This window comes from Chlamydotis macqueenii, chromosome 17 (genome assembly GCF_036417535.1).
Source record: "Chlamydotis macqueenii isolate bChlMac1 chromosome 17, bChlMac1.mat, whole genome shotgun sequence".
Classification (NCBI taxonomy): Eukaryota; Metazoa; Chordata; class Aves; order Otidiformes; family Otididae; genus Chlamydotis; species Chlamydotis macqueenii.
This window is the reverse complement of record NC_141572.1, coordinates 8,544,213-9,120,928: the sequence shown is the minus strand read 5'-3', so window position 1 is coordinate 9,120,928 and position 576,716 is coordinate 8,544,213. Positions and strand designations below refer to the sequence as shown.

General features: G+C 41.1%; 7 protein-coding genes across 23 annotated transcripts; 4 read left to right on the top strand and 3 right to left on the bottom strand.

Annotated features, from left to right (window-relative positions):
- Positions 1-78,333: 78,333 nt before the first annotated feature.
- On the top strand, positions 78,334-90,646 carry TBX1 (T-box transcription factor 1). Of its 4 annotated transcripts, none has more exons than XM_086761519.1 (8): positions 78,334-78,775; positions 79,929-80,334; positions 83,608-83,709; positions 84,997-85,168; positions 85,359-85,514; positions 86,850-86,917; positions 87,129-87,229; positions 88,025-90,646. In XM_086761519.1, the coding sequence occupies exons 1-8, from the start codon at positions 78,583-78,585 to the stop codon at positions 88,456-88,458; spliced, it is 1,632 nt and encodes a 543-aa protein (XP_086617645.1). In that variant the 5' UTR covers positions 78,334-78,582; the 3' UTR covers positions 88,459-90,646. The 4 variants fall into 4 exon arrangements, with proteins under 4 accessions (XP_086617645.1, XP_086617644.1, XP_086617647.1 ...); XM_086761518.1 differs by having other exon boundaries at positions 79,878-80,334; XM_086761521.1 differs by lacking the exon at positions 88,025-90,646 and adding an exon at positions 87,560-87,779 and having other exon boundaries at positions 79,878-80,334.
- An 11,553-nt stretch (positions 90,647-102,199) lies between these two features.
- GNB1L (G protein subunit beta 1 like) lies at positions 102,200-145,827 on the bottom strand. 6 transcript variants are annotated; one of them, XM_086761522.1, is made up of 8 exons: positions 144,455-144,496; positions 124,134-124,270; positions 119,260-119,387; positions 118,891-119,016; positions 116,615-116,777; positions 112,732-112,830; positions 107,784-107,999; positions 102,200-102,917 (listed from the first exon to the last, which is right to left on the bottom strand). In XM_086761522.1, exons 3-8 carry the CDS (start codon positions 119,373-119,375, stop codon positions 102,651-102,653), a joined length of 987 nt encoding a protein of 328 aa, XP_086617648.1. In that variant the 5' UTR covers positions 119,376-119,387; positions 124,134-124,270; positions 144,455-144,496; the 3' UTR covers positions 102,200-102,650. The 6 variants fall into 6 exon arrangements, with proteins under 6 accessions (XP_086617648.1, XP_086617649.1, XP_086617651.1 ...); XM_086761523.1 differs by lacking the exon at positions 144,455-144,496 and adding an exon at positions 125,241-125,291; XM_086761525.1 differs by lacking the exons at positions 124,134-124,270; positions 144,455-144,496 and adding an exon at positions 145,705-145,827.
- Positions 145,828-167,756: 21,929 nt separating this feature from the next.
- Positions 167,757-204,428, bottom strand: TXNRD2 (thioredoxin reductase 2). The gene is made up of 17 exons (XM_086761408.1): positions 204,353-204,428; positions 203,156-203,221; positions 202,392-202,448; positions 201,753-201,897; positions 201,369-201,443; positions 200,424-200,502; positions 199,349-199,411; positions 198,750-198,820; positions 194,397-194,416; positions 193,903-193,994; positions 191,163-191,337; positions 182,636-182,772; positions 176,876-176,971; positions 176,545-176,637; positions 175,134-175,205; positions 173,162-173,259; positions 167,757-170,865 (listed from the first exon to the last, which is right to left on the bottom strand). Exons 1-17 carry the CDS (start codon positions 204,426-204,428, stop codon positions 170,736-170,738), a joined length of 1,545 nt encoding a protein of 514 aa, XP_086617534.1. The 3' UTR covers positions 167,757-170,735.
- Positions 204,398-230,709, top strand: COMT (catechol-O-methyltransferase). Of its 3 annotated transcripts, none has more exons than XM_086761409.1 (5): positions 204,398-204,512; positions 222,529-222,811; positions 224,617-224,810; positions 226,799-226,930; positions 229,616-230,709. In XM_086761409.1, the coding sequence occupies exons 2-5, from the start codon at positions 222,529-222,531 to the stop codon at positions 229,793-229,795; spliced, it is 789 nt and encodes a 262-aa protein (XP_086617535.1). In that variant the 5' UTR covers positions 204,398-204,512; the 3' UTR covers positions 229,796-230,709. The 3 variants fall into 3 exon arrangements, with proteins under 3 accessions (XP_086617535.1, XP_086617536.1, XP_010124141.1); XM_086761410.1 differs by lacking the exon at positions 204,398-204,512 and adding an exon at positions 210,783-210,832; XM_010125839.2 differs by lacking the exon at positions 204,398-204,512 and adding an exon at positions 212,018-212,208.
- Positions 230,710-234,846: 4,137 nt separating this feature from the next.
- On the bottom strand, positions 234,847-506,588 carry ARVCF (ARVCF delta catenin family member). 3 transcript variants are annotated; one of them, XM_086761839.1, is made up of 20 exons: positions 506,300-506,588; positions 417,085-417,149; positions 408,161-408,261; positions 403,403-403,647; positions 329,597-329,755; positions 320,007-320,614; positions 309,513-310,012; positions 302,481-302,664; positions 287,685-287,802; positions 286,247-286,418; positions 279,526-279,597; positions 254,587-254,714; positions 253,487-253,637; positions 251,952-252,144; positions 250,631-250,742; positions 249,957-250,047; positions 248,663-248,716; positions 243,484-243,575; positions 241,272-241,385; positions 234,847-240,171 (listed from the first exon to the last, which is right to left on the bottom strand). In XM_086761839.1, exons 4-19 carry the CDS (start codon positions 403,616-403,618, stop codon positions 241,284-241,286), a joined length of 2,952 nt encoding a protein of 983 aa, XP_086617965.1. In that variant the 5' UTR covers positions 403,619-403,647; positions 408,161-408,261; positions 417,085-417,149; positions 506,300-506,588; the 3' UTR covers positions 234,847-240,171; positions 241,272-241,283. The 3 variants fall into 3 exon arrangements, with proteins under 3 accessions (XP_086617965.1, XP_086617967.1, XP_086617966.1); XM_086761841.1 differs by lacking the exons at positions 403,403-403,647; positions 408,161-408,261; positions 506,300-506,588 and adding an exon at positions 498,677-498,712; XM_086761840.1 differs by lacking the exons at positions 403,403-403,647; positions 408,161-408,261; positions 417,085-417,149; positions 506,300-506,588 and adding an exon at positions 388,335-388,662.
- Positions 504,332-543,700, top strand: TANGO2 (transport and golgi organization 2 homolog). 4 transcript variants are annotated; one of them, XM_086761844.1, is made up of 10 exons: positions 504,332-504,491; positions 506,846-506,980; positions 515,272-515,393; positions 520,755-520,843; positions 522,742-522,861; positions 523,863-523,977; positions 533,492-533,562; positions 535,879-536,032; positions 538,915-539,019; positions 540,828-543,700. In XM_086761844.1, the coding sequence occupies exons 3-10, from the start codon at positions 515,338-515,340 to the stop codon at positions 540,946-540,948; spliced, it is 831 nt and encodes a 276-aa protein (XP_086617970.1). In that variant the 5' UTR covers positions 504,332-504,491; positions 506,846-506,980; positions 515,272-515,337; the 3' UTR covers positions 540,949-543,700. The 4 variants fall into 4 exon arrangements, with proteins under 4 accessions (XP_086617970.1, XP_086617971.1, XP_086617969.1 ...); XM_086761845.1 differs by lacking the exon at positions 504,332-504,491 and adding an exon at positions 504,647-504,662; XM_086761842.1 differs by lacking the exons at positions 504,332-504,491; positions 506,846-506,980 and adding exons at positions 507,458-507,504; positions 512,802-512,954.
- An 8,907-nt stretch (positions 543,701-552,607) lies between these two features.
- On the top strand, positions 552,608-575,476 carry DGCR8 (DGCR8 microprocessor complex subunit). 2 transcript variants are annotated; one of them, XR_015260448.1, is made up of 14 exons: positions 552,608-552,734; positions 558,335-559,340; positions 559,787-559,949; positions 561,406-561,548; positions 562,266-562,548; positions 564,201-564,398; positions 565,239-565,340; positions 567,360-567,458; positions 568,646-568,728; positions 569,669-569,769; positions 570,228-570,334; positions 570,547-570,636; positions 571,101-571,214; positions 571,553-571,587. XR_015260448.1 is itself a non-coding variant. In XM_086761706.1 (14 exons), the coding sequence occupies exons 2-14, from the start codon at positions 558,618-558,620 to the stop codon at positions 571,634-571,636; spliced, it is 2,328 nt and encodes a 775-aa protein (XP_086617832.1). In that variant the 5' UTR covers positions 552,608-552,734; positions 558,335-558,617; the 3' UTR covers positions 571,637-575,476. The 2 variants fall into 2 exon arrangements, 1 of the variants encoding a protein (XP_086617832.1); XM_086761706.1 differs by having other exon boundaries at positions 570,547-570,674; positions 571,553-575,476.
- The last annotated feature ends 1,240 nt before the right edge of the window (positions 575,477-576,716 follow it).

Here is a 576,716-nt window from a genome sequence, read left to right as displayed (position 1 = left end):
CTCTTCTTTGCAGGCTGCCTCTGGCTCATAAAGAGAGTGGTGGCTAGAGCCACAATGGGAGGGAATTTCACAGGTTTCAGCTCTCTGGGGAGAGGAGAAGGGGCTGTGTGAGTGAAAAGGCTGGCAGCATGATCCTGGGCAGTTGGGGAGAGGTGGCCAGTCTGCGCTAGAGGCTCTGCACTGGTTCCCACTGTGAGATCCCAGGAGGGCTGGAGGAGATGATGAGATGCAAAGTGCTGCTGGTCTGGACTGTGTATATATGCACCAAGGCAGAAGGCAACACAATACACAGGGTGTTGAATTCAGCCCAGATACATCTTGGCAACTGTTCCTGGAGAAAAGCTTAATGTTCAGACACTGAACTTGATCTAGAAAGGTGCTTAGAAACTGTGACATGCTTGTGTAGCAGCAGAGCTCATGCGTGTGAGGCCACCTTATACTCACCAGCTTTCTCAGTGCTGGTAACTGCTAGGAATCTGGTCTCTGCTGTAAACCTGTGAGCACCTCTCAGGAGTCTGTTGGGTTTAATGTGTCACTTTTGAAAGGCTCTTCCCTGTATATTGTCGTGCCTCAGGCAGAGTTTGTCCCCAGGCCCCTAGCCACCCTCCAGCAGTGTGCCAGGTTGGAGCAAGGGACCGCACACTCTGCAAGCACCTGCTTGTCATCCTGAGGTGTCTGGGCACTCACAACAACTGAGAAGAAACCCGCGCTTCTCTGCTCCCTCTTTGCATGGGATACATATGATGATAGGAAGTGGGAAACTTGCCAGGGTATGAAAACATCTCATCCTTGAGGAAATAAGTCCCTGCAGGGAGCCATTCCTGAGGAGTGGGCAAGACAGCTTGGGAAGTGAGTCCAGGAATGCAGGACGCCTGCTTGCCAAGGAAGCGCCGCGTCTGCCGGCTCAAAAGGGAGGAATTACTGGAATGTTTGGGGGATCCAAGCTATGTCATTGTGAGATAGGAACCAACAGGATTAGGAATAAACCCTTAATGGAGAAAGGTTACAAACCACCCCCCAATCGGTGATCATGGGAACTTGGCAGGCTCTGGAGGAGAAGAGCCAAGATTTAGAAGTTATCTGGGGCGGTTCAGTAAGTTGGGCACTCAGCAGCAAGTCTGTTTAAAGGCCTGAGTTGTGCCATGGCACTCAGGAAATCAGACATTTTTATAGCGTCTGATGTTAGCCCCTCTGCCCTGGCTCACCAGAGCTGCTCTCCCAGGTAGAGGGGCTGTCATGCCTAGGCTGAGGTGCAGCCTTTTGCTGATGATTTAACTGCATTTAAACTAAGTCTTTTGCCGGTATGTCTATGTGACCTGAATTCTTTTTCACATCCAAAACCAGTTCTTTGATGCTAGTGCGATGTCCCAGGGTAGGCAAGCTCTGGGGCACCACATCACAGCAGTTTTTGGGAAACATTTCCAGCTCCATAGCCAAAAGAAAGACCACAGTGTCTATGTTAACATCCCTACTGGCTGATGCTGTTTCAGCCCTGGCTGTTCAGCAGTTCTTGGCCTTGAGACAGTATTGATGTCAAAGGATTCAGAAAAGGATCAGAGATATGTGTGACTCCCCCAAATACCCAGAAACCTAGTATTAACTTAAAAAAAAAAAAAAGTTTTAAAGCCCTCCTGCTCCAGATCATAAATGTAGCTTTCAGAAAACAGGGAAAGAGACTTGTGTGCATTTTAGCTCCCAGCCCCACACTGCAGAGTGTGTGGGTAGGCTGTTGGGCTGTAACAGCTGAATTTCCATGTGCCATTTCTTTATTCCAGTTATCCAGAACTTCAAACTCTGTAATGTGTACTGTAGCTGGGCACTGAACAGAGCAACCTGGGACCCACTCGGGTTTGCAGCCTTGTCCTAACAGCCCCTAAGATCACCAGAAAAATATGATGCAGAAGCACATTTGCAGCAGCATCTGGGAGGATCTGACTCCTAAATATTCCCATGAGCTCTGTAAGGGGTCTTTGGCTGGCTAGGAGAGATACAGACATGGCTGTGCTGCTGGGGGCACGTGACTGTGCTCTCATGGAGCAGGTGTGTACCAAGGCTGGTATTTTGCTTTGACAGTACACCTTGAAACTTGGTTTGAAGAGTGTGAAAAGAAAGGAGAAAGATTAACAGGACGAGGGGGAAGAGCTGCTCAGTTAGTAGGAGTGGGAGTTTTCTGGGTCAGCGAGTTGCATGTCAGTTCTGAGACAGAATCAAAGAGCAGGTCCCACCTAGATGCTAGATCTGAGTGTGTTTGGCAAAGATGGGTTTGTGCCTTTTTTCCTGTAGAATTAGGTGGGCTTTCTAGGAGGTTGAGCTCTGATTTCCCACCACTGTAAGATCTGTTTCAGGCAGTGCTCTTGAGTATTTTTCAAGAGAGAGCCTATGCAGCGTGATGGTGGGAGTGGCTAAGGAAGAGGCTCTGTTGCTTGTATTAGGAGTTTGAGGATACCTTCATAAATGGTAGCTCAGCCATGGAAGAGTGGGGATTTCCTCTGTTAGGAATTAATGTATCTGTCCTGGCTTCTCCCACCCAGGCACCTTGAATGTAGTCATTGACTCACAGAACAAATTCCAAAAGTCTCTGGGGATTAGCATGATGCTAACAACCTAAATCCAATATTGAGGTGAAGGGTTGGCTTCAAAGAACCAAAAAGCCAAATGTTTTGTTTAATATATGACCAAATACTAGGACAGCTGGATGGTGAATTTTTGTATTTGGGGTTCAGTTCCTAGAATCTGTTTTTTGTGGAGTTATGGTGTCTGCCTAATGAGCAATCTGTTGCACAGGTGGAATTTGAGCCAGAAGGCTTCATAAGACTTTGGATTACAGGGCACTGGATGTTAGGGAACCACAGATACCAGCTTATAACACACTCATGTGTCCATAGAAATTCCTGCTCTTTGGCTTTTGAATTCAATTGTACTCAGTTCAAAGACTGCCTATGGAAACTGAGAGGGACAGTACCCTGGGAGCAGACAGGGAGAGAGGGGTTAAGAAGGACGGGCTCTGGAAACAGAGAAGAGAGGCAGGGACTCTCTTCTCCCCTGAGAGCTATGAGCAGGAAAGAATCTGGGACACATCTGTAGTGCAAGGAGGCTGTTGTGTTTCTGGAGTGCAGGATGATGCTGGATAGAGGCAAAGGGAAGGGTGGGCGTGGAAAAGTTAGAGGGGAAAATGAACAGTTTGCAGTGAGCTGTGAGTGCCAGGCTGCAAATATCTATGGGGGAAAACAATCATAGGAAATTAACTTCCAATGGCCACTTTATACTGTGAATTCTTTGCTGCTAGGTCTGTAGTTGCCTTTGTTTCCGTAACACACCTAACTTCTCCATTACTTGATGTCATCCTGGAGCATTTTACCAAGGAGATAGCAAAATTCCCAGACCTAAAGCAAACAGAGAAATAAAGTGACTCATTTATGTTTCATTAGTGATTATCCAGCAGGTAATGTGGACTGTGAATTCAGATTTGCAAATAGAGAAATTTTATTACATCTATTAATTCTTTTTACTAGCGTAATTGTACATAGTGATTCTACGCACTAATGACAATAAAGATATATCCAAAATTATTTATTTTCTTGAGGTTTTCAAAGAAGATTGTCTAACAAAGCTAAAGTCTAGGCAGAAGGATGTGACCTCTACTTAGGAAAGGTTCACCCAAAGACTAAAATTCTTCAAGTCATAGCCATCTTGAAGCTTGTAGAGAAGGGATAAGAGAATGGAGTTTGAAAGAAAAAAAAAAAAACCTGTTTGTTAGTTTTATTAGGAAGGCATTTTAATGATAATTTTCCCCTCTGTTCTTTCACAGAGTGATAAGAATCTCTTTTCTTCTTGTTTCTTGGAGGGCACTGGAAGGCATCATGGGTCAGCTAGGCTGCCCTTTATCCTCTCCCATCCATCACGGTTCTGGCTGGTGATGGGTTCAAGGTGTTGCAGGTTTGAGATCCTAAGCAGTTCCTAATGCCTCCTCCACACTCTGAAGCCTGCCTTGTTTTTTCAGTAATCCAACCTTTCCCCTTCACCCACGAGAGAGTTTAAAGCATCTGCTACCACAGCTTTCTGAAGAGGATGGGGAAACGTATAAAGTTTTTGTTGTGCTTTGATTTAAAGGGGAAAATTTCATCCTAGTAGTAGTGGCACACTTGATACATTTTTCTTAAAGGGTAAAAAGGAAGCATGAAAAATCCCAAGAAAATAACTTCAAGCTGGCTTCAGTGCTATTATACTCTTACAAAGAACAAATAGGGCACAATCATAAATGTGTCCAAAAATTCTATTTTTCAGGGTCATAGACGAGACATGGAAGCTGAATTCTAACTTGTGCAGCCCAACAACTTTAATGACCTCTGAACTGTCATATCTTGATACAAACCAGGACTGCCTATGTATTTAGCTCAAGGTGTTTAGCTCAATCCAAAGGGTCTGAGAAGCAACAGAGAATGAAATCGTCAGCACATTAGCACTGACACTGTGAAGCAAACCGCGAGGCTTCCAGATGCTACCTCAAGACAATTTTTTACTTCCCAACCATGCCCTGCTGTAACAGCACACACAGTTTTATGTAGTAATAGTACAAGGTGAGGGAGAGCTACCACGGGGGCACCTGGGAATGTTAGGGAGAGAATATCATTCGTAATTTGTTCAATGTTTAGCATCACACCCTTGCCATTATTTAACTTTACCTGATCTTTAGCAGGATAATTGGTGTTTAACATCTGTATTATACATCCTTCTTGAGAATGGTGTTGACAGTGCAGCTTCTGACACAGCCTGAATGGTAAATATGCTGTGGGGTGCCCTGCCCAAGATAGAAATCTCTGATCTTTCCTCCAGCCAGACTTGCCTGTTTCCGGCTGAGGTGTAACTTCTGAGTGAGCTGTGAAACCATGGGGTTGCTGCTGTGAATGTGAACAGACAGAAACATGTGTAGATGTTAAGCAGGGAGAGCTTGCCAAATAGATCCTTATGCCGCTGCCTTGAACTTAATGACAGTGAGATTACAAACCTAAGTACCCCAGACTGCAGGGTCATTCTTTTGGGACCAAACATGCTACATCTGGATCAACCTGGTCCCAGGTCTCAGTGGATTTTGTGAAAGCATGGTTGAAGGTTTTAAACGCAAATCATCGTAGGTACAATGATGTCAAAACTCCTCCCTGTTCCTTGAAACAGTCCCTAGACATGGGGCTGCCGACGGCCGGATCTGTCAGGGTCTGAGCCATGTGCTTGGAAAGGCTCCATAAATCCCGCTCGCACCTTTGGAGCTCTCCTCCTGGTCTCAGGCTGCAAAGGGAGCTTTCTGCAGGATCCCTTTGTGCAGAGTGCGCAGACAATGACATTTTTGTCTTGGTTTTCATTTCATATTATTGCACCAGTTGTCCTGGATAAGATCATAAACTTGTCCTCACTGGTAATGTGCTTTCACAATGTCTGGAGGAGGCGGGAGGAGTTTAAAATTAATGCACCTCCTAGCATGAATTTATTCATGGCTCAACACTTGTAATTACCAGGGCCAGTTTTAGGAAGCCCATAGTTATGAGGAATTTGATATTTTAAGACTTAAAACAAATGTTTTACAAGCTTTATCCTTTGCCCACTGCAGAATACATTATGGTCTGGTAAAATTGCACTGTATGTGTACCATCCCCAGCCATTCCCATCAGCTGATCACACCTGTCAGTCATTCATCACCAAACCATTGCCCGTTAGATAATAAAATTCAGTTGGGGTGGGGGGGAAGGTCAGCCCAGCCATTGTGCTAATTCCCCACCAAAGCAGCGGCTCCTGCAGGCCCAAGGCACCCTGTGCAAAGTTCAAAGCTTTTGCAAAAAGTAATCAGATCAGACCAATTAGGGCCTGTCTGCCTACACTGACAACTGTGTCAGGAGACCCATTCACCCCATTCCCTCCTGGGCATGCCCTGACCGCATTGCTGCCCTGGCTTCAGGCTCCTCTCGCCATCCCAGGCTTGTTCTGACATAAGTCTGTTGTGATTTCTCTGCATTCCCATTAATGCAGGAGCAGAATTTGGCCCCCAGTGCCATTTTATAGCAAAGAAGGGACTGGCTGTAGGCTGAACGGAGAGTAGGGCTTAATTCAATATTTAATCCACATTCTTAAATTGTATATCATATTACTCTCTTTTAATTCCCTTTGTTACTCCATGATTTGTTATGTGTTCTGGTGGGACTCCCACACAACTCCTAAGTGCTTCTGCAGCTGAGTCAAAGCAGTTCTGCTTTTACTGGAGACTGAAATACCACGGACTGGCAGGGTTTGTGTGGGTGTGTTTTCACACGAGGACTTGCAGCTTCTTTCCCCCGTACAGCAGGCAGCTGGCCTGGCTGGTGCCCAGGCAACCATTACTGCTAGGTTCTTCTTCCACCAAGTAGTGCCGCTCTGCTTCCCTCTCCCACCATTTTGTTCCATGAAACGGGATTTGGAGTTCAGTTTGTGTTAAGAAGTTGTGGTGTTGCATCTCTGTCAGGTAAATAAATACTTTTGACTTTAATTATCAGCTAAAGGACCTGCATTTCGCTTCAGATGTCCCCTTCCCGTTCTTCTTACACTTTCAAACCAGGAAATGTGTGAATGTCTCAGACCTGTCTGTAAGTCAATTTTGAACTATGTGTTCCAGGTTACCTGGACTTCTGGCATTGGCTGAACAAGGCCCCCAAACTACTTGGTGTGTCAGAGTTCATTTGCTTCATGGTTGTGATTTGGGCTGTGAAAGGGACACAGTCAGAGCTGCTGTTCCTACTTGTGTGTCTTGGGGTCTTTGAGGCAATCCAGCAAGTTAGAACAGAAGATTCCTCAGACTGCAGTATTACCAGCAAAAAGAAAATCTGGTTGTATTTTGTATTTTCAACTTATACATACAATGTAAGTATTACTGAATGACAAATAGGGCAGTTGATCGTTAGTGATTGCTACAGCATCTGAGAGGCCCTCCAAGACATTCTGTGACATCCTTCTCTCATCTTATTGTAACCACTCATAATATGCCCTGTTTATATGTATAAATGCGTGGTTTTAAGCATTTACACTCTCTTTAGAAGTCATTTACAAATGGGACCTTCATATGAAACACGGCCAAAATGACCCAGTGTTACAGCATCACAAACCAAACCAGTATTTATGGAGAAACCACATCCAATGACAAAGTCAAGCTTTTGACAGCTCTGTGGTTTTTCTGGAATGAAGAAGGAAGCAGGTGGAATTGCAGAGCATAGTGCCTGGGCACTGCCAGCCTTTCCAACAGAAGGGCCCAGCTCTGCTCCTAGGGAAAGCTTGTCCCTTTCCTGTTTTATAGATGAGAAACTCAGTTGATCAGGAAAAAATATCTTGTTCTGTGTTTTTCAGTTAACTGCTCTGTTTGCCACAAGTACAAGACTCACACGTGCTATATGATGTATCTGGGTATCACAGAAAAAAAAAATCATTAAAGCATATACTGATGAAAATTCAGGAAAATACAAGAATATACCAAGCTATTGGGTCCCTAATGCGTCTCGCCAGGCTCTAAGTCCAGAGGCCAGTCTGCCAGAGAAGTGTACACAAGGCATTAATATACACCGCAGAAGGGAAGGAATTAAAAATTATTTAAGACAACATGTCCTACTTGGGCTGAGGTACTCTAAGGGCAGCCAAACAGCATCACTCAGAGATTTATGTTATTCTAGGAAGGACAACTCCTGGAAACAGTGCATATGAGAACCACACGGGCAGACAAACACAGTCCCATCCAGACATTTTGAATTAATGCCATGGCCAAGTGTTTGTTTTTAAAATGCCTGTCCCAGTTTCAGGCTACCAGATGCCAACTCCCATCTTTCCAGGAGCAGGACTTGACCCTTCGTAGGAGGACCTGTCAAGATCTCTGCTTTAATCATCCCAAATGGCCAAAAGAAAAATCAATCTATCATACTGAGAAAAAAAACTTTTGAGATCACCCCTCAAGGAGGATTGCAAGTAATCCCTGTGCAAAAGCCCTGTAAAGTGATCTCTTTCAAAATCATATGTATGAAATTAGTTATAATCTGCATGGTAAAAACCCAAATTTTCAGCTTGACTTGCATGGCACGATAAGGAGAATACAGATAGTTCTAAAGTGGGGGGGTGTTGTACATACCATTTAATTTGGCCATATTGAGACCGTCACTGCGTCTCAAAGGCTCTCCCATGAAAATGTGTGCAATAAATCGAGGGTGACTGTGTTTTTCTGGTAGAGCCTGACCCTATGCCCTTTGAAACTAGTGACTAATCTCTCACTAATTTTAGTGGTACAGGATCAGCACTTCATAATTTAGGGCCTAATTTTTGTTTGCGTGAAGGTGCTTTTACATTCTCAGTCATGAACCCTAATGCCAAAAAAAAGGAGCCTAAAGCAGGAGCTGTTCAAGGAGCCTGCCTTTGCAATCAGGTCACCGGAGAGCTCTTTGATGCTTGCTGATTCTTTTAATTTTATGTAAGGTAACAAAAGCAAACTTTTAATTAACATTCAGAGTAGGGCAGAGGGATGAAGTGCAGTGTGATGGGGGGTCTGGCTTAAATAAGGCACCTTGCATGGAGGTATCATGTTCCAGTGCCAGACAGCAAGCAGCACAGCTCTGAGCTGAGGCTGGGGGCATTCACAGAAGAAAATATGAGGGCATTCAAGAACAGGGATACTGATGAGAAAAAAAAGGAATTTGGGGGACTATTCACATGCAGAAGGCATGTGGATCTGTGGACACAGGGGATGGTGCCAGGCTGCCTAGCGGCTGGGTTTGTGCAGTCCTGGACTCCAGGCCCAATTCTCTACCAGGTTGTGTCTCATTGGCACTGAAACGGTAAGGAAAGGAGAGCTCTCTCTAACCAGGTACGTACAGAGCAGGGGCACACCCACCTCTCCTGGGGGAATCGGCAGGTGGAAACACACAGAAGCTAAAAGGTGAAGTTGCTGTTTCCCAAGTACACAAAAGGACTGTATGATCCATGTTAAATAAAAGTTTATTAGATAAAAAAATGAAGTTTTGGATGAAGTGCAAATTATCCCATTTGCTGTCACTGTCAAAAACCTATGTCCTAGACCAGCATCTCTGTTGAAAGAGAGACAACAGAAGGCAAAGGATTGTAAAAAAAAACAATACAATCAAAACAACCTGAAACTAGGATGAAGTGTATCTAAAAGAGAGAAAAACGGAGCAGCCAAACTCAGGACTACTCCAAAGGGAAAATTCACTTACCGGAAACGGAAAAAAAGACAACCTGTTAAGAAAAGGGCAAGTGAAAACAACCTGTCCAGGAAGAATAAAATGCTGTCAGTTATGTATATAATATTATCAGAAAATTACAGTAACATTGAGGGAGCCTTCATAAAAGAGCTGATAAGTCGTCTATCTCCTCCGCTATCTGACTGGAGCACCAGTGTTATGTTTTTGCTAATAACCTTGGCTCTTGTGGTTTAACGTCTCTGATAAGAGGCAAAGCAAACACTGTGTTTTCTCCTGTCATGTCTGCAGTAGGCAAGCAGCTTGCTAAGCTTTTTCCCTGTTCTTCTATAGACCTCAAAAGTGGGCATCTCTCCAGGAGGCGTGAGGAGAGGTAGGTGGCCAGCTAAGGATGCTTAGGTCACCTGAGTAGGTCTTGTGGCACCTGAGGGCCTGTCCCTGGTTCTGTCCCAGCCCTGCTGGGCGATGTCAGGGAAGTCTGTCTGTCTTCTTGCACCTGTATTTCCCTTTAGTCCATAGCAAAGAGAGCTTCTGTAGTACCTGACAGAGCAGAACTGGAGTCTTGCAAATAATACATCAGAGGAACACTTGGTTGTCAGAGGAGATTTTGTCCCACCACCTTGAGGGCTATGGTGTAGTCAGACAAGACTACTATGGTCCTGTCTACCATGACCTGTGCAGCAACTGGAAAGAGAACCCAGGAGTGCTGCTTCCGAGTTCCTCACTCTTACAACACTGGAAATATTTTGCATACAACCCTGTTAATTAAAACTTTGCTAGTAGACACCTGAAGTAATGAAAACCAATACACAGCTGCTGGGTTTAAAGACATTTTCTTCAGAGAAACTATTAGATCAACATACACTAAAACCTGGCCTGCAAATGTTTTGGCCCCAGGGCTTTTCTCATAGTACACTAAAAAAAATGTCAACCCAAGTTAATCCTCCTCCTAACAGTTGGTAGATATGGGTTATCTGATGGAAACGACAGGACAAAGGGATTTTACTCTGACTTTATTTTCATTATCATTAAAGTAAATGTTTTCGCATCTCTGAAAAAAGACGTTATTGGAAAGTTATCTTGTGCTGTAGAATAGAAATCATCCCATGCAAATCTTGATTCAATATTATTATACACTACTGTAAATAGCATGGTGATGATTCAGAGAGATCAGGGGAAGGTATATTTCAGTTAGTCTGTTCGTTTGTTTCCAGTTCCTGCTGGGGCAGTTGAATTCCAGGTGCTGGCTCTGCTGGTTACGCTCCTCTTTCCCTAAACCTCCAGGCTTTAAGGTCAGGCAGCACCACTAAGGACATTCCATGTTCCATTGCTGTTTTCTCCTGCCCCATGGTTTGTAATCTCACCTCCACTCACAGGAAAATACAGATAATCAGACAGTGAAAGTCATCTGCCTTATCTGTAGTGGCATGATCGTTGAGTTGGTCCTAAGCATAAATTTAAATAGGTACATTCAGCCCTGTGCAGGAGAGAGAATATTGCAGGTCGATGAAGTAAACCACTCAGATAAACCTGTTCTCAAGAGCTCTATTAGGTAAGGCAAGGCCTCCACAGCACTGACCTTGCTGAATGGTTAACCCTCCATACTTTGCCCTCATTAGAATAAAAGTATGTTATTAATGAATGGGAGGCAAAATCCGATTAATTCCCCACATTAGATAAGGCAACGGGCAGCTCTTCCAAGAGGAGCCTGTTCAAACTAGCCTTGTATTTGATTCCACCTTCAGGTAGTTGCCCACTGCCTTGTCTTTGCTAGGATGTCACTGCTGGCACAGCTACACCCAGGGATTAAGATGTTAATCCTCTCTTCCCATTAGCACTGGCCAGTGTTGTACAGAGCTTTTCCAAGGCCTGACACATGGCTGTGTGATACATCCCAGGGCAAGAGCATAGCCTGCTTTCCTAGTGAACACAGCGCAGCTAGGTAAGACATGAAAAATGCTTGCATAAATCTCTGCAAAGCACAGGCATGGAGGGGAGAAATGGCCCCAGACCGCCTTTTCATAGCACTGCTGCTTGGCCCCATAAAAAGGGATCATTAACTAAAAGCTTTTGGCCTCCCAGGCTTTTCTCTCTCTATAGGGTTGTATTTAGGAATAGAAATGGGATCTGGCAGTTTTTAAAGATTCAGATTCCTTAATCATTCATGGTGGGAGAATGTCACTGAACGGGGATCCACACATAAGCCCCCAAGATGGGAAAATACAGGGAGCTTTGAGTTGCTAAGGAATAAATTAGGTTAAACAGTGCACTTATCCTTTCCTCATGCAGTGCCTGTCTGGTGAGAATAAGAAGACCTGAGTTTGGTGTCTCTGGAAACATCTGGATGGCAAGACAGGATTGTGACTTTGAATATTGTTCTGCACATTTCTTGCTGCAAAGCCCTGTTTCCTCACATCCTCTCATTCCTCTCCCCCTGAAAACACCCCTCCCCATGACATGATGGGAGAATCCACCTTCCAGTGGGTTAAGAGATTTATTTCACAGCAGCTGTGTCAGGGGTGTAGGTAGAACGTACACGTGCCATTACGGGGCAACACAGCCCAAAGAGCAGCTGCTCTGTACACACCTGCCGTGGGGATATGAGACAGGGCAGTGATTTATCTGCCAGTGGAAAAAAAACATGTACCAACCAGGCACAGTCTGCCTCTCTTATTTTCCAGCTCTTCTGTGAAGGCTATTGCCTTCTCCCAGCCTCCCTCTTGCTTTTAGCCCACTGCAGTTGGGTTGCGCAGGATGTGAAGCCACGGTCAGGTCTCCATGATAAAGGCCAAGATGTTTAAATCTGCTAGAGGTATTCAGATCCCCTGCTGTGGAAGGCAGCTTCCTTCCCATGCAGCTCTGGATACCGAACACATGCAGTGCTATAGCAAGAACTTGGCCCGTTTTGAACCTAAATGTGCAGATCAGATTTCTGCTTAGAAATACTTAGATGCAGGGGCCCAAGCCAAAAAATGGTGGTGTGGAAACAGGAGAAGCAGTGCTACAACACAGCCATCCTTGGGGCCTTCTCTTCAGTTTTCTCTAGTATGTTTGTCTCTCTTGTTGTTCTCTGTGTAATCTACAGCTGTCTGAGTCTAATGAGCTAAATGAGTGTATGAGCCTCAGTTGAGTGCCCGTTGGCTTAGCAGCTACAGCTGCACACAGGGGAGCAGCAACGCATCCTGGGATGTTCAGGCTGTGTATAAAAGGTGGCACCAGCTGCAGCCCTCTAACTGTGGGAAAGATGTGTGGAGAGGGTGAGGCTGTGGCTGTGCAGGCTTGTGGCAGTGTGGAGAGGGGCTCTTAGGACTGGCGGCTATGTATTGTTCATCTTCTTGAGAGCCTTCACATCCCCCTATGCACAGTTAAATGAGGTTTAGACTTTCTTTGATATAGCATTAGTTGATATCAAGCTGTTGAGTGAATTTTAGCCATTTGCCAGGCTGAGGAAGAGGCTGGGCGAAGTGAATGTGGAATCCAAATGCAGGGTGAAATGAAAGGCAGTTTCTGGGAAATGGCTTGAGGCTATGGCAAATACTTATCCAAGCTTTCACAAATTGGGATTTACTCTTCAACAGGGAAATGTGTTTTGCAGCATTGCATACATCTCTTTCAATATAGAATATTCCATACACAGACTGATGATGAAGTAGCTTTAGTCAGCACAACCTTGTACACACAGGGGATGTACACAGTAGAAAGAGTCAGATGGGAAAATGCGAACTAAATTTCATTACAGATCAAACAAAGTGAGCTTAGGACTAAGCTTTCCAGGGAGAGCACAATCTGGTCTCCTCTCTTACAAGGCATGGGTGCACCCAAGAACAAGATGAACAAGCTGATTGGCACTTGCTTGTAGATTGGTAGTAACTTAGACATAAAATACATCAGCAATGCTCTAAATATATGAAACAAAGAAAAAAAAATCAAATAGTGATAGACTTGGTGATTGTAGAAGGGCTACATCAGGAACCCTGTCATTTAACATGCTTCAAAAAGTAATTAGAGGGGGGCAAAAAGGTTCATTAAAAAACTGATTCTGTTTCCACATGCTTTACAGGTCTGTTCTTATTTGCAAAACTGGACTAATAGCATTTGCAAATGTTTATGAGAATGGGATTTATACCAAGAGCAAAGGGATTTTTCCATGTGCCAACCATTTACAGGATCTTGAAAATGACCAGAACTGAAGAGATCCTAATATTCCAGATAAGTTTTCATATCAATGATCATTTTGTTGTAGTAAGACCACATTTATAAGAAAGTGTAGGATTATCTTGTAACCTAAGAATATAGTGTATGTTGAAATGTTATGGTTGGAGGTTTTTATTCCTGTCTCCCCTCTGGTGCAGTTCATCTGACAAACCCTAAGGCAGCTAATAGAGGAGAACAGTGCTGGCTGTTCACAGTGTGTTCAAGAACATGAATTGCCACAAAAGAGAAAAGACTGGGTGTTGAAGTATTTACTTTAGTGACTTCTAGGCTTCAGACATTATGTATAACCATTCATAGACACGAATGCATATGGATTAAGTTCCTCTGATGAAGTTTTCTCCCTGATTATGATTTTCAGCCTGGAGTCCTCCCTAGGATGCGGGAAAGCTAGCTAGGAAAATCTGATGACAAGCTCACTGGCCTCAGTTCACTCTGCTATTGGGTGTACAGTCCCACAGAGAGAGCTTGGGGGGCTGCCAAACAAAAATGGATGAAAAGCACTGGATGGGATTGATACGTATAAATGCACTGCATCACTTGCATCATCAGAACTCAACCCTCTTGGGGTAGCGCGTGTTCAGCAGCATCAATAATGTCAATTCAAGAACAGATAGAGGGAATAACTCTCCCTCCAGTGGGAGGCAGAGTTACACCAGGTTTGAACAGATGGCTGAAGCTGGTGTTCACCAGGGAAAAGGGAGCCATGATAAGTGACCCAAATGGCAGTGGTAGTTTAAGGTTAGAACACGCAGGTGGATGTCTGCCCTAAGGAAAGTTATAAGGAGCACAAAAGTCAGCTAATCATCACAAAATCTTTACTATTTAACTGTAACTCAGTTTAAAATTAGCTACCTGCCAAATGAGAACCAGAAATTCCTCAATATGCTTAGTAAAAAAACCTTAAGATGGGAGGGTGGCAGAAACTCTCCCCGTCTGTCCTTGAAAACAGGCTAAAGCCAGTTCAGAAGACTGAGATGGCTCTTGCACCAGCCCCATTACCCAAGCTCCAGAGAGGCTGACTCTGAAGTGATTTCATGGGAAGTGTTTTGGATGCTGAGTCAGCACTGCCACTTCTAGTAGCCCTGGGTTTTCCGTGGATGGTTCCTGTGGGCTGAACAAGACTTGTTTATCTGCTACAGCCCAGCCCAGCCCAGCAGGATTGCAGGCAACATGAAAAATAAACAGGGGATTCTAGCAGCATTATGTCACTCAGGCCGGCCCAAACGCTGTAGAGTCGCTGCCAAGTTAGGTCACTTAAGCAAATACTTTGAATAGGTTTAAGAGACAGCTAGACATTTTTATGAGGAGCAAGGAGATTTGCAGATGCAAAGACAAAGCAAGGAGGTGCATTTGAGATAAACTTAAAGGGCCAGGCTCATTGGGCCAAGTGGCCATTTCCTGCCTTGCAATTCTTTGCTTCCTCACATCTATTTACAGAAAAGAGCGTACTGTGGTCCAGTGCATAGCCACTGCTCTGAGATACATGTGTTGCAGAGCACAGAGGGATCATTATCAAGAAAAACACTTTTCACGGAGGAGATGGCTGAAAAGGTCAGTAGGACAGTCCAGACTCAGTCAAGGTTGCTCCTCAGATTAGATTTGATTATCTCAGGAGTCACTTAAAAATTCCTCACTTTCTGCACTAGAGCAAATAAGGACAAGATGGTCAGTAGGAACAAGTCACTGAAGTAATGAGTCCCTGGAGGAATTGCTCTGCCTGAGACCTACCCACCTGGCACTAGAGAGGCAGCATTTCCTGGCATGGTGGAGGAAGAAATGATGGTGCTTAGCTGCCTGGGACTGTGTAGCTCCATCAGGGCCACCACAGAGGGTCTAGTAATGGTATTTTCTTTACTTTCTGAAATATTCTTAACTTTATGAAATGAAATGGGTAATCAACCATCAAGTGCGGAAGCTTCCAAAGACGTTCTTTATGAAAGCTGGTAGAAAACTAGGTCACAGCAGGAAGGAAGTGACATTCTTACTATATATATGTGAAGAAAGGAAGGAAATTACTTGCAGAACTCAATTTCTTGGGACAGATTCTGGATCTCCACTGCATCTAGCCTTGCTTATCTCACTAGAAGTGTGAAACATAAGATTGTCAGACCTCTGAGACCTGTCTCCTTCTCGTTCCTCTTCACTTTCTGGATCCTCTCAGAAGCACCTACTGGTGTGGGCAATGAACTCTCACAGATTGTACCTTTTTTATAAGACTCACAGCACCCTTTCTAGGCAAATGTGCTTCTCCTCCAAACCTAGTTTCTTAAACACTCCTTTTCCCAGCCATAATAATAATCAGAGCACTTTGCATCAAAGAAATTCAACTCATTTACAACATCAATTGAGCCTTACACCCCCCTGCCATGACTGCTCACGTAATTACATCAGTATCCTTTTTAAAGCTGGCAGTGAAACGAAGGCATACCAGAGGGATGTCTCAATTTGTTTTTCATTGCTGCTGCCCTTTACGTCTGGTAGAGCCATCCAGGCCCAGCCCAGAGTGAAGCCTCCCAGGCCTTCAGCTTCTTCCTCTTTTTGTCGGGTAGGAGGGGTTTTGTTGTTCCTGACCAACAGATCTTCCACAGTGAAAAGTGAGGAAAAAGAAACTATGCAGAAAATAAAGGATACACTAATTTTTTATTTCTGTCCCATGTTCATGTCATTGTCTACTAACTTTATAACACGTTTCCATGGCTTTGGGACAAGGAGCTATCAAATTGTGTTTTGATAGAGAACCATCTGTACATTAATGACACTCTTAAATAATAATTCTCTTTTAGTAAAGCCAGAGCTTTTCCTCTTCACTTGAGCTACAGGGACATAACAATATTATGTTTCTGATACTCTCCTTTGGCAAAGAGACATCCAATAACTTCTGCAGGAAAAACCATGATGGGCCAGGTGTTTGTGTCAGGCTCCCTACTGGCCCAAACCACAGGAGAAGGAACCAAGCCTGCCTTAGAGTTTGCAGAGAAAAAAAAAAATTACTTCCCATCTTCTTCCAGCTCTTGTTCACTGTGATAGGACTTGAAGCAGAAGTCTGAAGTGGTTCTTTCATGGTCCCTCTGTCCTGAACAGAGAAGCAGCATGAAAATACTGGAGACTCCTGGCACAATCTGTTTCCAAGGGGATTTCTGGCTTAATGTTGCAGGCACAGGCAGCTCAGGTTTTCAGAGTTTCATGTCTACTCTTCTCCAAATCTCCTGTGGATTGTCCCATCAGTAGTTTGCTGTGTGGGAAAAAGTTGAAGCCATTTTCCCCAGTGAGCTGACCCAGCTAGGTGATCAGTCTGTACTGACGCTGTTACAGGTTCTGTTGTCCATTTTTAAGAAAAATTGTTTCTTTTGCCCTTTGAAAATAATGAAAAATTTGTCTCATGTCAGAGTGGAGGTCACATCTTGGAACAGTTTCTCCAGCTCCAGCAGAAAAGGACACATGTACACACACAGGCAAAAGACTCAGATGAAAACAATTCATTATACAGCTTCCATGAACTTTCTAACTTTAAGCTCCTTTATCTTTTGAGCATGTGTCTCCAAGGCAACCACTTAACTACCACAGGTTTTCCAACATGCTATATTTCACATAATCTATCTCTTTTTCCAAAGTTTGAGTTTAGATCCTTGTTTAAATACCTCAGAACTATTTAAAGAGAGTGATGTAAAAGAAAGTAACTGCTATATTTTTAGCAAACAAGCAGAACTGACTGACATGACAGTGCTAAGATATGCTAAGATTCTCTAACTGTAATCACTTGGATAGAGGTAAATTATTATTGATACAGGAAGTAATTGAAATAAATGCTGAACTTATCTGACCCATCCCCTTTCTCTGTGTCTCCTGGGTCTTAAGGAAGTTAGAAGTCCCAGGAGGACTGTAGATTTCTGTTACCCCTCACTTCTGATTGAGCTACAATACCTCAAGATGAAGTGTATTGCTCTGTTCATTTTTGTTCATGTTCTGCTGAAAAACAGAAATGTGCTTAGAAATAAAAAGGGGAAGGAGAGAGCTGCCTGGCCTTTTCTGAATGAACAGCAGAGTTTAGTTCATGTTCATTGGAGCTCAGAGCATGGGTGGGTTTGACTGCAATCATTAATACGTTAGAAACTTTTACAGAACTAATATTGCAAAAGTTAGAAAGTGTGGCAGCCCTGCTACGCTTTTCTGTTGGCAGGTATCAGGTTTATTACCCTTATCTCAACCCAGAGCTGATCTTTATCCCCTCTTCCTAATTGAGGCCGTAGATAAAGCACTATATATATACTCTTGTGCTCAGTCAGTTCCTTTAAGGCAAAGGTTCAGAGGTCTGCTAGCTTAAAGGGGGAGTTCAATGCTGAAGGGTACTCCGGAGATCTATGTGCTTCCTCGGCTAATGAGGCCCATGATAGCATATTTAGTCCTCTGTTGAGAACAGTAGAAGAAGTAGAGTTTTCTAGGATGAAAGTTTTTTGTGCTACTTCTGTTCTATTGTCCAGGTTTGTACCAATCTGTGAGATGAACCTAATGCACCTTGCATTCTGCAGCACTGCGCCTTGCAGAAAAAAAATCACGGGATACCTGACCTTAGATTTTGAGAGTGGCGTGTTAATTATTCCAAATGTACAAAGACAAGATAGTTTTGAAACATAGTTCACTTTATAAGGAACATTCACTCCTTTTCAAGTTACAGTTCTCCAGGTTTGTTCCATAAAGGATAAAATATTAAAAAAAAAACCATAAAATCATGGAATCATTACGGTTGGAAAAGACCTCCAAAATCAAGTCCAACTGTCAATGCAACACCACCATGCCAAAATAAAATCATGTTCTAATGCCAGCTAATAATCATGTTAATCAAATGTTCCAAGTCCATAATGTAATGAATATTATCAGTTAGAAAAGCTGTGTTTAAGAAAACCCTGGTTTGGAATCAGTATATAAGGAAAGCAGCTAGGGAACTGGCAGTGAGTCACGCCAAGTTGTCAAGAACAGGCGCTGAGACTCCCTTGCATGCTGAGCAGCATCTCTCACTGCTACGGAAGTGAAGTGCAGGTGTTTGTAAAGGAGGAAGGATTTTGTATGTTATTACCATTAAACTAGAATTGTATTGTAAAGCTGGGATGTGACTGCAGTCATCTTTCTCTTCTTCATAAAGAGAAAAAAAAAGGCACTTAAAACGGGAGGAAAGCTTCCTCTAGGCACAGAGGCTATAAACTTTATGTACTGTAACTAGCTATTTAACCTTTGCAACCTTATCTATCTGGAGACCAGTTCACATTAAACGAAGACCTCAGGCGAATGGTTTGTTGAGTATCTGTGCAGGCTCTCAGATGTACACAAAACATCATGAGATACACAAAGGCACAGAAAGCAGAAATGGATTTGTAGGGAATGGGACAGATCTGACAAACCCCTATCCTGGGACAACAGGACCTCTTGTAAGCAGAATTTCCTTTTGTAAGAATAGAGGCTCTTTTTATTACACTTACCCACCAATGTCCCGTAATGACTGAGTCCAGAGGAGTTTGATAGGAGGTGAAGGCAGGCATTTGAATTCTCATCACTTTTCATTCTCCCATATATTCTTACTTGGGCTTTTCCAACCGTCACAAATCCTCCTTTGCAGATCTGGTGAAGCCAGGACACTCATTACCTGAAATCCAAAGAGGATTTTTAGTCACAGAGACTGGGTTTTGTTCCTTGCAGAAGAAAAGTGATGGCTGATTATCTGCATCTTTTATTCACATTTCAGTAATGTGAACAGCTGAAACAAAATCCCCTCTTTCACCTGACTTTGCAAGCCACCATGTTCTGGTGATGATGGTCTCACAAGGTAACAGCCCCCAGGGAAAGACGTCAAAAGGGGAATCTACTGAAACTGGAATCTGGTTTAGTGGTGGTGTACGGCTGCTTCTGCTGCCAGGCTGGGTGCAGAGGCTCTCTTACAGAAAGGGGCTGCAGTAAAGAGCCGTTTGCTGCTGTGTGAAGCCACAGGGTCTCCACAGTTGGTTGTGCCTGTAAAGGAGGAGCTGTAGCCAGATGTAGCTGGGGGAAGTCCATCCCTCAGTAGTCACTGTTGCTTGTGCTCTCAGGGAGACTGTTTGGGGCTCAGCCTTTGGGATTTTATCAGCCAGCCTGGCTGCCCTCTGGGTTGCAGAAAGGCATTTGCTCGGAGATATCTCTTCACCTCTCCCAGACTGCACTGCCAGGGACACTGCAGTGGGTGGCAGGAGACACGTCAACAGTCTGGTGGGATTTTTAGCACATGCTGGCAGTGTGCTCGTTTCTGCTCTTTGCTTTCATTCAGACTGATTTTTGCTACATGTGGAGCAGGTGTTTTGTGATCTGAAAATATCTGTATTCAGCCCAGATTTGTCCTGCAGACACTGAGTTAGATGGAGTGCAGGAGTCAGATTCCTGCCAGTAGCCAGCAAGCCTCTCTCAGGCAATGACATTTAATGGGCTGCCATTATTGGTGGCCACTTCCCTGATCAGTGACTGGGAGCCACCAGCAGCAGCTTTTGCAGCAGTGAGAACATCAGCGCTGTGTGCAGAGAAGCATGGCAGAAACCCCAGTCAGCTGAGCCTGACAAGCATTTAAACCAGATCTCTTTACAAATGGGAAGAAGTCATAAAATCTGCTGTGAAACCTTAGTCCTAGCTTCAGCTGTTAGTGACTTTAACGGCAAAAGTGCCCTGGCTGCATTATAGGAGCCTTTTACTCCATTGTCTAACTCCCCAGGGGACTGGGAGCAGATTGGTCCCACAGTAGCACTTCAACTAGTAGCAGAGTAATAAAAAAGGGGGAAGAAATAAGAAAAAAATCCCATGTGCTAAACAGCAGCCATTCTGCTTCTGGCTTTCAGCACAGGCAGGTGCTTATGGGGTTTACAAATCCCCTTTATGGGAGCACTGCAGTAATGCTTCTTTTGGGATGTGCAGAGCCCTCAGCCAAAGGAGAACCTGCCTCTACCTGTAGAGAGGAAAATAATTCCTACTTCTCAGTGACAAGCCAAAATTCTTCACAAATATGTGCTAGGAATTAAAGGCCCAGCCCTATTAAGAGCAATAAATTTGTACCAGGGATGTTCTTGGCCCAATAGCGAGAGTAAATTGACACTTTCTGGCGCTGTAGTCTCCTGCCAAAGGGTGGGAAGAAGTAACCCAGGTAATAGTAAAGTGATCTCAAAGGGTTTTTTTTTTCTGCAGCCTGGCGTTTGGAATGAAAGCCAAATTCTAGCCTTGCGTGAGTCTCTCCAAAGTTTCTTGGAGCTAAAATACTGTGCTTCATTTATTACAAGGTGATCAGAAGTGTTTCTTGATCCAACATCAACACTCTCAGAAAGGAAAAGACAGAAGGAGGGAGCAAAGAGCTGGAAGGCAGGCAGAGCGGCCACAGACAGGCGTGTGCACAGCACATAGCACTCTGCATGGGCTGCGGCACGGATTACACAGAGCAGCTGGGTGGAAGAGCCCTTCCATCACCGACTGGGGACTGATCCTGTCTGAACCTATAAAGAGTGTCAAGCTCACAGGCTGGGGGACAGGTCCCGTCCAGCTGATGTATTTATGCAACATTAAGATCTCCCGCGTGGCAGCTGGAGATATGGCCTGGCCATTGCTGCTTGGAAAAATAAAGAGGCACCTACTAGTAGTGTGGGACTCGCTGCACCTTCCTCATCTCTTTGTGCTAGGAGAGATGTCTCCACAGTGCTGCACATGCCTCTTATTAATCTCCTGGTGTTTTGAGAAGGGGCTGTTCAAATATTTTTCTGAGAGCAGTTTTGCGGGTGTGAAAACACACAGCTTGAGGAAGGTGGCAGGGCGCTGAAGGCTGAGTGATGGACCAACCTGCTGACAAGGGGCTGCAGAAGGACTGACAGATCCTGCAGCCTGCAGCCTCCACGGGGCTGGCAGGCAGCACAGGGGAGCGAGCATTGGCATTCTCCTTTTGAGTAGGGGTTAGGGAAGAGGCACTCCTCCAGCCTGTGCCTTTTCCAAATGAGCAGTATTTAGACTCCTTTTTCTAGAGGGCTGAAGACTCCTGGAGCCCCAGCAGCTGAAAAGCAGTCCTTGGCTCTACCCCGAGAGCTTTGCAGCTGCAGGGTGCTGCAAAGGGGCCTTTGACTCTGCAAAGAAGATGGCTGGAGGGGATGGAGAGAAGCTTTGAGTCTGGGGCAGCTCCCTCTGCCTCAGGTTGTGTTCAACACTGCTAGCCCCCAGCCCAAGGGGACATGCAGGGGTGCTATGTGCACCCCAAGGAAGAGACAGGCTCTCACTCTGCTGAGCAGTGTGGCTGGTTGTGTTTCCTCCTCAAGGAGCTAACCCAAAAATGCTGGTGAAGGGCAAGGCAAGTGAGGGGCTCCCATTGTGTGAAACAAATTGCTGCTGCTCCTGGGACTCAAAGTAAACCAGAGCTGGGAGCCAGAAGTGATACCTGCCTGGTGACCCCGAATCCTGCCATTGAGACTGGTGTTTCTAGCATCTCCCTTGAGGGTACCACAGTGTTCTTTGTTCTTGCTCCCTTTTTTTTTCTGTCTGGGGCCAGGGGTAGTGTCAGCTTCTCCCAGCCCTCCTCAGTGTGTTCCTTTGCTCAGAGCTGAGAGCACTACAAACTCTTTCCATGCACAGAAAATAATTTCATGGCTCACGAAAAAATAGAATTTTAATGAGATAAAAGTGCTCTGTGAAAATCCCATGGACACGAGCCAGCAGTTCCTGAGGGACAGAGATGCCTCTTCTACTTCTCTGCCTGCCCATGTGCTTGTTTTTAAAATTGTTTATAAACAAGTTCCTGAATTGATGGAACCACTTTTTGTGTGTAGCACATAGCATTTTGGATAGTTACCAAGACCCTAATAGAATCAATCTCCTGTGCAGACGGAGATGGAAGGCAAGGTTCATTTCAAAGGGAGCTGTTTACATAGGCCTGAGCAGTTCAGACCTCAGGTACAGAGCCGGAACAAATGGAGCATGGGAATTTGGTGCTCTGGGCAAAGGAGGATGGTTAAAGCACAGCAGCCTTGCTGTGCTTGAGGAGGGCCTACTCTGTGCCTGTAAGCGGTGCCATGTGTCTTGTGATGACATTGCCTGACCCAAAGGCATCAGATTTGAGACCCATATTTAGTTTTTCCCCACTCCCAGTGACATGGGCATTGCTGCACAAGCTTCAAAGTGGTGTAAATGAGAAAAGTCCCCTGCATAGCTTCCATATACACCTGTGTCATCTTCATGCAGAATTCAGTTAAGTGGCTTTCCTTTTGCCCCGGGAGAAGGAGAATAGGCTCTTTAGGATCTACCCAGTAGCCTGCTGCACACTGGACTCTGCGAAACAAGTCCGTTTGGTAGCCAAGGGTCTGGCTCTTCACCTATGGATCTCAGAGCAAACCTACCTGAGAAACATGGTGATATTCCAAGTTACAGGGCTGATTCTCTCAGTCTCCCGCACCTTGACCCTCATCCCTTTGTGTAGGAGGCAAAGCCGCAGTATCAGTTACACCCTGGGATACTTTAGTCAGGAAACAGCTGCTGTGAGGGTATCTCCCTGGGTTCAATGGGTGTGTGACGCTCTCCCACACCCACAGAGATGCCGTGTGCTACAGGAAGGGAAATAAACAAGAGTATATGGAGTGTGGCATCACCTCACTGCCCTCCACCTCCACCTGCGGCCATCCCTGCGCCCTCCCGAGGCTCCCACAGAGCTGGGAGTCAGCTGGGGTCAGTTACACACTGCATATCTGCCACATGCCAAATCACAGCGCTTTGCCACTCACACCTGTTTTCTGACCAACATGCACCCCAACGTGTAACCCACACTTACGTCACCTCTGAATTTTCTCTATGGTGTCATATCTATTCAATTTATCATCTACCGTCTGCGGAGCAGACAGGAGCGAAGGGGGAAATCACAACTCACTTCCCAGTGGCAGAAGAGTCTCCATCACAGAAGCAGTGGGAATGAAAAGCATTCCTGATCCTGCTGTAGTCCTCTGCAGAGCCTGGCCAGTCTTTGGTCAGCTCCCCCTTGCAGGTGCAGGAGCTGCCACTTTTCCCAGGGGATCAGCACCATTCATCTCTCTCCGAAGGCTCTGCAGGGCATTGGAGGGACTCCCAGCTCTGGTCTGCTGTGTATAGATTTGCACTCCTCTTCCAGGGTGGACAAGATACATCCTGTCAGCCTAGCTCCACAAGAGGAACCTGTATGACCATGAGATCATGTCTCACGCTGTGGACTGAGACCAGGCTTCCCCAGAAGGCTCTCTTCGTTATAATGGTCGCTTTCCTTGGCCACAAGTTAACATCCTCTGTTCTCCTGTGCTGATTTGGACCTTAATCTTCACTGTGTTGCGTGCCTTCCTTCTCCTTTCTTGTTTGCTTTGCTGGTGTGACTTTACCTTCTGTCTGAGCAAATATCACTGAGAAATCTCTTGTAAACAGGGAGACATGACATTTTTACAAGCAGAGTTCAAGATGCATGCTTAGTTATCTGCTTTGGAGTGCCCAGACAAACTAGACAAGCTGGACAAATGGTGTATTGCCCCCGCCTTTGCCCCTGGAGGGAGCTGTACAGCCTGGCCCGACGTGTACGGATTCGGCTCTGGTGTTACATTGGCTTAGACCCTTCAGCTTTGCTCTCCATGCTTTGTTCCTAGAAGCTACACAGCTCTGTGTCTGTGTGCTGGCAAACCAGCCTGTTTGCCTTCACTCCCTGCTGCAGTTTTTCCGCCCAGATGGATTCCTCATTCTGGTTGCAGACTCCTTGTGCAGATGAGTCTCTGATGCCATGTAGCACTTGCATGGGCATCTTGTTACTCAGCTGGGGCAGGAGGGTAATTTATCAAGCAGAAAATATGCCTGGCCACCTGGACTTCTAGTTCCTTTCCCTGGCCGGTCAACAAGTGACAAGTTACTGCTGTCACAATGCTTCCCTCCTGGAAGTACTGTAGGGCTGTAGTTAGAAATTATGCTTATTACATGTCGTTGCTCAAAGTGTACTCGGAGATCAGATAATGTTGCCCACCAAGTACCAGCCTTGCGGCTCCTCTGGGAACACATTTGCAAGAGGGACTGATTCTACAAGCCATAGCTTTTCAAGATGCTGGTCCTGGCTTCCCTCTGTCTCGCTTTTTCTGTCTCTGGTCTGTCATGGGATTTAATGGTCAAATAAGAGACTTCAAAACCAGATACTTTCATAGTGTGAGTAATGACAGAGGGGTTAGTGAGGAGCAGTGAGTAACACACTGAACCAGGACTGCTGAACCAACAAGCTGCTGTGTGACCTTGAACATCTTTCCACTGCTCTCTGCCCTGGCTGCCTCCCTTGTTCTTCATCCCTCTTCCCTGTTTAGGGGTGAACCAGTTCCTATGAGGAGGCTGTATACTCCTAGTGTAGTGACATACAGATTGTCAATGGCGCCTCAGAGTGTTATGAAAGTAATGAATTTTTCAGTGTTGCTGATGCTGTTTATTAAATGGGCATGTGTGTAAACCATCCACAGCAGCACTGGTTGTTTCTAGAGTGCATGTAGGACAAATAAACACCCTTTGCTCCCCTGTGGGGCCAGCCAGCCCAGCCCCTACAGTGCCTTCAAAGACCAAGTACCTTCAGCAGGGCTTGCTGGAGGAGAAACCATTCCTTTGTAACCAATGTCATAACTCAGCACAGTTGATTTATTGCTTCCTGAGTCCCTCTCTCCAGTTCCACAGTGTTATCATAGGCTGGTTGTAGTGTGCGCTCTCCGGCAGAGTGACTTAAACCAGGACCAATTCCTGTCGTCTGCGTCAGAAGGAACAAGATCAGGCTTTATTAGAAACAGCATGTGGACAGTCTGAGCAAAACCAGCATTATAAGCATACCTCTGCCACTGCTGGCAGGGAGGACAAGGCGTGCAGCGATGGCTGGCACACGCTTAGACTCTGGCTGAGCTTCAGAGCCAGGCCAGTTCAGGATTACATGATGCTCAGCATAGTGAGTGAGTGGAAAGGGAGAGAGAACCAAGCACGGAACGGATCACACATTTTACTTTCATGTTCCTTTAGTGGAAAATAGACTTTTTTTTCCCTCTACTTGGAAGTCCCCAGGGGCAGCATCTTTTTTTTTTTTCCCCTATTAAGAATTCTCTTTAAAAGTATCTACCCCTCTCCCATTATCATTTTTTTTTAAATCGTAGAAAGGTTTTAATGAAAATATAAAAGTATTCCTAACAACTTTGAAAACAGATACTTTATAAAGCCATGTTTTACCTCACAGTACAGAATACGTAATAATACCTGTGCAGCAGCACCAGTGTCTTTTTATGGGTGACATTCAGTGCAAATGCAAGTAGAAAGCTCATTTCCAGCAGAAGAGCTGACAGCTTACTGATACATATTGATCTCACTCTCCCTAGGGTTTGTCTTTGTATTTCTTTTCTTGGAGTAGACAAGTTTTCCTGATTGGGTGTGGAATGTGTATTTATTGGTCCCACTGCCCTAGGGACTTTCGTTTTGGCAAGAAAAGCAAAGAAGACGCCAGCAGACAAAAGAGGGTCTAAAAACACCCCTGGTAGGTTCGAAGGGATGAGCAGCATAGTTAGCAAAGTTAAATGGTTTTATATGACATGGTTGTCTGCGATTGCAGAGGACTAGACTCGACATGCAGACGATCTTTCCAGGCCTGGTTGCCAACTTGGGCAGGTCGTTCGAGTTTGGCTGTAAATGCAGCCTGGAGAGCCCCTCTCCATGCTGGTGTCTGCCACCAGCCAGCTTGGGCAAGTCACTTCCCTGCTCAGAGATGCTTGAAGAGGAAGTTCTATTGGCTTCAGTTGAACTTTCTTTTTATAAAGTAGTGAGAGCTGCCATGTTGACAGCTCTGTTTCAGTGTGACCTGTCTCCCAGGGACATCCACACAAGGGGCTGAGCCACTTTGACCTCAAGAGTAAAGTGGTACCTTAGGTTAAAGTGGTAATGGTGGACAGACTCCTCAAAGCCAAATCTTCCCCACCTAGACACCATCCACTGAGCTGAGCTGTTTTGTATGGGGCAACTCCCAGTGAGGCTTTGCCAGACTTAGGCTTTCTCTTAACAGCTATTTTTAGGGTTGATACTATAAATCCCAGTCTCTCCCTCTTGCTGCTGCTTCTTATCTCCTTAAATCATGCATAGTAGCAGCTGTTTGGCTCTACCTCTGACTTCTCCCTCCAAAAGGAAGGGAAACTATTTTGAAATGTAATCCTTTTCCTCTTTTTTTGGCTGGGAAAGACCTGACCTGCAAAATGTGGGCCACTGAGTAATAGCACCTTTCTGGTACCTCGAAACTCCAGCCCTGCTGTGAGGTCAGGGGGAGGATAGTGAGTTGTGCCACTCCTGGTAGGTCTCTGCAGAGTGCAGTTGAAGGAGCAGTCGTCTGGGTGCTCAGCCACGTGGGCTGCTGCCCTGCATGGCCCTGAGCCACACGGTGCCAGGAGCAATGGCAGGAGGCAGCTATTCACCAGCTCTTCATATTTGCTGAATGCAAGCAGGCTTCTTAGCTGGGACATACTGTCCCAACACCTTGCAGGGTAAATAGCTGGCTGCACCACAAGCGTGCGTGGAAGATGCTCACTATGCTGCCCAGCCTTGATTTCCTCACCTCTGCCCCCATCCCTGCCAGAGGCCCAGGGGCAGTGCAAGCTCTCAGCACAGGAACTTTCAGGCCATGCTGGGAAGGTCTGGTTTTGATTGCTGAGGTCTGGAGGAGTTTTGGAGGATTCACAACACACGTCAGAGCTTGGCCTGCTGCGTCAAGCCCACTGCATCACTCTGGATATCGAGGCGGGTGCTCAGGTGTTTGGCCACCATGGCTTGTTCATTTTGGTGTCAAATTATTTATGAATCATGTGTTGCCATGACATCACTTCCCATTAAAAACCTGGGCTAGTGACCCAGCTCATCTTCCACCAAAGCACCTGGCAAAACTCCCAGCCACCTGTCTCCCTTTCACCAGTGACCTGCGTGCTGACAGTGCAGCTTGCCATCACCCCCTTCCTCACAGTCCAGGTCCTTACTCAGGGGCTAGTAGCTTGCAAGGGTGGCTCACTTGGCTTACAGTGCCTGGTAGGCTGGGAGAAGGGACCACGGCTGGGTGGCTCTCGCAGCGTGCTTGGGAAGGGGTTTGTGTGCCTCTTGCGAACGCATGGACAGGGTTGGCGTACGGGCTCGCCAGGGTATGGCTGCGGGTGGGAGTATAGGTGCCTTTTTACAGCTCCCTCTGCTACTGTTTGTTCAGCTAACACAGTTGCTTTCATTCAAGAGCAAAATCACAAGGGGATAATTTGCAAATAGCAACTGTATGTTAAATACTAATTTGTATGTACATGTTTGGGTTGCTTTCCAAAGTCCATTTATCATCTCAGTCCCCCTGCATCTGCTGCTACAAGGCTTTCTGCCAACTCAGCAGAATGGGAACTCCAGCTAACCCTGCTCGCACTTGCCTTGCTCCCAGCACCTCCGGATGAGAACTGAACGTGGCTGGGTCTGCCATGCAATGAGCCATACCAGTGCTGGGAGCATGTTAGGGTTTCTATCCAACAGAAAATGCTAAACATATAAAGTTTATCTGGGCTTGCTGGAGTCTGTATGCGTCTCCTGTTGTCACTATTCTAAACTTGGAAAACCAGCCCAGAAAGTGTAGCTGCTAGAAACTACTAGTTTCTCCAGACCCCTAAACTTGGTACAAATTCTGGACATACAGAGAACGCTGATGTGAGACCCTCAGCCTATGTCAGTCAGCTTGTGGATTTGCAGTTCTGTTTCTTTCCACTGGAGCTCCCACCAAAACCCACGATTCCACGTCATGCGCAGCACAAGCCGTTTGCCTGGAGAGCATAGGTGCTAAGTTGTATCTGGACCAATATCTAATCTGCGCAGGTCTAAAACTAACCATGAGAAACAACAGCCCTGCTGTAAAACAGATGGAGGCGAATTTACTAGTATTTCCTACAAACCATTTAGGATTATATCAAAACAGTCCCTGCTGCCTGTGGGCATGCAGGTGGTGAAATCACTGCCACCACCAGTTGTACAAAGCAGATCAATACAGCTGAGCCCAGAGCCCATTTTCTGGGGAGACTGGCATTGTATGTGAACTGGAATTTCCTGTAAACCAAGTGCCCCTGCAATAGAAAGAAATGTCCAGGAAACAGCTGTGCACATGCAAAGCACTTTTACTACTTGCCTGATGTTTTCCTCAGCATCACGTTTTCATAAATTTTTTTTAAATGCTTAAATCCTGTGCAAACAACCTTTTTCTCACCAGCTTCCTGTATGACAGTAGCCAAAAGAAACAACTTCATTTGGGGTGATCCATTTAAGCCACACATCATATTGTCTGGGAATACAGGGACCAGGGATTATTCAGTGGAGGCTGAAAAATGCTAATATTTTATCAGCCACAGAGTAAACAGATAAAGCGGAAACCACTTTATATTTTTCTGAAATGTTAATAATGGGCTGATAATCTCCAAAGCCTACATACTTCCTGTGATTCAAAAGGGACTGCATGTACTCAACATTCACAGCGCAGACCTGGCACAAGTTATACACCCTCTCCAAGAAATGATATCGTTGGTCTGGATGGGAACAAGGCACAGAAACCAAAAAGCTGCTTTCTGCTGTTTCTTAATGGAAATTGGGGAACTACAGGGAACAGCAGACAAGGTGACTGGCAACCCTAGATACTTGCCTGGAGCCTGATCCACACATCTCCATAGACCTGGGGCCCAGCAGCACTAGTTTGAATCCTAGAAAGACCTGTAAGTGGCTTAGCATCTGTGTAAAGATTATCTTTTATTATCTTTAATTGTTGAGTTGTGGAAGGACTTGAAGATTTGGGTCAATCCTGAGTTATTAGAATGAGATTCACAATGAGACCTATGTAAAGGGCACACATCTGCTGGGGGTCAGTTTTGTGTCTTCCTCGTTGGTGCTAGGCTACTCCAGGACCTTGCATCAAAGGCCCCATGCACTGCTGGGTTGGAGCCAACAGGCCGGTTTTGACGATGGCTGGGGTTTGCATCCCAAACAGGGAGGCTAGTCCCTGCCCACATGAGAAGGCTGAAGATGCGCAAATACCATCATATGAACCTGGAGAGCACTTGCATGGGGAGGACAAAACTTCAGGTCACCTTTGCCTTGTGCTTAATGATGCTTGGTCCCCAGTTCCAGCATTCTAGCTCCTGAGAGGTCAAATTAGACTTTTCCCAAACATCAGTGATTATACGTCAGTGTAGCTTTTAGATATCTTTCCTGAAAGGCTTATGTGCTGCTTATATGCTACAGGTTGATCCCAGTGCAGAAATGTAAGATGTGACTCTCCATACCAAGAGTTGTTTCCATTTTAGATTATATCAAGTATCTGCAAATTTATTCAGCTCTTATATCCAAAGTGACTGTATTGAAATCAAAATCAAATTCTTGTATTTGGTCTAGATATATCATTTCTCTGGCTTTGTATCTGGGAACCCTGATGCTTTTCTGGCAGAAGTTGAAAGTTTCTGCCATATACAGACCTGTGCAAAAACTGACAGGTATAAAATTCCTTTCTTATGCCAACTTAATGCCATTTTTCTTTTGCAATCAAGGATCTAAACACACACATACACACATATTTTCTATAACTGTTGCCAAAGCCTGAGGGGGTGTTGCAGTCTACCCTTTCTCCAGGGTTTCACTGAGACTCGGCATTTTTTGACAAAGGGTAATGTCATACTGAAAGACTAGAGCCTGAGCAGAACAAACCCTGCAGCCCTAACTGGCAGCACAAGCTGACCTTTCTTTCAGGTTAGACTTTTCCTCAGGTCTCTGCATGCACATCCCTGTATCTTTATTCAGGATGTACCCATTGCCAAGCGCAACAGATAATAACTACTCTTCATTGTATTGATGGCTCTTCCTCCGAATTGCAGCTAGTTATCCCTCTTCCGCTTTCAACAATAGAAACAAAGGAGATTTCCTCTAATTTGTTGGTAAATATGAAGCAAATAACATTCCTTGGAGACCAGAGTCACCACATTCTCTTTTTTTTTTTTTTTTTAATTGAATATAACTCAAATACAAAACTTACGGAATTTTCCCATGTCCTGTCTTGTAATTAAAATCCATTATTTTCCCAATGTCATTTAGGTTTTATTATGCAGCAGGTACATATTTTCACAGCAATTTAAATGGTTAAAAAACGCTGGGCTTTGAAGCAGGGCTGGGCAGACACATAAGCTGATGTTAATGGTCACAGCTCCTCTGCACTGGCCTCCAGCACCTAATCTAGAAAGCCTTTGCATTACAGCAGTTCACCCCTGCAGATATCACCCACCCAAAAGCAGAGGAGCTGTGTAGAGGAGCTGTATCCATGAGTGAGAGGTACTGTATTCTTCCATGTCCAACCCAGTGAGCCTCTGATTCCTGCATGTATCTCAGGTTCTTGCTGCCCACCCTCAGCTCTGATCCAGCCTGCCCAAGGCCCTAGCACCAGGAAGGGGACTCCTCCAGGCGAGGTCAGGCTACCCCATAAGCCCTGGAGAGAAGGGGAGGTGGTTGGAAACACAACAGGTCTGTTGCAGCATTGTACCCAGGCAGCTCTTCCAAGGAGCTGTGCACGCACAGAGGATGCCTGATGGGATTCCCAGATGTTCTGGCTCCCACTCTTGCCCGCAGTTTCAAGTAAGCAGTTTGATATCACTTCCTTTTTCAATTCCTGTTTCTCTTTGCAGGCACATGGGCAAAACGAGCTCACATTACTGAGTCAAATGGGCAAACACGGCCAAATTGGTTGTGCCTTTAAATACTGTTTTCTGTTCTTTCCCTTCTCTTTTTCTTTTCCTTTCCCTTTGCATCTGTGTTGCTGTTTCCACAGCAGTAACAAAATATTGACATGCAACATTCACTGAACAAGAAAAACGAGCACATGAGTAAATATGAACTGAAACAGAGGGCTTGCCAGTGGCAGGGCCCACTAGCGTGCTCCAAACCAGATGGTAGCAAGAAAGCACCTACCACCCACCACCCTACTTGGGGCAGTAGGACTGCCCAGGCTGTCAATCCACAAAATTAAAATTTGGCTGCTGGCAGCACTGTATGTGCTAGCACTGTGATTTTGATGCTGGGGATGCTACTGGGATAAATTGATCATCAGGGAAAAGCCTCTCCACTTTTATCCTGAAGAATCCATGTGAATAGTGTGAATGTACAGTATTTGCAACAGTCTCCATCCATCCACTTGCCTGCATTCCCCAGCAGGTGTTTTCACTGAGTTACTTTTTAGAAATGTAAAGCTCAGCCAAGATGCCACATCTGTTTTTCAGCAGGATCTTGATTTTTGCACAGTTCTACAGCTGGACTGGAGGCTGAGGAGTTAAATAACTTGCTTTGGTTCAAAATGTTGAGCAGGGGCTTAGGTGGGATTAGAGCCCAGGATGCTCACAGCTTCGTGCTCGTCTTCTCTAACCACTTCTCAGCCACATGGCCTCTTTGGGTGCAAGGAGAAGTTGTTCATGACATGAGGGTGTGTAATTCTGTAGCTGCATGCACCAGCAAATGATTTGCCTAGGAAGAAATGTAATCAATCTCCAGTTAAAATTCAGCTTCATGTTACCCTTGGTATAGGATTCATTGGAGCTTAGGATCACTGTGATGAGAACAGCTCAGAGGCCAGGAGATCCATTTCATGAAAGATGTTGAGTTTTAAAATTTGGTTTCACTCCAAGCGAAAATGCACACAGAAAATGTTGTAGCTTTCCTCAAAGTGTGTTTTTAGCTTTTCCTCAATGAACTACATAATGTTCCATAATCCTTTTATTATCTGGCATAGTTTCCAAACCTTGTCTCATTTAGATACACATTTTTGAGTACATCCCAATTTTTTCCACATCCTTTTGAAGAGTAGGTCCAAGAGCAGGACAGAATATTCTTGCAGTGGTCTCACTAATTCCTCAGGCAAAGATAATATCATTTTCAGCTCCCCACTATAGTCTCTTCTTTTTTAGTTCAAATGCTCTTAGCCATAGTTTTGTGCTGATGTTTTTGTGCTCCCCAGGTCCCTTCTAATGTTTTTAGGGCTTCACATCTTAGAAATGGGGCCTCCAGTTTTCACACTGGCTGTTTGTTTTTTTCATTTGGTCAAATTCAAGTGCATATTGATCAAACGAGCCAGAGCTCTACAGTAGTCTATGGAACTGCTCTTCGTCCTTGGTACCAACTGCCACGTTCACTTGTTGAGCCAGTTCTAGGTGTTATCCCTACTTAAATTTGCATTTGGTTCAATATCCTTAAGAAAGAAACTGGCTAGTGTTTGGTCAAGAGCAGCGCCTGCTAGGACACCACCAGAAACAGCTCCATTTCATCTCAGTTCCTCATTTCCATCTATTTTGTATTCTATCAGTTCCCTAATTGTAATCAACTGAAGAAATGCTACGCTGCTTTGTAGAGCGCTTACTTTTTTTCTTATCGGAATGTCTTGCAGACAAACCTTACGCCTTACAGGAAACTCTCTATATTATATCAACACAAGCATTTTTATTAATGAAGCTTGTAATTCCATCAAAAAAACAATATAATGTTAGTTTGGCAAAACCTATTTTCCACAAAACTGTGCTGACTGGCATGAAATGTGCTACCTTTAAATTCTTCAGTGCTTGTATCCAGTATCAGTCTTTCCACAACTGAACCCAGAATCAATATCAGATTAACTGACTTAATACCACCTGGGGTTTCCCGCCGACCCCTGTTCACATGTTGGCACAATTTGCAATTCTTTTCAGTCTCATGGAATTTCCCTCACGTTCCAAAATTTCCTTAAAACTAACAGTAGCAGGTCATAAAGCTCCCACTTCTGCTGATCTTCAAGCACTTGACTGCTTCCTGTTGGAAGTTCTCCCTGGTTTCTGATGGACCAGAGAGGATGTCATTATCACTGAAAGATATAAATATGCCACTTTTCTTTCTTTTCCAGTTCAGAACAGAAATAGGTATTTATGAGTTCTTCCTGACTAAGGGACTGGTCATACTTGGCTATAATGGGGTTCATTATAGCCTTCTGGGTATGTTTCTTAGTTTTCTGTTGCTATTCTGACTTTGAAAGGCAGTTTTTAGCTTCCCTCTCACCCAGGGTCAGAGTGGTTATGTTAATAACCCCATTAGGGTTAGGCACCATTAAACTGGAGGGGCTTAGTTTCCATTGCAGTTTCTCCTTGAATAGCTTGGATTAAGTGTATGTTTAAGTACTTAATTAAGATCTGAACGATCTCTTAACTCCAAAGTGGGACACCAGCAAATGTTGAACTCTCATGCAGAACGAGTTGGTTCTTTCTGCAGAACTTAATACCCAGTGTCTGTGCACAGCGTGACGTTGTGTTACCTGATCTCCACTGTGCAAACTCCATCCCTGGGCTTCTGGAGAGCCAGGACTCCATGCTTCAGTTGTCTTTATTGAAATAGATCTTACTTTATGTTCTAAATACTTAATTTATATATGCCACTTTGAACTCTTCATTTCAGGTACAGATGCTTGTGAGTAAACATTTTGTCTTGCTGCCAGATCTATGGGTTTAGACAAGTATGGAGGGCTGTAAGTAGGATCTAGCTGACTCACAGAAACATTTATTTTCATCCGATAATGAACGTGGAAGCCCAGTATTCAAAATTGGATTCTGTTGAGTGCAGAGGGTAGTTTTCTGTAACAGGAACTTTTAGGTGTGCCAAGCCAAGGAAGCTATCTCAAGCTTATCTCATCTGTCTGATCATATTTTTCACTGAAACACACATGATTCTCCTTTGTGAGGTCATACCATGGCATAGACATCCACAGAGACTCTGAGCGATGCTTGTCAAAGTGAATGGAGAGTTAAGACTCAATGCGTCGTTGCGTTTGTGTTGAACACTGCTGTAGGTGGTGCCTGTTGAAAACATACCTCGGCTTTGCAGAAGTGTAAGCCCTTTTCTTAATCTGTTCCTAAGCAGAACCTTTGCCTCTTGCTGAGGTTACCTAGACAAATCTCTGACTATGGATTATTTGCAGATGATAGCATGTGATTTGCCACCTTAGGCCCACATAGGTGTTTTGCTCTGCTTGGCCAGTGGCATTGTTTCAAAAGGGAGGTTATTCAGAATTGTTTGCTAATAAAAGTCATCAATAATCATGTGTATAAAGTTCATGAATTTCCTGACACTTGCCAGTGTTTTCACATTAAGCCAGGGGCTGTCCAGATTCTTGTAAGTAATAAATCATATGCCTCACCCTCCACACAACAGCAGAGCCAAGTTTATTGAATAAAATATTCACACGGTGCCTATTCATCTCCCTGTGGTTAGAACCCATTCAGGTGAGCACTGGCATCCAGTTAGTAGCTGGCGTGCTGTTTGCTGGCTCAGGTGAAGGCAGCCTGCGGTTCCCGCTCGTCATACTCTCTGATGCCCAAGCGGCAATGGTTTCCTTGGTGCCTTTGAGAGTGGGTTATGCACAGGGCAGAAAGAAGACAACAGCCAACCTAAAACTGCTTTCTGTACCTGCCAGAGGTGGATTTAGGCCATTCCTCTGCTTGCAAAGATGAACCAGGCCGTTCATCTTGGCCTGTAAATCCTCCAGTCTTTTGTGCGACTCTGTATTCAAACAAAGCCAACTGCCTGCTGCATCCCTTAAAGTAGACTGTCACAATAAAAGTTTAACAAGAATATTAATGTCGTTGGCTAGAAAGAAAGATGCTGTCTAAATGATTATTTTCCTTGAGTATTTTAACAGAAGTTTTAGTTCAGCGTGAAGAGCAGCTTTGCCTCCTTTTATAAGAATTGGCAGGAAGAGGTAATATTTTAGCTGACGCATAATCTATCTTGACTCTATTGCTTTTTTATTGTTTGTCAGAAAGGCCCTGGGGGTAAACATTATTTCTTTGTCTGTTTGGGCCCTGGCTTTGTGCCAAGGACACATTTCTCACACCAAGCATGTTTCTGCATACCAGTGGGGGATAGACTGGGTGAGGACAAATTACCAGCTCTGCACACAAGGCCTCTCAGGTGCCATTTCCACATCTGTGGAGGGGTCATGGGAGTCAGAGAGTGTGAGAGGGATCAGGCTGCACGGAGCTTCCCAAGCTCTCCTGGAAGTTGTCAGCTGGCAATTTCAGTACAACATCTCACACCTTGCTCCCAACACTTGTGGCCGAAGAGCTACAAGCCACTCAGCCAGCACTTAGGGAGGCCAGCGAGACAGACAGACACTCTTGCTGTATGTATAGATGAGCCCAGACACTGACTTAGCAATGATTTGCTGATTAAGGTTAAACAAATTATCTCAATTGATCTCCTGCAGCATTCGATGAAGAAAGAGCTGACTAACATTCTCAGCAAAGCTCTTGAGCTTTATAGTTTGGTGAGCTCATTTCCCTAGGTGCCAGCTCTGGGATGCCAAACACACAATTGCCTAGCGCATTTGCTATCATCTGCACCTAATAAAGGTTACAATTTGGTGCCGTCCTCTGTCCCACCATCTCTCTACCACCTCCTCTGTGAGTTGTTGAGGTGTTAAGTCTGTGCTTTTCTGGCCTCTTCAGTCCTTGGGGCTTGTATGGGAAGTCCTCTCTGTTAAACTGAATGCAAACATCTCCAAGACACAAAGTTTCCCATTCAGAAGATTACCATAGTTCTACTGCTGAAATCCAGCCCAGTTCTCATCTTATGCTGCTTCTACCACTGAAGCAGAGACTGGTATGATTTGACCAGTGTAAATACTTCTCCTCTATGTGGCAAAACCAATTGTTCTCACTCTTGCCTCTTGACTTTAAGATGATGTCTAGACTGGGTTTGCTTTATACCTGTTGCCAAAACCGTGTTAGTTCCTGATGTCATCCACTGGACTCATTGGTATTAAAGCTCTTATGCTCGGTCTCAGCATCTGCTGTGCACGTCGCAGTATCACGCAGATACAGGGAGAAATCCCAGAGGACAAGTCACCAAGAAGGTGTCAACTGCCCAACCTTCTCTGTAGACACTGTATCTCTGTACAGCAGAAGACCTAGAGCAGAGGTCTGATCTTATTGAAATGTGGGATATTAACTGTTGATAGTTGTAGCCCTGGACTCTGCTTTTCAAAAGAACTGAGCGTAAAGGAAGCAATGAACAGCCTGGGGTTGTCAGTGAAATCCTGGGCTTTCAGCAGGGTCAAGGCCCCAGATATCCATAGCCTCTCTAGGTTTCCTTGCCAAGCAGTGAGAGCCTTGTTGTTCAATGAGCTCAACAGAATTTGAAGCAGAGCCAGCCAAGCTGTAGGAAAACCTGACTAGCAGCACACTCTTGAAAAGAAAAGGAAAAAGAAAAAGAAAAAGAAAAAGAAAAAGAAAAAGAAAAAGAAAAAGAAAAAGAAAAAGAAAAAGAAAAAGAAAAAGAAAAAGAAAAAGAAAAAGAAAAGGAGGATTAAGAAGGAGAAAGAAGGAGAAGGAAAGGAACACAGGAGGAAATGGAAACATTTCCAGGTGCTGAGGTGCTCAGCCAGCAGGGAGTTGTCAGGGTCTGAACCACCTATCTCCATGGGATGGTCTTTTTGATGGTTTTATCTTCCATCACTTAGAGCACAGCAGCCCAGCCAGCTGCTCCTCCCTCTCTGCTGCTTTAAAAAGGTTTTCTCTTGCCTGGCACCATTCTGTCTTTACTCTCACCCAAAAGACTGGAGGTCTCATCTGGGTGTATCCAGTTTTCCAATTTGGCTCTCAAAGTTTTCCTAGCTTGACAATATGGAGAGGTCTTAGAATGCTCCTGCTGCTCAGCAAAGGGATCCAACAGCCCCAGCTGGGTCCTGCTGGGTAGGTAGGCAAGAGAAGGATGCTCTCTACCCCTGATGACCTTCCTCTGAGATGAGCAAGATGTGTGTGTTCAAACAGCTGAAACAGTATTCCCTAGGAAAACTAGGGGAGGGAAGAGCCCATCTATCTGTGTATGATTGGTGCTTCTTCACCAAACAAACCCCTGTTTCAAAACTGGCTGCTAACTGTGGATTGCTAGAAGAACGGGACACCTGACCTGGGGTACTCTGCCAGCAGCTACTGTGAAACTTGTTGGTCCTAAGGGTGGGATAGTGTTAGTTGGCTTGCTTGGATGTAGAATTAAATTGCTTTTTCATATCAAATATCTTCTCAAATCCCCCTACTTAAAATTTATGAGGGGCAAACTGTGGAAAATAACACCAAGCTCCTTTGGAAATGACTCAGTCTTTTTTTCAGCATAAGAGTTGATGGCTCCTGTGGATGGCATATAAGCTGAACCTTCTCTCCAAACATAAGGACAAAAGGGTCTGGGATGTATTCCATAAAACGTCATCACCTGCAAACCCTATATAAAATCACAAGAGTCTCAGTCAAATAAGACATTTCTAGCATCCTTCTGAGTGTCTATTTAGTACCAAGAAGTGTTAAGGATAAAAAAATTCTTCAGTTATTATGAAGCTTGCACCCCAGCCATGAATATTCTTCATGATTTCTCTTCACTCCGATTTTTTTTTTTCAAAGTCATTTAGAGAAGTCCCTCTATTTTCACAACAGAGAGAGCAACAGGTATTTTATTAGAATTAAGGTGAAAAAACACTGTGCAGAACATAGCCAGCCATCCTTCAAACCTGGGTTCAGTTCCTGGCTATGCCACGGACCTCCTGGGTAAGTCACAAACGAACCCTGCCCTGTGTGTATCCATGGTGGCTGTTGAGTCCAGCAGGTCATTGAGGAAGGGAGTTTACATAGCCAGCATGTATGTGATATCTGCTTACATCTATCTATAATCTGGTAGAGGTCTTGATCTCCAGGGCTTTCCTGGACTTTACTACAGCTTGTAGTGGTAAACTAGCCTCAGGGCAGTCCCACTTCGCAAGCTAGCAGTGCTCTGTCAAACAGGAGCCTATGCGTTCCTCGTTGAGAGCAGGCAGTGGTGGGAGTTAGCAGGAAATGGGCCTTTAGATCAGGGGGCGTCCTTGCGTTTCTTTTACTACATCCATTAAGCTTGCTTCCCCCACATCTGGCATGTTGGGGCCTTCTAATCCTTAAATCAGCTATAATAGAAAGAATGGAAAAGGAATTGAAATTACAAAGGAGGATATGCTCAGAGCTTCTCCTTTTGTAAGGAGGGTAAAGGGGTAAAAGCAAGGAGAGCAAAGCGGGGAGAGACTAATATATTTGCTCTTTCAGGGATGGATGCAAGTGCTGGGCTGTTGTTTTTGTTGAAAGCTCTGGGGGCAAAGGGGTTTTTAGCGATGTTTTACAGGTCTCTGGATGACGGTTTGAAACTGCAGCAAGAAATGTGATTCCTGGCTTAGCAGACAGGTTCTGCAAGTCAAGCTTTTTGTTTATTTTAATATTTCAGGGATCCTTCAGTGTGTGTCACATGGACAAAAGGAAAGGGGGAAACTCCTCCTCCTGCATGAGCACGGCCACAGAATTGTCTTAAAGGTGCCGAGTTCCTGCGAGCCACATGCCAGCACACACTGTTCACTCCCCAGTCAAACCATCTCAGCAGGGAATTCCTGCTGGGCCAGCTCAGATCCATGTATACACCTGGCTGCGGACTTGTACTAACACCATGAGTATGCTCAAGCTAAATAGTGAGCTAAAACTAAAGGACATCCAGCTGATGGGTTCTAATCATCTTCCAAGAGAAGTGAGAGAAACCCCTTGTCCAACACATTTAAAACTCTGCCAGCACCAATTGCACATAGAAATGTAAAGAAAGGTTCTGGACTTAGGGGACTTAGGGGACACACAGGGAGTCTCCTCCATCTCTTATGTGGGTGATCTCCTAAATCAATTACATGAAGACTCCAGAGATAGCTGTAAGAATGTAAAAATATATAACTTCTAGCTCTTAAGTGCTTCAATATGTTTCTAATGGCTATAATTAATTAATTCTAGTTGCTGTGAGGACCACAGAGGGTTCACTCTGGTGACTGAGGCTGCAGTACAGAAGAGTATGTTATCCTAGGGACATGGTACATAAACATGGTCAGCCCATCTTTGTAGTTAATGTTCTCACATGCATGTTTTCTAGAGATGTTTGTGAAGGCTGTGATCGGACAGCTGCTACATGTGGGTCACATAAACTACATTGGCCAAGCTTTTGCTGTCCAGATCCTTGAACTGTTTTAGCAACTGGGAAGGCTTTTGCTAGGGATTCCATCATTTTGGTTGTTATTTCTCCATATTTAAGTGATTAAATTAATTGACTGATGAGCTGCTTCTGAAAATTTCTGACTTTAAAATGGCTTTCAGAAGTACAAGTGACAACTGGGCAGTCAGCTGTTGAGTCTGTATTGCTGTCAGAAGTGGGAGAGTATCTTTCCTGAGGAACTAGTTGATTTTAATTAAGAAAGTTTTTCCCAGCTCTAAACTAAAGTGGCTTCTTGAGTTTATGCAGTTTCTTGCAGAGCTCCGTGTCTTTTTTACATCCCTTCTTTCCTTCCACATCGTGATATCCAGTACAGTTATGCTTCATCACTGAATTCTGAGCATATTCCTGCCAAAGGGGAGCTATTTGCTGGGATAGGCTATGGATTCTTTTCAAACAAAAGAAAAGGATGTGATGGCAGCCCATGTGCTATAGCTGATGCCACCTGAAATACAAAGATAAAGGAAGGATAGGAAAGTCATGCATCATTCTCAGAGAAGAAGGGCAAAAATGAGGCACAGACCTCTTAGACAGGAAAGATGAGCCAGTGAAACTATAATCTAGATTCCTTCACCTTGGCAAGTACGTTTGCCAGCCCTGACCATCTTGTTGCATCCCTGTGGAGGAGGTTTTACTTTTGAACTCTGAGCAATGAATGGAAGGTGCTACGGTGACTTTAAAGGGAAGGAAGGTAGATCTGAGTCAAAGGAAGCACACGATTGTCCCCATGCCCCAGCCAAGCCCATTCCTCTGTGGCAGTGAGTGACTGAACAGCACTATGACAAGGACAAAGGGGAGCTGCAATGTTTTAAATAGCGAGTGGAAATGCCTTTAGCCTTGATTAATCTGATTGAGTTCCCAGTTTCGAAGGGAACTGCAGGGCAGACCTGGGAATTTTAATCAAACGAGGGGAAAAGGAATCCTTGTTACCAACAGGCAATTAATTTAATTTTACAGGAATGTTGATACTTTGTACCTATAGTGCTCCTTCATAGCCCATAAAAACTTCCCCAGTGCACAGATGGTTTGCTCTTAGAAAAACAAGTAAAAATGTGGTCCATTTGGGTAAAATAAGCCTCCCTGCTGAGGGGAATTATAGGACAATAGAGTAGAAATCTGTTAAACATGTAATCCGTAACCACTGAAAAGCAAGAAGCTAACAGAGCTCTTTGTCCAGTAATCTCTTTTTCATTGTGTGTCATGCTTTCGTGTATGAACATCATTCCTAGAGGGACCCCAATGCTTTTGCTGGATTTCCAGATTTGGGGACAGTTTTAGCATGGAGTCACTAGACATGTCTGTGTTTCTTGTCTGGGATTCACAGGGAATTTGGGCGGATTGACACAATACTGAACAGGTGGGATTCAGCCCTTATTTTTTAACATAGATGTGTCTGGGTGTGTCCTGGGTTCCCCGCAACTGAGGAGTGTGCAGCTCATCTAAAGCCACTGAAAGACTGTTCTTTGCTGACTATGCCTCCTGGCTGATTTATGGAAGGATAAAGAGAACTTAACAGAAATTACTGACGCAAGCTCCTCTCCCGAGATAAAATGGTACAGTGGCAGCCAGGAAGATCTCTAGGAGAGCTGGCACAAAGCAGTCACCCATGCCTAGACCATTAAGACCATGATAGACACATACAAAGTCCTGAGAAAGGCTTGCAGTGTTTTCTAGCTTAAACCACAGTCTTGCTTAGTCATAAATGGACTGAAAACTTGAGAAAAGCCCCTTTAGACACAGCACTTTGTGGAAATGAAAATATGAGCCTTGCACATGGGAGGGATTGTTTGGGATGTGGCCAGGGTGCTCAGAGCATTAGTCTGTGAGCCAGACAGAGATAGGCCTGATAGAACAAACACCTGACAGATCCTGGAAAACAATTGGGTGGAAAAAGGACAAAGGAGATGATCCTCTCTCACACCAACATGGCAACAATTCGAGTTCCCCAGCATGATCCCAGCCCAAGCACTCACCAGAGCAGAGTCAGGCACGAGCCTCCAGCAATAGGCAGTCTGCAGCATCCCCTCTCCTCTCCAGGTGAAAACAAGCCTGACCAGCAGCCCATGCTCATGGGCTCTCTGGCTCTGGAAACTGAAAGGTCTTTTCAAGGTAAGGAGCAAATCCTCAAATAGTCAATGATGTCACTTCAGGACGTGGACACTCAGCCAACAAAAACCCAGGCACCTGCAGATGGGTCACAAATCAGGGAATGTTTTTATGAGAAAAATATGGTCTAGGCTGGAAACAAGAGTATGTTTTAAGCACTGGAGCAAATGCCAAGTAACCATTCAAATGGCTCTTCAGACCTTTCTACCTGCAATAAGTAGCACCCCCTCCCCCTCCTCTTTTCTACCCCAGAAAAATATCCAGCAGAGCTAAGTGACTAGCTAGGAAATTGCAACAATAATTCTCAAACCAATGGGAGTTGCCAAAGGGCCTACGTGAGACCTTTTAAGGATGTGAGAGGTTAGTTTTTTCCATTCACAAAAGGAAGGAGGATGTGATAAGAAGAAATATTTTTATTTTGTGGCAATTAGATCATGGAAATAGATCCTGGAAGATCCACTGGAGACCAGAGTGTCGTAGGATAGTAAAGGGTCATTTTATTTCAAGAACATGGACATTTTCATGTATGAGAAGGATACATTGAGTTAGGGGAGAGATAAACAGACAGGATAGATGGATGGGTGCTAGAAACACTTATGCCTCAAAGCATAAAAGTTAATTGCTAATTGCCAGTGTTAGGAAAAACATCTTTCTTTCTATATGCACTCTTCGGTTCTTTATTTTTCAATCCCAGATAAGGATTCTTACTTCTCCCTTGATGTACAGGGACTAGTCTGTATCAGAAATAAAATACTCAATTAGACAATAAATGGTCTAATTCATACTGTCTAGGTGAGTGCTGACTTTGTTGAAATATCCAAGTTTGGGGTTTTTTTCTTGCTAATGCTTTGGGCATTAGTAACCTAAATGTAAATTATTTCTGTGTTTGCAAGCTTTCACATAAAAGGGAAAAGCAGAGGAAAATCCAAATGTACCAAGAAATGTAGAGCTTAAGACCATATTCTCTTCCCTCAAAGCTCTATATCCCTTCTCTCATTTTGCTTGCCTAAGCAAGTATAATCAGAAGACAAATACAAAACAAAATGAGGAAATAATAGAAAAATCATGGTGAAAACTCCTCAAAAGAGCAAGACAATGAAATCACTAGAGTCTTATCTGCAGCTGTTTTGGGAACATCGAGGCAACTGGGGCAAACCAGAAAATTGCATTCACCTGGAACAAGGGAGGAGAAAGATCTGACAGGTCCCTAAAAGAAGAGGCAGGTTAGTCTGGTGTTCCCCATCTCTCTCACACTGAGTCCCCACGAGTTCATATGGAAGGTGCTGAGAACCAGCAAATTGTTTGCAGACTTCAAAGAAAAGAGTTTTGTACATCAGCTCGTGGAAGAGGCTGCCAAGAACAACACTCTAGCTCTGGAATTTACATACATATCAAACCATTTATAACACACCCCTGCACAGATTAATAGTCTGTGTATGAGTGAGTGGGTGCCGGGAGAGCAGGTACCACATCTGGTTCTCATGCTGAGGTTCTTCTGATGGCACTATGAAGAATGGGAGGTGCTTTGAGCAAAACTTGGATATCCAAATAAGATCAAGAGAGGATATTTAAGATCAGAACAGAGCATGGGCCCACTTACGATACTAGATGAAGCTAAAGGGCTTGGCAGCCGGCATAGGTTAGATCAGCCCAAAGGTGCCTCCAGTCTGTGTCAGAACCGGAGCAGTCTCTGCATCCTTCAAGGGTCAGGATTATGCAAAAACAATCCAGCCACTTTGTGCTCCAGCTGCCCTGGCTTTGCCGAGCCAGGGGCTCTGAGCGGCAGGACAGAGACACAGGCTGTCTAGACTGCACGTGCAGGATCACAGGCTCTGATCTGGGAGTTGGATGACAACATTTCATAGAGGCAATATTATATTTTCTCTGTTGCCCAATAGCAATGGCTTCATGTTGCGAGGACCCTTGTAGCGGCAGCTGAATTCCTGTGGGGAAAGCTGCTGAGCCGCTTTGGGGGATTTCCCGTGGCGTGTGGGAGCTCAGCAGGCTGCCCAGAGCCCGGAATCCTGCAACCACAGCCCGTCCGTCAGCACATTGCTCCATGTGTGATTACAGCGGTTTTCACCACCCTCACCCCACTCTGTCATGTGTTTGTAATCACCACCATTATTCTATAGTTACAGAGCAGAAGCATCCTATGCAAATCAGGGATGCCCGCATCAACTAATGAATTGGTTACACCCTTTCCTTCCAAAAAAAACCCAAGCCCTTGGAGGGATGCTCACCATGTGCCGTAGGAAACGCAAATGCAGTAGAACCCGTAAAGAGCTGAGTCACCAGTTTTTTCATAGCACAGCTTTGTCCTAAACAGCTGAGTTTCAGATGGAAGAGCATACTAGGTTGCAGTGAAATAATTTCAGGAAGTTTTCCTTGGCCTCATAGTTATGTCCCTCAAGTCTCACTCAAGAGATACAAGCTGGGCTCCTGGTTCTGCACACACTGACAGCACACTCACTGTATCATCTCACTTTGCCTTAGTTTCCCCCATCTATAATCTCTAGTAATAGTAAAAAACCCTTTTCTCAGGGATAGGCAGGCCACCTTAAATGCAAATATAGCATATAGTGCCAGTACAGTCCCAGCAATGCTGTTGCAATTAAAATGGAAGAAATTTTTGTTTCTTGAGGTTTTAGGAAAGTCAGTGCTTAAGAAACACAAGCAGGACACCATTTCCGTCTGCCTCCCCTCTTACTTGTGTAGAAGGATAACTAAACAAGACGCATGGCCCCTGGGATGGCATTAAGACATTTTTCCCATGCCAACCTCATCACATGTGTCACCACACAATCCTCAAGCGAGAAGAAGAGGGTGCTGAGCCTCAGGAGTTTCCTAGATTACCCATAGGGATGGAGTTTATAAGATAGCCCTCATTAGCAGAACTTGCTGCTAAGGTTGTACATGTTATTTCTATTGAGTTTTGCCATCGCTCTCCTGTTCCTGCAGCCCTGGGTAAGTGAGCTCATCCACACAGAGGCTGGTGAGAGCTAGGAGGAAGGGGAGCCCTACAGCAAACAGCACCTGGCTACCAATAGTGACATGCAAGCCGCTTGCTGAAGTGGCACGCAAATACCACTTGGGCATGTGAAGCCTTTCTGTGGCATCTATCCCTTGCCATGAACCTCATAGAATCATAGAATAGTTTAGGTTGGAAGGGACCTTTAAAGATCATCTAGTCCAAGCCCCCAGCAAGGACATTGCTCTGGAGTCCCAGCAGTGCATGTCCCAGCATAGACAATCACTCAGCAGTGCCCTTCCCTGTGCCCTGGTCCTGTCCCACAGCACCTGGACATTTCCACGTTCAGAGTGCCTGTTGTACTGCCCAGCCAAACCCCAGTGTGACAGTGTAGGCAAAAGTCACCCCAAGGATAGCACGAGAGAATCTGTGGTCCTGCTGCTGACGAAGGTAAAGCAAGCTCCTGTACAACATGTTGTCTTACCGGAAAAGGTAGGAGACACTGCTGAGGACTCTAAATTAAACACATGTTCCAGCTAATTTATGTGACCTGGCACTCTGAAAACTAATAAAACCAGTTTATACTTTCACTTGCACATGATTAATGGCAAAGCTCTCCATCATATATCACAGACCATGCCCTAGCTGGACAAAAATACACAGATTATGGGAGAAATTAAGAATTAACAAAACAGCTGTTAACTGAGCTAGAAATACTCTACCACAGTCCCACTGTAAATCAGAAAATTGCCTGTGACAGTTCTCCCTGACTCTTTATGCACTGGGTTGTTCAAAGCAGGACCAGCAGACACGAGCAAGAGGGTTCCTCTCTCCTAGGTCTCGCGCTGGGGCCTGCTCAGTGCAGGATGCTGCCTGGACCCTTGGTATCCATATTGCTGTCCTCAAAGAGCTTGTGACCACAACAGGGAAAGACAACAGCACCAAGCTGCTGAATTCTTTCCTGTATTCACTGGGCAGGCTGATTCTCCCCTGGATAGCAGTTTGGTGTATAACTCTCAGAGGGCAATTAACTTGCAGTAATATTTAATAGATTTACAAAGATGCCAAGAAAGGGAGCTTCCCCTCTCAGGATAGGCAGGATGCAAGATGCAAAAGTTAAGTTAAAAATGTTGCGGTAAAGGTCACTTCAGGCAGATGCAGGTTTCCAAGAGGAAAGGGGTCAGCTGCTAAGTGTCAGCGACCTGGAGTCACTCTGCATCACAACAACCAGACTCGTGTGAATTCATATTCTCACAGCGTTTGTCCCGACTGATGCACAGTGCCCATCTTGCTGTGGACATTCAACCCAGGCAGCTTAATAAAAGCCTGCCTTCCTGCCACTTTCCAAATAGGTTTATTTCCTGACCCAGGCAACATCACTGGGACAGCAAGAAAAAACACTGGCAAACAGGCACATCCTTTGCCTGATTCTCAGAGGGACAGAGGCAGACCTTGCCCAGCAGGATGTGGGGAGCCAGGGCACTGCAATTGGTCACCTGCCTCCAGCAGAAACAAAACAAAAAAGATGCTTCACAATGGTGAAAAATAAAATAGAGAGTAATGAGGGTATTTATGTCATTTCCTGATGGGCCATCATAGAGCATGATAACAGGATGGGGTCTCACTGTCAGTTCCTGGATAGCTCAAGCTATTTCCCATAACCCCAGTGACTAAATAATGCCATGAGGGGAGGCTGAAGCCATGATACATCCTGCTTCCCCATGCAGATTTCCCCAGGCACCGCAGCCGACACCTGGTTCATGCAGGAAGTGAGGAACCATCCCAGAGGGGTCAGATGCGCCCTAGGAACTGCAGGCCTTTCATGGGCTTTGAAAGAGGGTCAAGAGCAAGTAAAAACATCCAGCTTTGGGAGTATTTGCTCTGCAAAGTGGCCCGGAGACCCTGGTGCCCACCCACCGCTCTTGCTAGTCAGGGCCTTGGCAAAGCACAGGGAGACAACACTGGGTCTGACCACAGCTCTAACAAGGCCCATCTGCCTCCAGCAGTGGCCAATGCCTGGGGAAGAGCAGGGTAAGCTTGCACTAGAAACACCCCTTTTGCTTAGCGATCTGTGGCTCAGATCACTCTAAATTCCCGACCCAGACGTTATCTTTGCGTAAACGGCAGGTTTTCCACTTGAGTTATCTGAAGGGCTGCTTAGACTTTTGGGTATTGCTGTGCCCTGGGTAAGGCTTGCAGAAGGGAGCTCCACTCACTGATCTTGGGCAAAGGCAACAATGTTTGTCTGTGGACAATGAAGATGGCCACAGAGAAAGCTGGTCCTTCACATCCACATCATTTTAGGAGCAAATGACAAGATTGTTGCCACTGTCCTGGCCAGAGGTTGTCCAAGCAGCATCATTCAGGTGACAGGCAAGGCTTCAAATACCTGCCTGTATCCAGCAGGGAATTTACAAGTTCTTATTTTCCCGTCCTATAATGCTACTTGTTTTTCTCCAGTAGTCTGACAGCAGGGAATTGCAGCCCCACTCAGCTGTATCACAGCAGCAGGAGCCCCGGGCAGGGCAAGAACACATGGAGCAGTTGAAGGGCTGCACTGGGGGCAGCAGCCTGTGGGAGCTGTCACAGCAGGGTTGCTTGATGGATCATCTGGAAAGACAAACCCCCTTAAAGCTTTCTCATAAACCTCTTATGGCCTATCAGGGCATCTCCACTTGACGTATTCCTCTGGATCATGTGTTTAAGTCATCGTTTTCTATCCCCACTTCCCTATTCTGTGACTTGCTGTTGGTGCACCATCCATCCTTAGATAAACCTGCCTGTTTGCCCCACTGAGACCACACAGTTTCCTTTCCCAAGTGCCCGTGATGAGCCCTTCCCCTGCTCCTGGAGAGCCTTAGCCTGCTTAGAGAGCTGTTACTAAAGTTGTCTTGCGACCTGGTCACTGCCCAAGACATGCTTGTTGCCAGTTCCCATCAGAGTTATTAAAAAAAAATCTAATTTCAGGTGAAAGTAGCGGACATTGACAGCATTTTTGCAGGGACTTTATGGTGACCAAAATAGGAAGTTCCTTTTGTTAAGACATGTCAGCCAAGGTTTTAAAAGGTCTGAAGTTGTAATCTGGCCCTTTAATCAATTGATGAAGTTTTTCTTCAGTTTTGACATAGATGTTGTTTTGGCGTATTAACTGAAGGAGAATTAGGTGCTATTTCAGTCACACAGAAACAATCTGCTTCCAAAATGAGTATGTATGCCTTTTGCTCCCAAATCACATAGTTCGGTATACTCATAAAAATTCACAACCTACCTTGTCCCCTACTTTTGCCACTATAGGCAAAAACACCTGGACCAAAGCAGCCTGGTTCTTGGTCAAAAATAGCAAAGAAATTTGAAAACTGCTTTTATGAAGAGGAGAAGAGAAGAGAAGAGAAGAGAAGAGGAGAGGAGAGGAGAGGAGAAGAGAAGAGAAGAGAAGAGAAGAGAAGAGAAGAGAAGAGAAGAGAAGAGAAGAGAAGAGAAGAGAAGAGAAGAGAAGAGAAGAGAAGAGAAGAGAAGAGAAGAGAAGAGAAGAGAAGAGAAGAGAAGAGAATAGTTTATTTCTCCCTCAAAGTAAAGCCAGACTATCAGATACAGATTTTTTTCTATGCCATACGCTGCAGACCAGCCATTGTGCAGAGATGCTCTATTAGCCTGACCCCTGCCAGCAGCCCTGAGCTTGGTTCCATTGGCAGCTCTGGCCCTGCAAAAGGATTTCCATCCCTTTGAGAGACAGACATTTTTTGCCTCATATAGGATGTAAAATCAGTTTCATAATACAAGCAAAATCTATCATAATCTCTTCATGCTTGGTGCTTATTTCAGAGCCAGCTGCAGCTGTCACAGCCTAATACTCTCTGCTTAGGGTCCGTGTGTGCACAGCTGGCTCCGGCCCGAGCACCTGCCCTCGGCCCTCAGAAGCGAGCCGGGATCCCCCCGTTGAGTCTGGGATCTGGTACTTGACTGCTGGTTTTATTTTGAAACTCCCCATTAAAAACGTGCCGAGGGGAGGGTGCCCTGTTCAGAGCCAGCCTGGTTGGATTATTTGGGCTTAGAGAGCAAAGTGTCAGGTTTGTGTTTAATGAATATCTCTATCAATCATCCCAGCTGCCTGTGGAATAATTACCTTGCAGAGCCCACAGGGGCAGGTAAAGCACTCAGGACACAGAGCAGGCTTTATTAGAAGCCCCACTGTAATACTCACCATTATTATCATTTGCCTTCAGTTACGTTCATGGCTGGTACTTTGCAATACATGGCTATTTATTCCTTCTCACGGGCTGCTTCAGCAGGTACCTTACATTCCTGTGGTGTCGCAGTCCAGGGGTGCTCACCCCAACCTTTGAAGCATATAAACAAAAGTGACCACAGATGTAAGTTGTCTCCCCAGATGCCACTATATCCATTGAAGTGCAAACCAAAAGCACTTCATTGAGGCCCTTTCAGTGTCTCAGCTGTGCTGACTGAGACTCTTTCGTGCTCACGTATCTACATGAGGATAGAACTAGCTCTGGAAGAATCTTAAGAACTGCAAGGGAGACAAGCTAGGCTAATTTTGTGAAGCTAATGGTTAAACAAAAGCAAACTAATTCCCTGTGAAAGCTCCGGTGCCTGCAGTCATCTCACCAATGAATTTGGCCTCTTTCACCTCTGCCCTTGCTGGCCTTTATCCCTAAGCATCAGTAGGATGAAATGCCCAAGCTATGGGCTTTAAAGGACTTTACAAGTTCAGTTTACAAGCTCCATAAAATTACAAATTCTCCCTCCCCACTGCAGAAGTACCTTGTAAAACATGTCCTGTATTGTTTCAGTCTGATGGGTCAGGCAGGGAAAGCAAGGCAGCATCTGAGTGGCAGCAAGCAGTGGAAGGAGTGCATCTGGTACAGAGCAGAGTCTCTGGCTGGGAGAGGAGAAAGCAGGAGGTGGACATGGTCGGCAGCAAGTAAAAAGAATTCTCTGCCTCTGCCGCATGCTATAGGAAAGCCTAAGGGTTAGTTCTACATTCTATTTCTCCTCTCTTATTGAGCAATTACTTGCAATGTACATTTTGGTCAGTTTGCTTCAGGGTGCAACATCCATAAGCATCTCTGCACATGCTTACATCCTAACCTGGCCTCAGCATCTAGCTGTACCTGGGATCATGTGGAGTACTGTGTCCAGTTCTGGAGCCCCCAGCACAAGAAGGACATGGACCAGTTGGAGAAGGTCCAGAGGAGGGCCACAAAGATGATAAAAGGGCTGGAGCACCTCTCTTATGAGGATAGGCTGAGAGAGTTGGGGCTGTTCAGCCTGCAGAAGAGGAGGGTCCAGGAAGACCTGATAGTGGTCTTCCAGTACCTCAAGGGGGCCTACAAGAAAGATGGGGATAGGCTGTTTAGTAGGGCCTGTTGTGATAGGACGAGAGGTAATGGTTTTAAAATAGAGGGGGGTAGATTTAGATTAGAAATTAGGAAAAAAATTTTTACGATGCGGGTTATAGAACACTGGAACAGGTTGCCCAGAAAGGTGGTGGAGGCCCCATCCCTGGAAACGTTCAAGGCCAGGCTGGATGAGGCTCTGAGCAACCTGACCTAGTCAGGGATGTCCCTGCTCCTTGCAGGGGGGTTGGACTAGGTGACCTCTGAAGATCCCTTCCAACCCTAACCATTCTATGATTCTATCCTTAGCTAAGCATCTGGTGCCCTGGAGAAAACTGCAGTGACCCTCCACTGCAAATGCCTGGCCCTAACCTGGCACCAGGGCAGTAATCCAAAAAGCCGCTTGCCCATCTCAGGTAGTTCCTGCTGATGATTTTTATGCCAGAGGTCTGCAGAGGTCGTGTACTTCATCTTGCTGTGTTTCAGTTTGGGCTGCTTTGAATAGCATCAGAAAACAAGCAGCAGCCTCAGCAGATGCACGCAGAACACTTTCACATCTTACACAGATTTACATCCAGAGTTATTTGGTGTCAGGCTGAGTACAGTGAGTCATAACTCATCTTTACACTGGAGCTAGAAAAAAAAACTCTGGACTTCTTGCCAGTGTCAGCACCATTGCTGGTATTTTTAACGCCAAGGGAAAGTGTTAGTTGAAGAAGAAAGCAAATAAGGTCCTCCCAACATCAGCTGCAAGACTGCCAGCAAAAAGTGGAAAGAAAAATTCTGGGTTCTGCTGATGGTCTGTGCCAATCCATCACATCCAGAAAGCCACTCGAGGACCTGTCAGGATGACAGGGCTGTGCCAGCACACAGTGCTGGTCAGTCAGGGCCAGCAGGGAGGCTCATGGAGGCATTGTGCCACCTGTGACAGCAGGAGAAGTCAGGCAGCCGAGGCATCTCCAGAGGGAAAAGCCTGAGGGAGCAAACACTCCTCCTGGAAAAAGCTGGGATTCAATTTACTCAAATGCACTCTGGGTGATGTACAAATAGGAGCCTGTCATTGGACATAGTTTTAAAGATGTCTCTTAAAATACACTTGTTCCCAGAAATGATGACAGGTAACACAATCTCAGGGGCACCCTGAGAAGAAAAAGAGATAGAAAAATCTTTGCCAGCACAGATGGCCTGCAGGTGCCCCCCAGCCCTGTTGTGCCCGGTGCTGTGGCCCCTGTCGCTCTTCCTGAGGGTGACAAGCTCTGGCTGTTCCAGATTGGAGGTGTCAGGGCCACAGTGTTTTGCAGACCCCCCCTTTTACACCAGCTCAAGTGTCTCCAGGGTTCACCATTGCAACAGCTTCATGCAATGGGACTGAGCTCTCACAGGGGCCGGACCATTTCAGGCTGTATAGGAAATCAAAAACCTTTCTGAAATCCAGAAATCCTTTATGCAGTACTGACAGGGTTTTCTCCTTCCCCCCTATTACGGTGCAGACTGTTCATGGGCATTTTTTAGAAAGCTTTTTCTTGTCAATACAAAACTCTGCTGGTTCTGAGGAGGGACAAGTGGTAGAAAGGAGAACAGGAAGAGAGCCAGGGTCTGTATCACATTTTCAAGGCTGGATACTGTGAGGGGCTCAGGAGCGTGGGGAGGGAGATCAAGACCTGGGTTCAAGCCCAGCTTTATGACACAGCAGCCACCCAAGCCTTTCCCAGAGGAACACCAGGTTTTCCAAAGTGCTCGTCACACTCAGCTTTCTCAGCAGTTACCCACCCTTGCTCACCACTCCCATCAGCCTCTGCCTCCTTCCTTCCCCAGAAAACCTCCTTCTGCTGGTCTCTACCTTGCTGCAGGCTCTGAGATGAATTTCAGCCGGAGCAGGGGCATCACGGTGCGTGCCTCCAGCAGACAGGCACCTTGCAGGGCGGCATCCCGCAGTCCCACTGCAGCCTAGTAGTGTGTCCGCAGGCAGAGGCAGACATGGGTGGCAGTCTGATGGCTACTGGACTTTTTGGCTGGCTTCTTAAATCTGCAATCACAGTGCCAATGTAGCTGCAACATTTTTCAGATGTTCAAGAGGACAAAATTGATATGTGATTCCACTGCTCACCCCTCTGCTAACTTTGGATGCAAACTGTTTACAAACAGCTGCCGTAACATCCCTGATGTCCAAAGGAAATACTCCACTAGAGAAAAAAAGATCTTAGCATGGACTATGTCCAGGAATTTCATAAAGAGAGCCAGGAGCTTGTTCAGATGTTTCCCTTCTAGGCTCTGGGTTAACAGAGTCTGTAGAGATGAGACAGTTTATCATTTGTAACAGCTGTGACTGGAGCGGGGCTGTGGTATGGCCTGGTGTGGAGGACAGTCTTGAGAGGGAGGGTGGCCATGAGGGAGGACAGCCATCAGAGGTCCAACCCAGCTGCAGGAACTCCCATGGCAGCGGCAGCCACCACTGTCCAGGTGGTTGCTACTTGGCCAACACTTCACAGGCTGCAGTGGCATCTCTGCTCCCACCATCAAACCCTGGGGCAGGGGCAAGTGTGTCCCACGGTCCCCAGGGTACCACTAGGAGTTCTGTGACCAGTTCTGCTGGCAGCAAAATCTGGCTGGCTATGCTGTGCTGCACTAAGGTGCAGTCCCTGGGCCATCAGCTGTGCTGAGCAGACATTAAATCTACCTGTGCCAAGCTTTTCAAGGGAAAGGGTGCTGCCCCCATGCTCCTAAGATCAAGACCCCTGGGGAAGGGAAAAGACAGGTCTATCTGTCTATAAGACAATGTAATCTGTGACCATCAACACTTCCTCTGCCCAGCCTAGCCCTCGCTGCCTCCACTGCTGGGGCTGGAGGGGCCAGCACTGGTCCCACTCACGGCTGGTGGCTGGGGTGCTGGGCACAGGGTTGGTGTGGGTGTTGGGACCCAGCCCGCTGCTTCCCTCCTCTCAGCACGTGGCACACTTGCACCTCAGGCTGCCAAACCATAAGGGTGTCATTCCCACCATATTTAAAAGAGAACCTCTCTTGTCTTCTCGTCCTGTATTCCATGAATCTCCCCTCTCCTTGCCCCACTGCGTTCTCTTTCCATCAGCAGGATTGGCACAAGAAGCTGCTTTCTTGCCCTGGAGAAAACCGTTGCTCAGCCACACAACAGGGGGAAAAAATACCTTGTGAAAAAGAGGCAATCAGATCCCTCGAGCTAAAGTTAAATTTTCTTTTAAAGAGTCTCCCTTTCTGGAAGCAGTTTCCTGCTTTTCTAATTGGTGTTTCTGAAGGGACAGAAAGAGGTCCCTGTTCCAGGGGCATTAAGCCTTTTAAAGATGCTTTAACTAACAAAGCAAAGATTAGAGAACACAGATCAGATGTTTTTCCTATCAAAGCCTTTCTTTCCTTTCTTTCCTTTTTTTTTTCCCTTCTCACTGTGGATGTTTTGAGTCTCCTCTGGGCCCGGCTTCATTAAGGCTGTTAACTTCCTAGCGCTGATGTCTCTTTGCCCAGCTCACAGTTTGGGTGGCCTGAACTAAAATCTCCCAAAGGGCTCATTACAGGTGGTAGGCAGACAGGGCTGGAGCCTGGGCCACACCACATATCCCTGAGAGAAATGTGTTTCCCTGACCAAAAAAGCACAATATTATATTCTTAAAACATTCCAGCCCCGTCTGGGTGTTCTCTGCATGCATTCCTGTACGTGGGATTATTATTGTAGAGAATTTATAAAGTCATTCATTTCTCTGGAAGTGTATGACATGGGTTTTGGTTGAATGGGCCCAGTGCAAACTTAGAGCCATGTGGTGCTATAAAAACACAACAGTAAATAAATCAGCAGGGAGAATTTACACTTCAGTCTTCTGATTGTTTTTACATTCGGAGGCTCAGACTCGGAGCCAGAGTGTAAAATAAATACCTGTAGCACTGAAAATGCAGCGTCACACTCTGGCCTCCTAGCAATCAAACCTGCAAAGCCGAGATACGTGCAAAGCAAGGGTGTTTACAGCAAGCTTGCGGTGACCTTTTTTTCTTTGGCAGCTTCCTATTTTTCTTGGTGATACCTCAGATCTTTATTATGGTATTGTCGGTCCTAGTGCTCCTGTGATTGAAGGTTGCGTCAGGCCTTCAGGGGTTTGAGTGCTTGATATTTTTTTTTCCCGGGGGTTATTTTTATCACAGCTCTTTAGAGGGAAAAAAAAAAAAAAATCACTCCAGGCTGAAACTTGCCAGCTCCTGGGTGTTACCAGGAGGAAATCATGCTTTTCATCTGTGAAAAACAGGAATGAAAGGAGCCGGGAGATGGACATCTGGGCTCTGCACTTTCATGATCCTGCCATCGTGCTGGGAGCTCAGGGTAGGAGAGCTGAGTCCCAGGAAGGAGCCGCATGGGTCAAGGCCCCTCTCAAACCTGCCTTTGGTGGGAGCCCAACAGGGATCTCCTCGCCATGCTGACAAGGTGACCCTGCAACTCAGTGCTTCTCAATCGGAGGGATTTCTCTTGCACTTGTCCCTGCATAACGTGAGAATGTCACTCAGCTGCAATTTCACCCGCCAAGAGGCAAAGGGTGAAATCATCTTTGATGACATCAAATTGTTTTCGGAAAACCGAAGCTATTCTGAGACGGGTGGAACTTTCCTATACTGAAGTAAACCTTTTCCGGGCACAAAAATACATCACAAATCCTGCAAGGCAGTAAAACAACCCCTGCATTAACCTTCTCCCCGGGAGCCCCCCTGCATACCCCAGGTTGCCCCGGTTGAGTTCTCCTCTGCTGACCATTGCACAAGACCAGATTTTTGCTTTACTGCCAAAAAAGCACTAGGGTTATTTACCACCTCAGAGCTGGGGCCATTGCCAGTTCCGATGGACCATTTCTCATTAGCAATTAGCATCTATCTCACCACCGATGTCTCCTCCAGGACCGATCTGTAAGAATGCTTGATTTTACCTGTCAGGCTGAAATCGCCTCTTCCCACACAAAACAGATGCAGGGGACCTGTGTCAGCGCTGAAGTGACTCTAGGTGAGCTGTGGCAGTGTACTGCTTTTGTATCCCTCTGGCTGCTTCTGTCCCACTGGAGAGACTGTGGGGCAGCCCCTTCGGGGATGGCAGCAGTGGCTCTGCTGAGCTTTCTTGCTCTAAGAGCTTGCTGTGCTTTTGTACACTAAACAAAATAATGCTGCTGGTGAAGGTATCTGAGAGCGTAAGAGAATGTGGAATTTGGCTCAGTTAAAGGAACATATTACTGGGATTTGCATTTTCCATATTTTCTCAGTAAAACAGATCTCTGGTCTAATAGAAGGATGAGAATTAAGATAGTGTGGCTCCATGCCTTTGGTAAAAAGAGGTGGTTGCACACATGCACCCCTTGACTCCCCAGTGTGTGCAAGGCTGAATGGGCAGGTTAAGACCTTAACAACTCTATTTTGGTGGCTAAGATCAGATTTAAGCCTGCAATTCAAATGCACATGCAAAAACATGAACCCAAACTGTGTCTGCAAGAAACCTTGTCCCAATCATCATGCCAATATTGTTGCTTTTAGTCTCTCTGAAGGTATAAAAACTCTGAAAACTGGAAGCACATCAATCTCTGTGAATGCATTATACAAGCCAGATTCCTGTTATCTTTAATAAGGGATTATTTTTGTTAGCCACGCAGTAGAGTTATCGGATAGAAAAATGGAAGTATTTTCCTCTGTTGGGTCCCAGAACGCCGCCCTCCAGGAACAGCTACCCCCTCCTCCAAGCCCCATCCCCAAGATCGTCCTCCGCTGTGCATATACTTTTCATGGGTGAGGAAGATTTTGTTGAGTTTTTGGGTAATGGATCCTCTATGCTCACTTGCTCTCTGTTTGGATTGTGAAAGAGCCTTTCTAGCAAAGCAGTATTCAGTGGTGGTCTCCAGGAAAAGGCATTTCTTGCATTAAAAACAATAAAAGGCCCAATGTTTTACAGACAGATGTCCATCAACAGCTGGCGCTGGAGTGGGAAGAGAACACCGGATCTTCTCCATCGTCACAGTGCTGGGGCTCTGCATAGCCACTTGTTTATTTAACAAGCTGCGTTATTAAACTGGACCTTGGGTTGTGAGTGGAAGCTCAACCCGCTGAAAAGCCACACAGACACTTTGATCATTTATAAAGACCTACTTGAGAGACCATGCACTTCACCAGGGCTGCAGGGAAGGAAAAGGGCAAAGTCTGTATTTCACCAGCTTTCACTAAGTTGGGCCATTGACTCAGCTTGTCTTTGACTCAGGTGTCTTTGGACTTGGCCTCGTTTGCAAACTTAGCCATATGAAAATTATGTAGTTGGGGCAGTGTGCTCTGCAAAGAATATGGGCACGCAGATGGGTAGATGGGTACTCTGTCCCACCTCTCTCTTCCCAGCTAGGCACTGGTTCAAGCTATACCGAACCCCAGAAAGGCTCTTCGGGCTCCCAGCATGTGGGCAAACTTCGGCAGCACTGCCTCCTGCCACTGGGTACCTGGGCTCAAGCAGCCGTGTGCCACGAATGTCAGTCCTCTCCATGCAGCAGCTGCCCCCTAACTTTGTCACGGCAGCTGTTTCCCAGGACATGGCAACGGTTCCAGCTAGGAACATTTTATCCAGCTGAGACTCGCTGGCAGTTTAAATGGGGAAATGTAGTTACCCACACTTAAATTTGGCCTTGAGATGGCTGTCTCTGTTCGCGGTGAGCACCCATCGTGCTCCGTGTCAGCCCTCCCTCACACTTTGCCTGCCTGTTGGAGGCAGCTCAGGCACTTGAGATGAGGAGTCCCGTGTCCAAAGATGCCCTGATAATTCAAGGCAGAAGTTAAAACAAGACTTTCAGAAATACGCTGAAAATCTGTCTTTGCCCTGGGTTGTACCTATTCTCCCATCTGCATGGAGGGACTTGTGGAGGAAGCACTGCGGGGGCTGCAGTGGGACCTGTCCTGGGACAGTGCTACCACCCGCAAATCTGGCACAAGGGCCCTCAGTTTGTGCCCCAAATTACTGCCACAAAGCCTTGTTCTCTTCAGTCAGAGCCACCATTGCTTTTGCTTGGAAATTTGTCCCCGGGATGTCCTTTGATTAACAAGGCTCTAGGTAAAGCTGGGATCAGCTGAGCAGCTCTTTGTCGTGCCCTCCCTGCCAGACCCCTGCTTGCAGGAGCATAGCACATTGCTGTGGGGGCAAGGCAGCGTCTGCCCCCTCAAACTACTGAGCTTTTCCTACTGGATGTGGCAGTAAAAGCAGGGCCCTTTCCTGATGCTCTGTGTATGCTGGAGGTCAGATTTGTCTGGATCAGCCCCCCACAGGCACTGTGAATACCTGCTGGATGCCTGCTGATCTCGCTAAGCCAAAAACCCGCTCTCAGCGACAGCAGCACCCGGCCCAGCCTGCCTCCCTTGCCAGGGCAGGCTGTTCCCCGAGGAATTTGGCACTTCGACTTGATGGCACCAGTTTGGTCACCTGCTAAAGTCCCACTCACTCCGCAAATTGGGCAAAGCAGGCTGATGCCTAAGCTGTCGCGGGAAGCTTTGGGGCGACAGTGTGCCCTGGACAAAAGATTTGGCAAGGAGGCAGATTTTCAGGAAAGGAGTCCAAAGCCGACTCAGTTGCCAGGCCAAAGGGGAGGTTTGTACAAGCCTTTGGGCTTAGAGTGATCGTACGGAAAAGCTGTCCTGCGCCAAGATCTCCCACGGCCCTAAAAGCTGAGCATGTTTTCTTGCCTCCACTCGCCTTCGGAGCTGCTTGCCTCTTCTGGCACAGCACAGCACTTCGCCTTGGACCAGACAAAGCTCTTGTAGGTTTGTCAGAGCATGAGATAAGGTGGAAATCACTAAAACTTGGCATTGAAATGGAAGTGGTCTCAGCGCAGCAATACCAAGAAAAGCACAGTTTCTGTGGGTTATTTTGCCACAGCTGCATACTTTGATTGCTTCAAAGAGATTTTACGTTTAATTTTTTTCTACTTAGGCAATTTATTCTTTGTCCATGTTTTCGAGAAGTCTAAAATCACTACAGCACAACCCAGCCACTGGGCTGAAAATGCGATATTCCCAAAGCTGTTATGTAGTCCTAGGTATTTTGGACTCTACTCCTGACACGAGTAACAAAAACAAACACTTGGAACAGATAAGTAATTTTAACTAGAAGCCAGTCTAAGTTTTAGGATCATAAACAGCATAATCATTATTTATACTTGAGTAACTTGTGTTTCAGTGAAACCTAAAAGTTTCTGTTGTGTGTTCACTAAGGTTGTCATTTCAGGTTGGCCACAATATAGTTCTGCTAAAGAAAGCAACTGGAAAATAAGAAATTCAGGCTCCAATAGTGCACAGAGGCAGAGTAATTCAGCATTGGATACAAAGGTTGCGTTTACTTGCTCTGAGCCTGAAGATAATCCTATTCTGTATATCAGCTGCTGTACTGGAAAGGTTGCATTGGACAATTCACTTTATTGGATTAACTTTGTGCGTGAAGAGCCAGCAGCGAGCCCCATTCTTGGGAATTTCCATTATTCAGCAGTAGACCTGTGCTGTGCTTTCTTACAGTCCCATATTTCTCTCTATATATTTCTATTCTTGATGAACACCCCTCAGAATATATTTGGTCTGTTAAGCAGCAGGCACTCAGCACTGTTTCACCCCCCATAGGTTCTTTCTGCCAGCAGCAGCGACTTGGAGAGCTGCTCAGAAGTGATGGGACCGTTAACAAGCTGTGCTGCAGCACCAAGCAGGATGGCCTCATGGGGAAAGGAGCTTCCCAGGACCAAAAAGCTAAGAATAGACATGGGATGTGTCACCATCCACACACAAGTTACCTCCCATCAGCTGAGCTGCTGGAGCTGCTTTTCACACTTCTTACCTGCACCTGGAGGTAATGGACTTCGGCTAGACCCCAAAGAAATGCACAGTTCTTGGCTGGTGTTTCCAGGTCTAGCTTAACAGCGTAAACCCCACTGAGAGTCAGCGAGACTCAGGATGGTGTTTGCAAGAGAGTGCAAGGATTTTGGCAGCGTGCATCGCATCTGCAGAAGTGTACAAGGGTTCCTATTTAATGCAGATAGTGCCTAGTGAAACAAATAAATCATTCAAGAGGTCAGGACCAGTATTGCTTTGATTTATTAATCTTTACTGATCTTTGTTCTCTCTCTCCATCACTGACCGATGTCTGGATATCTTCAAAAGGCAAACCTGTGGGTACTCAGCAAACGTGCACTTAGGTACTTTCTCACCTTTGAAAATGGGGCTCCACCTCCTAAATCACCACGTTCTGTTGGGAAGTAACCCATCATGTGTAACAAGCAGAGCCCCTGCATTTGCCTGGAAATCAGTGCAGCCTTACTGACTCTTGACAGCTTCAGCAAACTCAGTCAGCTGTCCCACATCATAAACAATTTAATTGTCATCATTTCTAATCTAAAGCATTTAAGGTCACGGCCAGACACATGGATCTATGTGAGTTTATCACTGCATGCTCTCTACACACTGTTTTCTGTCCCGTTTCAAGAAACCTTGCTGTATCTCTAAGAAACTCCACCTCGCAGAGCCCTGCGGTGTCCATTCCTGCCGTGAGGTGGGTTTGCGGCTTTCCCTGGAGGCTGAGCTGTTAATGGGGAAATCGCTTGGGCTCGGCCTCGCAGCAGACTCACATTTCCATCAGCAGACACAGGCTGCTGCGGACTCCCTGAAGCTTCAGGCAGATTTTCTGTGTGCTGCTCAGCTCTCACATAGCAGAGTGATGCCACACAGGGGTGCTAAAACTTCTTCTATAAAAGATCTTCTTGCAAACCCCATTGTTCAGCTATGGGAAGCTGCCCCTCCGTCTGGAGGGCAGATCCAGCAAAGCACTCGAGGGACACTGCCCCTGACCACCCAGGGGCTTGCCTTAGGCCCCGTTCTGCAAAATGATCTGATACCTCTTAGACCACAAAAGTAGAAATAAGATGACTAGTGGGGAGGAGTGGGGTAAAGTGAGCTTAAAGGGGATGAAAGGGAATTTTCAGTTTGTAGAGAGATACAATATTTTTTTTTAAGAAACGCACAGTCTCTGACTTGCTTTTCTCATGAAGCCTTGGTTACCCGATGGGTTAGAGATCTCTTTGGATAAAAGAAAACGTAAGTCAGCTGAGTAAATGCAGGTCTTTCTGCAGTTATTTCAGAGGACAAACTCAAGCCAGACAAGAGGATTTTCCGATCTTAGAGCATTAATAATCCAACAGCAAGTGTTGTCTGGTTGTGAATAAGCCAGTATACAATATTGCATATACAATATGTAGAATTAATTTCACTGTAATATGGCTCAGGGATATTTTATCTGGATGCCTTGCTGTTTAGGGCTGTATACTTCATTATCTTAAAGGGTGAATTCATCTCCTCATGGCTGTCACCAGCTTGGGGACCACATCACCCACATGATGCTCCTGCTTGCTAACAGGTAAGGACCTATGCATTTTCCCAGCAGCAAGGAGCGACATCAGAGCCACCCCAGCCCAAGGGTCCCAGCCTCCGGCCTTGCTGGGAGACGGGCTGGCCCCAGAGGCCACTCGGCAGCTGACCACTGCCTTAGCAGTAACGCGAGCCCTGGTGACGGCTACAATCGTAGACAAATAGTAATAAATAAGCAGCAAAGCACTGTGACTTGACAAGCCTTGGGCATCCCCAGGGATTTGTAATGGGATATGGAGGTTTTCACCTCCTGGTCTCTAGTTCACATTTCAAATCCAGCCCTGCTCCGAAGTGACCAAAGGTCATTGCCAGGCTCAGTCGTCCATGTGAAGACATAAATGGTCTCATTTCTCTAATTCCTCAAGCAAGGCTGGGGGGAGGACTGGATTTGTTTGGTTTTTATGATCCTGGTGGAACAGCCTGACAGCAAGGCTATACATGCGCCTCTCTGTCCAGTCCCCGTCCTGGCTGTGTCTGGTACCCAGACACCTACCTGGCAGCTCCCAGACACTATGCCTCGTCCCAGCCCATAAAGCGCAGAGGGGCTGGCTTTGCTCTAACTGAATCCTGCACCTCATTTTACCTTTCATATCTATAAAGCTAAGCAAAAGTGTGCATTTTTGGTGCATCTGCTGCACAGGGCCTGGGAGATTCACAGATCTTGCTGCAAGTGTGGAACTCCGCTATGTAGATGCAGATCCTCAGCCTGTCCCCAGAGCTTAGTCCTGGTCCCTGTGGCCCAGATGTCACAGGAGGGCAGCAAGTGGGTCCTTCTAACCAAACCCTGCATGAAAGGCGATGGCACTGGTGCAGCCTCCCTCACCAGCTGCACCCTGATACTGTAGGCAGTCCTGGAGAGCCTGGGCATGGTTGGGCTGCCACGAACCATGCCAGCTTTGATTTCTTTAGTGCCATGTCTCTTTCCCCCAAGCACCAGGCTTCAGTTGCGACCAGAGGAAGAGCATTTATGACCTGTACACTTTCCTTGTTTCATTCTGCTGGCAGGGAGGTGGCTGGGGCTGCAGTGTCCCTGCCCCTGCACCCTTGCAGGACTACAGTGCTGGTGCTCACGTCTTGCACTGTACCCTCTAGCCCGCGCATTTCTCATACCGTTCAATGGGATATAGGGTTCATTTTCCCTTTGTGGCGATCACCAGAGTGGCTTGGGGCTGACAGATGGACCTGCATAGGTTTGCAGATTGCTCTGGATTCCCAGGCACGGAGGTGTTTTATAAATATCCCCTATTATTACGATGCTCTATTAATAACTGCCTTGGGGAACAATGGGAGCACGAACAGCTTTGGTCATCCGATGCCAACCAGCTGAGCCTCCACAGGGCCATGGGACATTCCCAGAAAAGCATCTATTTGGGGAAGCATAGCATTTACACGCAAGCCCAGGGGATACGCAAGGCCCTGGAGGAGATAGTGCCTGCTCCTGGCAATGTGCTGCCTGGGAGCATGGATGCTCTTCAGCATCCTGGGCCCTCCCTGCGCCCAGCATGGGAATGTGTCAGGGTCTGGCCTGTCCACAGACCTCCCCTCACCCCACTGTGGGGGACGCACCAAGGCTGCTACCCTGGGAATCAGGTCCTGCCTTTCCTCTTCCCGCGGCTGTGCCAGACGGGTGGGGCAGGCAAGGAAGGAACGTGGCTTGTGGTAAATTTGGTTCTGCCCAGACACTCTTGTGGTTACAGCTCTTGCAAAATTTGATGAACGCTCCCTGGGACATGTCCTGCACGTTGTCACAGCCACAATATCTGCATCAATGTGAGTGGCTCAGGATGAGACAGCTTTTGAGCAGCCTTGATGCTCAATCAGAAGGCATTTTGGGAGTGAGATGGGAGGTTAAAGAGACTGATGGAGCAACCTAGCGTGTGTCCTTCTGCGTGTCACTGCTTCCCACCTAGGCCAGAGACAGGGAGCTCACTGGCGACTCCCTGCCAGCCCTTGCTGCTGCATGTGCCCCCAGCGTGCCCAGGCAGGGTGAGACATGCCTTCTCGTTATGCTGGGGACATGGCAGCAGGGCTTAGCAAAGGAAGAGAAGGAAAATGAAAGGAGGGAGCCCAGCCCTCGTTTCCCCACGAGGGGCATGAGGCAGCCCAGCTCCTGCCTGGTGTTGCGGTCCCTGCTTGGAATCCCACCAGGTTCACCAGGGAAATTGGTACTGGCTTTTTTTTCCACATTGTTCCTGATGGCTGGGCACTTCCTGAGCCTTTCCAGCATCGTGGGGAAGTGGAACAAGAGGAAAACGGAACCTTTTTTTATTTTCCTTCCTTTCGCAATTTCTTTGTGATCACAAAAAGCCATATTGCAGCTAATTTTCCTGCCTCTGTTCACACAGGCATTTTGCAAGAGCACAGGAATTCCTCTATGAGGGACGTGGGTTCTTCTGATGCCCCGCGGCCAGCGCTGTGCCTCCTCGTGCTCCCTGAGCTGCTGACTTATCAGCTTCCTGCATTCAGGAGCTTGGGGTACAGCGTCGGGCCCCGCATCCCACCCGCTGCCCTGGCCTGTGGTGGCAGAGGCAGGGAGCAAAAGCAGAAGCAAGCACAGAGCCCGTGTCCCGGGGACGTTTGCAGAGGCAGAGGTGGGAATGCAGAGAGGCTGCACCATAGGGCCATGACTCCCCAGCCCCACAGCATCAGGAAGGGCTGCTGTCCCTGCGAGGTCGGGGAACAGGGTAGTGCTGAGAACTAACATAACTCACCACATGCCACTGGCAGTTGCCATAACTGCGGATCTGCTGATCTCACTGATTCTGCAGTGGTTTACCCAGCGTCTAAAAATGTGAAGGGAAATAAAAGTTGCAGAATTTTGTGCTCTCTATTAATGGCTGGGTCATTCAGCAGCCATATAAAGAAGCTGCAGAGCTCAGTAGGTACACAAGGGGACTTTCTGTGTGATGTGAAGATGAAAAATCTTTCAGTTCATCACTCAGTAAGGAAAAACAGAGGTTTTGCCTAATCTGAATGTTTCCAGGGCCTCAATGGGAGTGCAGCCCTACCCTCAGTGCAGGCAGGATGCAGCACGGATGCTCTTGCTCACAGGAGAGTGTGGGTGACCACATGGGTTCCCTCTCGCCATGTTGCAGTTTGCCAGTGAGGGAAAGCCGGTGATCCCTAGGGTGTTCCAGCAGGGTCTGGGCTGGGAGCAGGCCTTCTTCTTCCCCAAGTGTGCTCAGAGCCCTGAGCCAAGCAAGGGGACCCAGCTCCGAGCATCCACTACCCCCTAATTCCTCCACGGTTCAGCTTTCACTTGCTTTCCCTTAGTAAGGACATTCTTTTTCTCTTTACCAACTGCAAAGCTGGGGAAACTTAATGCCAGTATTAAGAAAAATACTTTTCAAATTATCCTTTAGTTCCAACAGCTTAATGTCCTTACACATGCTTAGTATGGAGTTTCAGCCTCATCTGTCTGCAGCGGGACAGCCCGCCCCAGTTGGGAGCAGCAGGACCCCTTTCATGTTGATGTGCTGGTCCCCCAGCCAACTGCGGGGAGGAGAGGCCACGTGGAGCATCGGGCCCTCCTGGAAGGAGACTCCTGAGAAGGGCCGAGTACGAATAGCTGGTTAGCTTTTTAAGATTGTATCCACTTGTGCTGGAAAAGATGCAATGGGTGGAGTGGTCCTTCTTTCATCGTGGGTGGTGCTGAGGATTTCTGCAGCCCCTGTGCTCTCATGTTGGCTCTGAGAGCAGGACATGGTGCCCATGACTTCAGCATGGGCACTGCCATGATTCGTGCTCTGTGTATGTACAGCACCAAGCACAGGGAAGGACTCACCCATGGCACGAGCCTGGGGATTTCTTATTTGCCTGGCTGGAGGCTCTGCCATCATCCCCTCGAGATGGGAATGTGAGCTGTGTGCCAGATGAGCCCGTGGAGAGTGGAGCAATTGAGATGGTGGCATCCACAGAGTCCATGCAGACACAAATGTTCCTTTTGGAGAGTAACAGGACAAGCAGGAGCAAGGCTGTGAGGTGGTGTGCTGCTGAGCCCTTCCTACCTCCCCATGCCACTGGAGCCCAGATGAAAGCAGCCATAAGCCAGTGGGGATGGCTGGCAGCTTGTCAGGTGCTTTTCCAGCTGCAGTGGTTACAGCCTGCACCCTCGAGCCTGTACCACCCCGTCTGCGCAGCTCCTCTGCATGGCACAGCCATCCTGGCTGCCTTCCCCAGGGCTTTCTGGGTGAGGGAGAACGTCACCCCAAAGTGGGGCTGCCCTCCGCCCCCTTTCTGCTCTCCCTCCTGCTCCACAAATAAACAGGGAAGTGCTGACAGCTGCCAACTTTGGCCAGAAGACTTTTGACAGAAAATTGAAGCCCCCACTGCGAGGAGGGCAAGCTGGGGGGGCTGCGTGCTTGCAGGGGAGCCAGGAGTGCAGCCGGGCTGAAGAGGCTGCATTTGTAAAGCAAATTCAAATACCAGCCTGATGCTCACCTGAGCAGGGAGAGCTGTGAAAACCCAGCCCAACATTTAATTTCCTTTTCTCCCTTTTTTTTTTTTCCCTGAAGTAACTCATATGTAACATCTGGCATTCATCTTTTCTTCCCTTCACATGCATGGCAGAAACCCTGGTGTGAGTCATGTCCATTTAAATATGGAAGCACATCATAAAACCTAATGGAGAGTCCAAGAGGTGAGCTTTTATGTGGTTAAAACTCATAGAGAGGTCAAGACTGTTTGGTTTAAACATGGGGGGTCATTCTGTGCGTGAAGGTGGTCCTCTAAACCGTTAAAAAGGCTTGTTTGCTCAGTGCGAGAGCTCAGCGCAGCATCCTGCAGTTTTACTGTCCGGCACCCAACCGCGCCGCAACTGCCACAGGGAAAGGTTGTGTCACCGCAGCGCTGCCCGCAGAAACATGGGGCACGGGCCACATCCTGCAACCATGCAGAGACTGTGACCTCGCAGAGAGGTAACCAGTCAGCAGCAGAAGTGGGAATTGGGGCTGTGCCGACGACAGCGTTTTGGGGTTGTCACCTCGCTCGCAGGAAGAGGCAGCGATGGTCACACTGCCTGTTCTGCAAGACCCAGGGAGCTTTGCATTCACCTGTCGCTTGTAAAACCCAACATGTTTTGTAGGACAGGGAAGGGGAGGAGTGTTAACAATTCATTTCTCCTTGTTAAACTCCCTGTTTGTTTTACTGTCTCTGAAATTATTTTTGGTGACTATTATTACTACTTTATTGGCTAGTTTATTGTGACTAAATGCACTATAAAGCAAACCTTCTGGTCAGGGCTGACATAAAGATGCTGTTTCGTCTCCAAATTCTTTTGCCTGATGTACATTAGCTTAAGCCAAAGCCGAACATCTGCAGCCTGTCTGGGGTCAGATGGTCCCTGCCTGTCCCTGGGACAGAGTCTTCTCCCGATGACTGTCCCAGCCATGAGCATGAGTGAGTCCCAGTCTGAGGAAGCAAGGGCAGGATCTGCCCCTCTGCTGCTGGAACAGACCAGCTCAAAGCTTCAGGCTCCTCCTTGCTGATCCCCTGGACAGAGGTGATTTTTTACTCTAAGCAGACAAATTGGTCGGGGTTATTAACCCTGGATTATATCAATGTGGATGATCAGCATAGCCAAGATCACATCTGACTCTCAGTGCAGTCTTGGCTGTGGCAGCCATCAGAGTTGATCTATCCAGTATCCTCAGACATCTACTCTGACCAGAGGCTGCAGATTTAGGATGCAATTAAAATAATGACAGCCAGGGGCAAAGTCCCTGACAACTTAGAGGCATTAAGCACTTAGGGTCTGCTCCGTGGTCCTCCCTCCCTCCAGCCCTGTTTCCATTACCATAACAACATCTCTATTTACTGCTGGTGTGTCTGGTCATCTAATGCTAGCATGCAGTGTCTTGACTAATATAAGCCTCTTCCTCAGCTGTCTTTTGAATTTTCCACTATTTAATCCCTAGTTGTTAAGTTGGCCCTGGATTGGGTGGTGGTTGCACAGTCACCTCTGAGAGTGGAGGAGGAGGTGACAGTCCCTGTTCTAGACTCTTCTTCTGCCCCTGGGATCTGCCCCAGTATTGTATGGCTGCAGGGGTCAGTGCAATCGGGTTTTGGTGTGGCACCAGCCTCAAGGAGCGGCAACTGCTCCCTGTGGTGGTGGGGAACCTCCCAGGTAACTGATCATCATTTCCCACGCCTGACCCCGAAGTCTGGAGTCTGATCAGCAGAGGCTGGACACCTCTTCATGCCTCCTGCTCCCTTCCTGCAAACCCAAGGGACAAATGATACCCTTATCTCGTGCCGACCTGCTCTGTATCCGCTGCGCTTGTGTTTATTCATCACCCGCCAAGCTGCTCTCGAGGAGAGCAAAGCAAAGTTGGGTTTCTGTACTCTGGCTAATCTGTGGTTTCTCCTCTGCTGAAGACATTTAAGTGCTTGGGAGAAGGTGCGATTTCATTTAACGTCGCTCTGTCCTGTCTCTTGCTGCTTCCTGCCAAGAAACTGTCAGTTCCAGCCGAGCTTCCCGTTTGCTTGTTCTTTGCCATACCATGAAGTCTGGGCTCAGTTTGTAGCTCCTATAACTGCAGGAAAACAAATCCGTCCTGCCCTTGCAGCCCAGGGCTGTGCCTGAACTTCCCTGGGCCCTGAGTTTACTCCTCCACTATTCTTTCATTGCCAGCCTTTCCCCTGCTTGCTGCCAAAAGGCAGAGAAAATGAGATCTCATGCTAATAAGCAGTCCAGGTCGAGGTCTTGTTTGAACACAGTCAAAAATGGCCCCTGTCCAGCCAGACTTGCAGCCTTTTGCCTTGCCAAAGCTGAGAGAAGCGGGGAAGAGTCTGACAAACCGGGTTGCTTTTAGATCTAGACTTGTGTGGAAGGGAGACAGCGACAGGACACTGACACCGAACCCTCGTTGCTCTAGCTTCTCAGCAGGACACAATGACAGGATTTATCTTGTTCCCTCAGCCCTATTTCCCTGTCACAGTCTCCGCTGCACTTTTTTCATTTTCAGGTACAAGGTCTGCTAGTCCTTGCAAGGGGTTTCCATGCAGGTCTGGCAGAGACGCTGCCATATGTTTTTCATTTTGATAACTCCCCTATGGTGTCTGTTATCACCCAAGTCTCTATTAAGATTTATTCCTGTTATTGTAGCAGTCGTTTTCCCCAGTACATGTGCATTGTATTTGGAGAGAGTCATAACCACTCTCCACATCCAACAGATGCTGTAGTCAGAGCGACTCCTGCTTCCATTTACCAGACCTTTCTACTAATATGGGATTTCACCAATAACCACAAGTGCTGTTCGCTCCCCAAGATTTCCGCGCTGTCATTTCTTGACTGTGTTAGTGGCAAAACACCGATCAGAGCTTCAGTCCCTCATAAAGCAAAGGTTTTGCTTGGCTTTGCTTTTCAGCCACTCTCCCATTCAAAGCAGTGAGAGACTCCCGCTCCTGACGGCTGGAGGGCTGTGCAAGGACAGGGCATGCAGACTCTGGGTGGGCAATGGCCAGTGTGAGAGGAGCAAAAGGCTGGTTCCCCTCACTCATAGAATGTGATGAGGGTGGGTTGGGGAAAGGGATGGAATCTGCTGGACCTGGTATGTGGATTTAAGAAGGGGCTGAGGTGTCTTGCGCAGGGCTGGATGTAGCCAGGAGTGGTCAGGCTTCGCTGGCATTGCTTTGGTGGTGCGCTCTCCAGCCTCCCCTTCTCTGCCTCCCCGGCAACACTGAGACCAGAAGCTGACAGCAAGCCTACCAGAGCTGCCTTGGTGGACAAGCAAACACAGGGGCAAACATCCTGAGGACAAAACAGTACAGCCTTTTCCCCCTGAGACACCAGCTTCACCTGGGAAATCCCTTGCTGTGCCCACAGCCTTTGCTAATGTATCTCAAAGTTGCTGAGTAAAACAAGTTGTAGGGCAGAATAGTGCTGTAACAGGGCAGGAGTGAAAGCCAGGGGGGTGAAATGGTTTGACTTGGTCCCAGTATCAAAGCACCCGAGCAGCAGCCAGAGAGAAATCATGGCTCATTTTTCACTCCCAGCCTTTGCACCAGGAAATGGGCACAGCCAGGAGCCTGCAAGCTTGCCAGGGATCCAGTGAGCCCCAGCATCACCACCAGGATGAGCGGAGGGAGAGTCTTGGCAGTGGCCAACCCCACCACAGCTCTGCCTCTTGGCAGCAGGGTATGAAAGAGATGTCCCCTCTCCCCAGGGGCTGGCAGCGACTCCAGCCCCACGGCTTCTTTGCTCTGGTCCCTATCACAGGCAGCAGCATAACTTGGGCTCCCTAAGCAAGGCAGTCTGCCCGCAGCATCCACAGACCCTTCCAATTTACCCATCTTTCATCCCATAGCAGTTTGGTCGGCTTGTACGGAAGAAAGGAGCTCCAAATGCTTTCCGGGCCTAATAATATCCATCAAAGCATTTCCAGGGCTGAGGCGAGGATATACAGTGCAGCACGCAGAGCAGGAAATGGGCTCGGGTTTTCCAAAGCTGATTCTTCCAGCCAGAGCAAACCACAAGATCACGGGAGGACAAGAGTGCTGCGTTCATGGCTTTGTTTGCCCCAGAAGGAATTGATTTGATGAGAAAGGAAATTGGCTTTCTTTAATCTGTCCTTGTGCTAATTCCGCAGAGGAAGGCGTGAGTCGGGTTGTGCTGGCAAGGAAAAGATCAGCCACTACATCAGTGGTTCCCAAAACTGAACCACTCCTCAGTGCCAGTTGGTTCGTGCTATTTGCAGAGATGGTGGTGTTTCCCAGGCCATGGCCCATGGGAAGTGCTCGTGAACCGCAGCGAGCTGTGCATGGCGGAGGAGGAGAGCCCTCGCTTCCAGGGCCAGTGGCAGGCAGGGCCCTCGCAGAACCAGCGGCTAGTACAGCTCGGGCCCCGGGTGTGTTATGGGTCCCCTGACACATGTGCCTTCCTCAAATGATGGAGGTCCTGCTACTGGCTTCACCAGGGCCAAGTTTTCTCCAGCAAAAGCCAAGAGGAAGGAAACAGCTGTGCTGCTTCTCATCTCTGGGGAGTTTGACTATGCACCTTCACATCTCTTTTCCAAACCCTGTCTCTGAGCCCAGTAGGAGAAGAAGGATATTCCTCATGCATCAGCCACATGTGTGAGAACAGTTTAAATTTGATCACCCTTTTCCATTAAAAATATTCTTTGAGAGTATCACAAGAAATGTAAAAATTCCATGAGAATGTGGATTCCTGACTGGTTCCAGGCTGGCATTTCAACTAAAAAGGAGGAAATTTAATTAATGAGCAGGAAAAGCAAGAACTAAGATGTTGTCAGAGAAAAGCTAGAAATGGTGTAGTATTATTTTATACAACAAAACCTAAAAATACGATAAATAAATTATACAAAAACCTAAGCCAAAATTATCCTGGATCTCTTTCAATGACAAACAGATTTCCCAAGGTGAATAAACATCATCACTGTTGCTTGCACAGAAGGACATTGAGATGCAACTAGCAAAGGGATCTAAATGTGTCAAGCCACCCTGGGCACCCGGGCGTTGAACTTGTTTAAGGCATTGCAGAGGCAGGGAGTGGGAGCGCAGAGCCTTGCTCTACTCTGCTCAGCTTCGTTATGCTCAGTTAGTTTAGTAACAGACCATTGCCCTTAGCAGGGCTTGTGCAGGGATTACAAAGCCTATTGTAAGGGCTTCCCGGTGTTTGATGAAGTCCCTGCCCCTTCCTTTCCATGAGATGCCTGTTAAGGGATGCCAGGTCTCCGGCCAGGACTCTGCAGGCAGGAGCATGCAGGGTGCAGGGCACATCATGCCCGCGGGCAGGGCTGGCTACCCAACAGGCTGGTCTGTGCCTGGGAGAGCCTGACCACAGTGGCTGCCTGCACCAGCAGTCTTCAGCTCTGGCAGAGACGGTCTGCCTGTCCGTGGCACCCACAGCAAGATATCTTCACGGGCTGATGGGGCGGTGGAAGCAGGAGCCAGAGCAGTGGCCTGAAATCCTCAAATTCCTTGTGTCCACGGACAGGGTTGTGCTGCCAGTAATATTGGTGCGAGTCTGCAGGCGGGCAGAAAGGACCACTGCTCCTGCCTCACCTGTCCCACCACATTGCTCTGAAAAGGGGCGAGGTGTCCCCCAGGGCACAAGGAAATAGCAAATGGAACTGAGAATAACTCACAGGTCACAAAATCCCCATAAAACAGGCACATCCACAAGTGGGTAAAGTGAGGAGAAGGAGAAGGAGAAGGAGAAAGAGGATAAGGGAGGGCAGAGAAGAGAAAGGAGTGGAGCAGGCTGGCAGAAGCAATACTGCTTTTTTGCAGACAAACATGAGATTGAGGTCCTGGGCTTATCTTCAGGTCTGGTCTGTGCTCTCAGGGACTGCGCTCTCCCATGTGACTTTAACATGCTCTCGCTGACAGTGCAGAGCCCAGTGCCTCTCAGCTGGATACGTTCCAGAGGGTACAGCTCCAGCATTGACGCAAGAAGAAAAATCTCTGGGATGGAGTTAGTCAGTTTTTATGCTGGATTGGATTTGAAGAAGCAGCTGACGTCGGCTGAAGCATCCGTTCCTTATGGTGCTTGGGTTAAGTTTGCAACGTGTCCGATGAAATATCCGGTAATGCGGGGAGAGGATTTGTCCCAGGGGGAGCCCTGTAGATTGTGCAGCCTCCCATTAGCATGCTGAGCCCTGCGGTTTATTGTTTGTGTTCATTTGTTTGTGCTAACCTACTGTGTTGTGTTAGTGATTAATATATAACATCATCTGGCACACCAAATCCCCATGAAAACATATGAGCTCCAGAACAAGAGATGTCGATCTGTTCTTTGCTGTGACAGGGGACAAGGTGGAACAACAAGGAATGTCAGGGGTATTTCCATGGCCTAACGGAAATGGGAAGAAGTCCTCTCAAGGAAAAAAATCCTTACAGAACGGTCTACAGCAACTGCAGGCAGGGAGCTTTGGGGGACATCTCATCTCCTGACAGTGGCTGAGCTCCGTAATGCCCCTCCACACAAGGACTGTGCCCATCTAACTGCAGGCCCATGCAGAGTGGCACCATTTGGGCCCCTCTGCATGGAAGTGAACCCCTACACAGGTAACTTGCGTGGCCGCAGCAGCTCCACTGGCACACAACGCCTGTGTGGGTCGGGCTTCAGTGACTGCATCCAAACGAGAACCAGGCTACCTTTAGCCAAAATAAATGTCTGCACAGGATGCTGCTGCGGGACTGAGTGAATATAAACCTTCGGTGCAATAACCACACCGAGTCATGGAGAAACGCCTCCCCTTGCCTCTCGTGACTTGGTTGTAAGCAGATGGCTTGAAAATGACTCTCACTCCGCAGAAAGGATCTAGCAAGAAGCAGTGAGGTGGCTGCTTTCCCTTCGGATGCAGTGCAGCAGCAGTGTCCTCCTGCACTCTGCGGGGCTCCTCTCCGCTCTTTCCCAAACGTGTGCTGCAATAAGGAAACATGCTTCAACTGAGCCATTGTTGGCACCTCAATACTGGGCGGCGGGGGGGGGGGTGTTCTTCTTTCAAACTAAAAGTGCCTTATTCCCCTGTAGCTGTAGTCCAGTTTCCCTGTGCGCTCAGGGAGCACAGGCAGCCAGGCAAGAGCTTTTCCTCTTCTCACCAGAGCCAGGGTGTGAGTGAGGAAAGAGCCAGGATGAGGGGATGGGCACAAATTCACTCGCTCACATTAAGTAGCAGACCTGTGTCAGCCCCAGGCAGCAGAGCAGCACCCCTGTACAGAGCTTTTTGACAGTGTTAATGAACATCAATGAGGACAGGAGTGACAGAGAGTGACTGGTTTTAGAGGCAGCTCCTGGTGCACTCAAAACCAGATGAGCTGCAGTGGGCTCCTGGGAGAGCCCCAGGCAATGACCCCAGCTGCCAGGTCCCCTTGCCCAGGCCACCCCAGAGGTCCCAAGAGAGCTCTGTGCTCCAGGGCTGGATGGGAGTCCCAAAAACTTTCCAGCTCCAAACTGCAGGCCACACAGGGCAGCTGCACTGCAGGAGAGCACGATGTCTCACTGGAGAAGCACAAGCAGTTGTTGGGGGGGTGGGGGGGGGGGAGAAAAGGGAAAAAAAAAAAAAAGGAAAAGGAAAAAAAGCAGGGAAAAGGGAGAAACCGTGCCGGCTGTGTACTGGGGGAGAGTGGCTGACAGTTTTATTTCTGAGAATTTCCCTATGCGTGATTTCTACATTGGGATCTGCAGGCGAGTGACCCCATAAAACCAGCCCAAAATCCCCATGGCAAATAACATGGAGCCAAGGCTGGCAAGCAGGAGCCGGTGGGGGGTGCGAGGTTTCAAGAGCCCAGCCTCACTCCTCTGGGCTCTACGGAGCCACACACACAGCCGTGGGTCCCCACCGTGCCCATCTGTGGGGTCAGGCAGCCCACGGAGCCCTGCAAGCCCCAGCTTTTCACTGCCTATTAGCAAGAAAACAACTGTTGTTCATGAGGATCGTGCTGGTTATAACAATAATTATTTATTATTGGATGTATTCTTCCTCAGGGTGTTTATCTCCCTTTTCTTTCATTTGTTCATACGCTCTTTCTTTTGTTGTCTGCCTCTCGCTTTCACTTTTTTTTTTGTTTCTTTCTTTCCTTCTGTCTCCCTTCCCTTCCCTTCCCTTCCCTTCCCTTCCCTTCCCTTCCCTTCCCTTCCCTTCCCTTCCCTTCCCTTCCCTTCCCTTCCCTTCCCTTCCCTTCCCTTCCCTTCCCTTCCCTTCCCTTCCCTTCCCTTCCCTTCCCTTCCCTTCCCTTCCCTTCCCTTCCCTTCCCTTCCCTTCCCTTCCCTTCCCTTCCCTTCCCTTCCCTTCCCTTCCCTTCCCTTCCCTTCCCTTCCCTTCCCTTTCCCTTCCTTCCCTTACCTCTCCTTTTCCTCTCCTTGTCCTCTCTTTTTTCCTTTACTTCCCTCTCCTTTCTTTTCCTTTTTTTCTTCTCTTCTCTTCTCTCTCCTCCCTTCTCTTCCCGCTCCTGTCACCTTCTCCTTCCACAGCCCCAACTCCCAAACGCGCTCACGGCGGAGCACAGCACGGCAGCAGCGGCGGCCCGAGCAGGAGCCGCTCCCGGTGCGGCCTCAGGTGCCCGGTCCCGGCCGCTGTCGCCGTCGCCGCCGGGGAACGAGCCGCACTCCGCGGGGCCGCGCACCTGCCGCGCTGCCGCCGGCCAGCCCGGGCCGGAGCCGTTCAAGTCCCCGCTCAGCGCCAGCGGCGGGGCTCCCCGGAGCGCACCGGGCCGGCGGGGAGCGGGGTCGCGGCGGCCGCGGGGCTCTGGAGGCCGCGCAACGGGGGCGTGCGGGGCCGGGGCGCCGCGGGGAAATGGGCGACCTGCAGCGGGGGAGTGAGCCCCAAAGAGCGCCGGGGGACCCGGCGCCCCAGCCCACACCGCTCCAGGTGCGGGACGCGAGCGGGCAAAGCCCGTGCGGGCTCGCCCTGCCTTGCCTGGCGCTCGTCTGTCCTCATCGGTCTGGCTGCCTTCTCGATGTCTTTTTCTGTCTCTCTTTTTCTTTTTACTTTCTCTTTTCGTCTGTCTTTTTTCTTTCTCTTTCTCTCTCTCTTTCTTTCTTTCTCTGTTTCTCTCTTTCTCTCTTTCTTTCTCTTTCTCTCTTTCTTTCTTTCTCTCTTTCTTTCTCTTTCTCTCTTTCTTTCTCTCTTTCTTTCTCTTTCTCTCTTTCTTTCTCTCTTTCTTTCTCTCTTTCTTTCTCTCTTTCTTTCTCTTTCTCTCTTTCTTTCTCTCTTTCTTTCTCTTTCTCTCTTTCTTTCTCTCTTTCTTTCTCTTTCTCTCTTTCTTTCTCTTTCTCTCTTTCTTTCTCTCTTTCCTTCTCTCTTTCTTTCTCTTCCTCTCTTTCTTTCTTTCTCTCTTTCTTTCTCTCTTTCTTTCTCTCTTTCTTTCTCTCTCTCTCTTTCTTTCTTTCTCTCTTTCTTTCTTTCTCTTTCTCTCTTTCTTTCTTTCTTTCTTTCTTTCTCTTTCCATCATTTCTTTCTAATTTTTCTAATCTTTCTTCCCTTTTTCTTCTTTCTTCCTTTCTTTCTTTTTCTTTCTCTCTTTTTTCTTTCCTTCATTCTTCTTTCTTTCTGTCTGTCATGCCCTACTTTCTGTCCTTCTGTCTGTCCTCCGTGAGACATGGTTAAGGCATTTGATTTTTTTATTTGTTAGACAGATTCGTTAATTTCCGTTCCTATCGTTCAGGAACAAAATAATATGTCGGTCAGTCGCAAAATAATACTAATAGCCGCCGTAGTAATAATGAGGGTAACTGTAATTATAATAACATCGATAGCGGTCTCAAATTAAACGCAAGAAAATCCCCGTTTTTCCTGGGACCCGCGGAAACCGCAGGCTTTTTTCACCCGCCGAGATCTCCAAGGTCTCCTCTTTCTCTCCTCCCTTACAACGAATCCGTAAATGTCCGCGGCTCCCGTTAGCTGAATTCCTACGAACCGTCGCGGTTCCTCCAGCAGCATTGCTCCCGCAGCGTTACCCCTGTTCCCGCTGCTCTTTTCCAGCGCTCCCCGCGCACGGGCGGAGCTGCCGCGGCGGGCGGAGAAGCGCGGGGCGGCGGGTTCACCCTCCGGGCCGGGCCGCAGGAGCCAGCACCGCCGCGGGGCTGCTCGTCTGGGAGGTGTGCGAAGAAATAAGCATCCCCCCCTTCCCCGGCCCTGCGCGGCCCCGGCTCGCCGCGGCTGCCCCCGCGCCGGTTATTTGCTGTCCCATGGCTCAGCAAGGAGCCGGGGCTGCAGTGCCGCCCCCAGTTCCCCTGCAGAGTCTGAGCCCCCCCCACACACACACACCCCGCGCTCGCCGGGGCCCCGTCGGGGTGCAAGGGTTGGGGGCGGGCAAGGTCCGGGGGAGCGGGCAGAAAGGAGGGACCGCGGGAGGGACGAAAGGAGAGATGCGGGCGGAGGGGTGAGTGCGAAAGGCGGACGGAGGGAAGGCGGCGGGGCTGTGTCCCAGACGGGCCCCGGGGGCGCGGGGAGAGCCCGTCGGGGCCGCGGGCGCGCCTGCAGCACGGTCTGGGCTCGGGGTGCGCGGAAGGGGCCGGTCTCAGGAGCCCCGGCACCGCCGCGGCACAAGGGCCGTAGCTCTGTCTGAGCGCGGCCCCGGCGCTGGCGCGGAGCGGGGGTGTCCGCGCCCGGGGGCACCTGGCCCGGCCCGTGGGGAGCGGTGCCGGCAGGGAGACGCCTGCAAGAGAGGGCGAAGGCGGCAGCACGCCGTGTCCGCACCCGCCTCGCCTGAAAGGTCTGGGGGAGTGCGGGGTGCGGGGCCCAAACGGCAGCCAAATACCTGCTGCGAGGGGAAGCCTCGCCGGGGCAGGTGGTGGAGCAACGAGAAGGCGGCAATGCGCGGGCTCCGAGGGCCGCGCCGGGACTGGGGGCTGCCGTCGGGGGGACGGAGGACCCGTTGCAACGCGCTGCTTTCCTCGGTGCCGCCGAGGGCTTTTGCACCGCCGGGGCCCGAGCATTTCGGGGCGACGCGAATGCGTGTCCGCGGAGCAGGGGTCTGCCCTTCTTCCCCGTCGACCTCTCGGCATTTCTGCAGCGCAGAGCCGTTCCCGGCGGAGAGGCGGTGGGACAGCCCCGACATGCCCCGCCACCTGCTTGGGCGAGGTGTGAGGTGAGGGGAGCAGAGAAGCCCCCCTCGCCCTCTCCCTGGTGCCCTTCCGACACCCTCCGGGCTTGATTCGTTCCCCCCTCACCCAGGGAGGGCCGCAGAGCCGTGGGTAGAGCAGTACCGCTACCGGCGGGGCGAGCAGCCCTTCGTCGAGGCTGGGTGTGCTTTGCAGCGCTGCGGGAAACGGGACAAGGGCCCGCGGGGCTGGGCGAGGCGCCTGGCGAACGCGGCCTCTGGGTTTAGGCCCTTCTGGGTTTGCGGAGGAACCGGGGCCGGTTTCGCTCTCCCGCCGTCTCAGCTCCGCCCGGCGCCGCTCACGCGTGTGTGAATCCTGCGAGGCCGGACACGGGGTGTGGGAGGGGAGCGGCGGGGTCTCCTCACAGGGATTTGGGGGTTCGGGGCTGCAGCCCCGCGGCTCAGCGAGAGCCGTATGCCTGGCAGAGAGAGCTCAGCCCCGACCCCGCCGGGCGGGGAGCAAGCCGAGGGTCCGTCGGTGCTGTCCCCGACGTAGCGCCGCTCCCACCTGGGGCTTTACCTAAGGAGCAGGGAAAGAGAACGGAATAAACCTGGGAAACGGTGCGGGCAAGCAAGGCAAGGGCAGCAACCCCGAGCTCCCCGACTCTGCTGGGGCACTGGATTTGGGGCTTTTCTCAATTTCGAGAGGGGAATATTTTCTTTCCTCCTAGGGCAGAGGCTGCCCAGAGCCGGGCACACCTCGGGGAACGGGCTGGTGGCCCGCGTCCCGCCCGCATCAGCCCCTGAGCTCCAGGAGCCGGTTTGCAGCTCGCACCCGCGGCTCCTCGCTTTCCTCTGGTATTGCCCCAACGAAATCCCTTCCCCTCCTCTTTGTATTGCCACCAGGTAAGCAGCGCGGGTCGGCACCGGGACACGCTTCCCCGTGTCGTGTCCCCGGGCTCGGAGTAGAAACTGCCCTGGCCGGGAACCGCGCTGCCAGCAGCAGCGAAAAAACAAAACACCGATCGTGTCACGCTCTGCCCTTATGCCGTTAGCTGCAGGAACATATGCTCAAATATGTAAGACTAGTCTAGATTTTTCTCTGCAAATATTTTTACCACATCCAAAGATAATATTTCAACAGAAGAATCAAGCCCCGCAGGCTACAGACAGGGCAGCTATATATAACCCGCTTGCTCACTCCGGCTCTCCGCGCATCGCTCGGGTTATGCAACCCCCATCGCGGCGGTAGCCACCGGCGCGCCCCACGGCTCCGCCCGCCCCGTCGGGGCATTTCCCCGGGACCTCGGTTCAGCCACCCGCCCGGAGGGACCGACAGTGGGGCTGAGACCGGGACCGGTACCGAGGCCGGGCCGGGCCCGGCGAGGCGGGCGCGTCGACTGGCCCCGCGCCGATGCGGAGGAAGGGCCCGGGGGACGCCGCGGCGCTCCGAGGGGCTGGTGCCGGGCGGTGAGTAGCGCCGCAGTCTCGCCGGGGCAGGGAGGGGAACCGGGGCGGCCCCTGGCCCAGCGGGCCGGGCAGGTGCTGCCGACGGAGCGGGCTTTCGGGCCGGATAAGGGCTTGGGCTCGCCTGCCGCCCCGCCGGTTGCTTTACATTTTCTGCGCTTTTTTTTTTTTTTTTTTTTTTTTTTTTGGCGAAAGGAATGCTCGAACGCCGGCGGGTGCTCTGGGGGTTCGGTGGCCCGGGGCTGGAGGGGTCCCATTCCGCTCTGGCAAGGCGGCCGGCGGTACCTGCGTCCGCAGCGCACCCCGACGTGCCCGGTCCCCGCCTGCTGCCACGGCTCGGGCTGCGAGCCCCTGCGACGGGTGCGGGCTGGAGGAAGGGAGCAATCCCCCTTCTCGGTGCTGGACATCCGTAGCGTGATGCCGGGCTCGGCTCGGCTGGGCTCGGCTCTTCCCTTCCCGTCGGCCGGCTCCCGGCGCCGTGATTGACACCGCCGGCCCCTCCGCCCGCCCCGCAGCACATCCCATCCCTCCCCGCCGGCCGCTCGCCGTGCCGGGGAGGCGGGGAAGGGCCTCCCCAGCCCTTTGACACCGTCTCGGCAGGAGTTTCACTTCGCTTTCGCCGCCGCCGCTTCTGCAGGCAAACACCCCCGGCTTCCATGTGACGCCTCCCAGCCACTGAATGGGGGAAAGCGCCTATAAGGGAGCCACTTTCCCTACGTGCAGGAGAAAAGGAGGGGACGGGGGGGGAGAAGTAGGAGGTGGTGGTTGGGGGAAGGGAAGAGAGAAAAATAAATTAATAAATCGCAGGGAACGAAGTTAGGGGGAGAGAAACTGAGTCCCCGAGGAAGAAATTCGTGGGGTTATTTATTTATTCCCCCTCCCCGCTCCCCTCTCTCCGATAGGGCTCGATCCGGCCGTTGCGGTGCTCGGCGCTGGCTGCAAAGGGCCCCGGGGAAGTTTCTTGCTCCCCAACGCCCTTCCCGGGGGGGAGTACAGACAGTTTGGGTTGTTTTCTGTTGTAGGTTGTTTTGTTGTTGTTTTTTTAAAGCCTTCCTCCCCCCCCCCGCCCCCCCCGTCTGGAAGGAGGGGGGTCTCTCGCACCTCCCTGGATGGCGCGGTAGAAAGGAGGGGAGTGAGGAGGTGGGAGGGGGGGCTCGTGGTGGGAGGCTGCCGCGGCTGCTGCTCCTGCATTGGTGTCTCCCCTATGGACGAAAACAGCCCTCTGTCTCCCAAGGCAAATGCTTTCAGTATCGCCTCTCTGATTTCAGTCGCCGCCGCCGCCGAGCAAGCAGGGCAGGGAGCGCTGGAGGAGCGACGCGGCGGCCGCAGCGCGCCCGCCCGCCCCGGCAGCCGCCCGCAGAAGATGCACTTCAGCACCGTCACCAGGGACATGGAAGGTGAGCGCCGCGCTCGGCCCCGCACGGCTGCGGGGACGGGACCCCCGGCCACCGCGTCTCGGAGTGTTTTTACGCGTCCCGAAGCCGCGAGGAGCGCAGGGAGCGCGGCCTGCCCGCGGGGCCGGTCGGAGGGGGTTTTGCCGTGCCTCTTCCCTGGCGCCCCCGGGTCCCCGCAGCCCTCCTTTGGAGAATGAGGCTCTGCCCGCTTCCGACGGCTCCGCCGCTTGGACCCGCGTCTCTTCGGGGGTTCTGGAGCATCCGACGACAGCGCCGGCCGTGCCCCGGGCAGCGGCAGGCCGGGGCTCGGCTCCCGTCGGCTCTGCAGCCCCTCTCCGGCCTGGGGGCCGCGGCGGAAATAACTCGAGAGATCCCCAGGACCTGGAGGAGCCTCTCAGCCTCGGACGGGATGCGAAGGAGCCGTGCGTTCCCCGGGGTGGCCTGTCATGCACCGCAGGGCCCGCTCGGGCCAGCGGCTGAGGGCTGCGCGGCCGGGGCCGCCCCGGCGCAACTCGGCGCGGACCCGCAGCTTTGCTCTGGTCCCCGTCTGTTCCCCCACTGTCGCCTGGGGATGGAAAGAAGGGGGGATTGCCAAACCATGTCCGTCTTCCCCTGTCAGCCACGACCCCAGAGCGGGGGACGTAACCTGCTGCAACTTAGCTACACGGAAATAAGAACCGGTTTCTTTCATTTAGTTCCCCCCCCTTTTTTTTTTTTTTCGGGGGGTGGGTGTTCGCTTTGTCCCAAATCGTGTGCGGTGAGAGAGGCCTTCTGCAGAGATAGCCCGGGCTCTGCACCGCTGCGGCTCTTGGCAGATCTCTTGGGTTTGCAAAGGGAAAAAAAAAAAAGAAAGGAAATTTAAAAAAAAAAAAGGGAAAAAAAAAAAAAGAAAAGAGCCGAGGCAGGCAGGCATCGGGAGCAGCGAGCTCCCCGCCTGCCCCGGGGGGAGCGGGGCTGGGGCCAAGCAGAGCGGAAAGGGGGAGGCGCCCCGCTGGGCTGGGCGCGGGCAGGAGGAGGCGGAGGGCACCCCGCGGAGCGGCGCGGAGCGGGGGGAAAGCGGGAGCCGGAGCGGAGCCCTGACCGCCTGTTTTTGGAATGATTTCAGCTATCTCCAGCCCCTGGCTCACCCAGCTGTCCCATTTTTGCGATGTTGCAGCTTTCACGGCCAACAGCCTGAGCAGCCTGAACGCCTCCGGGGGGTACCACCTCTCCCCCTCCCCGGGGGACCCGTACGCACAGCATGAGCCGCCGCACTACGAGCCCTGCACGGCTCAGCAGCACCCGCACCCGCCGCCCCAGCCCCAGCACGGCTACCCCTTCGGCGGGGCGGCGGCGGGGGCCAACCCGCCGCCCCCCGGCCCCGAGCCGCCCGAGGGGGCCGGGGGAACCGCCGCGGGGCCGGCCGCCGTCTCGGGCTGCTCCGCGGGGGCGGCCGCCGCGGCCAAGGCGCCGGTGAAGAAGAACCCGAAGGTGGCCAACGTGAGCGTCCAGTTGGAGATGAAGGCGCTGTGGGACGAGTTCAACCAGCTGGGCACCGAGATGATCGTCACCAAGGCCGGCAGGTCAGTGCGGAGCCCCCGGGCACCCAGGCCAGCCGAGGCGGGAGAGCCCGGCCGCGGGCCCGGCCGCAGGCGGTTGCATTCGCGGTTTGGGCGCGGGGGGGAATCGAGGCTGGTCAAGGGCGAGATGAGGGCGGCCCGGCTCGGCAGTTGCCATCCTTCGATCCCAGCGCTTCTCCTGCGGCGAGCTCGTGCGGCCCGCAGGCCTCGGGTGCTGCGGGGAAGAACGCGCGGCCGCTGCGGGCTGGAGGCGAAGGCGTGCGGGGGGCGGCGGGCAGGCCGAGCCGGGCCGGGGGAGCCGAGCCGAGCCGTGCGCCCCGCGCCGGGCTTCGCTCCCCGCGGAAAGAGCGTTGTGCTCCGCCGGGAGCCTCCGGCTTTCGGCCGCTTACAGCCGTGTCTGCGGGGCAAACGGTGCTCCCAGGGCGGACAGCAACGGAACGCCGGGGACAGAAAAAAAAAATAACAAACCAACCCGTGCGATACCTGTAACTAAATACATTTTTAGCGCGGGCAGATCTGTTTCTTCCGGCGGGGGCGCAAATAGACCCTGATTCTGCACCTTGAAACGTCCTCCGGGACTGTCGCGTTTCCCGACTATCGAGTAACGAGCCCGGCGGCACCCGGCTCTGCTCGGCCCTGCTCCGGCCGCCCGGCTCGGCTCGGCGGAGCCGGGACCCCGCTCCCGGCCAGGGAACAAAGGAAGCGGCTGATGCTCGTTAGAAACGAGCAAAGCATGCAGAGGGAAGGGGAGCCCCAAGTACGTTTATTAATTACTACATTTAATTGCAATCGCCGGGAAGCGCGGCGGCTCGGGCATAGGTGCGGGGCTTTCCCCGCGCAGGCTGCGGCCAAACGCTGCCTTGGGGCGGGGGTGGGGGGCGAGCGGATTGCTTGGGATCTGGTCTCTTCCCTTGATTTAAAGCGATCTGGCGGAGGGGTGAAGAAAATAAAACCAAACAAATTAACAAATCCCCCGGTGTTTGCTCTCAGTTATCCCCGGGGATGGCGGCGGCGGCTGGAGCCCCGGGCACCGGGGAGATAGGCGCAGCGCGGCCGCGCGGGCTCCTCTCCGAAAGGGTCCAGCACAAGCGCTGAGAGTCCCGAAGGTGCAAAAAATGAAATATATTTTTATATACACAATTGCATTAAAAAAAAATTATCAACTTACTAAAATGAAAAAAAAATCACCGCAGCGCCCGGTTGAAGAGCAGCCGGTGGAGGGGCTGGCGCTGCGCTGCGGGACCCCGGCCGTGATTTCCCGCAGCCGATGCCTGCCCCGGCGCCGGGTCTCGCAGCCCCGCTGTCTCCAGCCGCGGCCCCCGAGCCCGGCGCTGGGCTCGCCACTGCTTTCCTTAGCGGAAAAGGTCGTTCAGGCTGCAAGCGGAGGCTCTCTGCAAACAGGAGGTCTTCGATCTGGCTTTCTTCGCTCTGCCAGGCCAGCGAAAGGATTGCAAATACCCCGCTCCAAGAGGGCTCAGAAATGAAACAACGGGATTTGAATCAAGGGCTTTCTCCCCCCTCCTCTTCGTTTACTTTATGTCACCGACAGATCTCCAGGCAGGCGGGTAAAAACAGGAGAAAACGGGGTAAAATTGTCAGGAAAAGACTCAGGGAAGGCGCTGCAAAGCCTACGCTCCCCCAGCGCCTCTGGGCTGGCCCTGCTGTTTGTCTAGGTGGGCCTTATCTTCCCGGGTTGTTTGTTTTAAAACTGAGTTTTAAAATAAGAAACACCGGAACTGGAGTTAATGGGGGCTTTTACACCTTTAAAAATAATAATAACAGAGGAAGCGATTAGAAACGTCCTCCAGTTTGCTAAAGCGTTACAGAGAGGCAGCCGCAGCCGCCCGATCCCGATGCTGCCCGGCGGTGCCGGGCCCGGACTGGAAGGAGCTGCGGGACCAGACGCTGCTGCCCCATCGCCCTGGCCGCGGTGAAGGCAGGCAGCTTGTCCTCGGCGGAGGGCAGCGGCACACAACCAAAAAATCCCCGGGAAGACGTACAGCAGGTCCGGCCGTGCTCCCCGAGAACGAGCCGGGGGGGGCTCTCGACGTCTGGGTCTGATCGCGTTGTTTTTCAAGGGGGTGTTGGGAGTTTGGTTTTTCAACGGCTGCAAACCCCCTTCCCGAAATGCCGCCTGCTGTCGCTCGCTTGGTTTCCTATTCGGGGCGGGGGGAGTGTGTGTGTGTGTGTGTATATATATATATATATATGTATATAAAAAAAAAAAACCAAACCCGAAGCCGTAAGGAGCCCGGACGTGAGGGCGCATCTTCGGCGCGTCCCGCCGGGGAGCCGCGGGCCAGGCCCTGTCTCCAGGGTGTGCAGAGGAAGGGATCAGGGGGCCGCCCCGGCCCCTTCCCTTAGCCCACCCGCGATCGCATTTGCTCAGCGGCCCCTCGAAGGAATCGTGCCCTCCCTGAGCGCGGGACCCGTGCCTCCAGCTTAGCGTGGGGTCTCCGGCGATCTGCGCGGAGCAGAGCAGTGGCGACAGCCCCCGGGGCCGACCTGCCCTGCTCGGGAGCCCCGGACTCTTTCTGGCTCTCCTTTCTCCCCGCAAAGATGCGGGAGCCGGGCTCTGACGGCGAAGCGGGGCCGGGAAGGGGCTCGCTGGGCGATGGCCGGTGCCCTCTAGCCCCGGCCCGCCGCGAGTGTCTCCGCCTCGATGGGCTGCGGAGTGTCCCCCGCTGGCCCCGGGGACCACGCTGCCGCTGTAACCGCTGCTTGAAAACGGGCGCAGATTTGGGGAGGGAAGAAGCTGCAGAAAAGGGACCTCGGTTCCATTGGGTCGCCCTCAGGAGGGCCCGGACGTACCCCCGGAGCTCTACCCCTGGCTCAGGTGTGGGTCCGGAGACGGGGTAATGCCTCGCCTCTGCCTCAAATCAGATCAGCTGGAAGGATGGGGAAACCGCGGGGAGCAAACTGTTTTCACTTGTGTCTCCCCATGGCAAAGGCGGTGGTGATGCTCGTTTCCCTGCCGGCGTCTGCGTCTCGCCGCGGCGGGGCATTTCGGCTGTCCGGCACAAACGGTCCCGGAGCCGGCGGGAGAGGCAGGGCCTCCCATCCTTCGGGGGGCTGCAAGGGGCCGCGGCAGTCCCTCTCCCTACGCTGCCCGGCTGCATCTGCCTTTTTCTCCCGTGCCGGCCGGCGGTTCCTGCGAGGGGAGCTGGCATCGCAACCGGGCGGGCGTCGGGGAAGCTGGAGGGGAAGGGCTGGGTAGGCTGCGGGGCTCCCCGCTGCCCCTCAACTCAGCTCTCCTCTCTCTCCTCTCTGTGCCAGGCGCATGTTCCCCACCTTCCAGGTGAAGATATTCGGGATGGACCCCATGGCTGACTACATGCTCCTAATGGACTTCGTCCCCGTGGACGACAAGCGATACCGGCAAGTAACGCCCTGCCCACCCCGCGGTGCTCGGCGCTGCAGCGGCTGTCGGGTCGCTGCCCGCCCCCAGTGCCCTCCCGGGGGTCGGGGGTGCCCCCTGGGCCCGACACGCGTCGGTGAGGGACGAGGAGGAGGCGCGGGATGAGGCTGCCCCGGGGTCTGTTTCACACCGTTGCAACGAGTCATCTCTCGCCCCCTCGCCTTTCGCACAACGGCCGCAGCGGCCGGGGCCAGACTGGCGCGGGGCAGGCAGAAGTGCGGGTTTCCGCGGGGCTGCGGGGCAGGAGCAGCCTGCAGAAAAGTCCTCCCCGTCTCCTTGCTCTCCCTCTCCACCCGGCAAACGCCCGTTCCCCCTGACAAACACACCCCACGTGCTCCTCGAGTGCCCTAGCCTCCCGCCGGGTGCCTGGCTGAAAAGAGTGGGGTTTGTGCTCTGGAAAGGCACCGGCCGAGCCGCAAACCCCTGCCCTTGCTTCCAGCAGCAGCCTAGGAAAGGCCTTGGAAACCGGCGACTCGCAAGGCAGTGATGTGGTCTGGTTTGCAACTCCTTTAATTTAAAGACGGTGAAAGGCGCATTATGTATTTAGCTTTAGATTGGGACGCCGAGCAGGCAGCCTGCATAGGAATCGCAGGGTCCAATATATAAATATTTAGACAGATATCCAAATTCTCAGGGCGTCCTAAAAATGTTTGCTTGTCAAGGGAAGTGGGATATATAACATCCAATTGAGTATATCTTTAAAAAGTAATGTTTCTGCTCGAGTCCAATGGTGTCTAATTCCCCCTGTGCAAACACTGGCTTTTAAAGTAAACACGTGTATAGAAGATTGGTTTCTTTGTTTTAAATGTTACTGTTGAATATGTACTTTGAAAGAATGAAACAAGGCTGCTAAACTCTGGACCTATTAATCTACACATACATTTCCACTCTTCACTTAAAGCCTGAACGTTACTGTATAGAGGGCTCCCTTTCACCTTTTTTTTTTTTTTTTTTTTTTTGAGGAAGGGGGAGCTTTTGTGGCTTCTCTCACAAATCTGCACAGGTAGCTGTAGATTCCTCTATCCTGCAGATTTCTCTCCCACTGGTTCCATCAGCGACCCGATAAAATATTATTTTACCCCCGCTGTGGAGAAGAGCTCGTTCCTGTCATTGCTGTGGGACGCGGGAGCAATGGGGGAGGTGGCTGGGGACCCTCTTGGGCCGGATCCTGCGGGGACACGGGGCGCTGCAGCCCGATGGGGGTGGTGGCGGAGCCCCCCGGGCTGAGGGTGCCCTCCCCCTGGCAGGTACGCCTTCCACAGCTCCTCCTGGCTGGTGGCCGGCAAAGCCGACCCCGCCACCCCCGGGAGGGTGCACTACCACCCGGACTCCCCGGCGAAAGGGGCCCAGTGGATGAAGCAGATCGTTTCCTTCGATAAGCTCAAACTGACCAACAATCTGCTGGATGACAACGGGCATGTAAGTATTCCCAGGCGGAAGGTGTCAAACGCGGGGCCACACTGGGAGGGAAGACCCCGTGCCGTGATTCCCGTGGGGTGCCCCTGCTTGCACCCCCGTCCTGCCCCAGCCCAGGGCCGGGGGCTGCGCTCTCCTCTCTCCATGCTCCGCCTGGATCAGTTATTGTCTCCTTGCTCGTTTTATCATTCAGATCATTTTGAACTCCATGCACAGATACCAACCCCGTTTTCACGTGGTCTACGTGGACCCCCGGAAAGACAGCGAGAAATATGCGGAGGAGAACTTCAAAACCTTCGTCTTCGAGGAGACGCGCTTCACGGCCGTGACCGCCTACCAGAACCACCGGGTGAGGCGGCAGCGGGGCGCGGGGCAACGAAAAAGGGGGGTTGGGGTTGCCCCGGAGGTACCAGGGGTGCGGGCTCAGCCCCTTCGCCCGGCTCCTGGGCTGCGGGTGTCCGACGGGGGTGCCGAGGGGTGTTCCCGCCTCCTCCCCATATGCTAAACCCATTCCGGGACAGCGCAAGGAACCGGATAACCGGGGCGCTGCACAGAGTCGCATCGCCGCATGCCGGGGGCGGGACGTGAGCTCCAGCCCCACCGCCAGCTCCCCACGGTCGGGGGGACCTCGTTACCTGTGTAAACCCGAGACTGGGGCTAGCTGGGAAACTACAGGCTTCCCGCTGCGAAATGTCACTCACAATTTGTTTGGATAAATCTGTGATTTTACTTCTCTGAGCTCGTTCTGTTCCTCCCCAGAATACAATTTCGTTTAAAAAACGAAACAAAACGAAAGAAAACAACCCACCCCCGACAATCTGATGCGGATTTCTGGACAGCAGTTAATCCAATTGCTTCTTTAAATCGCATCACTGTAATGTAAAGAGAAGGAATCCCAGCCGCGAGTGCAAATACGATTTCATAGCAGGGGCTTCTCAGCGCTGCTCCGAAGAGCCTCGCTCTGCGCTGATGCCGCAGCCCCTGCGGGGCTGGGTCGCGGGGCTGTCCCCGAGCAGCTGGCCGCGGTGCCACCCTCTGCAGTGGCCCCGAGCAAACTGACCCGGGGTCCCCCCAGGATGCTGCGGTCGGGCCGGTGGGGCCAGAGCAAGGCTGTGCCTTTAAGGGGCTCCCGAGTCCCTCCCCGGCTGGCATTTGCCTGATGGCTCCGGACAGCTGCTCTTTCTCTCCTGCTTTCTATCAGTTTGACCTCTAAGGCTGGAACTGTCACTGAGGGGCTTAAAGTTTGTTTTTCAACCCATTCCGGAAACTCACAATCACATACTTTATCCGTGGATTTGCTTAAATATAGAAAATGTCCTGCCTTCTCCCCGGCGAATTAAATAAATACATAAGTATGATTTATCCAGTGATTTGTCTTAGCTGCTCTGGTGGTGACCCATATAATGTGGCATTTTCTTACAAGTGCATTTACACAGCCTTTGCAGCCGACTCGGGCTGCCTCTCCCTTCGCCTTGAACTCGTATTAGATAGCGTACTAGCCCGCATTTCCTAACAGAGGGAAAACATGTGTTTGTGCTCTGTGGCAGAGCGTGCCCCGGCTCCACTGGCCACCCGGGCCCTCTCCATTACACCAGGCACCGCCGCCTCCAAAAGCCTGCTCAGGGACATGCTTGCTGTCTGACCAGGGAGCTGCTGTGAGACATTTCCCCACTTCTCCTTACAGATCACGCAGCTGAAGATCGCCAGCAACCCTTTCGCCAAGGGATTCAGAGACTGCGACCCTGAGGACTGGTAAGTCTTTATTGACTACAACTACACCCCACTCTCACCCCCAGTCTCGTATACACCTGCCCAGCTTACATTTGCACAAGGCTTGCATGGAGTTTGGGCTACACTGGGTCAGGCCCTGTTTACTGGCTGTAGCTCACAGCAGCATCGTTCCAAGTGCCCGTTCTGTTGGACCATCAGCCCCATATCACTTTTCCCCTTCTTCTTCTTCCAGGCCTAGGAATCACAGGCCAGGGGCCCTTCCTCTCATGAGCGCTTTTGCCAGATCCCGGAATCCAGTCTCTTCCCCAGCCCACCAGAACGGGACAGAGAAAGGTGAGAGCCCCCACTGGCCGGCCCAGCCTGTCACCCCGGACCTGCTGGCCTGCACAGCCGGCCTCAGCGCATGCATGCTCAGAGCCAGCCACGCACACCACACTGGTGCACAGCTGCCTGCAGCGGGCACGGCCCCATTGCTAACAAGCTTTGCGCTACCACCTATTTTTTAAACAAAAATAGCCACCTTCACAGCCTAATTCATTCTTCGTAGATCTAAAACACTCACTGTTGTTGCGCTTAAACAACTTTTTTTTTGCTTTAAAAACCACCACCCTTTTCCTTTAGTGTCCCATTTTTGACTTTTCGGCAGCAATTTTGACTTTTCAGGCAGGGACGCAGCAATGGCCGCTGGCTCTTCCTCGCATTGCCCTTTTCACGCACCTCGGCGGCGCATTCAGGGCTGACCCGCTCCCATTCAGGAGCTGCAGTCAGGTTGAACAGCACCTCTGCCCATTGACTCCTTTTCCATTACGCAAACAACTGCAAAGACAACCGAGGGCCTTTCTTCCAACACACTCCGGGCCTGCGAAATAAAGGGAAGTCTGTATTTGTTTAGTGTTACACAATTGCAAAAATTTCAGGCGTGTACCAGCTTGTCAGTCAGTTCAGCTCCATTTATCACAGTCAGAAGGTCCTGTCCCACAAGCCCCGGTTCCTGCTGCACGCTGCTGCACACTTCGCTTGCAAGCCTCACTTTTTACCTTTTACGCCCCGCTTTCTTATTTATTGAAATTCACTGTTTAAAGCCTGGCCCGCCGGGGGCGGCGGTGCTGACGCTGTGTGCCCCCGCAGATGCTGCCGAGAGCCGGCGGGAGTACGAGCGGGAGGCGGCCGGCGGGACGGTGCTGCACGCCGAGGCCGCGCACCAGCAGCTCATGTCCCGCGTCCTCAGCCCCGCGCTGCCGGGCGGCGGCGGCCTGGTGCCGTTGGGCGGGGCGGGCGGCGGCCGGCCCAGCCCGCCGCACCACGAACTGCGCCTGGAGCCCGCCGCCTCGGAGCCGCTCCACCATCACCCCTACAAGTATCCGCCGGCGGCGGCCGCCGCCTACGACCACTACCTGGGGGCGAAGAGCCGGCCCGCCCCGTACCCCCTCCCCAGCATCCGCGGGCACAGCTACCACCACCACCACCACCACATGAATGCGGCGGCCGCAGCGGCGGCAGCGGCCGCCAACATGTACTCGTCGGCCGGCGCGCCCGCCAACTACGACTACGGGCCCAGATAACGGCGCCGCGCGTGCCCCGCCGACTCGCCCCGGCGCGAGAGACTGGCGGCTGCCGCGCGTGCTGCGACCGTTACCGCACTCCCCACTTCCCCTCTCTTCCCGCCTTACGAGTGAGCTGATAGGCCAGCTGGACCTGATGGACAATCGGAGAGCCCAATCGCAGGAAGGCGGGAGCACCCGCACCGCGCTCCCGGCCCGTCGGCGGGCAGTGAGGGCGGGCGACGGCGGCGGGCGGTGCGGGGCCCGGCGGTGCCGGAGGCTGGCCGGGGCGCGCCGAGTGCTCCCCGTCGCCGTGTGACCCGCAGCTGCACTTTGATAAATGAAGCCATATGTCGTTATCTCCCTTTTCCCTACCCCCGCGCCTCCGTTCTTGCCGGGCACTGAGAACCGTCGGTCTGCTGGAAAGTCGTAGGAGGGCGGTGAGGTGACTTCCCCCCTTCTCATTCCCCTGCCGGGTCTTCTGGTGGAGATTTGGTATTGCCACCAATTTTGGTGGTGCCACAGGTGTTTCCAGACTCAGCGGGACGTGTAACGTTAGCACGGAGCTGGCCGTGAGCGCCGCCGGACACCAGCTTCCCGGCAGCGGCGAGCCCCGGGGATGGAGTGCGATTCTTACATGTCGATATGAGTCTCTCTCTTACCTCGGGGATGCTTGGCCTCCTTCACAGTTTGCTCAGGTGGTTCTTCAAGGAGACTGTCAGAGGAAGCAGAGTTTAGCTTAAAGGAACACTTTGAATCTTCACTGTCAGAACTAATTGTCCATTTCTCCCTCTGCCCTGACCTGGTTGTGAGTTTTGGGGTTCATTGGGGCAACTTAACCACAACAGTGTTTTCTGGAGCTGTTGAGAAGGGCCCATGGCCAAGAACGCAGCCACATACAGCCTCTTGTTTTCACAGCAATGGGTGCTAAGGTTTAAAGAATAGCTGGGGGCTGGGGAGAATACTCGTAGAGTTTAGGCTGTGTATTTTCAGCAGCAGTTTGTAGACTGGCTGCTTCCCAGGCAGCCTCACAGTGCTGCCTTCCTACGTTCTTTCCCGAGCTCTTGATGCTCTCCTGTTGAGAGGTGCCTTTTAGAGAAACTTCAAGGTTTTTCCCCCCAGAATGCCTCACCCCCTATATTTGGCTGATCCAAACCGCAGTAGTCCCAAAGCACCTATTCTCCACCTACCTGCTTGCTACATCTTCCCTCTTAGAGCTGGTAAGTACTTCGTTTTTCCTTCAATATCTTCCTTCAGTAGTCTTTCCTTATTGTTGAAAAGATGGGCCTGTTCATCACAGTTTCTCCAGTGATGTGTTTTGAATAGTTGGCTTGTGGTTTTTGTCAGATACTAACTGAACGGCAGCCCCTTTGTGTTCAGAGAAGGTATTGAACAGCTCTTCAGCTGTGTTGGTATACAGTATTATAAACACTTTTCTGATTCTTCCACATGACTTTATGAAAAGAAGTGTTTTGGTGGTTTTTTTTGTTGTTGGTTTTTTTTTTTTTTTAAGTCCTCTCTTCATCCATGTTTGTGTATTTTCACTACAAACCTTTTAAAACATAATCCTTCCCTTGTGCAGGTGGCAGTGTTAATAGCGATGTTTATTCCATCTCTGGCAGTGGGCTTTGGGCTTCCAAAACTTTTAAGAAGGTTTTAAGAAGGTATACAGGCTAACATGAATATTTTATGTATTTTTTTTCTGTTATAAAAAATATATATCTGGATCCATGAAAAAGATTTGTGCAAGAAATATGTATTTTGACATTTGCAGTGAATTGTGAGATTCTTAGTGTCTGACTAAATCATAATTAATGTTCTCAGAAAGGTTGATGTAAAATAGCCTCGTGCTTATTATTAGTCAGTGGGAAATGGCTCTGGGATGTGCTCTCTTGCTTTGCCACAGTTATTTCAGAGTTTTCAGTTTGATTTGTTATCTGTAAACTGATTAATGCCAAAGCTTTGGTCAAACATTTAATGAAGTTGTTATATTTATTATTTCTTTCAAAGATTATACAAACACTTTTTTTTTTTCTTGGTAGTTGCAGTGTAGGAAAAAAAGTGAAGACAACCAAAGAATCATATCTGCAAACAGTGTAGATACATGTAGATATTTGTAGATATATGTAGATAATCTTATTTCATTTAAATTGAAAAGACATTGGACAGTGACATTTATAAATGTTTTTCCTCTTCTTTCTTTCTTTCATTCTTGTTTGATTACTTGTGTGTATTTGTCAGTTTGTCTGCTCTGAAGTCTAAACCTCCCCTACAAAACAAGGTCATTTCAAGAAGGAGGGATATTAAACTGGAGTGGTTGATTCTGAGCAAATCTCCATAGGCAATTGCTCTCTCCCTTTCTCTCTCCATGTTTGCTGGAGCTGCCCATGGTTGTAGTGATCTCTCACGACACAAAAGCTTGTAGGGCTGGTGTCCCAGGTTGAAATTCATACTGTACACTTCTGTTTGTATTTGTAAGCACTTAGGTTTGTTAAATATACATAGAGTGCTGCAAGAAGTATCACTGGCTCTCAGTGCAGTCTGGCCACATACCTTTTCAAACATACTTTACTGCATATGAGCTGAGAGGTCTGCATGACCCGAGACAGTAGGACGAACCTGTGCTCTTACAGAAAGTGGCTCAAGGTCCTTGCCTCGATTGTAGGACTTTTAGTTTATCTCTGCGTCATAGTTTAGCCTCACTCAGCAGCTAAAATACCACACAGTTGCTCACTCACTCAATCCCCCACCCACTGCCCCCAGTGGGATGAGGAGGAGAATTGGGAAAGAAAGAAAGACAAAACTCGTGGGTTGGGATAAAAACTCTTTTAACAGAACAGCAGGGGAAGAGAAAACAAAAGTAGCAGCAGAATATACTTAAGCACATAACTTACAGTACAGTAACTCAGAGTGGATCCTAACACCCAGCTCCCTCCTGAGTAGCAAAACCCTACCCCTCCCTGCTATCCCCACTTTACACATTGAGCATGCCCTCACATGGGATGGAACAGCCCTTTGGCTAATTTGGGTAACTATCCCAGCTGTTGGCTAATTAGTAACCTATCCCAGCTGTGTACCCCAGTGACAGGTGCCACCAGCTCCAGTGCCTCTCTCAGTTCAGGTGAAAATTAACTCTATCATAGCCAGAACCATGACACTCTGTTAGAAGAAGAGAAGAATCACAGAACTTCAACCTATGGCTGTGGGCACTAGTCTATCCCCTGTGCTAGAAGAACCACTACAGAAGTCCTGTATCTGAATGGGAAGGAGGGACCATGCAGCTGTATCAAGACTACAGTTTTAACTATGAACGTGGTATTTCTAACCTTGCTTTTAGGCCATCAGCATACAAGGTGCTTATACATGTTAGTATTAAGCGTGTTAGCAGTCAATTTCATGTCATGTTTTAGTCCTTAAATTAAGCTTCCTTGGGGCTTTGACTGCTGTTTTCACCTTGTACAGCTATGTCTGTCTCACTGGATGAGAGTGTTCCAGATCTGGAAAGTAAGCAGTGTTCTTCTATGACAACAAAAAAACCCCAGTTCAAACAAACAAAACCCCCATAACATTGCACATTGAGTAGCAGAAGCCTTTTGAAAATCGCAGAAAAGCTGTAACGCTTTAATTTGATGTTAGCTGTCAGCCAGTTAGTCAAGGTATATCATATACAGGCCATGCCTTGTCTATATGTATTGCAGTTTCATTTGAAAAATGACTTTATATGATTTGATTACATATATGTTCAAACTTCACGCAGTACATGCCATCGCCAATGTCCATGGCACATACTTGGAAAGAAGGCCGCAGCATTTCCAGACAATGCCTCTACTTATGGTTGCCTCAAGTCACACATAACATTGTGTACTTAAAAGCTGCTGGTAAAAGAGGCCCAAGCTCAGAGGGTACAAGCACCCTTTGTCTCTTCCAAACAGGGCTAGAGAATAAATTAGCCGTGTGGCTCCATTTTCCAGAGGTACAGGCTGAATTTACTGATTGCTCCAAAGGTCTGAAAACCGCATTACTTACCTCAGTGGATAAATACAGGATTAGGCACTCACAGGTGAAACAAGGGAGGTCTTTGCTTGATCACTTACCTCAAACACTGAGTATAGCTCAGGTTTTCAGAAATGGTTTTTTGTTGGTGATGGTTTTATTTTTTCCTTGCTATTGGATCTGACCAGATTCAATGTAGGATAGGAGCATGGAGATGAGACTTCTGTGTGCTTGCCGTGTTCATGCACATCATTTACACACTTCATGGATATTCTTTTTAATCTTTCCTCCTGCTCAGGGTGACCCTAGAACTGCTTTGGGTGGAACTGTGAAGGTGGTCCCCAGTAGATGCCTCTCAGCGTCCTGGGGTGTTGGCATCCCTTCAGTCAATCTCAAGCACGCATACGCACAGCCATTGCCAGGGGAGCAAGTACTCTTCCTTGGTGCTGCAGTCTGTGTAACAGTGGGTTGCAGCGTGGAGAATGATCCAAGGGCTGCAGTAAGCATAAAGAGGCATTTTGCAGCCACCATGCCACTGGGGGACAGTGTGGGTCTCCCGTGAGCTAGGGGCTTCCTAGTGCATCCCTACAAGGAGCCATGGCTAGCAGGGCTGCACGGCTCAGGGTCACCTCAGCTGGTGTGCTGTGCTCCCTGCCAAACACACCTCACTCTACAGCGAGTGGATCTCAGCTTGTGATGCCTGGATCCCTGGCCAAGGGGCGTCGCGCCTTGGTCTGGTCTGAAAGAATAAGCGCAGGTTCGCTCGTGCCGTGCAACAGTCAGCGCACGGAAAGGGATCTGCGTAGCCGTTGGAAGCGAGTTAGGCACCCCCGGGTCAGGTCCGGGGGGCGGGAGCTGAGCGCTGCTGCGCGGAGGAGTGCTGCAAGAGCTAAGGCAGCAGTACTTGCAAAGCAAGTTTTAGCACCTTCGTCCAAGGAGCTCAAAAAGTTGCTGTGAACCTGCTGAACACGGCTGGGGCAGAGGGTGAGGGAAGAGTGTGTCTCTCCGCCTACATCCGTGTGCTGGTTGCTTTTCCTTCTGTTGTTCAGTTTCACGATGGGTTGAAAACAAAGGCGGTTTTGCTGGCAGAGCGCTGAGGCAGCGGGTGCAATGGCCTGACGCGCCATTTATGTTAAATTGCCCTGCAGCCAGCAGACACTGTGTTGCCGGGGAGGGGGGGGCGGCTCTGGGGGGTCTGTGCGGGTGTCGCTGCCCCGCTACACCCCGCCGCCCGGCCGTGCCCGCAGAGCGGCTCCCTCCAGAGGGGAGAGCCGGCAGCGCACGGGCCGGAGCGGGCACACGGAAAATGAGCCCTGGAGAGCTGCTGCCCAAGCGTGGACATGGGCAACCTGAGAGAGAAGTAGGGATTTATTTCATAAACCAGAGATTTGACCTTTGAAGCACACAGGCATCAATAAGGAAGGGCAGTAATCTGTGAGATAGAATTTGGGGATAATCAGCCAGCAATAATTCAGCCGTTCCTATAAGCTGGTATTGTGAAGAGTCCAGTCTACTAGTGTAGACTGTAGTGTATGTGTGTAACTTTTTTCTAAACCTATGCAGGTTTTTTTCCTCAATTTAATTATTCTAATTCAATTGGCCAGTAAGGTATTTAATTGATGTGAGTGTTTGACACAACTAGATGGAAGTAATTGTACCCAAAGATACCTATTACTGGCCATTATCATGAGCATATTGTGGGCTTGTAAAATGTACTCTCTGTTAAAAGAAGAGACAGTCACTGTCTGTGGGAATCCAGCTAGTGTATCAGAGGTCTGCTAATCTCCCAGAATAGTATTATTTCATACTTTTTTTTTTCTTTTCTGCCCAGTACATTGTACACACAATCAATACAAAAAACAAAAGCTGGTTTTGAAGGTATACGTTAATTTTGAGAAATATGGACACGTCCCATATACACTATATATGTACATGTACAAGTCTGTTTTTCAAAGATCCACCTCCCTTCAGGAAATCTATGTAAAATACTGTATGTATGTGTTGCATATGCCAGAAAAATCCACTCATTCCCCCCCATTAATAGAAATGACCTATTATAAATTTACCAAAGATACCATAGTTTTATAAATTGGCCACATATGTCTGTGTAATACATTTATTATATCACATTTCATAGCATTTCTGTTTTATGAAATTCAGTCTTGAATATGTCACATATGTTTTGCATATATGTGCAAGTTGGCCAAGTATATCCAAGTAAAGTATGATAAATGTGTTCTTTCCATATGGGAAATTAAATGTTTTTCCAGATTTTTAAAAAAGTTTATGAAGAGCAGCCTATACAAAATAATTACAATAAATCACTCACTTCTATTTAGGTTAAAATTATAAATTTGAACTAGGAACAAAGCAATTAAGAACAAAAGCCAGAAAAGTCACAGTTAGGACTTAATTCTCTAAGGAGATGGAACAGCATAGAGGGAAAGAGAGCATACACATTTTCAAAGCTAGGTGCTATGTGGTGTAATATCATGCAAACTTGTATAGCAACTTCCATCTTACACTCCTGGAGTCATTCTGTAGCTGATAAAGGACAGCCTCTCATCACCTCTGAGAGAGGACCAACAGTGTACCGCACTGAGAAAGCAAGTGCCCTTTTCTGGCTGTTCTAGCCTGAGTTCTAGTTACAGAATTTTGTAGTTCCTGTATGAACAGCTCTTAGTGGTCATTGGTAGATGGAGAAGGAAGGGGTATGTTTTCCTGCAATCAAATATGCTTTCCCTGAAGCTGGTTCTGGTTAGTAACCCACTAGTTGTTTCAGTGGGTAGGATGATCCTGGTGCTATTGCTGTGTTCTGCCCTTGCCTGTAATAGGAGTAATTGCACAAGTGCCCAGGTACTTGGACTGAAGTCCTTCGGCTGTACCTGTAAATTGCAAAAGGAAGTTAAAATGGAATAAACAACATGTGAAACTTACTGGAGCACCTTGATGTGAGGTGTTTGCACTACTAGTTTTTCAATGGTCTTAGCTTGGCTGATGGACAAGGGCTCTGTGTTTGTGTTTGCTTTTTCATTCTGCTTGCTTAGTGCTCCCATTGTCCCTTGTTCTGGGGGGCAGACGGGTCCCCTTCTCCCTCGGTGCTCCAGCCTGTCCGTTTCAGCTGCCTTTTGGCTGGGGTGTGAGCTCCACCAGTGGGGAGCCCGAGCTAGCACTGAGAGTGGAGAGGTTACAGGCCAAGCCGCCCATTCCAATCATCTTGAAAGGGCAGAGGAGGGGTGGTGAGAGGGGAGTGCAGTGGCCCTCCTCCCAGGCTGATTTTATTTGAGCACTGCCTTACACATTTCTTTTATTTCAGCAAACATGAAGTGAGTCTTTCATTCTATTCCCTTTCCTGCTTGTTGTCAACTACTTCAAACCAGATGAGCTCAAGAGATAAAACAGTAAAGACTCAATGTTTCTATTTAGCGTGATGCCAAGTCTGCATGCCATCAAAATATCTGACGCAAAAAAAAATCTGAAAAGACCATACTTACTGTAAGCATTATGTTAAAAGCAGCCTAGATGCTTTTCTGTGAACAATGTATCCATGAAGCAGTGAGATTTCATATTAGCAATTTTTAAAATTATCATGGAGCCAAATACCACGTCCACATTCTCTGCCATGTTTAAAGTTATTATGTAGGCCAGTGCACTAACCTTCCTCCTACCTATGTCAGAACATGTTTATAGCAAGCAGTGCCATAGGTGCCCGGAAAATATACCTTTGCATGCATGAGATGCTAGTGCTATGGAGCAGAATAACGGCTCAGCATTTTAACATCCTCCCTAGTTCCCTGAGCTGGACATAATCAGAATCAATCTATCCTGCGGCTGGTAGGAAAGACAGATCATTGCTGACCAGAGAGTGCCAAAGGATTTCTATAGTTTTTTTCTGCCCTAATTTACATATACTGTGAATAAAAACTATGAGGAAATGGCATCCATCTGTAATCTCAATCTAATCTCACAGCTGCTTTTTTTTTTTTTTTAAATTAGAACTTCAAATTGTAATAGACAATTGTATTGTAATAGGCAATTCATTAGAACTTCAAATTGTAACAGACACTGCCATGTCACTCTCCTGTAAGGAGATCGACATTGCTGCTCCGGGATGGTTTTCCTGCAGTGCATACGGTTGCTGCAGGGCCCCGGTCCCTTCCTGCTGCTGTCTCCAGTGGCACCGTAAGACTTGGCATTATGACTGTTCATAGTAAAGAAATAAATATATGCTTCTCTATGTGAGCACAGGCTTTTTGAGAGGTGTAGGCTGCGGTTTACAGGATTTCCTAGTGTTCCAACACTTTCTAAAAAGGATGGTGAGGAGGTGAGAGCAAATACTTCTGAAATTAAATAATCTAGTGCACAAGTTTGAAAAGACAGACGTATCACCATGTGCTTGCTCTAGGTACTTTTCCTCCCTGCCATCCTTATCCTTTTCCCATAAGGAATGTGGCACCTTGCTGGAGGGGTTTTGCTTCAAGGCCCTTTGTGCTTTCCAGAATCTTTATATCACTGAATTTACATGGGCAAGTTGTTGCTTCATTTTGATTTGCCCCCTTACTCCCTCCTTCCCCTCCTCCTATAATACTGGACTGCAAATCAGATTCCTCTGAGATAAGTCACAATAAAGCAGCACACAGAACATGAGAAAATATTTCATACTACTATTCAGATGAGCAAAACATTCGCAACTGAGAGATTATGCTGCTACGGTCCCAACTATGTGGTTTAATAATACATTGTAGTGTCAAAGTTTTTGTGATGGATTATATTGAAGAGGAATAAACCACTAATAGCTAAACCAAAATTTACCTCCTCAGACGTGAGCATTAAGTGTATTTGGGGGTGTGTATTACTACTAAATGTATTGGGGGGTGTCACTACTCTGAAACAAAATTTTTAATAGGCTGAGTAAATGCAGCTGATAGCTTTAAAAATGCATAGTGGAGCAGATGGATTAACCCAGACAGGCTTGTTATTTCGTGGTGTTTGATAAGGGGTGGTGGTAAATAAAAGCATGCACAAGAATAACTGAGCGACTAACCAGCCCAAGCTCTGGATGCTGGTCTTGTCTTGACCAAAAGGGATGAGCACATGTGGTAAGGTCGGGGACAAAGAATTTGGTGTCCAGAATATGGCTACGTGCTCCTGCATACTTTGATGTTGTTGGCCAGTTTCACAACTTGTATGCTTCAATTTAAGTCTCTTTAAAAAGTTACATTTCTATCTGCCTCTATCTGACAGTGCAGGCATAGGGGTTTTTTTTTTGCATTTAATTTCATACTGTGAGATCCTTAAATTAATTGCCAAAAAAAAAAACCCCAGTATGATCTTAATTCTTGATAGTTTTCTTCACATTATAAAAGAAAGAAACCTCCAGCATGCCCCAGAGGAGTAGGGCACAGACTAAACGCAGCCAGGTTTGCGGAAAAATTACTCTAGTTGGGGAACCCAGGCTGGAATTTTAGAATACTATGAATGGCAGAAAAACCATGCCTTAGTCATCGCCATCACTTTCTTGGTAACACACTGGTCATGCTTAAACATCAAACCTTGCGTCTCAGCGTTGCTGTAACATTGTCTAGTATTAATCCAGGCAGTCATGTGCCATGTTTTATGTAATGATCCATACTTTCACACCACAGACACACAGCCAGAGGAGGAAACACATTGATTTAGAGCTCAGTAATCCTTATTTAATCCCCAGTCCTTTGGTTTACATCACTAACATGGCTGCTGCAGTAGTCAGTGTTCTATCTTTGTTCTTGGCAGACTGAATTAAAGGAAAGATTTATTAATTTGTAAGTTGGCTTTGTAGATGCATCTTAAATGTGCTAAAAACAAGACCAGTCCAGAAGCCAGTATTGACTTAACTATAAAAATCTGCTCTTTAAAACTCAAACCTTTGCAACAATCCAAGTCAAGCTGCAGAGAGTATTTTATTGGCATACTAATGCAATCGCATTGTACAGGGCTAATTTTAACAAGTGTCTCATTGCAGGCCCCCAGCCTACTTCCTTTTTCACTCATTACTACAAATACAATTAATCTCCTCTTTCCTTGCTCATCTACACCTACGACTGCAATGCTTTATGGCTCAAGTACTGATAAGAGAAAGGGGTTGGAACGAATGGGTTTATTTGCAAAAAATGTTAGAGGGTCAGAGATCACCATTCATCCCAGTGGTGATAAATATTCCATGTAATTGCTGCACAAATGCTAGTGTTTGGGATTTATTTCTGTTAGTTTATGAATGCTGGTAGCTTTCTTCCCTCTGACAGTGCCAAAGACGTTGATTCTTGGGAGGAAGCCTTTTGTAATAATTTAGCTGTCATCACCTTCACTCCTGAATCCTTTAGGCCAGGTACAGGCTAGTCCTCTTCCTTTCTGACAGGTGAGATTCCAGAGCTAACTCCAACAGCTTAAGGTGGCTCTTCACTCACAGCCTTCCTGCTAGCAAGTCAGCTGAAATCTGGAGTGATATCCATGCTCATGTTGTAATTGTAAAGAGCTTTAGATTTTTTTTCCAGAAAAAAAACCCCCCAACCTATTAATTTCCTAGATGCAATCAGACAACTGTATTTTACTGTCTGTCCTTCCTGTTGGAAATCGTTCTACTTTGAGGAAGTCCAGGTCAGTTCCTTAAGCAAATAAATTTTTTGAAAACTGTAATTCACATTCAAACTGTGGCATTTAGGCTCTACTCTATATCAAACTAATGTAGTCTGGTAGCTCATTTCAAGGAAACTATAATGTGGAAAAAAAATGTCTTTACTGAGTGTTTAAATAAAATCAGTAGTGATGTGAAGTATTAATGAATTAATTGTTGTAATGTGCGAAAGTATCACATGGATAGTGCTTTGGTAATGGGAAGCAAATAAGTAGAGGATGGGTCAGTTCTTGCATGCAGACTGCAACGTGTCCTTCCTCTTGAAGCTGATGAAACTCTTTTTACCTCTGTGATGACCTGCTAGTAACAATACAGATGCAGTTCATGCCCTCATTTCAATTTATGCTTGCATGACTGAGTTTATTTTTAAATTTACCTGATCAGACAAACATATTTAACCCCCAGAAAAGAGTGATAAGTTAGATGAGAAGGCACATAGTAATCTTCAGAGTATCTTCATCCCTTGTGAACCTCCTTAACTAGTTTAGACACTGACGTTGGCAGTAAATGGCATTTTTTTTCAGAGAAAATAATATACTCAGGAGTTCATAACTCTCAGGCTCTGATCTAATAGCACTCTTCTTAAGTCATGGGGTTTAATCCATTCTTCCTAGGGGACTGCTACTGTGCCAATATCGTAGTATTTGTATCAAAAGTTATTTCCTACAGTGAATGTAAGATGCACAGGCCTTCATTAAAGATGCATTTTGTGTTCTACCTTGGGACCTGAGGTCTAGAACTGCATGGGGGGTGGATGTGAGCCAGCTGTGCCAGGAGCAGAAGCCAGGCTGTATCGATGCCTTGGAGCCTCACAATGGCCCTGGGACATTAGGTGCTTGTAACTGGCATTCAGAACAAGGGGTGTGCTGAGCATGGAGCTGCCCTGAAATGCTGCAGAGATTTGCAGCTTAGTCCTCCCTCCAGTCTTGAAACTGGCTTCTCACTGCTTACAATATTCTCTGGTGGCACAGCTGCCTTTTCCTGTCAAAAGGATGAGAGGAGGGAGCAGTTACTTCTTTTTTACCAGGACCAGGCTTGGTCCTTCTCATTTCCTGCCATAATCATTTGCCCAGGATCGGTGAGCCCTGGATTTCCTTTCCTTTTCTGCTGCATGAGCACTAAACCTACAGCTCAGTTCTGTGGAGATTGCCCAACAGTGTAGGCTGCTGTTTGCTGCCATGGAGAAGAGGAAAATTTGCACTCTCTAGGCCACTCCCCCACCCCCAGTGCCACTGCAGAGCAGCTCTCAAGTCCATGGGGAAGACAGGAGAAAAAGCAACTTTTACTAGGTGGGATGCACAGTTGAGAGAGGAAACTGAGGGTGGGTTCACAATGCAGGGACTGACTGTGTCTCTTGATGGCTGGAGTTGTTTTGGTTTTCTTCTGGGTTTTTTCAGCGATACGCTGTGGGAGCTCAGAAGCCAAGTTTTTCATATAGTCTAAAAGCATTTTGTGCTCCAGCACTGAGCAGTCCCATGCCTGTTGTATCAGGAGTCCCAAGGTTATGCCCTTTTAAAACTGAAGTGATCATGAAATTGTTCTTGTACAGCAGAATTTCACTAAGTTCTGTTTGCAGAGCACCACTCAAATGGGAGACACTAATCTCAAGGCTGCCTGACAGGCTTCATTTGTAGCACAGTACGAGACAGGACAGCCAAAAGGAAATCTCTTTGCAAACTCCCTGCGACAGATCCCTGAACTCCACACAACAATGTTTTCTGTATTTATTTATTTTTGTGTATGTTTGTTTATCTTTATTGATTCTTACCTATTTTTAGAAAGGGGAAAAGGAAACAAATACAAGGTTTCTTCCAGCAGCAGGTTTGTGGAGAAAGACCCTGTCTCATCCCATAAGGCTGCAGGCCTGGAGCCTCTTGTACGGTGTTGGTAGCTCCTCCTCTGTGTGGGAGGTAGATGATAGGTGGAGATGGAGCACTTAACATCTATGCAACTCCAGTAGATGTAATGAACACTGGCATCTCCCCTTGACTCAGGATCACTCAAAATTAGGCTTTAACTTTCAACTGCAGTGTGATCCTCCATGCAGCTACTGAATGGTAAAGAAATAATAAAAGAAATGCATTATTGAAAGTGTCATCACACTTCAAAAAGGTGTAAGGCCAATTTTATTTTGAAAAGCCTGGCAACAATATCCTCCTCCTGTGTTTTAATGGCAAGAACACTGGGCTTGGTGCTTAAGCCTTTTAATCCAACAGTGTTATCTGCCTGTAAAGCACAGCTGGACAGCAGACCCAGACCTTAAATTGCTTCTGTGTTTTTTCCTGAAATAACTTTTAAAGTCTTTGATGTTTCTGTTCATTGCAATTCTGGTGACTTTTTCTTTGATGGCCAGCTCTGTACAGAGGCAGAAACAAGTATTTCCAATAGAGTATCAACAGTGCACAGCCTGGACACAAAACACTTCAGTTTGTAAAGCTGAATTCTAGTTCCCAGGCCACCTCCTTTTTAACAAGATGGCCCTTGCCAGTTGCTTCAGTGGGACAGTTGTGACTGAATACCACAGTGAGATGTCTGTGAACAGACTGTTGTATGTTTGATATGCTTTAAAAGCATGCAAATGTTGCTTCAGGAGTGAAACAACAAAAAAAAACAACCTTCATGAATGAATTTCAGCTTCCATGACCGCAGAGATGACAAGTTAGTGAAGCCATTCGCACTGTGTGGATAAGGATTTATCCATGTAGTTCCCTAAATGTTAATGGAAGTTGCGTAGCTGAATCCCAGGCTTGCCATGCTGAAACTTACCCCTAACTCTCCAAGGAGAAGGGCGCTAATTGGATTGCTGAGTTTAAATCCTTCAGCTAGTCAGTCTATGGAAGGGATTTAGCACTGGCTCTGTAAAGGGCTTTACATAGCTTTGCAGTGCAGTGCAGGGGAAGATTTTTTTTCGCCTTTCTTGTGATTAATTGTGAGGCTTGAGGTGACAGGAGACATAATGAAATTCATAAATGCCAAAGGCCGTCCCTAGTCACATTCCTGGCTGTTGGTTTAAGTTAGAAACTGACAGAAGTGTGAACAAATCACGGTTGTTCTGATAGCCTTTCATTTATGAGGAAGAAAAAGTAACTGACACTGAGAAACCACTGGAGGTGGTTTAATGGGTATAAATTTTCAAGAAAGAGCGATGTTTTACACTGATTCAGATTCTTGGATACATAAATGAGTTACATACTCTGCCCCCACCACAGTCTAAAGGATTCCAGTCCTTTTTCACAAAAGAAGATACTGGCACAAGTTATTTAAGCAACCTGCCAAATAAAAGCTGTTGCAAAACCTGTAGTAGAAAGTGACTTATTCTGTGTCTTCATTCGCGACTGGTCTTACTCTGCTTGTTAGGAATTTTAAAAATCCACTTCCCTCTCTGGAAAACAAAACTTGCAGCTTGAACAAGCAGCATAAAAATTAACCTAGGATTCTCACTTCAGCCTGGAAATATATTTTGCTACTTCCCCACATCCAGGTTTGAATTACAGTGTAAAGAATTGCTTCACCAGTCCTGCTTTCCTTGTCCATGACAGTGCAGAACATGTCACGTCTGAGTATATATTGACCAGATACTGATGCGGTGATCTTTTGAGCCAGCTGCCAGCAGTCTCTCACTGGGGTTTTTGTGATCTGAGAAGGACACACAATGGATAGTTGCTGTGTGGTAGTCCAGCACTGCTAAGGGCTTCAGTTTTTTCCAGCCAAAGATCCTGATGCGATGATCCCACCCTGCTGTTGCTAAAATCTTCTTGTCTGGACGGATGGTGATATCAGATATGCCGGTGTTGACAAGTTTGTGTGTTTTGTAAACCTGTGTGAGAAAGTTACAGATGAGCTCTAATCGTTTAAAACAAACAGAAGAAAAAGGCGTATTTGGAGATTTTAGAAGGTATAGTGCCCACTCATATACACTGGTATCACACAGGTAGTATGGAGCTTTTCACCACGCGATGGATGATGCCTTAGTGAGAACAATTACAGACAGCTGGAGAAGACCTTAACTTGAGCCTATCTCCCTCCAGCACCATTCTCTAAAAATAAAAGCATCCCTTGTACGTTTTCAGTTTATACTGCATTTAAAGCTATTTGTATTCAGTCACAAGTGAAGTTCTGAGTCAAGGCTTTTGAGAGCCAGACTACACAGCCTCGCTCTTTTCTTCCAGCTTTTCTTTCATGATGCAGAATGGCCATATATTTTTCCCTGCTTCTGCAATATTCTCATGCTGAGATTCTGAACTGATGTTTAAACTACCTGCTACTTATTTCTACTACTGTGGCCCCCTCACAAAAACCCCAATAAGCTGGGGTAGCATTTACCAGAGTCTTGAGAAAGGAATGCTTCCAGGAATTAGGTTACAGTGTCAGGAAATCTGTATTTCTAGTACTCCTTCCCAAGAGATTTTTATTTACACTAAATTCCAAGAAGGGGATTATGACCAAGTTATTGATTTCAATCTTGGAAGCCTTTTGTTACTGTTTGGAGACTACTGGGGCACAAGTTTCTGAGGGATACAATTAAATTGGAAGGCATTTAGATTCCTTCAGGAGGCACTGGGGCTGCAGGACTTAGCCCCTGGAAAGAAAAGTTCTTATTTCACTGATGAGCTTTCCCTGAAGCACGGAGGAGAAGCTCAGTATAATACAGCTTTGCTGTTCTCACCTCACATAACTTGTATTAGTCAGCAGTCTACCTCTGAAACACATGCAGTATAGACACCAGTGTGTGTGTGTGCGCACACGTATGTATGTTGAAATAGCCTAGCTTTTGTCACGGTGTGGAAAACATCTTTTGAGTGTATGCTGATCTTGCAGCACAATTGGAAATGACACATTAATGCCACCAGCTACTTAAGACTGAACCTGTAGCTATATCTTGTACCGAAGCTTAATGTAATTCAGTGCCTGTTTTAATAAGCTGTGTGTTGTTTGCTGGTTTTCTGAGGTGGGAAGGGATTTACCAGCATATGACATCTGAGTAGCTTTCCTCCTTGAAGGACATTCCATGATGCATAGTTAATACAGGATTATAAAGAATATATTAACTGCAGATAATTTTAGCTATAATACTGAATGTAGAAAATTAAAACTCCAGAAATGCTGGTCAAAGCTGGTTTCAGATGCAGTTGAACACCTCTTGGAATCTTATAGTCACAAAGCTATGAGCAATTATTTTTCAAAATGCCCAGCTATGTTCTTACTCAAAGAGCAAGAGATGTGCACTTCAATGAGAAAAAAGGCTACATGAAACTTGACATCCTTGTTGCATATACATTCCTCTTTTAAACAGAACCTGACAAATGTGTCTACAACCAATTTGGAACAGAGGACAGTAAGTTTTGCTCAAGCCTGATGAACTGCAGGAGGGTGTATGTGTACCTTTTTGTGGGACTGCTACTGTGAAACCTGTGCTTTTTGCTAGTACGTATGCTCTTCCAAACTCCCCAGTTACATTAATATAGCATGGCTTCAGCAGGATTTTTGTTGGCGTATGTGTACTGGCAAGGGAAGGATTTATTACTTACATCACCAGCCTGGCAATGTAAGATGGGCCTTACTCTGTAACCGAGATTATTAGCTAATGGCTATAACCAATCCTGGGCGTGGTGCGTCCCATCATTACTGTCAACTACGTGGGCAAGATCCATATGGCAAAATCAGGGCAACTGGCAGAAATTGCATGTCATCAGCAAGCTACAACTTGAAAATGAAATAATGGTGATGCCTTTTGGCTATGGAACATGAGGGAACAGTGGGCATTTGTGCATGATCTGCAAATACAAGAGGTGAGAGAGAAAAACAAAACAAAGTAGAAAAACTTGCTCAAGGTATATGCAGCCAGGTGAAATCCTAGCGCCAGGATTTGTGCCATCCAGTCACTTACAGGCAACTACTGTAGTCAAATGCATACCAACATAATTTGCTAACCAGAAAACCAGCTTGTAATTTAGAAGACAAAGAGGTGAAAACAGGTGAGCTGCTTTCAGCCAGTTATGACCAAGGACACTTGCATCTACTAGCAGATGCATTAAGAAAGTTTGACACGCAAACAGTTATTCACCTCTCTTTCCCTCCTTAACACATGCTATCTATTGTTTTTCTTTTTTTTTTAATCTCCCTCTCCTACATCCAAATCATGTCTTTAAGCCCTATTCTTAGCAGAAAAATAGCCAAGATAGCAGCAGCCTTAGCTTCAGCATTTGAAGGAAAAGCCTCAGCCACCCCACCAACAAAATTTGTATGCTTACTTACATTACAGCTTACAGAATTTGTTCTCTTGTCATACATAAAGGAGCTTCTGTGATTATCAGATTTCTTAGTTCTGCTTTGTTTATTCACCTGCAGAAGCTGTTTACCTCCTACATTCTACCATAAACATCATCACATAATTACACTATCTTGTCCAAATCAGAAGGCTCATAACCAATCCAGTCATTTGCTGACAGTGATGATTTCAGCAACTTTCTCATAGAAGACAATTCACCAAACTTTCCCCATAGCAATAAACTATAAAGTTACCTTCATCATCCATTCATTGACACACTGGAACATTGCCACTTAAAACAGAGCTGAAGTACCATCATTGCGTCACTATTTCTCCAACGGCAGATAGCTGTGTACCACATTTACTTATTAAAACTTTTTAGAATAAAAATAATGTGCCACTGAGTGGCTCTCCAACGTCTACCATTACCTCAGGTACCTGGAATGTCAGGGAAAAAAAAATCCCCATCTGGTTTATATTATTAATGCAATAGTGGAAAAAAACTTAATCTATGTCCTTGACAATCTTTAGTGCTTATATGAAAGATGCATTTTATTAGGGCGCTCACACTATGCATGAAGCACAGAAACTGTACTTATCATTTATAATACCTGGCAGTTAATTTTCTTCTGAGAAAAGCTACTATCTCTCAGTGTGATGTGCTGAAGATGGAACTAATCCTGCATCTCCTGGGAATGTGAATACCCTTTGGAAAACAATACCTGGAATACTTCAGGTGAACAACTGTTTATTTTTCCCATGAATCATACCTGTACCCCTGCATTACAGTTAACTCATAACTGAAATGTGCTTTGGAGAACAATATTTTCTTTGAATTTAGGAAAAAGTTACGCTATAATTAATATGAAGGAACAGCTGCCTCTCCAACACCAGAGTATTTGAGACTTTAAGAAGCCTGTCATGATGTCAGTTTGCTGACACCTTGGCCTTAAAAAAATAGTGTCAATACTAAGTGTCTTACTGAGACTTATCTAGTCACCTTCCTTCTGCTTCCCTGAGCTAACACACCAGGTGTACATGTGTGCAATAGTGACAGAAAGGCCAGGGGAGGGCAAACACGACAAAAACCACCCAAACCATGATAATTGTGTTAAAACTCTGACACATTTCCTTAGAATGCCTTTGCTAATTATTCAGTGTAGAGTGCCTCTTTTACTTTGGGTCTAATTGCTTATTAAAGTTCAGCTGTTCTCCTCAGTGAGCACTGTGTCCTCCACACTTCAGCTCAGTTGGATGCATTTACACTACATACGCTGGGGTCTCAGTGCCCTGCCGCTCCATCAATGCTAGTTCTGTGGTGATGCCTAACAGATTATCTACTGTCACAGTGTCCCCCAGGTGATGAGTGACCACCAGAGGTCCAAGCACTTGCTTTTCTTCCTGTAACATCATTCAGAAAACAGCATTAGCTTGCACACTACCTAAAAAAACATCTCCACAAATGCTATAGGCTGGAAGAGTGATTATTGTTTGTCCATGAATTTGTATATCCAGCAGCTCTCTTCTCAAGGATGATACGGGGGCATACAGGGACTGGTTCACGTTCTCTTCATTGTCTGCTGAGGGGACAATGCCACTTTAAAACAGGTCAAGCACTCAGCAGTGGAGAGGCTATATACAGGCCATTTTAATTTTCATGAGCCTTACTTATGCACTTCATTTCCACACCTAGTTAAAACCTACTTAACCCTATGGCACTGTTGGAACACTTGCTAAAGTTGTCTAGATTAAGCAATATTTATTGCCATTCCCTAGCATAGCCTGAACTGGTGATTATGAGACCTCCTTCTAAACCAGCCATTCCAGGTATGCGTAGCTCAGACCCAAACTGATATATCGAATTAACTTATTTTCCCTGTCTCCGGCTAGGGTTCTAAAGGTGCCAAAGGCAGTTGATTGCCTAAACCTCATGTCCTCTTGGTGCTAGCTGGACCACTCCTACTCTTTTTGTTTGTGAAGTATTTAATGGAATATTTCTGTCTTTCCCACAGTGGAAAGAAACCTCTATCCGTTCAAGCAGAACCTTTGGAAAGGCAATCCTTTGTTTCTCATTTTTATAACTCATTTATAATGTTTAGGACATTCTGAGAGCTGGATACTACTAATGTGATAAATGAAGATACAGAGGCAATGGCTTGAGTAATGCTAGGCTTGTGTGCCTGTTGCAACTTTGGTAAAACCAGAAACATGTGAGAGGGTTTTTTTTTTCTCTTTTTTTTAAATCCTCACCATCTTTTGCTAAGTCTAGTCACATAGCACAGACATTCTAACCAGTCTGTGATTAATTAGCTAGAGATCTGCAACAACTCCTCTTCATGACTAAATATTTTTTTAGTCTATCAAACTGTTAGTGCAAAGTGGGATAAATGACACTAGAGGGCCAGTGATCCTGACCTGGAGGTTCTGTTGCTCATTGAGGCTCCAGATGCTAAGCACCTTTTCAGATGAGCCTGAGATCCCCTTGGCCTTCTCCGAATCGAAGTCAAGGCTCATCACTGGCTCCTGATGGCAAACAAGTTGGCTCAACACTTTTCCCGTTGACAAATTCCAAAGAACCACTGATCCGTCTTCATAGCCAGCCAGAAGCAAAGGTTGTGAACCACAGCTGAGCTGATCAAGAGAAAAGTAAAATTGTTGAAAAAGTAAAATTGTTTGAAAAGTAAATAGCCTGTTAGGAAAATTATCATCCCCAAGTAGGTTTCAGTCCAAGCACCAAGAAAATAAATGAAAATGCTGCCTGGTGTAGAAGTGCAAAGTTAGAAGGCTGAATGTGAAATCTTGATAGTGCATCCACTTACAAAAAGTGTTACTATGTAACTGCTGACATGCACTTACAGTTTTTATATCTACTTATAAAAGTCTGTATTTTATATATATAATATGTATCTAAAATATAGATATATACACACAGATCTAGAAAATTTCACTCTGAAAATGCAAACTATTGCCCTCTACAACACTGAAAAAAAGCTGGCCTGAACTTCGCTTGCACTCCTTTAAAAAAGTTACTTAGAGCAGCTGAGTTACTATCAAGCTATACAAACCCATGCGGACACTGAAAGAAGTGCCATGCTTAAAGATTCCAGTTTCACATTGCCAAGGGTAGGGTTACACACAGAGATCGTTTACCCAAGTGCACCACAGTGCTTAAAGGTAAATACTGAGATTCTCGTCAGGCATCTCTGAGTGAGTCACCGAGGGGTTAACGGGCGCCTGAGTCCCACTGTAACCAATTGAAAGCTATTTTGATTAATGATGTCACAGGCCAAAGGGCATGGCACCCTGGGCAGACACCTAATTTATTTAAGCCTCTGAAATAACTCGAAGAAGGGAACATTACTGGATTACATGTCACACTTAAGGAAAATATTCATCATTGCTCCAGCCAGAAGACTAATGACCCCATAAGCAGTAACTGGTTATGTGAGTGAAGATGAAGACACAAATCCCTAATGAAAAGCAACTAAAAAACAGGCATCTGCTAATGTCAGTTATTTCTTTAATAGGAGAAGAAACACCAAAATAGACAATGGGATTATGACCACCTCATGCAGGGACATCTCACCCTAAGAAATGTATCCAATAGCTCTTTCCAAATACCAGTCCTACAAGACTCATTTGCTTGGTATTCCATTCAAAAGAAAGGTAAAAGACATGTATAAAGAATTAATTTCTACTGGCATCACATTGTCGAATGAGGTTCTTCAAACTCACTGGCTGTCAATGTCATGATACAAACCTGCAGTGGCCAAAGGCTGGTCCAGACTATTCTCCCAGTGGTTATTATTTGTTCTAGGAGTTAAACTAACAAGAGATGGGTGGTCTAGTTAATAAGACTGCTGAATAAAAGCCTCATGTTCTTTCTCAGCTTCATTCAGCCTAAAGAAGTGTTTAAATGAGGAATGGATCTCACTGAGCGGAGAAGAAAATTGCCCCTTAAAATAAGGAAACCAAGGGGAAACCACCTACATCATCTTTCTGAACAGGTCTGCCCACACCTGGGATGCTGCAGGAGCCTCATTCCCTGCTCTACAGTCCCTTTTCTTTTGAAAAGGCAGGGAGCATGCTCTGGCTAAAAAGGGCCCACAAAGAAGGTCTCTCATAATGCCCAGAACTGCGCACGCTTTTTCTGTCAAATTTTTTAATTTGCTAAAATAATATCACATCAGAGCAATGATTATATGTCAAATATACGTGAATTAATGTTAACTAGTCAGGTATTTTGAATGAAGAGTACCTGATTTGTAATACTGGGGAAAATTAAAAAAAAAATTAAAAAAATTGAATGAAATGAACATTCCAGATTTTATTTATATTTGAAAAAGGGTCAAACCTTCAAAGCAAAACAAAGAATTCCTAGGTACCTCAATTAAGTTTAAAAAAAGCCCCCAGTGTGGGTTTGAAAAAAACCCCTACAATTATTTGTACTGCTCTTGTGTGAGCACACACCTCCTCCAGAGCCCTGGGGCTCTACAGAAGATATGGGTTTCATTAGCCAATGAAACAAGATTTGGATGGGCAGGGTCAGCTCCTCTGTCTTGCTCAAAACCAGGATGGCCTGATTTTCATATGTGCTCACAGCCCCTCTTGAGAGAGACAAGTGAGTGTTCAGCATTATGGGAAATGCCAAGCAAAACTTTTTTTTTTTTTTTTTTTGTGCTGTGGGCATCTCATAGCTTAGATTTGAAAACCAGTAATTTGCAGGTGAGATCTAAGACTGGTCTATTTTAAAAACAGTATTGTTTTCTATGAAATTAAGGTCTTCCACGCTTCTTCCTGACTTTCCCTAACTATATAAAGAATAATATTTCAATGACTACATATACTTGAACTTAAGCAATAAAAGCTATTGAAAGATCAGGGGAGCTCTCAGTCAGTTTCCTGGATTCACCAAGTAGTGGTTATTTCAGTTCCTAACAACAGACACTTACAGCAAAAAGTCTTCACCATTCATGGTCTATTTCAGTGGAAAAATTAAATTCTAAATCATTGTTCTTCCTAAGCAGAACATTTTGTTGTTGCATTTGGATAACTGTCAAGGAAGGAAGAAGAGGTGATCTGCTGTCAACTCAACAGGAATAATTGCTATAGTTTATATAAAGTAATAACTCTGCGTTTCCAGTTTCTACATGTATTATTCCTGCTGAATTATTTTGTTTGCACCATTACGCAACTTGCGCCTTCCCCAGGGAGTGCAAAAAATGTAAAGGAAGACTATCCTTACTCCTGCAAATCCTACTCCACCCAATTAGTAATAGCAGGAAGGTGTGAAGCTGAAGGGACAATGTATTTAAGAATATGAACTTTCACAAGGAGAAAAACCCACAGAATAAACTAATACATCTAAGAACAGACCTAGTAAAACAAGGAAAAAAAGTTTCAAACCAACAAAATAAGTATCTGCCAGCTTTTTAACTGCTTAGGAGAAGCCAGCGAGGCTTAATCTACAAGCCTAATCTAAGCCTCAATTTCTTTCTGCTCTATACTAAAGTTTCTGATTCATGCTGCTGCTGGTAAGATGTGCTGTTTCCCTGATAATATGGGTCTTTTTTTTTTTTGAATGCAGAAAAATATGACGATACATGGCTGCAGCCCCCAAACTGTTGTTGGACAACAACCCTGAGCACGCTTCCTTCAGACCATTATGTGGCTCTCTCCATGTCAGCTTCTGTTTCAACTTGTTAATCTGCTGTGCCATAAGCAACATCAAATAGTCTCTTAGGCAACCCGTTGCCCATAAGCGATGGGTTGGGGAGTGCTCATCTCCTGGGTATGTCTATATTGCCCAATGCAGTCATGTACAAAGAAATCCTGGATGGCCTCTATTCGGAAGGGGTGCAGCTGGGTTAGCTCGTGTTCTGCTTTTATGGTTACAGGATTACTCAGCAAGCCACTTCCAGGGAAACCACAAAATAGAACGCAGAGCGTCACTTTGGTATACCACATATATTATTTGCCCTTAAGAGTATCCTCCCCACCATGCTTTTAAACCAAGTTGCACACATTTGTAAAAGAGCAAATACAGCTGTGAGACTGTAAGGGATTATCTATCCTTGCCTGTTGCAGTCTAGGAAGTTGTGGTGACTTCCCAAAGCCAGAATTTGCATGGAATAATTTACCTCTCCCAGTTCCCAGTCCTCTGCTTTATCCCCACTGGCAACAAAATTAAAAACTACATAAAATTAAGACTCTGCACCTGCTCTGCTTCCTAGAGGAATAGCAATATTAATGCATGTAGAAAATATGGCAAGACAGAGGACTTTTTATAAAGGCAAGAAAAGTTTCAACACTGAACCTTTCCTCAGTTATCTTCATCTTATTAAAATATGTCCAGGAGACAGAAAGCCCCATTCATTTCATTGAGTACTGAACACTGACTGCATTTCTAGGAGAAACTTTCTGCTTAATAAAAGCTTAATCAGCCTATTTAATTTTCCTTCTTTTTTTTTTTTTTCCTAGTTTTTAATTACACCATGGGACTTGAACTGTGGCCTCTCCTCCTTTTGTCTGAAGTCAGCACCTGAATTCCACCTTTCAGGAGACCTGAGTGAAGACACTAAGGCCTCAAATTCACAACTGATTGATAATTTTTTCAACTGAAACCAATACAAACGTTCAGATGAACCTGCAGGAATAACATACTTGGAATCAGCTTGGATGGTACTGCAGACCTATGTGGTCTAGGGGGTGAAACTGGGAATCAGCTTTGCCACCAATTATTTGGAGATTTAGAGCCAATCACCTCAAGTCCTTCCTCCTTCTCCTCCTTTCTGTTTTACTTGTCTTTCACTGGTGGCACCCCATAAACATTATTTGCTGAATACTCTGCAAATATGTTTTTTTTTCTTTTCATTAACTGCTTTTATTTATCTTTTTGTCCAAAGTCAAATCAACTATAAATATTTTATTTCTATTGTATGTCTGGAATAGAGATATTCATAGAGTGCTTCCTTGTCCTGAGGGCACTGAAGTGAATGTATCACGCCATTAAAATCACTGTTTTTAAGTAACCCAGTCATTTCTCATCATTCTTAATGCAGCGAGACACCGTATCAAACAACTGGCTTTGGTAAGTCACTCATTTTCCTCTTGATTGATGCAAAAACCATATCTATCCTAAGGACACAAAGCTTTCCCTGAGCATTTGCAAATCTTCCATTAAAGCTTGGAAAGCTCTGAAAGTTACATTAAGGATGTTCACAAATCTTTCCCCCCTTTAATAGTATAATTACTTGATTGGTTCGATAATAAATCAAAATCCAAGTGAAGAAAGATTCATGTGCTTCATATAAAATGAATCACAGGGAAAACATTTCACAATTAGCAGGCACTCTTGCCTTACCTGCCATAACTTCAGACACATGGGCATGCCCAGCTTGGCACCCACCTCTGGCTTCAAGGTACAGACTGATGTCTTGGATGGCAGCTCCAAAACCTGAACCTGACATCAGGAAAACAAGAGTATTTGGTCAGGCTCCAGGTCAAAATTCTGCTGCTAAAAACACAAGTCTTTTAAGGTGATTAAGGCTAGTATAAGCTCTTCCAGTAAAAACTGTCTGGAGGAAACTGAGGAATGCATGTGAAGTTGGAGCTGTAGGGAAATCTACAGCTATCTAAATAAATGCATTGTTTTAGGAAAGACTAGACAAAACTGCTAGAAAGAACAGATCCTCTTCTTTCACTCTTCTGTTTAATCTGTATTATAATCTTCTGTCCATACAGTAGATGATACTGTGCTTATATTAGATGACATAGCAGACTGCTTAATCTGAAAACACTTCCTTGCTTCCTCTCCTTTTCCCCCCTTTCCATCTCTATTGCTATTTTTTTTTTTTGTGGACACTTGCATTGTCTCCCTTGTTCTGTCATGGTAACACACAGCTTGTGTGGAAATACAGATGCTATTTATATATATCTCTCTAAGGTGGATTTTTTTTACTTAGTAGCTGACTGCACTAACAAAATGTAAACCCAGAATTATCTGCTAATGCAGGCTGAAGCAGTGATGGTGTACAGATACTTCTAACACAATATTGCCTGACCCTGTTCAAAGCAGGGTCAGACAATATTGTGTTAAACACCTGCTCTCTGTCTACACAGCAGCTTCCACTGTTGCTTGCAGTGATGGTAATGAATTATGAATCTGATAATTTATCTATCTATTTATTTATTTATTTATAGCACAACGAAAATTTTTCCTCTGCCAAGGAAGCAGCTCATTTCCACCTCAGGATGATGGCAGGCAAGATCAGGGAGTGTGCCTTTGCAATTTGGCACTGGAAGGTTTTGAGTTTCTTGACGGACATGGAAGTGCCTCACTCCGGGCTGATTCTCAAGCCTGGAACTATGGAGAAATAGAAATTCTTGGGTATCAAAAATTTGCTGCCAGGAATATCGCTGTTTTTCAAATGCATTCTTAATCACTAAGGCGATCTTTTATTTTAATTAAATAAACAATGGTCTGCATTATCACATAAAACTGAAGGACTTCAAACATTTGATAAATTCAGCATCACCAGCCATTCTAGGCTATTTCCAAGTGTGCAAAAGCCCAGCAGTGCTGTAGGACAGCCCCAGTCAGGTGAATTTCCTTAAGCATCTGAGATGAGGTATTAGACAAATAAGGCTCCTCTGGGAGCCATCTATCAAGTCCACGGCAGCTGTGATGGCTTTCCAATCCCATACCTTTAGTTCAAAGCTTGCCAGAACATCTTCCTATTTCTAGAGGTTGTCAGCCTCCCTGCCAAAAGCCAGCTGCACTCTAGGACTGCAAGTAGACAATGTACTAAACACAATATACAGAACACTTTCCAAAGCCACTTAGCAATGGAGCAGGAAACTATTCTCCAGATTTGAGGAATGGAGACTACAGCAAAGAGCCATCCAATAGGTAGAAAAAGCCTACAAACAGATTGAAGTTTGATCATCTGGGAATTCTGGCTCTTTGGAGCTACACTCCTATCAAAAGATGCTTTTCTCTTGGCAACTTTCTTGCTGTCAACATAATGACCAAGTTAGCTGTTGCAGGAAGTGGGCTGTGAATATGAGGATGACCTCTCTCATCTTGTGTCTTTCATCACTGGCTCTCCAAAGGGCATTGTCTCCTAGACAAGACTGAAACTGCAACTTTTACATAATAAGGAGGGATACGCGTGCTGTGATAAATGCACTTCTTGAAGTTAAAAGAAAAAAAGCCCACAACCTCTCCTTCACTTTACCTTGATTAAAAACGAATGAACTGGTAGAAGTGCAACATTGGGGTTGCAAAGGACAAAGAAAAACACAAAGAAGAGAAAAGCTTTTTGCAGAAGGCAGGCAGGCGTGAGCTGCCTGTGCTAGATTGACAGTTCCAGAGACTGCCTGCATTAGAGGCAACTGGGCCTTAGAAATACTTACTATTTCATATATTTTGACAACTGTAACCTAAAACTCGAAGTTCTGTGTTTATATTGGTTTTGCTTAATAGGAGAAAGATTTGCCTTTGCCTGAGGTTAATAGTGTTCCTGGGTGGCTAAAACTGGCCACAAGGAAACACACCCTTTTTCTTTTTCACATTAATAAAGCTTTTAACATGTTTCTGGCAAATTGGCAAGAAAAGTGCATGTAACTCATAATCGGTGATTTAAATGCAATCATGAACAAATAAATGCCTGTTCAGATCTCATTATTTATGGACTGAACCTGCTTTAAGACAAAATTACTCTTTTTTTGGGCACCAGCCAAGCATAAACACTTATTAAGTCTTAATTTTAATCATAAGCTGCAAATGTACTGTGTCTCACACAATGCTGCCTATTTGGAAGCACTATATATTATGGGAGCTTATGTGAATTTATTGAAACTTGACACAGTTCTAATGTAAAAGTTCATACACAGAGTGGAACTCTTACCTCAGGACACAGCAAATCATTATCAGTATGCAGGGCCCAAGCAAACAAATGAAAGCAAAACATAGATGAGTTGTAAAAGACATTGGGGTAAACATCTTCACTTTGGATCAGATGATTCTTTAATTCTTCATTACCAGAACATGTTGTGTGTACTCTTTGCCTGACACAAAAACTCTTTTCTGGTTGACACAAGAATGCACTTGTCAATACTGTTTAACTTAAATATTGTTGAGCACTGCTTTAAGATGGACAGAGTCCTTTGTTTGATCAGAACGACATACAGGACTTGGAATGCTTGTATTTACTGGTACCGTGGTTGTGTCTACAGGCTTACTCAGTTCGGTAAAAGGCTGAACATTCTGGCTGTAAGCCAACAAAGTACTTAAATATCTGCTTAACTTCTGAATAATAAAAATTTCACATTGTCTTGCAACACAGGCACCATTCCCACTTACTCCTTCATATATAAAATATGCAACATTTAGTTTCAAGATACACATTCTATAGTCCAGAAAAGCATGGGACTTTTTATGCTCATGAACAATTTGCAATTAGCTATAACATTTCTTTTCATAATTATGCTATTTTTTTTCTTTTTTCACATTTTTGGTATTTTGATGTCAAATATTTGAAATAATTTATTTTTGTGTGAAGTGCTTGAATAATCCTTCAAAGAAAACAAAAAACCAATTTCTACAAAGCAGAAGTGGAAATTGCCAACACAGCTGTCAGTCAATGATTGCTGTGATAATGGGTATTAGATGTGGACTTATCCAGTAGGAACTGAAACGGACTCTATTGTTATCTCACACTCAGCAAACCTGTGGCTGCTAATGCTAATTCAACTATTTCCAGCCAAAGTACCAGTTAAAGAATTAGCCTGGGGTGAAAGACCACATATCACATTACAAATCACCTGCACCTCTCCTTCTCTCACCAAGCACTACTTTCAGCTTCACATGGAAGATAAGTACCTCTGTCTGATGACAGACTTTCTGACCATTAGTTCCCCAGAAGGACTCTTGTTCCCCTTTAACAGTATTCAGCAGCACCAGAGGAGTTTTCAAAACTCCTGCACATGAAAGACCAGCAGCAGCTGCAAATACTTAAATGTCAGACAAATCTTGGGATGGTATCCTTGTTATTAGAGCATGAGTTATATAATTCAGTCATCTTTCTGGCAGGTAAAATTAGTGATTAGAACCCCCAAAGGTTCCTTGTGCTGCCCTCTCTTGAGCAGAGGATCTGAGAGCAATGATGGTTCCCCTTGTGAACTATCTAATTTCAAAACTGGAAGCCATCTCCCAAGCACCAGAAAAAAAAGATACTTCCTACCTCCTCCAGGGCTTTGGCTGCCATGGCCATTAGCCAGCGTTCCTGTGTCACCTTTAACAGAGAGCATCTGCAGAATCCCACATTCTCCATGAAGACAGAATCCGTCACTGAAGTCCGCCCCTCTGCTAAATCCCACAAGCAGATCCTCTGGTCACGACCCTGACTGTTACAGTAAAACAAGATAACCATGAGCAGCAGGTCTGAGGATGCCTGGCTTCCTGCAGGTTCCTATCCCACAGCTGGGTTAACATGCAGTAAAGGAGTGTACAGCTTCTGTGGAGGTATTCATTGGGTCCTTCAGGAAATGTGTGGGAACTCAGTATGACCGAGACCACCACCCTTCTACTGATTGCAAAACTGGCCAATAGGTTCCAAAGTTACTGGGAGGAGGGAGGACCTGAGAGTCAGCCAGATACACTGCAATCAGTTAGCCATGTTTCTCTGTGAAGTCAAACACAGTTAAGCTATTCATATGTGTGCACATATTTATGAAATCTCATGAGTATCTGAACATGAGCAACCTGACCTGGTTGAAGATGTCCCTGCTCCTTGCAGGGGGGTTGGACTAGGTGACCTTTAAAGGTCCCTTCCAACCCTAACTATTCTAGGATTCTAACATTTTCAAAATAAAAATACTTACATTTTACCATTGTTTAGATATAATTTAAAAGGAAACAACAGTATCCAGAGAGTAACACATTTAATACTCTTTCACCCTAGCAATGAAATAGAAATGTCAGGCGTGTTGACAGCTGAAAGACAAATAGCAAGACAACAAAGACCGCATGAAAGATAATACAAAGCTACAGTTATTCTGTGGTCAACTTCCCACAGCCACAGGGAGAGCAAAGACTACTGTTACGACTGTGTATGTGTGGAGACACAACAGGAGAAGGACTGACAGTGCAGTGAATAGCAGGAATTAAACAATGAAACACTGGTTAAAACATCCAAAACCAGAGAACCAGCGGCTGCATTGCTGATGTACTACTGCAACTCACACAGAGACTCCTCTGCACACCTCTCTGTCCCACAGAAAATTCTATGTCTTGGTTGCAGACAGTAAGACCAAGGGGGCCAAACAAAGGGCACAGCATCAACTGTTACAAATTTACGTTATCCCACTGGCTCCAGAACATGGTACCACTATGGAGAAGCTTTCAATCTACAAACTACACTAGCACAGGATATGTGTCCCTGTGCTATCACCCAGGACAAGGAGTCATCAAAAAATCCCTTATCCATTTCTTATTTTAATTAGCAGTATCACCTGATGGAAGTATGAAACCTGAAAAGAGGTAGATGCAAATCTACAGACTGTTGGGACTTCTTCAACATCAATAGAGAAACTCCCATCTGCTGTTCAGCTGAGTGACAGACTGTCAAAACATTTACAGCACTGGGCATACAAACAATGTGGTACTGCAAGAAATTGTGATTTAGCTTTAGAACAGAGAAACAAAAAAATACAGGTTAACTGCTGTCCTAAAATTGGACTGCTATGTGAACTGTTATACAGCAAAAATAGAGGCATGGAAAAACTCTATAATTATACAAACAATGCTCATTCAATATGATTTTATGAGGGAGAGTGTTGATAATTGTACTTAAGCAGATAACAAATATAAATGCTAATGAGTTCCACTGTATATTATTAGAGATGTCTTCTCTAGATAAACATGTCAGAACACCTCCTAGTCATACAGACACTTTGGCATCTACTCTAGATCACCTGTCTAATCCAAAGTACACAAATCTTCCCAACCTTCCCTTGCTAAACGAGAACAGAAGATATTTTGCAACAAAGCAAAGGCGTGCAACTCAGCCTTCTTGCTCATTTTCAGCCTTCCATTCTCCATCTCTGATTCTTCTTTCCCTTACTTACCTTTTCTCCCTCTCCCCTCTATTTATAAGCTCTTCATATCAATTTTCATCTTCCCTGAGAATCAGTTGTGAAGCATTTATCAACTTCAAATCCAAGTGTATTTACCCAAACACCTCACCTGATCTCAATGCGGTAATAAAGACACTATGGACCCCAAGTTGTTGTGATGTCATCACATATATACCATAAATAAATTAATTGTATCATTTTTTAGACTTTTTGTTCCACAGTTTTTCTGTATTTTTGTACTTCTGTACCTTTCCATATGTGCTGGAGAGACTTTCAGTGACTCCAGAAATAAATGATTCCATTGGTTTTTTTTCCTTCTTTTTCAGTCTTGTACATCACAGAAACAAGAACAATTTCACTGGTTTTTGCCTGCTTTGCTAACCTGAGGAGCTTGTCTTTACTACCCATCGTCTCCACACAGTAGACAGATTTTCTTCCATGGCCATCCAGTGTTGTGTCCACTCGGTGTGTTCTCAGGTTCCAGACATGGATAAACCCATTCTCAGACCTGGCAGTTAAGAACAGATGCTTTTAGTGTGACCACTGCAGATAATCTGATAAGACAGCCTGATACTTTTCCTTTTTTTTTTTCCAAAACTGAAGCTGTATGTATAAAGACAACACACCCATCAGTCACTAATCATGCGTTTTGTTGTTTTCTCCAGATAAAATTTATCTCCATAATACACTTTGTTTTAAAAGGAAATGTCCATATGATGCTCAAGTCAGCCAGAAATCCTGGTTTACTTACCCAGAGAAAAGAAGGGGGACATCAGGTTCTTGGCCTCCACAGGAAAAACGCAGAGTGTGGACTGCAGCACCGGTACCTCTGAGAACAAACTGTGGATCCGGAGGTGGCAGAGCCATCTGAGCAACAAACTGGGGGGAGTGAGAAGAAGTCACAGATATCATAGAGGTAAGGCAGCCTAAAGTCAAGTTACAACTTTAAATATATTCTGATCAGGACATTTGCTTTTATTTAGATGTTATATAGATGTTATTTCTATTTGCCATACAGTTCAGTGTAAAGTATTTCCTCTTAACATTGACTGATCAAGCAGCTGTCAAATCTGCTTTTTGCTGCATTCCTTTTTGAGGAAGGTAGGTGCTGAGCTGGTCCCGTGTATGCACCTCTTGTGCACTTGTAAATACAAAATTGTTCAGCTGTTTTCCCTGCTGCAAAAAGGAAGAGCTACAAAATGCAAGAAACTGGATACCCATAATTTCAGAGGGCAAGCAATTTATCATTCCACTTAGCCCCTTAGCAAGTCTTTCCCCTTCCTCCCCATAAAAATGCTATTTCTGTGCTTTCCATTCACAACCATTTACAGAAAAGCACTGCAGTGAACATAGCAACTGAAAAGAATTTCAGATAAGATTTAGAGTTACGATCATTTTTACACAAAAATCCCATTACTCTCAAGTGTTTGAATTTTTGGCTCCAAGCACAGTTACTTAAAAAAAGAAATGCAGTATTTCACACTAACTTGGTGACTACTGTGTTAAACATTTTATTCCAGGGGTTTGTATTCCCCAAAGGATCAATAGAGATGGATGCTTTCAGCTTTATGTCATTGGTTCAAATGTGGTCCGAGTCAGCAGAGAACAGGACAAGTATGTGGGGAAGCATGTTGCCCTGTCTAACATGGGAAACGTGAGGGGCAATTTATTAGAAGCTCACAGGGACAGTTTGTATGATCTGATTAGGCACACTCTTACTGATCTGGCACCTTCATCAAGTATTTCCATTCACATTAATGCCTCTGTGGGCAGTTGTGCACAAGCACCAAAGACGGACAAAGACGACTTTTCTGTGTTCTGACTCGCTGCAAATGACCCTCCAGACCTGTGCTGGGGCAAGGTAACCAGCAACTTTCTTTGTAAGTACAATTTGCAATTCATTGCAAAATGCATTATATCATGCATTACAAGAAACATTTTCACCATTAAAAGTTTTTACTGCTTTTATCTGTGACATTACTAGCCATGCTTGTATTTCTGCTTCTTTTTGACCTGACCTCATACAGAAAAGGACAGCTTTTGCCACGACAGATGTCAACTCTCATCATTCTTCCTCGTTCAAGCATATATTAGATCGGATTAAACAAGAACTTCTCTAAGTTCAGTAAAGGAAGATCAGCAGGTGTTTTTCTGCCTGCTGGTTCACAGCAGAGGAATTGCAGAGAATCAGAACAGAGCACTACAGCTACAGGTTACACAGTAAATTAAAACTGCTCTACTTTTAATTGTCATCTCGCCTCAGTATTGGCTTTTGAATTGTGTTTAATGGATGCACTTGCTATCGCACCTCATTTGCAGGTCTGCCTGGAGTGTTTATAGATCAGTAATCACCACGGTATCTATAGGACCTAATTAAACACAATTATCTTTTAGGACTAGTGATGAAACAGGATTCTTCAGTATAATGTGCAGTTCTCCCTCAATAGCACTGTGTAATTAGGTATGAAAATAACGAGCTCAGTGGATAACCTCCATGGTTTAGTGCCCTGACTCATCTGTTTTACAATGTTGTCTGATGATCTAGACTCATGACAGGCTAGAGTAAATTTTCAGATGATTACATGATGGGGTTTGCCCCCCATCCCATCTTTAACAGGCTTCACCTGTTATAAACCTGTTAGACTAAGGGTTTTGTCACCAAAGGCCACCTCCTTGGGACACTACAGCTGTATGCTGTTGCCCTCAAAATGAGACATTGTAGAACCACGTAAATAAAATAGTAGCTAGGGGACTTGTCAGAAGAGAGGGGTCCCTCTTCATGGTGGAATGATCCTGGGTTACTGCACTGAGCCAGGAAGACAAAATAGAATTGAGTCAACCCAGAGGCTATCTGGGATTACAAGGCAGGTTTTTAATAGCATTTTTCTAATTACTGACACAGAAGTTTTTGCTGACAGACAGCAAGTGTGTGCGTGGCTGTGGGAAGGGTTTTACCTGGCATGAAACAGACGGTACTAATGCATGTCTTTACAAGGACAGTATTTCAGAAAAATCCTCAGACTGGCTACAGGGAAAAAAACCCCAACAAATGAAAACATATTTTCAAGCTGAAAGCAAATGAAGTGAAGTGACTTTTTAGCTCCTTGGAGCCTGGTTCTTCGCCTGCTTTTTTGTTAATCAGATATGTGAATCTGGAAATTTGGCTTAATATTAAACCTATGACATTTTTTATTGGGCATATGAGATGACTCCTTATTACTTCCTATTATGACTCAGCAGATGAATGGCAGTGTGACAATGTTAAGCATCTCATTTTTCGTCCAGCAAGTGCTGAACTATAAAACTGCATCTGTGCTGTCTTCTTCATCCATGAGCTCAGAACAAGCCACTTAAGACCAAGATTTAATTAAATGTTCTTAGGTACCTAAATCAACAGAAAGTCCCATGAGGTTGCAAATAGATTAAAATTTGGTGCACCAGTGCCTTAAAAACTCCAAGAAAGCATCTATCTGTTCCTGTTGACACATAAGCATCCTCAAAAAAAAAAGACATTTAGCCTACCTTCAACCCACCAGGTAGCTCAGTATCTCTATTTTACTTACAGGGTAATGAAATACATTGTGGTACACTGATACTAATAGATAGTGGTTACACAGTACTTTGCTAAGCAGACAGCTACAAACATGCTAAATGTGATGGCTGTGCAATGGTTAAAGTCCCTGTGTAAAATTTTCAAAAGTTCCTAAGTGATTTAGAAGCCTAAGACTTATTTTCAAATGAATTTTCAATCTGAAATCTCTAGGACTTTTTAAAGTTTCACCCCAGGTGTCTGAAAATTAGTTCTCTAATTAGCACAACATTTATTTTCTTGTTAACTCCATCTAGCCTCAGGGAGACCAATCTGTTCTCGTTAACTGGGGATATCTGCAGCAAATTTAATTAAATGAATTTGCTTAGTATTTAGGCTGGTCTGAGAGCAAAATCTAGCTCAAGGGCTTGAACAAGCAAAGTGCAATCTACAGAAGATAGTTCATTTAAAAGCATCTGAGGGCTAGACTATATGTTTGTCCCTGAGATATCCCCATGCTATGTCCCCTGCCTCCTCTGAAAGGATGTTAAAAGATAGGAATAATTTTGCTTACGGCATTATTTGTTTGTAAGACAGTATCACCACTAAAAGATGCAACATCTCACCATCACACCCTTGTTTTTTAAAAGATGTTCCACTTTTTGTTTCTTCCAGCCTCCCCGTTCTGGTAACAGCATCCTCCTTCAAGGGCTGAGCAACACTCCAATATGATACAGACAACCAAAAGTATTTTCACAAGGTGCACTACAAACCCTTGCGTTCCTGCATAGATTATATTTTCTGTGTGAGTGAGGGGTGGAAAACCCAGCTGTTTAAATTAGTGTTTCAATTAGCAAACGGCTATGCGCACCACACATTAGATAAAAAATGGTTTTGTCTAAAAAAAATGCTTCTACTAAATGCCAGAACAATTTAATTTCCTTCAAAATTATCTTATTTTAAAGAACAATTCACTACTAATATTCCTCACAAAATTTACTTTGTTTAGACTGCAATTAGAATAATCTTCAAACCATTTGAATATCTATGCAGAGGTATTCCAGTATCATCACTTCAGCATTCAATATAAAAAAGTTAAGCTTTTATTTAATGAGAGTCATTTAAAATATGTAAATGTCAAAAGGATTACCTTAGAAAAATCTCTCAGAGAATTAAAAACATTAACAGATTCCCATAGGAAAAATTCCAGCAGAATTCAGCAACTCTCCTGTTCCCACTCCTGTCACTTGTATTTCTATCACACATTGAAGCAAAAACAAATTGCTATTAAAATATCATCCAAACACCCCCCTCCTCCTACAAACTCCACAGTTCAGTTTGAGATACCAATGGCTCAAGCAAAGACAAGAAAAAAATCCTCTTCTTTTTTTCTTTAGGCTTATTTAGAGCAGTAAAAACTCACTGGTAAAAGAGCTTTTGCAGGTATAGAAGAAATAAATCTCTCTAGGCATGTCTGGCAAACTGATTTGGGACTGAAACCAGCAGGTGTGCAGACATAATTACTACTGCAAAATATTCAACACATCCAGGTGTGCTCACAAACAGATATATGAAATCCCTGCTATTTTTTGAAAACTCCTAGTCTACCAGGTGCCACCCTCCCAAAGGAAAAATCAGAGCAAAGAACGAGTTGAGAAAGATGTCAATGAATTGTTCTTCCCCCTTTCCATGCTGTTTCTTTTTCATTCATACAAAAGCCCTTTTTTAGCCTGCACTTCTGTGCCTACCTGCACCCCCTCAGAAGTTTTGTGACACTCTGCCATGCTGTACAGCATAGCTCTAGTGCACGGCTATGTTTTCGAAGTGGGTCACTTGCTGTAACTGCAGAGGAAGTTGGTGGAAGTAAAACACTCCCTCAAATTACTAGAGCAATGCAAACAATTTTGTTTATTCCATTACATGCACAATCTCCAGCGTTAAAATACAGCATCCAGCGTTAAAATACAGCAGGCAGCCCTTGCAGTGGTGAAATTACGAACTACCCTCTGCCCAGATACACCCTTATAACATGGCTGCCTGTGAATGCCGTGGCCCGCCCTTGTGCAGCCAGCTGTCTCCTTGCTGGTGTGCGTTACCTGAGTAGCAACGATAGATCAGGAGCGTCCCAACAGCACCCGAGTCACCTCACGAATTATGCCAGAACACAGCGGGACTTGGAAACATCTTAGACATCGCTGGTTGATGCAAAATGCTGCCTGGTTTTATGGCACATCTAGAAAGCGGAGAAGAGTTTAGCACTACAAGAACCCATTTAATGAGTAGCATTTCCATACATAATTAAAAGAGATGCCAGACAAATCTGCACAAGTTGAATGAGTTAAAGTTCACCTCATCTGACTGCAAAAGTGAATTTTTATAGGTTATTGACTACAAAAGCTCTGAGAGCAGGTATATGGTTTGGTAAATAATTCTTCAGACGTGTTGTGACAAATTTTTATGCCCAGCTTTTCATTTTGCATTTCAAATCAAAAAAATTACAGAACACACCAAAACAGGGAAGTCATGAAAGGGATGTTGCGAGACAGTCATCTGAAGAAATCTCTTTGCACCTAAGGTGAAAAATAACTGACTGTACAAAGAAATACCTGTTTGAGTCCTGTGACGAGCTAACACATATAAAACACGTAGGGAAGAATGAAACAGCCACTTAGGTTAAAATCCAAAATTAAAAGCCAGGCAGCCTGCTTTTTGCATTCTTACCCTAGTCCCCCAAAACACATGATCTGTCTGTTGTGTGCAAAGATAGAAGCATGCACTAGTAAAAGTAAAATCAGTAGAAGCTTGTATAGCAACTGCCTGCACAGATGAAGAGATGTGTGTGTTACACAAATAGTTGCAAAGGTCAGAGCCCCAGATATATGAAAATTCACTCATCAGTCAACTAACACTGCTGCTTTCAGTTTAAAGCTCCCTTTGCTATCTTAGGTGCTAAATTCAGATATAAACTGTATTATAGTCCTAGGATTTCTTTAAAGCTAATGTAAAAAATAATTTATTTCAAGTGGAAATTAGAAATCAGTAGACATCTTTAAATCAAGAAATTGATTTCAAGCAGAAATTAGAATTAGCAGAAATTTCTGATTTAACCAGTAAAATGTACTAATAAAGCACTCTTAATTTTCAGAAGTAAGGATAACCAAATGCTTTCTCTTAAATTGGTTACTTTTCATATTACTACCTACCTATGACTACCAAAGTAGAGACTAAATATAGTGATGTGTATTTGCATTTCATATGTGACTTCAAAATCTAAAAAAAAATAATTTGAAAAGAAAGAAGAAATCACAATGGTGGAATGGAAGCATTCATTAGTGTGCTTGTGCTTGCCCTGGGAAATACAGTATCTGCATACTGTAGATAGATTTCTAGATAGAATTATCTTGCTTGCAAAACTTGCTAGTTAGAGACACATCAATGTCAAAGAGAATGCAATGATTTATATGACCTAGCTACACAATCCTTTATTAACCGATATCATAAACCTGTTGCCACACAGCCAACATTACAACTGACAAGAGTCCTTCCTTTTATAGGCTGGGAACACTGAATGCTGTCAGAGCTTTCATCCTAAATAGTCACCAAATCATTTCTAATGACTAACAATGACTGCCTGCTCAGAAAAACACTTCAAAAGTCTCGTTTTGAGAAGTGCTGAGAACCTCCATTTCCTATTGACTTCAAGGGAAGTTAGGAGTTCATCCTCTCTCAGGAGCTCCCCAAAATTACCTTCTCTCCATGACATTTAAACAATGAATGATGGAAGTTTCCACATTTTAATTGTAGTAGTCAATGGACAGATAGAAAACAAAATTGCTTATCTGCAATTGGTGATATGCCAAGAAATCTTATGGGAGCAGAATAGAAAATGACTAATAACCATCATGCAATGCAAGACATTTTTAACTATTTCCACTCGATAATGGCTCCTCACTGTGTTAGCATCTTTTTTGTCTCTAAGCATCCTCTAACTGAATGAGGCTAAACTACAATACGTTACGATTTTAAGTAATGAAGTTTGCAAGAAAAATGTATATAAATGTCAAGTGTGTAACCTTCAGGAGTATTGAAACCCAGTCTTGTGTCTTGAGGTTCACTTTCAAATAGTTCCATCTGCAATTTTTAAAAAAGTCACTGTACAATAATTATTTTCTATATGAAAACATAGATTCAGCATGGGAACAAAGCTAAGAATGATGGAAATTATTTGAAAGACACTGAGTTAGCATATGGATCTCATTGCCACTTACACATTTTAGTCACTGAAACAAAAAGCTATTAATCAATATGTAAAAGCCATAAATTAACATAAACATTAATCATTCTAATACTCCCACTGTGTCGGACTGATAATTTTTTTTCAGTCTTTCATTCTGACATATTCGCCTTCAGCTATCAGCTGGTTGACCTTTTTTAACACAGTTAAACATTTGGGGCATTGCAAATCTTACTGAAGTAAACATTTTGGAGACAACCAAATATCATGGATATGTTTATGCCAAAAATATGGGGTCTGAAAACATGAGAGCCCCTGCCTTACTAGCTTTTAATAAGGGAGTCTAAAATACAGCATGAAGTACAGCTGAAACAGATGAAATTCCAGTGTTTCATAAACAGGTTCGTTTTGCAGATGAGGTAAAAGACACCCATCTGTTTTCCTTTCTGAAACCATTAATTGCTTGGTATGCGATGATATAACTACAGACAGCCTTGTTTGGAGAAAGAAAGCAGGCTTAAAAGCCCACAGTAGTTCAGCTCTGCAACACACTCTCCATAAAATTAATGAAAAAAAAACCAAAACAAATGCCTAATCACTTTGAAAAAAATGAAAAATATGAAAATGCACAATGTAAGTGAAAATAAGTATTTATACAACTGCCTACACCATACCATCAGACCTAAAATGAATTTGTTTGTGCACTTGATAAATCATGGTAATCTAGCAGAAAATGGATAAGCCAAGGACCATCAAAACATTGTTTTGAGTAGCCTCTAGTTCAGCCATGCATAGCAATCTGTCAGCCACAGGGCTCTGTCTGCCCATCCTCCTTAATTAGGAGTGCTGCATAGCGCAGCATCAGCTACAAATCTTTTGGTTCCAAGAGCTAATAATGTCCTCAGATAGCATGGGCTTAATTAAACATCTTCCAGACATTTTAGCAGACATTTCCTGCAATAATCTTGTTTAGTAACAAACTATTAAAAAATTGACAGAGAAGAAATATATCAAGTTGTTACAGCAACTCAAGTTATTTGGGCCAGAATTATATGTCTGCAATTAAGGATTCTGTAACTCTGAGCAATTAAAATATCACTTTATTTGAAAACTAATTAATTCTAAACACATATTTTTCCCATGACAAACTTTTATGATTATTTAATTTATTCCATTCTAATTACACTTTAATTAATCTACTCTTGTATAATATTATACTGTTACTCTGGCATTTGACCAATGAAGACAATAAATTGATTGCAGTTCTGTTGCGCAAGAGCAGAAACTGTCATGCCAGTTTCAACACCACGTTTATTTATTTGTCTGTTCTATTACTTTTCTTTTCCTCCCACAGGGCATAGGAACATGAAACACAGCACAAATCGGATGACATTTTGTGTTCCCTACTTTTTTTTCTTCAAAGTGTGAAATAGAAGAGTTTTAAGTATTAAGGAAACGTATATGTAACATAATCTTACATAATAAAAATATAACCTATAGGAAACTAACTTACCTTTCTAAGATACATCACACAATCACTTATCAATTGATTCCTGATGTACAGGACCACATCCAGAGCTGCTAGAAATGGATTTGTTTCCATTGACATTGAGCTCTGCTCAGGATCTGGCCCGATACAGTCAATAACAAGGAGAAAGAGGCCAAAACTCATTTTCATACTTATCTTAAAATTACATTCATTTTCGTATCTCAGTAAGTTTTACAAGACACTGCATTTTAATTTTGCATCAAGTTACCTTAGGTTCAACTAAATCAAGAGCATATAAATTATTTTCTTACTGTAGAAATATATTTGTATTAAACTCTGATAAAATAAGTATATATAAATATTTTACTACACACGGAATTAGTAGTGTTGTATTTTATTTTGCTTTGGCCATACTTGAAGTAAAAATGACTGTCATTTACAGTCAGAAGTCCTCAAATTTCTTTGAATATGAACATCCCTGAAATTCACAGCAGTGGGAGGAGATACCGAGTAAGTGGCTCTTATGAAGACACAATGAAGCAATCTGCTTTTCATGTACTTTTAAAACTTCTGCTTGCATTCCTGGCTGTATGCTTTCTTCTGCTTATGAAATAACCCCCTTTGTATACTCCTTAGTAAGAGTGAGATACCTTGCAGAGGCAGGCAATTAAATTAAAACGCACCGCAAGTTGAGCTCTGACAGTGCTTTCCAAAATATTTCCTTTTACTTTAATCACGGAGTTCACATTTCATAGAACTAAAAAGAAAAGTACAAAATACGTTCACAAAATAAATATACATTTAAAGAGGAAAAAAATATTCTGCACTTAACTGAACAGGCTAGATACTTTACCAGCATTGCCACAGTGGGAGATACATTTATATCAGAATATTGTACCTGTTTCCTACCCTCCATGCTTATATTCTGAACATTTGTTTCATAACAGTTAGAAAATATATTTTGAAATTGCAAATAGCAAATGGGATAAATTGACATAAACCTAGAAGGAATGTTAAATAACCAAAGGTAATTCCTATTTGTGTCCTGCTCATGTTTCAAATTCCAAATTTTGAATCTGATCTACACCCATCCAAACTGCTAGATGATATTGGTGAGACTGCTCAGATGAGGAAGAGTTTGCAGGGTTCATTCATTACAGTTGTATTTCATAAAGCATTTTCTCTTTAGAAGGTTCTGCTTCTGTGTAAACTACAACACGTCTCTGAGACCAGCATTATTATGAGTCATTCTTTGTAGTTGGAGAAACTGAGGCAGGGACAGTAAGTGACCTCCCAAGATGGCACAGTCACTAGAACTGGGGTTAGGACTCCACTTACTGACTCCAGACACAGACAGTCCCTTCCCATGACCAGTGAGATTCACATGCCACATAGTATTTTACGAAACAAAGCAACATGAATGGTACTTTAATCTGCATCAATTCATTAGGCTAAAACTTCAAGTCCTTATTCAGGTGAACTCTCAAGTTCAGAAGCATTTCAGTAAAGACCATGCCATTTGGTACATGCATTTTACTTTCTCGGAGAACCCCTTCAGTATTTTTTTTTTAAATGGAAGAATTATTGTTACGTATATCACTTAAAGACAGGAATCAAAGTTACAGACTATAAAGTATTTTTATGCTATGAAACATCCCCCAAAATTCAAGCTTAATTACTAATAGTATGTGCCATTTGTCTGTTAGGATTCCCATCCAATACGGTATAAGTATTGGATAAGACAAGCTATTGGAGAGCAAATTAGTCCAAGAAATCTAATAAGGATCACTATAATGCCAGTGCAAATAGGAAAGACATTTACAAGGCAAATATTACCTGAATATCATTTTTTTTTAACGTTTATTTTAACAGTTTAGGCTAAGCTTACACTTTAGATACAAATCCCCAATTGTTCTTTCATGCCAGTTTGATCACTTAAGTCTACATCCATTTTGCATAAGCCTGTAGTATGCATTAGTTAAATATGCTCATCTCCAAGGCTTCAAGATAAGAGTAATCATATGTGAAACAGTTAAATTGTTAAAATGTGAGGGATATTAATAAAAAGCTGGTGCCGCATTTAACAGCAATTGAACATTGATGGTGCTTAATTCCAGTTTCTAGTACAGACTGTTTCCTAGGTCTGCACGTTCTGATCAGTTAGTTTTCAAGGATCAACCCTAAGGACTGGAGGGAAATAAAAACAAAGTTACAGAACAGAGTTACATAGTTTACACATGTAACTTCAAGCTTCACTCCTCTCATCCACGATAAACTACTCCTGACCAAAAATGTAATGAAAAACGCAAAACAGTTTCACCGCCTCAATTTGAAACTTTGAACAACTCTGCAGTACCTGAACTTGAACTCCCAGCCTTTGAATGTGTGCTGAACAGCCCCCTATTGTACCGCACTTTTATGCTGGCAGGAACTGAAGTGTCAATCTTTCATCAGATAATCAGATTATGTCATGTTCTGACCAAATTCATTAGGAAAACTTTTACCAACCCTATTATCTCAAACCAGAAAATCTAGATCAAAGTATAACCGATTTTACAGCACAATAAAACTGTTATAAATATTTAAACACTAATTAAAAGGCCTCTTTTGTTAAAAGTAAATAAATAATTGAAAGCTACCTCTTCTTATAAATGCTATTCAATGCAACCATATTTATCTCATGCTTCTCAGAAAAACAGGCCCTATATATGGTGGACGGTGGGAAGAAATGCACTTAAAAACAGTTATTTGAGAAGTTGCAGGGTTGCTATACTTTTGAATCATTTGCCTAAAGTAAGTCACACTGAATACTCATTCTAGTGACAAAGCATTAACCCCTGAATGTCTTTGCTAATGCCATTCCTATTGGACAATCGTATCCACTTACTTCATCCACGTGTACTAGATGGACACTATATCCAAAGGGCAAGAAGAAATACTTTTTAAAGGAATCCTACATCAAAGAGTAATTCCTCAGTAAATGCAATTATATTGTAACTTGTTTTCTTCCTAAACTATGCATGATCTTGTCTGCTAAAAAGGTAAATAACTGTAATTAAGTTTGGCAGATGTATTTGGCAGCTGCTTTTTAAACAGATATGACATCTGCATTAAACAAACACTGAACATGAGAGAGTACTAATATTTTCCATTGTGTCCTTTTCAGATGGATAGCAAGCACGGCACAAGAGGGAATCAAAGAATTCACATTAATATAATTAACAGCAAGGAACTGAGTTTAGACTACTCCATGAGCAGAAGCAGCAACAACAAATAACAACAGGACAGTCATCAATATTGATTTCATTTATTTTTCAGTACTATAATTGGATTCTCCATCTGTAACTCAAACTTTAAAAGTATGATAATTTACGGAAAGGAGATTAATTTAGCCATTTTGAGTCAAAGACTTATTTCATAGCTTCATCCCAAATCCTGTATATTGTTAAGATCCCTTTCCCCTTTGAAGAGTTAGTGAATGATTGAAGCTTCTACTTTCTGAGAAACAGATAACACAAGACTAGTAATCTGACTCTAAGCCACTGGATAAAGGCAGTTTGTTTCCTCTTAGCCCATCTGTCAACACCTCCTCAGTAATTAGTCCTAATTATTACAAAGGGCTAGCCTCCCATTCGCATTATTAAATCAGAAATAGTATCATAGCCAGGTATCTTTCAACGCCTACCAGACTGGCGACCTTCGATTTCATTGAATCTTCTATCAGTATCCGCCTTTGGAAGAGCCTCGGCAGTAATTTTAGCATCAGCTTCAAAGATGCAGATCCCACAGTGGAATTCCAGGGATGCATTCATATACACACCCACATCATGTGACAGGAGAGCAAGCAACACAATTGACCTTTGCATTGTTCTCTAAACTCCCGTGATATAAAACACACAACTCTATTTTATACAATAGAACTGTTTTTTTGCCTGCGTGCTTAGAAGCGCTCCTTTGAACTAAATGCTGATAGGAAAAATAGTGAAACTGTGTCTATAAAGATGAGGGTCAAATCTTTGTCAAGAAAACAATACATCTGAAACTTTTTTCAGATCAAGATAAACTTGCAAGAAGTAAACAGTAACTAAAAATATGCATAAATGTATTTAAGTGTGAAGAAGATTTAAAAGGTTTCTTTTGTTTATTTTTCCCCTGTACCTGAAATACTTCCCCAGAAAACTGGAAAACAAAAGGGACGATGACATCGAAACTCCTGCGGAACCAAAGCTCAATTAGCTGAGGCTTTAGTGGGACAGTTTTAAGCTCTTCATCTGCGTTAACATTTATTTAACTGAAATAAGATTAAAAAGATACTCTTAAGAACCAAACACTCAGTTTCTTTTGGTTAAAAGCCAAACATGTTTCCCAATAGTACATCTGAGACCACTAGTAAGGATTTGTTGACACTGGATTTCTCATCAACAGCAGAGCACTACCAGTTTCCTCAGACATAATGAACCAACCTGAGCTGCACTGGTGCAGTTCATGCCCTGTGTATCTCTGCTAGAAGCTTGTGCCCAGAGCAGAGGAGCTATACAAATATTCAAAAGTCTCCATGTGAACAAAGCCCACATCCTCCAATTAAAACAGAACTTTTTTTTTGTTGACATGCTTAATATTTCAAAAAATACAGCATACAAAAGCCAAACTTTTTTTTTTTAAAAAAACCCATTTAAAATAACTTTTCTGTGTCCTACATTAAAACAAATCAGTGGGATTTTCCCCCCCCTCTTTGCAGGTCTCCTCTAAATGCTACAGATGTTGATAACAAACAATATCTTAATAAATAATTTTTAAAAATTATATAAATAATAAAAGAGCTAAGTACTATATAAGAAGCCTAAATATTTAGAGTTTGACAGAGCGATCAGGAGTTGGGCAGGCACTGAACAGGGGGCATGCGGGAGGATACCTCAACCTGCAAGGATGTCACTGCAGCTCTGTGGTGTCACTAAAGCCCAGTGCCCGGAACAGGGACCATGTCCCAAGTGCTGGGCCCCTGATCTGTGGCTGTGGTTGGCCCAAAGTGCCTCCTCTGTCTACTTCTCTCAACTTGGCCTACTTGGAACTAGCACAAAGACATCTCAGTAGCACACAGTATTGGAGCATGAAGAAACTACTCTGATTCAGCTTCCTGCATACTTGTCCTGCATACCTTCCTGCTAGAGTACTCATGGCACCATACAGCTTCACTGCACCTGGATAGCTTTTCACTTGAGAGACAACTAAAACTCAGTGCCAAGAAAAATAAACACACAAACTTAAAATTCATTTTCCAAGTTGTACTTTTTCCAAATAAATGCCATGTTAGTAACATGCACAGTAACAGGCAGGCATTTGACTATCAATGGATCAGACTTTAAAATACATTAATATTTCAGGTATCAACAACAATGCAGCATTAACACACTTGCTACCAATTTTTTCTTCATTATCCTTATGAGAATTCAGTGCACTAACAGAAAGAAGGTTTCAAAGGAAAACTTCGTTTGTTTCTAGTACTGTAGAAAAAAATACCCTGAAGGTCAGACGAGTGGTCCATCTAGCCTAGTATCCTGTTTCCTACAGTGGCATACTATTTAGAGATGCTATTTAAGGAAAAGACAGAAGCCTGACGGCTTTGGCCATCCATTCCTCCCCATACTCCTCCATGCACAATTGCTGTATTAATTAATTAATTAATTAATTAATTACAGGGCTCGTAATTTCACTGTCCATTTGCAGTCCCACTGTCTATGAAATTGCCTAATCCCTTTTGAACCTGCTGATACCATTGCCTTCTCTACCTCCAGTGGCAAAAAAAAAAAAAAAATATCACTATCTGAAGTTTCAGAAAATGAAGGAGTATTTTCTTTTATTTATTTTAAACTTGACCTCCTACTAGCTTCACTGAGTGCACTCTAGTTCTTGCATTGCAGGATTTGAAGGACAAGTTTCAAATTCAGCTTTTTAATCACTTTCATGATTTTGTAAATCTCAGTGATAAATATCTGTCTTTCTCGCAATTAAAGAGTACCAGTGTGTTCAATCTCTCCTTATACAGCAGTTGTTCCAGTTCCCTCAGTCATTTCAATTGCCATTTTCTGCACCATCTCTAACTCCACTAAATCCATCTGGAAAAGCAGAGAATTGAACATAGTACTTCAGATATGAACCCAATTAGGTTTTCCTTAGTAGCAAAATGACATCCTTGATGAGATAAATTTTTACTAACCTCAAAAATCACATCACTTTAAAGAGAGAATTTACTTCCTTCTGCAACAGATATCATTCCAGTTAATACACCTGGCAAAGGAAGTTATCTTTGCCCTCAATAGTTTAGGAATTCTGCTGCAGGGCAAGCCAAAAGAGAAAAGGCTAAGTGTAAGTGTACTGTCCAAGGATCTACATCCGGACGAAATACCATAATATTTTAATAGCACTTCCTGAAACACCTAGACTTCCTAGAATTACTGGTTAAAATCCCAGAGGAACTGATAATGTTCTCTGTCCATCCAAGCCTAGCAGACAGCTTCCCTACCCCACTGGGTATCTTTCAGGGAAGAATTTCAAAGCTCCTATCTGTTCTACATCAATACTTGAGAGCCTTGGTCCATTTTTACAGCAATAAGCCCTGTAGCTTCTCTTGCTGATTGGGGCCAAAATCCCTCTAATACATCGTACTAGCAGCTGTTTCTCTCCATTCCCAGCTACATGCACTTAAGTGACATATTCTACAGTAAACCAGATCCTTTCCTATTTTAAGGTTACTTTGTACTATGTGGAAATGTTGAAGTGGGAACGGGTTGCCTTTTCCCCTTGATTTTCATTTCATGTCATTAACTTTCATGGAAGTAAAAGTGTTTGGGTCAAAAAAAGGCAACAATTATAAAAGCATATGTGCACAATGCAATCTCAAAAGAAAAAAGAAATCAGATCCCAGCAGGAAGAACAAGAGGAAATATATCTTTGTTCCAGCTGCATGAGCCACCCAAGCACTGAGCAGACAGCGCTGAAACCTCCCCAAGGCTGCGCACAACATCACTGCAATGTAACCACAGCCCTGCCTTGGCCTCGCTTCTGCCACCACATGCCCAAGTCTACTAGCAAGAATCTACCGTGACACAGGAGCCACGTCTCCCTGGGGTCACCTGTCTAAAAATGGCAATGAGATGGATGGATCCCATGGCCTTTATCTGGCAGTTTTGCCCAAGTGCAGAGAGGAAGATGAGGCTCCATGTTCCCAGTGCAGTCCTTGCATAAGGAAATGAGATCTGGATCTCATGGCATTGATTGCAAACTACCTCTGCAAAGCAGAATATCAATTTTTACATACTACTTATTAGAATGTGTTATATAAATGTACTTGTGCAGTTCCCTTCGTTCCCACTAAGGTCCAAAATATTTACATACATCCAAAATTACACAAAGGGTAGCACCACTAAACTAACACTGAATTTAAAGAGACTACTCACATAGTGAAAATGTTCACACACATCTGCAACAGCCATAGAACATTTAACTTAGCAACTGGCTTTAGCTCTCTCCAACACAAAAGTTTTCATAATAATGTGTTCTGTATAAAACTAGATTATAGTTTAACCTGCAAGGTCTTTTTCAAGTCTGCAAGTACTAGTTTCAGAGCAGAAGTCTGTGCCAAAGTATATTATACCTACTATGGCAATAAATTCTTCATGGATGAGGTTTTATACATAAATTACCTTCATTTGCAGTCTCTGAATGCTCTTCTAAATTTTATGGGATAATATGAATTATGAGCACCCATGTATTTCTTGTCAGTATAATGTGAGACAGATTTTTTTTCTACTATATGCAAAGGATATTAGGCAAGTGAGTTGTACTCCACACCTCTCTCCCCCGACCCATGTTGAAGAAATGCGATAACACAGACTAGTCAATTGCTTGTGAGAACCGTACACTCTGCTATAAAGATATGTATGTATGAATTAGGTCTAACTAGGATTAAATATTAATCACATGGTTAAACAAAAGCATTAAAGATATCTGAAAGGTTTTTTCTAAACCCTATAAACTTAGATTTCTTAATCTGTTATTTCTTGGTTTAGTTACTGGTACATTTATGGTTTGGCAAAATAACTCTTTTTAAATAAATTGTATATTTAAAGTGCACAATTTATATTTAGTTGAAGCTACCATTGTAATCTTTACAAAACTTGGCTGGATTTCAGTGGCTAAGCTTTAGGTATTTTGCTGGTTCTGCTGGATTTTTAAAACCCTAGAGATGTGGGAATAAAATGAGTCTGTTCACTGTTATTGTTAGACTGTAGTAAATACTGTTGGTGACCCACTGGAACCTAAATCCCAGCCATTCTTCATATGTCTGTTGAACACTGGGTGCTTTGGACTCAGTTCATACACAACACTTGCCTCAGAAGCAAAGTTCCAGGTTTCCACAGGAGCTCTAATCACTAGGAATGTGAACTAGCAAATAGTACCCGGACCCCAGTTCTGCAAACTGCTCTGCCTCTGCTAGCTGAAACAGCTCAGTAGTTTCAAAGGCTTCACAAGAACAGGTCCACGATCAGCCATTTTTCTGCAAGGAGACACTCTTGGTCCACTGTATTAAACAGTAACAACGCTTCAAAATGCACCTACTCACAGCCGCTGAAACCAAGAGGTGAAACACCGCAGGAATGGTAGATATGGTATGGGAACGCTTTCCCTGCTCCCACAACAGTGGGGGAAGGATCAGGCATGAAGGCTCATCAACAAGATCAGACAAAAGAGAAAACATTGAATCATATTAAAGTAATTACCAGAAAATACGACTTCTGTAAGATATTTGCAATCAGGTAGTTCAAGCCTTCAGGCTCAGTCTTGTATTGGGCTGCATGTAGTGGCACCACCCCAGGAGGCGCTCCAGGAAGAATGGTGACTCAGAGTCACAGTTCCTCCCTGGCTCGCTTCCTCTCACACAGGAGAACAAATAATTTCACCCCGTCCTGAATGCAATGTACTCCTATGCTACTCCTAACTAGTTAGATAGTACAAAAAGCCGTGGCCCTGCTCCCCCTCTGCTTGCCCTACTTATACGACAGTGAGGGAAGGATCAGACACGAAGACCCCATTGTCTCTCCCTTCCCGTCTCCCCACACCCAAAACTGCTGTCTAAAACGGCCATATGGGACACATTTACTTCCCACTCCTGCCCTGAGGTGCTACTAAGGACAGGAATAATCTAGTATGGAGATAGTATCAGCACGAAAGAGAAGAGAATCCTAGTTAGGAAGAACATATGTCGTCACTAGATAATGATAACCACATTTAATGGGCACAAGCACGAAGGCATGCGTTTTCCCCTTATTTTAAAAAATAAAGGGTTATTATAAAAATGTCCAATTACATAATCAGGCTCTATACAATATTTATGGTATAAAATCATTATAATTAAATGCTATGTGCTGATTTCAATTATTTAGCAGTGGAGCAATAAAATAAGCAAATGCCTTTAAAATGTTATTTTCATAGAGTAATCACAGAATACAAAAGGAGCTAAAAAATGACCCGTCAGGACCTTAGACATCCCATGGTGAGACATGAGACTTAAGGTGCAAGGTTTCTCAGGCTCAGTGTTGCAATTAAGCTCTGCATCCCTCAGATCCACTTTTTTTTTTTTTTGCTGCAAGGTTACAGTGGAGCTAGTTTATAGGAAAAAAGAAGGGTGAATTCCTGCCCTGGCTGGGTTAGTTACCGTATCACCTTAAAACTAGTCACTTGGGAAAAAAAATGCTTACATAGAGACTAAAATATTAAAGACTTGAAGCAGTGAGGTAGTGCAGTCCCCAGTGGCCATGTCTGCAAATGGCTCTGCACTGAAGGACCAGGGCTGTACTCATTAGTGTTGTAAAATCTTGCAAGATTCTATTAAAAAAAAAAAATTCTAATTGGAAAATTAGTTCTAAAACTTAACCTTTATTGAGAAATATCATCCAAAATATAGGAAATAAAGCATATTCTCTATAGATATTCTCAAGAAGGTATCTGTCATAAAGGGAGAAGAAGAGACTCCAATATTAAATATTACTAATTCTATTTTGGGGCTAAATAACAGTCCTGGACAAATGGTGATAAAAACATCCAGCAAGCAGGAGTGAAGCTGTGGTAAACCACATGCTGTACTGTCCTTAAGAAGGATGCAGTGCATGCTGTCCTGAACAGGGATACCTCTGTCAGCCAACGAAGGGTGTAAGGTTCCTTCTTGGTATAACTGATGTTGCTTAAGGGAAAGACCTCCAGTACAGCTCCAAAATTACAAAGCTCAAGTGCTGCCAATGTGCCAGACTCATCTGTACAGGGCAAAATAATGGGTGGATGTGGAGCTCCTAGACTGCCTCCACCTCAGCTGTGATCCTTGCAGAAATTGTAATGGATGACACTGAAAAACTCTTCATATTTGACATTAAATTAAGATTTTTTTTTGTCAAAAAATAGAATGCAGCCCACTTCCATTAATGTTTCTTTACTTTTGTTTTTCTAGGTAAATTTTCAGCAAAATAAAAATTGAGCTGGAAATGTCCAGCTCAAACTATATGTCCTGTAAACTAAATATGGCTGAATATTCTTTCCTTCCTTACGTGTTTTCCTTTTCCAGGAACAAAACACAACTTATTGAAGAACACATTTCGAAGCAGGAATAATGACCATGCCCAATCCCACAGCTCCATTTTTATTACAAATAAAAAAAACCTCGAAGGTCTTCCATTAGCTTCGATGGTTGGGAGGGAGTGGGAAGAATGATGTGTTAAGCTGCAATGGAGGAAGTACACACGCCAACTGGAAAAATGGACTATAAAAAGCTTTTCTTACAAAAACACAGGAGGAAGTAACCAACACCCTCAATTGTTCAAGTGAAAGGTGGGAGGCCTAAACACACAAGTAGGAAAAAAAAAAAAAAAAAAGTAAAAATTTAAGAAGTCCTGAATGCTTCACGCGTTCCCAATTATTCTCAAATTGAGAGCCTTGTTCGATAAGGTCAATCCGTTACCAATAGCAGGCCTGGCAAATCTCATGCAAAGAGCATAGATGCTGTATAACAGTACCAGGCTAGAGACCTTTTTGCAGTTAAGACTGTGTATCACCTGTTTATGCAGCACAGCACTATGGACTTTTTCTCCCTCTCTGCAACCTACTGCAAGTTGGGTGGAGATCCCTCTGCATGTGGGACAAGGGATAAGAGAGCAAAAGAAAGGCCACGTGCTGCTCTGCAGGAAAAGCGTGTGCCACAACAGCAGGGCACTTCTGCTCTAAGGGCCTCTACTAACCAGCAGCGTCCCCAGCTGCATGTTAGGAATACATCCCCTCCAGTCACACAGTAACATGTTTGCCCAGCTGAGAACACACGTGGCATCGTCACACATGTCAGCGGACAAAAGACTCAAAGGGCCTAAAACAGGTGGAAGAATTCAAAGTACAGCTTCAGAAGGTCAAACAGGCCCATCACAGAAGAGAAAATTTGTTACAGCAAACAGCTAAATCCTGGCAGGCCAGAGATGCAAATTCTAAGGCAGATTGAGGAAAAAGGAGGCAGATGGTGAAATTGGCCGCACTGATGATAATGCCTCTGGCGAGCCTGCTACATGGGCCTTTGCACTAGGCAACACCCAGTGGGAACCAGCCATCACTGCTACAGGCTAATAGACTTCCATGATTCAAGCAACAGTCTCATACACCAAGTATTCTGATCCCTAGCAGACATAAAGTCTCTAAGACAGATACAACCAAAAGAGAGCTCCCATGATGATCTACTGCCACTTCAGTAGTCTCATATTTTTCCGTCAAGGTCATTTTCCTTATCTGTGAAAATACACTGGCTCATGGCATTCAGCAAAGTCATAACCTTCTAGTTACAGAGGTTGAACTTGTCAACAATTATTCAGTGACTGCAATGGAGCTAGGTCAGAGTGCAGATACATAGTCCACAGATTCTACTAATCTTCACAAAATCATTCCTTCCTCATCCAGCCACTGTATAAAAGCACATAAAATTGATCTCTAATTAGATATAGGTTTGGCTTTGTAATGAACCTGTAGCTTCAAGGTAATTTCACTCAAAAATTTTTTACATGGTTTTGAACATCTACCATTTATAAATGACTGCAAATTAAATCCAGAGAAGATTTCACACAATATTCAAATGGAAGTAGACAGCCCACATACTCTCCTGCCCCCAGAACACATCAAGTTGTTTTGGAATTTTTGAAAATAACAATTAGAAACACACTAAATGCTTGGACAACACAGACATATCAATCTGGGATAGACGTGCATTCTTCTTCCTCTGCTGCTTACTTAGTGAAGGTGTTAGCATTGCTTTGCCCGGGACAACAAAGCAAGCAAGCTTTGGCATAGCTTTGCACTTTAAACATCAGGAGAGTCAATGCAGAAGAAACCGGCTTGCTTTGTCCCTGGTATTAATGGTCAACGCCAAACAGACCATGATACTGGGTTCCTGAATATGTTTTCTTTATTTTGCGAAAGGCACAGAGAAGTTTTGTGATTGGTCATTCTCCCTCCTGATTCCAAATTGAGAATCCTTGGCTTTACAGAATTCTGTAGAGACATAGCTCTGAGCAAACTCAGTCCTAGAGGCTCCTGTGCTCACATATTTATGGCTGTACTCACTTTATCATCTTGTCTCATTGTTTCAGGTGGGTTTGTGGATTGGTTTTTTTTTCCATATTAAGTGTGTTCATGGGTTTTTTCCATAGCTCATCCTGTGCACACTTAAAATCCTTAATACATCTTTGTTTGCAGTTCTACCTCTCCCACCTCCTGACGCTAACTAGGACTTTTTTTCCCTCAAATAGTCTTACCACTTTCTCGTGGCAAAATTGGCACTGTAAACTGCCAACTGATTCCTGACAATTTATTTATATGCGTAGAGCATCATGCAATTCTACAAAGTGAATTAAAAAATACTCCTCAAATGCTTACACCATTCTTCTGCCATTACTTCTCAAGAAGTTACTTTCTTGATAGTCAAATTCAAATTCTGATGATAGAAACTTGCATTTTAAGGAAAGGTAAGTAGAAATTTCTCATCAACTGAACAAGTTGAGCTATGCTTCTGGGTATGTATAACAATATCTTTTTCGCATCACACCTACTCTACTAAATATACAAAACACTGAGCAAGTGATAGTTTTGTCAGCCACCAGCTAATCAAATGAAAAATTATTAGGCTTAGAAAAATAATAAAAGCAGAAGCCAGCTGTGCATTTGTTGGATGAAAATCCCAGTGTCTCCCATGTTAGCTCATGTGCATTTCAATTTCTGGGAAGAAAATAATGGGAGTTTCTCCACCCTTTCTCATGTGAGCCATAAACCAGATTTATTACCTAGGATATATTCTGTGTTTTCTCCTGAGGAAAAAAGAAAGTGGTGGAACAAGTTCATTTTTTTCCCTTCTGCAACTAGGATTTTCTTTATAATAAACACAGAGCTTAATTTTGGTATCATATGGCCCTTCTATTTAATGCTCTGGTCACACTTTTTACCTTTCTAAATCTTGAATTGTAGCATTTTCATTTCAGTGGGGAATCTACAGCTGCTCCAGCTGTCTGAGTGCAAAAAGCCTGTCCTAAGATTCCTATCTGGTATGTTTTAAAGCAGAATCCTTCCCTCCTCTAAATCAAAGAAATTTAGCTTCTACTGAAAAATAATGGAATAACTGAAAAAAAAACCCAAAAAACTGCAGTCTATGTTTCTTTCCAAATAGTTCTTGCTCAGCTTTACCTTACACCCAACAGTCACCCAGCAGCTCTGGGAAACTTAGGCTGCAAACTCAGAGGTTTATGACAGGGTTGCATCTCATCTGGGAAGGTTTTCCTGTACAAATTACTATTTTTTGACTGCAACGGTCACCTTCTGACCTTTAAAAATAAATCATGAAAGAGAAGATTTGCTGACTAAAAGATTTTTTGCTCCTAAGACTCCTAATTTGCTTACAAGATGATGTTACAATTCTAAAGACCTGTGCTGGTAAGTCCATTTATAGAAATGGTGGTTTCCCCTATAACTTTCACTTTTAAGATGCAGAAGAGACGGATTTTAAATGCTTCTGAATCATGACACAGCCTGGATTCTCCAGTTTAGTGGTCTGGAAACTTTCAATGGTAATATATCCCTTTTTAAACTACATCCATTAATACTTCTTTTTTTAAAAGTAAATCTGTTGACTCTAATATTTGTAGCCTAGATGTGCTCTACAATCTACTCTTGATAACTAGCACCTATTGTTTAATGAGTCACATGCCAAACCTGACATCTCTCAAAGTTCCAGTTCTTTCCAATAATCCTATGACATATGAGTGTTTACACCAAGACATAAATGCCATTGAAACAATTTTTGAAATTATGAGCTGTGCCATCATTAGCTGCATATAATTAAAATGTGCCACAGGAAGTGTAGTCATTACAGTTGTGAAATTATTTTTATTGCTTATGAACAGCAAAAAAATCCACTTTTTATTGTACAACTGTGCCAGAACGGAGCTGAGAAGGAAGCTGGTTTGCCTGGGTAAAAATTGTGCAGGTTTCTTTGTAGATTTATTTCTTTCTTATTGCTTTTTGATCACTTTTACTGCTCCACAGAGACTAATAATTTGAAAAAAAAAACCAAACAACCAACCAGTAGCTAAAATAGTTTTCAAGCTCTTACTAATTTGAAACCCTTCATTTGTACTACCAAGTATATTCTAGTGCAGTCAAACTGCATTCTTACAAAGAAAGCATAAATCTATCCACACAGATTTTTGAGGGATCAAAACACTGCTACTAAACTTACCTTTTTCTTTATAAAGAGATACACACAAACATGTAATATTGTGCTGAGGTTTCAAGTTTGTACAGAAGTAATGTATCAGTATTACAACTCAGAAGAAGTGTCCAAAAACAAAAGTTCAACCTTTTTTTTTAATCATTACTAGGTTTGACTTCACAATCCCAGAAATCTGACATATATAAATCTATAATCCAATGTAGCTATGACAAAACAATTTATTACAGAAGAACAGTCATACTAACTGTTTTCCCCAATGAAGACAGTGCTTCATAGAATATAATTTTGGAAAACCAGAACTTCATCATTAAATCTCCCATATAACCTAAATAACAACAACTGACTGGTTTACAGTTCTTACAGTACGTTGTTATGGCTGAGCTTGCAGAGAAATAGTACACAAATTAAAAATAAAAAGTATGCAAACACAAAACATAATATAGCCCGATGTACTACATGACAGAGAGACAAAAAATTCTCTCTTTAGAATGTAAGAACATCTACGGGTCAGTAGTTAAGTGTTTCTTTGCAAAAAGAAACTCACAGTATTCCAAAATGGTCAAGAGGGTCAGAAAAGGCGTAATGCACTTTAGTCAACACATCTGTTCCCTAATGCATTACAATTCTAATATTGTCATTCTAATGATTAAAAATAAGTCTTTACACCAATTAACCAAAAATCAGATTATTTATCTGATATTAGAAACTGGCGTCTATTCCAGTGCATGCACCAACATAATCTCCATCTGCAGAATCTTTATAATTGATAATGACACATTCGAGCCAGAACAGAGTTAGATTTCCTGATCACAGGATACTTTTACAACAAGAAAAAAAATTTTCTTGTTTTACCAAAAAAAATTGGTTTACCTGTAAACCAATAAAAATATTAATAAGGATCATTAAAAAACAAGAAGTTACTCCACTAGCTTCTTTAAAATGTAGAAATTTAGTTAAAAATAAATAAAACGTCCCCTGTACTCTACATAATTTATGCAGACAGGACAAATTATTACAGAAATGCTTCCCAGTCACAAAGCCCTCTCCAAAAGCCTCAGAGAAATGCTACTAAAATTGGGGGTTGCTGGAAGGAGCTTTGGAAGAATAACAGGTCACAAAGAGATTGTGCTAAAAAGCATGGAGAAGTGTTCTTCAAAACGATTCCCAGCAAAAGAGTAAAAGTTACATACAGATTTCCATCTCTCGCTTCCTCTATTTTTTCCAGAGCACACACCATGCCTGTTTTTTGCCTTGTTTACTTCAAAATTAAGCTACTGAATCTGGACATTAGATTATTTTCTATTGTAAAGTGGCATATAAAGGAGTTTCATAAGGCATTTTCTTAATTTCAAACAACCAGTACTATTGAGAAGAAAAATATACCATAAAGGAACCCAAATGTCAGGTATCAGTACGCAGACGCCATCCAAACACTACAAGATTGCATGCAGAATGCCAGCTAGGACCATAAAATGCAAAATAGCAAACAAAACGCTCATGCTGAAAGTATCTGTAACATAGACCACGACTCATATACTCGCTAACCGTGCAATACTTCGCTGCAGAGTCAGAGTGCCAGTAGAGGGAGCAAAGGCAAGAAAACCTGGCGACCTGAAAACTGAAACACCGCTGCTGCCGCTCCATGCATGAGGAGCAGCACACTCAGGTTCTGTACTATGTGAAGACAAACGTGTGGTGTTGATCTTTTTCTTTCTCCTTCAACGAATCAATCCGTGAAAAATCCATTAAGGCAAGATTTTCTCAATTTTCTGTTAGTAATCAAAGTAAAAACCTAGGGAATCGAGTCAATCTGTTGAAATGAGGCTAATTTTGTAGATTTCTGTAGGCTATATCTTACGAAATTACGGTGTATTAATTACAGTCAGAGAATCACCTTGGACAGAAGGGACCTCAGGACATCTGCTGTCTGATCTCCAGCTCAAAGCAGGGTGAGCTATAAGACCAGGCCAGGTTGATCAGAGCTCTATCCAGTTGATAAATATGATATTATTTTTTTTCGTATTATTATATTACACGTATTATTAACAACATCATGTTTTACTTTTGTAAATGCTTTCAACTGAAGGGTATTAAAACACTTTTAAGCCTTCCTGAGGACTGCTACCACAATTTTGCAAATGGCGGGAGGAAGGCACAGAGCAAACACCGACCCACCGGAGGCTCTGCTTTACACAGACAAAACTGGGTTCGGAATTCAGCAGATGCAGTTCCCTGCCTCACCCTGATCTGCTCAAGCAGCATTTACATAAGCTTGTTCACTATAGGTTACTTTTAAATACTTTAAAAACTCTTATTTGTGTTGGTCCTAAAAGAAAAGCACTGGGATTATTATGGAAGAGTTGTGAAATTCAATACGCTAGAATTGCAAGCTCCGTTACAACCAAGTTTGGTGTTTATGGCTCACTGATATTAAATATTTGATCAGGTACACTGTGAACTCAAAGCACAAGGCATTAGTGTTACCGCTGCCACAAGGGACCTTGCACAGAGCCTCTCCAGGCAAACTGCTCAGGGCAGCTCAACTGCAATTGAGCAGACGCAGACTCTAACCAAAGTAACACTTTGCTCCAGCAGAGGCCTTACGTCACCCACAGACGCCAGTCTCCCCCAAGCATTAGTCCCGTCTCGGGCGTCTTCCCACCGCCACTCGCTCTCCTGGCCGGGACACGCCCCGCGTCCCCTGCCAAGCGCCGGTAGCGGCACGGGTACCCGGGACAGGCCCAGGGCGACCGCCCGCACAGGGCGGCCCCGGCCGTTGCCGCCCGTGAGAGGAGGCGCGAGGAAGCGCGAGGTGGGCGCGAGGCGGGCGGAGGGTAACGGTCCTCCCCGCCTCCCCCCCCCCCCGCCCCCCGGCGCGCGCCCCGCACGCGACAACCCGAGGCGCACGGCCGCTCCGCCGTTGCCGTGGCGACGCCCCCGCGCACGTGCGCACTCCTGTCTCCGCCCCCGCAACCCCGCAGCGCCGCGCGGGCTCTCAGAGGCGGCGCAGGGCCGGTGAGGGGGCGGCCTGCCCGCTCCGCCGCTGCCTCCGAGCATTGCTTGCGCCTCCCCAGCGGCCGCGCCGGGAGTTCCGCGTGGCCGCGAGGGTGCAGGGCCGCCCCCTAGCCCCCCGCCGTCGCTCACCGAGCGCCGCTCCGCCTGGAGGGGGACGACGCGTGACAGCGATGATTCGGCGATCCTCCGCTGTACCTAAGACTGCCTCCCAAGAGCCAGGCAGACACAGAGGAGCGCCGAGCGCCAGCGTGATGTCCGCAGACTGCGCATGACGTCACGGGGAAGCAGGGCGGGGCGCATGCGCTTTCCGTGCCCGACGGGGCCTCGGTTCGTCCCGGTGCGCCGCAGCCGGCGCGGCCAGGCCGCTTGTGCCCCTCGCCGGCCCCGAGTAGCCAGGGGGGTATTGGCCGGTACGGGAAGTCTGTGTTGCCGCCAGCGGCACCAGCCAGCGCAGGCGCCGGGAAGCAGTCCTGCTCTGCGGGTCCCTCGGCGGAGAGGGCTTTGCCCGCGTCCCGTCTCACCCCCACCCGGGAGGACCCTGCCTTCATGGCGACTTGTGCCCCTTCATGGCGAGGTGGGGCCAGGCTGCAGTTGAAACGTGTCACGGCTTTGTAGAGCCAGACACGAACACCAGGACGTGCGAAGAACAGGACCAGATGGAGCCGGGAGCTGCAGCACTGATGAGTGCTTGAACGAGCTGGGAAGGCCTTGGCTGGGGCGCTGGTGTCGTGCTGTTGCCACTGAGTGTGCATCGAGTCAGTTTGTGACTTACGTGATTCACCGTAGTTCTCATTAGGAAGTTTGGTCAGTGGGGTGCGTGCTAGGCAGTGCTGTAGGCTCTCTTCCACTCGGCTTGCAACAGCATTCATTTGCCAGGAGCTCTGCTGAGCACAGGGTTATCGTGTTCCTGAATTCGTTTGGCTCTTCTGGCAACTGCTGTCGATCTGGATTTGTTCTGGGATAAACAGACCCAATTCTTTCAGTGCAACATAGCCACACTTAGTTTTCCAGATGCTGTCCTGCAGGAGAGCCTCTTCAGAGAAGAACTGTTGCCTCCTGAAATGTTCCAAATGGAAGTTAATTGTTAGGTGTCATAATTGGACTAAATTAGGCAACAGTGAAATAATCCATATGTATTGTTGGTACTAGAACAAAAACGCTGCTGTGTGAGATTGGAACGTACCCTGCTGAGATACCCATCCACCCTCCTCAGGCAGGTGATGGCAAGCTCAGTGCAGGCATGTACACATGACAGCACTGCAGAAAGGCAGAGTCTTCCCCGTTAAGTCTGTCCCCTGTTGCTCTCCAGCTACACCAAGAATTGCTCAACGAAAGCAAATAAACCATCATTTGCTTGTGCCACCTAGCTAGGAGAAAAAAAGCTTTGTCATTTATTTAGCTTCTAAGAAGGCTATACAGCTAGAAAGACTGGTACCTCATAAAACTAACACTTTTCAGTTTTCCTGCTATTTTAGCCTATGGAGCCAAAGAGTCTTTCAAAGCTAAATTACGCCTAGAGTACCACAGCACTGTTAAATAAGTGCTATTTTCTTCCACTTCTATTGATACAAACCATGGAGACTTTTTGGTGAGTTTGTGAAGGTAAGTCTCAGGCTGCTTTTCTACTCAAATTATATCAAACCTCTCAGCAGTAGGAACACCGATTCCTAAATCCTTGCTCTAAAAGGTTCTTAAAAGTGCAGCCAGTGGTTATGAAAATGCAGCACACTGAGGAGGCTATGCCTCTCATTTTTAGGAATGTCCTGAGCACAGATAAATACCTTCAGTATTGTATAGTACACAAATATAGCCCCGTATTTCCCTACATGTTTTGCTGAAATGATTTGAATTAAGAGATTTAGAGCAGCAGATCATTGCTATAAAATGCTATGCATAATGAAACCACATGTGCAATATACTTTCAGGTCTTTAATTTGCTAGGAGCTAAATGTTTATTAGAATATGGTACAGTTAATATTCCCTACAGTCACCGTGAAAATGAAATACCCCTTTCACAACACAAATATAATGAGTTCTATGGCAAGATAAGGCAGTTACCAGAATTCAGGAATGACAGAATCCAATTAATTTAACATGAATAAATGCAAGATAAATTTATTACAGTTGGATGCAATTTGTAATTGAAAGTTCCATTACAGTGCATGTTTTTACATGTTATCTCCCATCAATAAGATCTCAAAAGAGCAGATTCTGCATTTGAACAGCAGCTATGTATTTATTATTTCATCAATAACTCTTTCCTTACGTGTTTGCTGCAAGGAGCTTCAGGGACCAGCAGCCCAGTTGTGCACCAGGGGCTGTGCTCTTGCTCTTTCTCAGAGGGCCATGACTGAGGCTTAAACAGAAACTTGGGCTTCATTTTCTTTGGCTGCTTTGCTGGGATGCCCCGGCCTTGTTACTTGTTCATCCCTTTTCCCATTTTTCACTCTTCTAGGGGATCAACCCTCTTCTTTTTTTTGGGAGGGAGGGGTGAAATCAGCCCTCTAGTCAAATAAACCTTTCAACCTCCTGTCTTCAAAATAAACACTTTTATTGTGGACAGTCCAAGCTCCTTAGGTAAAGCTTTAGGTCTCAAATCCAAAAGACACACTGTGTCCTTCTAATAATTTCATAGTGGAAACCCTTTATTTGCCCATTCCTGTGGTGGTATGGAGGTTTTCAATGATTCTGGTTTAGGTTTCGGGATTAGGTGAAACCAGAGTGCTTTAAACCTCTTTAGAGGTTTGGGATTAGGTCTGCATCAGGCCTAATATAGCCTTTCTTTGCAGGCCTAAATTAAAAGGCAGGAATATTTGTTGTGCACTGATTCACAGGTGTTTGGCAAAATACCAGAAAACATAAAGGAACCACTGGAAGAATCATGAAGGCAAAGCCATCGAAACACGAGTATTAGCTAAGTACTGCAGTATCACTTGCAACTGTGAGGTCTTTCAGACTGCTTCTAAGTGATTTTAAGCATGGATATCATTTTTATGTGTCTCTTTCACATGAATGTGAGTAAATTGAAGATCTGTCATGCAAATGGATCACGGATTTTTATTTGGGTATCACATTCTAGTAATTGCTGCCTGTTTTATAGCAAATGTATATTAAAGTTCGTCAAACAGCTGATATCACTGAAGCTCTATTTTTTTATTGAACACATAAATTCTACTCCTTCTCTATGGTATGCATTGCCCTGACAGAATATGCTAGGTCACGAGGAGAAAAGCACAATAGATTTATGCCTATTATTAAAACACCACCCTGTCTGGCTCAGAAGGCAGAGAGATTTGCCTCACTGATGACCATGGACTAATTGGAGGAGATAGTTTAGTTGTGTAGGTTGTCTACTATGAGGTTTTTCAGCACTTTTCACTAGCTTTGTCTCTAGTAGGGATATTTTCCCTCTATGTGCTCAGCTCCATTGTCTGTAATACTGGCAAGGCCTGAGTAACTGGCCATACCCCTAAGGTACTGCCTGAGCTGAGCAGATTTCATCAAGCAGAACGAAGAGCAGCTCAGCGCTATAGTCGCAGGATCTCTGCAAACTGCGGCAGCTGGTTTGGCTGCACTTGTAGGGAAAAGCTGAGCTTCAGGTGCCTGGCTCTGTGATGCCTGGCCGTGGTATCAAAAGGAGCCAGAGATGTAGCTATGGGGAGGCGGTGCACAGAGCCCAATGGGTTAGTTCCTACTGCTGTCCAAAATCAGTAACTACCTGAGCATAACTGTCTCCTCACTAACTCCTCTCCCTTCACTAATTATGTGCCCATCAACCCTCTCCAGAAAAGTGTATTTTGAAACCATTTCTCTCCCCAGATAGACAGATTTTAATTTCAGTTGTGGACTTGCCTGCATTTAGAAAGTTGACTACTTCTCTGAATTACAGGACTTCTCTGGAGTTTTCTTCCAGGCCAACGATCGGTTCTCTTGGAGGCAAACTTTTATGCATTCCTATGGCAAGTCTTTGGATCAACAAGGCATGCAGCCAGATCCTGTCTTCTCAGGTCTGCTTGCAAAAGCGAAACAGAAATAATTAAGTTTCAAAAGAATATGTCACCTCTAATCAGATGAGCTCTAAAAGTAAAAGGGAGGCTAACTAGAATGATTTAATAATCTTAGAATCTGTAGAAAACATTATTTATGGCTACACAAAGCTTGAGCTTTAAGTGTAAGTTATTTCCCTCCTTAGTGGTGCATGTAAGGAAGAACAAGAGGGAAATGTACCAGTCAAGGACAAAATCATAAAATAATGAGCAGAAGAAGAGTAAAATGAAAGTATTAGGGGCCAAGGGAGGCTGAGTGGGCGTTTGTCTTCATACATGATTGATCTAAACTTGAAAAGAAAAAAAAGAAAACCTCCTCATCCTTAAATAAGATGGTTATTTGAGCATAAATAACAGTCTCATGTCAAATATGCTGCTATTTCCAATGGAGTCTTTTCACTACAAAACCACAACATTCTCAGACCTAATCTCCTCAGATCAAACAATACGGCTGGTGGCTCTGAATCAGCACTTTGAAACCAACCTTTGAAAATAGCAACACGTTCAGGGCGAAGAGAAATAAAGGAGACAAAGAGCTGCTGTTTATAGAGCTTTGCAAAGTGAGGCCCCACCTCGCTTGCTTGGAAACCTGCTGTAACAGCCGAGAATTGTTTTTTTCTCTGGGTGGGAAGTCCCACTCCACGTGGCTACCTCAAGGGACTGCAGCTATTGATGTACCTGTGTGTTTAGTCCCGCATCAGGACTAGCTGTCACTGAAATCAGAAGCAGGGAAACACCAAAATCCTCCTGGATGCTCCAGCCTTGGATTATTTTACCTTCCAAAACAACAAAGGGTTCTGACCAGAAATCTGAAGGGTTCTTGCATTTTCAGAGCTCATGGAAAGTAGTGAGTGATCCCAAGCAGAGAGGGGGAAAATGACAAATGGAGACTTGCTTAGCTCCAGCCTGGGGAGGAAGGGTGCGATGAGAACAAACAGTTGGGCTCTCCATATCAGAATGAGCTCTCCTGCTTTCCCAACCTATTTGCAGAGCCACATGGCCATGTTGCCTCCCTTGTGCTGACCTTAGCACTCATCTGAAGAGCTTCAGGACTGATGCAAGGCAGGAGGATGGGGCCAGGAAAAGAGAGGGCCTGGGAGGGAGAGCGATCACACTGCAAGAGACCTGCCCCGAGCGGTGGCACTGAAAGGAGCAGGCCAGCCAGGACACAAAGGTTTCCATCCAGCAAATGACACCTCACCTTAAGCAGGAAGCTCATTTCCCTTCATAGCCAGTGAGGAAAAACAAGCTCTTAACTACATGGGAACATCCTCTCCACCTTTTCTTCTGATTCCACTGTAGCCGAGCGTAACACACTTAAGCAACGAGCTTTGAAATCCAGAGATGCCATCCCATGGGAAGTGGAAGGGGACTTTGGCCTTAGTGCAGACTGCAGTACTGCTGTGCTCTGATTGCAAAGACCTTGCACTGGTGATGGGGGGTGTCCTACAGCAGTGAGACCTGGAGCAGGACCAAATGGGGAAATACTGTGGCATTTGCATTTCCATGTGGGTTTTAGAGGCATTGTCTATAACTCAGGGAAATTCCTGGTGATCTTTTTGAGTCGTTCTCAAAAAAAAATGAATGAACTGGGCATTGTTTTCCTCAAAGGGATCACTGGAAAATGGCCTTTGGACATGGTCTGGAGGAATCAGCTGCACAACCGCTACTCTTGCACCAAAGCTCCTGAGGTAGAGCCCAGATGAGAGAGAGATGCTGAGGATGCCAAATACAAACCCTCTGGAACTAGGAGACCAAGGGGCAAAACTGTATCTGGGTCCAGCTGCAAAAACCCATGCTTTTGTTAAGTCTGAACGAAAACCTTTGATCCAAACACCTCTACTTCTCAGAAATTCCAAACTCGAGTGAAAACACAGTGTTTTCACTCTAGGTTGAAACACAGCCTCACACCTTTGATTTCTGAGGACAGATCATTTTTCTTGGGGTGAGGCACGTGGACAGCAACAGATACCTCATGTCTGGTTCAGACAGACCAGCCAAAAGGCTTAGGAGGACACACACACTACCAGCAGCATGTGATAGGATTTAGCACAAGGAAATCAAACTCCCTGCCCCACCTCCTGAGCTTATCCTTTAAAGACCAGTCCTGTGCTCACAGCTGGAGTTTATGTGAGTCCTGCCTTATTAATTAAGTGTAGCCAGTGCCTTTTTCCCCTGAATTCCAACAGAAGCAATTAGAAAGCAGATACTTCACACGTAACAGCTGGTTCATTTAATGCCCTCCCCATGTTATTTGCTCCCCTCCTCCAGCCAACTAACGACCCCCTTTTCTATCCTTTCATGTAATGGAGAAGAGTAAAATCAAGGTGACAAAACCAGGGGCAGCAGATAACCATATTCTTGTTAAAAATCATGCAGTCTAATGCTGAAAGCGGAGGAGTGTTTTTGAGAGCACGCTTCTGACGAGGGAATCGTAACATTCACCAAACAGATGGGAAAAAGAGCCTTGGCTGTCTACTGTGCCCTCCTTAAAAGGGGATCTGTATCAAAGTAGCAGCATACTTTCTTCACTGCAGGCTGTCAATGTCATTAGAGCAAGTCTTGTTTTTATTTAACGCCAGAGTTAAGAGTCACATAAAATTGGCACAGGTGAAGGCACCAGGCCCATTAATTTGTGCAATGTGACTCTCTGGGAATTTTTTGAATGTTCGTGCACCTCCAATTTATTTATGCTTGGGCAAGCCAGGCCCAGAGCCTCTCCTCCCTGTTTCCCAGTATACATACAGCCTCAGTCCTGCCATTAGACCTGTAAAAAACCCACTCAATCCACTAAATTTCCCCCACTCCCAGGGAAGATACAGTTACAGGAAGGGCAGTCCTACCCCATTCTGTGTTACTTGCATCACTGGGAGATGCTATGGATGTGAAATTAAACTCATAGACAAATACACCCACCGTAACACTGAAAGTCAAATCTTCCCTTGCCAAACGATGTTAAGTGCATGTTCTGCTCCCAAACAGGTACTCTAGAGGCCAGCGCTTGATTTGCGGCAGGTACAGCTTTTGAGAGGGAAACTAAGTTAAGAGAAATTGAGATTCATTTGCCTCTGCAAAACAATTCTGAAGCAGGGAAGTAATTCCAGTGTATTTCAGGCAAAGGGGTGCTCAAGAGTCACAACATTTATTTTCCTAGCTTGGCTGGCATTTTTTAAATGTGGAATTTACAGGTAAAATAGAGATCTGGTCTCACACAGGACATCTGCTCATGACATCAGTAGGAATAATAACAAAAGAGTAGACAGCCAAAGTACCCCAGTGCTGTGAGATTTTCCTCCTAGATGATTCCTCTCTGATCCTGAAATCAGGCAGCATCATGAGGATATTTTCAGTTATAATATGGGGAAGATTTAAGTCCAGCCATAAACTTCCCGTTTCCTTCCTCAAAGAGCTAGCTGTCAGACAGGCTGCTATTGCAGCTATCTGTCCAGATGTTTGCCATCTTTATTACAAATTTTCAGGAATCTTACAACACTTATATACTCTACAGCTGCCTGATGAGGCAGCTATCTAATACCTCCATTACAGACAGGGAGAACAAGTTAGGAGGGATTAAATGATCTGCCCAGCTTCCCACAAGACAACACAGGTGTGGCTAGAAATCAAAACTCCCAACCTCAAATCTTTGCTGTGTTATACTAATCTGCTTATATGCTTTGCTGTAAAAAAAAAAAAAAATTAAAAAATCATCATTTCAGTAACACGTTTGTTGATAACCAGTATGGGTACTCCTAATCAAACAAAAATATCAGCATATTCTAGAAACTGTTACAGTTGATTACTCAGCTGAAACCCCTTTTTTTTTCCCCTAGATCTTTCTAGAAGGAGAAAAATAAAAGGAAAGGGCATCCCTTTATAACTGCAAAGGCTTCAGCTAATGAGAGCAGAAATCATATTTTATATTTTGGCAGTTAGTAGTAAATACAATTATTAAAGCTATAATAAGATCAGCTAATGTTGTATGAAATATTAGTGATGTCTGAGCACAAAGTAGAGCCCTCGTCTCTTTAGTTAAAATTACAACATGATTAACAGCCCAATTAAAAACATTCTTGTTTTTGACATGATAAATTATACTTTATCTACCTATCTGTGGATATAATTGATTATTTTATCCGTTTGCTGTTGGCTGTCATTAAAAAAGACAGATACCATGGCTTTCTGGCCTCTCTCCCGCTGAGAGAAAGAACAAATCCTGCTATTAACGACAGACAGCATCATTATGAAAAAATTCCATTTGCCACTAGGCAACATAGCCGAGTTCCAGTAATTATTGTATTAGTCAAGCCGTTGAGAAGTTCCATAAAATTGAGAGTTTTTAAGGAGCATTCAACGTTATTTGGCAACTTTTGTGATGTAACAATTAAAACCATGCTCCAGGCCTCAAAATGTGCAGATTGCCAAAATCAGATAAAACCCTAGAGGGCCCCTGACTCACAAAAAAAAAAAAAAAAAAAAATCAAACTGTTTACTTTTAGGATCAGACATTCATCAACATTTGGCTTTTGTTTCAGCCAGTGTCAGATAATAACAGCACCACGTTTTCAGTCAGCTTCTAACAAAAGTCTATGCAGTTTGATGTCAGGCCTCTGAGAGCTGGGGCTCACACCAGCCTCTCCTCAGGAGATGGAAATCTTATGGGAACTGATGCTACCAACCTTGCTTGGCAGATCAGACACCTGAGAGCACTCAGCAGTACCTTCTGGAATGAATCATGTCTGTTCTCCACTGGTGAGCATCAGAAGATAACTGGTGAGAAGTGCAAGTTATTCCTTCCAACACCTCAAATTGTCAGGGCTCCAGGGGGTAAAGCAGAAGTCTCCTGTCCGTGTACCCCATAAATCTGTCAAGGAACTGTTAAAAAAAAAAAAAAAAAAAAAAAAAAAAAATCACACCTTAAAACTGCTAAGGGAAATTGCTGCTGAACCAACTTATTGCCAGATTTATCATCTACCTACTTCTCTGAGTGGTGTTAAGGAATAATGATTTACAGTACCAGAAAGGTACAGTATCAGGCTTCTGCAGTGGAAGGTGAAGTAGGTTACAAAATGCAGACCTGGTTTAGCCTGATACAGACTATAGGAACCACTTCAAGAGCACATCTGTTTGTAAAAGGGATTGATCTCCCTTGCTGGAATAACGTGCCCAAGTCAGGAAGTCTCCACGTGTCAAAGAACTGTGATGGGAGCAGTAGTTTCCAGGGCAGTCAAAGGGAGCTGGGATCTGAACACCAGACGAGGAGCCAGGATACTGCTGTTGTCACTAGGGAACGGCAGTAGGGCAGAGTTTAGCACAAGCATCCTGCCAGTCTCCACCTGGAACATGCCGTACCAAGTAGGGCAGATAAAAAGATACACCGGAGCCTGCCATAATACGGCCTTTCATCACACAGCTCCCAGACTGGAGATGGCTGCCAACTGTTAGGGCCTGCTGACCTATTTAATAAAAAAAAACAAACCCACAACCCTTAGCAATCATGGCTTCTATCTGATTTAAATGGGAACAGTGGCACAGCACTACAGGCCAAGGGCCAGCCACCTGTGGTGCATGTGTAGCTCTTGAACCGTACGTTGCATTGCCAAAGCAAAGGGAGGAGCTCAGACTTGTGAGAGAGAGGGTGGGTAGAAGAAAAACTGCTCCATTCTCCCAGTTCTGAGACTTAACGCGCTGCTATGCAAGGCAGGCATGCCCGAGTCCCACTAAACTCAGGAATCAGCAAATGCTGGAAGCTACTGCCACATTTTCCAGCACATTTAACCTCTAGTTTGGGTCTGGCAATTGCTAGGGTGTGGTGAGATGTGTTGCTATGGAAGTATAAAACCCTTAATAACTAACTAGCTGCTTTTTGGGAAACAGCATCGCCTTGTTGTTTTCTTAGCAAAGCTAAAGCATATACTGTGGGAGTATTAAATTTTCTGGTGTTTGGAGCTGTCATCTACAGTGAAGCATCCTAGGTCAGCTCAAGAACTTGGGTCAGCATCTGTCAGTGTGGAGAATGAATAATTTCAGTTCTTACTCTTGAATTATATGAGTAAATTGTGCCAAATCTTCAACATATTAGACTAGTGCCAGATGAAGGCTTAGGAAGTTTTTCTAATATATGTTCTTTATTAGCATTAAAACTTTTATTATTAAAAGAATAATGTTACAACATAGATGCATAAGATCCATCTAAACGTTAAAAAAATAAACTGGAAAACCTAGATTCCTAATATTTTTTTGTTAGTCCCTTTGGCTTACAGCTCATCTGAGCCATGCGTGAGGAAAATGAAACCCCAGCACACAGTAAAGGGAACTCAGTGACAAAAAAGGGAGTGTGGAGTGAATTGACAGTGGGTTTGTGGGTATTGCTGAGAACAAGACAATCTCATTGGGAAAAATGATAACTTTGTAGTGAAATTGTGGGAACTTTGGATCAAGGGCTACAAGGAAGGCTAAATTCCCTGATTCAGCCAGCTCCCCTCAGACCACTCTTCTAATTCCCCTGTGGACTGCAGGAACAAGCCTGCACAATTCAACCAGTTTCCATCCTAGCCTGACTGTTCAGCCTCTAATTTGTAGGTGCCTGTATCTCCCCTCAGTTGTGTCAGCTGGCTGGTGTTGCTGTTCAGAAGGATGCCAGATGGCTAGTACTTTAGCCAGCCCAATTTCCAGATGAAATTTCCTGATTTTATTTTTTTTTCGTAGCTACCACTTTAGTTAAAATAAAAATATATGTAAAAGACATGAGTTTATCACCTGCTAACACATGCCATGGTCTTCTCTCGGTCAATCGGCATGCAGCAGACAGAGCTACAGACTTCTCTTCCACACCACCAGTATCCAGAGGAAAAAAAAGATTAGTTCATCTGCTAAAGCTATCAGGCCCTTTGTGCTTCACTGTATCAATTCCTATTTATAGGATCCAGTGCCCTCTACTGAGCAGAACCAAAAAAAGCATTCACGTGTCCCGGGCACTGCAAAGTTATGGTTAAAGTGCAGCAGTATTAGAGCTGAACAGTTGTAAGTCTACTTCTCCCCTGCATGCCCACACATGCACCCATTGCCCCATCTGCTACCAGTGTTTCCAGGTTACTGTAAAGCAACATATGGAAAGTATCGAGGAATTTGCAATGGCCACAGAGCTGTCAGAAGAGTAACATGTCACTTTCTGGAAGGGGAAATCCATGTGGACATATGGTAGTCGTGAAAGGAGCTGGACTAGCAACCTTGGCAGGCTTGAGCCGAACAGAAATGTTGCTGCTTTGCCTTGATCTTTATTTACAATAAACGCCTCGGCTCCAGCTCAGCGTTTTATCTGGGAACAGCCGCTGGCGTTTCTGCGACCATGTTCCGTCTCATTGGTAAACTGACATATTTACATGCGGGCCGGGGCCCGGGCAGCTGTGAATAAGGGGCCATATATCAAGAGAGGAAAAAGGGATGCAAAGATGAATTTTATGAAATATTTTCCATTTTTCTTTGACTTGGTTGTGCATTTTGCTACGGCCCATTGGGCACTCACTCAGCACTTGGACACTTTGCTCCATGCAGTCTCGTCTGTAGTTCTAATTGTGTCTACATGCCAAGCCTAGCCCAGCACCTAAGGCAGCCCACAGGAAAATGGAGATTCAAAAAAAGAAAAAGGTGGGTAGGAGGGAAATTTCCTTCCCTTCAATGGCATATACCACAGGAAAGAGAATGATGTCTTGTAAGTCACCAGGCTGTTCTAATTCCTGCAGGACACAGCTGTTGCATTTTACATCTGAGTGCCAAAATGAGAGGAATTATTTCCACTACTTTGTAAGAGAAAACAATCAAGTCCCTTTTGCAATTTAATGAGGTCATATCATCTTTGATTTCTTCTTTGAGCAATGGAAAGGGTTAATTCCTTACACTGTTGACTTAATCCTTTCCTTTTTCCCTGTGGCCGACTAATAGGTTAGATGTGTTGACTCTGTTTAAAAAGACCAGCTTTGGACATAATATTAATGATACTGTATGTGCAATAACATTAGAAAACAAACACAGAGGCACCTGGGGAGTCTGAAGGCATCTTCTGGCCTTTCTGGGTTGACAGCACAGAATGGCCCTCCAACATTTCCATGTAGAAAAATATTATCTAGTACGAGAGAGTTTACATTGAGTGACCCTCTTGCCTTTCAAACAATGAGAAGTCAGGACCAATGTGAAGCTGAAAACTTGTTTCATAAGAACAGGCCATTGTTCAACCAGCTGAAGAAGGGGAAAAAAAATAAAAAAGGAACCCAGAGAAACAATCAGAAAGGAAAACTGAACATCTGAATGGTGTCTTTCCTCTGGCATTGACGTCCTAATAAAGCGTGTGAGAGCTTTTTCCCTTTTTTTTTTTTTTTTTTTTTGCAAGGGGAACATGGGAAGAGAGCACTGTTTATTTATTCATTTGTCTTAAAGCCTCAGTAGCACAAAAAAGTCACTGCAAATACATATCAGTATGAGCTCAGGTTCATCCCACTGGGATGATAGCCCATGTGAGATCCAAACCAGCACATAGAACTGCTTATTGCCCTCTGTTGCCTATTTAGGAGGTCTAGAGGAAAGAAGCACATTTCCAGTTATGTCACCTTGGTATGGTCTGAAAGGTAGGTAGGCCTAACTGATCACTTGTAGATACTACTTACCACACATGTGTACAAGGCCTTGGTGTAACAAGTCTCACTTCAAAGACTTGTCAGGCTTTGTGCAGGTGTCCCATCCTAAGTGTCATAGTACAGGCAAAATAAACTAGAAGCCCTACTGCCTTGAAACCCTAGATATTTCTGGTAGAGATGTGCTTAAATGGAGCTGAATCAAGGCAATCTCACCTTGGATAAAGGGCCAGCAGTTCCCAGGAAGAGATCTCCTCCACTGAGTAAGTCTGTCAGCACTGTTGAAGAACCTTCTCAGATGGTAACTCTCTTCTCTGGATGGTTTCATTATCTGCACTGGAGCAGCTGAAGTTGGACTGGAAAGGAGCACTGGAGGTCTTCAAACATGCCCAGAGCTCAGCAGGAGACTGTCAGGGGAAAAAAGATAAGTCACCACTTTAAGCTAAGACACGGGGATCATTTATGACTCAACCAAGATCACACAGATGGTGCTTACACCAAGAATTGGACCCACCAAACCGTCCAACACCTCTGGATTGTTCATTGAAGATTAGAATGCATGTAGGAGTCTATTTTAATATATAAATGGAGGATTTGGAACTATGGTGGAATGGTAAATTAAATATTGAGGAGTTTGTCACATCTCTGTTCAAAGCAGGCGAACGTTTCATGTAAGGAATTACATGCTTCAGACAGTTGCAATCATCTTCTGCACAAATAATTTAAGCTTACTTCGTCTGTTGTATTCTGATCTAAATTTTTATTGGAAATATAAATACCTATGTCGGTCACCAAACCAAATAAAACAAACATATTGAGTAGGGTCTATTATAGACTAATATGGAAACAAATAATCTGCAAGTCTGGTTTTATTTATAAGCTTATTTGAGTTTTTACTCTAGGCTCATATTAATCGGGTTTGTGGTTTCCACATCTGTACTGCTGATGCCCAGTGCAGACAGCATGCCAAGTCGGACCTGGGCATCCTCCAAGCTCTAAATGAAAAACATATGCTTCAACTCTAGCTACCTCAAGACAAGCGGGGCAAGTAACCTACCAAGTAACCACAGCGGGTGCAGCAGGCAGAGCAAAACTCTGGGGAGCTTTCTGAGGTGCCTGCTTGCAGGCTTCTTGCTTCTGACTTGCTCCAGGGGCAGCCAGACTGCCGCCTGTACTATATTTGCTCTCTCTGATGATCAAGAGATACCAATTCCCTTCACAGCCTCCCTTTTCCTCTAGCTGTAGCTAGAAATTCCCAGACTGGACCAGTTAGTTCACAGTGTCAGCTAGTAATACATATTCTAGGAAGATGGAAGAACTCCTGCAGATGATGGCAATGCAGTATGAATTCCTTCCAGAACCCTTGATTATTTTTAATATTTATAAAAAGCATTCTGAATGTTCACAAGAGTAATAAATATATATATAAAAAAGCCCATGCCCCTTGTTAAGCAAAAATGGATCCAGCTGTTCTGCGGTGCTGGTCTCCGATTGTGGAGAATCTTTGTATTAATGAGAGATGTATAAAGGGAATCCCAAACTAGAAATATGATCTCTGCTAAAGACTGTCCAAATCAACTATTAGAGGATATTTCAGGGAAGTAGATGAATACAAAGCTGATTCTCGATACAGCTGAGATCCAGTCCTGAGAACCCATCTCCATGAGGACATCTGTACTGCTTGCAGACGCTTTTCAGAGCAAGCTGCTTCTAGACAAATTTTGCATTGTGCTGGTACAACATCTCCAGAGTTCTGTGCCAGAATAACTGCATCACTGCAAACCCATCCCCTAGGGCCCAACTAGAACCAACAGTATGAGTGCAAGACCTCTTCCTCCTTGAGCGGAGCAGGGAGGCCAGTATCCAAGCTGTAGCAAAATGACATATATGACAGCAGTGAGAGAAAAGGAAGCAGCATTGCTGGCGTAAACACTAGAAATTTGGCAGAGGCAGTCAGATTCATTCCCTATCTACCCTCTCATGGTCATCTGGTCACCCTCTGCCACCTGTGACAATTATCTCTTTCCTGACAATTTTGACATAAGTGATGTATAGCAGTGCCATGAAATATGTTTTTCCAAGTTACTATAACATCGTATGTGTGTGTTGTTCATACAGCAATGCCATTATTTGTTTTAGGAATTCAGAGCAGGGAAACAGGGAATATGGGGGGGATAAAAAATTATCACAACCTCAGTGCCCCAGCCGTGTCAAAGGGAAGCACTCCATCGTCCATTATTCTCCTCCTCAGAGAACTACGTTGCCCAACATGGCTGCTCCACTGGCTCCCAGGCAGAAGCAATTGTTACACAATGGAGATGGTAAAAGAGCAGTCTCTGGTAACAGAGGGGCAGATCTGTCATCAGCGCAGAAGGCAGTCATTCCTTGTGGCAGTAGCTAGAGAAAAGAAGATGCAATTAACAATTAGCTTTGGTAAGAAGAGACAAAACTCTTAAAACATAGTTTCTACTGCAGCACATCAAGCCACAGACTTGGGAATTAATGGTTCAAAGTCTTGGTTCTTGCCTTCCTATATACACTATAAGATGAAAGAGGGAGTGAATTTCTGCCACGTCATTCTGGCTAGCTAAGAACTGGGGCTTAGCCATGGAAAAATGCCAACCTCGCAATGGTTACAGGAAATGAGAATAGCTTTGCAGCATTTCCAAGCAAATCCAGCACACCTCCAGATTTGTATTTTAGGCACAAAATTCAGGCTTCTCACCCCAGAAAACAAAATGGAAGCTTCTCAGTGGGTGTTGCACTATCTTCCCTTTCCATCCTCCCCTCACAGTTCCCCAGTTTCTTAAGTTAGAACCAAATTCACACAGAGCTCTTGGTGTGTCAAACAGGCTTTGCTTTCATAAGTTTGACTTCTGAGTTGCATGCTCCTTCTCCCAAACTTCGTTAATGGCAAACATGTTCTGGAAAAACATGGTTATGCAGTTACACTGCTTATATACATAAAGTGAAGGTTTATCTACATTGCTTGCTTCTTATCCACTCTCTTAAATACTGCTGTGAGTGCAGCCCTGGTAACAACTGACCCAAGAAGCTGTGTCCCCAAGCACTGGGTCTAAGTTATGCTGTAGGAAAAGGCATAAGGACATAATTCCTAGACATAGGTCATATATGTATTGTAAAGTCAGAACAATGGACTGGATTTTTAGCTTAGAAATTCCAGCTAAAATTTAGATCTGTTGGACTCAATTTCCACCAGAGACTAGATCCATGTAATTCAGATTAGTCATTCAGATAATGACTTCTTCCACAAGCCAGCACTTGAAAAGAAGAAAAAAAAAATGCTCCCAGTTTTTTATTAAAATGTACAAAAAAGTGTTTGTATGATTATATTTTTATGATTTTTATAGATAAAAGTGTTTCTAACTACACTATCAGTGTTGCCCACTTGACAGATGCACCTTAGGCACAGCTTGGTCTGCATCAATGGCCATAGCTGCAGATTTTCCTAGAGCACCTAAGTATTACAAGCCCCGTGAGCATCCTTCTGGTGAGGCCACAACTAGAGATGTGCAAGGAATATCATCAACTAACATATGCATAAAAGAACTATTTCTGGTGCAAAGTCAGGTATCTTCCTCTCCCTAAGACACCTTGGATGTGGATTAATTAGGACGCTCAAATGACATTAAAGAACTACCTTGTTCTATGATTTCACAGTTCACAGGTGCAGGAGCCCAAATCCAGCACAGCCTAGAGACTCACCTCAACATCCTGTACAGCACTGCCAGCCATTCTCTCCTCCCTTCTTCATGATCACTTTGGTTCTTTGTGCCCTACAATAATTTCCCCTTCTATTCTCCAGCTTCTTTTTTTTACTTTGTCCTATGCACTGTACAAATTATTTGTGGTGGCAATGATTAATTTCACAACTCACACCTAATTTGACCCTAATAACTTTGGCTGCAAAGTGGCAAAAGGGACAATTCCTTGTTGATCCAGACAACTTATCGCCCCATGAACACAATAAAAAGGCAGAGCTGGTTATCAACAAGGAGATGCCCATTAGTATTTTTACAGGCAGAAAGTTGGGAGGTCCCTTATCAAGCAGGGAGAGAGCTGGCATGTAGTCCAGGCATGCAGGGGGGAGGCAGACTGCTTTCAGCCTGCAAGGCCACACAATATGGAAAGTGGTCGCTTGAAATAGGAGTGGGAAGAATGACAGATGGTTTGTGCCTGTGCGTTTTTTTAGAGGACACCAGGTTCCTGCCATGGGAACAGGGTGGACAGTAAAGGCAGCAACTAGATGTGAAGAGTGACAAAGCAAGTCAGCCACGGACGGCCCATGGGAGGCCAGAGGAAATGCACCATTAGTCAAAGTTGGAGGAAAAATAAAATGCGATGACAACTGGGCCATTCACGTGCTTCCCCTTCAAGGACTGACCAGACCCTTCGCAACTCAAAAGACTCAAGTATCAGCTTCTTTTTCTCTTCAGTCAGGCTAATGTGCACTGGCAGTGTCTGAGAAACTCCCCTGTCACTTATATTAATTCTTATCTTGTTGTTCTTGGCTACACTTCACTGAAGTACAGTGAGGGAGAGTGCTTCAATCAATAATGTAGATGCAAGTAAGCACCTCCCTCTGCTGTTCTTAGGCATCAACTCAATAGCTTAAAGCAAACGTTCGCTCAACTTGTGAACTTGGGAAATACCAGGACTTCCAGAACTAGAGCATTAAGACAATGAGGTGGCCTCACAAGGATGTTTAAGCCCCACAAAACGGACAATCTCATCATTCCAGGGTATCTTTCTGTGCTTTGAGAATTTGCTAGTTGATACAAAAAAAAAGCAAAACCTTAGAGCTCTCAGTAACCACAGTGACAGAGAAGGCAGCCTTACATTTCATATGCAGATTTCGTTAGATACTCCACTTTGCCACTATAATGGAAACTCTGAGGTGCTGTCGTCACACCTTGTGAATCTGATGCATTTTGTCATTAAGGAAAGATTATGCCCTTCAGATGGTCTAGCCGTAAATATTTCTTCAGTGAGGACTATACCAAGACTAAGGACAGAACTTATTTAGAACTGCCTCCTCTGAAGCTGTGACATTTCCAGATTTGGAAAGCATAAGAGAGTTAAAGGAAGATGCAAGCAGAAAATCCTGAAATAGTCTCTTAAGAATACATTGGACTCTTACCCCATCCAAAGGGAATTCACTTATTAACACTTAAATAGGGCTAAGAGTAACCAAGTAAAATAGAATGAGCATCTCACAAAAAAAAAAAGCAGAACAAGAAAAATTCCAGGAGCAAAGAAGAACACAATTAAACCCCTAATTAAAGACAAGAACCAAAAGTCCTGACCTAAAACTTCAAGATATCCTGGATATATGTGAAATGAAAAAGGCCAGGAATCGATGCCAATAAAGTCTGAAGCGTCAAGAGAATTCTCCTTATTTTTCCTGTGTTTGAAATATGTCTAAGAAATAAACTCAATGAGAACTAAAGAGGCAAAAATCAAAAGCACTCACACGATTTAATTAGATCCAAGTCTGGTGTAAATTAAATGAGTCAAAAAAAAATTCTTGATAACATGAGAGCCATTTCTTAAATCTCCAAAGCAGCCTGTATTCTTTAAATTGCTTCCTGTTATATGGTTAATAATCTCTGCTTTCTACATTATAGGAATCATTCATCTGAGCTAGCCAAACTGATCAGTGCTATCACAGTCAGAACACCCTGCTGCCCAAACTCCTGTGCCTAACATCTTCCCAATTATTCAGGAGTCTGTTGCCAGCAGAACATTAGTTGACTCAATTTCTCTAAGGAAAATGCCTGGGTTTCCTGATGTTTTCAGCTGTGTTTGTATAACTTGCCTTCATGTGAAGTTGAAAATTAATGCACTTCCTCTTGATCCTTTGAGAGAGAGACAAAAAGGAAGATTATCAAGATTAAATAAAAATGCCAAAGTTCAATCCTTTGTTCCTGTTGAACAAAGGTGTTTAAATAAAAATTGCTGTGCACCACTAATTGCATTACGAACTAAGGCGTCGTCTACAACAGCTCAGCCTCCTGCATAAAGCTAAAAGCTGCTACATAACCTGTTGCTCTGACACAGTGTGAACAGAATATAGGCTGGCTGTATTACAGTTCATTCACACATTAGTAAGAGATAAAAATAAAACAAGCTTTCAATTCTGACTTTTGTTAGGAGTATGAAATGGAATAATATATTTGGGCCTTGTCTCACAGGGAGCCTGCAAAGAAGGGAACATTTATTTATTGTTTTTATTTTTGTTTAAATCCTAAAAGCTGTCTTTTTTAACTGTTTTCTTTCCCTTGGTATTTTATTTTACTGGAGTTATGTAATATTCTAATAGACAAAGACTGAACAGGTATCTATAGCCCTTTTGTTTTAGATTTGTTCGAGTTATGTTACCACCTAGCTAATTCTAACTCCTCACACAGCCTTGGGAAAATGAAGTCTCTTTGTGAAAGATTTAAGAAGAGAGATCTTGCTGTTTGGTTTTATGCAAAAACAAGGAAGAACAAGCCTGATTCCCATGTTGCTTTAAGGTAAAGAAAAGAAGAATTTAAAAAAGCCAACAGTCTTTCTGGTCTTCATATGATCTGAAGGAAAACAGAGGAGAAGGCACAAAAAGGGTGAGTATTCTTTACAGTTCATCTTTCATGGAGTATAAAGGGTTTCCTTAAATTATTGTATTAATATACTGGATATATTCTACCATAAATTGCTGAGACTTTTACCTCAAAAAATTTTCCCCCACCCCCTCCTTGGAGATGCTGGTTCTGACAGGCTGCAACTCCCAATACCTCTACCTAGCTAACAATGCAAGCACCTTGTTCAAACAAGACTGGTCTCCATTTCACACTACCCCCCAGGGAATATCCACTTTTCTCCTCATACGATATCTTTCTGACTGATGCAATCAGATTCTGGAAACCTGCCTTATTAGTTTATATTCCAGCTTCTGAGGGATGATGTTAATTTTCCATTATAGGACCAGAAGATTTTAGATGTGCTAGATCTTGTCTATAAGAAACAACAAAAAAAAATGGCACGCACAGTACTTAAATGCCATGCCTAGAAATGGACTTCAGTGAACAGTTGTCCTTGCAGAGAAAGTCTAGGGGTTACAAATAAAAGACACTCTCCTATCTCCAACAGTGCTTGAAACAAGATATTTTACAATTACATGATGAATAAATAAATATATTTTTAACTTGTTCACAAGATATTCTGCTTAATTTCTGCACCAGTTCACCATCCTAATAGTTTTCTTCCTAGATTAGTGGTTTAGTACTAAACCTGTACACTGCAATGGCCAAAGAGTTTCATTATATCCATTAAAGATTAGATAATTTTGTTTCCCACAGCAAACAGGATCCCATTCATGTCCCAAACAGAATGTCAGTAGTTGGAATGATGTTTTCTTAAGGCGCATATAAGATTAAAGACTGAAATCAGACGCAGTGTTGCCAAGCCTTTGTAATACGCATGTTTTTCATGGCAAGATGATTGACAAGAATTGCAGTAAGGTGCTGAAGGGGTATTTCACCTGGCCCATCAAAACTCAGTGTAGAGGATTAGAACTAAGAAGAGCTGACAATATTGACTTTGAGCACCACAACGGAAACCTAATTAGCTCTTTGACATGTAGTGGACAGAAATACTCCATTAAAAAAAAAATAGAATAATTACACCGTATCTGTTGCATGCATCCCTTAAAAAAAAGGGTCTGCTCTGCTGTTTCCTCTTTTCCCAGTAAAATTCAAGTTTGGCATTAGAATAAATGCATGGAAACCCAGCCTTTCTGCTGGAAGAACATCAGGAAAACTTTGTGCGTAAAACTAAAAAACCTCTCTTAAAAGAGAGCACTCAGATCTGAAAGAATGAAAAAGTCAATGAATTTTATACAGGTTTACTTATTGCAAAACAAACTGTCTGCACTATGCTTATTAAAGGCATATTTCATTGCCTAATCATAGATGTCTATTGTACCTTTTATGTTTTGAATCATAATTGCAGTCTGTTCCCCAACTGTAATAATGAAAGACATTTTGGCATCTCCTGATATAGATTCCCCTTTAACAAAGCACTTAAGACACATACTTGCTTCCCATTGAAATTAATGGGTAACATTAACTTTGAATACATTGATTTCACTGGGATTTAGACAAATGACAATTTATATGGGCACAAAATTGCCTACTTTGTTGGATAGGCATGAGCCTCTGAAGAGAAGCCTTCAAACGCAGAAGTCTGTTCAACATGCAACTGTTTTGGTTACAGATTGCAGTAGGGTATCTGTGTTTTTACCAGAATAACCGTGCTAGCAAAAAGAAGTATATCTGCTGTACTGAAATATCATTTCCAGCTCCTGGTCTGGAATAATCTAAACTGTAGAAACATTTTCCAGTAGGTATAATGACATATGTTGCATGCATAAAAAGGAAAAGGCAAAACTTAATTGTACACATTTCTTAGCATTGAGAACAAGTTATCATTAAGTATAACATAAATAATGCAGTATATTAAATTCCTAATTTATAAAGATTATTGTCTATATACTTGTCTGCTATTCTTGCTTGCTTCAGGATTAAGTCTTATTTGAAGAGAAGGATGGAAAAACATCAAGAATTATGCTTACCTTATTCCCTTTTTTAGCCACTGCTCTTAGCTCTCCTAATTAATTGGAATCTGCAATGAAATATTCCAGGAAATTAAAACAGATTAAAAATGCAGAGGTAAAAACGCCTTTAAATACAATAAAGTTAATATTCCTTCTCAGCATCAAATCCAGGGCAAATACTGAGATAATATTAAACTAGCCTGATTCAGCAGCTCAGTATCACCTGACTTAATGGGAACTTCTCATCATAATAAGTAGATTTAAAGAAATAAAAGAAAACTGAAATAAATTCAAACAATGTAGCCCCTTTCTTTTCTGACAGAGAAGTTTCTCAGAGTTTTTAAATGCATTTTGCTAGCAATTTCCTAATTCATTACCTAGCAGCGCTATTGGCTACTAACTGGCTTTGCTGCAATGCATTTTTTCCACTACATATTCTAGTTTAAAACTGAAAGTGAATAGCTAATGTAGAATAGTTTAGCCCTGTATAATACTCCAACTGCACTGTATTTCAAGGGAGTTTCCTCTTGAGGAATCTTCAAGAAGCATGTCAACATACATGTGAAAATACGTGTTAGACCTCATTAGTTGGAATAAACAGGAGAGTATTTGAAACCATACTTGCCAAGTCTAGAGGTTCTCTTAAATTCAATTTAAGCATAAGGTCATCCAGCCTAGAATAATCTCCGTGGCTATTCAGTTTACACATCAGAGACAGACAGTTATCAACATTTCTGTGTTAAAAGGTCTGTCTACTTCCTCATTTCCTTAACACATACCTCAACCAACAGAAACAGCATTAAGATAAAAAAAAAAAAAAAAAAAAAAAAAAAAAAAATCAATCTTCTGTAAGCAGAAGCCATATGTACAAAATTAAACAAATACAATCAAACATTTATTAGAAATAAATTCTTTATTAATTCATTAATTCACAACACAATAAATATTGTGAGGGACCCAGCAATGCTCAGACTTGTTAGCACCACGGTGTGGTTTGACAAACAAGCCCTCATCAGCTGGCATCCTAAAAAGAAGCCTGACTAAATTATTCTTTTGTTTTTGTTTTTTACATTTTCACGTATAATCCGTCATTTGCCGTATATGTCAGTAATTTCAATTTACATTTGTCAGGCTTTTAAAAACAATTCTTAACGACCATCCCTGGCAAGTACTTCAGGAAAAAAAGCACAGTCACAGTAGTTGTCATTATTTTGTCTTCCTGTTGATTCTGACATTAGGATTATGTAGGTGTGAATATATTTTTAGTTTTACTTCAGGGGGGCAACAACATTTTCCACTACATGAGAACCAGAACTAGGTTGCTGTTCAAGATCCAGGATCAATTTTCATGCAGTCCACTCAGCAATTCTAAAACGAAAACAGTTATATTACTTCTGAGAATGCTAACATAACCCATATACATCAAACCCCATATACACTGATGACATGTTTCCTTGAGATCTCTTTACTTGTTGTCCCAAATAATTATTTTGAACTTTATGATGAATGAAATTAATTCCTCTTTCCATTTCCAGTCTACTGGATGCATTCGTAGGACAGAAAAGAGAAGCAACTTTTACAAGGCTAAACACCAATGTTTTCATTTATGGGTACACTAATAGGTAATCACTAGGAAAAAAAAAACCAGCTTGCATGCACACATGTTACAATTTAGTTAGAGGTGGGATGTTTCTCTCAGCAAAATCTCTGTAGACTGAGATGCTCAGTATTTAAATATTTTGGAATATTAAGTAAAACGTTTTAAAACCCCCTAATTTACTATGAATTTTTTTTTTTTTAACACCTGGGAAAAAGTAGTAGGGTTTTGCCTGTATCATACTCATAAAATCTTTATTAAAGGAAACAGGAACTTCTGAGTATGCAGGTATGCACACATTTATATATAAATACAAAGTTTTCATCATTTCTTCTAAAGGCGGTTGCAATAGTCAGGCAGTGTTTCAACTACACTTCCACTCAAAGTATTTCTTTTCATGACAAGCTTATGCATGACTTCGTAGATGAAACATGGCATCAGCAGAACTGACAGGGAATGCTGCTTGCAGTCAAACTGTATCATTCCTTCCTCTTTTATGGAGCAGCAATATCAGGAACCTTTGTAAAAAAAAAACATTTAAGATTCTGTTGTTCATTTAAGTCAGAATAAATCTTTGAAAATGGAGTATTCTAGTGTCAATGAGAGTGTGCTAAATGCTATTATATAATATTTTAGAAGGAAGGTCTAATCACTTTTTCTCCAATAGTTTCGCTGACAAGTACAATTCTCACACTTGAAATAAACCAACCATATGTCTGTGTCGCATGCTGCAGCAATGAAACAGCAGTCAAAGAAAAAAGAGCAGATAGACATGATCATCAGACTATTCTTCCAGCCTGTGCAACAAGCAGAAGGACAGCTATGAAAATATCATATTCCACATACAAAACCACTGATACAGATTAAATGCAAAAAAAGATCACTTCAAGCCAATCTTTTCTTTTCCTATATGCACTATTCTGCTCTAAAGGGTGCAAGAAACTAAGTGACTATGCATATCAAAATGTTGGCAACTGCAACTTGGATTGAAATTCAGTGCAGTTTTTGTGCTTGCCTTTGTCAGGCTATCCATTTAACAGGGTTCTGCAACAGAAGCTCCACTATCAGATTTCTGTTTCTTCATGGCCACAAATTAACCAGCATCTCCCCCTTCTGGACAGAAGGAAAATAAGCAGAAATTTGCAAAAGGTAATGCTTACTCTGGCCAATTCTCAAAAAACCAAAGATTTGCAGATAATTATTTTCTATCTTTGTTCTGAGCAGGACCATTTCTTTTCTAGAACACTGTTTAATACAGTTCCCTTCAGTAACATGTTTTATTAAAACCACACCTAAATCCTTTCAGATGTAGTATCATGCTCATCAGTGAAAAAATTTTAAAAACAAACCAACAAAATATATCACTGTGTCAGCCAGATTTCCACATTCTATAAAACAGAAAATGCTACATGAGTTGGATTATTAGTGGTTTTGATTCTACTTGTCAGCATTGCTTAATGTATGGTGTTTAAGCAGTAATTTGTGAGATGTGTCAATTTAATTTGAACTGAATTAGGAATTTCAAGAGCAGGCAGAGAAGTCACCATAAAATTCAACTATTTCTTTAGCTTCTCTGAGCTCATTCTCAGCCATCACCATAACGTTATGACCAAGCTGCCACTGACAAATCCATTGGAATTCATCCAGTAGCAGCACAGCTTCAGTGATAAGTCATTTTCTATTAAATTCCTGTACATATTACATTTTAAAGAAAAAAACCAAAGATGACTGCTTACCCACTGTTACACACTCTAGGAACTTGTTTCTAATAGTAAGTACAGAGTCTCAGTGTTCCAGATTAGGATCACTAACGAGCTATCCAAGTACTTAGGAGAAAGTATAATCACCAGAATTCTAATGGAGGCCCTATCCAGTTCCTAGCATCCGTATGAACGCTATGTGAGGCAGTTCTATTAGCAGTCAGTCATGCCAACAGAGAAACTCAAATGACAACTGTTTAATTTGTAGATGGCCTCAGATGTCCCTGGCTTCAGATATATTTACATATATAAACCTGTGATTATTCCCTAGCTCCCAGCAAGAGAAGAGTTACAAGGACTTCAAAAGGGATAGATTTGTTACAGTAGGACTGCCTTCATTTTAGAACTGTCACAGCGCGAGGACAATTTCTTTGTCTGGCTGTGAGAAAAAGCTGTCTACAGCGAGAATGAGAAAGATTCCTAGAACTGGAACCGTTAAAGCTGTTTCAACTCCAAGTGCCCTTTTTCTTTACAAACATATTTTGTGCTTTTTTTCCTTCTTTCCAGGGATGGTATTTAACCTCAGCAGCCTGTGACTGTTGCATCCAAGCCAGAACGCTTTGTAATGTGCAACTTGGTAATTTCTTCAGCACAGGTAGGGTGAATGCCAATTGTCTTCATTAGCTGGGGATATGTAGCACCACATCTACAAAAAAAAAAAAAAAAAGAAAAAAAGAAAAGAGACTCACGAAGTCAAACACTATGCAACTGAAGCAGCTAGAATGTGCTAAAACATTGAAGTAATTCTGCTCTTGTCCATTTTATCAGGTAGAGTTGCATTTATTCTTCAAAAAATGCTGTCTATTATTTCTCAGGCACTTACACAACAACATTTAAACGCCCAGCTTCACAACACTGTTAGGTAGGGAAGAATTGTCATAAGAGTTGAGACAGAGAGAATTAAGCAAGTGAAAAACTTGCCGCAAGTCAAAACCGAGCCTATGGCAAAAACATATGACAAAACTGCAGCCTTCAGCTTTTCTTGTACATACATGTGTGTTTCACTAACTCTGACTCCAGATGGAAAAACACACACACATACACAGAGAGGAAGAAAATCTTAATTAGGACTGCTGGCAAGAATCTGCTGAAGGAAGTAATACTAGAATATTCCTCCATGATCTTAGAGAAAGTCTAGTGCTTACACTGAAATTATCGATGTCATAAGCAGGAGGAAAAAGTCTCTCATTTGAAAAAACAAAACACCACCAAAAAACCCTTGAGATAAAATCCCACTTGGTTGATTCGTTTACTTGTCCAATAACATTCTTAGACTTGATGACTTTCCTTTGAGCTGCTACTCCTGGCAGGTCATGCCATAAGAATGGCTGAAATGGCTCTAAATTTAGGAACTGTTTCAAGCTCCCTACAGAATAATGTTCTCTCACTCTACAAAATACAGGGAAGAGAGCCACAGATGTCTTCTCCTGTCCCCATCTACATCCAAAAAAGCACTAACAAGCAAAAAATCATTGCTGAGCACAGATGTTACTGGACTGCTAAGTGGGCAGGAAAGGTGAAAAATCATCTATTGGAGAGGCTGAAGTAAAAGGTAAAATCTGACAAAGGAGAACAGCAGCTCTTACAGTGGGTGTTCCACGTTGAAAGCTCTGAATTTGTGAAATACAATATAAACCAATACAAGAATCTGACCCTGCTGAAAACCTCTTACTGTGGCTAAAGTTTTAATTTCCCTCAGGCAAGGCAGAAAAGCACTCCAGTTTCATGTGCTTCCTTTTCACTGGTTATTTTGGATAAAACTTCAAAACGATGACATCCTAAAAAATTTAGTTCTAGAATCTATACCACTGGCAATTAATGGACTACAAACACATGTTGAAAATGTGTACTGAGGGTACACTGCAATCAGTGATTTTCAAGATATTCCTCACATGATACTTGTGGTCCTGCCTTCTTAATCCTTTCTGCTTCTAATTTATGCTAGTCACTCACAACTGTAAGACTAAAACTGCAATAAAACGGTGATGATATTTAGGAAAATAAACTAACACCACAATTGGGGGTGATTTCTTGTATCCCAGCCTACTTTCTTCAAAGAGGAATTAAAAACTATAATTTACTAATGTAAAGAGATGAATCTACATTTCTGAAGATGTGAATCAGCAATAAGAAGGGAAATGAAAAAGCAAATAAGAAATAATTGTAACACACAAGAGGCATGCTCTGAATTATCCATTTAATCAGAGAGGACCCAGAATCATTCCTTACTCCTTCAAAGGGAGGACTTCTATATGAACATTTGAGCAAAATATTAAACAAGGTCAGATCACAAAGGCTCACCTATTTAGGTAAGTTTGTTATTGCAATTATCAGACAGCTCCAGACAAAAGTGCTCCAGACAAAAGTACTCCCCCTCTCCCATCATTCTGCAGCAGTTTCTTTCTTACCTTATCATATTATGGTTAGCTTATACCCCAGAAATATAAAAATTCATGCAAGTCCTTGCTGAGCTTCTGAGGAGCAATGGCAGTGCACATTTAAAGATGAGATTAGGAAAGGAAATGCTTGGCAGGTGTAAAGAAATGTTTTTATGAAAAACACAAATATCCTTTTACAGAAGTGACTTGCAAAACTGTATGATGATTTCCTATCCTGTGCACAGAATGCAAAAGAAGCTACACCCTGAGAAAAGTAACATTAGTAAGGTAATGCACAATTTTATTTTTTGCTTTAACTATACCAAGCCAACAATACATCTCCTCAGTTGTTCCTTCACTATATCCAGTATTACAGTAACTAAATCCAGTACATCTTAATGAAGAACTGCGGTATTTTTAGTGAAAATATGTGCAATGCTACATAAAAGTAACAAAAAGCAAGGATTCTTTATAGCGTTGCCAAAACTAGGCAGCTATCTTTTATAATCTTACAATAACTTAAAAAGCAGGCTTTAGAAGCTAGAGACATTCTTTTGTACTTACTTGATTCCAAGAGCAAATCCTTGAATAACTTCGCCTGCATTTGGTCCAATGAAATGAAGGCCAAGTATTCTTTGCTCTCTCTCTCGTAAGCACACCATCTGAAAACAATACATTACATAGAGATCTTTTCTTAGAACATTTGAAGATAAGGCATGAAGCTGAATTAAATGAAACCGAAGTGCCCTGAGATCCTAGTTCAGCTGTTTATCCCAATGTGCCAAGAACTTACGCACTTGCTTAAGTCTTACTGATTTCAATAGGTCTTATGCTTGTCCTTAAGCACTTTCCTGAATGGAAGCTTTATTAGTGTATTTCTTTCAAACTTCAGGGGGCCAGTGACAACAATGATTTGTGGTAAATTGAATACTTTGTTGTTATTTGCATGAAATCCTCAAAATACCTTTTAGAGTCTAGTAACCAGACTAGTGTTATTTTGACACTGAATGGCCACCTTAGCAATTCTCCAAGCCTGTGCAATTATCCTTGGTGGTTAAACAGCTGTATTTCCAAATATGACTACCAATTATTGAGTATATTCTGCCTTTGTGATTCAGTCGGTAAACACTTACAGCAGCATGCTTGGTGAGATAAATTTACCACATTAGCCACATAACCTAAAAAGGAGTCAAGCCTTGGAAGCAGCCAAAGATGAAAGTGAGTTAGCAAGGGAGGACCTGAGTCACTGCACACTTAACTTTTATTAGTGAACTTAATGAAAACTTATTAGTTCTTTCAAGGACATCATCTTTATAATTATGAAAAGAAAGCCAGTCTCTCGCTGTGTCTTCCCATCAAGCATTAAATCATCACTTATCTAATAGGTTCTGCTATTCAGTAAAGGCTTGGATTCTTTCACCAGGAATCCCAGGAACAGCACCAATCCTAATCTGGTACTTTAAATACCGAGGTGTTTTAAAGAAAAAAACCTTCTTGCAATGAAGTTTGAAATTGTCAAGTTTAATGTTTGTTCATGTTTTGGGAGTTTAGTAAAGACTATATTCAGTATCATCCAACAACTATTACACTATGACTACCTCACCCTCAAATACTTAGTTTCTTTGACATAATTTTAAAGGGAATAGCTAGAAAGAAGTGGCATCACCTTAGTTGCACTGATACTTGGGACAGTTAAGGAAAGCTACTAAGGCACTTACACAAATCAGAAATGACAAAATGTAGTTAGAAAAACTGGTTGCAACTATTGACAATGGATATTCCTTACATAACACAACAATATAATAATTTGTGATGGACCTACAGAAGTTACTACACTTATTCCAAAAAGATTGTTCCTTGATATTGAGGAGAAAAGAAAGAAAAAGAAAACTATGATATATTCTAGCAGCATTACACTTTATCTTATCGAAGATTCTTTACTATGCGCAATTGCACCAAAAACCTTTTCTGAGTTGCAACTGAGTTGCTCCAGAAGACAGATTTTAAGTGCAACATTTTGGTCTAAACCAGGAGGTTTTTGTTTTCATGTGTAAGACTGAACAGTTACTCTAGTTTTGTATGCCTTATGCTTATTCTTTTTTGGAAAAAAAAAAAGGCAACAGCATATTTACCCAAAAGACAGTAACTCAAATATTACATATAACTAACTTGTTAAGAACTTTGCTGGGGGAAGCAGAGATTAATCTCTGTAGAATCTGGAATATTTCTTAGGACCTTAAGAGCAGTTCAAAGATGGTAACAATCGGCAGAATGTCAGCTCTGGAAAATGCTAATATCTGTAAAGCAATTTCAAGATGCAATGGGATATTGTCCTAGTTTCAGCTGGGATGGAGTTAGCTTTCTCCCCAGTAGCTGCTGGGACATTTGAAGTTACACTAGAGAAACAGGCTGTCACCAAGAAAATATCTTATCTATCTCGAGAGGTTTTTTTTTGCCAAATAGTCCTCCTTAAAGCAGGCTGTATCATTATCTCTTGGTTTAAGTTAAAAGCAAGTTAAAAGCTCACAACACTCACTTTCATATAGCACTGAGTTGCTTCTCTTTCAGCCACTGTAAACTCTAAAGGTTTATAAAAGGCATGGTATACCTAGTAGGGAAAACAATAACATTTTGTGTTAGAGACTACTATTATTCTATTATTATTCCATTATTATGTCAAGACCTGCTATTTAGTACTATAATGGCAACTATTACTACATATTTATAATGTTGTAGAAAAAACTGATTTATTTATAACTTGTTCATATTTTTAAAGAAAAATATGGAAAGGACAGTAGGAGTTTAACAGAAACCTTTCTTAGAGAGCCACTAGATTAAAAACAAAACTGAAAAAAATCACAAATAATGATGTTACTCAAACCAGCGTCCCAAATTAAAAATGTTGGGTTTGTTCCTTCAAGCTTCTCCCAAAAAATTAATACCTTGTTACTGAAAATAATGACATTTAAGAAGTATTCCATATCTATAATAATGTAAACCACAAGACAAACCAAACTGTAATTTTTGCATTCTGAAGAGTAATGCTTGTTTTTTCACTCATGATTTTGCTTGAAGCTCCAAGCTAAATCCATCAGCTGAACTTGCTCTACAACACACACGTCATATCAGCATCTTATGACACATACACATCAATTATCTGCCTTAATCAGATGAGAACAATTGTTTCACAGTAATGTATATCATTCTAGATGGCACTAGCATCCAGAAACCCAGATAAGAGTTCTGGAAAAGATTTTTGAAGTATAAACTATATTTCAGAATCATAAAAGACAAAACTAATAGCTGACTGGACATGAAGTAAAGTACGGTGTTTTGTATTTCCACAGCTGACTGAGTCATATGCTGACAGTCTTTCTGACAAGTGAATAAAGGTAACATAACATATCTTTTCAAGAGTGACTTGTTTGAATTTTGTCTTATTATATAGTGATCGTTAATTTCTTCATCACGAGTACCTCAATCTCACTCCTCATATCAGAGGGTTGGGTGTGAATATATGCCATAACAGATTTCTTCCTCAATATGCAATGCCCAGACATATTATATCAAGACATTTTAGCCACAAAGACACTTGGCAGCTTGTGTGAATATTTCTGGGGACACCACAAAACTTTAGATAAAAAAACCTGACCATCAACTCTGACAATTAAAAGGAACATAACTGTTACTTAATAATGCTGTACAATATAACTTACTAAAATGGCAGCTAGTTTAAAGCTGTGACACCCTATCAATAATTTTAAGCCCACTAGGTAACAGCTTACGTTATGGCCTGGGCAATACATTTAAAGCCCTGAGCTTTTCTGAAGACACCAACTCCCTAACTGCAAACATAGTATTTTGAGGACCAAAAATTTTTGCCTGCACAACTGTCTTTTCATAGCGCAGCTCTGACACCAACTATAAAATTAAAAATGTTTTCATACCTCAATATTATCTGATCCATAACATTGCACAGCCGCTTCCTCCGACAGTCCAACACAACCATATTCCAAGGGAGTGAAAACTGTAGTAGGTACCTGCTTGTGAGAAGACAGAAATTGTTACTACTGAACCACACGAAGCAGTTGCACGGCAGATACAGGGGAGACTTCTGCGTGACTGAGAAGTGTAGCTCTGTCACACACATCTACTTTGGCTACTGTCAAAGCTGTATTCCAGATGACAAAATGCAATTCCTTTAAAAATTCTTAAGGGGAAAAAAAAAAAAGTACAAGATTTTATTTTTATTATTGAAAAAAAGAAATAGCAACTCACATTGTCATAGTCCATCAATTCTGAAGACTGGCCAAAAAGACGCCGAGCCAGCAGTTTTCCTGCAGCTATTGCTGTGGGTGTTAATTCAGGACGGCCCTAAGAAGAGACCACAAAGCTTTGTTTTAACTAAAAGAGAAGTGGCATCCAAGGATTTCTCCTGGGACAATGGTTAGAGGAAGGCCAAATCTTTGGAATTCCAGCCTAGTAGCCAGGGCTTCAAATAGAGAAGGCAGCAATAATTTCTGTCCAAACATGCTTTTAAGTCTCCGAGTTTAATATCTGTCTTGATGGGGGCGAACAAGTGCCATTAATGTGTCAAAACCTTGTATCTTATATTGTCTCTTGAAAAGTACAGGATATTCACATGCTAACCATTTACTTCCCCCTTTCTTTCCGTAATAAGTTTTCAAAAAGTTGTTCAGATGGTCTTTTTAAAGCAGGGAAAGCCTAGTATTAAGCAACAGTGTTTTTATAACATCCTATCTTTTCAAAAGAGTCATCTGTCACATTTTTACAGAACACAGGGACAAAACTTAGCTATTCATAGGCACTGTTACTGACTTCCTATGTTGGTCCTGGACTGGAGAAGTGGAACACTATTTTGCTAGCACTGCAACCTATAGGTTGAGTTGGTCCTTGCCTCAGGCTCTGGTAGCTTGAAAAGGACTGTTACTGGCAAATGCTAACTTCCTGCAAGTGAGAAATGGAATGATAGCAGGATATGCCCAGCATATGCTCCCGTTCAAGCCATGAGTCCTGGCTACTTTTTATATCCAAACAGGACTACGCAGTGTGCCAGAACCCTAATTTTGAGTGCTGCCACAATACCACTGGAGCATCAGAACTTTTTTTTTAAGGAAGCTGTAAGTTTTTGCAAATTGAAGTACGGCATTTTCAAATGAATTTTATTAAGTCTGAGGAAGAACAGTCCATGTAAGTTAATAAGATCTAACAGGCTTCATACATCTAGTAAAAAACATTATTTAAGAGTTCATCCAAGACATCATAGAATCATAGAGTGGTCTGGGTTGGAAGGGACCTTAGAGATCATCTAGTTCCAACTGCTTTGCCATGGACAGGGACACCTTCCACTAGACCGGGTCGCTCAAAGCCCCATCCAACCTGGCCTTGAACACTTCCAGGGATGGGGCATCCACAGCTTCTCTGGGCAACCTGTGCCAGTGCCTCACCATCCTCATAGTGAAGAATTTCTTCCTTATATCTAATCTAAATCTACCTTCTGTCAGTATAAAGCCATTACTCTTTCTCCTATCACTACACGCCCTTGTAAAAAGTCACTCTCCAGCTTCCTTGTAGGCCCCCTTTAGGTACTACAGGGCTTCTATAAGGTCTCCCTGGAACCAGATGCTTGTCTGAGATGAGGAAAGAGATCACAAATCTAGACAGAATGATGTAGAGACATAAGAAAGCCATAACTGAAAAACACCTTTGTGGGACAACATACAATGCTTTATAAAACACGTGAAGTTTTGATTCATACAGGTCCTATCTAGATATAACACTTGTCAGACTCCTGCAAAGCCCCCCTTGGAGGCAGTCATCCAAGAAGCCCTCAAAACCAGTCTTCAGCAGAAAATAAAATAAGGATTCCCTACTACATATACATTCAAGTTTTAAAAACTTTTTTGTTTTCCCATTATCCTGAAATTTGTTAGCATTCACTGGAATCCATTCCTCTTTCCCAGCTTATCTTTTCTGTATGTTGCTAGATAGATTCTGTACATGGTATTAGCTACCATTTACTTCAGTTCACATACCCTGTCAATTATCTGCATATTAACACGCATTTATGCTTTTATCTGTACTAATAAGCACTTAAGTTAAAACTTCCATTGCAAAAAACAAACTGAAACAACATTAAGTCTAACCTGACAAAAGAAACTTCACTTCTAATTGTTGATGACAACTAACCTATTTTTCCCCTCAGCTCATGACAAATCACAAACCTGCAAGCCTATGTCTTTTTTCCCCCCTAAGATCCATCCAGTCATGGTTTTTCAAATGTAGCATTTTGACTTGCAAGTCTGTAAATGTCATTTACCAGATGAAATTTGCCATTTGTTTTTTCTTATACACATTTGCCTGAAACATGGCTGCCAATCATTTCTGTAGCAGGAAATACAGATGTTGTTTTGGCATTCCAGAAATGAATAGAAGATTGGAACGAGAGATAAAATTGTGAAAGCACTGCCATGCATTCCATAAAACCCAACTAATTACTAAAACATCCACGCAGATAAAGCCCAATTTCTCATAAACAATGACTTAAAGACCTTCCTTGGTAAATATTTGAAGTGAACATTCACTTTGCAGTCATGTGTAGAACTACTCTGCTGATTATTATGGATACAAATTGTTCATAAGAATCCTCCAATGTATTATACATTTAAACGAGATGGCTCCTAAGAGAGTTTTAAAAGCTTTGAAGTAATGTGTATTTGTTCTGACACAACTCTTTTTGGTCTTATTTCTATTCAAAGCAACATACTGCACATTCCACCTTCTCTACACATCTTTGTTAAAACACTCTTTGAAATATGACAGATGTATAGCTGCATGACCATATGATAAACCTCCTTCTGAGAGAACTTCTTTATAGAATGTGCCAGGCTTTTCAACAAGAATACTACTGCAGGAAAAATTTTAACACAAAGAGTTTATATCAGCACTGAAAAAAAAAAAAAATCAAACTAAAATTCCAGCTTGATATTCTTCATCCTAATTACAGAAGATGAAAATGCCTAAATGCAATTTCACCTGTCAGTTAAAAATAATATTTTGCCAAAGCTTGAAAAGCTTTTTTTTGAGGGTAGACAAACTGACTGAATTCTGGAAGGGTTTTTTTCCCCTTTTCTCCAAATGAACAGCTTGGATAACATTAGGATAACATTTGCCAAACAAGGGTGCAACAGGACACCCATGCACACATAGTTTCCCATTTGTGCCAGCTGGGTATGACTCCCAAATGAAAACAGTCATTCTGAGTACATCAGGAAATTCGCCTTTCCCCTCTCTCACTCCCCTTTCAGCCAGGGCACTGAATTAAAACAAACAAAAAATGTAGTTCTTGCTATTTGGCAGCAATTTAGTGCCTGTTCAGTGTGGTGTGGTAAAGGAGGGAGGAGGAGGGCTTGAGAACTACTTGCAAAGGTATGAGCAGTAGCACTTTCTGGTAGCAAAGAGACTGACAGGGAGAGAGCAGAGCAAAGAGAAATTCTGAGCAGGAACACTGGAGAAAAAAAAAAAAATCTTATTCTACAAGCAATACTGGGGATCACTGATGCTCATTCACTGGAAACAAGATGCCCATTCCTGTGCTTTTTGAAAAGAAAATACCACACACCAAGCTCTACAGCTTTATGATTCTTAGCAGGATGCACTCGAGTCTTCTGTGTGTATTCTTTCAGATGTACATCAAAACAGAACTTTCTTTCACTGCTGGTTCCCATGCCAATGAAAATGAAATTTATTATCTAAATTAATTCAGTTTTAAAAAAAGACAAAATTAATTTAAGTATTCAAATAAAATAAACTGTATTGCTTACAAGTGGAATTACATGGCTCACATTGTACTGGAGTCAGATAAGATAATCGCAATAATTCCTTCTATCTTTAAACTCTATAAATGCACAAGTACTATACTGTGATTTTATTCCCTATATTGAGCCCATATAAAAGCTGAAAAGAGTATTTCTACAGAGCACTGATTTAACTTTTCAGTTTTTCCACAACTGTACACTCAACACAGTACAAAACTGTTTTGCTGTTTTTAACACTTACATTTAGAAGTGTGTATTGAACAACTCCAGTTCAAAAATCTGCACTAATAAGGACCAAAGCAGGAAAAGGAAGTCCAAGTTTTAACAACAAAATGAAAATGAAAAATAAATGAAGACCTGATTTTTTAGATCCAGAGTAGGAAAGAGGGGAGCATCCTGCCTCCAACTTTCTATTTCTTAACTAAATTCTCAAAGGGTAGAAGACAGAAAGCATCCAAAAAGAAATTACTTGCTCAAAATAACACTACAGATTGGCAGCAAAACGAGCAACAGAATCTAAGGCACTGCCAGCATTGCCTCTAACAACCACTTCTTGGATGAAACTAAAAATAAACGTTTGGAAAGCAGGAGGCCCAAGCAAAGCATACATGGGGAACAAGCAGGTGTAGGAGGTCATTGTGAGCAGAGAGGACTTCAGGAAATATCCCAGAGCAAGAAGTGACAAGTACAGAGGGAACCTGTATGTGAAGTGAGAAGATAGGAGAGGAACTGAGTGACGGGACGGAACAGAGGAGCTATGGAGAGTACGAGAAAAAAAAAAAACGGGAGGAATATCTGAGCAGGAAAGAGTTTTAACGTAGTTTAAAAGGAAATGGCAAGTCATTCACATGAAAATGGAGACAGATAGGAAGAAGCACATGTCTACACAGAGGGGAAGAGGTCAGGAATTATCAGATTTACGAGATTTAAGTGTCTTTGGCAGTTCCACAGTCCAGTCAGAAATTTGCAGGGCTATTCCAAAGACATTAAGTAACCTGTTACATCTCTTCAAAAACTGAGAGCACCTGTAGGGTTTATAAATCTGAGAGACCTTTAAAAGATTTTAAACATGGCAGAATGAGAAATCTTTTAGAGGTCCCTCAAATTATACTATATATGGTGTTTGGATATTGCTACAGTATTTAGATTTACCAGACGTTTAAAACAAAGGCCATCACTATATCAAAAACAATCTAGATAGGAAGGGATGTACTTAACTCCATTGAGTTCCATAACAGGTGTATCTTGCAATGCCCAGCCTCTACTTTCTCAATATTGCCCAATTTTTTCAGAAGCAGCAGGCAGCTCATGAAAACATCCTCCAATACAGTTTAGAATCCACATAAACATTATTTTTTATGAATACAACATATTTGAAGATGCTCAACTTACAGTAGATACTCTGAATTCTTCTACAAACTGAAAATTGCAGGATTGAGTGCACTTTGATCAGGACAAGACATTCTCGTCATAGATAACTTTAGATTATCAATAGCAGTAGATCAAGGCTACAGAATTCTGATTTTGCATCTATAATAAATAGTTTTGCTTAAGTTATAATGTCCCCTCCTTTAAAACAAACAACCAAAAAAACCCAAAACAAACCCACATCTCATGTTTAATTGACATAATCGTTAACAAATGATGAAGAGAAGTCAAATGCATTTAGTACTTGCAGCAATTACTTTTTCTTATTCTGGAGGAAGATACTTTTGTCAGAAGCATTTTGTGTTAGGGAGCAGAAATGCCGTTTTATGACTAGCCTCAATTAAACCCCAAAATACTAAAAATGGAATTACAAAACTTGTCCCAGTCATTCCCAGTAAGTGTATTCCACTCCAGAAGTTAAAAACTGCTTTCACTCAGCATTCACAGGTAGTATGAAGTCATATGTCTGAAGTGATAAAAACATTATTAGAAAGATAACTGAAGTAATAAAGACATTATTAGTAGCCTCTGACCAATTATGCATTCCTTGATAAACATCAGTAATAACCTCTAATGTTGAAATAGTTCACAAGATACATGTGAAGGAAATTACTGACCCAGGTGGCTGGCATAAACACTACAGCTCTGCAAAATGAAAAAGAGCAAAACATTGAGATACATGCTAGAGCATGACGACATCTGGGAACCAGTTATTAGTCAGGAACAAAGTTGCCTTCCTGTTATTGTAAAATACTTTATGTAGACTCCATACCTCTGTTATGTCTCCAACTGCATAAATGTGAGGAACAGAAGTAGCTTCACTGGCATCAACAATGATCTTTCCAGTTTCAGAATTAGTTTTCACTCCAGCTGTTTCCAAATTGAGAGTTTCAGTGTCAGGGGCTCGGCCTTAAGGAAAAAAAGACAAATTAAAGTAAAAGCTAGTGGAAAGCTTCAGCAGTGTTAATCTAAAAAGCTGGCATCCTCCACTGTAGATTTCAAAGAACTTTGTGTTACTTGATAGTCCAATTAGAAACATGACAAAACTTATCTATAACTGCAAAAGCTGTAAGGTATGGATATGAATTTCTTTGTGAAAAAAGCTCTATCACTATTGCCTTTGCTCAGACTACTTCAGAGAAATTTATCCTTTAAAAACGTGCAGGACAACATCCACTGCAAAAAGTGAAAAAACCACATGGTTTAATATTGATTGCACATTCTAAACTCAGCTTCCTAATGTAGCATGAATATACACATAATAACTAAGCAACTTCTACACTGAAGATTTCCAATAAACATTAACCAGATGGCACTCAAGACTAACAAACAGCCTGCTGTGCACACTTGTGGATAAAAATTATTAATAATGCTGTTCAGTGTTAAACATTCCTGAAGTCCTCTTTTCTTGTTATCTGATACACTTATCGTAAAGCTTTGATGAAAAAGTTTACCTACTTTGCTCTCAAATCCTTAATGCTGAGTTATTTAGTTCAAACCCTGTGTTTGAGCTATTTCTGGAGAGTTTAGAAACACTACTTTAAGTGGATTTAAAAATAAATGAGGCAAATTCTATGAAGCCTACATTTTATTACAGCTTCATCTTCCAATGATATTAAATTATCTCATGTTAAAAAAAAATATTTCTGTAGTGTTTTCTGCATAGAGTTACCACTTCAACCACCGAAGTCTTGATAAAATTACACTGAGCTTTCTATAGAGTATCTAACAAAACAATTCCTGACCCAGAAATTGGAATCTTAAATTCTATCCAAGTTTTCAAATGTATTTGAAGGTTAATAAGTATAGTGAAAATATCAGGTATTCCCAAAATTTGTAGGGATATATAGGGTCGAATAAAAAGATTACCTGAATATATCCAAATGAAGGAAATTTTATAGCATTGCATTTTTAGAGGCTATAAATGAATACGGATATATCTACATTTATAGGTCTCCTTTGCATGAGCCATGATTTTATGTTTGATGTTAATACAGAGCTATAGGAGAGCAAAACAAAAAGGGAAATGTGTTTTCATTACAAAAACAAGCTCTTTGATGTTAATGTAGGAAATTATTAAACAAAAGGAAAACCTGGCTTGTCAATACAGGCCTAATTATACGTAAACATATGATTCACTGCTTTATACATCTGCCATATAGCCGGGTCCCCCAAACAATGTCACATCTGAATGCCTCTGTAAAGACTTCTGTGTATTAATTTCATCTGGTGAAACCAACACTTCCTCTGGGAATACTGACTGAAGCTGTCGGCACTTGGCTATCTGTCTGTCTTCCCTTCTGTTGTCCCCATGGGATGTTGATCTGCTGTTCCTTCTCTGCCCCCTGCTCCCCAGTCCTGATGCTATCAGGCAACAAAAATAATAAACCTCCAGGACCTTATCTTGGCTCGGATGTGAAACAACTTCCTACCGTTGTATTTCTTTGTGTATTGAGAGTAAAGGCTGGATATTCTGCAAATGGACAACTAATGGGGTTTTCTAGTTTCCCCTTTTTCCTGCCAGGCAGAGCCAAGAGAAAGCTTAGCACGCAATGGCAGGCACTGAAAGGAAAAAAAAGAAAAACTGTCAATAGAGTCATTTACAGACCTGTGACAACAACAGCTGAGTTTATCAAATCTGCAGGATAACACTTAACCTTTCAATTCCAGTCTATTTTAACATGTGTACAGCTTGGTATAAATAGTAAAGAGTTACAAAAAATGTGTTGCTACTCACAGTGAAATTTCTCTCTCAGCTTTACTCCCTAATTATTATTTCTGAAAGCAAAAATAAAACTTAAAAAATCTGAACTGAAGCTTTATTGGCTTTTAGCCCCATGCCGGCTTACCTCCGTAAGCCAGAATTACACTTAGGGATCTTGCTTCACCTCAAATCAGTAGGTTAGGTTCATGATTATCCAATGTGTCTTGGTAAGTTTTAATGTCAAATTCAGGAAATTTTGATATTTCCCAACATTCACTTACTTGTGTTATAGAATCAGTTCTCACCATTTCTCAGCAGTATTGGATCAGAGGGACATTTGTTTCATACCCTGTACAAAACTCTGCCAAATCCTACCAGACACGCAACACAGAGATGCATGCCCTCCCCTTAAAGCCAGCACATGTGCTTTTAGTTTGAAGATGTTCTGTAACGGTTTCAGGCCAGTGGACAAGGAGTGTATGATTGTATAGATCTAGCTTTTATTCAAAACAGTGCAAGATATTATGCCAGACATCTAGAAGAAAAGTGCCAATTCAAGGCTGACCCTTAAATAGGTTACCTGCCCCCTGTACTTTTAATACCACATCATCATCTCATCTTTAATAAACCCATACAGTAACCACACAGCTGTGAACAGCACACATATCCCTAATTTCAGAGTGTACCCCCATTCGCTTTTAACATTAAATGAAAAAACAGCTTTTTGGTCTGTTTTTGTAAAATCTAATAACACGGCTTCCTAAGCGGGCTGCCAGTCAGCTTAGCTACAGAAAGTGACAAGAGACTGGTTAAAGCACCCATCCCAGATACGTGCTAGGCTGGTGATATTGTGATGTGGCATTTCTGTCCCATCATCTGCCGTGGGGCTCTGGTAATCACACTTGCGCGCACGATAAGCTGAAGGCACTATTAGGCTGCTGCGACCTTCAGCTGCAAGACCTTCAACTGTGGAGACTGAAGCAGCTACACTGAGAAGAAACCGCAGGAATAGGCAGTCAAGTAAGTAACAGCAGTAAATGCGTGACAGCGTACTCTTGCATACAATAAGATTTCCCAGGGTGATAAAGGTGCAGCTGACAAGAGAATTTTATAATGGGTCTTCTGCAGTTTCTTAATCACAGAAGCTGGAATGTCTGTTTGCCCCCCAGCATTTGAAAAATCCGAACTAGAGCCAAATGAGCATTTTATTATCAGGCACGATACTGCAGATGGCCACTGTGAGGATACTGCAGTGTGACAGGATGGCTCTGGCATAAAACTTAAGCCCAATAGTCTTCTAAACTTCTTCCCTATACAATGGTATTTTGACACATAAATTCATAACTTTACCCAATCCGACCTCAGTGTGACCTTAATCGAAACCTCATCTGTGTTCTCAGTCTTGGTACTCTCTCTCTGATCTTGTTCTGTGTGCCTGGCACTCCCTTTCCTCCTTCATATCCCTCCTCAAAACCCACAAGGTGTTCACTAAAACACAGCCAGCTGATAATGAGTAATAAAGACCAACTCAGTGTGACTAATTTTCAGATTACAAGAAAATATTAACTACAGTAAGAGTAACTAAGGTAAAAAAGTTCAGAACACTTACCACATTGATAGCACCATGCAGCAATTTTACAAGGATGTTTTTTGAACATTTCATTCATTACTGATAAACTTTCAGCATGCCTGCCACTATTTCAAAAAAATCTGACCCTCAGTCAGCACTAGGGCAGTAACCAGTTCTTCGCCAAGAACTGTATTATCCCTTGTAGCATTGACTAGCAATACTTATTACACAGACGAGTCATCTCAGCAGAAAGCTTGTGGCAGCCATGGTGCAATCAGTAAACACTTGGCCATCACCATCCACTGCACATCTGAAGTTACTTGCATCTGGAGACATGTTGCTTTGGTCCTACCCAAACAACAACAACAAAGAAAAGCAACTCCAAGTGAGATGCTCTCAAGATCCTGTACAAGGTAAAGTGGGCTGGAAATATTTTCTGAGAAGAAAGCTACAGTTCACCTTGACATTAATTCCCACACTAAGCTTGCTTTAACCAAAGGCTTTGTATACCCTTAAAGGATGGCTCTGCAGTCTCAAAAACCAGTACCCAATCACTGTTCCCAAGTGAGGTCATTGGCTTCAATCTCCTAGACACTCGTGGGTGAAGAGAACCTGTATTCTGTGGAAAACGTCACAGTAATTATACTGGTTTTGTGAAATTACTTTGGAGCATTTTCCACCATTTTTTAATTTATTTATACCACCATTCACGTAAAGGCTAGCCATCACCTGTAGACCCAAATAGCACCTTATAGTTCTGAATCCAAAACGTTCATTCACATGCAGATTAGCATTATAGCCTAGCATCTAGCTTTTCCTCAACATGAAGCAGTGATTTTTGGTAAAAGAAGTAGCATAAAATAAGAGTTACACTCAAAGTTTATGAGTGAGTTAAAAGGAGGAAAAAGTACCACCCAGGCCTCTTTCAATGCAAACAAATTACTAGCACATTAAAAATAGCTCTGTTGAATAAAGCCTGACTGAATGTCATTAAAACTAGATATTGGGAAAAAACCTAAAAGCACTGGCTGATGTAATGGGAATGACAGTTTTCATCAGGACTGCAGAAACCACATCTTACCAAGACAGTAACGAATTAAAATTAATGAGAAAGAGATATGGGAAGTTAAGAACAAAGAACCACAGCCTCAAACTATATCACATTAGCACTAACAGTTGTCTGAGATCAACCAAGATGCATTATTTTTCACGGAACAGTTCAAAGGTTAAAAACTGGATGGCAAGATATTGTTCGCAAAGATGAATCTAAAGCCCATCCCCTTTTCTATTTGGGCTGGCAGCGATATGCTCACAGAAGATCAGAGCAATACTTTACCACATGGGACTTTTGAAAGAAAATCTCCAAACAAAATTTCTGTTTTCTTACAATCAAATCCAAACTGATTTGGTTGTAAAACTTGAATGAAACTACTATTAAAAAAAAAGTTATGTACTTAACCCTTCCTTGATATTGAACAGTGAGGATCTTATTTTACTGCACTACAAAATAAATCTAATAAGCATCCAGTCTGACACAAAGGACAATATGCTTGGTAGCACATGATGTGCAACACCTGATACCCATCCAGCTTTACATTGAGATAAAGTTGTAAGTCCTTTTTATAGCAAAGATTATATTATTTCAAAGACACGGAGGCTTTTCTCTATGCTTATGAATGCAAAGGAACTTGTGAATGGTTGTTCCACTGCTCTCATCAGGAAGAAAACTCTTTTTGTAAAGCTAAACTTAAAATCTGCCGCTGGTCATTGCTCTTTCTGTTAATAATTTACTAGCACACTACCTCACTTTCTCTGTTAAACTAATTCTAGGATATTTTGTTAACACCTGCTTAGTTTAATCATCAATTCAGCATTGCTCCTCTACACAGTAAGACCCCATTAGATATGTAGTAACTCAGTATCTTTTCTAAGGACTTTGTGAATAATCAAATGCCAGTTACAGCAGTGATCTTTCGCCGTCTATTGCAAATTCAAATGGAAATACTACTCACCAGTTCCTTTAATATATTAGCTGTGTTGCAACTGCAGCATTCAGTCCACAGGTTTCAGTCCTCCAATAGCTTTAACAAACCAGTCTACAAAGCCTGGTCTCCTGCAACTTTGCCCTGCAGCTCAGCAGTTGCATCTGTTTATAAAGGTGTCGGTCTCTACTCTTTTCTTTGGATGAAGACCCCACGTTCAATCTGTACATGCACACACTTACCATTGCTTTGTAGTTCAGGTATATTAGGGACCTAACATATAAAATTTTTTGTGTCCTTACTATATAATATTAACAGTTTATTGGTTTCATATTGAAAGAAAAAAGAAAATCTCAAAAGCTTATAATTTCAGAAGAATTCTCACAAAAGCAGAAGACAGAGCACTGCTAAAAGACGGAAGGACATTACAGGACTAGACGGGCAAAATAAAATAAAGGTCAAGAAAGAGCTGCTTCACTGATCTGCAGTGTAACAGTATAGTCACTCAGCAAGATAACACAGGCTCATGTTAATTACCTACAAAATCTTTGGATTGAAACCTTTAAATTACATTAAAAGATACCAAAATGAGAACATTTTTTTGCCTCAAATATTTTGACTGGTTCAAAAAAAAACTGCTAAAAAAGCAAAGAGAGCACTGTTTCTGCTTCTATTGGCTTATCCATACAAGCAGAAAATTACACATTCCAAAAGATAAACAAAACTCTTCAGAGAAACACTATATATTTTTTTTTCGAAGGGCCTACGTTAAGAGATAATACTGTAGCTTATCAAAACTGGCCCACTGTCAGTAATTGCTTTTAACATTATTCACAAAATCGTACTAAAATTCCACAATGCACTTACAAAAATTAAGGAAATATTTATTATAAATCAGGCTACAATTAGTTAACAATAGTGGCTCCTTTTTAACTAACTCTACAAGCTGACTTTCTTCAATCAGTATTGTAACTGGCACATCTGCAGACAGGAAATCCTCAACACTACCAAGTTTCCCAGCATATTATCTGAGACACCTGGTGTGGGTGTGTTGATACAAAGCAAAACAATGAATCATACTGACTGCACATCAATTAACCAGCTTTAACTGTTAATATGTTTAATCCTTAAGGGTGGGGTGTCAATTTGAACACTAAAAAGTCAACAGAAATAACCCAAACCCTCAAACTGTCCATTTTGTAGTTTTTAAATACAGATTGTAACTCAAATCTATGACAAAAGTTATAATACATGTAGTTCCTCTGTATCAAAATAGTGAGTGGAGTCACATTACAATTGAGTTGCAGTAGTATATCATGCAACCTTACCCCATTATAATTAACACTAACCCAAGATGTTTTTTGTATTATTTCAATTTAATAGCTCTTTTTTATAATCTTTGACAAAAGTAAACAAATTCACTTGACATTTCACAGGCATGACTCCACCTCAGTGTACTTTTACCAGAAAGCTTGAGAAAAATCAAATACAGCATTTAGAAAGACACATTTTGGAAACATTTTCATCTCACCTCATGAATATAATTCTACAGTTTTCAGGATTGTCACATCTCCAGATAACATGACCTTTTTTTTGCTCTTGGCAAGAACTAGTGTCCTTGGTTGGTTCTGGTGGGCATAATCCATTACATTATAGGCTGTTTCCACAATTTATAGAAGCCCATTACACTTCTAAGATAATAGTAATCACAGTAAGCAAAATAAAATGTTTGTCACCACACATAACCTGCTCTCTTTTTGGCGTTTTAGGAAGATATAAAGCTGGCTTAACCAGGAGAAAGAAATAACAGGACAACAGATTTAGTCCACTGGGCAAAATAGAAAAAGCTGTAAATGATCTGTTCCTGTTTCCTGTAATGGATCTATTATAAGACCACAAGAATTTAACTTTATCTGTAACGCTTCCCCACTACTCTGAAACAGTAGTGTCAGATAAAAAGAATAGCATAAAAATGAAGTCGTTAAAGGAATTGCTAAAGCTGCTGGTAAAACTGATCATTCTTCTGCATCCAACCAGATTTCTTGGGCAGTAAGTTTAAACCTATTTACTTTGTTCACCAGATAGCATCTGCTTGCCACATATAACTACTACCTTTAGCCATCCATTATTTATCTAGAATTCTAGATATTCAGAAAGTTTTATAAGCATAGAAGAGGCCTCCTATTCAGGTGGGCTTGCAGTCCACATGAACCAAGATAGGAACCGAGGGCCGGCTTTTAACAGTAACAAACGAGCAGCTTGTGGAGGCAACACAGAAAGAGTATTTTCATTCCTGTGGGCTGTAGCTTTGTATCATACATCATTTAGCATGTTAATCCTTACAAGAAGTAGCATTTGCCTCAAAGGATGCAAAAAAACATATTTAATTCACATTTCTCGTGATTATGCTCATAGCCATTTGTGACAAAATTCTTTTATACCGTTTCACTCTGACTTAGGTATCATGTGTCAGTTCCAAGGGGTCTGAAACACATGAAAGTTCCTAAACAGATATCAAAAAGCTCTAAAGTTCCAAGGTGCTCTGGAATGAGGTTGGAATTTTTAGAGGCAATTACTTCTCTCTCTCTGAATTTGATGATGGCTGCAATAACAAACTTAAGCAGCACAGTTTAGAAAAATTCCTAGAAGAAATGGCCGCCTCTTGAACAGGATAAACAGGAACTTGTAGTGAATAGTTTCATAAATAAGGCCAGTATGGACTTAGAGAACACTACCTGCACCACAGAGGTTGCTGGAATTCATTCTCTCACCCTCTTGTAAACGTGAGGAAGACTAAATGGTCTCCCATTTATTGCAGCTTATGCAAAAGGAATTCTTCCATTCACTGTAACTTTCATGTGTTTTTAGACTGTAAATGAATGAGTCCGGCATGCAAAAAAAAAGAATTTAAAAACTATCAGTGTTTAGGTCACTAAATATTTAATATTAACAAAAAAAAAAAAGGAGGCCCCATACAACATGAGAAGACCACAACTTCAGAATGGAAATAATTGCAAATAAATGTTAGGATAATCAGGTTTACCTACTGCCCACATCACTGTATCAAAGGAATCAGTTTCTTCTCTGTCCAGCTCAGTATTTTTCCAGGTGACTTGCAATCTGTTGCTCTTCAACTTTTCAACTTTGCTTGGGAAACATTTCTTTAAAAATTTTGTGCCATAAGATTCCATGTGCTCAGTTACTAAAGATGCCATTTGCTGTTGAGTAGGGGGAAAAAAAAAATGTTTATTCTTAGATATATGACCTTTTTATTGTAAAACTCTCCTTCAACAGATTAATGAAAATCCAGTAAACACATTGCCCATTTCAAACATTCTTTGTCACTTGGTTACTACGCATTGTCTATATGTTAGAATTAATTGAGCCACTATGACCTACAACTCCATTCCAGGAGGCAGCTACATCTGAATATTCAAATTATTTTCAAAAAAGTAAAATAGTATATGAATAAAATAGTTGCTTTTAAATCATTTGATACTTTTAAAAAAATAGCATCTAGAGCATATTTGCTTTAACATTACCACAATTACAATTTTCTGTCAGCTTGATGATAATTAAATACTTTCATAAAACTAAGGAAGAAAAATATTTCCCTTTGCCATGACACCTGTCACTTGTCTGCAATGACTATAAATCACTAAGATTTCCTGGAAAGTTCTACTACAAAAAGGAAAAAAATTATTTTGTCCTGAGAACCTGTTTGAAATAAGGCCACACCACAGCCAAACAGTAAAGTGTGCCATCGACAGGTTTATCCAAAGACGTCATTGCTCTTGACTGCAGTAATTCTGGTTGCACTTTGTCAAACAATATGCTTATTACTTAAAGGACATTATCACAAAACCACTCACATAGAACAACGACATGCAAGCTCTCAGCTTACAATACTTTATTTCTGAAGTTGATACTAACTAATACGAAGGCAACAGCAGGGTTGTATCTCTGCAGAACCATGATAGCTCACTAACCAGTTTCTGTAAGATTCCATGTGGCTACAGACTGAACATAATTATTTTATGTCTATTGATACTTTCTTAACTTTGAAATGCCCATTGTGCTTTTCCTGCTTGCAAAGGATTCGGTTCTCAGAGAAAGCCCTACTGTAAGTGTTTTATGAAGTCTCACACACACACTCTTAACACTACTCCCCTGCTTCCTCAGACCTCATGCTGTTACAGGTGTAGATTTCTTCAATGATGAGTGCAAATCCCAAGACATGCTCTTATACAATGTTTTGCAAACTCTGGTACACACACCACTAGTTTTAAAGAACCCACTTCAAAGTGGGAGTGGCTGGCATGCAACCAGGAGCTGTCACTACCTGCAGTGGTACTTGTCACTGCTGCTTCTAACAGCAATATTTCCTCCTCAAAACCTGTGCTGTTACACATTAAAATATTTCCCCTACACCTTGTGTATGCAAAGAAGTTCTTAAAAACAAGCCCATAGCTCTGTCACTCTTTTGTCACTTTTGGCCTGTCAATGTTTTGCACTATTGCAACTAAGCATTAAAAAATCCAAATTCATTACACCAGCAATAGTTAAGTGAATATGTATTCATTCCCATTCTGAAAATACTATTTTCAAGTGATTAACACAACATAGTCTTCATTCTTGAGGTTGACATTTTCCACAGTTATTTGCCTGAGAAAAAAAATGTTTTGCAAACTTCAAAGAAAAAGTTCAATACCCATGAGAGTGAAAACCCAGAACTCTCTCACTATGTTAAGAACACTACAGAAGTTTTTCTTTCGTAGTAGTTTAGCATCAAATCTTGCAGGGACAGAATATTCACAATCACCTTTAACATACACTCCCTACAGATCTAGGGACCAAAAGGACTATCGGGCCATCAAAGAGATCATCTCACCTGTAGAAGAGAGGCTACAAACTCACATCCAAGTAATGGCTTTACTGGATCCAGCAACTTGTCTTTAACCTAAACGTGCAATACTGTCTTCTATAGCTTCTTTAGGCAGTTATACCTTTTACACAAATCCTATATAAAACCTTTTGTTGTTGTTGTTGCCTTTTCTCACTGTTATTTCTAATTGCTTTTATTCTCTTTATACAGAAATGGGTTCCTGGCCACAACTGTCTTCTGTTTTGTCAGCACAATCATGATCACTGTTACTTTTAAATAAAACTCAAAAATCTTTCCCAGTTTTGAAAGAGTTTTTTTTCCTCTTTAAATTTCCCTGCCTGAAAGTTTTTGCTTTTAATTTTCTGCAGCTTAGGGTTGATAGTTCCACTGAAATCACTATATATTTTTTTTACCTAGTTATAACCACCACTGTTTTGAAAGTGGTAAGGTTAAGATTCCCAATTCCTAGTCTTTACAAACTTTCAGCATAGTGATTTATTTATGTTCAGCATAATGAACTCCATATTGAACTACTTCATATTAAGTCCAATAATTTATTTTAAAAATAACTATCTGTAACTCCTAGAAATTCAGGATTGTTTTAAAGAGATTGTCTAATGTTTTTAGCAGTGGCACAAATCCCTCCTCTGCTTCCCAACCTTTGCAATTACCTTTTCCATTAAGCAGGAGGAAAAAAAATATTTACTTTTCTGAGTACAGTATCAAGAAATATGATAGGAAAACAAGAGCTAATTTTTATTTAGTTTCTCTTCAGAAAGCATGTACTACAAAATGTTTGGAAAAGCCAATGACAGTTTTTCTTTAGGAGACAAAAATAATCGAAGACACTTTTTAATATATTTGATATGTAAGGAGATGTAAGATATTCCGTACTCACCTGATCAAACCCACGAAGTGGGATGCTTCTCATCATGACTGTAGTGTCCAATCCAATGCCCGTCAGAAAACCAGCACACTCAAGTGAAACATCTGGTGAAGCATCAGTTAAGGAAATATAAACAATAATTTGATATAAATGCAATATTAAAGGGTAGTATACAAGTGGGGGTTTTTACCTAGAGATATCAAGTTCTTCTCATATAGATCACAGAATCATAGAATCATAGATGACAACTTTAGCTTACTTTTGTTGCATAAAATAAAACTCTAAAGTCTTAGAATAGTTTACTCATAGATAACATGGCTTTTAAGATCCTGAGAATTTATCCTCAGCTGACCTTAATTCCCAGGATGCTACTGCATAGAAAACTATTACTATTCTATTTCCAACTCAGACGGCATCAGCAAAGGAATTCTGAAAACTGAGCTTTCATAAGAAAGACAGCTATGCTGCTTGTAATCATAAATCATCACAGCTTTTTCAAAGGATACAACTAGCTCCAACAACCAACCTGTTACATAAAAAGGAAAAAAGAATAAGGCAGTGGAATGAGCTTGTGCATATTTCTGCACAATGAAAAAAACCGATTTTCTGAAGTATGTATAGTTATAAAATTACAGGTTTGAGCAGTGGATCTGATGTTAGATGGGCAGAGTGTGGCTTGTAAACTCCAACAAAGACAACACTATAACATGTGGGCTTGTTTTATTAACAGAATTTTTAAAAGAATGGGCTTATAAGACACAAGGAATTGTTTTTATATTGTGAAGAAATATGTAAACACATACTCTGAAAGACAAAGCGAAGAAAGCCATTAAAAACTCAGAGAAACTAGGAAGGTTAAGAGGCATCACAAATATTTCAATTATGTTCTATGATATACCTCTGTTGGAAAAATCTGGAGTGGACACTGACAGGTTTTGCCCCCAGTGCCTATTGCTACAGATGCCTCGTCTTTACAGGGCATCTTGGCACCATTGCCTCTGAGACAGTAGGCAACATATAAACATGCAGACATGCAGCACTCTTGTTGGAAATCAAGCATATCTCAAATTTTCTAGAGGTATCTTAATTACTAAATACATATACATTTGAAATTCATCTTGCTATCAAGTAGATTACAGTTCCCAATATTTTAGTCATTGCTAAATTTCATTTTTCTTTATAACCATCATCTTATTTATCAAAATGTCGAATATTTGCCCTTCCTGTCTTTAAAAATTTTGTGCATGCAGTTATAGAAAATGTTTCATAGATTTGCCTGGACTAGTATTTACCAAATACATCCATTTTAGATCTTCAATAAAACTCCAGCTCCCATCTCTCCCCCTATTTCATACCCTTTCAACCAAGAATATCACTGAAGTTGTACGTCAACATTTTTAATTTATGAGGTGTATCAGCTCTCCAGCATGGCAGTTTCCATGCCTGTCCTCATATGCCCCATACACTGCAGCAGTCCTCTCCCTTCCACCACATCCCTCAGTTCCCTGCAGCTGCTGGGTACACAAAGGGCAGAACTCTCAGTCACCGTTCCAGAGGTAAAAGTGGGTCCAACCGCCCAGTTACTGACACTCAGCTGCTGGCCAGGCTGCACTCACATTCCTTTGCTGTTCATGTGTTATACAGACTTGTTAAAACCTCACAGTTTGGAGATGCATTCCACAGAGTATTTTCACTTACAACAAAGTCTTTTGTTAAGTTTTTGAAATAGGAAAAAACGCATCATTAGGGATCAAAGTTTCTAGTTACTATGAGGACAGTGTAGAATGTTAGGCTCTTTCTGACTATGATTTTCATCTCTGGAAACACATGTTTTATGAAGAACTTTCATCCCCATGCTTTATAAAGAACTTTTCATCAAAAAACAGCGACACAAAAACACAACACTCAGAATCACCTGAATACTTGGCACATTTTTCCATTTATTGTGGGCATTTTTTTAAAGCAGATGTCTCATACTGCCATATACAAAAGGTAAGGAAAAAAAAAAAAAACAAACACCTTTGGATTTTTGGGTATGGGAGAAGTAGTTTACTAATTGCATTTTGGAAAGCTAGAAATTTTAGAAATTTACTTGAATTTAGAAATTTGCTTTAAAACCTCAACATACAAACTCACATAATCACAGAGTTTAAATAGGTTATTTAAAGTTAGGAGGATAAGCAAAGAAGCATAAGCGTTATAAGCATAAGTCACAGAACCATATCATATTCTTTTACCCATATCCAAGTAGCATAGGCTAGTATGGTGCTTCCCAAAATAAATACAAACCCTTAAACCCATGGAAAAACACACATAAACTGAAGGCTAACACAAAGCGGTGCATGCATTGCAGTCTCTTTATAAGGAGGTATCATTCATCAATTTTAACTACAATTTACAAAGCAATGGTCCTCCCTCTACCCTGTTACCAGGAAAACTACTGGTACACACACTTACAAAGACAGAAATGTGTTTCATAGAAGGACATAAAAAACCTTAGAAAATTTAAATATTTCATATGTGAATACGTATGGCAACTAAAACCAAATGTTAGAGGCACAATGGAGCTCTGCACTGACTAGCCACATATCCCTAAGAAAGTTATTTTTCCACAATACTGAAAGAGAGAAACAAGTCTAATACTTGAAAAGCTCAGTCTATCCTATGCTAAGAGAGCAGAGCAAAAATAATAGATAAAACACTAGCTTGTGGCCTATACCTTACCCTACACCAATCCGCACCATCTCCTAGTTCTAGCAGAGATGCTTTTAAACTTCTGGAAAGAGCAGACATGGGGGCTGCTGCTCCGTAAGCCCCAGGGACTGCAGAGTCAGTACAACACATGTTCTCTCACAAAAGACTCTAGATAACATCTATCTATCCTATAATAAAACATACAGCTTCGGAAGGTGTACAGAGAACAGGTTGAGCTGAAGAGATTAAAATCTGCTAGTCTGCGTTTTATGTTTGGCAAACAATTTAACATAGTGGGAAACACATTTTTCCAACATTAAGGTATCTGATTCATCTGTGAATGGATGATCATCCCCTCTTTTAGCACGCAGCTCCTGGGAAGTGCTGCAGAAAGCCACATGCTGCCCATAAAGAAACACCTACTGGAGATTCACAGGGACTAGAATGGGAATATCTGTAATTTGTGCATACGTTTGTTCTTCTTTTTCATTAGATGAAAAATAGATGCCAGCTGGCATTCATTCATAGTATCAGCAGCACATTATTCACAATTTCTTCTACAAAGTAAAAGGTTCCTAGGCATTTTCAGTGTCTAACAGAAAAGTTAAGAAAGCAGAACCTAATTTCCTTCACACCTGCTCAATCTCTCATTCATTCTGAACATATTTCAAGACATCTTTTCTAATTCACTCTGCCAAAACTCTTCATCTCAGTAGCAAGAATTTCTTCACACTGTTTGTATATCTAAGGAACTTCTAAGTTGGTTAACGGTTTGCTCCTCTTTTTTTTTTTTTTTTTTTAACATGAATAACTGCAGGACTGACAGTTCTATCATCTCCAGGCATGTAATTTGTAGCTGAGACACGTACATTTGGAGAGGGAGAAAAGAAAGAATAAATACAACACAACTCAGACTAAAAACAAAAGGTGTTAAACAGAACCTTGGGAATATTTGTAATAGAAACAAATCTGACAGAAACAAACCTTTAACAGCTCCCCCCTTCATTTGCTAAGACACAGCCTGATAAAGCACAGAAATGCTACTGTAGCCCCTGCAGGCTTATTTTGACTAAATCTCAGGAATGCAACATATAAACACTAGACTCCCACATTACACTGTTACAACTTGCTTTAGCAGCAACTGGACAAAAGCCACATTTTCACAGAAACATCTTACAGGGATAAATTTTATGTTTAGTTTTTGTAGGTGGTTTTGCTGTTTTGGGGTTTTTTTAAAAACAATTTCCTCACATAAATCATGCTCTCAAAATTCAAGAGGTGACAAACACTACAAATAACAGCAAATGTACTTTCCCTTTTAAACTGTACCAAGGAGTCTTGTTTATCTATTTAATGTTTAGCTTAACACTGTGCATTTTTTATATTCGAAAGTTACAGCCATGAACAGCATCTCTGTTTTCTTTCAAAGCACCACTATTGTAGTTTCAAGTCTCTTTTTCTTATATATACTTTGCTTTTTCTAGAATTGCTCAACACAGAAAACAGTATTATCTGACTTTCATACTAGCAAATGTGCATTTCCTTATCAAAATTATTTGCATCGGGAAATCTCTGTGTAGTGCAACGTTGACTCAGAATTTTACTGTGCTATGAGCTGTAAAAAACAGACTATGGCATTTTAGTATTTCCATTAAATTTTTTAGTATTTCAGTTAAACAATAGCTCCCAAAGGCAAAAAGAACCCGATTGTCTCATCATATTTTCTTTTGTTATCTGAACGGACACACTTAAGTGAACATAAAATTACGTTGGATTTTCTTTCCTAACTGAAGAGCAATTTCACATATACCAGTAGCAACGACAAGGGACAGTACAGCCTTCGTTTAAGTTTATGCTGCCCTCTTGTGATTTCCATGCATAACTGCGACCACAAACAAGTCACCTTAACCTAAATGAGGCTCACCTAAGTGATTTTCACCTATGGTGAAAATGCATATTTAATTTTATTTTAGAAGGAAATTTCATAACGTGGGGGGGAATCTATTGGTTACTAAGGAAGGTTGGTAGTATGATGTTGGTGCATAGCAAAACAAATTATCAGAAAGAAAACAGGACAGAAAAAAAAAAAAAGAAGGTAATTTAGAACATTTTTCACTTTGCTATGAAGAAAAAGCATGAATACCAGCCATGGTAAGGCAACTTACGTTTTTCCAGGAGAGTCTTTTAACCAGAACAGATCATCACTTGTGATTCCATATTCCAGTGCACCTGCAATCTATGATCACACAGGTAAGATCTGGAGTCTACAATGCAAGTCCTGGCAGCAAAGAGAAGCTAAATAGGCACTTGGGCTGTATTAGCTGAAGTACAGCCAGTAGACCACGGGGAATATATCTGGGGTTGCCCAGATACGTTATCCAGTCTTCGTCTTTGGAGATTTTAAAAATCTGACTGCTAAAAGCCCTGAGCAACATGATCTGACCTTACAACTGACTCAACAGCTGTCCCCAACCTCCTCGAGCAGGAGATTGAACTAGACGACCTCTAGAGAGCCCTTCCAATGTGAATTATCCTGCAGCTCTAGGCAACATCAACATACTAAATTGATGTAAATAGTTTTCCATGGAAATGTTTTTCTGAAAAGCCTGTGCTTTAGATAAAGTGTAATTTTTCACATGACACAATTACAAATATCTATCATGTGTTACTTTATCTTTACATTCTTTATCCTCCAAACATTCATTATTTTCTGCAACAAAACCAGTAAAGCCATTGGAGTTGTTAGACGGCAAGCGTAACTCACGTGTGTAGGATATTTTGGTCTTCCTCCAGTAGCAATGACAATATTTTCTGCAGTAACAATAGTCTACAAACAACAATATAAAATCAAAATCAAGCATTTGAAATTTTTTTCTGTGTTTAGATTTTATCTTTGTACAAATGAGTGAAAAATGAGAAAGACGGTGCGACCATCTGCTATTTATATGACATAATAATCAGCAATGCATTAAAAAAAGGATGGAGATAAAATAAACTAAACATGCAGGAGTTTCTTCTACACATTTTCTATCAGTTTTTGTTTTAATATTAAGGTTATAATTATTCCTATAGTGGACATGATTCTGATGATTACTTCAAAGCAACAGTTGGCAGCTTTTTAAAAATAAATTTTTGCTTAGGACAAAACACACAGAGATCACAGCAAGTGAATTCTGTCTCTAAGGCCTGGAGTTAAGCTACCTCAAAAGTGGTATGTTTTTAAAAAATGTTAGGCATCTAATCCCAAAACACTTTTGCTCTCTCAAGTTGATATCAACCAGTAACATTATATAATTGCCTTCAAAAAGGTGTTAAAAATGCAGTTCAGTCTCTTGTTAAATACGCAGAAATGGCCACAGTTCCGTTACGTGACCAGTTGCTTGAAGCTGTGCATTCAGTGCAATTGCCTCCCACGCACAATTTTGTATTAGAAAGCTAATCACCCTTACAATTCATCTGAAGGAGGAAACCACCTCCTATTGCTCAGAGCAATAAGGAGATGTTGGTTCTCTTTACATTTCTGGAAACATCTATCAAAGCAGTATGACTCTGACCAAAAAAAATCCCCAAAATTATTTTTGTCTCAGCATTTCCATCTGCAGAGAAAAAGTAATGGCATCTAACAGACAGGTTGGAGGCTAGGGACTCAGTAGGCAACAGTCAAGTTCATAAACATCTTCTCTAGGTGGAAAATGCAAATCTCCCTCACTGAAAAAATATTGAATCCCAAAGCAATTTGCAGAAGTACAATCTAGCTCCCAACTGACCTGAAAATGAAAACGTGAAGACCTGAAATGTTTGAAGTGAATGATACTGCAGAAATCAACAGAGCAGCTCACCTCTTTACCCGCTTTTGTTAAACCACGGACTGTATGAGGATCAGAAAAACTCCCTTTCATGTTGAAATATTTCACCTTCCTGTTTAGAATAAAACAGCAACATAAATGCACATGTAATGAAGAATAGGAATGAAATAAAAATCAGCTACTTTTTTCATATCTGAAGTGCTAAAAAGGATAACAAACAGGTATAGAAAAGTAAAGGAAGAAAATATTTCATAGGATTGTTTGCAGCTCTGTCACATAATTTAAGTCACTTAATTCTTGTGTTACAGTTAACTCCTCTATACAACAGAGTACCTGACCTTGTAACAAGCTTTGGAATCAGGTTATTGACCTCTTCAAATGAGACATTTTCCACTAGCCATAGCAGCATTATTACTATCTGTAACACTACTAATACGATGTTCATTTGAGAGCACACAAAAGTGACTCAGCAGGAGTCACAAGGCTAAATTAAATTATCTATTAATATAATTTCTCTATAAAAGGAACTGCATGCTGAAAAACTTGGAACTATTTCTGCAGTGAAAGTAAAAAAAAAAAAAAAAAAATCAGCTGCTCTAGTATAGTGTTACCTGTGGACTTGTATAGCATATAAATTTTGGTGGACAAGCTTGAAATTATCTTGAGAAATCCTAACTACTTGATATTAATGCAAAAACTCTCCAGCTTAAAGAGAGTATTCCCTGATCACTACACTGTTCGGCACTTTCACATACGGGCACTTTCAACCACTATTCCCTAGAAAAGGAAAGGGGGGGGCGGGGGGGGCTGGAAAATAACTTAAATTGGCAAGGGAACTTACAGTCCTGAGCAGAAAGGACTTATAAACTCAAAATACCAGCTCTAATGAGAAACTCCAAAGACAATTCAGCAATGCTACAAGGAGAAGAGCAGCTCCTTGACTGCGGGAAGAAAGATGAACTTCAAAGGCTTATTTACTTGTCTTGTAGTTGCACTCTGTGTCCCCAGTTCAAGGACTTCACGTAATTCTGAACAGCTTGTGCCATCACAGACCTATCACAAAACAAGAAACTGAACATGAAATCATCACATTACAAGTTCAGATTATGCAACTCAAAGATACAGGCAATTGCTAGAAATTAGGAACGTTCTACAGTACTTTCTGTTATAAAAGTGAAGTCCAAATCAACATACTATTTGCCCTGATAAACCAGTAAATACAGTTTTGTGTTTTAAGCAAGGAGTAGTCTAAAAAGCTTCATGCAATATTCACTTCTCTAACTGTTCCTAAGTAAACACCAGCTGGGTAAAGTTGTTACACATTTGCAGCACAAAAGAGTGGACATGGGTAATAATCTTTACCAGGTAAGATGAACAGGTTGGGCTATATTCCAGCCATAGCGTTGGGCATCTTTAAGGGCATTCCCTAAAAGGGCTGCTTGATGCATAAGCTTTTTAGGAATGCAGCCAACATTCACACAAGTTCCACCAAGTCCCCATTTGGTTCCTTGGGAAAAAAAAAAAAAAAAAAAAAAATGAAAAGAAAGGAAAAATTAAATGTACCAGGTTAGTGTAACTTAATGCAGTTGGGTTACTGAGAGAATTAGGTTGTTCATGCAATTAATTAAGAAGTTTTGAAACAACACACAGTTTACCATCTCCTACAGATCAGTTTCTAACTCTGCCTATGTTTATTTGTTTTGATAGATAAACGTAAACAACATTTTCACAGAGACAATATTCTCACATATTCAAGTGCAGAGACTTACTACAAATGGTAGCATCAAACATTGCTAACAACCTTAAAGCAGAGGAGAAGCAGCCAGAGCTGAGACATTGTTGGAGGGAATGAGCAGTACAGCAAGCTGGGCTTAAGAACTTTTACTACAAGCAAAGCAGGCAGCGTGGCTTTGGCCACTTTGCTGCCCGGAACAATGTCCTCACCTAGGCAATCGTTTTACACACATGTCCAAATATTATCCCAGTATTTATCTTCCATACCTTGTGGAGAAGGTTCCACATAATCCAAAACCGCCACTTTCTTTCCAAACAGTGCAGCTTTAAACAAAAAGCAAGATTAGCAATTTAGAGGCGGGAGAAACACAAAAACCTACACATTTTTAGTAGCATAAGTACAGACAAGAGTACTGGAGATGACGGCTAGTAGGTTTTACTGTCTAAGTCAAGATGCCAGATTAGGGACTCAGGCTGCCTAGATAGTCAGCAGATTCTCCAGAAGGCACTTAATAACCCAGACTAGAGCCTCCAGCTTCTACCAACACTAAGAATGCAATTTGACCCCAAATGAGATGTTTAAGAACTTTGTGGGTTGTTGAGCATGTTACACTGGGTTACAAAGGGGCAAGGTTCTCTATAGCAGTTAAACAGTTCTTGGAAACAGTCTGAAGGGACTGTTTTTTAAACACATATATAAAAACCAGTATAATCTTAAAAATACATTATTTTACAAAAACAGTGAAATAAAAGCTTATTAGATTTTTCCATGACAAAATAATAAATATTTTTAAAAGGTTAAAAGGAAAGGCAATCAGGATCACTCCACCTGAGGGTGTGAATTTGCAGATCAACTGTATGAAGCTGAATTAATGATTAACGTGCAGGGACTGAAGTATACTATGTTTCTTAATACATTAGACTGTCTTTAGAGAGACACTCTTTAGCATTATCAGTAACACTTTCCTTAGTTTCCATAAACACCACTTCAGCAAAACCAAAACTTCCGTTAGCTATTTATACATACAAACCTTCTTTTGCACAAGCAAGGCCTCCAGACCCTCCACCAATTACCAGAAGATCATACTCATTCTTTCCTGTGAAGAGGATTTGAAAAAAGAAGAAAAAGAAACAGGGAAGGAAGATGGGAGACGTATGTAAGCAGGTAAAAATAAAAAGTATGCTATTTTTAAAAATTAATTATTGCTGATTTGGGTTTTCTTTACTTTACTAGAGCACTGTATTTTTCAGTGTCCCAAAGCATTTTCTAAAAATCATTAAATCTAGTCTGGTTTTGTGAACTAAATACAGAAAACAAAGCAATCCAAGAAAGTGAGGAAACAAATTATGTTTTTACACAATGTCCCAAGAAGGGACATTGTGCATGACTAGGCAGTTGCAACTGGGATTCAGCGTAGATCTTCTATCTCTGCATTACAGCAGCAAGTTCCACACAGGGATTTTTCAGCGGGGTCACCTTATGGGACTGGCAAATCTTCAGCTGCAACGTAGGCTTGCAGAGGTGTGCTGGGGTGGTCGGAAGGAAGCTGGCCCCTTCTGCCACCTCAGCTGCCCCACAGATCAGCCCAGTCTCCCACAGCAAAGCCCACAGGGGAGCAATAACTCGTTTCTTAGCGAGGCCACCAGGACAACCCCCGTTTTCAGAGAGCTGTCAGCAGTGCAGGGAGGACAGCTGAGGCTCGCAGCATCCGATACCAGCTGGGGGACTCTTTTCGGCAGTTCAGAGCGGGCAGTTGGACTGGGGAGGCTGATATCTGCCGGCCGTTGGAGTTAAACCCAGAGGGAAGGTTTGGCTGCCTCTCGGGCTGCCCCGCTACCTCTCCAGAAAGCCCCACCACAGGGCCGCAGGAGGCCTTGCCCACTCCACAGCCCCCTGCGGCTCGGGGACTCCCTCAGACACCCAGGAGCCAGGGCCAGGCTCCGAGAGAGGCACCGGGGCGTGGGTGGCTCCGAAAGGCCTCACGGACGGAGGCAGCCCGCCACCCTTCCCGCCTCGGCAGCTGAGGAGGGGACTGGCGCCACTCCGGCCCGCACAGCGGTCGCTCAAGTGAGGCGTGCGCGGGACCCTCCAAAAGCGGGTGGCGGAAAGGGCTCGGGGGACCCTCCCCAGGCGCTTTCCGCGTCAGGAGGAGAGGGCAGCCCGCTTCTCGCGAGGTAAGGCGGAGGCGCGGCGTGCGCCAGGCCCGAGGCCAGCAGGCACCCCGTACCTGAGAGGGCTCGTACCGTACGGCACAGCCCCGGCGCTCCCAGAAGACGCTGCCGCCTCCGCCACAGGGCCGCCATGCTGTACGGCAAAGGGCCCCCGCGCCAAGCCAGGACCCCTGCGAGGTGGCCGAGCAGCGCCTGATTGGAGGGTAGCGACAGCGGGTCGGTGAGGGCGGCGGAGCGCGGAGGGGGGTGCGCGGATCGCGGCGCGGGTGCGAGCACGGCGCCCTTCCTGCGCGCAGCCCCGAGGGGAGGCGGCCGCTTCCATCCCGGAGAGAGCGTTCGCCCTGCGTCCGGAGCTCCCGCTTCTGCCGCCCGCTTTTTGGAAGGCGAGCACTGGCTCCAGCGTTAGAGGAGCGCGTTTGCGTTAAAATCGGACGCGTTGGAAGGGAAAGAGCTGCCACGCTTTGCTTGACTGGCTTCCCTCTGAGATGCTGCTGCAAAGGGGGTTCAGGGAAGGCCTCTGGAGAAAAGAGAGGAACACAATGACTGCCTAGAACCGTCACCATTCAGAGCCCTGTTTTTTTCCCTTCTGAAACCGCACGTCCCTTTGTAAGCGACAGGGTCAGAGCTGGGCTGCCGCAGCCCCTTCCTCAGGCGCAGCGTGCAGGCTGAGACTCAAAAACCTCTGAGGAGGCGGTTTGAATGAAGCCGCTCCCTTCCACCACGGGCAGCACGTGATGCTCCGGGGTCCTGCGGCTGAGCTGTGCTCAGCGCTGAGAGCAGGCGCCGGGGATTCGCGTCTGAGAGAAGAGCGCTTCCTCAGCCAAAATGCCGGGGGCGGGGGGGGGTCCGTGCCACGCAGGTCGGTGAACTGGACCAGCCCAAGCAGCCTTAACACATGGTTTGACTGTGGGGGTACAGATACCTGCACAGGACAACCTGTCGGAGCACCTCCCGCGCCCCACAGCCTTCAGCAGCCGTTCCTGCCCCTGTGCCATGTGCCAGCTATAGCCTGAACACGGGCGATGCTGCTGACCTCCTCCAGATGGGAGCTGCCAGAGTCATTAATGCTTGTAATGTATTCTGGCAGCCTAAGGTAAAAGGCCTCCAAGTTGGCATTGATCAAAACAAACCCGCAGGGAACAAGGTCTTTCTCATGCCGAAGCGCTGGCTGTTGGCCGTTACTGAAGCCCAGCAGTGACCCTACCTGCTGCTGTACGTAGTGAGTAGTATGTGATAAATACCACCTTAGCCAAATCAAGAGTTTGGGACAAAGAATCAGCTGCTTTTTTTTTTTTTTTCTGGGGGAGAGGGAGCTGGCGATAGGAAACACTTTTAGGCAGTCACGGTTCAGCTGGCTCACAAGGGGGCAGCATCCAACCGTTCTGTTTCAGAAGCCATCAATCAGCTGGTCCGCAGTCGAGAAATGGCTGGAAATTAAAATACTCAAAGTTGTGTAGAACTAACATCACTTCCAGTGTAGGTCTGATCAATTTTTTTCACTCCGTTAATGTTTGAAAATACATGAAACAGGAATTACTTTAGTAAATGCATTGTTGATTTGTCCAGTATCTCTGCTGTTAAAAAAAAAAAAAAGGCAACTACTCTGTTGCCTCCTGCAGCACTAATCAATAAATCACTAGAAGCACTCTTACCCATTGCAGCAGCAGTAGAAAGACATGACTAGAGTGTACTGAGAAGCCTTTGAATTAAAGAAACCTCAAGCACATTCAGATACTAATCTTTTATGCTTTTCAGGTACGTGCATGCAAAGTTGTTTTAGCTGTGAATTTTAGCCACTATGCTGAATTGAATCAGGCAGTGTTAAGCATATGCTCCTCACGCAGCATTTAGTTCAGATGCATAGGATCAAGGGTAGAATTACATCTCCCCAAACACAAAACAAGTTTCTGTGAAGACATATCGCTGCAGCATTATGGTATTTTGCTAATAAATAAAGGCCTTGAATGTAGCAAAGCTGTTGATAGAAAACATTATCTTTAAACAGCAGCTACAGTGGCAATTTAGGAAAGAATTAATGATAAATGTGGAGCAATGCTTCTAAACTCTTTTAAGGATAGGATCTTGGCCAAGTGGCCATTCTAACAGCCCCATCATATACTAGCATTACTGATTACTGAATTAGCTTTCATTAATTTAGAGCTCAGAGTCTAAGTGAACCACAGCCTACGCAGCAGTGGTGAGGCTGGAGCTTCCTTTAGATGTTTGTGTGTTCCTAGACACATCAGCACACACTCTCTCTTTTCTACCTTGAAAATGAGTCCGTTGCTTTCCCCTGGCATCCTTCTTAAGTCATCTGGGAACCAGAACTACCCACAGCTGCCACTGCGTCAAGGGCAGATGTGTGAATCTGGGGTCTCACCAGCCCTGGCTGTATCTCACAGCTAACGATAAAGCACTCTGCAGTTCCACAGGCTAAGGCTTTCCCATCAGGACCGCCATCTCCAGAAGAAAGCACAAAGTCTGTAACGCCATTCTGCTCATTCTTGCACATTCTCACAAGCTTGATCATTGAGATCTGACAGAGGCAAATATCAGCAGTGAGGAGTAGGTTTTGCCCGCGGTCACAATATCAATAAGAGGAAGAGCCACCGATACTTGCTGCACTCAGCACTGGGCAGGTGTGTCTGCACTACACTGCAAAAATCTTTCTCTGGGAACAGAGACAGATTCTGGTTATCAGGTGTGGTTTCTAATATGTCTTTGGCTCATCTCCTATAACTTTCTACTCTCTCATTTTAATTATTTTGTGGTTAGCATAAAGCTAATTAGTGATACACCTTTTTTGACATATATATCTTAATTTCTTTTAAGATAGCAAGCATTAAATCCTTTAGTGGCAAATACGTTCTAGTATCAGGAAGCATTTACATGAAGCATTGTGTTTCTGCAGTGAAAGCATATTTTTTCAAAACTTGGGATTAAAAAAAGGCTTCTTGTGAGATAGCTATCAGACTTAACATCATATTTCCAAGTAATTTTGTCAGTTGCAGGTGGTCATATTTAAAGTAATAAATTAACTTAATACATTAGATGTGGTTTGGTTTATTTCCAGGGGGAGATGTTTATTCAATGTACTATAAAGAGTGTGGTATTCAAAGGGCAAAGGAAATACCATTATAATATGTTTCAGAAATGTATATAAATCCATTCAACAAAAATAGAGGTTTTGTAAGGCATGAATTGGTTAACGGGCAGACTTTCTCCTTTTGAATTTATTGTAAGGACAGCTTGGAATTCTGTGCTTTTTTTTTTTCCTTCATATGAAATATCTTTTGTTACATTTATCAATGGCTTACTTAAATTCTTCCTCATGAAGACAACTAGGACCAAAAACCTTTTCTACCTAACATTTTAGAAATTTTGACTTTTCAAACACATCTTATTGTCTTTCCTGCTTTTCTGGCGTGGTTTGGTTTGTATCTTATGTTCCCAGCTTAGCGGCCTGGCAGGGTGGGGAAAGAAGAGAGGTGTTGGGTAGATACCATCTTTGGAAGTCATCACATTGTTTCTTTTTTAGTGGGTGGGGTGGGGAAATAGATTATATCAGAGGCTGCATTTTGTGGGATGGCCTAATTAATAATTTACGGCAGTGTCAGTGAATTGTACTGGATCACTGGTTGAACTAACAGGCCTTTGCAGGGAGGCAGGATGTTTTAGTTTCTTTCAATCTGATTGGAGTATTTTTTGTTGTTGTTGTTGTTCCTCAGCTAGTGTGTAGCATGCTGTCCTTAGCATTAAGGAGGAAGGAGGAGGGAAAGAAAAGCCATGTGGAAGAAAGGCATGTCAAATGGTAAATACAAAAGTGGAAATAATGACATAGTCCCTGGCAACTGAGAGAACCATATCCCAGAGCTACAAAAAGGACCGAATAAATGGTAGCATAGTGGTTACCAGTCCTTAGATTTTTTTCAAAGCAAGGTAAAACCTGCTCAGGGTTCAAATTGTTAAATATGTGGATAGTCGTCTAACATGGGCGTTATGCTGACAAGTGAGGACCCTTGGTCAAAGACGGAGATCCTACGTAAACCAAAGAAGTATTTTCACTACTTTTATTCGAGGCTTCTTAACTGACCTGTGTAGGAAGAATTTTTCAATATTACTTTTTGTTGGGCATTGCTTTACATTGGCATGAAGGAATCTGTGTCTGTTTACTTAGAATTAAACTGCTATGTTTTTCTGCATTTTTGGTATTTTCTTTTAAGAGCTTTGACAAATCAATATTTAGGAGAGTTGAAAGTCAAACTGATAAGGGAAGAAAATGACTAATTTTGGTTTGTGAGATTGAGGTGGTGATCAGATTTTCATGGGAAGTCTACAAAGTTTACAACATTTTGTTAAGATGGGACAAATATCATATCCCATTAGCTAATAATTTTTAATGTAAAGTCTGTAAATGTATCTAAAACAACTACATTGAGAATGCTAAGAAAAGTACACACATCACAGAATTACTCTAAATCAGGTCATAATTTAAATTATGTTTAAAAATGTAATTCTAGAAGAAAACCAACTGTTCTAATATATGCTAAGTGCCCCAAAGGACATCTTGTTACAAAGAATACATCCTTCAGCTAACAGTGTTTCCTCTGCTAGAAACATTTGTGTTCATAAACCAACAAAAATGGTTTAACATTTCAGCTTTGTTGCTATTTCCCACTTTGTTTCCTTTTTTTTTATTTTCAGAAATTTGTCTGAGAGTGGGATTCATTGTTGGTCAGGATTTAATCTATGCCATTTTATTCCTTCCTTCCTTAACACAGAATCTTCTGTTCATAGTTTGTCCTAAATAACTAATTGATTGCAAGTGAGGGAAAAAACCCAGCAGAAACAGATGAAGCTTCAAGTAACACAAGTTCTTAACTTCATTCAAATGCTTCAACATATATTACAAAAAAAAAAAAAAAGTGAGGGGAGAAAAGACAGAAACGTGATAGACTTAACAGAGCTTCAAAATTTTCATGAGGAGTTATAAAATCTTTGAAAGCAGGAAGTTTTTTACAGTCTACGTGGTAACCTTTTAAGATGCACAGTAAACACAAAATAGTCTAACTGCTTGTATAATCTGTATATTTTAGAGTACAACTTTGCTGGGCATCTTTCTTTTCTTTTAGCTGTTCCCTATTTTAGATATCTTCAGGCAGTTTCCTGATTCATACATGAGTGGTGCTTCCTTTCTCAAAATTCCTCTTTTGGATATTTCTCAGCAAGAGAAACTAATTTAACTGTTGAAAACTGCAAATTCACATAAAAGAAAATCCTTCCTGCTATTCTGAAAATGCAGGCTTAAAAGAATTTTCTTCCACTCAGTGGTTCACAGGATCTGTGGGGTTTATGTTAATGTGCTAGGCTCTCCTGGTCCCTTTGTTTAGGCTTTTAAAAACCAGTCTTTGGGCAGGATTATTAGAAGAAGGGAATGTCATTTTTGTTATGCCAGGCATGGATTTACTGGGAAAGCTTTAGCTGGGTGCTGTGCACAGCAAGTGGGGATAGCACTGCCGCGTTGCATCATGTGATTGCAGCTGTACAGCCTCCATTTCAGACTGGGAGCTCTGTACGTGAGCAAGTCTGCTCAAGTTTGTGCGGACAGATCTGAGCTGAACTTTCTCAACTGTCAGAGCAAGTCAGTCTGAACGAGCCAGTTATTCTTACCTGTTGCCGTTCATGTGATGTTGCTCCAAGCTAAGGCATCCCGAGTCTACGTCTTCCTACAGATGTGCCCTGTGAATGCAGTATCCTGATGTTCTGCAATACCAAATCTGTCTTTTGAGATCTTGTCTCTACATAAAAACTGTATTACACAGATACATTTGTAGGTCTCCATGGTTCTCCAACCTGGATGTATTAATATCAGGGTAAACTTTTACTATCTAGACAAGGATAAGTCACGTGAACAGTGTATACATGTAGGCACTCTGGAGTTTGTAGCATTGTTATTTATGTTAGTGAAAACTCACAAAAATGTCTATACCTATGTAGGCCCTGTCTTGGGCATAAAGGTGAATCAAAAAAAGCGATAAGACAATGCCTAACAGCCTACCAAAGAAACTTCTCTTAGAGAAAAAAATATCCCATAATAACGTATTACAAGATACCAACTTTCTATTAACTTGGAAGCAACTTATGGACGCTATCACACAGTTTGGGTCGTTAAACTAACTGAACCTCTGGCTTTATCAAATTTGCAGTTATTGCCATTCGCCATTTTTACTTATGCAATATCTAGACAACAGAAAGGGTTACTTTGCAGGCATAGCCTTTATCATACGGGTAAACAGTTGTGGGCAGGCAGAAGCAAGTTTGCTCCTCCCATGCTTCTAGCCTGAAGAATATGATTCAGCTCAAAGTTAGAAGTCCTTTAGAAGTGTTGTCATGGGATACTGCTCAATCTGGCAAGTCTAGGCACTAATTTATGCTGCTAAGCAGGAGCTGTGCTGATATCTTCCAGCAGTTCACAGCCTAGCTATAGTTAACTGCAAGGACATCTCCAAAGAATAGCTGTATGCTTACAGAACCAGGTCAGTGCACAGAGTAAGTTTTACTATTTTAAGCTCTTTTCTCCACAGCCCAACAGTAAAAGAAATTCTCAGTTAATTTTAACTGTGGGTTGCATCAGGAACTGTGCAGACACAACCTGTCATGGTTTCACAACCAGCTTTCAACCAGACAGGAAAATCACTGTCAGTGAGGCTGGAGTGCAGTATTGCTTATTTCATTCTTTGTTCTGCTTGACGTCTGAATTATAAGAAAATATTTTTTGAGCTAAAGCTCTGTTATATGGAAGGGATACTTCAAAGTTATTCTGTATCAATGTAGAGTACTGTGCTATATTGCAGGGTCTTAGTAACGTTCACTTTGATCCTCACCTACCTCTTTTTTCCCACAATTCTTTATTCAATTAATCCACTTAATTTTTTTTATTCTTCTCTTTTCATGCTCTCAGGTAGTCCCTAATTCTTTCAAGGACCTCCCTGCTCGTGTGACAAAGCCTGTTTTCAGTTCTTCAGCTCCTGTTTCTGCAACAGTTGATACAAACTCTTTGAATCTTTAAAAAGTTGCTAGGCTAGACCTTCAAACACTCACTGACTAGGTCCGAGTTTCATAGTGAGAATACAGCAGAGAACTACTAACCCATTGTGTTTGGGTTTTGTTTTTTCTTACTATTTTCTTTTATGGTGCAATTTAATTGCAGCTTCATTCTATTGTTTCAAAGGAAACAATATAGCCAGTCAAGCCAAGAACAAGGACTATTAGAATAAGTGTCTTCTTTTATCTTAGAGCTGTTTGTAGCAGAATATTTTTCCAACTAGAAGCTACAGAAATTCAAGTGTATTTTTTATAATGTATTGATTGCGCTTCCTTCTGCAGTTGCCGTTAAGCAGTTTGCTATACGTATCTCCCCTCCCTCCAGCAGCACTCTATATTTAACCCACATGCCTAGGTCTTGTTTCTGCGACTTGTGCGCTGGCTGAGCATGCCACGTCTGAGCTGAAAAAAGAACTAAATCCCTTGGGCCAAATTCATTCCTGGAGTTGCTTGACTGAACACAGTGCATTTACACTGAGCACAGATTTGGCTCATACCTGGCTTTGTCAGCATTCACCGTGCTGTAACTAAGTAACAAGAATACTGCCATTAGGAGACTGATGAATAGCTTTTTCTAAGGTTATTAGAGCACTGAGCACCTTTAAGGAGTGCAGAAATCTGTGAAAGGAGGAATTGGGGAAAAGGACACCGCTCCTTTTAGAGTCTGTAACAGAACTGATAAGCTATTCCTGTGATGTGATCGAATGTGACTGAGTACTGCAGGCTCTCGGACTCTTATTCTATAAAATCCACATCAGAGCAGCACAGGAAAAGATCGGAGGGAACAGCTTCTGCTGTACTCAGAAAGGTACATATTTATATTTTCTTATTTCTCAGACTTGACATGATTCATTATCTTAGATAATGTCACTATTTTAAACAGTGGTGAATACGAAAGAAGTGGTGTTTTCCACATTCTGACGGGTACTCATTGTCAGGAAGCCAGTCCGTGGGCAGCAACAGCTTTCAGAGAAAGAGTAGGACATATTTGTGTGTAATGCGTTTGTACTGTATTGTAAACCTTGACAGTTGAAAGAAGTGAGATGAGATAACCTCGACTAAATTGAAAATGTAATTTATGGCTATAAGTGTGCTGGAATTTGGTGCTCATTTGTATTCAAGAAAAAGCTGAATGCAAGTCGAGCTTCACTTCAGTCAGATTTGACTGAATAGCTGCTTTTATAAATGTGTTGCTGCAGCTGTATTTTACGGGCGTTTTCATTCTCAAGAGGGAATTCTGTTACAAAAAAATGTCTGTGAAGAACAGACAAAAAGCTAGTACTTCTGCTTGCTAGCCCTGTGGCTTCTTATAGAGTATCTTTCTAATGCCCTTTATGGACGTTCTTTACCTTCTGTCCTTTAAAAACAAACTCATATTTATCAATATTGTCAACCACATGTCATACCAGGTATCTCCATAAACAATCTTTACTTCATCTCTGCACTTAAGCTTACTTTCTTGTGCTTACTCAGCCATGGACTCCTCTAACAAAGCCCTCAGGTTCAGAATCTCATGCATTTGCACAGCACTGCTGTATTTAAATGCAAAAGAAAAAATTTCCTAATGTACAGTTTTAGATTGCATTAGTGGAAAAATAATTTAACCACATTAACACTGCAAACAATTTACTTGTCGCTCAAGTTTAGCAATATTTCTTAGCAGCCTGCAGCTGGTATCAGGTTTATTTCTACCAGTCCCACACTGTTGTCTTTCAGCATTCCTTCTGGAGTACTGGAATTAGAACTGACTGGGAATTTTCTGAAAAAAAACATAATTTTGGCAGCAGTGGTTGAAACTAGATCTTAATGTGTGAGGCCATCCATACCAGTTCTGCTAAAACTCTCTCAGGAGAGACTTCTCAGAAAGCCATTTCTAGCTAAAGTAAGAGACACGCTGTGCCCACTCCAGCTACTTTCCTGAGGAAGGCATTCACTCAGGATTTGAGACCAAGGTCTCATACCCTCCTCTGTGTCAGGCTGCTCTTCCCACACTGTGCTTTGGTTACCTGCTGTGCTGTGGTGGATCTCAACTTGCCTGTTAGAGCTGTTCATTTTCATAGAAATAAACTGTCATTTCAGCAGCAATTTCCTTCCTACTCTTTCAGATCCCTCAGTGGGTGTCCTCACTGCCAAGTTTCAGTCGTGCACTCCTGTGGCCTGAAGAGCAGCTTCTGGAGAGCAGAAGGCTGTGCTGGGAGAGAGACAGATTTACACTAGATTAGCTGGTAGCCTTGGAAGCAGAGCAGGAGGACGCAGTGGGGATTTGGGACACTGAGGATTTGGCCCTTGATCTTTGTGATACAGAGAGAGAATATTAAATAGGTCTGTGACAGGTGATGATGCTGAGTACAACTAGCCATTCTGGCCTTTCGTCTTCCAGCCCTTTCTCCCTACCTCCATTTGGGGCAAAATAATTCAGTAGGAGCTTGTTTTACCCCCTGACAAACACAAAAATCTCATCTAAGAAAACTTTTTACAGACCAGCTCCTGGTGTGCTAACAGGGCAGAGCACTTTCTACTTTTAGCAGTCCACTGGGGGACACAGTGGGATTTGTACAATTCAGCTGAGCTACACTGACCACTGGCCTCAAAGTTCTGGAGTGGGAATAAAGACTATCAGACACAAATGCTTCCTAGAGGTACCTGAAAGGATCTTGTTCCTGAAAATCTGTTTTTGCTCAAGGCCCAGTAAAGGGCATTTCTTATCCCTGACGAATTCTCCTACCCAAGCCCTGGCTTTAATCATGCAGTGTGCTCACTAGGCCAGTCTGGATCAGAATGCTACAGATCCACACTGACCTGCTTGTGGGATGGAGATGAGGCCTCCCTGTGTGGCCGGTTTATTCTAAACCCCTGCTCTTCCTCACGGGGCACATAACCATTATATAAACCTTTTCCTTTGGGTGATAGTACCAAATACTACTTAGGCAATGGCTACTGTGAAGGGAGTTTGAAGTGGGTAGCAATTATCCTAATTGAAATCTATCTGGGGAGAATGGATTTAAACACCCTTCTGAAGCTTAATTGATGGGGCTCCCTAGTAGGCAATAGGCCTTTTCTGTTCTTTCCCTTTAATTTAGTAAGAAGAAGTCTGTATTTGTTTCCTTTCAAGCTGAGAAGAGGGAAAACGAAAAGACAAAAGGCCTGAGGAGAAAGAAAAAAAATAATCCTCAGAACTTTGCATTTATAGAAGTCTGAATTTTTGTAGTTATGGCAGTGAAGCTAAATTGTGTAGTAATTTGAAAAAACCTAGGAAGAGGGAAATTTAGATTTCATGCAAGAAATACTTAGTGAAAAATTATATAAAGTCTGTTCAGCTTGTTTTCATGATGCCAGTGGAAAATCTGAATGTCTCCCAAACTAAGTTTCCACTGAAATACAAGCTATTCACATTTGGCAATATACCGATTATTCTTCACAGTGTTGCATTCATTTGAAAATACATAAACAACAACAAAAAGAATAGGAGGTTAAAAGATTTTTTTTTTTTTTTTGACCTTTAAAAGTACTAAAATATGAAGCTGTTGAATTGTGTTGCCTCCAGCAACCGGATACAATATGTTTGGCTGAAGTTAGACTTTCTGACCAAAATATTCTGCCTTTCTCTCTCTGGGAAACGATGAAGAAAAGCAAAATGCCACAAAACGGAGATTGCCTCATTCAAGACAGCATAGGACAAAGAGTCAGGAACTGCAGTCCCAGTCATGGTGCAGCACAGATCTCCTCTGGCCTAGTGTGGAGCAACAGACATTGTTAAAATATGTGTAGAGATGTGCTGACTCTTGCATTGTTTTAACAATGCTTCTTAAACAGCTAATATATCCTTACTAATATGCAAATCGTCTGCATACTTTAGTGCATGAGATATTTAAAGGCATAATTTCAGCTTTTAAAGAGTTTGAACTTAAACCTTTCTAACCCTTTTCTAAAAATAGGGGGTACACCTACCTCCTTCACACAGGTACATGTATGGGAGGGTTTAATCTGCTAATTTGTCTGGCCTTTGTAAAAAACCTCTAGAAAATGGTTTGCATTATTACATTCTTCTCTGCACACTCAGCAGCAGTACCTCTGCAATGAATTAGGCTCCGGTGTCCCCAGGCCCTCTACTATTGCAGACCATTTCTGTCTTCCTCAATGCCATCAGGCAGATGGAGAGATTCTTTTGTGAAAAAAGGTTGAATGATATAAATTTACCAAGCACTCCCTGTTCACCAGGTTATATGAGCTAATAAAGTCTAAATTAGATTCTAAACCCTTTAGCATCAGAATGCTGAAGTACTGTCTGGATGCTTGGAGACTCGTAATAAACTCCTAAACAACCAACCAGTACTTGGCAGTTAGATTAAATGCATGAAAAATTATAGCAAGATTGGATGTAACATCATCTTTCCTCAGAGGCTTGATTTGTCAGCAGGCTCAAATCACTTAAGGAAAGCGTTTGAAGTACTGTTTGTCTCCACATTTTCCCTGTTGTTCATAAACTCAAGAATAATAACGTAACATAAGCATTTGCTGTCTTGGTATCCCAAAATTGATCTAGTTAGTTAATGCAGATAAAAATCACTTAGCCTTTCCTCATATTATCCATATATTCATAGCAGGGACTTTTCTGACAAAGATAAATTCAGCTTTACAATACCTTGAAAATTAAAGAAGCAGCAGTAACTTAACTTACTCCTTTGGCTACAAAGATGTAGGTAAGACAGCTCACCCAAGATCAGATCAGAAAAGCTCTGCCAAAATGAGACTCAAACTTAAGTCTCCTGACTCAGAATCACAAAGTTTACTCTCATTCCAGTCCCGGAGAACAGCAATTTATTATACATGCTGTCTTTGTAGAAGAGGGAGGTTTTGGATTTTTTTTTGCAATTATGTTCAGGACTTCATCTTCAGTACAAAGCAAAAATATCAATTTATCCAAGCTAAAATTGTAATGAGAGTTTCTGTAATTAGGCTTATAAGGATTCACCTTGATTAGAAAAATGTTCTATCCAACAGTTTTCAACCTCCCAAGTATTTTAATACTTGTCAGCTCTTGTTTTTGCATCTGTAGGAAATAAGGTCTTGTTAATTACTCACTTAGAAATGAACTAAGCTTCAGAATAGTTAAATAATCAAATTCAATACTTTTTTAATCCATTAAGTGTGAAACTCACTAAGGCATATGTCCTTATTAAAACTCGGAGCACTTAAAGGTGCTTACTTTTAACATGTTTATTTTTCTTCTCAGTAAATATCAGTTTTTAGCAGAGGGAGGCTGTTTTGGAAACTGAGAGAGAAGCAGCAGCAATCAGTAGTTTAGATCAAACCTCCATACACCTTCCCCTGACAGTGCTATGAAAACTTCATACAGTTTTTATGAAACACTGTGAAAAATCTCAATTTGAATTCATCCAGTTACTCAGAGTTACCTTAAAAGTGGATGTTACCAATTGTTGTAATCCTTATTTTTTCACCTCATGGAATTCTAAGACCAATCATTTTTTAACAGTACTTGGAAAAATTTACCAGAAGTGATAAGTAGCATCACTGAAAGATTCTTATTGTAACCTTTAGTGAAATGGCTGGGGTCACCTGTGCTCTATCACATCGGCGTTTTTATGTTTTAAGAAAAACTGGAGATCATATAATAGTAAGGGAGTAGTGAATCCCTAACTTAACAACTATTGCCGTAATAATAGATCCCTAAGTCCGAGCCAGTCCCTTGAGGCTTAATAGCCATCGGAATGACTTTGGAATTTTATCTTCGAGGGCAGGTAAGCTGGAGCAGCAGGTTCCCACAATTTGTGTTTGCTTCTCTCTTTGAAAGTGTCTTTTTAAATCTCTGTAAGCTGAAACAGAGGTACTGCCATTTAAATGCTGATTGTTTGATTATGGTTTGCATGAGGAGAAAACTGCTGAACTGCATTATCAAGTTATCATTTGGTCTTACGAAACGTGCCAAAATGAGTACGATTAGATGCATAGGAAAATAACTCAGTGCTTTAGAAAGACTCGTCAGTAGTTTGACAGGTTTGGGCATGAAATTTTAATGTGTTTTCTTTTAAATTGTCTTCTTAAAAACAGATTCAGTGATATGTGTTATTCATTCCCAACGTTATCCCTCCAGTTTTCTGTTTATTCCTTTGCTCAATTTTTCATTTTGCCTACTATTTTCCACTTCAAATTTTAGCTTTCAAAGAGAAGACTCACTTTATCATGGGGCTTCTGATGCACAGAATATGTTGCAGTGCTAACCTGTGTATTTGGAGCCTCAGTACAAGCATTAAATAATAAGAATGACTGCTTGTAATAAGTGCTTATGGAAAGCGTGACTACAAGCAAGTGCAGTTTTATTGCATATTTAATGAATCTCATGAATCCACATTAAAGTTAAAATTACAGCTGCATTTTCTAAAGCTGTCATAACATGACTGTCTCTTAGGCAGTGGTAGTTTTAAATTGATTGAATTCTGCACTTAATTTTAATATCAAATATTTTCCAGCTAAGAATGTGAAAGCAATTACCTATTTTGGTACAGGCTTTTTTTTCCCTCTGGGTGCATGACCATCACCGATGCATCTTGCTCTTGGCAGGCTGCTTTTACCACCTACTGCTATCACTAAATTTGTTTTCACATCTAAGAAGACAGAAATTAAAGGAGGTACAAACTTTGAAAAAGAAACTGTGTTTAAAAAAAATGAAAAGAAAATAGATACGTCCGTTTTGCTCCTTTTAAAAGTTACCTTCTCTGGAAAGTATTTTTCAGGAGAATTGCCTCCTAAAGGAGCTCTGCTAAGAACAACTCAGACTGCCAGTTTATGAAGGAATAATAATAAACCCCCAATATTTGAAAAACATTCCTTGATACACCAAAACCAAGTGAACTTGCCTAAGAATGGAAAAAAGCAGCAGGTTCTATATAGGTTGTTGCTACCTGTCAGCAACCTCGAAGGATCTGTGGAGGGAGGTGAGCTCTGCTGTCACGTGTGGTAGCATTCCCGTGGGACTCAAAAGTGCAAAGATCTGAGGCACTGTAAGAAATGGATCCCTCTGAGCACTTGATCATAGGAACGGCCAAGCTGAATTGCTCCTTGCGTAAGTTTTAGATCTAAGACCATCCCCAAAATCACACACATTTGAGCTCAGATGTATAGCTTTTTTTTGTCTTCTTGGCAAATATGTTACACAAAATGCGTAAGCAAACCAGTGCTAACAGCCACTCACCAGTCTAGACCCAAAGAGACAGGAAGAAAAATGCAGGTCAGTATTTTGTCTTCAGAGAGGATTCTTGGGTGAACTTGAAGCGGTGAGAGTTCATAGCTCCAAATCAAAAAATTTGTTTCCCAGGTGGCCCAGCAGAACTATCAGTTGTTTCCTTCCAGACAAGCTAAAGGGCTGTCAGTCTGCTCATGCTTTTGCGTAAGGAATGGCTAGAAGAGACAGAAGTCTATGGCTATCTGTGTGGCTCAGAAGCATATCCCACCTGACACCTTTTTTGTTGGGATGTCACACTGCAGTACCTGCCATGGGTGTCAGCAGCATAAATACAATCTACACCTTTGAAAAGGTAGGGCATGTACATCTCAAACAAGGTGTCTTTCTCTGCACTAAGTGCATTCTTTTAAAAGAACAAAATCTTTAAAAGGATACTGCCATCCAAATAAGGATGAGGGTGAAGTATTTGTTTGAGATCAGCTGAAGTTACTACGAATCAGCACGTTTAATCCAAGTTGAGTGCTTTGCTCTGCACTGCTAACAGAGACATGTTAAGAAACAGCATTTCACAGGCTGCGAAGAACAAAGAAGCTGTTCTTTAATACATGGGCTTTTGATTATGTAGTGTCTTGTAATTTTGCTGTATAAAGCCTGGAGCAGCATAGAAAAATAAGACAATGGAAATTTGGTTTGCTGACATACCCTTCCATGCCTGGGAAACAATACGTAAAGGGAGGGGCAGGATTTTACTGTTGAGCAGGTCCTTTTGGTTAAGGTATAAAAAGAAGTCTTCAGAGACTGTTCCCTGTCTGAAAAAGAAGTCTCAGCATTCCTGCAGGACAGGGAGGGGGGCTCAGTTAGCCTACAGATGCTCAGTTAGCCTACAGATGCTCACTCTGTTTTGAGAAATCTCACCAAATGGTCTCATATCTATACTGAGCAATAAAGAAGGAAAACTGTTCCTCAAAAAATACACCACCTAGTTCATCCTGCAGCTATCATCCATTCTTGCTGTCCGACAGATCTTTGAAGGGCAGCCCCAAACACGCTGGCAGAATCTCATAGTGCCAAAGCAACAGCCTGTGGCATGTTGTACTCAGAGGATGCCAAGGTACCCATTGTAAGCAGAGGATTATGTCTGGCAGTAGTCTGAAGTAATTCTGAATGCCTACAGTCTTCAGTTCTAGAGGGACCTGAATATGGTTGGACTGCCACCAAGCGAGTCACTGGTATGCAGGGCTCACACAGTTTCCCTTGTCCAGAGGCAGGAAGGTTAGATACCTGCTGGTGACAGTAAATAGTTTCCGGGCTCCATCCATTCATTGCAGTTCAGAATAATTATCTCTCAACTATGTCAGTAATCCAAAGCCATCAGCAATGACCGTACTATCAACTAAGCCATGCAAGCCCAGTGAGGACAAGCCAAGTGAAGCTAGACAGACATTTTTCTGTTAAATTAACGATATTTTCATAGCCCAATCCAAGTTCTCAGTGGACAGATAATGTGGAACATCCTCATGTAGTAGAAACAGAAAGAGCAGAAGCCCCATCTGGAAGATGCAGGACAATTGGGCCTGATCAGAACTACTAGTACATAGAAGGAAGGAAGAAAAATTGATGTCCAGGCCTTCATGGTCCTGTTGAGGTAAATAAACAGGTTCTTCTTAGCTAGGAAACAAAATTCAGAAAGTCCAAGAAGCAAGATTTTCATGTGCTAATGATGCTGGTAAGTCCTGAAAGGAAATGTCTCAGGTCAGACTTTGCAAGAAAAGCATTGAAGTTAAGTATTAACACTGGTAACTACTTAAAAGCAAAAGAAATAGACTTTTAACTGCTCCAAACAAATCACACTTGCTGTGCAACTAAGAAGTGGACAGGTGAACAAACATTGGCTGTACTGTAGGTTGAGCATATCTCCATGGAAACTCAGTCATCTTCTGAACTTCAAATGTGTTGTGCCTGATGATTCAAAATTAAGAGCAGTGGGATAGATTTTTCCCATGTGTGAGGTGTATGTGCCAAGTCCTACTACAGAACAGAGGTCTGACCACCCATCACATTTAGGATTTTCCTGGGATAATTTGGGGGGAAACAAACAAACCAAAAAAAAAAAAAAAAGGGAAGGAAGAACACGTAGGAAGAGATCTGGGGGAATATTTGGCTAATCTTATAGCCCCTTCACCTCTGGTCTTGGCCAACTTAGGCAACATTTTTGAGGATATTTTAATTCCTGTTCAAAAAAATGGTTTTGCTGAACTCCAGGTAGGTGGAACATTAATACAACTGCAAGTGGAAGCTGTTCACCATTTTTAGCAAGCCGGAAAAGAAAGAAACTTACTAGAAAAAAAATCAGAGACTAAAAAGAGTTGAGCATCATTTTTTTAAAAAAAATAAGAGTTTAAAAACAAGTGTAACCCAAGCCAGTCTGCTGAGGTTAAGAAATTGCTTCTGAAGCCTTTAGACCTGTGTTCAAATGCCTACTTAGACTTAAAAGACCAAATGAACTTGGCATTCATTCATCTGAATACTAAGTGAAGCACATTCCAACCTGTGTTCTGCTCTCGGTATGCAACTGTAAGCCCCCGCTGGTGGGAAGCAGAGGTGGAAAAGTGGAGGTGTTAGAAGCTACATCATCAGAAATGAGATGTATTCTCAGTTGTATGAGAGGACTTTCACTTGCAGAGAATCCTCAGGCAAATCACAACCCTCTCAAAGACTAAATCAATTCCTTAATTTTAAGAACCTTTCTTTATCAGATCTTTTGTGCTGTGACTCCTGCGTGGAAGTAAATGCACGTTCCTGTATACTGGCTTGTCTGAAATCCATCAGAGTAAATGGCTTTGATGGGATTTATTGCTTGATCTGAACAGGGTGACATGCATCCCATCTGCTGAGCTTTATGTTCAGATGCCCTAAACTCTCAAACAGAAACACACACCACCTGTGCTGCACACACACAAGGCACCGGCTGCTATGACACTGAATTTCAGGGGGAGAATAGGCACAATCCCATCAGTTAATTTGAGCTGATCCATCAGAGAAGTACAATGTTCACTTTTGTTATATCTCTTCAACTTAATGAGCCTGGGTTCTTCTCTGACTCAGGGATTCAGTTTTATGTTTTTATAACCAGTGAGAAAACTTCTCTACTTTATAAAAGGAAATGTATCTTTTGTTCTCAAAAGTATCAGACTGATGGCTCACATCAAAGGTTTTATAAGCAGGAAAAAGGCTACTATCTTCTGTAAACCGTTCCACCTGGGTACCTCAGCTGCAGGCTCTGAAAGCAAGGAGGCAGGTTGAGTCCTACTGAAATATCAACAAGCTCAGCATCCCTGCAGAGCTCCTCTTCTCTGCAAAAAGAGCAGATGCTAGCAAAGAGGTCTACGTGCAAGGCAGTAACTTAGGACCTGCAGATTGATTTGAAACAGAATGTTACAGTGCCCAGTTTCTCCTGATACTGTGCTCAAAATTAAATTGTGAGACGTTCCATGTTTTCTTACCAAGGGCCAGTTTAGAAGTTTCCTAGTGCTCAAAAACTAGGAGAGTGGGGGATCACATGCAGGCTCAAAGGACTTTAAATCCTTTGAAAAATGGTTAGAAAAGCTTTGATGCTGCAAGTCTTCTTGTGCAGTGGCACGCTTGGAGGCAGGACTGAGCAGCTGTGTGGGGGAAGGGACCAGAGTGTTAAATAGAGCTACTTGTTGACTGCCAGTAAAATTGGCTTCTAAAGGGAGTGCCACAGAGCACCATCGCTTACCAAGTGACAGAGAGTAATTTTCAGCTACTCTGGACAATATCATAATTAAAATCTGTGTGTTCCTGTTCAGTATGCTTGGTTGTGAGTTATTCAGCTTAATATTTACAAAAAGGATAGCTCCCTCCCGTGCCACCTTAATCCTGGGCTGTTTTTCTCTTTCCTTCCAGATGCTGGAGAGCTCTTCGGTCCTTTTGTTCATTGTCTTTGTCCTGCTTCTCATTTTGCTGCTCTTTGTGGTGCTCATCCGGAAAAACGGCACTGCTGCCCTTATCTGGAATGAAATAATCCGGGAGAAAATAACCAATTTCATCATGAATCAGAGCAAAGAACAGAGGATTTTAAATTTCGTGCTGCAGAATGCAGTCCGAGGAGACCCCTGTAGCGTGCTGGACGCTATAGATAAGTATTGCTCCCAGAAAGAGTGGGCCATGAATGTGGGCGATGAGAAAGGTAATTGCAGCAGGGATCAGTGCTCGAAAGATCCCTCAAGACTAGCACAGTACAGGACATCTTACTGTATTCACATGGTGACTTCCATCTGCTGCAAAAAACCCAACCCACAACAGCCTTGCCATCAGCAGAGCAGCTCTGCAAAGGGCAACGCGTGCTTGTGGGGATGGCTTTGAGGAGGGGTATCCAGCGAGTAACCAGGCAGTCACAGGACCGAACCTGGGCTTGCATGTTGTGTACGTTGCAGGTGTGTAAGCAGAGGGTGACAATTTATGGGAAAAATCTAGGGTTACATTATACCTTAGTTCCTATGCAGAGCAGCGTTAAGGCATAATTCATTTTGTTAGGTACTTTCAGATGCTTAACTGAAAGATAGTAAATTGAAAAAAAAAAAAAGTATTTTGTATTTTAAACTATATGAATTTCGTACATGCAAACCTAAGTTACAAGTTACTGTTCAGGGGAGAAATTCTACCCATGTAGTACACAAAAGCAGCTATCAGACATTTTGCTAATTAGCAAGTAAATAATCTTGTTCTTGCCTCCTAAAGGAAAATAGGGGTACAAAACGTTTTTTTCTTAGCTGCAGAAAAGTGACAATCTTTTCAAAAAACTGTGATGGCAAAACGTTAACATGTTCCCTTATGACTTTGACACAAAAATACCTCTTGCTGGGAAACTGCAGGAGAAATTTGCTTAGTCTGGGATTAATATAGCTAATGAAATACAACTGTAAGCATTGTGGTAAAAATGCTTCTCTGTCCTGGGTAGTTTGTGAAACTAGCTCCTCTTCATACCAGGCTGGGGTGCTTAGGGCAACCGAACAGTAGGTGGCTGGCTAGGAATTCTTAAAGCTCTAAACTTTGATAATTTGGGATTATATTCTTAAAAAATTCACTCCGGTTTTGCTCTGACAAGATGACTTTGCCTCAGATAAGAGCCGTTAAAGTTAATGCATCTTTCGTTCCCAAGATTTCGAGAGTGACCACATCATCTCAAGATGCAAGCATCATCATCACACTATTCATAAACAAATGACACCCAGGAAAATGCCACGTCATTAACTGCATATGTACATTGAAAAACTCCATAGCTCAGAGTAAAATCCCTTCAAATACTTTTTTCAGAATAGTTATCTAGTTTCTAGCCATACAAGGAAGAGGAGACAGTTTTCTCACAAATAAATCCTTTTCTTCAGAAGAACTAAATATAATACACTGTCACTTCTTTCTGGGAACATTTTTTTGTTGTTAACAATTGACTAATGTTTTCCATCCCACAAATTCATCTAGTGAATTCAAGTATTTTGCAATTTTATAACTGTTATTTTTCCCTTTAAAAACAAGTATTTAGTATGAGAAATTTTGTATCAGACTACTGCATGTAACATTTGCAACAAATATGCAACTTGAAATTCAGGAGTTATATATTTCACAAATATATATTTCAGAGTTTCTGCAGTAAGTTATTGGAAAAAAAACACTGCATTTTTTTTCTTCTAACACTATAAATATTTTAGTTAATTCAGACACTTCCTTATTCAGAAATGTTTATATTGTTAAACTAGGTGAGATTTTTTTACCTGAAAGTTTGCATTTTGAAACTTAGAATGTCCACAATCAACTTGATCACAAATAAGTCAATTTGAAAAGGAAATCACATATAATTTGACATCAGCCACTGGTTTTTGAATGTCCTGATCAACTGAGTACATGGATGTTGTAAGTTTCTTGTCACTAACGTGCTCTTCTGTGTGTAAAGCAGTTTGATTTTGTCAAAAGTTAACCTATTTCCATTTTATTCAGGTTTAATTCTAGACAAGACAGTGGAAGAGGTCAGTCCATCAGTTGCACTGGAGCTGGGAACATACTGTGGCTACTCAGCAGTGCGGATTGCTCGGCTGCTGAAGGCAGGAGCTCATCTTCTCACTGTGGAGTTCAACCCAGAATTTGCAGCTATAGCTAAACAGATTATTGAGTTTGCTGGAGTACAAGATAAGGTAAATACCACTTGTCTTTGGTTGGTATGAGGAAGCAATACACAGAGAGTGGGACTTTACATGGAAACAATAATAAGCTTAAATATGTTTTTTATTTGTCAAGCAAGTACGACAATGTAAGTGTTTGGGAACTGTCAGAGTTTAACCATCAGACTTCACAGCAGTGTCCATGCAGAGGACAGAGGTCGTCTACTCTTTTGTATATACAGTGCAAGTGAGCTGAACTTCTTAACATCAGTCAGGGGTCCAAGTACGATGCAGACGCAGCTGAGAGTCAGGGCAGAGTTTGAGGCTTGTCAAGGTTGCGTGTGTGACCAAAACAATTAGGGCTGTTCCCAAAGTTCTTTGCTATGTAAGACAGGCTGAAGATTTGGAGGGGCAAGATCAGAAACAATCATATACATCCGTATCTCCTTAACATTTTAAAAGTGCTTAGACTTCATCTTCCAGTTTGGCCTCTTCACTATTCACTGGTTAGTACAGTAGAAAGGCCATTTGCTGAGAGCTATTTTCAAAGCCCATAGTGACTGTAAGAATAATACATGCCTGGAGGGAGGCTCCAGAGTCAGCTATTTCACTTACAGTCACAGGACATCAGCACACACAGTCCTTTTCATAAAATTAGTAACTACTATTGCAAAACCGGTTAGATTTACTGCCATTATGGAACGGCAAGATCGCCCCACAGATTCCTCCTCTTGATCATCAGAAGCCTATGATTTCTGTCTGACATTTATTCATAAACATTTTGTATTTTCTTGCACCTACAGTCTTTATTAATTTAATTAGCTCCATGCCTAGTTACAGTCCCTGACCTCTCACAGCACTACAGCTGACGACTACACTATGTTACCTCCCAAAAGCTAGACTAGAATATTGGTTTTTCTCTATATAAACTAAAAGGTTCAAACTGGTGTAAGACTGAGTACAACAGACAACTGAACCATAGTCTAATTTGTTACAGAGCTCACAAGAAGCAGCTGCATTACTGCAATGGACTTCAAACAAGATGTACTTACCCAAATCTAGTTGGCCACAATATACATACCTAAATTTTGTGCAATTTGCAGGCTCTCGACTCTCTGTACAGTTGGTTGAGATGCAGGTATTTTCAGTCTTAATCCACCTCAGCCCAAGGCATACATCTACAGCAGGTCAGGGGATTCATGCCTCAGAAGTGCCTCTGTTTGACTAGACAACTCACTTCAACGTAAATGGTAAAACTAGAGGAAATACATCCCACCATGAGATCTTCTAATGTGCTTCTTAACTTCTTGACGAGAACCTGAAGTACTAGAGACATCTAAAATTGCATTTTCCCCATCTGATTTAATATCCTGATCAGCTATGAGTCATAAACCAGACAGATTTCCTTACCACTTTTTCCCTCCACTCACAGCATAAGGCACTTGCTTAACAAATCAATGTGCAGCAGCTTCTTTCAGTTTAACAGTACTTAAGCCAATAAACCTGTGAGGAAGATGTAATAGCCTCTGTCCTGCCTCCTTCCTTTACTGGCCATATCAACTTTACACACTGTAGCCTCCATCTTTATTCTAAACTAACCTGTTCTCTGTATTTTTTCTTCCCTTGGACTACAAGATTCAACTGGTTCAAAGGTTTAGATTTACTGCCTAAAAAGTAATTAACTAACTAAAAAAGGTAATTAAAAGTACTGTTTTCAACAGGAGATTCCCACGTTTCCAGTAAAGAATCACACTATCCAGCAGAAACAACAGGCCACTTTTTCTGCTATTGTTAAATGAACAGAAAAACAACCACCCACCCAAACCTGTATTTTGGAACACAACTGAGCTGACTTGTTAAAAAGAAAAAAGTACACTTGATCTAACTCTGTGAAATAATTCAACTGAGGCAAGATTAAGCTATAAACAGGATTGCTGATGTCTGGCCATAATTTAGAATGAGCTAGAGGCATGTGCTTTTTCTTAATGGCTCACAACTCATCAGATGGATTTGCATTTCAGGTAAAACTCCTACAAGGCCCTTCAGATGAAATTATCCCCCAGCTGAAGAAAAAACATGAAGTGGATACTGTGGATTTTGTCTTCCTGGACCACTGGAAGGACAGATACACACCAGACACCATCCTGCTTCAGGTCAGTTTGCACAATTCCAGTCTTAAAAGTAAGGTAGCAAATGCCTTGGTGTCTATGAGGCCTATATTCTTTTCTAAGGACTTCATCCTCTGCAAAATGAAGAATGGCAGACAAAATAGCAACCTTACAAGAAAAAAGGATTTGGGGGACAGGGTCCCAAACTTTTGTCAAGGACAACTGCTAACACTGCATAGCTCAGGACTTCGCAAATACTGTTGAACCATTTTGTTTCCTGAACAAATGAGTCTGCAGTAGAAATCCCAGCTGGAGGTGTGCAGGGCCTGGGTCTCACGCTCCCTAGAAGGTCTGCATGGTCACTAACTGGAACACTCGACTCAAAAACATCCTGATCCTGGGAGCAGGTGAGACTTAAGAACAGCATATCCCAGCTCCACCTCTCTAATTTCCTCAGTGCCCCCTTTTTTGCCTGCGTCTGTGGTGCCAGCAGAGCCTTTTGATGAAACACTATTTTGGTAGCGTAGCTGGGTATCATCTTTCTGGGAGTCTTTATGCCACCTAATTAATTGGCTGCAAAGTAACCTTTGCAGGGGTGCAGACTGGCCCAGTCAAGCACTTGCTAGGGAAGCGCTGTCCAACTTTATCTCCAGCCCCAAATGAGGAAAAATTATGCTTCTTTCTTCCCAACCTGCCTTAACCCTGACTGTTAGCATTACAAAACAAGTTGGCTGTAACAGCAGTAGGCAAAGATAGGTGAGATAACTACTGGAGGACTTCTAGATAGGAAGGTATTTTCACTGAGATTCACATCTGTATCAACAGAACACAGATACTCTCCTAGCTTTCAGGCTGCAGGCTGGTAAAATCTTCTACAACTGCCTATTTGTATAGAAGTGTCATTTTTCACTTATTTTCTTCACAAATCCACTTTTTTTTTGAAGCTGCCTCTTACACTGAGAAGCTGCCAACTACTTCCTGACCCCTGCTTGAGGACTACAACATTATTTTCTCATCCATGCTCCCCTGTTTTTTAATTTCAGCCCTGTCCTCCAGATAGCTGTTTGAAAAGGAAATTTGTTTGGGGTTATGAACAGCCAGTATTGAATTTACACAGCACTAGCAGAAGAAAGTGTTCCTTCCCTACAGTTATTTTGTACCCTGAGAATGTTTTCTTTTAAACTGGCTGTGTGAGGATGACTGAGCTCTTTCCACTGGAAGAGCTAGCGCATCCACATCAGAGCTTAACCTTCACAAAACAGCCAAAACAAGCAGTAGCTTAGTTCCATTGTAATGGTCAGTCTGGTGCAACTGGGACACAAAGTTGCTTTGCTTAAAAAAAACCAAAACCAAATCAACTTATGAAATTAGAATTGTAGATTCATGGAATGGTTAGGGTTGGAAGGGACCTTTAAAGGCCATCCAGTCCAACCCCCCTGCAAGAAGCAGGGACATCCCCGACTAGATCAGGTTGCTCAGAACCCTGTCCAGCCTGGCCTTGAATGAAATTAAGAGAATGATGAAGAAAAGATTCCCACATTTTCCCACATGTTACAAGCTCTCTAACGTGCAATTTTGGCATGTATTGCAATAAGAATAGTGGATATGAAATATTAATATAAAATACTCAGATTAAATATCCATTCAAAGTGGTCCAGACAGCATTCCTTTTCATGCACTTCCAGAAAAGCCCGACACAAAAAGGATCTGAAATCCTGACGACCAGTGGAAAATACAGCATGTTGTCACTTGTAGGCTTCTACAAGCTGCGCAACAGACCAGAGGATATTTGCTATGTCTCTAAAATTGCTTCTGCTGTGCTGACTGGTGTTCAGTCACCAGAGGCAAAAGCGGTAAGCTAAACCAGCCTCCACTCACACTCATCAATGGGACTTCTCTAATATACTAGGAGCAACAAAAACCACCCCACGTTTTGGCCACAACTACTGGCTGTAAACACAGGATGACAGCCAGCCTGGCTAACTACAGACTGTTTTACAGCAGCTGGTAACCTCAGATAAGCAACTTCTACTAGATAAAAATACCAGTAGAAATCAGGTTTGTAGGCTTACTAAGCATAAATATTGCACTTGAAGTGAATACTGCAACTTAATTATGCTTTGTGGAAATTTGTCAGAGTAATCTTCATTGTGCACAGACCTTGCTTCATGGCCAGCTTGTCAACCAAGTGGCAGAAAATTGTGGAAGATTAAAGCAAAACAAGTGCAGGTAATCTTTTATTCATTTAGTTATTTTGGAGTTTGACTGAGACTGGCCAAAGCAGACTGGCAGATGCCAGTCTCTCAGGTGACCTTAAGAGCTACTACAACATTTTAATGTGATATTAAGAAGTTTTCAACATTAGGCATGAGAGCCAAAACAAAACATCTTACTGATCATGCAGACATAGTTGGAAACAATCTGAGCAGCAAACTGCACACCTCCACTGCACCTGATTTGCTATTTCAGAACCTGAATGACCCAACAAGTTATCAGCATCCCTAATGTTCTACTGATAGTGTTAACTGAAAAAGTCAGCATAGTAAACATGACCACAAAGGTTGTGAGAGGTACTCAGCTTCTCCCATCTCTTTTCTTCCCTCCAAACCCAGAGTACAATGGGTTTTTGGATACAGGCACTTGAGTACAACATGGTTAACGTGAAAGTACATTACATTCAAGCCGATGTCTGCTTCACAGCCACCATGAAGCAATTTCTCTTCTTTCTAGGAATGCAACTTGCTGAGGAAGGGCTCAGTTCTTCTGGCTGACAATATCATCGTCCCAGGAGCTCCAGAATTCCTTAAATATATCCGCAGCAACTCCCGTTTCCAATGCACTAACTACCCATCTCATCTGGAATATATGAAAGTGGAGGATGCTATGGAAAAGGCTGTGTTTCTGGGATAAAGAGAGCCATTAATACTCAACCTTTGTTTCAAATAACGTAAACGCAACTGCACAGGTTAACTTGCCCATGCTTTACATTTTGGTTTTTGTTTTTTTTTTTTTTTTTTTGTATTTTGGAGCCTGTAATTAAAGCAAGAGCTAGTGGAGATCATTTTAAACCAGGTGGGAACCAAGACTGGGAGTCAGCAGGGTAACTGCTCAAAGGTCTATTCCATTATTTCACATAATTCAGCAAACACAAGGTGATGCACGTTGCCTTGCCTTGACCAACACACCATCAAACAACAGTGTTATTTTGAGGTCAAACCCAAACAACCACGGTTTGGGCTCAGGGTGGGGTAGAGAAAGTCACTGCACCTTCTGAAGACTTGTGTCCCCAAGATAAACTAATTAATCATTATCAAGTGTGGAAAAAAGCATGCACATTGCAAGAAAAGACCATTTTGGGAGCTCTGTTTTTGCTAAATTACTAGCATGCCACTTAATGCAGTGAAGGGTGCTATTGTGATATCAGATACATTTCTGCATAGTTACTGCAGAAGTTAATAATCTCTACGCTAGAGAAAAGGGCGTGCACTGAAAGAAAAGCGATCCATGCAGTGATGAGAAACAAAACAGAATTTTGCAGAAGGGAAACAAATAAAGTTATTAATCTGCCCATGCAGAGGTAGGGAAAACCGAAGTAGTAAATAGATTAAACACAGACAGATAACAAAAGGAGAAGGCTCTTTGCAAAAGAACACCAAAACTACATAATATCAGAGACCTTGAGAAAATGCTCTTTATCCCCTCTTATTTACTTACCCCTCATTATATTGTATATACGGGGGGGGGGGGGGCAAGCTGCTTACTCTGAAGTGCTGTGTATGTTTAAGATGCTATATAAAAATAAAGACCAGAGACAATGGGTTTTACTCGGTGAGTCCTGCACACCCTGGTTAACCTCAGTGTTGTTAACACTATGTGAATAGTGAGGGTTGTCATTGAGAAGATACAAAGCCAAATCTGAAGTCTCTAACTCACCTGACCAATGCAAAAATCCACTGGCATTTCCTGGCATGTCCTGCTGTGATTATATAATGAGGCAATGGTTGAATTTATAAATAAAAATTAAAAAACAATAAGAACAGGCACGTGACTTCCTTTGTTTCCCATGAATTCTGCACTGCACTTGGGATTTCCAGCCTTGGAACAGCCACAGAAAGATCCAACAGCTGAAAATCAAGAGTGAAAAACAGGGATAACCATTCTCATCTTTACCATTATGGATTCTTTCAGACCTTTTAGCAGTTTCTTCCTTTTATAGCCCACCTTCCTGAAGTGGTATCGACCCCAGCCTGTATGCTACAGCAAACCCATCTGCAGGACACCAGTAATGAGCACAGTAAAGAACTTCCCCACAGTACAAAAGAAATCTGGAACAGGCTAAGGTGACAGTCAGTTAAGAAACGGACCAAGCAAACCATGGTGACCCAGCCAGCTTGTAATGTGTGCATTTCACAGGGATGGGAGAATACTACATAATCAGAGTTTTTTTAACAATTTAAACTCTGTCACATTGAGAAAGACACATTTACTATCCTGGTTTAGATTACATAGAAGCAGCCCCTTGTGACTCTGTTGTGCTGTCCCGCACAGGAGCAGACTCTGAGTTGTAACACTTCCCTCTCATACCATGAATGTCAATGATTTATTCTGCAAGCTTGCTTAGCAGCATGTCCTCTTGGTATTCAGGCTCAACTCAGAGTCACTGGGCCAAAGTCTTTCAGGTGATTCCAAGCACTTCTTGCAAATTTGCAAAATAAAATTATCTTCAAGTCCATTTACTGGCATACACAAGTTTCTAGAGCACACTGGAAAATCTGGATACAAACAGTTGACCAGAATTTTTTTCTGTACACCTAAGGTCATGGGTCTAAAGAATGCTCTTATTTCTAGGTTTAAACACCTTTGCACATCAAACGACACTTCTGCCATAGCAGGGCACGTAACACTGATAAACAAACCAAAGTCTCAGATACGTGCTGAAGGATGCACGAGTAAACAGGCAGACTGTTCTGCACTTTACAAGAGAGGATCAGAAAAACACATTCCTACTGATAGTTAACGGCCAAAATTACTAAGAGACTGTCAAGAAAAATAGGAAAGGAGGGAACCTGTACAGTTAGCACTGATATTTCAAAAGATGCATTAGTGAATAATGCATGCGTAATACATGTGCAAATAAAACAGCCACCTTTTAGTATAAAAAAGGTATTTTAATTCTTTAGACAGGAACTCCCACATAGCAAATTGTAAAAATAAACACAGTGCACATATCACCAGATTCTTTACAGAATTCCATATGCAAGAAAAATTTTTCCACTTGACTACACTTCTGAAATGCTCTTAATTATTGGTGGCAAGGGATGAAAAGGAAAAAGCCTGACTCTGTTTGCATGACTGACAATTACAAAAAAGGCTTTTGGTCAGTTGAGCAAATATGATCTGGAGTCACTGACACATAAATGTGAAATCTCCCAGGGAGAAGAGTACTTTTCAAAATAAAGTCATGCTTTCAGTTCTGGGAGAAGCAAAAGGTAGACAACAGATCTTTAATTCAAATATATTCTAAAAGCCTACTGAGGGTTACTGCAACATCAGCCTAATGCAATTAGAAGACACAACCTATTCTTGCACAAAACAGGTATGGAACTGTGCATCTGGGAGCTTGTGTTTAAAGACTGCCCACTGAGAGTGCACCCCTGATGGAACGCTCCCAATGGAAAGAACTCCCCTAAACCAACACACAGCTTTCAGCCAAGTCTCACAACTCACGTCACAAAGGGCTGATCCCACCAAATACTGCTAATTGAGACCTGTTCTCCACATGACAAATACTCTCTAGGTTGACTTAGCAATTCAGGCAACACCTGAAAGTGGGGTCTAGTTTCTGCCAAAGCCTCTCTCTTACCTCAAAGGGACATGACATCATCTTTCAAAATACTGAACTGATTCTTTAAAGCATTGTAAAAGAAAGGAGGAGGATTTAGGAGGAAGTCAAACCCAGCACTAGTCCCTTTTGCTTTCTAATTTAATACCAAATTGAGCATAACACCACCATGTAGCAATCCTTACATCAGAAATTGCTCATCAGAGCAAAGAGCAGTCATCATATGTTTGTACCTGAGCTAGTGCATCCTCCCATTGGTATGAGGAAGTGAAAAGCACCCCTGTGACGAATTTTGAGCAACAAGTCAAACATCAGATGCACTGAAGAGAACACACAGAAACCCCTAGAAGAGCAGCAAGAGAGAGACCAACTGAGATCCCAACTCTCCTACCAAAGGGGACACCACCAAGGTAGCGATGTGTGCTTATTTGGTTAAGTAGTCAATCAATTAGGAATCAGTTACAAGGTATCTTATGAGTAACAGCTAGCTATGTTGGCTGTGCACACACACTAAACGTAGTAAAAGAGTTTTAGTCTTTGCCTCTGTCTCTACAGCTCAGTTAATGGTCCCAGTATAAAACAACTTCCCGTTGTAAAAAATCCCCTCTGTCAGCTCCTATGAGACTCAGATTCTGCCACTGCTGTGCTTCAGCTGCACAGAGACCTCCACAGTAATACACTGAGGAAGGGACCCATGAGTACAGAATATTCCCCCAAGACACTGCTGGAACCTGAAACAGACGAGGGCCATGATATTTCTTGCCCATTGTTACCTGGTTAACCTTTCACCTGCAGGACTCGCTGCCCGCATTTGCCCAATCTGTGGTAAGCTGGAAATGAAATCACTTTGACAGCTATAAAAGGTCAGTTGTAGAAACTTTTTTTTAGCTCAGTAGCTTAACATACAGCATCTGCTATTCATTGCCATATTAGTGCATCCACAAAGGAAAAATCAGATTCCTCTTTGCAGCAGAACACAGATGATACCTAGAAGCAAGATGCTAAGCCGAGGAGCCCACATCTTACCACAGCACTTGTGAAACTGGATTCTCCAGCTGCAAGAACAGAATCCGGAGATTATTTTACAAAACTCCTGGGGATGCATTCAGGACATCTGAAATAAGAAGGGAAGGTAAGCTGAAGATGACCTTTCAATTGCTCCTTGCAAGCATTTGCAAGCAAATGGAACCTTACAGTGCTGTGAATGGTACAATCAGACATTAACATAAAGCGAACTCTGTTAGTGGCAAGGATTCATCAACCTTTCACTCACAGACAGACGGACTGGAGGTCGAGTTTTAAGACCTCACAGAACACTCACGTCAAGATTTACTGCGTTTTGTCATGCTTTATAAAGGCATGGTGGCAAGTATGATGTGTCTAGGCGCAGCAGCCTCCCTACTGACCTCATGAACAGATGAATGTGCCAGGGAGAGGCAGTCCTCAAGAGAATTAAGATGTGTCAGTAACTGGCTGTTACCTGAAATACATGGTTGACACATTGGTATCAGGATTTTTCTTCCTCACGCAGCAACAGATGTACATTATTTGGCACATCCCCAAAGCAACAATTTCTCATTCAACCAAACCTCATACATCACTATGATAAACTTAAAGATTTTCTGTTGTTCTTACACACTTATATTTATGAGAACACTTGCACATGTTTCAGAAAAGATAAATTTTTATAAAGTTACATGGATCTTATGGCTAAATTGTGAAAGGTTTCTCACATGGAAAAGCCATCAGCAAGTTAGGCTTTTGGTCCCAAACAGGCAGCCTTTGAACAGTGACACAAATGTCTTTCCCACAGAAATATGCTTGTATATTAAAAAGGAATAAAACTCAGGATCTACAGTCCAGGGTCCTTACAACTGGTCCTTTGTCCTACAACTCCAGCATATGGCAACGAATCAAAAATTTCCAGCTCTACTAGTTTAAAGGATATTCCAATTGCCCTCATTACCACTGACTTTTTGCTAACACAGAGAGCACTGACCTGAGCTAGGGCTGAATAATCCCCTGCCACAGAAACTTCTGCCACAGAAAACTGCTGTTGCAAAGCCAAAGAGTACTTGAGATACCTCACGTAACAAAAAGATAACCAATGGCACATGTATTCTTTCCAGGCATGGTTTATTGAAAACACACCAAATTGTTATCCTACATACCTGGTTTCTAACAAGCATTCTACTTGTCTGCATTATGGAAAGATCCTATAATAATAATACATTCTGTCACGGTAACATTTGTTCTATGAAAAGCATAATCCACCTTTTTTTTCCTCTCCATACTTGTAAAATCAAACCATTCTAAGTGTTTCATTTTATAGTACAGTGTAAATACAATGCAAAATCCCACCAATCTAAACTACAGAGAGAATGTTGAGCAGTATTACAGAAAACACATTGTTGATTTTTTTTTTTATTCTCCTACCATGAAAATTTTAAGGCACATGATAGTTACAAACACATTAGCTACTAATTACCAGTAAGCTTCTTAGTCTAGTTATTTTGTTTCTCTGAACAGTACGAACCAGATTGGCAGGCCTTGTAGTATCTGCGCTATCTTCCTTCTCACCTTGGACTTCAGAAAACGTCCTACCCTGATGTAAAACTTAAGACAGAAAAAAAAAGGTTCATTAATACCTTCCCCTTAGATGTACTAGATTAGTTACTGTACCAGTAAATCAGAGAATTTCTCTGTCAAAGACAAGGAAACACCAGATTTTAGGGGCATCAAAACAAATAAATTTTTGGAGAAACTATGCCTATATAAACACCTCCAGAAACTGTGAGAGCACAACTCCACCCCAACAGCCTCGAAATGCTGGCTGAAGTTACTTGACATGCCATACTTTTCACTGAGCGGGCAGTCAGACAGCACAAGGGGCTACAACCACTCTAATGTGCCCTTCTGCCTTCTGAAGCTTTGCTTACTCAAAGAGTTTAACATGTGCGCCTCTCTCACAGGGAGCTGAGCCTACACGCTCAACTTTAAGGCAAGGAACAGAAGGTAACTCACCACCTTCAATCTTATAGGAACTACTCTAGGAGTGAAAACTGCTTAGCTTTAGCCTTGCATGCTAGAAAGCATCACTGAAAACTACTCCTTAGAGCTGGCAAGCACTTACTAATCTGCTGTAACAAACGTGCCACCTCCTGCTTCCTTGGTGTGTCACTTACAGCAAGTCAGTCCCTAGTCCCCAAGGCAGTCCCTTTTGTGATGTCTTGGCAAGAGAAAAAAGAGTTGCTTTCCTGATACAGACACCTTCACAATCTGCATGTCTGAGTGCGCAAGAGTAGAACTAGGATAGGCAGGTGTTTTGCCCAGAAGACACTGAAGATCAGGACCTGTGGCTGCCCAAGCTGTTCCCTAGGGAGCATTTCAAGCTGGCAACACATCTTGAGTTGTCAAGTTACACTTATGGCTAAATTGCTACTTAACTCCAAGACAGAAACAAAACACGCTAAAGCCTTGCCTTTCCACTCTCTTCCTTGGATTCTGCAGACACCCCAACCAACCTGGGAAGCTGTAAGGACAAGTACAACTGCTCACACGCTCAACAGCCAAACTTGATGTTTCTCCAGGGGACTCTTGACACACGATTTTTTTTTAAAACCTCCACAGCTTAGTGAAGATGCTTGGGAGATGCACAAGTCTCCTCCCTGGGAAGAAAGTTCTGCAGTAATTAGATGCCATCAGAAGTCTCCCTCTCCCCTATGTTATCTCAGCTCTCACTGGGCCATCAAATTTCCTCCTCCTCTTTAGCAGGAGTCTTGCAACACTATAGCTTCCTTCCACAACCATCCCTCCCACTAGAATTTCTGCAGGTAGAAATAGCTTCTACTCCAGCACTTTGCAGGCAGATTCCCTCCAGTTTTCACAGTGGAGCCAACAGGAAAAGAGGAGGTCACATACCCAAGCCCTAAAAAGCACTGCCTGCCTTTTAGCAGGAGACTCTAGACCCTACTGCAGCTTTAGTCACACACACTGCCGCTTTCCCTTCTTTACATACAGTCCCTGCTGCCAAAATACAACAACTACGGGTTCATCCACCCACATCCCAAAACAGCTCAAACAGCCAGTCACATTTGTGTCAACAAGGGGAGAGCGAAGGGCAAGTGAGGGCACACATCCCACCAGTGAGCTTGTGGCCGTAGATAAAAAGCACACTACATCACCAGACCTGGTTCAAAGTATCTTGCTTTGGACTTCAGCTGGTGGCTGATAATACAAGGCAACAGTCTCACATGCAAGTCACTCCCAATCCATTTTCCTTCCTCAATATCCAAACAATGCTTCGTGAGAAGAAAAAAACCACAGTAATGTAAGTGATGTTATTGCTACATACTTGGGAATTCATTGTTACTGTAAGGCATGGAAAGGGCAGGGTTAAGACATGGGACCCCCAGGGGAAGCCTTGGCCCATGCACTTGGTACGTGACTTCTTGATATAGCATCTTTGCTTTTCTGCAGCAATAAAACATGTTGTCAGCTCACAACTATGCTGGCTGCCACAAACACTTACCCCCACAAAAACAAAGAACAGTTTGCTACAACAACCCTGGGCAGCCAATGCCACCTAACCGCACAGGGAGGTTTGCTTACCGCAGGATGCAGTGTAAACACAACAAGGATTTTTAGGGAAAAGTGGGACAGAGTCTGAATTTGCTTCTCAAATACTCCTCTGTGGTTTTAGCCCACTAACGACAGAGACCAAAGCGGATTCCAATCCTGATTTTGAGTGTCCCTGTAGTGCCTCGCTGAGAGCCACGGGATACCTGGAACAGGAGGTCATGGACAGAATTGGCCCCTAATCACTTCACCTCCTCCTTCCTGCAGTTTTCTCTGTTAACCTTTTGCTGGCTTTGGAATATCTGTACAGTAACTAAATCACAAAGTCTTAGACTTAGTCAGAGACTCCTTTCAATGGTCAGGTCTTTATTTTAAGTGAACTTTTGCTCAGACTCCTTTGGTAAATATATGTTTTGAAGTAGATCAGGGACAGACTGACGGCACGGCCCTTCTCTTACACTGTTCTAATCAGCTACAAAGCATGTTCCATTGCTAATTACTGAACGTTTTTTAAAAAATCCTTTCATATACAAAAAGAATACACCAAGTACATAACCAAAAGTGATATAAAACTCTTCTGTGTAGCTTGGTTAAAAGGGTCTCCGCGTATTGGCAGAACAAGTATGAAAAGAGCACCATTGATAGAATATACAGTCAGACTATGTATCTGGTTTCATTGCCACACTTTATGACTACACACAGAGAGACACTGCCCTGACACAAACGCAGATAATCACAGATCTATCTCTTTGCTTCCCTTGATCTGCTGAGCATCTTTGGCCCAACAGAACTCTAATGCAGGTGAAAAAACAAATCTTTGCTATATTAATTTGCTCCAAGCAACTTCACCTTCCCCAGGATCCAGAAGTGACCACTGCAACGCACGTGGAAGATGAAGGTCAAAAAGGGAGGCTGCGAAGGAGCACATGTATCATCCGAATCACTGACAGCTTCTGGTATCAGTCTATTTCCCTGAATCAACAAATGCTTCCCTCTCCTGCAAACTACTTTACACGGTTTTGTTAACCTATCCTCTGCACAACAATATATATATATAGATATATAGATTTATTTATTTATTTATATATATGTATTCATGTCAAATTTTTAATATACTCAAGAAGATACAAAGCTCTTGGTATTTGTTTTTTTTTTTTAAGTTTTCGGTTTTTTTTAACAAAAATTTTAGATGTTTACTATTACAGTAATATTTTGGGGGAGGTGAGGTTGTTGGGTATTTCTCCTTTTTAATTACAAAGGAAATGGCAGGCACTGAAAACTGCAAATGATGTTTACTAGATTCAAAAATGTGCTTTCCAGTCACACCGTTTTTAGGAGCTTGTTTAAAATTAAAAGTGGCAATCAAAGAACAGTGGCAACCAAATAAAATCAGCAAAAGTCCTCCGATGCTACGAGTGAAACATTTGCTTCCTACTTTCATCTGCTGCTCTCCCTTGACCAATGTCTGGAGAAAATCAGTGATCTGAAGTCATTTAGTTCATGGCATTACCAGATACTATATATGCAGATTACCTTCCCATGAGGTAAAAATTCCCCCTTACACAAAGCAGGCCTTGGCATCTTAGAGGAGAACCGTTGCACTTGGCTGATTTTCACACCAAATGAAATATGTAATCTCAAAACAAAACCAAAGGAACACAGAAATCATGATGATGATTTTTAAAAATGCCAAACCAGTTCCCTTTGTGGCATTTTTCATCAGGATCTACAGCCCAAAGCAAACATGGATCCAACAGTGATAAATTCACCATCAAATGTAAGTGATACACCCATCTAAAATTTATAGCATGTTCAAAATAAGACATCCTATGAAAAAGCTCCTATTTTCTTCCAATGTTTTAACAGCTATGGCAAAAGAAATAGTTAATCATCATCAATGCAACACTGGTACATGTAAAAAGTAAAAGATCCTTATTGCAATCTTTGAGAACAAGAAAATAAAAAGCCAGCCAACTCCATTTCTCAGCATAGATTTCTGAACCAGAGACAGTGAAACCTTCAATAAACCACTTCTCAATATGTGAAAATAAAAATAGAGCCATTACAGAATTCAAAAGGCAGAAGTATTGTACACCAGATTATAATGATAATATAGCACTGTGATTGATGTAGCTTACTCTAAAAGCAGATTGTACAGCTTGCATCAATTTTGCCATCCACTCTCCAGTTCATTTCATCAGCGCTTAATAGTTTTTGTTCTGCATTTTCTCCCTTCATTGAAATCAAATAAACTTGCTCAACATTCCTGCACTTTCTGTCGAAATAATAAAGAAAACCTAAACATCTTTCAAAAAGCCTTTAAAAATGTTAGATTCACAGTTCAAAACAAATCCCCCCAAACAAAAAAAAACCAACACAAAACAATGAGTCCCAAACCAGAAAAGTGCTATTATCTTCATGGCTACACCTATGATATTATTTCAAATATTCTGCAGTTTCTCTTTCACTTGTGAAGCTGTTGTCTTTGCTGCCACACGACCTTCATGTCTCATACTTGGCACCATCCACACCTAAGAACGCAGCCAGCTAGATGGAAGCTTGGGTTCTCTCTTCTTGCCTTCTTTCTTCTTGCAGGAGAGTGGGAGGGAGCGGGAGGTGGTGGCTATTTCTGGTGGGAATGTAACTAAGTTAAAAAGCAAATTGTCTCGCTGTAAGGCATGGTGCTCTGCGGTTGGCAACGGCAGTCAGTTGTGGTTTCTCCCCACATCCTCCTCGAATCTGCAGCCTGGTCAGTGATGCAGCGCCCTCCAGATCTGAATGGCAGTGGTGACTGATGAGATCCTCTGTGTCGATTCAATGTTTGTTTCTCCCCCGCAATTAAAAAAAATGTGGTTGGACACTAGCCCTGCAAAATAAAGTCAAAACTGATTAATACCAGCAAGTACCTGATCTTGGTGATCTTCATAACTCAGTGGTAGAACAGTGACTGGAAATGACAACCTATTCCCAATATATGGGTTCCTTGAAGGGTATGACTGGGAGAAGATGAGCAAAGACTTCATTTTTCAAAGTCTGTAGCCTGCCATCACCACCCAAAAACATACAGGAGTTTTCTCTGCACTAATGCAAGTGATTTCCATGTAGAATTTTGGGGGTGGATGATGCTCCACGTTTTGGAATTTGGGCCTTTAAAGGTATATTGTCCACTATGATGGGAAAGTTGCCCAGTGCCTTCACAACAGACACTAAGATCTTCCTTTAGCCATAGCCAGGGGCACAAAACCTGCTGTTCCAAACATAGCATCACACCTGATGGAGTGCCAGAAGGCAGAACTGGGGTAGAGGCCTGTCTAGCAAGACAGCAGGAGACAGATTAGCAGTGGCAGGAGTGAAAAAAGGTCAGTGACATTACTGAGGAATTTGGCACGTGGCAAAGGCAGGGAACCAGAAAGCAACAAAAAGGCACCTTTTTTTTTAGTGACAGAGGAAAGAAAAAGGGAATTGAGAAGGGGAAGTTGTGGGTCAACGTTTATTGTGTAATCAAAATCATCTCTCCTTGCTAAGTAACTCGTGCACATCCAGCAGCTTTCCTGCAGACGGGCAGGGCTGTGTAACTCATGAGACCCTCAGGGTAAATCCATAAATAGTCAAGGATATGCTTTTCCTTAAGTCTCAGGCTAATCCTTACAATGAGCACAGAGGGGAAAAAAAAGTGTTTGGAAGCAGGAACACACTATTCAAATTCATTCCCATGTCCTAACAGCAATTATTCATTATATTAATTTTCTGCCTGGTTATCTGACAGGTTATTTTTTTAATCAAATAGTGGCGTTTGATTGCATTTCATTACAGATACACTGAATAACATAAACACCACTTTTGTGTCAAATGCATTTTCATTTGTCTGAAAGGACCCAGTTAGCAGTTAGCCTTGAAGAGATTCCACAGCGATACAGATCATGCACAAGTTAATCACTAGCACCAATTACCATTGAAAGCACCTACCATGCATGCAAATTAGACCCAGGAGTCAACAGGCTGGGGTTTAATGTCACGGGCATCCACCAGATTCACCGAAGCCCTGTTACTCCTGTTAATGTTTTTCCTATTTGTGTCATTCTGCAGCACAGGGTGAGGCGTTAAAGGCAAAACAGAGCGGATTAATCAAACAAAACCACCAAACAAGTCAGCTTAAAGGAACACAAGGGAAAATTAGTGGTAGAGAAAGAAACAAGATCAGCAAAGGCACAATACTGACAAAAGCATCCGCAACAGCCAAAAGGCTGCACTTCCCTGCCATCACCATTCACAATTCTTGGGCACTCTTGAGCCTCAGAGCCACGGTTATCAAACCGTTCACAAGCCAGAAGACCTCACAGATATATTTCTGTTTGACGGGATGGGGAGAAGGATGAGTAGCAGCCACTCAGCTCTGCCCAGCGGAGGGCACGGCAGCACACGCCTTTGACTGTACAACTGGCTGAATTCAGGTTACCCCTCTGTCCTTACAACCAGGAGGCACCACAGACCACGGGAGGCGTATTGTTGAGGTGCAATGTTTTTTCCTCTTTTTCTCATGAAAGCAAAGCAGCTACTCACTGAACTCAGGGTTGTGCTCAGTGTGACATACATCGGACTTTGGGCTGCTTGATGCAATTCCGAAGGTTGCAATCAGACCACTTTAATGAATTTTGAGTGGCAAAAATAACACATATTTGTTAATTTTCCTGCCTTAGCCTATTTTCCTTAGAAAGACATTTTCTGTCAAGCTCCTATTGATCAACATTCTTATGTCACTTAATGCATCCATTCCCGTTGCATCCTTGCAAAACATACTAGAACCATGAAGAGAGAACTAGAAAGTTTATTTTGTTGACACTATTTCAAGCAGGGCCATCTCTTGCCACACTGGAACGGTTGGATACACTGCATCACTTGAGTAATCAGCTCAGTTCTATCAGTCTCAAGAACAAATTAAGGAGGACAACCAAAAAGTCTAAGTGGGCGGCCTCCAACAGGGTGCAGCTATACCCTGAGCTGGCAAATTGAAGAAAGCGATCTGTGCTTAAAAAAATGTTCAGCTGGAATGAAGCCATTCTCCAGGGTATACCTTCATGGAAAGGCAGGACACAGCAGGAAATGCATGACCAGGCAAGTTAATATAGTCAGACCGATGCAGCAGGACATCTTCCTAATTTGTAATCTATAGAAATACTTTTCTCCAAATCACATTTTTATTTCCCTTGTTCAATAATAGTGGGTTTTCCTTTCAATTGACTGGAGTTTGTTTCCACTCAAAATGAGTCACCTGGATTTTCTGATATTATCAGCAATGTGCTGAAAGTTATTAAGGACCCCATTCTGCAGACTAACAATAGCGTTTCCTACCACTGACTTGGTTCAATGAATCCTCTTCTTCCTCCTCGAAATTACTTCCCCAGGTGAAAACATAAGCTTGTTTTGAGGCCAGGGAGAATTGATGGCCACAGCATTAAGTGACTTTCAGAAAGGTATACTTCAAAGGCATAGCAATGCAACAGAAATTACACACAGCCTACTAAGCCACGTTTGCACACAACCCACAATACAAAGAGCTTTGTGAAGCAAGATTTTTTTCTTTCTTAATTATAAAGTTGTCTACATTTGGTTTCAGAAGGCACATACGTAACCACACACGTCTCTCCCTCCTTCTCCATCTCCTTGGTCCATTTGTGCATAGTCCACCACCAGGACTGTGAATGACCGTTGGGGTAACAAATACCATTCACCTACTGCGGTGCACAGACACACAAGCTCACACTTAGTTCTCATGGTGAACACAAAGCAGTGTGACAGTTGGAAGTTACTGTTATCAGAACAAAGCGTGAGCACACTTACACACTTTAGGGCTAAGGAATGCTGCCTGGACGAGGGTGACAGAACAAACACTATTTTTACAGTCTCATCCATTTACGACAATATAGTGAATCCCTGCATTTGCTCCTGCACTGGAAAGCAGCATTTTCTTTTTATTTCTAGTTAGCCAACTGCTAAGTTACAAAACTGTGCATTTATCTTAAAAAAAAAAAAAACAAAAACAAAAACCAAAAAACCCCCCCAAAAAAGCAGCCCTTTACAGCCCCCTGGTGAGTAACTACCCAACATTTCTTGCTGAGGATACCACGCTTCCTTTCTTTTAAAGGCGCTAACTAGCACCCAGCAATAAGAGGAAGCTCACTTTTAAAGGTTCTTTCTCCGAGGCATCTCCTGTGTTATCACTGGTCTTGTATTTGCGCTCCTTGTCCCGGTGATCTATGGTAGAGTATCCATCTGAGGAGAAAAAACATGACAGTCAGGCACGAAGCACAAATAAAAGCAAAAGCAGAGCTGATGCTAGCAGAATTCTTCAGCAAAGAAACAGGAAAATAAACCATCACAACCTGAAGATGCTGGCAGCCTGCTTTTCACATGCACTCCAGCTCTGAAATGTCATTTTTACCAGCTTGAAACAAAACAGAAAAGCCCTCTTTTTGTATCACTGCCAGATGCTGGCATTCATTAGCAAGCACCACTGTTTTCATCCCAGCCTGCTGCAATTTTTACTGTGCCCAAGGAAAGCAGCAAGTTGTCATCTCATGCCCTGTGGCTAATGAGCTCCAAATTCAGCCCAAATCCCTTGCTTAGCAGCCTGATTTAATTGGCTGTGTTCATTCTCTGAATGCTCTGCAGCATGTTCCCGCTCTTCCCGAGGCTGACTACTAGCAGCACATGACAATAATTTGGAAGAGTCCCCTTCAGAGCACCGAGAAAAAGGGCCCATGGTGTTGGAAGACATCTCGATGCAAACCCTGCTGTGCTTGGACTGCCTTTCATCACAAAGTAGCACCTGTTGGGGCTTTTTCTCCTGACAACTAAGAAACAATATGAAAGTGTGATGAACACAGGGAAGAAAAGTGTGGCAGGTATTTATAAAGAAATGGTTCTAATTATTTCAGAGCTTTTGCTTTGAATCATTGTCAGCCAATGCAAATCTTAATTTATTTTCCTGATGCATCAAATTTCCCTCATTATCAGCGACAAACAGATCCTCTCCTGCTCTGCTTTGACAGTATTGTAATCTGGAGTAAATGACACTCAAATTTATAGCTCCCTGCAGGCTTTCACTTTCCTATATGTATTTGAGGGATCGTTAATGTTTTCATGTCCTGACAAACTAGGTTCTTAGAATACCACAAAAAGGTTTTACACGAACTATCAAAATGCTCCTGTCTTGGTTTACTTCTTAATGACCTGTTGCAGGCAAGACAGCCATGTTTCTCGTGGCGCTCCCGCGGCATAAGAGGCACTGTTTGCCCACATGACAAAAGCACACACAGCTACAGTGACTTGTAGCAAACCATCACAGAGCAGGGCCCTAAATAACGTTCATGCTGGCCACAGTCAGATCAACTTGTAAAAGAGCTGAAGTCTTCCCGGGGATTTCATGAATCAAAGTGCACACAGACCTGCAGCAAGCACCTGAAGTATCATGTATTTATGACCTCATGGATAGTAATAGATTATTTAACTACGCTGCCTAAAAATAACTGAAGAATTCTGGAGTTATACATGCAGTACACAGACCTTGAAGCACAAAAATAATTGCCACGCAGAGCTTTACTTCTAATTATTTGTTGACAATGAAGATGCCTAACATTGTTGGCTATTCCTTTCAAACAAAAAAGAAAAAACCTAAAGCCCACTAGCTGCATCCAGCTACCCAGCCAGCGTTTGTGGAAGAATGCATGACTGATAATTATCTTTCAAATGACAGGCATGAATACTGCTAGGAAGCCATATCCTAATCTAAAGATGCATCATTTCTTTAGGAGTAAATAGTTCAGAGAGGTATGTAGTTAAATGATGGAAACATGCTGACTCCCCCAAAAAAATCAAACTCACAGCAACTGAGCGGTAGCTTTTCACAATCTAAAATTAATTAGACTCACAATGATGTAACAGATCACTTTGCAAGGACAGCAGCAACAGGAGGATAAAGCTTTTGCACAGTGGCAGTAATCTAACAGCAAAGAACAGTCAATAACTCTGTTTTTCATATAAAAGTTCCAGCACATTTTGCAATTCATATTGTCAGCCCACTGCTGTGTGGTCTGCATCCCAATGGTGCCGCACACGCTCATCGATTATCTGTTTCTAAAAGCCACACACTGTGCTATGGCTCTATCAAGATAAGCAGCAGCAGAGACAGGAAGTTAATGATTAGACCTAATAAAATGAGAAATATATTGAAGGAGGCTGCATCAGAGGAGTAATACCTCAGTGCCCCAAAGACCACAGCTCTCCAATGAAATCAGTGACTACTGCCTCTCCCACATTTCAGACTCATTCTAAGCAGCGATGAGAATTAACTCTGATTCTGTGGCACAGAGGAGACCCACGCAGATCCTATTGCTCCAAGGTATAAATGCATTATTCTGAGTTAATACAATCCAATGTACAGACAAAAGTTATACTGGTCAACAGAGGCACATCCCATTCTTGGCTTGTTTATTCCTCTCAACTTTCTGCTTGTTGTCTTCTGTATTGCTTGACTATTTCCCATTCACCTTGCAGCAACATTTTAATGTCATCGCAGATTACAGGACCAAATGCCTGCTGACTGTCAGTCCATCCATGCCCTCACACAGCTCTCAACTTATAAAGATCCAACCTCCAGACTCAACAAAAAGGAGGAGGAGGAGGAGAAAGGAAAGTTATGCCTGAAGATGGGCATGTAGGACAGGGGCATCTGAACTATGCATCTCTGGTCTGAACAATTCACAGCTCCCAGATGCTATTGTCTGACTGACTGCGGGTTACCTGAGGCACAGATAAAGTTTTAGAGAACTCACAAATTTGGCATACAGCTTTGAGATCACAGTTTTGCTGCTTCTGCAGACAGCTCAGGGTCACAGCCACCCTCAGGCAGCACCGTGACAGTAAGCATTGATGATCTTCACGTTACTCGGTGCAGAGCCACTTGTCTGGAGCTGATGAAGTCTGACAGACCTGAGCACTGGGCTGCCTACTGCATCCCACGGTAACTCATAATACATGTTTTCTCCCATCTCTCAGGACATCCATGCTCTATCCAGGCCCTCCCATTGCCCCAGACAACAGGAATCTGACTGGTCTAGTACTGGCAGTTGATGGGAATTGTATCTTTCTGCCTCCCTAGTTCACTGATAGTGAGCTCATCTCCTTTACAGAGAAAGGTGACCCCCACAGTATTAGCTAACAGGCTGAGATACCAATAGCAATTTTCTTTTTACAATCTTGAAAAAGAGTCAACGTGGCGTAAAAGCCCAGGGACCAAGACAGCTGAACCCTGATAAAAAGAGGCAATAGGTGAGTGCCAGACAAGCCGTGATGTTCTGGAACAAGCAGTCTTGTACACTGCAGGGGAGCAGGATGAACACTCTGGGCTGGAAGGACCTGGCTGAACAGATGGGTACCTCTAACGCATGTGGCACAGAGTTCCACTGAATTTTGCCCTGGCACACTCTAATATGTTACAGGCAATTACAGTTCAGTACCAAAGTGGTAACCTGAAAGCATCTGAATTAAATGAAATGGACAACGCAAAGCTGGAGACAGATAAGAATTCTCTAAAAGACAGAGAACAAAGTAGAAAGATCTTAGGGCAAGCAAAGTCAAAAAGAGAGGAAGGCAAAGGAAAAAACACACAACTGAAACCAGTGCAGAGGACCTTCTGCAATAAAAAGAAATAAAAAGATAAGTTGGGATGCTGAACAACTTTCTCTGGTACTCTGTCATGCATTTTCTTTGCAAATATAAGGAGGTCAGTCTCTTCTGGAGGCTCAACAGACTGGTGTGGTGTATGTGGGAATACAACCAAACTGCTTCGTGGGGGTTCAAACACAGAAGACTGCACGTTGATGTTATGTTCCTTGTATCTGCCAGTTCACTCTAGAGTGGGAAAAATAACAAAAACTCCACAATACAATAGTCCACAATGAAGTTAAAAATCAGAAAATACAGTCTAGAGCAGCTTCGCATGTAAGTATGCCCATAAGAAAAAAGACATACGGCATGTGGAAGAGCCTGAAGGAGAAAAGATGAAGTACCAAGTTGTTGTTCCAGTTCCTTGGAATTTAAGGATAGTAAACTGGATAAATTAGTGTAGTCTCTTCTCAGATGACCTCTGAAACAGCACAGTTATAGTCATATTGGAGTTAAAAAGTACTCACGAGCTGGGGTCAGGAAAACTTGACAAATTTCATCTTCTAATAGTGCTAAAAAGATGGGAGAACAGAACAGCCCAGAGAATCTGCCCAGTGTTGTACATACGCTGTTAATTTCCATTTCATTTTGTACTCGGAGCTGTACCAGTAACTCCTGAATGCATAAGGCCACACAACTAATATGGAGACTGTAAACAACCAGCACTGCCCATACTGCAGCACCTGCTAGCACACAGCTATCCTGCCAGGCAATCTTCTCTGAAGTTATTTTCCTCCATTGTGAGAACAAATGTTTCAGTGTTCCTTTAGGTAAAATACATACGGACAGTTGATTCATGGCAAGTGGCATCTCATTTTTCTAAGAATATGAAAGGCAATATATACCTGTTATTTTAACTTCCGAACATGCTTGGCTTTCAGCTTGGTTTTACCTTCCTATTTTTTTCCAGCTACAATCTCAAATAGCAGTACATCAAACTATTTGATTTGGAGGCATTAATAGAGATATGTAAATAAAAATAACATCAACTGGGAGAAGTAAAGCAAATTCCCAAGAGACCACACAGCACCTTTATCTACCTCAATAAAGAAAACAAAGCCAAAAAACCTCTACAAGTCTTAAACTACAGAACTTATCAATCTCAAAGCACTTCACTGACAGCAAGTGGCTGTTCTCAGTCTATAGGAAAAGCCAGGCTCGGCCAGATACAGGTAAATGAAAGCGGAACCAAGAATATCATACATGCTATCTTTTGGTGTTACCTACAGAAAACAAAGGCAGAATGGATTTAAACACAAGCGTTACATTGAAGTACATTTTCAACTCTTTTTTTCCTTCTGAATTCCCAGACTTCCAGATCTGTAACAGGGAATGCAGCTGCCTCAAGGGTTGGAGATCAGAACAAAAGCTGGGTCAGTACGTCTCCATTATACACTTAAAGTAGTGGAGAAAGTGATGTATATGGTCTATAGGTATTTAAAAGAAGAAAAAGACAGAGGGAAAAAAAAAAAAAAAAAAAGACCATGACCAATCTTTTGTAAGGTAATGTTCTGTTTTTAAATGTCAGTTTTATCCATCTGAAAGAATATCACCTAGAGAAATAGTTGAACTTTCCTGTGAATGACAGCGTGCTCTATTGAAACAGACAGAGTTCGAGCTATGACTGAATTTACCTGGGCCAAGTTCATCCATAGGTATCATATCACGACTCCCAGCCTTCTCATTATCTACAAAACAGAAATATTGAAACAACTTGAGTTACATTTGCTTTTCTCAACACCTTGTAGTTTTAAATTAGTCACAGGACCAGAAAGGGCGATAAAGTACTGAACGCAGAGACTATTGTAAAAAACAAAAAAAAAACCACAAAAAAAAACCCCAAAATCCCAAACTATTCAACTGTTACCCATTCAGAAAGGGAAGTTTGATTTCAGCTCTCCAAGAGCACATGCAATCCTTAGACTTGCTGCTTTGGCACTGTAGTATAGAACTCCCTCTTCTTCAAGCGATAACAAAACCTGCAATTCTGCTTTGGACTACCTACCACTATTAACAAGCTTCTCTCTGATCTCTCCAGAACAGAAGAAAAAGAAAATAAGTAAGGATGCAGCTTCACATGGCACACAATCCAACCTAGGAGCCTGCTAAGCCAACAGAAAGCTAACTCACAAAGAAAACAAGTAGTTTATTGTCAGATCAGCAAACTGACCCAGGTCATCCTCTGTCTGCATAACCTGCCAGATTTGGTCAAAAACAGGAAGGTGGAAACAGGCAGGACAGTGCAGGGCTGTGTTTTTTGCAGTAATCTGCAGTTAAACCGGGTAAAGTACAACATGGCAAACTTTGCCTTAGGAGGCTAAGGATTTCTGAAAAAAAATCTGGACATCTGAGTATTAGAAACTAGAACCAGATTCAGAGACAAAGCAATCATAATTTAATTAAAGCTGGAGATACACCAGTGCTGCTATGGCTGTGTCAGGTCTCATGAAAAAGCACAGACAGGTTAATCTCCAGTGAAAAAATACCTGCACAGTAGACGAAGGAGCACTGCCAAAATACCCATGCTTAATTTAGAAAGGAAAAGACTCCAGTTCTGAGCAGGGGTAAGGCCAGCCCACTGCCTGGCCGAAGGCTAGATTTGTTAATCTATAACACTGTCAAAGAAGGCTGTTCTCTTTCAAAGTTCCAACTCATGTCTATCCCAAATTCTCTCAGAAAGATTTAACTGATTATGTTGAATATAAGTTGAGAAAACAACATCCATAGTGCACATTTCACAAGGGAAGGAACACTATCCATACGCAGCTAACAGGAATGATCATTTTGGGACAGTGGGGTAAAAAACCCCCACATAATAAATTTTCACCCCCTCACTCCTTGCCTATCACTCCCATAATGCAGATGTGGCAAATTGAGAAAACAAGCAAGCAAAGCACAATAGCAAAAGTGGTAAAGAGCAGAACTGACCTTGACTTTTATCCACCAAAGGCAAAGTGCTGTCATCATAGCCAGACCTGCCAGCAGTACCTTTGGAACCCTTCGGAGTTGCAGAAACAGACTACAAGACAAAAATCACATAAATACAAAATTCCTACTCTGGGAAATTGAACAAGAAAAATAAACAAACCAACAGTATAGACTGAGATTACTGAAAGCTGCTAAGCTCCCCTTCTGCTGATAACATGGCACTGGAGTATTTTTTATTTTCATACAGATTTGTTGGTGGAATTTTTTCCTGTTATCTAAATGGCAGCACTGTTGGTCTATAGAAGGAGCAAAACCTTCACAAGGAAAGATGAGGAGGCTGCATGTCAAGAACAAGTGCCTGCCCTATGCTGCTAGATGGAATGTTTCAAATCAGACACAATGAAGAGAAGACATGCCCAGTAAAGCATGAGCATTTGGCCTACGCAAGGTGGCATACTTCCGAAACTTAAAAAGCTGTATTTCACAGACCACTGAAAAACATACCCAGCAAGTATATGCATGATGCTGTGACAGAACAGATTACAGTACATTGTTCTATCACCTAGAAGAACAGAACCAAAGCCTGCAATCTAGCAGACTGTCATATTAGACTAACTTAGGACATCTTCCACTCAGGGACTCCCATAACTAAATCTAAGATCCAGCATTTTTACCTGGAAGTGTGATTTGTTCCACCCATCCTTCTGTAGGGCATTTCTTAGTTCTTTATAGCTCCAGATCATCTGAAGAACATGAGATGCTGCTTTTGTTTCTCTGGGAGACTGGCTGATTTGCAAGATAAAATTAGAACTTAAGTATCAAGCAATATAAGCCCATTCATATGCTGACTTCTTTGCACCAAAACAATATCCAGAAGACACCTAGTTCTCCATACAGCTGCTCTTTGAATCTATAAGCTATAAGATATATGCTATATCATTCAGTGACTTCTTCATATCTATAGATATTTGCTAACAAAAAAAAGCCTGATCCAAACAAGAAGTTGTAAATTGTGTGGATTTCTGTGTTTTCACGCGTATTGCTGGGCAAGTACTGAGGGCAGGGTGACTCTTCTGTCTTGTAGCTGTCATTAACAAAAGAAAGATGGATTCCATCCTGCCTGGATTTATTTACGGAAACACTCCCCCCTGCCCCTCAAACAACCGCTTATCAAACTTTCACCCCTACTTACATATATTCCTCGCAATTCAATGAAGTTGCTTCATGGTTTAGAATATCTTACAAAGCAATTTGGGTCAGCAAAAAGTAAGCTATTTTTAAACAGAAAATGACTTTTTATCCATTCCTTACTAAGTCAGTACACAAGCACTCTCTATAAAATAATACAGGGCTACATTCTTGGTTGGCTCTCATACTTCATAACAATGCAACCCAACAAAGTCTTCTGCTACTCTTACAAAAGTTTGCTGAAAACACACCTATGAAGAAGCTCACGTCTAACTGGCTGAACTATATGAAGCAAACTTGTCTCTTAAACAGTCAGAACACAGCTTTCAACAGAATTGCAGAGTGAAAATTTGTCACTTCAAATTACCACCACCAGCCCTTCAACCAGAACGATTACTGCACATCATTAGTCATTTTACTTAAAATAAACAGATTTCATCACTGGTATTCCAGGAATGGAATGCTGTCACAGGAAAAAGGCCTCCCAGACTAAAAATAAAGATCACTGTTTTACTGCAGATGATGTCTGCTAAAGTCATACATCGTGCTAAGATGCACCTGCTGAGGAAAGAGCATATCTTAACATGACTGAAGTAACTACTCAGTTAACTCTTTTTTTTTTTAAATCATGTAGACCTATTAAAGGTGTTGACTGTTTTTACTGCATATATATTAATCACTCTGAAATTAAAGGCTCTGAAAGGTTAGGATGCTTCAATACTTTCACAAAGCAAAAGCTGCTGTTCATAGTGACATTTTCGTGTTTGCAGTGAATTCTTATGTATTTTGCTTTCAACTGTCACTTACCTTGACTTGCTGATAGCTACCAGCTTCTGAATGCCCTGTGTCTGGATCAGAGACCTTGCGTTTTCTGAGCTGTCAGTAATGATTTCATGGATGGTATTCAACACCGCAACCACTGTATCCTCTTCCAGGTTCTTTGCAGATCTCTGCTGCCTGCTGGGCAAATTTCTTACCAGCTCACCCATGGCATAACTACCTAGATAAGGGGAAGAGATACCATTAGTCAAACCTAGTAACTCAAGGGTGTTTGCCATGTCAAAAAAACTTATAATGCAAGTGTTTTGAACCTCAAGACTGTAACTTAACAGTGTATTTATCATTCGTTACTGCAAGATGATTGATAGCTGATACCCAAGACAAACTCCTACATCATGAACACTAAAAGGTATTGGGGGTGGGGGGAGAAAAAAAGCAATCCTTATTGATAATTTTACAGCCAGTATCTATCCTACTTTGCAATGCCTGAAGCAAAAAGCATCCAGTAGCTGCTGCTAATGCCACATATTCATGCTAATACACGCACACGGCTTACTCGACTTAGCCTTGTAATAGGCCTTCTGGGGCAAGGTGTGCAGCCATGCATTTATTAACCTTCCCCCAGCAAAGGTAAGAGTATTTCCTCCTGGGTGCAGTTAGCCTTCACAGTGCACTGGAGAAAAAACAAGGAGTCCTGAGTTTATCGCTTCCAGGTGCCCATCTGTACCATTTGCCCAGCTACACCTCTGAACTATTATAAAAAGAACACCTCTGAACTATTAAAAAAAGAAAGGTGGACGTATTAAGGCAGAATCCCACCTTACCATTCACTAGTATCAACCTGCATGATGGCCCTAAACGTGACCAGTACTTCCTGGCCTGACAAGGTTTAAACAAATACTTCACTTAAATACAGAGGCATTCAGAGCAAAACTCAACTCACAGCTGAATTGATTCCCACTCATGGACAGGTGAACGCTTATCCACCCCCTTGGTGGTGCTCGTGAGCACTGCTGAAGAACTAACATGAAAAAGAGTAAAGTTGTTTGGTGTCCAACTTCTACAAGTAACTACCACACAAAAGGATGAGAAGGGAAGGAGGAAGCAAAAGGGACAACTTTAGAGTCCACTGTGCTTCCCCAGGTTAGTTCAGCATGCTAAGGGTAAGACTCCCTCCCACTCTAATCTAAACAGCAAGCCTAAGGAGCAACATCTCTTTAACCACCACGTGCAACATATGCCATGTCAGCCAGAGCTAAGGAAGAGCCAAAAAATCTCTAAACTCACCCACTCCTCTGACGTACTACACACGCTCCCCTCTTCTGCAAAAATCTACATCTGTTTTACTCCTGAGTTAGAGATTTCCCTCAAACCACTGCTTGTTTGAATAGGCTGGAAATACATTCTGAGATGACAGCCCTCACTTAGTGGCTACAGAATAATCTTAGACAGCGCGGATGGAAACTGCATACAAAATGAATCCTCAGCACAAGGAACAGAAAACGTGAGGTCTCTCAAGGGTATCCAAGATCCTAGCCTGGTTAGAAAAGTTCAGAAGATACCTATAAGATCTTTATTGCGACGATCCATGGAAAGGTTTCTCAGGGCAATTGACACAGCCCTCACAACCTTGTCAGAGTCGGACTGGAGCAGCTCCACAAGCACTGGTAAGCCCCTCTCCTTCCGCACTGTTGCACGGATGTAGGTGGACCACTGATCAGAACACACAAGGGAAAAGAAACAACACAAAGTATTGTGAGTTCATATATCTGCCCCTCCCTTGCCCCTGGCATTTCTTTCAGTGCCGTAATTCATTTTTTTTCCCTGCAAAGACTAGTCAGGTTGTGTGTGCTGATGCATCTGTAACTTAACCCATCATTCAAGTTCACCAAGCATAAAGGTAGAAAGGATGTAGAAGTCCATCCCACAGCTTAGCAAGCTGCTGGGGAAAGAGGACAGAAACAGAAAGAAGGAGCATCATCCGCCAGCATCTGCTCTGTACACACCTCAGTGTGAAAACACATCCCTCTGGATTAGGAAAAAAAGAGGTCATTTGGAGGGAACAATAAGGCATCCAAAGTATCTGTTACCTTCCCCCACCTCCAATTTCATGCTTTTATTGTTTCATGACTGATTTTAAAATAAACTGTATTCAAGACAGCTGTGAAACACCACCCTGCTGATCCTCAGGCTGCTGATCAGTCCTACTTTGTCATGTGGTTCTAGAAGTGATCAGGCATACCTTTGAGAGAACTACCTGATTAGAGCTGGGGATGCTTCAGGGAGGATATCAGAGGACACTTTGGAGTGCAGTTTCCTGAGCAATCTGACAATCCAACGAATTAAGTATTCAGGACATTTAATAATCTAACAACGGGCTTTTCTGAATGGATGAAGCAATGGTTAAGTGGTTTAAATAGTAAAACCTGCTCATGGTTAATTCGTCACGAGCTCAGTGACACTTCCACTACACAAACTCTGTCTAGAAGCTGCATAACATCTTAGATCAGCAAATAAGACAGAAATAATGTCTTCGGAGTTCTCACCTCCTTCCTTTTTAAACGAGATGTAAGTGCACAAAGTAACAGTGCACTTGTAACGCGACACAGCTTTGTTCTTACACAAAGGAAACAAGAGAGACTAAAGAGAAGACTGCACTTACTGTCCAGTTGCCAGCACTAAGATTTTGCAAAGCCCCTGCTGCAGCTTCCAAAGTGTTGAAGTTCTGACTTTCGGTGAGGATGGAGAGGTACAGTCGGACCACATCTGGCTGGTATAGTAATTCAAAGCCTGCAGGTGTGGGAAGAGGAGAACAGAAGCAAGAGAAGCAGAGAAGGCAATGTATGAATAAACACACAACATACATTTATTTAGTCACATACGACAACAGCCAAGAGAAAGCTACACCACAGAAAGAAAGGCTTCTGCCACATCCAGGACACTTTATCAACAGTTGTTGGAAATTGTGCACACAGGAAACTCATGCATAGGACACTCACCTGGGCTGAAGGTTTCTTTGCTTGTCTTCAGGTTGACAATTCTTTTTGAAATCTGTGCTACACTATGTAGTAGTGCCTAGCAGGCTGAGTAGATGTGTGTAGTAACAAGGTGATAAGAGACAATTTTTGCCTGCAACAATTCTTACTTTGCATCTCTAGATTGCATTGCAAATTCACCTTGCACTCCTGTTTTCATTTAAATCTGTCTCAGTACCTTTACAGACACAAACAACAGGGCCAAAGACAGCAAGCTACACAATTGTGTCAGTCACTCCCTTCTCACACCCAGGTGACAAAAGAAAGATGCAAAATGTCAAAGTGACTACAATCCCCAATTGGTAAGGGCAGGGAGAAACACTGACTCCAGTTCCGATATTAGGTAAAGAAATACACCAGTATCGTTCAACCTTGGTAGACTACAACAGACACGTATGCTAACTAAATATCCCCAGAGTGACTGGATCAGCTTGGCAGTTTAAGCACGACAGGAATGACAACTATTCCCAGCTCTGCCACGGATTTCCTTTTGGGATGCTGAGTAACTCTCATCAACAGGATTAGGATTTATCCACCCACCCACACTAAAATCGGGGTCTTAGACAAAAACTGTTCCAAGCTGTTGCATATTTCGGAACAATTTTTATCTATCTTTCTTCACTAAGTGTGGCATGACACACTGCATTGATGAGGGAAGAGTATGCAAGCATCCAGTTAAAAGACTTCCTAGGCAAACACAATCTCAAATATCACAGCTGTTCACATTATGTGAACAGAAAACTAAACCCATTAAAATGTTTTGGTGCAGGAAGGCACAAGCAACCTATGATGAACAGAGACTCATCTCTGTCACTGTTGCTGGAAGATATTTCTAGATTGCTAGCTTTTGGGATGTTTTCAATACGTAAAGTTCAGCAGGCATTACCTACAAAAGGATTTCTGGAAAAACATGTCATGAAAGAATGCATAAAGGTGTGAATGAGCTTGGGCAAAGAGGAAATCTGAAGCTTGTTTTGAGCAGAATATATTTTTTTTATTTGCACAGATGAAAATAATGTTTTTCACATAACAAGATGCTGTCCTAGAAGTGTAGCATAGTAATTCAAAGCAAGTTTTCCACTAGCAAGACAGGAAACCTACAAATACAAATCACTCACTCTCTTCAGTACTTTCTCTTCAGAATCACCCATCTCTCATATACATATTTTCCAGCACGTATCACAGATTATAATATTCAGACATCTCAAATCAAACATAGAAGCAAGAAAACTCAGCAATGCTCTCCTATCAAGTTGATAACCCATCATTTTTTTTCTTTTTAAAATTCTCTGTTGCTAAAAGGCTTTCTGAAATTAAAGCCTTACATTTCAAATCTAACTGTTTATCTGTATTTTTCACACTAGTTATTGCCGTGGGACTATGCGAGTCAAGCTCTCAGAACTCAAAACTCTAAACCTTCTATAACACTACGCATAAACACAAGCCATGTTAACCTCCTGGATATACAGGGCTTATTCATCCCACTGAAAGCAAGAAAACACACTTCATCAGCCAAGAGTTTCTTTGCTCCATACCAAAAAACTGATCTACGCATGAGGATCCATGAAGAACCACGTGCTGGCTCATACGTTCCCTGCTCAGGTTCTCACATGCATCCCAGCATGCTTGCATTCTTCTCAAACGACCAGATAGTTAACCAGCTCCATGTCTGTGACTGGTCTTAATGCCACCGCTTGCTTGCTACATGACACCCTACAGATACGTGCAAGCTGCAACAGATGGCAATCCCCAAAGGCATCCTGCCAACCCATACCGCTCGCTTTCCTCTTCTCCAATGTCCTCTTCTCACGTTGGGATCGCTATATTGAATGCTGAGAAAACTGTAGTTACTTAATACATGAAGCATGAACAGTTGTACTGCTTTTCTCCATTCCTCAAATAAGTTTGCTATTATCTGACTCCAGTATGACCTTCGGATCACCTTTTTCCTCGGCCACTTCACAAGGTGAATTGGCAATCTAAGAACTCCTCAAGAAAAAACACCATTGTCTGAGAAGTGTGTAGTATTCCTTTCCTGAACGCTAACACTTAAAAAAAAATCTCTTAGGATAGCTTAACTGGAATTTTGACACTGTTATCTTTTAAGGAAGCTTTGCTGAAATGTAAATCAGAGCAGCAAAAGAGACAAAGGCAGGTTCATTAACAGGTAATCTTCATCTAGAACATTTACTGCTCCTGTACGAGAGCTCAGACTTGGCTGTGGTTCAATAGTATGCAATTGTTCAGCCAGTCCTCTCTGATGGCTTTGTTTTAAAATGCCTAGTTATAATTTTGGCATACCTGGGGATAGCTCCACATATTCACCTTCTCCTGTTATTTAAGTGCAGTCTACAATGTGCCCTTTCTGTCAGTCTGTACGTTCCTTTTTGGCTGGACACTCTTCCTTTGCAGCACCTCACTGTGCACGAATACCAAGACGCAGCAACCCTCTCACCTCCGCTTACCTCCTGTGGACAGAGCTGCATGCCAGTCACGCACCCCCCACCCGCTTTCTGTCATTACTTTTCTTCATGCATGAAAGCCTCTCCTTTTTCCTACTTACTAATGTAAGAGCATCTCAAAAATGTCTTCACCTTCTCTCTTCAATAATTCATAGCACTTCCTCTACCAATTACCAGTACATTTCTGCTTTGAGGCATAACCCCTTCGCCAGTTTGGCGGATGACTCCCACCTCACTCCACATATCCCCAGTTTCCAACTACATTTATGCCTCTGCCCCATTAGCATCTGTTTTCAACAGACTTAACAAGTGCTATATGCACCATACATGAAACTCTGTCGTCCTCCAGGTCTCCCCGCCTCCCCTCAACTGCAGCATGCTTCCAGCACTGCAGCACTTCTGTGTCAGCCTGGCTGCGGCACAAAAAGGCAGGCAGGAGTTGCTAAAATAAAGTATTATGAACACCCCTCATGGATGGCTGCTCATTAGCAGAGATGAGAACTTAACAGTGAGAAAGTTACTGCTGCACCGGAGGGTTTTTCCCTCATTGACAGCAAGCTGACACTTTTCATAAGCGTTATAGTCCCTTAAAAAGAAACAAACAAGTTTTATATTTTCTCCATCTGCCTGCTGTCCTAATGAATCCAGCTCTGCTATTTATAGGATGCAAATAAGTTTCCTTCCAGTGTTGAGTGGAGGCCTCACACATTTTTCCATGAAGCGCTTGAAGCACGTTTCTGGGAAGCACAGCTGGTCTCACCTCCATTAAGCACCTGCTTCTCTTCAAAAATGATTTCCTTAATTTCAAGATCATCTTAATTATTTTTTCAGGTAATGCTACTTTTGTGCCATATATGGCTAATTGCTTACATCCATTTTTTAAATGGAAATGAGGAAAGAGGGTCATTAGTGATAGGTAATACATCAAACAAGAAAAACATCCACTGTTTTTCTTTTTCTATAAAAAGCTGTTATAATTATTGCCCAGATTCAGCACTGCCCTTAAAAAGACAATTTCTCCTGGAATAAATTAGACTTTTTCCATTGGTTACGGATTTGTGCTGAGTTGCAATCCACACTATTTTCTTCTGGAAAAGTATGATGATAAGTCATTTATTGCTTTTTTTCATCGCAGAAAGCAAACAACTTCACTATATTAGCTTTTGCCTTTTAGAGAAATGGAAAATGCCTTGGACACTGATGTCATTGCGAGTGTCAGACATTTTTCAGCATCTAAGCATTCCTCCCAGCTAATGGCATGAATGTGTAGACAAAGGAAGCTATTCCACATTGGACTCATCTTCACCAACATGCTGCAGTCTCATCTTTCTGAAAAAAAGGACCACAAGCTTCTTTGCAGAAGATTTGCTCAAAATTGGCAAATAGATTAATTCTGTGTGAAGTCCATGCTACCAGGAGATGCCAAGTGGATTATTCTTTATTTGCCCACAGAACAGTGACAGCAGACAGCAATTTCAATCCTGAATGGAAAACACCTGTGGAATTAGCTGGAGGTGATTAGCATCTCAATCCATTCAACCCTCAGTCCCTGTGCTGAGAATGCTGCAGCAGTTCCTGGATTATCTCCTCCACAAACCTATTTGCTTTCATTTTGGCAATGCTGATCCTGTGCCTATACTTAGCTACATTCTGGCAATAACATAAAATATTGCACCAGGTGCCTATCTCTGATACGCCAGCTTAATCCCAAATTCAGACAACTCTCTCTGGAGTAAGGTTGCCAAATCTATTTCCCTTCACCACTCATCCCATTTAGGATTTGTTATCCCCCTACAGGCACAGGAAGTGGATACTGGTCAGAGGAGAGTTCTATTGCTGCAGCAGCAGTGTGCTGCTTCAATTTCTAGCCCTACAAAAACTCTGGGTTGTTGTTTAAAAAGAGTGACTATTTCATATGAAGCTGGAAGGACACGGTCAACACCGCAGGAAAAGTGAAAAAACCCTCTCATTTTAATAATCATTAAAATGAACTCTGATGGCTACTCATTCTTGCAGTGTTCATTGGCATATTTACATTAGTGTTTTGATTCGGACCAGTTTTGAAGTGAATTTCCCACTCACTGTGCTTTGGTTCTCAACACAGAGAAGTGGCATCACCACCTGAACTCTCCTTTTGGGATGAAACTAAACTGAGCGATCGCTCCAGGGCCACACCACGAGCACGCGAGCACGAATGGAAGCCCAAGGGCCGCTCTGCTCGCCAACACGGCCAAAGGCTGTGCCAGCGCTTCCCATTCCCAGCGCAGGCCGTGAAGTTACCGGCAGATGGAGCAAGAGGAGCCTCAACTGCAACTTCTCCGCAAGGTCATACACCAACAGACTTTGTGAAATAAGCAAGCAGCTCCCTAAGCAACTAGGAAGCTATGAGCCAGAAGAAGAAGAAGGAAAAAAAAAAAAAGAGTAAAGAATCACGTCAGTAAAAGAAAGTAACAACTTCATTCTGCATGAAAGAAAAGGCCCACAGATCTTGGACTCCTGCCCTCTGCCGACACCAGGCCGGTAACTTCATTACAGCCTATGTAGTTCATTGTTTGCAAGTTAAAACAGTTGTAAGCCAGAGTTCAGAATTATTTGCTACAGAAACGTTTTCAGAACATGTAAGCAGCAAATCAACCCAGCAGTTCAACCCTCCCCTTCAGACCGCCTCACCCCGCAGCACGGTTTTATAACAGACTGCATGAAAAACCCCACTGAAGGTGGTGGGAGGGTGTGGACAGCTGGTTACTTTTATAAAAACAGTAATCAGATCCTTATAAAACCCGCCCCATCAGCTCCATTCCATCTGTATGCTGTGTTTCAGAACCTGGTACACAAAGCAGCTTGAATGCCAACATAAACTTGCAAGATTCTTCTAATTGAAAGGCTTAACAGTAGTGAACTGCAGCCAGCTCCAACAGAACCAAATGCTCGGCATAATCGATGGAGAATGCAGCTCGATGCAGATACATGTAGAATACTGAGTGTCATACAACAGAGGCATAGCAAACTTCTGCGACAAATGGAGAAGAAATAATAGGTGGAAAGTTCTGAACAGTCCCTATAGCTTTCACTTCAAGGTACAGTAGAAGTCAGGACAGGTATTACGCTTACTGCAAAGATTCAATCAAGAATGCAGCATCCACCACTAAGCAGCAGCTCTGAAAACAGCCAGAACAGCCTTTGAATAGTGTTGAAAACAACAACCAGAACAATACGGGATTTGAGACTCAAATCAGGCTTGAGGGAATGTTTAAGAGGAGTTTTTCTATTTAGGAAATGAACACCATAGTGTGTGACCTTTCCAACTAATCTACTAAGTCACACACAAGTCCTAAAATCACATAAACTCTTCCCAGCTTACCGTGTACTCCCACAATGAAAGAAGCAACGGCATGCCAGTTAAAAAGGAAAGCAAGCGATTTCTCACCCCAAAGGATGTAACAGGAATGTTACCAGCACTGCGAAGTGTCAGGGTATGCAAAAAACCAACACAAGGAGCTAGGCTGACTGCAGGCAGACAGAAAGGCAGCAAGGAAAGAGAATGGGAGGGCAAGGCAGTGCAGGAGAAATAAGGACACCTGGGAAAGCAAACTGTCTTTTGCTATTTCTATTATTCTTTACATTTCCCAAGCTCCAGAACCTGTCATTGAAGTAACTTCTCTTACCGAGGGTGCTTTGTAAGAGGTTGGTTGTATTCCACTTCATATCCAAAGAATATGCAATTTTAACAAAGAGACGGCTCAATTAAACACAACCCATTTTGACCTTGTGTGAGTTCCAGCACTTCTGTTTTCTGTGAGCACACATTTTAAAGCTAATAAGGTTTTCTTTTTCCAAAGGACCTGCAAAAGCAGCATCTCTCCCAACAGCCTTTGATACACTGCCCAATGACAAAGGCTTTTTTCAAGCACATGCAGCTAAGCCTCTTGGAAACTGAAGGTGTTCCGTTAACAACCTCTCCTCTGCTCACTAATCAGCAGCAAAGGCTCTGGAGGACCAATACTTAATAAGGATCTGAATGCTGCTGCAGATAACTAGAGCACTACCCACGCCGGTTCAAAAGCGGGACACGCTGTCCCCGCAGGCCTGCACTGAAGGGCAGGAAATGCCTGCCAGCCAGGCCGATGCCGAGAAGGGAGAGTTGCCAAAGGTCTCCACCAAAAGGGAGAGGAGGCATGCGGCTCAACTGCAGCACATTCAAGCACTTTTAGGTCACCTTTGGCAGTGATTCTCAAAAACAGCATTGTCACAAGCAACAATGCTTTGGACCTGAAGTTAACATTAAGCCTCTTGGCTGAATGATTAAAATGGATCAGTCATGTAAATAGCTTCCTTTACCCCAGGCCCAGAAGACCTGCCTCTGACCTTGGAGACTTTAGCTGTACAGTACAGAAAATGTTAGCTTGCTCTCATCAGTTTCTCTGATCCAAAGTTATTTTTATTTACTTCACAGTGATAACTGAATGCATTCTCTTTTAAAGGCAACAGGACAATCATGTTATTTCAAAAGCCTGTTTTGAAATTAAATTTGTATCCAAAAATCAAACATTAAATAACATTCTCTCACACACAGAACACACATGTGATTCTGCTTTGTGTGCTACGTATCAAACACACTGTTTGGAAACACAGGTTCCCCTTTTCCCATAACCAGCTTCACATGGTGTTTGCAAGCCCCTAGAATGCACTCCAGGCTCTGCATCACCACTGCAAAATCTCAAAATGGGACCTGATTCAAAATCCTAGCTGACATACGCAAGTGAATAGGAAGCTAATTCTCACCGAAGGTCTGCCAGCTCCGCAGGCTCTCGCAGCGTGACATTGCTAGCCGTGCAAGGGTACTGCACTCCTGCCAGCTCAGGCACACCTGAGACTCCAGCTAGGAGCAAACGCTCTCTTGCCTGGAGAAATTCTGTGTGTCTGCGGTAGTCTTTCAGATTGCCGATTACTCTTGTATCAATCGCTACAGCATTTTAAGATTGCAGACAGATTAGGCTTATCATGCTGGTGATCGCATTGACGGTGGATCAATATGCCAGCAGAGCAGCAGTGCAAAAGCTCCTAGATGCGGGCAATCTTGCCCACTGCCTCCAGGGAAGCTTCTTCCTGAAGCTTTCAGGTTGGACACATGGCTTTTAACAGCCTGATACCAAAAGGACACTGGGCACAGCGATGATGCGCATTGCACTAGGGACTTCTTAAACAGACAGCAATTTGACCCATGCATACAAGATCAATACCAAGCGTGTCATCGATGATGTTATGTTTCCCTGGGAGGGAAAACCAGAATGTTCAGATGCTGTCTGCTACATAACAGGAATATTAGAACAACAGTGGACAAGGTCAAATGTCCATGCTTATTCTTTTAGATCTCAGTGCTGCTGCTGCTACCAGTGACCATGGGTGCTTTGGACACACCTGCTCCTGTCTCTGCAAGGGTCCAGAATTACACGACTGACTTGTTTTCCTTCTCCTCTCTGAAAGGACCCAGACAGTAGTGCCTGGTGACTCCTCACGTACCCTGAGGGGCATCTCCTTGTGTGTGGCACCAAACAGCTCTACTTTGTTACCCTTCCTTTTCAGCCACAGATAACAACTGCAAGGAGTGCAGAATCCACAGTACAAATAAGAACACTGCCCAGCCTGGCTTCTAGCATTTGGGCCAGTTACACCAGTAGAAAATGTGGAAGCTCAGGGAGGTGTCAACTTAACAGTCCTCAGAGCTGCAAGCACAAGCCAAGAATATGTGGGGACACAATAATCCAAATCCACAGTGCAGCCAAAGATCCTTCCCCATTTGCAACTCTGCAAGGACACAGTAATGAGGTGACAGCACAGAAAGCCTCATTTCATACAAGCAGGTGTGAAAATGGACCTCTCTTCTTAATGGGGAAAGCTTTTAAATGGAGGAATCTCTAGGCTGGAACTTGCTTACTCTCTGCCTTGATAGCTCTTGAATTCACTCCTTTTTGGAGCATATTGCAAGCCTTTCCCATTTAGCTAAGCTTTCCCAAAGGAACAAAAGGAATAGAGAGACGGCTGGCAAAGCTAATGAGGATTGGGAACTTCTACTTTTCATATTATACAAACAAATGTGGTTTTACAATTGTACATTCACATATATGTGCCAGAAGCTGTGTTTTCAGGGACTTTTCATTAAACTGAAAAAAACAAAGCCAGGTAAAATCATTTTCCTTACAAAACCCACACACAGCTCAGAAAAGTATGCTACTGCTTTTCTGATCATAGCTGCAATGTGAGGCATCTGAACAGACCTGAGATTTAAGACAGACTCTTTTCACTGCCGTTACTAGTGCAGACCCCTAACTGTCCAGCCCAATGGTCAGGAGGTTTGAGCTTACTGTATAAAATGTGTTTATTAAAGAGAGATACCGAGTGACTCTCCAAAGGAAAGGTCATTAAAAAAAATTAAAAAAAAAAAAAATCACACCACAGCTATGTGATGCTGCTAGTATCTTATCAACAAGTCCCAGAGCCTCATAATACAAAATTGTCTCAGAACTAGAGTCATCACTGAAAACCAACAGCGCTGTTAAGGGACTCCTTCCTTTGACTTGTGGCTGTCTGGACCTACCGTTTTCTTTCCTCTGGTCTTCTGTGTGTGTTTAAATAAGGATCATGTGTTCCAGCCCCTGTAAAACTCAGCTTTGTAGTTCCAGATGCCAATCAGCTGCTTTGACTCTAGGAAGCTAATGAGCTTTTAGCTTCCTCCCAGCTCAGTAGTGGAAACCTGTCTGCAGAGAAAAAACTTACTGCAAAAGGAATCATGCATTAGTCCTTGGCTCCATATGCCACTTAAATATATTTACTTTATTAAAAACATTCTGACATTATTCAGAACTGTTTAGATGTTGAACAGCTTTATACACTTACTGTCAGAAAAGCACAGCAAGCAGGGAAGCAGAGAAAAGGGGGAGAAACACTAAATAAGACAGCTGCAAGGCAAAATGAAAAAAACTCTACAAGGATTTATTTAGTTGAAATATCCACACACCCTCAAACATTTAAGTACCGAGTTATGCAAGACAAGTGGAAAAAGCACAGAAAACACTTTCTTACCTCTGCAGACCTCTTAAGTACCTTCTCTCTTGTCTCTAAGAGAGACTCTGAAAAGCACTGGATGATGAGGCTGGGTATGGTCCCACTAAGTGCCCTCCCCTGCTATATGACATATCAGACAGCAGGCTAGTAAATCAAAGCTCCTAAGGGGCTATGGGGCGGAAAAGAAGCCACAGTGCTATACAGCGCAAAGCTGTAAGATCCAGCATCAGGTGGGAACCAGCGGTCAGACTGGAGAGCTCCGCGCAGACCCACCCGTGAGGTGGTACTGCATAGCTGGCACTAGAAAAGGCAGAAGCCAGCTGTTCTGGCAGCCTGGCTGGTGTCAGGGACACAACTGCAGCAGGAGGCCGCTGCTTTGCCTGGATGCAGCGGCTGCACTACTCCATGCCTCCATGGATGCTATTTCTCTCCACCAAGCCTGTGGTGAGTCAGGGTTGGGGGGGACACACAGCACCTTGTGGGATCAGCCCTTCTCTGCCTTTACGCACTGGGGTGCTGGCACTGAATCTTAACGAGTAAGGCAAAACCAAACCCTCCATCACTTGGAATTTACAGAAACGCGATTGCTTTGTCAGATACGAGACTATAGAGGTTTCCATCGACTGCACTTCAAACACTGTCCTGCTGCTGAGGGACTTTCTGCTCTGGTTTGAAAGCCCACACACTCCTGACAAGCCTATGGATGTATCAGCAATGGGCACTGCTTAGAGCTGTGACAGACAAGGATCAACAGACAGTATTTCCACTTGGGCTGGCACCTGTCAGGTTCTCCCATTTGCAGCCTGTCTGAGCTTTGTCTTCAGTGCCAAGGGAAAAACAACTTCAGGAAAAAGCCCAAATCTTTCAGAGCTCACACACACTGAACTACGCTTGGAAACCAATTTGAAAGCTTCTTTCTGAGCTACTCATGCTTCACCGAGTCTACTTACACTTCCACTTCTCATCATGATTTTTATATAAAGTCTCATAAATGGTTATAAGCCATTACACAGGTATTTGGTTACTCATATCAATTCAGTTGCTTGTTAGAGGCCCATCTGCTTAAGGCAGTGAACAGCAGCAGAACTCCACAGCTTGAATTCCTCGAATAAGAAGGAAGAATAAATCTGTCTGTTCTCCAGAGGATCCACCCTCACGGAAACAACAAACACTTCAAAATACTTCCCAGTAGTAAGGAAGTATTTGAATACAAACAAATAACCTTTTTTTGGGGAAAGGTTATCAGAATCCAAGCTGAAAAGAAGTTAGCAGGTCCAGCCTCAGCCTAGAGAAATAAAGGTCAGTGATTCCCAGTCAGCAGGACTGATAACGAATGCCTGTTTGCTTCATTACAAGCAGAGTCCTGCAATCTTGCCTTCATAAGCATTTCATAAGCAACTGCCATATGGAAAGACTCCCTCATGTTATTAAATATTTTATTATATGCCAACCCAAACACTTCCTCCAATCCTGTTTGTGCCCAGAAATTGCTAATTAGTTCCTGCTACAGTTTCTAAAGCAAAAAAAATGTGTTTCTCTTCCTCTCTCCATTTCGTGAGAGCTGCCACACACACCTAAAGGCAGCCCAGTGCCTCTAATCTGTCTCAATTACAGTCACTATGCTGTCAGCCAATTCAAGTATCTCCCAAGCATCCAAGAAAAATAATTTGATATTTTCAATGTCAAATAAATGTCAGGTCAGAGTGGAAGCAGCATGAGCAGAAGGTTTTCTTCAACTTCTCTAACAAAAAACGGACCTTGCAGCCCAGGTTTTCAAGGTACGGTATTTGAGTACTTAATTCCCATGGATTTCAGCATAAACTAGAACTCACTCATTTGAATTGGGATGCACTGGGACGTACCACACAGAAGGTGTGGAGTGAAGGGGTACTCTCCTTTCTGTCAACCATTTTCTGCAGCTTTTTAGAAAAACAGGGAAGTCTCTATTAAATGTAAACATGTCTGCTGTTTGCACTGAGTATCTGATAATCACAGGCAGAACTGACACAAAAGCAGCTTTGCCCACAGAACTGTAGGTTACCTGGAAACACAGATTTTGCTGTAAAACTTAAATTTGGACCAAAATGTGAGGTAAGACAACACGATCTAGAGAGAAGTAGCTCTCTGAAGCTTCAGCTGTCCAAACATACACATATTTTACAGCCACAAATAAATCTACTTGCAAGTTGAAAAAAAATTAAAAGAAAAAAGATTGGGGCCCCAGCTCGTAGCAATGAATGAGATGCTTAGCTCAAATAGAGGAAGCAGAGACATTTTCCAGGAGACAACAGGAGAACATTACATAGCATCCGACTGCAGACTGGCCCCATCTTTACCATACTATAGGAACAGCCTGCATTCACAAACCACCAGAAAGTCATATGAGAAATTTTACAACAAAGCCACAGCAAAGCTCAAAGCAACTCTGACAGCTTCTTTGAAACCACTTCATTGCCATTAAACGATGAAAAGATTCCTAACCCAATAGCCACTTTGTTTAGGACAGTTTTCAACTTCAATGCAGCTTTCTTATGGTAATATTATGCAATTAAAAATTGAGCTTGAAACTACCCATGTAAAACATTTTAAGCAGAAGCTGACATTTACTGTGGAGATTGTTCATGCCTATAGAAAACTCTGAAAAGATCACTGTAAGTGTAAATAAGGTGAGATACTTCCTCAAGTGTATAGAAATTTCAATTGTGTTACAGCCTATACGCATTTCTAATCATTTATATATGCAAGGCAGTGTCATGAATGCCCTGATGGCTTCTCATGGACCATATGAGTCCGTAGCTGGATCTAGAAACAGGCCTCCAGATTGCAGTGAGGGGAGCGGCAGCAAATTTTAAGTGTTTCAGGGAAGCTGAGATCCAGCCAGACAGAAAACTACCGATACAGTTTAATTTCAATGGGTTAACCTCAGCCTTGCTTTCAGTAGGCAGACACGTAGGATTTGGAACGAACCCGCTTGTTAGGATTTAACTATTATTTAACTTGCAGAACTGCTGAAATCTTTAAGTCACACATGCCTTTGCCAAGTCTTAAGTTTGAGACACTAGCACTGACCTGAAGGGCAGTACTCTCCTGGAAGCAGCGGTAACGTAATTGAATAAATGGGATTAGGTCTCACGCTCCTAACACACACGCTTTCACATTCCTTGAGAAATCCCAAACACATTGCAACGCAACTAACACCTCAGTCATCCCTGACACTTCTCATCTCTCTTCTCACACATCTGCAAGTTGCCTTTTGTGCTCTGCAGAGATCACTAGCACGTTTTATGACTCAATGCACAAAGTATCCCCAAAACGGAGAGGGAAATTTGCATTTGCTAGGAACGCAGACTTCCAATTTCCTAAGTGCTTAAAGGTCATTTGGGACGCTCTCGTTAAAACTGATACTTTCTCTAGATCTGTTCTTATTCTTGTCCCCTCACATTTTTAATGAGTCTTTGGAGAAGCTTTTCTTGCTCATCATTTTTAAGCTCTCAGTAGGACAAGAGGCAATTATATGCTTAATCATGATTACAGATTTGCTGGTCGCAATTTTAGAGGTCTCAAAACAAAAGTCATTAGATTAAATATTCTTTCTGGCTTTGTATGAGAGGGACAAGAAGAACTGTCATTTCGAAACAGAATGGGCTTTCTACTTGGCTTGTTAGCATGAGCCAGCAAGGAAGACAGGGCTCAGAGAACCTTGTCTCTGTTCCCAGCTCTGCCACTGAAACGCCGTGTAAGTGCACGACTCATTTCAGCGGTCTGCGTCGCCCTCATCCCTCCCACTCCATTTCTGCCTTGCCTATCTAGACTCAGCCTGTTCAAGTGTACTGTCACAGTGTGTCAGGTACTTAAAGTTCACCAAGGCTGCTGGTAAAAGAGAATATGAAGTTGCTCTAAACGTCTCCCGCAAAAGCAACAATATATTCAGTAAAGTAAGGAGACTGCCAGGCATGCAAAACAGAACTGAACTGGACATGAGGTGGAAGCATTGCTCTTTGCATATCCTCCTTCCAGATAAGCCTCAACCATGCTCTGTTCCTAAACAGACAAACAATGTTTCACACCATTACAGACTTCCAGTTTTCCCTATGACCCAGACACAAAAAATTCGGGGCTGAAACTAATGGTCAGAGAGGCTGAAATAAAAATGCTCTTTTCTACCACATACTGATCAACATTCACACTGATCACCTGAAAATGCCTGGGTCAGCAATCAAGCTCTCAGCGGGCTCAGAGCAACGAATGGTTGGATTGACATTGCTTTCTAAACCGTGTGGAGGTAAGATCCCCTTCCCTCCAGCTGACAGGTAAATTTAAGTGTCTGCTTTACAATGGAAAATGCCTGCCTCTCAGTTCAAGGTCATTTTTCTTCCATCCACAGTTAGAGGTATATGGCACATTAAGTCATATCATTCCCCTGTCATGTTGGAGAAGGGGGGAGCTTTTAAGCCTGTGCAGAGCACTCAGGGTTATAGAAATAAATATGGCTTTATATAGCAGCTTTCACATTCAAGATATCTCAAAGTGGTTTACAAAGTAATGAGTCAGATAATAGGACTGCAGCAGCTGTGTAGGTAAATGCACCAGAAATTAAGGCTGAGAAAACAGATATCTTTTTTTTTTATTATTCTCTTTATTTGCGTTTCTGCAAAACATGACTGCAGCTTCAGTCTGACTAACGATCATCAGTGACTTCTCAATTTAGAATGCACAGGTTATTTGATATTCCAGTTTATTTTAATTTTCAGATTAACTCCATGATTAAAGCTCTCAATTAACTCTAATAAATACTGTTCCAGCAAAACCAGAAAAACTGCTAGACACCTTACTGCACATACTTCCCCTGTCTTGCCTGCAGTGTAAGGAAGGCCTCCTTGTCTGATCGCTAGTACCTCAACTTGCAGTTAGTTCAGAATCACACAGCTATTTCATTTTTATTCCCCTTTCTCTCCCTCACCATTAGCTATGCAAAGCACACCCTCAAAGACTGATTAACACAGTGTTGTGAGGACTCCACGGTTTACTGTGTTGAAACCAGAGAAAGTACATACTATATGTAAAAATGTATGTCTTCTAAAAAAGCCATACCTTGAGGGAAAAAAAATAATTAAAAAAAAAAATAAATCAACCCAAGATCCAACAACTAAGATGCATTTTGCATAGATTCTCCTTTCCCGGGTTCCATGGACAAATGGGCGCTCTCATTCTTCTTCCCATCTGAGTCACCTAGCTAGATGTCATGGATGAAGTTGTTTTGGAAAAATCTTGTCCCTAAAAAAAGTGGTGTTTTTTTTTTTGCAGACAGACTTGTTTTTGGGCTGACTTTGTGCAAGAGTCACACGGAACAACTGTTAAAGAATAGTGTGGGAGGTCACCTGGGGCAGCTTCCTGCTCAAAGCAGACTCAACGCTGAATTCATACCAAGTGATTTACGGTTTTGTCCAGTCAGGTCTTGAAACTCTTCAGCGATAGAGAACCCTCCAGAACCTCTCTGAGGAACCTGTTCCAATGCTTAATTACAGGGCATTAGCCTCCATTTTTGTGGGCAAAAGAATACCAGATGGGACAGTCAGAATATCCCAGACAGATGCTTTAAGTACGATTTTGGAGATATCTGTCTAGCATTGAGTTTTGAAAGCATCTGGTCACGCATGCCTCCGAGAAAGACATCCACACTCCTATTACTCCGAGAGGCACAGCCTTCACAACGCTCACCCAGAGCTATAACTACTTCCTTCACTTATCCACACACTATTTCTGGAAATCTGGCAAGGGATTTAAATCAACACTGCACCACTTTTCTGCCTCATCTGTTCTGAAATTTTCTGCTGTTCTCTTAACTTGCCAAGTAGCTTCGTCAGCAGAACTTTGCTGCAGTACTTTTGATGGACACTAGAGATAATCATAACTTTGTGCAACAAGGCTTTTGTAATTGATTCTGACATGAAATTTCATCTCTAAATTCCAACAAAAGCTGAGTTCCTCTTCCTTACGTTTCACAATAATACTGGGGAAGCAATCAGGACAACTTTCTCATTCACACCCCTCTTACCATATCCTTTTTTATGCTTATGCTAAAAGGAGGGGAAGTCTCTGCTCTTTCATAGTTGTTAACTGAAACTGAGTTAAGTGGCATGGTAGAAACCTGACATAACGCAACAGTGACGGATGGATGGAATTCAGTTACAGTTATGTGGGATAAGCACCTCTCCACCACCTCCTGCTTTTATTCTTGGCAGACCTTCTTGGCACATTCTCATTTTACAAACAGTCCTTGAGCAGCATCTGTATAATGAGCTATGCTCTGTAATAACAGGCATTCTTTTTCAGAGTAACAATTAGAATTGCTTGTAGAACAAAAATGCTAAATGAGACACGCAAAAACATACACACAAGCTGAAGGGTGGGGAAAGAAGAGTGTTAACCATTCCTAGCTGGGGCAAATGGTACAAGGAAGGCTGTGAAAAGAAAAAAATATGACTGACAACTATCACTTCCAAACACCAACTACTTTATCATCAGGAATGTTAGCCAAGTAGAAAGGACATGAAAATCCAATCAGTGGTTTAAGGGTTAAGACCCTCCATTGCTATAACTAAAGTAAAGGTAGCTGGGCTGTAAAACTTGCCAAGGTCTTGAGTTATGTATTTGTTTCTGTATGTATCTATTTATACAGAGCATCTTAAATAATACAGTTGAACCTCTCCAGAAAAACACACAGTAAGTGTAATATGCATAGCAAGAACACTAATTCATAGTATTACATGTTTTCAAAATACTCTCTACAACATGAACTTTTCAGTCCATTCACACAATATCCCGCTGGGGCAAGGCACTGCCATCCACCTTCAACAGAAATTGTATTTTTATTTAATTTTTCTATCACTGTGCTAGCAACAGTTGTGATACACAACACTTTTGTGTCTATCTTTTGCTGTTTTTACAAACATATCATGTACACTCCAGCTGCACTGGTTATTACAGTAGCAGTGAAAATACCAGTAGTTACGCTAGTGAAGGCAGTGCAAGCAGCAGACACTTCATGAACGAGTTCACTACAGCCCCAGCATCTGAATGCAATTAACTTGCCTAAGGCCATGCAGTAAGTCAGTAGCAATGCTGGAATGTGAAAATGAGACTTTCTTACTTCCAGTTCTATCTTTTGCTGAAGCTCCAGATCACTCCATCTCCTTAGTAGCTGCTGTAATTACCATGTGCTTGAGTGGAGTTCCTGCTGTTTAGTTTTTCATAGGCTACGTTATTACGCAAGCATATACAGCCTGTTCTAGTTTAAGACGGTATAACCACACGCATAAGTCTCATTTTCTGTGCATTTGTAACTTGGCCACAAATTCAAATCAAGCTGGAAAGGGAATTTACTACCTGGGATTCTTGTCTTTTGAAGATACTGCTAGTTATTATAATAGATCTATATTCACAGGCATCAGCCTTAGGTAAGAAGAAGCTGGAAGCTGACTATGGAGTTATTTTATAGTCCCACGAGAGTCATAAGTGAAAGAACCTAAAGATGGAGAGGGAGAATCTTGTCTCTAACTGCCATCTTTTCGCCTCCATGCACTGAAGAAGACTGAATATTCAAGAACTCAAGAGAAGGACAAAAAGGAGGAATAGTTGTGGATGTTCATTCAACTATTTCCAGGATAACCAAAGTACCTTCGAGGTGAGTCAGATCTTTCTCATCCAGAAGGAAGTGTTTGAAACAACTCAGAAAGCAAGCTGTCTTCCTAACTCATCTTGCATGTCATCTCTAACTGTTAAGACAGAGGTAGAAAACAAAGGGAAAAGGAGGAGCTCTACAGGCAAACAAATTATAGCAGAGCTAAGAAGTTATGGACAAGAACTTATGACTTCATGAAGGGCTTAACACTCTCAACCCTATACAAATATAGAGCTGAATAAAATTCTCACATCACTACAATTGCTCCTCCTGCCTCCCCATCCCAGCAGTTGTTTCCTGCTACTCCCTCAGCTTAAACTTCAAAGCTACATAACCTAAAACTGAAAAAGACGTTCACACTATGAATCCATACTGGGGGTGGGGAGACGTTAGTGGCATTTAACTATCACGGCTGAAATTTCTTGTCCAGTTTACAGAACTCCTCCAGTTCTCTCTTAACTGGGCAATTTATAGGATTGTCTAAGCACACACATTGTGTTTCCCCTTACTACAGCTACAAGAGCTTTTCTGTTCCACAGATGCCATTTCACCTTTACCAGGAATCTAGCCTGTCTCATCTGTAAACATAATTCTTGCCTGGATGTCCGTGTGGACAAAGCAAGGGACAGGAAAACATGGCTCAGAGCTGCAATGTCAAGGCATTCTCAGAAGTGAGAGAGCAATTATTTGACAAATATGGTAGCAATTACCAGAACGCAAAGCCAAAACTATTCTTCACATTCCTGAGCAGACAGATAACACCAGAGTACGAGCTAGTCCTGTAACGGTCTCAAATTCCTCTCACATGATTTGGTGGAATAACTAAACCTTGTAGAGCAGAGCTGTGTGAGCCTCAGCAGCATTACTGTACGCAGTTACCATGTAGAGTTTCAGTCATATCATTAGTATTTCTCACAGAAAAATATTTGTTTCCTCACAGTCTCCAAATTGTTAGGATAGAATCGTATAAAAAGTAAAAAAAAGAATTAGCAGCAGAATTCAGAAAGGTCATACACTTGAGAAAAGCAAGGTTGAACTGTGTGTCCTTACTGACTACTCCTGCAAAAATAACAACTACAAATATACAATATTAAATGCCTACATGAATGCAAGCGATCACAGTAAAACTACAGGTAAGGCAGACATGCATCTTCCACCTCAAGACAATTCTGTTTGTAAAACAGTGCATGCCTGTGTCAGTGAATAACTAACGTAACTAGTGATTGACAAACATTGCCATACCTAGGTAACTACTGAACTACAAACATCACTTAAGTCACCTGTGCATCAAGAGAGAGGTAAAAGGATATAGCACTTGAAGAGAGCCACATTTGGCCTCCAAATGAACAGTAACATAAAAAAAAAAAAAAAAAAGAGAACCTTGGACACTCAGTGATGTTCAGTGATATAACTTACCTCTGCAAAGGTTTGCTGACTACCACACAGTAGAATATCTTGTTTTATTAAATTCAGATTCTATCAATATAATGCAATACAAAAGCATAACTGTGCCCTTAACATATTTGCCAAAGCCCTGTTGCAGCAGCATGCACCAAGATAAAAGCCCAAAGATTTTGTCTAACTGCTGCTGTTTAATGCCTTGCATGACTGTCTCTCATTGTGGGTATGCGTGGGTAAAACACGCTGTCTGGGGAAAATCTGCTGCTTTAACTGCTCAGCTAGTTTAATATCTGTTAAAAATAGGCAGAAGTTGTTTTGTTTCTTTAAATTTTATGCTATTAAGTCATGTAGAAGGAAACAGAGGTCATTCTGTGGACAACATCCTTCAAAGGCCAAGCTGTTCAAGGCTTACAACCTGCACAAAATCAACAAGGAAGGAACAACCCCTAAGAAATGTGCTAATGATTTATTTTATGCAACATCTGTGCAGCAAGGTGAGCTTATGACAAGACAAGATTGTGAATCACTAACTACTCAGACTGTTTTAGCAATGAAGTCCAGCAGCTGTGCATGGGTGTCACAAGTAAGAGCTTCCACCTGCAGAGCACAGCTCAGCAAGCCAGGAAGGAACCCACTGCCATGTTTCAACCAGCTCTGAACAACCAAGTGGTTCAGCATAGGAACTGCAGAAGGCTGTGACAATAAGAGCAGAGTATTCCAGAACAATTAGCAGTCAGCGATGGAAAGAGTGTGTACGCAAGAAAGGAAATAACCACAGGTGCCTGCTCTGAATTCCTCACAGACATCAGGAAAAAGAAAGAATTTACAGGTACCGGGCTGGAGAAAGTTTGGCAAGGGCAGGCTCCATATGGGAATTTTGCTATTCAAAGTAACAAATTTTCTCTGACTGAAAGCACTGGAATACGTATGAGAAATCTTTCACTGCTTTGTAAATTATGAAAAACACATGGGACAAAAATGAACACTCTACTTAGTAAAGCAACAGAAATAAGAGATACTTAATAATTCTGATAGGAATTCTCAACAGCGTGTATGAAATACTTAAGAGATGTTAATATAAGAACATGTTACTTGCTCTCACAGAGGAGATCTTTCCAGTCCCTCAATTTCCACTAGCAGGCACAGGAGGGGTGTGGATGGTACTATTAATCAATCAATTCTACTCACTCACTCACAATACGACAATCAAAATTAATGATTGAAGGAAGCTGGAAAGGGTAGGTGAGTGCTGGAGTCAACTTATAAAGATTTTAAGAAAGCAAATTAAAATGGCAGTGAAATGAGAACAGCAGCTTATCTGAATTACAAACCTAAAGTCAGAGTATAGCTTCAGTGAAGTTTCACTCTCCCCACTACATTTCCTTTAGCTGAAGATAAATTGCCAACATTTTTGTAATCTACTAAGTTAAAGTCATTACTCTGACAGTGCCAGGAAGTCTAATTTCCTGGAGCAGTAACACAAAGATTTATAAGTGAATTTAAACACTCACCTTCTGGAATAGAAAATCTATCATCAGCATCAGGATGCATGGAAAGCAACTGAGATAATGATAACGGAGAAAGAAGAAATTCACCTGCTGACAAGTTCACCCAAAATCTCATTCCCTACCTAGACAGGCTGCTGACCAAGGTAAGTGTATACACAAAGCTGAGCTTTCAAATAAATTCAGCTTTTCTGTGAGGTCTCTGCTGCAACAAAATAGACTTGTTCAACTATAAGCAGCTTTAGCACTAGTTCAGTATTTCTGTTTGACTCTCTCCTAAACTTACGTTCCTATTAAAGTGGAAGTAAGCTTAAATTGTCAAAATGGAAATGATAAATTAAAAACCACTTTAATAAGTGATTTAAAGGAGAGAATGAGTCAGCTCACCCAGCAGGCTGAAAATGTAGCTACACATATCTCATGGCTAAAAACTTTCAACTCCCTAATGAGATAAACAAAAATAATAGCTGAACTTCAACACCTGAAGCATTTTTAGAGCATCCACTTCTATGCCATTAGATGTATGTGTGCATAAACAAGAGGCCACGAGATTTGCTTAAGCCAAATAGCGCAGAGATCTGGATTTAATTAGGAATAACCTGCTGATTCCATATAAAAAGCTGTTTTGCTCTTCTGGACTTTCTCCTCCCATGCTCCAGCACTGATGAGCAGAGGCAGACAATCCAACACCTTCACATCAGGAGGATTAAATGTTACCACCTTTATAACATCTTCTGAGGGGTGACACATATCAATGCTGATTCTTTTCAGAAAACCTTATCGCACAGTCTGCCATCTGAGACACTGCTTTCCCCTGCACAGATATGATTAATCCTGATCTTCCCCTGAATGCACGAGCCTCCTGCCACTATCCCCGTGTAGAAATAAGGACTCTGCGAACAAAGCAAAGGAATTATACTATGCTATGTATTTAATGTGCACACAGGAGAAATCAGCATTTCCACCACGGTAGTACCGAAGAGAACACGCTGCAGAGGAGACAGCCAACACCACTGTCAGTGACCTACTTTATACTGGGGAAGGGATTTCAGAAAAACTCTTCTCCCCCTCCCCCAGAAGCAGCAATTTTTGAAAGGGCTAAATTTAGCAAGGTCCTGAGGACAGCACTCAATTTCTTGTCAGTGCTGTCCCCTTCTCACACGGCTCTACGCGAGCTCTTATCACTTCCCCCTAAAATTTATCTTCTCTCTCTCTTCGATTGTCAGAAAAAAAATATGCTTCTTTCAACAAAGAGGAAACAAAAAGCTTCTCTTCCACAATCCTGCCTCATGAGGACAGCAGTACTCTGGACACTGGCAGAGCATATATATTTATTTTCTAGTATCAGATGAGACAGCTTCTGAAAGCACTGCAAGTTCTCCTGTCTGACATTATCCAGTTTACCACAGCTAACAACCCTGAACTGGAAGCTTTCCCTTGCCAGAATGCCTAGCACATAAAATTATTAAAGGCTTAGAAATGGTTTCAGGGCTGCTCAAATGCTGTGCTGCAGCAAAATCTGATTTCCATTAAAAAACCAAGAGCAATCAGAAGAAAAGGAGGCCCTAGTTCATAACTTCGAAAAAAAGAATTGCCTTCATTCATTCATTCATTCCTCTCCAGTACAAACAAATTCCAGGAAAAAAAAAATTAAAAAAAAAAAAAAAACTAGCATTTAAACTAGGTAATAACTCAAAAGACCCTTTGGAGTGTTCAGGATATGAATGTGTTCCCAAGCTGCCTTGAACAAAGACTGAGAAAACCTCTGCCTGCCACACAGACACTAACTCGTCCCCACCCCCCTCAACTAGAACCTGAAGTTTCTGGTTTTATGATATTCACTACAGGATAGGCAGAGATTCCTGCAATTAAAGTAATTTGCAGATGAAACGAAGTTTCCAGAAATGATAGGAAATAGGTCTGAACTAGTTCACTGCTTCTAGTTTGCATGTTTTCAAGTGATCATAAACACGCTATCAATTAAGCTCAGTGACCATACCTAAGAATATTTTATAGGGAAATCGTAATGTCAAGTTCTTGAAACCTCATCTTTAGATCCACCAGACAAGCATCACGGATGTTGACTATAAGATTACAGGAAACTTAACAACACCGCATCCCAATATTTGTTAACTACCACAATGTCCATTTGCTGTATTGCACGAACAAATCTTACTACTGCAGTTTCATTTGTCCACTAAGATTCCAGCTGAAAACTCGCTTTAAGATGGCCTTAATAATACATGAAAGAGCTTAATCTACAATTGCTGATTTTTGAAATAGCACTTCATTGTGTCACTCAAACTGAGTGCTTTTGATCATTAAAACTTGCATGATTTTTTTCAATCTTAGTAACGAGGTTGTGCTTCAGCTGAGAGCTGATCTCATCAGAGTCAATTATACTCTACAGCATAGATCTGACCAGAGCTTTTAAGGGTTTTAAAACTGCCATTTTATTTTTCTTATCTTACTGAACAATCCAAAGTCCTTGCAATCTTGTTAGAACCTTTAATATCCACGAACTCTCATGTAAGCTAGATGCTTAGCAGAAAACTACTAGTAAAAAAATGAACAAAAATGCATCACTGAATTTATTTTTTACTCTTGGCACTCAAGCGAATAAGTTTCTCATGCCTCTTTCCATGTCAAAGGGCTTCTTTCAAAATGCTGTAGAAGTAATTTCCTGACCTTATCTAGCATGAGATATGTAGTCAGACTAAAATCTATTCTGCTTAGTTTAAATGAGCATATCTCAAAAATTATCAAACAAACCCTCTTCAAGAGTGTATGATTTCTAACAATGGAATACGATAATGAGCTGTGTAAGCTCAGAGAGACAGATATGTCTCCCAAATATGCCACAACATTTCTGCCATTTAACAGAGCCACATGAAAGATTTTTATCTTAAAGAAAGTTAGGCAAGATCCATTTCTCTGCAGAAATCCTTTCCATCTCTTCCCTTTAGTGGCACCTACATTCCAGTCACATTTAGAAAGGAATGAAAGTGCTGAAGCCCTTGCTACACTTTGCCTGCCATCCTTCCTTTCTCTGCATCCTTAAGACGTCTCCTTGCTCGGCAATGTAATGAACGCCCAGCCCTGAACCAATGACATTAAAGTGAAGCTTGATTAAGAAATTTCCTGCAGCTCTCCGAATAGGATGGCATTGCACCTTCTAAGGGGTACATTAGTATCTTGTGCCATAATGCATCAAATGAAAATCAGCGTTTAGACATTAGCCTAGAAACTGTACACATTGTAAAATGCGTCTGTAAATAGGTTAAAGCCATCTATGTATTAGGATTAGTTTGCATATCATCAATCAGAGCTTCACTGCCCATGAATTTAAGTGAGAGTGCAGCACTTGACATGTCTAACTATTATACCACTACTGACTACCAGTACATCTCTAAGGACTCTGTTGTTCCCCTCAGTTAACAGTAAGGAAATTAAAGCACAAATTAGTTGATTTGATCAAGGTCACTAAAGTAGCATTAATTCAGGTATCTCAAGTCCAAGGATCTCTCCATTGAGATGACACAGTGCCTCTTTATAATCTCCAAAAACGTACAAGTGATGCAGGAAGAGCTTAAGATTTTCCTTCTGAAGAACATAGTTCTGGGTATTCACAGATCATTAAGATGAGGTGCTATGGGAGAGCTTTTCCTGCAAGGCCAGGCTGACAGGGTGGCACCGCAGCAGTTGCCATGACAATGGCTGAATCTTTGCAATGACATTGCACACACTGTGCAAATCTGAAAACATCGTCCAATGCTTTCAGAAGCCTGACAACATCCCAAATCATGTCCTTATCTCCAATTTAAAAAAGTACCATGCATGCAGGAAAGGAATGCAGGTTGTTTGTGAAAGATTTCACCTCTGCCAGAGCTGAAATACAAAAGCACAATGCAGAAGGAATTTTTCTGTGACCACCCCGATTTTGGAAAACTACAAGTATTAATTACTACAGATAGAGAGGAATACTGTGTTCAGGTGAACTGACTATGAGTAAAGACAAAAAAAAAAAAATTAACTAATTCCCTCTTACTCTCCAACTCATTGGAACACTAAAGAACTACAGAGTTGCCAGGGAGGGGAGAAGGTTAGTGGTACATACACTCACCTAATGCATTTCACAACTCCTTCATGTCTAGTGCAGACAATTGCAAATGGAGTTGTAAAGGAAGAGAGCACGCACTCACCCCCCTATGGAGTTACCTAACACCAAACCAGGTGGGCTTCTACAAGATTCCACCAATTCAGTGCCTTTCTATAAAAGCTGGTTACATCCACTATTGAATACCAGATAACAACAAGCACTGATATGTGTATTATTTCAATTAACTGAATACAAAAGAAAGAGAGCAGCCTGATACGTTCACGTTTCAAGTCCCTTTAAGAGCCTCCAACTCCCAGGCTACTTGTTATTTCCAAAAGCACAAACATTAGCATTACCTTTTGCTGCTTCAGACCGCTTAGGCAAATCAAGTGTATCAAAATTCCTGTCCAAATCTCCATTCTTCTTTCCTGTGCAAAAAAAAAAATAAGACAACAGATGGAAAAGACTGTCAGCATACTGACAGGTAAGCTACCATCATGTGCATCTACAACATGAGAGAAGATAGAGACTCAGAATATAAATCACAGACTATTACCCAGACTTGTACATATCTGACTTGCAATCCAGCTGCATAACTGTGGTTTTAGCATAAGCAACTTTGGGACAAAAAAATCTGTGTTACTTTCAGGTTGATCCACAAACATGCTTAGCACTAGCATTTCTGTGGGTCTTAACAGTGCTTAAAATCTTGGAAAATCGAGCCATTTCCTTTCTTGGCAAAGCTACGCCCCTTCCTCAGAAGCCCTGTACTTACTTGGTATTTTCACAGAGGAATTCTGACCTGAAGCTTAGCTCAAGCAGAAACTGAGCAGCAGAGCAAAAACCAACAGTCTTGCTTTGCAATCTCTATTCTCATTGCAACTATCAGGCAAGAAGGTCTGCATTTAATATACTGTACAGACATCAGCCAACAACTTTACTGACTGAAGGGCAATTCAACATTAAGTGTCATTTTGACTTATTTATTAGAAACTAATGGAAATAATTCCATGCTTTCATTAAGGGACAGTTTCAAACCATTACATCAGCTTTAATTTAAACAAATTACTCATAGAAAGTAGAACAAAACCTAGACTTTAGATGACTTCAATTTGGGAATTCTGGGTTACGTAAACCGTTGGAGAGGGAAGTGTTAATTTTCATCCCCTCCTCTCACCCCACGGAGACAGTCTGCCTTGGGCAAGCCTGCCTGGATGCTGTGGGACAAGCAGGCACCTCACCATCAGAGAGGTACTGACAGCAGAAAGATTTTGGAGTGCAGGAATGTGCGTGGCTTCTGAGGACAGCAGTGTACAATTTAGCTTTCTCAAATTACGTTAACGGTGAAAAATCAAGTTATTTAGTCTCTCTCCCTTAAGAGCAGGGAGGCAGGATGAATGCAGAAAAACAATTTAAGCTGCCAGTGATGGCTTCTGAACAGGGACTCTACCAGGCTGTCAATGGAAGTTTACAGGAAGGGCTGAAAGCTCCACCAGTCAGGATGCTTAAAAGCAAACAGGAAAATTGTCCTTGAAAATGGAACCTGGATATTAGTCTGACTCTTGACTGGGAATAGGTCACGAAATGGGAAAGGCCAATCCCTGCCCTGTTATAGCAAGGAGACGGGACAGCTTCTGCACAGTGAATTCAATAGGCCACTCTACCTTTCTTCTTGACAAAAGGATAAAAACATGCAGTATTGTACAGAGAAGAAATAGAGCTTTCAAATACCAATATGAATATTTAAAAAATAACATCAAGAGGAAAAAAAAAACCCTTAAGACAGTGTTCCATCCCCTCCCTTTCTTTGGAAATACCACACACTGGTTTTGAAATGCCAACACAGAATACCAGCGAACTTTAACTATTGTGCAAAACAAAACATGCATCTAGAAATTCTGTTCACCTGAAGTAATTTGCTTAATTATATAGAGTACGAAAAAGTCCGTCTAAGCTGCCAAAAGGTAACAGAGCCAGGTACCATGCCACTCCTTTGAAAGGTATCTTTTTTAAAGGAAGGGACAGGAATTAGCTACACTTTGCAGCCCTCCATCAAGTTTCCACTCTATGAAAGAACCAGAAACATGTTGCTTGGGGAACCAAACACCAGAAAGAAAAAATGCTGTGCATCACCAAAGGACACTGCATTTCATAATGGCAGCTGAACCCAGTTACTGGCTGCAAACCCTTGTTGACCCTTAGAGCACTGACAGGAAAAAACAGGGCAGAGGGAGAAGGGAAAAAAAAAGGCACTGAGGGAAGGAAGTCAGTGTTTAGGAAAGATTACAGACTTAAGGCAGACCAATAAATGTGAGTCCCTCTTATCTACAAGTAGGACAAACAGTTTTTCAACATTACCCTGAATTTCATGTCTCTGGTATTAACTAGTTTAAACTTCAGAACAAGAACATCTACTCAGAGAGCCAGACCTTATTCAACACAACTACTCATTTCAGAAGTTCTCTCTATAATTTAAAGGTTGGGGTTTGGTACTGCTGTTAGCCCTGCAGAACTGCGGTGGCACAGCAAGAGTTCTCTTCTTTCTAGTGCACTGTTTAGGAAGCAGTATGTATGCGCGCACAACTTTTTAAGCAAGAGATTGTCCAGGAGAGCCATGTTGGCTGCTACACCTTTTGAGCTGGCAATACAGAAGCAGCTGCCTATTTACTGAACCATCTTTCATTAAGACAGCACACTCCACCTGTGCTCTGTGATCCTCAGTCACTCTCTCTCAATTTCCGGGCCAGACTGCACATACTGGCCATCTTCTATGAAGCCTTTGCTAGTTTGTCTCTCAGCCCTCTGAGAAACTAACCCACCTCGCAGGCAAAATCACATCTGTTCAACCCAGAAGCTGCCAGCTGTTTACTCATGGAAGGAATTCAGAACACAGATCTCCGACCAAGGGCATTTCAGCTGTGCAAATTACTTGCTTAATCAAATTGAGCAAGGGCCAGGTTCAGAAATACCCAAAGCACCTATGTTTTCCAGGGCTTTCCTACAGAGAGAAGGTGACCAAGCTGGTATTTTCCCCATTTGATTCTCACAGGACCCACAAATATTGGTTTGGAGTTTCTAGAAAGGAGATCAAATTTAGCAATTTCAAGAGCCTACCAACTACAAACCTCTCAGCCACCCCCTGGCCTGACCACTATTATGAGAAAACCAGCTTCGCTGCCAGCTTCTGTAGCTCTGAACACTGCTGTATCGCTCAAGCCTATCAATAATGCTAGGGCACAGCGATGCTGAAACGGCCATGCTAGCAGTAGAAAATAAGTTTAACACTCTGGTTGTGTACACTTCAATTTCTGCTTCTCTGTGCATCTCCATGCTCCCCAAGTTTTCCAGTTCGAGGTATACCAGAGAAAAGACGATACACTGTTGGCTCAGTCAGGATGGCTCCAGACTTTGCCAAGAGACCGACAGCTTTGCACATGCCTTCTGACAGGCCTGTTTTATGAGACCTGGCTGTAGCAACTGGCACAGCACCCTGGTTTGGGAAAACTGCCTGACATGAGACTTGCTTGTGCAAGATGCAATTTACAGTCTCTGAAACAGTGGGATTAAAATTCTCCCCCCCTCAACTTTTCACTATGTAAGAAACAACCAAAACATGACCTTTGGTATTTTCAATCTGCCAGAAACTCAGTACAGACTTTCAGGTGTGACGCAGCGTTATTAACCACTAATACTATTGATGTTGTGTTGCTTTACTGGATACTCAAAACAGCTATTCAGCTAGAATATTTTTACTGAAGAATTAATTCCCAAAAACTTTCTTTCTGGTTAAAAACAAAAGTTGAAGGGAAAGAGATTATTCATAAGAACCCCTCCTCGCTTGCCCCTGCCCCGCAACAGTCAATACTGTGCTTCTTAATGCACCCACTGAACTGGACTGCAGGGGAGCGACAGAAAGCAAGGGCTGAGCTTTCTCTTGCCAACATGCTCATCCTCCATGGCCACACTAGTCATAGTCTGAAACCAGTGTCTCGCAGAACTCTACTAAGCACTATTTGTCAGGTGGAGCAACTAGACTCCCCCAACATTTTTCCTTTGGCTCATCCCTCCAGAACCCACTGATCTGAAGCAAGTGTCACAAACTGAAAACAACCCTGCCTTTACACCTGAATCAGTCTCAGTAACACAGTGGAAGTCTCCAGGGCACTCATAGCCTAACAACTTCCCAGTCGAGAAGCAAGGGAGGCAAACTTGACCCTCAGCCTTGTGTATTCCAATTGCAATTTTACTTACCGTGTTAGGATGAAAAACTGAAGACTGTACCCCCCAAGGCATTCACTAAGAGTACCTTCATCTAGCTAGTCTGGGTGCCAATAACAAAGATACAGCAGCCCAGGCAAGCATGCCCAAGCAGAAAAAATACCAAGGAACCGACATCCAAGCTGCTAAGTCTTCATGGCTGCTGCTACACAGACCAGCTCGCAAAGCTGTACTTTGATATGACAGGGTTGGGTGAGGCAACTTGCACATTTAGGTGTTTCCTCTCTCAGGGGGTTATCAGGCTCGTTGCAAATCAATTCCCTTACTGCACTTACACCAGGAATGAATAAAAACTTGTCTTTTCTGTTCTCAGTGTGAGAAGACCAAACGGAAAATGCTCACTTGGGTAGAGGATTTCCATGCCCGCTGAAATGAACAGGAGGATGCACTGGGGAAGCAGAGGTGGTGAATGAACAAGACCTTGATCTCAGCTCTTAGCCTTGCATGTAAAAGCTGAACAAAGCGTATTATGGTGATGATGAAAAGAAAGTATTGCAAAGACTCACCTTGATTGAACCACTCCTCTAATTACCAGAAAAGCAGCAAAAGAAAAACAAAAATTTACAGGAAGGAAGAAAATACAAAGGAACAGTCACAAAGAGGCAGAATTTCACAGAACTGGTTCAAAATCTGAGTATTACAAGAATACTACAGAACTTTCATCAATTAAAAAACCAAACAAGATATTCCACTTTTTCCCTTTTGTTCCTGCAGAAAAACCCCAATCTTTCTCTGCACAGTTTTTTTTCTTCCTCTTTTCATTAAATGAAGAGGTGCTTACAGAATTGAGGGGACACAAGGATGACTAGCCCTTTGCAGAGTTGTCTGAAATGCTATGATCAATGACCATGAAATAAAGTAAAATAAACATGGAAACACTGCAAGATTAAGTGATCAACAGAGGGATAGAAATGATCCATTTTGAAGTCCTAGACTGAGAAAATTAAGGCAGGTTCAGACCAAGTATTCACATAAATTTAACAGTGAGGAAAGCAAGCTTCTCTTTATGATTTTAAATGAACATTTACTAATGGATTGTAATTTTGGGGTTTTTAAACACAATAGTTGCCTGTCCCCCTCTAGCCTGACCTACATACTACCAGCTGTGAGCTCAGCATTATTACCAGTTCTCTAGAGAAAAGCACACTTTTAACAGAGCACTGCAAAGCGTATGTGTGGGGGGGAAATGTTAAAATACATTTTGGAAATTGTCATTTCCTGCTGAACACACAGAGCCAAACCCAAGCTGCCACCGAGCACTGCATTGCTCACTGAAATATGTGGGTTCATCCTCAGTGCCAGATGATTTTGAGGCCAATTTGTCCAAAACGACACGATCAGATGCTTTGGATGATAAACAGAAACTATCAGGGCATACGGACACAGAAGGTAAATATAGGTCGGCCCCAGAGGAAACGGGCAGACACTTGACAAAGGACAGCCACCTGAGAGCGCTCTCTTTTCACTGTCATCAAGAGGAGGATGACAGCTCTCAATCAGCACGCTTCCTTCCTCCCACAGCGCACACTCACAGCTTTTATGTCTAAAAATGTTTTCACTGTCTGTGCTGCTCTCAAGCAGCAAAACAACAGCGACCACAAAGTGGCAGGGAACAGGCTCGAGTCAGCACACATCCGAGGTTTCCAAAGGGTATCACACTGAAGTTTCAGTCATTCAGCGTGAGAACAGGCTGGCCAGGCAGGTAAAATCCCTTCTTCAGTCTTCCCCCCAGTCATTAAAAGATTCCTGTCAATTTATTTATTTTTATTATTTTTTTAAACACAGTTTAAATCTAGTTGATGACAGACGAGTCTGCAAAAGCAAGTTCACAGTGTGGTGACTTCCCTAGCACGTATAGAAACAGGTAACATTTTAATAACATGTACAGGTGAGATCACAGGAAGAGTAACGCACAGCACATAGTCCAAGTTCAAACAATTCCATATCGACTCTTCAGGGCCAAAACCTTCCTTAGACCTGGCTAAAACAGTAAGCCAGGATCCGAGTACACATGAATGAGGACAATGAAGTCTAGACAGAAAATGGAGTTAATTATCTCTGAATTCAGTCTAGAATAGTAATTTCTCTGAAACAACAAAGAAAATAGATATAATTTGAGTGTCTCTTTCTAAAGGAAAGATCGAAGCAGGGTTACTGAGACTATTAATCCTCTCTTCTAACGAAACTCATTTGCAGCACTCATACCCCAGAGGAGAGAACAGGTCTAAAAGTGACTGACAATTAAAAGCTACAAATTCATGTTTGCAATTTAAATTACTGAAAGAGTGACAGAATTGGGAGGTTGCATGTTTTGGTTGTGAGTGGGAGGGTAGGCTTTTAGTTTGTTTTAAAACGTGAGAGACTGGAGGCATGGAAGGCGTACAGACAGGACTGCCATGCGTGGGGGCAAACACATGCTGGCCTGGCTTCCAGAGCCCGTGACGCATGCTATGCAGTCAGGCAAATGGACTAAGCATAAATTTGACAGGTGCAAGAACACAGCAATGCAGAAGAGAGGAAGAGCACATCCACCTTTGTCCAAAAGCCAAGCATCATCTGTCAGCATGCACCACTCCTATGTAAAGTCAAACAGAACTGTAGCAATCATGGAAAAGATTCCCAGGTATTTAGCAGTAATGCAATAAGGGAGATGAACACATGCCACAGCACTACAAACACATACCTCCACAAACTGCACCATTCTAAACCAGCACGATGAACATCCTTGCAAGAGTAGGTCTACACAGCAAAATTCACCCCAAAATCCATTTCCAGTTCTGAGCTCTCTGCAACACATACCTTTAGCTTTTTTTCCACCAAAACAACCAGCGTCATCTTTCTTCTTCTTCTGAGAGCCTCCTGTGCTTGTAGTCTGACTGGCATCTAGTTCTTGATACTTTTCAGCTCCAGGCACCTCTTTGTGGACGTGATAGGAAAGGTTCCGCATGATGCACACGCAGTTTTCCACAGACTGTTACAGAGAAATTTATGTCACAAGAAGTACTGCACCCTCTTATCCCTCTTATTTGCAAATGATTATACTATATGTAGGGTTTGTGGGAATTTAATGAAAGCCCACCTGTCACAGGAAAATAATGTAGCTTTCAAGGAATATTTAGTCGAGACCCCTTAAATTAAGGTTCGTTCTTGTTCTAAAACTAATTTTATTCTTCCAGAAGTGAAGTGCTTTACACATAATACCCATTCAAAACGAAAACTCTCTAATAAAAAAATACCACCTGATCTTACATAGAAAATACAGTCCATCAAAAGATGAAACATACAGAGGAAAATTATCATACAAGAATCTTATTTTAATACAAGCTTCTCCCACTCTTTCAAACCTTAAAATCCCTAAGGGGCCAATTTTAAATTTTTTTTCCAGGGTCAACACCTAGGCCTTGTGAGGATTTCAATGAGAACATACGTTATCCTGTAGCAATAGCTAAGCCATAGCACATCAGGTTCTGACAGGAGCAATGCTCTGTAGGTTGCAATGGGAACCACCAGGTGGTTACAAAATCCACTTCCAAAATTATCTAATTAAGTGACAGGGCTTTATAATTCCCTTCTACAGTCCATCTCACAGTGGAACTCAAAAAGAATAAAATAACAATGCTTTACAAGCCTTACTGGTGTGATAAAGCAACAGTATGCTCTTTATTTTTTAAACAGGTTAAACATATGATATTGCTTATGCACATAAATACGCCTTTAAGTGCCAGACTAATCAAAATCTGCACTTAAAAAAAAGTAAGCCACAACGAAAGTGTTGCAAGTCTGAAGACACATCTTAATCTTTAAGACCACAGTCTTCAGAGATAGTGCTGAATAAACTCTTTAAAATGGGAGCTAACTTCTTTACTGGTATTGTGTAAAGCACAATATAATGGGACTCAATTCTGACTTGAGGACTGCACTTATAAATGTCAATTAAGTAATGCAGAGCAATAGCAATAATGTCACTGTAAATAACAAAGGACTATGCTCCCCACCTATCACAACCACTTGCCTTTGCTCACCTCATCAGCCCCACAAGGTAACACAGCAGCATCATGCTGATACTCCATCAGCAGCACCATGGATATCATGACAGAGGTGAGAGGAAGATAATTACGATATTTTCTGAGGCAAGCATAATCCTCTTCTGATACTAGCAAAGAGAAGTCAGATCCCAGTGCAACACTTCAGTCTAAATTAACAAAAACATCCACTAACTTTTAATACTCAAGTTCACCTTATTGTCTGTATCCTTCTTGCCAACTGCAGACTGTAGAGCATGGAGGAGGGCATCCACCAAGCCATCGCACTCTCTTAGTCTTCTGCGTGCTTCTGCTCCATCTGAACTTACATTCCTAACAGGAGAGATTTAGAAGAAAATTTAGCCCTCTAATCTTCACCATGAAACTGAAGGTGTGTCGATTTATACTACAAATATGAAGAACTCATTACATTGGATTAACAATTTGGAGGCAAAGTAGTCTGAAAAACCTATTAATTCTCAGTAAAAATATGGGCAATGCAAATCTGCAACTCCCTGAATGTGAACAAAAAGGGGAAAACAGTCACAGAGGTGCCTACAAACACATTTTTCTGAGTTGCTGGCGAGTTGTCATATACCTTAAACCGAACAGGAGTTTTCACAGCAAACAATACACAGACCAGAAATTTAATTCCAAAGCCAGAACTCCTAATCTGAAAAACATTTCCACCACTTGAAGAAAAAGATGCAAAATTACAAGACTGCTAAGCAGTATTCACAGAAATTGAAAAATAAAAAATATTAAGAACAGGTGTACAACAAGCTATACTTTATTTAATCTATATATAAAATGGTTCTTCACTTATAGAGGGAAGTAGATTTAGTTTGGACATAAGGAAAACATTTTTTACGATGAGGGTGGTGAAACACTGGAATAGGTTGCCCAGAGAGGTGGTGGATGCCCCATCCCTGGAAACATTCAAGGTCAGGTTGGATGGGACCCTGAGCAACCTGATCTGGTTGGAGATGTTCCTGCTCCTTGCAGGGGGGTTGGACTGGATGGCATTTAAAGGTCCCTTCCAACACAAACTATTCAATGATTCTTTGGCTCCAAAGTAGTCAGGATGGAAGTCACCATGTGCAACTGCTGTGTCCTTGACTTCTCGAAGTTTATCCAAATCTGTTCGGTATTCCCAGCTTTCCAAATGGAAGTTACTGCCACCTAGTTTAAATCCCATATGTTGGCATTTAAAGCTCACCTTTCACACTGTGCACAGCAGATTAAGCACAAAGCCTGGCTTAGTGACTCTTGTAGTTTAGCCTCAGTTGGGGCCAGCCTACGCAGTCCCTCTCTCAATTCCCCTATCCTCCCAGAGAATAGGGAGAGATAATGCAAGAAAAAAGGCTTGAGGTTTGAGATAAGGACAGGGAGAAATCTTTAAAGTTACCACTACAGGCAAAACAGACTTGACTTGGGGAAGAACTATTCATTTATTACTAAAAACAAAGGAGGATAATGAGACAGAGAACAAGATAACCTCCCCCCACCTCTCCCCTCTTCCCAGGCTTAACATTATCTCTATTACCTTCCCTGGCCCCGAGCGGCACAGAGGGGAAGAGGGAATGGGGGTTACGGTCAGTTCATCACACGTTGTTTTACGCCACTGCTTCATCGTCGAGGGAAGAACTCCTCACATTCCTCCCCTACTCCATTGTGGGGTCCCTCCCACGGGCCACAGTCCTTCGTGGAACTGCTCCGGCATGCGTCATCTCTTCCACGGGGTGCAGTCCCTCCAGAGGCTGCCCTGGTGGGCCCTCCACGGGCCACAGCCTCCTTCAGGCCTCCACCTGCCCCAGTGTGGGGTCCTTCATGGGCTGCAGGTGGATCTCTGCCCCTCTGTGGGCCTCCATGGGCTGCAGGGGGACAACCTGCTCCTCTGTGGATCTCCATGGACTGCAGGGGAACAACCTGCTCCTCCGTGGGCCTCCATGGACTGCAGGGGGACAACCGGCCTCACCATGGGCTGCACCACGGGCTGCAGGGGAATCTTGGCCAGGAGCAGCATTACTGCTCCCCCTCCTTCTTCACTCACCTTGGCATCTGCAGCCATTCCTCTCAAGAAATTATTTACAACAGGCAGGCAGACACCTCTCAGGTACTCTTCACATCTCATCTTCTCTCCACTTCTTGCAGCCAGGCCAGGCCGGGCCAGGCCCAGTCGACCGCCCGGCAGGAGGCCAGAGAGGGTAAGGCCTGCGAGGCCCACAAGGCTCACGCCCCCCTCGCCCCCACAGCTTCTTCACATAATCTCTCTCCTTTTTTTTTTTTTTTTTCTTCCTGTTTTCCCCTTCTTAAATACGTTATCGCAGAGGCGTTATCACAGAACATTCTGCTACCAATGGGCTCCGCCCTGGCCAGCAGCGGGTCCGCCCTAGGCCCGACTGATTCCACTGAACAAAGGGGAGCGACTTCTAGCAGCTTCTTACAGAAGCTGCCACCGTAGCCCCCCCTCACTAAATAAAACCAGAACAGTCACATTTAGAAAGTAAAAGATGACACTTAGTATGTTTATATGGCTTTAAATTTCTGAAAACATTGCACAAGGGAACGGCATAGGTAGAAGACGAGAGACAGAGCAGCGAAAGGCTATTCTGAGCTGTTGAAGTTGCATATATCATAACTGTATAAACTGCCAGAGCAGAGCTACAGACTCAGCCTCACTTGTCCAGCAAGCATGGACACTAAATACTGAAGCCCCAGCCTTGCATAAGCATCAACCTGCCATTACCCAATACATAAACAAAATTCAAGTCAATTTTCCAAATGTTGCCTTTTTTTCCTTCTTTTTCTTTTTTCTTTTGAATTTTTACTTTTCTTTCTGGGGGGGAACCAAGTGACAAAATGATTCTTAATAGTGCTTGATGGCAAAACCTACACAGAAAGTTTTCTCAAAGCAGAAATGCACTAATTTCAACAAGAACACAGCCAACATTTCAGCTTTCAGGGTCCTTGAAGTCCACAGACTCATGTAAGGTTAGCTCTCAGAAGCTCAGGACACAATCATCACCTTCTGCTATCAGGATCATGCAGTCAGTTTTTATTTTTAACTAGAGGGACTGTCAATCTCCAAGTAATTAACAAATCAATCATGGTCCCCTCCCACGACCCCCACCGTGCAGGTAAGCTGGTAAGTTAATTGGATGACTAAGGAAAAAAAAAACACATTTTCTCAGAGACCTCTCAAAATTTGAAGATACTTAATTGTGAGCTGGTTGCTGTAACAGCACATTAACTTTCAATTAAGAACACAAATAAAATGCACAGATAAATGAATCCTTTCCCCAAATCCTAACACATAGCCTCAACTCTAGCAAGGGCTGATACAAGGCAGATAATGTGGATATTAAAATATGATTCCACAGGATATATGGAAGAGAGAATTCTACATGTTGCTTTTCCATCTCCAGCTGTACTAATCCTTTCGTATCAAAAGCCCAAATGTGAATTTTAATGCAAAGTCTTTACAAAACTGAAATTAGAATTCAAACTCTCTGTGAAATCTTTTAGGAGCTATAATAATAAACAATAGCAGCTCCACCTCCAAGCACAACTATTGAAGTGGAACATTACTTACTAAGCTTGAGGGTGACATAAATGCACTAAAAATGGTCTTATCTGGAGCTGTATCACATTTCTTATTCCCTCATTAAGTCTTAGAGAGTGCTACAGTAAATAAAGAACACTTGCAGACTTCAAAAAGCAAATAAATCAAATTTTGCAAAAAAAAATTAAAAAAAAAAATCCCTCGCACCTTTCTTGCCCCATGGCCCACTCAGAGATTTTTTTTTTTTTTTTCCCCTATGGTCCATTTGTGCTAACACATCTGTAGCACATTTGTTTTACAGGTTTGGTTATCATCAGCATCACAGTATTTTGTATCCTGCTTTCTTATTTCTTGATCTGTATTAGGATTAACATTAAGGTAGACATTGATAAGGTTATAACTGAAAAAGACACTACAAAAGTGCATCAGTAAGAGTGTGGTTTGCTGCTATCACTTGCTGTATCTTCAACTATGGAAGAATCTACTGAAAATGAACGTTTCAAGAAAAAAAATCCCCCATATATTACAGATAAATAAGCATGAAAACTCTGCAGGATCAAATTAATAGCTAATTAATGCTATGCATAAGTTATCCAGACATCAAAATTTGCAGTTTTAATGTTTTAACTAACGCATCAGAAAATGTAGCCTTGTGAGTATCTCATAGAGAAACATCTGCTCTACAAATACCCAACACTCTTGGGATTCTACTAGTCTGCTCTCCTTGGGTGATGAGATTCCTGCAGCCAGGAATGTTGTTGGGTAACAACACAACCCAGTTCCTTTTCTGTAACTATAAACCAGACATACTGGAGAGCTCAGCTCACATTCTTCTCCACAGAAGTCTGGGTAACACCAGTCTCAGAAAGGCTAAGTCCATGGAGATCAGCACCTGTTTCACAGAGTCTCCTCTTTCTGCTGCTCCAACACTGCAAAAGGCAGCAAAGATCTCTCAATTTCCCATGGGAATATTTGCATTTCAGATACACGCACAAGTATGCCAAACATCCCTAAGCACCAAGCAAAGGCAAGCATGGTGAAAATCAAGACAGTATGCTCTGAATGAGCTGTCATCTGGCAATCTCAGGAAAAGAGCTCCAAGGGTTGGTTTCCATGGTCCAGAGCAACCTTCAAAAGCTCATGCAACCCAGGAAAATGCCAGGTCGCATCTCTGCCTTGGGGTGTTAAGTCTTTATACTATCTACCTCCTTGAAAAACATCACCTGGTAGTCATTAGGAAATTCACATCTTGGGTCTTCAGGAGGGACAGTAGCAGGGAGATGAAAGTGATTACGTGGATGAGAGAGCTAGTGCTAGTATCGGTTATTAAAAAGGATGGAAACTGCAACCTGATATCACACTCTGTTGACCACAGTCAAGAAAAATTTCTTCTGATCTTATATCTGCACTGGAAATGTTCTTTATGCATCTTACAGATTTATTACACGTTATGGCATGAAAGACAGGACTAAATCACAGCTCAAAGGAAACTTCCAAAGCAAAGTTTCTAAACACCCTTCTTTCAAGAGTGATGAAAATCAACAAATAGGTGACAGATTCCAGTAGACATTACAGAGGATCTGTAGTCGTCTTACACAGGCAACACTCCACAGAAGGAATGTCCTCAACCAGAACAGAAATCTCTGAAAACTCATGCAACAGATAGATAAGCAACATACAGCAACCAGACTTGGATAAAGTAGAGAGTTTTGCTTTTCACTGATCTTTTCTATGTATTAGACAAGCATTGCTTTACATCAGAAGAAAATTAATTCTTCCATGGATGGAGGGTTACAAGACACCGAATAGAAAAGGAAGCCAAAACCCTAGCTGAAGTGCTTATTCACTCCGTTACTTAGGAGCTAGGCTGCCATGCAACAACTGAAACGGCCCAAAGATTTTGGAATTAAATACACTATCTCAGTGACTGGCTTGATGGGGCAGTTTAACATCATCTTTAGAGGTTTCTGAAGTCAAAGATACTTTTTAAGTTTGAACAATAGGGAATCTGAGGGCTTCTGAGGCACTGATGATGGGCAAAATCCTGTAATAAAAGAAAATAAAGTTGACTGCCTGTTCAAAGGGGTGGGAATGGGGAAGAGGAAGTACCCAAACTACTTTTCTACAAAACAGTGATGAATGACACCTGCCATTCATCTCTGGTGTTCTGTACAGCCTGCTTCCCTTGCCTTTTGTCTTCACCCCCAGAGAGGCTTTTACTGCTTTCCTCGACTTTCCCTGCTTTTCAATACTTTTCCAGAGTCCACTAAATGAAAAAGGTATTTTTAAAACAACAGTATCTTTCTCACATCACACTGCAAAGGGTAACAGAAAGCTTCACAGTGTGCCGTACACATATACACAACACTCTCACAAGAGCAATTCTAGGAGTCAGACACAGAATTACTGTCCATATTACTCTAAGTACATAGGAAGGAAACCAACCGTATGACTGATTTTATGTAAAACAGTAAAGCACAAATCTCATTTCAGGGATCTTAAATCCCCAGCCTTTAGCTGGAAAAAGCAACCTGGATGCTTCCTCAAATTCTTGGAGTCTAGACTGTTGACAGGACTAGTGAAAGAGGATTTGTTAGGATGTTCAAATATATGCTTTCCTTGGGAAAACAAAACAGATGAGCACTAAGTAAATGTTAAATAAAAGCAAATACCTACCAGCATAGAAACACATCAGGCTAGGAATCCAGTCTGTTGGTATTAAAGACTTCAGAAAATGGCAGGGAGTGTGTTGAGAAATCTGTTCATGCTTTAGATAAGGTTATCATTATCACCAAATAGTCGTCTTAATGATATGCAAGTCTGAATGTAACACTTGCATCTGCAGAACAGAGTTGGTATTCATCACCTCTAGGACAGGTGAGCTGTTACTATCTGTGCCACACACCAAAATTATCCTCAAGAGAAAAGATTTTAAAGTTATTAAATGTGTGGCACTTAATTTGCACTATTTCAATGCAAATCATGTGGCAATGGCTCCACCGTGCTCTCCCTAATAATCTGAAGGATAGAGTGGAGACGTGGAGAGCTTTTGTTTGTTTGGGGTTCTTTTTAATGATAAAGAGAAACTTGAAAACAGAAGTGTCAGAGAGATATTCTTCTCTGTGAACATTAAAACTAGTATTTCCAAAACTATTGCTGTGTCTGCCACCTGGCTGGAAAGGGCCATCATTTGGTGTCCCACAGGGCTGCAGACGAAGCTGAAAGCCAGAGGTTTGAGTACTGCTGAACACTTACTGGCTCGCTTCAGTTCAGCATGGGTAAAAAGCACTTTGTTTAGAGACCCAGCTGGGGACGAAGACAACAGGTTGGGGACCGAGTTTTTTACTTAAATAGAAAGCTGAACTGGACATTTTTAAGATATACTCCTAGTAACATTTCCACCCTTCTCTGGAAGAAGTGTGGATGAGAGCTGAAGTTGAGACAGTGATGAACTCTTTTTAACGGCCTCTTTGCAGGGTCTATTTCTGTATTGCCAGACTAAAAGTAACATTGGCTTCTATACAGTCTGTCGCAGCGGTGTTGAGGAAGATAAGGACACCTGCAACCACTACAAGCCAGAGAGCTACAAATGACCAGGGTTTCCTGGCAGGCTGAGTGAGCGACACTTCGCAAGTGGGCTGAGTTATGGCAGCGCTGTGGCACAGCTGATAGGCAGTACATACACCTCGCCAGACCTTGACTAACACCATCACTGAGGCTTCGCTGTACAGACAGTCAGTTTTATATACTTCAGCTGATAAGAAACTACAAGGATCTCGGAAGTCTAATTTAAATGTATTAGTTGTTCTATCCACCTACTCTTGACAGTCAGAACCCGTGCTATAAAACCACCCTTCCACACCCACGCTTTTCTTCACTATTAAGAAATTTTTATTTGGATGTCAGCCAAAGGAGATTGATAAATAACAGTTGCAGTAAATGTACTCTATTTCTGAGAGTACTTCTAGGTACTGAACATCCCAAAGGAAGAATATACAGCATTTTAAAATCATTCCATCATTTCATGCAAAAATAGGAAGAATTCCATACTTCAGTTCACATGAAATACCAGAAAGTTTAATTGGTATTAAGTTCATTGTTCTGAAAATAAGAGAGGAAAAGAAAGAAGCTGCCTGTGACACAAAGATAGTCTGATCCAGGCAGCACTGGTCAAAGAGCTCTGTACAACACAATGAAGTTTAGCGAAAGACAGCTGAATCAGAAATCAAGGAGAGAATACGGTAAAGAAAATAGGAAGTATCCAAAGTCCAAAACAGAAAAGAACAGGGTAGCTCTACTGGTGGTAACATTAGGTAGGGAGCAGCTGTTCAGCTGAGAAAAGGTGTATCGGATCTAGGCAGGAGATCCCACTGGACATTTCTGCTTCACTTAAGCCTCCACTTACCAGCTAGACCCAAGAGAGAAGCAGTGCAGCAGCCCCAGTTGCCTTGCATGTAAAACCCTTCCATCTACTTGAATAAAAGGACTGGTTTGGTTTAGCCGGTCAAAGGCTCAAAAGAGGACATACTAAAAGCTATCCCTGAAAAAGGACTTCCTGAGCTTACTCTGTGCTCCAGCAACACTGGCACAGAGCAAGAAATCTACAGAGCACACTGTTACATGTCTCTCATTCCTGTCAGTGCTGCCTAGAACAGCTCCCTGCAATAAGTAGGGGCTCAACAGCCAGCAATTTAACAAGGTACAGATGTCAAGTCGATCCTTTGTTATTTGTGGCTTTCTATATCCAAAACATCATGTATTATTTTTTCATCAGAACGCTGACTGGCTACCTCCTGCATGACCTACCTGGAGGGCCTTAGGCTGCTCTCCTGTAATGCAAAACGATGCAGAAACGCACTACGCAAGAATTCCATGACGCCCAGCAGCTACTTGGCTTCCAAATTATTCCAGTCTCTGCTTGCAGGAAAGGCTAAGGGGCTCTGCTTGCTTTATCACAAATGCTTGCTGCAATGTGAAAAGAATCTCAAAAATACAAAAATGAGGCGATACTTATCTAATAAACAATCACAGTTCACATGCCTTCCAAAGCAAACTATGTCCTTACAGGGACTGCTGTGAGCTTTGTTTCTGTCTTGCTCCTCATTGCACCACAGTGACAAATGTTTTTGTAGATTCCCTTCACTGACAGCCAAGGGAGAAGGGACCTAGATTCATTCCTAAGGAATGAGAGAAGGCAATAAGCAAGTGCACAACTTTAAATTTATACTTCAGATTCGATTGTAAAGCATTAAGGTTGCATGTAACTAGGTTATGTCTCTGCTGCTAAAATCTATGCATAATTTATTTATATTACAAGCTAAACATCAGGAACTGTCAGGAGGAACCCTAACAGCTCCTTACTAGCACGAATTAAACGCTCTGCTCATCATATAAGCCCCAGGACAGCCATATGCTGTGATCCTACACAGCTTCAGTAAGCTAATTAAGAAACTGCCTTCGCTTACTCCTCTCTATTGTGTGGGTTTTTAATTTCAGTTGGTTTTCTTCCAGTCTGGGTTGGGCAGATGAGCTGCTCCCATGCTGCTTGTGGCCTCCAAAGTGAAGATTCACAGGCAAATTTCTGTTCTGTTTTTATCTCTAAAACTATTCCTTTGCTGAAAGTCCAGTTCAAAAGTACCTGTTGCACAATAAAACACTGACAGTATCATTAACTCCAGTTTCTGGAGTAGCAACCTCCCAAAGGCTGAACCCAGTATGAAAATGATATGAGTGCACCAGCCTCCAAGCACGGTGGATGTGCAGACAGAGACATGGCAGCATCAGCCCTCATCTCCTCTGGGTGGGACAAGGAGGCATTAAGCTTTGTAAGAAGTCCTGTCCAGGCCTCCTTGGTTAAACAGCTGCCCTACAAAAGCATGCAAAAGGACTACTTGAACTATGATAGCAGAGCACACTGATTAAGAGCAAAAGTCAACCAAATGACTGTCACAAGAATCTTTTTTGGAGTGGGGGAGAAATGTAGCTGCTACAAGGAGGGCTCTGTACTAATGCTAGACTTACGAAGCTCAATTACTAATTTGCTGCTGACGAAAAAGAGAAAATAAAAGCCAACATCCGAAAACTAACATTTACATATCTTCTCTGTCCTGCCATGCTTCAATGGGCAAAGTCCCTTGACACCAAGGGCAGCTTGGCTGGCAGCACTGCAGCAGCATCACCTGAACTTCACCTCCTGCACCCTGCTCTTCACTAGACAGCACTTCCAGGTCAAAGACTTGCACTTACGTGCCTTCTTACTTCAGTCAGTTGGAGACGAAGGCTGCCTCAAGTATACCAGAGTGCAGGTAGTACAAATATTATGTGACTGTCACCACATACTATCATCGTGCCTGTAGGATTTAAAGATGGATAGAGCTTGAAGGTAATTCACTTCAAAAGCTCTAATTCCCAAGCACTTTTCTTAAGAGAAAAGCCATACATTAATCATTAATAAAAAAGGAGAGCATAAGCACCTGGCTTTGGCAGCCCTTCTTCCTTTTTCTCCTCAAATTCAGCATGCAGAGAAGGGAAGAAGTATCACCGAGACACTCATACAGTTGTTTCCAGGGTGCAAAGAAAGAGAACTTTTCTGCCAAAACAAGACCACAGATCCTATTTGACAAACCTTCTTTACCTCCATGTGCCTCAGAGACGCACACATTCTTGCTACAAAGTATGTGCTGTAGATGTTTGCATGCATACATACATTCACAAGTATACAAAGACATTAGGACTCAAGTAACGAGTCTGTTACCATTAAGCAGTGTTCTGAATGACTGGAGCATTGTAAGTTACACCTGCAGGACAAGATGGACATGCACGTACCTTAATGCTCTCTGTTCTCCTCAGAAAAAGGCTTAAAACCCTCTCATACAAAAAACCTCAATTTAGCACATCCTAAGAATTAATGATTACCATCAAGCTCATGCACTCTTCTTTCCTCTGAAGTACATAAAAATACCAGGACCCTGCAGATACTTACACAAAATTTCTCATCCTGGTAGAGTATGTCTTCAGCTCCAAATCGACCCAGTCATTACCTCATGTCTTCAAACACAGTATCTCACACTTACCGTAACTCTTAGGTTTTGATTCCATGGGACTGAACTCTTAATTCATACCTACAGGAGGTGCTTATTCCCTGTTATTGTCTCTGGGATCAACCACTTCAAAATCCTTGAACTACTGGTATTTAACAACTTCAGGACAAAGGTAAGGACAAAGGTGCCAATCCCGTGCTAAAGACCAGAAAGTGAAGATCAGTGACTGAAGTCCAGATCTGCTGGGGAACCAGGAGCCTGAATCTCACCAAAACCAGAAGGAGGTAGGGCTACTAAAAATTAGACAACCAAAAGATTTATACCATTAATCTTGCCTGTAATTATGCCAGAATAGGAGCAGAACAGCAATTAAATCCATACTTCTCAAGTCTCTTTACAGCTCTAGCCACCAGGTTGCCCTTTCTCTTCTCATGAGGTGATGCTGGACAAGCTGTTAAGTGCAATTTCTATCTGAAGAACGCACGTTTTTAGTGGAAGTAAAGTGGGTGCAGTTTGTTTGTGTTCGTACACCCACGGCCAGGTCTCTGAACCCTGAGGCCATCTGTGAATGCGAATTTCTGTGTACTTGGAGAATTGACAAGAAACACTGCAACTGCAGATGGTACTCTGGAAAAAGGAGCACTTTGCATCTGTTTGCTATGCAAATTAATTCATTTAACATTTGTTGACAGCAGGTCAGTTTAGCACAGGAATCAAGCTGGAAAGTTGGCAATTTAGGAACTAAGTTCTACTCTGTCCTCTTAGAAGTGAAAAAATCCAAGGGAGAATTAAAAGTAATTAGGTAGAAAACAGCAATTAAGCCCAGAATGAATTTAATTTTAAGCCATTAAAATCTTTGCTGCTTCCAAAGAACTAGGAATCATAGTGGATATGTAGACAGAAAACAAAACAGATAATGCGACTGCAGCACCACGCTCTGACCTACAGATGTGGCACTTCCCCTCTAAAGTAGAGAAGCATCTTAGGAGAAACCTAGAGACTCAGTGAAGGTCTCTGGCACTGTCTGGGTGCACGTGAGCTAGCCTTTTTGCTTCACCACTCCTGTAAGCAATTCAACTTGTACTCTTCTGCTAAAGCACCTTAATGTCTGGGTCAAAGTTGTAAGAAAGATCACAAAATGGCCTTGTTAAGACGCATCAAATCATTACATTTTTTAAACTGGAAGAGAGTACAATTTAAAAATGAATGCTTCTGGATTGCAAATCCCAGTAGTGATGTAAGGGTTTAAAGAAAAAAAACAAAACAAAACAAAACCACACACACACACAAAAACAAACCACCAAACAGATAGTAACTAGAAGAGACATTCTCCACATACCTAAAAGAATAAAGTACAATGTGAAGACATGAAACTTGTGCTCCAAATGAAACACAGGACATCTGTGCATATTTAATGATTCTCCTAGCAAATGTCTTCCTCACTTCTTTCCCAATCCTACTTTTCCATAACCAAAAATCCACTTAATTTCAATAAATCAATCTTGCTTTGTTTTTTACTGTTCCTTTCCAGATTTCACCATATCTATTTCTCTCAACATGTTCAACAGAATATAAGAATACCTTTATTTTATAAAATTACACCCAAGGTAGCATATATCACAAGGCTTATTATATTTTTAAGTAGTAACATTATTACAGATATTGCAGATCCATTCATCATATCAGGTGTGCCCCTAGAAACAAAACACAGCAATGTAAGAGGAAACATCTTTTTCCTGATCTCAGGACAAGAATGGAGACAAAACTATCATTACCTGCACTAGCTTCGGTGCAATTATTGACTCCTCTGTTAAAGCATCCTTCCACCTCACGGATACCTGCAGCACTACACTATTTGTCCTGCTAATGCAGGATATTAATCCATCCTTCGGCATATGCAGGCCACGTTTACTATGTAGGATACAATTCAGCCTGCCCTATTCAGACCTGAACATATACCAGCACCTGAACTCCCACAGTGAGGACGGAGAGACACTCATGAATTACACAGGGGAAAAAAGGCATTCCTGACAGGATAGGACTAGAAAGGAAAACGAGATGGATTAGCATTTGAAGAAGAGGTGAAGGCAAGTAAGCATTGCGTTTTTGATGTGTTTTTTTTTTTTTTAATTACTTGTTTTCAATTATTTTGAAATAGGTGTTTCCAAGGCTTCACGTTATTAAAGGAGAGATCTAGATTAAGAACAAAGTAAACATGAGAAAGTAGTGTTTAAAAAAAAAGGTAAATAATTAACTGGCACTTCACGCTGTGAATCACTGAGTTTGAAACAAACTCTCCCACATCTATTGATAAACTTCAATAACTGAAAAAATGATACTGAAATGAATGCTGTCCTGTACGCATAACACCTGTCTTCTGCTTAGATATCTAAACTGCAAGGACATCTGAAAGCTCAGAAGTTCAAAGATTCTCTCAGTTGTTTTGGAAGACAACACAGCTCACACCTGAGGCTCACTTCCAAAGGGTACAAAGGAGGCTGGCACACCATCAAGAGGACTAACCTCTCAATTAAATATCAAATTGGTAAACACTTTGTACTGTGCAATAAGTTCCATTCATGGAAAATTTGATTTCTAGAACCAGCTACTATGTCAACAAGAGAAGAGCAGGCAAAGGGGTTTTTAAACACCGATGTCTGTCAGACAGATGGCTGCAACAATTTATTCTCTGCTGGTGTTAACTATCTTACCTTGCTGGTGCTTTTAAGGATGAGTTGCAGAGGATTTCAACAAACACTGCAAAATTATTTCCAACAGTAGTAATGATAATTACTTTTGATTACGTCTATTTTTTTATCCCTAAATCTGGAAGTATTCTACAAAAGGTATGTAATATCACTGACTTTGTAACAAGAAGTACATTTAACTGAAAGACAGCACGTATCTCACCTACTCCTGCACCTTTGTCTGTTGTCCTGGACTCACTATCTCACTGCAAGAAGCAAGGAGACACCAAGACAGCTCTCCGTCCTTCCTGTGCAAGAGGTTGCTCTCTCCACGGCACAACAGAGACACATAGACAAATTACATTTTTCAGGTTATCTTTCCCTGCTAACCTACTACCACATCTCTACTTATCTTAAGCAACTACTTTGAAGCATGAAATCACCTTGCCCACATCTGACTGAAGCTTCAGATTTTCCACAAGGAAGCACATAGTCCCACACGACTATGGCAGCAGAGACTATAGATGAAAGGACTGAAATACATTTCCATCCTTCAAAACCAGAAGCAGTCCCCATTCAATGGCTGCTATCCTGATGCATTTGGAGTGCATCAGGTCCAGTATGAACTACCAAAAGTTCAAACTCTCTAACTCATGTTTCTCAGTACTACTAAGCTCCACACCTGTCTTCATTAGCCTTAATAATACAATATCCAAAGCAGCACAAGCTGTTGCATGTCCTGTAAAACCAGTACCTCACTTTAAAATAAAAAAAAACCCCAACCAACCAACAAACAAAAAAACCCCCAAAGCTATCCTGGAATGTAGAACTTCAAGTGGATCCACACACTAATAAAAATGTATGATGTGGATTAGGTTAGTCTACTAATGATCAATTTATTATCTACACTTACTGGAGAATCTCATATTCATTCAGATAATCCTTTTATCCCCCACCATGACTAATTTTCTCTTGCATAACACCATTAGAAAATGAGACACTAGTAACTAAAAACCTATGATGTCTGGAGCCTACTTAAAGGACCTTAGTTGCCAGTGGGACTGCAAATAATTTCAGTAACGGTCCCTTTCAGAACACTTTTCATTACTTTCTTCATTTGTGAAGTTACTCAGGGGAACAGTTACTGCAATTTAGAGACCACAAGCCCAAGAAACAGAAATGAACCAACTTCTGAAGATGCATTAATCATTAGAAATCTGACAGAAGTATACTTCAGAGCAACAGATGGTACAATGCCAAATCTTTATTAATTTTGTTCAAACTAATTGACTTCCTCTTAAAGCTGAAGAATCTAGCAGGGCATCTCCAATATTTTATCTCAAAAGAATAGCAAAATGAAAGACGCTGTGTTTAGGGAACATTGGTTCTTCAGGTTTTTCAGACTGCGTTAGGACTCCTCCTGACCCCAGCTTCTAGCATCTACTGTTCCACTCTCAAGGTAGGGTAGGTATCCCTCTAACCTGGATAAATGACCTACTCTTCACACTGACCCCACTGTGCAGACGTACATTGACAAGGTCCTACAACAAGAGAGTCTACGGCAGGCAAATACCTCCAAGCATTGTTATTCTGGCCACTAAAATGGGGATATCTCTGCAAAAATGAAAAATACATGGTATTTTACTTCAAAACAAAGTAATTTTAAGAAAATCCTAAACAGTGTGGTGAACAGATTAACACTCCACAGTTCTCCCTTACCGTAAGCAACCAGAAGTGTTCTTGAAGACAGTTGTCCACTCAGCATCGCGAGGCTTAGAGTCCTCATTCGGCTCACTTTCCCAACCTGAATGAGGTATAATCACCTCATTGGTAAGTGTCTGCAGACCGTGGTTGATGATGACCATCTTCAGGGGCTCATAGGAGGACAAGTTCCACAGGGTGCCTGCAGTGATTATTAAATAACAAGAGAATAATAACTATTTAAAATCTCTAGATTAAATAGAATCACTAGATTCACAGAGAATCACTAGAAGGTTAAATGATAAAACTACAAGAAAAGTCAAGGCTACTCAATCTTGAGAGACACTAGAGTAGCACACAGCTTAGGGAAAATTCAACAGTTGCTGCAACAGAAGCATTTCTAAAAGTATGGAAGCACTTTCATCAAGACATGGATATTGTTGAAGTCATCAAGTCCTACAAGAGAGTACATAAATGTAATGTGCTATTGGAGATCAATAGGATTTTTCTGCTATATACAAATTTTGTCACACTTTTAAGGCTAGCTATGCCTCAAAAAGTAAAAATTCATCCAGTGCAGCAGACAAGTATATTGAGCAAGTCTCAAAAACAGGGATGAATTTATGGAGGGTCATTGATCTTACGCTTACCCTCTGCACAAAACAGTATTTCATTCAAGACTCCTCTCTATTACTTACTTTCACATTTTCCTGTCAAGGTAATATCTGTATTCAAATCACCTGGTGCCAGAAGCATATGACTCCTTGAAGGAGCTGAGAACCAAAGCTCCTCTGAGTTTTCCATTTTTACATCAATTACGAGCCAAAGTAGACAAAATTCAGACATCAAAACAACATAACAGAAGAATAGCCTTGCAACTGCAAAAATACTCAGTCTTAGATAAGCAATACAACTTCCCAGCAGACCTGTATCAGTCTCCTGATAGCTATTGCTCCTTAGCCTGGTAACATTTGAGAACTATCAGTAACAACACTTGGAGGGAACCAGATGCACACTTTTGATCTCCAAGGAAAAGTCTGAAGACAAGCAAAATTTCAGAGACTGAATGGAAAAGTGAGATTCCCCAGAACACACAGGAAATTTTTCATAAGTGAATACAGTATTAACTTGAGGCTCCCTGTTTTACTACACCTGTGAATTTGTACATACTGCAGTGCAAATTGTAGATATGCACCTCTTGGTACATATGTCTTAAGCAAAACACAAAAGAACAAGAAAGGTGCAACTTGTTTCAGTTCCTTTCAATCACTCCAAGTTTTAAAACCTACAATTTTCAAACTTTAAAAGTGACTGGAAAAAGACTTTGGATCTATTATTTTTGTCACACAGCCTAACAAACACATGAACTTGCAGGATCCTGTCAGTCAATGGAAAGTAGTGAGGGAGTCTGCAGCTCCTACAGGACGGAGAACTGCCAGGGCCACCACACCTACCTTCAAATGACTGAAGGCAGCTATCTCGTGGGAACTCTCCTTCACACTCAGACTTTCACTGCTACAAGCTAGAAGTGTCAAATGCCAAACATCCTGTTTTAATACCAGAGTATTATCCATATAGGGTCATGACAGGTACCAGCTCAGGACAGGAATTTTATCTCCCTTTGAGTAGTGAGTGGCACTTCTACGATAACCTCGAAGGCTGACGATTAGCAGACGCTCAGAAGTCAAATGCTATGGTGTCTCCTATTCAAAGTGATCTTTACAAAATCCATGCATCTGTTCAAACTCAGGAGACCATACTAATTAATAAAGAAACTCTGAGGCAGACAACAGAATGAACACCATAATGTTTTTCAGTTTTTTTCTAAATCTATTAAAAAATATTGCTTTTTTGGCCTATTTCCCTTGCCATTCATATACAACTCACTGTACGAGATTTTCATAACTTACTATTTTAGCTTTCAAACAAGACTGTATAGGTGAAATATGAATTAATTTTATCTTTCTATCCACTACAATAAATTACTCTGCCTACACTAGTTATTGTAAGCCAATTCCTTAAGCATATCAGACTCACTGATATAAAAATAATAATTACAATCAAATCTCTATAATGCATTGCTGGCTCAGCATTTCAAAACTCAAACGCAAAATCTAAACATCTAGCACTGAACGAGACCGAGTCTAAACGCAAGTCGGATTCAATAGTGTTCTAACCGGATTGCAACACTGAACTCAGCACTAACCTGCCAATCTACCACACCCAAGTCAGCCTCGGTGAGCCTGGTAACCTCATCCGGACCAAGAGAACTACCTGCCCCTACAAAAGGATCTCTTGTACATACTCATCCAGAATTCTAATCAATAGGCTGAATGCAATTTATGCAATAAACCATTTAGGGCAAACAAATTTTGATTGTCAATCTCACTGAGTGGCTACCAGGCAACGGAGACTGACAGAACGCTTTTTATCCATCCTTGCTGAACTATATCCAGAAGATCAACTATTGCTTTTTAGAAGATGATCACCATCATGATCAATCTTTATCTTACTCATAAACACTCTGTGTAATATATTTATATATTTGTAACTACAGCCATTGCCTCTACTCTTTCAACATATTAAGCAGAGACACTAGCTGTAAGTTTTTATTTCAAAAGTACTGATTATTGTAAAAATACATTTTAAATTACTAAAATCTATAAACATAGCTTTGTGATTCATGCAATATTAAAAGTGATTAGGGTCACAGTCACAATTTTCTAAATCTCCATCTCCTTGGAGTCATGAAAACATTTCTAAAGAAATTCTGGCAGAATATATACATGCTATTATCTTCTGAAATCCAAGGGAAATATTTTCCTGCTATGCTTGCTTACTTGCAAAAATCCAATGTCACCAAGAAATTAGATGAAGCAGCTGTTTAATTCTTTATCTATGATCTATACTAAATAACTCCGCATTTGGGAAAATGAAGTGCTCTGCATCACATTCATCGAAGAGTCATTGGTCCTGTACACGTTTGACAGACTTGGTTGTATCATTCTAAGTTCTGAAGACTGGAGTTGTGCTTCTTCAAGTTAAGTAGCGGTCAAGAACCTCAACATGAACTACTGTATCACAGAATACACCATGAAAAGAGACCTTCTTCTAACAAGCCTTCTAACAGAAAATGGAAGGAGGAAGCTCATCTGCAATCAGAAAGTTGAAGATCGCATGGTACTTCAAAGGGAAGTGTCTGATCAGCTGACAGGATGTTAGCACAGAAGGTGTGAACTCTGAGCAAGCTGATCAATCTGCAAGTTTCTATTACAGAATTAGATCAAAATATTTCCTCTGCAAAACATTTTGAAGGTCAATCATTTTTCAGTTAAAACCAGTTTGGCAACATACAGCATCAGGAAAAATCACGTTCCGCACCACTTAAAATCAGTGCAATGTCGTTAAACAACAAAATTACTTTCAACGTTCTCACAAAGAACAAAATTATTCATTAAAGCTACCAACTTCTGATTGCTTTTCAAAGAACGTAACAGAATTTTGGTCTTGCATATCTGATGGGAACACTTCCTGCACAAAGAAACCTTATCACTCAAGATAAAACTTTTGCAGCTCTCCCAATCAGAACAGACTTAATTCCTTATCAGCTTAATCCTAATTTCTCTCAATTTCTCAAGAAAATGATTCTCTGAAAGTTCAGTAGTACAGTTCCAAGACTACAGAGGCATGCAAGGGAGAATTTTGTGGAATATTCTTCATCACAACTCTACTCATTATTTACTTATGGACACTCTAACAGTTAAATCGAGCTTTTCTCAGTGCGGTAGATGGGATACATTTTGAACTCCACACTTCAAAAAGAAAGAAAAGTGAGACCTGTGGTATTTAATGATTGTATCTTGAGTTGTGAAGGTATTCTTACATGCCTCACAGATCTGTCTAACCTTGAGGGACATCATTTTTTAGTGTCATTTGCAGATATCTCAAGAACGTCTAGTAAACCAGACATGGTATTAATCCAGAAAAGGCTTTCAAATTCTGCTAAAACCAGTGCTATTTGAAAGAAAAAAAAAGCTACAGACTTGCTTAACGTGGCAGTAGTGTTGCATCAGTATACTCAGTTTGCTTCCAAATTTGCATGTCCATATGTTTGTCTAACTTGCGTTCTCCAAAACACATATTCTGGGAAGCAGTGAACACACTGCTGACACCATCAAGTCTCATTCATTCAGCACCGAGCACCACACATCCGATTCTTCCCTCACGCTCGCCTGCCACTGCATCTACTTTTTATGGATTTTTAACGTAGCGGTGTGGCTTTTTTTCCCCACTCCATTAACCCACTGACCACACCAGCTGGCTGCCTGATTCATACTGTTCTGGACAGCTGTGGCTGCTGCATCAGATCACCAAGTTAATGAGAGGCCATGGAGCTGTACTAAAGCCAAAGACTGACTCTCATACTAGATGAGAAAGATGCTCTCTTTTGTGAGAAAGCGCCCTCTCCAGCTGCAAATAGTGTGTCTTATTGTATGCTCCCATGTACCTCCTGTCCTGCAGGCGGGCAGTGTCCCACAGCCAAAGCAGCAAAACTTCAAGACTGGAAGTGCTCTTGAATTTGGACATTTGAATGATTTCAATTACTTTAAATTACTTAAATCTCTTTGAAAAGTAGGATTATTTTATCATCCGCCCCCATCTGGGATGACCAGCTGATGATTACTATTCAGCTTTCAAAAAACAGCCAGTACTGAGCTGAAGAAATATTAAATCACAGAAAAGCCAATGTGTCATACCAAACTTGAATTTGCAGCCTGTTAAAAGAAATAAACAAGCAAACCCTTGTTCATCACCAGGGAAATTTAGTGATAAACTTTGGTTTATCACTAGGGAAAAGTACCCATATAGGAAAGTCAAGATTTCTACCATAAGAACATCAGAACTGTGATCGGAATTTTTGAGGCTTCAAAACACAGTCCTTTTGTCACAGCCCTGGCTGAATGCTGCCTTTGCATGTCAAGTTGGCTCTTGTCTCTCTCTGCTGACTTTTGGAGCTCATTTCTCGAGCGGACAATTCCACATTATCAGCCAAGGCTTTGAACACTGACTGAAGTACAGCAGCACCAGTCACAGAGGCATTGCTGGAATACTCTTCTCTTCTATACTGATGCTTGAATGTCTCACACTGGATCTGGTGGCATCATTTTAGAAATGGAATGAAATTATTCCTGGTTAGGTGGAGATTAAATGCACATCATCTGTTGCTGGACATCTGTTTAGGTTAATGCCCTCAGTATTCCTGGTGTTTCTCAGTAACGGGAAATAAAGAGTTTTAAATAGCAAAAACCAACGTGGAATAAAAATACTACATTTAATTAGCAGGAGCTCTGTCAGATAAAATGCATTTGAACTGTAAAACTAATTAATCAACTGGATATCAAAGCAATCGCCATTTAGAGTGAAAAGGAAAAACATTCAGTTTGTTTTCACCATCTCAAAAGTGACTGATTACCACTTAGCTTTATAATGATATTCCTTCAGAGTAAATTATAGACCAGCTTCTCCTTTCTTGAAGCTAAAGAAATAAATTTATTCCTTCTCAGCTCTCCAGAAATTAGTTTTGAGTAAACTGGAACAGTAGATAAACAGATATTTTTTTATTTAAAAAAAAAAAAGTCAGACAAACTAAATGAGTGCAACAAATGGAATATAAATACTATCTACAGTTTCCATGTTAAGAGACAAAGCACAGACAACGATCAAATGACAACCAACACATGCTACCTTAGAGGTTCTCTGACAAAACAGACAGCTCTCCTTTACCAGCTGAGTGGAAAAGGACTGGAAAAATATCCCTGCTAGTTTCTACACTGTATATTTAGACCTAGTTTACTAAATATCCTATAATGGCTGAGGAAGAACAGTTGCAACATCCAAGGCCACTGTTCATCTCAGAGAATTACGATTACCAGTAAAAACTTGGAGAGCTGCTATAATTTTTTTGAGGTGATTATAGAATTATGATGTTTACTTCTAACAGCTTAATCCATGTTTGCAATAAGGTCTGTCTGGAGAATCCAACACTGATAAAGCAGCTACACAGTTTCAGTCCTGGACCCATTTTAGCCTCACAAAACTTTCTGAGAAATCTGTTCTGGCAGGGAAATTCCTTGCAACTGTCCTGGTCTCCATCCAAACATCCCCTGCTGCTTCTGACAAGAGAAAGGGAAATCCATTTCACTCCTCATGAGTTATGGGAGACTGAAGAACAATATATTTCTCCTTAGTTTAAGAGCTGACATACTTTTCCACCCTCTTAATGGCTGAACTTCGAAACTTGGCATATTCTTTATTACTCTTTTTGGATGATGTCCAAGACTAAGTTCAAATAAAAACCAGGTTGAATAATGGAGTTATAAGTGATTGAAAACTCCCTGAAAAGTGTGCATGAACTCAGTAACTTCAAAATGTAATTCTCCCTTTTCCAGTTACTGCAACAAGCAAACCCTGTGTCCGGAGCATCTCAACAGCAGGCTCTACACTACTTAAAATCTGAGTTTTCCAGTCCAGAAATGCTGCAACTTTATATACTGCCTCGGTCCCCAGCACCGGAGGCTGGAAGCGTTCCTGAGGAGACCGACTACTCTATCAACGAAGTAGTGGGGACATGACAGCAGGATTGTTTTATAAGAGATTAACAAGGAAAGTTTTAGATTAGCATATCTTACCTCATGATGATAACTTGCTGAGGGCAAGAGCTCTACAAATTACCTGCCAAGGAAGTTGCTATAACTCATTTAAGCCTCAGTAACTCAAACACATGCAGCTGCATGCTACGTCCAAGCATCATCCATTTCTCAGTAGCCAGGGAAACACGAGTGTGCTATATAAACAGATGATCTCGATTTCCTCCTGAAGGGCACATTTGCCTTAGGCTTTCTCACACCACAAACATGGTGCTGCTAAAGAAACAGCTGCAGCCAGTGATCTAAATTCTCTTTCAATACTCTAATCTCCAGAAATTCTTGTTTCTGAAGCTGAAAATACTCTACTAAAGAATAATTCATTAAAGAAACTACATACACTGACCTGTAATTAGCTCTCTGACTTCCATGTCATTTGTTTTTCGCAATAGTCTGATCAATGCAGGAATCCCATCACAGTTCTTTATAGCCACCTTGTTTTCATTATCCTTCCCATAGGAGATGTTTCTGAGAGCCCCACAGGCTTTACGATGGACCTCCGACTTTGGATGATCAAGCAGGCCCACCAAGATAGGTATCCCTTTAAGGTGCCTCACGTCCTTTTTGATTTTATCATTCTCGTAGCACAAGTGCTGCAAGTAGGCTGCGGCGTTGGACTTGACTGGATCAATAGGGTGGCTGAGCATGGCAATTACTTCAGGGAGGTCGGGGTCCCTCCACCTGGGGTCTTTACGAATGCTGTCAATAGAGGGGGAGCGCTTCCCCAGACGGTCAATACTAGCCATGCTTCCTCTCTCTGGCTGTGCCAGTGGTGCTGCGTAGCCACCATGAAGGTAAGGTATCCGCTCTTCAACCATCTCTGTCTCGATGGGGTCATCGTAGCCCCTGTAAGAAGCAACAGTCCCAAAAGAAAGAAAGGGGGGGGGGGGAAAGCACATTTAAACAGTCTGTACCTCTGAGTCAGTATGGAGATTTCAGCTACAAGCAAACCTTTTAATATCACAAACATCATTAGTAGCAGCATATTTGCCCTTTCAAATAATTTATTTCTCGTAACTTGAAAATTAACCATAGCTGAGTACTCAGCAGTGATGGGACTACACCACAGTATTTGTTTGGCTAGCGATGAAATCATGACAGGAACTGAAAGTCATCAAACAGATTGCTTTCATTTTTGTCACTTAGCAAAACAATTATGATAGAGCTGGATTACATTTAGAAACACTGAGCTTCATTAATGCTGCTACTTCTGCAACAAACCAAAACTCTAATTAAAGGCATTCAAGGCCTGGGCAGAGACCACAGTCATGTTCAGCAAGTCTGAGAAGTTCCACTACATTTCCATGTTGATGCTCACACAAGTATTGTGAACTCATCAATATACATAACAACGTAAAAGATGATGGAAAACCTAAGTCACGAGTCCAAGTCTGTAATAAAAGTCTGTCTTGTACGGAATCATTCAGAATACAGGTAAGAGGCTGATGGTCAAGAAACCTGGGTCCACCTTTTAACACCACAGTAATTTGCTGGACATCCAAAACAAGTCCAGTACTCTGAGCTTTCCTCCCTAGATCAGCAACTAACCTGCATGTTAGACACTCTTAAGATCACCTTACAGCATTACAATGGCATCCATCTTGTGCCACAAGCGTGTTACACTGTGTGTAACTGAAATAAGGTCAGTCACAACCAGTTAACACACCTATTTAGATATTACTAGTTCACACAAAGAGCAGAATTACAATCAATACAGTTGAAAATATTCTAACACAGTACATTCTCACACTACAAATGTCCATATTCTTTTTTTAAAAAATCAATATTTGACAAATATTTCTTTAACAACCACTGCTGCAACTATAATCTCTAACCTTCAGAAAAAAATGCCGCCCCCTCCAATCATTTCCTACAAAGAGCTGCTAAAGACAGAATAGATCTGCAAGAGATTTGTAAGGAAAGGTATTTAAAACTTCAGAACTTGTTTTTGAGAGTCACTGATATACTTCATCCCTTATTCAAAGTGACACCTTTCATCCTCTGAAGCATGCACAGTTCATGCAGGGGAGCTTCAGTGCATGTGTGGTGCATCCATCTGTGACAAAAAATTTAGGTTGTTAGGAGAAGTACAAAAGGAAATCTGAAGCTTATGCACAGTGAGCTACTGGCCACAGATTCTTCAATTTTACATGTGAATAACCTCTCAGGGAAATAAGGCAATTTGCACCTTATAGTTATGAACTTCGACAAACACTTTCAACTTTGTAATCTACCCTCTCTCAGGCTTTGCCCCAAAGGCTCACACCAGCTCGCTAATATGGTGTGTTGGTTTTGTTGAGTGGCGGGGTGTGGGTGGGGGGGGTACGGTGGCAGCTTCTGTAAGAAGCTTCTGGAAGTGTACCCTTTGTCCAGCGGACTCGGCTGGGCCTAGGGTGGGCCTGCCACTGGCCAGGGCCGAGCCAATTAGTGGCAGAATGCTCCCTGGTAACGCCTCTGCGATAACATATTTAAGAAGGGGAAAAATAAAATTAAAAAAAAAAAAAAAGTGAAGAAGCTGGAGTCAGGGCAAAGAGGGGGAGGCCTTGTGGGCCTTGCAGGCCTCACCCTCTGGCCTCCTGTTGGGCGGCCGACTGGGCCTGACTTGGCCCGGCCCGGCTGCAAGGAGTGGAGAGCAGATGAGATGTGAAGAGAACTTGAGAGGTATCTGCCTGCCTGTTGTGAAGAATTTCTTGTGAGAGGAACGGCTGCAGACACCAAGGTGAATGAAGAAGGAGGGGGAGCAGTAATGCTGCTCCTGGCCAGAATTCCCCTGCAGCCCGTGGTGCAGCCCATGGTGGAGCCAGCTGTGCCCCTGCAGCCCATGGAGGCCCACGGAGGAGCAGAGATCCCCCTGCAGCCCGTGGAGGACCCCACGCCGGAGCAGGTGGAGGCCTGAAGGAGGCTGTGGCCCGTGGAGGGCCCGCTGGGACAGCTGTTCTGGAGGGACTGCACCCCGTGGAAGAGATGACCCACGCCGGAGCAGTTCCACGAAGGGCTGTAGCCTGTAGGTGGGATCTCGGGCTTGGAGCAGGGGAGGAATGTGAGGAGTTGTTCCCCTGAGGAGGAAGGAGCAGCATAAAGCGACAGGTGATGAACTGATCACAACCCCCATTCCCTTTTCCCCGCTGTGCCTCTTGGATTGCAAGGAGGTAGAGATAATTGAACATCAAGTTAAGCCTGGGAAGAGGGAGGGGTGGGGAGAAGTTACTTTGTTCTTTTACACATGATCCTGCTTTGATTTTAATAATAATAAGCAAATAACTTTCCCCAAGTCAAGTGTTTTGCCCATAACAGTAACTTTAAGGATTTCTCCCCATCCTTATCTCAAACCTTGAGCCTTTTTCCTTAAATCATCTCTCCCCATTCCCTCAGAGCGTGGGGGCAGTGAGAGAGTAACTGCGTAGCTTGGTCCCCAGCGGGGCGAAACTACGACAGATGGTTGAGAATGATGAAGAGCTGAGGTGACCTGCTGGGGAGCTGAATCAAAATTCCAGTTAATCCAGTTGTTCTAAGCCTCAAATTTAGAAGTTTTTTCTTCTTCATCCTCACTGTTAATAGACATTAACATAAAATGACTTCTTTTATCTATATATGTAAAAACAAAACAAGCCAGCAGCAGATTTTTGCCTGTTTTTTTCTTCCTAGACAGATTAGCTACTATTTCAGTACTGTAGTTATCTCAGTCAAGCAAGTAGTTTTAATTGCTACAAAATTATTCTTAAAAAACTTTCATTTTAAGCACTAACTGATGTTACTGAACAATTTCTGATGTCATGGTGAAGGAAGCATAGACCATTAAAACTCAAAGAAAATGGAGCTTGCTGTTATCCTAAAGGGACTGCTAATTAAACTAGACTCTGGGGAGAAGAGCAACCGGAGGTGGAGACTGAACTTAATCTTGTGCAATTAATGCTTTTAACGTTAAAAGCACCTTTACTGACTTTAAGTTGCTTTAATTGCTGTTCTAAACCATAAACTGAATGAAAGGATAAAAATGGGCCAGTATCCAAAACTCAGAATGAATCTGAAGAAATTCTTTTATTGATGCAGTTATTTGCGTATGTATAATTCAGTACTTGCTCTACACAGTAATTTACAATGTCTGGACAGCCCTTGTATTTTCTGTTATAGAACAAAGCTGTTTCCATCATTCCAAGAGGAAAGTGACAGCACTGAAAAGATTTACTTTTGTGCATATACACAGGGCAGAAGTAATTACAAAACCCTTTAACTACTCCTCAAACAAAATTATTTTTTACACATGCAAATTTGGGACAACCAGCATTAAAACAACAACAAGAACTCATTTCTCAAACTCATCTTCATGTTCAATTCTTACTGACCGCATAAAAGAAAAGTAGCAGAAGATTAATTTTAATAATAGCCCTCTGCACAGCTGTTGCTTGCTTGACTTGGTAACTCACAATTCAGCACATCTCAGTCTTATGAGCTGCCTACAACATAACTGTACACCACCCCAATTACACCTGCATAATTAAGTTTCTCTCTCCTTCTCATCCATGTAAATACACAAAGATAATTATTGTCTTGGGATGCAGTCTGTTTGCATTATTTCCACAAAGCCTTCCAAACAGAATCACACGAATGGGCCCATCTTCCTCATGCTGTATCGTCTTCCCTGTGCCACACAAAGCTCCTTGCTTTCATTATATTTGCCCACAACAAACAATCAGAGTTAGGACTTAATACTGCAACACTGACATGACAAGAGAGAGCACCAGATAACTCTTATCAACAATACTAACTTTTAAAAAATTGCCAATCACTAGTATTAAATATGAATGTGAATACGCGAAGTAAAGAATCAGTCATTAAAAAAGAAAGAAGATCACATCCCAACTTGCTACTTATTCTGACAAAGCTGTCTGGTTTTTTTAAAAGTTTTTTTTTCTTCCATTGTTCCGATACAAAGCTACTGATGCACCAAAGACGGCCAATAGACTTTGATCATCCTTGCCTTTGATGATCCCTCTCTGACAAAATCCCCCAGGACACAGAGCTGGAGTAGAACAGCACATGGGAAGACACGGAGTGTTTCATGCTGCAGGGAAGAGGTTGCATTCCTGAATGCCATGGGTATGTAAAGCTGCGGATGGGTTAGGATGAATCACATAGGTGGTGGAGGGCAACATTGCTTAGAACCCACCACCTACTGCTCCATGGTGAAGTGACGACCACAGCACGTTCTGCTGGCCGTGTCCTCACAGCAGAAGCAAAGCATCCTCAAGGAAGCAGACCCTGAACCACAAGTGACTTTTAACAACTGTTGTCATTTTCATACAGTCCCGTTCTTACATGAACCATTCACTTGTAACTCTCTTCCTGCCAATCTCAACCTGATTCTGCCAGATCATCTCCTCAGTGAAACAATAAGACTGCAGGTCTAACATGACCATTTAAATACACAAAGACAGCTACTCTGAAACAAGACAGTGTCTCTCAAGTATTTGCAGAGAAAGGACGAACACAAGAAACACTATTGCAGAAATAAGGCCACACAGGTCAGATCCAAGACACCTCTGTAGGACGAAATAGTGTCAAGAGCCACTGGTTAATGCACCAGTAACAAAACCTAATGACTTTACCTGACAGCAAAGATAATACCTGGACACTTGCCCCTTCAAGATCCTGAATAATCATCTAGAAACTCTTGAGATCCTGGTGTGAACTTAAGAGCTGTACAAGAAAGCTCAGCGAAGGCAAGTATCACACCAGTTCAGATTCACAGGACTAAATACTATGATCAAGTCTGGAGAAGGTGGGAAAAAAAAACCAAACAACAAACCACCACCCCAAAACAAAATAAAAAAATAAAAAAGAAAAAAAAACCCCTGAAACAACCCACACTGTAATTAAAGGAAAAGAATAAGAATCCTGAAATATTTTACAAGGGAAGCTCTAAACATTGGCTCTGCTATTGCTTAACAGCGTCGAAGTGAAGCAGTTTACCAAAATAGATTACCAGCAAAGGAGTAAAATAAGTCATCAGGTAGCGTAATGCAGAACTAGCACAAGGCCTTTGACTGCCTTGGCAGACAGAGATCCTCACTCTTTGTGCAAGTGAGGATGGTCTGGCCCAGGTCAAGTCCCATCTCCCTTCCTTTAACAGGGGGCTCAGGGGCCAGAGAAGTGCAGACTAGGCAAAGAGTGAAGAAGTCAAAAGCAAGTATCTAGCAGGGAGTTAAACACACCCAGTTTCTGAAGACAAATGAGTAAAATCAGCAACACATTTACACACAGAGAGAATAAAGAAATCATCTTTCTGAGTCGGACCGGTGGGAGCCAAACATGATTTTTCACTTCCACGCTAGCAGAGCAGCTATGCTGAAAAGGCAAGCCACCTGATGCAGAAGAAGGACTAAGAGAGCTTCAGCAGATAGAGTCATCTGTGCTCAGGGGGCCAAGAGCTCTTTACTCTCGGGACTGAACAGATCTGGTAGTATGCCAGAGTTGCTGACTACAAGCAGCTTGCCTTCCATCTGTTTGTAGCAAGGCAGCTGAATTTTTAGGATGCTGTGAGTCTCACTATTCACCTGTCTCAGGGAGTTTATCAAAATACATTCTAGCACAGACAAAAACTGAGACAGAACTTGTGGGTTTATCATCTTCCTTGTGGCTTCAACATAGGTACATTTGAGTAAACAGGTGAAGGACTTACACATTTAAGCCTCAAAAATTTATACAAGTGTAACATCCATCACAGTTTGTAGTTGGGGTCTGCCTAGGCTAAAAGACCAAAAAGGCTTGGGATTTCGGTAGGGAACTTTGTGCCAAACATTGAAGGGGAAATCTAAGGACTTCGCAGAATCCAGTCCTACTTTTGCCGGGCTTGGTTCCCTGATAAGATGCTACAAAAAAAAGGATTCAAAATTAGATTGAATCCTCTGCTGAGACAAGTCTGGGTTATGGGCCATATGGTTAAAACGTCAAAGGACCCTTGACTGGAACCACCTAAAAGCTGCTATGGGATGAGCCGACTCAGGTTGCTGCTCACCACATAAAACTCAGCCATACGTCAGTCTTCTGCTACCACATCAACAAACTAAAAACAGATTCACTCTAAGGAGGTCCTTAAGAAAAATCCATATCTTTTCCAAACTGACTGCATTTTTTGCTTCACCTCGTTCTGCCCAGGCATGTCCATACGCTCCTGCCCCAAACTAGACAACATCCCAATGAAGAGGCTGATCTACAGTGACAGATATCTCCTTAAGGATGCCTGCATGGGTGCTGCTATGAGACCACACTTGAAGTGGGTGAAGTTAGGCCAGAAGTGCTGACTGAAAGCCTATCTACAAATATAAGCCTCTATATTCTAGACTGAAAAAAAGATACCAGAAGAAGAATGTGGCTAACATGTATGTGATACCAATGTTCTCGTACTGTCTGTACATAACAGAAGCAAGAGAGGTCTGGTGTTACAGTTATTTAATCTAAAATCTGGCCTGTTTCCTGGTAATAATAATTTGGACCATGAAGTAACCACCAGATATAGTCTGTCTCTTAGCTCAGGCTTCTGCCATAGAAAAATGTAACAGTAGAAAACTGTTTTCTTGTTGATTTAGTCAACATTAAAAATTCATATCCTGTCTAGTCTGGAATAGTAACACTGGCAGTAGCTGCTCCAGAGTTTTTAGGGAAAAAGAACTCTCATGAACGGTAGTACAAGTGCAAACTGTAGTGATTCACTCTGGAAAGAAATCACCACAGAGGCAAGAGATGAGAAGTTGAACAGAAGACAATTTAAAAAAATAAGATGAATTATGACTTGCCATTTTTTTCCTACTCTTTTGTGTTAACTACAATTTAATGATTTTAATGATTCAAAAATACTCAAACAATAGTAGGGTTGGGTTTTTTTTGTGAATGAGAAATATTCAATACTTCCTGCTTCTCTTTTGAAATTGACTGTATATAAAACACCTAGAAACACCTTAAGACTACATATTTTTAAAGATCATAATAAAAAACCTCCTAATTCAATAAAGACAACCTAACAAATGAAGAAAAAAAAATAAACCCAATTAAAGATGTGTAAATACCTTCTCAAGTAAATTTGAGTAATATTAAATCAGTATATTATAGACCCCAAATGCCTTTCTCTCACCCCAATTTATTATGCAATCTAACTTAAACCAAACCAGAGTACATGCTGAGGAAAAGAACATTAAGTGTCAGATATTCTTCTTGCAGAAAGTAATACCTCTTACAGCAGAGTCTCAGGGTAACAGAAAATAAGAAACAAACCCAGCCACAAGCGCCGAAGAGCCAACAGAGGGAATATTTGGCTTTGTGCACTCACCTGGATTTGTAGATGTTTGTGAGGAGGCACATTTTGCCCCCATTTAAAATGAAATACACACAGCTTAAATGTGGCTGGTGATGACAGAAGGAGAGCACAATAGATATTTATCTCTGATCAAACGGAGCAGGCAAGGGATGGAAAGAACAGTCTGTATTTGTAACACCCTTGATGAGGATCCTCTCCAGATGCAGCTGGGTTGCCTCCTTATCACATACAGGGTGAGACTCGCTACCAGACTCAAATGAGAAACCTCCATTCAGTCCTCTCAGACAAAACAGCATCAAGACTAGTAACTGACAGTAAGGATCCTTGCTCTACCTTTAACAAATTAACAAATGAGGGCAGCACCTACTGGCAAAAAAGGAGAGAATAACTGAAGTTCCACAGCCAACACAAGAATTCAGTTCACGACATGATGAAGATGCTCAAGCTGAAAGTCAGTACAATGTAAAAAGCTTCTGACTGTTATACCTACTCTACACATACAAACTTTTTGTAATCAAACATTTCATCAATTTATCACATTCATTTAATCATTTTCACAGAGAACAACTTATTTTTAAAAACCTAGAGAGGAATAATCAAGTAGTAATTACCCTCATCTGGTACAAAGCACTATTTGTAGTCTTTAGCTTCTTGCAGATCAGTAGCATATCTGAAATGCAGGTTTATTGAATTGTTCAAGTATTTCTTTGAAATGTCATAAAGTAACTACTTACTAAGAGGCCCTCATACAATATTCTTATGTTCTCACCAGCTGAAGTTTGCTGCCACAGTCAGGCTAATTACTTGTCAAAGCCTCTTGATCACATTAAATATGGAAAAAATTCACAACAAAAGAAATGTAAAACAAAAATTGTGAATTGGTCCTATCCAAACTGCAAGGAACAATAAATCAAAGACACATTTAAAAAAAAAAATCAATCAACTTTAAAAATGCAAATGGAAAGGTTCTAAGAATCTATTTAATTATTCATCATGCATACAGTTTGAAAAACATTAAAAATGTAAAAGCACTGCTGCCTGAGAACCGTAAACTTGCTTAGATGCAGGGGAGCACCAATTAAAGTTTGATAGATTGATCAGTATTTTGGCACCCACTGGCTGCAGGTATTCCCTTTAACCTCACAAAACATGGCTGTGATTCCACTGGTTGCTACGCTTGCAAGATCAAAGATGTCACAAGAAACTTAAAGACAGTTCTGGGAGATAAGCCTTGGTACCTTTTTTCTTGCTCTCTCTGTTTTTTAAAAATATAGATTACAATTTCCAGGTGTTTGATTCCATTTAACTTGAAAATGAACTTCCAAAAATATGAAGGAAGATAGAGATGTGTAAGTATGAATGAAACCACGAGTGACATAACATCTCCAAGTAGGAGTGCTCCAAGACAAGAGAGTGAACAAGCCTACGCAAATCCCACCGACAACTACTGCCAATGAAGTGAAGCCTTCAGTCAGAAGTATCAAGTTTAAAGACTACCTACAAAGCAGGTGGGTTCCAGAATCTTTACAGCTCTGGAAACTACTCTGAATTAAAAGGAAAATAATGATAACTAAATCCATATCAAAACATGAGGATATGACTTCATGAAGACACAGGCAAAAAGTTTGTACACTGCTTGGAAAACAAAGCATACAAGTTTTCAGGTTTATACTCAGAAGATTACTTTCAGCTGAGTAATAAGACTCTCTTCCCAAGCTTGTGGGTTTGTTTTTTTTTTTTTCTCTAAATGCAAGAGCTGATAGCTGCAAGCCCAGCACAAACAACCAATATCAGAAAATAAGGCATAAAATAGAACATCCCTTGGAAAGGGGGCTGAATCAGAAGTAATTTATGACTGGTCACTTTAGCTACATTAAGTGCAATACAGATGCTCTTATCTCTCCTTTACCTAGGCACAGGACAAAATAATGATCTGGTCTTAAAAAATGTTGAAGTACTTCAGTGAAGGTCAACACAATCTGGTCATGGAGCTGAGGGTTTGCAGTTAGCACAGGACAGGAGCTGAGGCTGTCAAACACCTCACAAGACAGCTTTTATATAAGGTGGCATCCCTTCACCACCAGGTATCAGCTCATCTGCAACCCCAACCAGCTGCTCAAAATTTTTGTTTGGCGGATGTGCACATAACCAGACCTGTCAGAAGTCTCACAGATTACAAATCCTCTTCTCACCTTGCTAGTGTGGGATGGCTCTGGGACAACACAATGCAGTCATACTTTTTTTCCCTCTTCCTGAAAAGGAGTTAACTTAGCCCTCTTCTAAAAGATTACGTTTTTCTTCCTAAATTCATGCTAAACTAAGCAGGTCAGAAACACAGTGAAATGGTTCTTTAGCACTACCCTTCTGTATTTCATGTGTGTTTTGTAATCATTTATGGGCTAATGAGATGATGATTTTCTATCAAGTAATTCCAGAACTTACAAGACCATTAAGAGGTCAAATGTACATTTTCAGCTAAACAAACCAGCTGTAAAACAACCAGCATTGCAAAAAACAAATGGCTTTTACCTTCCTTTGTGAGGTCTTCCTCTCTCTGGCACACCTGCAGATGTCCTCCGATTCACAGTGGAGTAATCAGGATCCAGTTCATATCCTTCATCATCTACTCCAAGGCTGCGGTTATCATCTTCCAGCCCATAGGGCTCTGGCTGGAAGCGTTCTGGCTGGGAGCGGTTCAAGTCAACGTTGCTACCCACTGGCACCTGAGGCTGGGCAACAGGACCATAATTATCCCTTCTGCTTGGCAAAGTGAAGCTACCATCATCTGGCCTGTAAGTGTTTCCTGGCATGTAGGCGTAGCGAGGACGGTAGTTGACGCCACGAGACAAGCTGCCATAGTTATCAGACAGATCTCCATAACCATCATGACCAACATAAGGGCGATACTGGCCTTCATGGCTTTCAGCGTAAGAATCGTTGTAGCTGTTGTAAGATCTGGTTAACGTAGAAGACGCTTGTGGTGTGATGTACCGCTCCCCATTCTTCATGTACCTTCTGTCTATTGAATCTGTGTAGCTGCCCATGGGAGACGAGCCATCCATTGACGGCAGGCCATCAGGCCCAAGTGGCACCTGACGCACTGTTCTGGTGGTGACTGTTTTGACCATTTTGGTAACCTGTGAAGAGGAAGTGAATAAATGTGTTAATTGTCTCCATGCTGCACAACGTGATGAGACATACAGGGAGCTAGAACAGTAAAATGGGGAGAGAGCATCACAAAGCATACTATGGTGACGTGCCCGTTGAATGAAAGCACTGGTGTACTCAGGAGTTCACCTACTGTATATACAGCTCACTTGCTATTACACAGTCACACACTCTTGCCCGATCTGTACCACCGTGTAACTTGATGGAGCTCAAATTTGGCAGTAGTATTTAGGAAACCATGCTCTCAAACAGAAAAGTTTCAGGCTTCTACCTCTGAGACAGCACAACTACATTCTCTTTTAACATATGCTTACCTCTGTCCATGACCAAACAAGCCCAATAGGTAGTTGGTGTTATTCTCTTATTTTGGTGACATTATTTGGCAACAACGAACAAGAATGCCACACAGCTTTTCCAACTGCAACTACCCAAAACATACCGGGCTAGATAAGCTTGTTTAAAACATTGAAGAAAAATCTGCACACAGATACATCTTTATCTCTTCTTCATATAAATCAAATCTACTTTCAACACAGATAGAATTGGACTATTTCACATAACTGACAAAAACTGCAAATGGTAAGTGTCCAAAGGGCACTTGTGTTCAGGGTTTCTTCCTAAAGGGTAAGAACAAAGACTCCTCAAGTGTTTCCAAGAAAGTTCTGCCTTCACGGGAAGGGTCTGGTAATCTGCGTAAGACAGCATCAGACAAAAGCCACTACTATTTACAAACTAGCAAAAGAGCTTCTGTTTTGGTTGGTATCTGGGGTCCATCAACTTCTGTCCTGCATTCCAGAGTGATGAGCAAGAGCTGTTTTGGGGAGAATATCAAGTCCAGCAGAAGGCAGTCTATCCTTAACCTAACTTTATTAAAGTTACTTTAGCTTATAAAAAGTTATCCTAACCCTAGTAAATGCTGACTTTTAGCGCTTTGTAAAAACAAACAAACAAGCAAACAAAACAACCAAATAACAAAAAAAAATCACACCCAAAAATATGAGATCTCTCTCCCACCAGAAAATATTACACACATGGAGGGGAGGAACACAAACCAAAATTGTTAAGAGGTATTTTGGGTTTCTAAAGTATTACAGAGGTAACTAAGCATCAGTAAATGACACTCTTCTTCATGTAATCCGCAGAATGAAATGTGTACATCGGGAGAAACAGTAACCATAACATGTAATCCTGGACTGCTCAGTGGCTCTGAAGTCCAAATAGGTATTTTGACCTATAGCCTCCGATTTAAACATTTAGATTGGCACCAGATTAGCCAAGCTGCGGCTAAAACAAAATAATAAAGAGTACATCTCTTGAAGTTGCTCCAGACATGTCCTCTAGCCAGATGTTTTCACACAGAAACCCCAAACAGAAAAAAAATTCACCAAAACAGCATTTCTTTTCCTAGAGACATCTGTGAGCAAATGATACTTCAGCCTAATGAAGTAATGAAATACTGCGAGACTGAAAGCAACACAACTGGCTCTCCACCAACAGCATAATTACAGCATCATGACGCTGAATAAAGCACAGCCAGGTACCAACACAATCTTAGTATCTAATTTGGGCCAGAGCTGAAAGAATTTTCCTCTTCAGCCCAAAGGGATTTCCTTAGCAAGTAAACATCAGGAAAGACGCTAGCTTCCATGCTTCCAAGTCTTCTTTTCCCCACCTTTTTTTAAAAGCACACATTTTGATAACTAAAAGAAAGTAAAACTAAATATTTATTTAATGACATAGAATCCAACTGCAGTTTTGACTTATTACCTCTGCACAATACTACTTTCCACTCAGTTATTAGCAAGACTGCTGTCATGGCATTTATAAAACTAGACATTTAGCATTTTGAGAAGAAAAAGAGCTGGCGTAGCTTACAGTAGCTCTTTGTAAAGTGCACATACACAAGGCAACACAGCTCAGTAGTCTACTGAAGTCTGAAACAAAAGTTTCATTCAAAGTAACATGTTCACAAGTGATTTTCTAAGAATAGAAAAAGCAAGGTTTCTCAGGTCTGAAACATGCAAGTTTTGCAAAGCAATGACAAAAAGAGATGCAAAGTGCTGGGCATTTACGTTCTTGAATTTGGGAACCAGTAACGGGAATAACAGGAAGGAAAGTAGCATTTCAACAACTTGATGAATCAGAAATTGATACTTTTACCCAGGAAGGAACAAAGAGGCAGCTTTCTAGATGCCAGGAAGAGCAATCACATAACCTCACAAAGCCCCTTCTTTCAGCACTGTTCAACAGGAGTCAGATACTTGAAATCTAAATCCAACTGTCTCTTTTCAGGACGTATGTTGCCACTGTGTGCATAATTTTTCATGTGTAATTTTTTCATAAAATCGTCAAGATCAGACAGTGCAAGGTACCTAATAAACCATGTCTGGCTGCACCAACAGCACAAAAGAAGGAACAAGCTTTGACCTGCAGGATCCTTGGACAAAGGCTTTGCAGTGCAGGCGTCGCTGCTACATCGTTTCACCTGGCATTCCTACTGTCAGTTCTAGACTCCTGCTTATCTTCAGTTGTTGAATTTTTTTCAGAGAATCACTGTTATTATCAAATAGGATGAGGTAATACAACGTATAAATGTTATGGCAAGGACAATTGTCTACAAATATTAAGTACATGCACACAAAAAAGACAAAAGTGGAATTTCAGAATGCTTTGAAAATCAATTCCTAGACAATTTGTGACTTACCAGTTACACTTAATGAGTTTTTCGCCGTGCTCTGGTACTCCATGTTTTACACTATGCTCTATTTACAGAGATTTTTTTTTTTTTTAATATGACCTACACAGAATGCAGGAGATAAATTTGCAACTTTTTCGCAGTTTACCTTATTTCCTGTCTTTGAGACTAGCATAGACAAGTTTTCAACGGCTGTAGCCAGTCAAAAAGATACACTTATCATCAGCCAACACATGTAAGAACAAGTTTACAATGTTAGCACAGCTTCATCTCTATCATTTTCTGAACATTGCCCCTATTAACGAGTGGAAAGAATCAGGACAATCAATATCCCCTTGCTAGACACACAAAAAGGAACATTCCACTCAAGCATTAAAGTACACATTTCTCATAGCATAAAAGCATTCAATGATGCTAAGGTGTTACTGTGGGGAAATCAAACCGAGTCTTTTTATATTTCGAGAGAGAGTATCTGCACTCATGTCTCATTTGTCAGAGGCAGACATTGAGATAGAGATTTATCATGTCATAAACAGACTTTGTTGCCTATAGGACAATAAAGGGAAGCTTTTTGGAAGCAATTAGCCAGCACATGGAGGAAGGTCCATTTATTACGTTTCCAAGGAAAAAAAAAAAACAAAACCAGAAACAAAAAAAACCCACCAAACAAAAAACTCCAAAACCTAACAAACCAAACATTTTTATTTCACAAAATCCAGCTCAAAGGAATGTTTCATTTATATTTCTTAAAAGAACAGGTAGTCGTGAGCAGCTGACAACACAGTAATCTTCTCTCCCAACATTTTTGTGGTTTCCTTAATACAGACGCATTAGCCAGAGAGAATGAGGCTATTCCAAATGGGAGTCCTAGCAGACTGTCTTATCTGAGACACCTGATCCTCCACATGCACTCTATCTTGAGAAACATTTATTAGCATGAACTCCTCACTACAGATATGCTCTAATGAAAAATTTACAGATACATGTTACTTGGAAAAAGTGTAATTTGACTTCCTCTGTTTACTTCCCATCTCTAAAGAAAACCTCTTTAAAGAGGTTTTTTTAGCCTGATTACAAATCAAAGGTGCTCAATTGTTTCAATGCTACAATCTCAGAGCACCAGATGAAAGCTTCAAGTCATTTCCCTATTAAGAGGCTGTCTGAGTATGCTTAAAATATATTTGCAATTCTGTAAACTACATTAAGGTTTCAAGCACAGTACAAAAAGTTCCAGTATACCAACTTATTCAGACCCTCTGCAACCAAAATCCTACAAGACTGCAAGTGGGTGCTTTCACTGCTGTTACCCCCACCCCAGAATATAAATATATTTCAAACTACTGACCTTACCATTGTTCTCCCCTCCACAGAGCAATTATTTTGTTGAGTAATTCCCCTGCAGGCCCCATGATAATGTTTTCACTAATTCTGTTTCTGGAAATGCACTTGCCAACAGGACACAAAGGAAATATTCCCACATTTGAAGCACCTTTGGTATTTTTCTGTCCCTCATCCTTTTATTTGTCTTGAAGGATGGGAGAACAGATATGAAAATTTCCATCGACTGGACTTACTGGACGCACGTGCAGATGGTACTAGTAGATCTCTCAAAGTGTGCAGCACTGAGAGGAGGAAAGACAGTACTGACTGCATTTCAAAGCTGAAGTAAGCTATCATGGTCAAATGCAGTCATCTTAACCAGAACCTATAGTTCTGCCTTCCATTTTGTTATTGACGTTGGTTTTGTCTTGCCCTTTTTTTTTTTTTTAAATAAATTAAGTACATTATAAAAGCTGACAGGGCTAAAAATGTTGTTGAAACTACATCTTAAAAACAACAAAAAAACCAGATGATAAGGAATACACGAGGATAAAAGCACTGTGACATTTCTGAGAGGTTATTTTTGAACTATGAACTGTAAAAATTAATCAGCCGAAGCAGGCTGAAGCTATTACTTTTCTATTAAATGCTGTGTAAGAACACACCCCGTAGGTTTTCAAAACAACAGCTCAAATTTCTCCCCTTCAATTTTAAGCTTAACGTTTCACATTTTCAAAGGGTCCGCAACTTCAGCTGAAATCCATTCCTGCTCTGTTACCTAATTCACTCAAATATTCTGCAAAGTTTCAGAGAACTGTATCTCGAGGTACCTGGCACTGCCACAACCGAAGAGTTTCGGTCACAAGCACTTTCCCATCACTGGAGATTGGAAGCGGGAGCAGCAGTTAATCACTGTTGGGAAAGATCTGGCCTTGCTGAGTATCAGAAAGCACAAAGCAAACGGATGGACTGTAAATGAAACAACTTTGTATACAGATTGATTCACAGTTCCGTCATCATAAAACATCATTTTCCATGCATAAAGGTGACCTATACCTCTCCAATCTTTTAGCTTTTCAAAGATAAAAACAAAGGTGCCTGAAGAAAGAAAAAAAGCAAACATTAACACAAGCACACATACATCTAATTTACTTTACTGGGTTCTCTTGAGCCACTTACAAATGTTACAAACAGGCTCCCTTTTAACGCGCGGCAGCGAAGAAGTGGCAGTCTTCTCCCCAAGGTGACTTTCACTCTTTTAGCATGATAGGTATTTGGCTTCCAGAGAGATTATAAAGTTGAAATGAAGAATTATCTGCCATATCTTTCGTGCACTGAATGTTACATAGGGACTTAGTATAGTATTAAGAGAATAACAGTTCGGGGAAAATTACTCAGAGATATCTCATTTTGAAAAAGCAGATGTTCTCTATTTAATATATGTCAAACATTAAATTCTATTACGCCTTCTTCCTGCCTCACTGCTACAGGCATCTTCAAAGATGTGGGGAAAAGCGTAGCCAAACTGTCAGTCCTTCTGGATTCAAGTTGTTTATGTAATACACTAGTGAAGAGAATAACCTCTATAAATTATAGTTTCAAAACAACAGGGGGGGTGCAAGGAAAAAAAAAAAAAAAAAAGGAATAGCAGCATACAGAATTCCCATCCACAGCTTTTGCTGGGCTTCAGTTCAATAGGAGGAATTTCAGAGGCATCACTCTCCACCAAGCTAAAGACTGTGCAATTTAGCAAAAACACACACCAATTATATTTTAAAGATTTAAAGAAACCATACTAAATGGCAACAAGTTGACTAATCCCCACAGAAGCTATCCATCAAAGAAAGTATACATTTGGAAAACCTCTCTGGTCTCTTTGGCTCTTAAAAAAAAAACATGCTCTGCATTATTTACTCTGTCAGAGGAAGCATCTTGTGCTGCCACTTCCTGTGCAAGACAAACACGCTGGAGACTGAGACTAGCACTGTCCAGAAAAGCCTTCTCGTTACAGAGGTAGTAAAAATAGGTTCTAAATCCTTCTTCAAATAAGCCTTAAGCAAGCACAGGAATGCAGAGCATAAAAATCTTTTATTTGCATGTTGTGAGAACTACCTTGACTTAACAGATGACTTAAAGCAGGGAAGGAAAAAATAAAAAAATAAAAAAAAGCAGCTAAGCATAAACCTAACCCCCTAACATATGAACACAGTGTGACTATCTCAACTTCAAACATTACCCTTGCCAAGCAACAGACTGGATATTACTGAAAATAGATGTGGGGATTCCCACATTAGGGAAATGCTGCTCCTTTACAAGGATAAGAAGTACCTGCACACTAAAGGCAGGGCCAGATTCACTAGGGTTTTTTGTTAGTTTGGGAGTTTTCTAGCTTTCTTCCATTTTCTTTTTCTTTCTCTCTCTCTCTTTTTTTTTTTTTATATATATATATATATATATATATCTGGCAGTAAACAGGCTGAGACACAGAACAGCAGTTTCTGGGCTCAACAAAGACCCTACCATGGCACACTGCATGCCCAGCAGACGTGTTTGCACCTCATCCCACAGAAATTACTTCCTTCACTGTCCTCATCTGAGCAGCAAGATCAGATTTTTGCCACTGCACAGAGGTACCAGGAAACTTAATTTTTTTTTTCTGTAAGGCTCTCATGCATAACAATATGACTTATAAAAGCAGTATGATGATGCCTATTAGAAGGGAGAGTAAGTCAACATCAGTTACCTCCAGGACACTTAACTGGTGCTACAAAACTCCAGTGACAACAGCTTTCATTTTCCCATTCCCTACCGAAACAAAAAGCAAGTTGAAGACCAATGTGATTAAAAAGAAAATTCAAAAAAATCTGACCTCAGATTCATATCTAAGAGCTCTTAGGTCTATGCCATATTATCACAGCAAGCAAAAGTCAAAACAGAACCATTTCACAGACAACAACCACCTCAGCGAAGTCACAGCACCTCTTGTGACGGAGTTAGGGCTAAGCCAACTCCGTGCTTTGACGTTTCAGAATCACTTTTCTCAACAACTGGAATTTTTTTTTCTAACTATTTTTTAAGAATTGGTCTTTTTAGCAATGAAATACTAGGAAGCACCTCCAGATAGTATCTAAGCTGAAGTCAGTTGCATTATTTAAAAAACCAGAAATGCTGAGCAAGAGAGCTACGCACCCTCCCCCCATTCTGGGCACACTTCTGTGCCTGGAATGAACCACAGTAACAGGAGAAAGCCTTGCTCTTTGAAACGGAACAGTAGCTCTAGGGTTGCTGTTTTTCCAATTTTCTTTTCCCATACGCAGATACAATGCCTGTTTTGGAGCTGCCACTGTCCTTTTCTGTGGGAAGCTGAGAAAACAGCAGGTATACCACACATAGAAGAAAATTACGTCTTTTACACTATGACAAACACGCAGCTTTATCAGTGGCATGACTATTCCAGACAAACTATTTCATTCCATGTGCTCCTGTTATCTAGGCACCACTGTATGGCCTCTCCTCTATTTTTACAGCTGTAGACACCATTTTATTCCCTTGCATAGCTGCACTTAGACTCTTCTAAAACTATGCACTACTATTACTTCATATAAAAATGTGTCCATCACCACTGTAATTTTATCACTTCCTTCCTGTAAACAACAGTTGATGTTGCTGCCACTAAAAAGAAAAGAGCATTTCTTTTAAATAAGTCACAGACTAAATATATTAGATTATTTGAAAAGCTAATCAACTTGGGTTTTTTTTTGTCTGTTTTATTTTATTTTAAGACCTTAATCTCCTTCCAGCAATGAGGAAATAGGTCAGTTACATTTATCTTCTAACTAACAGCAACAAATATTAAACCAGACGCTCAGTTTACAGCAATGTTTGCAGGCCCACTGACCTCAAGAAATCAACGTTTATTTATTCCAACCTGAGGATCTGATGTCCTGAAGAGGACTTAGAAGGACTTAAAAGAGTCCTTGGAGGATTGCAGTTCTGGAATATCACTGATTTATGCAGTGATCTCTGTTCAATTCCTTTTTACACAGAAAGCAGTTGGACAGCCTCTTTTTTTTTCATCAGTGCCATTCAGAAATTTTTAAAAAGGGAATCACTTTTACTCTTTCATAGGATCAAGACTTAACAAACATGTCAGCTCAACTTCCAAGACCCAAATATCAAGGTGTATTAGTGCTCCAGTGGTATCCAAAAGCGTGTGAGGCAGCCATGAGTACCTAGCACCTTCTTAGTAGACTGCAAAATTATCTTACACAAGGGAAGAAAAAGACATCAGCAAAATTAGAACATCAGCAAGACCTGTGATCCAGCAGAACCTGAGGTACAGGCTGCTTGAGAACACACCCAGCTTTCCCCATGCATCAGGAGTAAAACTCCATTCACGAGACTGCTGCAGAATTTAAAAGCTGTGGTGTTGAACAGGATGTTTCTTGTTCTAAAGGACACATAATAGCATATCGTTATTACAGATCGTAACTAATTTGAAGATATATTTCCAAGCACATTTTCCTCAGCTGCAAAAGTAATTTACTTCAAGTCCTACCAGCTCATCTAATTCTTCTATCACCATATGTGTTTGCAGAGCAATGCTGTGGACTGTTCCAGTAAAATAAACGGAATCTTAAAAGAATAAACAGTCTGGGAAGGAGTTCTAGTGTTTTTGTTCAGTTAACCTGGATAATTTCTACTGTTCCATTCACAGCTCCATGAACAGCTGTATCAGCACAGCTGATAGGGAGCAAGCTGGACATAGAGGTGAAACTGAAAAAGCCCTGAACTCAGCTTTGCTGGCAAACAGAACATTCAAAATCACTGAGGATCACAATAGCATGATTTGTATCACCCATGCTATTCCCTGCTATTTTTATTTTGTAATTAGGTGGTATTTTGCCATTTTTATCATTGGTTATTAACTTCTCACCTTGGTTTCAGTTCTCCTTGTGGTTCCATCTTCAGAAGTGACAATAGACACATGGGAAGTGGGAGTGCCTGGGTCTTCCTCCACAGTAACTGTCTCTTCCACCATTTCTTGAGGCTCTTGCATCATTGCTATTGATGTCTGGTTACTGGGGCTTTGTTCCTAAAGAAGCAGGTTAAAAAAAAAAAAAAATAAAAAAAAAATTAACTTTCCACTTCTACCATCACACTACAACTATTCTATTGACTTCAGCTTTCTCAACTGAAAAACACATTTTACCCAACAACTTGCCAGTTGAGATTCAGAGAACAAAAGTATTTACTGTCTCAAAAAAGCACGCTGCCACCACGCTGCTACGGCTGAGCTCAGCTCCCTAAATGGAAATCATGTGAAGCATCTATCAAGGACTTCATATTTATAGGCAACCTACCTCAGAATAACAGACTACTACCTTATATTTAAACCTGCTTTAAGCTTTATTTTCAACGCCCAGCGTAGGAGGAGTGGAATTTTTGTCTGCAAAAACATTCATTCTGTTCTGCAGTGAACAGGATCATTGGCTTGCAGAGCAGTTAATCTTACACACCATTAAAAGTTTATTTCCATTTGATAAAACACCCTTAGTTGCAGACTACAGAAGGCTATAAAACATCAAGACCTACTATTAAACCGACACATTTCTCAAACAGTCCAAAGCAATAATAATTTTTAAAAAATGGATAGCTAGAGATGAATAGCTGAATTATGTGAAATGCCACCCTTCTGATATCTTCCCTTCACTAAGTCTGTAAGATCTAACTGACTATAAGTTTATTTAAAATTTATAACAGATAGACAACAAAGAAACACTAAACAGAAAGAAAGTAAATCAAAGGCCAGCTCTTGCAGGGATATTGCCCAAAGATAAAGCTTCTGCATCTCGCCAGCACTCTTTCCTTCTCCTTGTGCAATTGTACACCTCAGAACAGAAATCAGACACGCTCCCCTTTGGTGGATGAATGTATTTCCGAAGTTTCACAGCAAGTGGCAAATAAAGAACCGGCTTACATACTGAGAAAGTAGACTTGTCCCCAGCAGTATGAATCCTCAACTACGTAAAATGAAATGACAGACTGTTCATTTCATTACATGGCCTGAAGGTATCGGGCTACAGAGGCCTCAGAGCCAAAGCAGGGCTTCTATTTGCACAAACAGGCACACGAAGAACATCTCTTATTAAGGAATATACACAGACACACAAAAATGTACACACACAGATACACTGCATTTTCAGTTAAAACAAACAAAAAAAAAGGCCAGGAATGACACAAGCCTCCAAATCGCAAAGTGAACACACCGTCCCTAAAGAAAACACCATGGGCAAATTCAGTATACCTTTTCACATCAGAGGAAAACACAATTATTGGGATGAAACTGTTGCCATGCAGGTGCTGAGTCTAATTACATAAAGGTTTAAATATTCTCTACCTGTGAGCAGCTTCATCACCGGGGAGCTACAACATTTTACTTTGTAACATTTTATTTAGAAAAATTGCATTAAATCCCAATGATGAACTTTAAATTGAGCCCTTTGATGTGCCATGTTTTGTGCAAGCCCTGAAGGACAGTATCCTTCCAGATGACTTTATGCTGCTGAGCAGGAGCAGGGTACCGAGGTCTCATTAAGCTGCACAGGGAAAAGCGTCATTTAATCGTCGCTTGATCTGTAATTTGCTTTGAAACAAGTTGAGGTGCCCCTGTTTGGTTTCCTTTATTTACAGCTGTATTCTAACATTCTGGAACTTGGACTTCAGTAAGGAAGCCACTTTCCTTTTCAGGTAAGCACCAGAATTAGCCAAGACCATGACAAGCCTCAGGCAACCATCTCAGTTAAAGTGCAACATGGACAGCCTTCAAAGAGAACACATGCTGGACCACCTGAGGTGACATAAGCAAGCACTACTTCCATTTCTACTGAAACCACAGAATAACTCAGGCTACAGAATCAATGAGAATAAGGCCACTGAAATCCTAAAGAAAATAATTCCTTCCAGTCTGCAGTACTTAATCATTACGGCCAATAACTTACGATACACTCATTCTTTATGTCAGGGTTCAGATGTCAGATTGTGTCTTCTGCCCACAGCTTCAGAAGGGAAACTAGCTCCTGGGACAAAGACATTAATTCCTTCACATCTTTCTTGATGACACTATATTCTAACTGCAACTCCCTTTTCCCATCACACAGTAACACCTCCCTCTAAACAGAAGAATTTACACAATATTGCAATACAGTAAGGACTCAGAACTTCTATTCATCTTCATGCAACCCTAGCCTTCCTAGAAACCAGTTACATGTAGAGATTTTTCTCCATTACGGCTTGTCCCTGTAAATCTCCTCATCATCTCCAAGGCACTGAATGCCAAAACTGCTTCAAGGTGGGACCTTCTCACTCCTCTCATACACAAATATACATACACACATCTCAGCTATCATCCTTATTTTTAGTTGCAGCTTGAGGTGACTGTATGAATTTAAGTGTCTTCATTCCCCTCTAGATTCTTCAGAGGCAGACTCTGCTTTGTGATGATAAATCTGAGGAGATGGAAGGTGGAGAGAAATACTTTCCTCTTTGAGCTTTTGCAAAACTTTTTCTTTATTAAAAAAAAGTCTCTCTTTATATTCAGACTGCCTGTGGGCAAAGAAAACCTTTAAAGCTGTGCACTTAAACAAGAGCAAATTGCAAAGTAGAGCATATTGACTTTAAATGAGCACTGTGCTAGTTTTTATTCTCTGGTTGCTTCTAAAATGAAGATTCAGGGAGAGATGGTACAGATCTGCATTCCTGTAAGAGAAAAGTATTGTTAGCAAGAGACTGTCCTAAGCATCAGAACGAATATAAGCTTGCAAAGTTCAATCCTAACACAGACAACTAATCAGACTGCATCTTCTTCTGTCTTCGTTCTTATTATGTGAGCTACTGAGGACAGCACGTGAGCAGAGAGGACAGCACATCGTCTGGCTTATTCTTCCCTGAATTAGTTTAAGGAGGTGATTCTTTGATCTCCAAAACTAGTACTTTCTCCACATCACTAACTTAGAGCTGTCATGAGCTAACACTAATGCAGAAAAGATGCAAAGATTTTGTTGTCTGTTTTTAGTTTCCATCATTAAGGATTTTAGGTCATCACAAATTGCAGAAACTGGGACATGTTACCCCTTTCAACCACCTCCCTCCATGCTCAGCTTGTGAGTCAGTATTTAGGACGCTCTTTTGCTAAATACATTTCAGCATCTCAGATTCCAACCATTTGGCAGGTAAGCCTAATTATTCAAAGTAAAACGCAAGTTGCCAGATAGAGCTGGAACATGACACCCCTAATGAATAACCCTTCCAGTAGTTCCCTGCCTGCTAGAGGTAGGTAATTCTAGTTTAGAATAACACACACTCCTTCATTTACCTTGCTGGGGGCTTTCAAAGCAAAAACAAGCAGACACTTCCTCTTTTCCCACCACACTGGCCAAGACCCTGTGGTCCTTCCCACACCATCAAACAAGAGGCATCTGCCACACCACAGCAATCACTGCTATCAGCTGAGCATCTGGGGAGACCAAACCTAAAGGGAGCTTCTTTCCAGTCCTCTTCAATGGGAGACCATCAGAACCCTTGACAGCTCCTGCAGGTTGGCTCCCTCCTCCTCCAGGGACTCTCCCTTTGAAACACTCAAGGCACAGCAGCCAAACTACAGAAATGGTGTCAGGGACATCAAGGGCCAGCAGCTCCCTGAGGGATGTGGCGCTGAGGGGATCCCGCAGACGGCTGGGCAGGGGCCTCGCTGGCTGGGGCCCACTTCCACAGTACCCAAGTGAGGTGAGTAGGACAGGCCTGAGATGGCAACCAGGTCCAATCCACGGCGATGAGGGAGGCTGAAGGGCAACCTGGGAAGCCAATCTGTAGGTCAGGGTTAGCCTCAAGGTCCACAGTGGGAAGGCAGGTCTGAGGCCAGGCTGGGAAGTCAAGTCTGCAGGTCGGGATCTAGATCAATGGGGTCCACGGCCAGGCACAGGCATGGCTGTGGCTCAGCTGGAGACTGGTACTCCTCCAGTATAGCCCAAGCAGAGATTGAGGGCCCAGAGCTGAGCTTAAATAAAGCTCCCAGGTCTCTGGGCTGAGAATGTGAGCGGAAGCCCCACCCGAAGCTGGTCAGGGCCACTGAGGTTTGTCAGTGCCCTCAGGACCCTGAGGGATCCCCACAGCCTCTCTAAAAAAGCAGCAGGAGTTCTCTTGCAGTAAACATATTTCAAGGTGATTACCCATGAGATCCCTTTCAACTAATCACATTTGGCTCCTTCCAAGAAGATTACAAAACACCATCAAATTGTGAGAACAGACTGCAACCCAGTTATTGCATACGGTGTCAGTAGTCATGGCTTTTCTCCTTGCTTTGAGTACCGAACGAATCTTATCCTGTTGATCTGTGCTTGCATCTCCAGCGTGCTGTTAAAAAGCCAAGCTATTTAAAAAGCCAAACAGTAATCAATTTATCCCCAGCCTGTAAAAGTTAAGTGCAGATGAAACAGCCAAAGACCTTGTAAAATAAGCAAGAATCATAAAATAACAGTAATTCTTGTTTTGTTAAAAACGGAGTGATTTACCATTTAGGGCACATATCTCCTAGGGCTTATTTTGCATTATAATACTACAGCTTCTACAACCATCACCATTTCAATTCCTGGAGTTATATTTCCATCAAAGCAGCTATTTTATATCTTTTTTAATAAAAGAATAACCTCCCCCAGGACGATCAGACATCCTACTTTAAAACAGTAAACAAAGTTCTTTATTCTCTGCCTATGAAACAATTTTAAACAGTCTGGAAATAATATAAAATTGCAGGAGATTATTACTTCCACTAAAACAGTCCCTCTTCAAAAACACTGAAAACATGTACAGCACATCATCGTTCTCCCAGAGATACGCTTTGTTCAGTAGATTGCAATGCAGGCTATTCAGGCAACTGCTTACTCCAGGCTACTGTCAGATACCAAACTTGAAGGCTTTCGCAAAGCACAAAGGCTGGATTCTACACCAGTGGACGTACTTGTCCTCAGTCAACCCCAGCACAGACAAAGCTCAAGTGTATCAACTCCTCTGAAATACATTACAAGCCTGGGCATAATTAACGGCATTGGACAACAATGCTAATTGAATTAAACGTGGATTCTCTCTCCTCCTACTACTCTTTGTTTAAATTGCTTATTAATGCTTCAGTCTCTACAAAGCATGAGGTTATTTCTAAATGCAAAGCAGGCAAACATCGGTTTTGTCAGAGTCAAGTTTCATGCTGATGTTTTGCCCCACCGGTCTCCTTCCAACTGAGGTCCGCACTTCCAGCTCAGTCATGTCCTCAAGCTTGTTATTTGCTGAAAGCACGTGGAGGCGAAAGGAAGACAAAAAACCTAAGTCTGCAGGAACACATCAATCCAACGAGTCTATCCTGAGATCCGCATCAGATTGGTATCCCAATGGGACATCAAAGTGGAAGAAGATCACTGGTGGAGTTTGTTGAATTTGATGTATTTGTGACAGATCTTTCTTCAATAAAAGATCCAGCTCACCAGCAGCTGACGGCTCTCAAATCTTATTACTATCACATTTTCCTGCCTTGTCAGAGCTCTCTTTCTCTCACCACAGCCTGAAGATCCTTGCTGTGCTCTGTGCCCTGGGTTTGTCCAGAGAGCTTTTTGTGCATCACAGTAGTGCAACAGCTGTAACCCAAGCTAACCAGCACACGCACATCACTGAGCCTGTATCATCTGAGAGGCAGCTGTAGAGGAGACCGTCTTACTTGTTTTAGATTGTGCTTCAGGACAGAGAAACAGGTAAGCCCTCACATACAGGAGTCCTTGCACTCCTGCGAGGCAGGGCACCTTCCAGAGAACAAGGAGGCCTTATGTTCAAGGACTGCCACATGCTGCACTCCTCCAGCTCAAAAAATGCAGCAAAGTCCAGGCCTTGAGCACCAAGCACAGGTGCTCAGCCACACCCATCCAAACTCCTCACAATCAGGGGAAACACTGCTGCAATCATGCCACGTTACTCAGGCAAAATGGCATTAGAACAAAAACCACAGAGACTAGCCTGAACTGAAATCTAGGCAGTGTGTAACACTGGAAAGAGTTTGCAAGATAGACAATTATTTTAAGATGCGAATACAAAAATATCACTTTACAATTTAAATCGAACTCCACTTAGTAAGTCTACTTCCCTGGTTAAACGTCACATGAAATAAAACGTGGTTTTATAACTAGCTAACCAACTAAATGTGTGCATACAATGGATTCAGCTCACTTCAGTGCGAACCCAAACACATTAAACTAGGACAAGCTTCAAGTTCTCTGTTAGAGCTCTCGCACAAGCTCTACCCTTACGCTGATCGGTTCAGAACATCAGGGAAATGTTCGCCCTAAATGAAAGCAGGCTGTCCTGGCACGGCGCACCAGGATGAACTCAGCCCCACACCACAATGCACTGACTGTTTCCTGAACACTTACACACTTCTTTTGTCCTTTAGAAACACACACGACAAGCGACTAACAAATAATGCCAAGAGCTTTTAAAGTGCCAAGGTTAAAAAGGAACATTTCAGCAACTGAAAAAAAAAACCAGCTCAAATACAGAAGTTTTGAAAAGCCACGAAGAGCAGCTTTTTTTTTATTTTTTTGCAAGTAGGCATGGTAATTTATTGTCTGAAGGCATCACACCTTTCAGGGAAAGCAGGAGGCGGAGGTGAAGGAGAAGGAATCAAAACCCAGATGAGGCCTGTAGTAGTAATATTCATCCCTCAAGTACCGCAAGACACACTGGGGTTCTGTTCAGCCACGCGGTAACTGCCCATCAACAGGGAAATCTACAGTGCTTGCCCAACGGTCAACAAAGAGGGCTTTTATGCCATTTTAAACAATCTGAAGTGTCTCAGTTAATGGAAGACCGGGCAATTGGCTCTCAACTATTTCTAATTGACTGGAATGATGGATGAAGCTAAAGGGAAAGCTGACCCACTGAACTTTTCCATACAGAGCTAGAAAACTGAGGGAGACTGTAAACAGTTTATAAGAACAAGAAGTGGGAGAGGCAGAATCCCAGAGGCTTTGCTCCTCTCAACCTGCTGTTAAGTTGTTTCAGGCGAAGGAAAACAAAGACCTTCAACTCCGAGCAACAAACAACAAAAAATACAAGGAAGGCCTAAACAAATAGGGTATTTTTCCCATGCTCTCCTCCCCTTTCTCCAGTAGCTACTTAGCTCTGCCATGCAACCTGGTCCTTTGAATCAGAAAGGGCAATTTGTCACTTTGACAAGCAAGACGTCTCTCAGGGCTCTGTATTGCCTCGCTCTGCCTTTCAGATTGACTGGGTGTTAATGGAAGATGTCAAGACATTACACCTCGGTCAACTTCAACAGATGTGATAATATATACTTAAAACTTTTGTGTTAATCAGTCCCACTACGCTCGGCAAATCACGCGTGCCCATTGATTTTCAGAACAAAATAATCACTAGTAGCTTTTACTGCCAAAGGGCAATGCTATTGCAATGGGATAAAGCAGCCTACTGAGCTAAACTGCTACTAGGAGGGAAGAGTGAGGACACATCTTCCAGGTATGGAAACGGATGCATAATCGGTTGAAATTCACAGCACCTATATTCAGGCAGCTTAGAGAGGTATCTAAATGCACAGCTTAATTCTTCCTCTTCAGTCAAAAGGAAGAATAGGAGCTTCAGAGAACAGTTCAGATCTTGCACAGACTAAATCACCTCCTTGGACACATCCAGCTCTTGCCACCAATTCTGCAGTGAAATGACATCAAACACTTCAAGAAAGCATTAAAGCTTGGGAACGAATCCAGGACTCAGAGCCCCAGTGCTAGAAGCCTGTGGCAGTACCCAGAACTTGATAAGGGTATCACAATTCACCATTCAGTCCCTTAGACACAAGCCCTTTTTCTCCCCCAGTGGTTCCGCAACTGGTAGCAAAACAGAAGCATAAGCCATTATTTTGAATATGAAAATGAGAAAGGCAAAAAAAAAGAAAGGATACCTGGCACACGCAGTCTTAGGGCTAGCCCTGTTTCTCTTCGCTGTTAACAGCATGACTAGTGTTTATCTGGAAAGTTTGCCCACTAGGAAACCATACTAAATGAGCAGGAAATTACTGTTTCTCACCAAGATTTGTACAGAGAGTTCACTGTGATTTGCCAGACTACCTCCCAAAGACAAACACAATGCAAATCTGCGTGCCTAATCTTTGACCGAACCCAGAACAGATCTGACTTGCTTCCTCTCTGGAGTCTTTCAGATGAATTAACCAAGGCTGAATTCGGGAGATTTTTAGCGGGATGAGGTTACATCATAGATTACAATTTTCCAGCAAGCTTTTTCCTTCATCTCCACCTGCTGCCTCCACAATGCTGGCGTTAAGGGTGGTGTGGGATGACTCATGTGCAGATTCCTTTCTGCAAGACAGGCATTCGGCTTTCATTTCTTCTTGGCCCCACAGAGTTTGGGTCATAAAGCAAACCGATGCATGTACTACTAGATATCAAGTCCACAAACTTACACGCACATAGGAGACAGAAGTACAAGCTAGGTCCTTCATCTAAAACAAAAAAAAGAACCGTCAGTTTGGCAGAGTACAGCAGCAAGCACCGCATGCAGTCCGTGTGTCCCAGGCTCTACCCCAGCCACTTAAATGCATTCAGCCAAAATCTGCCTGACCCAGCCTTTCAGTTCCAGGCTAACACACACACATCTACCTGCACTGCTACAAAACCACCTTCCAGAACTGCTTTTTTAACTTAAAGGGAGATGTAAGGCATCTCTGCATTCTTTGAATTATGACCACGACTGGAACATTATTTGGGTGTCCCAGCAGCCACATCAGATCAGTGTTAAATTTAACTTACCTCACCCACCCACACTCTTGCCTGTAGATCTGAACTACGCAGAAAAAAAATGCTTCTTGTGGCAAAACATTCTGCCACAACACAAAGAGGAAAAAAAGGCTTTTATAATCTTGAGGGAGATAGAACAAACGGAACACTGATGAATTTTTAAACCTGCATTCCAAGAAAGCTGTTTCTTAAATAAATTATTTCTCATTCTAGGGAATACAAAGTGATTGACAATAAATCTAATCACCCGTCTCATAAGGAATGTACTTGCCAATGTCTCCCACTATTAAACACCAAAGCAGGTTTGCTTGGCACCGAGACAGCAGGACTGCTTCAGTCCAAACAGCTCCCCAAGAGATTACCCATGTTAAATCACATCTTACTTCTTCCCTCTCCGCCTCAGCCCCTTCCCTCCCCGTCCCACGCCAAAGCCATTGTCTATAAACAAAGCATAGCGGGAAACGTGTGAACGGCCTCTAGCAGAGGCCTGGCTCTCAGTATTATGTAACCCCAGAGAGCAAAAATCTGACAGCAGGAACAAAACTGCGCGGGAGGTCTCTGGACGACTGCAAGTCCATTTGAACACCAAAAGACACAAACACGCCAATAAAGCAAGAGGCCGCTCCATCTGCTGTGAAGCTTCCAAATGGAAGTGAATCTAGTAGGAAGACAATTTTTCCAAGTGCAATGCAGTTACTGTGCTATTTCAGCTACCCCGGAGAGTTTACCAACGGCAGTTTTTTCCAGTAGTCCATATACTTCACACATTCTCCGTGTGTTTCATAAGACTGAGCTGTCTACTGCTACTTGTACACGGACACGCAGACCTGACACAGACTGGGAAGACAGCACGTAGACTTGCTAAGTCAGTCTTAAACTAGCAACAAACAGCAGGAATAGAAGGAAAAAAGAAAAAGATGAAAGAGAGCACTTGGATCAGGGAAACGCTGAGTAAGAACATTTCATCATCTCTATTTGGCATCTGCACAGTCACAAACGGGACAACCTGTCCAGCTCTCCTATCCACAGCTGGGAAGGACGCGGACACGCTGCAGCGGGCTCAGAGCACAGCTGACAGAACAGCCGTAACAGGAGGATAGGAAAGGTGTCTCAACCCGCCCTAAGGACCGAGCTATTCACCTCCAAGAGAAGGTCAAGCGGTGATTTGATTACAGTTCGAGTGCCTAAAGGTGCAACAGAAAGTTGGTAGAGAACCCTTCAGCCTCACAGGTGAAGGTTTAACTGGTACCAATGTCAGGAAGCTGAGGGCTAAAAAAGCACAAACATGCACATGTGTTTTGTTTTAATTTTTTAGACAGCGTGAGCACTGCAAGTAAGAAAAACCTACATGCTAAGATTTTGCTAACCACTTGACAGGTCAGACCTATTTATTTTTAAGAAACATGTTTCTGTTTGGTCAGAAACCTGATAATGGAGAGGTGCTCAGGTACACACACACGAGCACTCCTACTTGACTGCTGCACCACTCTAAAGATTTTTCAGTCTAATAACAAATTATTTAAAGCTTGTGAAGGACTCTCTCCAGCTCATCCCCAGCAAATTTTACTTAAATGCAATAGAGAGATTTCTGTCAGCCAGGGAAGGGGCTAACAAAGGTTCCCCCTTAAGCAATGGTTTTGGCTTAAGGAGTTCCCTCTCCTACATCAGTGTGCCACGGTGAATCCCCTTTGCAGCTGGGCCAGCAGTACCTCAAATAAGGCCAAGTTGCAAACCACAGCGCTGTGTCAACTCACCTGAGAAACCACCATCACCAAGGAACGACTGCCGACATCCCCCAGCCTTTGCTACCTACAGCACAGCTCCCAAAACCTGTTGTGCCAGCATTACTGAGATGGCTGGAAAATAGCAGGAACCAGGACCATTTATCCAGGCACTGTCACCTAGAAAATTAATGGGAAACCACTGGGGCCATTCAGCGTATAATAAGAATGCTAAATATCGACAGTCAGGCCATTTAGCAGGGACTGCTATTACCGCATGATGAACGTGGATCTTAGAAAGGAAAAGTCATTTAAGCTAAGGTGGAAGTCACTTGCCTAGAGGTAACTATCTTCACTAGAAAAGTAAAATAGCTCTCATTTTCTTAGTTAAACGTGTTTGGCTTTTTTCATTTTACATCAGCTCTGGCTAGGTGTTCCACATGCTTGCTGGGAATACACCTCTCTCTGCGACCCCTCTATTGGCACTGCGCATACAGTCAGCATTTCTGGATTAAAGCATTTGAGTTGTAAAATCCAATCACATTTGCCAACCACCCAATTACTTACATAGTATCTTTTTATTATTATTTCTGATACGCCTTTTGTCTGGCACTTCACAATGGTATTCAAATATGATAAAGACTAATACAAGACGCAGCCCTAGAGCCAGCAATCTAACTTTCAAACAGGTTCTCAGAGGGCTTTTCAGAGAGCCATTTCTCAATTAAACCCACAGATAACAACAGCAGATCACACAGGGTGAAATTAAGGACTTGCTATTAACAAGCATCAGTCAGAAAACAAAGATTCATGCTCCAAATGCTGTGCTTCCCTACAGCTGGCAAGACAAGCTGCAAGACTGCTGTTTCAAAGCAGGGATGGGACAGCTGTGCTTCACTCCCACTCCTTGTTGTGGTTTTATGCCAGGAAAGAGAATCTTTAATTTTTCCAGAGGAGCCCTGCCAAGCTGAAGCTGCAAATAGGATACAGTGTGTTAGTAAACTTCTAGCCAGCTTGCTCATATCCAGGCTAGAACTCTTCAGAGTGTCTCATTCCCTGCGCATACGCTGGCAGCGTCACTGTATTTTTTTTCACGCAAGCCAGCCTCCTGAGTTAGTCTCCCTTTGTTATTTAGGGTTGTACAGGATATGCCATTTTAATCTGGCAGGACATGCGGCATACAGGTACCCAGCCTCGCCATCTCTCCTTTATATAAAAAGAACTGCTTCCACAAGACCCACCTCCACTACTAAAATTTTGGCAGAAACAAACTGGTTCTTACAGTGAAAGTCCCAGAAGCGCATTAGAGGAACACAATTTTCATAAATCATTAGCAGCCCTTGTATCATCTGTACACACAGCTGTCTTTCTCAGAGTTCAAATGAAGTTGTTCCATTTTTCTTCCAACTCTTCACAAAGAATCAAAGGATAAACAGCCAGTCTTCCCATCTGCCTTTTTTTAAACATTTGGACAGACTCTGTCAGGACAAATTTAGCAGCAGGGAGCCCACCGCCAGCGATTCACGCCCTGCCATAAACACCATTCCTGCGTCCAGGACTCACTCCAAGCACAGCACTGGAAACGTCCTCAGATACACACGAGCGGGGTTCATTCTGCTTTGGTGTTCAGCTTTTGGGTTTACCCTGTTTCTAAGAGGAGAACGGTGCCTTTCCATCCCTTCCCAGAGTCTTCCGAAGCATAAAATTATTTCCAAAAAGGTGTTGCTGAACCCGAGTCAGGTTTGCTGATCTGGATTGGATGGGTTCATCACGCATAATGATATTACTAACAAATGAAGACGTCCTCAAGAACAATCTGACAGAAATCCACAGTACTCCACAGCTCAACTTGTTAAATCAGGGAGCACAACAGTTGTCTACAGGTAAAACACAGGCATGGAAGAGAGGAAGTCTGGCAGAAAGGAGATGCAAAAGCAACGCTGGGAGCCAGAAGCACACCAGGAGAAGACAGGCAGAGGAGAAAAGGGTTACAAAACACAGGAGTCTGTCCAGGGAAGGGAAAAACAAAACAATACAGCATGGCAGGGAAAGGCGAGGGGGAGGGCAGGGAAGAAAATCAGAAAAGACAGAATCCATAAATGGGACCAGTGTCATGTGGCTTTCACACACACACACAAAAAAGTGGTAGGAAAAGGGGAGGAGGGGGCAAGTATGACAGAAATAATTCAGTCTTTAATTTCATCACGTTAACACTGCTTTAGTTCACCATATAAATCTTTTGACAAATAGTAGCTCTCTCCACACATGGCATTTTTAAGGCTTTCCAAACAACACAATGACATTATTTGGCTTTTAATGTGCTTTGCCTAGACTGGTTTTGTTGCTAAGCTCTCGTTAGATGGCTATCTTGTACTGGTACTTACTGCCAGGGAAGAGAGCATAAAACACAAGAAACCTGAACACAAGCCCAGCATTTGATTTTACACAAGCACAGCGCAAGGCCTCGCTTCTCGCTTGGTGACGCCTCTGCGCACACTCACAGTGGCTGTGCCTGAACTGATCCATGCCCGTGTGTGAGCAGTTCATTTCGGAAAGGACAGAAAAGGTCGTTCTGAGACCGTCCCAGAGAGCACAACTCCAGATGCATCACGACCCGTCTCCCACACCACCTGCAGGGTCCCAGCGGGCTGGCTCGCTGCACCCGACCGCGGAGCGAGGGATCGGGGAGCAGCACCGCCCAGAGCCACAAACGCCAGGGAAGCGCAAGAGCAACGAAACACAGAGATGGAGCCAAATTAATAAATCTTGCTTACAAGGGATGACAGTTAGCAAGCTAGAAGAGTAAATGGAACAGTCTAACGATGTGGGTGAAAGACAAAAGATATCCATCCCGAACGGCAAATTCTGTCAAACACCAATGAACACTTCACACGCCACAGGAGGAAAACTAGCCTGATTCTACACTTAATTCAATTATCTGTGTCAACAATGACCAAACACATCAGTGTTTGCAGCCTCCCACGATTTCTCAGTTCACACATCCAGAAATTAAATCAATTTCTGAATAAGGAATCATCATCAACTCTGATCACAGAAAACACAAAAAAAATAACCAGAAAAATATTTTTGCCAAGGAGTCTAAATTGAGTTCAGCTCCATTTAGAAAATTAAAGGAAACCTAAGGATAACCATATAATTCACCTAATCAAAGCCACCCAACATCTTGCAACAGGCTTTTAGTAAATATCTAAAATGTGCTGGGAAACCCAGAAAATACACCAGATAACGTGCTCTGTATACCCTCAGCAGTAGATGTTACAGCTATTCTTAATCCTAGCTTTGTAAACCTTGCAGACATAATTCATTGTGCTTTTGGATCCATAACATTTTGCAAAGCACTGCAGTTTGCTGGCTTATAAACACGTCCCGCCAGCTCACTGGGTAGAAAGATTTCTGCTGACTTCATGTATCATTTCAGTTCCACTCATCGGGGATTAATAATTTTCCCTGCTAAGGATACAGGCTGCAACCGCCAAGTAGAAAAGGTTATGTATATGTCTGAAAAAGACTGGTGACGTTTTGATAGGTGATATTTTACTATACCAATAAAGACATTAAATATAAATTGTACTAATGAAAACCAAGGTCTTTCATTAAAAAGTGAAAAGCACATAAACAACCCAGAAGTGACTTAATACTGCACAGCAGCACACAGCACTGCTTAGAGCACTGAGTCATGTTTTGAAATAACCAAACTATTTCTTATTTATTAACTATTCACTATTTATAGGGGTATTCTGAGAGTTTTTCCTTGAGAAAGGGAAACCGGGCATGTGGCAGCTGTTCTAACATTGATTTATACACGATCGCAGATATTCAAACATAAATAAATGATGCTTCATTCTCAACTAATTAATTTCAAAAATCTCAAAACTTTTTGACAAGCTGCTGAAGTAAGTCCTTCTCTAACCCAGATACCTGCTGCTCTTTAGAAGATGAGGCATTTAAACTCTGAGCTCTCTATTTTCTCTGACCACTGTGAGCAGTCGTGAAGGTACCAACTGGCACAACTTCCGAAGGGATGCTGGGGAAGGCACAATCTAAGGCTACTACTGGGAAATACACCTCTTCACACAGTACTTGTGCCCAGCCCTACAGCCTCCATTCATTCTGCCAGTCAGGAAAACACTGAGATTAACCATTAATTTTATCTGCAAAACAAGGTCAAGTTGTCCCATACTAACAATCTTTTCAAAATCCCCAAAGAAAAGCCATATAAATGTATACAGCAAACAAGCACTGAAGAGGCACTTCACTATTTCTTTCATGAAGTTCAAATAGGGTATTTAAATTTCAATTATTTTTGAAATCTTACTGCTTTTAAAAAGACATAATTGGTAAAACTGCTTTACCATCATAAATGCGTTTTACACCCATAACTGTTCCAAGAGGAAGCAAGACAACCTGGTTAGCCTCTGTATTCTTTGTAGATTTTAATGAAAAAATTTCTCCTCTTTTTCACATAGTTGTACGCACACCACAAGAAATAGGATCATTTTTTAATGAAGAGGAGAGTATTCCATGTAACGACAAGAACTCAAGGAACCGTAAAGGGAAACTAACTTGAGCATTTCTGGCTCGACGCTCTGCCAGTAAGGTCACATCTGAGCACACTGCCGACTCTGAAGCACTGCCATATTTTGCAATGAAGGTGATTTTCCATCAAAGCACATTTGCATTCCAATAACAGGTTTCTATCTTTATACTCAGCAGGAAGTAAGCAAATATCAATAAAAATCCACATAATTAATTTAATGGAATTTTACACAGTTAAAAAAAAAAAATCCTTTCAGAACAAATCACTGAGCGAAGGGCTTCAAGAACATTCCCTTCACACCTCCAGTAACACCAAGCAGAAGAAATAATCAGTGAAACCCATTGCTTCTAGCATTAAGCAGCGTTTTGCAGTTTCAGCAGTCAAGGAAGTTCAAATGGTCAGTAGCAAATAGCTTTTGTAAAGCATTTATATCTTGTTACTACTGAAAAAGATTAACACGAGAACTAATTCGTTGTCAGGCCCAAGTGGAGAGATTTTAAGATCTTCACCGTCAATCACCATACTACAACATAACCATTAGATTACTATTCTCTCTCTTGGAGCTGTATGATCTTGATGACAGACCGCTGGACTTTTCTAAAAGAAGATAAATTAAATGAAGGCTTGTAATTCAGCTGAATTGCCCTGCAGTGTCTATTAACTCAAGTCGGTGCTGCACCACATACGGAAGCAAACAAAGCTGTTTCATACGAAGAGGAAGGCACTGACAATACCCTACCCATTCACCCAACAGCTCTTTTTCACAAGCGTACGTATATGCTTCAATACATAAAACAGCTATATTCAGAGCTGCTAATTCCACATGCACACCACTGATGAAGTGTGCTTCTCCAAACAAAGAGACCATAGACCGCCGGGCTGGCCAGACTCAGCTAGGCAGTCCACGGGGCAGTGGAGAAAACCCACATGTGTTGACATCAGTTTGATGTGAGAACGCTGGTGGCTGAGAGGCAGCTTAAGCATTAACTGCAGTCTGCTTTTCTAAAAGCCTGGCAGCAACAGTCTAGAGTCTCCAGCCTATCACGAGAAATAACAAGTGACAATTTCGGAAAGCACGCTCGCTATCCATTCATGCATGCATGCAATCCTGGGCCAAACAGCGGGATGTGCTAAAAGCTTTTCCCCAGAGGGAAAGTGTTTTTTAATTAATATCTACTGAACTAATTGGTTCCCCATATGCTTTGCTGTGTTTCTAAGACTGCAGCCCTACCAATACAACCGAAAAGCGTCAGGTGTGGCACCTACCCAGGAAGTTCATCAGGACACTTCAGTCAACCAAAAAAATCCAATTTACATTTTTCTTTTCACCAAATTCAAAGTGTGTCCATCTATGTAGAAGTAATGGAAAAGGCACTTGAAATCTCCAATCCATAATTATTAAAAAAAAAAAAAAAAGCCAACACATACTCTTACTTCAGACACAACTGTGGCATATAGCACAAAACCAGAAGGAAGATGCTGATCTCAGGCCATCAGCTCATCTACTGGCCCATCACCTGCAGTAACCCCGGCGTTCCCTTCACATACTTACCATTACACTCCTCACACCAACCTATTCCTAATAGCTGGTGCCACTACTACCAAACTAATCTTTACATCCACCGTATCCTCTCTTCCTGCTCCCTTTCCTCAGTGCAGGAGAGGTATTTTTGGATTCTGACTACAGCTGGCACAACTCTGCATAGTGACGTAATTTTTCCAATGTTATCAATCTCATTGTGAGACCTTATCCACCATATGTCAATGTCAGCTGGCAGGGCTCACAGCTCCGGGCGTTGCTGGTATAGCAGTCATCCTCACCAGTCTGTCTGTGCAGCAGCCTCTCCCAAACCCCTGGGATGCACCTACGCAGTGCACAGGCCACCAAAACCCTTCGTCAGACTAAAGGAGGACAAGCACCCGTTATGGCAGACTCTCCAGCAGATTCAGAGGCCTTTGATGTTTATTTAGTCCAGGTCTCCAATTTCAGCATTCCCTCACGTATGCAATACCCACTTAGTCCGGTTCAGAAACTGGAACACCAAGAACTGTAATTACCACACCCGGCGGTGAGCTCAGACTGCAGCAACAGCATCCGTGACACAAAGCTGGCTGCCCTGGCTCCCTGGCAGAAATATTCTAAACTCAACAGCTACAGTAGAAAAGCACTGTCCCAACAAAATTAAAACACTGCGTTCCAAGACTTTGCTACCGTACCACTAGTACAACACCACGCTGTCTGCTGCAAGCCGGACAGGCCCAAGGACCAGACATCTGACCGTTGTTTAGACACAAACTGCTCTCGTCACATCAGAAAGGACTTGGGTGCAGCCACAATACCAGACTTAAGACCTCAAGAAAACGAAGCTGAGAACCACCCAGCTGTAGAACTTCAACAAGACAATTCTGCTGCAGGAAATGGTTAAAGCACATCACAAAAGAAGCATTTATCAGAGGTCATTGTAAGGTGTTCAAAACTAGCTTTCTACAGAGGAAGTTGCCACCAGGTCACGCTGGTAAGAAACAGAACCGGCTGTAGAGACGCTTGAAACAAATTCCTAAATCAGAGGTCTTGCTAACAATAATTTATTTACAAGTACATAATAACTAGAACAAAAATTAAAGCTAGCTTCACAGAATAATGTTTGCTGTGAAGCGGGCTGCAAATGAGAGTTAGCAGGATCTACGCTACCTGTCTGGCAAACATATTTCAGTTTTATACTGGGCATATGACAAGCATGACTTCTGAAGTGATTCATACAAAACATTAGCGCACAATGCAGTGGTAGGGAATGCAACAAATAAAGAAGGTGGGAAGACTCCTCCTGTCTGGGAGAGTTGTTTCTGAAAGATTTGCAATGTGCCACATGGAACGAGATACAGCACTTAATCTTTCTGAAAGATAGCAAATCTCTCTTAAAGCTATGAACCGCTCCTCTTTAATTCAGAATATCTGCCGCATCCAATGATTAAATCCTTTGACATTTCATTTAGGAGGAAGTATTTATCTTCCAGATGCCAGTAAAAAGCATTCGACAACAAAAATCATAAATGTTCACTTTCCAGCCACTCTGATACAGCCTAAGCACAAAGGATTTGAAGAAGTGCTAACCACAGTAGCCACAACACCATGTCAACATAACCTCAGTCACCTAACCCCCCACGTACAGACTGACCTCTTTCCTAGAGGCACCTATCTGCTCTTCAAGGATTCAGGCTTGAGGGGATCTTTTCCATGCACTTCATTTTGTTTTGGTTCACTACCCCGCATGCAGATACGGAAGACTTCATAACACATTTGCTGTTCACCTGGAAGACATTAATGATTCATTTCCAAGCAAATCAAATATACACAGCTCTTGGGCTTTCCCCTGTTTCTTCATTGCTTGCTTTGAAGAAAACAATAATGGGAACATCATGTAATATATAGCTAGAGATATTAAAAAATTGCAGTATTTTTCAGTCTCAGCACAATAGCCGGAGAGTCTAAGGTTTTAATCAAACCCCATGGATTAGGAGAAATTATTTCAAGTGCATGAAGTGCATGCTAGATCAAATCTTGTCTTGTCACATGACGTAACCACTGTGGAGGGGATTAATTTGCAAACATTGTTTTGGCTGGGTTTTCTATAAATCAGACTAGGTGAGAAGATGTGAAGATGTAATTTGTATTGCCAGCTTCACTCCTAGGAGCAAGTGAGGAGTTACACGGGGTCCATGCTGAAGGAGGCTCTGCATGCACAGACAACTCAGTGGTGAAAGATCACATCCACCATGACTCTCTGTCCCGTCTTTTGAAAAATGTCATATTAGTTCTTTCACATCTGCAGTGCAGCCCTGGGGAGTGACTAAACATAGCCCAAAAGACAACTGGCAACAGAAGCAACACACGCCTACTTCATTAAGCACCAGTTCAGACCCTTACAGACAGCTCTTGCTCTAAAGATATTTCAGGTCACGAGAACTAATACTGCCGAAACATGAAAGCAGCAGACAACAGGAGGGGGAAGTACCAATTAGGGATTAGTTAAAAGGGAAAAAGCCACAGCAACATTTTCATTTATCTATAAATCCACAGTTTGGGCAGTCAGTGGAACCAAGCCATTTGATTTAGATTACCTCACCTATCAGTCTCTCTCCTCTTGAAAAGGAAAATATTGTTCAGGTTTTTCAAGACAGAGTTAAAAGGAACTCCCCAGACAAAAAGCATTAGCGACTGCTTGCAACATATAAAAACCTCTCAAAAAGTTTCTGACTCCAACTTTTGCTTGCACAATACAGACTGTCAGGAGTTCTTGATGTCTTTTGTAGCTGCACATTACCTGGAGGCTGACTGCAGGAGAGATACAGCTACAGCATCTCAGAGTAACTCCCAGTGCAAAGACTGTCCTGAAGGAACATCAGTGCTGTTTTGAAATAAAATTAAACCACTGGTAAAGCACAGCAACTACTCTGGAGTGAAGCCACTTTTAATAATAATAATAATAAAATACATGCAAGGACAACTGTAATGTATAACATTTACATTGGAACAGACTACATTTATCAGCACAGCTATCCTAACACATCTGTCTTTGTCCAAATTCACAGGATTTTTTCCATAGTATAAAGGCTTGCAACACGAGTTCAAGAGAATATATTACAATCTTTGATGACTTGATATACAGAACAAAACATCAAAGTATAAAGAAAAAAATAATCAAGAAGCAGCTTTATGGAGTGCACTGAAATGCTTTATCTCCTGACTGAAATTTGCCTCCTGATGGAGTAATCCACGATGACAAATGACAGAAGTGTTTTTCCCATCCCATTACCATTCCAGATCTCTGAGATGTTCTGGGAACAGGGGGAGATAACAGCCATCTAGCTATTTTTTTCGCTAAGACTTGGGAATGCAAAGGACCGAACCGCTGGACTGTTTTAAAAAGGAAAGGTCAAAGGAACACATACACGTACTCACAAAATACATGAGTCTTGCACAGACAGGATGCTGTACGGCAACAGATAAAGAGAAAATCTGCAGAATTAAGGTCAGGGGTTTACACCTCTGATAACTGCTATTCTTTTTCATCAGGAGAGGCAGTGGGCTACATGTGGTGTGTGTGAAATAATGAAAGCTAAAGCAAACAGCTTGCAGATCTTGTTAAATTATCTGCACTAAGAATCATAAAAGCCACACAACATACAAAGAGATTAGGTTTGGCTAAGTCGACACACACTGATCAGGAAAAGACATTAGAATACTGCCAGAAGTCCTAGCATGAAAGGTTTGCAGTTTAGGATCCAGTCCCCAGGTGGGAAGTATTTGAGGTCCTACAGCTGACCAGAGGATACAAGAACCACCCACAAGCATTCGCAGCACTGCTGACTGATGGCTCAGGTCTAAAAATTAAGTTGAGGGAAAAGAAACAGCAGCTTAGAGAATGGCAAAAATGTAGACCAAGTTCTATGCATACTCTAACAGTACCTGGAAAACTGTGTTATAGACATAACCTAATTAGACAGTAAATCATATATCAACATTTGATGAATTGATGATCTCTTGAGAATTTGAGAATTATTTGGCATTTAAGAAAATCAAGAAAGCATTTTCAGAAGTTATGAGTCACTTACACTCTCCGATGTTCTCTCTCTAAAGGAAGCAGACGATTGTGCTGTCCTTCCAGCAAAAGCCACACTGCATTTTCTGTTTGTGGCGTTTATTCATTAAAAAGAAAGGGAAAAAAAAAAAATCCTTTCTGCTAGGGCATAGCTAATGGTAGAAAGAACCACCTCATTCATCTAAATAAAGCCAGCTCTAAAACTTGTAATAACCATTTAAGTGCCTACTTTGTTAATTATTTCATTGTTTATCTAATTCATTATGAGCATCTAAATAATAAGCTCATTCAGCATAAGCTGAGACAGAGACACTGAAGACACCCGTTGAGACTATCTAACCTTCTGCTCACTGCGGGTCTGGCCCCTGCAGCCTCACCCAGCAGCTTTGCTGAGTTTCTAACCCTCCTGAGACTGTTCAATCACTCCACAGCTCAATACAGCACCACTTTCTGAAAGCTTCCTCTGCGCCTTCTAACATCAGTTCCTCTCTAGCCTTTGTGTGGACTTTTGGGATGCTTACCTCTGATTTTCCAATCTTATTTCAGGAGAAAAGGTCACCTTCTAGCACAAACAAGGACAACATTCCCCAAGGGAAAGACGAATTGCTGTATTTTTAATCCACCTTCCTTTTCCTCACCTGTTGCTTTTGAATTCATCATTTTGCATGCAGCTGCAACAACAATTGTTCCTCTGAAAATCAGGATTTCTACAGATGCACGGTAGAGCTCACTTGGGAAACAAGTGCAAGACACCTTTGAGAGGGCACAAGGAACTGCAATTGCACCTCCCACGTGCCCTCCATGATATTCTCCATCCTCTCCCTTTCAAAAAGGCATGGCACTTGTGATTTCCTTCAGAAAAAGACACCCTTCTATTGGCACTTACATAGCTCGGAAGATAACAATACCTTTTCTGGTAATTTTAACGTATGATCAAGCGTGTCTCAACTTGGGATCCTTTCACCTTTCTTGAAGACGGTAATGGAAGTTAGCACACGTGCTGGCCTGAGAGGCTGTATTGGCAGTTCAAACCCTGTTATCTTCCACTCCTGAGGAGTGATCTAACCTTCAGGTAGAGTGCAATAGCTGGACCCTCGGAGAAAAATAAAAACGGAGAAGTGACTGCGAGCCTTTTACTTGGTGGACAAGCCCATGACAACTTCACTCCAAGTGTGTGAAAACACAACTGGAACAAATCAAAACAACGCCTCAGCCATCCCTGAGTTCCTACTCAGGGAGTGGTGTTCTCCTCAAGTATTTCCAAACAGCAGCCAGTGTGGGTGGATGTGGGGAGTCAAAGCCTTCAGTAAAAATTGTTTATTTAAAAAAACTCCTTTTAATTGCCCCTCCCCACATAGCAGCTTTCAGCCATGGAATCCATCGAGCTCTGAGAAAGGGGGAATACGTGTCATTGTGACTGCAATTGTAGCACAGTTACTAACACCAATATCTCAATTTCTGAAAGAAAAGCTTCTTAAGCTAATAATGAATGAAAGCATTAAAAAGCAGTGAAACTGATTTTCCATTTAGCAACAGCACAGAACTGACAAATGGTTTACTCTTGACTGTTTACTGAGCACCTGAAATGAAGCAGATCATTACTTCCTGGAGGCCCCAGGGATGTTAACCTGAAGATTTAACAAAGGCAGCAAAAAAAATGAGATTGTAATATAACCACAGAAATGCAACTGTACAGGGTATGCAAGCCTTATAGAAAACAATACACACTTCTGAAAAATTACAGTAATTTGCGTGTGAGAGAGCAAAAAGACCTAAATGTGGCCAGCTAGCGTAAATTTACACAGCACACCAAATGCCAATTAAAAATATCAAACAAAAGCCAACCATCTTGGTCTGTACATTTTGCTCCCCAACTGCTGTGTAGGCACGTCATTTAGAGCAGCTGTGTTATTGAAAAAAGCTCTTATGCACACACACAATTCTTTGCAGACCTTTGACCTTGCAGTGAAGGACTTCGCCTATGTTTAGGCCAGCAGAACCTACTTGACTAGTGTCCTAGATTTAGCACCCAGAGGAAAATTAATCTACAGCATAATTCTGTTAAATGAATGTGGCTTCACTTAAGTAAAAAGCCAAGTCTGGCTCATACAGCCAATGCACAATTATGTATCAGGCAAGCAAAATGTTGGAAGGAAGAAAAATTTCTGAATTGAATGTTATAAACGAGGATAAACAAACCACAGTGACAAGGTGCATCTTTGAATTACAGCTCCATCACAGTTATGCCATAGATTCTCAGTCACTTCGCAAAACAGAAAAAAATGCGATCACTTCCCATTTTGCAGACGGGCAGCCGCATGCTGAATGCTGTATCAGCAGCAGTGGTCAGAGTCAAGCTCTTCCCTTTTGACCCACTTCTACACCCCAAGAACCATTCTTACCTTTCCAAAATCTAATTTTTCACAAACTCATAGGATCTACTTTGAGTCTATTTATCAACACCTCATTTAAAAGACCTTTCAGCCATCCCAAAAAGCCTAACTCGGGCCAACACCACAGCAGCCACCCTCAAATGGAAAGCCCAACCTGAGCAGAAAGCTCAGTGATGCAGGACACCTTTCATCAGGAAGCCTCATTTGGCCATCATCTATACTGGCATAGAGCACAGCTCTGCTAAATCCATGTCAGCGCAATAGTACAAATGAAAGAACACATTGCTTCTGCCTGTCACAAGAAGAAAACAAAAGCCAGGAAAAAAAAAAAATCCAACTTGAGGCTTTTATAATTTTTTCTTGAGTGTTATACTACTCTCCCCCACCTCTGAAATGGTTCAGAAACTCACACAAACACGTTCAAGAACAAGTATTTGAAAAGACAGAAGCGTATAACAGAGTTTGTCCCGGAGGCACAAAACAGAACTGGGTCAGAAAATTGGGTAACATTTGACTTGCTCAGGCCAACACAATCAGGCAAAAAATGAAGTTTAGATTGGATTATGGCCATGCTGGCTTGAAGCAGTTATCTCCTACACTGGCTTCAGTACTAAACGCCTTAAGCAATGACACTATCATGTTCCACATTGTGAAGAGGATGTGCTTGGTTTCATCCCTTCGCGTTCGCACACGCACAGCATCCCATCTTCACCCATCAGCAAAGAGGAAGAACCTCTCAACCTCTTCCCGAGCCTAACTGAAAATCACCTGCTGCTTGTCAAGAGAAGCAAGAGCAGGGCAGACAAATGCCATCTTAGAAGAGGTGCTCGAACCTCCTCTCTTGCAACACCCGAATGTACCCGTGCAGTTATTGCCGTCCGTGCTATGCCAGGCAGTGAAGATGAATGGAGCCCTGAGCATCCTGCTTCTCACTATTTCAATCAATTCAGTTCGAATACCACAATCATCTCAATATGAGATTACTTCCAGAATGGTTAACTCTCTGTCATTTTACCTATTACAAAATTTACACTGATTCTCTGCTGCTAGGAGTTGTTCGAGGGGCAGAAATTTTCAGATCTGCTCCTGTCTGCCGTTTCTCTGTAATGGGCTTTCTAGTCTCTCCTTTTTTTGTTTTCTTGTTTTTCTCTCCCATATGAAGAAAGGAGGTAAGATTTATTCCCCAAAAAACGCTGAATCAAGACAGCTAAATAGAAGGAAAAAAAACAGAAAGCAGTGGGAGGGTGGCAAAAGTGGATAAACACGAGGTGAAAGCACGAGGGTGGGAGCCTGTTGGGAGCCGGCGTAAGAGCTATTAACACCACGCAGTGAAAACCATGTTTAGACAAACCCTGAGGATACACATCTGGATGGTATTGACAGAAGTGACCTTGCTATGAAGTAGGGACGGCAACAGCTCTCCAGTACTGCAGGAGATGGCTCAAGCAAACAAGGCCTTGTTTTCATTCATATTGTGTAACCTGAAATAATTAAATCACTTCCAATAATATTTCACAGTTCACAATCACCACCTTCTCTACGTCTGGAGAAGTTCAAAAGCAGCATTCATTCTACAGGCTACTTATTTCACAGAAGAGGAAACTAAGGCACAGGCTATCAACAGATTATCCCCCAGCGTTTCAGTGCCTCCAGTTACGCTGAGCTTATGAGACAAGCTAGCTGTCAGCAACAGCGAGTAAGTCTCAAGGGCATCAGTGCCTGGCAAACAGACTCCTGTCTCTCCCATCATCCAAAGAGGAGACTCCACTTCTTTAACTTTTCAGGCTGCTGAAGAGTTAGGCTGATAAAGTTTACTCTTCTCGTGTGGCGGATTTTATTAAATATCCCACAAATAGAAGGTTGCCTCTGGAACTCATTTATCAGGAATTTCAGCAATGCTCTGCACAGATGTTGCAGATCACTTCAGGCTCCTGCTAAAATGCAAAATGTTGTTGGACTCAAATATGAAGGATTAATTCCACGGGACATTAAACTGCAGAACTCCCATGAACATTGACAGCAATTCCCTCCCATGGCAATGAGAATACACCAGCATTAACAGTGAAATGACCAGAGAAAAAAAACTCTGCAGTCCTCTGAAGTTCACTGGTATGATGTGCCTGGCTAGGGCCCTGAAGCCTTTCCTCTTCCCCTCATATTTTATTTCCTTCCATTTTACTACAATTCAGATGGTTTTGATAAACTTTTCCTAAGTGTTCCCCATGCCAAAAGCACTTGCTGTCCTCAGTATCTAGCCAATTTTCTTAAATTCTTAACAGCAGCTACCGTTTCTACAGCATAGTGGTTCTGATCTCCTTCGATATTTTCAAACAGCGTTCTCTCTCTGCTTCTTTATTGCCCATTCTACCTTAGCATCTGATGCCCACCATCCATCTCCTTCAGTACGTGCCTGAAGCACTCAGCCTCCCATTTAGCAACTCTGAAAAGCCAGCTCTTCGACTAATACATCAGCATGAACCATTTCTTCCTCCCTTTTCACAACAATCTTTTACAACCATCAAATACAACTCACAGCAGCTCTGCCTCTGAGTTTCTATTACCAGCCCCTTTCAATCACAGGCTCTGGGCCAAAATAAACCATCTCACTCAGTAGTCCTACAACCTGCTATCCCTCACAGCCATTCTCAGCATACCTGGGTCTGCTTTGCACTGTGTTCTAGGGATTGCTCATTTTAAAAGAGGTGTAGGGAACGCGATGCTGAAGTGCGACACCTGACTCCACCAGTGGCATAATGGAGAGCTCGGGGAACAGGGATGTACGGTGACTAACCCAATGTCATCCATCTAGAGAGGCCAATAGATGTGTTTATCTTCTTCACAAGAAGCTTTATGACCTGTAAGTGTTCAGGTTATTTGTAGAGTCTCAGTTTCAATTCCACAAAGCCTAACCTCAATTTTTGCCTGAAGTTGCTCTATTAATAGCAGGTTCTTTCCTCCGGGGAACTATCAACATAATAATCTCTCAGATTCTTTTATACAGGCTAACAACAAAGTAAGGCAAAACGCAAACAACAAAGGAGACAACAATCCAGCTTAGAGAAGTTCTTACCTTTCAGTTGGCAAGCAAGTGAAAACTCTGTATGTACAGAGGCAGATCAACCGTTTCAGAAACACTCCCTGTCCCACATTTCTTATTCCTACATACTGACAGAAGCCTTTTCCATCGGATTAAAGTTCTGCAGTTCAATCTCAACACTAATATGAACTTTTCAAGTATTTTATCTTCTTGCAGATCATGCATGTGCTTTTTAAAAACCCTTTTATCAGAAAAACTAAAAAAAAATTCTCCTCTAGTCTCCAAACTGAAGCCAGCTCTACATACATCCATAGGTCAAATACCAATCCCTGCTACTTCTTTACATTGACATGAAGAAAAGTGTGGCTGTTGTAACAAGTACAAAGCCTAAAGAATTCTCCCCGTTATGTGAACATGAGTCCTGCTTAGATGAACAGTTGCAAAACACAGCATCACTCTGTAGGTTTCTCTACTCTACAGCCAATTTTGACTGTCCATTGTACACACACTTCCACACTTCTCCTACGGAGTCTCTTTAGTTCTTGTAGCTCACCAGCTCGCTTCTTCCTTTACTTTATAGTGATCCGTCTGGGGAAAACTTTTTTTTCTTCTTCGCATCCTTGCTGCTGATTTCCGTGTTAATTAATCAGTAGATGCAGTTCACTATAAGCAATCATTCCTCGTTACCACGCCGCTCACCACGGCACTGGTCTCGCCATCTGCCGCGCTGGTGAGGCCAGCTTGTGCAACAGGATCTGCTGGCAGGCTGCGAGGCAGGCAGCCAAATAGCTGCTGGCCTCACAACATCATCATCCGTCTCTGTTAAAAATACTACATCCTTCTCCCAAAAAACAGAGCAACTGTTCTCCAACTGAGCCATCCAAATCGCTCTACTACCTTAGCATGAAGATATAGCACAAGCTCTGAAACAATATGTTTTTGCATTTGAAGGATGTCAGGGGCTAGATACAGAAACCCACCCAAGTATTTCCCTGTGTTGTCAGAAGGCCAAGCACAGAACAGCAGTCAGTCTGACAGACTAACAGGCCAGTACCGGTTGTCTACAGCAAACGGCCATTTCATTGGTCAAAAGAGTGGCTTTACAATTAAGTTATTTAGGCAGTCGTTGAATGATACCCATAAACTTTCTTTGATTTGATGCTAATTTGATGCAGATGAAGTAAGTCACTAGGTAGCCCTAGTTTTATTGGCTTGAGTTTTTTCAAGCTTCAATTTTTTCTTTCTAATTTATTGGGCAACATTTTCAAAAGCACCTCAGTTCTGCTGACACCCAGTACTTCTCCCATCAGTGTAAGGAGATGCGCATCTGCAAAGAATACAACCCTTTACAGTACAAAAGCATTATTTTGCTTGTAATAAGCAAAGAAAGAAACGTTACAGTAACAAGAGAGTTCATCTCCTATGCACAGGAGAGCATGAAAAGGGCAACCATAGTCTAAGGAGGTGATAAAAGATGGAGCAAAGTGTTTTGGAACCGGCTTCCACGACAGCAGCATATAGTGTATGTACAAGCAAACGTGTGGCTGGCACCCGGCGTGAGTGTAAGAATGGCCTGTACCTCAGCCAGCCTCTGTATGAACACCCCCAACAGTGAATCATTTACTAAAACATGCAATAATCTTTCAATGCTCTTAACCCTGTAGGGGTCTGATTCCTCAATACGGAAATGCAAAAACAGTACAGAGGACACTTACCTTCAAGATGATACAGCATGAAAATCATATACCCTGGCTATTTTGTTTTGTACTAAGTATTTTCCATCAGGACAAGGACAGTCTTTCAGTAATAGAGTAAGATTTCAAGGAGAAAAAAAGATATGTTTTTCAGTTTCTCAATACAAAAAAAAAGAGCATTTACAGATACTCTTTCAAAAAAGGACAGCTGACACGAACTCTGTTTACTTCAGAGACCTTTAAAGGACATTTTGTAATTTCAAACCAAAGCGTATCAGTCTGTCACAGGTAGGGAAGAAGAAGGAAAGGGGAAAACAGTTTAATTTCCCCTGCTCATCTGAACGCGCATCAAGTGAGCCTTTCAATAACCTCATTAAAATGTGCAAGGCAGATAGAAAATAATTTAGGATGCATTTAGAATTTATTGACTTGGTCAATTTATTGGCCTGGTCATACATTTGATAACATATCTTGCTGTTGGTATTAGGCTTACTTTTAAACGGAGCTTAAAACCAACCAAAAAGTCTCTGACCTGTCTTTGGAAAACACACTCTTAAACACCTCCAAATCAGCCACAGCTCAACGTGGACAAAGGATGCTCCATTTACAGGAGAAGTTTCATTTCAGAGCTACTAACTGAAACAAGTCTAGTAATTCCTGCCCTTCCTGTGTCAGTTTGACTCTGCCTTATTTATCGCCTCCCTCTTGAACAAAGTCCCAGTATTTTGTCTGAGGGTGAAGAGGGAGATACTAATTTTACCAGAGGAGGTAGGGGTGGTTTAGGCCAAGAAAGCCTGGATGCATGACCTCTGGCTTTCTATTACGTAACAACTCATCCTTTCCCCAATCTTTCCCCATCACACAGCCAAGATGCTGGCAACTTTCTCACCATGACTTCTGCAATGATGGCTTTGCACAGCAAGGGACCAGCGCCACTAAGTGCCACTGGAAAGCTATCTGCACCTCTTAGTGAAGCTCAGTGCTCACTTGAACTACATGTAACTCTGCTGGTTCTACAGAAGAGCTTCAAAACAAAAAAAACTTAAGTTCTCTCAAGGATCCAGTACAGAAAATACATTAAGAAACACGAGATCTTACAATTTCTTTGTGCTTTTTTTAACTCTTCCAACTTAAGTCAACATTTCTGAACCCGACACAGCACACCAACCAGCACACACAGGGAGATCCCAACCTGGAGAGAAGATACAGGTACCAGAAAAACCAGACAGGCTGTTCAGTCCCTCTAGCTTATGACCAGAGTAAGTAATCCAAATGCGATTATGTTTCGACAGAAACCAACTAGAACAGCCAGTGGCTTTTTTTAAAATGTAGTTTTGAATACGCTTGCGAGAAGGGGCTGGGAAAGAAATCTCATGTTGCAATGGGAAGCTGTTTGCCTTACAGCTAGAGAGAAAGCAATCCAGCCATTTACAAAAAAAAATGAACACAGCAGAAAACAAAAATGGCCAAAAGCTCTTGAAAATGATCAAGCAGAGTGTTACCTTGTGCTCCACCTCTTTATTAAGGAAGAGGTTTGGGCTTCAAAGGGTACAAAATTTCATCGAAAAAGCCACCACCTCAGCAGTGACAACAGAGCAGCAAAGCCGGCTCTGGGTTCAGCGATAAAAGTGCCAACCTCAACGGCCTCTCCCAGAGGACTGCCCCTGTAGCCTCCTATTCAACGCTGTTTACCACACCACACCACACATTTTAGCCGCTAATTCAACTCTCCAGTCAATACAGGCAAGAGAAGCAAACGGATTGTTTCTCTCCAGACCTCGATTTTAAACCTACAGTCATTTATTTATACACAGCAGTGCTCCCACATTCACCCCCAGCAGCCTCTGAAACATGAAGCTCAGTAATCTAACATGGCTAGCATGAGCCTAGACACATAGATACATAGACTGAGGTAGGGTCCATTTAAAAAAAAAAACAAAACCAAAAAACAACAACCCCACAAACCAATAAAGTACAAGTGAGATTATGATGTTTGAAGGCACGTAGCAAGTCTCTCCTTCTGATCACTATGCCAGTTAATCAACTGAGCCACAACTGAAGAGCCAATTTAATAAACACTCCTCATCTCAACAGGCAAGACACCACCAGGCACCAAGGAAAGTCGCAGCTCAGCAGAAAGATAACACAGTGATCACCGAGTGAGTATAACAGAGGGATTATTTTACAATTACAGCAACAATGAAAAAGTAATTTATACGGTAACATACTGATGTACTGGCAAGCGCCCGTCCAAAGGGATTAAATAAAAGTCTGACACAGACTATAGACAGAAGAATGTCTTTAGCAAAAGGTTTATGAACTTCCCCAGACAGCCATATTTCTCTGCAACACTCCTTAAAGACAGTATTTGCATTTAGAACTGTTTCAGATAATGGAGGCATGATACACAAGAAATAAAGAGCACTTAGAAAACTCTTATTTATGTAAAGAAAAGCAAAAGCATATATGAAAAGACAGGTAACTTTTCACTGCTTCAGAAGGCATACTTCAGTAGCCCAAAATATCTTTATTTATTGGGTTAAAAACGGTCAAGCTACCCCACAGATGACACTGGTAGTTCTTGGGAAGTTCCTGCTGCAGCAATGGCTTCGACAGAGCATCTCAGAAGCCCTCAGCAGGGAACACTAAGAAGCGACCGTGAGAGAGGAGAGCTGGCCAGGAGCAACGTGTGGATGGAGCGAACAGGTCACAACGTCCCATGTTGCTGAAGCAACACCCCCAGCATTCTCTGAAAAAGATCCACTTAATGGAAATAACTTGTCTGAATAACCTGCAGGTAGATCAGGCACCCTTCCAGAGCAGGGAAAATCCAACTGGAGGTGAAAAAATTGTGTTTCAGAAGAGAAATTCCGGTAGTTCAAAGCAAGGGCAGATGAACATTTTTACAAACCACAGAGCTTTTAGCTCTGGTTGATTTATTAAATGGGTCATTCTCTTTTTACTATCACTTCAGGCAACATCTGAATTATTCAATGAGCTCCAGTTGACTACGTTGTTTCTAAAACACTTGGGCCACCTCTGGGGGAAGACGACAGAAGGCAAGGGTGAATAAAAACATGTTTAAAAGTTAAAGAATTTAACAGAGGTGGGTCCTATCCACTTACAAGAAGTCTCAGAAGCAGGGAGTAAGTATTTCTGTAAGCCTTCTGCTAAAGTTGTACCACATAGGCACTGCCATGAACTGGATGGAGATGTGGAGATGTGCAGCTCAGCTGCAAAGCTAGCAAAATGAAGACAGGCTTGTCTCTCTAATACCAGCTGTTGTAGTTCAGCCCCAATCGGGACCAGACTACGCAGTCTCTCTCTCACTCCCCCCACCCTCCGAGAGAATAGGGAGAGATAATATAAGAAAAACGGCTCGAGGTTTGAGATAAGGACAGGGAGAAAATCCTTAAAGTTACCATTATGGGCAAAACAGACTCGACTTGGGGAAAACTATTCATTTATTACTAAAAACAGCAGGATAATGAGACAGAGAACAAGATAACCTCCCCCCCACCCCTCCCTCTTCCCGAGCTTAACATTATCTCTACTACCTTCCGGCCCCAAGCAGCACAGGGAGGAAAAGGGAATGGGGGTTGTAGTCAGTTCATCACGCGTTGTTTTACGCTGCTGCTTCATCGTTGGGGGAAGAACTCCTCACATTCCTCCCCTGCTCTGTTGTGGGGTCTCACCCATATGCCACAGTCCTTCGTGAAACTGCTCCGGCGTGGGTCATCTCTTCCACGGGGTGCAGTCCCTCCAGAACAGCTGCCCCAGCTGGCCCTCCACGGGCCACAGCCTCCTTCAGGCCTCCACCTGCTCTGGCATGGGGTCCTCCACGGGCTGCAGGTGGATCTCTGCCCCTCCGTGGACCTCCATGGGCTGCAGGGGCACAGCCTGCTCCACCATGGGCTGCACCACGGGCTGCAGGGGAATCTTGGCCGGAAGCTGCGTTACTCCTCCCCCTCCTTCTGCACTGACCTTGGTGTCCGCAGCCGTTCCTCTCACAAGAAAAGTTCTTCACAACAGGTTGGCAGACACCTCCCAGAATCTCTTCACATCTCATCTCCTCTTTACTTCTTGCAGCCGGGCCCAGTCGGCCGCCTGGCGAAAGGCCAGAGGGTGAGGCCTGCACCTCCCCCTCTCCGCCTCTGCCCCTGCTCAGCTTCTTCACATCTTCTCTCCCGTTTTTTTTTTTTTTTTTTCCGTTTTCCCCTTCTTAAATACGTTATCACAGAGGCGTTATCATGGGACATTCTGCTACCAATTGGTTCGGCCTTGGTCTGCCCTAGGCCCGGCCGAGTCCACTGAACAAAGGGGAGCGACTCCTAGCAGTTTCCTACAGAAGCTGCCACCTTAGGCCCCCCCTCACTAAACAAAACCACAACACCAGCACAAGGGTGATAACCCTTCTGCCGCTTCAAGAAAATAGGATACCTGGCTTCAACCTTAGGGATACCGACCATGTGTTTGCTTGGGTTTGGAAAAAAACACATGCTTTTCCCCTGGAAGCTTCCCATCCCTAACAGAACTGTCAGAAGAATTTATCCCACAGTCCAGTGGAGTGAAAAGCTGGTTTTGGACAGCCTTCTGGAGCTTAGGAAATGCAGCACTTTTTTGCCAGACCAAACCAGAGTGGCTCTAACTGGACAGAGATATCAAGAACGAAGCCAGTCTCTAAATGAGGCAAATACCAAACCATAAAGATAATAAAAACATTTCCCTGAATACACAATTTCTGATGGATCACCAGTTGCAGGACTCAACTTCCTAGTGGCTCATGGCAGCATTTAATTAACGAAAGCATTGCGTGATGCTCGTGATCAGTGGCTAGTTTCCAGCAGTAGCAGAAGTGGTTGGCCATGAAGCAGCACAACAGCTACTGCAAAACTCTTCCTGACCTAGTGAAGAAGAGGCATTTGCTCTAGAAAAAAAGCAGCTTGCTAGAATAAAACCTGTTGATGGCAGGTAGTCCTGCTATCATTTGTGCCTACTCAGTAACCAGAGCTGGTTGCAGGAAAACTTGGAAACAATAAGCAGGTCAAGACAAAAACAAATTAAGCCACACATTAAAAAAAAATAAAATATAATCAGAAATGTGATGGGCCTGGCAGCAACTCACTGAAGCCAAAACCACACACAGTTCTACACTATACTACACTAAAAAAAACCCAACCAAACCCCAAAACCTGTATATAATTTATTCCCTTATGACACATTTTAATACTGCTCCCAAAAAGTAATTCCCTTGCAAACGAGGTATTTTTACTTCAAAATAAAATTCAAGTTATTTATGACTTCTTTCCTCTTTAAAGATTACAAGAAATTTATAGGCACATAATCTGTAAAGACACAATCAGAGCATTTTGACCTCAGCAAATTACAGGATTCCATATACCAACTGATTCTCAAATATAAAGATTAAAACCAGAATGCAGCACTGACAGCTAATAAGCTCGTTGGACCTTTATAAGGATATAATGTTTTCTTCTTAGCGTCTGTGAGAAACTACTATACCCAAAGAACCTTACAGACTTCTCCCAATTCTCAGCATCACTGCCCCTGTAACGGTCATTTATATCCACGCAAAGTGATCCTAAAAAGGTATAAATGCTACAGCTAATATATAAATACTGATACCTGCCTTCCTGAGACACAAACAGGTGTAAGGCAATACAAAGCCTGCCCAAAGCCAGCCAAGGTTCAGACGTTTGTCTCTGGTGGGGCTGTCCCCTCAGCAGAGTCAGTCTGCAGAGCAGCAAGGCCTGGCACTGTCACGCCATCTCACAGAACGACAGAAATTCAGTCCAGAAATTCAAAGGCTACAGGAGGCTACCTCTCTCTTTTTTTTTTTTAACCATAAAGAAAACACATGCATACAGAAAAGATGTGACAAAAGAACACTGAGTTTTCTAAATATCTGATAACCTTGATGAAGAAGAAAGCTTCCCAGTTTCCTTTTAAAAGCATCCAGTCTTTCTAGGTATCATGACTTTATGTATTTAGCCTTAAACTAAATATCTGAGTTATTTTAAGTCTGCAAACAACTATCATGCCAGAGAAAGATATCTAGAAGTCAAAGAAGGAAGCAAATATTTCTCAAGAACATGTGAAAATGGTAAAAGACAGCAAAACTAACAAAGAGTTAACGAGACAATTAACAGGGGCCCAGACCTGGACTCTATAATCTCTAGTCCTACCAAGTACCAGAGACTGCTTATCGAATTATCTCTCTTTGCCCTCAGGTTAGACGGAGAAGTCAGTTTATACTCACTGGATTCATGTCTCATGAAGAATTTCCATTTATTTTGATTTCTGTCTTGCACCAAAACACTCCATTCCATCTGTTCCACTGGGAATCAGATTTACTTCTTCCTGCTACATCCTACATGTTTTTTATTATAAAGCAGGCAAGATCCTTTTCCGGAAATCTTTTCATTATTTCTTCCTGTGTCCTTATCTTACTAAAAGTTCTTCCCAGCTTCTTCTGTGGTAGCCATTTCTCTTTTGTACAGACGAAGTCTGTCCATTCCAGCAAATCCAGGCTTTCTCATTACTGCGGAAATAGCACTGATGCAGGAATTTTAAAAATGTGGGTTTAGTTTTTGTGTGCTCATTGGGACAACTATTGATGCAGTGTAAGAATTACTCATTGCAATCATTTCAAAAGGATACTTTAATAGGCTTTATGTAAAAAAAACTTCAACTTTTTGAATCATCTAGGTAAAACAATCAAATCTGTCTTTTTTTTTTTAAATATAAAAACCAACTAAGAACATAGTCTTTTTGTTGTATTCCAGTAAAGCTGCTTCATTGTAACCACGCATATTGCACAATGCCAATTTTCAGGCTCTAGTGTCATTGGGAAATTCTCACTCCAGTAACTCCCATTCAGCCCTAGCCAAGAGCATTAGAATATGCATTAAGCCGACATGCCATTACCCAGAGAACAGCGCCCTAACCAATCCATTTCAAACAATCAATGAAGTTCATTACACAGACTCAGAATTCAATACTGAGGACACATCTTGGAAGTAATCTAGAATATCATCACTGGGAGAAAATTATTCACTAAAGCTACCTTCTTTTGCAGTTAAGTGTGTCCCCCGCTTTGTTTTTTTACATAAGCAAAAAAAAAAATTATGACACAAATTATGCAATAGGCAGAAGAGGGGCTTATATAGAGTAAAATTTGCAAGAAGCTGAGGGCATTTGGTAAACATTTCTCTCTCCTCCCCTCCCTCTCTTTTTTTAAGAGCGACCCTTCCAGCTGACAAACCAACTTTTAGAAGAGATTTGCAGGTGAGTAATGACTCCCTTCTTGGTGTGGCCACTCTCATGGCACCACTGAGCAGGAAAATTGATAGGACGTGGTGCAAATTTAACAATGAGTAGTTCAGACACCAAATGCTGCCTAAACTTGCACGCATTTTTTTTGTCTTCACTTTTTGGAACACCAGGTACATAGAGAAGAACAATGAAAGCTTAAGAAGCACCGATCAGTAAGTTCAATGCAACTTAGGAAGATTTATAGAGTTGCTATTCAAAACAACTCTACCTTTCTCAGACCTTCAGAAACATCACTCCAGCATACAACCTTGAGTCAGCCCCCCAGAAAGATGTTGTGCATTAACTGAACTATGCAACCCCAGCAGATTATTCTCTTTCACAAGGGGCTGCTAACGGGTTTTCAGTGACAAAGAGCATAGGCATAAGACTCTGTCCAAGATGAGTAACCTCTCCGTCAATATTCCCTCTGCAGACCAGTTCCCTCAACAAGTCACAGGCAGTCACATTTTCTCCTGAGGGTCGGCAGAGAAAGAAGGCTGAGACCCATGCGAGACCCTGACAAGAGAAGTTATTGGTCTGGGGAGAAGGTGCCTCACAGCAGCCTGGAACAGACAAAGTCACCTGCAAAAGCACCCTGAGCACCCAAGAGAAATGGCCAGGATCTGTTTGCAGGGTTCACTTGTGGACCTACAATTTCTACTGCATTCACGCTTCTGCCTGCTCTTTCAAAGTGTTTCAGGTAACCCAGGACTCCAAGCTGCCAGGGGACGTAACATGGCTACACCTGATCTCGCAAACAAAGCCACGTACATTAGCACTCTCATGTACACAGCCTAAGCTAGAGAAATGGAGAGAGCACAGGGGTACCCTGGTATTCAAACGAGATCTTTTAAACAAATACCAGCAGCTGCCAGGACAGCAACCTGACACCGTCTCCAACAAGCTACTTTAAAACACTGTACAGGCCGCTCATGACAGCAATCCAAATTTTCACCAGCGTTCAGGTGATGAAACAGCATCTTACAAAGAAGGTTTGCTCTCCAGGAGTTTCATACAAGACAGCGTACCGCCTGCTGCGCTGCCAGGGAGGGACTGTGAAACCTCCTTTTAAGATCGGCCTAACATCCAGCTTTTGAGTGTGACCCCTTTCCCTACTTCCCACCGAGTCTCCAGTCTTTTAGATGATTACCAGTGTAATTAGTAGCAGTAAACAACGTTCACCCCCTCCTTACTCCAGTGAGGAATCACGGAGCCTTTTTATGCCGAGGGAGGAAGATGGGGAAAGGCAGGAATGTTAACCAGAGGAGTCTGGCCAAAGACAGCAATGCTCCCAAGCAAGGCCTGAGGCTCAGCTTGTACGAGGGCCACTTTGGGAAAAAACAGAAGTCTAAGGGAAGAACAAATGAAGGAGAAGCAGAATCAGCCAAAAAAACAGAGGAAGAAGAATTCTGAGAGGAACGAGGGAAGTTTGATGGGTGGGAGAGCATAAGTAGAGGATCTTTTTTTTTTTTAATCTGCCAGGGAGAGATAGATTTGGAGAAAACAGGTAGGAGGCATCGCTGCACAGAAGCATCACACATTTATCTACAAGTTTCTCTCACGTATTTTTTTACTATCCAGCCGAAACAGGTCAGTCATCCTATGTATGTGCAAAAACTCCTTACACCTGTACTTCGCAGGCAATTATTACTACAGGTTTCACTTACCACCTAGTGAAAACACAGAGATAACATCTGGAAGCTTCACTGTTGCTGGCAACACAGATAACGCTAAAGGTCCAATCTTCCACCCCAGAGCCACACACGCTTCCTGGCACATCGCCTGCTCTCATTAAGCCACGTAGGGTAAGTATGATCTACTTTGATAAAATGTTCAGAGACATTCAGCTTGCCCAAGGATTGTCCACTTGCCTCCCTACAGGGGAGGGGACAGAAATTAATCATCATAAAGGAAGAACAAGAAACTCCTACAGCTCCTTTTCCTCTCTGCTCTGTGAGGAACGCGCCCAGCTGAAGAGATTCCAGCAGAAGCAAAGACCCCGAGCCCTTAGAGATAACATGAAGGGGGAGTGGACAAGAGCACAAGTTTTGGTTAATTTGTCCCAAACTTCAGACAGTAACTTTTTCCTGATATTCTCTTCTCATAGAGGCAGTCAACAAACACAGAGGATGCCAAACTAGTTCCCCACAGCTATGCTAACAGACTTTTCTGCAACACATTTGAGCAGGGTTCCCAAAGAGAAGAGCCAGTACCAAACTCCTCTTCAGCCCGATGACGGGCTCTCAGGGCTTTTACTGCCTCTCAGCAGCAAGTGGAGCTCTAGAACTTCAAGTATGTGTGAACTTTTTAACTAATTTTTTTTTCAGTCTAATAAAAACAAGCCATGCAACATAGAAGGTGGAGAGAAGGAGAATAAATCAGACAGCCCAGGATTCTTTTCTCAGATTCTTTCTCTAGAAAAACAAATAAAACTAGGGAGTCTTATGGCACAAGAGGTTCTAAATGTTCTTTGTAAACCTTCCAAGAGCAAGAAAGAAAAACAAAAGACATTAATCTAGGCGGTAACAATGCCAGTGACCACATTCCAAAAGCCAGGGTGCAGTTAAGGTGCCTCACTGCTACATCAACACCACACTATATCCTCTTCATGGCAGCTGAGAAACATGGAGCTGGAGTTATTAAAAAACCACTAGAACGCAAATCTCGCATCAATTCCAGGAACAAGCAAAAAGTTTTAACATTTACGCATTTGATCGGCGTCTATCACATTTAAAGGAAGACCAAAAAAATCCCCTTTCTGTTCCGTTAGAGTCTGGAAATTTCACAGGGAGCATTTCCCTAGCAGTGATCCTCCTACACTTGGCTAACTAGTCTGCAGCCATTCCAAATGCCTCTGGAAACATCAGCAGGATCCACATACCACAATTAAAAGCTGGCTTGTACTCAACCACACTGCTGAACTACCAAATGTTTGTCCACCAATTACTATTCAACAACTCCCTCAGCAAAAACGCTGCTCCAGCGCTGCACTCACTGTCTGGCAACAGTCAGTTTTGGAAGTTTGCAGTAGCTGTAACTAAATGTATCACTTTTTGAACCAAAACAGTGAAGTTTTTCTAGACATAGCACAATCAATTTAGCTCTCTTACTCACAGAAGCTTTCTAAACCTGTCTTCAAGGCTCTCCTACCACTCCAATTATCTTTTATTGAATAAAAGTAGTTCCTAGGAACTTAATTTACACCCTTCTGATACAACTGCCTCCTGTCTTCATCTCCCACACTTAGAACTGCCAGAGCAGACACTACCATTAACTGAGGCCTCATCTGCAATAAAATCCACAGCATAAAAATGCAGAAACAGGTAACTTGGTAGAGGGAGGTTATAACCACACACAAAATTTGCATGCAACACGTAGACCACGTATGGCAAAATACTGGTACACGAACACGCTCAGCCCTCCCGACTGTGCTCTACAAATCACTGCTCCGTCTCACGGTTCACCAGGCTCACACAAAATGCCTGTTCTGGAAAGAGTGCGCAGTCGGCCTTTGGAAAAGGGAGGCAAAGGAAAAAAAAGTCAACTATTTCTAGCTATTAAGTTATGCAGCTGGCACAGGCAAGGTCACCCACTACAGCAGAAGAGATGTCTTCCATTTTCCTGCTGCTACCAAACTCTTGTATTTTATCATTATCACAACTCCAGATTATTTCAAAGGATCTTGCTGCTATTCCCATCCACAGTAATCTCTAACTAAAAAGAAGAGCTGCATCCTGCCTCTGGAAGCTTACAGCAATTCTGATCCAATTTTCGCTTTAGTTAATTTAATTGAGACATTTCTGAACAGAAAGGAAGATTGATCATTCACAGAGAGTAAAGAGTTTCCAGCCTGAACTCACACTGACCCCACGGCTAAAGCACCCACGCTGGCCTGATGGCTCCATACTTCAGCCCATTAAAGCCTACGGAGGAGATGGCCCATGGAACTGTCTGGTGAGGACAAAACAGGCTCAGCACATTAGATGGCCAAAATTATTAAAGATGCAATGAAAAATGTGACTTGGGAACCATTTGGTTAAAAAACCCACCATCCTTTTCTTGCTTAAAAAGCCTAACAGATACCCTACCAGACAGGTACAATGCAATGTTTTATCCTACGATGAGGATACACTGTCATTGTACAAGAATAAAAAAAACCCAGCATTTGGCCTTAAATCATGGCTCTCATGGATTTAAATCAAACTCCTAATGTCAGTAATGCTATTTCAGAGCTGAAAACTGAAGAGTAATCTCCTCTTAATTCTTACTGTCACTAAAAATAAAAGTAAGACTTAGCTTGAATTTTCTGTCTTTGCTTCCAACTACACCTCACAACTCTGTTTTCCAGTCTACTCTGGTAGAAGTGAATCCAAACTTAAAATTATTTTTATCACTCTCTAAAAGAGTACATAAACCGTTCAATTTTAATTGGGGAGGGAGGGAATCCTGACACTGGCACATGCTGGTTTTCTGTATTCAAGGAAAAAAAGAAATTCTTCCACGTTAGACTTTAAGGCACTGATGATATCCACCTTCACAGAAGGGAAGCCACTCAATGATTAATCCTACTGATCAAGAGTGAAGCATAAACTTTATCAAGTATGCAGTTAGATTTTATTTGCCATCTAGATGAAAGAAAGTGAAATATGAGAAGGATGTGTACATTTCACACCTTCTCCCTTAAGTCCAAAGTGTTCAAAGCATCTGTTTCTTATTCCGCTGGACTAGAAATAAATTTCAAGATCCTACAAGAAATTACAATTAAAATATATCTCCTGCAGTTTTTCCAATTTAGCAATCCAGTCTTCCTACCTTGCTGCTCTCCCACATACCTACAAACAGTTACTGAGGTTTCGCATGCCCCTGAATTAGTCATATTCTCTCCCCATTCATACCATGCAGGGAAGGAAAAAAGCAGCAATACCAGGGCAATTCTGCCTTGTGGGGTTGCAGCAGGAGATGAGCAGCTTGGAAGCAGAGCCAGGCGTGCCCCTTCCAGCAATGGCAAGCCTTCAGGGCCCACAGAGCTTCAGAAGACGGGGATTAATTAGACCCAGGAGCTGCTTATTCCTTTCTGCTATGAAGCCCCTCAAGGCCTCTCAACAGACACAAAACACCTACCTGTTATTCAGAGGTTCTGAGTTCAGTGATTCAAGCCCCACCCATCCACATTGCTTTTTATACATATTGTTCAAAATTTTGATCCTTTTCTCTAACCGGAGAAGTTCCAAGTGCAGAAATGAAGCCCTTTTTACGACTCTCAAACTGGACGGGCTGAAAGGAAGGTTGTTTGCAGTTTCTTTAGAAGATCCCTGTAACTGTGTCAAGAGAACTACACAACAAAAACCTAATCACATTTCACAATCGATTTACCAACATTCAAATGGAAACCATAAGCAGTTTACCTGAAAAAAACAGGCAGCAGTGAACTATAACATCTCCTAAAAGCTACAGTGGCTATGCCTTGCAACCCTTCTTCTTTGAGCTGGTCACTTGAACAGAGGGCTTCTGGAAACAAACAAAATACTACCAAAGTCAGCATTTTGTTTGCTCCAAGCTGCATGAAATAAACACGCGTCCTTCGAATCAGCTGACTGGTTTTAACAACATCATCTGAGCTTAAGGTGTTTTTTAAAAAGGCTACGCCTGGAATTTTTCAGCATTTTGGCATGCTCCCAGCATTGTTTTTCCAATATTTCAGACAAAAGGTTATTGTTGAAAAACAGTATCTAAAGATATGCCAAAGTGTTTTCACTTCAACAAGGGGAAGCGCAAAGTCTTGCACCTGGGGGGGCCAACAACCCCGAGCACCAAAACATGCTGGGGGCCACCCCGCTGGAACGCAGCTTGGCAGAAAAGGATGAGGGGTCCTGATGGACACGGAGTGGAATGTGAGCCAGCCTGGAGAAGAGAAGGATCCCAGGGGATTTTATCAGTGTAAATAAATACCTGACGGGAGGGTGCAGAGACGACAGAGCCAGTCTCTTTCTAGTGGTGCCCTGTGACAGGACAAGAGGCCGTGGGCACACACTGGAACACTTTTTCACTGCGTGGGTGACCGGGCACTGGTACAGACTGCCCAGGAAAGCTGCAGAGTCCCCATCCTTGGAGATATTCAAAAACTGTCTGGACATGGCCCTGGGCAAGCGGGTCTAGGTGTCCCTGCTTAAGCAGGGGGTTGGACCAGATGCCCTCCAGAGATCCCTCCCAGCCTCAGCCACTTGGTGATTCTGTTTTTCCATTTTAGCCACCAAAATACACCCTACTGCTTTTGAAATTACAAATCTGCATTCCAGTTCCTCTCTAGCCACTCCTTGGGACTTAAAGCAAGCCAGTAGGAAAAAAACCTCTCAAAGCCTTTCTGAATTTCCTCCCCCACATTAAAATCTGCAGCAGCTATAAAAGCATGCATTGTAATTATCATCGTTACTTGGAGTTAAACAAACAGACTTCAGTCAGCACTGCTTGCTTATTGTGACACATAAGACCGCGAGTTTCCTTTTGCTTATCAGACAGGCAAATACAGATATAAAAATAAGACTGGAACACTTCAGAAAAGTTTGTTTTCCAGATATCTACTCAATTCACAACATGTCTGTCCAAATAATTAAGTTAATATGCCATAATCTGAAGTGATACAGATTAAAACAAGGAATTCACTTGAATATCTGTTCCACACAGTTTAAGGTATCTCTCTACTCTTTCTATATACTTTCAGGTATAGTCTGAAAGTTAAAGACTTCTCAAAGGCCAGAAGTACTGAGGATTTCCCTCAGACGACCCCAAAATCACATTCTCTCATTTCCTCAACGCAGAGCACAGCATCCAGGCCCTGTAACACGCTTACCTTTATCTCAATAACAGAGTGCTGACAATCCCTCTAGAATTCATTCCTTTGGGTGAAACAGCAAAAGGATCTTCCAAAGTTATCTGTAACAGCTGGCCAGAAAAGTGGAGATGTCCTTAAAGCCTGCCCATTCTCTCTCATCTCCGCTCTCCCCAGCTGCACCAGACGGCCTGGCCAAGCTCTCTGCACACCTTCACCACTGCCATCCCGCTAACACGATTGCTTTAAGAAGCCAAAGCATGCGAACACACACTCCACAATCTCTCTTTTAAAAAGCTCCCTGAAATCCAGCTCTTCATCAATCATCATTATAAACTCTCTCCATTCTCTGCCTATGTAACTTGACTTATTTAGAGAGCAGGTTTCTGAGGTTCCCACTCTGCAAATCGACCCCCTTAAACCAGGCACCTTGAATCAAATTATCCCAACTGTGGGTAAAGAGCATACCTGTTCTCTGTCACACTTCTGTGCTTTTTTAACCTTTACCACATTGTTTTCTAGAACTTATTCCATATAATTTCCAACAGGCTGTCTCCATGGTATTGACACATCGCCTCATACTATTACACCTTGACATTCACAGCCTCTTCATGAGGAAAAAAGGTCCTCAATTACATTCTAAATCAGTAGCCATAGTACGGTCTAATGTGCTGCTCACTAAATTGATCCTTGCTATTGTCAAACACAAAAAGGGAATGGATACATTGCACACAATCTTCATTCGTCACATTTCAATTAATCTTCTCTAACAAGGAAAGACTGAACTCAAGAGTCACACCATTAGCATCTGACGGCTGAAAGTTCAACTCAGCACCAAAAATAACTTGTTGTGCCATCCACATCCTTCTCTTAACAACCTCCTGGTCTTATCGTATAGCAACCCAGTGGCCCCCAAAGCAAAAAAAAAAAAAAAAAACCAAAGACAACACAGAGTCTTGATCTAGTGTGACAGTTTGTAGCATTTAAGCCCCCTACAAGGCCTTTTGGAGTGTAAAAATGATGCAACATCAAGCAAAAGGAATTTCCTCAAAATATCTAATTCCTCAAAACACCCTAAACAGCATCACCACGTCCCTAGCATGCTTCTGACACCACCTTTTCCACTTAGTAGTGATTTCAAAGCATACCAAATGGTGGTGGTTACCACTGGGCACCTCTTGTGAGGTCCAGCAGAAAACCGAGGAAATGCTTCATCATTCTCTTTTACCCCTCAAGAGAGGGCCCACAGGTATCTTGCCACTGCTACCAATTTGTTTGCTTTCCAAAGACACCTCAGCAGGAGGCACAGCTGGCTCTCCTGAAGGGTCACGCTGCTCCCATGGCCACTCCTCAGACATCGTCACTCAATGTGAGGAACAGCAGAGCCTCACGGCCCCAGTGCTATGGAGTACTTAGGTACTCATGTGGATGACTTCCAGTTCTGGAAAACTATAAAGCAAGCTGAAATTTTCAAGAGTATTACAACAAGCCAGGTATCCAGCAGCTCCTAAACTTTCCTGATAGCTGACAGCTAGCTTTCTCCACTTAAAAAAGTCCAGTGAGTTGAAGGAAGAAACATTTAGATGTTTGTATTGTATTGTCCCTCCAAAACAAGGAGTACCATACAGGTTTATCTTCTCCACATCTTATATTCCTTCAATAGTCAGCTAAATATAGCAAAATGGTGATTATTTAGCATATCTTTAAAGCAACAATTTCCCTCCCAATTAATTTCCAGTTCCTCAGTTTAATTATCTACTCAAATTTTCTTGATGCACACACTGCAAGAAGCAGAATGTGTTTCCTGTAAATTAAATTGCCTTCAGAGATAACGATGCTCCTAAAAGAACTTTGACTAAGCAAAGAATCAAAAATCCGTTCCACTGAATCTGCCTGGATGGGTAGAAGGCAGAAACCAATGTCTCTGGACAGTGAAATTCCAGAGCTTGAACCTGAACAATAAGCTGCTTTCACTTGTCCTCTGAGTAATGACCCTGACATAATAACAAGAAGCCGTTCTTCACTGGCCCAAATAAGAATGAAATTCAGCAACAGAAATCAGGGATCACTATTGCTCACAACTTCAGCTACTGGGGACCTGTCCTCAGGAGTCTTATGTTTACTGAACCTGCAGATGGTCCACACCTATTTCTGTCAGATTTAGCGACAAAGCTCCTGTAAACTTCTGCAATACCTGATTGGAAACTTCATGAGAAAAGTGGAAAGCAGACCCTCTGCAGAGAGATCAAGCACTTCCCTCTCTGTGTCAGACCAGAAGTACCAGAAGAGCAGCTGCAACTGTACGCTGCTGCACCCAGGAGCAGGAAGAAGAAAGCACATAAACCTTCCGCCACCCAGAGCCAGGAAAAGAGTCATTCCAGCAGATCCTTACTTTTTCTTGGCATTCCTTTATTCTCCTACTCTGTGGCCTGACCCTAAAAGGAGGAATGCTCTGAATTCCTAGGAACAAAGCAAGAAAGTTGTTCAAGCTCAGTCCCTGTCAAAATCCCTTTGCTAAGAACAGCAGTTGTATTAAAATAATTTGCTGGAACAGAAACCACTCTCTTTACAGAGAGGTGAACAGCACCAGAGCCACTTCTCCACCCCCGTGCAGAGCAAAGGGAACAAAGCCCCCGGCCCCGTATGGTGGAGCCCCCACCCCTGCGTGGTGTTACAGGGGTGCCAGCGGCTCACCGCGGGGCTCTGCCCTATTCACACGGCAAGTGCAGTCAAAGCTCAGTTCCCTTATCTAGCTTCTTACCACATTTCCTTCAAATTGTTTTGCTGTTGCTGAGTGTTGGAGCCCAGCTCTGGGGTCATACGCCTGAAACATTACTACCGTACACCGCCGTGCAGAGACTCTCCTTTCCCAGGACGTACTCCTCACCCCGTTGCCACAGGACTCGCACTGGAGCAGTGTCTAAAGCCTGCCTTCGCATTTTATCCTACTGGCACGGACCTGCATGGCTTCTGCCTCACGGCAGAGGCACAAGGGGTCAGGAGACACCCTTCTTTACAGATACAAGATTACTTCAGCATTGTACAATTGGAATACAGGGCAGGGGGGAAGTTTCTTATTACTCAAAGCTCTGTCATTTGAGCACAACAAAAGGGAAGTTCCAGAACAAAGCATGTCTGAAATCAAATATCTGCTAAAAGCTTACACAAGCCTGTCTCAATTGCTAATGAGGTATAAGTGGAAATGCACAATCAAGACAACAGAAAGAAGGCAGAGTTAGCACACTACACATTGATCTTATAAAATATTTAAGCACAGCATGTGACTGTTGATGATATGCACTTTGACTAAACAATAGGCTGCACATAAACAATTTTTTTTTCCCCAGACCTTTAGCATATGGGTATCTGTAGGGGGGAACGAAAGAAAAAGTTAAGTTAAAGAAAGAAAAAAACAACATACACACAGGGATATATTCCAAATTTTCATGGTACAGACCCTGTAAAGTGTCTTTATAATATTATGCACATTCTAGTTTAGAAACAGACACAGGTACACACTAATAGATTCTGAAACCTTTAGGTTTTTGAGGAAACATACACAAGAGGAATGATTCTGCTGAGAACAAAGCTCTCACACTTACCTCCAGTCAGCAACTTCAGTAGGCTCTGCTCCGCACTGAAGCTGGACAAAACCAAACAAGTCCGTGCTTTAATAATTGATAAAGCCCACACCCCAGCTAAGGCAGTCGGTCAGCTGTACGAGAGTATGAACACACTAAACTACAGTATGTTTCATTCATCTGCTTAAAATTCAAAGATGCATTTTTCAAAACAAAGTGGATTACCAAAAGAAGACCACATAACAGAACTAAATCTGAACCACACACTTCATCCGCTCACCGCAGCTATTAATGAAACGGGCCACGGACGAAGTCTAGCTAGGCTCCCTTCCTGCTCCAAACCCCAGACCAGAAAATCCCCAAAAGAACTAAGCCAGCAGTGATAATTTCTACTAAGAAACACCTGGGAAGACATGATCATTATTTGCATGCCTTGCTACTACGCTAAACAGACTGAAATCAGGCAAAAGCCAGTTCTACAGAACCTCACATAGCACACCTGAAGTAAAATTCACTTGCTTACGGATCACAGAGCAGTGGAAAGCTTGCATCCAGGAAATATTCCAGGCACAGATATGTGATAGCTCATGGAAAGACGTGACAGAGACTATAGGCTCTAGCTATGAGTTTATGAAATTAATGTCAGCCTAGGGACAGGTATTTCCTGAGAAGGAAGCAGGAGAAGTGGCCATGAGCCATGCTCCCAGTTCCATCCATCACTTGGAACACTGGATTGAACTCCACTGTTTCCACATTATGGATGACCCATCAGCTGCAAAGACAAAAACAGGGAGTTCTGTCTCCTTTTATCTAGGGGTATTCAAATCTTACCAGAGAACAGCCATAAAACAGGCTACTGATTTTTTTCTGGTGAGGAACTCTACACAAGGAGCAACGCTCAGGCTTACTAGGAAGGGTAACTCACACACAACAGCTTACCTCAACTTCAATAAATAACAACAATACAAAACCACGTACTTCCTGTGTTAAAACACAACACATCCTATTTATGCTCAGAGGGAAAAAATAAACACTTATTCAAGAATGCACCATATCATGCTCTTTTCCCTACTTAGTTTACCTACATTACCACTGATCAATCTTTCTGGAAAAGGTAAACAGTTGGTATTTTTTGAAAAAGCCAAAGCCTTGAGGGGCCTTCAGTTATTGTCTTTAAGACTGAAAGTGACCCTTTGTAAACAGAAACATTCTTGTACAGATGCAGCAAGTTTGATCATCATCACCACCATCCAAACACTCACAGTTCCAGTGATGGAGTTGATGTTATGCAAAAATCCAAGAGATAATGAAGATTCTTGCTGTTCAAAATCATAGCTACTACACCTTGTACGCCAGCAAAATATTGTACCAGTTAAACCAGCTATGAAGACAAAGATGATAAATAACAGAAAATATAAAAATATAACTAGAAAACAATTATACTCTGGAAATACGCATTTTCAAGGCATTTAGATCTGTAACGCGAACCCTATTCGTTACAAGCTGGAGCGGTACTCAAAGTCTACATGCAATGAAACCTTCCATGTTCCAGATTTGCCTGCAGTTGTCCTCATCTGCTCATCTACAGATTAAAAACTAATTAAAGTACAGGTTGATATTCTGAAGCACAAGTTTTCCACTATATTTATGACTGCTGTATGCATCTGGGCTATTTGTTGTTTCTTCTTTAATCTGATGACTATCAGATACAAAACAGAGACAAAAGCTCTAAGAAAGGTTCTGGGATAATCCCAATACTGGACAATCATACAGTCTTTTTTTTTTTAATGCAGCAAAACTGGAGATTTTAAATATTTAAAAATATTTTAGGCAGATATCTCTACTTCTCACAACCACTACAGGATAGAGTATTACTGGGTTTATAAATAACTGGACTTGAGTTCAACCCAGAAGAGGGATGAAAAATTAATGTTACACCAGAACAGGGACACAGAAGTTTTTGCTTGAGGTTTTTTTTTTCTCCCTAATAAAACTGAAACATTGACATCATTTTTACAACCACAAATAAAATAATTACTTTTCTGTTACTGAGGCTGCACAGAATACCCCTGTCACCAAGGCAAGGAGCTACCACTTCCACAAAAGCATCACTTCACCTGTTCAACAGGCATTCACAGGAGCAGGGGGAAGAGAGAAAGAGAGAGAGGGAGGAGAAGGGGAGCAGGGTCACGTCATCAAGCTGAAATCCCAGGAAGTGACCAACCTCTTATTTAGGGAAAGATTCACTCAAATTTCATAAAGCTATTGCATGAATAAGGTAGGCAGAAAGGATGCTGGTATCAAAAGGAAATTAATGATGACCTGAATTTAAAACACAGATGTCGCCCACACAGAGACACACTGACTCACAAACATCTCTACTGTAAGGACTCGTAGGAGCAGGCTGCATTCTGGGACATGTCAATTAAAATTAAGAATGAAATAACTCTGTGCAACGGTGCTGAATGGCATTTTCTCTCAAGAGACCACAAGTTCAAATTGAGATTTCAGCTGTGCAATCAGATTTCCATTCTTAACCCTTTCATTTCCAATGCCATCGATCAGCTCATTATAGTCTTCCCCTTCCTTCAATTCTCAACTAAACCCGAAGACATTTTACAGAGACCTGTGCCTGCCCGAGGTCCAGACTGTGAGAGTACTTCTACCAGAATTAAGGAGACGTGAGCTCTGCCAGACAGCCAGATCTGAATTGTTACGAGTGCTACCAGAACTGACTCTAGAACTTCAGGGAGCAGTAAAAAAAACCTGAGAAGTGGCATTGTAACAACAGACCAAAGTAGACTGCTCAATTGGTCAAACTGTGCAACAATTTTGAGAAGTCTGTCCTCAGCAGTTGCCAGGGCCAATATTCAGTTTATTTTGGCCAGTGGAGAAGTCGGCCTTCATCCCCTCACGTTACCTTCCACACACTACCCACGTGCGCGGTCCGTTCCCAATCACGCCTCACAGCAAAGCTCAGAGCCTGCATCCATTCTGGGTGCCCGCACGATCCTACGGGCATTCAGCAACCCATTCCCACCCCCACGACAGGAAACACAACACAGCAGAATCACAAAACAGTATTTCTACTTGTGCTATACTGCAAGAAGTGCCCAACAAAGCCACCTCGACGTTTTTCCTCAGGAGAACATGCAGTTGAATTCTAAGAGGTAAGATAAGTGCCTTTCCCCAATTTGTTAGCCCCTCCAAAATAGAGTCTCTGTAATCCACAGGAAATATTAAAAACCAACATAGTTTAAGTGGTGCGTTTCCATCATTGTCTTAAATTTAAAGATGCTTTAAAAAGCATTTATCTATAATTTACACCAAGGAGAAAGCTAATTCTCCCTGTCCCTTTAAAGGAAAACTGTGGATTTTTTAGAAGAATAAAACAAAACACTTAAGGGAATTTTAAATACAGGAAGACGGGATAAGAGCATGGGGGAAGAACCCAACAGTCTTTGTAAATATTTTTGTGACTCCAGTTGCCAAAACAGTATCTGTACCATGTACCTTGGCCAAGTTTCTCCGAACACAAGAAAACTCAAAGAGCAACAATTCCTGAAACGCACTCACCCATCTGCAGTGTGTTTATACACGCGCACACAGCACTTAGCTGCTGCGGACACGACTCTTCCTTTACTCTTGGTATACACGGCAGCTGTTGATTTTACCAGTGTCTCTTTTTCTGGAAAGTCTCTGGAATCCAGCCAGGCTTGGGATGGGTGTTACACAATATTTGCTATGTCTTTTGGTAGAGGCAGCAAAGGAAGAAGATTTCATTTTATTTCAGTACTGAAAAGTCTGCATTCGCACTCTTAAGCTGAAATTTTAAAGTGCCAGCTTTGTGAAAGAAAGAAAAAGAAAAATAAACTGATCTCATGTAAATGAAACACAAAGATGATTTTGACTGGAGTCTCAAAAACCAAGAAGCAGAAAAACTACTGGATTGACAGTTTTCAGGATTGTTCAGTGGACTGACATAGCACTCTAATTGATCTCCAATCATATTTGGAGCTGGTTTGAAAGGTTTGAAAGTTTGTCTCTAAGCTGCCTATATAGCAGCAGTTTTCTCTTTGAAGATTTGGCCCTTGGAGAAGTGGTAGGAAAGAATACATTTTTACATCCAACATATTAAAAAGAGCCATAAGATTTTCAACAATGGAACTGAACAGCATTACCCCTCTCACTTCACACTCTCAAAAGACTTATTTTTGTATGTTAAAATACAGAAGCTGCAACTGCAAATACAAAAGTCTGTCACTATTACACAAACAACAAATTAGCACTTCTTTGCACCTCCTTGTTCTGTTGCAGCCAAGAGAGAAGGGTGTATTGTCTGTCACCTTCTGTTTGCTTCGTATTTACTGAGTGCTATCCAAGAAAATCTTCTTTGCCATCTCCTACATCTAAGATGACTGATGGCTGCTGGTTTTGATGTAATTACAAATGGCTCTTCCCTCCAGACATATCCTGCTAAAAAGAATACTGTACCTCAGAAGCAAAGTATTACCCTTAAAAATTGCCAATGGTATGCACTAACACAGCCCCGGTACTACTGTGCCACTAGCTGGTGTCACGACTGTCACTGACACATGAAAAGCTGAATAGGAAAGAGAAAAGAAATGGGATGTGATAAGATCACATCATAAAATACAAGATAAATGTGTCGCTGAGACCAGGATGCATTCTAACCTCAGGTAATAAAACAACATGTCATGGTAGAAAGAGAAAAAATGAGCCAGATGAGATGAAATTGCTAAGGACAAATGCAAAATGCTCCTCACCTCGCATATATTTACATATATTTACTCATATTTACATATGCTAATATAAGAAATACAGTTTTTAAAAACTCTTGTAAACATACCACAGTCCATTCCTTTTGGGCAAAGGGGAGAATGAAGAACCAGAAAGTACAATAAGCTTATTAAAAATCACAGGAGCAAAGGGAGAAAAAATAAAGAAGGAAAAAAAAAAAAAAAAAAAAAGAAAAATAAGGAGCTGCAGCACCAGCTTCCAACACTCCAGGACACAATCACCCTGCAGAAGTTAATTAATGCCATAACCAGCAGACAAGAAAGTTTCCATATATTTTATTAAATATCTACTAACTTGCCTGTCAGTGCTAGAAGGCAAGGTCAGGCTTTCCACATAACTGATTAACTGAAACTTCATCCAGAAAACCGTGTGCTTAACTTCACCCAAGCGCCAGAGTCAGCTGGCACCCACTCCCACCACCCAGGCTTGCTGCTCCCTTCCTGGAGAGGAAGGCAGAACTTGGCCTCCTCTCCCTTCTGCAAACCAGCCACAGGGTTCATCTGTGACAGCATTCAAACCATCCAAAGCGCTTCTGAAAGCCTTTATCGTGGCAATGGAGGTTTCAACGCATGTGTAAACCAAGGCATTATGCGTGTCCGGAATTGTTAAGTTTTGGGAATGTTTTCAGTATTGCCATTATAATGCTCCAGTAAGGTGAGGAGGTTATAATCTCACGCTGGTCAGGAACAGGGTCGTAACCGGCTGCTTTAGGAGGGGCTTTCACCTGCTCACTTTCTCTACCCAAAGAAGCAACTACTGAGAACACCCAGAGGGAAATATCTCACCCACAAAGTCCAATCACCTCTTTCATAAGCATTCAAGAACCACATAACTCCCATACAATATGAAGACCACTTCTTTCAAGTATTGAGATATGACTATATTTATAAGATCTAGTAGCAAAAAAAAAGAAAAAAAGAAAAAAAAAGAGAAAAAAAGAGAGAGAAAAAAGCAACTAGATGGTAAAGAATTTCTTATGCAGCACACCAGCTAATTTCGAAATATTACCAACTCAACAGAAAACAACTAAGGTGTGATAATGCAAGACCCAAGCAGCATTTATGGGAAGTAATGAAAATATATAGCTTTTGAAGTTACCAGCACAGGCAACACTAATATCATTAGTTACTCTTAAAAAAAAAAAGAAAGCCTGTCAGCAGTCCAGGTTCAAGGGGACATCTCAAGGCCAGATGCTGTGAAAGCAGCAAGAGTTAGATTTTACAACAGTAAGCAGCATCAACACATACTTTATAAATAAAATCTACAATTTACAAAGTCACTCTGCTTTCACAGCATCTGGCATTTAAATTGAAATCTTTTACAACCCAGGAAAAGATAGAACTGCTCCCTCATTAGAGCATCATAAAAATTGATCTATAGTCAGACTCTTAAGCTGGTGAAAACCATAACTAGGATTCATCAGAGACTTAGGATGGCAGAGATCACCAAGCCAGCCCAGCTGGGCAACACTGATCTCCCAAACATATTGCTGGTTTTACGGGTGAGCTGACAACCAATGTAATTGAGGCCAGTAACATAAAGCATCTGCTGGATTAAGTTTAAACAGTAATACATTCCTCTGAGCTACTAACAATAGGAGAATTACTCTGGCCACCACTGCTACCATTAGGAAGAAGGTGTAAGGAGGACACAATGCTAACAGAAGTCAGCAAGGTGACTGCGAGTAAACAACGTACCTCACCTACAGACCATGAGCATGACCTGACGCAGAACCAGAGCAGCTGCTCAACAGAATTTATGCCAATACGAGCCAGCGGTGCCACGGAAGAGCTTCCAGCCTTCAGTTTAAAGAATTAGGGTCTGGTTTGCCAGTGATTAACAAGGATTCAGGAAGGTGTTGAAAGAGAAACTCAGTCACTCACATAATCTGTTTTATAATAAGTCATTTTATCCATTTAAAACAAAGTAACTTGGTTTGCATTACTGCAATGTGGTGCTGTGTGAAGCACAATATATAATCTGATATACTGGTTTCCTTACCAAACTCTTCTCCACAGCTACTTGGAACTTAACATTCTTTCAATAGCCTGTATTAAACTCCATCTCATTCAAATCTGGAAAGCTCTCATCTCTGCATTTCAATCTGGTACGGACACTGCTTTCTGTCTTTGTTAAATGCACCACAAACCCAACCAGCCAAGGCCCACAGGCTGCCGTGCCTGAAGCCAAAAGTGCTTTTATTCCCATAACACTGAATTCCCCTGAGAATGATATCATCAAAAGAGAGGGATGCAAACAGCTTCAGATGCAAAACTTGCTAAAATAATTTGAAAGAGTTTACAATTCAAACAGCCGAATAATCCTGATCACACACAGGAGCTGGTTCCATCTCAGGGCTCTACCAGCTGTAAACAAATTGTGCTCCCTATCTTTGACCAGCTCCTCAATGAGTTACAAGTTTGTACATTGAAAATTCTTCTGAATGTTCCAGATTATTCCAATCAGCATTACACTACACACAGCTCCAGAGTAATGCTACTTAAAGTACTTTCTCATCTCCTCCAGACGTATTTTTATGCATATACACACGAAAACACATTCTCTACAGTACAAAAATAAGCCCTCATACTCTGCTTTCATTTCAGACTTTCAAGAATATCTATTTCTGTGAACATTACAGTAGTCTGGCTGTGAAAGTTTTACTAAAAATAAAAGTTCAGAGCTGTGCCAAGTGATTTAGCTTACGGAGGCAGAAATTCCCAAGCCCAAAAAATTCTCCAAGTTTACTTAGAACAGTTGTCATTTTATTTTTTTTGAATGCCAAATAGAAGCGTTGTGATGCTAAGGATAGATGTGTGGGATTAGCCAAAAGGGAAAACTCAGGCATTTCAATTTCCTGCTGTAAGCAGGTGTGGGCTTGACTCATCAAAGAGGCAGAGCACACCACGGAAAGGAATGAGTTTTCACATTACTGCAGTACACGGAGAGCACCGAGCCCGTGGAATCACCACCCCTTAGTAAGACTGAAGAGATCTTGCCGCCCATTTGTAGACACAAAAGATTACGATTCCTCAGAGAAAGGGAGATTTCGACCCCTGCACACTCATCAAGCTTCTCTCAGGTACAGTTACAGTTGTTCACTGCTTAGACACGCAGACAAATAAATAAAAAAGAAATCCCAAAGCCTGGCTGCAACCTAATGAGATATATGAGACAGAAAGGACACCGTGAAATGTAAAATCATCCAAGTTTGAGTTTCCGTTTTACTTTTATCCAAGAATTTGAAATACACTCTCTCTAGTCCCAGAATTTATTTCAGGCACTCCATTCACTCTTAAACCTCTCCTCCTGCTATTTATTCCATGGTTGGGACACAGGGAGGAATCATCAGATCCCTCTCATCCTTAAAAGGAAAAATAAACCCAAAGAAAATCTACTAGCAAAATCCTACATTCCATTTCTCACTAGAAACAAAACCTTTGAACATAAACCAAACATCACCTCTGCTACCCTCACCTTACCACTACTAAAGCTACTGCAATATTAATTTATTTCTCTTACCTCCTGTAATATAAACAAGACTATGCAATGCTATGAAAAATACATAAGGCTAATACAAAATTATGAGGAAGACTCATATTAATCGAAACGCCTTGGAAGGCAGAGTTAAACAGCAGAAAGTTCCCATCCACTATCAGCCCTCATATGCAACCTTAACTTTTCCTGCCATTTTTCCACAAAGCCATCGTTGGGCACAGCCGAGCTTTGCTGGACAAAAGCAGCCTCATAGAAGATGCTACTGAAACAGCAGTTTTCAAAACCATGAAGAACAGGGTCTTTTTAATGCTCTGCTCTGTCCTCAGGAAGATCTGACCAAACCAAATACATACAGAGCTCGCAGGCCAAGTCTTTTGAGACAGGAAACCCCTGTATTGTCTTGATGTTTCACCAGTTACGTGAGATCCTGCGCACACACTTCTGTTCATTCCTTGCCCTTTTCCTTCTCCCATTAACCTACTTAATACAGAACCACTTCTCTCCCTGGATCAATTCACTGGTCTTTCCCAAAGAACGGTCCTGAAAACACGTGTTTGCATAACAAAGAGGGCAAACTGTTGCAAAATTTGTGAAATTAACAGCCAGCAGCAGCAAAGGACAGCATCTTCTTAATCCAGTGAAGCTGAAGCTCCCATCTCACACAGCCATACTCACAAATATTTCCAGAAAGGAGAACAAGCAGTGGTAGAGTCTGAAATTTTAATTCTTACATTAAAAGGGGGGTGAGGGCAGGGAGTAACGCCTCCTTAAATTAGCATAGGCATTTCAGAAGTTTTGGGGTGAGAAGAAACAGTAGATGAAACGTGTTTTGGTACGCTCCTTACACCTTTCTGGCATCCTTCAAATGAAACAGGAGGTTTTTAGAAGTCTCCCTGCATACAGTTCCACAATTTTGCTATCACAGGGGAAATCAGAGCAACTGAGGAACAGACAAAGCAACTGAGAACATTATAAAATCCTTATATTCAGAGAAATGCCTTTTTACTTCCCACCCAAAAATAGACACGTCACAACTATTTCCAACCAGTGGCCCAGACTCCACTCCTACTGTAGTCAGTATCAAACCCTTAATTTAGTGGCAGAAGTGAACTCCTCAGAGAAGAGTGTTTGAGATTACACATTTGAGAACAGCCTTGAAAGAAACATCCAGCCCGTGCAGTTTCAAATGTGACTGTTTAACACGCTCTTCCTCCCTCTGTTTTGATCTTCCATAATGAGCATCTCTACCTTAAGGAAGATGTTAAGCATACATACTAAAAAAAACCACCAAACCAACCCACCACTTTTATTTTTAGTAACTGCAGTGTAACTTACGCAAAAAATGCAGACAGTCTGATTCTCTGTCCCCACCAGCTCACCTCATGGCCTTTGGGACAGGTGGTTAAGCAACATGGCCTCCAGAACTGCTTTGCTTGGTACACCTACTGCTGCTACAAGGCTGTACACACACAGTCAGGGACACAAATTGGACATTATAAATCCTCATATCCCAACAGCACTTTTAGAACACAGTTCTTACAACAGCATTTTCAGATACAGAGCACTTCCATTCTCACAACCTACACATCGTGTCCTGCAGCAGGTCCAGAGCATCCTGGTCATGGTGAAGGACGCCACTGCCCAAGCCGCTGTATCGAGAGGCAAAGGCACATCCCCACGCCCCAGTTCCAGAGTTCCACACCTGAGGAATTACAATGTCCGCCCTCCTGCAGGGAATTACTGCCTCTGTGGCAGAGCCAGCAGAAGGGAATGTGCGCCTCCGCTCAGTTGCTCCAGTACATAGTTCAACATCTCAGTAACTGAGTCATAAAACAGATTCCCTTTGTCCAGCTCTGCTACAGGGGTCACAACTGCTGGCAAAGGGTTTACTCTGGGGAGCGGGGAGGAGTCAACATCGTAGAGCGGTGCATCTCTTCACTCCAAGGTAGTAGGGACATTAAAGCTGTTTCAGGCCTATATCCCCTCCAACACTGGGCAGCTCATTATATGTGAGAATCCATGTGTGAATTCATCTAGAGATCCATGTTAAAAATTAAGCTCCCTTCTTACTTAGTTTTTCTAGTATGACTTTCCCAGCTGTTTGGAAAGCAACGATGCTTTTGTATGCTGCACCTCCATGAACATTTCTTCCCCGAGATTTCCATCACCGGTACGGACTCATACCAGGTACGTCACTAATGCATTAACCTCTTTTCCGTCCTGCCAGATCTAGGATTTTATCCTCTCTCACATCAGTATCATCTTCTAGCAAAACGCTTCAGGGACACAATGCTGAGGAAGGGCAGCCTTACTGAGTTTGGTGCCTAAATTGGGAATGTTAGCAAAGTATTTTCTGGAGCAGGAATAACAGAGAACTGAAGAGTTTTTTGGCAAAAGTCACTTGAAGTGACTCCTTATCCCTTCACAGCTTCCTGGCCCTGAGGCAAGCCAGGACTTCAGGTTTCAGATCCAGATCAAAGCTGCATGTCATACAGTGACCAAAAATATTTTAATATTTTCAAGATTCTTTTGAATTTAATGAATTCTATACTTACATTCAGGCCACTGAAGAATGTCAGACTGCAGATACTCAGCACAAACTCCAGCCATTCTCATTCCTCATCAGCAGGAAGGGGAACGGCCAAGGGAGAACACCAAGAAGGTGACGCCTGCCCTGCACACTCATAGCCACAAGAACAGTTTTTCAGCATTTGTTTCCTCTACCAGTATTCCCAGATACAATGCTGCTTTGGTGGCGCAGAACTTCAGGAAGCATGACTATTACCAGTAGAAGCCAAAAGGAGAATCAGAAATTAGTCTTGGTTCTTTTAAATTATGATTTCATAACTGTCTTTACTCAGATTTTAATATGAGGAGTCTCTAAACACATTAGGTCTTTAATGTGCCAGAAGTCCCTTCTAGTATCTCTCCCATTTTTGTCTGTATGAATGGTGCAGACTTGCCATTCACCACAAAGTCATTTATCCATTTGGCTTTGTTTTACTTAATTGTGATCATTAAAGCTAAAAGATTACTTTCTAGAGGCCCTGTAACTGCACAATAAATTTCTCTGACAACTCATGGTTTAAAACGACTACCTTTAATTAAGCAAAGCATTCTCTAATACACTGTTAGCACTCTCTAATACAGTTACAGGATCAGGCTGCTCAGTTATATGACAAAAAGCCCTCAGAATGGGTCAAGAACCCTTGTTTCATCAGAAAAGATAAAATAACACATCTCTCATCTTCAGCTATGACAACCAGCATGAAAATTAAAGCCACAAGATTTTTTTTTTGTTTTGATATGGAAGAAGAACTTATAAGTCAACTGAAATGCATAACCAAAAGTGATTAACTATAATCTTCCACTCTCTCTCAAGCTTTTCCTCCTATCAGAACAGAAAACCCAGAAGACAAGAACACAGCTCGACTACACAGGTCAAAAGACATTAAACGCATCTTCTTTTACAGCTCGCGTTCTGCTCCTTACAAAAACCCCCCGAAATCCCAAAGAGCTGCTAATTATACTCATCTATCTAGAAATCAACAACCCATTGCATGTAATTCAACAGGCACAGTAACTGCAGGTCAGGCAGTACGAACAGAACCACATCCACACATAAACCCCCCTCCCCAAGAAGCCCACAGGTAGTGTGACACACAAGCGCCCCACCAAACCAGGACTGGGTGACCCCCAGCAGGCAGGGCAGCGATCACAGGGCCGGCCCACAGACAAAGAAACCATCACTCAAGGGCCCAGCTGAAAGGGCTACCTTCCCTCAAGACAACCAACGTCCTATTTGCACTGAGAAATGATTCAGCCTTGCGTTACTGGGACAGATGAGTTGAACGCAGTACGATTAAACCAAATTAAAGCATCTCTAGCAATTCCAGTGCACTGAACCTAAGCAAATTCAGAGATGTATTATCAGCAATAATGCATTATCCTTGCATGTTCTTATCCTAAAATACTCTCTCCTAATTAAAGAGGCAGAGAAGAAAAAGGAGGGTTAGGAAAAAGATAAAATCTCATCCTAGTTTGAGAAGCAGCTCTACCCTGCCACCCCCTGAATTTCTAGGGTTTCCTGAGGCTTGCGAGGCAGATGAAGGAGGTTACCAAGGTAAGCACCTAGAAATTACAGGAGTCTACATGATCTCTATTTATTTAAACCTAGCCTGCAACAGCTTTACTCTGCAATGCCCAATGACACTCCAAGGTAAAGGATAATATTTGAAATATTTTCGCACAGAGCTCTAAGTCCATTATAATTATTAAGATGACAGCCAAGAGGGTTTTTTGCTTAAGATAACATTTAGAGTGAAAGACTGAAGTTATTTCCCTGGTATGTTCAACAGCAAAATCAAAGAGAAAGCCACAGAACACTGTATGGGAAAAGCAAACATTTAACAAAAGCAAACAATAGCAGAGTTTTCTTTTTTAACAGCACAATTTCTAGCTATTCATGTCAAAGAGTCCCCTAGATTTATTGAGCAGGACGAGAAGGTCAAAGAAAACAATGGCTCGCTTTTTTGGGTGTTTCACCAGTTAACACAACAGAGACAAAAGCAAAATCTCTCTCGAATGCTCTGTTAGAAAGAGCAGCTCGGGTTTTGCTCTTAGTTCTCAGCTAAAAAAACCGAAAACACAAGCAGACAGTCCCCTGCAGCCCCCGCCGGCTCTCTCCTTCCCGCACGGGCGGGAGCGGGCGGGCAGCCCGCGGGGAAGGACAGAAGTTCAGCACTAACCTGTGTGAGTTCCGCAGGCATTTATGCGAGGTGCCAGCCGCCCGGTCCCCAGCAGAGAACACCTCCAGCTCCCCGCACACGCTCTGCGGACCCAGCCTTCTCCTCCGACAGCCTCCAGAGCCTTTTTCCTCCGCGAAGCTCGCTCCTTTTGTAACCCGACCAGCGATCCCCGCAGCCTCCCGACAGACAGAGCCCATCCAGGGAACGGAGACCACCGACCGACGCCGCTCCGATGGGACAAACCGCACGGGACGCGTCCCTGTCACATGGCCCTGCCGGCCACTGCCCCGGCGCCCGGGAGGCTCCGGCCCGGGGGTGGGGGGGCGGAACTGACGGGCAGCCGCAGCCGGAGCCGGAGCGGGCTGGGGCGCGGCCACGCCCGGGGGAGCGGGGAGCGCCCAGCGGCCTCGGCTTCTCGGCGGGAGCGGGCGGGGCGGCGAGGAGCCTCTCCCCCCCGGCTCGGCTGGGCGAGGCGGGCACCGACCGGATCCCCCAGGCTTCCCACGCTTCCCAGCCCGCCCCCCCCCCGCCCCGCTCGGTGATAAAGACAAAGAGGGAAAATGTCACCGAGCAAAACGACGGTTATCAGCGGCTCTAAAGACGCCAACCTGCCGGCTACGGGGGCAGAAAACCCTCCCGACACCGCCTGCTCTGAAAGGGCAGCTGCCCCGTGAACTACAGGGAGGTCTAACAAGAAAGGAAAGCCCCTTGCTCGCTTACTTCTTTGCACTTCACTTGGAGATCAACGCCATCCCTAATGCACCGGAGAAGGCTGATCTGCCATCGCAGTCTCCTCCCTTTTCCAGCTTACACAGCTGCGGGGAGGCTTCCAGAGTACAACTGGCCTCATTTTTTTTTAAAACCATTCACCTGCCCACAAACCTGTCCCACATTCATTAAGAGATTGTCTTGACAAATTACTCATTACCACAATGAACGCCAGATGTGCTATACCTCACATCCACCACACTCTGCAACAAAACCTGGGACTTTATAGCATGATAGAGCATGGTTTTCACATCCCTTTATTGCTGGTAAATTGGAAGCACCCAGCTTTTAACAGTTTAGGCTTTGAGCTGGCAGCCTGGCTGCCAGCCGCGTGAAGGAGAGCCTCCTGTACTTCTCAGTCTACGATCTGATCCTTCGGTCTACCTTTCCCAAGAAACTGCAGAAAGGGGATGTATTAATAAATATATTAAGACATCAAGCCTTACAAGAAAGAGACCTAAGTAAGTAGGTGTAAGCCAACCTTAATTAATCCTTTCTTAATTAAGACTTTCTCCCTCCGGCCCAGCACAGGGGCAGGAGGGCACCCTCACCCGGCGCTGGTACGAGAGCCTTGCAGTGACCCAGGTCTGAGAGGCAGCCAGCTCAGTCCTCCCTCCGCTGCTAAATAACCAGCACTGCTTGCAGTCACCATCCACGGGTAACGGTTGTTTTTCCTCTTTCATATTAGGTTCCTGCAGCAAACCAAAGCAATAAATAAATCCACCACAGTAACAGCTGGTGGCTGAACAATGGTAATTTGGACTGAAAGCTACTGGAATCAAATTAGAGACTATCCCTGGAAAACTGGGATAGTCAGAGACAGTGAGAGCAGCTGTAAAACAGAAAGGAAGGGACATCACAATTGAATCTTCTTTAATTATCAGAATAGGTGCCTTTGCACAAAAGTATCTTTTCATCCCAGCTTCAGATTCCCTGAAAATTCTAAACCATGCTTCCAGTGTCAACTTAATTAACATGTTAATTAGTATCAGTCCTACCAGATCAACATGAAAAGGTGGCATCTCCTATACTGACATTTAAGATGGGAATGAACGGTTCAGACCTATTTAATCCTAACTTCAGCTTTACTGTTACTGCCAACGTCAGAGTTCCAGCTGAATATCAGAGCTAAGGCTTTGTGTTTTAGGGGCAGCACAGAGCAGAACTACATTACCCAACTCTGGGTATTCTTTTAAAAATAAATGCCATAAGGGTTGACAAGGGCAACGGTAGATATTCCACAAGGTTTAGCTGAAGCAAAGTATTTGCTTCACTAGAGGGCAAAAATATGCTCTGAGTCTATCTACAGTGGAATAACGTAGAGGGAACTGGTAGTGGCTCTTAAAATACTTAAAGGCCAAAGCAAAAGGAACGCATTTTGTATGAGTCCCCTGTACTTTTGTACAGCACTCTCCCCCTGCTTCTCCTTGTTCAACTTTTCTTCAGTTAACAAACTAAAATAGCTCAACTTTTGTTGAGGCCATGCTGGCATGGAGAAGTACCATTCAATTTAGGCATGCACGTGGACATGTGCCAGACCTTTCTACACTGTCAAAGAAAAAAACCATTATAACGTCTATATCCATAGGGCACTGAAGTAGCTACTCTTGCATGCAAAATGAAGAAACTGAAAACCCTCCTGGGTGGACTTGCCAATTCTTACTCACATAGGAAGTCTCTCATGTTGTAAACCCACAGGTATTTGTGCAAGCCATGCAAGATTAGTGTTGCTGAAGTTCCACCTTCTGGAGTCAGACTGTTATTTAAAAACATAGTTTTCCTTAAAAAATATAATAGATGCTTGTCAGCCTTCTGGTTGTAAAGTAAATACTGAAAATGTTTTTACTCAAAACCAAAGATTTTTTTTTAAAAGGCAAAATACATCTCAAGTCCCCTTATTTCTTAGCCACTTGCAATATCTTACCAGCTCAATTCTGAATGCTTGGATTTGGCAATGCTGAAGTAAAAGAACTAATTACCTAAATAAGAGTTATGGATCAGATCCCTGAGGTTATACAGAACTTCCAAATTCTGGCAACACACACTCTCCATTAGTATCAGACTGCTGACTACATCACAACCTCTCTCTCTCTTTTTTTTTTTTTTAAATGAGCCTTAATTTCTTAATCTGTCATATTTTTCCCAGCTGCAAAAGTAGGGTGAAAACCTTCCTCCTTCTTTCTGGTAAATTAAAAATTTATAAATAGAATTAAAGACATTTAATTCTCTGGAAGATGGAGTAGTACAGTATTTGGGCCAAGCTCTCTTTTTATTTTCTCCCATTACCCTTAAAAAATTCTCCATCACTAGTGCTGCACTGTAGATTGATTTGCGCTCAGGGGCAGTAAAAATGAAATGGTTTACAGCTCTGCCTGGAAACATAACATCTGGCTTCAGTGATATGTAACTTCCATAAACCCGACAGAGCAAGAAGGCACGAGATGAATCAAGAATCTCAGCTAACCATACAGGCAAAAGCACCACCATCACCCATGGCAACTCTCAGAATTATACAGCCTATATTCATATAGGTGCTTCCATGCTGAGGGTATTTATTGTCCTTCTGTGAATTCCATGCAGCAAATAAACAAGGTGAGAGAACTGAAGAACAGCACACCATGATGTGTCAGGGTGCCCTACTGTAATGATTTTAAATACAGACAAATGAAAAGAGAAGATGGTATCTCCAACATTCATTTCAAAACCTTTTCCCGTTAGCATTTCCACAATTTTTCAAAATATTTGAAAAATTACATGAGCCCTTTCAAAGCATCCCTACGCGCTCAAAAATGGTTGCATGACTCTAGCAGGACAAATCCACCAAGATATTTCTAACATTTCCATCAGCGTGGTTTGGACACTCTATTTGCTTTCATACTGCAAGGTTAGAAACGGAAACAAAGCCAGATTGCCTCAATCAGGGAGTAGTTTGTATATAAAAGCAGAATGATTTTATGTATCATCCTTATTTAAGAATCCAGTATTAAAGAAGAGGTCTCATGGATCACAAGGCTGAAGAACAATACAGCAAAGAGGAAGCAAACGCTTCCTATACAGGGATAACACTAGTCATTTCAGTAAATTTGGGAAATTTTCATTTGTATACAAACGTAGCTTCCATCTTGCTGCATCTAATATCAGTCACCTCAATTTCATTCAAGTTGTCATATGACAGGATGAGAACAAGGACAGTCTGGTGACAGCACTGCTTACATTAGAAATAAAGGACAAGGGAAGCTACCTGTCACTGTGTATAGGTCGCAGCTGAATGAATGACCTATGTTTCTTCCCAGCAGCTTCATTTAGATAAGAATCAACTACATTTTACTGGGATAAAAATAGAAAAATCTCCTCCAGTTGAAGGAAAAAAAAATTAAAATAGCATTACATTTATAACAGAATGACAACAGCACGGAAAACAAATCAAATTTAAGGTTGGTACTGTGACAATAATTTCACGCTGTAGTTATTGAAAAGGAAAACAAAAGACACTCAAACGCAGGAAAGACCCAGTACTAACAATTTTTCATTTCTTAGATTTTGGTTTGGTTTCGGGATTTTCCAGGTGAGTTGTGCTGTATTTCAAGCTGCACAGTACAATCACTTGCTCAGAAGATTCCAGGTTAACGTGCCATTCTGTCATTCAGAGGGCAAAAATGTGGTTTGCCATTATGTTCCGGATTGATAGCTGTCTGTACTATCAACCGCTTTTTATGGTAATTACTGTCCTTCTCAAACCAAAACGTGAAGAGGGAATTCAGGTCTCTGTGTATGAAATTTTATTCCAGAGCAAGTTTCTTGTATTTGAAATACTTACAGATGAAAATAAAGTTGCAAAAAGGAAGGAGAGCTAAGATGGGTCAGAAACACAGACCATAGTTCTTTTCAATCTTTAACTACAGTATTCTAAAAATGCCACTCTGCCAGCAGCTAAAGCTACATTTTAGATTAAGTCTCTAAAATGAACTCAGACTGTATTCTACAGCATTTCCCAGTCACCACAACTATGGTTTAAAAATATTCTCTTCAGCTAGTAATTTGGTAGCTTAAAAAGGGAAGCAATTTTGGTTTTTGTTGTTTTTTTTTAAATACATATATCAAGAGTAAACTCTAACATTTGTTTAAATCAAAGGCTTTAATTATAGTTGGCACGCAGCCTCAGGCTGCCCATGGCCATCTTTGGCCATTCTGTTCTCAGTCACACCGATGACTTCAGTGAATTATTCCATATTTGTGACAAAGCAAGCGAGAGCGTAATCTGCAGCATTAACAAGTTGGCCTAAACTAGCAAAAGGCTCAGTGATTTATCAATGTCATCATAACCCAACATTCATTTTGGGCTGTTTCAGCAGTAGTTCACAAGAGCTCATCGATACTGGAAACAGCTGAAATGGAATTGTAGACTATTTTGGGTTTAAAAGCCAGGTTGAAAACCCTTCAGATCCAAAGCTCAAAGGGCTCAGGAGAAGAGGAAACTGCCCGTTTGCCTGCTTGTTGGTTTTAAAGTTTCTGCAAAACATTCTTGTGGCTGCATGTGGATCTGAAAGTGGAGAGGCTTACGAATACGGACCGGCTCCTGTGCAACGCCTTGTGGGGATAAAGGCCTGCCTTGCTTCTATCTGTACGGATCAAGGCCTGTCTTAGTAACAAAATCTTCTCATAAAATGGAGAGATACAGTGCAAAAAGGTTTTGTGAGGGTTTTAAATCTTTCTTCCTGAACATCCCAGCTGAACTAGTAGGGAAATACAAGGTAGGAGGGAAAAAAAAAATATATATATATATTTAAAAGTCAGTACAATTAATCATGTTCTACTGTCTGAGCTGAGAAATAAAACAAGCAGCAAAACATAAAAAATAAAACACAACTTTAAAAAGTAAGGTGTTTTCATGCTAATTATCAAGAAGCAAATGTGGTAAACGTGACTAGAAAGTTTATTTTAAAAAACCCTGTTAAACCAGATCTTACTCTTTAATGTTTAAATGTTTACATTTGAATGTACCCATTTTAAGACATTTTTAATTACTTGCAGTTATACTTACTGATCTTGCAACACTCAGATGTCATGCAGAGAACAACCTAGATGCCATTTAGATAAGGTACATACAGCAAACAGAATTTATTTTTAATGTGTTTATCTTATATGTACTTCTAGAAGAAAACAGTTCTATTAGTAAAGCCATGTGAAATTATGGAAAAATTATTACAAAACTGAATTTGTCATTCAAATTAAATAATTTTAATTTAACTCTGGCACAGTTCCAGGCCAGAAAGGTTAACAGTTGTGAAAAATCATTCTTTCACACATCTTGGCAAGCAAAATAAGAAAATCCTTGCCTTTCAGTTGCTTCCAAAACCTCATCCAATAAAAATTCACACAAAACAAAAGAAGTTGAGACTTTCCAAGGCAAATGAAACTGCAAAAATATTTCTGAGATGCTTAGGGTAAATGTGGTTGTTGCTTTGCACTACTATAATTATTAGCATAAACCAGTTGCTGTCCTGCTGACAAACATTAGATGGCACTTTGGAATTTAGCAGCAACCATATAGAGTTGCAGAGCATATACTTGTGAGATGAAGTGTGAGACATGAAAGTGAAGTACTGTTGATGACAGGAAAGTGAGATTTCTGCAAAGGCATGCATCTTTGAGCTAAGAGATATTTTACCATCTACACATGTAAAACTATAAAACAGCATGTAATTACATTTTGAAAAAAATAAATAACTTAGTTGGAAAGAATAAAATAATTCTTTCCTTACCAGGCAGAGGGTCAGTTTCTCAGTTGTTGGGTTCCTTTTCATTTTTTAATTAATCCTTTGGGGTCTACTTTTTAAACTAGATTTGCTGACAAAGTTTTATACAAACACTTCTCAGATAATACATCAGATTTTGAGTGATTCTGCTGCATGCCAGTAGATCTGAGCCCCAAATAACTCTAATAAGTGGGGTTTGGTGGTTCGCTTGTCAAATAAATCCCTTCTGGAAAGCACTTCACAGATTCTGATGCAGCTGGTCAAATCTTCTTAGTTGTTGCTGAAATTGGTGCTAATATTCCCATTCACTTTAGTATCCATGTGTTTACTATCTAAGGCCTTAAACGAAGACTGAAGAATAATCACAGGGGAGAAGCTACAACAAACAGAATAGCAAGGAAATGTAAATTTTAGCAGGAATACTACTTGAGTTCATCTTTCAGAGGCTGTTACATGATACATCCCTGATTCTTGTTCCACAAACTCTTTTTTTTTTGTTAACCTTGTGCTATCACATTCCTCCTGCAGTACTGGAAGCAGGTTCTATGATTTCCTTTGGAATCTGAGTAATACCAGCAGAGAGGCAAACAGCAGGAGCTCCTCGAGCTGACAGTGGTGCAACATGCCACACTGTCACTTTGGAAAGTCTCTGTTTGAAACACACCTGCAGTAATTCCAAGAGAGCTCCTGCTCTGGCAGAATTCCTGTGAGGTGCAGGCTGGCTTAGCAACCCTGGCTTAAACAATCTGCAGTACTTCGGCCCTGAGAAACATCAGTTCCTTGCATCCAGTTTCCGCTGTTGCTGAGCTATCAGCAAAAGATCCTGACTCTCATTGTAAACCAGGAGCTGATGCATTCACAGAGACAGGAAAATGTCCATAAAAAAAGGAGGCAAAAGCTCCAGCCTCCAACCTAAACTCAACTACGATCATCTCCAACGCAGCAGCCAGGGATGGGATCACACACGGGGAACACATCTCCCTGAAAAGTAGCTGAGTAACAGCTTCTGCTCCAGTTCCTAACTGTGCTGTGCTGAGATTCCTAGGTACTGCAAAGATCTCTAAGCTTGCACTGAATTCTGATCTACAAACTCATTCTCCCATGGGAATCATATTCCCAAATCTCCCCCCTTCTCCCCCCCAGAACCTTTGAATAGTTGGACATATGCAGAAGCTGAAACCTGACCCGGGTCATTCCTAGAAATTCAGTAAGACTACTCATAGGCACTGAATTTACAGGATCAGGCTATGGCATAGCTACGCATGCGTAACTGCACACTGACCTGCAGGCCAAGGGACACGGGAGCTGGATTAGGGAGACGGGAGCTGAGAGCAGGGGCACCAGCAGCTGGGTGGGCAACAGGCACAATATGACTCTGACCCCGAACCATACCGTATCCCGGAATCAGAACTTCCATTTCTATGCTTTCAGCTGGTTTTATAAAGGAATTGGGACTATTCCTACAAATTCTGTCAGCATTTTGCAATCTGCTCAATACCAGCAAAAGTACAACACGCATGGGTTAATCGCTGGTGAGTTTTTTTCTGGGTACTTGGCATTGTAACAGCATTGTTGCCTGTACCTGACCTTACTTGTAAGGCAGAAAAAAAAAAAAAAAAAAAAGTCATTTTCCATGCTGTCAGTCCCTTAATATGAGCACAAATATGTTACATAACAAAGGAAGCCAAAAGGCACTACAGACTCGAACAAAGTACGTAAAACTTTACCTGCAAAGATAGTGTATAAGATGGAGAAGAATATAAAAGGTAATCTGATGACTCACTGCAGCTCAAAATTAATTTTTGCTTCTTCTCTGCGTATGTTCAAACATATATACAATATTAATGCACCCACGTTCTTACTATGAAAGCCCTGGAAACAGTCTCTGTATTCTAACAGGCTGCACTATGTCCGTGTGGAGCAGAGGATCTTAAACAAAAGAAATTAAATACAGACAGAAGAGTTATTGTTGCCCAAACTGTAACTCAGAAAGGTTAATTTGCTGGTATTTTCTTAGAAAAGCAATTTGAGCTAATCTCCTTGTATTTTTTTTAAATTCTCACCATGTGTTCTGGTGTGCTTTAGAGTTCACCTTTTACTTGAAACTGACCCCCAATTCATGAATGTCATTTTTGGCAGAAGTCACAGGTACCTCAGATTAACATAAAGACTGGTGCTTAATTATGGCTACAAAATATCTGTCTTAAAAAAAAAAAATGTTTGGAAGTTTTTAAACAGGTGTTATTTCTCTGCAACATAAGTTGAAACAGAAATTATCGCAACCGTAAGTATGAAAATATTCTGTAGCTTTTTTCCATAAGCTGATTTTCCTTGAACAGCTATACTCACATTTGTAAAGTTAAGAAAAAATGAATTTTATTAACTTGGTTGATTCCTGACATTTCAAAATGGCCTTCTGGGATATTATTTGTTGGGAGGGGGTTTGCAGATCTTTTTTTTTGGCGAGGGTGTTAATACAAAAACCCCAATCCAGTATTTGATTTCTTTTAAGTTTCTTCATTCCCACTCACCTCTCTGCCTTCCTTTCAACTCTATTTTGTTAGTATCTTGGTTAAACACAAAGTTATGGAACATGTGCACCAAAACAACACATCCATTTATGAAAAAAACATGGTCAAACATATGTCAGACCTGGAGAAACATAGGAAAAAAGCTTACCAGATAGAGAGGCATGACAGTAATTAAACAGGATGGAGAATTTTGAGCCTGCATTTATTACCATACCTCTTAACAGATGAATAATCACAGCAGCCATAAAAAAAGACTGACTCAAAAACCTCATCACTTAAATTATTTAAGTTTTTTCCTGGTTTGTATTTAAACAATTTATTATTGTCTGTATTTACTGAGTTCAGAAGGAACAGCTTCCACGTTGCTCTAACTCCACCACTTTCAGGACGGCCAGGTGTAAAGGGGAACAACCCACCAACAGGACTTACACAAGTGTATTTGTAACAGTGCAACTTACCATACCTGCATCATGCTGATTATATTCTTTCCGTTTAAAGAAGAACAGAGAGAAAAAAAAAATCCAAATTTGTAGTGAAATAGTTAAGCTAGTACAAAATAACTGTAGAGCAGGCTTCAGTGAATCATTAACAAGCCTTTCTAAATGGCATAATCACATGCCCTATTTCAGAGAAGTCTGCCTCAGTCACTTCTAAGGGACCAAATTATTGCGTACAGTATTACAAAAGGTACAAACAAGCTCAGTTCTGCCTCCAGCGCCTTATTGATGCCATGTTAACTACTGCAACTGCACAACCACGCACAGGGCTGGCTTACAAGTGAGAAGCTTGTACAATGATGTACATCACTAGGTGTAACAGCACATAAATACGAGATATTAAGCTCTATTCATTGCTATCACATCATGCTGATTCAGCTTGGTTTGATTATTAGAAATTGAAGCCCATGCAATGCACTTTCACACTTTACCATTAAGAACCTCAGCAAGCCTGATTCTTACGTGGTGTGCAAAAGCAGAACATGCTGGCAGGATGAAACCTTTGAAGCTGCTGGCCTAACGTGGCGTCAAAAATTTATCAGTGAGGCTGGCTGAAGTTTAAAGTCAAAACATGATCCAAAACTTGTACTTTGCTTTGGAAACAAAAGAAGCTATTTTATCACTCCTTTTGGGCAAAGGAACTAGTCATTAAAACTGATTTAAATCAGAGTTGCAGTCCTAAGTCTCTCGGCACGCGTTGCTGACTGACAGACATCCAGCAGGCACACACAAAGCCCACAGCCCGTCTTCAGTCACTGTTTACTCCTTGGCAGCCTTTACCAATTCTGCGGCATCAGGACTGTAACGGGGCTTCCTTCTTATGGGAACTACTGTTCAATGTGTAAAAGCATTATATAAATTCCAGCAGAATTCTGTAAAACCTGCAACAAGGCTACCGATTTAATATGACCAGGTTTTAAACAAAAACAGCGTTCTGAGAAAAAAAAATGTACACCAGGGTGAATTTATGCTGACAGGCTTTTTCAATAACAGGCTTTCTAAAAAGCATGTGGGAATATCTCTGTCTATATTACGCTAATAGATACGCACACACACAGTCTCCATTCTGGGTTTAATCTATCCAGTATCTCCTTAGCTGAATGCACCAGTTGATACATCTAAAAACGCAAACATAAAACCACCCCAACAAATTCACCACAGGGAACCTAAAAGAATGAAAGTAACAGTCAAATGAAATTATTTTTTATTATTGCATGATTTTGTCAATGCAAAGACTCATCAGATCAATTTATGTTACTTCTTACAGGCATAAGAGTCAATCTGGTAAGACAGGCTCTGCACCAGCGTGCAAGGGGCTGATTTCTGTTATTAATATCATGTGAGATTTGGCAACTCCCACAGCTTTCCCACCTGTAAGGAGGAGAATACCTACCTTTTTTATAATGGGAACCCCTCTCACATCCCTATAGGTCACTGTAAGATCACTGAAGTCAAAGTATTATTACAGTGTAGGTGCTGGTAAAATAGGTTTATTGAATACTGTACTGTATGTTGGTTATGAAACATTAACAGGAATGGAAACTGTCAGTATGTACCAATGAGGAAACAATCTTTGAATGCAAACATTGTTGTTCAGCTCCCCAGCTGATCAGATTTGACAGAGTTTCTCTGAAACCTATGGAGCCACGCCAGTTTAAACCAACTCAGGATATAGGCTTGTGTTTAATAAGTTTCACATGTCTGATGTTTTAATGAAACTTTAAAAAAAGAATATTCTTTATTATTAAAAAGCTTTGCTCTCAATGGTTAGCTCTCTAGTGATGATACTGCAGGTCTGTGCAGTCACCTCACTATAGTACATACCCTGCGCATGCACTTTGGTATCTTCTCCCTGTCCAAAATCAGCTCCCACTGTGAAGAGCAGCAGAAGGCTGATTTCAAAAGAAATTAAATAGAACCAGGTAGGTTAAATACCTCACACATGAAGAGTTTTAAGATCTATCAAGCTTGTAAAAACGTGATCAACTAGATACTTTAACATGTAGAAGACACATAATAGGTGCTACTCACCAGTGACTTAGAAGCTTATTGGACTATGACTGCATTGGTAAACTGGAAAGAAGGGAAAGATTGCCAAGACTCCCACAGCCTGGGATACTATAACAAGACCAACTTTTTTTTTTCCCCCCACATTCTTTACTGAAAAAATCAGAGAAGCAAACACAAGTACACATCTACAGACAGCTCTGCTCTTTTTAGTACAACCAGATTTTCACTTTCAGAAACAAACAGCAATGGCCAGAGCAGGGAACAAATTCAAGAACATCCATAAAAGCTGGAAAGATTTTTAGGAGATTTTTATTAACCAGATAAAAGCTCTATGATTAAAATTTCATTAAATGTTACATTTTTTAGAGTAATGCAAAGTTTTCATTAGGTAACTAATGACCTTTTGTTCAGAGTTCTTAGCCTGGAAGAGCACTTCATTTGACCACTTCAAAATCTGCAGCAATGCATGTATAATGTCGCACATCTTCCAGAAGTTCTGGAGTTGAAACACCCTAATTCAGGTCACCGGCTGTACACTCAGCAATGCCCTCTAATTGACGCCAGCCTTTAAGACTGGGAAGCTGCATAGGCAGAAGTTACAGTCACCCACTTGTTCACCAGAAACGGTGCTGGGGAAAGCTGGCTGTCCATATGGCAGTAGCTGATTATTCCGTCTTGCAGGAAGGAGACACAGGGACAAAACCTCTGGACAGCCAGAAGGTTTGGCAGGCACTGCCTTCTACAAGGGGCTATCAAAACAGGAATGTTTTGGCTGCTACTTCAATAAAAGACTCTAATATTAATGGGAGACACTTCAGCAACATTTAGGACCTCTTACTGTGAGGACAGTATCTCCTAGAAACCCCTTCTCTGGAAAAAATTCCCATTAAATAATAATCTCAGCTATTTCTAATTAATATTTGAATAAATCATTAATGATTTATTTGGATTGTTCAAGTAATCAACTTCTCCCAGTAAAAACAACTTTAAGATACTTATGAGAAAAATCCCCCCACACTTTCTTAATGTATAATTAGGAAGTCTAGGCACACGTTTTTTGGCAATTACAGCACATCCCTGACCTCACTTGCAGATCTGGTATGTCTTATTAGGGGCCAAAAGACACAATGCCATATATGCTCCCAGCAAATGTCAGCAAGTGCACCGCAGTTCACACGTTCCAGTCGAGCATTCTAAATGCACATTGAGCAGGCAGGACTCGTCAGCAAGTGACGTGAAGGAAGTGGCTAAACAGGCTGCCTGGGAAAAGGAGCTATTATTGTGGAATGAGTTTAAAGGTGGTGTTAAAAAAAAAAAAAAAAAAAAAAGAGTAGCTGGGAAAAAAATCTAGAATTAATTAATTAGACTCAATATTTGCGTAAGACCTTGATTTTGTCTTTTGAGGACTTCAGAAAACTCTTACACTTTTGGCACATCGCCTATATACTATTTTTCCTTTACTAAAATACAAAAAAAAAAAAAAAAAGAGCTTAATTTTCTTCTCTAAGAAGAGAATAAGTTTGGAAGCATGTATTACAAAAAAGTACTGGGAGAGACTGTTAACAAAGCCCTGACTGCGCACACTTCCCTAACAAATCCCTTTGACAGATTCCACTTTGACAATCAAACAACACGGAAAACTGCTGCTTGGTTGTGGAGATTATTAAAGATTATTTGGCATTCTCATAAAATGGAGTTAACCCTCATTTTTTTGCCCAAATTCTACTCAGAATAACTAGATTACATATAATCACCTATGCAACTTCAAAATGGCAAAGCTGCTACTTATTTTGTAACACTGCCTACGACAAAAGGTTGAACAGGGCGATAAGCAGAAATCAGTCAGTCCTCACTGAAACACAGCTTCAGAGACGGTGCGTGTCCCTCTAGCGCGTGAGCAATCCTCACAGACAGCAGAGTGGAGAGTGCCTTTTGCTTTGTGTGCTCTTAACAATGAAATGCAATATATCATAGTAAAGATGAAATAATTATATAGTCTGCATAAGACTGAATGTATAGGTTTCATCCTTCATTTAAACACTATTTAATTAATTCTAGTAAATCAAGGAGGAATTTGGCCCTCAGTACATTAAATGAAAATTCACACAAATAACCTTACATTAATTCTTAGCTGTACATTTTTAGCTAATCAACCATTTTATTTCATATACCAGCTACTCTAAAAACTTCCATACTAATTATTTATGAATGGAAGCTCCCTGCCCCCCTGCTCCAGTGGCAATAAGCTGAGAGTGCACAGATTCAGCATGGAGTCACTTAACAGGGGCTGTTTCTCTGTAAGAGTCACGTAGACCCCAGTAACTTAAACTCTTTTATTACATCTTCTTGGAAGCGGTTAAACCTTAGGCCATAACACTACAGAAAACGCATGCTTCATCAGTTTTGTGGATAAGGAATTTCATTCTGTAGCTATTAATCAGGCACTTAGCACAAAGTCATTCAGAAAAAGTGAAGGTGAACGTGTCCTTTTTTCTAGAAAAAACGATGTTAGCACATCTCCCCTCTCCCCAGCCCAGCTGCTAAGCAAGAGGATCACAACCTACAGCTCCCACCTAGCTGCTGTCATGCTTTCAGCCTAACCAGTGCAGCCGGCTCCTTTCCCATGAAGTCCCATACTCAAACATCTACACATACAGAAACATGGCAGCTGTTAACAGAAAAGCTGTGCTAACGTGATATAATGTAAAGTGTGTCTGAATGCAGCTCAATGCAGATATAATTGTAAAACAGTCTGGTATAATTGGGAAACAACTTTCAGAATCCCCATAGCCTGGAGTTTCTCGCTGAATTGAACAATGTTTTCTTAGGAAACAGACGTTCACAAACGGTACCATTGCTTCTGCATGACTTACCTTGCATGCCAGAGTGACTTGCTAGTTTAAGTAATTCAGAGATGTAAGTTGTTTATCATTGCACATTTAAACAGTTAAAGAACATATATCAAGTAAAACAATATTTGGAAATGTAAGGCTACCACAAAGCCAGTTTGCATCATTAAAAAAGTCTATCAATTCAATAAACATGAGAAACAAATTATGAAGTCCTCCTTACACAAACAATAAGACTTCACAGGAGGGAAATCCCTGCTTTTCATGCTGTTCCCTCTATTCAAAGTCCAACTATTTCTAATGGAAATTTTGTTTGCTATGGAGATTATGATTCAGCCTTGTTTTTCAATCGCCATACTTACAGCAAGTGCAGAGACCTAAAGGAGTATGTGAAGATCTCTCTTCAAGGTCTAATGCTCAAGGATGCGTACATTTTTAAAAGTATCCCATGAGCTAAGAGGAAGTAAGAGTAACTTCTAAGCCAAGGCTCTGAAGTCTGAGCTACCAAATAAATTGATGAAGCCTACCAACTCTGAGGTATCAGAGACAAGCTACGGAATGAAACGCTGACAACGAACAAGATGCATCTGACTTTCTGGAATGGGAAATTCTGGAATAGGTGAACTCTAGCAACAGGTGAAACGAGCAGGCTGTTACCTGCAGTACAAGCTGCTGCCAGGCGGTTGCCAGTGGCTGACCATTGCCAATGTTGCAAATGCTCATTCGGTCTGCGGGCTGATTGGCACGCTCAAGTTGCAAGGAGACATTGCGCCGCTCTTCCTCAAGTGCACGGGTAAGCCGCTCAAAACGAGCTTCTTGCTCCTTAACAGATGCTAAAATGCTGGCAGCAGACCTGATATCATAGTCATCCATGATTGGTTTCAAATGCTCCTGCCTGTTGACTGACCAGGGCAAACGGAAAGGGTTAGGCAAAGGGGTGGGGAGGGCACAGGTCAGAGGTTAAGAATAAAAATGCACATTGTTAGTCACCCTACTAAAATACTGTTCACTCTAAGAAGCAAAATGCATTGCTTTTTGAAAATACTTCCTTTCCATCCATTGATTTGATTTTCAATTAAAAGTAATTAATCCAAGGCTTCGCTGTTCAAAAAAGAAAAAACCACATGCTCACCTTGGAGAGAATTTATATTTAATTCCTTTGATCTTTTTGCTAAAATTGCTCTGACAGGGGTTTTCATCCCTCTTGCAAAGCTAATTTCACTGTGCAAATAATAATGTACTTAAAAGAACTATATAAAAAAAAGATACGGCTTTGGAGGGGATGAGGAGCACAACCCTTCTCACTGTAGACACCTGGAATTTTTATTTTTAAAAGCAGAAGTGAGAAGTTTAACATTGTTAAAGACAAAAACTTCATGGTACAAGAAAACAGCTGTGTCCATTTGTTCCCAGTGAATGGAGCCCCCCCAAATTTAGCAAACAGTAGCTGGAAATTGTATTCATTTTTAAATTATAGGAGTACATTGTAATATGGAAAATATTTTTAAATGCGGACAGTGCAATTGCAGTTGAAATGTGCTTGATGAGTTCAGCATGGGAGCCAATGAAACAGTCCTTCATGCAGCTGCTTGCTAATAATGCAAATTAAAAGGCAAAATCAAACATCTTCCATGGAAAACAAACAGGACTGCTTGTCCCTCAAAGCAGGAAAAAGAACTCAGAAACCAGCTAGATGGAGTATCTATTCTGCCTGATGTCTTCTCTAGCAGGGGTATAAAGTATTCAATTCAAAACCCTGTCTCCATCTGTATGGTGCATGCAGTAAACTCCCCACTGATTCCACAGATCTATCATGTGAACATCAGTTAAAATGTTTCCGTAAGTATAAAATCAGCAAAATAATATAAGCTTAAATGGTGGTTTCAACTAAAGCTAAACAAGTAACTAGTTTACTACCATGTTCTGCTAAACTACTCGCAGCACCTCTGAGGTAAGCACAGAGGCAGAATTTTCTCCAGCTCCTGTAACTCAGAAACAATTCATATTCTGCACTAAGAGTTAAGTCCCTAAAAATTCTTACTTGATGTGCAAATCAACAGTGATTCCTCCTGTTGCCAGAGACTCTTTGTTTTCCATTGATCAACAAGGATTTCCATGAGCACTGGTGTTACCAAACCCTGGTTTTCTCAAACTTTGCATTTCATTGTTCCCTTAGAGGACACACTCTCTCGACTGATGCTTTTTCAGTGGCAGTTACATTTATCAGATCTCTCTCCTGTGCTGATTTGTTGGTACCTAACGCTAACATGGTCATACACGGTTATATTCTCAAAAGAGAGATATTAGTAGATACTAAGCTGCATGTTTTCGCACAGTTTGCTGGAAACTCATAAGTAGGCCTGAGGTGTACCTTCTTTTGTTGTATGTGGTTAAAATCATCCAACAGTCCCAGAAGACATTGGGTAGAAGTAACAGATCCCAAACCAATGACATACACCTTGATTTCACCGCAAATAACCTGCCAATACCTCTGTGGTTCACTGTTAGCTCCTAGGGAGTTGCTTTTGAAAGGAATCAGGGTGATATGAAATCACATTGGAAACAGTATGAGGACTCCCATGTATTAATCTCATAATGGTTACACATCACCATGATTTGAGCCTTTCACGTTTTTAGATCAGTAAGCAGAAGTGACTTCTCATTTATGCATTCATTTAACTTCTGTTGAGATTGTGAAAGAAAACCAAAAACCACCAAAGGGTTTTCCAGATGTTGCAAACTAGCCAAATATAGATCAAGCTACCGACTTTAGAGACCTTCCACTCTGAACCTTGTTTTGCTACATTATTACAAGTCTACAAAACCTTCACAGAGTGCACTGGAGAATCACAGCCACGGACAAGGACAGCGCGACTCACGGGAAGCCTGAATATTGCAGAACAGGGCTGCGTGACTCACCTGCTGCCTCCCAGCATGATTTAGCCCTGGCACAGCTACACATAAACACAGCCAGACTCCTTGGACCTAAGCTGGCTCACGTGCAGCCAACTTGCATGCTTCTGCTTTTGCGCTTCCCTGCTTTGCACAGACGGAGACAGCTCTGTGTGTTGTTTTTCCTCCCAGTAGTGCAGACATGCTCACAGACTCCTTAGAGGGAGTGTGACAGAAGTGGGGCTTAACAGACCCAGGCACTAGTCGTATCTTGGAAAAAACATATGTGGGGGTTGGCGTGGGGGGCATTTCTAACTATATACTCTTAAAGACAGCTATCTCGTTACTAATTATCACCGCCCTTATGCTACAGCAGAGGAGCAGCCTGACTGACACACAGATCCAAATACACTTCAAATGAGGGGACGGTCCAGGCCCAAAGAAAAAAACAAAACAAACAAACAAACAAACAAAAACAAAAAACCAAAAGAAGAAGAGTCAGAATGGGCCAGGGATTCATGAATGGAGAAAGGCTCCTCAGAGGTGCTGCAGAGCAGGAACTCAAGTTTCCTCAATCGCTCCCCGCAGCAGTTCGCTGTCTGCAGCTAGAACAGCTTTCTCACATGCAACGATGATACGACATCGCCGTTATCGTTTGGGGGCCCAAGAGGATGGCTATTTCTACGGACTGACTTCAAAAAGTGGATCAAGTAGGGATGTAGAAAGAAGATGACAAGATGTAAACTACAGTAACTAGATTTTTAAAAAATAGATTCAGTTTAGAATATATAATGCAGATTTCTGTTTTAAGGAAAAGCAGTAGCAATAGCAGCATGAAAAATCAAGCAGCACCCCCTCTAATACAGATTCTGAAGCAGTAACAGCTTTAGTAATAAAAGTCACAGTTGATGACTGAGCTGGTATATAACTTTCAAGTCACATTCTGAGAATGCGACCAAGATCCCATTCAGAAAATCCTTAATGAGTTATAAGCCCTTGATGCCACACATGAGAGAACCTAGAAAATTCGGGTTCTATAAATGGTACAAATCGCTAGAGAGCTACAGAGATCTCCACGCAGAAAATACGTTAACCTCCTTAGACACATAAATATTGTGCTGCTTTTCTCTGTGCAAAGAAAAACACAGGCAGAAAATAAACTGTATAAATTTTCAGATGTACAATTAGTGACCATAAAAATCCTAATTGCTGTGCAGAAATAGCAGCAGGACCAATAACTGCCTTTGAAGAAGTGTTGGACAAAGACAGACTTATGCATTTCAAATGTTTTATTAGCAGATAAATACTTGCTTGCTGTTGATTGCAGTGCCAATTATTTACCCAGGGTTTCAACAATTTACATTATCAGCAGTCTAGACTAGAGGAGAAAAATAAAAGTACTGACTCATGAGTTAGTTACTTAGGCTGCCACTTGTAATTTGCTACCATTTGTAAATAAATTGAAGTGCATTGAAAAGGGTATAAATAAATGAAAATACTAGACCTATAGCAGCTAGGTAAAGATTATTCCTTAGGCTGCACTTCTAAACACAGCAAACACTTGCCTACAGAGTGTCAGATGCTACGCTGACAGCAGCAAATCTCCCTCCTGCCTACATGACTCTAAATATATTAGTGTTGCATTACAGTTAGAGCAAAGTAAGAGGATCTGGTTTTTTTCTGACTGTTCACATGAAGAACTAATGCATCAAAAGGCCTCCTATAAGTCAATACAGCTTAAGTGCTCAATAGGGACGAAAATCGCCCCCGTGTAAAGAGCCAAAAGGGGGTCCTACACACTCTCAACACCTCAGCTCATGCCCAAGTTTGAAGGCTCCTGGAAACATTGACAAGTCTAGGGTCACTTGGTACTCTGCGAAAAAAGGAGGTTAACTTCGCACACTAATTTTGCTAATGTTGGATGTAGCTGATAGTCAAGAGTTTTTAAAGAGCCGTTGAGATTAAAGGGGGTCAAGTTCCATGAGATTTGGGCACCTAAATCCTAACAGTCCTGGAGAATCTCAAATCCCCTGCACTTTTCAAAGTATTCTGCCTGCCTAAGACCTGAGTGAGCTGTGTTTGAAGAGAGTAGTGTCCACCAGGCAGGTACAGAACATCACAGAGGCTTCTCTCCATGGGAGGGGAAGTGGCTCTTGGGGCACACAAGAGATTTCTCGGGTCCCAAATACTGAGCATAGCTGACCCACTACTGCTCTCTCCCAGCCCAATTCCACTAGGTCCTGCTGACGATGAGCAACAAGAAGCTTGTACAGACAGCACATCAGCAGCTGTAGGAGCAAACGTGAAGGCCTGTGAGCATGCATAGTAGCTGTGGGGTTTTACAGGAAAGCAAGCCATTAGAATAAAAGCAAAAATGTGGCTTAAATAGTCTATGGAACTGAAGTATAATGCATGCTCCTCATATTTTCACCCTGAAGTGCCACAGGAGATGAGTAGCATAAAACGGCTGTTATCCCCCATGCAATACTGGAAAGCATGCAGAGAAAACCAGGCAATACACACCTAGTAGGTTACTGGGTCTGAACGTTAGAGCCACTGTGACATCACCCACTAAGACTAGAAAAGTACAGACAAAGCCGGAGAGCAGCCTCAAGCAGAAACAGCTACAAGAGAGAGGAAAGAGAAGACAGAGTTAGTGAATAAGGTATTACAGCCTCTTCTGTACACAGTCATCCCCCAGGTTCTCCTCACTATGTTGTATAAATTATTTATTATACTGTTTTCCTCCTAAATTGGAGGGAAAAGAAACAATATTCAGACAGGCCAATCCTGAGACTTCTAAGGAAAAAAACCAAACACCTTGGTTAATCTGGTTTGTTAGCAGTGATCAATACTTTCGTGTTCTTGGGAGACTTACTGTTAATGTCCTAAATCAGGGAAAACTCTTGACTGGAACGAGGATTTTGAATGCTACAAAAGTGGATATTGTAGCCAAACATTTGAAAACATAGAAATCTAACACGACACTCTCAGAAATTAGAATAATTACTTAGGGACACAGCTTTAGGCCCCCACGTTTGATGTACGAGCCTCCAAATGGCTCAAGATTATTTCAGAGACCTGTTCGAGAGGGTACGTTCATTTCTAAAAGATGCATGCCGCACAACAGCTTACAGCCACTTCGTTTGTTCTACCTGTCTGTAATCATCCTGTACGAAACCCAAGGGAAAGTAGTTTTTGGGGTATCAGGTCATGTGTGTAGCTCTGTAAATCTCTGATCTGTTTTGTCTTAAAACATTTAGCACTAAAACTTCTCTGGGTCAGCGACTGCAAATTTAGTACCTGTTTTTGTTGGAAAACGTACAGACCAGAATCCATTTTGCAAAGGCACGGTTCTATGAAGCACTATATCCAGTTTTAACGTACTACCACATCAAAAATGCTGCAACCACATGGTATGGAATGCAGAGCCAGTACAAACTCCCTGTGCTGGTTCCAATGTTTTAGAACATTTTCAGAGTGCAATTTTGCCCCAGCAGATTTTATGCTTGACCAGGTACAGCCTGCCTTCCTGAAGCCAGCATAAACACAATTTCTTGTGTTTCAGCCAAACTACCAGAAATATGAACCTTCCTTTGCATGGATCCAATCTCAAAGGGCATGGAACCATCAGGCCAGAAAACTCGTTTTTCTTAAACTAACACAAGTAAATTCTATGCTCAAAACTTACTAGATACAACAAAACTCTGGAAAGTTATGCCCAAAGATCAGAGTCAGGAGGCAGCGTGAGAGAAAGACTAATTCTCGAGTAAATGACCAGAGGGAATAAATTAAGCATAATTCAGTTTCTACAGACAAAAGAGCAACACTTTGGAAAATAAAATATATATATAAAACATATCACATGCCAAATAAACTGCTTCTCAGACCTTATGGCAAAATCTATCTTGAGCCTGGCTCCTGTCGTTGCTGCTCTGGTTGACTGAGCTCTAATTTGACCCTTACGTGACAATCTCCACCAATGAATAGCAATGAGGAATTCACAAAGAAAGCTATTTCAATATACTTCTCTCATAGGCACAGACAGACATACTGTGTTGGTGTCAAAAGAAACAAAAAAAAAAAAGAGCTGGTCAGGGTTTTTTTTTGTTCCTTTGGACAGAAGCAGTCTGTGAAACAAGGCTTAAACGAGGGAAGGAACAAGGGCAGAGGAAATGCTCACAGGAAAACTCCTTGCGAAGGAACTTTGGCTCTTAAGGACACAGCAATGAACATTGTAGTTCACCAGTTCTACTTTGCAGAAAAAATGTCAAGATATAATACTTGAGGTTTTACATCAGTAGGAAATTTCATCCAATCATCCAGCAGGAATAATTTTGTAGAAATAAATAAAATATGCAAATAAATTTCTAGAATATCCTACTACAGTCTGGGTTTGGCAACACCAGCAAAAGAATCCAGACAGACATCTTTGTACGTGCAATACAGTTCCAGCACTGCACTCGCTCCAGAACTGGCTCCGGTCAGTCGCACCACAGCACCTCCAGTGTTCTTGTAACGGTTCCCAGTCCATGTAGACATTAATATTTTAATTAACCTCTTAGTCAAAAGCACTGGAATCATATTGTATTAACTTATAAAAAAATACACTTCTCAGCAAAAAATAATACAGAATTTTCTTATATCTAATACCATCTCTTTCATGGATTAATCAGTGCAAGTTCAAATGGCAGCAGCCACCTTTCTACAGCTTCCCTCCAGTAATGATTCCTCGCTTCAGCACTTTGCTGCTAGGAATTTTTTGGGTTTTCCTTCCAAAATTTCATGCAGTGTTTTCTGGGCTTGGTGATACATTGTGCCTACATGGCTTTAATTATACTGTAGCTCTATTTCCCTAATAAGATACATTTCAATTGCCATCCTGTACTTCCAAATGGAAAGGAAAATAGATTAGAGCAATACAGAACACCTTTCTAACAATTGCATACATATAATGGCATAAATAATTCAGTAATGCATTAAACTTCAAATTGAAATATTTTTACAAGGGCAATTTTTAAAGTAAATGTTTTAGCCTATGATTACTTTTACCCAATGTAAAAAATTTCCATTTCTCCGTTCTCCATTTCTCATTTATAGACCAGAAGAGCGTCCCAGCACATTTCTGAAGCAGAGCTCTTGGTCTCCAGGACCTAAGAACTTGTCTGCACTGAGTAAGCTGAACTCTGCCATCACAGAGCATTCGTTACGCCACGCTTCCTTCAAAGACCAGTGTTCGTGTTAATTAAGCATAAAACAGCACAGCAAAGCAGCATCGTGTCACCTCACACCTACGAAGTGTCCACACTACGGTTTAATGGGGTATGTGATAGCCTGTAAATTCACACTGTGCACTGTAAATTCTCTGTGTAAACAAACACTCCCCATGTATTTTCAACTGAGCGTCTACATGGAATTTTTTTTTTTTAAATCTTGTAAATATCAAAAGACTGAACAACGTAGAGATGGCTGAATTCTGACTTCAGTATGGTTCTGCTGGATTTGAATGTGGCAGTCAGAATCCCTTGCTATTATTCTGTGTCAGTAAGTGTTCATTCTGTCAACTCAGCCATGACCATGAAAACACTGGCATCATTAATACTTCAGTCTCTACATAAAGAGAATCACTGTTTTGCACAACTTAATTTCTATTTATGTACTTTAGTTGGGTAGCATTTGGAAGACAGTATTTCCCTCCCATGTCAAGAAGCCAAATCTGAAGTGACCAGTTGAGCTGAATGGCATGCGCATATCTCACGGAAAAATTCAGAATATTTTTATGATTTCAGCAATGCCATTTGCTTAATACTGTACATTATAATGAACAGGCCTATGTTTACATATCCTCAGAAACTTTTATATTTTCCTTTTTTTTTTTTTTTGTTTTTCTATATTAGTAAAATGCAGGTTTGAAGATAAAGCTAGAACAAACAAGATCATACTTTGCTATCTCTTTTGGGATATGAATGGTAAATTTGCTGTTTCTCAAACCTCTGATGCCTTTTCTTCTGCCTCGGAACTTTCCAAACGTGACTGCTCCCAGCCTGATTAGTTCATAGGCCAATCACTCGAACACCCTAGAACACGTGTTGTTGCATCCTAAAGCTGCTGCATGCCATTGATTTTTCAAAGGTCTCCCCCACTGAAATCAATACGGAGTTCTACTTAAAAATGGATTGCACTTTGTGGCCCTTTCCTGATTCATGTATATTCAGGTTTCCGAGTATTCTCATAGCTGCTTTTAGCAGAAGCTGTATATACCAATCTTGACTACTTCCTCTGACCCCCATCTGGTTCTCACCCACATCAATAGATCCTTTAGCCGCTCTGCTTCTGCTGCGAGCAGGAACAGGCAATCTGTGCAAATTTTACTGAGTAGAAAATTCCACTGTAGCCATTTTACTAGAATACTGTCTTCCAAGCAGCTAGGAAAGGAACCTCACGCAGCCTATGTGAGTGCTGGATAGTATCAGCCATTAAGTTAGCTATCAAGGCACTGCTGCCTGCGTAGGGTTGTATGGAGGGACTGGGTCTGATCTCATTGTCCACAGAAATATTTCCTTAATGTAGAGGCTACCTCGCGAGCAGAGGCACCAAAAATCAATATGACTATTCTTAGAACAAGGCTATTTCAATGAGAAAGAGAAAAAGATAAAGAGCAAAAGCAGCATAGTTCATGGCTTCACTCCCTAGTTCCTCCCCTACTAATTTAAAGCTTGACTTCATTAATACACAATCCAATTTGGCAACAGATAAGCCAATCATAGGAACAAACCGTTATAACCTTATGCAATTACTTTCACAGAATACTTCAAACATTTCACTAAACAATATACAAATATCCTCATTCTTCTTGGCTTCTACATGTTTTGAATTTTAGTAAAATGGCTTCTATTTTAAGAGAAAAGCTGCTGACAGGACTGCAGTCTGAAACTGTCTGTATGTGGGGAACTACAGCTGAGAACAGCCATATATTTACAAACATTAAATCTTAATTGCACAAAATGCAGGAATAAAGAGTCAGTGGGTAGGCAGCAATTTCCATAGCCAGATCAGTTTCTCATTGGCAAGATGGAGCGACTGAAATGTTACAGCAAGGCTGGAAAATCCTGCAGATGGTCATAATGATGCTTTCATAAAAGACACTATTGCACTATCTTCTAACAGATAAAATAAACAGAACGGCAAGCAACAAAGATCAGGTCAGCCATGCAGCGAGGTAGACCAACAGCCTGTGTCACCTATCCCACACACCGCAGTAACGGTGTCAGTGGATTTATTTAAATTAATATTTAATATTTAGTATTTAAATTAACTGCTGTTAGTTAGGAAATCATCATTTCACTCCACAGTTTAAGAGGAGTGGAAAAAAAAAAATCCAACTGTGACCCCACAGAACAGTGAGTGTTGAAGCTCAGTAACAGATGTGTCAAATGACTTATCCCAACCATGAGGAGTTAATTGATGCTATAAATAGTACTCTGCAGATAAAAAAACAAGAGCACTTAATTCTGGTTTCCAAAGCACACAGTCTAGCTTTGTGTATCAGTAAACGATTTTCCTTTAAAGAAGTAGGCTTAGATGTTTTACATGTAGATTAACACAGAGAGATAATTTGATTTCAAGCCACTGAGAGATTTCCTTCTTTCTACGTTTCAGAAGAACAGGGCTGCGTGCAGCTAAATGAGATCCATAGATTACAGTAGAAGAAAGGCTAATAAAACTGCATAGCTACATCCCTGGGTATAACAAATGTTTTAATTTTAAGGCCCCAATATCAGGGTTTATGAGGGCATTTCCAATTACTACTTTTAAGATTAATGCAAATAAATGCATCAAAAGTGAATAGATCCTTTAACCTATCTGAATCAAATACTTAATATCTCCCATAGCATTTTACACCAATAAATAAATTGTCATTGCTAGGGGGAAGAAAAAAAAAAAAAAATCACAGTTCTGAAGTGTTCAGAGCAATCATCTTCCCTGTGGTTTTTCTACTACTTTCAGGAGGAAAAAAAAAAACCAAACAACAAAACAACAACAAAACAAAAAACTCTCTCCTGTTTTTCTAACACACGTCTTGTTTAACCCTCGTAGTCATATCCAGTGGGTTATGTGGCTGCTCTACTGATGCACCAGGGAACTGAAAACATTAGTATAGACAGGAGAAAAAAAAATGTCAATATTTGTGTTTAATTCTTGAAGCTACTAAATCAAATGAATTTTTTTAGCTGCTTACTAACCAATCCTACTGCATTACTCTCCAATATTTCAACCTCTCATTAAAAACAAACAGATTTTGACCTTATCTTCCTTTAACGCGGGAACAGTATCAATGAGGAGGAGATTAAAGCCATACAAAAAGGGGGAAGAAATAGAATGAGGCCCACCGCTCTAATTCTCTCCACAAACCTCTGTCTCCTTTCTGAATCAACAATTCTTTTCACCAAGCTAAATCTGGACGCCTGAGGTACTAGGAAAACCCACTCCATTAGACCAAAACTAGAGATCTGCTTTCTGCAGTTGTATGTGCAGATTCAAAGCTGGCGGTGATAGATCTTTCATGGTTTCAGCATCTGTAAATTTAAAACGCAATCCAAGTTCATTTTACCCTTGTAAGGTTAGGATGCAATCCAAGTTTGTGCTGATTAACAGCACAGCTTTTTAGTGTTACAAGACAAACATGCATTTGAGAACTAATAAATAATATCTAAGCAAAATAGAAGTATTTAGCTCATCTGATGTCTTGAATAATCATCTAGTTCATACATAAATATATAAAGGGAGGGGGGAAAAAAAAGATACATTTTAATGACAGTCTCTGAGATACTCATCATTCCATATCATGGATTTTGGCATGTAACAACTCTCAGCAGAACAGTCTTTGTTACCCATTGCAAAAACGTCCTGCTCCAGAGCATTGCCGCCTGTTTGAGGGACAGAAACAACGTCACAAACCCTGCCAGTTCAACTTCTCTATTTTCAGCTGCCAGACATCGCTGAACCCTCAAAGCAGAAATCTTCATCACTCAGAAGTAATTTCTATTCTATTAGCCAAGCATATTGGCTTATTTAGGGTTAAACTTACAGTCAAAATAGCTTTCAGAGAATAATATTCAGGACATGCCTCGTTCATGTCACTGGGTAAATTGCGATGCCATAGTAACCTCATCGATTAGCCCAGACTCAAACATTTTTTACTCATTTAGGTCTTCACTTGCATGAAACAAATCCAGTGCTGTGCTTAGTCTGTGAAGTGTTGCATTCACACAGTTATCAAAAATTATTGCTATTACATCACTGCAAGTCACAATTTTCACAACTAAGATTCATATCTTTATTGTAAGAGCTTTTTATTCATTGGCTTGTATCTCTATCAAAATTTAAACATTTGGGCTGAAGTTCTCCCTGGTAGGTCTTTCCTTCAGGCTGAATTTCTCTTTTAGGAAAACTTCAGCTAGAATAATTTGACTGTTTCTCATATCAATTAGGGAAATTTTTGTGCAAGTTTCTTCCATCAGTGGCTCTGAAGACACAGTCAAGCAGCTTCCTATCAGGCAGCAAGCCCAGGGCTGCCAGCAGAGCACAGGGACACAGTGTCTCCCTTCTGCTCTGCATGCAGCTGAAAGGGTGGCAGAGGACACCACAGCCTTGGAACTGGCAACACACCAACACTCATACCAAACCTGCAGGGATTCCCCCTTTTCTCCGCCCCTATAAAAACTGTTCTCAATTTGGCCTTATCATAAGCCTCCATCTCAAGAGGACAACTACCACATTTAAACAACGTCTTCTGTGCGGAAGTTGACCTTGATCTGAAAATCAATAGGAACTGGGGCAAGTACTGGATTTAGGGGGTCACGATCAACTGTCTTTTGGACAGGTCATTTTTGTCCAGATAGCTATAGTCAGACACTGACCTCATCCCTTCCAAGGCTATCCTACTTTTGTATCTCTGCCTGAATCTTAATGCTTTTTGCAGCTTCTGTAGTCCATCAACAATATTTATTCTTTCCAGGAACGCACTTATCACTAGTGCCTGATTACAGCTATTTGGAAGCAGAAATATTTCTTCCAGATCATTGAAGATTTGCTCCAAGAACCAACTTTCTATTCAGGCCTCTCTTTTTAATAACCATTCTGGTGATAACTGTGCTGAGTGGGAAAAATAATAATTTTGCTTTAACCGTCTAGCCCCTTGAAATGTTTAAAACAAATTCCCTCTATTATATCAAAGTGAAAATCCTACACTGTATAAATAGGAATGTGTTCCAGGTATAATAAACACTTTTAACTCATTTTGTTGAGACTATATAAGTAACAGAGCTAAGTAGCAAACAACTCAGACAGTAAATACAATATAAACTCTGCTGAAAATCCTTCCTACAAACAGCTTTGAAACTTTAAATGGGCTACATACACTTTCAGTTTTGACATATACAGAAAGGACAACGTTTAATCCAAAAATAATCAAATGAAAATGGAAAGAACTTTATAAAAATTAGTAACAGGATACTTGTTATTCAGAGGATTATTTTGGAGGAATGCTTGGCTACAACTATAATCCACCTACACAGAGAACAATAAAGCAGTACACAGAAGGGAGTAATATTTCAGGCAAACCAACAACAGGGTACTTTAATATTTCATCCCATTATTCACCACCAAGCCCCCAGATTGTAAACAAACACACCAAAGTACTAAGGTGAATTCACAGCACCTGAAAATGCTTGTGGTCATCCTCTGAGCAACTAAGGGACCGGCCTTTTGATCTCAAGAAAGGCTAAGACATAGTTGGCAGGGAGGGAATGGAGAGAGGAAGACACATTTTAAGAGTATGACCCTTACTGCAGGAAGAGGTGGGATGCAAGACATAACCAGAGCCTTTGATCTGGCTTGTTCAGGTACAGAAAACCCTCAGGAAAGCACCAGCACAAGCTGAGAACAGGATAGGAATCGAACGCTTAGAGTCCACCTGCTGTAAATGTGGCTGTAGGAAGAACTGTAGGCACACAGTAAGAGACATTCCCTACTCTGTTAAGGGTAGAATCAGACTAAATGAGGATCTCCACGGTAGAAGGAGAAGGGAGACATGGATCAGAGGTGGTGTTAAGTCACAAAAGAGAAAACTGTCATACCTGTTTTCCTCAGCTAGCACTTGAATTTTACCCTTGCCAATGCCTCAGCTCTCAACGCAATAAGGAATTAGAGGTTGCTGTCCTAGTTCCATAGTCTTATCTTGGGTATTTCCTTCTTTCTGTCCCTCAACCATTCTGCCACTACTTTAAAACAAATTTTAGTAGGCCTTCAATAGCATGCAAACTATTGCATTTCTGAGACATGTAAAGATAATTAAAAAAAAAAAGGACAACAATTTAAGAATATACATAATGACAAAGCAGCAAAATACTCAAGAGAATTAGTGAGCAACTGCAGAAACACAATACCTTTTATCGTGTTCCTTTCTTGTGGTGGCTTAAGATATGAATTCTCCCTTGGTTCGATGATAACTCTGTCAGAAACAAAGAAACATGACAAAAAAGACATTTTATTCCATCTAGAGTGAGTAGAAAGAGGGAATTGTTTTTAAATAATTGATAATATTTACATAATACAGTGGAAATCTATGACTTGTATCTCTCCGTGGTTCCCCATCCCTTCCTAAGTCACGCTGGTGTACAAAGAAGTGTTACTTCTGACATCTAGTCCACCACCACCAGAGACCCCAACAAAATCCCACAGAACTGGAGTACAGAAAGTAAACTCCATAGGAAGAGCTCATTTGGCTAACTAGCTATTCCAATCCTCAATTTCTGTATGTGCACAGATCAAACATTTCCAAACTTCGAATTTAATTCAGTACATATTTAATTCTCTATTGATTCATAGATTTAGAAGCCAAAAATGTTTCCTTCATAAACATACACCATAGCATTTTCAGTCATCCAGGTCTAAATACCATCAAGTGACTGTAAAAATGTCAACTGTTGCTACACAAATACCCCTCATCCCATTTGACATTTTTTCTTCCAGCAGCAGGAAGTAATATAAATTACGGCTGAAGACATTCACCTTTGAAGTTCACCAGAAAGAACTCAACATTTTTCAATATCTCATTTTTTCGGTTGAGCTTCAGGTAGTATTCCCATTCCAGCATTTCTTATCCTAGAAATTTCTCATACGGGTAATGAGAAAGATGCTTTGTCTCGGGTTCCCCATCTCCTCCTCTGAGACCAAGAACATTTTGAGTAGACTATTCCTGCAGATCATCCTTGCTTAGTTCCACTTAGGCTGAAGTTTCCCCATGAAACAGGCATGGCACGACCATTCCCCTGCCAGCCCGCAACACAGCTTTGTCACTACACCCATTCGCTCCGCTCCTCCTTTGGCTGGAAGGTACAGTAAGGCCAAGTAAGCGTATCAGTGGTCAGTACGGAGAAACACTTCAACGCTGCAGACCCACTGTAACCACGTAGGTTCTAAGACAATGTTTGAAAATGTTTTAAAACACCGTTATACATCTCTTGATGTAAGATGAGGGTTTCTTTGAAGCCTAATTTCTTTTAGCTTTTGCCTCATTAAAAAAACATGACTGCTTCCCTTAAGCAGGATAATTTTATGTATTTTATTAAAATAGTCTCACTTTTCAACCCAGAAGTAATTTATGATTTCTGTTTAGCGTCACCTGGAACAGACAAAAACTATTGAAAAAATACTTTGCTTGATTTTTCCTGCCTTCTTTTCCACCTGTATTTTTTCTTTTACTTGATTCAGAGTCAAGAAGATAAACAGCCTAAGGCATTTGTCTTGACTTGGGATATCTTGGGTAAGACCCAGACCGACTTTAGCCTGCCTGTGGGCTATTTAACCTTTGTCTATCATACCATCTGGGAAGAAACTGCGTTTTCCTACTTCACAAGATCTCAGAAAAAAACACATATAAAATATAATGAGGTATCAGGTACTTCAGAAAAGAAACACCCACACTGTCACTGGTGGTCTTCCAGTGGTAATCACATTTGTGTAGTTGGAAATTTAGTGTTGATTACCAGGGAAAAAAAAAAATACTTGTCTTTTCAATACAGATCTAATTGTTTCATTTTATTCTTTAAGCAGAACATTTTGTTAAAACATTCAATACCTTGTGCAACCAGAAAGTTTAGCAATAAGATAAGATGAGAATAGATGATCAAGGTCTGGAGGAGTCTGCGTTGCAAATGTAACACATCCATGTGGATAAAACAGAGATCAATCAGCAGGAGTTGTGTAAATTCAAACCCACGGGGTCTACCTCCTCTTACAAGACAGGCATTATTCTACCTTTTCTTGTGAGTGCCAGTCCCTAACGTGCTGTCTGGGTTACGGCCGAAGCTGGCAGACGATGCCATTTTCATCATCTTCACAGGGCTAAGGTCTAACACTGGGAAAGCAAGTGTTGGTTTATAGTGGCTGATGCCACCTGAGAGCTTGAGTCCAAAATCTTGGGAAGCCGGGAACTTGCTGAGGCTCACGGCTATACTGCACAGTCCCTTCTTCAGCCCTTGGTCGCTGTCCCTTTGATAACACGATCTGTACCCACCAGCATGGACCACATGACATTTATTAAAACACCTGTACTTCATTACAAAAATGCTGCTTCATTCCAGTGACACACTTTTATAATTGATTTTAATCAAGTATCTTACAGCTTTCAGATGAGAAAGGTGGAGAAAAAAATCTGTAATGCCTTTTAAAATTGCTTGTTATCTCTCACTTGTAACTAATTAAACTAGTCACACTGCTAAGAGATTCTGAGCAGTTTTATGTTCGCTTGCCAACAAATGAGTAAAAAAATGAAATTAGACAATTAGTCTCTAGCTATAGTAGCTAATTAAGATAAATATTTTCAGAATAAGGAACTTAACAGAACATCTAAGATGTTGACACTGCAAAATACACGGCAAAGTAAAGCATCTCTCAGCAATTACTTGCCATTCAGCAAATTCCACAACTGCATCCCAACCACCACTTCGTTTTTTTCCTACTCCACTGAACATAATTACTTACTAAAACTTCTTTCTAACGTGGTGAGAATGTGGGTAGCTTACTGGACTACTGGCAAGCTTAGGAACAAATTGTGATGCTGCACCATCGCAGGTGTATGCACCAGTGACAAACTAGCATTTTTACACAAACCGCGTGAGGGAAAGCACTGTAGCAATCTGCCCTACCACTAGTTTTTCCTAATGTCTTACTTTGCACGATCCACTAAGCCTGGACTGTGCTGGCTCAGTATGTGGGTATATCTTCTGTCACAACGTGCATCCAAACATATGAAATAGTCACGGGAAGTGAGGTCTCTCCACTTAAAGATGCGACACAAACACAGCTACCACACGACACACGTAACAACAGCAACACTGTTTATGTAGTTACATTATTATAATGTTCCATCATAGGCTTTCCATCAAAAGAGGCAGACTACAAGCTGTTTGATATTCTAATATTTACGCTCAATTATCTTTAGTTATTTTTGTGTTACTGATGAGCTTTGAGCTCCCTTATAAACTCCTATTCATTCTTAATTATGATGTAAATCAGCATGTTAACATCAAGCAAGCAAGCATTAACCAAACCAGCTGATACAAACGCAGACAAAGTTCGGACAGAAGCAGTGGCAGAATGCCCAGAAAGTTACAAAACCCTCTGAACAGCTCAGTCAACAGGACAGATACACAGATCCTTCAAAACAGATGCTCTGGGTACTGGCAGTTACTGCCAGTAAATTTTAAATAAATATTACAAAAGCTGTAAAGAGCTCAGGCACAGACATGTCATAGATAAGAACTGTGACTTTTTAAAATGTCAGGACTGAAAACATACACCGTCCTATAAAGTGTTGCTCAAGTCATTCCATGCTAACAGTGACGTAAATAATTTCCTAAGGACCCGATGGCTGAACTAGCTTTGGCAAACTGCATGCATCTATTTCCTCGACTACATTAGTGTGTTGGTAAAGACATGGCATATTAAAAGAACATTTATGAAATACAGACAGAACTACAAAAGCCAATGTACAGTGATTCACTTCAATGTGCTATGATACAAGCCAGTAAAATTAAAGCTAATCCGTTCTACTGCAGGAGATGTCACAGACTTTTATGCATTTGGTAAATTAATATTTATAAGCAGCACAGACAGTTTAGTGTTTTTAATATAGGAGTATGATTTTCTCCTAAACATCAAACAGAAAAGTGGCATTAAAACTGCAGTTTCTTAATTGCCACAAACCTAAATGACAGTATTTCCAAGATTTCTTTTCCATCATGTCATACAGATTACCAATACACAACTGGGAAATCTGCAAAATCCACCAAGTAGCCATGAATTATACATTCCTAACTCTTTAAAGTTAACGCATAATAAATCTTCCTATCAAGAGCCTGCTGACGGCTGCGAGCACTACTTTCCTAGTATTTCTCATTAAAAACACAGACATCTAGGAACGGAAAAACAAGCAGGTACACACAGAACCCAATACCACACAGGTGCATGTATATATTACACATATAAGAAGTGACATTTTGCCAACAACAGTGTTTTGAGAATTTACATAGCAGTAAAATTATAGCTGAACACCTTTTATAAAAAATGTAATATAAAATTTTACAGCCTAATGTGCATAAGAATTCATCACACCCAATTAAAACGCAGCACTTGATCACCTTTTATGCAAATTTTGAAAAGGAATTTTGTTATATTATATGCTAATATGGAGTTTCATTTAATTTAGCTGATGAATTACCTAATTTTGTTTTCCAGTATACTTAGGATACCCCTATTGAACATGATGGCTTTTCATGAGGTATCCAAAGTCAATATCCAATTAACAGTCTGGAGGCTGAGAAAATTCAAAATTCAAGGTTATTGCCCCTGCACAGAGGACCAGCAGGCTCCAGCCTAAACTGAGCAGAAGGACAGAAGACACCAAAGGAGACAGGAGAGAAGATAAGAAAGGAGGAATCTAAAACATAAAGGAGAGAAGAGGAAAGAAGCAAATTGTTTAATTTGTGGGTGAATAGCCAAGTTCAACATCGACTGCAAGACACAAAATAGAGCAGACTCCAGCTGTGAATTTAGCCAAGGCTTTGTATTTGAATTTCCTGAAGTGACCTATTCAATTCACTGTCATATTTAATTGAAACAGTAGACGAAAAGAACTTAAATTAAGCTCTCCCATTTGGTCCCTATTTGAAAATGTTTTGATGAAGAGGAGAAAGGTCTTGCCTATAAAAAGAAGGATGTTTAATACATGTGTGTCATGGCTACTCTACTGGGTTTTAAACTCATTTACTGTACAGTCAAACTATAAAGTTAAGAGTGTCTTTCAATAACTCCCTCCAAAGGAAGCTGGAATATTTAGAAGTAAAACATTTTTTAAAAATCACCTGTGTTGAAAATTTTAATTCAAAAAAGAAAACAGCAATTTACAATCAATATCTTACTGTACCCATACAACACCGATTGGCTCTGTAAAGCAGCACAACGCTGTAACAGCTTCATTACGATGACAATAACCAGAAGCACTCTGCAGTCACTGTCAGATGTTTCTGTGTGGATTCGACATCGTGCGAGCATGTTAATTGTGCTGCGCTGGCTGCCACTGGCGAACATCCACTGGCTTGGCAACGAAGCTGGCAAGGTCTCAACTCTGAACAAAAGGCAGCTACCAGATATTCTGTGAAGCTAGGAATTTTTTTACCCAAAATATGTACTTGAAAAATGTCCAGTTCCTTCTAAGTACACTCTCTGTGCCTAAATGGAAGGAGAAAATCAGCCTGAAAGAAAGCTTAAGAGCTAACAATATTTTGTGAATAAAATTATAGAGTAGCCTAGCTTAATTTAAGAACCGTATTTTCTGCATAAATCTGCATTCGTACTGAACCATCTTACTAGTCTATGCTGACAGCTGGACCACTTAAAGCAGTCACTGTTACAGTGTGTGCAGGGGATGCACGCATCTTCCAGAAAACTGATCAGGTGGATGCATGCGTATGCAGCTAAACCTAACGAGCAGTCCCAAGCTAACAAACTACATACAAATGGTTAGGAAATCAAAAGATACAAGTAGTCAGGTTATTTCAGATGTGATGGCAGTTTTTAATTTTATGTTATGTTCCACAGAAGCATTGATTTTACTAACGAGGTTTTGGCTGGTGCAACTTGCAAAGATGTGAAATCTGTCATCTGAGTAACAGTGAAAAGAGTGTAGCACATTCTGTTCGACTTACACAAGAAGTATGTATATTCTATTTAATTGCATAGCAATGTTTCCAGTTGTCTTTGTTGAAAAACATTTTAGTAAGTTCTATTTATTAATGATGACCTGAAGGCAGAAGTTCCCCTGAACAGAAAAAGCAGAATCTCTACGCAGTCATGCACACAGTGTTACATTAGCACAGACTAAGATCACTAATATAAACTGTGTCGATAAAGCAAGGTGAAAATTAAAGGTGAAGTACTTTAGCAATCTAAAATGAAAAACAGTTGCCTGAGAAAGATATAAATAGCATCCAAACTCGTTGCTCTATGAATGTAAAAGGGATGGCTAGGAAAAATATCTAAGGATAGAAAAAAAATCAATCGTTTGTAGTGGTTATAGATCAGAACTTAGTAACCTTTCCTGACAAACTGGGAATTTGCACACAAAGCAGAGATAGCTTACTGAGGAAGGAAATATGAAGAATATTTTTATTCCAAGTCCCAGAACTCTTACAAGCTGTATACCTAATTTTAACACTCAGGCTACTGGGCAGTCATATTGTTTAGGCTATTTAAAGAGAACTACTTATTCAAACACTTGGCTACAGTTGTTTGTCCTGGAAATTGAAAAAAGAGCCGCTAAAATGGGTAGTTTTAGCTTCCAGAAATATGTTTCTACATTTGCAGAAAGGTTATGTAAGTACCTATAGCACTCTGTTAATTGAAGCATGGGAAATACATCTATTTACTGACACAGCTCACCTCCTAGTGCTTTCAGTTCATGAGTTTAAGGACCATAGAATCAAAACAGTTTGTTGGGTTAATCTTGTCTTTAAACACTAAAATAATATTTCAGCCTCTTCTTTTAAAAGGATTAAAACGTGAAAGCAGTAAGATTTTTGTTATCCAGATACTTCTGAGGCAAAATTATTTGCTTTGCCATACTGTTTCTTTTTTAATGGTGACTGCTCTCATCTCTTTTTCATGTATTACTGTAGCTCTTCTGATATAGTAAAATTATTACAATCCTACTGTAAATATGTTTAAACAATCTTAGACTCACATGGTTTTCTATTTCAGGCCAACGAAGGGAGATAAAATTAAATCATATTCCTAAAATTCTGACATCTTGCTAATTTCAAGCAACTTCTTGTTGCTTTTTCTAAGAAATATTGGGGGTTGTATGTGCTAGAGAAAACCTAAACAAGAAAGTGTGTTAGGATTCTGAGAGAGTACAAGCAGCCAGTATTGAAAAAAAAGGGGGGAGTAGGACGGGGCAGAGGCAAAAAAAAAAAAAAAAAAAAGGATAGATTTATTTATTTCAATAGTTGCTGGATTTTAAAACCTGCAGACTCAGATCACTAGAAATTTGGCAATTGCAGTAAACTGGTTAATCTAGTTCAGTGACAGCCTGACCTCACAGAGTCCCAAATACTGCTTTTTGTTACCAGTGGAGACACAAACAAGAGACAAAAGACATCTCTGAAAGGCCAAATTAACCAACCAAACACAGCAGCGGCAGTACTGAAGAGTATACCACATGCTAGAAAGCCTAGCAATGAAACACGCTGACACCAAATCAATTTGTGAGTGGGAAGAACACAGAAACACTGGCAAGGAAAGGCGCTCAGGAGACCCGCATTTCCACTGTAAACAGAAGCAGCGGCGCCAAGCGTGAACTGGCAATGGAAGCGCGTGCCAAAGCGCGCTTGGAGCTGAAACCAGAGAACTGTCAGTACGGCTGTATCATTGTCTTTCTCCCTCTCACTGCATGCCTTTCACGTGGCTGCTGTGATAACCTGCCCAGATAAATATTAGAAGGTATGAAGTAGCAATGTACTTCTTAATATTAATTCATATTTTTGATACTTGGTGACTGCAGAGAACCTTCTTTGTGGCTAGGCAGAGGAAAAACAAGCAGAAAAAAAACATACAAAGAAGCAGAGAAAAAAGGAAAATAAGGTTAACAGTGAGGAAAGCACACATCAAGTCTGTCCTACTGAGCTACCACTTGGTCAGGAAAGGGAATAGGTAATTAATAGAAGAGAAATGAACAGGTAAACAATTCACATACATTTGCATCATGCTACAGTTCCTGCTATTCATGTTGATAGGATTAATACACATTCCTGGTAAGATGTGGAACTGCATTGCTTTTAAAATTTATATGTTTAGCAGTATGCATTTAATACACCTGTTGAATCAGTCTTTCAGTACCACATAACCTTTCTCCTTTTGTTCCTAAAGCAAAGACAAATAAAATAAGAACAAAAGAGTACGGAGAAACTAATGGTGGCATAGCATTTGAAAGCGTGGATTCACCGTGCTGCACGCTTGATCTCTTTGGTCTCAGATGTAATTGAGAATCTGTGCCTTACAGAACCTTTCCGTTGAAGCACATTGCTCATTACGGTTCAAACTCACAGGAAGAGGGCAGGCAGAACAGGGAGTAAGATAACATGGGAAACCACAAAGCATTAAAAAAGCTGGCAGATCTAATTTTAGTTCTGCCAGCCTGGCCAGCGTCCTCTTAACAAGCACTATGTGCGATAAAACTGATGAACAGGCCTATCCATCACAGATACAGAAGCAGAAACTCTATCACACAAGTCTTATTTGCATCTTAAATATTTATAATCTTCAGATTTGAGAGACAGAATATGGCTGCACATCTGTTCTTTTAATCTGAACGCATGCCTTCTAATGTAAGCAGCTAAGCAACTGCAAATACCGCAGTCGTGACACTTCTGTGGGACTGCGCAAGCCAGCTTCCAGTCTGACTCCAGCATTAGAAGGCCGTGGCAGACCGTGAGTGTTCAGATGCTAGTCTTCTCCTCTCTCATTATATTATCCTCCTGAATGATTCAGTCATGTCTCTGGTTTCTGTGGCATCAAAAATACAGCAAAGGATTGACGAGGCCAAAAATACTGGTCTCCAAAAATCTCAGCTAATCTAGTTATTTATTAGAAAAAGAAAATATATTTCATATAAGTACCTTGTAAATCAGCAAGGTATTTTGATTTGCAGTCACAACAGCATCACAGGCTGTAGGTGCTTCTCAGATCTCAAAACATACAGAAATGAAAAGGATCCTCTGAATGTGGTATCAGATGTAATGACACTGCATGAGCCTTGCAAAATTGTACAATATACTTGTCTGCAACTTGCTAGAATAATTGTAATGAATGAATAAATTATATTTTACTTGATATAAAAAAAATTGTGATCAACCTGCGTAGGTTGAAAAACCAATTTACAAAGTTTCCATATATTAAGTTGCTCATATAATCCTAATACATCTCCACCATAAAACAAGCTGCTATTCCCTCTAGGCCTCATCTAAGTTTTACTTTTTTCATCTCCTAGAAAGGGAGATGGACTTTTCCACGTGTTGAGAGGCCACCCAGACACTAAAAGAAAGCACAGAAGCAAATATACTCTCAACTGAAGCCCTACTATTAACTTACTTTGATTAATAGCACCAGAGTTTTAATAACATAGTGAATTTCATGTTATTAAATAAAATTTAATCATCCACAAAAATGTCCATAAATTTGTAAATTTTGGTAAAGCTATAGCATATATTTTCTTAAGAGCTGGTACACGCATAAACTTGTTATTAAAAAATCTGATAGTCTCTCCAATTGTTAACCACACACAGCTCTACAGGAAGGCAATAGGAAATCAGATTGTCCAAGAACTACATAATTTCACTTTAGATGTTCATTAAAAGAAATCACTCAACCCATGGAGATTTAAATCAATAAGAAAATAAAAGTCCACGTTTAAGTGGGATCAAAATCTAAGGCTAAGGCCACAATAAATCTTAATATTACTCTGCTGTGTTGAGACTTACAAATTGCAATACCTTTGCTGGTGAAAGTCAAAATCTAACATTCTTCTCATGAAAAGTTGTTTAAGAATATGACTGAGCTTTCATTAGGTCTCTGTGATTTACAATTTTGAAGGGCAGATTTTCATCGTATGTGTGTCAATCATAAACCCATCCAATTGTCATGGAAACACACAGTCATTCCAATGAAGAGTCAAATGATTAACTTGGCTGCTGGAACAAAAGTTTTATTGCTGCAATTTACTGAAACTGTCTGGTTTGCATATATTAAGCTGAATGGAATCAGAGTAACGGCCACGCTTCCGGACACAGTGCTCTGCCAAGACTTTAAATGGATTCGATACTTACATTTTTTGTAGAAAACATGCATTATTCTGATTGTGTTGAAGCTACAGGATGTTATAGAGTACACTTCAATTCTGTAAGACTCCCATGTTTTTGTCCACCCTCAAACATGACTAATTAGGTTAACTGGGTCAATTGATAATTTACGGCATAAGCAAGGCATATCATGCTTAATATACTGCTTTCACAAGTAATACGATTCTTGTAATAGAAATTCATACGATATCCCTATATCTTTGACAGGTGATTTTCAAAGCAGTCACAATAGTTCAGTCAGAACTGCATTCCCAAATCAAGAAACCCACTTACTTGGCTACCATTCCTCAAAAATCGGCCTTGTGAGCTGTAATTATGTCTGTCTTCACAACAGGATGCCTGTTGTCTCTAAGGCAGCACAATGATACTGGCATTGCTTTGCAGACTGGGAGATGAAACAAAGAGAAACTCAGACCCACGTTCACCAAGTTCTTTAGGTACCTAAATCCTTGCTGACTGTTGAGCAGTCAGGACTAACTAATCTAAAGTAAAACAGAAAATCAAGTAACGCAGAAAACTTACAGGACACCTATAAGCTTACTTAGAGGTCTTCCCAGATCTTCCCATTTTCTTCTGTCTTTTTTTCTAATCTTTCAGTTCTTAAATTTCTATCCTGAACTCCAAATGTTCTTCCCCTTCTTACAAACCTATGCACATAGGTTGTCTCCTGTCTTGCTATCTATGCTTTGACTGGGTTATCTGTTTTTTCATTAATATTGTGAATAAATTACAGAAGGAGCATGTACTGTTTAGAAACCGACGAGCACTTCCACTGTATAAGTGGCAAACAGCATCTCCAGATTCCAGCTTTATTGAGCCGAAAGCATTGATATGTATTACACCCTTTTAATCTCTTTCTGAAATCTATCAGTCAGTTTTGCCAAAAGCAAGAAGATCAAGCAAAGTGATCGGACATCTTGCTACATTCCAAATGGACAATTTGGAAAGATAATTAACTCCCTGAATTCTTTGTCACAGTCCTCTTCACAGCCTGCACAGGATGCTGTCCGCAAAATAACTCTAGAGTTTCAAATCCCTAAGAAAACTCAAAATAATGATGTCAAAAACCCAAGTATGCTGAATATACAAAGAGCAGAAGAAATTTTTGTAATTCCATTCATCAGTAAGAACTTAATGAAACACCACCATTAACATCATAATGCAAATACTTTGCATTTATAGAGCTTTTTCAACTCGAGTCTTCAGTTTCTAAGAGAAGTAGTTATCACTGGGAAGTAAATGCTATTGGAGACACACCATGATGTACCCAAGGTAAAATGCACAGCAAAACCTGGATTAGAAATATTTTTTTACTTTCATAGCCATATTCCTATTCTTTGATCACCATGCTGACTCCTAAGAATGGGGTCGCTCAAAAGGAAAATGAAAAAAATTCCATTAACATTCAAACCTGTAGATAACAGTACATATTTCCACATGCATTTAGCATTTCCTGCACACACAAATCGGTGCGTTCAAACATCTTTGAAGTCATTTTCAGAGCCTCTGTGAAAATTTAGTAACTACAGTCCTTATTACCTGTAGGTAATAAGGTGAGTGCCAAGAGACTGCAGCGGTAACTCAGCCTGCTGCACACACTGGTTGAACAATGAAACTGAATCTGAAGATTTTAATTTCTTCATTTTTCACAGAACTACAGCAGATAAACATGCAGGCTTACACACATTAATGAGTATGCTTCAAATTATAACAGTACTGCTGAAATCTTATGTAATTTTAGGAGAGGAATGGGTTTTTACATGCAGTTTCTATGTACCTTTAAACTCAGCTATTTCACTTCAAAGTACAGACATTCTTTTTAATTTATACACTAACTCCAATAATTTTTCATATCACAGACATGAAAAAGATCACATAGAACAAATGAAAAAGATCACATAGAACAAATGAAAAAGATCACATAGAACAAATGAAAAAGATCACATAGATCACATCAGCTCAGTAAAATCAGATAATCGTAATTGACTATAAAAGAATTAGACTGCAGAAACTATCCAGGCTAATCTGGAAAACTGGGAATAGAAGAAAAGGATGAAGATTCTCTTTATCGGAACAATGTAACACAGTAGCACATGACAAGATCAAATACTTTATCCAGTACAGAAACAGGTGTGGGTTGGGTTGCATTGGTTGGTTTGATGGGGTTTGCCTTGGGAGGGTGGGCAGTGTTCTTTCAGGCTTTTTGGTCTGAAGTTTGATAATTTTATTTTAAAAGTGACAGAGCAGTTGCATTCCTACCTTGAAAGTACGCTGAAGCAATAACAGAGCAAATGCACGAAGAACAGTCTGGTGTGTTGCTCTTCACAATTAAGTCAGCCACAGTACTTCCCCTCTGTTGATGTAACACTAGCACTTAATGTTGTAAAGCTATTTTGCAATAAGGCTCAATAAAAATGACCCTTTTTGTGTGTGTGTGTGTCCAATGTTTGATGGAAACAACAGCAGTGATAAACAGCTACCCACGAACATAATGAAGACAGTTGTTAGTAACAGTAGGATCAGACACAGTCACTCTCTCAGTTACGGAAGTGGAACATTGGAGTAAAATAAAAGTAATCAAATCTGGCAAGCTGTATCTGAAACTGTGGGACTTAAAAAAAAAAAATCACAGTTAAGCGGAAATAATTAAACTAATTTTAGTGGTTAGAGGAATACTTTTCCATGATTTAGAAAAGAATATCCCCAAGAGACTATCTGATCATTTTATGTTTCTATTTTGTTAAAGAGGATGCAGTTAAATCAAATGAGGTAAACTGGGTACAGTGCTCATCTTGAATCACATCTAGTAATAGAAGTTACCCAGTCATAACCCTGAAATTTCATTCCCCTGCCATAGCTCTGCTAAGTTTTTACTTCTACTGTAAAATTGTGTAACCTTCACATTATTCCTTCTCTATGTAAACTGCTCTTCTGAGTCCAATTGAGAAAGAAATCAGATCATTAAAAAAATCTTCTTTACCCAGAAACACAAGAAGAAAGCTAAAAATGTCATTCTAAGTGCTGTGTTTTCCTTTCAGTTTATTATATCAATTTACTCAGAATTGCTCACCATCCGCAGCCCTTGGACTTAAATTTCCCCACTCTTTATTAGGACACATGCTGCCCTGGACAGTGAGTACTGGTGAAGATTCTCACGTCACAGAGAACAATTCCCCTCTGTACTTGAATTTTATTAATAAGTGTATAGACTATGTCAAAATCTACTTTGAAGAACAAAGTTGTGACAGTTAAGACGTTTTATTAAATGATGAGAGAAGAATGGATGCAGTATTGCACCCTGTACTCACACCATCAGTCCTGCTGGAGCCGGGAAAATTGGCCACATGGCGGCTACTGCCCTGAAGCCACGCTTTGGGGGGGTGTGAAATTTCATGCTACAGTATCAGAAAAACATGTTGAAGCTGGAATAAATTCAACAGCAGTGAGTGAAAGTCTACCGAAGTGTAAGGCCGGCCTTAAATATTTCAGCTATTCTGGTACTCTGGACTCCTACTCTCTAGCAGTGGCAATAGCAGACGCCAAGGAAAAGTAGAGACAAACTCCCAGCAGTAGTTTCTCAGGATAATGTTACACACAGAAGGAATGTAGGCTGCCATCCTGGATAATGAATCTAGATGTTCTACTACAGCAGGAGCATCTATAGTACAGCTCAAATACTACAGAACTGCATAGAAAGAGTTTTCTAGACTCCTTACAACATGGTGCAATACAGTAGTTTGCCATCAGATCCCTGAATGTGGAATCTTTCAGGCAAAAGATCTCTTTTCCAAGGGAAGGCAGGGAATTATACAATTCACAACAGATTGTAAAATACAAACTTCTGGGACGCTTCTGAGCACTTTAGTGTGGAAGGTATTTTGCATATTTCCTCTACCGCATTACGCTGGTTTTCTAATGGAGAAATTGGCAAAGTGACTTCAGATTCAGCCTTCCTCCGTTCCACCACAACAATGATGAGCCCAAAGCTCCCTCTTTTTTCCTTCTTAATCTTCTTCTCAACATTGTGTCATAAGCTCCCACGACAAGCTGAGAAGCACAGAGTTTTCAAAGAGAAACCTGAGGCACATTTTGGAGTGTACCATATTTTTAGTAAGCTGAACAGAGCTAAGCCATATGGTCCTATATTTTAATGTGATGTAATCCAAAACTACTTTTTATTTTTATGTATTTTTTACAAGCTAAGACAGTCCTAGTCTTTATAGTATTTTGCACTTCAAATGGGTCTTCCAAAGCTGTCTGTTTTGCCTGCAACCAACGTTTGATAATTTGTTCTGGATGTTCTCCAGTACCAGAAAGGAACTGGTGCACTGCAATCTCAGGCATCACCTGGGACTTTTTCAATATATATAATATATGTCCATCTTAGGCAGTGTCCAAGACATAGTGGTCCAAGCAGGTAAATGTTTAAAAACTATGAACTTCTGCTCCATTTTTACCTGTCATTTAAGACTTTGCTTGCTAACTGTTTATTCTGACTATCTAAAATTGGGATAATTAAAAAATTTAATGCAACAGTCCTTGCAAAATCTTGTTTGATAGACAGTACTTTGAAGATACAAGGAAAACCAAATTACTATTTTGCCACTAGAATTGTACAGTAGTAAATAAGCTACCGCTAGAGAAACAGGCAGGAAATGCCTAAAGCAGAATTACACTGGTTTGGATTGTTTACTAGAGAGATTTAATTGACACATCAGCAGGTTATTTTGCTGATCTCACTGCCGGTACTCTGGTTCCGCTCACAGATCAATGACGTTCAAATCTTGTTACCTGCCTCTGTGGCTTCAAAACATCTGACTGTGAAAATTATTACTTTATCCCTTTTCATTTGGTAGGCTAGCTGTGTTATGCACAATATTGTCATAAAGAGATATTATCTCCTATTTAGCAATTCAGTAAACCTTATAATTAAGAATTATTTATTAATACCTCTGTACCTGTCAAGTCGTTAACTCCACAAAACACAAATGAAATTAGATCTCTCAGGAACCCTGTTAAAATAGCGTAGGATCAAGATTAAAAACTCTTGCAGCTAATCTTAAGGCTTCTGTTTTATGGTGGGCACTTAATATTTTTTGGGGCAAACTGCCACGAGCAATGTCAGCCCATAAGAGCAAGCCACCTATCTCCGAAACTGGAAAAATGTCAAGCCTTTCTCTGGGCTAGTGCCTGAAACTGCTCCAGCTCTGGAGCTACCAGTGGCGCAGGGCAGCAGTGGGAGACAGTTGCCTGCCCTGGATAACACGTGCCCTCTCCTGGCAGATCCCAGCAATATTCTAGGACAGCTGGTGCCTGCCTGGATGAAGAAAAACTAGTCCATCTGCTAGTCACATAGGTGCACATTACCAAAGGATTTTTATTATTATTACTTTTCTATTAAACATTAATGTACGAGTAACTGTTCTTAATGCCATAGAAAATACACTGAATGCATACACTCCAAATAAGCTAGCGTGTTTTAATAGGTCCGGCCTTAGAGTACATATGGGAAAATTACAGGACAGCTAGGATATGTTACTCTGAGTCACCAAAATGTCCATTAGAGGACCAAGATAGAAGGAAAAAAAAATCAGAATATAAAACCATGTTTTGGTTTTAATATTTTTCATTAATGATCGGCATTACTCCACGGGGTTCGTATCCCCATCCCCTACTCCGCTCAGGAAGTAAAGTAAAATTTTATTTCTTTAATTGAGTATCCATTTAGTTCAACTGAAGGACTACCTCCATAAAATTAATGATACTCTCTTTCTCTATAAAATTCTGCCACTCATGAGCAGACAGAAAAGCAAAAGCAGGTTAGGACAGAAGGGATGCTGTTTAATATTAAACAGCAGAGGGTTAATCGATTGGTGCCTTGAAGTAGGTTCCACTGAGCAGCCCAGTAAATCTGGGTACAGTTACTTTGAAACTGCCCTCCTTTGAGAAATGGACTTACAGAGCGTCAGCAGAACTTGTATTGTGCTTTTGAACCTTATAATTACAGCAGGTTTAGAGTAATTGCCCCCAAATATTTTATGAGACTCTCTATTTATGCAATTTAATTGTTCTCAGTAGTTTTCATGCTATTTCCACTTCCATAACTATTCAGACAAACAATTCTTTCTAAGAGAATGTTTACAGAAATGCTAACACTGAATTAAAATTAAAAGTATATTTAGAAAAGTGAGTTTTGAATCATTAACAAATTACATATGATGCGTGAATCTTATAGCTCACATACCTCATCAAGTCCAGATCAGCTTGAACACTGAATATTAAAAATAGGTGTGATTATGGAATAGAAATAGACAGATGCTAAGAAAAGAGAAATTGTTACAGATAAATAAGTGCTACCTGATAAAAAAAGAAATGTCCCATCAGTGCTAAGAAACATCTATGGCAGCTTTTCAGTGTCAAAAATGGTACAATTCCACTCTGATCCGATAATGAAATCTTACACAGAACTGATACCTTTGCTTGAGTCAGAAAGTAAGTCATCGGCAGAAGTACCTGTGACTGGAGTAACTGGGAAGGAGTGGCTTTGAGGTTTCAAAGATTTTTCTGAAGATTAAAGCAGAGACTTTAGCAAACAGATCTAAGCAAAGATGCTGAAAGATCTCTACAAGTGGAAGAACAAGGGAAATGGGCAAAATATGAAAGACACATTCTAAGTATAACAGAAAAATTTACCTATTTCTCTATTAGTTGAACCCCTCTGCAGTATTTGAAGACCACATTTTCTTCCATCAGGTGCAGGAACTGTAAACAGACATGACTTCCACCTATCACAGGCCATATACAATCTCAAGGGTACTATCGTCCCTCTTATTTCCCCTCTCCTGCACCCGTTCTGCATTTTCCCAAGGACATTGCCAGTGTTTGCACATTTCCCCATATGGAATTACAGCAAGTAAACACAAAGGGGAAATTAATCCACTCCGGCAGAGGGGCACATTGCTCTGAGAGCAGTGAGACAAGAACTGGTTCCTGGCACATGCTGGAACACTGTTCACTCAACACAGCGAGTGTCACCGTTAACAAACAATAATGCTTCACTGGGAGTTTTAGAAGTGTTACTGCTTTTTCCAACCTGCACAATTACTGGTTTGCGTCCATTTTTTCCTCCCTTTACTTTCCATAGAGCACCAGAACCAACCCAGTAACACCTTGGGCAGAGGAGATTTCTTGTTCCAGACTGTTTTCAGGTTCTGTACCACCCATACATTTCACCAAATGCCCGGAGGACTACCATCTTCTCCCCAGCTTATTTTCCCCAAGGAAAAATGAAAATGACAAAATGTTTCTTGCCTCATCAGTTCCCCACTGGTGCAGAGCTCTACAGCTAAAATGCTCATCAGAGCCAAAATCCTGGGGATGAATGAACTTTAAACAAGCTAAACATCAATTGTTTTGATTTACAGACCCAGGAGACCAAATCAATCACAAAATACTAAAGTAAAATTAATTTGCCATTCAGAGCTGTCTGTGAGACATGCCTAGCCTGAAAAAATATAAAAAATTAGTAGATTGTGTAATTGCTTCCGTTGGACAAAATGGCTTAAAATTCCATCTTCACAGTGATCATATATCCAGAACGTCCCTTGCTCCATCCAGGCATTAAATCCAGGATTTTTTCTCCCCCGTGCCACGTCTCTGAGTACTACTGCCTTAGATGAGCACTGAATATGCAGCATCTCAAGCTGTACCAGATTTATGGTATCGCTATAACTGGACTGACTGACTCTCTCTGGCATCTGTTTGGGAGGTACAGCATAAGGCAAGTTCATCAGTTTAAACCTTGCTTATAAATAGATGCTGCAGGTGCATTTCAGAGTAGATACTGTAGACTCTTTATTTTCCATTTGAGAACTTTGCATCTTTTAGGTAATGCACATACATAAATACAGGACATTAACATAACAGCTTAAGGGACGCAAGCTGGTGTATTTTAAGCTACATAAGAATTTGCAGCTTCATGACAGCATCAAAATGGTTGTTAGATTCACTGCAGGTTAGCACACAGTGCCTGATTTTCATTTCTGTGCTGCATTGGATGTTAAGTTCATGTGGCATGTAGATCAAAAGGGAAACTGTTAAGAAAAAGTAACCATTGTCAGGCAAGACGCAGTGCGGCATAACTGGCAATCTTCCCATTAGCAAAGTCGCTGGGGAAGGGCTGTCCGTCATTCGTGCCACAGGTATCCAGCTTTCAGGCACTCAGACACGGCCCTGCATCACAAACAACAAATTCACTTCCCAAAACTAAACTGTCTCATAAATTGCAGTCATTCAATACTGTAATTGTATTTCTGTGGCTTAGATTGTGGCAACAGAGAATGAAGCAAGCAGGAAGAGAAGGCTAATTGTAAAAGGTAAAGTTCTCTTTTATACTGAAATCCTTTTGTTCTGAATAATGGACCCAGAAAGGAAAACAACTATTGATGAATCAGTGATAGAACACAAACTTAATCATTTGCTGAGGTCATTTAGACTGTCAGTACTAAAATATTTGAAAGCTTCTAATTTAGTTCTTCACAAAAGAAGCTCCTGGCTGTTAACAACTCACAATGAAGTTCCAGCATTTACCTTCAAAACAAAATCAGTACTGCAGCTTAATACTTCTCTACCGGGTACTAAGTCAAACACAAAGCTAAAATTCTGGACAGAAAGCATCACCAGCTATTTACAGTTTAGGCAATTTCTTTGTACAGATAATAAATCAGAGTACATATCTCAATCCAGTAACTGAGATCTTATTACAGAAATATCTTAAATATTAGTTTATGCACTCAGTAGAGTTCTGCTCTAAACAACCTCTACATCAATCTAAATCAAGTATCCAATTGATAAATATTATTTTAGGTGTCTTTTACTTCTGTTTTAGTAAGTGTGATGAGAACAGTGGTCACAATGATATTTAAAAAGAAAAAAAAAATACAGCTAAGTTTCTGCAATGACAGAGAATGCAATCAATCTGCTAACACTTGACACCTGATAAGTTCACGGTGTCCATAAAATGTATTACTATGCGTAAGAAACATCCTTATTTCTGGCTCCTCGCTCTCCTATAAAACAAGAGAGTGGAATCGCTCTCCTGAGATTCATAAACAGATTTTTTGTTTCATCCAGGAAAATCTCCATATTTCTCTTTGCAACAGAAAGTTTTCCCACCTCGACTTGTTCTTTGCGGCTTCAGTACAACAGCCTGGTCCATGGCTTTGTGGATAGTGCAGTAAGTTTACATTACCAGACACACAAAAAGCCCCTATCCAACAGCTAATGAGAGTTTGAGAGCTATCTACAGCATGTAAGACAAAAGAAATTAAGATACATTTGTATTAGACAAGTGCATCTTCTCCTTCTTCTTATGAGTTCCATAAAAGAGATTTTATTTCACTCCAAACATTCTATGCTTATGTATAATGCCAGTTCCATAAGCCCTGACTGTAAGAGAGTAACTCCTGCTAGCCAAAGAAATCAGCCCCGCCGATGCTCTGGGAGATTTGCCAAAGAAAAACAAGCTCCATGGTAAAGGTCATTAGGAATAAGAGACATTCTTTACACTATGCTGAGTACAGAGACTAATCCACTTTTTTTTGGTAGGAAGTATGCAGGTAGGAGACAGGCAAGCCTTAGTTCCAGACTCTTCCAGGGCTGCTTTTCTAAGTACATTCAGGGAATCATCCATTTTGGCCTGCTTTTCTTTTGGTTTTGATCTCATGCACTACAAAACCCAGCGTTATGCTTACTGGGACAAATCTATTGTACTATCCTGGAAATCCTCTCTAATAGCACGAGGGATGCTAGCGGTAAGGGCAGTAAGTCAGTTGGCTGCTGTTATCATCAATCAAGCATAAAGGCTCTGCTATTCTGCAGCCCGAATTCTTTATCTAACTGATTAGTCATACAGGCCAACTGTATTACAGTGTGGTTTCCCAACTCCCATTACAGAACTCCTCCATTTGGAATATTAAAACCCCAGCTGATGAGCTCAATGTTCCATGAAACATGCTTTGGAGGGGAAGGAGAGGGAGCACAGCAGCAGAGGAAGAGATGCAATCCCTTTATCCTCACAGATCTTCACGCAAAAAGGAAGGGGGTGAAAGCTTGCCAATCAATTCAAAAATAAAGAAAGCAACAAGAGGCCACCAAGACAAACACCAGAAAGCTATTTTAAGGTTCAGAGTGAATTCAATATGCAAAGAAATGAAGCATAGCAAGGAAACAATCTTACTGGCAGAATTAGCATTTCTTTTCCTGTTTGTTAGGCAACTGAGAAAGGTGTTTCAGTAGAGTATCGGTAACATAACTAGGTTGAATTTGTTTTTTGCTATGCTCAGGGAGGTTTTCTATTTCAACAGGCCTCCTAAGAAAAAGAAACAGACCCCTTAAAAAACATTCCTCTGTTATTTTCTCTATCACATTCTGTACTGTTCTCCATAGAGACCTTATGTCAAGGGTGGCCTCTTTTGACTTCATGGAAAAGTCACTACTCAGCTACTTCTCCCACCCAAGAAAAAGAAAAACACCTTGCTCAAGAATCTGATTTCTGAACTGTAATCTATTTCCCTCTTTTCCTATACACCCCTACACATACCTGCTTGCCAGTAAAGCATTAATTCAGGGACTTGACAAGAATCACCCTCCTTTCTGCCTTCCTGACCTACACCAACTTATTTTATATGCTCACACAGTTTCTACTGCATTTTTCTTTCTCCATTGGAAGCCACACTTTGTTACAAAAACCTTTGAACATACAAAGTCCTAGAGTATCACAGCCAACAATTTAACGTAAAAGGATAAGCATTTACCATGATCTCCGCATTGCACAGCAGACAGGCACTAAAAATAAGATGCTTTACCATAAATGCCTACCTTTGGATAAATGTCTCTCATCTTATACTCTTGCCAAGGAATTTTTTTTTATTTACATTAGATCCATCTTGTTTTAAAAGCAGAGCTCCCAATCCAGATGTATTTGTGCTTCCTTTTTTTCCAAGCACCTGGCACCACTCCCTTGTTTTACAGCTTTCGCACACCCTGGAAGTCCTATACTTCTCCACAACCAGTTGTGCCCTAAGTGACTCTCAAACAGCTTTTCTCTCCAGTGCAACATAGACAGCGCCAGATATTATACGCTACACCAAGTGTCTCTTCTGCTGTTTCAAATATTCCATTCTTACCATACCTGCTGGTTTCAATATTCAGAAGTTAAAGCACTGCTGAGCAGGCACCCACTGGGATTTCAGAGCAGAATGTAAAGAGGAATTACTTAGGAAAAAAAAAAAAGCCTGCAATGATGGAGTCCTGCAGTCAGAAAATGCTCCAGTTGCAAAGCCCTCTCGAACCAAATGCTAAGGATATGAGAGAAACAAGTAAAAAGCCTGCCCTTCCATGCTGGTCAGATAAACCTACAAAATAAACATTCACAGAATTGACCGTGGTATGTGCCAGATAAATAAAAACAAATCCAAGTACAATCACTATCAATATGCAAGACAAAAAACAAGCACGCTCTGTATGTGGATATTCTGTAGTAGACTGCTCTGCTGTCTTCATCATATTGATGCAGATAAAAACAACTGCAAAACAGAAATAGGAATATTTTGTATATTCTTTATAACAGGACTTAACTTTTTTCAGTTTAATACATATCCACAGAGACCTAGCCACAACTGTCATCACAGATAGATTTTTCTCTAGTGAATTTCTTGGGAAAGAACTGACTTAATTTTTCTCATTTGTACTGTGCCAAGCACAGTATGGTCTGAGTGCCAGCTGGGGCCTCCAGGCGCTGTCACAACGCGGCCATCAGAGGAGCAGGCTGATGTGCTCAATGCTCAATCCCTGCGTTTTAGTAGGCAGCGTGAAAGATGTGAGGATAAAGCACTGCAACCGTGGTAAATATGACTTCATTGGACTTTTAAAGTAACGCTGCTTACTCCTGCTTTTTACTGCTTGCTCCTCCATTCTCTCTCCTGCTTCTGTTACTACCTCTACCTGGGGATATAGTTTACATTTATTATTTGTCCAAAAGGTGCTTAGCTTCCCCCAAGAACAGCATAAAATAAGAACAATGTACAGTGGAACAGAGGGTTAAAATTACCCTTTATTTTTTTTTTTCCTTAGCATTGCTGAATAAAAAGACTTACTTTTCAGCCAGTAATGACAGGCTAAGTGTCAGGCATAACCCAAAGAAGTTCCACTAGAGCTCTCTGCAGCTTAAATCCCTGTTAAATTTATTCATATTTTATTCCACCCTCAGAAAGCCAGTCCTCTTCTGTCTTTTATTGTTTATATTAGATACAGTGAGTCATGGAAATAAAGTGACATGAAACCACATTTACACTAAAGAAATCATCCCACATCTTTTCAGATTCTCTTTCCTGCTATTTCTGTAGCATGCCTCCTCTTGAGTCTGCGAGACTGATTACCCAAGCAAGGGCTAAGCGCTTATTCTTGACTCCAGTTATTTAGCTGCTCACATTCTCGTCTCGGCATGCCAATTTAAGGAAACAGGTGCATTATCCATCAGTTACAGAATCTGCATGACTACATGCAGGACTATCTAGCTGACCTGCACCTATAAACAACAAAGTGACAGTAATGCTAAGCAAAGATAATAATCCCAAGTACCATTAGTTTCCTTTTCTACATTTGCACAAGCTGTGCATACCTGAGAAGAGGTGGCTGTCTCTGCATGTAAAGAGGTCAAGGGCAATCAAATGCCTAACTTAAGCACCTCAGGCACTACGAACGCAGAGCAGAACATCTTCCAAAACCAGAAATTGGTGTGTTTAAGGTATCAGATTGGCCACAGACTATAAGAAGGAACACAACCTGCTTTGGAGTTTTATGATCACTACTTTTTCCAATCAAATACTATTTCCAGTCTCGTCTCCCTACTACAGCAAAAGAGAAAGGCGACTAGTACTTCTGGTGGCTAACTGAATTCATTCGGTGACTACGCAGCTGACAGAGGAAGTTATCTTTTGCAAGTACGACCCTTCTGCAATGCTCCAGATTTGGAAATCAGTATTAAGTATTCTATTTATATTCTTTTCTTCAGTACAAAATGGTTCAACTTCATGAGATGCAGACACAAATACTCTGAACATTTAAAGAATGTCAGATTTAGCATAGCAACTTGCATGCAACAGCTTACATGCTTTCACTTGGCCACACAGTTAAAAAGTCTGGCATGTGAAAGCACATTAGAATCATCGAATTATTTAGGTTGGAAAAGACCCTTAGGATCATCTGGTCCAACCATAAACCTAACAGCCCTCCAACATTTGCCATTCTTAATTTCATATAACCATAAGGTCACCAGGGACTTACCGGATCTTCACCAGCAAAATACCAGAGTTGCCTCATAATGTGATACATATACTTAAATATTAAAATGTATAGCTTTCAGAAAACTTATACCAAGCTAGTAAACATCAATTCTTTTTATCCTATACAGCAGAAATTATTACTGTGCATATCTTCCATCAAACATATTAATGATGTAATTACAAATAAAGAGACTACTTTAATTTTTGCAGTAGCTACAACTGCAAATGCAGACAGGTGTTCTGCGTAAAGTAGATGTACGGTAATCTTGCCAACTGCACATTTCACCTTGCTTCATGCACTCTGCATTTATCAGCTTTTATAGCATCTCATCTCAATTCTTCCTTTTAAATTTAACTAGCATCTCCATCTATCATTATTCAAATTAATTTTTGCTTTATTTTTAGAGTGGTTCTACTTCTCACACTTTTGCATGTTGTTTCTAATGACCCTAACAAAGATTTTTAGATTAAAACTAAAATCGGCCTACTCAGTATTTGTAATTCTTTTTAGCTATCATGCCATGAAAAACTCTTAATTGTTTTAGCACACCAGTTTGCAATTATTCTACTTGCTTTTTGTGTGTGTGTGATCTGAAATCTTTTGGCTGGAAATTCTGTTCCCAAAAGCCACAGCCCCCTGTCTGGTCAATTCGCAATGATAAGAATCACAACTTACCTCCACAGCAACTATCACACCAATTATCACTGTTGTGCTTCAAGACTAAACCTATTTAAGTTAGCACTGTGTGTTGGCCATGGAGAGTGTGAGCGCTCAGTATCTGAAGGTGGGTTTTGTCTGTTTAGCTCAAGTTAAAAGGGTTGCAGTTTACGGTTTATGACTGAGTCAAACCTAACAAAGCTTCAAACTACTCACATATGCCCAATCTTACAAAGATGTCATAAAAAGGTTTAAAGACACTGCTTTGAGCAGGGGTTGGACCAGATGTCCTCCAGAAGTCCCTTCCAACATAAATTATTCAGTGATTCCAAGACAAAATGCACTCTGGTTTCCAAAGCCTTTAAAAAGGACCCACAACTTTAGGCTTTATTCCTCTGAATTTTCAGAAGGTCAAACGCTGACAGAAATCGGTCATTAGCAATTCCTTTGAAGTCAATGGAAATTACAGTCCCTCATCCCTTCAGTGGGTTTTGGCTTAGATATTTTAGAGTGACTACTAACATGAAGACAGATTTTGGTGTAAAAATTCTGGTGTAACTTCTCTGACTCCATCCCCCTCATCCCAGCATGCACTCATGCATACAGTCTCCATCACCAGAGCAGACAGGCTTTTTCACCCTACTGATCTGCCTTACAAACACCGCTTCCTTCCACTACTGACCAGCAGAATCAGAGCACAGAAACAGGACAAGGACTCTTAAAGGCTGACTGGCTTACCTTGACATCACTCCACATTCCCATCCCTGCAAAGCCAGGAGTTACTAATCATAGGATAATTTCAAATCTATATACTTTCTTGGAAAAGAGCTAGCACACACTACTAAGTACAGTTTTCTCACGAGGCTGTGAACATTTTTACTCATAACTAGCACAAATACCAATCTCTTTAAATGTAAAAGACAGAAAGAGCTCGCTCTGCTTTTCAGTAGACAACATCTGCTGTTGCGATGCTTTATTTTGAAGCCAGATATGTGAAGGCAAAATGAGATAACAAGCAGTTTCAGCATTGTTAATTCCAAGCCTAGGCTGTATAAAGTTCAAGCTGATAATTCCAAATTAACTTACCTTTGCAACAGCAGCGTATGATAGTTAATACAACACATCAAGCAGGAGGAGTCCTTCCTGAGACCTTTTAACTGATATGCCAATATGTAATTAACTTAAATGAAATCTGTTTGCAACTCTCAAGCACAGGATATATTTCCAAAGTAATTTTGCAATTACAGTGCACAAATAACACATTCTAGTTCAATTTCCACTGCCATCCTTTTATCAGATTTCTGTATGGAAATTCCATCCAGAGTGCATACTGCTCCATGCTGGCCACAGCACAATACCCTCCTGGTTACTACTCTGTGTAGCTGCAAGGGATGGAGACCAAGATCAACAGAGAGATGGGACACATCTATTCAAAATAATTCTAGCATTAATAGAGGCAACAAAGGATTCTCTCTCTCTGGACTTGCTCGGATCTACATCACCGAGACAAAGAGCATGTTGCCAACTTCTCAGACAAATTGCTCCCATGAAAGACGCTGCTGCTTTGGAAACTCCGCAGGAGAATGCGGTTCATCTCTGGCTCTCACTTAGGGGTTGTTTATTTGCTCAGAACAGGACTTAATGTGGCAAGTGTAAGCAAGCTCGCACTTCAGGAGGAGCTGGGAATTATTAAGGTGTTCCCTCTTACTTCTTTGAAACATTTTGTTCTTTATTTGCTACAAAACACCCAAGAGAACAACTTCCTTCATTCATAACTTATAATTGTTCCATATATTGTGACACAAGAAATAAAATTTGAAAATATATTGAAAAGCTCCATTCCGCTGCTGCTTCTCTGAAAGCATTCCAGGGTAGACAGAAAAAAATATAGCGTAGCTTCTTGCAGCTTAATTCCTGTGAGTTACAGAGGAAGGATGGATTTTGTATCAGGTGATGTGAGTTTTTGTCACTAGCACTGTTACTGTTGGCCTTTATGGCTTTGTTTTTATTCTGTCCCTTAGGCGTCTTAATCATAAAATGAGAACACCACCCAGCTCAACTGTGTAAAAGAAGTTAGAAACCAAATTTACTTTGATTTCTGTTGCAGCAAATTATTTTTAAAAATACGGTACCTTCTACTTTCCTAAAAGAATTAAGAGTACAGAAGCTAACAAGCCATGAATGGGCTAAAGCTCTGTGTGCGCACCAGACCTCAAACATAATTTGCTCCTGAGAGTACTACAAAATCTAATAGTCTTCTGACCATACTGTGAAATGGTAATGTTCTAACATTGTGTTTGATCTATTTATTTAATAATAATGCCATCAATGAACAAACAAAATGTTACTGTTTGTGTTGTTTCCAGGAAAGGAAGCACAGGAAGTAATTGCCAGTGATCCCATTCTTCATGTTTAGTTACAGTCCTTCAGATGCAGCCCTAAACAATCTTCAGGGACAATAAACAGCCATTTTTTTGGTCATTATCTGTGAGTCAGGGAAAATCCTATACATCTAAAGCAAGTTCTGGAACAAATTTTTAAACCCTAGTTTTTGAATCAATGAAGATAAAAAAAAAAAGTCAAACAACACAATATGGATCTGGGAAAAGTGTCAAGTGCTTTCTTTGTATTTTCAGTGCATAATTAACGCTACGCAGAACTTCCTCTGCAGCTGGGATACACTGTGACATCTCTGAAGGGGCAATCATAGGAATTGCGGTCTGTTTAAGAACTGTTTAAAAAAATATTGTAATGAACCAAGAAAATTTAAAGGTTGAAAGATCTGAACATTAATCAATCATTACACTTCACTCTGAAGTAAAACTAACATATTTGGTTTTGCTGTTTATTTAATCTACTACTGCATGAAAGGTGAAGGCTGAACACATATCACTCTTGTTTTTATTTGGCTCTAAGTCTTGATGCAATAGGTAGAGCTATCTACATGTAAAATGCTCGTTTATCAAGCTCCTGTATCAATTCGTACCACTTTCATGGGGACAGTTTATACTAAAGTGATGGAGGAAACGGTCTTGAGCAGGGCCTGTTGCAATGGGACAAGGGATAACGGTTTTAAAATAGAGGGAGGCAGATTCAGATTAGAGATAACAAAAAATTTTTTTAGAATGAGTGTGGTAGAAGACTGGAACAAGTTGCCCAGAGAGGTGGGAGATGCCCCATCCTTGGAAACATTCAAGGCCAGGTTGGACAGGGCTCTGAGTAACCTGATCTGGTTGGAGATGTCCCTGCTCCTGGCAGGGGAGTTGAACTGGGTGGGCTTTAAAGGTCCCTTCCCACCCAAACCATTCTGTGATTCTACTTCACTGCAGAATATCTCCCTGAATGCTTCACTATTTCACAGTTTTCCAGCACACTCAGAGTGACTTCATTCTTTCAAATAAGCAATTCTTTAATCCTCCCAAACACAATCACTTCCATTTCCACTTGTATATTTCAGACCTACACAAGCACCGGGAATTAGAGTTGGTGATGGCCTTACCAGCAGATAATGCAACATGGTACATGACTAGGGTTTGTGTTATACGGCAATACAGATACAATTACCAGCACTAACAATGTCAGTTATTCCATAGCATTTCTGCTTGAGTGTACCTTAGCTACAGCATCTTTTTGTCTGATATATTCTTTTCCAGTATACAATTTAAAATCAGACTTTCCTTCGGACATGAATGAAGATATGGTCTCAGGTAGCTGGGCGCAACTGAGAGGCACCTCAAGCTTCAGATGCTCTAGGACAGGTGAAACAGCAGTAGATCAAATGGAGCTGAAATTACCTTTTAAACTATCCCAGAATAAACCAATGAAGGCTAACAGAGATCCCATGATAACTGAATGGTCAGCACACCCAGTCACAAAGACCAGTTCTACAACTTACGCGAGACATCAATTCTTCAAGAAAATGTGTGGCATTTCTAAGCCAAGACACTCATGTTAGAGCCCTTACAACCATTTACCTTTAAGACTGCAGAATCATAAAACTCACGAAGGAGGAAAGGCAAGGACACCTACGGAGTCTGTAAATGACAACAGGAGGAAGCAGCCAATTAGCGTGTTGGTACAGTGATCTGAATTACAGCTAAGCCTGCAGAGGCTATAAAGGATGCTATATCATAAGTCACTAATGACTTACAGGGATAGGAAGAAGACAACCTGGTAAAAATCCTGAGAGGCAATAGCCAGGATGTACTGAGATAATATGAAAACACAAGACAAATTGCATCCTCATCTTGCTTCAATAGCTTGCTTCTCAGCAGAAGAGACTCCCTTTGCCCTTCCTTTCTCTCTCCTCAACACTTCTAAATGTCCTACAGCTTTGTAACCCCTTGGGAGCCCTGTGTTACACAGCTCCTCTACCATCCCTAAGGCAGAAGGTATTCCCTTCGTACATCCATCAAAACCATGCCTGCAGGGAAATGCATCTGAGGGACAGGGAGCAATTTCCAGCTTTTCTAGGAGCTAGCAACTGTCTCTGCAGCAAGAATATATTCTTTTGATTAACAGAAAAACTCTGGTACTGACCTGACCAGGTTTTGATTTGTTCCTCCAGTGTATCATTAGAGCTGGAGATAGGCAGCTATTTCAAAGAGGCATAGAAACAACTATGTGCTTGGTATGCGAGTCCCAGAAGCATCTATTACTATAATTTTCTTTGTCACACATCAGCTTTTACTGTAACGAGACCTTGAGTTAAAGGAAGAAGAAAAAAAGAAAATCAATAAGGGTCATTGAAACCCGGCTATGGCCAGATGAAGTACCAGATATCACTGGCAGCAGAGTCATACCAATTACACAACAGAACACTACCTATTAAACCCAGTCTCTAATCAACACAGTGGTCACTGTTCTGCTTACACTTCTGTGAAGTCACTCATCTTCATGTGTGAGGTTCAGAACATATTTCCCCTGCAACACACTGAAGGTGTGTGTACACACAGGCAGGACTCTGCAATCAGTAGCAGTGAACCACTAGGTACTTGAAGAAAGAGAACTATGGTCAAAAGTGGAAAATAAACACCACAGATTTGTAAGGATTATTTTATTCTTGCTAAGCCCTCTCCATTTTTCAACAGATCCGCTTAAATCTCCCCTGAGTTCTAGATCTTCAATCCAAAAAAATACCACAGTGGAACCCCCACAACTCTCCAGCAGATGATCCCTACAAAGTATGATACACCTGTTGCCCAGTCACTAAATGCAGCCATCCCATTCACACAAGCACTAAACATGGAACCGCCACATGCATAAACCTCTCTCATCCATTATATTATATACACTGAGGCACCAGGTGCATTTCTAGGGTACATTCAGTGACGATTAAAGCACTGGCATAATATTCTAATGATCACAGAATGGTTTGGGTTGAAAGGGACCTTTAAAGCCCATCCGGTCCAAGCCCCCTGCAAGGAGCAGGGACATCTCCAACCAGATCTCCGTCCAGTCTGGCCTTGAGTGTTTCCAGGGATGGGGCATCTACAACTTCTCTGGGCAACTTGTTCCAGTGTTTCACCACTCCCATTGTAAAAAAAGTCTTCCTTATACCCAGTCTAAATCTACCCTCTTTTAGTTTAAAACCATTATCCCTTGTCCCATTGCTACAGGCCCTGCTAAAAAGTTGTCCCCATCTTTCTTATAGGCCCCCTTTAAGTACTGAAAAGCCACTATAAGGTCTCCTCAGAGCCTTCTCATCTCCAGGCTGAACAGCCCCAACTCTCTCAGCCTTTCTTCACAGGAGAGGTGTTCCAGACCATTTATCATCTTCATGGCCCTCCTCTAGACTTGCTCCAACAGGTCCATGTCTTTCCTGTGCTGAGGGCTCCAGAGTTGGACACAGTACTCCAGGTGGGATCTCACCAGGGATCCATGATCCACAAGTAGGATCTAGCACTTCTGATGGCAAAGGTTGACAACTGTTGTATGTGTCCTACCAGGAAAAGTGATGGAATAGTTGACTATAGGGCAGCTGCGTAGTGCTTAGTTGCTGGCTGAGGCTAAATCAGGACAGAACTGGCACCACCCATCTGGCTTTACCATAAAAACAAAATATAGACTTGCCTCAAGAAGCCTGTACTGCAAGCTGTATGCTACTAATGTTATAGATTATGGCCATGCACAAAACAAGCTACAAATAAAAGCCATGTTAATTTTGAGCCTCATGCTTGTTTCAGTAGAACATCAGTATACAACTAATTTCAAGCTCTACTGGAAATGCAGGAAAATCACAAGCTCTTCTGACAAGCAGAACAAAGCAGAGGCTTGGCCCTCCAAAGAGGTTCTGAATATGCATGTTTCAAGGGACTCTACAAGGAAATAAGGTGTCAATGCACGGAGAATCCTTCTCAAAAACTATGTCCAAAATGGTATGGAGGAAAAGTCTGAGTTAAAAAATAATGGGAAGTAATACAACTTAAGTGAATGATAATGTTCTTACACTTAGAAAATATTTTCATTCCAGAGGATCACAATACAAACAACTTGCCATCTACAAAAAGCAAGAATGTAGACACTGTCTTGTTAAAGTGATTGCTGCAAGCTAATACGTCAGGCAGCATTACCTGGAGGTGCTGGAGGTAGGACCTGGAGATGAAGCAGCGCTATAGGTTTCCATACTGACACTACCTTCACTCTATGCAAAACTGTCACCAAGAGTATCAGGAAGACAGCTGAATAAGATATTTCCCATCCCTGTAAAAGAATCAGGTACTGATTCACAGAGTGCCTCTGTGAGGATTTATTTGCAGAATTCATGTCTGTCTCTCATTTCAATACTGCATGGTTAAAACCAACCTGGGACTTTTAATGCATTTCTGCATAAAATATACAGAGAGGAAGAGATCAGATATTGGAAAGGTAACAACGCTTTTTTGTATTGAGGAACTGACTGTTTATTTCTGTTAGGACAGTAACAAGAGGTGCATTATATGCCACTGTCCATTTATCTACTTTCTAGTTGCAGTATTCACTCACTTAAAAGAAAAAAAAAAAAAGAGCAGGTAAGCCAGGTAAACACAGTTTTTAATATTCAAGTTAGTACATTGGCTGAGTGAAATAATTCTTATTTCCCTGTATGTATAAGGTGAGTAAGAGCCAGAAATTTACCTCGTACTAGAAAAGTAACTCATTCTGTGAAATAGCTTCTTCTAAATGCAAGTGAAGGATAAACCAATAATCAGCACTTCATCGAAACGCTATCTTACCGTCAGTGATCCTACAGCAGATTTTGAAACAGAACAGATATCAAGCCTAATATCACAAACAAATCCCAACACAGATAACTATATAGCAACTATGTCATATACTCAACGGTAGTCAACCTCCAACGACTGCCAGTGGGCACTGAACCTTAATCTTTAGCATCAAAGCATCAACAGTGGTTCACTTGAGTTGAATTAGTTATTCTTTTAGCTGGAACTGGTAGCAGTCTCTTTGCCAGTCAGATCAGCCAACTGAGAAATCACGAGACAGGCTTCACCAGCATGTTACACCTCTAGTAGTTCCAACTGGAAAGAGCTCCCTTGTTCCCTGCCCTGAGCTACAGAGCAATCCTGCTGCTAAACTGCTTCTGTGTTTCACCCAAAGCTGGTTGCACTTCAGCTGCAAATCAATGATTGCTCTGCATGATTTATGTATCACAGGGATTTTAAAAATAAATAAATAAATAAAATTCACCACTCTAGTCAATTTCTGCCAATAAAAAATTGTGTTTCCCCATTTAATTCTGATTACTATGAAATGATCGACTAGTTTCCTGCAATGATACTGATGTAACCTACCAGCAGCACTCCAATAAATTCTGCACCACCTGGATGGCTACAAAGTAAAAGTAAGGTTTAAAAAATTTCTGTATTTTATGCGCCAATTAAACTCTAATTACAATTATTTTTTACAGTAGTCATTAAAGGCTGGATTTTTATAAGCCAAGAATTATCATATCATAGGTTGCAGTCACTCAGTAAATTATAGGATAAGCACCTTAAATGATCACGCATACATATTGTTTCTAAAGATATCAGTGCAATTAATCAGGCTAATATAATCTGAATCCCTTTAACATGCAGCGATTGAAATACTTTCAATTTTTAGACAGAAAATTGTCTATGTAACTGAGTTTAACCTGTACGCATACATTTACACACAATATAGGCAGTACATATTTCTCATATTCATAAACAGTTCATTAAGACAATCTTAAATGATAGTATTTTTTACTAAATGATTTGACAACCAGGTATTTACATGAAATTAAGATTAGGATAAAAACCTTTTGCATGATTACTCATTTTAAAATCAAATGCTGCAGTCACAAATCAGATAGGTGACTGCTTACCAGAAACAATATTTTCACAATTAGCATTTACCAAATATCTCCCAGGTCACTAGGATTTGCATTCATTTGTTCATTTTCCAAACCCTTAAAAGGAAGACATCCCTGCTTACCTTAAGAGCTCACTGCCAGTGATAATGTCCTAACAGGTTACATCTGCGTATGAAATTGGCGGAAATCCTGCATTCTTTAAGTCAACGAGCATTAGACTCCTAATTTAAAATCTCACTTGATACCTACCTGTATCCCTAAATATCCCTGCAAATCCAGCTCATCCTTTTACACCCTAGCTTTCCAGTCATGGTGCTACTTTACAGGGCATCTTCCCTCCACCCATAGTACTGCCGCCTGACAAAGCGCCATCAATATCTAATATCCACCACCACCCTCATTGTAATCGGTTTGTACTAAGGCTTTTGCTTCTGCAGATTAATTTCACCAATGTCCATACTCCAGGACACCTTACAAGTGAGTAGTTTTTCAGCCACCAACCCTGTCATAAGGATCATACAGGACTTTGACCTCTACTAGAGTTTGGATAAAAACGGAAAAAAAGCCAAAACCGCACCCACCCATAACAAATCCAACACTACATTTTCAGTCGTGTTGCCTGTAAAGACAATGTAACAATTGGACCATAACTGTAGGGAACAAAGAATTCACCAAGTGCTGTAGGCAGGTTGAAGAATGGCCTTTACAAATTAGAGGACAAGCTAAATCTTGTTTAAAATTTTTCTTTACACGTGTTAAAAATCTGTACCTAATATACGCAATGTACTGTTAGCAGTAGTTCTTTTACTAGTGCATTTGTTTTAGACATGATACACAAGATCATTTTTAAGAACGGAATTTCACCATATGGTTTGCACAACTGTCACATTCAGCTCGTGCCGTAGCACTACGTACTGGAGACCAGAAGTCCACGCTCAATCACAAGCTGAACAAGGGAAATACAAGAGGTTTCTGAAGGTAATACCGATTTAGAAAACCTGCACACTTATTTTTTCATTTGTCATCTCTACATATTTACATAAAAATGGTGTATAGATGTTCCATGTACCTGTTAGAATTAAATAAATAAAGAAAAAAAAAATCTTCAAGTGGAATTGACAGCAGAATGTCACAGGCCTTATATTAGCTTTATTTAAGAATTACATTTAGAAACTGATGAAAAAACCTCAGCAGCACCACAAGCTCAGTAGCTATAGCAACGTGCTTAGCTTCTCAGAAGAATCAAATAAGATAACCTGCCCTAAAATAGATGCAAAATAGCTGTCATTGCACATGTGTAGTTTCAGAGACAGAACACAACCATAAAAATGGAAATTTTTTTTAATGTACAAGGCTCTCTTTTACATAAGTCAAAAAGCTACACTACAGGCAGCAGGTGAGAATCCTTTACTCTCAGTGTTTTAAAAGCTAAATCGTTTATCTCAAAGCTTAATTGTGCCTTTTAACAAATTAGACTTCACTGGAAGTCATTACCTGTTTTCTCCTCTTGTTACAATTCAAAGGCAGCATCTGTTAAAGAGCAAAAATGATCTATTTTCTCCCCATTACACAAACAGTAAAAAGTCATCCCAAGTTCACATTACTTCAGAAGGTAATTTCTGTAATCAGAACAGTTTGGTATGTGTTCATTCCTTCGCATCCCATTTTACAGACTAATTTCCTCAAATATTTAGATTTAATTTGGTATGTAACCAGTAACTATGATCATGTTACAGAAATTGCATGTTTCTAAGTTTGTATTTCATATTCACACTGCTAAAAATATTCTCGGGCTTGTACCTTTGTTATACTGTGTGATCAGATGTTCCACCTAAAGCATTACACCAAGAAAAACAAAACCCAGCAGCTTCCAGAACCCTTAGGGACAATCAATCTGATCTGTATTCTGGAGTCCAGGAGAAGCTGCCTTGCTCGGGCATTCCCCTTCTGCAGGAGAAGAGAAGACAGCATGTCTCTGCCCTCCATCAGAGGGGTGTTTCACAGCAGTAGCCGAAGCTCCACAAGAAGGCTACCAACAGCGGCTGCATCCGAAATCCTTAGATGTGCGATAACCGGCTTAAGCTGTGCCACCGGGCCTCCTTACTGCAAACAGCCTGGCTTGTATCAACCACTCTTTTTACAACAACAAGAGTGACTACTTCAGAATTATTTAGGTACAATATGTAGGGAGAACAGCTACCAATACGCCATCAGGAACCACCTCTGGAGCGCAGCTGTTCGTCACGAACTAGAACAGCAGCTATCCTGCCTCTTCCCAAGGACCCCTCTCCCCCTTGGTTAGCAGTACGCTTCACGGAACCACACTCCTGAAAATCTTCCTCCAGTAGCTTTTGGGGAATGATGCTGTTCTGGTTTGTTCATTTGGAATTTTTTTTTTTTTTTCCCAACTCCCTGTGCTACAGTTAAGACTGCAAAAAAAGCAATAGCACAGACATTAATTTTGCACTGCAAGTGAGAGAGTCAAGTCAATTAACAATAAAGTATTAATACTGCAAAGCAGAGTTAAATTTGTGGTCTTATGCACAGAACAAAAAGGAGTTATAAACAAGGCAACCAGCAACAAAACCAATGCTAACTCAGAATTAGAGCTTAACAAAAAACCTCGCATAACAGCAAACCAACAAATTTTAGGAGAACTAAAATAAACAGAAGCATTCTATTTTTTAAACAAAAAGTTTAAGCGTAAACAGTGGCTTCTGGTGATGAGCACTTCCCTTATTCTGCTTCTGTCAATAGATAAGAAGGATACAGAATCTGCAGACGTAGCTTTCTCCTGAATTTTAAGTATGATAATCCTTATCTACATCTACCTTTGTAAAAGTTTATAGATACTGTAACTTAAGAAAAAAAGAAACATAAGTGAGCACAGGTTACACAGAACATTCTGCTCAATCTGCTAAGCACGTGAATTCATCTTTGTTTTCAGAGTGACACATCTCATTTTCTCTGACATAACGTAAAAGTTTATCTGAAAAAGAACATTTGTTTCTTTAAAAGTCACTGTACATATGAGCAAAAAATACATCAATTCAAGCTCAAAATAAAAATTCTCTAACTGGAAATAGAAGGGCAGTACTTTTTTTCTGAATAGCTTTTTCTTCAGCTTTAAAGCAGTACCAAAGCTGTCACTCCATGCCTTTAACAGAAGCAGTGTACCTTACTCCACAAATTCAACTTATTGCTCTGAATTTCAGGACTAGCAGTATTTAGTTTAAAAAAAAAAAAAGAGTTCTTAATTTATCTTCCATATGAACTTAGACTTGCTCAATCCTTGGCATACAGGGTACAATTCTATAATACAGAAATGCGAAATAATGTAGTGAAGTCTTTTTCATCCCTTTGGAAATAAAGAGCAGAGAACAGTCAAGCAAAGACTGGAAGTAAATAACATTATAATAGGCCATTCCACTACACTGGTAGGAGTTCGGCCTTAATTACTCAGCAGTTTGGATTCCAGTGTGTAATTTTCCATTCAGTAAAGCAGCATACATCATTATGCTTCAGTGTAAGGCCTGAGTATTGAAGGACAATCCCTGACAGCTAGAAAAGAAGAGACACTTTGGTCGCTGCTGCAATATTATCCACATAAACACTTTGTAACTGACGTCTAAGAGTTCCCATCCCATCTTGGATTTGATTAAATGCTCTTATTTGGTTCATCCAATTTAAAGAATCATATGAAAGTTTCTTGTTCATTTGGACAGCTCATCTTATAATGTTAAGACATAACCACTAAGAGAAGGATGCAAATCTATTTATCAGCAAGGAGGAAACTATGTTAAATTACTTGCAACTACCCCTCTCTATACCCAAATTTGTTTAACTGAACTATTACAGATTGGTCAGCTGGCTTTAAAAGAAACAGAGCAGATTGGCAGCATTGCCACAGTAAAATTAGTGGTTAATCCTAATCATAAATGAGGTGAAGGCCCTTTTGAAGTCACCATTGATTTTTAACTACAAAACTAATTTAACTTATCTGGACAGAAAGTATCCATAAAGTTTCCATTGTTGGCATTACAGTTGTGAAACTAGCCTGGTCTTAGGAGACAAGTAATCCTAACCCTTGCAGAATTCCAGAGGAAGCAAACAGGTTTGGATTTCATGTTGAGTAACTCTGTCAGAAAGCGTTCAGAGAACCCACTGTTTATAATGGACCATTATCTTCTGATGGTGTGTTATTGCTATAATCTGTCTGCTAGCACCAGCCATGAGCATGGTCTCTCTTTTGACAGAAGTCCAGTACTCTCAGAAGAGGCCTTTCCTGCTTGGCTCTGTTATGTCTTTAACAGAGAAATATATTGAAATGCTCAAGGAGTTGCTTTGCCCATGATTTGTCTAACTGAAGTAGACAAATTTGCACTTTGAACCACACATATTGCGGATCTTACATTTCTGTCAGCATCAGTGTTTGCTGACTTACTGTAGGTACACTGCTCATAGCAACGCACATGTGGAAAATCCAGTGTGCTCTGACACAGCAGTGAGTATTGGCAAAGAAGATGAAGCAGAAATGTGAGAGCTGTGGACATTATTTAGAATTTGCAAATGGCAGGAAGTCCACAAATACAGATGCAAAATCCTCTTTAAGAAAGACTTACCATGGTTTTAATTAGGCATTTTGTTGAAAGTCAATAATGCTGATAACTGCAGTATCTGAGCATTTTCATGCAGCAGTCAGCTACAGGGAAACTTCTAGCAGCTTCTTGCAGAAGCTGCCACCATAGCTCCCCACTAAACAAAGCCAACACAACCAGATCGGTTTAACAATCTAGCGCAGCCGCTGTGCTACAGTCAAGGTCACAGTGGCCTGGGAACAAAGGCTAGGAACCAGCTTCCTGAGCCACCTTCATCATCAAGGAAAACTTGTTATACACTTGGAGCACTAAAAATCTGTTAAGAGAAACACTGAGATTGACTGCAGTAAAGTGTCGTAACAATTGCCTTTATGAAAGCATGAGAATCTTCAATACTGAAGAAAAGCTGCTAATTTCTGCCTCAAAATCACTTTTCCTAAGCTCTGCATCTCACAGTTGAGTCCTTCTCTAAGGTACTGTTGAGATATATGTCAAAAACTGTATTCTAGATGAGCTGCCAAATCACAGAATCATAGAAGCGTTTGGGTTAGAAGAGACCTTTAAAGCCCATCCAGTCCAATCTCCCTGGCAAGGAGCAGGGACATTTCCAACCAGCTCAGGTTGCTCAGAGCCCTGTCCAGCCCGGCCTTGAACAATACAGCACAGTCACATTAAACAGTTCTGGTTTGCCTATTTCACTTTAAATGCAGTCTGAGGTTGTGACATCCTTTTAGCTGGGAGGAAAAAAAAAGACCAACCTGGAATTCCTGAAAGACTGATTAACCTTCCAGAGAGTCTGGCCCCAAGTAAGTACAAATCAATAATGATTTAAAAAAGAAATATGAACCTGCAAAATTAAATCAACAGGTCTTTGAGACAGCACAGTTGAAAGAGAGCTTAAATTTTCTAGGTAAATATATTGTTTCCATGGATCTGATAATTTTTAATTTACCATTTCCTTTACAGTTAACAGGTTTATGATAAAACTCTCAATTAGATAAGAAAAAAAAAAAAAAAAGCTTTTTTTTTTATAGATCCAGCATATCTGTTCACAAAGATACGAAGGAATAACAGGCTGTCTATACCTACGTACATTTGACACTATATATTTTTAAAATTTAAGGCCATTCTTCCTATATACAGAGCACAGACAACCAGGCACAAGGATAGATATTTTAAACTTCTTTTTCATATAGAGTACTTAGTCTCATTGAAAGCTTCACAATTAAACAAGGAGGCTATTTTCTGCTAACCTTAATCTGTTTATCAGTTACATATGATCCCTTTTGTTAGGACTTGACAGATAACCAGGCTCTGTAATTTTACAATCTTTACTAACATATTCTACAGCCAGCTAAAGACAGATTATCTTATGCTTCGTGTTAAAAATAGATTTGTATGATATTAATCTTTTAGTTGTGCTACACTGCAGATCTCCCTGCAGATCTTGCCGTTATTACAAGAACATCACAGTCCTCTGACTTTCTGCCTGCTGAGAGCCCAACTGTGTAAACTGCTTTGTTCAAAACAGATTGCTGAGAGGAAAAAAGGCACACTTTTCCCTCCACAAGCTAATAGGCGAACACAGTTACTCAAATGTCTAAATAGTATTTCTTCTAGGGACACATTGCATAGAATTAAATTTTCAGCAAATTCACATCAGGCAGTAGTTGTACCTTTAGCAATTCCTACATGTTTTTTATCCTCACAGTAGGCAAGGACTTGTCGTAGTCTTCTTTTCCTGTTTAATATAGCCCTCTCTTTTAGCCAAGCAGATGCACCTTCGTAATAAATCAGTTTATGTTGTTAAACTCTTGTTTCATTTTAATCAGAGTACATTTTTCTCCACCAAAATGAACAGCATAATCAAACTCTGGATCAAAAGATCAACTCCAGATTCTCCAATCTCTTGTGGAATATTGTCTATCTTCATAAAACTTTTCATTTAAAATGTTACTGAAATAATTTAAAAAATGGTTTCACAGATCACTTACCTTGGTTCCATAGACAAGGAGCAAGCAGTTTGTGAGACTCTGTCCGGGAACCACTGATCTCAGATCAGTACCCATCAAAACTTGAAAGTCTAAGAAACTAGTTACAAAAAAAATAAATTATTCCACAATCTAGTAAAACTAAACAGGGTTGGTTTTGATCTAAATTTAATGTGAAACCTTTTACTACAGATTTTAAAAACCTATGTATGATCTAGCTTAGTTAAATTGACTCCTTAACAATACAAAAACACACACAAAAAAAGGTGTTTATACCTAGCATATAGTGCTTTCTCATTTGAGTTGCTCAGAGGAAGGAATTCATGCATGATTTTCATGACTTTACAGGTTTCTTAAGAGAACTATGAACGTGTACTTTCAACTAATTTACTGAAAACGCACTATTACTACATAAAATTAATTCTTCTCCATAATGACTGACCAAATAAATCTTAACAGTTGAATTTGCAAATCAGTTTCTTTATGTCAATAGCTTTGTTGTGTCAATAAATAGAGCACTAAGTTAGGAGAAAGCATCCTTAGCCATCTTCTACTGTTGCTTACCTGAGTATAGCTACATAACTTGCCTGAAACCACCAGGCAAGATTGACGCTCAGTGGTCAAGAACAAAAAGGACCTAATGTATCATAGCTGTCATCAGGTAAATGAGGAGAATCTAAGGGGGGGGGGGGGGGGTGGGGAGAAAGAAAAACTCCCTTTTAAATCACAGGAATGTAATCTGTAATCTTACAAGTTTACTGTAACATAGCCAGCAAACCTTGAGAAAGTAAATTTGAATTCTGAATTAGTGAGGTGATTTCATCACAGCTTACTTTCTGCAAACTGACATAGTTAAACATAATTGCTGGCTCTCAGCTGCGCTTAAATGGATGGGTTCCAACAGAGTGCTGTCATCCTACCAGTGAAATTAAAGCATCTCACCTCTGGCAATGTAGGCCATTGTGAGATTCATGATAAGATGTGAATCGTTTCCTTAACATCATGTAAAACAGGTTTTAGCAGGTACATGTCAAAGTCTTACACCGACACTTAGCACCAAAACAAACTTTTGTATTTTAGTCTCCTGTGGCAAATTAAGAGTTAATACTATTCTGGAAATAATCCACAAACCTGAAAAATACTCTCTTTTAAATAGCCTTAATCTGTCAGCAGTAGAGAAAGTCAAAATTCATTTTCATCTAAAAATGTCTTTCAGATTCTGTAAGTACCATACTACGTACACAAGCTATCGTACCTGTCATAACAAGAGCTGGTATTTTAATATTCATGCAATTCCTTACTTTTAGGTTCCAATGGTATTGCCTTGAAGACAGCTGAAGTAAAACACATAAGCATCTTGAATAAAGCCTTCCTGACAAGCAGAAGGTAGTACTGTTACTTAATATGTGGTGCTAAAGCAACATGCTACATGCTACAGAGAAGATAAAGATGTTCAGCCAATGCTGTAGATCTCAGTTTATGGGTACAAAGAAAAGCTCAGCACAGTGCTTACCACTGCAACCAGTTGTTTGGATTCAGTGAAATCCTTTGGAAGAGTAAGCAGTACACTCACTCTAAGTACAGAGCATTACTTTAGACACCAGACAGAATGAAACATTGAAATGGAAAGACGAAAAGAACAGAGGCACACATAGCGTGCTAGGAAACAAGTTGTCTTCCCAAGTCACATACTATAAATACATGTGTATTTCCAAAGTTACATAATCAGAGTTATAATTCTTCAATAAATATATGCTTAGCAGGACTTGCAAGAGGGCAAATCAAGTAAAAAAAAGATGGACACAAAATATAAATTCTTAAAGATTTCAGGCATTTGTATCTGAAACTTAAGAAAAGAATATCCCAAGCTCATTCTCTCTTTAGTACATAAAGCAGGAAACCAACAGCTGTAATAAAGCAAATTTACTGGCTCCTTGCTTCTTAACAACTATTTTCTCTGCGTCAAATGCAGCCAGGTATTTAAGGTCAAATCTCTATTTCAAGAAGATAATTGTTCATCTGCTCTGGCAGTTGAGTAACTTGACTGTGCATGACTTGCTGGGTATACTGTTTTCTTGTTACAATATCAAAGAAAGAGAGAGGTGTCAAAAGGGCTTTGTTAGTGCTGTTCAAACAACGCATCTGAGCAATGATGTTTACCTTCAGAATAATAATTTGAGACTGGAGAACCAGTGTCCCACTGATATTACAAAAACTCAAGACATACTGTTCTTTAAATAAAGGGAGGCTAAATACTTAATTTCTAGTAAAGGAAGCTAATCTTATTTGCAATCTTTATTTTTGGTCAAAAGTGATCATCAATTCAGAATATGTGGAATGTAAATTAAGTTTATTCAGCAAGCTAAAGCGTCACTGGGAAGAAAAGCAGCACTGCTATTATTACCCTGTGCCTGACCACCCACAGATCCATCCAACTTGCAGCAAAACCACATTGAAATTTGCTATCAGATGGTTCTGTGTGTTTTCAGGTTAGAAGCGGCCAATCAGGTTTCTAGGATCAGAAGACACAGATAAGCGAAGAGCTTCTACCACAGAGGATCAGAGCTGCTTATCACACTTACTTAAACCTGCTCCCTCTTACAAATCAAAACCAAGTCATGTCAATACAACACTGATATGCATTGCTCATTGTCAGCACTGTTTAACGATTCCACTTCCACGTTGGCTGTCAGCCATCAAGCCAAAATGGAAAACACGCTAAAAATCTTTATTCTAGTAATACTATTGTGTGCTTTTCTCTTCCTGGTGCACAAACATCTAACTAGTTATGGCTACAGTATATAACAGCAATGAAAGACAATTTACAGAGTAGTTTTATTCACACTTAAATTATTTGGAAAGGAAACTGAAATTGCTATTTTCAGATACATTTTCCAAAAACAGTACATTGTTTCAAGTACGTAAGCGGCACCTACACATCTCCCAGCTACCAACCAGCCCACAGGCAGGACAGGCTCCCTTAGAGGTTGGCTCTTCCAATACCTTGCTCCCACAGACTTTCCCAGTACACCAGCACAGCCAGAACGGACAGTAGAGAAGTGCTGTCAAGGTGAAATTATTTGCATGGTTTGGTTCATGCTTAGAGAGGAGAGAAGGCCTAATTGCTGGTGCAAACACACCCTAAGGCTTCGTCCCTAGCACCTTGCCGTGCGCAAGAGCAAGTCCTGTCTAGCAAGTAATTAATACCCTAAGGGAAACTGCAGTGGACTCCATCATAGCTCTGCACTCTATTTCCCAAATTAACATCAACTTCCACTGATGTTCAGGCAGTGGGTAAGTAGTTCCAGTATCCCCATATTTGCTTGAGACAAAGCACCGATAGAAAATGCTCACTTACGCCTGGCTAGACACCATTAAGAGTTGTCCAGATAAACTAAGACTCAGGTCACCTGGCCAAATAAGATGCTTTCGGATTTCGGCATTATGGAACTTTCTGCCTTAGTTACAGAAAAGCCAAATGGAATTTATTTTATTTCAACTAAGTTTCAAAGAAAACAACTCAAACACTCATATCTGCACTGGATTACATCTGCTTCAAAAAAATGAGTTTCACATGTGCGATCGTATCAAATCACTAACACTTAATCTGGACATGGTGCAGGGTGGGAGGTTTTTTTTTTAAAAAAAAAAAACAAACCAAACCCTGATCTTTTCTAGTTCAATAAGTTTTCTGAGAATCCTAAACCCCATAAAAATGGGAACAACACCAGACCTTTTTTGTAGCTTTACATCTTCAACATAATACATAAAATAAGACTAGCCCTAGACCTAAACTTACTCCCTGAGACAAAAAATACAACTGTGTCAGTTAGACATTTTACATATATGTGGGTTGACACAGATATTCTTGGGCTAGGTCTGGTCCAGTAATAGCAGACAAAGGATTAAATCATAAACAGATAACAGAATTGTACTATAGGGAAACCATTTCCAGTGGATTTCTGAACTTTTTCCTTACAACCTGCTCCTTCAGTTTAAGTAGAATACGTAGTTATGTAATTACAGACTAAACTGTAAATTAAATGTATTTGCCATAAAATCATACATTGGTATTTCTACCAAGTAAGTTGTTATTATGAAAAAACTGAAATAAGTGAAGTTAGTCTTTGTAGGAAGTTTTATAGTACTTGCTTCATTGCTAGATATTTTATTTGGGAAAGATCAACACACAAACAAAAAAAACCCTGCAACGTGTGTACAATTATGTGTCTTATTTAAAAATTTTTCCTCCATTGCAGTTGTGAGCACATCCAAAGTACTTATTACATAAAGAATCCTTGAGTTCTCTTACATATCAAATCCCTGAATCCCAATCACAGTAGCTACGTACGACACACCTTTTCCACATAACTGCACACCTGACATTTGCAAAATCTGGCTGAACACTTTTCATCTCGTATCCCTATTTATTTAAAAATACACACTGCTTTTCAACATTCAAATTATCATTAATTTTTAAAAATACACTTCTCTGTTTCCTCGCTCCCTATTTTTTATTATGCCTAATTTGAATTAGTTTCTAAATCTGCTGTGTAGATCATCTTGTTTACGACATTCATTCACACGTATATGTGATTAATGCATTTTAGATTTAAAAAAAGTCTTAGCATAAACCCCTTACGAATCCCTTGAAACACTGTGAGCCAATTACATTTATTTTTACATATTATGTATTTGTATGTATGTACACACACACTGCCACCACAGCAGAGATCTCACTACGAATGAAGAAGCCCATCCTTTTATGTTGTTTACCTCCAACATATTGCTGTCTGCGAAATGGAACTTGGTCATTAAAAACCAGCTAATTGAATGTCACCAAATTTGACTGCAGGTTTTGCAGAGTGCAAGTAAGCACATGTTCATAAAAATACCACATTTACATATATATATTTATTTAGTATACAGCAGATTTGCTGCGGAAAGTGGTTTGGGGTTTACAGTTAAGCTGCATGGCCATAGCTCCTAGAAGAGAAAAGAACTGCCAAACTGCCCTCATTCAGAGGGCACTTAGAGTTTCACCTCTAACTCTTCCTTATGTGTGTATCTGCCACACGTAGTAAACAATGCAATATGTAAAGTCTCTTTTGGTGGCACTTTCACTGCATTACATGATTACATTCTATCATATGCATCACAGGTAGCAATACAGTTCTCCGTTATACAGTAAGTATTTATTCTTTAAGCTTTCACTGTTCACAACATAAGTCTAAGCTGAAAAAGAGTTGTATATAATTCTTCTGCTTATTTTTTTCCCAAAACAAAATTGCTAAATTAATATTAAAAGCAACTATAACAACAGACACTTCATGAACCAGTAGAGTTGTACCCTGAGACTTCACTAGAACTCTGGAGCAACGAGCCACACAAACTAGACAGATTCATAGAATCATTTAGTTTGGAAAAGTCCTTCAAGATCAAGTCCAACTATAAACCTAACACTGCCAAGTCCAACACTAAACCATGTCCTTATGTACCACACCTACGCACCTTCTGAATACCTCCAGGGATGTATAAATCCATTTCCTAGACACGAAAGAGATTTGCATATCCAGAGCAGGACAGTATGTGGTCATTTTCCTCTGGCAGTATCTATTTTAAGAGAGTCCAGTTGTTTTGGCCTCTTTCTCCTTGCCTCCCCTGCTCTTTAAACTGGGCACGTACTGTAATTCATGGAAGAAAGCTATAAAACGGAAGTGGAATTGGTCTTTGGTTCAAAAGGGATACAGAATAAAGACAAACAAATGTACAATAGAGCCATACAACTCACCAAATTCAAGAGTAATAATTCTTACTAATGATTGGCATTTTTACCACACCTCCCAGCAAAGATGTAATGATTGAGCTGTAGAAAGGTCTCATATTATGAAGACCTCATTACTTTTATAGAATATCACAGCATAAAATAATAAATAATTAAAATTCAATTACATTTGTGAAAACAGACAGACCATAGAATATTTTGTGATAGTGTATCCTTGATTATTTATGGTGTTAGTTCACTTACTTTCTAGGAGTCTTACCTACCAGTAGGAAACATCCATGTATCAAAACCTTGTGCAATTTGTCCAACAAGGGGTTTGTATTCAACATGAGCTAGCAGTATCATTTTGCATCTTACGACTACTCTATCCGGAATCTAATACTCTAACCCCAAAATGTAAACTTCAACATCAATTTAAAGGCACAACCAGATCCTCAGTACCAGCTGGGATTAGAGTATAAACTGGTAATATTTTAAGAGGAAGAAAAATTGGCTTTGGAAATAATGCCATAACACAAAGTCATAATCCGCTTCAACAACATCATAGGCACTACAAAATTGTATCTCATGAATCACACTGTAACTTACTGCATAATCATATCGTCATGCATCAAAACCATGTAATATAAACTCAGGCCATGACTTCAAGTACTGCAGCAGGTCCTCTCTACCAGCAGACAACACGACCTTCATAACAGGGTTAGAAAATGACCAGTCAGACACACAAAATTGTTTTTGAAGCAGGTGACTATGACCAGAACACTGTAAATCTAGGTACTTATGCACAAACACATTATCTTTAAAACATCATTAGATTGACATTTTTGATTCAATAGGAGAAATGAATGTTTTGATTTCCTTTTCTTTCCTGTGAAATATAATAAACACACACAGACATTCTTAAAGAAAATTATAAAGCTGGTACGGGAAAAAGCAACGTTAATTACAGGTTGACAGACTCGACTATTTACATAGAATTACAAAATCCCAGCTGAGCGTTGCCATACGGAAGAGCCAAGTCTGCTCTCAAACACAGCTATGTTCCATGTCCGGTTACACGAATGGCTATAGTCTTGATAGCAAAAGCCTACATCCCTCTGGTTGACACTGTCACATGTCCATGACCGTCCATCTTTTCAAAGCAGCTACCAGATACGGACAATTCACTACACAGCACCTATCTGAAGTCAGTAAAAATCCTTCAGTGGCAATGTTCTATCACTTACTGTATCATGTCCAAGCATCCAGAGACCGGTTCTTTTCTTCTCTTCCCTTAGCCTCATCCAAAAAATAGAACATGTTCAACTGAAGCATAAAAGAAAGCTGAAATTTCCTTCAGTGAATTGCAGCCATAGAAATAGATATAGCGCAATTTGGCTGCTGCCCAACTCAGGAATAGAAGAGGTTCTTGACTTAAAATATGCAATTCAAACACTGTTAAACTTCAGCAAAGTTTCAGTCCTAACCGCACAACTTTAACATAGTCAGTGGCCTTACGATTATTTAATTTTTGATTTATATTATTTAATTCTAAGATGTGCTTAACTGCAGACAGCTTCACATTACTGGAAAATCAGTAGTTTAATACTACTCAAAAAAAAAAAAAAAAAAAAAAAAGGATGAGTCTTCTCTGGCAAAAGACTTTCAAGTCACTGTGTAAATACAGTGTTCAAAAAAGTAAGAGGAAGACCATGCTTGTGTTACATAACTAAAACAATCCTGTAAGGAAATGTCTCTGCCATTTTAATAGGTCAATAGTAAAAGACATAAGAAGCTGTTGCTCAAGAACATGACATTCTCAGCACAGTCCTTTCTCAAGGCCTTCAGAACTTATATTAATGTAAATCTGCAAAGAAAACTAAGCACTAGAGTACACATGGGGAAAAAAGGCAAAGGCTAAACTAAATCTGGAAAATTTAGAATGAATGTAATAGAGAATTGTCTACAAGTTTTAGCTGGTAGCAAGTACAATGAACAAAATAAAGCAAATGTTTGTTAATCTTAAATTTGCACTGATTATAGGAGGTGTATTTTTCTAAAGACTTCAGTAGCTAAATATACATTGTACTTATTCAAATGTCTTACATTTTAGGATGTGAGGATCCTGTTAGTTGTCCTATTCTCGCTAAAGGTAGCATTACAAGCCAAGTTAAAGGAAGATTGGTATACTGCAAGATAATTTTAATGCCATCCTGCGGCTAAATTTTTCTCTTATCTGAGTATAAATCACAAGCTCTTTAAAGCAAACGGACAACATAATACATTGAAAGAGCAGAAAAAAAATTGGCCTTACAAACAAATGCTAACAGAATGCGGTTTAAACTACCTAAGCCAAAAAAACCACATTGTGTTATCAATTTAAATTTCTAAGTAGTACATTTAAAGAATATTCACCCACTTTTGAAAAGCAGCCTTTCAGAGCTAGTGATAAGGGGAGACAGGCATACAATTGCTGCTAAACAATAGTAAAAAGAAACTATAGCGTTTGGACAGAATGCAGAGACTACATTTTGAATTCAAACTCAGAATGTGTAAGCTACAGTTTGAATTACTATCCCTCTTCATATTTTTCTCCTGTTTTAAAGAAGTGTCATTACAGACTCACACAACATAGATGAAATGTGTAATGCTGCAGCAAATCTAGCAAATCAATAGAAGAACAAGGGATAGAATGTAGACCTCCTGGCACTAAATAGTTTCTCTCTCACACTAGATCATGTCTCTGATTTCAGCAAGTTACATTTTATACTCTTAACTAGTCACTAAGATTTAAACGAAATTCCAAACACCTCTAAATTCCTTGGGCAGCCAGGTTCCTCCATGGAATACTCCAAGGCTGCCAGGAGCAGTCTGACAAGCACACTCTAGGAACAGGAGTTTAACAGCGTGGACACACACTGCAGGAGTTTAAAGGGTGGACTGAACACAAGAAAATTCAAAAACTCAAAATGCCTGAATAGCCATTCAACCATGGCAAGTGCATGCTCATCAGTATAACACAGCCAGACACCGCCCCCTCCCTCCACCTCGGAGACCCAGGCTAATATGGACAAAGACAGCACACCCAACTTATCCAGCCCAGCCCCCATTTCCTACATACACCATCTCAAACCTTCCCACTCACCTGTCTCTAGGAGCTTCCCACACTGACAGTCTCAGCAGTTTCTGGTGCACAGGATTCCTAGCCAGTCTGCAATTGTTCTCAGTCACCACTAAATCGCATGCTAGGCTCTCGCCACAAGCGCCCAACCCTTCACAAAGCTAAGCAGTTTGAGCAGGCTTGTTAACAAGGCATGTTCAGAAGACTCTGGCTTGCCCCTCAGTAAAAACTCCAACTCTGCAAAGTCTTTAGTTACCACCAGTCCAAAGAAAGCATTTACATGCTCTTAGATCAGACTTTCATCAGAGGTGTTTAACGCAACAGTTAAGCAGTAATTCCCCCTGAATTGCTTCTTCATTGAGAGAGACAAATGAAAGTTTATCTAGTTCTAAAAGTTCTGATAACTTTGGTGACTTAGAAGTGCCTGAGGTTCTACAATTTTGAGTGAGTAACCATTGGACATCACCCAGAAGACTCAGTTTAAACCACACCGAAGACACAGCATTAAGTGGACTTTACAAGGAAGCTGGACTAGCAGCTGTTCCTCTTCTCCCTAGTCTACTACAAGGCCGGAGTACTGTCACACACAGGCATTATAAAATCTAAATGTCTACTCCAATAAAGCCTTTTCTGTAAGAGGATTAGAGCTACCCACATAACGTAGCAAAAATTGCAGGAGGCGTTGCTTGTCCCTGCTTGAAAGTAGATAAAACTCTCCTATATCACAAATCAGTTCACACTAACGTCAGCTGGAATCTCAAGGTAGATGTGTCTTCTTCTGTCTTCAAATAATTAAAAAAAAAAAAGTTCTGTAGTTTATTCCCTTTGTGCATTTGTGATAATCTTGTAGATCCAGCTTTCCTGTTATGCACCATTTACACATACCAAGGTTTTTTTTACCATTAATCTTCAGTACAAAGTCTCTGTTCAATTACACCACTCTGGTTTCTCTTTTCTTGATACCAACATTAGAGAAAGTCCAAGACCAAACATTACAGTTCTGGGGAGGTTTTTTTAGGGTTTTTTTTGTTGTTGTTTTGTTTTTTTTTTTTTGTAAGAGTCAGTCAATTTCCTTGAAGAACATGTAAAAGATTAATGGTGCCTCAGTAATAATATTTTGCTTTTCCATGTGCTTAGCTCTGCTTATCCGTCTTTGGACAATAGGTTGCATTACCTACAAAAATCCGGACCTTGAAGCTCAAGACAAGACATTGTACTACTGTCACTTCTCCAGAAAAATCTATACTAGCATCAGAAAAGGGCTATTGTCTTCTGAGATGGGGGAAGATGAGAAAAGCAAGAGGAGGATTGATCAAATGGCAAAAAGCATTCAAGAACAAAAACATTATCTGAGAAACTTAAGCACATGCAGGCTTGGTATCATATTGGGTTGGGAGGGTGAATATTATTGTGGTTGAAAACTAAAGAGTTTACTCAAGTTTTAGAGCAAAAAAGAATGATTATTCCCTGAAATTTGAGGATTATTCTCCCTAAGAAACTGTCAATTAGCATAACTTTGAACCCAGCAAAACTCTTTCTGACTACCAGCTGTAACTATGGCAACAAGATCCAGAAACCTACAATAAATATGATACCGTGTCAATAACCCAGTCTTTTTCATGTAAATAGATAAAGCACAAGGAAAACGGGAGACCATTTCCAGTGCTTTAGATCAAATTTTTAGATCTCTTCAATGCTAGGAATGTTAGCACATTCCAATGACTAGTAAAATAAAGAGTAAGAGAAAACCAAAGAGAAAGAAAACAACACATCTCTCATGGAAAAGCTATTTGGAATGTAAGAAAGAATAAGACTACACTTGTGGGCTTTTTCCCTTAAATCTGTGAAATTCTATAAACAGATATAATCTCTATTAGGTTCGGTAAATCGGTTTGAAACTGTTTCAGAACACCCACTCAGTTTAATGAATAATTGAGATCTTTCTAGTGGAATTTTTTAAGTCAATCCTAAAAATAAAATAAACAGAACAGAAAACTTTCTAATTCTCTTATTTGGCTACATCTGCCAGTTCATCTGTAAAGGAACAGTATTTTCATATATGGGAATGTTAAGTCAAAGCTTTATACAAAAGCATTTGCAATCGTGAATCATTGCCTAAACTTAATTTAAAGTTCTCTCCCCCATTCAGCATGGTATGGGAACTTCATGGAAAAGCTTAACGTTTCTCCTTCCCCACAACTTAGAAATGGCTGATAGATAGCCCAACAAATGCATCATCATTCATAGAATATTCAGATCTTGAAAAAGTTTAAAAACAATGGATTCCTATCACCTAAAGCCACCCTTCTCTGAAAACTAAAGTAATACGCTACAGAAAAAACGTCCATGTCCTCTGACTAGGAATATAACGCACATATAAGAGCACAAGGCATGCAAAGTGGTGTCAAAAAGCTAAGCCCTAGACCAGAAAACACCAAATGATGTTGTGGGACTGAATGCGAGGACAGGCATAAAGCTCGAAACTAATGAGGAAGCTGGAATGAAACGGAGAGGGAAAAGACTCTTAGAGGAAAGTAAAAATGGAACACAAAAACTCATGAAGAAAAAGGGACTGATGGTGGAATGACAAATCCTAGACAGGATGCAAAAATGACACCAGGGAAAAGAAGGTTCATTACAAACAAGAGAGTTCTGAGCTGGAAAGCTATCAAGTCAGTGCCTACCAAAAGGCTCCTAATCCAAATGCCATTTCTGCTTCCGTGTATCTCTCTCCAATTGTGCCCAGCTATGAATAGCGTGTTCCCTCCTATCCTAATATAAAAAGCTTTAGGCCACAGTACTAAATTCCAGCAAGAGCTTGAGACATGCTGGCCTGGGGTAACTGAATGAAGTCAATAAAGATGATTCCATCTCTGTGGAGATGGGTCTTCAGAGTGAGACACAGTAACTTTTCACCCTCTTGCTGACTGCAAAGACTTGCTAAAGCATTTTTGCATCCACTAACGTCCTAAAATGCACCATTAGAGTTGTGCACTGCCTCCAATTAATTGCTGCACTATTTTTCCCTTAGATGAAATATTCCTTTAGGGTATGGATTGCCCGACGCAAGTCAAAGCATGCCGAATACACTGTCTTCATATTAAACACCCATTCATGATGCGTATTTTCAGATACCACATTACATAAAAAAGAGCCTAAGCTAAGGTCTGAAAAAAGCCTCATTTGTTGAAATACATATAGTTTAACATTTTTATGTTTCTTGCTACTCAATGACCTATTTTTTTTACAGTGAAACAGATTATCAGTAACTGAAAGTACATTTGTACTTATGGTCTGCTCATTTGTGTTGGCTCTGCAGCCACCACATGCTGGACCATGACCTCAACAAAACCCAGCCAAAGGGGTTTCAGCCTCACACTGCACTTGGACAGACACGAACTAAGTTGCCTTGAGAACTCAGGTGTCATTCTCCCCATCTAATCAACAGCAGGTATCCATCCCAGACAGTGTATTCTCCACACATTCTACTCAACAAAGATCCCACTGCACAAAACACCTCACCCAAAACAGCAACACAAAACAAACAACAAAACCAAAAACCGCGACCAACACACACTTTCCCCTTACCCCCTCAATGTATAAGCTCAAATACCCTGCTTAAAACTACAGAGAGAAAGGTTAACTGGAGATGATATACTATTTCACTAGATGTCGTGTGAATAATTGATTCCTCGGTTCGGCAGATAGAACCAAATTTGAAAAAGCTTTCTCTGGTTCGCATCCTCTCAGAATTTCATTTTGACATGACGTGTTCCGTTTCAGTCTTATAGCAAAAGCTGTGAAATGAAGGCCTGATTCACAAAACAGAGAGGAGAAAGAGGACTTCCCTTTTACGCAAAAGCTAATGTGTCTCCACTTTCCCTTGTCCTTGGGACTCTAGCAGACAGCTAAGCCAATGCAACAGCTACCGCATGGTGAAAGGAGCCATCCTGACCTCCCTCCTGTTTTCCCACCGTGAAACACAACTAGCAGTGAAGAAAGCAGGAGACATCTTTTTGGCAGCGCTACCTATTAGGTTAGCTTAGATCTATCACAAAACTGATCTCTCCAGGATCAAGTGCTCCATTCAAAGTGAACCTTCACCAATGAAGAGACCAAAGGAGATTTACCTTAGAAGCAAGCAGTTAAGACATCTTTCTGAACTCAAGTCTCCTGCCACTCAAATCTAGTCTTCAGTAATTCAAACAAGAGTTCAAGCAAGCTGGGACATTTTAATTATCTTGGAACAAAAGCATCAGAAGAAACTGAAAGTGCCTTGGCCAGGAAAGCCTGCAGTAAGGATTTGCCCAAGATGGACGAAGTACGACTTACAGTCTCCATGCTGAATCTCAAGTTGATTATCTATACCCTAACAGCAGTGTTCAGGACAACAAAGAACGCAGTTTCCCTTTATAAATTGCTACTTCTGCTTAATTTTTAAAGAAATTCCTTCAACAGCCTACTATGCAGCTTATGAACAGGTAAGGCAAGTACTATCAGGTTTTGCCAGATTAGATATTGAATTTATTAATAATTTACGGTAACTTTCAGTATCATGGTTAAAAATAGCTCTCCTGCGAGCTTTTACTTCATATCAGATATTGTGGTAATTATCCTCAGAACCTAAATCATTACAATAAAAACAAAATAACCAGACTGAGTAGAAGCAAAATTTCACCTTTGTGAGTAACATTTCTCACTTTCATGCAAATCCCAGCATGTATATTGAAGACCCCTGAAAGAGAGCTAGTTAATTAGAGATGCTGGTAAAATTTTAAAAAGTATCCATGCAAAAAAGTGAGGAAAGAGCCATCTCTAAGCCTCTCTTTCCACATGAAGGATTTTAAATCACCTCCTTTGCTTTCTTTATAATCCCTCCAGTTGTTTTTTTTTCCTCTCCACACTGCCCCCACCTACACACAATCACTATGGAAAATAAGCTCATTATAGCGCAGCATGGGTAAGCAACTGCAGTCAGAAATGAATCAATTGACCCAAAGCTTCGTATTAGTGGCTGCCATTTGCATCACAAGGAAAGTCTGATGGCATTCCCTGTAGACAGTAACCTATACTGAGAAGAGATCCAGATTTGTCTTCATGAGTTTATGCTACCAGAACAAATGTTGGTTTTCCCTCATCTTCCAGCTCACTTTGCCAGGATTCCCTGCTAGGATATACTAATCTCAGTGACTAGGGTTAATATTATACTGGAGTCCTTTATTTCTACATTAAAGCTAGTTACATGAGAAGTGTATTTGAGGACTTTGTAATCATAAAATAACCCAGCTCATCAATATCTATACACCTGTCTTCTCTCCAAGAAGTGTTAGCACAGCTACTCCTCTATTTTAAGTTATTTTAGCTTTGTCTATATAGACATAACTGACAAGCAGCCTCTTTGCATTTCTTCTTATTTAATTTTGTCAAAGAATCTGGACACAACTCAGCTGAAGTCAAGAGAAGGACAGAACTAATATGATTTTGTCTCAGGTTTGTCATAGGAGATTTATGCTGCCATAACAGAGATTCATGCAGTAATAAAATTGTACTACTATTAAACCTTCCACAGCATATCAGTAACAGGGATTACACAAATCATCTCATATGGATGAAAAGCAAAAACTGCTACACAAACATTTTCAGATGGTAAGCATTTTAATATAATTTGTAGTTCTTTTAAATAAACAATGCTTATCTCACTTATTATGTTTCCCTGCAACATTCCGTGCAAATAGAGAAGAATCTGGGCCTTCACTTCTTACATACAATCAATACATTCAACTTGTTATGTAACAAGTATCTGAAAAGAAGAAAAAATATTTACCTATAAGAGACACTGATGATTAACATGAATAATTTCTATTTATTAAAACTACTTTTTTTTGTAGCCTTTAAAATGCTCTAACTGATCTCCTGTATTTGTACTCATATCCCAAAGAATTCCAAAGAGGTTCACAAATTATGTTTTCAGTACATCTTTGTATGTCTCCTCTCATTTAAAATACATGCTATTTCAGACCTTGTCAAAGTCAAATGACAGAAATAAAAGAAGAGGTGTCAGATCATTAAAAAAAAAAAAGCCTTTAAGGTAAGTTTAATAGGCATCTTTAGTGCTCTTAAAAATCACTTCTGTATATAGTGTCATCTCACAATAAACTAATGTAATTAATTGGACTTGTGTCCAAAAAAAATCCAGTCCAAACTTATTATAAAAGGTCACATTTCACCAAAATTTGTCTGAAGCATATTTTAATCCAACAGGATTATCTGGAAAGTTTACTTGTTTGTCCATCTTCCTCACTTATGCTGCTGTTACAGCAGAAAACCAGCAGAGCAGTCCTGCCTGATAACTAGCCTTAATTTATCAGGCTGTACAAACAACAGAGAAACACGTACTTTATTAAGAAAACAGATCATGTTATCTTTCATAAATTTATTGCAGAGATACAGAGGGAAAAAAAAAAGAAAAAAAGATTACTGCCTTGGGCATCTTCTGATCCCAAACTTAGACAGAGATTTTTGTGACAGGGTTGACCATTATGATCAAAGCATATTTTGCAGTCTAGCATACTTGCTATCTAGAATTAGCAAAAATGAGACTGCAATCCAGAAAGGGACAAATGTAAGGGCAAGGGGAGAACATATTTAAAATGTCTTCCATTCCACTGGAATGGTTAGCCAGCCTTCAGAAATTGTTCAGCCTCTGGAAGATACTTCAAACCAAGATTCCCGGAGAGATTAAGAGAGGCGGGAGGGGAGCCAGCAAACTGAAGACAAGTTTTTCGTACCAAACATTCTCTTCAATAACTCATAAGGCATGAAATTGCATCATATCCTATTTGGCTTTTGTCCAAAGCAAGTCTAAGTTGCCAATTCCACAGAAAAGCAAATCAATGTATACAGAAGTGACACACATGATGTATATACTTCACAGACTTCAGGAATAAAATATGTAATTGCTTTCTTAGGAAAACACATGAAACACCATGTTAGTGAGTCTTCTATTTTCAGGCAGGTGTGTGAAGTGCTTCCTTCCCAGAGCCCTGTATAAGACATCGTATACTATCCTTCCCACTTCATGCTTCAAGTCACACGCACTATCTTGCACGTCCTCCAGTTTCCATAAAAATTCCATATACAGAAAGCGCAAAGTAACAGACACTAAAGGAATGAAATATCTTCACTGCATCATTCTGGCCAGTCATAGTGCAGCACCACTACTACAGTATGTAAGTTCAACCGACGTACAAACTAACACCAGTGCTTAGACTAGACTTCTTCCCTGTGTGTGCTCAGCTTCTCAACATGAGTACTCTACTTTTAGGGATTGATTCAATCTTATTAGGGAGGAAATAACGTCAGGGAAAGCACCAAAAGAGAAAAGATGCTATTCAGTGAAAGCACTGAAGAGAAAACATGCTACTTAGTGAGCCAACTGTGATATGTGGAAACAAGCAATGCCATCTTTGCAGCATTTCCAAAAGATACTGTTATTAACTATTCTAAACACAGTCCTATTCCATGTTAAAATGGTTCTATACTCTGAAAAGCGTCTAAAAATTGCATGGGATTTCATATTTATTGCTTCAAATTGCCAAAGCAATTTTTGCTTATTTTGCAAAGCAAAAGATTGGTTCTTACAGCTAACTTAACAAATTCCATCTACACTTATGCTAAAGTAATTTCTGATTCATGTACTACCATAATAAATTTTTCATACATATATATTATCTATATCTATAAAATATCCATATACAATAAACGTCTAGCAAAAATGTTCTTTTAAGAAAAGAAACATAAGTGACAGTTTAGAAGACAAATACCAAGTTATTACTAGTGGAAAAAAACCCCGAGATTTGCCTGTTCAAAGACATTAATTCTATAATACAACAAATAGTTCTTTAACTTAAAAGTTAAGATCTTGAATCATTCACAAAACAATCATCATGCTCCCCTTGCATTTTGCTTAGTGCGCAGGCTGTGCTTGCAATTATTTGCAGAACAGACATTCACGTTACTTCAAGCATAAGGTATTATCATCAATGCAAACAAACCTTAATATCTACCTCAAATTACATTAGCTATAATATAAAAATGAAAATACTCACTGTACGGTGAATTCAGCACCTTAGTTCAAACAGTGATGACAGATGCACCAAACAAGCTTGTAACATTTTGGCTCAACAGGTAGGTAAAATCGGCAGATTAAGATATACACTACACAGCTGGACAGCTGAAGGACAAAGGTACGGCCGAGAAAGCACAGTTAGTTTTTCTCACGTGCCAGTCAGCATGCAAAGCCATTCTAGAGACCAGGAGTGTGTAAGTGGTCTGCTAGCAGCATGCAGCCTACTGAACAATTGCTGTGCATCTAAGGCTCTCCCACTCACCCATTCCTAACCTAAGGGCTCATCAGATGTACTGAGACCTTGGGTAGCAATACACCGTTCCCTGAAAAATACCATGCTACTGTAAAAGATGTTAGTGAAAAGAATGAATCCACTTTCAACTCACTGCCTTCATGCTCTGAAGAGGCCTTCAACAACACTGGTGGCCAAAAGCAGGATGAAATCTAGCCAGCAAATACACGCTGTTAGTCTGCAAAACACAAATCAGACCAAAAGCAACACTGCAGGCACAGTCACATATATTTAATTTATAAATAATCACAACCAAAGATTTTTCTGCTTCTTTTTTATCTAATACTGCTTGCCTTTCCTGTTTGTTTGTTTTTTAAAATCAAATTACAGCATGACAAGGTTACACCATCAAGAGTATGTCAAGACACAGGGGCTTGCAAAAGTCAATATCATGTGATTTCTGCATGCAAAAGAAGTGCTGCAGCTTCCCCAAATATAGAAGTCCTTTACCTATTTAAGAAAACACATCACAAGGCATTAGAAGAAAACTAAAGGCCATTGCTATTGTAAAACTAGTCAGGATATATTTTCTCAGTTGCTACCAGGTAAGGGAATTCTTCTGTGTAATGATTATCTTGAGTGCCTAATTTCCTTTTCAATGTATTTCAGCAGAAATCCTTACAGATGCAAGATACAGAGAACACATAAAAGACAGAAAAACATGCATTTTGAAGTGCAACCACATACCTTTAAACAAATTATCTGACAATTTTAAATTAAATACATGAAGATCTTCTTAAAAGTTTAAGAAAGGAATAAAAATCAAACGGAAATCATATTTCATTTATTGGTCCAAAACAGTTCTATTCTAACCTTGTTTCGATTTATTTTACTCTGTGGTATTGGAGGATATGAAATGCACCTGCATGTTGAATATATCCGGTGACAATACTACAAAGAACAATTGCAACCTAGCGAACTTAACTGGACTCGTCTGTTTGGAATTAAGCTGCATTAACCGCATTCTGCTGAGGAATACCTGCATGACCAATAGAATTAAATGGCAGTTTAATGAGTTATCAGTCTCCAACAGTCTTTTGAGAAGTGACAACCAACTGAACAGATTCATGAACTTCTAAGCTAGGCCCCAGATCAAGATTATGACTTCGGGTTGCTTGAGCACACACTCTCCACAGTATAATGGCGGGGGAGGGAGCTGTCAAAACAAAAGGGCGGGGGGAAAGAAACCCTCTTCTTACTTGTTGCTTAAAATCTAAGGGAATAAATTAACAAGATTTAGGACGATTAGGGCTGTGACACTGGAAGTGGCTTGGAGCTGGGAGAAAGACTAGAAATATTCATCAAAATGTATTAAAGTAAAAATAAAAAGCAACTACCTAGAGTTGGAACTGCCAGAAAGAAGTGTGACAATGTGGCTTGATAATTTTCAGATTACTGGATTCTTTATCTCTTGGGTTCCGTATCTTTCTCCTTCAACTGCCAGCCCTTCCCAACAGTTGTTCTTCTTGACCTCACAATCCATGAATAAAACACAGTTTCAGTCTTGCACCCTGTCATCCATTTATCACTCAGCTAAGTCCCCTTGCTGGCTCTGTTTCCCAATTTATGCATCGTAAAATTCTGTACACGTTTAACAGAGCAGCAATTTATAAATAGCTTTTATTACACAAGGCAGGGTTGATGCTCAAACAGGCGGACAGAGATACTGGCACTTAATTCTTAAACTTTTCCATTCTGCTGTTCCTCCCGATTTCTTGCAAATAGCTATCCTCAAAGAAGAATGTTAATGTTGATTTGTAATTATCTTTTCTCTTTGATGAGCCCACTTGTTTAACAGTGGGCAATATCTCCTTTTCATATATAAAATATTAGAAAAACGAAGAGACCAGGCATTTATCCCCACACTGAGTCATAAATCTGCCACAGTTCTACTACTTGGTAAGTCCAAGGCACAGATTCCCATGGCAACATATGGATCCTCTCTTTTTAGTATCATTTTGCTCAGATATATACACTGGAGATGGGAGAACCAACTGTAAACAACAACACAAATACGCTTCAGTGGTAAATTGAACTGAAGCAGGGCCATTGAAATAGCAGGTGAAGCAAAGGATCAGGGTATGGATTTCACATCCAGAAACTACTACTCTGTACTAGCAGGTGACAGCCTTCTTGCATCCATCTATTATGGCTTCTTGCCAAAGTCAATTTAAGCCCACCACTTTCTGCAAACCTGAGAGGAATACAGAAAACTCTTAAAGAGCTATGGGGCTGTCACTGAGGAGAATGGCAAACGCTGCAGTATGCTGGAACTCATGTCTCCAAAAGAGGTGAAGTCTACACATTTGTATGGGAAGAGAGGCTGCACAGCCTCAAGGAGCTGCAGGGTAGTGTTCATAAACCCGTAATTCCCTTTCCCTTGATTAGTGTTATGCATTGATGGAATACCCTGAAACAGCTGAATAATGGTGGAAACAAAGAGTCCATGGCAGAGAGATGTTGTATGCTAATATCTCTTGACAAGAAGATCTTTTTAACAGTCCTTAACAAGAACCAGCTCTTCCTCTTCTGGCTTGGTCAGTCCTCTGGCTTACCAGTTCTTTCTGCAGGTACTGCTGTACTATGTGTAAGTTGTCCCCATAGCTCAACCACCTGTCACTATGCGTTATAAAATTAACCCAGAACTGAGATGCTACTTATCATATAAGTAAATTGTAGGGAAAGCTGATGAAGAAATATAAGAATTCAAAACACTTGCTACTCAATTACCACTTTAAATGCTACATAAAAATATTAAAGAAAATTACTATTGCTGAGCACTCCCGAGACCAGTTTGTTAAGACACCCACTGATAGAAGTACTTGACCCTGCACTTAAATACTTAAATCTTTTTAAGGTTCATAGCCCACCCATCCCTCCTTGAGGTATAATCTGATACACAGCCAAGAAGAAAGGCTGGTTAGAGCTCTAATAGCACAGAAACCTATTTGCAACTGCTCTTTTCATTTGTCCTCTATGAGTCAGTCAAGGATCCAAGCTCTTGAAGAAATACAGCTAAATTGGTCTCTGGTATTACTACAAGAGCTCAGTAGCAAGGCTGCAGGTGGAAATAATTCCCCAAGGACTAAGAAACTTCAGAGCACCCCAGTAAAAAGACTGATAAAGAGAACAGGAAAAAAAAAATATATGAAGAGAGCCTCAAAGCAGTTTGTGCTCAGCACATGCTGAGCCTGTCTCCTCCCTGGGCTAGCTAGTGGGGAGAACTGGTAACACTTCACAAACGTCTGAAGCAGCATCCTCTCTCGCACATTTGCCCATTCTCCTCTTCAGTGTGTGCAGCAAGAATGGTACTGCAAAGCAAAGTAGATAGTACCAGAGATGGCTGACCAGCATCAAAGGAGTGTTCTCAACACCGCAGGTCACATGGGAAAGCAGCAAGAAAGAAGGCTATTATGAGCAAGTTCTCTCAAAACTCAATTTCTCTTCTTCAGCAGAGATGAAGAAAAGAGAAAACAAGGTCAAGCATCATCAGGTTCCATTAAAGTTCTCACCAATGTTCTTATTTAAAAGTCATTAAGCTATTCCTTTGAGGAGCTATTTGTGCTATTAGGTTTGGTGGAAATCAGGACATTTCTACCCAGAAGAACAACATCCTGAAAGCATCTCCAAATCAAATAAAGATGGACAAACTACAAGTTATTTTTCAGGTAGAAGCTTGATAGATTCAAATATATAAAGCATCACAGTTGTGACAGAAAAGGACTGGTCTTAACAACTATTTTCTCATCAATTCCAAATTAAGGATATCTACGTTAGAGTGCAGACATGCAACTCTTTCTCATCAAGAGGTTACACATTCAAAAAAGGCACACAGAGTAATATTATTACATAGTCCTACATTACTGTAAAGCTTCATCCCAATTTCAGCGTGATTGGAAGTACACAGTGAACATGTTAAAGCATCTGTAGTTCACTGCACTTATCAGGCATTTAAAAATGCTTCATAAGGTCTTAAACTACCAGGAGCACAAGTCTTCAAACATTTCAACTTCTTCTTTGAGAGTTTTAATTATTCTAAGACATGATAAAGATGCATGCATTTATTACTGATCTGTTCAACTCACTGATGCTGCATCCAGTAGAATAAATATTTGTAACTACCCAACATCTCCTGTAAAGCAGAGCATCTCAAACATTTGAAAAGTATAAATTAAATCTTGTTATTTAGAGTCAGTATTTTTCTTATTTTGTGTATCATACCATTTAATTTCTTAAGGAGGTGCAATAATTTAGGAGAATTTGTCTGCAAGAGGATTAACACGGAGCGGTTGCAGATGTATCCAGAAATCTCTGTGAACCCAGTAAGGCTAAGCATACACGGTATTTGTTTATTATTTCGTAAATGTCTTTTTCCATTTTAGAGTAATACTCTACACATGAGGCAGTCTAATTAGAAACATTACACTAGAACTGATAAAAACCAAAGGTGATCGGGTCCAAAATGCAGGTTTAGTAGGCAAGAAAAGCAATAGCTGAGATTAATGCTTTCTTTAAGCCCCATGACTTGATCAGAATGCAAAGTGCAGCAATTATATTCAAATACGATGAATACCATAATTATGACTTCAGAGGCAAGTAGAAATATTTTGAGAAGCAGTAGTTCAACTAAAACTGTATTTAAAATAGAGAGGGCTAGACTTTACCTACTATAAAACAGCTGTGAGGGATTAACCATACTAATTTTTAATTGTTTATGTCTAACGTATGCTGTTTTAGAAATAAAGCCTCGTGTTGAGAACAGTACCATTAATAACTGCTACTATAAAGACATGAAACTTCCCTAAACATCTGTAAAGCTCAGGTCTTTGATACTTGCAGTGAATATCAATGATTAATACTGACTTTAAAAACAACAGAGAATAAGCAATGAACCCTTTTCAGGTAATATAATTTCCTCTGGGGTTACTAGAAGAAGGAATTTAAACATTTATTCTGCAAGTTTAAAAACAATCAGAAAAAAAAAAAAAAAAGCAGTCATTGCAGACAAAGTTCGATGGGAAGATTGGTCATCTATAAATTAAAGGCCTTCCTTATACAATTTTCTCTTTTACGATACAGAAAATGATCACAGGAGAATGATACTTTATCTTCACAAGTTGAGGGGCCAGAAAGTCACATTTTCAGCTAATGTATTTCTGAATGTGAGATTAACAACAGGTATTTCTGATTTCATTTGCTTTGTTTCAAAATCACTTCACGCTAATACAGAACTTCATGACAGCCATAATTCGAAGGCTGCTTATAAGCACTAGCAAAAAATTCCATGATCAATATAAGCTGCCACTTTGAGCAGTGTTTTTCAGTAATCTTTACCAAGTACTTCTACCGGGGTGGGAGGGGGGGGAATCATTCCAACAAGTTTAGGATCTAGTAGCTATCTTGCAATTCTAAGTGTTTGGAACTGGCAGAGATGGTAACTCTTCTGTTTAAGCTAAAGCAAAAACTAACCACTTATATCTTTCTGCCAGCATGCAGACTAATTTCAAATGATGCCCTATAAGGAGCACACTGAAATTTGTGACAAGGAACAAAGCTTAGGAAGATTGAGCAGAAGATGGAATTAATGTGAAGAGAGAAGAGGGATACACAGATTTGTTGTACAGTTCTCTGAAGGAGAGAATAAACAGAAGTCTGAGAGAAACACTGAAGAAAGGAGAGTCAGCAGTACAACAAGAAAACAATGTAAATGTTATGTTGGCTAGACCAAGCAAAGTCTAGGACTTTGCAAGAGATCAGGGAGAGAAAGGTATGAAGTACAGGCACAATAAATTATGCTTTTGCAATTGAAAGGACAGTTTGCACTACAGAAATAGAAATGAAGCACTGCTAGAAAGCAAAGAGAGCCCGGGTGTTAGAAGACAAGACAGAAGCACAATGTTATACAACTGCAACAACAAAAAAACCTCAAATGCGTAAGCCCACACAAAACCCCAAGGATCCTAATTAGAGAGAACAGGGCTGACCCATAGTCCTATTTTCTTCCATATATTCAGCCAACAAACTGCAGAGAATTCCAGCAGCTAGAATTGACAGTGACATTTTAAGTCAATGAGAATCTATTTTACTCTTCCTCCCACAACACAAATGAATAGTAGTGCTAATGAAATTCCTCTCCTATTATAAATTGACAAACACAGTCCTGCATTTATCCCTTCCAGCTAAATTTGCTTTTTAACAGACTCAAACTATTCTGAAATACCCTCTGGCCACAGTATGACAAAACAAAATGTCACTCTCCTGCACTGCCCTTCTTTCAATTAACTTTACTTCAGTGGACCAAGATTAAATTTTTTTCTACTGTATTTTATACCTACAGTTTTGGATGAATCATATTAAAATGTACAATTTTAGCCACAGACTTTAATATAGTCTGGTTATTCATTTCACATTTGATCAAATGTTTCTAACTGAGGATGGGCTCCTAATTCATTACACCAAAACAACTTGCTTTTTTTTAAAAAAATAAACAAACACACAAACAAACCAACCAACCCAAACCACTGCATATGCACTGTCTTCTCCAAAGTTAGAAAGAATTACATTATATGCAGAAGTAAATTAATTGACTGGATTTTGGACCAAGATGCAAAACGTAATCTGTGCACATTATTATTCAGAAAAATGAGAGAAAAATATTATTACTCCTTTCTTTTCAACTGAGTTTCCTCAGCAAGGCTAGATAACCTTTTCCTATTCAATTGTGGTATACCAGGAAAGAAACTCTTTCTATCTCTCAAATAGAAGAGTACAGAGAAATAATTCTGTTTTTCTTTCAGGCAAAAAAAGAAATAGCTATATAGTATTTACCAAGCAGGAAAGGGAAAAGAAAAAAGAGAATAGTGTTATGCTATGAGCTATCTGTTCTCACAAGTTAAGCATGGTGCGATCAGCTCTCAACACACAAAAGGCACCCTGTGATGCAATAGTGCCCTCTCCTCCAGTTATTATACAGAAAAAAAGGAAGGCAGGTTACTTGTTAGAGCTTTACATAAGATCAGAATTGGATCCTAGCTTTGTATTTGAGGTTGACGTTTTCATACTGTTTTCATTACTATAAAACTATTATATAGCTCAGCTTAAATATGAAAGCACTTGCCTTCACAAACCTTCAGCTTCAGTGACTGGGAGAGACACACCAGCCAGCCAAAGACGGAAATAACTCAATGGATGAGTTTATATATATTTCCACCTGCTGGCAGAAAGTGTTTACACAGCAGTAGTATGCTTTTACAGTAGTTTGTCTGGAAAAAATCCAATAAATCAGTGGAGTTTTTCTTGATTAAAAAATGAACACAAACCAACATTTATCCTACAATGTCACTGGCACACAGATGATTATAGAAAGCTTGTTTTTGATAAGGCCGTACACCTCCAGATTTGGGGCCCTAATATTAGACTAACTGATGATTAATATAGTTTTTTAATTAACAATTGAGTGCTACCGACACACTTGGCAGTTTCCCAAAACTGCAAGTAATAAGCTTACATTACTAAACACAAAAATATGTTATGACGGTGTTAATCAGGTCCAATGCTCAGCAAAGTAAGTATTTTTCAGTTGATGTTTATCTGAAATAATATCTGTTCTAAGCCAGAACTAGCCAAACAAGCTAGTATTCACCACATACCACTGAACTGCTACAACATGAAACCAATTGTTCTCATTTCTTCAGAATGGATTGTAGCAAAGCATGATAAAGTCAATACTACAGCTAGAAGGGGCCCTTTCCACAGCACTGCAGGTTCATCAAAAAAAAGCCTCCATTGTCCACAGAGAGGATGAAAGAACCTCTGTTCTCCACTACAACAAGCAGAGTATTTACAAGTACATAACCCACACTCCCAACCTCACCTGGGGATTTTTCCGCACTGTGCACTCCAGGCTTTCATTTGATTCCACTTTTAACACTTCAGATTCATAACCCTCCATCAGTGGTTTTATCAAGTATCTTCCCTGTGAGTTCAGTGTTCAAGTCCCAGGCACCAGTGTGAGATAAACAGTTCATGGAAGAGGAGACACTGAGTCATCTCTACCGCAGGTTTGTTCAAGAGACATGAAGAGACTAGCTTACTAGTTAGCAAACACTAACATTCTATGCTCTTTTCACAAAAGCTTAGCTGAAATGTTGACGTCTCTGCTTTCTCTCCCTTCTGAACTTAACAACATGTGTGACAAGGTTGTTCTCAGACACATTTCCAAACTCAGATCCGTAAAAAAAACTTCTTGAAAGATATACTGTGGCACTAACACACACTAGAAAGCATTAGCCTTTGCACTATCCCCTGTATCTATAAATACCCAGAAAATGATGTGCAGCTACCAAACCGAATCCAAATTTCCTCCAATAATGCTGAAAATTTTCTCTTTGTCACCAAATAAAGGGTTACATTTTGTGCCAAAACAACATTCCATACACATATATAGTAAAACTTGAAAAAAATACCAGTAGACATTTTCACAAATGCCTAGTGCCAAGAGAAGAAATTCTCAAAACAAGAAGCTCTGCGATCCATTACAGTTTATCATTTCAATCTTCTGTCAGGCAACTCATTGAGGTAACTACCAATTCTGATGTTCTACAGCTATCTTAAGGAGAAGAAACACTACCATACAATAGGCTACAATTTAATTAGGAGAAGGAATATGGTGAAGATACTGTCAATGGAAGAATATGCTAATGATTATTTTAATGAAATAAAAATGCCCCCATATCCCCAGTCAAAACTGCCCAGACCCATCTTTGCAATGGTAGGTAGCAGTTGCAAGAAACAAAGTCTCCCTTCCTAATGATGTGGGTGATGCTAAAGCTGCAACCATTAGTGGAATTCAAGTCAGGAAGGAGAGGAGGTGTTTTATTAGAGTTTACTGCCCTTGACATTACTATGTAGGTAATTTAAGAGCCTATTCCAAAACTTAACTAAGTAATCAGGTTTTTAACAGGAAGACCCTTTATTTAAGTTGTACAAGGTAAAATAAAAGTCTAGTAAAATTCTGACTGACAATTTTCAACAGGTTTCTACTGCAAAGTTGGCAAGTCAGTTTTGGAAGACTTGTTCCATGACCATCCCTGTTGAGGCCCAGAGCGCAAATCTATACACCGCATATAGCTTTTACAAAAAAAAAAAAAGTTTAATCAATGCTTAGCATAAAGCTTTTTCTAAAACATTATTCCAAAGTCTACAATGAAAGAATAATATTGGAATTATAAGAAATCAATAAAGTAGCAAATGCCAAATAAAACTGCCTGTCCTCTCGTATACTTTTTAACACCTGAAGAAAGAAACAACAATGAAAAGCAGTCACCACGGCATGGTGCAGCATTTGAAAACGGCTGCATTTCAATTGCATCGGTATCTGTTCTGCAATTTAGTTAATTGAAGATGACATGTTTCTGAGGGGAGGCATAATAAGGAGTAGGTATTGTAAGGTATTTCTAAGAGAGTGCTTTATATTTACTGTTTAATTCTTTTCATCACCTAAGCTTCCTTTACCTGCCTGGAAGGGGCTTTAATAGATCTAAATAAAAGGAGAAGATTTGTCCAACGTTTATGCCTTGCTGATTCTATTAGATGTTACTGTAAGAAATATAAATCAAGAGATTGGGTCTTAAAGTTTTATTCACTGTAGTTTTAATAGACCATGCCAATATTTCTCCAGTATTGTTAGAGATGTCTCCAAGAACACTGAATGAATACTAAGAAGGCCTACCATGACTTGCTATGGAAGTACAGGTTAAATCCTAAACTTTTAATCTCCCAACTGGATCCATACAAGGAAATTCAGTGTGGTTTCAGAGAATATGCCAGCAAAGATATCACAGAGGAGTTACACTGTATGCTTAACCAGAATGGAAACACTCACCATTAAAGATCAGAAGTCACAGGTTTGTTTCCAATACTAGCATGTGCAAAAAGGTACAACTCCTTTTTACAGCTGTACATTAGTATGTTTCCACATGCATTTACTGTCTACAGATTATCAGTACCAGAAAAGCATACAAATTTTGAGTATTAATGCATTTTAGATTAAGCTAGTTTTTTCTGGGCCATGAAGTAGAAAGCAAGAAGGCACATAATGAAGTATCATACAGACCTCAGCTATGCGAAAGTCCATTTTTAAGGCTAAACTTACCCAGCTAATTCAATGAAATTCTACTTCAGACAGGTAATTACTTCTACATACATTTTGCTAATAAGCAGCTTAGATGTACCATGTCAATAAATAGATCAACTTCACCCTACTAAAAAAGTCTGCCTGTTTTGATAATCAGCATTCCAGCAGTTCTGATGCTCCCTCAAGTGAATAATAATGTATTAAACCCTACCTGATCAAACCATAAAATAGTATTTGTAGTAACACAACCTATCATCTGTTAGTGCATAGGTAGCTGCACAAACAGTGAGCTGGAGGAAAGAAAATACAGTTTTGAGAAAATTTACATCTATTAATGAAATTGCATGCTTCCTCTCCAATCTAGATTCCCTGTTTAGATGACCAGTAATATCTGTGATTGTAGAATTTAGGCCGTGTCTACCACTACTACAATTAGTATTCATCCTGCAATTCTCTTTCTTGCCTTGTGAGAGGACGCTGTCTGTTCAGACTGACTCCTGCATACAATATAATAAAACACACTGGATGACATCAGCAAAATAATTATGGACAACTAATTTTTATGGTGCAAAGATTTTCAGAGCTGTAGGTATTAAAAAAAAAATCAATACGTTGACATAGCAGAAATTATTAGAACTTTTCACCTGCTTCAGAAGTATCTTTTTTTCATAATCAAGTAGTACAATAGTTACTCGGTTTTGATGTAACTCTAGCTATAGTAGACTATTGTAAGCATTTTTTGAAAGGAGAGGGAAAAAGTCTTCACATTCAGACAGTATAATGTTACTCCCACTGAAAGCCACAGAAATTCTACTGCTGATCTCAGTGGGAGTAAGAGCAGTTCCAAACGGCTCCAACTTTTCAGATTTTCCACCAAGACGTCTACTAAAAAAAAAAAAAAAGTGCAACTCTATTTTATCATTAAAAGCCACAAACCAATAACTAAAATAAATCTAAAAATGTTTTGTAAGTGAGCAATCTCAGACAATGAGTTGCACTTGTAAAGGAACTAACCAGCATTCTTGAGGGCTGACAAGCAATAAATTGAAAGCACCATCACTCTGAAAATGTATGGCTCTCCTGATTAAGGGTGACATACTCTTTAAAGTGAGTACAGAGCACACCTCACTTCTGAAACTAGCAAATCAGTCTTAGTCATGAATTCTGTAAAAAATGTATTTGGTAATGATAGTACAATTACTACTGTTTCCTCAGCGTAGAAGGAGCAGGAACATTTTCAAAGTTGCAGATTCCTTTACTTCACAAATATGCTCTGGAATAATAATAGGTTGCTCATGTATCCACAAATAGCATCTAATTCGATTGCCTGCTACTTTTTTTCCTAATTTAGAACAAGTCTGGTAAGACATAACTCCTATTTCCCATCACTTTATTCCCTTTCACCCCTACAATTATTCTCCTTTGCTCTAAATACTACAAATTTCACCTCAGGATGACTGTTAAAGCGAAAAACCTCGTAAGAAATCTCCCACCTCTTCTATATTGCTTAGGATATTAAGAACCAGTTACTTTCAGTTTTGCTTGTACTATGTCAACTGTATTCCCACCCAAAATTCTACTTTCCCTAAAACAAAGTTAGAAAGAGACTATTAAAAGAAATTAAATTAATTAAATAAAAAATTAAGACTTTTTAAAGTTTGAATTAGTCAATCAAATTTATTAATTTACCAAGTCCAGCTGCGTTCTAGTTTTAGAAATTTAAAAGACTAACTTTTAAATTTTTAAAAATTACATTCCTTTATCCCAATGTAGATGGCTTTTCCTTGTATAAGAAAACTTCTGTCTGGCTAGTTGTCTCAGGAATGACTTCCCAAGTCATCAGAAGCCATACAAATTAATGAATTGCTTGGTCTTTGACTATACTGACTGTACTGTTCTGACAAGGGCCCTTCACATAAAACCAGTAAGTTAGCAGAAGGGTCAAGTGCTGCAGAAAGCCATACATCCCATCACACAAGTAGATAGACACTGAATTTTTACCCTGTGTCACATTCGTGTGCCACAGATTCCCGTGCAGAGAGCTCAGAGAACCTCAAAAGAAATCTGATGGTACAACTGAACACAAAACTGAGAGGGGCCAAGAGCAGGCAGTTAGGAGGTAGGAAGCTAGTTCACCTCTTGTCTAAAAGCAGGACAGCAGCAGAACAAAACATTTTGAAAAGCTCCATTTATACGGTTTTGGAAGCTGTATTATTAGTTACATTATATGCAGTTAATTATTTTATATTTTGATTATATAGACATTTGTTCTTATACAGTGGTTTGCTATTCCAAGCAGACTAATTCAAACTCTTGCATATTTTAGCCATACTCAGTTCAATAGTCCTACTGTTTGAGAAAAAGGCCACTAAAGACTATTAAAGTGAATTTAGTCTTTCATCACTTTATTCTTGGCTAAAGAATGACAATTGTGACACTGTCTGGAACAGTAAACAGCAAGAAGGATTAAATTAGCAACAATTTTGCTTTCTAGATTTCATAGACATGAAAGTGTGTATTAATAAAAGAAATAAAAATATATGTAAGGAAATTTTGACAACTCTTACCACCCTTTCAGGAAAGTTGTTAGGCCCCTTTCCTTGTTCATAAAGCACAACTCAAAGTTACGGATACCTCTGAAAAACATAAGAGACAAATAAAACTCTGAACAGAAACCTCTGTAATTGATGTGACTAATGGCTTGTTGACCTGAGTAAGGACACACCTGTATACAGCTTCACAGCCCAAACACTTGCCGAAACTGCACTGCTATCTCTAGTTCAAAACAGCCAAGTCAAGACTTTCATCAGCCTCCAGAGTTCCTATTTCCTGAAATCAAAGTTCATAGTGGAAACTTCTTATCTGGTTTGAATACTCTAGTATGCGGACAGGTTTCTCCTGAAATCCCTGGATCACAACATCAAAAAATCATTTGTTTTAAATATACAGTAACAAGATGCAAAATAGCCAAGATGTTTCTCTTTATTATCTCTTTGCTTAAATAATTTTTTTCTGGATCATGAGCTTGATTTCAACAACCTAATGCTTGTTACATACATACAAGAATATTTTCCACAGAAAACATACATACTTGAAGAATATTTTCCACAGAAAACATACATACTTGAAGCTACAAGGAAACCGGGGAATTTTTCAAGTCAAGTTAACTGTCTTGGGCTACGCTTTGCCAAGTCTTATCAACTGCGTTTGTTTGTGTTTGTTTATTTTAACTAAAAAAAAAATCACAGGTTTCCAATGGTTTTACCTGTCTTTGTTTCCAAAGTAGAAATACATCTGATTCCATACATAAACTGCAAGTTGGAAGTCGTACCTTAATCCAATGTAGAACACTAAGAGCAGAATTGGAATTGCAGGACGGAAGAGGATAAATTTTACTCTGACCTTAAAATCTAAAAAACTTCAGATCCTCGACTCCTCTATAGAATTTCTGAAGTTAAAAAAAAGGAAGCAAGACACTTGAACATTAGTACCATAGAATTCTTGATTATGACTACATACTGGGCAAGATACAGGGGAATATACAGATGCCCAAGCATAGCTATACCACTACAACGCCAAAGCACCACCGGCCATTGGTCCTTCTACCGCTGGCCAGACAGTGTCACACTGACATGCAGGGTATCCCTGAACAGTAGTGACTTAAGTATCAATATCACAAATAACTAGGGTTTGTTTTGGGTTTTGTGGGTTTTGGTTTTTTTTTCCCTTTGGTTGGCTGGTGTTTTTTTGTTTGTTGCTTGGTTGGTTTTGGAGGTTTTTCTGTTTTGTTTTTTTTTTTTTTTTACAGTCCTCAATGAAGGGTGCTCACATACAAGACCCAACCTGAACCAATACCAGTAAAAAATTACTAACACTCACAAAAGATGTATGTGCACTCAATAGGAAAACCAGCTTTTTATATCAGAGAAATTGATTTTTTAAAATTATTTTAAGATATCTAAAAGATATGAACAAAGCTATCAGCAGACTGCTTTTATGAAGCAAGACTGGGGTTTTTTGTGCCTTTCTTCTAAGCCAGTCAGTATTTGGTTGCATTACAAAAAATATATTCTCCCTGTGTGCCTTCACCTTCCACTGTACATTTTATGTTTCACTTTATAATTTACAAGTTGTAAGGCAACATTATGTCTTAATACAATAATTCCAGTGACTTTAGGATAACACTTGATGAAAATTTACCTAATTAGTAAACAGGATGCTTTATTTACCTTCAACTCTGATAAGTAAATGCTTTTAATTACTGTAGAACAAAGGAGAAACCTCATCACAAAAATGAAACATACCAGCAAGTAGAGCGTGTACATGGAAATTCAGTTTGTCACAAAATAAAGTTCCATTAAAAGGGTCATGTTGTTCCAGAAGCAGCACTGAAGGAGATGGCAGAATCCTAAGAAATGTGTTGAATCAGTACAAATCCAACCTCAGGCAAGAATTTTCCTCTAAAGTTTCATTTTTATTAGCAATTCAGACATCGCTTGCTGAGCAATTCAATTCAGAGGTCAGAAGCAAAATCTTGCCATTGCTCGCCCTTTTAATTTTTTTTTTCCAAAAAAATAAAATGAACACGCAATTTCCCCTAACCAAAAAGTAATGTAAACAGTGATAACAATCAGAAATAACATTAAACAGATGTCAGTGGGGTAATATTACAAATTTTAAAACACCACCAGTAACTTGATTAAGTTTGAAAACATTGCAACAAATACTTCTAAAACTATTTTCTAAATAAAGTATGGTAGTTCTGCATGAGCCACTTGAAAAGTTTCTACACTCTTAAAAAAGTGGAAAATTACGGCCTATTTAAAAAGAGCAAATCACCATTAAGAATCTCACTGACTAAGAAAAACAAAAGCAGGATGGCAAGCTGTTTTAATTCATGTTTTCAATATAAACCAGGATCTTACTTGAGTTACAAATCTGGGTACTCTGCTACCTATACATGCCTGTAGCACCTAGGGAGACTTCAGAAACAAGTTATAATTACCTATAACTTATATTGATGTATGTTATAACTTTTTCTCTTTTTTTGAGTAACATAGCTCAAAAAGTATGTTTGACATTCTGGTAACTTTCACTTGACTGAAAACTAATCACTGCTCAGCACCTGAAGACGCTCACAGGAAGAGAAATGCAAGCATATGATCCATGCACTGTTAGAAGATCAGTCTAGTGCAATTCTTGTTGAGAACAATCACCTGCTAAATATCCCTAACGTTTTGCTATAACATACTTTTAAAACTGCAAGGGGCATGGCTGTAATGGTAAAGCTTTGGATATCCTTGTACAGTACAACTGAGCAAAACACTAAGTAAGTCAAGCAGCAAAGCAAGAGAACAGGATTTCCAGTCTTCACTTACAATCTTGTTTAAAATGTTTAGTCTGCCAAACTCCAGGCCCCAGGAAGTCTGAATTCCTCAGGAACCAAGACAAGACTGAAATTATAGAAGTACTACAAGTGGAGTTTTATTTGTGAAGTTCACAAATAAGTATGATGGCTTAACACACAACACTAAGGAGGGAAGAAATGATGGAAAAAGAGCACTTAATATAATGGTCTTTCATGAGCTTGAACAAACTTCTCTCTGCCAGACCATTTAACAAGAACCAACGAGCATATACTCTGAATAACTACAGTAAGGACTATCTTAATAAGTCGCTTATATTCAAATGACCCACCATATTAGCAGTTCCAAACATAGTAAAGAGTGAAGGTCTCAGAGTAGCTCTAAGCATAATGCAGCCAATTCTGACTGGAACCTTACGTTGAACCAGTGCTGGCTGACAAGGGCATGACCTTCTATTGATGCTGAAAATGATGACTTGGTTCAAAAACTGTTTCATATTGCTGCCAGAGATTTAACAGCTCAGGTTTTGTCTCCATTAGATAACCAGAACATGCTCGTTAGGTAACCTAGTTCCACAGAGACAGTATTTTAAACAAAGGCTAAACAAATTTATTTTAATATTACAAATATGTCCTCAAGGTGTTTTAATGCAGACCAGTCGCAGAGGTGAAAACCAGGCACAGAACTCTAGTCCCACGACGGTGCCACACAGTGTCACACTCTCAACAGGAAGACTGCACTGACAAAAGTTATGGGTACCATTAAATACATCTACAAAAAGCAGTGAGCACTGAGCAGAAATACAGCTCATTACACTATCACAGCAATTCTGAGGCTGTTCAAAAAATGGGCACAAAAAAAGGAAATAATCTTCACCTTGTTTATCCAGTCTAACAGGCAAGACAATTATGAATTATTTTAGCAACTTATTTCAGCTTGTCCAAAATATTTACTGCCCATTGTTTTCACTTTCCTAGTTACAGACACGCCAGTGTCAGACAATATCTGCTATAATCAACTTGGATTTACTATTCCTACCATCTGTCTTAAGTCTAACCAATAAAGTAATATTGAACAAGAAAAGGGGATGAGAGGAAGAAAGGAATCAGAATACCACAAAGATAAGGAGGCAGTTATTTCTTACTCTGAATGTAATAAGAGGAACTCTAAAGGCAAAAGTGTTCCAGCTGAGCTAACTATGGCTTCCTGCTGCTATTACTAACATGGCATTGCAGAAAAGTAATCGCAAATACTACTCAAAGTACAAAATACCAAATAGAAATAAACAAGATAATGGAAGAAACACTTATCTACTGGCGAAGCCCAAACTCATTAGAAGATTATATTCTTGTTGTGGTTTTGTTTAGCCACAGCAATTCTATATGCTTTGAAGTCAGCTGTATAAAGTGATAGTGGAAGCCTTTAATTTTAAATAAAATGCTTAAAATTCTTTGTTTCACTAAAAGCAGAAGTTTGACCCTAAGCATTAATTTAAATGGATACAACGAAGTTGTAAGCTGGAGCTTCATAAATGCAGCCACTAACGGTACCCTGAGCACTGCAGCCACATCACAGCCTGGCCCATAGCTCTGTCCATCCAGCTGTCCCTTCACACTCTGCCTATGCTGCGAGATTTGCTGATGGGTTATACTGGTGATAAACGTCAAGGGAGATTTTCCTGCATCCCTGAAAATCCTTTCTGGACTTTCTGCTCTTTACACAATCAGGATCCTTGCAACTTCACTTTTTCTTGTAGAAGACAGAATAATTTGAAGGATATTAAAATATTAACCATCTTATTTTCATAGAATCACAGAACAGTTGAGGTTCGAAAGAACCGCTGGAGACCAACAGGCACAATTCCGCTGCTCAAAGGAGAGTAAATTATGAGCAAGTTGCTCAGGACCTTTTGCAGTCAGGTTTTCAAAGTCTCCAGGAATGTAATCTCCACAAGCTCTCTGGGCAACTTGCTCCAGTGTTCTGTTCACCCTTACAGTACATGTTTTTTCCTCAGTTTTTGATCAAAATAAGACTTCTCCACTTTGTACCTATCAGCAAATTAGGCTTTGCTGCCTGTTGCAGTATTCTTGACCAGTGGGAGCTGCTTAAATCAATAAGCTCTGAAAATGACAATGAGATGTATAACCATGAAATTTATGGAACATGCCTGCATGCATTAGTAATGACCCAGTATGGCCTCTGGGTCCAATCATGGAGAGAGCTGGATTCTTTCATCTTCCAAAGCCTGCTCTAAATTCCCTAGGCACACAAGGACATACAAAACAGGCAAACACTTTTTACTCCTGGATATTACACCTACTTTAAGCCAGCTGGGTTTTGTCTTGCTGCTGTACATACCCAATAAGTTTCTTGCAATTTCTTAGCATCAAAGACACTGTAAATAATTAGCTTCTCACCAAGAATATACTATAACTTTCCTTGTGTCAAAAAACACATGCAAGTAGTTATTCTGAAGTGGAATTGCGAGAAAACTGTATAAACTTAATGCTCTGGAGATTTCTACCAGGAATCAGTCACTCGATTTCATGTGAAATGACAAGAATGCATAAGGATATTTTTTTGTTCTTTATTCTAAAAGTCTCAAATGACATTTGTTGTAAGAAGGACAATGTTAACAGGCAGTGAAATGCCAAAGGTTTCCCAAGGAAAAGTTAATTCTGTTCATGATTCTCCTCTTAACACACACAAGTAATTTGAGTGTATTCAGTCAAACTACACCTGTGTGAAGAAGAGAAAAATGAGTATCAGGCGGTTAATCACTGATACCAAAACTCTGTAATTGTTATATTTGTGCATAATCCCTTTCTCATTTTATATTCTCTAGAATAAAATGCCTTGAGAGATTTCTTTTCCCCTTCAGAATTCTCCAACTTGCTTTAAATATTTTATATCTGTGCAGCTACTGAAGTCACTAAATTATCAATCTTGTATTCTAAATTAAGTCAGTCTATTTCAGGGTCTTACACCCTACCCCCCTTCATTACAGCTATTTTAATTCCAGACTTGCCACACACTGTGTACATCCGTAATCTGGATCTACATTGTACTAGCTGGATCCTCCTAATTAGATCTAACTTATTCAAGTGAGAAAAAAGTGCTAAACCTGCCAGTTGTGTGAAGAACATCCTAGAAGGTCAAATGGCACCTATATAATGGCTTTGTGATCTGTTTGGCACAAGTAAGGTAAGGTTGGTCAACATTTCAGTTGCCTTCAGTAATGAAAAGCAAAGTAATTGGTATTGACTCCATTCACATCAATCTCAAAATGGTAAACAAAATAATTATATTCTCTGTACAGCAGTCTCATAAGTACATGCAGATATACTTAACAGATCTACAGACACTAGAAAGCTCATTTAAATCAAACAGTATGAGAAATTCTAGTTTTCCTAATTGAGCTATTATGGAGACAGTAAAGCTTCTGAGATCTCTACATCACGTAGCCTTTTAAGTTTAACCAGAGTCAGAAACTCCCAGAAGATCAGGTCTTTTCCTACAGATTACAGCTCCAAGTTTATCTACTTCTGAAACAATAGCTCTGCTCTTTAATGAGATACCCATACTACTGTTTTTGAAGCTTTTACAATACTAAAATATGCTGGTTTATTGCTTAAAAAATAAATTTAAAAATTAAATTTTAAAAAAGCACTTTCTCCTTTGTGAAGCCAGCTGCTTTCTCCTAGACTTAATCTGAGGCCCCAGGAGCAGTATCTCTGCCCTTAAACACTTAAATTTTGAGAAATAGAGTACTCGGAAGTAAAAAACAGCAAAGAGGCAAGTGAAATAATATATTCTAAAATTAACAGAAGAGGAATTGGAATTAAATCTGAGATCTCCTCCTTGATCTACCATACAACATTACAGTTCGAAGCAAAGATTTTGTATGCTATATGGAGAAATCCTGCAAAAGGTGAACCCAATGATCTGACAGGTCTTCACGATTTAACTTGCTCTGACTTGTTTTCTGTCCCTCTAGTTCCAAAGCTTTTCCACTCAGTGCTCTATTTCTTTAGGATTCATTGCAACAATGAGTTTTTGCATATTATTTTGACCTTGCTGAATAATGTGTCAAGTTCAAAAACTAAAGATTATTCTCTATAAATTAATGTTAAACTTATTTGCTGATGAAAATACATTAGGAAATAAATTAATTTCCTGAAAACCTGTCTGCTCTTGTTCTGACTTCAGGTGGATGGGAGTTTGGAATACTTCTCCTTTCCAACTAAAAAAAAGGTGGGAGGAAGATAGTTACAAGGTCTCCCTACTGAAACACAACATCTGCGTGTAGCAAGTATGAGATTAGTTATTCCCGTTTTCTTAAACGGAAGTTAGTCAATTATTTAGGAAAATTATGCAGATCATACTATGAATTAGATTGTATATTTCAAGCCTGCCAGCTCCAGCATCAACTTTAACACATATTTGGAGAACACAGAAGTTTATGAAAGAAAAATGCAAGTATCAATTAAGAAAACTAGATAAACTGTGAATTCAGTATTTTCTAAAGGTAATGCTGCACAGAAAGCTTACTGCATTTTAACAAGAGGCATTATAGTCCTTCAAATTTTGATACATAAAATTAGGTACAAAATTACAGAACCTATAGCTTTAGCTTCCATTAAGAAGATATTTCTTTGTATTGCCCCTCTGCTTTAGTTATACCTTCCATAAATTTCAGAAAATTTAACTTGTGAAACTTGAAAGTTCTTCTTATTCCTTTGGGGCACAGAGAACTAATTTCTACTCTCCATCTTCAGACGGAGAATGTGAAGCAAATTTGTCATTTAGGACATATAAAGATTTAATCCAAAAGAAAGGGAGAGAATACAAGGTCAAAATAATACAGGAAAGTAAAATATCTTGTAGGACAGGGCTTAAGATACTCACAGTTCTATCGGCCAATGTTAAGGTTACCAACATCACTAGCCTCCTACAGAGAGGGAAATGAGAAGAATTTGCTAAATATAGCTAGAACTGCTTGGAAGGATGCCTATCCTTATTTGTGCATTCATCTGCTTAATTGTGGGCAATATAGTCCACTAGACGGCCTGAGGCAAGTGTGGATGTTCAATATTCTCTGAATTACACAATCTCAACTGGATATTGGACTTAATTACACAGTTTACAACAGTATAAATGGAAACTTTGTATTTTGAAACTCTTCACAGTTTTAAGTATCTCTGAACTTTTTCAGAGTTTGGGAACATACTAAATACCTTCAAAACTGTGTGCATGGCCACAAAGTTCTTGTGTTTACATTTGGATTTGGAAGACTTGAGGATATACATTTATATTTTGACATTAAAAAAAAAGTTCTATGTTAAAAGCTCCTCTTAGTTTGGTAGTCTGAGGAAATAGACATTTTTTATCAAATTGATCTGTAAATGCATTTTTTTAAATTATTGGAGTAACAATTCTTTAAGCACATCTGTCAATACACCTTCTCAAATTAATCCATCTTCATTTGAAAAAAAAAAGCTGAAACAACCCATAAACCTGAAGGAAAGAAGTCAAGGGAAGTTTACCTGTGATTCTAACCTTTGGAAGGATTCCTAAATCTAACTCCCTTGGTTTCAGTGACAGCACTGTAAAGAAATATAATGGAATTTAACAGGCACTCAATGCCTAAATCCCTGTAAGAATTTGGGGCTAAATTCCTAAAGGATCACTAAAAGTCTCTGACAACTTATAAATAAGTCACAGAGAGGTTCTCATATATTCCTTTTACTCAGGATTCAATCACCACTGATCTTCCTACAAAAGAAATCTGAGCAAGCCAGGCTGCAAATCTTGTTCAAAACTCCGCTACTTGTTAGCAGAAGGTCCAACAGCTCAAGAAATTCCTTAGTGAATTTTCCATCCCCTCATTAAGGCTTAGAAAAAGTACAATGATAATTATCAAGGGAAAAAAAAAAAAAAAAGAAAATCAAAATATTACATTTGGAAGAGGGTGCGTTCAAACAGCCAAGAAGGAAAAATCCCTTGGAAAACAGAACCCTGTATTATCTCCTGATCATTAATAATATTTAGAGTTTATGTTAATTTTCAATTTAAAAACCATTGCTAAGAATACAAAACAAAAATTTTGTAACTGGGCTGTATATACAAGACAAGTTACATTAGGTCATCCTGGAGAGCTAAATGAATATAACAAGCTTCCGTTCTGTTTAACGTTAGTTCTTCAGTCCCTTAAAAACTAGAGTTCCAGAAATTCAGACTTATACTGCTTCTCCGCTTCAAAATAGTGAAAAGTGGTTTGTGGTGTCAAAAATGAAATGAGGTAGTTATTTCCTTGGACAGATAGATGAGCATGATTTGGGATTCAGAAACCCCACCATCAACACAGAAAACAGTCTTCAGCTTTTACAGACTGCTTATCCCCTACAGGAAACCACCATGAAACACCGACACAGAAAGATTATAGAATCATAGAACATCTCGAGTGGGAAGGGACCCATAATAAGATGTATCAGTATTAAGAGAAAATTACATTCCAGTTTAAGGACAGAACTGCAATAAGGGTTACTGTTACTGACAAAGAAAGTCTACCAAGGTTTTAAACTTATGGATTATACAATTTAATATGCTTCCACTGCCACATCACATCAGAAACACCCTCCACCTCTAAAATACTGCCTCAGGAGAGGGAACATGGTTTTTTACTTCCATTATCTTTCAGCCTGCAGTAAGGAAGTGTCTTGGTCCTGAATAAGAACCCACAGGAATTTAGCAAGTGCTATTTCTGCTTGTAGTAAAATCTTCAATATGTAATTTACATCTTGATATGTCATCATTTCTTGGTATTTAACTTAGTAACAGCTTCTCTAAAGTAGGGATTTTATTACATAAATTATGGAAGTAGCAGACTGGGTGTAGTGGAGATAGCATAAATTTCTGAATCGATACAAAATATGTCCCTGGTAATAGTTGTTATTCTACACAGGTGTGTTATTGATTACAGTCATAATGGTCTCACTTCAGCTGCCATCAATAACTCACTACTTGTATTGTCACACTGAATTAAAGAAGAACCAGTCTAAAAATATGTGGAGAACTTACACCAGCATGGCATAACCCAGCCTGTGGTGCAAAGAAGCAGAACACTGCCAGTTTAAGTTAGGGTTCATGTTTGAGATTTCACTTGACATTACATTGATAAAATAGAGTCAAATGTGATATTTATTCAGGCAGAAGAGATTACATCTTAAACATACTGGAAAACTCTAATTTATAACTACTGCATACAATAAAACCATGCTTTCAATACCTTGGGACCATTATTACAATACACTCATGGTTATGCAAAGCTGAATCAAAGTTTTATGGATGGTTATTGTCATTTTACTGATCAACATGACTGAAGCTTCCTTGCATCAGATTAAGAATTGTAGACGGAATGTTAAATTATTTCTCTTTTTTAAATAGAGTTCATTTCTAAATCAAAACTTGACAGGAATATATAACAGCAGAATACCAACTATAAGCCAAAGATTTGTGAAGTATTGAAAAGCACAGATAATATTATTACCACAATTGTATAAAAGACTATTAATGTTAGCATATATAAGCATTTTTCTTTTAAATACTTCAGAGTAGACATACAGCAAAAGAAGAACACTGGCCTATCAAAATGGAGAAACAGACCCAGTCATGAGAGACAAAAGACTTCCTACTTCCAGCATTCTGATCTTTATGTCATTTTAACCCACTGTAAAAGATGAACAAAATGTTAGGATTATATCTCAAAGGAAACGGCAGAATATTGTTAAAAATGTCTATGCCAATAAGTACAGTGTTCCGTACACATTCTAGGGAAGCACTACTTAAAAAAAAACAAACAAACAAAAAAAAAAAAACCAAAACAAAACAAAAAACCAAAACAAAACCAACAAGAAAAAACAAATAGAAGCAGAAAAAAAAAAAAAAACAACAAAACAAACCACCACACCATTTTAAAGGAACACTGCTTTTGTGAGATACACGGGAAATGCACTTCTCCTTGAATAGGAGTCTTGTCTATATGCAGTCTTGTCTAAGGCTTCCCTCTCTTTCCCAGGAACAGCAAAACAAACTCTTGCAGTAGCAAGCTTATGAATTCTACTAGATTGCTATGAGTGACGTTACATCAATACACATCACAAGAAACAAGCAAGCATCAACAGAATTCTTTCAAAATTCTGACAGCTCTACAAAATTACCAAAATTATTCTGTTCCCTTCAACTGTGTACAATTAACCTCACAGGCAAGGCAGATGAACAGTTGCCTAAAGAAAATTCAGACCATCAATGAGCGATTAAAATACCCACCATGTGAAAGTTCTTCAAAGTTTTGATGCATACATGACAAGAAAAATATTCATGTTGTCTCACTTTCAGCACCTGATATACATGCTTAGTTTAGGAAGCTAGTCCCCACATACTCCACATATTTGCTACTCAGCAGAGAAACTCCTTCAAAGAGTCAATTAAAACTCTTGATTCAGACTCAGACTGAATCAACCTGCAGAGAAGTCTGTCAGTCTCTGTCCATTGTTTTTAATTGCAGTCAGAAGTGGCTGCCCTTTCTAACTCAGGTGTCTAGTTGACATACCTGAAGTTATCGTACCTACCCCAACTTATGTGTCACATCTCAGATTCTCCTTCCCCAAGACAGCCTGTGCTTTATGAACCATATCTGAAGTCACTCTGCAATTCACTTTCCTCCGGGGAGCCTTTGCAACCTTTCCTAGTCTGCATACTGCTAAAAATACTTTTCTTTTAAAACCTGCAAAAATAAGTCTACCAAATATCACTATACACATTCAGATCTCACCAAGCTGCAAATCCAATAGATGCGGACACTCTTGATGAGCCACAGGAATAGTCCAGTAACAGTTGGTGCAATTGGTCCTGTCACTGTTTTGAAGAACAGTTACTTAAAATTTTACCACTACTTAACTCAAATTAAATAGAGAATGTTTACAGTAATAAGAAGGTCCCATGGAGGAATTGTGCTGATATGCTTCCAGCTCACGCGTAGAAATTACACTGCCAGAGCAGATGAAGAACAGGCAATTAAATTCCTGGAAACAGTAGGCCTAGTTCCACTAACTTTACATTGCAACCAATGTAGATAAATTAAGAAAGGTCTTTCTTACAGCAACAAGTTAAGGTAGCATTTTTCTGTACAAAAAAAACCCCCATGATCATTCCTTCTATGACAGCACAAATAAGAGGGGAAAAAAATTAAGCTAGAGAAGAAAAAAGGCACATGATACAAAGCTCAAGTTCTGTGAAGTTTTTTTTCTTCTGGACAGTACTCCAAATTAAGCTACTGCTCAGCTCCTCAAAGGCAGTCACTGCACCTGTAAGAATTCTTACAGGGATTACTTCATTAGATAATTCAAAATTTATTCAACTAAGAATGCAGGTCTTGATAGCAAATCCCTGGGAAGCCCACTCTCAAGGATGACTGCACAAAGGAAGCACTGATGCCTAATGCTATACTCCCAAACTATTAAATTCTGAAAGAAATAAGGAAAAGAATAAATATTTTGAGTTTACAATAACTACACAATGTCAGGACTGGCTCCAGATTGATTTACTCCTTCCATCTCACCTGCCTGCAGTCTTTAAGCTGTAACTCTTCAACAATGTATTTCAGAACAGAGCAAATGCTTCACAACTCTTAAAGAAACCATAAGCAGCTAAACAGTAACTGTTCTGGAGGACAAAGGCCTGCTGGCAAGGCATTAGACTTCAGGTTTCCAATGGCTTATGACAGCAATAATAAGGTAAACAAAATAAATAATAAAAATGAAACTGTGAAAGATACCTTGACAGTGTCCTTTTAATCTTCAGCCAACTTGAGTTGTCATGTAAGCACTGAAGCAGCACAGAGATGATACTGCTTAGATAGCAAAATATCTCAATTTCTCGCTGACCTACAGCTCATAAACCAATAGATTAGTGGCGCACTGGCATATATCCACACAGTAGCTGCAACACTGTTTCCATGAGCTTCTGAAAGAAAATGCACGTGCCCTGAGATGCAGAAAAACCATAATTATGAACAATATCAACTGAAGCACGCACAGAAGATTTTGACACTGCAGTCAAGGACCTTATGGAACAAAGATACTAAACTGTCCAAGAAAGCCATCATATCTGTAGCAATAAAGCATACTGCATGCAATTCAGAAACAGAAAGGTCTTCCCAGGGCAATATAAACTGGAAAGTGGAGCAGAGAAGCACAATCCTGCCTGTGTGTTCTTAACAGATCTTAATATCTTGTAATACCAGCAGTATCACCATTAGACAAGTGTTAGATTAAAATTACTTTAGTGGGCTACTCAGCCTGGAATCCGTGATCTAAATATTACAATTTTGCTCTTTCTAAATATAGTCTATACTCAAAATCACTTAATGTGTTTCATGGTAATTAATATCAGCTGGTTACAGAGAATTAAGGCTTGCAAAATGAAACCAAGAGATCCTTCACAAAGAGGTACTGGAGAGATGTAGAATCGCATGTACTTGGGCTCACAGGTTCTTTCCTCAATGTACTATTGCTAGTAAACATTTTCTATCTTATGCAAAAAGGGTACACCTGAGAAAATACAGATTTAGATACCTACAAAAGTACCCACTGATTTTGGTTTTTGAGGTTAACACCTCAGAGGGCCTGATTTTGAAAGACGTAACTAAGCAGATCCTTTGAATCATTGCAGCCAGCCTCTTAGAACAAATTTAGACGGTTCTTACTTGGGACCAGTGACATTTCCATCAATTTTATCTAAATTGGACAGCAAAAATATAACTACATAGCAAAATATGAGGGTATAAACACAGTATCAGTATCAATTTTCACAAATTTTGATAAAGTAATCAGTTAAAAAAAAAAATCAAAAAAGCTACTCATTTCAGGGGTCTAATGGTGCCTTACGTAAAGACTCATTCCAATGGCTTATGATAGGAATAATAAGGTAGTGACTAGATAAGAGCTTCATTAACTAAACTGAAGTGTTCTCTACAGGAGATTAAAATATTTTAAAATGGTACCCCTACATACGTCCCTACTGGGTCTCTTGGACATTTTTTTTTATCCTCAAGATTAACTGATGTTCCAAGAAAGGCATGTACTTCAGTGGGTCAAAATGCCAAACTATCCTGAAACACAGTGGCAATCAATTAGTCTCATCAGGACTCTAAAATCATATTTTGTTTGATGTGGTGTGTAGAAATCAATGATGAATAATAGATGCTGTCCACTTACTATTAAATGATTAGCCATTTACACACCACACACCAAAAATGCTACTTCTGTGACTGCTACAGGGTTGACTGCCAGCCTTTAAAAAGACTGGATATTACTAACTTGAGCGCCCTCTTCTTACAACATTGCAGAAAAGTAGATATATAAAAAGAATTAGATTCACTACAATTAGTTATTTGTCTTGCATGCTATTTGAAAGAAATGTGACCTAAGCCGATGCAGAAGATCTAGAACTCTAGAACCTCAGTGTACAGAGCCACAAGTAGCATTACAGCTTGTTTTGGACTGCCCATCACATAAAAGGGTAGGAGTGAAAAGGACAAACAAAAGACTTGCACCACAGTTTTTGGGGTTTGGCTTTGTTTTACACAAGTTAGTCAAGGAAATAAAAACCACTTCATTATGTAAGACAGCTGCTACTTTTTTCAGATGTTGAGATAGATGCCTAATCTTCTTGCTTCAGCACACATCTAGACCACATCCTACTTGGAATTTAAGAGGATACTTCAAGATCTCCTGGTTCTTATTTTAATGCGTTAGCAATATCATGGGTTTATGTCCTTTTCTGAATAAAATATATTTGTCAAGCTACATGTATTGTCTAAGTGTTTTGCATTATGGAAAGAATACTTTTTCTAAAAATATGTGGATTTTAATCTTAATAGAAACATCAATGCCAATTTCCAGGTGACTCAAAGTCTGAATAAGGTAACCACATCCAATACATCTGATGGATTCTTTCCCATCCATCTTGTCAGAACCCTAGAGTTTGCCTTTTTCCTCCATGTTCCATAGACATAGGCAATAAAGTAAAAAATTTGACCTAACCTTTCTGCTTTGAAGATTACTGTGATGACTATTAGGAATAGAATGCACTCATACTAGACAAGATACTATCATACTCTAGTCAAACTGTAAAGACATAAGCTAAATGTAATCTCACAATTAGCTGCTACAGCATTTGTTCACAATGTTTGTGTCAATGATTTATACTCACACAATAAAATATTAAGAGCAACAAATTATAAACCTGGTAGCACAAGAATTCTAACAGATTTTCCTCACAGCGCATCAATTCTAACACTAATCAAGAGCCACCAAAAGCACTGCAGAAATAATGTGTTGCATTACATAAAATCAAACACGGAAGCTTAGTTTTATATAACTGTAATATGCGTGCAGATGGTCTTCAGGATAAGATATTTTCTCTAAACCGCAGTTTGCACAAAAATTTGAAGTATAAGCAAAAAGCAGGAATGCTGCCATTTCTAGTGCAGTGTCCTAACTCAACATAACGGGAATCTTTCTCTATTTGTAACTCTTACCAGTTCTTCCAATATTAAAGAATTGCTAAGACTGAAATCCATTGCAGAGATTCTGAATGAATAGATGAAAATCAGAGAAGTGAAGTATTTTTCATCTATTCTAGCTAATAAGTAGGTCAAATCTATTGTTATATTAATTGAAATTCAGTTATTTATGTTGATAGCAACTACAGCATAAAAATAAAATCAGCAAAGTCAACTTTATGAAGATCACCAGTGTCAAATAAAATCCATTCTATGCATCTCTGAACAACACATGAGGATACACCATGCAGTGAAACTATGCAGTCATATTGTATTGTTCATCTAAAGCTTGCCCTCCTAATACATTCCTTTGGCCAAGCAATGGGAAGATAAACCCATTTGCCTAATGAAGCATGTAATTTAAATATTTCAGACAAGCATTTACAGAGATGTTGCTTAAAATAAATTTAACAGCCATCCATCCAAATATCTTGCATGATGAACAGCACAGCACAGTTCACAACTTATTTTTTTTCTGTAGAAACTCCAAACTATCCAGCCCTTTCAGTTACTTTAGACACCATGCGTATGCTGTATTGCTCTATTATAACAATTCTTTTTTTCCACAGCAGATTCAATATGAAGCTGCAGTTTCTCTCTTTTGCAGTGCCTTGCAACATTTCTAAAGCAACTAAAATTTCAGGACGATACAGTCCTGCACAATTTTATAAACAAAATACGCTTAAACTTATGGAAGCTTAAAGGGCTAATGTACTTCATTCAGACTGCAGCACTTCATCCACAAGAAGATACAATCAGCCAATGTCAATATTCTGTAATTTAGAATCACAGTTTTTACTATAAAGCATTCCCATTATTACAAAACAGCATTTTTTTTCCCCCACAAACTTGTATTTAGTGTTTAAGATAGTATTTGGATAAAAACAGGTCTTCACTTGACACAAAAAAATCTGCTTAGTTTTTTTTTTAAACACACTTAGAATCATATTTTATACTGTGACCTACCTAAAGCACAACAGTACCCTGTAAAAATCAAACTACATGTTATAAGAATTCCCCCTTCCGCATACACAACTGCCTACACTTAAAAAAGGGGGGTGGGGAACAGAGAAAGACGGTCTACTATCTGCATTCTAGAAGTGAACATTTTAAAGAGTTGATGAAGTTTTGCACACATTAGATTTTAATCATGTACAGCAATACTGCAGAGAAAGTGAAAATGAAAAAAAAAAACCCTAACTTTGGCTTTTAAGTCTGTATGGATTTCACGTGTGAGAGGAAATAGGTTAGTCTTGTTTGGTCTTTGCTACAAAGGGACTCATCTCCCATACATGACACAAATAACCTGAGCAATGACTTCCCTCCATGACAAGAACTGCCCATTATATTGCAGGATTAATACAACGTTGGTTTGTTTTGGGGTTGCTTGCGTGTGTGGCTTGCGAATGTAATTTTAGCCATTCGTATACACCAACTCCTCGTTGCGTATCTCACAATAAACTGATGAACGCTGTTAAACCTTAAACAGCAATCCTTAGCAAACAAAGGCGGCTAGTCTGCAATCGTGATGCAAAATCATCCCAAATGTACTACATCATGCAAGAACCTCTCACAGAAAATAGCCAGGCAACCTCATTCGTTCCCCCCAACCCAATGATGTGCTCACCATCTCCTCCGTCTTGTCTATTCCTCTGTCCTCAGCTGGTTTTCCTTGGTTCTGCTGGCTCCAAGGAGTCGGGTGTACCCAAAAAAAAAAAAAAAAAAAACAAAACAAAAAAAAAACCAAACCCCAACTCTTCAATAAAATACTCGGCAACCGGCGGGCAGAATATCAACGAAAGCCCCTTGTCCTTCCTCCTCTCTCGCCCGCCGTTCCGCGGGCTCAGGGCTCCCCGCCCGCCGCTCACGCCCTCCCCGCCCCGGCGCAGCCCCGCGGGTCCCCGGCTGCCGCGGGAGGCGCGTCCGTCCCCCCGCGCGTCCCCCCGGGAGAGCGCCCGGGCTGCATCAGTCTCTGCGCCGCCTGCTCACCCACCAGCACCGCACCGGAGCCGGGCTGATTTTCCCCTCCCACCTCCACATTCCTATTTACAAAGAGTATCCAAGACCATCTTTATCCAACCGGGGGGGAGGAGGAAGCAATCATTAACCCTTTTCTTGCATTTACCCTTTCTACTATGATTTTTGGCTGCGTTTCCAAAGCGCACAGGGGATTTCTCCTCTCCACACAGCACAGAAACTCGCTGCCATCAGGCCCGGGGTCCCCGCAACCCAGCTCGGTCGCTCGCCACCCCCGGAGGAGCACGCTCCTCCCCACGACCCCCAAGGCCGCTCCAAAAGAAAGGGGAAAAAAAAAAAAGGTCCAAGGGCAACGCTGAAAAACTGCGTCTCAGAAAACTACCGCCCGCCAAGCCGCCCTGGTCGAGCGTCCCTCGGGAGAGGCCCTCCAGCAACCGGGAGAGGGGAACGCCTTTCTCCGTCAGCCCGCGTTAGTACCGGCTTTCCAACTCTTTTCTTTTTTTTTTTTTTTTTTTTAGCGGAGCGTTATCGTTCCTCAGCATTCACACCTGAGGGGGAAGCGCTAACAGAAGGGAAAAGGCAACCCTCGTCTACGCCTTCTCCCGCCCCATCGCCACAGAGGCCGCGACCTGCTCCCGCCGCAGACCCCTGCCTCACGCTGCCTGTCTGCTGCCGGCACGCAAACCAGCACCCTGCTCCCGCGCTGCGAATTTTCCTATTGGATATTTCCTCTGCGATCGCGCCCAGCAACCGAAATCTGATTGGTGCACTTCCACCCCGCTCCGCTGACTGGATGACCGCCCCGCGCGGCATTGGCCGGCGGGGTTGTCCGTCCGAGCCGGGCAGCCGCGTGCCGGGTGGCTGGCGGGGCCGAGAGCGGAGGAGCTGCCGCAGCCCGGCGAGAGGCGGCCTCGGGGCGAGAGCGGGGCTGCTCGCACGGCAAAGAGCGGTGCGCAGGGCACGGCCCTGTCGCCCGCGGGAGAGGTGCACACCGACCGGGTGCTTTCGGCAGGAGCAGCGGGGACCGTTATGTCACCTCGCTGGATGGGTATGCGAAACCGCAGGAACCGGCCTGCAGCACTAAGCCCACCGACCTGCAGCACAGCCGAAGGTTTTCTGTTCATGGGAGACTAAACGGTTCTTTTCACAGCTGTAGACTGGGAGGTTCCGGGTCCAGTGCGTGCTGTGACAGCGCGGTGGTCAGGTGCAGCGCGGCCAGGTAACGCTGGCACGGGAGCCCCGTGGATTTGTCTCACTTGACCTTTCTGCCGTTTGCAGTGCTTTGTGCGCTGTGATCGAGTCACCGCTCAGCCTTCTCGTCAAATAGCTTGAGCTTCCTAAACCTGTATTTTTTTTTTGTCTTCTTATTTACCCCTTTCATTATTTTTATGTTCCTCCTTTGAATCATTTCTACTATTTTCCCTAAACTGGTTGCCACAAACGGTGTGGTGTGCCAACGTTACTCTCACCAGTGCTGCGGACAAAGGCAGTATCGCTCCCCTGTATATCTTGTATTTTATACATTAAAGGATTACATTAGTCCAGTTTACCACATTATTACCCTGAGAGGTCATGTTGAAACATTTAAATATACTAACAGCTAAATTCTTTTCTGAAGTACTTCGTACCAAGCTAGGCCCCATGCCTGCATTCTTTATTTCCAGATGTGTTTGCTCACATTTTTTGACATTTAAAATGCATTTTACTGGACTGGGATAATTTAATTGGGCACATCAGATGATTCTGTAACTAATCAGTCATGCGAATTATCCACTTATCTACTAAGCCACAGATTTTACTAGTAAAGATCTTACATCATCTAGACAATTGATAGAGATATTGAATAGGATCAGAGCAATCACTGATCTCTAGAAAACAGCCTGGGTCACTGGTGTCTCCTCTTCAGCAACTGCTTTTTGACAGCTCTCATGGAAAAGATATTTGATCAATTTAAGGTGTGCTTTATGCATCCCAACAACATGCATTCCAGCACTTAAAAGATAGAACAAAGTTTTTAAACAAATGTCAGGACTATTTTAGTTTTTGAGACTAACTCGGGACCATTCTACAAGGTTCTCACTAAGCTTCTGATTGTTTTTTAGCTCTCTTCACTAAAGAGACTTCAAGTGGATACAGAATCACTGTCTGCTTGGGATCAAACTATTCAAGTTTGTCAAACAATGGGAGCTATACACAGATCCCCTAGGACAGAGTCTAAAAGGGACAACAATAACCAAGCTGTTTTAGGCAGAACAAAAAGCAGGCACAGGAAATAAAAGGAAGAGCCTGAATGGCCACCAAATCCAGTATTCACAAGCCCTTGCAGCGGGCTGTTTTTGTGAAGCCTGAACATTTTTAATTACTCTGAACTTATTCTAACTTTCCATTTGTGTTAAAAACAGTGAAAAAAAATTAAAAATAGTAAAAACTAACACTATTAAGTTTTAAGCCTATGGACAGTTTTCCTTTTCTTGTTCCCACAGACATAATAACTCCTACTGAAGGTACGCAGACCTATCATCTGAAGATTTTTAATGGGTATCAAGCACAGAAGCTGAATAATTTTTGGTCACAGTGATAAGTCTATACTTTGAGAAATAGAGTGACAGCAAAGAACAATAAATTACATTTAATGTGCATACATTTTACCAATTTCAACATAATGGAGATTAAGAGATTCTTATAATTTGTCTACTTGCTCATCAGATAACAGTTTTAAATAACAGCTCTGTACCTGAAAACGTAAATATATTTCAGCTTTATATGTATCAAGGTTGATATATATGTAGGTAATAACGACAATCTATTACTGTGTTTCAAAAGCAATAGTGCAAATAGTGATGAAACTATACTCACCTAGCAATTTGCATCAGTAGATCTCAAAAAAGACCTTGCAAAGGTCAATGCTATCATCCCACTGTTGACGGTGGAGAAAGAATGTATTGAGATGAATTTGCTCAATGTCATATGACAGACTAGCGGTAAAGCTAACAATTGACTTCAGGTTTTCTGCATCCAGGATGAAAGGTTTTGCCTCGCAAGCCACATTACACACTCATAAGCTCCTGGGAGTTCTTTTAATTCGTGTTCCGGATCGTGTGCGTACTGTGTTTATCAGTGTTAGAACCTTGAAGAGCAGTCAAGGCTTTTTAGAGGCTTCACCACAAAAAACCCCTGTTGCCACCTGTGAAAAAAGTCAGAAATAAAGTTTGAAATCTTGTTGGAAAACCAATGACTAAGTTAATATTTCATTATGAAAGGACAAAAAGGTGGCACAGATCCAATCTGAGCCTAATTCTACAGATCTAAGTAGAATGACTACATGTTTAATTATCAGTTCTGATCATGCTGTGCTTAATAACTGAAAGCAAATCTGACTTTGTTACTTGTGTTTTCCTCCAGCCTCAGGAAAGCTGCCCTGCCCTGAATTCATACCGCTGCAGGCTCGGGGCTCAACGGCTTTGGGGCCTCTCTGGAAGCAGAGCCTCTCCTGAAGGCAGTCATGCAGCCTACACGGGGCTCTTATTCTCGGAAGGGGTAAGTAGCTACGTCCAAACTCACTGACACTGTCAACAGCCCGCTCCGGGGTGTACCTCGGGGGCACGAGCCCTTGGAAGCTCAGATGTTGTTATTTCATACCTTCAAACAGAACACGCTGGGAACGGGCAGAGGCGGCCGAGCAGCAGCCTGCGTACAGCACGCCACCAGAGACGACTTTGGCAGAGGCAGGGCTGTGTCGAAGGTGACGTGCCTTTAGCGCCCAGTGCCGCCTCCCCTCCAGAGGGCCCGGGCCCTGCTCGCAGGCGGGGAGCAGGGGGTCAAAGCCCTTTCAGGGCGCCCCGCGACCCCCGGGCCCGCAGGGGAAAAGGAGTGGGCGGTGCCCAGCGGGCACCTGTGTGGGAACCAGCCAATGAGAGCTCGAGGAGAAGAGGCGGGGGAATCTGTCCTCCAATAGCGCGCGGGCGGGGCGGGGCGCTCGGAGCCAATAGGGGCGGGCGTTGTTTTGAACTGGCTGCGCTCCCGGAAGCGGTGCGGTGGGGATGCGTTGGTGTCCGCGGCGGGTGAGCGCGGAGTGCTCGGCGTTCGTCTCGCGGGGCTTTTCTCCCGCTGGGAGCTGCGGCCCTGAGGGGGCTGGGGAGGGGGGGGGGGGGTCGTGCGGCCCGGACACCTTCTTCCGGGCGGGGTCGCGCTTGGTTGGGAAGGGTGGGGGTCGGGCTCAGCAATGGCGTTGAGTCGCCTCGGCTGTCACGAGTGGGGAGCCCGAGCCCACGGCGCAGCCCGGCTGAGAGCTAACGGTTTCCTGGCGGGGGGCAGGGGCCGGCAGGCCTCTCCTGGCCGAGTGCCCCGCGGCAGCGATGGCGGCCTCCCCTCAGCGAGTGGCAGGAAGGAAAAGGCTGCTCCTGAGCGCCGGGAAAGTTTTTGTTGTAAACTTGTGCAGCAGCAGGGGCTGGAGCATTTGAATGCCTTGAACCGACACATGTTTTCTTTGGTTATGTGGTGGCATTTCGTTCTTGCGCAGGTGGTGGTGGCGGCAGCTACTTGGTACTTGTGTCACATACAGGAGGTTTGAGAAAGTGGTTGTTTTAACATATGGTGACCCTTTGATGGCAGCATGGCAATAAATGGTTACAGAAGACACTGAAAACTACTGATGTTTCAGTTTGTAGATATTGAAAACATGGGGTTTTGGGAGTCTTCCTTTGTGATTATGTGAGGCCAAGGGGATGTGGGCTGCACCGGATTACTAGCTCACTCTCCACTGTGTATATACTGGCTTTAAAAGTCAAAATATGTAACAAGCCTGACTTTTTTTTCAGTTAAATTCAATAAATTTTTTTTCAGCTGAGTTTTTTTTTCAGGCTTCCCATAGTTCTTATCAGCAATTTGCAGTTTGACTGAATGAATCATGGCTATACAGAGATTCAAGTATCTCAGCTCTAACTGAAGTCAAGTTGCTTTTTTCAGTATAAATACTGAGTTAATATTTTAAAAGAAGTGACTAAAGGGTGAGCTAGTATTTTTCTGTTATTGTTTTGCGATGTTACGTACCTTTCTTGTTAACTGCTTATGCTTATTTGAGACTCAGGAACAGGATTCTACTGTCACAGAAAGTGTATTCTTGAAAGTGGAAACGACCAGGCGTATAATGTATCTGCAGTAAAGTAGGCAGGCCTAGACACTGGTGTTGCTCTTCCAAGTGAATCTGCTGAATGCTGATAGTGATCAACCAAGTCACTTTTATGGATGTGCTTTATAAAGAGCACATTAAAATTACAAATAAATAAATAAATAACTTTGTTAACAGCAGAACTAACAAAATTCTGTTGTCCTTGCTTTATGTCTCCTAGAAGGATTATTTGAACTCAAAGCAATAAGCTTTGAGTGAAGCTCTTCTTGTGTTGCAATGTTCATTTTGTATCTGCTATCTTAAAAGAAATGAATGTGTTTTTTCTTAAGTAAGAGTAGCTGCAGGACTTAATTAATCTACTTAACTACTGTGAGTTTGTGCTTTTTCTTGGTGCCGTTCTCTCCTCAAGTTTGTAGGATGTCTGTCACCCTATGGCCCCTCTTAAATTTTGTTCAGGGTAGGCAGTAAGCTCAGAGTTACTGTACATGAGGTGGCAAGGATGGGAATAAAGATACTCTTATAAAAGTGATAACTGCAGCCCTTCCGTCACAGGAAATTAAGCTTAAGAATATAAACCAGACATACTGGGTCAGGTCAAATGTCCTTATAGACTGGTCTTCTTTCTGTGGGAGGGTCTAGAGGAATGTCTCTAGGGAAGACCATAAGAACAGAGCAAGTGTACGTGATCCTTCTGCGAAGTATAAGAAATGGAAAATTTGATTTTCTTGCCCTAGAAAAGGATTTGTAACTGCTTCCTCACTGTAGAAAACCTAAGAATTGTGAAAGCTAAAAATAAGTCTCTGCCTAAAAAGAGGAAGTCTAGCAAAAGATTCTGGATCTGCAGAACTGTGGCAGAGGAGAACAATTGCTAGCACTCTTGAGAAAATAGGGGAAAGGCTGTGTTACTTCATATCTTGCAAATGTTTTTAAAACATGGTGTGCTGAAAGTGATGTTTGCTCGCCTTTGTTTCTCTTGGGAGTTGTATGGTGCACTTAATCTAGTAAGATGCCAGATAGACAAACTCAGGAGCTGAAAATAGAATTAGGTCATTAAACTTGCGAATGGCATGCACCTTACATGTCATTTTATGTATTTTCCTGAGTGTTTTACTTTGCATTGTTGTGTCTTGCAGTGAAGACTGACTCCTCACCTTGGTTAGGTTACAAATCCTAGATAAACTACCAATTGTATTTATACAAAACAACTTGACAGGCATCAGATTATGGATCCATCTATTCCTTCTCATCTTTATCTTTAATGATTAATATTACTAAACAAGGGAAGTGCAAAAGCAAATCAGTAAAATGCTTTTAAAAATGCAGCTGTGAGACATTTTTCTGGGAGGGGGAGGAAGTAGATTACTTTTAAAAAATAATCAGCCATCTCTTATTTTCCATTATTTTAAAATTCAGTATTAAAAAACCCAACTCATTCCACTACTGAAAGAAAATGCATCCAATTTTATTCTTTTATGGGCATTTCAGGAGTGCAGTGTTCAGTTTCATTTGGACAAATGTAAAAGAAGCGGTAAAATACTTTCAGACTCTGCTGACAACAAGTTATTGTTGCGGTACGTAAAACTATTGGAATCCAGTGACGAATGATCTTTTGCTGTCTCTTAGACTGCATCTAAACAACATATTTAGATCAGCTGAGAAGCAATTGAGATCGCTGTGGTAACTGACGGAAGTTATTTATGATGCTTCATTTGCGAAAACAAAATACATAACAAATGGCTTCATTTTTCAAAGGCTGCTACTGGGAGTTCTTAAGGGTAAAATGGTTTTATACCAAATTGTGAACTGATTGCTTCTAATCAACCAGATGATGGTAGAACCCTATGAAAAGAACATACACAATCTATCATGTTTGGGTCTCTTGATAGTCCCTTTAAAAGCTACCTTATGCTGACATGTATCCACTCAAGCTTTTAACAGGTCGTTAAAATGAGCAAAGCAACACTCTGTACCTTCTGATGGAGTACAGGAGCACAGAATAAGAACGTTAGTTACTTTAACGTCACTTCCAAAGCAGCAGTGCCATTTGGAGCAGAATACTTAATTACAGGATGTTTGTAATTCTTGTCCAGCTGGTTTGTGTGTACTAGGTGTAAGTTAGACAGCAAACTGGAAACATATATTACAGAAATAGAAGATTGTTGCTATCATTTAATCCTTGATAATTGTTGTCTTATTGACTGGGAGTAATCAAACTACATTTTATAAAAGCTCATTATCCAGAGAGCAGGAAGTCCTTCACAGTCTCTACCTTATAGTAAGCTATTTTTTCTTCCCAATTCTGCAGACCTTGTCATGTTGCACAGTATGCATATTCTGGCTTGTATTGTATTCGAAAAAGAAAACCAGAAGGCATGTGTGGTGCCACAACACTGCCTTTTTTTATTTGAACTTTTTTTTTTTCTAACTAATCTACCTCCTGTGTTTCTAAGGATAGTTTTGAAGACATTTTCTGCTGAAATGCAGCTAGAAAGTCAGCTTTTGATCAAACTTTGGACTTGCTGTAGGATCAAGTTGCAATGTGGAAGCCAGTACGGACCTAATCTTTTTCATCTTCTCTCCTTGATGTGTGGCTGACTGTAGCTGAATGATGAGAAGGCCATGAGTTGAGCGCATCTGCTTTGTAATGGCAGCTCTGCACAATATGCTTGTCATCCCCATAGTTGCAGCACCTTCTCTTATGCGAATATGAGCTTGAAAGAATGACATCTGTATGAAGATTTTTTCATTATATGTTTACATACTTATGTCTAAGACAGCCTCTCCTTTTTTTTTCCTTCTCAGTGTTTGTTAATTGTCTCACATTTCAGAATATTCAAAGTTGAGTCCGACTTAAAATTCTTAAATAAAAACATATTGTAAGGCTTACATCCAGCTTTGTGTATAAAAACAGAACAAGTGTTGCAAATGCAGTGTCAGCTTTGATGGAAGAAGGTACCAAAATACACTGGTTGCCTCCTTTGCCAGTTAAGTATCCCTGCTATTTTAAGGGGTAGCTCTGTTTGGCTAGCCTAAACACTTCTGGCTGAAAAACAAAAAAAGGTTGGATTGTTTATGTAGGACCTATAAACTCTTATGCTTGTTTCAAGGCCGGCAGGTGGAGCCCAAGATAAATAATACTGTTTTGATACTTGGAGTTACTAAAAACACAAATGTAACTTAAGCAATTGTAGTAAGGTCAGAGTTGATGTGGTGACAAAAATATACTTCTGTCAAATAAGTAATAATAATGATTGTGGATTCTAGAAAGACATCAAAGTGTTGAAAATATTTGTCCCTCTAGATAATTGTGGCAAGCGTTACAAACTTATTCTGCTCCTATTTTCTGACTGGTAGTTTTTGAGTAAGCTTGATGTTGACTAGTAACTTTGTACAAACAGCTAGATTGAATTGATTATTTGAAGGGAACTCAATAAATCAGCCAGAAGAGCCTGAAACCTGTTTATTAAAGTAGTAGTCCTATGACTGATTAATTGTCAACAAGTTTTATTGAGTAATCAGTTTAATTATTTGGCAGGACATCTAATGAATACTGGGAACCATATTTTCGTAGTCAGCAACAGTTGCCTATTATAATTGTATTTTATATCTTTACTTCCATGAAGTGTGGTTCTTGGCACTTTTTTTTTTTAAATAAGGATTACCTACCAGATTCATGCTGATGCTATAAATGGATACCTCTTAACTGTAGATTTGAAGGGGATCTCTTCTGAGCTATGAGTGTTGTTTTTGAAGTAGTCTGGCATGGCTTAATATTTATAAGTGTCGGTCTTGATGCTCACACTGAGGAAAAAGCGAAAAGAATAAAGCTGTCATATTTCTGTCTTTGTGAAGTAGGGACTAGTGAACAATACTGTACAGTAGTATTCTAGTGTATTGCTTGCTCCATGAACCACTCTGTTAATGCATTTTATTTTGTGTTTTATGGGCGTAAGTTCATTTCTGATGGGCAGCTAGTGTTACATCCTTATAGTAGAAGCTGTAGCCCTTTACCTTGCCAAGGACATGCAAAGTTGTAATTACAATGGAACTGTTTAATAAACTAAATTGTAAATCACTATCTTATTTTTATAACAAGTTGTTTAACGATCAGGCAAGAAATCAGTCAATCTAGATATATATATATTTTTTTATATATATATATATAGCTTTTTGGTACACTTTTTAACCTCTAAGAGCTTTATTTTGTCTTTCTGTCCTTTATTTTTACAGACATAATCTGTCCATTTTTTTGTGGGCTTCCAAGGAAGATTTTGCAACATGAATTCTTGGAGCCATGGTTAGGATCAATCTTGTGCTGCTGCTTCTCTTGCAAAGACTTTTCCATTACTGATTCAGATCCTTTTGGAATCATCAGTGTTTCATGTGAGTCACTGGCTAACGCTTGGCTCTGGTGGCTTTCTGGTTCAGAGACAAAAAGTTCACTTCCCCTGCAGGCTGCAGATTGGGGAGAAAAAGAAAACATAAAGATTTGAACTGTAAAATTAAAATCTGCATAATTGAAATCACTAGCATGTGATAAAGATGCTTTTTTTTTTTAAATTTAATAGAAGTGGAACTAGCAGGAGCAGATCTGATAATCTGTGTTAAAGGTTCAGAAATGTGATTACTGTGAAAGTGCCTCTTTAAAATGCTATTACCAGGTTTAGCTTTCCTAACTACTAATGTTAAATATGTCTGTTAATAGAAAACTCATTGCTTTTCCTTTTTGGTGCAGCAGCTTATTTGCATCTTTACAGTGTGGCTTATAAACACAGCCTGCAATTCTTGTTGTTGAAATATTGGGGGCCTGGAGTGGAGGGATGCCAGTTGTCTACAGAACCCCCCATCTACAGAACTTGGAGCAGGAAGGAGGACATCTTGCCCAGCTCTGAGCGTGGTGCAGCATGGCTGCTGTTCATTGGCATGGGAACATTCCTCCTGCTCCCAATTTTCTGTCCATTCAGGTTGTTGTCAAGGACAGAGTGCTTGTGGAGCTGTCTGAGAAGATTGCGTGAGGAACAGTACAGTCTATTGAAAATTCAGCAATAGGAATCTGAGAAGGGTGATAACCCCTTCTTAAGACTGATTATATTTTTTAAATAAAGCTGGTTATGAGTCTTTTTAAACACCTGGCTGGTAAATCAGTTATCCAAAATTCAAGTCTGCATCTTCAATTTTTGATTAATTTCTAAACCAGTTATTTTGGGATTGACTTGTACTGGCAAATAAAGCCTATGTTGTGATTTTACTCTGTTTTCTCTGATGCCTTATTGTGTAACCTATTAAACAGAAAATAGTTTGGATAGCTAGGCTGTTGCTGCTCTTACCTAGTAGACTACAAAGTAATCTTGGGAGGGAAATTCCTTTTGTCACAGAACAGAACTTAAAATACTTTGTGAAACAGATATACATAACACTCTCCTGCACTGATTTTCTTTTGCCTTGGCAAGTATGTCAGGAGTGTTGCACTTCTTTTTGAGTTTCTTCGTTTTCTGCAACAGAAGAGTCTCTTTGCAGAATATTAGATTGCAAGACTGAACTTGTTGTGCCATGACAGTGACACCAGGCTAGTTGTAGTGCTGAACTGTGACTTAAGAGGAGCCAGCAGCTACTGGCAAGCTGTTAATTAAAAAAAAGATGTTTGAATGCTACACTTGTAACACTACTTCTGGTAATGTGAAATGTAGTTAAGATTATTCATTTTGTGATATCTCTTAAGATAAATGATGTGGAAATTAAAGAGGAGACACTCTACATATCTGAAAGTATGGTTAAAAATCCTACTTCTTGAAGTTGGTTCAATCACTGGATTGGTCAGATGGTCTTAGAGCTGTGGTATTGAATTCTGCCTCTCCCCATCCCCTCTTCACCTACTTTAAGCTTTTGAATGGACAAAGCTCTCGGTAGTAGTAAAACATGGTTATGTGTGGTTGGTTGGTAACATTCTGATAATTGTTTTAGCGGCCACAAAAAGTAAATATCAGGCTGCGGTTTTATTGTTGGAAAAATTTTCGTTGTGGCAACACAAAATATTTGAAAGCTGTTACGTGGTTTTGAAATAGATAGCACGTTTGTCGTGCCATCTGAGCATGGCCAGAATTCTAAACATACCACAAGTGCTGGAAACCATTCATCAAAACGTACACTCTGGTCCAATGTATTTTTGTTAGTACCTGATGTTTTTCCTGATGATAAACAATAATACTTTCTTCTGAACTTTAATAATAGCTTGGCCTAAAGTATACTTTAATTACAGGTTTGGGAGTGTATTTGATCAGACTTTTTGCAGTTTCTGCAGTGGTTTGAGTCTTATTTTCACCTTGATTCTAACAAGCATTTTGCTTTACTGGAGACAGGGTGGGGGAAAAAGGTAGCGGTACTTACTGGTAATGAGCAGAAGCTTACATAAATAGTCTCTTTCATATATTGCTAGCGTTCTAGTCTTGATTAGTCTTTTCCTGATGCTTGTTTCTTTCCTAAAAACATGAATTAGCCAGTCATAACTTTCAGACAATCTCCATAAGAATTTTGGTAGTAAACCATTCATTGAAACAATTCTATTTTGGAAGTCCTGTTTTTATTTATTTATTTTTATTGAGAGCTATTAGTGAGAACATGGTGATCTTTTAAGCTTCAGCATAGAAACAAGATTATTTTCTATAATTTGCAGTATAATATATAATCTTTATTTACCTTGTAGGCTATTACAGAATGACCTTACGCTGAGCCTTTGTGGAAGAAGCAAGATTTAAATATCAGTTCTTCAATGTGCATCCTTCTATTCAAATTTGACCCTCGACCAGTTTCAAAAAATGCATACAGGTAAAGATGTTTCTAGTTAAAACTTTGAGTTGTCACTTTGTTGTGTTTTCTCCCAAGGACAGGACCTTCTTGTTCATTGCGTAGTTCACTGTTCTGTTCCGTGTTGCATTGGGGCTACCACTGCTTGCTCTTCCTGGTGTTTGACGGAACTGGCTAGCTTGAGAATAGGTGCAGCTGCTTTTTAAAATATACAGAGATGAAGTCAAGGTAGCCTCACAGTTATTTATGCCTATCAGTTTGCTTTTGGGACAAGGTGTACTTAAAGATCTTGAGTTGCTGTTTGTCCTAAAATGAAGTACTTATAATTTCAGAAAATGCTGCAAGTCAAATCTCGCTGCTTTCAAACTGATTATACTCTTGTATCAATGTAAAACAAGTAGTGCTGTGAACTGGAGAATAAGGAACTTCAAGTGTCCCAGCCTTCCCTGTCCCTCAAATATCCTTGCAATTAAAGTCTTAAGTAATAAACTAACAGTCAAGTTAAAATTCTATGTAATTAAAATTAATTAAAATTTAAAATTAATTAAAATTGTAGGTAATAAAGTAAGTCATGTGTATGAGATGTTTAGCCAAAAGCTTAAGACAAAACAAGCATCCATGCCTCTAGGTAACGTTTACGTGATGTGTTGATGTCATACGGTGAGTTTCCCAAACGTTACACTTCCTGTAATAATTTTCTCTCTCGTTACAGCCCTTAATTTTAAAAGTTCATATCCAACATCAGTATCTTTGAGTACATCTAGTATGTAATAGAAAAATAGCACTTCAGGCCAGTAAGAAGACTGTAGAGTTCTATTGCTTTCTATATTTATACGTACCGTATAGGTGTTCCGCATTACTTTGTGGGGTACAAGTATTGGTATTCATCCAGACACCATCAGTCGGTGTGCTCAGTAAATCATTGTGTCTTTCACTGACTTGCTTTTCTGCCCTTTTGTGTTGAGAAGCAGATGCTATTCTATAGAAAGAAAGGAAATGAGAATGGAAACTTCAGTTGTCCATTGAGTGCGTTCATTTCTGCATCTGGAATCTGCCTAAGAAGGGGTTTTTTTGTTTATGATGTGACTGATGTTGAATTAATATATCGATTTATTTGGTCTGACTTTCTTTGTGTTGCTAGTTGGCAAAAGACAGATTCATCAATTTGACTCTTGGGAAATCTCCTTGGATGTAAACTGTAGTTGCTTGCCAAGTGAACTTTCTGCCATGATCAATATTTAAAAGTAAAAGTTACGGTATTTTGCTTGCTAGAAAAAAAAAAAATTGCATCAAGATCGAAATTATTGATTTATAGCAGAAAACAACTTCTTATCAGTGTCAGAATAGGAGAACGCTTCTGAGATGTTTTGGCCCAAATTCAGGAATATTTAATTGTATTTAACTTTCTCAGCACCTTTTGTTAAGCAATGTCTTGCTCTGTACCTCTGAGAGAAATTACTCTGAGCCACCTGTTTCAGTGGTAAGTACCAGGCCATAGTGTTCTTAGCATCAGATTCTAACATCACATACCAAACTTAAGTCTAAGGATGTCGTGCGGGACGGTGTCAAATGCTTTGCCCAAGTCCAGGTAGATGACGTCAGTTGCTTGTCCCTTACCCACCAACGCTGTAACCCTGTTGCAGAAGGCCACCAAATTTGTCAGGCACTATTTGCCCTTAGTGAAGCTGTGTGGGCTGTCACCAGTCACCTCACTTTCCATGTGCCTTAACATAGTTTCCAGGAGGATCTGCTCCATGATCTTCTCAGGCACAGAGGTGAGACTGAATGGCCTGTAGTTCTCTGGGTCTTCCTTGTTTCTGTTTTTAAAAATGGGGCTTATGTTTCCCCTTTTCCGGTCAGTGGGAACCTCACTGGACTGCTACAAGTTCTCAAATATGATGGATAATCACTTTGCAATTTCATCTGCTGGTTCCCTCATGAATAGTAGAGAATAAATAATGAATCTCTGTCTTCCTGTCCTGTTGCAAGTTGCTGTTTTACCCCTTTGCCTCTGTGTTTTCTCTACGGGCCTATCTGTAGTCAAGTTTAGTGCGGTGTAACAAACGCTTTACTGTAGTCCATTATCACTGTCAAAGGTAACGTTCTGCCTTTACATTTTGCCAAACTATATTGTGTGTGTCTTAGAAATAAATACACGTTTCAAGCTTCAAAGCTATAATCAGAGTCTTTTTATGGAGCTGAATTGCATTGTAGGAAATTGCTTTAATGGAATGATTTCTCATGTTTTCATCTCTCTGCCTGAACATTAAAATAAATCTTAATATGTAAATCCGAATACAGATGAATTATTTCAGCTATAAAAATAGCTGGATAGACTTCTTGCAGTTTATTAGATGAGGGTCACTTAATATTGCTCCTTTTCAGTATGATTATGTTTAATAAAAGACAAAATGAAGATACTTAGATTATAGCAATCCTGTATACTGGTTTTGTGCTAAGCTTAGGAGTTTGTGTATTAAACTTGAGATGGGGAATATTCCATCACATCAGAAAGACTTCACTTATTTTTAGTATTAGACACTATAAACAAGCTGTGGTTTTGTGTCAAGAATTATTGAAGGCAAAATATAATTGGAGCTTCAGGAAACAAGAAACGGACTTCAGCCAAACTATTTTTTAACAGTAGAGACAGTTATTTAAATAAAAATCTGTAGAAGGAGGATGCATGCTGTAAATGGAGGATATTCAAGTGACATGACGGAAATTTGGTAAACCAGCTGAAAGCATATAGATTGAAGACTAGAATCAGCTAGAAGAAGAGAAATTATGCAAGTGTTGAAGGAACGGTGTTATTATTTGGCATGAGAAAGGTGTAAGTGTACATACACTGTGCTTTCCAACAGATGCTATCTTTGTTGGGCAAAATACTAAGCATCTCCCTTACAGAAAGGATGCCATTGAAGTGTAAGCCTTTTTTATTTTCTGTAGTATTTCTCATGTGCAGCTGGCATCTCGTGATTATGTTTTAAAACACTCTATTAATGAATTTGCAGGAGAGGTCCAGAAACCTGCAGAAAAATAGTACGTTTCAGTGCTGAGTAAAATAATTAGATTTTGTTGGAATTGATTCTTGTATGGTGTTGCTTAAAATTAGAACGAAAACTGTGTGATCTAACTTCAGTTTACAGTAGCAAACTTGGCTTCTACTGTGTAATTGTAAATGACACATGGCTGGTAGGAGGAAGTGACAGTGGTGAAGATTCTGAGTTTATAGGAAACTGGTTAAGAAAATCTGCAGGTTTCTGAAAGGTGCATTTAATTAAAATTAAATATTAAGCAACATAGCTGGAGAAAATGGGAAACGCCAACCATCTTGCAATTGAAATAAAGGGAAGTCATGTTATGGGTAGTAATGAGCAGCACTTTGGAAGTTGTAGCTGTTGGACCATGGCATGGCGTGGTGGAGCTGTGTGCAAGTGTGTCTGCAGTCACTTGTTGCTCTGAGTCTCTAGGGTATGGCTTGCCTAGCAGTCTTTTGCCCTTTGCTTGGATCAGCCAAATTCATTCCTTGCTCTTCCGTTGACGATGTTCTACTAATGAAAAGCCCTTTTTTTTTTTTCCTAAATTCGAAAACAATGATTGGAAAAGGACAGATGGAAGAGCAGCATCAAATGAAGGCTCATCTACAGGTTTGAAAATGGCAGTGTTTGAATGCTGATTCTCGGCACAGAAGCCCAGTACACTTCTAACTCCAGCTTTTATTTATAGATAACCTGCATCTATTTCACATTGGAAGAAGTAATTAAATTTTGTTTCTGATGCTGTCTTCCATTACTTTTGAATAATGTAAAAAGTTAACTTTCTCACTCTCAAAAGATGGATGCACAGAGTCAGGTTAGCCTAGGCTTTCCTTTCTAGTGTTCCAGTACTGACACTGCTAATGGAATGACTGTGGCCTACCTTCAGTAAGGTGTTTGTATAATCTGTAAGGGAATACACCAAACAAGTTGCTGTGTTTTAATAACTTCTGCTGGATGAAATGGACAGAGAAACAGGTTTTGCTTTTCAAAGGCCAAGAACTGAGACTGTTCTAAATTCCCCTGAAGCTGTCTGGCTGTACTGACTCTTTAAATCTTTCCTGCTTTACATTCATGGCCTGACTGGCTTGAACTGGTGTTATCGTTGAATCTGACTGATCTGCAATGCTACTGAGCCTGCAACTTTTGAGGAAGACTTATCATGTCTTATATGTCCACTGCTGCTTAAATATATTGAACTTGGTGTTTCAAGTCTGCAGGTGCCATTTATGATAATTATCAAAGTACAGAGCAGAGGGAACCAGGCGTAGCTAGCAGAATTTTCTGTCACTGCTGTTTCTTAATAATTTCTGATGTTTTTTAGTATCAGTTTGTTTTCTAAAATTATCACATTTTAGATGGCACGTGAAGAGCTGCTGCATGCTTTTTGTCAGGACAGCACTTGGTCTTGTGGAGTGATGTGTTTATTTCTAAATATAATGGATTTAATCCGGCAGCATTTTTCAATTGCATATTATTTTTCATAACTTCTTCCTACCTCCTGATTTCTTAGCCTCCACGGCTGCGTAGTGTTTCTCTGCTGCAAGGGCTGACTCATTAACGATTCAACTATTTTATCCTGCTGTTCTGATAGAACTCGGATTATGCAAGCACCTACACATGCAAAAAAAAAAAAAGCCACAAAACAACAGAAAACCAGAGGGGGGGGAAAAAGCCCCACCAAAATACCTCTTGGTGTTACCAAGATCCATGCCTTTGCCCTTTACTTGTCTGCCTCCTTGAGTATGCTGTCGTTTCTTCAAACGAATTTCAGTAGGGCTGGACTTTTGAGACTATCACAAATTTATCTCTGTTCCACGTACTTACAGACAAAAGCATCTGACTTCTATCTTTGAACCACATAAACAGAGCTTTAGGTGTCGAAGTTAGATTGGAAAATAGTGTGACTACGTGATCCTAAGTAATGATCTAGTAAAAAACTCTCATGTTTCAGATTTTTTTTTAATATAAATTACCTATAAATCTGTGGGTTACCTTTAAATTTTCTTTAATTTGTAACTTCACATGCCGAGGAATCTTAAGATTGGTTATGCACTCTTAATTCAATCTCTTGTGTTGTAAGTAGTATTCTTTGAAAATAATAGCTACCTCATTCACAGAACAAGATAGTTTTGCTGAGTGTCTTAAGACAATGAGAGAGAAGGCTGCTGTCAGATATCGTTTTGACCTTTACACTGAGTGATAAAGGTGAGATGGGAGGATAAAGGACATTTTCTTACTTAAAATGAGCTCATGCAGTGGCAAGAGTTGGATTCTGTTCCTGCCTGTATTGTGAAGTTCCTATTTGTAAGTAATAGTATCTTTTTCCTCTTGTGTTCTGCAGACTTATTCTAGCAGCTAATAGAGATGAATTTTACCACAGACCATCCAAATCAGCAGATTTTTGGGACAGCAGCAATGAGATCCTTAGTGGTATGTATGTCTTCTTGTTTTGTACAATTTATAAGGGAATTACGGCCTGGATTTTTTTATTGAGGGGGTGGTGGTGGTGCATTTCTGATAAGGAAGATGCTTCTTTCCTTTACTTCTGGCTAAAACATGTCATAAGTTTGAAAGACAAGTTGTGCTATTATTATCTTATTTGTGTTTTACTATCTTGTGGAATTTTTTCCCGGTTTATGTTCTTTAACCGATTTCAGTTCGAGCAGTGCAATGGATTAGATTAATTTGTCCATTACAAGTGATTAGTTTAGTCAGACTGAAATGCTTCTTAAAATAGGTGAAACTAGTTGTTCCACAGACTCCTTGTCTGTAATACTGACTTGAAATCATTAAACCAAGCCTTCAGAAATTGAAAACGTCCTAATTTCTTATCAGTTAATAATTTATAGGCTACAGAATAATTTTACTTATGATCTATCAGTTTATTAGCTGTCATGTCTACATATTGTTTAAACTGATAGTAGAGTCAGTCAGCTGTCTGGTTCCCTTTCGTAGGGAATCTATCTGTAGTAATTTTTAAGTATAATCAACGCTTCTGCCTTCTCTCAGAAAGAGAAATGAAGCTCTGGAAGACAAAGCATTGTTTAAATGCAAGATTCTGGCTTTGCAAATACCCTTTGTTGATGCTGTGTGTTATTGTCATTGGCAGGAAGGCCTGTGAGGATAAATTACTCCCACTGCACTGCAAGTCCCTTGCTTCTGAAGTTCTGGCTGACGTTACTGTTTCATGCCAGATGTTCTGGCATGCTTCCCCTGCTATGTAGCAGTCTAAAACAGACAAACACAAAACTATCCTGAAAATTCCAGGACCCTGAATTTTTGTCTTTTATATTCTTGTCAGCTCTGTCCATGTTTTGTGTAAGAATCTGGTGTATTCTACATCCAGGGGGTGTATCTGTGGGGGATTCCATGAATATATGTTTGTGATAGCATTATTATCTCAAATGAAAGCAAGTTCAACCAAAATACATCAGACTTATTCTTTATGTGACTTAAAAATGAGAAAATATTTTGCGTTTACAGCAATTTCAGAAAACAAGAATTGCTATATCTTAATCACTGGGCATTGGTCAACAAAGCTGCATGTTTTTCTGTTGCCTCTCAGTTAAGGTAGAGAACAATAGTAAAAGTGTTGTGTAAAGATGCGATATGGTTAACCTCGGTATTGAAGTTTGGATGCTGGAGAAAGAAGGGAGTTTCTGCATAAGAATGCAAAACCTGTTCTTTTGATGTACTGAAAGTTATTTTATGATATCACTCAGAGTTAAAAGGTGCCTAACAGTATACATGTTATATTGAACTAGTTTTAGTTTCTCTATTAAATGCTTACTGGTTAACATGAGCTCATTACAAGTAGGTAGTGGGTTTTTTTAACTTTACTCTCAAGAGGTTTGGTTGTGGACTTCACTTTTGTGGGTTCTCCTAATATAAATTACTGTTACCAGAGTCCAAGCTTTTTATCAGTTACCTATCTTATTCTAAATTTTTCTGATTACTTGTGAAGTTGAACTTGCAAATAACTTTAATCTTCTGAGATTTGCTTTTGAGCTAACAAGTATTCTGAGCCTGCTTAAAGTTTTATATGTATTTTAGCATATAGTCAAAGCTTATAATTTTGCTTTTACGTTTAATTTTCTTGTTATCTCTCATCTATTATTGCAGTAGCTTGGAAAATGTTTAATAGTGCAGAATTGGGGGGCAGGTAATATAAGTGAGGTTACCTCCCTTCTCCAGAAAGACAGTCTTTTACCTTCTGCATTTTGTCCAGCCTGATCAAGACTTAGGATTTGCATTAAGAAATTCTGATTTAAGCCTGAGATTTTTTTCTTTAATGAGTGTAATAGCTCAACTCTTGCTTATTCCGTTAGGTCTGGACATGGAGGAAGGAAAAGAAGGTGGGACGTGGCTGGGAATCAGTAAGAAAGGCAAGATGGCAGCCCTGACAAACTATATGCAGCCAAAGATTGATAAAAATGCGAAAGGAAGAGGTATGAAGGAGTAGAAATAGAAAAATAAGAAAGGGAACAAACAAGCCCTGGTGTACCAATAAAATAGTGATTTTTACAGTATTAATTTTTTTAACACCATTTTATGGACAAATAAAATGGTTGTGTGCTGGAAACAGAATTTGTGAGCTGATGTGTGTGGGGAACTTGACTGGTATAATAATATTCTAATCAAGCAGGCAAAAGTAAAACAAGATGTAGTGCCTAGAGCCTGAAGTTCCTTTCAGACAAGAAATGCAGCACCGACTGTCTTCTCTTGACAGTAATTCTAATTAGCGTTAGAACAACTAGAGAAGCATTTAGATTTAGATTACAGTAGACTCTTTTAAATGTGTATGTTGTTGTTCAAACACCTAAGTCAGAGAAACAATATAACTTGGGTTATGCTGGAGCTTAGTCCGAAAGATTATTGTAGTCCCTTCTCCCCTACACATTGATAAATCAGAGGAGCAGAAATAATAGGAAAAAACCCTATTCCAAAAGAGCATCTGTGGGGGTTTTTAAAAGTAAAAATAGGTCTGTTTGTAACTGTCATATGGTTCTGCATTGAGAATATATTGCAATGGCAAAACATGTTATACAGAGAAATGAATGAACCGTGTCATTTGCAATTAATTTTAGGGTCATACAGCAGGGAAATGGAGCAAAATAAGAAAGAGTTTGGCAAAGTAGGGGGAGAGGAAAGGCACATCCAATATAGAATAGTTAATAAATGTGAATTCTGTAGAAGTACTGACTGAGAGCTTCTGACAGAGTTCTTCCAAGTAAAAGTCAGGCTCTTAATGTGAGCATGATATAATGCTGTAGGGCTTCTAAAGGCTGGTTGGTTGTTTTGGAGTTTTTGGTGGGGGGGTATTTTGTTGGGTTTTTTTCGCTGTTTATACCCTGTTGGTAATGGGAATCTTCTATCTCGCTGTTTGTTTTACCAAGCCTGTCAGAATAGTGAGTTCACGCATAAGTTGCTCTATGTATTTCTTTTTTAGGTGCTCTTGTAACAAACTTCTTGACTGCAGATCTGGACAGCTACTCTTACTTGAAGAAAGTTTCAGTAGAAGGACATCTTTACAATGGATTTAACTTACTGGCAGCTGACTTGAAGTAAGTCTATGAAACATCACAGTTCAAATGTGAAAGGGAGAAAGGTAATAGCAGTGACATGCAGATACTTCTTAGCACAGAAGTGTAACAATACAGAAGCCTATCACAAACTAAAGCTAGAGCTCTTCTTTTTTTGCTAATTGACATGTAAGGTCCTAATGTTACTCTAGTCGTAATTTCCTTTGTTATTTTTTCATCTTTGAAACACTAGACGGCTATCTTGTTTTCTGATCATTGCTTCCTACACACGTTCTTGTGACTTTCTCCCTAATAGGCCACAGTCAGTCTTTACCCTGAGGGCTATGTGTCTTGTGTTTTGGAGAAAACAAAACTGTGGCTCCATAATTTCTCAAACTTTTTTTTTTCTCTGAGAGGTGGCATGCTGTGGCAGGATTAGAACAACTGAAGCTTTCAAGCTATTATTCCTGTCAGAGTGACCGTATCATTAATCTTTGCTGAAACGTTAAAAAATCAGCATGTAACAAATACCTTAAGTTTCTGTAGCTGAAGAAAGGACCTTGGATGCTTGATTCTACTCAGTGTGGTTGGCACAGTCCTTTCCACGGCACATGCATATGTGTGCACACACAAGTATATATGGTGATTTTTCTTTGCATTATGCCTTATTCAGAAGAGTGGAAATCCAGGGCTGAGTCTTCTCTAGGATATGTATCATTCTCAGTTAGATGAACACTTCTTGACCATACGCAGGTATAAATTGCCACGAACGCACTTTCTGCAGAAGCATTAATCTTACTAGGCACTGTACCATCAGTCTTTACCCACTCAGCTTTTCTGCATGCTTCTGGGAAACCATATATACTTAAAGCAGAAGGTCATAGTATTTGTTGTTTTCAGTGTAAATAATTTCTAGCACCCTGTCACTAACAGGTCTTGTGTTTACATTTTTCCACTTTCTGCATTAGAAAGCTGGTGGTTCAGACTTATCAGTCATTTCTTCCCTACTCTCCCACTGACCTGCAAGTGTTTTGTCTTCTTTTAAGAAAGACCTTTATTGCAGATCCTGACAGGCTATTAGTTTTCATTTTTTTTAATTTGCTATGATACAATGGGAAAGTGCAATGAAACTCCTGTAAGTTAAAGTGTGACCAAGACACAGTGTGACCCAGCCTGTGGTCACACGACAAGACCTGGCTCACGATCGTATAGGTGACTGAAGTCTAAAAGGATGAATACAGAAAGGCAGACACATGCCACCGGTGCGGATACCAGGAGTGTATTTCTGCTTTGGTGTGCCTACGTAGAAGTAAACATACAGGTTATCCAGAAGCAGGATACGCAATTACAGGGTTTGCTGCTTTTTTGCTATTTTTAGTCTCTACTTTACAAAGTTCATTATCCCACCAGAGACTTCCCGGAATTTTTCTGTTGCTTAAACTAATTTTTACCATGGCCAGAGGATTCTACTTTTTTGTGTTCTCTGCTGCATGTTGCTACCTGGCTAGTTTTCATAAATTGGAAGGCTATCTGTAACTGAAGAGACAACAGAAGAAACAGTCTTACTATGTTCTCAAGAAAACGTGATATTAAGGGTGTGACCTGGCAAGCAGTAGGTATGTTTTTGTTTCTTTTTTTCTGATTTAGGTAAATAGAATAGTCATAATGGCTGCTAGTATAATGATATTAAAGTAGATTCAGCTGACATTATTTGTTAAGGCAGTCATTCATGTGGTGGTTTTGTTTGTTTCTTCCTCCGTGCTAGGCTGATAGGGAATTGTGTGCTCAGTTGAATAGTCCTTCTGTGGTGATGCAGGTCATAATTCCTTGCTGAGTATCACTCTGAAAGTTGTATGTGTTGATTAACTTCTCCATTTTGACACATCCTTAGCCTTGGATACTTTGACAAAAATAAATTCTTGGCAGGCTAATGATGCAGAGCAATTTCTATAAGATATGTAAACTTGTCACTTTAGGAAATTAGTGTACTCCTGAGAGAAATGTAGTACATAAATGGAAGCTACTTTTCTATGTAAATAGAAAGATGTTATTGTAGTCGATGATATTTTGTTTAGCCATGTTACTGTTCAAAGGAGAGATTGAAGACTATTCTTAACGTGTTCTTCCGTTGTGTAACAAATAGGGATTGGCTCAGTGGTGTGAAATGGAGAGGAAACTAAAATTGAAAGTGTAAATGAAACACTGTTGAAAAGGGGTATATTGAGTACATGATATTGCTGACTGTAGGCAGCACATTTAGAGAGAGATTTACAGTATTTGAGGTTTTCAGGTACACATTTCAGGAAAATAAATTTTTTACCTTCTCTCTGTATTATTATGGTGACAGTATGCTACATGACACAGATGCAATGATGTGAGAAGCGGAGCTGGAAACCACCATACGGGTTGTAAAATCTCATTTATTTCCACAGCTTTGTGTGGCTCTTATTTTAAACATGCAAGCGTTTTGACACTTCTAGTGTAATCTACTTGCTCTGTGGCATCTTATGATGTCAATTTAAACTCTATTAATTTATCTTTTTTTAATACGAATACTGTGTTGGAAAAAATACTTAGTACTTTTACTTTTCTAATCCCTCCAGTTTATCATCTTTCTGTACCTGCTGAGTATGAGTCATGAATACCCATTATGCTAAATGTACTTTTTATATTGAAGGTATGGCATATGGCAAACAGTGTCTATTTGGAGTCTTGTGTGGCTGCAAAATTCGCTTCTAAAATGGCAATGTTGCTACTTCTGCAGTTTTGACTGTCAGTAGGTTTGATCAGAGAGGAACCAGGTTATTGGAAGCTGCACTGGTCTCTAAGAAAATACCTGCTTAAGATTCAGGGCAGTTTTCCTTCTTTCTCCCTCTGTAGTAATATTTGAAGTACCAGCGAGCTGCTTTGGTTGACGATCGCCACAGCATTTCTGTCATGACAAACCCTGTGTTTATCTCCAACAAATGAAGCTGCTACAGTTGCTCAGACTTCCATGGGCATCTCAAACTTGTTAGGGTGTTGTGGCAGCATCTCACTTGGTTCCATACTGCCAAGTGCGTAATACAGACTGCCTTGAAGGAGAAACTGAAGGGGCAGCTTCTTGTCGCTCTCCCAGCAAGTTTAGAGGCTCTGACAGGTGGTCAGTTAGAGCCAGTGTTGCTTATGTGCAATAAGATCCCTGTGTAATAGGAGTGAATCACGTTCTCCAGGAGGAGGAGATGAATTGTCCTTTACAAAACAGGTCAGCTGGAGGGAGCTGCAGGAAAAGGCCTTTCGTGAGCTTTTCTGCTCTCCGCTGTGAGAGGCAGTTTTCAATCCCTCCAGTGGAAACGCGGTGAACTATACCATCACCTGCATTGACTGATTTGTCAATGTATTGAAAATAGAGATTATTTGTATTCTTCATGTTCTCATCTGGAGAGTGAAGTTTGGTTAATAATCGGTTTATCCTTGATGTGATGATGGCTAGAACTGAGTTCCAGTTGAAACTGCAGATCCCCAAAACAATAGGGCTGGAATGCATGGCAGAGTGGGAGAGGGATAGATAGACAAATATATATTATAAAATACATATTTAAGGTATGTATATATATATTAAAATATATAAATATAGATGTAAATATATAGAGACTGTATTTATTTTATTTTTTTTTAATATGGAAATCTACAGTTGGTTTTGTAGCAACATCATTGATGAAGTTAAAAAAAGCAAAATGCTGAGAAGGCATCTGGGAGAAGAGTTAATTGAACCGTTGATAGTGCAGGGCCTTATAAGATTAAAACACCTGAACAGTGTGATGAGGTTTTAGAAACATGAGCTGTCTCATTCAGTATGGTTATCAAGACAAGGCTGTGTGGGAGGGATTTGATTGCTCTCCAGAGATTAGACTTAAGAGCCTTTCCAGTGAAAAGTGAGATAGGGTCAGACTGCTGGTGTGGAAAGAATGCAGATGGGCAAGTTGTCATGATTGCTCTGTAAGCTCACTTACATTTCTTCTCATGCATTGTCTGTCTTAATACCACCTTCTGCAGAGTACATCCTCCTTGTGACTTCCTCATGAAAATGAGTTGTCCAGGTACTTCACTAATGCGTTCTGTACCTTTGAAATATCCATAGATCTCCAGTGATTTGCAAGTCTAATGCGATGGGCAGTCCAATGTGAAAAGAAGGAAAAAAGCTTCTGCAAAACCTTTTATTTTCTCTTCCCTCTTGTGTCAGCTTCTGCCTTGGCCAAAAAAATTAGGGCAACACCAAAGAAATGATTAGACACTGACAACAAAATCAAGAGTAGTGCTGTAAAGCAGACTGTATGCTGTGAGTATCCAGCAGTATTTTTTCACAGTTTTATTTGGTAGTGGGTGGTATATGTACAAAAATGTTGGGTTTTTATAGTTGGTGATTTGGTGTGTGGTTTGGATTTTTTTTAGCTTCAGAACAGAGTTTTCTGATTAGCTCATGAACATTGAAGAAAATTAATCTATGAACCATACTACTCAGTTGAAACTACTGTTCAGCATTTCAAGCTGCCAATTTAATCTTTTCTCCTTGCACAAAAAACGTATGCACCCATTATTCATAAAACAATCCAATGTCCTTGTTTGTAAAATATAGACCCTGTTAGAAGATTAGAGCTCAGTGCCCACGGGAGTGATCACTTGGTGATAACCATGCCCGGTGGAGCTTTACTGCCTCGTTACTTTTTTTCTTTTCCTTTCTGTTTACGTTTTTGTTGAATGTGACTTGGAGCTGCCTTGAGGTTGAAGCAGGGCAGGAGTGCAGAGGGACATTGCTTGTATTTCATCAGCGTGAAGAAGTAATTCTGGCAAACTCTGCATGGCTTTCATGTTTCTGTGAAGTATCTATTACTACTGAGATTTATGCTGCCTAGAACATTTCCTAGAATATTTATTATGGCTTACATTTTTTGACAGAGTGATGTATCGGAGAGCATAATTTTTATGTAGTTTTAGTTCCTTCTCTTTCTGCTGTCAGCTATGGCTGACATTTAAAAAAAAGTACATCTGTTGGGGCCTATTGTCATCACTTTAATTATGCCTTTATTACTTCTCCAGTGTAATTGGTGTCTGTACTTGTAAAGCTGGGAGGGAAAAGAATCTGATTCCAGGCCAGGATTTTGAAGCTATTGCTGTGATCGAGCTTACAATGACTTTCTTCATATTTGCTTTTGCCTTGATGTTCAGTACTAGGTATCTGTAAACAGTAGGAAGAGAATAGGCAGAGCCAAGTGATAAAAGAAAGAGTAGCTGACTGGCACAGTGAACTAAATTTTGGAAGTACCTCCATTTCAGAAATCTCTTGGAAGGCTTCAGTCTTCTTTTGACTGAAGACAGCAGCAGTGTTGCAGTGGAGGTAAGTGTAATAGAACACACATAGTTAGGGGAATGTGGAATGTAGAAACAATAAGATACAGATGTCCTGAATAGTGACCCTGCTGTTTGTATGTATTCCCCATCTTTTTGTTAAACTCCAGGGGATCTTGTTACTGAATTTCTCAGTCACGAGAATCTCAGAACAGATGCTAGGTGATAACATCCTTTCACATAAAAAGCTGTTGCTAAAGGAAATCGTTATTCAGCATGTGATCTCATTTATGACAGGACTTGTCTTACAGCTGTGTTCGAGGGCTTGCTTGGGCCATTAGTCTCCTTTTCCATCTAAAACTGTCTTTTGAGACCTCTTGTCATAACAACTGCTCTGATCTTTTTCTCTTCAGAGACCTTCGACAGCAGATACAGGTTTGACAATTTGAAAAGAGTATTTAATGCACCACTAAAATAGTTTGTGTAATTCCTGGTGTCTTAACTGTAAACCCCCCATAATGACCTTAATGATTCTTAATGATTTTTACCTTGTTTGCTTAATACGTAAAATGCTTGTAATATATTTGCTGCTGTAGTCTTAATTTTTTTTAGTGACCCAAGTGTTAATGTTAAAATAGGCCATTAGCAACCAACTTTTTTTTTCTGTTTTTGAACTTTGGTTTATGTGTTCTCCTTGTACTTATTCATTGTCTGAATTGTATTCATTCTTATTTATGGATTACATTTTTCAAAGTACTACTACTTGCTTTTGAGATACAACATAAATAGTTTACTCCATGAAACACAGTAATTTGGTAACTTGAGGTGACCTAAAATTGTTGATGTGAGAATGCAGTGTGTCAGTGTACTCTTATGAGTGTTTGACTTCTTGTATCCTAGCATGTGACTGGGGCCCGGAAGTCAGACTGGTCTGTTAATGACAGCTCAGCTCAATACTCTCCTTTTTTAGCTGCCGAGGGATTCTTTCTGGTATTAGTACCAACTGTGTGCCAGGTCTAAATGTATCGATCAGATCTAAGCTTATAGGAAGGTGTCTCACCCCAGCTGGGATAGACATGCATCATACACATTAACATCACTTTATGCTAACCATTAGCTGGACATGAAGATAATATAAAGAATGCTGAAGAGAGGAAAGGCCTGACACTGCTAAAATGGCCAGCTGGTCCTAACCTAACATTAATAAACAAGCACTTGAGGACATTAAGTATAACTTCCATTCAGTTTTCAGCCTGGATCTAGACTGTTTATGTAAGGCTTTGCAAGGGCCATGACATGCTTTGAGCGAGACTATTAACATCATCCTGTTTTCAAAGGTTTCAGTTCTTGACTAACTGGACTCGGACACCCAGGTCTCCTCATAGAAGATCTGTCGATCCTTTGAACTCCATTCCTTAAGTATGGCTCGACTTCTCTGGTTTCCTAAAGGTTTTTTGTCTTGACGACCTGGCAGAATCCAGTTAAGGGAAGAATGTATGGGAGTCAGTACTTGAAATTTTATAAAATTTGTAATAGCATCCATCTACCTTAAATGCAAAATATCTTGGTTATTTAACTGGAGGAGCTAGTAATAGGAAAAAGAGTGAAAGACTTCTCATTGTATATGACATGACTAGAAAAATAGTTTCATGAAATACACCTTTTGCTCATTTTTCTCATACAAATATTGCTGCAGACAAGTATACTGACAAAAAAAATGCTGAACCAGCATAATAGGAGTGTATTTCATTACAGACTTTTCCCACTCTTCCAGTAATTTATTTCTAATACTTAAGCTTATTCAAGACAGCAAATGTGTGTCTGGTGAAAAACAGTGATTATCTTAATTGCTATGTTTACCTGCTCATGAACATACTATACTTTTTTTTTCTGTGGAGCTTTTAATTCAGAACTTGTTTGTACTTGAAGAAGTCTCAAGAAATAGAAGGGAAGTTCAAGTTGTTGCTTATAGAATTTTTTCCTTCCGCCTGTACTTTTCTGCAGCACTTCCTCATATTTATTGAAAATACTAGATTTCTCTGCCTTAGTGTGTTTTAAAATAATAATTTTAAAATACCCTTTGTCTCTGATTAAGAAAATAAAAATATTTTAACAGATTCCATAAATGGGTCACATTAACAAGTTAATCTGTGGTAGCGGAACAGAAATTTGCATCTCAAGAAATTAAAGAAAGAAAATTATAGTAATATTTTGTGTTTTCCTTTGAGTTTTTCAGCTGCTTTTCTTATGGATATATAGGTATTCCCAATGTAAATACTGCAAATGGGGTAAAGAAACAAATGACCTTTTCACTAATATACTTTTTTTTGTTTTTCCATTGATGGATAAGAATATTTTTACCGAATTACAGGTATACATTCACATGAGAACCCTTGCAGAGACTAGTAAAAACCTGCAGTGTGTAAGAATTACAGCCATAACAGGAAAGGAGTGATAGATACTCAGTACCCTACTGCAACTAAAGCATGCTACTTGTCATGATTCAGGGCAGTTGTCTGTGGAGAGTTGGGGTGGTCAGTAAGGAGTCTTGAGATAGCATAAGGTAAATTTGAACAAGGATCATAACGTTGAAAAGAAAAACAAAGATAAACAAAATATATGTCTTTTAAGCCACTGGAGGAAAATTCAGAAAATGCCGTGTTTCTTTTAACATAAATTGTAAATTGAATAACTGAGAGCTGGTTATATGATATTTAACAATAAAAGCAACAGTACATAATCTCACCTGCTATAATCACTGTCATCTTACTATGCCAAAAAAACTTGGACATTTTTCTGTACGACACCAGAAGTCTTGTGGTTTTAGGAGGAGGAAGAGTAGTACGCAGAGGAGGAGAGGCAGTTTTATTTTTGCTTTAGTGGGTTTTCATATTCCTCCTCTTGCCTCTTCTGACTTGTATAATTAATAAGTTAATATTTCCCTCATCATGTGGCTGTCTTGCAAAGGATGCTTTAGGACATCTTTCAGGATGTTTTTTTAAGAATATGAACAGCTGAATCAAGACTGTTTTGCTTATTATTGAGGCTTGAGTAGCAGATGCTAACTTATGCAGAGCAATTTAACTTCCAGTACATCATTAATGAGATAATATACTTTTCTTTGCATCAAAGCACAGATATCTTTTTTTTTTATCTCATGGAAAAATTAGGAGCTGGAAATGGCTTCTCTGCTGTATTATGTTTGAAGTTGCTCAATCCAAATTCAGCCTTAACTGCAAGTTTTGTGTTGGATTTTTTTTTTTATTAAAAAACAAAAAAACCAATCTGCTATCCCAAAACCCCGAAACAACCAATTGGTAGCGATCTGAGGAATCACAATTTCATGTGAGCTGATGGGATTGAGGGATGTTGAGTGAACCATCTAATGGCAATCTATTCACCACCCTCTGTTTCCCGCAAGACACACAGGCTTATTGATGACTTTCTTGATTTTTATTTTTTCCCCCTTATCAGTTGATTGGGTATTTGTATTGTCAATATCAGCAAGACTACTTAAAAATCTGTGCTATTTGGATATGCTGATACCTCTGCCAAGTGAGAGTTAGTTGGAAGCTGGCTTTTAACATTACATGAGATTCCCCTCTGCTAAACTGCGCACAAGAGAGCGTGAGTGCTGGAGCTAGTGCCTACAATTAGAGAGAGAGCTTACAAACAGTAACTACAATTACCTGAAAACAGCCTGAAAATGCGTATCTGTCACTTAAAATAACTAACTATGCCCTACAACGTTATTATAAGTGGGCCTAAAAACTTACTTCTGCCATATAAACCCGCCCACAGTAGTCAGCCTCTTTAAATGCAGTAGCAATTCAGAAGAGATTGTGGGAAAATATTACTTGCTCTGATGGATTGTCCTTTTGTTGTAATGTGCCCTCTTCCCCCAAGTAACTAAGCCTCCGGTTATTCAAAACCATACAGATTTTTGTCATTAAGCTTGGCTACTTTCCATGCAGCAGTTCTGGGTTTTTACTGTATTTTATTAGTTATGTTTGAAAATGTTAATGGTGCTATGTGACAGTAGTACAGCTGATGCACTATTTTGATAGGAGGAGAGTGATAGAACTCATCAGTTAACCTCTGGGTTGTGGTATCGTAGTAGTAACAGTAGGAGAAACATCTTGCTGTGTTTGAAGACTGCGTGTAATTAGAGCGTAATCAAATATACAAGCTGATGGTTTTTCAAGGAGAAATTCTTATTTATGTTTTTCAGTACTACCAAAGGAGATGTAATTTGCTACTATGGAAACAACGGAGAACCGGAACCTGTTTTCCTAAATCCTGGTAGGTTCCCTTCAGAAAGGTGTGACTATTGCCCTTTGTTATTTTAAAGGAGTCAGAAGGTAGCTGTATTGCTCTAGTAATTTAGCTATTTAAGCATTGTCCTTGCTACCTTTTTCTTTGCATTCTTTAAAAAAACCCAAACCTTAAATTAATTTAAGTATTTACTAATAAATTTCAGGAAAGCATCAATAGTTCATTAAAAGCTTCTATCCATGTCAGTGTACTAATGTACTGCAATTAGTGGGATGCTCCCAGCGTAACTGATGGAAGGACCAGAAGTCTGTCTTGAGGAATGGGATTTTTAAAGGTTCATGGACTTGACCTGAACCTTCCTTACCCAGGGAAGGGGTGACTATGTGTGGGCATGTGTGACTATGCTCCCCTAGAGACAGAGTTGGCTTAAAAAAAACCAAACCAACCAACATGCTGAAACTTTTATCTCTCCTATCAGGTGGATTGATTTAAAATATTTACAATCTAGCCAGCTATGTATAACAGTACTCCAGAATTCATCACCAAAAAGCCAATTCAAATGGACAAGGACACACAGAAGGCTCTGAGCAGTGTAGCTGGTTAATAACAGTTAATGACAGTGGCTTATTTTGCCTGCTTAAGTTAATGGCCAAAATTGGTTGCTGCCAGTAGGCAAATAGTTACTGCAGCAAGTACCACATAAATTTGTGGAAACAGCTGTAAGATTTTGTACAGCTACAAACACAAAACAGGTTTTAATACAAACAGTAAAAAAAAAAAAAAAATCTAGCCACTTATTGTAAGGAGAAACTGAATTGTAAATTTTGGGTATCTGCAGACTGTAGCAAAGGTAGTTCTGATCTCCATGCTTCAACAACAAATTCCTTTTCTGTGTATGTGGCTACCTTTAGGGAGAGATGAGGTTTGGTAATCTCTGTGCTTATTTGTTTGGATTGTGGTGAGAAATATAGGGTACCTCTAAAGAGAGAACTCCTTGTCATCAAATGTTGCTTTGCAGTGTTTTTCAAGAGTAAAATCAGAGGCAAAACCAAATTAGGATTAATATAGCTAAACTGGAAAAGACTAGACTGCAAAAATGGTGTAATTTTGTTGTACCTTTTTCAGACTTTAGCAAACCAGAGGATAAGAGTAACTACTGCAAATATAGATTAGAATGAAGCAGTGAAACAAAGTACTGAAAGTACTATGAAACAAAGCACAGAGGAGTGCTTAAGCACATCATGGTATAAGATGCATGCGCGGCATAGTCCTCTGTTTAGGAATGGAGCATGTATTTTGTAGCATACCTGCAGGTAAAGATTGGCTGGGGACTCACTTAAATTGTATTAAAATTTGTGAAATCTGTAATGACAACTGCAAATCGCCAGAATACCCTTTCTGATTAAATTGATTTTTTTTTTTCCAACCCTCATGAACATTATTTAGTAAGTATTTAGATACTATGCAGCTAGAAGTGGTCCACAGGGACTGCTCTGTAAACACTTGATTGTTATTGCTTTTAAATCTTAAACTTATCGCGTATCCTCCTTATTACAGATTTCATTAGTTTCATGGCATGTAAAGCTTGAAGCATTGGAGTTGCTTTACAGGAATAAACTCAACCATATCATGATTACAAGTTATTTTGTGCTTAGGTTATGTAACTCCCTATTGGTGGTGTGTTCTGGAGGGAAAGAAAAGGCTTTGATACTTCGTCTGATTTCACACCAAAGTGTACTCTGTATTAATAAACGTGCTGAAAATCTCAAATTCAGCTGATTTCAGTGAACTTAAAGCAATTAAGTGGGTTTGCTGTTGGCTTTTTTTGTTGTTGTTGGTTTTGTGAGTTCCCCCCCTAATAAAAAAGTAAGAAGTAGTGGTCCAGAAGAGTTGTTGAGAAATGGTTGGGTTATTTTATTATGAGTTACACACCTAGGAGACTTGTACTGCCTGAAGGGATGTTGTATTTATTTTATCACGATATACACCTTTGATACATATTTTAATGCCCTCACTTACTTTTGAAGCAAAATGAAAGCTGGCATTAGGATGAATAAGCAAATTATCATAGAATTTGCAAAATGGTTTGAGTTGGCAGGAACCTTAAAGACCATCTAGTTCCAAACCCCCTGCCAGGTCACTCAAAGCACCATCCAACCTGGCTTTGAACACTTCCAGGGATGGGGCATCCGTAAGACATTCATGATGAATTTGCTGATAGCATTTGTTATTCTCCCTCAGGCTGTGTGGAATAATATAATTCTTAAGTTATTTTTGCATAGTCTGTAAGTAAATTTGCTTTGCTTTGGAGCTTAAGTTGTTTGGGTCTTTTTGTATGTATAGGAATATATGGATTGAGTAATTCTTTGTTGGATACACCATGGAAGAAACTTCAATATGGGAAGCAGCTTTTCACAGAAGTGATCAAGAGAAGTCAAGACCTTACCAAAGAAGACTTGGTGCAGGAGCTTCTTTCAGTGATGAATAATCAAGAGCCGTAAGAACATGATAGCCAGAATTTAATCGAAATATGATATGACCAGTTTAAAAATTGTGTGTAAAAAATATTTTGACAAAAGAGAAACTTTTACTTTATATTAATTGACTAAAGCTAGGTTATGAAGGGCAAAAGTAGCGTTCTTTCTCTCCACAGAGACTAATTTTCAACAGTATTGATTTTTGAGCAGCAGACACAGTAAACATTATTACTGCAGTGTTAGTACTCATAGACTGTACAGTGATTTCTCTGTGCCCTTTTCTTTTTAAGATTGCACTGTTGGCAAGGGTAATGAGTGCAAGACAAGGGATGTGCAAGACAAAGTGTAAGCTTTGTAGAGGCTCACTGTAGGGTAATGTTCAGTTTCTTGCTGCACACAGAGTAAGCACTTGTTTACATGAGCAGGTTTGCATTAGTAGCTGCTAGCTATTCTGTATTGCTAGCGAGAGTAGACACAGAGGATGGAGAAGCAAATTATTTCCAAAGTAGAACCAGCTGCCTTCCTCAAAAGTGCAAGTATTTTAGGCTGGATGAGGGAAGGAGAAAAGGGAGTATTTGCACAATTCAGCTGTAGGCTTCTTGTCAAGAAACTTCCCAAGAGCTGAGTCTGAGTATCTCGGTGAGGTTCCTGCACTCCCTACTGGCTACAGAGAGAACCTGAGCCCATACGCTGGATGTTTAGAAGTTGAGGAAACTGATACCATTTCAATGTCCAGACATGGAGCAGAGTAAAGGAGCTGCTGTTGTCTAAATTCATGTCATTGCTCATCATCCAGTAACTTTCGTGTTTAGCCTGACTTTTAGCTGTCTACGGGATGATTTCTATTAAAGCAAAGCTGTTTCTGCTGTATAGATCCAGTTGCCTAACTTTATCAGTCACTGTTAATGCCAACATTCATGTTTGTGGTATTTTCAGTGGATCAAAATAAACGTTTACATAAGACATCTGAGCAATGAGTAGTAATTGGAAAGTCTGCTAAGCAATCTTAATTACTTTTTTCATCTGATATCACATCAAGTGATTTTTCAAAAAATTGTTATACTTCACCTTTTACTAGTAAAAAGACAAGGGTATAAGATACAATACAGTACAAATGATCTTCCCTTAATGTTTAGTAATTCAATATGATCTCATCTGAAATAATCTCACTTTAAAATGGAAATATTTACTTAGAAAAAAGCAGTATTTAAAACAATGTCTGTAACCTTTCCAAAGCATGCTTCAAGATTAAATGATCTTTTCATACTAAATATGAACAACTGGATATTTATTAGCTTTTAACTTAAAAAAAAAAAAAATCTTATTACATATTACTTTATGATCACTTTATATATGTTAGAGGAATTAAATGGGTACAATGGTTGATTTACTCTTAAAATTCCTTTACTTCCTGCTGGATACAGGTTTTTGTTCTTTACCCCCTATCTTCTCCTTCAGCCCTGCCTTTGTGGTCTCAGTGATGTAATGTAACTCCTTCCAGTCTCCTTAAAACTGCTTGGAGTCATTAAGCTGGAGAGCAGCCTGTTGTGCAGAGTACACAAGAACTGCCAGTGATGGAGTATGAAATGGAAGCTGACAGTTCTCACGGGCTGAAGTGCCCTGCTGTGTTCCTTCTCTGTTATGTTGTGGTATGCTCCAGCCATCTGCCCGATACATGAGTGAGCAGAGCTTAGTTGCTCTGTTCACACTAGAATTGCACCTATTCTTGCTTCTCCCCGAAACACCCATAGGTCCTATTCTCCACCACAACAAAGAAAATTACCTCAGTTAGATGTACAAATCAGTTACGGTATAACAAATTGCACAGTCTCCTCTACAGATCAGAATGAGCTCTGCAAATCATAAAATCATAGAATAGTCTGGAAGGGACCTTTAAAGGTCATCTGGTCCAACCCCCCTGCAAGGAGCAGGGACATCTTCAATTAGATCAGTCTGTTTTGTTCTGCCCTCTTCATCATTCACTGCACAGCTGATAGGCTGCTGAATTATTATTATTATTATTTTATAGGTACAACTGGGCCTGTGCTAGGAGGCAGAAATGGGATTATTTATTGAAAAGAAAATAAGCTTAAAAATGGAATACCAAATCCTGCTATAATAATAGTTAAATTGGACTGATAAATAACATTGGAATCTTTAATTATTGAAATCGGATGCTGTACTTATGGCTAGCACCTGAGAATATGTTCTGGGGATGTGAATGGAAAGCCAGAGATGTAGGGTTGCTACAGTAACCTTTGTGACCTTAGCATCTCTTCTGTGGGATTCTGACCCTTGTTTAATTACCATAAATGAAGCTTGATATGCTTTATAAAAAAAGTTATGTTCCTAAATATCTTTCAACCTTTGATAGGAATATACATCAAGAAATTTGGGCGCAAGCTCACCTTGTCCTCTGCTGCATCTTCACAAATTTTATTTTAAGGATTGTCCTAGATATTTTCCAAATATTCCAGATAAGATCAAAGGAAGCAGAGGGGTCTTTCTTTACACAAAAAACTCCTGGAGCCTAACTGGAAGAATGCTGGTTTATGTGATGTGCCTCAAATTACTTGATCACTACTGTTTTAATTGAAACTAAAATACAGACAGACCAAGAATAATAAGGAAAATGAAACAATTGTCAAGATATGAAAAGTATTTCTTCAAATAAGACAAAAGTTCAAGACATTGAAAAAATTTCTTTGGGAAGAAGCTTAAAGACTGGTTTACCTTTGGTTTCCCTCATACTTTAGTTTGAACACAATTCACACTTTTGTACTTTTTGGAAAGTGATCATTACTTATCAACCATTCAGGCAACACTGCTTGGTTCAAGAGGGATGAATGTGTTTAATACTGGAGAATTAATTTTTTTTTTATTACTTTACCACTTTTTTCAGTCAATTACCAGACCCCGCAATTGAAGACCAAGGGAAGGATTATATACGTCCTATATTGAACAAGTATGCAGCCATCTGTGTTCGTTGCCCAGGTTATGGAACAAGGTAAACAATTCTTAGTTGGAAATAGGTGTGTACTGGATCAACGCGCATCTCAAATCAAAATTATATTGCGATAAGTTTTAATTGTATAGCGACTGCTTTAAATTTGTTTGGATATTAATCAAGTATAATTCAGTAAAGCACTTCCTTGCTCAGTATTCTGTTGTCTTAGATTTACTACTGACGAGCATTTTAAGCACACATTATGGTTCGTCTTTGGTGGGGAGTGTGACATAGCTTCAGTTTGTCCAAGACAAGATTAATACAGTTCTCTCAGTTCCCCAGTGTAGTAGCAGATCTGACCACCTCTAACTTTGACCTTCTCAAAAAAAAGCCTTGAAATCATGTTTTACCAGAAAAACACAATTATCTTCTATAGCTGCGGAACTACAGAACATATTTCACTTCTAAGAGCAAGAATAGTTTCATCTGTGTAGCTAAGTTAGAGGTTTCTCTAGGCATGTCACTGTAATATTTAGCTACCATTTTCATAGATTGAAAAACCTATTACTCTTGTTCAAAAGAACATGTATTTCCACTTTTCCACTAACTGAGGTTGCTGTTTTTACTGAGATATTCTCACTTTCTGCTCAGACTGTTCTACCAAAGCTGCAAGAAGAATGGAATAATGTAATTCATCTTGCATTTAATCCTCAATGGGACTAAATTATAGGTGAACCCTGTTGCTGCTTGCTGGTAGGGAATTCCTACTCAAAAAGACTGCCAATGATTTTGTAAGACTGGTCTCTAACGTAGTCAGCCATAGCATTTCCACTGTAGAGATGTAAACTGGTAAGCAGAGATACTGTAAGTATCTTAAGTTGGTATTCAGAGAAAGAAACCACAGGAAAGGCTGAGTGTATCTATTAAATAAATTAAAGAACATTTTAAATATGGGATAATGAAGTCTTAAAATGGTAAAGAAGAGTCTTCCTCTCCTTATTTCACAGGCAGTAGTCTAACTATTTCAAAGGAAACAGGGATAACTCAGTAGAAATACTGACCTCTTATTGGTAAATTAACACTATTTCAAGTACTTCCTGCTACTATAATTGTAAGCTCACACTTCTCTTTCCCTTAGCAACATGGTTTAGTGAATAGAGATTGTTAATTAGGCCTCATTCTATTCTTTTGAGGAAATTAAGCACTTTTTTTATACGAATGAACAACTGTGAAATGACTTGGGGAAGGCCACCACATCAGGACGGTGGAAAATTCCTACTTTTGTCAGTCATCTCTGGCAGGGTACTGCAGGGTCCATAGAGAAATGACAACTTACACGTGACAAAGTGGCATACATGCATGAATTGAATCTACTTTTCATGAAAACAAATTTCCTCTTTAGAAGGTTCTGAAAGAGAGAAAATATTTTCTGTGATCCTGTATCAGTGTCCTATGATAATAGTGAATGCTGTTTAAATCTTAATGGACAATTGATTTGAAAAGAGAGAATGAGAGAGTAATATTGATATGAATAACCCATCGGAGTATGTGTAGCCTGTGAAGAAAAACCTGGTTTTATGTTACTTCTGAATGGCACACTTGGTACTAAAAAAAAAAGTTTAACCTTTTATCATAGTCTCTGTAAAAGAGCAGCATTCTGTGTCATCTGCTGGAAGTGCAACAGGGAATTGGAGCAGTGGACTAAAAATGCCCATTTGAAATTGCCAGGATGATTTTTGCCCTGCTAGCGTGGTGATGATGTGGTCAAGAAAAAAAAATGAGCTAAAACCTTTGGGAATGAGGGATGGAGCCCTGCAAATTTATATAATGGACGTGAAGCTTAACCTTCTACTCTTATGTTGTTTCAGGACCAACACGGTCATCCTCATTGATTCAGAAGGACAAGTTACTTTCACAGAGCGCAACATGATCGATGCAGATATCAACCAGTGGAAAACAAGCACCTATGAATTCAAACTGCACACTTAACAACTTTCCATTTGAATGGTTTGTAATAAAAGCAATGAGAGAACTAGCCATTAAGCTCTAGTAAATCTTTTGTGCCAGCCTCTACAAGCTAAAAATAGCAAGGAAAGCAAAAGTCGAAATAAACTGGTAGCATACCTTATTAGGCTCACAAATCCTTTGGATAAAATCAAAAGAAGAAACTGTTTTTACATTAAGTAGCAACTTATAATCAAAAATAAATTTTTAAATATCACCCTGCCTCCAGGGCAAGGCCATTTTTGCCCATGACAAAGTTTTTACTTTTTCTGTGGGTGGTTTGTTTTTTTTTTTTTGTTTTTTTTTTTTTTAGGAAAGATTTTCAAAGTAGACTCTTAAACATAGTTTCAATTCAGAAGAGGGGAAACAGTTGCTGCATTTATTGTTCAGTCTGAAGATTTTACCAAACTTTGCTTTTCCTTCAACATATGCTTTTAATTAAGATTGTATAGCTGATGTCAGTGTGCATTAAATGAATGTACGTTATCGTTGTAGCGTTAAGTGCTTTAGTAACGTTTAAGCTTTTCAGCAGTGTCATGGTGCAATATTCTGCCTGGGGAGGCCAGAGCAGGGGGGATTTTTTACATTTGTTTTCCTATAGATAGTACAGCAATATATCTTATTTCTAAAACTTGATTTGAGAGTATGTAGGAAATTTAGTCTCTGTTCAGTTTACTGAAAAAAATCACGGGAGCAGACTTGCTTGTCTTTGACCGGAATAAAATTATGTGAATTGTGACATCTTGTTTCCCAATAGTCTAAGTAGCAGTATTGATTTTCTTGTTTTCTTCCTCAGCAGGCAGGTAAGGAATAGGTATCTGTTTGCAAACAGAAGCTGAATACAAGGCTTAGACTTTTAGTAAAAATAGCTATTTGTTGTAAGGTGACAGTATTGCAGTCTTATACTGCACTGAAAAAGTGGGATATTAAGATGCACTCTATGTTCTAACATCTGTGAATTAAAAAGCTATTTAAATGCATGCTGCTTTCAATTATTCAGTGCCAGTGTAGGTGACAGAAGATTCTAGCTAATATCAAGATATTTTAAAACCAGAAGTTATTTTGCTGCTATTGGTGTTGTGTTTTGACTTTTTGAATGCTGAATATTAAGTTAGTAATGGATCACTGCTATTTTTTTCTATATGTGCTGAATATATTCTTTTTACAAGCCTCTGATTATTAATTATTACAGAGTAGCAAGAGATCTGATACCCTTCAAAAAAAGGTGCAACTATTCTCTGTACTCAAGCTTGTATGTTCAAGCTTTCTCACTCGTGTGTGCATCTGTCTCTAATGCAGGCAGCAGTAAATTAGACTTGCCATTAAGCTGAAGTACTGTGAAAGGCCGTTCCCAGACTTCTAATTGCCAGGAGATGCTAAAGCAGCATTTAGTCAATTATTTCATTTCTATTTGCGTATTTAAATAGCTTCTAGATACCAGGGCTGCTTGCATGACTAGTCACAGGCTGTTGATTCAGGACTATATAAATGACTTTTTAACCACCCTGATCGCAAGACGGTCAATACAGTCCTGTTGGGCTGTACATGGTTTCAAACTCGGAGCCTTCCAGACTCTTTCTGAGCTCTAGGAAATGGTTACTTTTATTTTTTTGCTGACTGTTTAGACCATATATTTGTATAAATAAAAATGTTACTGCTGTTTTTAGAGGCAAAGAAATAGCCATAGCTGTCTTAAATAAGCATTTGCCAAATTGACATTTAAAAAAAACCCTCTGTTTCGGTAGCTACCGAGAGTTTGTGTAGCAAACCCTTTTATATCTTCAGAAAAAAAATCACCAGTGTATATTTGATCAATATATTCTCTTTGAAGACATTACCTAAATGGCAAGCAAAAGGCTTGCGTGCTGTTTCATGCTGAAAGCATTTATAAACCTTTATTTTTAGAGTAGTCCTGTAATAATGAAAACTTATTTTTTACATAGAGGCAAAAGAAAAGCAAGTCAGAGCTTGGACGTAAAAACAGATTATAATGATGTATTTTGCTTTTCTTGAATTAAAATTCTAAATCTGGGATTTGCCTTTTCTGACAATTAAAATAAACAGCAAAGAACCAAGCCTCTGATGTTATTTTTTATTATGTCAGAGTAGTTAATAAAGTGAGCTTTGTAAACTTCTTTTGAAGCTTATGAGAGCTCTGTCATTGGCTTCAGTGGAAACAGGATCAGGACTGCAGTGCAGGTGCCAGCAAATGGTGCTTGTCCGTAGAAATTATCAGGTATTAATGAACTGCATAACTGCAAGTTATAGTTGCAATGAATCCACTGGAAAAAGGAAACTAGCTAAAGTTAACAAAGAAAGTATTTTATTTTTATAAAAGTATTTTTAACAATAAAAGAGGACTTTAAATATCAGTTTTAAAGGATATAAAGGGAAAAAGTGTATATAGGAAACTACTGCATGGTGTTTTACTAAATTTGTTTATATAGAACATCTTTTCAAAGTCATAATTTTTCAAGAGATTTTGTTCCTTTTTTTTTGACTATTGAAATGGTAGTGGAAGAAATTTTAAAATATCTAAAACCTCAATTATATTTTTTTGCTTAAATTTATTACGTAATTTTTGTTTATATGTGTGTTCAAAACTAGAATCAGAATAAAGTAAATCTGGTAAACAGTCTTTCTCAACATGAATGGATTGCGCAGTTTTGCATATATGTTTATGTTGATGTGCCTGTAACTTTGTGTGAGAAGATGAAGTAAAATGTTTCATGATGTATTAGCAATGAAAGAGCTTTATGTTAAGTCACTTTCTGGTACTTAACTCTGTTTCTGAAAAGCCAGAGCCTCACAAAATGCCGCTGAAAGGCAAAAATCCAGGTTCACTGTGGAAAATGTCTCCATCCTGGGCAGACCCGAGACTCCTGTTACACTGAGTTTAGACTGCTTTAATGTTCTGGCGTACCCAGACACTGTGGAGGAGGTGTAATTGTCTCATCTCCCTGTTTCCAGTAGCTTTAATAAATACACTCGTAACAGACCAGAGGATGAGTTAGGCCTTTTGAGGTCCTCAGTATGTTCAAAGCTGAACTGATTGTTATTTTTACAAATGAAATACACCAAACTGTATTTTGTCTTAATATACTGATAAGACTTAGAACATTATTTTCATAATATCATAAGGAAATAAGTAATTTCAAAAGGAATCTATGAAATACTTAGTAGTAATAAGGCAATAATTAAGGCATCTGGCATTTCAAATGTAGCTTGAAGAACTTTAATGCACATTTATGGCTTAGCAAGCATCCCTATTTATATGGAATATTAGCTACTAGGAATTAGTTTTATATCATTCACACTCATGTAATAGAACATTGCCAATGTTTTTCATCTGATTCATTTTCTGCAGAGAAGTCTTGTTCATAGCTTCTGAGGATTTAGGAAATGGTCTTGACTTGGTGAAAATGGGATCTGTATTGTAATTAACTGGAAAGGCAATAGAATAAACTGTGAGAATTACGTAACCCGTCAGTATGGCTCACGCTGTGAAATGTAAGTGAAGTTGAACAGAGTGAAGAAAATGTTGAATATATAAAATGAATATATAAAGTAACGATCTCTGGAACATCCTGTATCAAGAACTTAGAAACTGAATGAGACAGCAGTATTAGATTAAACTACTCAAATTTACCATATCTTTTAAAACAGAGATATAAGGACTGAACTTAGAATCACAGATGAGGGAAAAAAATAATAATTAATGTAAACGTTTTATATTAAGTAGGATAGGCAAGAGTTACAATCTAAGTCCTACACAGCATGAATGTGAAAAAAAGTTTCTCTGCTGACTCACTTTAAATATTTTTGTCTTTCTACTAGAAAGATAAGTGGAGAAAAACAAATGCAAACTAAAAACAGATCAGAACTTGGAGAAATTAAGTGGAGGAGAAGGCCGTACTTAATTTAGCAGAGAACAAATATAATGAAGAAAATTCCTTTCTTTGAAAGATGTTCTGCAGATTATTTGCAAAAGCTTGAATGGAAGAGGAGTGGCTATTTTACAAGTAGGCGAAGATGGACAGTGTAGCTTTAAGACATCCAGGCTACATCAGGAATTTTTACTGGCACTGCACTGAGACTTTTATTCTAAACATGAAATTTTGTGTGGCCTGATTAAGCTACTATTTTATATATATATATTATACATCTTTTATATATATATGTATAAATCATATATAAAATATGTATCTACATATAAAAATATATATATACAAATAATTTGGGGATAATTCAGATTAATTGTTAGAATGGAATATCAGTTCTAATACAACCTGCATTCAACCATGCCAGAAAGGTCACGCTACACAGAGTTTTGTAATGTATTGCTACAGAGTGTATGTTTTTAAAAGTGGTTTTAACACAAGATAAAATAACCAGCAGGACTGCGAAGTTGAAGAAAACTTGATAGTGACCTTAATGGAGGCATTAAGTTTAACAGGTGAGTGAAAAAAAAAAACCAAACCACCATATTCTGTCTGAATATCTTTGCTAAAATGGCACCTTTTTCAGCATGCATTTAATTTCCATCTCATTCTGTGATTTATCCTATATTCTTTCTTTGTTTCTTTACTAAATATCAGCTTGAATGATCCCTTTACTTATTAAAAGTGTCATATTTGCATTATTAAATATTTGTCTCAACAGGCAAAACCTTGTGTTTTCTTAAAACATTACAAAAATGCATGTGAACTCCTGATCTCTCTCCTGAAGAGTTTGAGCTTGAAACAGCATTCAGTGATGTATTCTTCTGATAAAAAAATAAACCTCAAGACAAACAAACAAACACCAAACCCCAAGCTAGAACAATCACCCAGCGCACAGATTATAAAGCTTCCACTGAAGCTATGATTGTTACATAGGTATGGGATTTGAACTTCTTCAAATTATTTTGAATAGCATACAAATAATTGTTATGAAATTAATTTATGCAGAATACATTTTTATCTATGAAAACTAATATGAAATGTAATTATGCTACTGTGTGCTTGGTCTCCCCAATTATGATTATGTAGTAACTTAAGAATGAATTTAAACAAATGTATAGGCTGGCCTTTACGTAAGCACTTAGAAGCATATTTATTTCTCATTTAACTTGCTTTGAATCAATGAGACTTCAGCACATTCTTCATAGTCATTAGATGCTTAGATATTCTCAGCAAAATGTTCTGGAACTGGGCTGGTTTTATGAAACTTTATATTGTGGCCTCTGAGAAAGGACAGTGCCTACTAATGCTGTAAGGTGCCTCACAAGCTTGCCTCTGGTGACAGAAGATCTGTTTTCAATGGATGTCTCATCTGATACGCCAGCCTTTACGGGCACAGAGCCAGCCTTGGTCAGTAACTTACCAGATTGTGTAAACACATTGATTGCTTCTGTTCTGTGGAGGAAACCACATCACTTTTCAGACATTAATTAAGATAGATTAAATAATAAACTGGAGAATATGTGGAGCCAATAGTGTCTCTTTTTGTGGTACAACATTATAATTAGTATTCAATAATTGAGGCTTTTGTCTCTCATTAAAAGAATGGGCTCTGCCAAGAAAAAGGTGAACGGGAAAACTAGGTTTTTCTCTCCCTGCACAGCTCTGCTGTGACTAGCTACTGGAAATAACCATAGAGCCAAGGTCTTACTCAAATGCTTTTATCCATCTCATGTTTGTCATACCTCACTTGAGTGGCTGGCACTTAGAAAGGAATTAACCATCCTTTCAGTTACAGATGGATCTATGTCAGCTTGATTGGTAATGCCCTTAAATGATTTTTCTGATAGTCTCTGTTTGCTGTGCTTTGGTTCACATTTCAGGGCAACCTCAGATCACAGGGACTAGATTGTTTTCCAATGGACAGAACTGGAAGATGTGCTTCAGGAATGTGCTAAGTATACTCCAACAGGTAATAGGTTTAGCCTAAACAAAACTATCTGAAATGCACATAGCATGGAGATCAAGTACTTGGCACCAATTGCTGCATAAATCTGCTTATGTCAGCCTGGTTTAGTTACAGATGTAGCATGTGATGGATCGGTATTGTATCGGTGTCCTTGCAATATGGTAGTTTCAAATTTTTCTGTTTTCTTTAGTGATATATTGTGCCAGTGAAGTTTGAGTACTCTCTCTGTATAATACATGTGTGTTTAGACTGGTAAAGCAATCCCAGAATGGCAGTTACGTAAAAAACAGCCATACCAGCACAATTGTGCTTTCAGAAGCATAACTTATTTTGCCTCTGTTAGGGAAAATGAAGGTACTGACATTTATGGGTTTGCTCATATTAAGTGCAACTATACCCAGAATTTGGTCAGCAAAGATTACGCTCCTGATCCGTGTCTGCATGCCACCAGCAGCATATGTGGTAGGCCAAGCTACGGAATTGCAGCAATGGTTGGAACAACAAAGTACGTGTTGTTATCGCGGGTTTGAATTTAAAACGTCATGATGTGCAATGACTCACAAGAAAAATTGCCACTCACTAGAAGTCACCAAACAGAGAAGTTTAGGAGAAGCCAGAATGTCTCAAGTAGGAGTTATCAATGGAGTGCTACTGTAGCTGTTCAAAAGTAACTACGTGGACTTGCAGGGTTAGTTTAACAACTGAACAGTAGAATATGGTAGAGATGTGCGATGTGAAAGCAGTCACGAAGCTGGCTCAGAGGATTTTGTTTTCTTTTATGCTTAAGTTTATATTTACAAATAGCAGATAAATGCTTTCTATAAGCTTTTTCATCGAGATAGTTCAAAGCACTTTTCTAGAATAGATAGTAAAGTATGAAGACTGGTATTCTGTCCCATATGGATGTTATTTAATTTTTTCTCTGATATTCCCATAGATAAATTGAGTGTGTTTAAGAATGTAGGATTTTCAGCCCTAGGAACAATTTGGTTTATGTGAACAAACATAAGAAAACCCAGGGCAGCCTCAGTCACTGTTCAATAGCACTGACTGGAAGTTGCAGAGAATATTGCTTACGAGTGACTTGTGCAGTTCAGCTTCTAATGTGAAAATAACCTAGTTACCTAAAAATCTGCAATTTTTTTTTTATCCAAATTTGGAGTGTCTTTAAAAAAAAAAAAACCAAAAAAAAACCAAAACAGAAAAGATTAATTTCAACCAAATTAGTTAAAGGTAGATTATTGAATGTGGAGCTAAGTGTTCTCCTCCTGCCAGTTAGAATTGCATGGAAACAGTATCCAGGATAGATGGCAAAGAAAGTGTTGCCATTGCACACATCCCATATTTAAACTGCAGCTGCATCCACCTTGTAAATTTTCCACCAAAGTGGTGGTGGATTTTTATTGTTAAAGTGACTTGTGAGGGTCACAAAGTGTATAGCAGGCAGGAATTCACATCTCCAGGGTTGTGCCCAGATGCGTTTATCACAAGAACATTCCATATATAAAATGTTTGAGTATAATGATAGAGTAATTTAGGTGGGAAGAAAAACTGGAACAGAAATTACTTGTGGGCTATTATAGGGAGGAGCTGTTACTTTTTATTTGACCTCTTAGTCAGGATATCCCACATTAAGTAATATTGTCCATAGAAAAATGGTTAGTTAGATGTGATTCTGTAGACAGCACAGTTTAGTTTTCCTTAAATCTGCATGGATGCCACTTTCTTTAAGTGTGTAACTTGGGTGTCTGCATGAGGAATCTCAATTATTTTAACGTGATCAGTGAGGAGGCTTACCTGCTGCTTGGAACACTTAAGAATCTGCTTCTTGTTTTATGAGCAAGCTAAATTAGATGCCTGAAGTTAGTTATGAATCTTCTGAGGATTTTTTTTAATAAAGTCTGCTTTGTGTTTCTTCAGGGGACTGGGCACTTCTTTTGATATACACTGTATTCAGACTAGCTCCAAACTAGAAGTAAGTAATCTTTGTTATTTTAGATGCCTTCATGTGACATAAATTATTCTCAGATTCATCCCTGGGGCGTGAGAGAAATCTCACTGAACTCAATTGAAAGAATCCTGTTGGATGCTGATGTAATATGAATTGTGTCCTTAATACAACTAAATTTAGTAAATCTTAAACAATTTGCACCAGCACCACTTTTACTAAAATAATTTTCTCATTAATTATTTTTGTTTGTCAATTAGATTTTTTTTTAAATTGCATTTACTTGATTTTTCCGTGGTTGGGAGTTTTTTCAGATTTTCAGTTTACATAGCTGCATTTAGAGTGCTACTCAGAATTACAGAAGGTTCACTCATTTCTACTCTGGTGCAGCATGATCAGGTACTAGGGAAACAGTCTATGCAGAAGGATTTTTCTGCTGAAGTTCAAAGGTTGGGCTTTGCAGCGCTGCAGGAGTCTATATATAGTCTGGAACCAGCTTGCCTGCCCCTTACTGTCCAAGGTGGCTGAAATGTGAATACTGTATACGAACTGTCCCCTGAATAGCACTCAGGTTAAAAACTTGTCTGTTTTAATAACATTGCTGAGGAAGTCTCTCTTTTTTTATTTTTTTCTGTAGTTCCAGACCTTTGAGTGCAAACCAGCACGCTGTAGGCTGTAGCTAGTGACTCTGCTCCATTACTCTGATAATTACAGTTTCCATCAGGTTAATAATCCATAGTGTAAAGTACACACATCTGTTTTGTACCCAAAATCTATTTTATGCCTTGGTGATTAGTGTTTAAAGTGTCTTTAGAAAGGTAAGTCATATAACTTTTTTTTTTCTTTCACATCTTCAGAAAGTAAAATACCTTTTTTGCAAAACAACTTATTTTACTGAAATAAAAGTAACGCAGGCTGAGCAAAATTTGTCTTCCAGGAGATTTCACTGCTGGAACAGCGCAGTATGTGCTGCAGTTACTGACATAGTAACTGAAAATATGAAAAAGACACTGGCTCCACCTAATTTTCATTGCGATGAATGCAGCCTGTTCACTTTACCAGGAAGCTTGTAGTTTTTTCCTTATAGGCTGCTTTTCTGTATTTTGTGGTGACAGCAATAGTTTCTGTCCAGCCTTCCTGGATCTTGTATATGAAAATCTCCTTTTGATTAGGAACTGATATTTTGCTAATTATAGTGATAGTTCCCTATTCTGTTGGGCAGGTGGACCTGCATACTTCTAATTCAAAAGTCTGGATGGAAGTTCAGATTTTTGAGCATGTTTGACAAGTCTTTAGTCCGAAGTCCAAGTGATCACAATTTTCAGGTGGCTTTGCAACTGGCCAGACATAGCAGATCAGATTTAATTCTTCAGAGGTCACATAGTTCTTCTAGGTTAAAAATTTGACCATGATTTTAACATTATTTTGATGAAACCATTGTTTTGCTACGGGATTGTTGTTCTTTTGTTTATAAAAAGTTAGAAGTTTATTTCTCTGTAGAGGCAGTGTCTCAAGGAATCAGCTGTTGCATCGTGCCTTTAAGTCATAGTATGATGATTCTCTGAAAACAGATGCAGAATGGAAAAACTAACATACTTGTTATGTTTTAATTTTCAAAGCACTGAGGGCATTTTAATTCTTCCAGCTCTACACAAAAATTGGTTTGTGTCTCTTCTGATCCTAACTGAAATGTTTATGGACATACAAAAAATTTAACCTATTTTCTGCAGTGTACAACATTTCAGCTAATACACTCACATAAATGGGATGCAGATGAGTCATGATACCTGCATTTCCATGTACCCTTTGAAAGGGACAATCTTTTGTCACAATGTTAGCAATTTATGAGGTGATGTGACAGCTCGTTTACAGCAAATGCCAACATCAACTCAAATTCTGTATTTAATCATGAGATACTTTTTCCTCAGCTTTGAAGGCTGAAGTGTAAATGGCTGTTTTGCAAACTCTGGATATTTATTAACCATGCATTCTGAAGTGGTTTGTTTTAAAATCAATAAAAGCAGTCGTAATTTAAAAACCACTCTAAAATAATGGCTTGAGTGCAGAAGCTTGTTATAAGGCAAAAATTAGAAACTGCTTTCCGTTTTTGAGGGCAGCTTGCAAAGATTCAAACTAATTTCAGAAACCTTATCATTCACTTGCTACAGTACCATGACATTATGTCTATATAAATTACCACCATATCATTAGATGTGCTGGTCCGGTCAGCCACAAAGATTAAAGGCCTAACAGAGGTCTTCAAAATATTATTTTTACACATTAGTCTTGTCTTTCATAACAATATTTGGAGACCTAAAAGGCATAAGGTAAGCAGCTTTTTCTGATATTTCACTCATATCCTGAAATTACATGTGCAAGCAAATAAAAACATTTCTCGTAGTTAAATGCTATTATACTGTAAGTGATTAAACCACTGATGTATTATGATAATATTTTGTGTCTGATGTTGATTTCAAGTCAGTATGATAGTGAAGGACAAATGAAGCAGCCCTATAATTTAAGTGTATTGGTAAAAGCTACTATAGTTCTCTATTTTGGGGAGGGAAGCAAATTAAGTATCAGAACAAATTAGAACAGCAAATGTTCGCTAACCCTTTAGAAGTAACTGTACGTAAATTGTGTAACATGTTTTCTGTAATTATTTAGGAGCTGTGTCTAAACACCACAGTCACACTTGGGGCTTATTCTGTGAACTGTTTGGTACGTGTATGGCAGGAAATATGGACCTGCTTTGATTTATCCTTTTAAAGAAAATCAGTTTTGAAGGGGTAATGCTGTAGTTGTGCTGCTTAAAGATATAAATCAATGTTTGTAGGGGAAAAGTGGCATCTGTTTTTTAGCTACCTCGTGTAGGGGGAAAAGCCTTGAGCAGTCCTTCCATCAGCTTTGATGAAAGGCAATTAACTTTCTACAGCCCTTGCTTCTGGTGTATTTTTTAAAATGAGAGCAGGTGAGGTGAAAGGATAAAAACTATTACAAATCCCCTGGACCACTCGATTATCAAATCTCACACTATTACAACAGACGAACGAGGTAAGAATCCTGGTATGCACCGTTCCCTTAATCGCCCTGGAAGGGTAAGGAAGCCACAGCGCTGGGTTTCAGCCCGTGGCACCCCCGTCAGGGTGGCTCCCGCAGCCTGCAGCTGGGCCGGTCGGGTTCAGAGGCTGGGCACCGTCTCTGACAACAGCGGGCCTGCGTCAGCCTCTTTCAGCAACGGCCGGGCGCGCCTGCAGCGGCGGGGTAAGGGGCCGCGGTGGATTTATTTTGGAGGCGGTGAAACCAGAGGCCGTGCCCCGCAGCCCGGGCCCGTGCGCGCCGGGACAAAGGCGCAGCCGCTCCCTCAGCGAGGCCGGGGGTGCCTAGCCCGCTCCCCTCAGCGGCCGCCTTTAACCACCGCCTCCGGCTGAGCTGCCCAGGCGAGAGCGCGATAGCAGCAGCGCTGTGACCGGCTCGGGAACTTCGCGGAGCCGTGAGCCCACGGCAACGGCTTCCCCGGGAACCAGACAAAGGAGCCCGCCCTGCGCCGGGCGCGGCTCTCTCGTCATGGCCAGCCGCGCCCTCTCGCTGCCGCGGACCGGCCCCGCCCTCCCTCTCATTGGCCTGCTACTACGGGGGCGTATGCCTTTCGCTTCTCTACTGGCGGAGCGAGTTAACATGCCAGGCAGTCCACCAATGGCTACCGACATTTCAAATTCGTGACAGAAGATATTGGGAATGCTATTGGCTTGGCGAGCGCGGAGTCCCGCCTGCGGGGAGCGGAGCGGCTCGGAGCAGGCGTTTAAAGATGGCGGCAGCGGCGCGGAGTGGGGGATGGTTTTCGTGAAGCGGCCGGGCTCGCCCGCCCCCCTCAACTCGCGGATGAGCGGCAGGGACACCGGGGATGGCTCAGGTGGGTGCTGGTCCCGTGGGACGACGAGGAGGGCGTGCACGAGTGGGCCTGTGCGGCCCAATCGCCGCCGCGCGGGCAGTAACCCCTCCGTCCCCACAGGCCGCGGCGCCTGCGGGGGCCGCCCGGTCCGCCGCGCTGCTCGCCGCCTGCATGGCCCGCCCCCGCGGGCAGGGAGCCTTTCGCCGAGCGGCCGAGGCGAATGCACCGAGATCCCGTGGCTCGAGCGGGCGGGGAGGCTGCCCTCCCCGGCGGGTGCTGCCGTGAGGCGCTTCCCGCCCCCGCCTGGAGCGTCCTTCCCTCCGAGCTGGTGTTTTGTTTGTCTAGGGTTTGGGGTGGGGTGTTTTTTTTTTGGGGGGGGGGTGGGGGTTTTTTGTTTCCCACCCGCCCCCAGGCACCTCCCTACTGATTCCCGCCGTGGAATTCCGTTCAGTGTAGTAGTGGGAAAGGAAACGCCATGTCTTTCTACCCTTCTGCACACCTCCTTGTCAGCGGGGTGGGGGGGAGTATCAGCTCTCACCAGAGTTTCTACCCCGTATCGTCTCTCGCAGTAGGTGTGTGTGTGTCTTAGGGTGAAGGGAGGGTGAGAGGGTGGATTTCTGCTAGACACGTCTGTTTGAACAGGGGAGAAGAACGTGTCTCCCTTCCTGTGCAAAGTTAGCGAGAAAAGGCAGCCCTTCACCAGCGTGTGCGTGGACGCACGTTCACTTTTTTAGTTCTGTGACGGAGAAGATAAGGTGATGCATCTGTCCGTAACTCTATGTGTTCCTTCTGTTAGTAATGAAGTACAGTTTTATCTTGCTCTAAACTGTCTCATCCAGTCTCTAAAAGATTTATTCTCCTAACTTTCTTCACCTTTTTTTGTCTGGAAAAATAAAGTTCTCTGTTTTGCACCTCTTTTCCTTAAGCTTCAGGTTTATCTGTACAGTCTGCTTGCCTGCTGAGAGGGTGAGCCCCCAAACATCCAGGCATCGCTCCCTCATAAACTGGGATTGAGGGTGTGCTGGGTGAACTTGTTCAATTTCTTTACTCCCTTAGATTGTGAGTTGCAGACACTGGAGTCAGATCTTTAATTTTTCTTTTGTAAGCATAACTGTTCTCCCTTCTGTTTAGGTAACTGAACTTAAGAGTTCCTGTTTTTAATTCCGGATGAGGAGTTAGGTCACTAGTTCCTTTGGGAAGCTCCTTTTGATGACCAGGATTATTTTACTTTTTTAGAGAATGAGAGAGGAATTTGGTTCCTTATGTCTGTTGTTTTCCTTTAAAAGTAAGAAGCTATTTGTAATGTAAAAGTAAGAATTTTTTTTTCTTTCTCAGCTCTGATTTGCAGATTTTTTGAAAAAGTTTCCTGTTTCATACAATTAAGTGAAACCATCTAAACCCTGCCAGAGAAGTGATTAAGCTATAAAACCAGCGTTTGCTTTGCTATTTCTGGGGGTGCCTTTCCAAAATTATGTACTCTGCCTGTTCTCAAATGGGATGAATTCTTAAGAACTAGAGTTATTTAGCTTTGTCTGTCTTTGCCACTGATAATGTTATGGTAGGGCCCTAACTGCCTTTTCTTAGTCTGCCTTGATGACTTACACAAAGTAGTTGTCTCCTTCAGAATCTTTCTATTCTAAAGGTGATAATGGAGAGAGAAACAAGTTCCTGTGTTTAGTCATTAACTTACAGAACACTTTTATTTTGAGACTTCCGATTCTGATTTAAACAAAATAAATGCAGTCTTCTTGGTTTTGGAAAGTTTTTTAGCAGTTGATAATAAATAGAATTAACTTATTTTTAGGAGTGTATGTATTAAAAAGGTACAATAGGTATAGGTATAATGAAAAGAAGATAAATAATTGTGAGTGAGTAATTGCTTCGACAAGGGTTAAAGTGGACTGGATCTTTAAGCATGATCAATACCTCATAAATTTGGAGCTGGAGGATGAGGAAGACATTGGATAGCAAATAAGGAGGATTTCCTCTAGGCCACTCTTCCTTTTGGGATCTCTGAGTGTGAAGTAAGCAGTTTCTGACAAGGAATCCAGTTTCTTTTTAAAAGCTATTTTTGAAGAGAGAATCTGTGGTATGTTTTTCCTTGTTCCTGACTGCAGCTACAGGTATTAATGGAGAAAATATGTTCTTAATTGGACTCATTTGTAGGACTGCCAACATGCTATACAGTGAAGGGAGTTTCTCTTTGAGCAGTGCTGGTTACAAATTTTAAGATTCTGTTTTTCTCCTGTCTTGAAAAGAGATACGTTTTTCTCTGTGTACTTCCTCTCTGCCCCAGTCTATCTGTTCTGATTGCAGGAGTAGGCAGTGGTACTTATTAAATAAAGGAGCGGTTGGGGTTTTTTCTTTCTGCCTTCAAAGAACACCTATAAGACCACCAAGCCAAGACACTGCTTTTGTTGGCACCTGTGCAGTTTGTTATGTTGCATTGAGTTTACTTTGTGATGTGAAACTTTTTCAAAATGAGAGCAATCAATTAAGAATGTGAGTTGTATTGATGATCTGCAGAACATGAACTGTGCAATCTTATTTCCAGCAGTTCATCCAGAGTTCCTTCGGTGTTTTGTACTGACTGTTGCAGCTGTCAGTGGTGTTCCATATCTTTTTAAGGAATCCTTATGGAAACTGTCAGTGGAGCTTGGTAGAGCCTTGGAGAATAAAAATCTGTTCTTTCAGAGCAAGTAATCAATGATGACAATAGGCAGACTAACTTATGTTGTATTCTAACGTTACATAACGTAGCATGCTAAGTCTGGTTTTATACGTAGTTGTTGGATTCCATTGATCTAAGGTCAGTTTGGCTGTTTTTAACCTACAGACTCATCTAACTCATCAGTTTAGGTTTCATCCTTTCTGTCTGTCTTTTGATATACCTGATATTTAAGGGAAAATCCTTATTGGTTTTGTTTGTGGGCTTTTTTTCAGCCCCTGATATAAAGGGCGTATTGTAACATCAGTTGGCAAAAAAAGTAGATGGGAATTGAAGCTGTATTACTCTGCTTCTCACTGGCTTTGTGTAGTTTATAGGAGGGTATTGTAGTCCACTGTAACTGTAGAGCTGCCAGACTGTTACTTTACTCTAGGGATGTGGCAGGTTTACAGTCAGAAATGCAAAAGCTAGTTTAAACTCATCTTAGTCTAGTACTTTTTCTGGCCATGGGATGTGTACTGAGCAGCAGACAATCCCTGGCAGTGATTTGGTATGCTATTCATTATTTCAAGGCCAAGAAGAAGGGAAAGACTACAAGAATTTCATTGTTAATAGTGCTTGAATATAACAACAAGACGTCTTTTCTGCAAAGAGCGGAGGTGTAGTATCAGCAAACTGCCAAACCTAGGCAGGTGAAGATTAACTTACTGTGTTTTGACATTGTGTGTTGTTAAAACACTCTTTGGCATAGGAGCAGGATGTGTATCAGGGATGTGGGAACTGCGTTCACAATCAGGTCTTATGACTTGTGAAAAATAGTCTTTCTAGTTGGACCAGGTAGCTCCTTCATCATATGGGAAGGTAGCACTCTTTCAAATTCCAGAGTACCAATTGCAGTATTTCATTTCTGCGTAAATTACTTGTTTGCTCTCTTCAGTAGTCTGCTAAGGACTCTACGGTAGAAAAACTAGGTTACTTAGGCACTTAGTTTCCAGGAGTTACTGAACTTGCACTGTGAATTTTGATTCTCTTGTTCAGAATTAATAATGAAGACATTAATGATTTACTGTGAAGAACTTAGTAATTTATGGCTTACTGTTTTGGGTTTTTTTAATCTTTTTTTAATCTGAAAATGAAGAAGGGGGAAGTTTATTAAATATATTTCTAGAGATATTCTGCATAACATTAGGTGTTTCAGAACCTGTTGAAAGGAGGAGTTGATCACTGCTCATGTGATTGTATGATCATCTTGTAGGATGGAGTGGATTTAAATACATAGGACTGCTTGTCTTACTGGTAAATGAGCTGTTTTTCATTCTGGAAAGTAATATGTTTGTTTCAGAGAAGATAGGATTATTTTAGAGCTTTTATCAAAATGGAGTCTTTTTACTTATTAATTCTACAATGCATGTCAGGCTTAGCATCTTGAATGTGTCACAGTTTTGAGTATATTTAAAAACAAAACAAAACCAACCAAACAAAAAAAACTAACCCAGGAAAATATGAACTATTCTCCTACCCCAGCAAAACTTTCTTTATTGCCAAATCACTAAAATAAGAGTTTACTCTGTTGTACTGCTGTATATTATGCTTTCTTCCAGCTTTCAGGTAGGTAGCTTCTATATGGTGTTGAATTTTATTTGTTCCTGTTATAACTCCCAATTCCCAGCTTGCTGCCTTGCCCCTTTTGGTGTTTGGATATTGCTGTTGGTTTGTTCTGTCTGGTCTGGTGTAGAGATACAGTAGAGAATTATATTTGGCTTCTCTAAGTCCCTCATGACAACCCAGACGTTCTGCTCTGTTGCCTTAAAATGTTATACAGCCGTGCTAAGGACTCGGAGCTGATCTTTCTGGAATACTTGGGTAGGCTTTCTCTACTACCTGGAAATAATTTGAACAGAGCAGATTCAGCCAGCTGGCTGTCTTGGACAGAGTAACACTACTTTATTTGTAGCTGGTAGGAAGATTTAAGCTCAGTTTGGGCTGGCACTAAAGGACTTGGAGAAACCAAAATAGCAGGTAAGAAATTATTTTTTGTTTCCCAGGTGCTTATAGTCCTGCACAGATGACAAAAGTATAAGTGATGAAGCCGTCATAGGCATGGTAGAAAGAACCCACTTAATGTAAATTCAGACAAACAAACAAACCCAAGACACACCCTCCCATCTCCTGTAAAATTTGCTAGAGCAATTCAATATTCTTGCCAAGTTATAAATTACCTAAAACATTGGCTTGTAAATGCTTTCCAGATTTAATTTTAGCTTTAAAGCTATGTATCTAGACCTCACACATAACAAATATATAGTCCCATAGTAGTATGGAGTATACAATTGAATGCCTAATATCTCTTTATCTGCAGAGTAATTTTTTGTGAGCTTTTAGTAAATTATGAGATTTCCTGTTAAAACTTCCTGTGAGATTTCAAAAATATCTAGTAACTTAAACTTTCAAAAAGCTATGTGTCTTATAAGACCATAACTGTTAAAATCTTGTTGGTTTTGTGGTTTATCTTAAACTGTGTGCTAATTATCCTTTCTGCCGTATGGGTAAGTATGGCTGGAATACCAGGTTATTTTAAGTAATGGGAGAATCTCCCCAAAATGTGTAGTTTTTTATCTGGTCCCTACAAATCTACAAATGCCATGCTTAATGCCCTGCCTGCTAACCAAGCAGAGATAGTCAACAAATTATGCGGGCAGCTGTAGCAAATTCTTGTGCTGCTGTATAGATCATGCAGTAAAACCAACCTAATTCCAGCCTCGTTCAAAATGGTGTCAAGACACCCTGCTTTTTTCACTGTAGAAGTGTCACTCTTCTACTTGAAACTTATGCCAGAAGGAGGGACACTTTCTTGTTTTACTTTTTGCCTGGGATACTAGTTCAATTTTTTTTTTCTGTGACAAAGACTTTTTTTTTTTTTTTTTTTTTTTTTTTTTTTTTTTTCTTCTTGTAGGTTGAAAGAAGAAAGGGAGACCTCCTTGTCCAATGAAGATGCAGTCTTAGTCTTCAGCTATTTAAGCTGAATGCATTGTGATTTCCAATAATTGAGACAGTGATTCTGAAAGCTGTCTACATTAATGAAAAGAACAATGTAGTCAGCTTAACTGAATCATCAGTGTTGCATATTGAATAGAACATGATAAACCAATCTTGATGGACTTACGCATGTTAGGAATATAGATATAAGCATTTATTAAAGCAGTGTTTTGGTTTTTTTTAAAACAGTAGTTTTAAAAATGGAGAAATATGAAAATGTACCACCCCTCCCTAAAGAACCTGCAAGAGAAATGAATCTGGAGAATCATACTTGTCCCCCACCTCTGCCGCCTAATGAACAGCCTCCACCACCTCCCCTGCAAACGTCCAGTGACGCAGAGGTAATGGACGTTGGCTCTGGTGGTGATGGACAGTCAGATACCCCTGCTGGGGACACGCACAGTATCTGCAGAACACAGCTTCTCACAAAGGGATCTGCCTGCTACAAAAGTCGTCTTATAATAGACCCTAACAATAGTGACCAAAGCCCAAGAACTGCTCGTCATGCACCTTCAGTTCGAAAGTTCACCCCAGATCTTAAGTTACTTAAAGATGTAAAGATTAGTGTTAGCTTTACTGAAAGCTGCAAAAGCAAAGATAGGAAAGTTCTGTACACTGGAGTTGAGCAGGATTATAAGACAGATACAGATTTTGGTATTAATAATGTCAATGGGGATTTGCATGTTTGTCCTTTTGGTGGTAGTAATGGTAAAGCTGTAGGAATAGGGGGTGAAAATGATGACAAGAAGGATGATGAAAATGATATTGATCAGGAAAAGAGAGTGGAATATGCAGTTCTGGATGAGCTAGAAGATTTTACTGACAATTTGATGGAAATAGATGAAGAAGGCGGAGGGTTCACATCTAAAGCAATCGTTCAAAGAGATAAAGTGGATGAAGAAACCTTGAATTACTCGTATGAGGTAAGTAAATCCCCAGGTTTTTGATGGGTAAGAAATTTCCATGTGGCTAGAAAAAAATGTGCAAAGTTGTTCATTGAAACAGTCTCTTCTGGAAATGTGCATTACTTGAGTCCAAAGTGCAGAGTTTTCAGAGGCAGAATTTTGATTGAAAACCTTTGTAAATTATCTTGGTTAAACTCCTGAGTTGTGTGGCAGCTTTTATAGCCTTGTTTAAAAATAAAATTTAGAAGGCTTCTTAAACAACTGCAACTGATTTTATCATGAAAAATACCAGTTCTCACTTATGAAAACTTGTTTCTTATTTTTCAGTCTTTTTACTAGGATCATTGGAAATTTGTAGTTTCTCTCTCTATGGAAGTACATAGCGAAAATGTGTACTTTTCTTTATAAGGGGTGAGGGAGATTAGTAGATACAGAAGGATAGTGCCTGACGAAGTATCTTTCAGGATGACTTTGATAATGATGTGGATGCTCTGCTGGAAGAGGGTCTTCGAGCACCCAAAACAAGGAGAATAGAAAATGAGAAATACGGTGGTGAAAGTGATCACCAGTCTGATGGAGAAACAAGTGTGCAGCCAATGATGACCAAAATTAAAACTGTACTTAAAAGTAAGTTAATGTTCTTTAAATATATTTTTGTGTGTGTGGCTTATACTTTTGTTCTACAGACATGTCAGCAAGCAAAGTTTAGGATAGCAGTTACTGTGAAATAGTTAATATGTTTCAGAATTTTGTTTGAAGGCTTCTTACTGTAGGATATGATTTTTCATATTCCTGAACTGTGAAGTTGATTCTTGGGAGTGCTTTTGATCTTCATCTGTTGTATATAATGAGAATATATTTTCATGTGTGAATTTGTGAAAAAATACGTCAGTGGTGGGGAGGTGAATAACAATGATCAGCTGTTTTACGGTATTTGGGATAAAGAAGTCTGAAGACTGTGGTCATTGTGGACTTCTTCCTACTTCAGTTATAGAATTTCCATTGTTGAAATTGCTCTATGTGATGTCTTTATGCATGCAATAGTAGGTAAAAAAGTCATTAGGAAAGTCAGTGACTTACACTTACCAAGTTTCATCACGTAAATGTTACAAACTACTAATAAAGAAGAGCTGAGAATGTGAACCAATCCAGAACAATGAAACTGAAAAAAGTTTTAATTAGAATTAAAACTTGAACCTGCTCCAGAGGAATCTTTTACAGCCTCACTATATTCTCAAATAAGAAACAAAACAGTTTTTCCCTCCAAAATTTTATACTAACAGGATTGCCAGGAAGCTCCTAGTTGAGATGAATCTGTTACCTGATTTCTGATACAGAGAGGAGTGAGACCATTATCTGATTTCTGGAATAGAACGGAGTGAGGCCTTGTATTATTAACTTGAGTGTTAGCATAAGCATTTTACTTCAGTACTGTTTCTTTTGCTAAGTGATTTCTCGTATTGGCTTATTGTACTCTAATTTCAGTCTTGTTTTCTGGAAGAAGTAGTATTCTTGATGGCTCAGATATTTAAGTATAAAGGCTTATAGATGTGATTCTGTTTAGTATTGTGCTAACACTGAAGAAATATAATAGGAAAAGCCTTGGCTTACAGCCTAGGTCGTTGCTGACTGGTTGGGTCTGTGGCTCTGGTGGTGTCTCAGTGCAAATTTATTCCTGAGTCTCAAGTGTAAAAAATTTTAATGGAAAATTCAGTTATTTCAAAGGCAAATACAACTTTTCCATTACATCTAGCAGTGCTTGTGATATGTTAGTACATTAAAAAAAACGGAAGAGAAGAGAAAATTCACTGGTGAAATGAACAAATCAGTCTGTATAAAATCAGTGCTACTATTGCTTTTGAGTTGAAAACATGTTGAAATGTGTAACTTCACGGGATTTAATGTGGGTTAGAAGCATGTGCCTTTTTATTAAAGCAAAACAAAATCTTTCTACAAAACTTTTTGGTCTTGTTTCAGTGTCATTTTATCCTTTGAGACAGAAAAAGCAAGGGAGAATAAAGGTTTTTGTTTTTATGTTTTCTAAGGAGTCTGTCCAAGTTTAAAGCCATTCTTTGCTTTAAAGGTCGTGGTCGCCCTCCTACAGAACCTTTGCCAGACGGATGGATCATGACATTCCATAACTCGGGCATTCCTGTATATCTGCACAGAGAATCTAGAGTTGTTACCTGGTCTAGACCTTATTTCTTGGGAACAGGAAGCATAAGGGTGAGAGCTGTCAATTAAATACTTACTGAGATTTAAAAATTAGACATGTTCCTGCAAACAGTTGAGTTGTTTTTTTTTTCTACTGTAGTAGGCTTCTTTCCAGTATTAGAATTAAGGTACTTGAAAAACTCCTCTGTTTCCGAAAATAGATTTTTCTTACAGCATTTTGTTTTCTCCAGTGAGTTTGGGTGCTTAAAGTGAATGAGATGGTCTTGTTTGGTGCCTTTGTTGTTCTAGCATATGACTGCAAAATGTTGGTTTTATTCTACCATATTTAGATCATTTATTTGTAGCTATAAACTAGCCTGAGCTGTGGCTCGTGGTCCAAATTACAGAAGTAAGCATGTGGTGTTCATGAACCCAAAGAGTCTGCAGAAATTTGATTTGATGTCATGGGCTTAAACCCCAGGAGAGCTCCATGGATTTTATGAAAGTGTGTAGTATTTGCATGTGATTGAACAGAATATAATTTGGATCTAAAACAGCAAATGCACTTTGAAGGTTAGTATCGGTGTTGCACAGCGCCAAGATACCGTAGGAGTGGATGTACTCAGTTCTTGAGTAGAATAAGATTGCTGACCAAAGAGAAGCTTGAGCCTAGGCTAAGTAAAAGTAACTTCTTGATTACATCTTTTGTTTTTGAATTTTGCTTTTAGTGACCTTAAGGTACTGAATAAAAACACTGAATAACACTTCTGTGTTATTTTATATTTGCAGAAACATGATCCTCCCCTTAGTAGCATTCCCTGCTTGCATTACAAAAAAATGAAGGAAAATGAGGAAAGGGAACAAAACAATGACATAACCCCAAATGGGGAAGTGTCACCTGTAAAGCATCTAGATAAATCTTCAGAACTGGACTGCCAAACAGAAGAACCAGATTCTACTGCTGCCGATTCTGGGCCTTTAGATGACAAAGATGCCTCAGGGGGAGATGCAGCACAAGGAGCCTTAGGTCAAGTTAAGGCCAAAGTTGAAGTATGTAAAGATGAATCTGTAGGTATGTATGGAAAGTGGAGTCTTTTCTTGGCTAGAGTTGGAATAATTGCGTTTGAGATATATATGCTTTATTCCAGACTTGGCAACTAAGTAATATCTTGTCTGAGATCAAGTGATCAGGTGTCTTTCTGCATGGTATCTCTTCTGTATGCAGAGATATGGAGAAGTAGATCCAGTGTTAGAAATCAATTTTAATTTTAACAGGAAGGGAAACATACAGTGGAGATTTTTGCTGAAGACTTGAGAGTCCACATGCAAAGGTTTTACATGGAAAAAATGTGAAAATTTTGGAAGTTTAATCCTGTAGACTTTACCTTAGTTTAAGAATCGATTAAGTCACTGTGTGCATGTGAATTGCTGTTGTCAGGTGTGCTTGTGTGACTTCTTTAAATCGGCTTTTCTGTGCAGTCTCTATATTAGCTGAATTATATCTATTTTCAGTATGATCTCTTAAGATAAATGATGCGGTTAAACTACATTTGCTTGTTTGCACAAGTCTGTCAGAATAAGTTATGCAAATATAATTACATTCCTGCAAAGAGGTGTGATACTTCATTATTTCATTTATGCCAGTCTGATAGTTTTTATACAAAAAGCTGCCTAGAGAAGTCATGCCAAAATCACTGCCAAACTTAGAGAGGAACTTAGAAAGCTCGTGTGCCACTTAGCACAACTACGTATCTGAGAATAGCATCCATGTAAATTACTGCTGCTCAGAATACAGATGGCAGACTACCGCTCACCTTTGTAGTGTTCAAATATAAAACTTGTCCTTGTCATTACACTGTCCTGTTCAGTCTGAAAACCATGCCAAAAGATGGAAAAAAAAAAAAAATCGGTGTTTAGCAGCAAAACTAAAACCAGTAAGCACCTTATTTTCTACATGAAGTTTCACCTGTCTATCTCTCTCTTTAAATAGGATCTGTTCTGTATTACTGAAAAAAAATACTGAGTGATCAAGTCTAAGGGTGACTTGCATTTGGAATTCATTGTGGAAGGAAACAATGCCAGCAGCTTGCTTTTGTTTGTTTACATCTTGGGATGTTACTCCTTATTTTAGCTCATTATATCTGCAGAAATACCCTGTAAAGGAGAAGCAGCTGTACTTGAAGGGGGAACCATTTTATAGTACTCTGTATTTGAAAATGAATGGGTTAAATTCTGTTTAGAGGCCAGCAGGTATTCATGGAGTTCGTGGAGCATCATTATGTAGCGCTTCCTGGCACACCGCTCAATAAACAGGCAGCAATAGTCAGTTCTGGCTTCAGAAAACTGTGAATAGCATAACTACTGTTATTCGCTGTATACCTAGCTTCAGGTAATGAGAAGGTGAATAGGTGATGAAGCAGAACAATTACTAGTGTTGTGCTGGGTGTTATGCTGGTTGGGCTTGGTAAAATCTTGAAGTGACAGAATAAAACGCTCTTTTGTTTTGATTTATTTTCCAGTTTGCACAAACGTTTTGCATTTGACCCAGTAACAGAAAAGCTTTTAATTAGTTCTGTTAGTGTAAAATAGCATCTTAACCTTAAGTAATGTGAACTAAAGCCACTACTTTTGCTCCTAGTCTAAAAAAATAATTAAAAGATGTTTAAAACGGTGGAAATAGTGAACTAGGTAAAGTAGAGAAGGTAACCTGCTTGTGTTTCTTAGATCTGGAAGATTTTAGACGCTATCTTGAAAAGCGTTTTGACTTTGAACAAGTTACCGTAAAAAAGTTCAGAACCTGGGCTGAGAGACGGCAATTCAATCGCGAAATGAAGCGGAAGCAGGCAGAATCCGAGAGGCCTATTCTGCCTGCCAATCAGAAACTCATTACCTTGTCTGTGCAAGATGCACCTACAAAGAAAGGTTAGTGTGTCTACCTGGAGTTTATGTTTAACTGCAGTCTGGTGTTTAAAATGTCCGTAGACCTGTGATTTGGGTTTTGTTCTTATTTTGTATGTTGTCATGTTTCTGAGTTTCTTCTCTTTAGCAGAATTAAAGCTTACAACTTCCATATTGACCATTCCCTGTTTCAGGGAGGCGCAGTTGAATTTTTAGTTAATAAACTTTGTCTTAAATTCTAGGTTTAGAGCCACATTCAAACTATCTAAATTAAGGACTTGCTTGCATTTTATCTGAATCTTAACTTTCTCTCACATATGCTATAGTGCCTACTGAGGCAGGGTTTGTGCTCTTAACTAACAAGACTGTTGCAGAAAAAAATAAAATAAAATAGGACTTTCAAATAAAAAGAGCATGTTCAGGGCAAGGGGTCGGTGACCTGATCCCAGTGCCTTGCTAAACAGGATTTGGGGGGGGAGGGGAGGGGGTGGGAAGAGGAGTGAATCTGGTTTGTAGATTTGAAGTCTGTGTGCCTGTTGTTAGAGGGGAGATACGACATGTGTTTAGGAACAAATTAGAGGATTTCTAATTGCTATGTATAGAGGTCCAGACACCATCAGACGGCACTTAGCTCATAATTGGTGCACTTCAGTTGTTGATGGAAATTTCTCAGACTTATTTCTCAATACTTTTTCAGAGAAAATGGACTTTGGGGTCATAATTATCTGTGTTTGATTCAACAGAATGAGTGAGTGGGCACTCATCCCTTGTAGCTTGTCATTTACTTGTTTGTTTGTAGTAGAAATTGTCTTTGAAAGACTGAAACTACTTAACTGTCATCCCACCTTTTTTTTTTTTCCTTAGAATTTGTCATTAATCCCAATGGGAAATCTGAAGTTTGCATACTACATGAATATATGCAACGAGTCCTAAAGGTTCGCCCTGTTTACAATTTCTTTGAATGTGGTAAGTCTGTTAAGTTTTTTTTAATTGATTACATACTGTTTTAAAGGGCTTACTTCATGCTTGGATATCTAAAAAGAAAAAAAGTCAGATGATGGACATTTTTTCTAGGGAATGTCTTGAAAGTATTGTGAGTCAATGTCTAGCTAGGAAACGTTTTCTGTATCTTAAACGTGGCTTTCAAGTGTAAAAGTGGTCTTACAGTTAAATTAACAATATAAGTTTTCAATTGGAAGACTATGCCTATGTGAAAATGGATGAGAGTAACATATTTGCATCTAAAAAGATGTATTGGTGAAATACAGACAATTAGAAGTTTTGCTGCCTGTGTACAGTTAATGTTTGCTTAATTTTCTTGTCATTGATGTCCAGAAAATCTGATTATAAGACATGGATTGTCTTGGTGAATCATCAGAATCATGGAGGGAAAAAAAAAAGTTAAATACTAAATCCAAATAGTTTCTGAAGAGAAATGTTTAGGCCTTCAGTCATGAAGCTGTTAAGAATTTGAAAGATTTCTGCAGACACAAGTGAACTTTCTCTAAAGCTGCAATAGCTTGAGAAGTTTTTGTGGTTTTGTTCTGTTCTGGTTTTCTTCCAATTAACAAAAAAAAAAAAAAAAACCCAACAACAACAACAAAAAACCCACAAAAAAACCCCATAAACAAACAAAAACCACCAAAAAAAACCCCCAGTGGCTTTTTTTAGATATGTAGAGTTTTTAAAATCCTTTAACTGTTCAAGTTATTGTATGTTATGGTTGTTATGTCATGGAGGTTAATATTTAAATCCGGTCATTCTAAGATAATTGTGTGTATAAACTGATGTTAAAACTTTAAATGGAAACCAGAAATAGCTATGTAGACTATTTGTCTTGTGTGACTGTCCTCTAAGGTAAATGATAACTTATAGTTATTATTACTGGAGAAATTGCTAGTTAGGTGCAGATTGCAAAAAGTTTATCTGCAGTTAGTACAAATTGATTTGGTATAAATGGTGACCAATTTTGCATATAATGTTAGAAGAATGAAAATACAAGTTAGTCTACTGGACTAAAAGTAACTTAAAGAATTACTGAGACTGTGTTGTTTCATGACTAGTGTGGGATTTATGTGAAATGCTGGATGGATATCTGTTTGTGTTTTTAAACAGCTTTCAATTTTATTCTGTGTCAGTGGTGAGAGTAGTAGTTTGGTAGTTCCTGACTTGGGCTGTACTGAAACTGTGTAAGTGATGCTAGCACTCAGAAAAACAAAAACTCAGGAAGAATTCTATTTTAGATAAATATTGTGGGGGAATGCACTTGATGCTTAATCAAGAATCTAAAAATGTTGCAGATATGGCAAATATAACTGGAATCGAATGAATGTTGGATTTTTTTTTTTTCTATAAATTTCAGACAGATTGCCTTATCTAGCTGCATTTGAGATTGCTTTACAAAGTGGTATAGCATATGCTCCTTGCATTTTTGCTTTTGCTGGGGTTTTTTTGGGGATGCTTTATGGGGAACGAAGATAGTACACCTTTTCAGCAGCAGGCTTGAAAGCATTAAGTCCTGCGGTCAGCATCCAAGGAATTACAGGTCGAGCATCTCAGTTTAGTGTTGAATCTATAATTATTCAGAATTACGTTATTCCTATAGATACATTACATAATGTAACTGAATTTTCAATATCAGAATGTATAGCTGTTGTATTTACACTATATTAGTAATGCAAAAACTTTTGGAATTAACAGTTGAATTCTGGCAGGTTACAAATGATCTCTTAAAATGCAGAAGTTCTTTATTTGGATGAAGTACATGGTGGTAAGTCTCTGTTAATGGAAAACTTGGTTAATTTTTCATATACTGGAGTAGGCAGTTCTTCAGCCTTTCTGAAGAGTAAAAAATTTCCATTCCTCTTGAAGTTGAAATGGAGAAGGAAACAAATCTTGACAGTGGTGGTATTTCTTGTTCATGATGAGTATTTTACATTGGGAGTGCTGAAAAGCTTTCTTTTTCTTTTCTTCCTCCATTTTCAGAGAACCCAAGTGAACCTTTTGGAGCCTCAGTGATTATTGATGGAGTAACTTATGGGGCAGGAACTGCCAGCAGCAAAAAACTTGCCAAGAATAAAGCTGGTAACATTTTTTTTTCTTTCTTTCTTAATACAAGTTGCTGAATTGTTTATCTGTTTTCATTTCTGCTTTGAAGATGGCATATTTGCAATAGTAAGTAGGAATAATTTTGGTAATAGTCAAAGAAGGTAGAGTTGTGTCTTTTGGTAAAAGTGATAAATATTGTTGCAGAGACTTTCCTGGCAATGTACTTGTCAGGAAGAAGCTTCAGATGTTTAACTTGCATGTATTGATACGTTGTGAGTAGTTGTAAGAGCATCTGTTTCTAATGATCAGACCAATAAGAACATGTTGGGGATTTTATATTTACACTGGCACCTGCTATATAAACACCTGCTGTGTGGATTTTAGCAAAATGTAAATCTTTGCCATTCTTTAGAAATTACAAAAAAAAAATCACTCAAGCTTTTGGTTGGTTTGGTTCTCTTTCTGTTATTAAAGCAATTGCACTGAACTACATGATTACTGATTTCCAAATGCTTGTCTTCATTAATTAGTTCTAATTCTATAAATTTATAATAAGTATATAAATAATTAAGATCCAGATGAGAATGTGTCTGACATTAGAACTTCTTACTGTGATCTGCAGATGTAAATGCCTTTAGCACAAGGATCATGAAAAAAAAAAACTTCTCAAAATGTAAAGATGTATAATGTGCCTCTGGTACTTTCTGCCCTTGTGAAATGTGTCACTGTAGCTGAATCACCAAAAGCCAGCCTAGAATTGTTTGTGCACGAAAAAAAGGTATTTTGCTGTGAAAAATCAGGCAAATGCTGGTGTGCTTTTTGTGCAATGCTAGGTTTCTGAATGCCCTAGTGATACAGTACTGGGGTTTGGCTGTAACAACTAAGGGGTGATAACAACTCTAATTTTAGGTTCTAAGGGCTCTGTGTCACTTTTAAAATGAGACTAGATTGTACTTTTTCATTTCATAGTCATTTGTAAAAAGCAGTTTCTTCTTAATTTAATTAGTTGTGGGGCTTTGATTATCAACTTGAACAAGTAGAATTTTTTTTTAAGTGCAAGTGAATATACGTCTTAAAGATGATGCCAGTCTTATCTGTAACGTTGTTTTCTAATATGAGTGGATATTTCTAGGGGAGATGTGAAGCTTGCTTTAGAGAGTGCTTCATTCTGCTGTTTTTCTTTATGTATAAACATAATCAAGATGTTTAATCATTTTCTGCAGCTCGAGCTACACTGGAAATCCTTATTCCCGACTTTGTTAAACAGACCTCTGAGGAGAAGCCCAAAGACAGTGAAGAACTTGAGGTACTGAACTCTTGCTTGCTGGCTGTCGCAATTGGAGTCTGATTTTAAGAACATTACACCGTCCCCCCACTATTGGAACTGATCAGAAAATTTACTGTGATGGAGAGAACTTGAAATATCACGTCACTTTCTGAAGACCCAAATGTTCTAAGACACTAGGCTGCCTGTACTCTCCTGGCTTTCAGAATGCTGTGGTTGATGACTTGAAAAGTTCCAAGCTAGATGCTGTCTGTTTATTTGTGATTATCTTAGAAGACCAAGTAAGATCTAAAAGTGCCCAGGCTTCTGAGACATTTTTACTATGAAATAGTAAAAATAGCTATGAAAGCTATTTATTGCCAGATCAGACAGCTAAAATTTCAGACTTAAAGCAGTGACATTTGAGAAAATCCGAAGGAAGTTTAAGTAGAGAGTCTGTGCTGTATTCTAAAGTATTAGAAATGTTAAATAGCTACTTTATTAGTGATATATTCACTTTCAATTCAGCGTGTAACAGACCGTCAGTAAGGGCTAAGGGAAAAATGGGTGATCAGCCTGAAAGGAATGTTTTAATTTTAAAAAGTGTAATACACAGAATGAGTTGTTTGTAACTTGCTTTAACTTAAAACTGCATTGTAATACTGTACGACATTGAAATGGTCATTAAGAAAATGCAGAGAATTTTTACATTGTTTTAAAATAAAATACAAAACATTCCAATAGCAGTTACATTTTCTTTTATTAAACCACAGTATTTTGGAAAGTAGAATTTCATAATTAGTTACAACAAATAAAATAAACTTGTCCTGAGGGAGAAGGGATGATAAAGAATTTGTAAGATTGTAGTATTAAGTGCTGAGTAACAATTTTTTTAATGTTGCAAACGAGAAATGAGGGTTAGGAACAGTATTAAGGTCTTATTTGCACAGAAGCTCAATAGTCCTTTTCCATTCCTTTGTAGTATTTTAACCATATCAGTATTGAGGACTCACGGGTATATGAACTCACCAGTAAAGCTGGACTCTTGTCTCCATATCAGATTCTCCACGAGTGCCTTAAAAGGTAAGGCTGCAGAATAAGGAGCAAGTTCTGTTGTGTACAGGTGTTTCCATCAGGGCACATTGCTTGCTTAGTTGCTGGTACCCACAGCGTTTGTCATACCTTGGAAGTTTGTGGGCTGGCCAAGCTGCTGCACTCACTGTGGCTGTGAGAGACGTCGTGTGGGCTGAACTGGTTAACGCTGTGTCTTCCTTTAATTTGTGTTTGCTGTTTATGCCTCTTGTCTTCTGAGATTAGGATTTAGTTGTGGGACATATAAGTATATTTGATTTTCATTCATAAAGGCTTGTCTTTTAATTGAAGTCAAGTTACTGATCTAAAGAACTCTTTATTAATTAATGACTTAAAATGTATTATTAATGTATCTAATTCCGTTGCAACGACTGTCAAAGATAAATGCAACCACTTCAGTTGTCTGAAATTTTACTTCGTATATGATACTGATTTTGTTTGTGCTTCAGAAACCATGGAATGGGTGATACATCCATAAAGTTTGAAGTGATTCCTGGTAAAAATCAGAAGAGCGAATATGTCATGACTTGTGGCAAGCACACAGTGCGAGGCTGGTGTAAGTACGATACTTGGTGTGACCTCTGATCATATCTTCCTTTTTTCCTGTTCTCATTTGTTGTCCATTTTGTAGGTGCTTGTTCAGCTATCTGGTCAGTACACGCTTGTTCTACCGTTCTCTGCTATTTCAGTTTTGAATAGCATAAGTAGATGTTACATCTAATTACATAACATGGCAATATTGATGCTTTTTCATTATTATTTTTACAGGCAAAAATAAAAGAGTGGGGAAACAATTAGCTTCTCAGAAAATCCTACAGCTACTGCATCCACACGTGAAAAACTGGGGCTCTCTTTTGCGTATGTATGGTAGAGAGAATAGCAAGATGGTTAAACAGGTGAAGATGGTTTTGTTTCATTGTAACCTACCTTGTAATTGTATTTTTGCTCTTGTATTTTTCTGGGTTTTTAAATTTAGTTACAACAAAGCTTTAATGTCTTCTATTTTGGCATAGTAGTGTTGTTCCCTGTCATGGTAAAGGCAGTATGGATCTGATGAGCGGTTCTCAGTTCTTCTGAATTGATGTTCGTGCCTTGCTATTGCCAGAACACAGGATGAGCGCTTTTGTTGACAGTAACAATTCTGTTAATCTCGCATCTCCCAGGTCAAAATTATATAACCTATTTAATATTTAACTAACTCATGGAAATGTATGCTATTACTTAAGGAAGTGCAACTATCACAGATTCAACTTCTGTTCTGTGTATTTTAATTTTTCATCAAAAAAAGCTCATCTGTTGCTTCTTATGGTTCTCTTGAATAGGAAACCTCTGATAAAAGTGTGATAGAACTTCAGCAGTATGCCAAAAAGAACAAGCCAAATCTGCACATCCTAAACAAGCTACAGGAAGAAATGAAAAAACTGGCACAAGAAAGAGTGAGTTTATGCTCTTTTGTATTTACAAGCAAGAAGACTGCCATGGGTCAGACTTAGATTAGAATTTTTGATAGTTTTATACAGTATTGCATGTAAAGAGGGCTGTTCAAAACTTGATTTCAGGAGGGGGGCTACTTATAGAGAGATTTGAATCTTCTCTTTTAAACTGGCTTATAACTTTACTTACTTCAGTAAATTTATTTTTAACATTAGAACAAGTTGGCCTTTCACAAAGATTGGCACAAGTTTGTATAAAACTGTTCAAAATTTTAAACGAGTGTTTTATTATTATATTCTCTTAATGACTGTGTGGTGGGGTTTGTTTCTCACTCTTTTAGGAGGAAACACGCAAGAAACCCAAGATGACAATAGTGGAATCGGCTCAACCTGGAAGTGAACCTCTGTGTACTGTTGATGTGTAATGAGAAAATTTACAAGTGGGGAGCAATAACACAAATGGAGGAACTAGATTTTTCAACAATTATTTAAAAATTGTTTGCTGCAGAATGCAAGATAACTTTTAAAATCCAAGCTGCTTCAGTTATGCATTGTTCTTTTTGCATCATCAGGGCAATACTACTTTTTCCTATTTTCTTTCTTTTTTTTTTTTTTTTTTTTAATACCTCTGAGATATGTACGTTTAAAGGATTGATCATAAAGATCTCTACTTGGGCAAATGCACAGAAGGCAGGCATGTTCACACAGGATAAAATCAATCAAGCACTTTTTCCTGCAAAGCCATCCATGTTGTTTGAAATGGATGTGTTTTAAGGATAAAATTCAGAATATCTATGTACAGGTTTAAACTGATATTATATATATATATACACATTCATATATCTGTATATATAAAAGAAATATATGTACATCTTCTTGTATGAACATGCCTAGAACTATTTTTGTGAAAAGTTTTGTTGCATTTCAGCACATAATAATATGCACTGATAAGACACTTTGGTGACAAATAAATGAAAGTGATGAGCAATGTTCCTAATGCCATAGGATTAGGCCAGTAATGCTGTTTCTTTTGTTTTGTTTTTTGTCTCCTGCCAGGCTTAGTTATTCAAGATCACAGTATGCAGATTTTTTTTGTTTTACTTGAAAAGAACAATTATACCTGGTAGTGTTAAGAGCAACAGGCTGGATATCCAAAATTATTGGGTTTGATTTGAATTGAAAAGAGCCTATGTTAGTTTACAGATCAGTTGAAAGGGGAAAACATGGCCCTATTTATTTGACTACAATAAAAACTAGAATTCGACAGGCTGTTTTCAAAGTTTGAAGCCAAAATGCAGCAATGATGGTTGACAGTCTGAAAATATTATGCCAATGACGTGTTTAAACACCTTCCGCTCCTTTCTCCCAGCAATAAAACAATATCTCATTTGTTTGGAGTCAGAATATATCTGACTTGATCAATTAAGTCTTAATTACTTTGCACCATAAAGGCAAAGAATTAAAAAACAACACAAAACCCTGAGAAATCTGAAATAACTGCAGCAATTTAGATTTTTTAATAAGTTTTTGTTTTTACTTTTTTAATTACATTTTTAGTTTTTAAATAAAAAGTATAACTTCTGCAATGAAGATTAGAATGTAGATTTGGAATATGATGTAGAGTAACGAGTAGAATGAGACCATAACAGGTTATACTGATAACTAAGAAAATCACAAATATGCAACTATTATAAAATGCAGTCTTAGGAAACGGGCAGTACTCACTCTGTCATCTGAGGCTTTATTAAATTAAGCACGGAAGAAATAGTTTTGGCTGTACTGGAAGCACTGCTTTGTGGGTTTTGTTCTTCATGTGGGGTTCTTTACTGGGTGGTTGCAGTAAGTCTTCTCTTAGAACCATTTTTGTGGGTTCTTTGGTTTGTTCTTAAAGAAGAGCGTGAAAACCAAGCTGGTGCAGGGCTTCAATGGTTTATCCCAGAGTTGTACTGCTGTATTTTGCACTCCTACATCTGCAGGAGTGAAAGAGGTCAGTTCTTTGTGATTGCTGCAGCTCCGGGTACTTACCTGGACAGCGATCTGCAGGCTTGAGGTGGGGAGGTGGGTTTTTGGGGGATTTTTTGGTTGGTTGGGGTTTTTTTGTTTTGTTTTCTTGTTTGTTTGTTTGGGTTTTTTTACCATGTTACATATAGAGTGCTGCAGTATAATGAATTTAGTGCCTACTGGATTTTAACAATATTGGCATCAGTATTGTAAAACCTCCTTTTAATATCACCCATTATTTTGGAATTATGTGGATTTTAATTTATATTTTAAACTAATATTCTCTGATATGTTGCATATAATGTTTGAGGTTAAACAGGAGGAATCTTGGAGTCCTACCTGTTTCTGTGTTTCAGTGATATGCTCAGAGGTCTCTGCAAATAGGAATTAATTCATTTTTTATTACTATATTTAGCTTTTCAGTTCCACAAGTTGTAATCCTGTTCTAACAGGATACGGGTAGTAGGAAGACTATACAGAAACTATTATTTAAAAGAAGTGGCCTATCTAAAAAAAAAAAAAAAAAACAAACAAAAAAACAAACAGAAAACACTGCCTCTGCTTTTTTTTTTTTGTATAGCTTTAACAAATCTCCATCTTTTGAAGGGTATGTAATCTTGGTGCAGTAGTGACAAGCAGTGATTACTGTTTGTCTCTCTTTTTGTTGGGGTTTTGGATTTCTTGTTTTCATAAAGACAGGGCTTATATCTTCTATGCCTAAACGTATTACTCTTTTAGGTAGGTTTTATTTCAGCTTAAGTGTTTTCAGCAGAAAATTCTGTACTTGGATGGCACTGTAAAAGACAAATCACCCGTGTAGATCTTTTTATTTTTATGAAATCAGAATGTCAATGCATTTGCAGGTCACCTGCAGAATATCCACAGATGCCTCGCTTACAAATTTGTTTTTGTTATTTTTAAGAGGATTGCTGTATTACCTCAGTCTGCCACTATGAGAATCACAAGGTGACCATTGCCCTTAATTAAAACATCCAGAGATTTCATTGTGAACCAAAGCCTAGAACGTATATTATGCATTCTAAACAAAAACAAACAAAAAAGATGGTATTAGACCTTGCTGCAGCCTTTAACTGGAGAGATGTCCAGAAAATAGCGCAATAACTGCTGGAACAAACAACTTAACTGCTGTTAATGTCATTGTGAAGTATTCTTGTGTTTATTGTTTACTATTGTTTGGAGTGTAACAGTCTTGCATTTGCACATAAGCACGAGCTGCTGTGATAGAGGATAGATCATTGCATTAACTTCAGCTTCTGCATGAACACTTACGGTGTGATTCAAGATGTATCCTAAACTTGTCTTGTAACTCTTGTGTGTTTTCTAGGTAATCGGCTGTAAAGGTTTAGATCTTGATTGTATGAATGCATAAAACAACTGCTGCTTTTGTCACTGATCTTTGTTATTTATCCCTTCTGTATCCAGAGGAGGATGGGTATTTTTATAGGGATGGAGTGTATTTTTAAGAACTGTTCCGTCCTTTGGGAATTGGACAGTTTCTGCTTTGCATATTATGTGCTTCTCGACAAAAGTGTGGTATATTGAACTTTAAGGATTAAATTAGTGTGCATTCAAATCTTTATGGTACTGATGGAAAACTTACTGTGACTTCCAGTGAATAGTCAGATGCTACCTATTTAAACACCAGTCATCCAGCTTTTTCTTACATATTTATTAAACAAAACTGATGAAGTAGTCGGGTACTCAGAAGTTTGGAAAGACTATTATGCATAAACTTAACTGTTATATGTAAACTTCCACTTTCCTGTGATGCTGTTAGGCTTTATACAAATACATTTGTAACACCCGAGTATTTAAAAGCATCATGATTATCTTGTTAGTTCTCTAGACTGAACTTTGGTTCTGGAGTAAAATTCAGGAAGTGAGAGCCTCCTGACTTTCTGTGGGAAGAAATGTGAAGTGCAAGAAGCCATGCTGTTAACCAAATAAAATGATCAGTTACAGTATTCTGATGTGTAGCTGAGAAGCGAAAGTGAAAAAAAAAACAAAACGAAATTCATTCTTACTGCCCAAGTAGGTAACAGTGGCTGCTGTATGAATTGTATTGGGTGCGGTTGCTCGATGCCAGTGCTAAATTGGTACAACTATAAAGCCTCATTTTCACTGAGCCTCTGCTTGCTTTTTTTCTGCACAATCATATAATCCTATGTGTTTGGTCTTTGAGTACTACATGTGTATTTTTCAGACAATTAGTTTTGAGCAATAAACTTTGATATTATAAAATGCTCCGGTGTGATCAGTATTATGATAGCTTAAGCATGTTTAGAAAAAGGGAACTTTTATTCCGTGATTCCTGTAGGTATTTTTAAATAGAAATTACATCAGGCTCATTTGTTAAGGAAGTACTCATTTTATCACTTTTTTGGTAAGAATGGAATGTTTACATGGTTAGACATCAACTGGAATGAAATTGAATTAAAACTTTCTGGAACTAGAATTTGTATTTTTACTTAAGTGGTGTATGTCATGGTTGGAAATGACCCAACCGACGCTGCTGGGTTTCGTACCTGCTGTCACACACCTGCTTTACTGGCAAGGAAGGGCCGTCAGCAAGTCTGTGCTGTAATAGTGGATTTTTTTTTTTTTGTTCAGTCTACATTAAATGTAAATTAGAAGAGAGATTTAAAATTGTTACTCTTTCCCACAGTCAGTGTTACTGTCTGTTCTGTAGCATGGATCACAGTCCGTTAAATTAATGGTAGGGGCTGCATATCTGTACAGGGATGTGACTCCTGACTGGAGAGCAGCTTGTGCGAGGGTAGGAGTGCCAGCCAGGTTGGTCTTCACACCCAGTAATGTACAGCGGAAGTGCAGCTTAAGGTGCTGGGCCTTGCGTTCAGTAGGGTTCACTGTCATGACCTGGGTGGCTGCCGTATGTGCTTTATGTTGAGGTTTTGGATTAAATCCAGCTGCCTTTTGCTCTTACTGTACAGGGTTCTGAGTAAAACAGTTGGGGAAAATACCCAAGAGATCCTTTTGAGTCTAGGGCAGAGGTTTAGTAGAAAGAAGCAGTGTCCAAAAGTGTACTTCAGTTAGAACCTCCAACACTGAATAAACTGAGGTCATAGTCCTATTGCTCTTCCCATTCTTCAGTAATCACTGAAGTACACGTCACACTTCCATAAATGTATTTTCCATGAGGCTGAGGGTTTGCCTTTTTAAAGCTACTACAGGATCCAAGCGAGGCTACAGAACTTCATAGAGATCACCAACACAGGAGGCTCTTGACTGAAGGTGTCCACTGAGCAGACTTACTAACAGTCTGAGAGGAAAACAAGCGTCATTATCAAAACCGAAAAATTTCTTATTTCCTGCTGAAATGGGGGCCCCTGGCTGGTGTTTGTACTCTTAATTTCTGACTTTAAGTTCTCACTGGTGAGGGCATGCCTACAGTCAACTCATCTTGGCCGATTTCAGCTGTGGAATTTCTATTAAAATATGAGTTCACTGCTTTCTAGTGAAGAT

Excerpts from the sequence above, each read along its gene's own strand:
- TBX1 (XM_086761518.1), top strand. The coding sequence starts at position 78,583 with ATGGACGAAAACAGCCCTCTGTCTCCCAAGGCAAATGCTTTCAGTATC. Across the intron at positions 80,335-83,607 it reads ATCGTCACCAAGGCCGGCAG|GCGCATGTTCCCCACCTTCC; the intron begins GTCAGTGCGGAG and ends TCTCTGTGCCAG. Across the intron at positions 85,515-86,849 it reads CCGCCTACCAGAACCACCGG|ATCACGCAGCTGAAGATCGC; the intron begins GTGAGGCGGCAG and ends TTCTCCTTACAG.
- GNB1L (XM_086761525.1), bottom strand. The coding sequence starts at position 119,375 with ATGGCTCTGCCACCTCCGGATCCACAGTTTGTTCTCAGAGGTACCGGT. Across the intron at positions 116,778-118,890 it reads AGTAAAGACAAGCTCCTCAG|TCAGGGTCGTGACCAGAGGA; the intron begins GTTAGCAAAGCA and ends TTACTGTAACAG. Across the intron at positions 102,918-107,783 it reads ATGAGCAACAGAACCTCCAG|GTTTACAAAACACACAAACT; the intron begins GTCAGGATCACT and ends TTTCTCACACAG.
- COMT (XM_086761409.1), top strand. The coding sequence starts at position 222,529 with ATGCTGGAGAGCTCTTCGGTCCTTTTGTTCATTGTCTTTGTCCTGCTT. Across the intron at positions 222,812-224,616 it reads GAATGTGGGCGATGAGAAAG|GTTTAATTCTAGACAAGACA; the intron begins GTAATTGCAGCA and ends CATTTTATTCAG. Across the intron at positions 224,811-226,798 it reads TTGCTGGAGTACAAGATAAG|GTAAAACTCCTACAAGGCCC; the intron begins GTAAATACCACT and ends TTTGCATTTCAG.
- ARVCF (XM_086761839.1), bottom strand. The coding sequence starts at position 403,618 with ATGGATGACTATGATATCAGGTCTGCTGCCAGCATTTTAGCATCTGTT. Across the intron at positions 302,665-309,512 it reads AGTCAGAGAGCTAATTACAG|GCACCCTGTGGAACTTGTCC; the intron begins GTCAGTGTATGT and ends TAATCACTGCAG. Across the intron at positions 254,715-279,525 it reads GCGGTCTGAAGCAGCAAAAG|GCTTTGAATTACTATACCAG; the intron begins GTAATGCTAATG and ends CCACACCTGCAG.
- TANGO2 (XM_086761844.1), top strand. The coding sequence starts at position 515,338 with ATGTGCATCCTTCTATTCAAATTTGACCCTCGACCAGTTTCAAAAAAT. Across the intron at positions 515,394-520,754 it reads GTTTCAAAAAATGCATACAG|ACTTATTCTAGCAGCTAATA; the intron begins GTAAAGATGTTT and ends TGTGTTCTGCAG. Across the intron at positions 522,862-523,862 it reads TAAAAATGCGAAAGGAAGAG|GTGCTCTTGTAACAAACTTC; the intron begins GTATGAAGGAGT and ends TTTCTTTTTTAG.
- DGCR8 (XM_086761706.1), top strand. The coding sequence starts at position 558,618 with ATGGAGAAATATGAAAATGTACCACCCCTCCCTAAAGAACCTGCAAGA. Across the intron at positions 569,770-570,227 it reads CTCCACGAGTGCCTTAAAAG|AAACCATGGAATGGGTGATA; the intron begins GTAAGGCTGCAG and ends TTTGTGCTTCAG. Across the intron at positions 570,335-570,546 it reads GCACACAGTGCGAGGCTGGT|GCAAAAATAAAAGAGTGGGG; the intron begins GTAAGTACGATA and ends TTATTTTTACAG.